This window comes from Cervus elaphus, chromosome 24 (genome assembly GCF_910594005.1).
Source record: "Cervus elaphus chromosome 24, mCerEla1.1, whole genome shotgun sequence".
Taxonomy (NCBI): domain Eukaryota; kingdom Metazoa; phylum Chordata; class Mammalia; order Artiodactyla; family Cervidae; genus Cervus; species Cervus elaphus.
Window position 1 is genome coordinate 67,939,649 of NC_057838.1, and position 572,197 is coordinate 68,511,845.

At 50.0% G+C, this 572,197-nt stretch overlaps 9 protein-coding genes, 2 long non-coding RNA genes and 1 other non-coding gene across 32 annotated transcripts in view; 5 read left to right on the forward strand and 7 right to left on the reverse strand.

Moving 5' to 3' along the window:
* The first annotated feature begins 18,427 nt into the window (after window positions 1–18,427).
* LOC122682918 (phosphatidate cytidylyltransferase, mitochondrial-like) lies at window positions 18,428–35,010 on the forward strand. The gene is made up of 2 exons (XM_043886245.1): window positions 18,428–18,602; window positions 34,701–35,010. The coding sequence occupies exons 1-2, from the start codon at window positions 18,467–18,469 to the stop codon at window positions 34,907–34,909; spliced, it is 345 nt and encodes a 114-aa protein (XP_043742180.1). The 5' UTR covers window positions 18,428–18,466; the 3' UTR covers window positions 34,910–35,010.
* A 15,414-nt stretch (window positions 35,011–50,424) lies between these two features.
* On the forward strand, window positions 50,425–73,103 carry RBSN (rabenosyn, RAB effector). 4 transcript variants are annotated; one of them, XM_043886224.1, is made up of 12 exons: window positions 50,425–50,815; window positions 52,536–52,859; window positions 56,989–57,129; window positions 59,300–59,400; window positions 60,316–60,361; window positions 60,487–60,648; window positions 61,983–62,224; window positions 63,507–63,577; window positions 65,914–66,000; window positions 67,235–67,337; window positions 68,337–68,441; window positions 69,082–73,103. In XM_043886224.1, exons 2-12 carry the CDS (start codon window positions 52,712–52,714, stop codon window positions 70,225–70,227), a joined length of 2,352 nt encoding a protein of 783 aa, XP_043742159.1. In that variant the 5' UTR covers window positions 50,425–50,815; window positions 52,536–52,711; the 3' UTR covers window positions 70,228–73,103. The 4 variants fall into 4 exon arrangements, with proteins under 4 accessions (XP_043742159.1, XP_043742160.1, XP_043742158.1 ...); XM_043886225.1 differs by having other exon boundaries at window positions 50,425–50,795; XM_043886223.1 differs by having other exon boundaries at window positions 50,425–50,730.
* Window positions 73,104–78,185: 5,082 nt separating this feature from the next.
* MRPS25 (mitochondrial ribosomal protein S25) lies at window positions 78,186–124,909 on the forward strand. The gene is made up of 4 exons (XM_043886030.1): window positions 78,186–78,460; window positions 112,071–112,177; window positions 124,216–124,303; window positions 124,651–124,909. The coding sequence occupies exons 1-4, from the start codon at window positions 78,327–78,329 to the stop codon at window positions 124,841–124,843; spliced, it is 522 nt and encodes a 173-aa protein (XP_043741965.1). The 5' UTR covers window positions 78,186–78,326; the 3' UTR covers window positions 124,844–124,909.
* On the reverse strand, window positions 104,966–106,269 carry LOC122682821. Its single transcript, XR_006337530.1, has 2 exons — window positions 106,130–106,269; window positions 104,966–105,216 (listed from the first exon to the last, which is right to left on the reverse strand). It is a non-coding gene; the product is annotated as an uncharacterized LOC122682821 (long non-coding RNA).
* A 1,652-nt stretch (window positions 124,910–126,561) lies between the features above and the next one.
* On the reverse strand, window positions 126,562–235,155 carry NR2C2 (nuclear receptor subfamily 2 group C member 2). Of its 5 annotated transcripts, XR_006337529.1 has the most exons (16): window positions 234,725–234,861; window positions 218,925–219,008; window positions 165,605–165,715; window positions 151,180–151,380; window positions 145,437–145,539; window positions 143,253–143,432; window positions 142,423–142,570; window positions 141,653–141,746; window positions 138,908–139,041; window positions 137,821–137,998; window positions 136,902–137,023; window positions 136,169–136,308; window positions 134,994–135,131; window positions 133,579–133,684; window positions 131,219–132,203; window positions 126,562–127,840 (listed from the first exon to the last, which is right to left on the reverse strand). XR_006337529.1 is itself a non-coding variant. In XM_043886024.1 (15 exons), the coding sequence occupies exons 2-15, from the start codon at window positions 218,982–218,984 to the stop codon at window positions 132,029–132,031; spliced, it is 1,890 nt and encodes a 629-aa protein (XP_043741959.1). In that variant the 5' UTR covers window positions 218,985–219,008; window positions 233,573–233,974; the 3' UTR covers window positions 126,562–132,028. The 5 variants fall into 5 exon arrangements, 4 of the variants coding, with proteins under 4 accessions (XP_043741959.1, XP_043741962.1, XP_043741960.1 ...); XM_043886024.1 differs by lacking the exon at window positions 234,725–234,861 and adding an exon at window positions 233,573–233,974 and having other exon boundaries at window positions 126,562–132,203; XM_043886027.1 differs by lacking the exon at window positions 218,925–219,008 and having other exon boundaries at window positions 126,562–132,203; window positions 234,725–235,155.
* On the reverse strand, window positions 220,490–220,592 carry LOC122683342. Its single transcript, XR_006337694.1, has one exon. It is a non-coding gene; the product is annotated as a U6 spliceosomal RNA (small nuclear RNA).
* Window positions 235,156–235,250: 95 nt separating the features above from the next.
* LOC122682822 lies at window positions 235,251–246,641 on the forward strand. The gene is made up of 2 exons (XR_006337531.1): window positions 235,251–235,589; window positions 246,462–246,641. It is a non-coding gene; the product is annotated as an uncharacterized LOC122682822 (long non-coding RNA).
* FGD5 (FYVE, RhoGEF and PH domain containing 5) lies at window positions 246,501–372,016 on the reverse strand. Of its 5 annotated transcripts, XM_043886021.1 has the most exons (22): window positions 371,833–372,016; window positions 358,817–359,613; window positions 356,997–358,780; window positions 311,413–311,548; window positions 292,944–293,002; window positions 292,800–292,830; window positions 277,878–278,038; window positions 277,462–277,618; window positions 276,785–276,872; window positions 275,077–275,127; window positions 274,446–274,504; window positions 268,485–268,556; window positions 267,472–267,540; window positions 263,148–263,231; window positions 261,595–261,674; window positions 260,247–260,346; window positions 259,802–260,002; window positions 258,077–258,206; window positions 255,729–255,859; window positions 252,903–253,031; window positions 248,563–248,717; window positions 246,501–247,716 (listed from the first exon to the last, which is right to left on the reverse strand). In XM_043886021.1, the coding sequence occupies exons 1-22, from the start codon at window positions 371,843–371,845 to the stop codon at window positions 247,680–247,682; spliced, it is 4,524 nt and encodes a 1,507-aa protein (XP_043741956.1). In that variant the 5' UTR covers window positions 371,846–372,016; the 3' UTR covers window positions 246,501–247,679. The 5 variants fall into 5 exon arrangements, with proteins under 5 accessions (XP_043741956.1, XP_043741955.1, XP_043741953.1 ...); XM_043886020.1 differs by having other exon boundaries at window positions 276,785–276,869; window positions 356,997–359,613; XM_043886018.1 differs by having other exon boundaries at window positions 356,997–359,613.
* Window positions 372,017–406,632: 34,616 nt separating this feature from the next.
* C24H3orf20 (chromosome 24 C3orf20 homolog) lies at window positions 406,633–458,188 on the reverse strand. 5 transcript variants are annotated; one of them, XM_043886698.1, is made up of 17 exons: window positions 457,768–458,185; window positions 457,545–457,601; window positions 456,693–457,343; window positions 455,666–455,806; window positions 451,503–451,622; window positions 441,590–441,734; window positions 440,341–440,625; window positions 434,547–434,699; window positions 433,655–433,775; window positions 429,658–429,789; window positions 424,795–424,918; window positions 423,261–423,513; window positions 418,337–418,640; window positions 416,188–416,295; window positions 415,008–415,150; window positions 408,361–408,495; window positions 406,633–407,741 (listed from the first exon to the last, which is right to left on the reverse strand). In XM_043886698.1, exons 3-17 carry the CDS (start codon window positions 457,162–457,164, stop codon window positions 407,645–407,647), a joined length of 2,733 nt encoding a protein of 910 aa, XP_043742633.1. In that variant the 5' UTR covers window positions 457,165–457,343; window positions 457,545–457,601; window positions 457,768–458,185; the 3' UTR covers window positions 406,633–407,644. The 5 variants fall into 5 exon arrangements, with proteins under 5 accessions (XP_043742633.1, XP_043742634.1, XP_043742632.1 ...); XM_043886699.1 differs by having other exon boundaries at window positions 455,666–455,803; window positions 456,693–457,601; window positions 457,768–458,188; XM_043886697.1 differs by having other exon boundaries at window positions 456,693–457,601.
* A 9,355-nt stretch (window positions 458,189–467,543) lies between these two features.
* On the reverse strand, window positions 467,544–486,673 carry CCDC174 (coiled-coil domain containing 174). Its single transcript, XM_043886282.1, has 11 exons — window positions 486,538–486,673; window positions 483,612–483,716; window positions 482,964–483,064; window positions 478,650–478,708; window positions 476,271–476,448; window positions 473,015–473,110; window positions 472,177–472,319; window positions 471,580–471,674; window positions 470,896–471,028; window positions 469,036–469,188; window positions 467,544–467,853 (listed from the first exon to the last, which is right to left on the reverse strand). Exons 1-11 carry the CDS (start codon window positions 486,577–486,579, stop codon window positions 467,555–467,557), a joined length of 1,404 nt encoding a protein of 467 aa, XP_043742217.1. The 5' UTR covers window positions 486,580–486,673; the 3' UTR covers window positions 467,544–467,554.
* Window positions 486,674–522,609: 35,936 nt separating this feature from the next.
* LOC122682698 (translation initiation factor IF-2-like) lies at window positions 522,610–549,266 on the reverse strand. The gene is made up of 3 exons (XM_043885699.1): window positions 549,076–549,266; window positions 523,628–523,784; window positions 522,610–523,410 (listed from the first exon to the last, which is right to left on the reverse strand). Exons 1-3 carry the CDS (start codon window positions 549,264–549,266, stop codon window positions 522,610–522,612), a joined length of 1,149 nt encoding a protein of 382 aa, XP_043741634.1.
* Window positions 549,267–563,019: 13,753 nt separating this feature from the next.
* The window catches only part of GRIP2 (glutamate receptor interacting protein 2), a 60,158-nt gene continuing 50,980 nt past the window's right edge, over window positions 563,020–572,197 (forward strand). For all 6 annotated transcript variants that reach the window (XM_043886493.1, XM_043886498.1, XM_043886495.1 and 3 more), the window contains exon 1: window positions 563,020–563,146. In XM_043886493.1, the coding sequence (XP_043742428.1) occupies window positions 563,092–563,146 (55 nt within the window). In that variant the 5' untranslated portion in view covers window positions 563,020–563,091. The remainder of the gene's footprint in view (window positions 563,147–572,197) is intronic.

A 572,197-nucleotide genomic window follows, 5' to 3' on the forward strand; every position in this document is an offset into this window, starting at 1 on the left:
TTCCGCCTGCCCTGTCTCCCTGTGTCTCTTCACAGCACCATCTCCTGCCACCACCAAAATCTCCAGGTGGTCAGAGCTGCCCTGCGTGTAGCAGCCAAGTGGAGCGAACGCGTCTCCCCTCCCTTCCTGCCGCCCTCTGTTAGAAATTGTCACAGAGGGTGCTGATCATGCATCAAACATCATAGAATTGTTAGTAAAACAGGTCACTTACAATCCCCTTGTGCAAGGACCTTGAGAGGAGTGTCTGGGGTCCAGCCAGAGTCATGGGGGAACCACCATGCAGGTACATGGCCCCATCTGAAGACAAGAATTTGCTGACCAGCCAAGCTTGTTATTGGAGGAGGAAATGGCGACCCACTCCAGTACTCTTGCCTGGAGAATCCCACGGACAGGGGAGCCTGGGCTACAGTCCATGGGGTCGCAAAGAGTTGGACACGACTGAGCATGCACATGTGCAAGCTTGTTATGCCAGGCACCCTCTCCCCTAAGGATAACTTCTCTCCCAGGAGGCACTGGTATTCCAGTAAGCCAGAATTCTGATCTGAACCCCTACTAAGGATTGAACTAGAACCCAAGCTACTCTCAAAAGTAAGCTAAAAAGTAGGAAACCATTTCAGCCTTAGAGCACTTTTGAACTTGGATGACAAAGCAGTTCTGAGGGGGTTTTTTTGTTTGTTTTTGTTTTAGCAAGCTGGAAAGTCAGGAAATCTGGGTCTGAACCCAGTCCTGGCAAGTTAACCTCAGGCAATTCCATGCCCCTCTCTGTGCCTCAGGGACCCCCTCTGAAAATATAGGAGAGCTGGCGCACACGGCCTCTCACACTCGGCCCCGGCCAGCTCTTCAGACCCCACCCGAGGAGAACGAGCAGGGGCTACAGGCCGGTGAGCCCTCGGTGACTGTCCCTCGGGGTTTGTCAGCTTAGATCCCGAGGACCCTGAGAGGATCCCAATGCCATCCCACGTCAAAGATGCGGAAACTGCGTATCTCGAAGGTGAGGCAACCTGCTCACGATGGCACAGTTAGTAAGCAGTGATTGGGGTTTGAACCCAGGTCTGTCTGATTCCCTCCCAGGCTCTGGACCATGACAACAGGTGGCCTCTACCACTACTGGTCCCCCACCCCCTGAGGATGGAGCCTCTGGGACCAGTGTGCAAAGCCTTGGCTGCAGGAAAGATGCTCTTGCTTCTGGGGGAGTAGAAAGAGCTCCCAGGTGAGGGGCAGGGCCGTCATCTGCCCACTCACCCTTCCCGTGCATCAACTGCCTACACAATCACAATTTTCTGCTAAGCATTTGGCTTTTTTTGCTTTCCCCTCCCATAAGCTTCTTGTTTCATGATTTCCATATAAGTGATTTCCTGGGAATTGTCATTCCCTATAGTGCTCAGCTGCTACACAAATCGGATCGCCCAAATCTACAGTTAGGTTGAACAGAGGAGGTAAACGTACCCTTAGGACTGAGCCAGCTGGCAGCCCTCCGCACGTGCATCATGTCATTTGCTCGGGGCACATCCCTGGGCCAGCCACTCAGGACGCCTGCAAACACCCTCCGCAGAGTCTCTACGGGAACCTGGAGTGTCCTGTCAACCATCCCACCTTGGAAACTTTTTGTGAGAACATATGTCATATCTGTGGAGCTGCCTCGGTTTTCCCAAAAGCAAATCAACCTTTGGGAGAACAAAAGGCAAAAAGAAAAAAAAAAGCAAACAGGAGTATCTGGTTTCTGGACCATTCTCTGAGGCAAAAGGCAGTCAGGACCTCAAACTTCTGAACTCTCCACCACCCCTTACGGCTACAGGTTCCTGAGGGAGAGTTGCAGAAATGTCAGCAGTAACTGATCCTCCTGACTTTGTTGTCTCTGGTTCTAATAAGCTTGCTGGTCAGTTAAGGAGCAGAAATGACGACTCCTTTTGCCTGGAGCTCACAGTAAGTGCTTCTCAAAGTCTCTCTGGTGAAGGACTTCCTTTCTTCCCTCTTCGCATCAATCACGGACTGATAATTTGATAAAATACGATAAAAGTGAATTACTAGAAAAAAAGTAAGAAAAACATGCAAATAAGAGCCTGAATATTTTATTACTAGATTCAGCAAACTCAATAGATTCAATGAGATTCAATAAAGTTACTCTGTTCAGTTACTATAAATTTTTCTTGAACACTTAACTCTCAATTTCAGTTCTTGCCTTGTCAGTACACCGGTTTCAAACAGCCTATAGATCAGCCCTGGTCCAGGAACCCTGGCTGACGAGCACTTGGCAGATACCTGTCCTCAGGTTTCTCGTCCACAGCCAACACTGGTTCTGGAAGGCAATCCCAGACTCCTTCTCAGCACTGCCAGCTACTCCCCACATCAGGCCGGGTGTGCAAAAGGAAAACTATGTGGTCTCCCTGGTTCTCTTTTTCCAGCCCCACACTCTGATCCTGGAACTTCTGACTCTGGGCGGAGCCGCTGTCCTGACTCACCCACTCCGCCCGCTCTTTTCCTGCTCTCTCCTGCATGGACAGGTCTTCCATTCCAAGGGGCCAGAGCCTGCCTGCAGGGGCGGAAGCCGAGCACTGGATTCACTAGAAAGAAGAGAGAAGTGTAATCCTGAAATTTCAAGGAAAGAAAAATCTAAGAGGTTTTCTCCCACAACCAGTTCTTTCAATGATCTCTTTACACCCCGCTGGCAGTATGTACTAATCACATGCTTTGAATCTGGAGACACCATCTGTGGAGCACCTGCGATGCATCAGACCTCATTTTAAGTGGTTATTTTTGCTGTCTCAGTTCAAAACACGCCTATGAAATATCATTATATCCCCATTGTAACAGAGGGCGAAACTCAGAGAGGGAGAGCGACGGCTCCAAGTCACACAGCTGTCAGTGACAGAGCCTGGATACGAAGGAGGTCTGTCACACTCCGAGGACTGGGTTTTGATTCCGTTTACCTTCTCCTCTTCATCCAGACCCGCGTTCGTGTCGGGGGAAGACAAGCTTGCGCTCCCTCTAGAGGTGACACTATGCAATCCTTCCTCTTCTCCAGAAGGTACCGCCGGGCCCGAGAGGCAGCACGTCCGCTCCCTGCCCCTAGGCGGCAGTGGAGAGCAGGCCAAGGCTCAGCCCCAAACCCAGCCCCTTATTTCAAAGACCACATATTAACATACATTAAGGAACTGTCAATACGACGCCCAATTCGCACAGTCCACGGATGATGCTAAGGCAGCTAATTGGACGTTATTCATTTGCTTCTCTGGGTCCTGGAACCTTGACATTTTAAGGTGGGAGGCTACAGAATGTCCACCCCCCCCCCCCAAAAAAAAAAAAACCCTGATGGAATGAGTCAGTATTTTATCAAAAGCATTGGCTGGAGAATTCACCCATCTGGCCTCAGCAATCTGGCCTCCTAGACAACTGCGGAAATAAATAAAGCCAAATAAGAAAATGGGGATAACAACTGCTACTATTTATTGAGCTCCATATGCCAAGCTCCGTGATAAGCATATATATATATATATATATATATATATATATATATTCCAAAATATATATATTCCAAAAGTCTAAACAGCATTCCTTTGCAATTTCTTCAAGAAGGGAACATTTTCATACTTTGGGAGAATGATTTTTTTCACAAGACCCTAAAGTCATTTGATATAGAGGCAGATGAATTAGGTGGGCGGTGAAACTGAATCATGGCTTTTTTTTTATGGATCCAAAATGAAATGATGACTACAGAGTAATATGATCAATTTCCTAGGCGTCTCAGAAATTAGGTCTTAAGATTGCTAGCAAGGGGGTTCCAGCAGATTTTGAGTAGTGGCAGCCTTCCAAAGGAATATTTGTAGTCAAGGTGACTTCTTTTTTACTTTTTCAGAAAAGCAGTGTTTATTTGTTTTCTGAATTGCAAAGGCCATTTATCTTTACTGCAGAAAGTAGAAAATAGAAAAGATTGAAAACAAAAGCACAAATTATTTGTAATCCTGTTATCATTTTGTTGTTCCCAATTTTGTTGCTAATAAAATTATGATGCAATAATATTCTCCTATATATCTATTTTTTGCACATCTCTGATTTTTTCCTTAATACAAATTTTTAAGCATAGAACCTCTGGATCAAAGGGTATGTATATGTTTAAAACTTTCACAATTCATTGCCAAGTTGGTTAGTGAAGATTTTTTTTTTTAGTTATTTTAAGATGAACATTTGAATTATTAATAAGATGGAATTTTTTAATAGGTTTATTGTATTTGTTCTTTTGTGTGTTGCCTATTTATAACTGATTTATGCTGATTTTTATACTGAAATATTTAGCTTTTTCTTTTTTTGTGAGAAAAAAGAAAAAATGTAAGAATGCTTACACAGTAAGGAAGCCAACTCTTTGTATGTCTTGTCATTCTCCCTAATTTGTCACTTTTTTCAATCTTGAATGATTTTAAAAGTCATGTTTTTTACTTTCATTTAGTCAAATGTATAGACCTTTTTCTATGTGTTATCTTTCTTTCTGGTATAGCTTTTTTTTCTTCGTACTTTGGCCATGCCACGCAGTTTACAAGAGCTCAGTTCTTGACCAGGAATTTAACCCTGGCCACATGACAGTACCAGCCCTGAATCCTAACCACTATGCCACCAGGGAACTCCCTTTGTTGGTATAATTTAAAAGCCTTTTCCTCCATGGAGGTAATTATTCATTAAGGAGATTGCAGGGAACAACAGGATTTGGGATGTATTTGTTGTATATAAATATTGGGATATTGCTTTGAAAGTCTTGGTTCTTTATAGTTACACTTCTTATTCATTCAATCTTTTTTTTTTTCAGCTCACATCAGATGAATCCTTCTATTTTCCAGGCTCTGTGCCAGTCCTTGGGTGCAATGATGAATATTTTCAGAGCTCATGGGTCACCCAGCCCCGCTGTAGTGTAGCTAAAGCCGGACTTGGAAGCCCACGAGCCACAGGAAGAAGGAAACAGGGTCGCTGTCCTCAGTCTCCCTCCCTGGATCGCAGAGTGTCCCTTAGATTCAGGGCTTCTTGGGGTTCTAGTCTCACTCTCCTTTTCCTCTCATTCCTCACCAGGTCCTAAATGATCGCCTCCAAGGACTGTGGGGTTTAAGGGTGCCTCCATCACCCTCCCAAGCTTCAGGGAGGATGCTACGTTCATCAACACCCATGGGTCCCCACAGGCACCTCAGACTCAGCTCACCACCTCCCCACACTCCTCACCCCCCCGTTCAGCTCAGTAATGGCCCCACTACCTACTCGAGGACCAAGCCAGCACCCTGGGGTCACACTTCATTCCTCATCTCTCTACCGCTAGCCTCTCTGTTTTCTAACCAATCACCAGATTCTGACAGTGCTACCTCCTGTCTTATTTCATCCCCACTCCCTTCTTCCACGACCTTACCTTGGGCCCTCTCATCTTGGATGATGTCCCAGCCCCCTGCTAAACTCCATGCATCCCGTCTGGTCCCCTTCCAACCCATCTTCCACACGGCAGCCAGAATGATTATTCTAAAGAGCAACTCTGACCATGTCACGCCCCTCCTCCGATTGGTCCTCACTGGGCTCAGGATAAAGTCCATGCATCTTAGCCGGCCCTACAGGAACCCCTGGGATGTGGCCCCTGCCAAGCTCTCTAAACTCATCTTCCATATTCCTTGCCCTCCCCCCGTTCCTCATTCCAACCACATAAACTACTCATAGACCCCTGAACGTATCAAGCTTTTTCTTGCCTCCAGGGCCTTCAAATGCTCTTCCCTCTGCTTGGACCGTTTTCTCCCACATCTTTCCCCAGCTGACTCCCATTTTCCCACAAGACTCAGTTTATTTTTTATTTTTATTTGTTTATTTAGTTGGCTGTGGCCGATCTCAGTTGTGGCAGGTGGGATCTTTAGTTGCAGCCTATGGGATCTAGGGATCCCTGACCAGGGATCAAACCCAGGCCCCCTACACTGGGACCATGCGGCCTCAGCCCCTGGACCACCAGGGAAGTCCCAGGGCTCAGTTTCAACCTCACTCTCTCCAGGAAGCCTTCTGTGAAATCCACCTCCGTGGCCAATGCCTTACAGACCCCTGCTCTCTGCTCCCACAGTCTCCCTCCCTACTTGCCGTAACTATGGCGCCATAATGGCCCGTTTACTTGCTTGCCTTCCTCTCTAGACTGTGGCATAGCTGCCCAGGTTATACACCGCACAACTCACAAGAGACAAGAATTATCACAAGAGTGGCCCCTGAAGTTATGCAGTGCACACCCTACCCAGCTGTGCCTGGAAGCTCCGCCTGAGACCTCCTTGAAGAGGACTCTTTCTGTTCACTCTTCTGTATAACACATGTGCGTGGATGGTAATTGTTGAACTGATGAATGGAGAGATGCACAGTGAATGGGTTGATGGATGGATAGATGGCTACCGATCTTGGTCTCCGTGTCTGCTGGCCAACGAAAGAGTCCTCCATCTTTCATTATCCGTGTCATCTCCCATCTGCTCGGCTCCCCTCTAACCAATTCACTGTCTTACCTAGCTTCCAAGCAAAACCTTATTTGGGGGTTTAGTCCTTCTACTGCTGAAAATCAAGACTCATTGCTCTTTAGTTGCCGCCCCAACTCCTAACAGTCTCCTGAAGGTTTAACCAGGAGTGACTGATGACCTGGGATTATGTGGGGTTTTGTCTTTGACATTATGAAAAGTTAGGCTCTCTGCAGTGCTTCCTAAGGCATAGGAGATTTAAAGAGAAAACAACTCAAATCTTCCTTTCTCCTCCAACTCTTTCCTCATTGTTTAAAGAGAAATTGCCTTTGGAAAATTACTGAGTGTTTTTCTTTTTTCTGCATCCTGTATGTGTGCATAATCACTCTGTCATGTCCAACTCTTTGTGACACCATGGACTGCCAGGCTCTTCTGTCTATGGGATTCCCCAGGCAAGAACACTGGAGTGGGTTACCATTCCCTTCTCCGGGGATGCTTGTGGCTCAGAGATGGAATCCGAGTCTCCTACTTTGCAGGAGAATTTTTTCCTGTCTGAGCCACTAGGGAAGCCCCAGAATTCCTTTACTGAATAGCTAATCGTGTGGCCATATTCTTACGCCAGGGGCTCTACAGGTAAGGAAATAGAGTCCAGTTTATAAATGCAGTTTGTGATATAACATATTTCAAGTTGACACAGGGGGTTAACTCTAGTATTGACACATTTTAAGAAGTCAGAGACCTTGTGTCTTCTTTTAGCTGTTACAGACCCAAGGTCCAGCCAGTACTTGGCGCACACACACCCACACACACACACCCTCATAAAATATGTGTTGAATGAATTCATCACAAGAAACTCATAAAAACATGTCCTTAGTGGCGAGACGGCTGGAAGTTATTTAACCATTGTAAACACAGAAACATTGTATGCTTTAGGTTAAATAAGATACTGTATATCGAATGCCTAGCACAGGATCTGGCATTTATTAAATAAATGAAAACTGCCGTTAAAATTATTGGAGTGGGGTCAGATGCAGGGGTGGGAGGGAAGCTCAAAAGGGAGGGGATGTACGTATGCATATGTGTACGCTTAGTCTTTCAATCCTTGAGGTCACTCCTCACCAGGTTCAGGTCCCTTCGTGGCTACTCACTTTTGTCGTTCAGTCGCTAAGTCATGTCCAACTCTTTCTGACCCCATGAACTGCAGCACCCCGGCTTCCCAGTCCTTCACTAATTCCCTGAGTTTGCTGAAACTCATGTCCACTGAGTCAGTGAGGCCACCCAACCATCTCATCCTCTGTTGTCCCCTTCTCCTCTTGCCCACAATTTTTCCCAGCCTCAGGGTCTTTTCCACTGAGTCAGCTCTTTGCATCAGGTGGCCAAAGTATTGGAGCTCCAGCTTCCGCGTCAGTTCTCATCACCAGTTTCCAAGCTGTTGTTACAAGAAATGTCCACGAGGCAACAGCAGAGCTTCAAGCCCCACTCAGGTTACTCAGTCCCCCAGTCAGAGACCTAAAGAAAGTCGTGCTCCTAGGTTGCTCATTCCAGGGGAACGTGTTAGAAGAAACACTCCAAGGTTTATGTCTCAGAAATTCTCTTCCCTTACCATTCACCCTCAAGACCCATGCCAAGCCCTGGCAGACCGCTCCGTTGAGGACGCTGTGGTTCCCAGGTGGGGCGATGGCTCCATGAGAGGAGGCTGCGGCGGGAAATTCCACCAGCGTGAGAGTTGCACACCAGGTGACTTTTTCAAGCTCTTCCAGCCCAGAGCGTGCCCCGATCTTTGGATGCAGGAGGTTTTATGGAACCTTCAGGAGGGTGCACCTGGATTGGGAGACCCTGGTCCCGTCCGCAGGGGACCAGACACCAGAGTCCACAAGGCTTTTGTAACTCTTTCTGATAGACACATTTGAAATTTAATACCAGGGCTGGAGAGCTACAGGCTTAAAGCCGTAAGAGCAAAGGGTTATATGTGAGCACAGAGGACAGAACAATTACTTCTGATCAGAAGGGGGTGATATTTGAGCCGAAGGCAAAGGAAGAGGAAGACTTCAATGGGAGGATGAATGAGTGAATCCCTTGGGAAAAGAAATGGTTTGTGTTCCTTTTATGGTACAAAAATGAAAAGAATTAGACTTGGCGCTGTGTTCACAGGGATTGGCATTAGTCCTGCAACTTCAAGCAAATCATTTTTCTGCACAGCAGTTTATCCATCTGTAAAATTGGACTAGTAACCACTCATTTCCCAGGATTTGTTTTAAGACTTAAATAAAGCTATGTCTGGAAAAGTTCTTTGCTTGAAATGCTAAGTGCCATAAAGATATTAGGTATAATTATGCTTCTTAATTTCTCTTGTACTTTGTCTCTTAAGAATTCAGTACAATGCAGAACATTACTGAGTGCTTGTTCAGAGGCAGACACCATTCTCTGTACTTCCTGGATACTGTTTCATTGGCCGTCCCAACAATCCTATAAGGTGGGTCGTATCCATATGCCCATTCTCCAGATGAGGAAAAGAAGGCATAGAGAGCTTCAGCTGCCTTGCTCAGGTCACACAGCTCTTAACTACTGGGGCCCCAGATAGTACCTCAGCACCCCTGATCAGAGACTAAAGATGCGTTAAAGATGACGTTAGTCTGGCCCACTTAGGACACATCAGCCAGCTGAGAAGGGATGGATGTGGCAGGGTGACCACCTCTGAAGACACAGTCATCAAGACCCCTCTCCTCCAGTTCCATCAGTAGATCAGCTGAAAGTAGGATTAATTATAAGGATCACAGAATTCGGTTTTTCTTTTCCCAAACATTTTATGTCCTTTACTTAAACACTGATTACAAGAAAAACCAAGGCATAAAAGTTATAGAGATTTCACAGGGCTTTTTAGAAAATGAAATAGGCGAACATCCTCCTGGTGAAACCTAGCCTGACAAGGTCATTGTTAAGGAGTACAAAGCCAACAGCTGGATAAATCAGAATAAACGAGGCCCAACCTTCAGTCAAATCAAGTGGCATTTATCTGTATTTTTAAATGGCTCTCTAACGCTTTTATTTCCTTGGTATAAGAGTTCCAATAGAATCCTAAAGTGATTGTATAGAACACTGGGGCTTTTTAATAGCTTCTAACTTAGCAAGCCATGGTAATTTAAAGAGAAGTGGATGAGCTGCTACGAGGAGGGAGATTTCTGCTGATGAAAACGAAGGTGTTCTGGGCCCACTGCTTCTGCCTCTTTCTGGAGAGAGGCGAAATGCACACAGGAACGTGATGGAAATTTCCAGCTGGTGATTTTGCATTATCAGGAAGGAAAGTGTTTATGAAAATGAAAATTACTGATAATTATGTGTGAAAGCCCGCAAGGGAGAAAAATGCAGAAACATTGCAGAATCTTTATTTATATCCACAGCTGAAGTCTGTTTGGTGGGAGTGTGAATTGGTCCAGTTTTTTGGAGGGTACTTGTTAATGTCCTGACACTTTGACCCGGCAAGGCCCCTCTGAAAATCTACTTTTTAGCAAGACTTAACACATATCCAAGGTCTGTGTACAAGAATGTTCACTGTAGTGTAGTTTGCACGTACAAAAATATAGAAATAATCTATTTCCATCATCATGAATATGTTTAAAAAATGCTGGCATAACCATATTTTAGAAAATTTTGCTAATAAATGGAATGAGATAGATCTAGACATTCTGACATGAAAAGTTGTCACCGATGTTTTAAATGAAAAAAAAAGCAAATTACAAAAAAAAAATATCTATTGCATGCTTTTATTTTGTATGCTTTCATTTTAAAATGAAAGCCCTCACCGTGGGGCTTGGGGAAATTTACTTCTCCTTTCAGATGGTCTGTCTCCTCTTGTCAGCAACGATGGTCTAAGAGAACCTGCCCCAGGGGTCTTTGTAAGGAAGAGAAAATCAGAGAGAGCCTAAGAACAGACCAGAAACGAGGTCACCGATTACTACTGTCCTGTGGGTCCTTCCTTGGTAGAGTCTCCCTCCCGTCGTCTTCAGGATGAACTCCTTCCCATCCTTCTGGACCCGGCTCACCGGCCATCGCCGACGGTCTCCCTGGTCTCTGCGGCGCAGGCAGAACTGATGGGGGCTCCTCTTCCGGTCCTGCGGGGCCCTGGGCACCCAGCCTCGCCCCTGCACGGTCCAGCCTGGGTTTGCTCCTCCGTCTCCGCCATCCCCCCCGCCCCCACCGCCCCGAGTCCCTGCGAGGCCAGCCAGCACATTGCTCTCTCCAACGCTTGGCTGCTTCATCTGCGAAATGAAGGCATCACCTCCTCCCACAAGGCTGTAGAAGGAACGCAATGAAAAATGCATGTGAAACGCATCAACGGCATTTAGCCAAACCCAAATTTAGCTATTACTACTTCTGTTATCCTTGAGAGGCCGGGCTCATCAGGGGAGAAGGGAAGCATAGCTGAAAAGTCCCTGTCCAGGAATACATCCTGAATGGCCTGGTGATGTGGAGCAAGTTTCTGTGTGTGTGTGTGTGTGTGTGTGTGGTTCTGTCACTCTGTTGTGTTCAACTCTTTGAGACCCCACGGACTGTAGCCCGCCAGGCTTCTCTGTCTGTGGAATTTTCTAGGCAAGAATGCTGGAGTGGGCTGCCATTTCCTTCTCCAGGGGATCTTCCTGACCCAGGGTTCAAACCCACATCTCCTGTGTCTCTTGCCTTGGCAGGCAGATTCTTTAACCACTGAACCACCAGGGAAGCCCCACAAGTTTCTTTAATTATTCAAGAAGAGGTGAGCTCTTACCTAGGATCCCATTTCCATCAGAAATTGCATTTCATGTGCCCCTTTGTGAGCCTAATCCTTAAGGCAAAGGGGAAAAGACTCTTCCTCACCCTTAAAATTAAATACAAATATTAGAGAACCTTGGTGTGGGTTTTTTTTGTTTTTTGTTTTTTTGTTTTTACCACTTACGAAGCACTTTCCTACCCATCATAGAATTTGGAGACGATTTTAATGGGAAGAAAGCACAGCCAAATCTTAACAGTCATAGTCTCTGGGTGGTGGGATTTGGGGTGATTTTAACCTTACTTGTGTTTCCCAAAGCTTCAAAAATCTTCTGCAGTTTCAGAGCTGAATAGAAACAATGGTTACATAATATTGTGAATGCAATAAATGCACTAAATTGTAAAGTGTACAATTTTACATTATGTGAATTTCACCTCATCCAAAAGATCTCCTGCAATGCTACACACGTGATTTCACAGTCATTTATGAAAATGAGCTTTGAGGCGAGAACCAGCAAGGACTTTTACGGCTCAAAGGCAGTTCAATCAGCAGTCACACTCCCCCTCCCATGTCCAAGTCTTAATCCCAGGCGGCCAGCCTGCAGCGCGCTCCTCCGACCACCAGGGGGCTCTGCGGAGGCCTGGCGTCCCCACTCGCGGGAGGGCGCCTGCTCGGTTGTGTCCCGGGTACCTCCGGCCTGACCGACTTCATGTCTGACAGACTTCGTGTCTGACTGACCTGCCGCCCCGAGTCCTTGCGGACCCCCCTCTTCTCGCCCCCCAGCCCCAGCCCTCTTCCGTCCGGGCGGGTCCCCGGCTTCCATCTCCCACCCCGAGCGGGTTCCCTGTCCCGCCCGCCGTCCTCCGGGGGGCCCTGGGTGAGCCCCGGCCCCATGGCGCGGCAGGCGTTGCAGAGCTCGGGGGTGGCCTTCCGCAAGATCCTGTCTCACTTCCCCGAGGAGCTGAGCCTGGCTTTTGCCTACGGCTCGGGGGTGTACCGCCAGGCGGGGCCCAGCTCACACCAGAAGGTGAGCCCGGGCCAGCCCCGCGCCGGGAACGTGCTTCCGAGGTCGCTTTGCCCTCGGTCCCTCCCGAGCCCTGCAGCTGCCGGGCCGCTCTGCGCATCCCCGTATCAACTCGCAAAGTCCTGATACAAACCCTGCGAAAGGGCTCTTAGCAGAGCGTCAGCGTGAGCTGCGCTTCGAAGGGAACTTAGGAGTCCGCTTGGGTCTAAGAGCGGGAGATGCAATTATGTGGAGGGAAGAGCTGGTGCCGGGACAAAACGGGAGAAAAAAAAAAATCTTGCCAGGTCCTCGTTCAGTGTTCTCGAGTTTTCTGGAAAACTTAAAAAAAAAAAAATACTGATAATCTGGGTTCCAGTTGCGGAGATTCAGATTTAATTGGTCTGGGATGATCCCGGGCTTTAGGAATTTAAAAAAACTTCCCAGGTGATTCTGTCTCGCAGCCAAGCTGAGAGTTCCGTCTCTGGCAATGGGAGAAAATACAAAGTGATTCCCTGACTTTGGGAAGCTGATGGATGGATGGTAGGGTTTGGGCATTTGCAGTGACTTTAACAAATAGCAAGGGCTTCCCTGGTAGCTCAGCTGGTAAAGAATCTGTCTGCAATGCTGGAGACCCCGGTTTGATTCCTGGGTCGGGCAGATTCCCCTGGAGAAGGGATAGGCTTCCCACTCACGTATTCTTGGGCTTCCCTGGTGGCTCAGACAGTAAAGAAATAGCTTGCAATGCCAGAGGCCTGGGTTCAATCTTTGGGTTGGGATCCCTTGGAGAAGGGAACAGGTACCCACTCCAGTATTCTGGCCTGGAGAGTTCCATGGACAGAGGAGCTGGCCAGGCTACAGTCCATGGCAGGTCACGAAGAGTCTGACACGACTGAGCAACTTTTCACTTGCACTAACTAAATCTGAAACCTGTATGCAAGTCAAGAAGCAACAGTTGGAACTAAACGTGGAGCAATGAACTGATTCAAAATTGGGAAAGGAGTACATCTAGGCTGTATATTGTCACCCTGCTTATGTAACTTATATGCAGAGTACATCATGTGAAATGCCAGGCTGGATGAAGGACAAGCTGGAATCAAGATTGCTGGGAGAAATATCAATTACCTCACATATGCAGATGATGCCACCCTTATGGCAGAAGGCAAAGAGGAACTAAAGAGCCTCTTGATGAAGGTGAAAAGCTGACTTAAAACTCAGCATTCAGAAAAGGAAGATCATGGCATTCAGTCCCATCACTTCCTGGCAAATTGATGGAGAAACAATGAAAAGAGGGACAGGCTTTGTTTTCTTGGGTTCCGAAATCACTGCAGATGATGACTGCAGCCATGAAATTAAAAGACACTTGCTCCTTGAAAGAAAAGCTATGACCAGCCTAGACAGCATATTAAAAAGCAGAGACATTACTTTGCCAACAAAGGTCTGTCTAGTCAAGGCTGTGGTTTCTCCAGGAGTCTATGGATGTAAGAGTTGGACTATAGAGAAAGCTGAGCGCTGAAGAATTGATGCTTTTGAACTGTGGTGTTGGAGAAGATTCTTGAGTCCCTTGGACTGCATGGAGATCAAACCAGTTAATCCTAAAGAAAATCAATCCTGAATATTCATTGGAAGGACTGATGCTGAAGCTGAAGCTCCAATACTTTGACCATCTGATGTGAAGAACTGACTCATTGGAAAAGCCCCTGATGCTGGGAAAGATTGAAGGCGGAAGAAGGAGGGGATGACAGAGAATGAGATGGTTGGATGGCATCACTGACTCAATGGACATGCATGAGTTTGAGCAAACTCCAGGAGTTGGTGATGGACAGGGAAGCCTGGCGTGCTGCAGTCCATGGGGTCACAAAGAGTTGGACATGACTGAGCGACTGAACTGATTGAACTAACAGGGAGAGTTAGTGGGTGAGCGGTATGTTTGCTCTGACCCAGGACATTTACCAAGTCTGTTCTGGGCAAGGCATTGTTATTCTTTAAAGTTGGCTGAGCATAACAGCAGTGAGGGTACAGTTTTCCTTGTGATTGCAGATTTTTTTTTTCCCCTGCAAATGGGGGAAAACAAGTTTGCTTCCAAGATGGAGTCAAAATTTAAGACATCAAAGATGGCAGACAAATATTTTCTGTTTAGTGAGGCTTGTGATTGACTTTGGCAAGGCTTTTGAGCTCTTGCTGAATTAAGGTAAAAGGAGCAGGAGTCTAGATAGAGATGTTTTCTGTATGTGCAGCTCATGTTCTGGACTGGGTTTTTGTTTTTTTTTTTAATAAACAAAGGAAATGGTCACGTGCTGTCTGCACTAGGGCCTCATGGCTTTGGACACCTTGCTGTAATCTTTCAGTTAATCTTTGCCTGTTCACTTCCTGGTGAGGCCATCTATACCATGCCTTGAATTTGCTGTTTACCACCTATACCAGTATTTAAGTAACGTGCTCATTTGTATTTCATCATGCTCAGTTGCTCAATCTTTTCCAGCTCTTTGCAACCCCATGGACTGTAGCCCACCTGGCTCCTCTGTTTATGGAATTCTCCAGGCAAGAATATGGAGTGGGTTGCCATTTCTTCCTCCAGGGGATCTTCTTGACCTAGAGATTGAACCCTCAGTTCCGCGTCTCCTGCATTGGCAGGCGGATTCTTTACCACTGAGCCACCTGGGAAGTCCCCTAATTTAAGTAGTACTTTTCTTTAAATTGACAACATATGGGAAATGATACATTTGGGGCACATAGTAAATTATAGATTATAATAGGTTATTTTTTTCCAACATACGTTAACATGAAAAGTTTTAAAAACATATCCACTCAAATTCTTAACTATCACCACTAGTTTGTAGGGAACTCAGAGCATCCTGATTCTATAGTCACCCCTTCATTTTCCTGTGAAGATTTTCCTTTGAGCAGACCTGGAATTCCCTCCAAGAAAAGGTGTTTCCTTTTCCCTCACCCTCGTTCCCTGCAAGTTCACAAATAGATTCCAGCACCTGAGTCTGTCCCGGATGAGTCCCTGCCTTGGTGCCCTGGTTACTGGCAGGCAGCCTCGTGTGTGGTGGTGCATCCTTTAGCCCGCCCTCCCTTTCTGCTGCAGGAACATTTCTTACCACGGCAGCCAGCGTCTCTCTTTGGTCCCATCTCCCACCACTCTATACCTGCATCCCATCCCAGCCCTACTAACCTAAGCACAGCACCCAGAACTTGCCCAGTCTCCTCAAGAGCATTTTCATCCAACAGGACTCCCCCGATCCACTATCTATCTGAGCGAGGCAGGGATGAGCACTGAGGGTGATGTCTGCATTGCCTTTGGGCCGGGCATTTACTTTTCTGGTTGCCGTCCATCCTGCCTCCTGTCTGTTAGGCGCCTGCAGCAAGAAGGGCTCTGCGCTGTGGTGGCCGGAGTGGGGGGAAGGCGGTCACTCAGCCCAGCCCCGCACATCCGCACTAGTCATGGAGCTCGGAGCTCTGTGCTCTCTCCAGGGTTAATGTTATGCTGAGCCGACCTCTAATTAGTAGTTTCAAACACCATTGCAGGCTCCAGTAACCAAATGTTTGGGCATAATTGTGTGCCAAAGGGACTGTACTTTTTAATTAAAATTCTTTAGCTACTTTTTAGATATTTGCAGTCTGCAAAGGCTGCTTAGATACTGAAGTTCAGTGAAGTGAGTCTGAAGATATCTGTTGAAACAAATGGAATTTTGTAACCTAGAACAACTGCATTCAGGGTTTGTGCAAATTACTACTGAAATGAGCTTGACCAGAATTCCACGTGTTCAGAGCTGATAAAGAGGTTTTATGTTTGCATGTTGCATTGTAGTTACACAAGTCAACCGTGAAAGAGAAATTCACCATGTCAAGGATGTCAGTGAAAACTTTGAGGAAAATTTCTCATTCTCTGCGATGAAACAAACACTGGAAGCCCAGCCTGAAATTCAGGGACCTGGTTTAGCTCTGCTCCTCCGGGCGCCACCTTGGGCATATCGTTTATTCTCTCTGAGCGTCAGGTTTCTATTTCTCACGTGAGGAGAATGAACTGTACCACGGGTCTGTCGGGACCAGTGTTTTTATTGATATTTCCAGTCCATTGAGGACCGAGACCAGACAGCCTATAAGAGCCATTCTGCCTCTGACATCACAAGTGCCAGAGTTAAAACTGTGGTCATTGCACCATAAATACCTTAGACAACAGACAGTCTTGGAAACTAACCCTTTGCAAAAGATTTTGTGGAGATGTGTTTTTACAAGTTAGGCAGTTTTTTGAGTGGCTTTGGAAATCAAGCTTCTGCCCTGGTCAGAAATTTAGTTCTTTATATTTTGCACTTGCACAAGGGTCAGGATGGTATTTTGCTCTTTTTCATGCACATTTCTTTTCTTTTCCAGCTTATCAAATACGGAGTTATTAGCACCAGTGTTTTGATTGAAGATCTTCTCAACTGGAATAACTTATACATTGCTGGTTGACTCCAAAAACCGGTGAGTGAGTGTTCTGTTAGGGATGGTTCTCGTCTCCAGACCATGCTTCTGGAATGCTCCCTGCTTTGAGTTTCTGCAGATGTTTGCGGTAATTCCACACTCAGCCAAGTGCTCCAAGGCTTAATTCAGGGCCATTAAGTCCTTATAATTGTGAGGGAGGAGGCAATATGGAATTAAGTAGCTTACGTACCGTATGAAGCTTTGTATGTTATAAATATTCCATTAAAAAAAATAAGGATAAAAGGTAAAAGGTAGAATTCAGGTTTTTCAGTTCAGTTCAGTTGCTCAGCCGTGTCCAACTCCTTGCGACCCCATGGACTGCAGCACACCAGACTTCCCTGTCTATCACCAACTCTTGGAGCTTGCTCAAACTCATGTCCATCAAGTCGGTAATGCCATCCGACCATCTCATCTTCTGTCTTCCCCTTCTCCTCCTACCTTCAGTCTTTCTTCAATCAGATTCTTAAGCCTGATTTATAAAATAGTTAAGTTTTCTAATATTGTTATTCACAATTAATTAAAAAAAAAACAGAAGAAACTATCCTTTGGGATGTACATCACTCCCGTCTTTCCTTGCTATCTAATACAGTTTTAATTTGGAGTTTCTCATACTATATGTGTCTTTTATGTGTCATCTGAATTTTGCCAGAAATTATCCTTGTTTGATAAATAAAAGGCAGTTTAAACCCTACTTTCTGGAACAGGAGAAGAGTTTGGTTACAGCACTAAGTGGTTTAGAGACAGTGGCTGCGTTTCAGATACATGAGTGTCCTCAGTAGGGAGTTCTAGACTCACCGCTTGTTTAGAAAATCCGTCAGAAGCAGCACGATGGTCCACAGTCGTGTCGGGAGCGCACACTGCCACAGCCGCACAGAGAGCACCTTGGCCGTTCGGGCTCCGAGCGCGCGCCTCAGGGCAGTGGGGCTCCCGCGCGGTCCCTGGAGCGGCGTCAGCGTTACCTGGGAGCCTGGCAGAAATGTACCCAGGCCCGCTGAGCCAGAATCTCTGGGGATGGGCCCGATACTGGGTGTTTTAACAAGCCCGCAGGAGACTCTGATCTCACTGAAGGGAAGAATCCCGGCTCAGAGAAACACGTGCACTGTGCACCAGGAGACACGCGGGGAAGCTGCCTTCAGCTGTGGGTTCGGATGTGGGCTCTCACTTAATCTTCCCAGCAGCCTCAGAAGCCTGGTTCAGTTATTAACCCCGTCACAGAGGTAGTAAGAGACAGAGATGGGACTTGGGCTCATCCTGTTGACTGCAGTGCAGTCTGTACAACCAGCCAAACACACCGGAGCAGTTTGTATCTTGATGGGAGGGGGCGTCAAAGATGGTAGCTCCTACCAGCTAGGTTTCCCTTCTTCTTCCTTAGTCGGGTTCAAAATCAGTTCAAAATGGAGCATGGCCTGCCCAGGTTAGATAAGAACAGAGATGAGTTCTGAATAAAGAAGTAAAATGCCTTTGTCCCCCATAAAATTAAGTGAAGAACAAAGAGATTAAAAAATAAAGTTCTCAATTTCTCAAAGGTCATTTATTCCATTTTGTACTAACTTTCTCAAAATTCATGTGGAGTTTCCTCACTTAAGAAAAATGTTTATTTTGTTTTCTTTCCTATGTCATGAGTTGTCTGGTTTGGGCTTAAAACAGGAGACTCCAGAGTTGCTTATTAGATTAGTAACTATTTCATGTCAGCTGGCCTAATGCTGCAGCATCTTCAGGGCTGAGGGTGCGCGTAGTAACACCCAGGTTGGGCCCTGCTCCACTTCAGGACGTCTTCCCCTGAACGTCCTGCTTTTCCAGGTGAAGATCGTGGCGATGAATGAGGATATGGCTCTGCGCTCAGCCCTGGATCAAAACCTGCAGAGCGCTGTGACCGCGGCTTTCCTCATGCTCCCGGAAAGCTTTTCTGAGGAAGACCTGTTTACAGAGATCGCCGGGCTCTCCTACTCAGGTTAGTGGGCTTCATGCTGCGCTTCCTGCCGGAAGGAGATTCGCTGCTGGGAGACGGAGCAGGCCCGACCCCCGCCCCTCGCTGCGGGGAGACCCGGCAGGCCCGACCCCGCCCCTCGCTGGCAACTGAGGTTCCGGTCCCAGCACCTCTGTCAGGGTCTCTGCAGGAACCCGGCGATCTGCCTCCTTCCCCAGGGTCTCTTCCTTTTCACATCTCTACATAGGGTAACCCCTCTGTTGTTGTTATTGTTCATTTTTATTTTGAAACAGTTTCAGAGTACAGGTAAGTTTCAGTAATCATCCAGGAAGCTACCATATATGCCCTGTCCCCAGAAACATCTCACCACACTTCTTTTATCATTCTGTCTGTATCAGTGATGTTCAGAAGTTGGCAGCAGACCCCCTGGAGAGCCTGTCAGAACAGACAAGACCGCCGATTTGGGAGGTCTGGGGCGGGTCCCCAAAGTCTGTGTTTCTCTCCCGTTCCTGGTGATGCTGATGCTCCTCCAGGGAGCCCACTTTGAGAACCACTGTTCCCTCTCTGCGTGTAAATACACTGTATGATGTATGTTCTTCTGAGCTGTTGGGGAGCAGGGCACACGTGTCACGTCCCGTTTAGGCCCATTGCTTCAGGACGTGTTTCCTGAGAAGAGGGCATCCTCTCACAGAACCACAGTGCAGGCACCAAATAACAGCGATACATCACTTCTATCAAACTGGTGATTTTCATTTCTAATGTTGCCGGTTGTCCCAATAATCTCCTTTCTAATATTTTACCCTCAAGTACATTATCCCGTCAGGGATTACATAATGTATTTAGATGCCATCTCTTTTATCTTTTAATTTGTAACGTTTCCTCAGCCTTTCTTTGTCTCGTACGACACTCACATATTTGCAGTCTGCAGACCAGTGATGTTGGTGCCCTGATAAGCAGTGTTTTCTCCCATCTAAACAAACTAGGGGGGAGACATCTGAATACCAGGCCAGTGTCCTGCTTCTTACCAAACTTTCCCTCCAAGGGTGAGTTTCCACTGGCGATTCTTGCTGGAATAGTCTTTACTGTGATGGGTGCAAAGTGGTGACTTGGCCACTCCACCTTTCCTCGTATTAAGGAAACCTTTCTCCCTCCTCCTCCATTCATCTATTGATTTATCTAAATACTAACTTCCTTTCCCCTTAAGCCAGCTGTGCTCCTCAGAGGTATCGGGGAGGGGGAGGCCGAGAGGGCAGAGCCCGGCCCCTCCCCGTAGCCTCAGCCCAAGAGTCCCCCAGAGATCTGTTTAATGTGTTAAGGATTTATGTATAACTCCATTTTCAGAAAAGTAGTCTGTCTTTTAAACCATAGTTTGAAAATCACTATCTTAAATATCCCTCTTTCCCAGCTTTTAAGTATGAGTCAGAGAACTCTATGCTCAAATGCTGCAGAAGCAGCTGACTCATCCTCTGAATCCCTGCACAGATAAGACTGCATGGAGACGCTGCGCTCACAGAGACACGAAGGATCTCGCTCTTCAGTCTTGTTCCCACAATGTGTGTGCTGTGAGCCCAGCTGCCATGGCAGCATGGGTGAGAAGGCAGGTGAAGTCGCCTCGGTCTTGGTTGCTTCCAGCATCTCACGGCAGCCTCCCTGCCTGTCAGCAAAGGCCAAGGGGCCAGCATGGTGGGGCTGCATCCAGGAGGCGCGTGTGGGGACGGGGCCTCTGTCTGGGTACCTCCCCCACCCCGCTCCCCTGTGAGGAAAGGTGGACCTGAACCTCTGGTTGACTTTGTGGGAGAAGATGCAGAGCGTCCTCTGCTCTGACCGCGGCGTCAGCGTCCGCTTAGTGTCAGGCGGACGCCAGGTTGCTGTTGCTGCTCAGTTGCTCGGTCGTGTCCGACTCTGTGGCCCCAGGGACTGCAGCACGCCAGGCTCCTCTGTCCTTCCCCATCTCCCGGAGCTTGCTCAGACTCATGTCCATTGAGTCGGTGATGCCATCCAACCATCTCATCCTTTGTCGCCCCCTTCTTCTCCTGCCTTCAGTCTTTCCCAGCATCAGGGTCTTTTCCAGTGAGTCAGCTCTTTGCATCAGGTGCTCAAAGTATTGGAGCTTCAGCTTCAGCATCAGTCCTTCCAGTGAATATTCAGGGTTGATTTCCTTTAGAATTGACTGGTTTGATCTCCTTGCAGTCCAAGGGACTCTCAAGAGTCTTCTCCAACACCACAGTTCAAAAGCATCAGTTCTTCGGTGCTCAGCCTTCTTTATGGTCCAACTCTCACATCCATACATGACTACTAGAAAAAACCATAGCTTTGACTAGAGGGACCTTTGCTGGCAAAATGATGTCTCTGCTTTTTAATGTGCTGTCTAGGTTCATCATAGCTTTCGTTCCAAGGAGCAGACTCTCTTAATTTCATGACACTAGGAGTTCTCCGTAAATTCCAAACATTGACTGAAGACATTTACTTACAGACTTTAAGTAAGCATTCAAGCTGCTCTCTATCTTGAGCTGATTTTTGTTCCGCCTCCTGAAAGGACCATGTCACATGCTCCTGGTTTCTCCTGTTGTTCAGTAAACACTTGCTGACTCACAGCAGTATCATCCTCTGTTCCGCTGCTTCTAGAATGTTCATTAGGAGCTGCTGTATAGCGATGCTCAATAGGTCAGTGAGTAGGTAGGTGGGTGGATGCGTGGGTAGGTGGATGGAGCATTACTCCTTTATTCCGTCACAGGATCCTCATAGTGCAGCCCTGTCCGTTCAACAAACGTGTGTGTGTCCTGTGTCTCCCTTGGCCACACACTGCACTAGGCTGGGCGCCTGCTCACAAGCGAGATACAAATGAAACTCCTCGTGGAGGTCATGTTCTTTCAGGGAGAGACAGTGAAGCAGCAGTGGGCGGTTTCAGACAGTGGTGGGTGCCGTGAGGAGAAGAAAATGCTTCAGGTTGAGGGTGGGCTGTTTCTCAGGGGGTGGTTCACGAAGGCCCTCTGAGGCAGGGAACGGTGTCTACAAGCCGGCCTGGGGCTGCTGGGGAAGAAATGACCGACGAGTGGGTTGCTCCCCGGAGCCTGGTCTCACAGCTTGCTGTGTCTGACCCCAGCCCCTCGGCCTCTGGTCACTCCCATACCTCATCTCGCCTCGTCCTGTTTTCTTGCAGTTATATCTGTCATTGCTTAATCAGCCTAGGGTCTGTGACTCTGGCCAAGTAGCCTACATTACTCATTTCAAAGAGGTTGGCTTCTTTTTCCTGCAACACTTAGGACACAGTGCTTTACAAATCCTCCCCAGAGGGGGCTGATTCCCACTCTGTGTGACCCCTATCTTGTGAATAAGACCTTTTCCAAAGTCTTCTGTAAGTCAGTTGTTTAGATTGGGAATATATTTTCCCATTGAAACAGCATAATATATGATGGTTGTTGGTAAGCCAGGACACAGTGTAATTAATGGTTAACTAGCCCGTGATATGATGGAACTAGACTGGGATGGTGCGGATGGGAAGGATCTAGACCCTGCAGGCAGGTGTCTTCTGTAGATGTGAGACTTGCCCCAGGTGATGTGTTGAAACACCAGCTTTTCTACTTGCCTTTCCTGGGCTTCTGAGAACACAGTATACCTGAGTTGATCAGATTCTAATCCCTTCAGGAAACCACCCAAACCTCCTAAGCCCTCAGAATATTCCAGACTTCAACTTACCCACCAATCTCATTTTTATTTACAAACTTGGACATCTACTTTACACCTGTTTTCAGTTGAGATAGTTGATATGTTGTCCCTAACCTGCAAAGTTCCGTTTCTCCCTGGCGGAGTCTGGGGGACGTGGAGAAAACAGTGGTCTCTGTGTCATCGGACAAGTTCTTGCCAGTAATTGCTGGTGGAGGCAGGATCCGTCAGTATTACTAGCAATAATAATAATAATAATCCCTGTATTCTGTGTAGTATTTGAGGATCACTTTAAGTGCCCCAGGGTCAGTATTTATGGCATTATTGTTATAAGTGATGGTGAGAAAGCAGTGGGTGGAAGATGGGAGCCTACAAAACTGGGGAGGAGAAAGCCTCCTAATCCTTCAGTTATTCTTAGAACTCAGCGTTTAAGTAAACAGGAAAGGAAACCGAATGAACTTTAAAGGGCCGCCTTTCACATTCTCGTGAAAGTACAAACTCTAAAATGACTAGTTTTAGGTAATGATCCCTGGTTTAACATTTATCAAGTGAATCACCGTCCCATACCTTATAATGAATTAAGGATGCAATGTCTGCTCTGAGGAGCTTCACATTCACAAACATGCAGTCACAGTGAGTCCGTGGCAGACTTAAGAGCAGCCCGTGTGGAAAAGGCAGGCGTGTGTAAGTGCACGTCCCGTTCGGGGAGGGAGGAGCAGACAGCTGTGATGGAGGTCCATGCTGGTGGCAGGAGAAGGTCGCATTCTTTGTCGTATGTCAGGAATGACTCTCGGGACTTTTGATCCAATAACTCGTTTCATCCTCACACACAGCCCTTTGATAGGGTGCTAAATTATCACACCATTTAACAGATGAGAACACCAAGGCCCAGATCTGTCTCAGGCCAGTTGTCTGGTAGATTAGTAGGTGGTAGAGCTGGAATCTTAGCCCACACTTTTTTTAACTTTTTATCTTGGGTCGGCACACGGCTGATTAACATGTTGCAGTAGTTTCAGGTGCAGAGCAGAGCAACTCAGCCATATGCATGTATCCATCCTCCCCCAGACTCCCCACACATTCAGGCTGTCCCATAACATTGAGCGGAGATCCATGTTAGCCCTCATTCTTAACCACTGAAATTCACTGCCTCTCTGGTGTTTCAGGGAAGAGGTTAGACCTGGATTGGGCAGGGTGTTGAAGACAAAGTGAGCAGATGGGAATTTGACAACCAAGAGCCACAGAAGTTTTCTGGCATTGCAGGTTGGTCCAGGATTTGTGGTTGTGGAAAGATAATTTTGCCAGCAGTGTGCAGGAGGGAGAAAGACTGAGAATGAGAATGTTTTTTCTCTTAGCACACGGTCACGAGGGTTTCCTCTGCTGGACGCCATCTAAGCTCTGGGGATGAGGCGGGCACGGCCGCGGCCCTCGTGGGGCTCTCTCTGCGGTTGGAAAGTCAGCCAGCAGACACGTGGCAGCACAGAACGGGGTGGGGGGCAGGCGTCACTTTAGTGCAGCCAGAGACGGCCTCCCCCGGGGTGGGAGCTGAGCACCAGCGTCTGAGCACCTGTGAAGAGAACCCCGGGAGAGCTGACCAGGCAGAGAGGCCCTGCAGGGAGGACGGTTGGGACCCGGCCTGTGTTGGGTTGCCTCCAGAACCCCCTGTGGCGCGTGGCAGGCCCCTCAGCATGCGTGTGGGTGGATGGACAGAGCGCAGCCAGTCTGGACCATGATGAGGGCTCAAGCAGGGCCTCAGGACCGTGGACAGCCTCACGTGGAAACGGCTGGTTGTTCCGTTTAGTCGCTAAGTCGTGTCCAGCTCTTCTGCGATCCCGTGGACTGTGGCCCACCAGGCTCCTCTGTCCATGGGATTTCCCAGGCAAGAATACTGGAGTGGGTTCCATTTCCTTCTCCAGGAGATCTTCCTGACCCGGGGGTCAAACCCACAACTCCTGCATTGGCAGGTGGATTCTTCACCACTGAGCCACCCAGGAAGCCCATTCTATTTAATACTTTGCTTTTTTTAATCATTATATTACTTCACGGAAGGCAGCATTACTAAAGTGTTTACAAGCTGGGGCTCTGCAGTCAGACTCCTGGGTTCACCTCTTAGCTTTAACCTTAGTTAACTTTCTGTCTTTGGGCAAGTTTCTTATCTCCTTGTGACTCAGTTTCTTTCTCTCGAAAGGAGGTTTTTATACGGATGAAATTAAATCATACATGTAGATTAAATCGTATGTGCCTGGCACATCATAAATGCTCAGTAAATGTTAGCCTGCATTATTCTAGATCCATGTTTGCTTGTATTAACAGAGGACTTCCCTGGTGGCTCAGACGGTAAAGAATCTGCCTGCAATGTGGGAAACCTGGGTTTGATCCTGGGGTCGGGAAGATCCCCTGGAGGAGGAAATGGCAATCTACTCTAGTATTCTTGCCTGGAGAATTCCATGGACAGAGGAGCCTGTCAGGCTACAGTCCTTGGGGTCGCAAAGAGTTGGACATGACTGACTAACACACACACACGCAACACAGCCGCTTGCTGTAGACAGAAAGGCAAGGCTGCAGTCAGACCTGAGTTTGAACACTAGCCTCGTGGAGGAGCCGGAACCTTTCTGAGCCTGTGTTCTCCTTTGTAAAGTGGAAATAACTATTTCCTGAAAAGATTTTCCATGAGATAATATGTATAAAAGCCCCCAGTATCACAGCTCACTGATGGTTGGTGCTCAGAAAATGACTCCTATCATTATTTATCACTGTTACCGTGTATCATTCTGGCTGCAGAGGTTTTCCTCAGGCTGAGACACCCTGATCCGCCCAGTGATTCAGTGATTGGTGGGCGCTCAGGCCGCCATCATCTGCCTTTGTTTTACTAACGACATGACTATGGTTCACTTCCACCAAACCTGTTTGCTAGGGAAGAGGGCAAAGGGGGCACTGGCTTCCTTGGACACGTTCGCCAAACTGGGATTATGTCGTCTGATATACTAACCACTAAACTGGTGCATGTTGACAAATGATGCCTGTCAGAGTTAGCAGAGGACTTAAGTCAGGTAGAGTCACTTGGCCCTTCACAGTCCTTGAGGAACGAAAAACACCTTCAACCGCTGACATGTGCGAGAGAGAGAGTGGGTTTCTTTTTGATGCCAGATTGTCTGATCGCAGGCTCAGCTACTTCTAGGAACAAGACAAACAGTGAGGAAGCGCCAGCTGAGTGATTCTTAGAGAAAAAAATCAGGAGTGAGCGCCAGCCCTCTCCAGCGCGAGTGAACATCCCCATTTCTGGATCCTGGTAAAAGCCAGTAGAGACGTTTCCTCTGGGCTGAGAGCTCCTGCGATTTCTCCCATGACAGTCACACCTCTGTGCCCGCGCCAGCAGTGTCCCTGGGTGACGTGGGTGTTGGCCTTGACTCTCGCAGTCATTTGGAAACAGATTTCCGCAGGCTTGGCCCGCTTGCGCTCTTGCTGAAGCCTCGCTCGGAACGCTGCTTTACTCGGTCACTAGCTGATTTTTGAGCCTGCCGCACTCCTGAGAGGGTTTCAGTCACCAACCATGTCTAACGTCTCCAGGTTACTTACCGTGTGTCTGGGAGTGTTGTAAGTGCTTTACGTGTATTAACTCATTTAATCCTGGGAACTCATGGGCTCGCTGTCCTGCTGCTCCATACTGTAACATGTGTGAAGCTCCCGAAGCCCAGAGCAGGAGGGAGCTCGTCCCTGTGGCTTCTGGTCCGGAGTGCGGATGCACGCGGGCGCTCTGGTCCAGGATGCTCGCTCCTCCCCTCCCTGTCCTGCAGAGCTCACCCGGGGACTAGGGGAGGGACTGTAGGGCCCCGTGGGTCTCCTCCCCATTCCTGGCCATCTTCCTCTGCTTGTGTTTCCTTCTTTGCACTCTCCACCTCTGAGGGACTGTGTATCTGTCGGGTTTCTCATCTCTGGTCTCTGTCCCACCGCTAGGACGTGGAAGGCAGGCGTGTTTTCTTGCTTTGTTCCTTCCTTCAGTGATTACGGTGGTGCCTGACACACACCAGGTGCTCAATAAATACTTAGGGGACGGACGGATGGACGGATGGACGGATGGATGGATGGATGGATGGATGGTGGTGGTGGTATTGGTTCCTTCCTGAATCAGTATCATAAACCTGATGCTTCCTACACCTCTCTATTTTGTGTTCTCTAAAGTGTGCGAGAGAATAATTTATATATGATTCAAATGGATATCACCAGTGCATCAGCTATTTGTTCTTACCTCATTCTCTTCCATGTGTGAGTTAGTGCAGTGATGGTATCGTTTCTGCAGCCACGGAAATATTTTTGAGGATGTATTTTGAATGGTCTGTTAGGCTCCCTCCTAGAAATACTGCCTTAGTCATCTTTGTTGAAATAATAATTATTTTTCCACATGGAAAAGAATGAAGTTGTACCCTTAACACACCCTACACAAAATTAACTCAAAATAGATCATGGATGGGTCTTTCCAGGAGTCACTAGTGGTAAAGAATCCGCCTGCCAGTGCAGGAGATGCAAGAGACACGGGTTCAATCCTGAGTTGGTAAGGTCCCCTGGAGTAGGAAATGGCACCTCACCCCAGCATTCTTGCCTGGAGAATCCCATGGGCAGAGGAGCCTGGCAGGCTACAGTCTGTGGGGCTGCAAAGAGTCAGACACAACTGAGTGACTGAGCACACACAGATCATGGATGTAAGAGCTAAAACTGTAAGACTTTTAGAAGAGTCACTTTGAGTTATGCAGTGTGTTCTTAAATACAAAACAAAAGTACAAGCAACAAAAGAAGAAATAGATAAATGGGACCATATAAAAATTAAACTTCTGTGATGCAAACAAAACTTTCAAGAAAGTGAAAAGGCATCCAAAGAAATGGAAAGAAATACTTGCAAATCATGTATCTGATAAGTAACTAGTATCTGAAATATATAAAGAATTTTTAGAACACTGTAAAAAGACAAATAGCTCAATACAGAAATGGGCAAAGGATTTGCATAGACTTGAAAAAGTGTACAAATAGCAGATAAACACAAGAAATGCTCAGCACTGTTTGCCACTAGATCCCAATTCACTCTCAAAACCTATAATCAACAGCATGTATATTATCTACGGTGAAACAGATCACCAGCCCAGGTGGGATGCATGAGACAAGTGCTCCGGCCTGGTGCACTGGGAAGACCCAGAGGAATCGGGTGGAGAGGGAGTTGGGAGGGGGGATCGGGATGGGGAATACGTGTAAATCTATGGCTGATTCATATCAATGTATGACAAAACCCACTGAAATGTTGTGAAGTAATTAGCCTCCAACTAATAAAAAATAAATAAAGAAGGAAAGAAAGAAACATAAATGTAAAAAAAAAAATAAAAAAAATAAAAATAAAAATAAAAATGTTAAAAAAAAAAACCTATAATCAAAATACAGACGAGAACAGGTGTTGCTGAGGCTGTGGAGAAACTGACCTGCATACGTTGCTGAGGAATGTAAATAATACAGCCACTTTGGAAAAAACATTTTGGCGGTTCCTCAAAATATTAAAGCAACTATGTGACCCAACAATTCTACTCCTAGGTATCTACCCAAGAGAAATGAAAATATATATTCACACAAAAATTCATACACAACTGTTCATAACAGTGTTACTGATAAAAAAAAAATGGCCCCAAAGTAAAAACAACCCAAATGCCTGGTAACTGGGAGATAGATATATAAATGTGGTACATCCATCCAGTGGAATATTACTTAGCCACAAACAGGAATAAGTATTGATAGTTGCTCCAACATGATGAACTCTGAAAACATGCTAATCATAAGAGACCCTGTATTGTGCAGTTCCACTCATACAAACTGTCCAGAACAGGAAAATCTGTAGAGAGAGAAAGTGGGCTGGTCTCTGTGCGGGGCTGAGGGTGGGAGCAGGGAAGGAAGGTGACTGCTGACGGGACAGGGTCCCTTTTAGGGAGGCTGAAATGGCCTAAAGTTAGATGGTTGCATAACCCTGTAAATATCTATAAAAAGCATATGCTTTATATAAGAATTATATGGTATGTGATTTATATCTCAAAAAAAAAAAAAAAACACCCAGTTAAAGATGAGTATTACATTGCACATATCAACTTCCAGTTTGAGCTGCTATTCCTGACCACTTCCACATCAGGAGTCCCGGGCAGTAACCTGCTCTGAAATACCCTGTTTTCATGTCCCTTGCTGCTTGAGGCAGAGTCTGTATCTTTGTATGCCCTGATTCCCACACAGCTCCTGGCACTTAGAAGCCACCCAGGTATTTATTGAACTGAGATGACAGGAGTATGGCAGTTAGTCTAGGAGGGAAAGTTAGCCCGCCAGTGTCATAGAGACCCAGGGCTTCCTGCACCCTCTGCCCTGCCCCTCCCATACACGCATCATGACAGCAGTGATGTCTCCCTCACTGTGGACAGAGGATCCTCTAATACCTTAATCACGGAAGCCTAAAGGCAGTCTTGGGAGGTTAGCGTGACTGTTACAATCATTTTGCAGAGAAGGAAACTGATTGAGAAAGGTTAAGTAACTCACCCCCCAGCCACCCAGGGATATGGTCCAGACCAGAAAGCCAGGGCCTTTCCACTCACACCCCTATGTTCGTAATAACGGCCCTGACCACTGGGGATGTGCTGGAATCATAGAGCAGGCCAGCTCCAAATGGATTACAAGCCTCTGAATTTGTCTTACTTCAGGTCAAGGAGAGATTACCCTTTTGTCTAGCCATTGCATTAGACAGGCTGTTCTCTGGCTTGGGCAGTTAAGAGTTAAACTCCCATAAAATATGAGTCAGCAATCGGATTTTCTCAACCTCTGTGTTTTGTTGCGAGTGTATCTCCAGAGGTAAGAAAAATTGATTCTTAGGGTCAGATGCTGGTTCATGCTGTGTCCATAATTCTATTCACTTTGTTCTGAAGCAGCGGGCGATAAGCCCACTTGCTTGCTGTTCCCCGTGGCTGAGCTGGTTCTGCTGCACAGCAGTTGGAGAAATCCTGTTCGGCAGACATTTATGGATCTGCCTTCATGTGCCAGGCAGCGGGAGAAGAGCCGGGGTCACAGGGACGAACACGCCTTGGTCCCTGTCCCCAGAAATTCCTTAATGTTTCCCAGCTCCTTCCATAGTGGCCGGCAGTTGTTGTTTGGGGAGGGTTTGGATCATTTGCCTTTAAATTTTGGTAAAATATACTCCCTCTCAGAAAGTTACTGTCTAAAATGTAAGAGCTTTTGTTTGTTAAACGGACAGGAGGTGAGGAGGTGGCATAAACATTTAGAACTCCACAGTGGTGCAGACTGATCCTTCAGTTCTGAGCCAGCTGTGTGAGACTCAGAGTTTGATGACAGTTCATCCCTTCAGGGAGAAACAGAAAACATTTATAGGCTCTGAATGAAAGCATGAGGGTATATACACAATTGAAAGTCAACCCAGCTGCCTCTCCATTCACATTTGCTGGGACAGCATGTCTGTGCATCCATGAACTTACTTCAGAACGCTAGAGGTAGTGAGCCAGCGTTACAGAAGTGAGGGAGAGGGGGGAAATTACAGGGGAGAATTGCAGAGTGAAGTGAAGTTAGCACCTGAAATGTCACTGCCCTGATCTGAGAGGTGGCCGGGCCCTGGGCAGGTTGTCACTCCTTGTCCTCGTCCGTGAGACTGAGGATAATCTGCACCTTCCTCGTGAGGCTTGGCAGCCTTAAACGAGACAGCAGATGCGGAGCACATGCCTTTAAAGAGCCCGCAGTAAATGTGTCTCTTATTAGAGCAAACATAGCCATTTAAAAACAGTCTTTTGTCTCATTTTTTTTTATAAAGTTGTTTCCTTCTGGTACTTTTGTGTCCTGGCTTCTCAGCTGCACATTATCCCGTGGTCATTTTCCATCTCGGTATGTGGTTCCTGTAACGCTTAGTGGGTGAGCCCTGATCCATGGTCAGTGTGGGTGTGCCCCCGGTCTGTGGTTGGTGTGGGTGGTCCATGGTCGGTGTGGGTGCTCTGTGGTCCATGGACAGTGTAGGTGGTCTGTGGTTGGTGTGGGTGGTCTGTGGTCCGTGGTTGGTGTGGGTGGTCTGTGGTCCGTAGTCGGTGTGGGTAGTCCGTGGTCCACAGTTGGTGTGGGTGGTCCGTGGTCAGTGTGGGTGATCCGTGGTTGGTGTGGGTACACCCCGGTTCATGGTCGGTGTGAGTGGTCCATGGTCAGTGTGGGCATGCCCTGATCTGCGGTCAGTGTGGGTGCTCCATGGTCCATGGTCAGTGTGGGCATGCCCCGGTTTGTGGTTTGTGTGGGTGGTCCATGGTTGGTGTGGGTGGTCCGTGGTCCGTGGTTGGTGTGGGTGCTCCGTGGTTGGTATGGGTGGTCCGTGGTCGGTGTGGGTGGTCTGTGGTCGGTGTGGGTGGTCCGTGGTCCATGGTTGGTGTGGGTGCTCTGTGGTTGGTATGGGTGGTCCGTGGTCCGTGGTCACTGTGGGTGCTCCGTGGTCGGTGTGGGCACGCTCTGGTTCGTGGTTGGTGTGGGCACGCCCTGGTTCGTGGTTGGTGTAGGTGGTCCATGGTTGGTGTGGGTGGTCTGTGGTCCGTGGTTGGTGTGGGTGCTCCGTGGTCAGTGTGGGTGATCCGTGGTTGGTGTGGGTGCACCCCGGTTCATGGTCGGTGTGAGTGGTCCATGGTCAGTGTGGGCATGCCCTGATCTGCGGTCAGTGTGGGTGCTCCATGGTCCATGGTCAGTGTGGGCATGCCCCGGTTTGTGGTTTGTGTGGGTGGTCCATGGTTGGTGTGGGTGGTCCGTGGTCCGTGGTTGGTGTGGGTGCTCCGTGGTTGGTATGGGTGGTCCGTGGTCGGTGTGGGTGGTCTGTGGTCGGTGTGGGTGGTCCGTGGTCCATGGTTGGTGTGGGTGCTCTGTGGTTGGTATGGGTGGTCCGTGGTCCGTGGTCACTGTGGGTGCTCCGTGGTCGGTGTGGGCACGCTCTGGTTCGTGGTTGGTGTGGGCACGCCCTGGTTCGTGGTTGGTGTAGGTGGTCCATGGTTGGTGTGGGTGGTCTGTGGTCCGTGGTTGGTGTGGGTGCTCCGTGGTCAGTGTGGGCATGCCCTGGTTCGTGGTTGGTGTGGGTGGTCCGTGGTCAGTGTGGGTGATCTGTGGTCGGTGTGGGCATGCCCTTGTTGGTGGTTGGTGTGGGTGGTCCGTGGTTGGTGTGGGTGGTCTGTGGTCAGTGTGGGTTGTCCGTGGTCCGTGGTTGGTGTGGGCATGCCCTGGTTTGTGGTTGGTGTGGGTGGTCTGTGGTTGGTGTGGGTGGTCCGTGGTTGGTGTGGGTGGTCCGTGGTCCGTGGTTGGTGTGGGTGCACTGCTCCCCTGCTGAGGGACATTTGGTTGCTGCCAGGATTTCGGTGTTGTAAATCATGCTTTAGTGAACAGTCGTGTGTGTGTGGAGGGTGTTCACTGGCTTCCTGGGAGACCTCAGGCTGGTTCCATCGTCCCCGTGTCCCTGTCCCCTTCCTGCCACATGGGGAGGGGGCAGTGCCCACCTGAGGGGACGGCTGTGTGGACAGACGAGGTAGGACGATGACCCAGACCCTCAGTGAGCTCACCTCCTGGCCTCGGTTTGGGTTTGGGGCTTGGGGCTCACTCTCCAGAGATGAGGCTTCGTCAGTCACAGCTTCCAGAAGGCCTGCAGCAGTGTACAAAGTCAAGAGCATTACGTGAGAGAACCAGTTTCTCCACCCTCTCACTAGCAGTCATCCTCGTGTGTGATTGTGGAAACAAACAGTGAGAAAACGCTGTCGTCTGTGTTTGAGCAGCTTGTCAGGACAGGACTCACTCGAGCTCGCTGCCCTAACCAGTCCCCACCTCATCTCACAGAGGTCAGGTTCCAGGGGCTGCCTGTGAATCTTTTCCAAAGCTTGTAGTCCCCACACGCTTTCTACTGAATTGCAGTGCGTGTTGGTGCTTTGAAGCTTAAAAATCCAGTGTATTTTATTCCTCACTGAGGTACATACTTACTGTTGGGTATCTTTTAATTTTTCCAAACAAACCCACAGTTTGCTCTAGAAAATTTGCCATGGCAGGTCATAATTTCGATGATTCCCTTTCTGCTCTGCGGAAAAAAATTGGCAAGGGCAACCACATATCCTGGTTTGCCCACTTTTTATTCATCATAATGTGATGACTCACAGTACCCCCTTCACTGTCAAAAGTGACCTCTTTTGGATGATAAATTACATTGTCACCCTCACCCCAGGGCTTCCTCAGCTGCTGAGGTATGTGTCTGTTCTTCCCACCTCACTTCTCCCCTGGACGACTTTCTCTCTGCCCAGCAAGGCCTTTAGCCATGCAGCTTTCTCTAGGCTTCCCCTGGAGGGCCTCACACGTGCCCAGCCTCTTCCATGTATCACCACAGCCGTGTCCTTGGTACTGTTTATTGAGCTTAGTATAACATCCTCTCAGTTCAGTTCAGGCGCTCAGTCATGTCCAACTCTTTGCGACCCCATGGACCATAGCACGCCATGCCTCCCTGTTCATCACCAACTCCCGGAGCTTATTCAAACTCAAGTCTATCAAGTCAGTGATACCATCCAACCATCTCATTCTCTGTCGTCCCCTTCTCTTCACGCCTTTGATCTTTCCCCACATCAGGGTCTTTTCAGATGAGTCAGCTCTTCGCATCAGGTGGCCAAAGTATTGGAGTTTCAGCTTCAGCATCAGTCCTCCCAGTGAATATTCAGGAGTGATTTCCTTTAGGATGGACTGGTTGGATCTCCTTGCTGTCCAAGGGACTCTCAAGAATCTTCTCCAACACCACAGTTCAAAAGCATCAATTCTTTGGTGCTCAGCTTTCTTTATAGTCCAGCTCTCACATCCATATGTGACTACTGGAAAAACCGTAGCTTTGACTAGGCTTTGGTGTAGTCAGTAAAGCAGAAATAGATGTTTTTCTGGAATTCTCTTGCTTTTTCCATGATCCAACTAATGTCAGCAATTTGATCTCTGGTTCCTCTGCCTTTTCTAAATCCAGCTTGAACATCTGGATGTTCACAGTTCACGTACTATTGAAGCCTGACTTGGAGAATTTTGAGCATTACTTTACTAGCGTGTGAGATGAGTGCAATTGTGCGGTAGTTTGAGCATTCTTTGGCATTGCCTTTCTTTGGTATTGGAATGAAAACTGACCTTTCCCAGTCCTGTGGCCACTGCTGAGTTTTCCAAATTTGCCGGCATATTGAGTGTAGCACTTTCACAGCATCACCTTTTAGGATTTGAAATAGCTCAGCTGGAATTCCACCACCTCCACTAGCTTTGTTTGCGGCGATGCTTCCTAAGGCCCACTTGACATTGCACTCCAGTCTGGCTAGATGTCTGGCTTTAGGTGAGTGAGCACACCATCCTCTAGGCCCAGTTATATTGTTGCAAATGGCAAAATTTCATTCTTCTTTTATGGCTGATATTCCTTTCTATATATGTATATATATCCCATCTTTATCCATTCATCTATCAGTGGGCACTTAGCTTGTTTCCTTATCTTGGCAAATGTAAATAATGCTGCAGTGAACATAGGCTCCCGGGTGCCCCCTGGATAGGCCTCACGGGCCCTTCTGTTGGGGCGGGGCTGGCTTCTGGGCATGCGCTTAGGCAGGGCGGTTCCCTGGCCCACGAGTTACCTGTGCGGTGGCTGCTGGCCTCCCGTGGTCGGGGCTTGTCCACGGGTGGACTGACTGCAGGGCCTGCGGCGGTTCCGGACCACTGGATAGCAGGCTGGTGCTGACGGGCTGGACAGACGACGCCAAGAGGCCCTGGCCAGCAGCGGAGTAGTCGTGGGCGGAGTGAGCTCCTCAGGAGGGCGGCCATCAGCGCCTCTGTCCCCAGGAGGAGCCCTTGCTGCCTCTAGCTTTTCTAGATCGGCAGTTCACCACTTGCAACTTTTTAAAGTTATATCAGCTTTACAGTTTATCCTAAATGTAAACTTTGCCTTATCAAGTATAATAAGGTTATTTATATTCACAGAGCACCTCAAAAGCCCTCGTACAAGCACAGCAGGCAGGGCCAAGCTGAGTGAGCAGCACCAAGGACGAGATACACACAACTCCCGTCTCTGATTGGTCACAGGCGGAGTTTTGTTAACAAGATGAAAGTTTATAATAGAGAAGCTTCTGCGTTGGAAAAACAAGTGCATATTAACTCTCAGGGTGACTTCCTTCTGTACTTCAGTATATTTTAACTGGCTGACGGGCTTTGTGATTTGAGAGGCTCTATTTTCCCCCAAGCAAGTGCCTGCATTCCTGGATGCTATGTTCATGTCCTGAAGGTGAAAAAGCCAGTGTTTCCAGTGAGAGATCCTGCCAGGTTAAGCTGGTGCGGTGTCAGCTGGGGGGCTTTGGTTCACAGGTCATTTGGAGGCCTGCAGTCCACAGGGCAGAGTCTGAAGTCGCAGTGCAAAACTGGTTTTGTATTTGTTTTAACCAGGTGACTTTCGGATGGTGGTTGGAGAGGATAAGGCAAAAGTGTTGAATATCGTGAAGCCCAACATGGCCCACTTCCAGGAGCTGTACGGCAGCATTCTGCAGGAGAGCCCCCAGGTGGTGTATAAGGCCCAGCAGGGCAGCCTGGAGGTGAGCGGTCGGAGGGACAGGATGGTCCGTCCTGAGGCAGGAGCCCGTTTAGGGGGAAAGTAGGGTGAGCAGTGTGACCAGTGAAGTGATGTATTCATAGAAAGTGCATTTTGTGTGTAAACATGTTCTCTGTGTATTTGAAATAAGGCTAAAAGGTAACATAAGAAACTGGTGACAGGAGGCTGCCTCTGGAGAAGGGGACTGGGGCTGACATGAGGCCGGGGGTGGGGACCGGCCTTCACCATGTGTGTCTTTTGTGCCATTTGAACTTCTTGCTACGTATATTAATTATTAATCAAACACAAATGAAAGCAAACTCTGAAATTACCTTCTTTTTGCCTCCAAACCCATCTGCCTCCCAGAGTTGTCTTATTAACAGGTTGGTGTATTTGCTTCCAAATCTCATTGCATGCACTTTTGTGTGTATTTGTACATGTATACACATGTTCAGTTCAGTTCACTCAGTCATGTCAGACTCTTTGCGACCCCATGGACTGCAGCACGCCAGGCCTCCCTGTCCATCACCAACTCCCAGAGTCCACCCAAACGCATGTCCATTGAGTCGGTGATGCCATCCAACCATCTCGTCCTCTGTCGTCCCCTTCTCCTCCTGCCCTCAACCTTTCCCAGCATCAGGGTCTTTCAAATGAGTCAGCTCTTAGCCTTAAGTGGCCAAAGTTTTGGAGTTTCAGCTTCAACATCAGTCCTTCCAATGAACACCCAGGACTGATCTCCTTTAGGATGGACTGGTTTGATCTCCTTGCAGTCCAAGGGACTCTCAAGAGTCTTCTCCAACACCACAGTTCAGAAGAATCAATTCATCTGCGCTCAGCTTTCTTTATAATCCAACTCTCACATCCATACATGACTACTGGAAAAACCATAGCCTTGACTAGACGGACCTTTGTTGACAAAGTGATGTCTCTGCTTTTTAATATGCTGTCTGGGTTGGTCATAACTTTTCTTTCAAGGAGTAATCATCTTTTAATTTCATGGCTGTAATCACCATCTGCAGTGATTTTGGAGCCCCAAAAAATAAAGTCAGCCACTGTTTCCCCATCTATTTCCCATGAAGTGATGGGACCAGATGCCATGATCTTAGCTTTCTGAATGTTGAGCTTTAAGGCAACTTTCTCACACTCCTCTTTCACCTTCATCAAGAGGCTCTTTAGTTCTTCTTCATTTTCTGCCATAAGGGTGGTGTCATCTGCATATCTGAGGTTATCGATATTTCTCCCGGCAATCTTGATTCCAGCTTGTGCTTCCTCCAGCCCAGCGTTTCTCATGATGTACTCTGCATAGAAGTTAAATAAGCAGGGTGACAATGTACAGCCTTGACATACTCCTTTTCCTATTTGGAACCAGTCTGTTGTTCCATGTATGAAGCAGTTTGGTCTTTTTCATTTGGTTTTATTTTACATAAGTGTATTCATACACGTTATTCCAAAGCTTGTTTTTCCCCACTTGTTAAACATATTGTGTCTTGGGACTTTTCTTTTGACATAGCAGACAAAACTTTCACGTCACTTTTCAAAAAAATATTCAGTTTTTTGAAAATAAAAGTCAAAAAACCTTTCCTTTGAAAAATGTAATTTGGATATAAGATTGTTTTTAACTATAGGATTCATGTTTTTTTAATCTTTAAGATAAGACTGTTAACTTCTTTGAAGCTCCTTCTCTTCCACATAATGGGGCAATTCATGTCGAATAACAAATTAATGGTATTTCTAGAACTGAAAGGAAACTTTAAAAAACAGGAATTATTTTAAATGTAATATTAGGGAATAACATGAATGCCCAGAATACCCACCACTCAGGTTAACAGATTTTGCCATGTTTGGTTTAGATTGAGATATTTTTAATTTTTACTTTTCTCAAAGTAATGCCTGCACACTTTAAAACCCAGCTGATGCACCAAGGTTTTTACCAAAAAGCAGCGGTCCCCTGCCGCACACTCCTGCTTGTCTGAGCTAATTCCCAGAGCAACTGCCTTCATCTCCTTCACTGATTCTTCTGATGGTTATCTCCATATTTACAAGTAATATCATTTGATTGTTATTTGTTGATTTGTTTTCAATTTTGTACACTTTTTGTCATCCTTTTATGGAAAATGAGAATGTTTTACTCTCATGCACTCCATTCACACACAAACACACACTCTCTTTCTCACACATTCTTTCTTTCCATCTCTCTCTTCCCCACCACCCACTTATGCTCCACATATAGTTATCACATGGGCTTCCCAGATGGTTCAGTGATCCACCCAGATGGTTACGATCTGTCCATTTGCAATGCAGGAGATGTGGGTTCAATCCCTGAAGCAGGAGGATCCCCTGGAGGAGGGCACGATAAGTCACTCCAGTATTCTTGCCTGGAGAATCCCATGAACAGAGGATCCTAACAGGCTACAGTCCATGGGGTCACAAAGAGTCAGGACACAACTGAAGTGACTGAGCATGCATGTATGCATAATTATTACATAATTGTAGGTTAATAGTCAAAATTTACTTTATTAAGGAACTGGCTTTCTGCATTGCTGTGATATACTACTATGAAATTTACTTTCCTGTGCAACTTTGTTTTTCTTGGAGTTAATCAGTCCATTTGTTTAGTTTCTATGTTTGCTTGCTTAGTTTCTATGTTGTGGTTCAGTCACTAAGTCATGTCCAACTCTTTGTGACCCCATGGACTGCAGCGTGCCAGGCTTTCCTGTCCTTCACTGTCTCCCAGAGTTTGCTCAAACTTACATCCATTGAGTCAATGATGCCATCCAACCATCTCTCTTCTGCCGCCTCCTCCTCCTGCCCTCAGTCTTTCCCAGCATCAGGGTATTTTCCAATGAGTCAGCTCTCCACATCACATGGTGAAAGTATTAGAGCTTCAGCTTCAGCATGAGTCCTTTGAATGAATATTCAAGGTTGATTTTCTTTACGATTGACTGGTTTGATCTCTTTGCAGTCCAAGGGACTCTCAAGAGTCTTCTCCAGTTTAAAAACATCAATTTTTCAGTGCTCAGCCTTCTTTATGGTCCAGCTCTCACATCCATACCTGACTACTGGCAAAACCATAGCTTGGACCATACAGACGTTTGTCGGCAAAGTGATGTCTCTGCATTCTAATACACTGTCTAGTTTGGTCATAGCTTTTCTTCCAAGGGGCGTCTTTTAATCTCATGGCTGCAATTGCTGTCTGCAGTGATTTTGGAGCCGAAGAAAGTACAGTTTGTCAGTGTTTCCATTTTTTCCCCCATCTATTTACCATGAAGTGATCACACTGGATGCCATGATCTTAGTGTTTTGAATGTGTAGTTTTAAGCCAGCTTTTTCACTCTCCTCTTTCACCTTCATCAAGAGGCTCTTTAGTTCCTCTTCACTTTCTGCCATTAGGATGGTGTCATCTGCCTATCTGAGGTTGGTGATATTTCTCCCAACAGTCTTGATTCCAGCTTGTCATCCAGCCCAGCGTTTCTAATGATGTATTCTGCATGTAAGTAAAATAAGTAGTGTGACAAAATACAGCCTTAATGTACTCCTATCCCAATTTTGAACCAGCTTATTGTTCCATGTCCAGTTGCTTCTTGATCTGCATACAGGTTTTTCAGAAGGCAGGTAAGGTAGTCTGGTATTCCCATCTCTTTCAAGAATTTTCAACAGTTTGCTGTGATCCACACAGTCAAAGCTGTTACTTAGCGTGGTCAATGAAGCAGAAGTAGATGGTTTTTTTTGGAATTCTCTTGCTTTTTCTGTGACCCAGTGGATGTTGGCAATTTGACCTCTGGTTTCTCTGCCTTTTCTAAGTCCACCTTGTACATCTGAAAGTTCTCAGTACACATACTGTTGAAGCGTAGCTTGAAAGATTTTGAGCATTACCTTGCTAGAATGTGAAAGGAGCGCAATTGTGTGGTGGTTTGCACATTCTTTGGTATTGGAATGAAAATACCTTTTCCAGTCTTGTGGCCACTGCTGAGTTTTCCAAATTTGCCAGCTAATTGAGTACATTCTACCAGCATCACCTTTTAGGATTTGAGATAGCTCAGTTGGAATTTCATCAGTTCTACTACCTTTGTTCACAATAATGCTTCCTAAGGCCCACTTGACTTCATACTCCAGGATGTCTGGCTCTAGGTGAGTGACCATTCCATGGTTGTTATCCAGGTCATTAAGACCTTTTTTGTATAGTTCTTCTGGGTATTCTTGCCACCTCCTCTTAATCTCTTCTGCTTCTTCTAAGTCCTTACCGTTTTTGCCCTTTATCATGCCCATCTTTGCATAAAAGTTTCCCTTGGTATCTAATTTTCTTGAAGAGCTCTCTAGTCTTTCCCTTTCTGTTTTGAAAGAAAATTGTTTTCCTCTATTTCTTTGTGGTGTTCACTTAAGAAGACTTTCATTTGTGTTGTTGCTTTTCTCTGAAACTCTGCATTCAGATGGGTATATCTTTCTCTTTCTCCTTTGCCTTTCACTTCTCTTCTTTTCTCAGCTATTTGTAAGACCTCCTCAGACAATCATTTTGCCTTCTTGCATTTCTTTTTCTTAGGGATGGTTTTGGTCACCACCTCTTACACAGTCTTATGAACCTCCATCAGTAGTTCTTCAGGCAGTCTATCAGATCTAATCCCTTGAATGTATTTGTCATTTCTACTATATAATCATAAGGGATTTGATTTAGGTCATACCTGAATGGCCTGCTTTCTTCAATTTAAGTCTGAATTTTGCAATAAGGAACTAATGATCTGAGCCTTAGTCAGCTCCAGGTCTTGTTTTTGCTGACCATATAGAGCTTTTCCATCTTCTGCTACAAAGAATATAAAGTGAAAAAAAATGAAAGTCACTCAGTTGTGTCCAACTCCTTGCAACCCCATAGACTTCAGGCCAGAATACTGGAGTGGGTAGCCTTTCCCTTCTCCAGAGGATATCCCAACCCAGGGATTGAACCCAGGTCTCCTGCACTGCAGGCGGATTCTTCACTAGCTGAACCACAAGGGAAGCCCAGGAATACTGGAGTGGGAGGCCTATCCCTTCTCCAGCAGATCTTCCCGACCCAGGAATCAAACCAGGGTCTCCTGCATTGCAGGCAGATTCTTAACCAAATGAGCTATTAGGGAAGCCCTGATTCTGTTATTGACCATCTGGTGACGTCCATGTGTAGAGTTGTCTCTTGAGTTGCTGGAAGAGGGTGTTTGCTATGACCAGTGCGTTCTCTTGGCAAAACTCTGTTAGCCTTTGCCCTGCTTCATTTTGTACTCCAAGGCCAAATTTGCCTGTTACTCCAGCTATCTCCTGCCTTCCTACTTTTGCATTCCATTTCCCTATGATGAAAAGGACATCTTCTTTTGGTGTTAGTTTTGGAAGGTCTTGTATACCTGTAAATAATTCACCCTCAAACTCTCTTGCAAATCTGTAAAACATCCTGCTTTGTAGGCAGACACATCAGGTGTTTTCTCTGTTTCTTGCTTTTCGTGGGGACATTCATCCCGGAGTCCTGTGTCCCCCGTTCCTTTCGGGGCTGATTGCTTTCTAGACACGCTGCAGAGATCTTCCCCTGGAGCTTTATTTCACTATCACCTATAGTCTACAGGGTTCTTCCTTGCTGGTTTCATCTTCTCCTTGTCTATCTGAGTGGTATTTTGTTGAGATTTCCATCTGCCTCTCCCTAATGATTGCTTTCCTTGTGCTTAAGCAAAATCGCCACCGCAGCAGCACGTTCTGCCTACTGTTCACCTCTTTAAATTTGCTTCGTGAACGGGGGTTCTTTACTGAACTGTTTCTGATGACCAGCTCTGGACATTTCTGGAGGCAGGGGGTCATTTCCAGGGCTCCAGCCCCTATGAGTATCCGGTGCCCAGAAGCAGTAGTTTTCAAGGTGTTGTTACAGGACGTGTCCACAAGGCGGCAGCACGTTTCCGTTTCCAGGTCTGGTGGGAGAGGAGGGTGGACAGGGCGAGGAGACACAGCCGAGGGCTTGTGCTCCTTGCTGTTTCCCGGGACGTTTCCCACCCCCGACCCACGCCAAGCCCTGGCAGACGGCTCCGCTGAGGACGCTGTGGCTCCTAGGTGGGGCGACGGCTCCGTGCAAGGAGGCTGCAGCCGGGATTCCACCGGCGTGAGAGTTGCACACCAGGTGACTTCCCCAATCTCTTTCAGCCCAGAGTGTGCGCTGGTCTTTGGATGCAGGAGGTTTCATGGAGCTTTCAGGAGGTGCGCCTGGATCAGGAGGTAGTGGTCACGGTCACAGGGGACCAAACACTCCAGGATTCAGAGGGGCTTGTTTGCTGACCCGTCCTCCCCGGCTCTCTCAGCTGGCCCAAAGTCCAGGCTGGGGGGCCCCAGGCTGCTCAGGCCCCAGAGAGGTGACACAAGCCTGCTCAAAGGGGCTTCAGGGAAATCGTGTTCATATTTCTGGTTTTTTTTCCCCCACCCCACTTCTCTCTAGGTTGAAGGGTTATGTTAGGTTAAATAGAGTTTATTTACAAAGTTGTGGGGTTTTTTTTGGGGGGGGGGGGCAGTTTCCAGCCACCTGATTCCGTTATGCTAAACATAAAAGTTTTCTGTGTTGATTTCTTTCTCCTTACAGATTTCTGGAGTGTGTGGAGTAAGCAGCCTGTGCAAATGGGACCTTTTTGATAATTTATCTATATATTAGTGCATATCTATTACTGTTAAACACCTCATATGTGCTTCTCCCTGACCTTTCTGCTTCAATAGCCATCCGTTTGGTTTCTGGTCCCAAAAATTGGTTTTTCTTCCCTAAATGAGTTCATTTGTTTCAGTCTCTGGATTCCATCTCTAAATGACATCAAAAGGTACTTGTGGTTCTATGCCAGTGGCCCTTCACTTAGTGTGATCCACTCCAGGTCCATCCATTTTTCTGTTTTTTCTGTAAAAGGCAGTATTTCAGTCCTTATTTTGGCAGAGTAATATCCCAGTGTATGAATGAGCCAGATCTTCTTGAGGCATCCATCGTTGATGGACATTTTTTTGTTGTTTCCAGGTCTCCGCTTGTGAATGATGCTGCATGCAGGTTGGGTGAGTGTGTCTTTTTGAATGAAGGTTGGTTTTACTTGTTTGTTTTTAATTTTTATTTTTTTCACATAGCACCCAGGAGTGTGATCACAGGCTTAAGTGGTAGGTGTATTTTTATTTTTGAAGGGGCCCTTTCTCCCGTTCTCCATTGTGGCTCTTAGCAATTGACCTTCCCAATAACGGTGAAGGAAGGCTCCCTCTCCTCCGTACCCTCCCTGGAATGTATTCTTTGTCCACCGTGGTTGATCTGCTTTCTGACTGGTGTGAGGTAATACCTGGTTGTGATTTGATTTCCTTCTCATAATAATTGATAAGGGAGAGCCATGGTTTTTATGCAAAAAATGAAAACACACAGTGGGTGTAAAAAATCACCTCTTGACGTTTGCTCTCTGAAAGGTGCTTGTGTTTTGAATTTTTTTAAATTTTTTATTTTTATTTTTAATTTATTTTTTAATTTTTAATTTTTTAAAATTACCTCCCCTGGCATTTTCTGGGTCTCCATTTTCCGTCTCCCAGGCCTCAGGGCTCAAGGCTGGTCAGGTTCCAGGGCTATGACACAAGCCCAGGTCACCGAGGGCTCCTGGAAGAGCCGTGGCATGTGTGTGTGTGTGTGTGTGTGTGCACGCGTGTGTGCGTATGTTCGTATGTGTGTGTGTGTGCGCGCACGTGTGTGTGTGTGCCCTCTTCCTTTAAAGTTTACATATTTTTTTTCAATTGGAATCGAGTTCATTTTCAATGTTGTGCTTCTTTTGGGTGTTAGGTACCCTAACTGCTCTCCATGTATTTCATTTCAGGTTTCTTTTTCCATACAGGTTGTTAGAGAGGGTTGAGCAGAGTCCCTGATGCTGGACAGTTGGTCCTCGTGACTGCTTTCTGTATGCTAGTGGGGATTTGTCAATCCCAGACTCCTAATTCATCCCTAACCACCCCCCACCTTTTTCCACTGGTAACCATCAGTTTTGTGTTTTTTTTCCTGGGTCTGGGCATTGTTTTCTCTTAGGTCAACCGGTCTGTTTCTGTCCGTTTTCCACCTCCTATCTAGGTGACATCACAGGCTATTTGTCATTCTGTGACTGAGGTCCTTCACTAAGTATGATCAGCGCCAGGTTCATCTGTGTGGTTGCAAAAGGCAGTATTTAATTCATTTCTGTTTATGGCTGAGTGAGAGTCCATTGCATCTGGGTGCCACTGACGCATCCATCTGTCCATGGACATTTTTGTTGCCAGCCGGTCTTGGTGACTGCAGATTATTCTGTAGTGAACATTGGTTTTGCTCGTTGTTTTCACCCATTGTTTGGGAATCAGGGTTTTTCTTTGCATATAGTTTCAGGAATGTGATTGCAGGACCCATCGGTAGCGATTGGTCTGTATTTGTCTTTATTTTCTCTGAGGGTGCGACCTTCAAACCTTTGCCATCGTGGTTCCTGCGCTTTTCCCTTCCCCAAACGACCGTTGGATGGGTCCCTTTCCCCCAGGCCCTATTCCGCTTTGCTTCTCTGTTGCATTTTTCCTGATCTCCTCTCTGATGGCTGTGAAGTGGTATCTGGTAGAGATTTCCATCCGCCTCTCCCTAATGCTTGCTTCTCTTGTGCTCTAGCAAAATCACCACCGCAGGAACTCATTCTGCCTACCTACCACTCACCTCTTGAAATTTGCTTCATGAATGGGGTTCTTTTTTGAACTGTTTATGATTACCAACCCTAGGACATTTCTGGAGGTAGGGTGTCATTTCCAGGGCCCCAGCCCTTGTGAGTATCCAGTGCCCAGAAGCAGTGGTTTTCAAGGTGTTGTTACAGGACATGTCCACAAGGAGACAGCACGTTTCCATTTTTGGCCCTGGTTGGGCGGCAAACCATTCATATTACCGTAATCCAAGCCTATGCCCCAGCCAGTAATGCTGAAGAAGCTGAGCGGTTCTATGAAGACCTACAAGACCTTTTAGAACTAACACCCAAAAAAGATGTCCTTTTCATTATAGGGGACTGGAATGCAAAAGTAGTAAGTCAAGAAACACCTGGAGTAACAGGCAAATTTGGCCTTGGAGTACGGAATGAAGCAGGGCAAAGGCTAATAGAGTTTTGCCAAGAGAATGCACTGGTCATAGCAAACACCCTCTTCCAACAACACATGAGAAGACTCTGCACATGGACATCACCAGATGGTCAATACTGAAATCAAATTGATTATATTCTTTGCAGCCAAAGATGGAGAAGCTCTATACAGTCAGCAAAAACAAGACCGGGAGCTGACTGTGGCTCAGATCATGAACTCCTTATTGCCAAATTCAGACTTAAATTGAAGAAAGTAGGGAAAACCACTAGACCATTCAGGTATGACTAAACCAAATCCCTTATGACTATACAGTGGAAGTGAGAAATAGATTTAAGGAACTAGATCTGATAGACAGAGTGCCTGATGAACTATGGACAGAGGTTCATGACATTGTACGGGAGACAGGGATCAAGACCATCCCCATGGAAAAGAAATGCAAAAAGGCAAAATGGTTGTCTGAGGAGGCCTTACAAATAGCTTTGAAAAGGAGAGAAGCGAAAAGTAAAGGAGAAAAGGAAAGATACTCCCATTTGAATGCAGAGTTCCAAAGAATAGCCAGGAGAGATAAGAAAGCCTTCCTCAGGGTTCAATGCAAAGAAGTAGAGGAAAACAACAGAATGGGAAAGACTAGAGATCTCTTCAAGAAAATTAGAGATACCAAGGGAACATTTCATGCAAAGATGGGTTCGATAAAGGACAGAAATGGTATAGACCTAACAGAAGCAGAAGATATTAGGAAGAGGTGGCAAGAATACACAGAAGAACTGTACAAAAAAGATCTTCACGACCCAGATAATCACAATGGTGTGATCGCTCACCTAGAGCCAGACATCCTGGAATGTGAAGTCAGGTGGGTCTTAGAAAGCATCACTATAAACAAAGCTAGTGGAGGTGATGGAATTCCAGTTGAGCTATTTCAAATCCTGAAAGATGATGCCGTGAAAGTGCTGCACTCAGTATGCCAGCAAATTTGGAAAACTCAGCAGTGGCCACAGGACTGGAAAAGGTCAGTTTTCATTGCAATCCCAAAGACAGGCAATGCCAAAGAACGCTCAAACTACCACACAATTACACTCACCTCACACGCTAGTAAAGTAATGCTCAAAATTCTCCAAGCCAGGCTTCAGCAATACGTGAACCATGAACTTCCAGATGTTCAAGCTGGATTTATAAAAGGCAGAAGAACCAGAGATCAAATTGCCAACATCCGCTGGATCATCAAAAAAGCCAGAGAGTTCCAGAAAAACATGTATTTCTGCTTTATTGACTATGTCAAAGCCTTTGACTGTGTGGATCACAATAAACTGTGGAAAATTCTTCAAGAGATGGGAATACCAGACCACCTGACCTGCCTCTTGAGAAACCTGTAAGCAGGTCAGGAAGCAACAGTTAGTACTGGATATGGGGAAAAAAAAAAAAAAGAACTGGACATGGAACAACAGACTGGTTCCAAATAGGAAAAGGAGTACGTCAAGGTTGTATATTGTCACCTTGCTTATTTAACATATATGTAGAGTACATCATGAGAAATGCTGGGCTGGAAGAAGCATGAGCTGGAATCAAGATTGCCGGGAGAAATATCAATAACCTCAGATACACAGATGACACCACCCTTATGGCAGAAAGTGAAGAGGAACTAAAAAGCCTCTTGATGAAAGTGAAAGAGGAGAGTGAAAAAGTTGGCTTAAAGCTCAGCATTCAGAAAACTAAGATCATGGCATCTGGTCCCATCACCTCATGGGAAATAGATGGGGAGACAGTGGAAACAGTGTCAGACTTTATTTTTGGGGCCCCAAAATCACTGCAGATGGTGATTACAGCCATGAAATTAAAAGATGCTTGCTCCTTGGAAGGAAAGTTATGACCAACCTAGATAGCATATTAAAAAGCAGAGACATCACTTTGCCAACAAAGGTCCGTCTAAAAGGCTATGGTTTTTCCAGTGGTCATGTATGGATGTGAGAGTTGGACTGTGAAGAAAGCTGAGAGTCCAGAAATTGACGCTTTTGAACTGTGGTGTTGGAGAAGACTCTTGAGAGTCCCTTGGACTGCAAGGAGATCCAACCAGTCCATCCTAAAGGACATCAGTCCTGAGTGTTCATTGGAAGGACTGATGCTGAAGCTGAAACTCCAGTACTTTGGCCACCCCATGTGAAGAGTTGACTCATTGGAAAAGACCCTGATACTGGGAGGGATTGGGGGCAGGAGGAGAAGGGGACGACAGAGGATGAGGTGGCTGGATAGCATCACCAACTCGATAGACATGAGTTTGAGTAAACTCCAGGAGTTGGTGATGGACAGGGAGGCCTGGCGTGCTGCAGTTCATGGGGTCGCAAAGAGTCGGACACGACTGAGCAACTGAACTGAACTGAACTGGGCGGCAAGCAGAGCCTTAAAAGAAAGTGGCTTTCCTGGGTGGGAGAGGAGGGTGGACGGGGAGAGAAGAAACAGCCGAGGGCTTGTGCTCCTTACTGTTCCCCGGAACGTTTCCCACCCCTGACGGATGCCAAGCCCTGACAGACTGCTCCGCTGGGGATGCTGTGTTTCCTAGGTGGGGTGAGGGCTCCATGCGAGGAAGCTGCAGTGGGGAATTCCACCAGCGTGAGAGTTGCACACCAGGTGACTTTTCAAAGCTCTTCCAGCCCAGAGGGTGCACCTGGATCGTGAGATCATGGTCCCATCCACACTCCAGGTCTCGGGAGAGACACGTCCTCCCCAGCTCTCTCAGCTGGCCCAGAGTCCAGCCTCGGGGGCCCCAGGCTGCTCAGGCTCCGGGGACGTGACACAAGCCCCGGTCACCAAGACTTCAGGTATAGAGCCTTGGCATTATCTTTTTTTTTTCCTTCTTTCAATTTCAGGTGTTTTGTTTGTATTGGAATAAAGTTGATTTCATATGTTGTTTCTTTGAGTGTTTAGCATCCTGTTTCTGTTATACATTTATATAGAAGTAGTCTTTGTTATTTTTTTTAATTTTTGGTTTTTAGATTATTTTGAGTAGTGTTCCCTTGTTGATTAGGTCCTCCTTGATTATTTATATGTATTAGAATTGATATATTACTCCTGTACTCCTAATGTATCTCTCCGCTTAGCTTTTTGCTTCGTTAAGCATCAGTTTATTGTCTGATTCCTGGAATAGATTTCTGCTTTGTAAATGGCTGTGTTTGTATTAATTTGTTGATACCATCTCATGAAATCATAGGCCACTTTTTGTTCTATGCCTGACACCCTTCACCTAGTATGATCAACTCTGGGTCCATCCATGTTGTTGCAAAAGGCAGTTTTTCATTCATTTTTTTTTGTCCGAGTCATTGTTCATTATATATAAGTACCACATATTGACACATCCGTCTCTCTCTGGACATTTCCATTGATTCCACTTCTTGGCTATCATATCATAAATTATGATGCAGTGAACATTGTTTGTATGTTTCCTTTTGAACATCAGGTGTTTATTTGCATGTATGTCCAGGAGTTTAATCACTGGCTCAACTTTTTGTGGTATTTTGTAAAAATACATATTTATTTACTTGTTTGGCTGACCTGGGTCTTAGTTGCAGTACCCAGGATCTTTATTTACCAAATGCAGACTCTTAGTTGCCTAGTTGTGGCATCTATCTCCCTGACCAGGGATCGATGGAACCTGGACCGCCTGCATTGGGAGCATGGAGTCTTAGCTCTGGACTATCGGGAAGTGTCCCTCATTGAAATTTTCTTTTTTTAAAGGAGAACATTCATTCCATTCTAAGTCTTACCCATTCATATTCCCAAAAAGAAGGACAGTTCATTTTTTCCTTGCCCCTCCACGTTTATTGAATGTAACAATTTGATGATGGCCATTGTGACTTCTTGGAGGTTATTTCTTGACATAGTTTGATTTGCCTCTCTCTCGTAATTAGTGATGTTGAGCATCCAGACTTATCCTTTTTTTTTTTTTTTAAACATTGTGAGTAAAATTTACCTCCTTTAATTCGTTTCTTGAAAGCTTTTTTGAATTCTTTTTCAATTACTTTCCCCAGGGCTAATTTTTGTGAACATGTTTCATTAATATCCCTTATGACTTGTTAATATTAACAGCCCCTAAGCACTTGTTGCTTTCCCAGGTTGTTCTGTGGGAAACAATTTGCCTGCCAGTGCTGGAGTCGTGTATTCAATCCCTGGGTCAGGAAGTTACTCTAGGAGGAGATGGCAACCCACTGCAGTATTCTTACTTGGGAAATCCCATGGAAAGAGGAGCCTGGCGGGCTACGGTCTATGGGGTCACAAAGGATTTGGATATAACTTAACAAAAACAAACCACAGGCTTTATATTTTTACTGGAACTAGCCATGAGGTGGCAGCAGTTCTTCTTGTACGACTCTGGTTTGTTCTGTGACCAGAACTTTGATGAATGTCTTTGTCCTGGCTTGTGAATTAGAGTGGAATGTACCAGAGCAAACAGTCAAGGGTTTGTGTCTTATTACTTCTTCCCCCTTAAGCTTCGCCCCTTCCCCCCGACCTAGGGCAAATGTCCACCCTTGCATAAACCTCTATGGTGAGTGTGCTGTGGTTCATCGGTGGTGTGACTATGAGGAAGAAGGCTACCCTCAGTTCAGTTCAGTTGCCAGTCATGTCTGACTCTTCACGACCCCATGGACTGCAGCGCGCCAGGCCTCCCTGTCCGTCACCAACTCCCAGAGTTTACCCAAACCCATGTCCATTGAGTTGATGATTCCATCCAACCATCTCATCCTCTGTCATCCCCTTCTCCTCCTGCCTTCAATCTTTCCCAGCATCAGGGTCTTCTCATATGAGTCAGCTCTTCGCATCAGGTGGCCACAGTACTGGAGTTTCAGCTTCAGCACCAGTCCTTCCAGTGAACACCCAGGACTGATCTCCTTCAAGACGGACTGGCTGGATCTCCTTGCAGTCCAGCCCCTAAGGCTACCCTACCACTAGGATATGTGGAGACCAGTTGACTTTTCGAAGCTCTTGCATCTTTCATGTCCACCGTCATTTGGGTGCAGTAGGTCTGGTTATACTGCTGCAGCGCCTGCCTGGGTCAGGAGAGTAGAGGCCCAAATGGGGCTCATTTGCCAGACTATCCTGTCTTACCCCCGTCACCCCCACTGTAGTACAGCCTTGGGATCCAAGGCTCCTCAGATTTAGGGATGTCAAAGCAGTCAGGGTCACCAAGGCCCACGCTGAATATAATGAGCAACCCCCCCCCCCTTTTTGGGTCCCTTTTTTTTTTTTAAGTCCATTCATCCATCCCTGGATACTCTAGGTCATTTCCATATCTTGCCTCTTGAGAGATGCTGCAATAGCTAAGTGGATGCAGATACCTTTTTCAGTTAGTCTTTTCTTCAGATAAAACCTAGAAGCACAATTAGTGAGCCCTATTGCAGCTCTGTTTTTAATGTTTTGAGGCTCTCCGTACTGCTTTCCACAGTGGCTGCATCATTCCCAGTTCCCATCTTCACCAACACAGAGGTGATGTCTCACCGCCACCTCGTTTTGCATTTGAAGATTCACAGATTTCCCTGACAACACTATATGTGCTTGGGTTGGATCCTCTGTCTTATTTCAAGCTTAAGCTCATGCAGTAATATTCCAGACGGTTCCACATACTGCATGTTTCTCAAATACGCCTTTTCTCTCTAGCTCTCAGGAACTTTATGTACTAGGTATATGTGCTCAGTTGCGTGCGACTCTTTGGGACCCCACTGATTGTAGCCCACCAGGCTCCTCTGTCCGTGGGATTTCCCAGGCAAGCATACTGGAGTGGGTTGCCATTTCCTCCTCCAGGGGATCTTCCCAACCCAGGGATTGAACCCACATCTCCTGCATTGCCTGGAGGATTCTTTACCACTGAATCACCTGGGAAACCCCAGAACTTTTATTGTTTCTAATTAATTTATTAATAGAACTGCAGTTGTTGGTCTGGAGGAGGCATTAAAGACCCCTGGATGCCTCATATACCGCACACCTTGGCGAAGGCCTAAAGGGCTACAAGGTTCAGTTTTCCAATTTGTGCAACGGAGTGGAAAGCAAGGGGTGGGGTTTAACTTCACTTACCCCCCCCCCCCCCACTCCCAGCCCCTGAACTTCCAGTAGTTACGTAAGGATGTGAGAGTTGGTCCGTAAAGAAGGCTGAGTGCCAAACAATTGACGTTTTCCAATTGTGATCGTGGAGGAGAACCTTGAGAATCCCTTGGACTGCAAGGAGATCAAACCAGTCAATCCTAATGGAAATCAACCCTGAATATTCATTGGAAGGACTGATGCTGAAGTTGAACTTTCGGTACCTTGGCCACGTGATGCGAAGAGCTGACTCACTGAAAAGACCCTGATGCTGGGAAAGATTGAAGGTGGGAGGAGAAGGGGATGAGCGGGTTGGATGGCATCACCACTCGATGGACATGAGTTTGAGCAAACTCCGAGAGAGACACCGAGAGAGGATTGGGAAGCCTGGCGTGCTGCAGTCCGTGGGGTCGCAAGGCGTCAGACATTACTTAGCCGTTGAACAACAACCCCAACTTCCGGGGTTGGGAAAAACGTAAAATCAAGGAGCGTCACCCGGCCACTCGTTCCGGCGCCTGCGCAGAGGCCGCCGCTGCGCTGTTCTGGGGAAATTTTTTCCGGCCTCTCGACGACTCGGCGCTCCTAGGTCTTTTCTCCCCCGGTGTTTTGGTTTCGGTGCCGCCGCAGGCGTGCCTGCCGAGCGCCGAGCTGTTGATGGAGATGGCGGCCGCGCCCGTGTGAAGGCTCGCGGAGGCCCAGAGCCCGCCTCTGAGGACTGGACAAGCCTGCGCGCCCGCGGGAGTTCCAAGCCGGGTACAGAGAGGGGCAGGCGAGTCTCCGGGCCGGGGCGCCGTCCCTCTTCGGCAAGCAGACAGGCGGTTGGTGGCCCTGTGTTGTGGTGGGTGTGACTTGCGTGGTGGGCGCCGGGCCTCTCCAGCCGCGCGTCCCGCCCGAGTGTCCGCGGTGCTTTTACTCCGGCCGTGGCTGCGCGGGGGCGCCTTAGCGGACTTGGGTTCTGCGGCGGGGGGCTGCGTGGTCCCAGGGGGCAGAGAGCGGCCGGCGGCTCTCGCGCTGGACGAGGAGATGCAGGAACCGTGGGCCGTATTTGGATTTCGGACAGGATTTCGGGTATGAGGGGCTCGCTTGTGTGTGGACGTGGGGCCCAGCTAGGTGGTCTGTTGTGGGTGTTTGGTTTTGTGATCTTAGAGTTCGTTCATTCATTCATTCCCTCCCGGGGCGTTACTAGGATCGTCGGAGGTTCGTGCCGGGTACTGACCCAGCGGGTGTGGTGGAAGAACGTGGACGTGGCCTCTGCCCTCACACAGCTCACAGGCTGTGGGTTTTAGTCGCTTTGTGTACCTGTGATTACAAATTGAGGTTAGTGCTGTGAAGAGAGGTGCAGGGCTACGGGACAGGAGAACACCGTGAGCAGCGCTTTTCCGAGGACCTGAGGGTGCCTTGAGATTTCGGGAGTGTTTTGGATTTGCGGCTGGTTGGGTGAGTGGGAAGAGAAGAGGCTCACGTGAGCCTCTGGCTAGGAACTGCTTGTTCTTTCAGCGGCTGTCTGGAAAAGGGGCTGAGAAGTGAGTGTGTGTAATCATCGGGCTTTTTCACTGGAGGAAGAAAACAGGAACCTCGTGTTTCATTTGTTTATTTCCTGGGTCACCGACCCGTTTCGCTTTGGTGACTGGGCAGTCCCTCTTCAGTGGCCCTGTAAGCGGGTCCATCCGCAGCTCAAAGCTGAGGTTCATACATCCTCCTCACTCTCCACCCTCGTTTGTGGCCTCAGATTCTTGAGAAATTTCTCTGCTTTGTTGGAATGGTTTTGCCTACGTTTTCCCTATGGCTGGGAGTCTTTCCAAGTTGACATTGAAAGTGACTTTGTCCAGGCTGGATAAAACTGAAAATGTAACTTATTAAACTCTGAATTGTTTAAGCACCAGGTTCTTTTATTTTTGAGGCAGGGAGAACGTTAGGCTTGCTGGTTTATAAAGTCTAGTAAGTTTATTGGAGAACAAGTATTGTACAAACATAAGGCACAAAATATATTTTTCTTCTTTTGATAAGTATTTGTGTTATTTTCAGTTCGAGGCTATCAAAGTAAATTTTTCTTTCTGATCGCTGAAGTTTCTAATGCTGTTCCTTAGACTGAAGTTGGAATTTCTTTTTGGTTTCTAGGATAGATGCTATCCCTTTTACATCAGTGCATTTCTGACACAGATGCAAAAACTCCATATATGTAGTTGAATAAAATGGTCAAGGGAGAGAGAGTAAAGTAAAAACTTGCACTTGTTGAGAACTACTTCAGACATGGTATACACATTATGAAGTTGGAATAAATGTTAGAGAGTTGACACTTTTGATGTTATATTTTTCTTTCTTATCTTCAGGACTCTGTGCTTCCCCCTTTATTGAGTTGCTGTTGTCCAGTGATGGTCTCTTATCTTAGAAAGTTTAGGTTTTCGTCTAAGGATTTGAGAAAGCAGTTTGTATTCTCAGACTTGCACTGGAAAACATTAAGTACCCATCTTGAATTGTGAAAAGAACAAAGAAGGTTCTCAGTTGCTGCTAATTTGCCTGAATTTGTTCCCCCCTCCCTTTCTTTTTTCCTTTCTTAGGACTTCTACTCCAGAGAGGACACCTCATCCAGGACTATGATGCCACTTCCCCATCGTCTGGGTGTTGCTGGATCCCTTGTCTAAGCTAATGCTGCGGGATCCCTTGTCTCTTGTGGAGGAATCCAGCTGACTCCTGGCATGAAGGCCCTGCGTTGTGGGGGTTGAGAGGGACACCCATGGCGTCCCTGGAGGACCCAGGAGAAGTGAGAGAGGGCTTCCTCTGCCCTTTGTGCCTGAAGGACCTGCAGTCTTTACATCAGCTGCGGTCACACTATGAGGAAGAGCACTCCGGGGAAGACCGCGATGTCAGAGGGCAAATTAAAAGTAAGAGGCTAGGATTTCCTGCCTATCCTGTTCTGTCACCGGGAGCTTTAACTTGTGGGATGGTTTTTATCAGCTCCTATGCTTGCCACTGTCAACTAAAAAAAGATGTACAACTTGAGAGTTGTGAGTTAAGTTTTATTTGGGGCAAAATGAGGACTGCAGCCCAGGAGGCAGCATCTCAGACAGCTCTGAGAGACTGTTCCACAGCAGCAGTGGGGAAGGTCAATATATAAGGCTTTGGTGAAGGGGGAATTCAATACCATGAAGTACTCAATTTACAAAAGGTTTTTTGTTAGTTCTGAGGGTCTGATGTCACCATGAAGGGATTTAGAGCTTCTATAGATATGAGGAGATGCAAGGATTGAGATAATAAAATCTGTTCCTAAAAACCTCCAACTATCTAAAGACCTGTCCCACCACATTCCCTGGAGCACAGAGGGCCTCCCTCCACCCTGAAGTCCCTCAGGGGTTGTTGAAGGTCAACAGCTGGAGCAGTGTGGGGTTCAGTCTCCATAGAGGCAGATGGCAAATGCCTTTGTTGTTCAGTTGTTGGCAGTGCTCTTGGTAAGTGCCAGTTTGTAGTTGACACCACCATCACAGGATAAATAATGGTAAATTAATAATAACAATAATAGAGAACATGTTTCTAGTGTTTTCCTTGTAGCAGGCATTATTAAAAACATTCCCCTGCATTAATTTCATTGAATTCTCACCATAACTATGTTGTCAGTGAGCCCCATCTTACTGATGAGAATTCTAGACACACAGAGACAATTTGCCTACACAGTGAGGCTTCACACATAATGTGAAGCCACACAGTGAGGTAGAGCCTGGCTTTGAACCTAGTAAGTGTAATTACTGTTCTCTGCTGTCTTTTCCTAGCCTGTTTGAATTACCTAACTGCCAGTGCCAGAGGGTTTTGGGGTGGAATTCCTTTCCTTTGCCCTGTAAGCGGAGGCACACTGTCCACCGTTTACCTGTCACAGATTCAGGCCTCCCTGCCACCCTTACTTCCTTCACTGTGCCCTGCCCTGTGGAGCGCAGGGAAAGGAAGGTATGGCTGAAATGGGAGGAGGAAACCCCACAAAGGTGAAACTTGGTGTCTTCCAAGTTTCCAAACTTGGTGAGCTTCCAGGGACCCTCACGTCCTAAAGGGTTGCAGAAAGAATTTTTGAAGATAATTTTTGCTGTTCAGAGTATTCGTTTCCTAGACTTCAGACTGTAACCCCTAAGTACGATGCTGGTGCCCTGGAACTCTCTTTCCTAGTGATTCAGTTAACCGCCAGCCACGCTTCTGAAGGCAATGAAATTAAAAAGGTCTGATGGCATATTCACAGCTCTGTGTTGGGTGGGCGAGAAAGGAGTGATCCGTGTGTTCCTAAGTGGACTTTGGCTTCCACACCTGTCAGTCACACGCCCCCGTAATCAAAATAATCTCACTCCACGTCTCACTTTTCAGTTCAGAAAAAAAGGTTGTTGAAATTGAAAGTATTACTATTTATAACCCCTGACAAAAAATATGACAGTTAGACATTTTCAAAATCCTGAAGGCTGCGATGGCCAAGGCAGCTTCTGGCTGCAGAGGCTGGAGCAGAGGCATAACTCTTAGGAGACGAAAAGAAAAAGAGAGAAATGTATGTTCTTTTACATACATTGTCATTTCATCAGCTCTCCCAACAACCCTGCAGGAAGGTGGTTGATCTCATTTTACAGAGGAAAAGCAAGACTCTGAGATGTGCAGCGGCTTCTCCAAGGTCATGTAGGGGTTGACAGAGCTAAGCCTTGACCCTGTGTCTTCCATCACCTCTGAACCTAATGCCTCTCTTTGCCCGTGGCATCACAGCTGAGGTGAGGCCCTGTATTCCCATCACAGCAGACACTGCAGCTGGAAAACCAGCAAACAAATGCACTGCTTGTCTGAGTGGCCTTCGGACAGCTGAGGGGCTCCGTGGTTTTCAGTGAACGCCCAGGCTTAGTGTCGGCGGAACTGGGCCGTGTGCTGGGATTCTGCTAGGACTTTGGTGCCAGTGGCTAGAGAGGTTAGAGAGTGGTGTCCTCACATCGCTGGGACGGCTGCGCTCTTGTTAGGGAAAATGGGTAAGATTATTGATGAAATAACAGATAACAGGACCTTTTGTTTCCGACTGAAAGGAAGTGAGGGTTGATCGTGAATACTGGCTAGAGAGAGACTGGAAGTTACCAGATTTAGTTCTTCTTTTCTGTCTGTCTGTTTCTCTCTGCTTTTCTGTTTCTGCCTCCTTTGAGAGACAGTGAATTTCTTGTTGGCTTTGGCTGCGAAGGGAAGACGGGCAGAATGAATCAGACGCCTAGATTTTAGTCCCCTCTCCTTTCATCTGGCTCATAATCACAAAACATTTGTAAGAAGTCAAGACGTGGGCTTTCTTCTCAACTAATGAAAGGGAGAAACGTGGCACTGAGCTGAAGAAATACTTTGGGCTGATCAGATACTGGAAACCACGTCTCCACATGGAGTTCCTTGCTCCTACCTCCTGCTTCCTTTACTTGACTTGTGGACGCTTGGAAAACCCAGGACTGGAAAGAACTCTCAAAGATGATGCCAGCTAAGGGGCCAGGCTGCGAGCACTAAGGCCTGCTTTTATTCAGAAGGGCGTTTCTCATTTTCCTTTTAGCGTTGGTCACACTGGAAGCCTGCAAGAGGGACCTTCTTTGGTTGGCTCAAGCTTTGGTTCTAACTCCAACATAACCTCTTAAAAGTAGCCTCACCATCCCTTCAAGGGCAGGTTACGGGCTGTTTTCTCTCCTAACTCCCAATATCTGACATCAGAGGAACACTATGTACACAGCCCATGGTCCTCCTGGTGCCTTCACTAAGCTTACTTTATTTATTTTTTAGATTATTTTATTTATTTATTTTTGATCTTTTGGGGACTGTTTTTCCGTCTTGTTTTTAATTTTTATTGCAGTACAGTTGCTTTACAATGTTGTGTTAGTTTCTACCAAACAGCAAAGTGAATCAGCTATACACAGGCATCCCTCCCCCTCTTTTTGAATTTTCTTCCTGTTTAGGTCACCACAAAGCATTGAGTAGAGTTCTCTGTGCTACACAGTGGGTTCTAGGCTTGCTTTGTAGCTGCCTTCTGCCCCAAAGCCATACAAAACCTTTCAGGAAGGAGTCATTGCCTGGTCCATCTTGAATTGAGGACATGTGCCTTGTCTGAAATGCATTTTTTTTTTTTAACAAAGCATTTTCGGGATACAAGGGCTGTCAGTTGAATTTAACTTCCCTGATTCTCTCTGTTCCTCTTAAGATCAGCCTCTTATTTGGGAAACTTGAAATCTGGAAGCCACTCTGGTGTTCATAAAGACTCTGATTCTATTTGTCTTGCTGGAATCTGGGAGGCAAGACCCAAGGCTAGGGAGTGACTTACTGGGGGTAGACGATGCTCTCCATAGTGTCCTTACTCCTGCTGGCTAGCTCTCCCTTTCCATCTTTCGAACTCTTGACTGGGCATTTTTGTCCTCATAGAAGCACATGGTTCCTCGAGTGTCCTTACTTGGCCTCCAACTGTTACCGTCCTTGAAGTTCTTGAATTTTATCTGAAGTCTGTTTTGCAGCCCTAAGATTTTAGACTAGAGTAAATTGTAACAGTACTGCTGAAATCACAATCTGCAGCTTTCTTACGGAACCCGAGACCCAGGAGTTCCTCTCTGTACTACACATCCAGCATGTATAGATCTTTCACAGTACATATCCAGATCTTTGAATCCAAGAGTCTTTACCTCAGAACCAATTTTCTGGTAGGGTTTGCTAATGTTCCTCAGCCTGCCTTTGAGTCGTTGAGTCTCCCCTTAACTTCATAATTGATTTAAATCAATGATTTTTTTAAGCAGCAAGATCCCTATAATGACATGGGCTGGAGGATGGAATTGGAGCAGTAAATGGGATTGGGACACTGGTCCTAGAAGTTTGCCTCCTTTCCTCACTGCTTCTGTCCTGGGGGAATGAAGGAACCCTGATACAGGAGAGTTCACGAAATGCACTGGGACCCTGTTGATAGGTGAAACCTGAGTGCTCTTCCTGTGGCACCTCAACACTCCACTGGGTATTCTTCATGGATTCATATGGCGTCTGTTCCATTTTTTTAAGGTCTTGTCCAGAAGGCTAGGAAAGCAAAGAACAGGCTGTTGAAACGGGAAGGAGATGATCGAGCTGAATCAGGCACCCACGGATATGAGTCTTTCAGCTATGGAGGGGTCGATCCTTACATGTGGGAACCCCAGGAGCTTGGTAAGAAATGCTTTTCATTCATTCATTCATTGTTGAGCATCTGTATGTTTTCAGAGTTTGCTGAAGAGACACCAGTAAACCAGCATGGTCTTAAGCTTCCCATGACCTTTGTGTCCTAGTAGGGGGAGATAACTGACAAGGATGAGCTGGGCATTTGAACACAAAGCATTACGGCATTAGGCACCACATAAATCTTACACATGGACTCTCATTTAATTGTTACCGAACTCCATGGGGACCTGCCCAGGGTCAGACAGCTGGGGCGCTGCAGAACTGGAATAGGAGTCTCTGATTGTCAGTCCGGACATAGTCCATTGTCTCTTTTCATGTAGACATTACCTGCCTACTGAAAAGCACTGAGTCATGCAGCTTAATTTTCTGAAGTGTGTAATTATGGTATCAACTACTTGCTTTCCGAATTATCATCTTTTAAGGGTAATGGAAATAATCTAAAATTTATTTTGATGATGGTTGCACAAGCCTGTCAGTAAACTAAAACCCATTGATTTTGTATGCTTTAAATGGTGAATTGTATGTATTTGAATGATAACTCAGTGAAGCTTTTACCAAAAAGATCATGCCACATGGAGCTGAACTAACTTATCTTCCATGTCCTTTAACTGTTGAACATTAGTGATCATTAATATAATACTGTTCATCCATGTGATGGATAAATAATGATTCTTTTTTTTTTTTGTAGTACTTTGTTATACTTTGTTTGCTTTTTGGCTGAGCCATGTGGCTTGTGGGATCTTAATTTCCCGACTAGGGATCAAAGCCACAAGCCCTGCACTGGATGCGTGGTGTCTTACCCACCAATTGCTAGAGAAGTCACATACTGCTTTATTATACTGTGATACTCATTATCTTGTTCATCTTTCATAAAAGCCATGTGAGGTAGGAAGGATAGTGATGCTCATTCCATTTAAAGTTAAATAAGATTTAAAAGTCAAAGTCAGTTCCATGACCACACACTGGCCAAATTTTAAGAGCTCAGTCTCCATGTGTGGCCAGTGGCTAACATTTTAGAGAGTGGAAATGTTTTTTCATCATGGCAGGAGAAAATAAAAATAAGACTATATGCATATAACTATTTGTTACATGTGAAAGACAATTAAAAACATGAAGGAGACATTTTAAGTGTATGAATTCTTATTAGTTTTTTGATAACATATTTCATGATTGCAAGTGTTAAATTTATCAAGGTGATGTTTCAATTAACTTCCCTGATTTAACAACTGAAGGAAGGCACAAATTGGAAAAGGTCAAGTGAATGGCAAATTTTCAGTTAATGCTTATCGACACTCCTAAAAATTTGAAGCTAAATTTTAATTAGATGTTAAAGTATGGCTAGGATGAAGAGAATAATGGATGGTTAAGAATCTAGTATAAAGATGTAGATACAGTGAAGTACCTACGTGAACAAGCCGTCATTGGGAGGAAGAAATGAATTGAGTGCTGGGAGGGCTAGGGGGCAGGGCCAGCTTGCAGAAGCAGTGTGAGATTGAGCAGGAGCTCTTCAGACGCTCTGAGACAACAGGCTACTCGGTTCCATCTGTGTGAGGATTGTCCTAGGTCTTGGCTGTGGACTGAGGATGCTATCAGTTGAGCTAGCCCCACAAAGGCATCTCTTACCATTTGCATGTTGGGGGCTATTTAGAGAAAGGTTGTGTTCCTCCTGATGAAAAAGCCATATTGTACCAACTTTGAAAAGTATAGGAAAAATAGCCCATAATGTTATTTCCTTTTTGTTTAACAAAAGTTCACATGCCGGGCAGTGTTCTAAGGATTTTATAAATTTAACTTCTTTAATCCGGATAACAGCACTGTGCAGTAGCTACCCATGTTTTCCTCATTTTATAGCTGAGTACTCCAAGTTAAAGAGACGTTAAGGAACTTGTCCAAGGTCACACAGTTTGTGGCAGAATTGAGCACAGGCTGGTTCCAGAGTCCAGGCTCTGTCCTTGAGGCCTTTCTTAACGTACTTTGCGGCCCCAAGGTGACCGTAGTCAACATTTTAGCAAACTTCCTTCCGTTTGCTTTTCTAGTTTTTACATTTTTATTAAGACTCTAAAATCCTAGATTTTTGGCTTGCTTTTGAAATTCAAGGTAGGGAGGCTCCCTCGGAGAAGTGACAAGTCATTTATGTTGCCTCCCCCCTTTCTTCTAGGTGCTATGCGAAGCCACCTTTCTGACTTCAAAAAACACCGAGCTGCCAGAATCGACCACTATGTTGTTGAAGTCAATAAATTAATAATCAGGTTAGAGAAGGTAAATTTTTTTGTTTTAAAACATGTTTTTTTCCTGCAAGTATAAATTCTTTGGAGGGAAAAATTACACTTCTGCAGCACGCATCTTGTCTTAAATCTATTGTGTTTGTCTGGCGCTGGCAGGAAAACACCCTACGTAGAGTGGTGCTGAGGATGTGGAGCCCAGTTCTAGCCTGGGCTGGTTTTACAGAGGGTAGCAGCCTGGGTCGATGACCGACACATACCCAGCTGCCCTCTTCCTTCCTGTGAAGCCCACTTGACTGCCTGGCAGCCTTCTGCCTTCAGATCCTTTACTCGTTTGGGGGTCCCAGGCACCGTCACACGAAGGGGTGGAGTGGGTGATACCGTGTGATGGCAGACAGGCTGGTAGCCAGGAGCGGGAGGAGCACCCACCAGGACCAGCATGTGGGGTGGGAACCTCTTGTCCTGTGGTTGGTTTAGGAGCGAGTCTTCAGCACCATGACCGCTGTCTTTGAAATCAGCCCTGAAAATGCTTGTGTATCAGCTGGGTTGTGAGATAGGCCGACATGGCAGCACCACAGGTTCAGCTCTCTGCCTGCGCTTCGTGGGGCAGGAATATGGTGTCCGCTTTCATTGTCCAGGAGGGCTGTGGAGAATCGGGGGCTCCCCCTCGCCCTCGGTAGCCACCCCACCGTGTCCTTGCCTGCCCCTGGTTATTGCTTCCGTGGGCAGCCAGCAGTCGAGAGACTGGAATGGGTCATGGGAAGGGGAGTGCCTTCCAGATGCAAAGCTAGTCCTCTGTCCCCCGTGAAGTAGTTTTTGTGACATCGTGGGGTTGGAGATGACATAAGACTTGAGTGATGCCTGTGTGCTCATTCCCACTTGATGCTTCCGCCTGTAGACAGTGTATCCACCTCCAGATTCATTCCTTCTGACCCTTTTTTCTCCTTGTCAGCTGACTGCGTTTGACAGAACAAATACCGAGTCTGCGAAGATCCGAGGTAACTAACTCGCGAACTTTGCTCACGTTCCTTCTGTTCTTTATTTTTCATCCTGACCCGATCTCTCTTTTTTTTAAATGGCCTCCCTTCGTGTGTGTTTGGTTTTTGTCTTCTTCTTCCCACAGCAATAGAAAAGTCCGTGGTGCCCTGGGTCAATGACCAGGATGTCCCTTTCTGTCCGGACTGCGGGAATAAGTTCAGCATTCGTAACCGCCGCCACCACTGCCGCCTCTGCGGGTCTATCATGTGCAAGAAGTGCATGGAGCTTATCAGCCTTCCCTTGGCAAGTAGGTGACGTGGAGGCAGCCTGGCCCCGACGACCTGCGGAGACCAGCCCCTGGTGGGAGACTGGGGTCTTTTTGTTTCAATGTATGGCCCATGGGACCTTCATTCATTTACTGTTGATTCCTTGAGGCCCACTACAGCCTTGGCAGTTTGCTAGGGCCCAGTGGAGCAATGGTCTATAATAGAGGTTCGCCAACTTTTCCCATAAAAGACCAGATAGTGAGTATTTTAGGCTTTGTGGCTCACGTCCTGTCTGTGTGACATTTCTTCTTTATTACACAGCCTTTTTGAAGTGTAAAAACCACAGGTAGCTTGAGGGCCATACAAAACCAGGCCGGACTTGGCCTGCCAGTCGTCGTTTGCCCACGTATGGTCTATCAGTATCGTCTATTCCTCCAGGGTAGGAGGAACCCAGTGGCCCAGGACTTTGAATCTCAGCTGGTGAAAAGTTGCTGGAGATGATCTCAAGGCGTTTTGGCTGACTCTGGGATGTGTGGGGTGGTTTTGCAACCCCGCAGAGTTCCGCTGACTCTGCACGTGCTGTTGGCTGCAGGGCGTCTGGGTAACGTGGGACGGGGCAGATGTTTCCTGGGTGGGGGCTCTGACGTCCAGTGGGCACGCGTCACCTTGGTAAGTTCCCTGTCTCCCCGAGACGACTCCCTGTCTCAGCTGAGCCATATTTTGGGGACAGTCTTCACCTTCCTTCTCTTGGGCTGATTAACTGATATTTACTGGGCAACTGCTGTGCGGTAGCCCTGTGGGAAGAAACCCGTAGGGATGCAGCTATGAAAGACAGCTCGTGCCCTCGGCATCGCAACTGCTTGGGCAGCTCTGGGCTGTGCGTAGAGCTGTCATCACACGCAGCAAGTGGGAAGTGCCCCAGGAGGAGCGCCGTGGGGGGAACTGATAGGCGGGCAAATGGTTTTTGCCTCAAGGAATCGGGGAAGGCTTCCTGGAGGATGTGCCATTTGAGCTGAGCTCTGGCAGGGGTAGCAGTTGGGGTTTGGGCATCGGGGAAGGCTGCGGGGGACGGTCCAGGGAGAGCCTGGGTGTGTCTGGGCAGCTGGAGAAGGGGAGCAGGTAAGCTGGAGGTGGTAAGGCCAGATTGGGGTGAGCGTCAGAGCTTCAAGGATAGCCTGTCCTTGGCTCCTGGCTCTCTGCTGGAGGCGCTGGGCATCCAGCCCTCTGCAGAGCCTGAGCCCCGGCAGGCAGAGGTCTGGGTGCCTCTTGCCCAGAGGCAGCATCTGGCCCCCACCTGTGGACTCCACTGCTGTTGTGGGCAGTGGGGTGATCTAAGCTTTGGGGTTCACTGCTGCCTGTCCTGTGTTCTTTACAGACAAGCTCACCAGTGCCAGCAAGGACTCACTGAGCACTCACACCAGCCCCAGCCAGTCACCCAACAGTGTCCACGGCTCCCGCCGGGGCAGCATCAGCAGCGTGAGCAGTGTGAGCTCTGTCCTGGACGAGAAGGACGACGACCGGATCCGCTGCTGCACACACTGCAAGGACACGCTTCTCAAGAGGGAGCAGCAAATCGACGAGAAGGAGCACACGCCCGACATCGTGAAGCTCTACGAGGTGATTCCTGGGCCGGCTGAGTCCGATTTGAGAGGCCGGGCTGATTGTCATATGCACGCCTGCAGATTTTGAAGAATGCTTTGTGAAATCGTTCCTTTCAATCGTTTTTAGTTTCTGCCAGAGGGCACTAGCTAGGGCCCTGAGTGAGTCGCAGAGTCACTGGGTGTGTTGCAACAAACTTGCTACCTTGCCCTCCCTGCCCACTTGAGAGTTGGAGGTTGGCGCTTTCGGTGGCCCGGGGCAAGAGGAGGAAGGCTGGTTTCCATGCAGTGTAGACAGCTTCTGTGGTCAGAGCAGGAGCAGGAGCTGGTGGTGAATGGTGGACCAGAGGGTCCTAGGACACTCACTTGGGAGTTTGAGAAACTTCCCAAAAAAGAAAAAAAAAAAAAGAAACTTCCCAGAAGTGTAGAGCTTCCTCTTTTGAGTCCATAAAATGCCTTAGCTCTGGTTACCACCAGCGGCCCTGCAGGGCCTTCAGTAGCTGCTGCATTACAGGAGCAGAGTGTGGTCAGAGCCTGCGGTTTAGAGTCGGACTGGGCGTGAGCTTGACTGCCTCCTAACCCGGATGAGGCCTGCAGGCTGAGAAGGCTGAGGCAGGAGGGTGTTGGGCAGGGAGGTGATAGGAAACGGGGAGGAGGAAAGCAGCCTGGCAGCGGAAGGAAGCAGCTTGAGCAAAACCGGACAGGGGAGGAGAGAGTTTTTGTCTGGTCATCACTGAGTGGTAACTGTTAGCAGTTCTTCCGGTCCCAGTGGCTGTGTTTCTGGAACCACCATGAAAACAGTCAGACTGCTAGAAGTGGTGTTAATTAAACCTTGCTGCGCTGCAGACATTGCCGTTGTCCACTGTTGTGCGGAGCTCACGATCTGACAGTCTCTGTAAACAGCCGCCGAGCTTGTGGTTTCCTGCTTTTCTGAAGGGAGCCCTGGCCGTGCCTTGTGCGGCGTCCGGCGTCACCTGGCAGATAAAGGCCATAGCAACTGATATCTTCTCGCTACCTTGGTGAACTCACATGACTTGTGTCCTGGAAGGTCTTGCTCCTGTCAAAAACATCTGGTCAAAGTTCACCCTTCTTTCCTTCCTACAAGATTTTCTTGTAGAGTAGGTCTGTAAATCAGGAAATTGATAACAGTGAACAGAACAAAACTAAAAGCCACTCTCTGCTTTTTTTTTTTAATTTAGAAAACTGCACATTTTATATACATCTCCATTGATTCTGCATAACCTTTTTGTTGCATTTTCTGTACCTTGAGACACAACTCACCTCTTCTTTTTTGTTCTTAGAAATTACGGCTTTGCATGGAGAAAGTTGACCAGAAAGCTCCTGAATACATCAAGATGGCAGCATCATTAAAGTAAGCTCTTCCTCTATGTTTTACTGACTCAGTGGTGACTGTTTTCTGTCATTTTAGGTCAGTTCTTTAGTAGCTGAAAGTGTAGGCCCTGCCCCTTTCCCCTCGGTGCTCACAACTAGACGCCACAGCCCCTGGCAGCAGACGGTGGAAGTGCGGGGAGCCCTGTTTCTTGAGCCCTTTCAGCCCCAGTGTCCCTGACTACCCCGTATATTTACGCCCCCTGGGTCCCAGTCCTCTTTGCACCCCTTGCCCGAGACCGCTGGCCCTGAAGGAGAGCAGGGAAGGGCCCCAGTCCCTTCTCCGCCTGCAGTTCACCGAGCAGTCATGTGACTCAGTGGGTCACACTGCCTTCCTGTGAGTTGGTGCGAAGAAGCGTAAACCTCCCCGGGATGGCGGGGAGTCGACTCGGAGCATCTGCCGCCTGCTCCTTTCCTAACGAACTCACTGGACTCAACACGCCCTCCTCCCGCCCCTGCCCGTGGGTTTGAAATTAGAGCAGGCCTGCCTTCTACCTGGACGCCAGCAAGGACAGCTGTGTTCCTGGCATCGTGCTGGCACCTAGCCTCTCCTTAGGACGTTGTCACCCGAGGGCCTCCTCTCCCAGTGTGCTCTTGGCTTTTTTGCTTTGTGCTTTAGACACAATTGTGGATCAGTGGGCTCTCCTCTCGCTAGAGGGGAGCTGCCATCGCTGAGAACGTTTCCAGGTGTCTTAACTCTTCCTCCCAAGACCAGTTCTGAAGGGCTTCGAGTGAGTGCGTTCAGTCTGTCCCTCATTCATTCAGGGGATGTTTATCAAGCACGCGTTGGGTGCCAAGCACTCTTCTGGGTGCTGGGGCTGCAGCAGTGCATAGCCAAGACAGCTTCATTATCACGGGAGCGCAGACCATAACAAGTGGGCAATAACACCCAAGGTAACGAAGCCCGGCCTGATGGGTGCCCCGAGGATAACACGGTGGGTTGATGTGCCTGGGACCAGGGCAGCGATTCCAGATTTAGGCCAGCCCTGTTATCTTCCACATGACTTGGCGATATCGAGACAAAGTCCAAGTCCTCTTAGTTCTGGTCTGATGTTCTTTTTGCAAACTGTGCAGTTAGAGATGATGAAGCAACTTTACTGAATCTGTAGATTACAGAACACGCCAGGATTTTTCCAGCCAGGATTGCCTGATAGAGGGAAAACAGGTAGACCTGGCAGTTCTTTTATTTAACTTTACTTGCTGCTGCCTCAGGAAGGGAGTTTAGTGGCTATAGCTGAGGCTGGATTAATAGCTGGGAGATCATCTGAAATGTTTCTGTTCTCAGTAAACCTTGTTTAGGCTCGTCCCATGTGCTAGTTACTGGGGGTGTAAAAATGAAAAGCCATGGTCACTGCATTTGGCCTTCAGCAGTCTGGTGGGAGTGTGTGTGTGCTCTTGGTTGCTAAGTGATGTCTGACTCTTTTCCACCCCATGGACTGCAGCCCGCCAGCCTCCTCTGTCCATGGGATTTCCCAGGCAAGAATACTGGAGTGGGTTGCCATTTTCTTTTCCAGGGGATCGTCCTGCCCCAGGGATCGAATCCAGGGTCTCCTGCTTGGCAGGCAGAATCTTTACCACTGAGCCCCCAAGGAAGCCGCCTGGTGGGAGTGGCAGACTCGTAAATGAAATCCTAAGACCACATGATAACCGCGTTGTTCCTCTGAGACTGAGGTTAAGCTCCCACTGGCCTTTCCTAACGTCCCCTCCTCTGCTCTCTGGGTAGTCTTTGAGGAAAGAAAAGTGCCTTCTCCTCTGGTATAGTGTAAGCAGCTCATGTATAAACCATTTCATCTCTCTTCCTAGATGCACAGAAGTTGTTCAGAGAAAGTGTTAGTAGGCTGAAGCAGGGTCAGTCCTACTTATTTTGACAGTGAGCTTAGGAGCTGGCCCCATAGGCCTTGGCACTAGTTTTCCCACGGCATTGGCACATTAAAAGCGATTTCTAGTTAATTAACACTCACAATTTGAAAAGGAACGAATATTGCATTATATTAAAGTGACAGTGAAAGTTGCTCAGTCGTGTCTGTTTGTGACCGATGGACTATACTGTCCATGGAATTCTCCAGGCCAGAACACTGGAGGGGGTAGCCTTTCCCGTCTCCAGGGCATCTTCCCAGCCCAGGGATTGAACCCAGGTCTCCCACATTGCAGGCGGATTCTTTACCAGCGGAGCCACCAGGTGGGGGAGTCCAAAATGCCGTTTGAAGAGAATTAACTGTCCCCCTCTCTGTGAGGCCTTAAACTGTAGAGCCTTTTACACCACTGTCTCCGTTCAGTGCAGTGAAACTTAGATCAAACATCTGCCTTATTTCTCCCTAGTGCCGGAGAGACAACCTACAGTCTGGAACACGCCAGTGACCTTCGAGTGGAAGTGCAGAAAGTGTATGAGCTAATAGATGTGTTAAGGTAAGGTCTGTTAGGTGACGTTCGTACCTGTTGCCTTCAGTGGAGGATGTGCTGGGTTTACGGGGTGGTGGGCGACCAGCAGACCTAGCTTACCTGGTCCTGCTGATCGGGGGTGTGTGTGAGGAGGAGGCTGAGGGGGCTGCCAGCTCCGGACCTCAGTGCGTCTCAGTAACTGTTGCCTGAGGATTTTTACTGTTCGTGATTGTTACAGGAACGGGAGCTGATTGGCATCAGCTGTGTGTCGGCTGTTTCCACACAGAGTGGCTCCTGTGTCCTACCACAGTTACCCTGTGACGTAGAGGGTAGCACCCCCATTGCATAGGTGCAGGAATGCCCCACAGCTAGCCAAAGTGCTGGAGCCAGAACGGAAGTCCAGGTTCTTTCTTCAATTTGACCACTGCTTTTTTTTTTTCTTTGGCTGCACTGTGTGGCTTGTGGGATTTTAGTTCCCCAACCAGGGACCAAAACCAGGCTTAGGGCAGTGAAAGTGGCCGAGTCTTTAACCACTGGATCACCAGGGAATTCCCAGCTACTGCTTTTTAACTGTGGGTTGGCTATTGGGGTTAGATCAGCCCTTTGCAGTGTAGGAAGTACTCTGACTCAGAGAACAGAGATACGGAACCCTTGTCCATCTGTACATGAAAGACTAGCTACATAGGTTGCAGGGTTAGATGCAAAATGAAAATGTAGGTCCCCTGATCAAAGTTAAGAATTGTAAGGGACTTCCCTGGTGGTCCAGTGGTTAGGAATCTGCCTTCCGAAATGGGTTCAATCCCTGATCGGGGAACTGAGATTCCACAGACCACAGGGCAGCTAAGCCCGTGTGCTGCAACTACTGAGCCCTCGCCCCACAACTGGAGAGATGTCTGTGTGCCACACCCAAGAGCCTGCAGCAGGAACTAGGGCCTGATGCAGCCAAATACATAAATAAATGTGAAAAAGGAGACTTGTGAGACAGGGAGCAGAATGTTAAACTAAGCACAGGGCTGCTCTGCGGCACCGGTCACGGGCCCGAGGTGGCTGAGTGTTTGTCGTTTGCCCCCGTGCTTGTTTGGGGCCTTGGGTGCAGCCATCGGGTAAGAAATGGGCTTCACCCGCAAGGGCATTTCAGGGGAGCCTTGAGCCCATTTCTCCTCATCGCTTGCCAGCATGCAAGCCTGGCAACTCGGGATTCTCCATCCATGTTTCTGAGGCTGGCCGTGCCTCTTACAGCGACGTGTTTGTTCTCATGCAGTAAGAAGATCTTAACCCTAGACGTGAAGCAGGACCCGCCGCCACATCCGAACGCTCTGCGGCTGCAGAGGATGATCAGATACTCGGCCACACTGTTTGTGCAGGTAAAGCCGCCGCACTTCCACCATCAGAGGGCGGACAGGCCCACGGCTTGCTTGTTTTCTGTTCGTACACTTACTTCTCTTTAGGATTACAAGGGTGTCAGCCACATCTAGAGAAAAATCTGCATGTCAAAGAAAAGTGACACAGACCCTGCTCTGAGTATGCGCCGCCCTTTATGTAGCTGTTCCCCTGTCCCTGCGCATTTGATAGGCTCCCACTTCTCTGCTGTTGTGAGGAGTGCCTGGTGGACCTGCTTGCACAGAGCATTTGCTCCTCTGGATAAGCTCCTGGGGGACTCTTCCTGGGCTATTGGTCTGGAGGATACAGTGATTGTTCAAGGGCCCACTCCACTTGGGAGACTGCATCTGAGTCGTCTCGACCTCAGAAAGCCCTTGTGAGAGTCACAGTCAGTCCCCTGTGGGGCCCTGACGGAGATCTACGTGTCCTGTTGGGTTAGTTATCTGACACCATAATGCAGAGTGAGGCCCTTCCTGCTTTTGATGGAGGACTGTATTCCATGGTCGTTGGTGGGTGCCCGCTGCAGCCCAGGCGGTGTTTTAGGTGCTGGGTGTCCTGATAGACCGTTCCGTTCTCATAAAGCTTGTATTATAGAGGGGATAGATGAGAAAGAACAGAACATATGGCTTACGAGGGTGGAAAGGGCTGCGGAGAACTGAAAGGAGGGCGTGGGGGTGGGGCTCAGATGGCGGCTTACGGGTGTGTTAATAGACAGGGAGGGCAGGAAAAGGCCTCACTGAGACGGCAGGGAACCAAGGTGTCTGGTGCTGATCATCTCCTAATGAAAAGGCTGGCCCTTCCAGAAGGACGCTGGCACGGACCCGATTTCAGGGTTAGGTCCTTCCCTGCTCTGCTCGTTAGGGTGGCTGTCCGAGACCGACGTGACATAGCTTCAGCAGGCTCTCATTAGGGAGCTTCAGATTCTTTTTTTCTTTTTTTTCCCGCGGAAAGGGTTTAAGTGTAAAATTGCTGACTCCCTACAGGAAAAGTTGCTTGGTTTGATGTCACTGCCGACCAAAGAACAGTTTGAGGAACTGAAAAAGAAAAGGAAGCAGGAGATAGAGCGGAAGAGGATCCTGGAGAGGCAGGTGAGTGAAACTCAGGGACGCTGGCATCTGGCTTCTTCCGAGCGGCTGCCATGAGCACAGAGGCCTCCACAGGCTCCCGGGAGGTCCCGTGAGGTTGTCGTTAAGTCAGAAGCTCTTATTCGCTCTGGCTTGTGTTTTCCTTCTGTTCTGGCCTCTCGCATTTTAGAAATCAAATAATTATTTTCCTCCCAAGGCCCTATTTTTCTTTCAGAGGCTCTCCTGATTCTCTCCTGTCTAGAATACCATGGAGACTGGCAGTCCCGCCCCCAGCACAGGCTGAGACGACCCAGACACCAGGGAGTTCTTAGAGTGCTTGGAATATGCAGCAGTAAACAGAATAATACGTGTATTTACGATTGTGTGGGATTCCAGTGTAGATGAGTGGTAATAGACCTCAGAGGTTTAAGATAAGTGCTTAGCCAGTGAATGTGAGATGGAGAGAAGCTTACGCCTGAACTTAATGTTGTTTGTTATTTTAATTTTGAAAAAGCATGGTTTGAGTTTAGCAGCGGGATATTGTAGCCCTGAGGTGGGGAATTGGGGTCTCACTGGAATGGGGATGGTGTGACCGCAGTGGTGGCTGGCAGTGTGGCTGTTGGCCAGGTGACCGTGTTTCTTTTTGGCTTTGGTGTCTTCCCAGGCTGCCCTGGAATCCCAGCGGAGGCTTGAGGAGAGGCGGAGTGACCTGGCATCGCGTGCAACCAACGGGGAGGTGGTGCCCCCTCGGAGGGGTCCCGCCCCGCCGAGAAAGGCCGAGGGCTGGCTCCCGCTGTCGGAAGGCCAGAGGCAGAGCGAGGACCCGGACCCCCTCCTGCAGCAGATCCACAACATCACGTCCTTCATCCGGCAGGCCAGGGCCGCGGGCCGGACGGACGAAGTGCGCACGCTGCAGGAGAACCTGCGCCAGCTGCAGGACGAGTACGAGCAGCAGCAGACGGAGAAGGCCATCGAGCTGTCCCGCAGGCAGGCCGAGGAGGAGGACCTGCAGCGGGCGCAGCTGCAGGCGCTGCGGGCGCGCGAGCGGGCGCGCGAGCGGGGCCAGGCGGCCTCTCTGCACACGCGCACTCGGTCCCTGGACTTCCGCGAAGTCAGGCCTTTTCAGCTGGAGCCGGGCAGGGAGCCGCGCACCCACCTCGCGCACGCTTTGGATCTGGGCTCTTCCCCAGCTCAGAGCGGCACTGCCACCAAGACCTCTCCACCCAGCCTGGCACCCGAGCCCTTCCGAGGGTGGTCTGGGCCCCCAGCTCTGGGCCGGGAGTTCCTGCCCCAGAGCACCCCGTCGCAGCGCAGTGAGGCACCCTCCCTGAATCCCTTCGATGAGGAAGAAGACCTCGCCAGCCCCTCAGCCGAGGGCACGGCTAGCCCTCCTGCTCCGGAGCCTTCCCTTGGCCCGCCAGCCCGCCCGCTCCGAGAGTACAACCCTTTTGAGGAAGAGGAGGAAGAGGAGGCCGTGGCCGGGAATCCCTTCGCTAGGCCAGACAGCCCCGCCCCCAACCCCTTCGACGAGGAAGATGAGCACCCCCCGCGGACACCTGCATCCCCCCCTGTTCCTGGCAACCCCTTTGAGGAGGCCCCCTGCACCAACCCCTTCGAGGAGGACAGTGATGGCGGGCGGGAGGGCGCCGAACCCATCGAGGAGGAGCTGCTGCTCCAGCAGATCGACAACATCAAGGCGTACATATTCGACGCCAAGCAGCGCGGCCGCCTGGACGAGGTGGAGGTGCTGACGGAGAACCTGCGGGAGCTGAGGCGTGCCCTGGCCAAACAGAAGGGGGGCAGCGACTGACCAGGCCGGGCAGGGGCCCACGCAGCAGGCGGGAGGGCTGGGGGGCGTGGAGGAGGAGGGCGGCGTCTAAGGTGCCTGCAGGTTAGCAGGGAGGAATCCGCTGTTTGGTGCTGGGCACTTGGAGCTTTTCCCGTGACAGCTGAATAATAAAATGGGAACGAGAACAGGAAGGATCAGCATGCATTTGCTGTTTTTCCTGAATTTTTCTAATAATTGGGTTTTCCCCGTAGAAGGGACATGGAGCCTTCACTGCCGAGGTGTCACGAGTGCGGTTCTGTTGGGCCCTGGTCGGAAACGGCTCCCGAGTGCAGCTCGTGCCTCCACTCGCTCCTGCCTGGCGTCGGTCCGTTTGCAGCCTTTTATAGGGCCCTTCCTTTAGACAAGACACAGCAGAGAGCCCTTTACATCTGTCTCGGTTCTGGCGGAAGTCCGTCCCATCAGACTGCGTTCCTTTCGCCTGGGACTTCCATTGCCCTCCTGGGCGCGTCCTGTGCGATGGCAGGGGAAGGTCTCACTGTGGAGGCAATAGTTTAGACCCAGGAAAGCCCCTCTTAAGAGGGGTGATGGGGGTGAGGTTTCATCAGGGTCTCTCGCCCTCTTCCTTTCAGTTCTTATTTCTCTCTTTCAGGAAGTTAATCTCCCAGTGCAGGGTTATCACTGTGAGTCTGTTCATGAGCTTTTTAGAGAACAGCAGTTTTTAACTTTTTGGCTGATAGAAGTAGTATACTTTGGGAGCAGAGTCTCTGTCCAGGTGTTGCTCTGTGGAACTGAATGACCGCTGGGACAATTGTCTGTCCCCGGAGAAAGTGTCCTCTAGAGCTTTGGCACAGTTACTCTGATCTGGGCTTTTTCAAAGGTGCCAGGCTATAATTTAGGAGTTGGTGGTCAGGAAGCCCTCGTGGAACCTTGTCAGAAGAGCTGACGTCCCCTGAGTCGGAAGGTCAATGACAGTACCTTCTAAGGCTCGTCGATGAGCCTTTTTGTCTTGTGGGTCATCTTGTGCTGACCGTGGGCGCTGGTGAGATACTCTCTCACCTATGTTTAGTAGTATTAAGAAATTAAATGGGGAATTCCTTGGTGGTCCAGTGGTTAGGACTCCGAGCTTTCATTGCTGAGGGCGTAGGTTTAATCCCTGGTCAGGGAATTAAGATCCTGCAAGGGGTGTGGTGTGGCCAAAAAAAAAAAGTAAAATGTTTGCAGGAGGCACAACCAGTATCATTCTGGTAGAACTGCAGTGCTTGAACTCTTCACCAGTTAAGGGCAAAAAGGGAAATTGTGCATTTTGCTTTGGTGCTTAGGTTTACAGGGACATGACCCTTAACTGACATCTGACATCAGATACCCAAGTGTGCTCAGCTCTGGGTAGAGTTGCTGCAGTTACGCTTGTTAACTAATGAACAATAACTGACCACTAGTCACTTTATACCCATAACTAACTCTGGCTCTTATGGTCACTGGTTACTGGTGTAAGAGCTGAAATTTATTTTGTCTCATTTTGGGAAGACCCCTATTGATCTTGGGAATGTCTGAAAAAACACTGTGGTGTAATAGTAATCTCTGTTTGTGTTGACACTATTCACATTTCTTTAGCCCCTGCTGGCTCTTTGGGCTGAATGAAGAGGTCCTGTACGGGAGCATGGCAGTGGGGAGTGGGTGTGCGGAGCGTCTATGCAGGACCTCTTGAGTTTGGGTCCTATTCACAAAGGAGTGCGAGTGGGTTACTAAGGTCAGCCAGTTACCAGCCTTGCTGATTGTCATGGTTTTGGGAAGCTGGCAGTCAGGCATCTCAAATGCTGCCTGGTACAGATGTCCTTACCCCTCAAGATCAGTGCCCTTCATGCTGTTACTCTCGAGGGACCTAGGGATGACTGCATGCTCCTCGATGATCAGTCTGTCCTTTCTCTCTGACTGAGAAGAAGGAAGCTCTCTGCACCAAAAAGCAGGTAGTTCTCGGAGCCAAGTGCTGCTTGCCCTCATAGTTATTTTTCTAATGAGAATATATCTCTTTTAGTTAGCTGGTGGTTTCAATTAAAACTAGTTTACCAAACATACCCTTTCCCTGAAATCAGCTGCAGGTAGCAATCTGTTAGTAACTTAAGAGCACTGAGAACCAGACCTATAAAAAACATGTTTTTAAATTTAAGTAAGAATCACTGAATATACTAAACCCAAAACAAACTAAAACCCTCTGATGTGATTGAATTCCTCCATAGCTGCATTCTCCTGTACTCACAGACATGACTGGAGTCAGAATTCTCTATCCCTCCATTGTACCATTTCCCGGAATTCGTAGACCCCAAGATGGGCACAGTGTTGGACTTACAGGGATGGGGGAGCATCATGGAAAAGGTGGCCTATGAATTGCAACCACAGCTTCAAGTTTTTCCCTCATGTCAGTGTTTCACCCATCCTACATCCCTTCACCATGGACCGCTCCATCCATCTCATCAGAAAATGAGCAAGTCCTTGATCCGTCGTTGGCAGATGTCCGTAGACACAGGTCATGTGTGGAAGAGACTCTGGGGATTCGGGCATCAAATGAAGCTGACTTTCCCCTTTTATGCCTTGATTGTATTTTCCCTTGTCTAATACACTAAGGACACTTACTCATTATACTCGCTGCTCGATGTGTCTCTTTTGTCCAGATACTAAAACGTACCTGAGTCACCAAGAGCCATGTGGTAGGCTGGACGTTGGCATAGATAGGCGGTGGGACTCAAGGTGAGAGGCTGCTCTCCAGTAGGTCACCGGCTGCAGTAGTAGATTGTGCTGGTCACCTGACAATGACGGTTGGAGGGTCAGTGGTTTGCATGTACTACTCTGGGGCCTTGTATTGGAACCTTTTTAAAAAATAAAATAACAAGATATTCATGGTTGGGGGTGTGTGTGTGTGTTTGTGCACACCAAGAATTACCAGATAACATCTGGTCATTTCCTTAATGACTTCTGAGTACAAGAAAACAGCTCCAGCTCCTGTGTTCCTGTGTGGTTATGGCCTCCAGACAAAACCAGGAGTCTTCCCAGGGGGTAAATACGGGTTCTAGTTCTGCCCTTATGTTCAGTGATTCCTGCAGTGTTGATTAAATGAACTGTCTTACACAGGTGTCGTGCCCAAAGGTGGTAGAAGTGGGCAACGGGAAAAGAGAGGAAGCTGCTATGTGGGTCTTTGATGCTGCCATCACTTGGACCTTTGAGACCTCCCAGGACTAAAGCAGGAGGAGGTGATGTTTAGGAGAGTGTGGGGTGTCCTTTAGGCTGCCACTCCCATGCTAGTCCACACTCAGCCTCCAGCAGTTCATCTGGTGTTCCAGCTCTGGCTCCAGTGGCTTCTGCTGCAGGTAAGCAGATCTTGGCTGTCACTCTGCATTCACCTCTCTAGATTTCTAGGTGGTAGTCGGCCCTGCTGACTCCATTCTCTGGGGTCCGAAGAGTCACTGGCTTTCAGTTTGCCCAGCTTTCTCATGTAAGGACAGGTGTGACAACTACCAAACTCTTCATGTTTCTGAGCTGAAGCTGGAAGTCCTGAAGGCTTTTTGAAAACCATGCTAGGCTACTGAAGAGTTTTAGGCAGAAGAGCTTTTGACCTTAAAGTTCAGAAGAGGTGCTTCCTATGGATGAAATGTCCTCCCTAATGTTAGAAACTTGAGTGTACACGAAGCAGGACAGGGCAGCTTGGGTTTTGGAGTCACGCAGACCTAGGCTGGAATCCAAGGGGTGTAACCCTTAGCGTGCTTAACCTCACCACACACTCTTTGATCTGTAAACTGGAGTTCTTTGGAGGATTAAATGAGGTACCCATACCCAATACTTGACATTCTGTCTGACCTACAGCAAGCACTAAGTATTACCTGTTTGTTTTGTTTTAAAATTTTCTATTTAGCTGTGCTGGGTCTTAGGTGCAGCACTTGGGATCCTTGATCTTCTTTGCAGCATGTCAGATCTTTAGTTGCAGCATGTGGGATCTAGTTCCTGACTGGGAATTGAACCCAGGCCCCCTGCATTGGGAATGTGGGGTCCTAGGCACTGGACCACCAGGAAAGTACCCTACAAGGGTTTTAGGAGCTCTGGCCAGGAGCTGGGAAAAAAGACCAAATATATTTCTTTTTTATCACAGAGGTGGATTAAGAAACACTTTTAAAGGTCACTGCCCAAGGACACTAACCCATTAAAATACTGAGATTTCACCATAAAATTGCAGAATGCTTCCCTTCCCCCACACTTTACACCACACCAACGGAACGCCAGTTTAAGAGCAGTCTAGCTGAATGTGGTGCAAAACGCACACTCCAGGGAAGCCCAGAGTCACAAGAGACAGAAGCTCAGACACTAGAGGAGCTGAAGCCTCTGGGCACCTATAGCTATAGCAGACGTTAAACAGCTCAAGTCCCAACCAGGAGAACATAACCCTTTGTAACAGAGGCTTATTTACCTCAGTTCCTATTACCTAATACAGCCAATAATGTCTGACTTTCAACAAAAAATTTTAAGTGTGCTAAAAAAAGGTAAGGAAAAAAAATCCCACTCTGACAAGTATATATCACAACCAGATTCAGATATTAGACAGATGTTGGAGTTACCAGATAGGAAAGTTAAGTGATTAATATGGTAAACAGTCTAGTGGTAAAAGTAAATAATATGCAAGACGAGATGAGTAATGGAAACAGAGATAAGGAAACTCTAAGAAAAGATTGAAAGGAAATGCTAGAAATAAAAAACACTAACAAAGAATGCTTCTGATGGGCACATCAGTTGATTGGACACAGCCAAGGAAAGAATCAGTGAGTCTGGAGGTTGGTCATAGAGACTTCCTTTGTTGTTGTTCAGTTGCTAAGTCGTGTCTGACTCCGCGACCCCATGGACCGCAGTGTGCCACGCTTCCCTGTCCTTTCCTATCTCCTGGAGCTTGCTCCAACTCATGTCCATTGAGACGGTGATGCCATCCAACTGTCTCATCCTCTGTCGACCCCTTCTCCTGTCCTCAGTCTCTCACAGCATCAGGGTCTTTTCCAGTGAGTCAGCTCTCTGCATCATGTGGCCAAAGTATTGGAGCTTTAGGTTTAGCATCCAGTCCTTCCAATGAATAGTCAGGGTTGATTTCTACTGGAGAAAGGATAGGCTACCCACTCCAGTATTCTTGGGCTTCCCTTGTGGTTCAGCTGGTAAAGAATCCTCCTGCAATGCAGGAGTCCTGGGTTCGATCTCTGGTTGGGAAGATCTCCTGGAGAAGGGAAAGGCTACCCACTCCAGTAATCTGGCCTGGAGAATTCTATGGACTGTGTAGTCCACGGGGTCGCAAAGAGTCAGACACAACTGAGTGGCTTTCTCTTTCACTTCTCCTTTAGGATGGACTGGTTTGATCTCCTTGCAGTCCAAGGGACTCTCAAGAGTCTTCTCCAGCACCACAGTTAAAAAGCATCAATTCTTTGGTGCTCAGCCTTCTTATGGTACAACTCTCACATCCATACATGACGACTGGAAAAACCATAGCTTTGACTATATGGACCTTTGTCAGCAAAGTGATGTCTCTGCTTTTTAAAACACTGTATTAGTTTTTCATAGCTTTTCTTCCAAGGAGCAAGTGTCTTTATATTTCATGACTGCACTCATCATCCTCAGTGATTTTGGAGCCCAGGAAAATAAAATCTGTCACTGTTTCCACTTTTTCCCCATCTATTTACCACAGAATGATGGGACCAGATGCCATGATCTTAGTTTTTGAATGTTGAGTTTTAAGCCAGCTTTTTCACTCTCTTCTTTCATCCTCATCAAGAGGCTTTTCAGTTCCTCTTCACTTTCTACCATTAAAATGGTATCATCTGCATATCTGAGATGGTTGATATTTCTCCTGGCAATCTTGACTTGTGATTCATACTGTGCATATAAGTTAAACAAGCAAGTTGACTGTATATAGCCTTAACATACTTCTTTCCCAGTTTTGAACCAGTCCGTTATTTTTCCATGTCTAGTTCTAACTGCTGTTTTTTATCCTGCATACAGATTTCTCAGGAGACAGGTAAGATGGTCTGGTACTCCCATCTCTTAAGAATTTTCTAAAGTTTGTTATGATCTACACAGTCAAAGGCTTTAGCATAGTCAATGAAGCAGAAGTAGAATTTTTTTGGAATTTCCTTGCTTTTTCTATGATGCAGGGGATGTTGGCAGTTTGATGTCTGGTTCCTTGGCCCTTTCTAAATCTAGCTTGTACATCTGGAACTTCACAGTTCGCATACTATTGAAGTCTAGCTTGAAGGATTTTGAGCATTACCTTGCTAGTATGTGAAATGAGCACACTTGTATGGTAGTTTGAGCATTCTTTGGCATTGCCTTTCTTTGGGATTGAAATGAAAACTGACCTTTTCCAGTCCTGTGTCCACTGCTACGTTTTCCAAATTTACTGGCAGATTTCCCTACTGAACTTCCCTACTGAAATGCAAATGGGAAAAAGGATGGAAAACAACAATAACAAAAAACCCATAGAACATCCAAGAATGATGGGACAATTTCAGAAGAGGTAAAACATACAGAATCAGAATACTAGAAGGAGAAAACAAAATGAGAGAATAAAAATATTTTAAGTAATAATGGCCAAGAATTTTCCAAAATGAATAGCAGTCACCAAACTGCAGGTCCAGGAAAGCTCCAAGAACATCAAGCAGGATAAATACCAAAAATAAACACCTAGGTGTATCTTTTTTTTACCTAGAAATTTTATTCTGGTGCACTTCACTGGATTGACAAGTACCTTAGAGATTTAATTTTGCTAGAAATACATACTGTGTGCAGGTTATATGTATATATGTGTATGTATATACACACATATATACACACACACATGCCATATACCTAAATTTGAATTTTACTTGTGTGGGTGATGACAAAGGTGATGATTGTCACAACCTATACTCCTGCTGCTGCTGCTGCTGCTAAGTCACTTCAGTCGTGTCCGACTCTGTGCGACCCCGTCCCTGGGATTCTCCAGGCAAGAACACTGGAGTGGGTTGCCATTTCCTTCTCCAATGCATAAAAGTGAAAAGGGAAAGTGAAGTCACTCAGTCATGTCTGACTCTTCGCGACCCCATGGACTGCAGCCCACCAGGCTCCTCCGTCCATGGGATTTTCCAGGCAAGAGTACTGGAGTGGGGTGCCATTGCCTTCTCCGAACCTATACTCCTAGGTGTATCTTACTCAAACTCTATAAATGAAAGACATAAAGAAACTCTTGAAAGAAACCAGAAGAAAAAACTCTTAACCTATAGTGGAAGAAAGCTGTCTACTATTCAGAAACCATGCAGGAGAGTGGAGTGAAACATTTAAAGTGTTGAAAGTTGCCTCCCACTCCCAACCTATATTTCTGTATCTGGCAAAACTGTCCTTCAAAAGGAAAGAACAATTGACATATTCGGATCAATAAGAGTACTTCAGAAAGAGTACTTCTAAAAAAAAAAAAAAAAAAGAAAGAGTACTTCTCAGCCACCTTTTGCTTTTAAGAAACAGAGATCCAGAGCTCTCAAGTGATGGAATTAGGAAGGGGATAGATACTCAATTCCTTTTTCCCCCGCTTTTGCAAATCAGTTTTTTTTTTTTTTTTAAAGTCCGTGTTAGACATTGCACAGTTCTAACCCTTCACCGTAAAGCTGGAGAAGTTGAGTGAGGAAAACTGACACGCTTGAGGTTGAACAGAAAGTTATTGGGCGCCTTGGTATTGAAACTCAGCTCTCCCGAATTATTTCCTCCTGTTAAAACATATAAAACATATAAAATGTTTTCCCTTGGCGGAGGGGAGAAGGACCGAGTCACAGAGCATGAAAACCTCAACGTCCCACGAGTTCTAAGGCTGTAGGCAGAGGCGCGGTCTCCCCGCACACGCCGCCGCCACCTGAGGAGAGCTCCGCCAGCCAGGACTGCAAGTCCCAAGCTGCTCCGCGGCGCGCGTGCTGCCCGCCGGGAGCGACCCTCCCTCTCCCGTGAGTCTGCGCGGGAAGTGGAAGCCGGCGCTGAGGCGAGGCTGCCCGCGGGGAGCGGGGGAGCTGTCGGCGGTGCTCGCCTCTCCGCGCTGCTGGACTCGTGGCCGGCTGGCTGGCACCCACTCCGCTGCAGCCATGCCCATGAAGGGCCGCTTCCCGATCCGCCGCACCCTGCAATACCTCAGTCAGGGGGACGTGGTGTTCAAGGACTCGGTGAAGGTTATGACGGTGAACTACAACACGCACGGGGAGCTGGGCGAAGGCGCCAGGTCAGTCCGATCCTCAGGCTCCCGCCAGTCGCCTGCGAGCCCGCTGGAGACCTGGCGCCACTGTCCCCGCCCCACTGCGCGGACGGGCAGCTGCCCCAGGTCCCACAGCAGAAGGAGACCCTGGGCCGGGCTGGGTGAGGGGCTGGGTGAGGGGCTGGGTGAGGGGCGGAGTGGATGGAGCCCAGCCCGGCCGGGCGGCCACCGAGCGGCTGGCGCCCCGGCTCTCCTTGCACTCGCCGGCTCCAGGCGAGCTGCTTTTCCTCAGTGTCCCGACTGAGGGGACACCTGTGCCCCAGGGCTGAGGTGGCGGTGCGCTGGGAGAGGTTACCGCCGCTGGCCTTGGTGGAGCCGGAGCCCTCAGGCGTGCAGCGGGGTGTCTGAATGCTCCGCGTGCTAAGCCCGTTTGCTGTTTACCCCAGTGTTCCTCTCGGCCCGGGGATGAGGGAGCGCGAGACGGTAAGGGACCGGCTCGGCCAGGCACACCCTCCTGAAGGCTGGTGAGGGGCAGCTCTGAAAGGGCTTCGTTCTCCAAGGACTCATCACCGTTTTTTCTTTTTTTAAAAAATAATTTTGGGCTGTGCTGGTCTTCAGTTGCCGCGGGGAGAGGGGGGCGGTGTGTGTGTGGGGGGCGCTTTCTTTTGTTGCCCAAGCAGGAGCTACTCATTGCGCTGGTTGTGGACCATGGGCAGTGGGCGCCCGGGCTTAGATGCTCTGCAGTATGTGGGATCTTAGTTCCCGACCAGGGATGGCCCCTGCGCCCCTTGCTCCACCACTGGACCACCAGGAATGTCCCGACTCATCACCCTTATAAATGAAGGGACTGTCCCATGTCAGCTTTGCAGCCACTCGTTACCCACCTCGCCCCTGCACCCCCAACTCCTTGATGCTCTTTAGGCCGCAGAGTCGGGATTCATTGGAAGGGAAGCTTGCAAATGAAAGGTTTGAACTGGACCTTGAGGCAGCGACAGTGCCCTGGGCTTCTCAGGTGTTAGATATAAATTTACCGAGTGCCTGCTCATGCTGGGCCCTGTGATATGTGCTGGGAATGTAATTCCTGTTTTTCAGAAACTTTGGGCCTGGGTGTGTGGGATGGATCAGTGTGACTGGAGAGCAGCTCCCTGTGGAGGGTGGTCCCCCCCTACCCCCCGCCCCCGCTCTGGGAGGGGTTCTTCAGTGCAGGGCTGTTCAGGAAAGCCAGAAGCTACCCCCAGGTGTGTTTGCTTTCAACAGGTGAACCTAGGAACTTGGACATACTTGTGTGGGGTCAGCTGGGATGAGGGCTTCCTAGAAGACTCAGTCATAGGGCTGAATGGGCTCCAGATCCTTCTTCATAACCGACTTGGAATCCTTCCATCCACACCAGGAGTCCCGGGGCAGAGGCCAGACAGGTACAGCAAAGGAGGGACACAGTGTGGATGGACCTGCAGTAAAGTGAAATCGTGCCCTGTCTCAGGGGCTCATTCACTGCTTGGCCACATGTTAGCTAGGTGGGCTCCATGGAGAATCTCTGACTTGTCAAGAAGCCTGAAATTCAGCTTTTTGTGTAAGTCTCTGATGTTTTAAATGGTCAGCTGGGGACTTCTGGGACTTCCTTAGCAGTCCAGTGGCTAAAACTCAGTACTCCCAATGAAGGGGGCCCAAAGTTCGATCCTTGGTCAGGGAGCTAGATCCCGCTTGCTGCAACTAAGACCCAGGGCAGCCAAATAAATAAATATATGTGTATATATATATATTTTAAATATGTATATTTAAAAAAAAACCAGTCAGAATAGACCTTCGCATACTTGCATGCTCAAATATTTTAATACTCTTTAGGTAAACAGGAGCCAAACAGCCTGTGTTCCTAGTGTTAGAGGCTTGCCTTGTCTCACTGGTGTTGAGATTTTAGCCTGGCAGACTTGCTCTTTGGCCTTTGACCTCAGCGCTTCAGCTGTCCCTTCGTTTCAAGTGCCAGTGGCCGGCACAGCCCCAGGCTAGTGAGTCTCAGGGTGTGCGCTGGGTGTGTGGGGAGCTGCCTTATTCAGTGTCTGAGAGCCTCATCTCTGCCAGGTGTTCTTGCCTTTACGATCCAACAGGAGTAGTAACAGCTGCTGGCATTTATCGGGTTCTGTGTTCAGCCCTGTGCTGCAGGCTCCAGGTGAATTTGATAATGACTGGAGCCCAATGCTCACGGCCCTGAGTCTGTGGCTTTCTGGTCATGTGACCAAGGACATTTTACTTTTTGGACTTTTTTTTTTTTAAACATTTGTTTATTTGGCTGCACTGGGTCTTAGTGGCAGCATGCAGGATCTTCGATCTTTTTTGCGGCATGCGGGATATTTAGTTGGGGCATACGAACTTCCCTGGTGGTCCAGTGGCTAAGACTCGGTGCTCCCAATGCAGGGTTCCTGGGTCCGATCCCTGACATGTTTTCTTTTTTTTTTTTTGACATGTTTTCTTAATGTAAAAACCCTACCCTCTGGGGTTGCTGCCGGTGTTTGAGTATAAGTGCCCAGCAAGGTATCTGGCACAACAGGTGAGCTTTTGTTGTTAACCTTCCCCCCAGGCTCCACCAGGAACCATTACATAGCCCTGTTGAATGTTCCAGTAGTACTAGGTGCGAGAAGCTCCTACACAGGTGTGCCCTGATTTATTTGTAAACAGTTTTGCTACGTGGCAATCCTCTGCTATGGGGTGGGAATTGAGGAGAGGGGTCCTGAATCCGGGAAAGTCCAGTCCTGTGAGCTGTGATGGTCTCCATGGCTTATTATGATAGTTAGTACTCGGCTTCCACTTCTTCCCAGAGGCAACTACTTTTCAACTCTAACCATTTGATTAGCGAAGTGTTTTACCTTCATATGAATACCGTAGTTAGCTCCTCCTTATTTTCTTAGCTTTAGGCTTTATCGATTGACTTGCTGCTTTAGAAGGCAAGGATTTAACTCTCCCAGCAGCACTGCCATTCCCCACCCCAACACATGCATGTCGAGTGTGAGTTGGAAAAGAATTTCTAGACACAGTGTTTCAGAAAGGAGTTTATTAAGAACAAAGAGCAGAGATAAATGAGGGCTGCAGGCACAGAGGACTGACCCCTGACCGGCCAGGGAGAGCCAATGCGGGGCTAGTAGCCGATTGTTATAGACTCAAGACAGAGAATTCCTGCTGGAAGGGTGACATTAGGTGATTGGTTAGGGTGGGTATTTGTACCTAATGTGGGATGAGGGAGCTGGCCGGTTTAGATGGGTTGGGTGCTCATGGCAGTGGTTGCTATGGGCTCAGTCAGTTCTGGAGATGACCAGGGTCGCATCTGTGGCCTTGGTATGGGACTCCACCATGCGTACTGTTGACAGCCTCCACCATCCTCCCAATATAGTCATTTAAGAATTTTGAATAAATCGGTATTCACTGTTAAGTTACTATGACTGTAAACACTATACACAGTTGAGTCAGACAGAGTACGGTGATTATTTTTTATTTTTCTTTTTGCAGTTTTTTGTTTCCCTAGCATTATTAATTGTCATTGCTTTTGTTTTGACGTTGGATTCTGCCCCAGTTTTGGATGTCTGCCTAAAGATGTCAGACAGTCAGGCTCTCTGTTGCTCCTATCCTTTTCTTGAGAATAGACCACAAGCTCCTGTGTGGACTGCTTGTCTTGCCTTGCCACTGTGTTGACATAAACACTGAGGCACAGAGCAGTGACTTGCCCTGGGTCGGACGGCTGGGACGTGGTAAAGCCAGGCGGCACTCTTCTACCAGGTACCACTCACACCGGTGCATGGTCTGCTGTGAGGGCAGGGCTGCAGCAGGAAGCAGAGGGTGCTCTGAAATTCGGGTCATTTGGGGAGCCTTTAATCAAGGGATGATTTGCAAAGGTGTGGCAAGGATGGGGAAAGAAACCACAAGGGAGATACGGACCAGGGTTCTTGGCTTTCCCCAAGCAATAGAAGTTGACTAGAGTCCTGACAAGAGATTTAGGCACGGCTTTACTGGGGCTTTTGTTCCGGCTGCAGGATGGAGCGAAATCAAGTAACAGGTTCCCTTGAGCTGTTTCCTTCTGTGAGGTGACGGTGGTGGTGTGTCCAGGGAGAACTACAACAGTAGCTATTTAGGGACTAGAAAGGGGAAGGAACCAGGTTACCTTTGGCTTAGCCGTTGATGAGAGTAGGGCTCACGTTGCTCCTGCCAAGGAGCTGTTCTGCTCAGATGTGTATTTGTGTCAATCCCAGGGATGAAGTCTCCACCATGTTTTCCTGGGTTTATTTTTACTGTATTTTATTGGAGTATAGTTGCTTCACAGTATGATGATAGTTTCTGCGGTACAGCATCTTGAATCAGTCAGTCGTATATATTCATGTATCCCCTCCCTCTGAAGCCTCCCACCCCACCCCGCATTCCACCCTTCTAGGTCATCCCAGAGCTCAGAGCTGAGCTCCCTGCTAGTCATCTGTTTTACCCACGGTAGTGTATAAATGTCACTGCTAGTCTGTCAGTTTGTCCCCCTTCTCCTTCTCAGCATATGTCCACAAGTCCGTTCTCTACGTCTGAGCCTATATTCCGGACCTGCAGTAGGTTCATCACTACCATTTTTCCAGATTCCAAATATATACATTAATATATGCTATCTCTAACTTCACTCTGTGGAACAGGCTCTGGGTTAAACATTATTTCATCTGACTCAAATTTGTTACTTTTTATGGCTGAGTACTGTTACATTGTATAAATGTACCACTTGTCTTTATCCATTCATCCCTCCATGGACATCCAGGTTGCTTCCATGTCCTAGCTGTTGTAAATAGTGCTGCAACGAACACGGGGGTGCATGTGTCTTTTTAAAAAAATATATTTTATATTTTTGGCCACAATGAGTCTTTTTTGCTGTGCACCGGCTTCATCTATTTGGCAGTGAGTGGGGCTAGTGTTTGTTGCGGTGCATGGACTTGTCATTTCGGTGGCTTCTCCTGTTGTGGAGCAGAGGCTCCGGGCACACAGGTTTCAACAGTTGCGGTGTGTAGCCTCAGCCGCTGTGGCTTACCAGCTCGAGAGCAGGGGCTGAGTAGTCGTGGCTCATGGGCCTCGTTGCTCCAAATCATGTGGACTCGTCCCCAGCCAGGGATCAAACCTGCGTCGCCTGCATTGGCAGGTGGATTCTTATCCCCTGCGCCACCAGAAAAGTCCCACCTGTGTCTTTTTGAATTATGTTTTTGGCAGGGTATGTGCCAAGTAGCGGGATCGCTGAGACATATGGTAGTCTTATTTCTATTGTCTAAGGCATCTCCTTAGACACTGATGAAATCACTGCAGATGGTGACTGCAGCCATGAATTTAAAGGTGCTTGCTCCTTGGAAGAAAAGCTATGACCAACCTAGACAGCATATTAAAAAGCAGAGACATTACTTTGCAGACAAAAGTCCGTCTAGTCAAAGCTATGGTTTTTCCAGTAGTTATAGATGGATGTGAGAGTTGGACTATAAAGAAAGCTGAGCACTGAGGAATTGATGCTTTTGAACTGTGGTGTTGGAGAAGACTCTTGAGAGTCCCTTGGACTGCAAGGAGATCCAACCAGTCAATCCTAAAGGAAATCAGTCCTGATTATTCATTGGAAGGACTGATGCTAAAGCTGAAACTCCAATACTTTGGCCTCCTGATGTGAAGAACTGACTCATTGGAAAAGACCCTGATGCTGGGAAAGAGTGAAGGTGGGAGGGGAAGGGTACGACAGAGGATGAGATGGTTGTATGTCATCACCGACTCAATAGATATGAGTTGGTGATTGACAGGGAAGCCTGGTGTGCTGCAGTCCATGGGGTCGAGAAGAGTTAGATGTGACTGAGCAACTGAACTGGAGGCATCACCATACTCTTCTCCACAGTGGCTGTACCGGTTTATATTCCCACCAACAGTACAAGAGGGTACCCTTTTCTCCACTCTTAGCATTTATTGTTTGTAGATTTTTTTGAAGATGGCTATTCTGACCTGTGTGAGGTGATATACCTCATTATAGTTTTGATTTGTATTTCTCTAATAATGAGTGGTGTTGAGCATCTTTTCATGTGTTTTGATGGTGATCTGTACATCTTCCTTGGAGAGATGTCTACATAAAAGTCTTCCAGCCATTATTTAATTGAATTGTTTTTTTGACATTGTGCTCTGTGAGCTGTTTGTATATTTTGAAAATTAACCTTTGTCAGCTGCTTTGTCTGCAAATATTGTCTCATATTCTTCGGGTTGTCTTTTTGTTTTGTTTGTGGTTTCCTTTGCTTTGCAAAAGCTTTTACATTTAATTAGGTTCCGATTGTTTTTATATTCATTATTTTAGAAGGTGGGTCAAAATTTTTTTATTTCCATTTTTAAAATAATTTTTGTTTGTGTTTCCTTTGCTGAGCAAAAGCTTTTAGGATTAAATATGTCCCAATTGTTTATTTTTAAAATATATTCATTATTTTAGAAGATGGATCAAAAATTGTTATTTTTTTCATAATTTTTTCTCATTTTTTAATTGGGATATAATTGCTGTACATGTTGTGTTGGTTTCTGCCATACAACATGAGTGAGCCCTAAATATACATACATCCCCTCCCATTTAAATCTCCCCATCCCCACCGGTCTAGATCGTGACAGCCCACCAGGCTGAGCCTCCTGGGTTATACAGTAACTTCCCACTACCTCTGCTCTTTAACATGGTAATGTATATGTTTCCTTGCGATTCTTGGTTTTTCCCACCCTGTCCTTGCCCTGATGTGTCCAGAAACCATTCTCTACCTTTGGGTCTGTATTCCTGCCCTGCATATAAGTTCATCAGGGCCATTTTTGTAGATTCCATATATATGCATTAATATATGTTACTTGTTTTTCTGACTTCACTTTGTATAACAGGCTGTAGGTTCACCTACCTCCCTAGAACTGACTCAAGTTGTTCCTTTTTATGACTGAGTAATAGTCCGTGGTGTATATGTAGCACATCTTCTTTATCCATTCATTTGTCCAGAGATAACTAGTTTGCTTCCATGTCCTGGCTATTACAGATAGTGCTGCAGTGAACATTGAGGTACATGTGTCTTTCTGAAAAATGTTTTCTCAATTATATGCTCAGTAGTGGTATTGTAGGGTTAGCAGGTTTCTTGTTTTTCTTTTTCTTATGCATTCTCCATACTGTTCCCCACTGTGACCACATCTTTCCACGTAGTACAAGAGGGTTCCCTTTTCTCCACACCCTCTTCAGCATTTACTGTTTGTAGAATTTTTCTGATGGCCATTCTGACCTGGTGAGGTGATAATGGTACCTCATTGAAGTTTTCATTTGCATTTCTCTAATAATGAGTGATGTTGATCATCTTTTCATGTGTTGGTTGGTCATCTGTATGTCGTCTTTGAAGAGCCGTCCGTTAAATCTTCCCCCAATTTTGATTAGTTTGTCTTTTTTCTTGAAACTGAGCTCCATGAGCTGTTAATATGTTTTGGAGATTATTCCTGTGTCAGTTAGCTTTCAAGTATTGTCTCCCATTCTGAGGGTGGTCTTTTTGTTTTGTTTGTGCTTTCCGTTGCTGTGCAAGAGCTTTTAAGTTTAATTAGATCCCATTTGTTTATTTTTGTTTTAATAGTCATTATTTAGAAGGTGGCTTCACATTTTTTATTCTATTATTATTTTTTTAAATATATTTTGTGGTATTTGAAGTTGATTTTTGATTGGAGTATGATGGCTTTACAGTGTCACAGGGTTTCTTCCATATAACAGCATGAACCAGTCATAAGTATAGATACATCCTTTCCCCCTTGTACCTCTCTCCCTGCCACCTCCCCCAATCCAGTCTCTCTAAGCTATCACACAGCACCAGTCTGAGCTCTCTGTTATACATCATCTTCCTGCTAGTTGTTTTACACCTGCTAATGGATATATTTGTATGCTACTCTTTCAGTAGGTCCCGCCCTTTCCTTCCCCCACTGTGTCCACAAATCCATTCTCTACCTCTGCCTCTGCATTCTATTTTTCTAGACCCCATACATGTGCCTGGATATACAATATTTGTTTTTCTGTTACTGACTTCCTTCACTCTCTATAAAAGTCTCTAGGTTCAGCTGATTCCTTAGAACCAACTAAAATCCATTCCTTTTTATGGCTGAGTAATATTCCATTGGATGTACGTAGCAACTTTATGCATTCATCTGTTGACAGACATCTAGATTGCTTCCATGTCTAGCTTTCGTAAATGGTGCTCCAAACAACAGCGGGCTCATGTGTCACTTTGAATCATGATTTTGTCAGGCTATGTGCCCAGTGGCCTTGCTGGGTCATACGGTATTTTTATCCTCATTTTTTCAAGGGCTCTGCATACTTATCTCCTGAGTGGGTGTATCACTTTACTTTGCCACCAGGAGTGCAGGAGGGTTCCTTTTCCTACACACCCTCTCCAACATTTACTGTTTGTAGAATTTTTGTTGATGGCCATACTGACCTTGTGTGGTAATACCTCACTGAAGTTTTCATTTGCATTTCTCTGATAATGACTGATGTTGAACGACATTTCATGTGTTGGTTGCCCATCTGTATGTCTTTGGAGAGATGTCCATTTAGGTATTCCGCATGTGTTTTGAATGGATTTTTATTGTTTGTTGACACTGAGCTCCAGAAACTGTATATTTTCTAAGGTAATATGATGTCAGTTGCTTCCTTTAAAATATTGTCTCTGATTCTGAGTGTGTTGTCTTTATCGTTTTGTGTGTCGTTTCCTTTGTTGGGCAAAACCTTTTAAGTTTAATTAGGTTCAAATTTTTTATTTTTTGTTTTATTTTCATTATTTTAGAAAATGGGTCAAAAACTGTTATTTTTATTTTTCATAATTATTTCATTCTTTAACTGGAGTATGTTTGCTTTACAATTATGTGTTGATTTTTGCCATACAAGGTGTCAGTCAACCATATATGTGTGTATACCCCTCCATGCTGAACCTCCGTCCCACCAACCCCCACCCGTCTGGGTCGTCACAGTTCACCAGGATAAGCTCCCTGTGTTACACAGTAACTATGCACTCACTATGTATTTTACACATGCTCATGTATGTATTTCCATGCTACTCTCTCAATTTGTTCCACCCAGTCCTTCCTCTGCTGAGTCCACAAGTCCATTCTCTACCTCTGGGTCTGTGTTCCTGCCCTGAAAATAGGTTCATTGATACCATTTTCCTAGATACCATATAGATGCATCAAATACAATATTTGTTTTTCTGACTTCTTCACTCTCTCTAAGAGGCTCTAGGTTCAACCATGTCCCTGGAACTGAAACGAATTTGTTCCTTATGGCTGAGTAATATCCCATGGTGGGCTTCCTTTGTGACTCAGCTGGTGAAGAATCCGCCTGCAGTGTGGGGGACCAAGGTTCGATCCCTGGTTGGGAAGATCCCCTGGAGAAGGGAAAGGCTACCCTTCCAGTATTCTGGCCTGGAGAATTCCATGGATTGTGTAGTCCACGGGGTCACAAAGAGTCGGACATGACTGAGCGACTTTCACTTTCAATATCCCGTGGTATTTCTGTAGCACAACTTCTTTATCTGTTCACGTGTTGACAGACATCTAGGTTGCTTCCATGTCCTGTCTATTGTAAACAGAGCTCCACGGATAATTGGGATACATGTGTCTTTCTCAGTTATTGTTTTCTCAGGGTATATGTCCAGTAGTGGGGTTACTTGGTCATGGTAGTTTTACCCCTACCTGTTTTAAGGAGTGTCCATACCGTTGTTCATGATGGCTGTGTCAGTTTACATTCCCACCCACAGTGCAAGGGTGTTCCTTTTCTCTACACCCTCTCCAGCATTTATTCTTTGTCGAATTTTTGATTGTGGCCTTTCTGACCCTGTGAAGTGATACCTTATTGAGGTTTTCATTTGTATTTCTTTAATAATGAGCAATGTTGATCATATTTTCATGTTGGTTATCTGTATCTCTTCTTTGGAGATGTCCATTTAGTCTCCCCCCATTTTTTGTATTAGATTGTCTTTTATCTTGAGCAGACTGTGGCTCAGATCATGAACTCCTGACTGCAAAATTCAGACTTAAATTGAAGAAACTAGGGAAAACCAATAGGTCATTCACGTATGACCTAAATCAAATCCCTTATGATTATACAGTGGAGGTAACAGATTCAAGGGATTAGATCTGATAAACAGAGTGCCTGAAGGACTATGGGTGGAGGTTCGTAACATTGTACAGGAGGCAGTGATCAAAACCATCCCCAAGAAAAAGAAATGCAAAAAAGCAAAATGTTTGTTTGAGGAGGTCTTACAAATAGCTGAAAATAGAAGAGAAGCAAAAGGCGAAAAAGAAAAGGAAAGATATACCCATTTGAATACAGAGTTCCAAAGAGTAGCAGGGAGAGATAAGAAAGCCTTCTCAGAAGAGTGCAAAGAAATAGAGGAAAACAGTAGAATGGGAAAGACTAGAGATCTCTTCAAGAAAATTAGAGATACCAAGGGGACAAGGGACATTGCAGTCCCTTAGACTACAAGGAGATCCAACCAGTCCATCCTAAAGGAAATCAGTCCTGAATATTCATTGGAAGGACTGATGCTGAAGCTGAAACTCCAGTACTTTGGGCCACCTGATGCAAAGAACTGATTCATTTGAAAAGAATGTGGTGCTGGGAAAGTTTGAAGCCGGAGGAGAAGGGGACAACAGAGGATGAAATGGTTGGATGGCATCACTGACTTGATGGACATGAGTTTGAGTAAACTCCGGGAGTTGGTGATGGACAGGGAGGCCTGGCGTGCTGCGGTCCAAGGAGTTGCAAAGAGTCAGATACGACTGAGCAACTGAACTGAAGGGGACATTTTATGCAGGGATGGGTACAATATCCTAACAGAAGCAGAAGATATTAAGAAGAGGTGGCAAGAATACACAGAAAATGCACAAAAGAACTGTACAAAAAAGGTCTTAATGACCTGGATAACCACAGTGGTGTGATCACTCACCTAGAGCCAGACATCCTGGAGTGTGAAGTCAAATGGGCCTTAGGAAGCATTGCTACAGACAAAGCTAGTGGAGGTGGTGGAATTTCAGCTGAACTATTTCAATTCCTAAAAGATGATGCTGTTAAAGTGCTGCACTCAGTATGACAGTAAATTTGGAAACTCAGCACTGGCCACAGGACTGGAAAAGGTCAGTTTTCATTCCAGTCCCAAAGAAGGGCAGTGCCAAAGAATGTTCAAACTGTTGCACAATTATGCACATTTTATATTCTAGCAAGGCATTGCTCTAAATCCTTCAAGGTAAGCTTCAATAGTACCTGAACCGAGAACTTCCAAATGTATAAGCTGGGTTTGGAAAAGGCAGGGAAACCAAAGATCAAATTTCCAGGATCCACTGGATCATAGAAAAAGCAAGGGAATTCCAGAAAAACACCTACTTCTGTTTCATTGGCTAAAGTCTTTGACTGTGTGGATCACAACAAACTGTGGATAATTCTGAAAAAGATGGGACTACCAGACCACCATCCCTGTCTCCTGAGAAACCTGTATATAGGTCAAGAAGCAACAGAACCTTACATGGAACAAGTGACAAGTTCCAAATTGGGAAAGGAGTATGTCAAGGCTGTATATTGTTACCCTGCTTATTTAACTCATATGCAAAGTACATCATGTGAAATGACAAGCTGTGTAAAGCTTAAGTTGGAATCAAGATTTCTGGAAGAAATATCAGTAACCTCAGATACGCAGATAACACCACCCTAATGGCAGAAAGCAAAGAAAAACTAAAGAGCCTCTTGATGAAGATGAAAAGAAGAGAGTGAAAAAAAAAGCTGGCTAAAAATTCAGCATTCTCAAAACTTAAGATCATTGTATCCAGTCACATCACCTCATGGCAAATAGGGAAAAAAATGGAAACGGTGACAGACTTTATTTTCTTGGGCTCCAGAATCACTGTGAATGGTGACTACAGCCATGAAATTAAAAGACACTCCTTAGAAGAAAAGCTATGACCAACCAAGGCAGCATATTAAAAAGCAGAGACATCACTTTGCTGACCTAGGTCCGTCTTGTCAAAGCTGTGGTTTTTCCAGTAGTCATGTATGGATGTGAAAGTTGGACCATAAAGAAGGCTGAGTGCCAAGTAATTGATGCTTTTGAGCTGTAGTGTTGGAGAAGACTCCTGGGAGTCCCTTGGACTGCAAGAAGATCAAATCAGTCAATCCTAAAGGAAATCAACCCTGAATATGCATTAGAAGGATGAATGCTGAAGCTCCAATACTTTCGCCCCCTGATGTGAAGAGCCAACTCATTGGCAATGACGCTGATGCTGGGAAACATTGAGGGCAGGAGGAGAAGGGGGCAACAGAGGATGAGATGACTGGATGACATCATCAACTCAGTGGACATGAGTTGAGCAAACTCCAGGAGATCATGAAGGACAGGGAAGCCTGACGTACTCCAGTCCCAGGGTTGCAAAGAGTCCTGCATGACTGAGCGTCTGAACAACACAATTTTTCTTGAAACTGAACTCAATGAGCTGTTTATATAATTTGGAAGTTAATCTGGTGTCAATTTCCTTGTTTCAAATATTGTCCTCCATTCTGAATGTTGTCTTTTCATGTTGTCTGTAGTTTCCTTCATTGTGCAGAAGGTTTTAAGAATGTTCCAGTTGTCTGTTTTTGCTTTTATATTCATCATTTTTGAATATGGGTCAAGATTTTTATTTAATTTTTCATAATTTAAAGTTTCTTTCAACTGAAGTAAAATTCCTTTATAATGTTGTGTTAGTTTCATCATACAACAACGGAGTCAGTCATAAATACACGTATATCCCATCCTTCTTGAACTGTATCCACCCTCACCTGTCTAGGTCATCACAGCTCCCCAGGCTGTGTTCTCAGTGTTATACGGCAGCTTCCCATGAAGTATGCATTTTCACATGGTAATGTTTATATTTCAGTGCTCTTCTCTCAATTCATCCCACCTTGTCCTTCCCCGACCTTGACCACGAGTCCATTGTCCCTCTGGGTCTCTATTCCAGCCCTGCAGATGGGTTCATGAATACCATTTGTCTAAATTCCCTATAATGTTATTATATGATATTTGTTTTTCTGAATTCATTCTGTATAAGAGACTCTAGGTTCATCCACCACCCTCAGAACTTACCCAAATTCCTTCCTTTTTGTAGCTGAATAATACTGCACTGCATATATGTAACACAACTTCTTTCTCCATTCACCCGTGGATGGGCATCTATGTTGCTTCCATGTCCTAGCTATCATAAACAGTGCAGCAGTGCGCTTTGGGGTGCATGTCTGGTTTTTAATTATGATATTTTTAGGGTATATGCCCAGTAATGGGATTACCGGCTCATATGGTCATATTTGGCAACCCACTCTGGTGTTCGTGCCTGGAGAACCCCGTGGATGGAGGAGTCAGGCCATCTACAGTCCGTGGGGTCGCAAAGAGTTGGACATGACTGAGCAACTTGTTAGTTGCACAGTATGGTCATGTGATGCCTAGTTTAACAAATCTCCATACTGTTGTCCATAGTTGCTATATCAGTTTACATTCCCAGTAATAGTCCAAGAGGCACGCATTTCCCCACACCTTCTCCAGTATTTATTGATAGAATTTTTGACGATAGCCATTCTGACCCATGTGAGGTAGTACCTCATTGAGTTTCTCATTTGCATTTCTCTCTTAATGAGTGATGTTGATCATATTTTCATATTTTTGCTGGCCAAGAGTACATGTTTTTGGAGAGATGTCTATTTAGGTCTTCCAGGTATTTTTTGATCAGATTGTTTGTTTTTAAAGTTAAGCTCCATGGGCTTTTTGTATAATTTGGAGCTTAATTGTTCATCAGTTGCTGTTTTTGCAGACCTTGCAAACATTGTCTCCCATGCTGTGGACTGTCTTTTCGTTTTGTTTGTGGTTTCTTTGCTGTGCCAAAGCTTTTAAGTTTAAATATGTCCTAATTGTTTATTTTTGTCTTTCTAGTCATTATTTTCAAAGGTGGATCAAGCTATTTTTATTTTTTAAATAATTTTTCTTTGGTTTTTAAAATTAAAATGTTTTTTTCCCTGACAATTTTTGTTAACTGTTCTACAGTGTTGTGTTGGTTTCTGCCATAAAACAGTGAGTCAGACATAATTATACGTACATCCCTTCCCTCTTGAATGTGCCTCCAGCCTGCCCCACCCACCACCGCCCACACCCCATCCCTGCAGGTCGTCAGAGCGCCAGGCTGAGCTCCCTGCTACACAGCACCTTCCCACTGGCTGCCCACCGTACCGCTGGTGATGCATATGTCTCAGGGCTACGCTCTCAGCCCTTCCCGCCCTGTGCGTCCCGCCGTGGGTCTGCAAGTCCATTCTTGACCGCAGGCTCTCAATTCCCACCTGCAGATGGGTTCATCGGTACCACTTGTCTGGATTCCATATATATGCATTAATATACGATACTTGTTTTTCTAACCTACTTTACTCTGTATCAGAGGCTCTAGGTTCATACACCTATCTAGAACTGACTCAAATTTGTTCCTTTTCATGGCTGAATAATATTCCATTCTATATATGTACCACAACTTTTTTATCCATTTATCTGTTGACAGATATCTAGGTTAATTGCATATCCTATCATAAAAAGCAGAGTTGATAGCCAGGATAGTGACTATCCATTGCACTGAAATAGTGCAATGGACCCTGGAGTTTAAGAGTTTCTCAGGTGTGTGCTCAGTGGTGGGACTGATGGGCTATATGGTAGGTTTTTTTCTTGTTTTTTAAGTCTCCATACTGTTCTCTATTGTGGCCATATCAATTTACATTTTTACCACCAGTGCGCGAGGGTCCTCTCTTCTCATCCTCTTCTGAATTTTTTGTTTGTAGATTTTTTTTTTAATGATGGCCTTTCTGACCCGTATGCAATGATTCCTCATTGTTTTCATTTGCATTTCTCTGAAGATGAGCGATATTGAGCATCTTTTATGTGTTTGTTGGCCATCTATGTTCACAAAGGTGGATCCACAATTTTTATTTTATTTTTAACTTTTTAACCAGTATTTACAAATGATTTTTAATTGGAGTATAATTACATTAACATGTTGTGTTGGTGTCTTCCATATAGCAACCTGACTCAGCTGTAAATATACATGTGTCATCTCCCTCTTTTAATCTCTCTCCCCACCCCCTGTCCAATCTGGAATAGCCATCATATGCTTAACTTTGAACTGTTACAGCCAAAAAGGCACGAATTTTACTAAAAGGTTAAAAAAAGGCCTAAAAGGAGAACCACAACTCTAGCTACTAAGGAACCTAGGATGGGGTGGGACCGGTTTTACTGCTGGCCGGACAGCAGGTGATGGGCCCCTCCCGCCTCCCAAGGAGCCATTGTGCTTGGATGTGTATTTTTGTTAATCTCAGGGTTACAGTCTAACGTGTTTTTCTATTTTATTTTTATTGGGATAGAATTGCTACTGAGTTGTTAGTTTCTGCTGTCCAGCATGGTGAATCCTTTGTGTGTTCATATATCCTCTTCCTCTTGAGCCTTCCACCCCCCGAATGTCACCTGTCCAGGTCCTCACGGAACCCTCACCCGTGCTGTGCCGCAGCTTCCCGCTAGCTATCCGTTTTACACGTGGTCAAGTACACGCCAGTGCTCGTCTCATCCATACCCTTCTCTTTCCACGCCTGTGTCCACACGTCCTTTCTGTCTGTGTCTCTATTCATGCCTGCAAGTAGGTGCCCCAGTACCGTTTCTCTAAAGTCTGTATATGTGTGTTGATATATGATACTTGTTTTTCTCTTTCTGACTTACTTCAGTCTGTAAAACAAGCTCTAGTTTCATCCACATCAGTTCAGCTGACTCCAATTCATTTCTCTTTATGGCTGAGTAATATGCCATTGTATATATGTGTCATATCTTCTTTACCCATTCATCTGTCGATAGACATCTAGGTTGCTTCCGTGGCCCAGCTATTATAAACAGTGATGCACTGAACACTGGGGTCCATGTGTCTTCTTTTGTTTTTAGATTTGTTTATTTTCGGCTGTGCCGGGTTTTTGTTGCGGCGCCTGGGCCTCTCACTGCGGTGGCTCTCTTGTGGAGTGCAGGCTCCAGGCGGCGGGCTTCAGTGGTCGAGGCACGCAGGCTGTTACTGCGGCTTGCAGGCTCGGGCTCAGGCTTAGGAGTTGGGGCACCAGGTGTAGTTGCCCTGCAGCATGTGGGATCTTCTCAGACCAGGGGTCAAACCTGTTCCCTTGCATTGGCAGACGGATTCTTATCCACTGTACCATCAGGGAAATCCCTCAATGTGTCTTTCTGAGTTATGGTTTTCCCAGGGTATATATGCTCAGTAGTGGGATTGGTGGGTCATATGGTAGTTCTCTGTTTCGTTTTTTAAAGAACCTCCACACTGTTCTCTGTAGTGGCTGTACCAATTTATGTTTTCACCAGCAGTATTAGAGGGTTCCGTTTTCTCTAAACTCTCTCCAGCATTTATTGTTTGTAGATTTTTTGGTGATGGCTGTTCTGACTGGTGTGACACGATACCTCATCGTCTTCGTTTGCATTTCTCTAATAATGAGCGATGTTGAGCATCTTTTCATGTGTTTGTTGGTCATCTGTGTCTCTTCTTTGAGAGATGTCTATTTAGGTCTCTGCATATTTTTGGATTGGATTGTTTATTTTTTGATGAGCTTCATGCGCTGTTTGTATACTTTGGAAATTAACTTTTTGTCAGTTGCTTCATTTGCAAATATCATCTCTTATTTTGAGGGTTGTCTTTTCTTTTTGTTTGTGGTTGCCTTTGCTGTGCAAAATCTTTTTAAGTAGGTCCCATTTGTTTATTTTTTGTTTTTACATTCATTATTTTAGACAGTATGTCAAAAATTTATGTTTATTTTTTAAGAATTTTTTGGCCTTTTTAAAAGTGTTTTGCATTTTTAAATGTTTACTAATATTTTTATTTGGAGTATAATTGCTTTTCAGTGTTGTATTGTGTTTCTGCTATACAACAGCGTGAATCAGCCATAAGTGTACATATATCGAGCCCTCCTCTTGAGCCTCCATCCCATCCCTCTAGTCTTCACGGAGCACCAGGGTAAGCTCGCTGTGTTACACAGGGCTTTCCCACTAGCTCTTCCTCAGATGGTCACATACATATTTCACTGCTGCTCTCTCAATTCAATTCACCCTCTTCTTTCCCCTGGGTGTCCACGAGTCTGTTTTCTGCGTCTCTATTCCTGCCCTGCAAATAGGTTCATCAGTACCATTTTTCTAGATTCCGTATGTATGCGTTAATATACAATATTTGTTTTTTTCTTTGACTTATTTCACTCCATATAACAGGCTCTAGGTTCATCCACCTCAGCTCAACTGACTCTAATTCATTCATTTTTATGACTTGAGTAATAATCCATTACATATATGTACCACACCTTTTCCCATTCATCTGCTGATGGATATCTAGGTTGCTTCCATGTCTTGGCTATTGTAAATAGTGTTGCAGTGAATATTGAGGTAGATGTGTGTTTTTGAATTATGGTTTTCTCAGCATATATGCCCAGTATATTGCTGGGTCATGTGGTAGTTTTATCTCTAATTTTTTTTAAATGAATCTCTATACTGCTCTCTACAGTAGCTGTATCAGTTTACATTCCCATCAACAGTGTAAGAGGGTTTCTTTTTCTCCACATCCTCTCCAGCATTTATTGTTTGTAGGTTTTTTGTTCTTTTTTTTTTTGGGTGATGGCCATTTGATTATTGCGAGGTGATACTTCATTGAAGTTTTTGTTTGAATTTCCCTAATAGTGAACAGTGTTGAGCATCTTTTCATGTGTTTGTTGGCAGTCTTTATGTCTTCTTTGGAGAAATGTCTGTTTAGGTCTTCTGGGTTTTTTTTTTTGGTGTGTGTCCCTAAATCAATTTAATGTGGTAACAACTCCAAACAAACAACAGATTGGGCCTCTTTAGCAAAACACAATTAAAAAACAAAGATTGCCAGAAATTGTTCACAGTATATTCTTCATCAGATTTCAGAGGAAATTATCTGACAGAATTAAATACAAAGTCAGTTATAAGAAATTTATCCTTTTGGTGGCTAATGTTGAAAATATTACTTACATTAACAGGCAAAATAAGCTGGCAATACACAAGAAATTTTCTAAATTTTATGAATGTGGTTCCGGGTAATGATGCCATATCTCTTATGAAGCTGTATTTTTTTTTATTTTTAACTGGAGGATAATTTCTTTAGAATGTTGTGTTGGTTTCTGCCATACAACAACTTGAATCAGCTATAAATAGGCCCGCTCCCTCTGGAACCTCCCTTTCACCACCCACCTCATCCCACCAGTCTGGGTTTTCGTGGGGCCCTGGGCTGAGCTCCGCGTGTTGCATAGCGACTCCCCACTAGCTGTCTGTCTCCCCCGTGAGTGTGTGTGTGTCAGTGCTGCCCGCAGTCCGTCCCAGCCTCTCCTTCCCCCGCCGCGCCGCCCGTCTGCTAGTCTGCTTCTCTCTCCCTGTCCTGAAAGTGGGCTCGTCAGTACCGTGTTTCTAGAGTCCATGTATATACATCCATATACGATATTTGTTTTTTCTCTTTCTGACTTACTTCACTCTGTATAAGAGCTTCTAGGTTCATCCACCTTAGTTCTTCTGACTGAAATCCACTCCTCTTTATGGCTGAGTAATACTCCATTTTATACATGTACCATAACTTCCTTATTCTGTCGATGGACATCTAGGCATCTTCCACGTCCTGACGATTGTGAACAGTGCTGCAGTGAACATTTGGATATATATGTGTTCTTGAATTGTGGTTTTTCTCAGGGTATGTGCCCAGTAGTGGGTTGCTGGGTTATATGGGAATTTTGCTCCTAGATTTTTAAGAAATCTCTGTACTGTTCTCCCTTGTGGCTGTGTCATTTACCTCCCTACCAGCTGTGCAGGAGGGTTCCCTTTTCTCCAAACCCTCGCCAGCATGTATTGTTTGTAGATTTTTTTGATGGTGGCCACTCTGAATGGTTTGAGGTGATATCTCAATGTGGTTTTGATTTGCATTTCTCTAATAATGAGTGATGTTGAGCTTTTTTTCATGTGCTTGTTGGCCACCTGTATATCTTCTTTGGAGAAACGTCTGTTTAGGTCTTCTGCCCATTTTTTGATTGGGTTATTTGTTTTTCTGATATTGAGCTGCACAAGCTGCTTTTATATTTTGGAGATTAATCATTTGTCAGTTGCTTCACTTGCGATTATATTCTCCCATTCTGAGGGTTGTCTTTTTGTTTTGTTTATGGCTTCTTATGCTGTGCAGAAAGCTTTATGTTTATTTAGGTCCCATTTGTTTATTTGGGTTTTATATTCACTATTTTACAAGTTTGGTCAAAAATTTTTATTTTACTTTAATTTTTTTATTAATATACTCTTTTCTTTTTTTTAAAAAAAATATTAACTGTGCAGTGTCTTACTTGTAGCATATGAGATCTTTAGTTGTGACATTTATAATCTTTTGTAGTTGGAGCATAGAAACCCTTAGTTCCACTGTGTGGGATCCAGCTCCCCGATCAGGGAGTGAACCTGGGCCCCTGGCCTTGGGAGTGTGGAGTCTGAGTCCTGTCCGCTGGACCACCAGAGATGTGCCTGTTTTTCTATTTTTTAGAGTGTGAGGTCTGGCCCTGTTGGTCCCAGGTCTCCTTGGATTGAAGAATCTTAGTTTCAGGTTTACGACAGTAGGGAAGACAACGGGTATCCAAGGAAATAACAGCCTAAATAAGAGTGACTGAAGAGGAGAGAGTTAACAAGAAAATAAAAACCTCCAAAGTTTTTTACACCTTGTGGAATCCAGGAGAACACACTAGTAAACCGTTTTTGGGTGTCCCTGCCCATAAAGAATAGCAAGATTTGGTGGTTAATTGTCTGCTGAGGCCAAGTGGCTTGTCAGCTTTTCTCAGTGCTGGTCTCTCTATCCTTTTGCTTCGTCGTTTGTCTTTGGCTGTGCAGGGCCTTCACTGCTGCGCGGGGCTTTCTCTCCTTGAGGGGGCGGGGCGGCTCTGCGTGGAGGCGCTGCGGCTTCTCTCCTGGCGGCGACCAGGCTCTGGGCGCGAGGGCTCGGTAGTGGGGCTCACGGGCCCGTTTGCTCTGGGGCGTGGGGCAGACCCGCGTCCCCTGCCTTGGCAGAGGGACTCCTCGCCACTGCACCAGCAGGGAAGTTTTCTCAGTGTTGGTTTTTACCTGGTTTGGACATCAGAGCTGCTTTGTTTGCCTCCTGATCGGCCCTGTTGTTCCCTCGGGGTAATTTGAAAAATTTCCTTTTGGTGTCTGTGGCAGTAAATGGCTACCACTAGTTTGGTTTTTGACCTGCTTTTATGAGATATAAGGTCTCAGTCCCATCTTTTACAGGGGAATTTTTTGCATTCAAAAGCCCTGTTTCTTTCTGGAGAGTTGCATGGGCATGTAAAACAAGGTAGGCATATTTTGAGTCTGTATGTGTATGTCTAATTTTTCCTTTTCCCAACGTAAGGCCTTAGTTAGGGCTGTTAGCTCAGCCTTCTGGGCTGAAGTGTTAGGTGGCAAAGGTTTTGCTGCTGCTGCTTAAAAACAAACAAACAAAAAACCCAAGAGCAGTCAGTGAGCCTGAAGAGCATTTGGCATTTCCTCAGAGGATGTCCTCGTCAGCTAGAAACACAGACCAGATTGACTCTTTCAACTCGTCGTTGTCCTGAAACCGTGGCCTCAGCTTCCAAACGCTGTGACCCCAGGTAGGTGCTGCACCAGCCACTTTGCTCTGTGTAGGCTGTCATATTTTAAAGTTTCTAACCCCGTTTTTTATCTCCAAGAATGGGGAAAGTGGAATGTACAGATTAAAGTAGATACAACGTTGGAATAAAGCACTGATTTTTGTTTGTTTTCTTCTAAAGCGGAACACACATTTTTCTACCTTATTTTCTAGTTTTTATTTTATGATAATATTGAAAATTAGAAAGTGTATAAATGTTAAAAACCTCTAATTGCTAAAGATCACTGAGGAAGTGGGAGCACACACTGAGAATAATAAAAACAAAACGATTTTCGTGAAAGCAGATTGGTGATGGAGTGTTTTAAACAAACCAGCATCACTTATAACCTCCAAAAAATGACCCGAGTCAGCTTGTTAATGTAGTAGTTAGTAGGCTCAGTGTTTTAATTCACTGTTTGGAATTCTAGGTCCTTTACTGTGAGAAGTCCACAGAGTTTGCGGTGCACACCGCATGGAGGTGCAGAGCGCGTGGGAACGCAGCCTCACGTGACACGGCGGTGGCACGCGCCTGTCTGGGCACAGGCCGGCGGGGCTTGCATCTGTCCACTCACTCCAGTGTTGCTAGCGAGCATTCGCACTGGCACGTTTTGAGGGTTAGCTGTGAGAAGTCAAGCAGTCAAGCCTGGTCCTTAGCAAGGTGACCCCTGGTTAGTCAGTGGTGAGTGCCTCGTACTTGATGAGGGACCTAGACTTCTGGTGACTGTCCAGAGGTACACTTGTTAGCTTCCTCCACTAAAAAAGCAGCGCCAGGTACCACCCAGAGGCAGCCAGGCCACGAAATCTAGTTTAGGAAAATAGCCTGTAGGCTGAGGAACTTCTAGCTTTTGTACTAGGACCCCTAGAGGTGCCCCCTGCTCTCAGCTACACTGAAGATAAATGTGGTTTTTTTTTTTTTTTTTTCAGTTGGTGAGCCCCGGAGCAGGAGCTCTGGTGAGGGCCTCCGTGGTTTTGTTAAAAGCCCTCTCTTGTTCCCCAATCCAAAGTAATGGCTCTGCATCTGGGCCTTTGGTGGCTTCATATACAGGTCTGGCCATTAGTCCGAATCCTGGAATCCAGATCTGCAAAAATCCTGTCATGCCTAAGAAAGTACAAAGATACTTTTTTTTTTTTTTTTTTGGTCTTTGGGATGCTCAGGCCTCATATAGCTTGTTTTCTGTCTGGAGAGAACTGTCTCCTCCCAGGATTGGTAATATATCCCAGATATTTAACTTGTTGCTTTGAGATTTGTGCTTTTCTTCCCTCCCCCCCTCCCCGCCCCGCCCCGGGGAGATCCTGTAGCCGCGGACCCCAAGGAAATTAAGGACTGAAGTGATATTCTGATCCGAGGCCTCCATGGCAGGACTGTATATTAACACGTCACCTACATACTGTGGAAAGGCCCCTCTTTCTGTCTCTTTGTTGGCTGCGTTGGGTCTCCGCTGCTGGGTGTGGACTCTTCTCTAGTTGCAGTGAGCAGGGGCTACTCTCTAGTTGCATTCCGATGGCTTCTCTAGTTGTGGGCCTTGGGCTTAGTTGCCGCACAGCATGCAGAATCTTTCCAGACCAAGGATGGAACCCATGTCCCCTGCATTGGCAGGTGGGTTCTCAACCACTGGACCACCAAGGAATTCCCACAGGGCTCCATCTTTTAAGTCTATTTCCCCTAGTTCTTTTCCTAGGACCTGGGCGAACAATGTGGGCGATCTTGAAACTCCCGAGGCAGTACTGTCCAGGTGTATTGTTACGTTTGGCCTGACTCGGGCTTAGTCCACTTGAAGGCAGACAGATGAGATGACACAAACGAAGCCATCGCTGAGGTCACGCGCAGTAAACCCCCCGGCATCTCCAGGACTCTGGACCGACATACTGTTACGGATTGGCCACAGGGGATGTGTGGGGACCCCTGCCTCGTTTACTGCCCTAAGGTCTTGAACTGCTCGATAGTCCCCTTTTAGCTTAAAAACTGGCAGAATAGGGGCATTGCATGGAGACCGACAGGCGCTAAGAGGCCATAATTTAAGAATTTCTCTGTGAAGGGCTGCAAACGTTGTTTTGCTTCCAACTTTATAGGGTACACTGTCTTTTGTTAGGATGAGCGACTCTGGCTTAAGGCTTGTTTTTAAAGGTTGGGCATTTGTAGCTCTCCCAGGGATTCCCAGTCCACAGGGTCGCAGAGTTGGACAGGACTGAGCAACTGAACTACAGGGACTCCCTTGTCGCAAACTGCAGGGTCTGCTGTGTGCGGGATGTGGCTGGCAGCCAGCCCTTGTTCTTCCAGCTGATCCGTCGTGAGTCAAGGAGAGGGGCCTCTCAGGGCCTGCTAGCTGTAATAAGACTCCAAGAGAACCCACAAGTGGGGTTTGGGACACTCAGGCACAACTAAAACGGCGTGTGAGGTCAAACGCTGTTCAGATTGACAAGTGAGAGGCCCAGCGAAGACACGAGTGTGAGGCTTTCCCTCGACATCATCACAGCACAGCTTTTGGAGAGAAGAGGCCCAGCCCGAGAAATCAGGACAGAGTGAGTGACTCCCGTATCAGTTAAAAATTGGTTTTCTTACCTGCCATGCCAAGGGCCACCTGAGGCTCCTTGAGGGAGACAGACGTCTTGTTGGAGGGGAGCCACCAGCATCCCGGGGCTCCTCAGTTGTCCAGTGTGGTTGTCTCAGGAGTGGGAGTCCCCCTTCCCTTTGGGACTGGGGACAGTCCCACTTCCAGTGACCTGTTTGTCTGCAGACTGGGCGCGGACCAGGGAGTTCTTCCTGGCACTCTGGAGCCCACTGGCTGGTTGACTTACATTGGAAGCATCCCCCTTGCTGGTTTTACCTCCAGGTGGATGCTTAAACTTCCTTTCCCGCCTTGGGTTGTCCTGAGGTTGCCAGGCGTGGCCCTCAGTTTAGCTTGAGCCCTGGCCTGTTTTCACATCAAGTTCTTCATCCTCAATTTGGTCTGGATTACTGAATACCCCAAGGGCCGCCTCTAGGAGTTGCGGCACTGGGGTCTGTGGGCCGATTTGTAACTTCTGGAGTTTCCGCCTAATGTTAGGGCTGACAGCATGTTCCAGCAAGGTCTGACCGTCAGGGGTGGGTGGATCAATGTCAGTAGATTTTCTAAAAGCCTCCACATGCTGTCCCTGAAAGAAGGCTGGATTTTCTCTTTCTCTCTTTTGGGTCACTTCTTTGACCTTTTCGTAGTTACCTGACTGTGGGTACACTTTCCCGTCCCTCCTAATGCACACGCACCACGCACATCCCGGCTTCTGTTCCCTCCCAGTAACTGACTCCTGCTGGGCTCCTGATTTGGAGCAGCACAAACACGAATTGGCAGGCTGGTCACCGTGACGCTGGATTGCTGCCCAAATTCTCTTTCCTCGCAGGTACAGCAAGTAGAGAAGACTATTTGGGCATCCTTCCAAGTAGAATCAAAGGCCAGTGTTAGGGCCTGAAACCCTTCAACAAACTTACTAGGGTCTTGAGAAAACTGGCTCAGTCTGCCTTGGGCTAACTACATCGATTAAAGAGAAGGGGTCGTGTCCTTTGACTGTCTCCCTGCCATTTGCCACTTCCCTCGGAGGGCACACTTTGTCGGATCTTGGATGATAGGAAGTTCCACTGTGAGTTGCTGGGGTGTGGGATTGGTCAGAGGGATCTGGGGAAGTAGGTGCCTCCGGGGAAGTAGGAGGGTCTAGAGAAGCAGGGGAAGCTTGGTCTCCCCCTGAGAGCTGGTGGATGTTAGGAGATGACCTGAGATGTCAGGGGTGCCTTCAAATGCCCAGAAACCGCCTGGAGTGAGCGGGGTTTTGGTAAAGGACCATGAAGACTTGGACATACAGAACCTCAGTCTGTTTTCCTATCTTGCGACAGTAAAGATTTCCAGTTGCAAGATGATATTATAATTTAGAGACGGATTTTCAGGACATTTTTATCCATCTCCCAACCTCTATAAAAGCCAGGCAGCGTTGTAGTAAAGTACACCCCCCCCCCCCCTTCAGCCCATCTATTTTTAACACTTGTAATTTTTAAGGATACATTCCAGAGGTGTCTCTTCTGGCTTAGAAGAGGATCCTCCCATGTTGAGTCATCTGCAACCAAGAGCACTCCTAGAAATGAAACCCATCTTCCCAGAGACATTTTCCCAGGAGACTTTTGTCAGAGTGGGGTTGGCATGCCCTCCTCACATAATGGGGTTTTGAGCGTCCCCTACTCTGGCCACCTCCATCCCTTGCACCAGGGGTTCCCGATGGGGGACGTTTGAACCAGTGCCAGTGCGTTGCCAGGACTCTCCCTGAGGGGGGCATCTGTTGTCTATGAGCTTGTTGTCCTAGAGCAGTTTTCTCTATGTCGGATTTTGGGGTGTGTTCCTCAAGAGTGGGCATCTATAAATCCCAGGATGTGGGCTGCTTGGACGTGGCCAGCCGAATAGTCTGTAATAAGGTACGGGCTGCCGAAGCCTGGAGGAAAGGGGAGATTAGAGATGGAGAAAGGAACTCCTGGAGGAACCTAACCGGGCACAGTGGAGAACGCCCTAGGGTCAGGAACAGAGCTGGGCACAGTGGAGAATGCCCCGAGGTCAGGAACCGAGCTGGGCACAGTGGGAAAGGCCCTGGGGTTGGGAACTGAGCTGGGCACAGTGGAGAACGCCCCGAGGTCAGGAACCGAGCTGGGCACAGTGGGAAAGGCCCCGGGGTTGGGAACTGAGCTGGGCACAGTGGGGAACGCCCCGGGGTGGGGAAGCGGAGCTGGGCACAGTGGGGAACGCCCCGGGGTCGGGAACCGAGCTGGGCACAGTGGGGAACGCCCCAGGGTCAGGAAGCAGAGCTGGGCACAGTGGGGAATGCCCCGGGGTCGGGAACTGAGGGCTGGAGGTGGGAGTGCTCCCACAGGGGATTTGTTGGACGTAGAATAAGGTGAGAGACTAGACAGCAGAAAAACCTGAAACCCCTTCCCCCATGTGTTTAGTGACTGCGATAAAATTGGAGACAACCTCTATCTGACACAGGCAACAACGGGTTTGGACAGCATCGCTCATGTAATTTAACCTACCAGTTAAATTAGGGTCTGTTTGGGATAATCCAGGGGCCCTTTGAAACACCCCCAAGGTTAGCTGGAGGTCAAGAGAACTTTAATTAGAATCTGATGTTTGGGAAGTCTGTCAAAAATTTCAAAAACCCAGTCAGAATCATCGGTCACTGTGAAGCAATTATTCCTTAAGCTAAGGTGAAAAAAAAGTTTCAAAACCAAGTAAACTAAGTACAGATCACCTAAAGGCACAGAAACTCGGCATCTGTTACCAGAAGCAGCGTTCCCGGAAAACGTCGTTCTCTTACCAAAGGCCAAATCTAGCCCTTCTATAGCCTGTCTTAGTAAAACCCACTTACCTAGTAAGGTTTAATTCCACTGTAGAAAATCCAAACCCCATACAAAATTCTTCTCAATGTTCTACTTCTGCAAACCTGTCCCTTTCTGTAGCAATACTTTGTCCCTTATTCTTCAATTTAGAAATAATCAGCCTTAGGAGAAAAATCACCCTTTTTCCCTTAACAAAGTGTATGTCCGTTCCTCATACCTCCTTTCTCAAAAACATACATCTTACAAACCTTCTCTCACATTGGCATTCTATTCTCAAAGCAGCCCCAAACAAGCATCAGCTTCTCTCTCAAAAGCAGGCAAATTTAGACTTATTTAGCAATTCATATTCCCAACATTTTATCCATCATATTTGAAATGGCCTGGATATTCAGTGAATTCCTATCATTTAACGTAATTTAGTTTTGAGTACCAGGATGTACAGAGACTTTTTTCTGCTTTTAAATATTTATTCATATATTTGGCTGCGGCAGGTTTCACTGGCAGTACGGGGGATCTTCACTGCGTGGTGCGGGATCCCTCGTTGCGGACTCTCTAGTTGGGGTCCTCGGCCTCAGTAGTTGCAGCGCGGGCTCAGTCTTGGCGTGGCGCGTCGAGCCTTACTTCCTTCTCCAGGAGTCGAACTCTGGTCCTGCGGGTTGCAAGATGGTTTCTTAACCCCTGGAGCAGCATGGAGGTCCTGTAAAGAGACTGTTTTAGATGGATGCTTCTAAAACATAGTCATTCCCCTAGAGTTAACCAACAATTGTTCATCCCATTTACTTAAAAATTTAATCATATCAGATTATTACACCTGTTGGCAAATTTCATAACAAAAACACAATGTGTACTTAACTGACCTTCAGTAACCTTAGGTACAGTGAAAGTATTATACTTATCGTTGATGACTCTCAAGACATCTGAATGAGGTAAACCCACAAGCTTAAAGTCAGACTAGCCAGTTTCTATAGGACCAGAGATTTCCTAGTTTTCCGGCTTGAATTTAAAATGGCTTCCTTCCCCTGGGCACCGCCCCCCCCCCTGCCCCCGCCTTCAGTCTGGGGCGCTACAGATGAAGCGGGCTGTTCCTGAGTTCAGGCAAAATAGTTACATTGCAAAAGCAGAGGACAGCTGCAGGCTCCCAGAGCCCAGGCGGAATAGTTACACTGTGAAAGCGGAGGGGGTAAGTGCAAGCCCCTCTGGTCTTTTCGTTCTTAAAGTCTCAGGCAATGTGGGCTGCATTTTTATTTCAAAATTTAAATGCTCCACCCTGCCCACAGTTTGGGCAGAGACTTGCAGGAGCAACCGGACAGACAAAAGTACATAATAGAAAGACCCCAGTGACAAAACCTTAAAGACAGAAGAGGGAACAGGAGCACAGTTATAAGGACTGAAGGGGAGTTACAGGGAGGAGGGACAGAAAAGACTGGAAAAGAGAACAAGACAGCAGGGAAGTGAAGAGAATACTGGGACCATAGAAGTTCCAGCCACTACAATCTCTAACACGCACAAATCTCTCAGAAGGAGAGGACAGAGATTTCAGGAGAGGGAGGAGGGACAGCACTGCCCGAGCCAGGGTCCCGAGGCCCCCAGGGCCAGGAAGGCAGACTCACAGCAGGCGGTGTTGGTGAAGCATGCGGTTCAGGTAGGCGTTGGTCAGCCACGCAGCTTCACTCGGTGGTCTCGGACTTTCCCCGGCCCTCGCCCCGGCAGGGGACTGGCCCAGGTCGGGTGCCATCGCTGGTCGGGTTCCCGGCCTTCCCCAGTCACTAGAAACGGACAGACTGGAGACTCAGACGGCGCTTCGCTGGAGTTCTTGCACGGGCTCAGGGAGGGAGCAGGCCCTGGAGCTGGTTCCTTATATGGGGTGAGGGCAGGGGTGTGTCCGGGGGTCGGGCTGAGGTGGGGCTTAGGTGTTTTGCCCACCTCTTTGTGGTGCTGAGTGCAGTGGGGCATGCGCAGTACCCTGGTTTTGCTCCCGACACCCAGTTTTTGCTCCCGGCTCTTCAGAAGTGGCCGTTGGGATTTGTAAATTTTGTATCTTTTGGTCGAGAACTTGCCCCAACTGCGCATGCACAGGGGGTTATTTTCAGTCCCATATAGTTTCTTTGTATTTTGTAGCTCCCCAAGAGGTACCAGGTGCAGGCTTTGCAGGACTGCAGCAAAGGGCCGCGGGTCTTGGGAAGGGTGCAAGACCCCAGGTCGAGGCTGCAGAAGTGAGGAGGAGAATGGTTGTTGGGCCCTGGGCGTGAAGAGGGCTGCCTGACAGGAGCCTGCGGAGCTGGGACTGAGCCTGGGGTCGAGCCAGACAAAGAACCTCCTTGACTCTCCCTGACTCTTTCTGTTCTGACAATGCTCCCTGTGGGCTGAACCCAACATGAAGCCACTGGGGAAGAAAGCCCACTCCCTAGCGTGTATCTGTCAGCCACTCAGGCTGGAGAGCAGGTAGAGAGGGATCCTGGTGTGCGGTTGTGTCATAATTTATATATCAGCCTGACATTTAAGCTGTTTCTGTCCCTTTGCTGTAAAAAATGATCAGTAAAGTTCACGGGTGTCTTTGCATTCAAGTGTGAAAATACCTAAAGGCAGAGGTGAAATCATTAAGTCAAGATCTTTGCTAGTTCCAAAATGACCCCCAAGGACGTCAAACCAATGAATATACATAAAGAAAGGTTTCCTCACTTCCGTAAGTGTGAAAATGTTAGTTGCTCAGTCATGGCCGACTCTCTGCGACCTCATGGACTGTAGTCCACCAGGCTCCTCTGTTCATGGAATTCTCCAGGCAAGAATACTGGAGTGGGTCGCCATTCCTTTCTTCAAGGGATCTTTCCAACGCAGGAATCAAACCCCGGTCTCTGCATTGCAGGCAGATACTTTACCATCTGAGCCACCAGGGAAGCCCCCTCACTTCTGTAAATTAATTGCTTATAATGAGAAAGGAACGGCTGCCCAAGATTCTGGGCAGTATACTCCAGTGTTCTTGCCTGGAGAATTCCATGGACAGAGGAGCCTGGAGTGCTGTGATCCATGGGGTTGCAAAGAGTCTGACATGACTGAGCGATTAACACTTTCACTTTTTGAGCACTCTAAGAGATGAAAAGGGATGATTTTCATGTATAGTTGTTGGGAAGATGCTGGGGATCCTTCTCTGATAGACCATGTGGGTTTCTGCCTGTTTGTAGCCTTTGCCTGCCCTACTGGATTATGAATCTTGTTAACGGCGTGCAGAATTCTGTGTAAGGGAATTAACCTTTTGTTTTGTGTTTTGTGCTTGGCAGATGTTGATTTTGTTTTTGGCAAGTTTTGCGTTGCGAAGGGCTGTATTTATTTATCTATTTATCTGTGGCCGCCCTGAGTCTTCATTGTGGCACACAGCTCTTCATTGCTGCAAGCCAGCTTCCTCTAGTTGCAGCAAGCAGGGCCTTCTCTCATTACAGAACATGGGCTCTAGAGCATGCAGGCTTCAGTAGTTGCAGCTCCCAGGCTAAATAACTGGGGCACATGGGCTTAAATGCCCCATGGCATGTGGGTTCTTAGTTCCTACCAGGCATTGAACCCGTATCCCCTGCACTGGCAAGTGGACTCTTAACCCCTGCCACCAGTTGTTGTTCAGTTGCTAAGTCGTGTCTGACTCTTTGTGACCCCATGAACTGCAGCACTCCAGACTTCCCTGTCCCCCACTGTTTCCTGGAGTTTGCTCCTATTCGTGTCTGTTGAGTCAGTGGTGCTCTGTAACTGTCTCGCCCTCTGCCCTCCCCTTCTCCTCAGTCCCTCAATCTTTCCAGCATCACGGTCTTTTCCAATGAGTCAGCTCTTTGTATCGGGTGGCCAAAGAATTGGAACTTCAGCATCAGTCTTTCCAGTGAATATTGTGGGTTGATTTCTTTTAGGATTTAGGACTGGTTTGATCTCCTTGCTGTCCGAGGGACTCTCAAGAGTCTCCTCCAGCACCACAATTTGAAAACGTCAATTTATTGGCACTCAGCCTTCTTTATGGTCCAGCTCTTACATTAGTACAGGACTACTGGAAAAACCATCGTTTTGACTATATAAACCTTTGTTAGCAAAGTGATATCTCTGCTTTTCAATACACTGTCTAGGTTTGTCATAGCTTTTCTTCCAAGGAGCAAGTGTCTTTTAATTTCATGGTGGCAGTCACCATCTGCAGTGGTTTTGGAGCCCGAAAGTAAAACCTGTCATTGCTTCCACTTTTTCTCCTTCTATTTGCCATGGAGTGATGTGACCAGATGCCACAATCTTAGTTTTTTGAATGTTGAGTGTTAAGCCAGCTTTTTAGCTCTCTTTCACCCTCATCAAGAGGCTCTTTAATTCTTCTTCCCGGTTGTTGGTGTTTCTCCCCGCAATCTTGATTCCAGCTTGTGCTTCACCCAGCCTGGCGTTTCGCATGATATGCTCTGTGTATAAGTTAAATAAGAGGGTGAGAGCGTACAGCCTAGTCATACTCCTTTCCCAGTTTGAAACCAGTCAGTTGTTCAATATCCAATTCTAACTGTTGCTTCTTGATCCACATACAGGTTTCTCAAGACAGGTAAGGTGGTCCGGTATTCCCATCTCTTTTAAAAGAGTTTCCCACAGTTTGTTGTGATACATGCAGTTAAAGGCTGTAATGTAGTCAGTGAAGTAGAAATAGATGGTTTTCTGAAATTCCCTGCTTTTTCTGTGATCCGATGGATGTTGCCAATTTAATCTTTGGTTCCTCTGCCTTTTTTCAACCCAGCTTATACATCTGAAATTTCTCTGTTCACGTACTGCTGAAGCCTTGCTTGAAGGATTTTGAGCCATTACCTTGCTAGCGTGTGAAATGAGTGTGATTGTATGGTAATTTGAACATTATTTTGCATTGTCCTTCTTTGGGATTGGAATGAAAACTGACCTTTTCCCATCCTGTGGCCACTTCTGAGTTTTCCAAATTTGCTGACATATTGAGTGCAGCACTGGAACAGCGTCATCTTTCAGGATTTGTAATAGCTTAGCTGGCTCCACTAGCTTTGTTTGTGGTGATGCTTCCTAAGGCCCAGTTTACTTCGAATTCCAGGATGTCTGGTTCTAGGTGTGTGATCACACCATAGTGGTTATCTGGGTCATTAAGACTTTTTTTGTGTAGTTCTGTGTAGTTCTTGCCACCTCTTCTTAATCTCTTCTGCCTCTGTTAGGTCTTTACCATTTCTGTCTTCTATTGTGCCCATCCTTGCATGAAGTGTTTCCTTAATATCCCCAGTATTCTTGAACAGATCTCTGGTCTTTCCCATTCTGTTGTTATCTTCTGTTCTTTGAAGGAGGCCTTCTTCTCTCTCCTTGCTATTCTCTGGAACTCTGCACTCAGTTGGGTGTATCTTTCCCTTTCTCCTTTCTTCTCTCCTCATCTCTTTGTAAAGCCTCCTTGACAACCACTTTGCTTTCTTGCATTTCTTTTTCTTTGGGATGGTTTTAGTCACTGCTTCCTGTACAGTGTTACAAACCTCCATCCGTAGTTCCTCAGGCACTCTGTCTACCAGATCTAATTCCTTGAATCTATTCATCACCTTCACCATATAATCATAGGGGATTTGATTTAGGTCATACCTGAGTGGTCTAGTGGTTTCTCCTACTTTCTTCAGTTTAAGCCTGAATTTAGCCATAAGGAGTTCATGATCTTAGCCACAGTCAGCTCCCGGTCTTGTTTTTGCTGACTTTATAGAGCTTCTCCATCTTTGGCTGCAAAGAATATAATCAGTCTGATTTCTGTGACCATTTGGTGAGGTCCATGTGTAGAGTCATCTCTTGTGTTATTGGAAAAGAATGTTTACTATGACCAGTGCGTTCTCTTGACAGAACTTTTAGTCTTTACCCTGCTTCATTCTGTACTCCAAGGCCAAACTTGCCTGTTACTCCAGGTATCTCTTGACTTCCTAGTTCTACATTCCAATCCTCTATGATGAAAAGGGCATCTCTTTTCGGTGTTAGTTCTAGAAGGTCTTGTAGGTCTTTATAGAACAGGTCAACTTTGGCTTCTTTGGCATCAGTGGTTGGGGCATAGACTTAGTTTGCTGTGATGTTGAATGGTTTGTCTTGAAAACAAACTGAGATCATTCTGTCCTTTTTGAGATTGCACCCAAGTACTGCATTTCAGACTCTTGTTGACTGTGAGAGCTACTCTATTTCTTCTAAGGGATCCTTGCCCACAGTAGTAGATATAATGATCATCTGAATTAAATTCACCCATTCCTGTCCATTTTAGTTCACTGATTCCTAAGGTGTTGGTGTTCACTTGTAACACCTCCTGTCTGACCACTTCCGTTTTACCTTAATTCATGGACCTAACAACGTTCCTGGCTCCTATGCAGTATTGTTCTTTACAGCATCAGACTTTACTTTCATCACCAGACAAATCCGCAACTGAGCATCGTTTCCACTTTGGCCCAGAGGCTTCCTTCCTTCTGGAGCTATTAGTAATTGTCCTCTGCTCTTCCCCAGTAGCATAATGGACACCTTCTGATCTGGGGGGCTTATCTTCTGGTGTTACCTTTTTTTGCCTTTTCATACTATTGATAGGCTTCTTGTGACAAGAATACTGGAATGGTTTACCATTCCCTCCTCCAGTGGACCACGTTTTGTCAGAACTCTTCTCTGTGACCCGTCTGTCTTGGGTGGCCCTGAATAGCATAGCTTGAGTTATGCAAGCTCCTTCACCACCACAAGGCTGTGATGGCAGACCACCAGGGAAATCCTGCAAAAGTTTTAATTAATCAAATTGGTCTGTGTTTTAAACCTTCTGAGTTCAGTGATTTATCCACTCCTAGATTGTAAGAGTATTCCCCATGATTGTTCTTATGATTCCTTTTATTTTTAAATATTGGTATAAAAACATAAGGACTTCCCTGATAGCTCAGCTGGTAAAGAATCCATCTGTAGTGCAGGAGACCCTGGTTTGATTCCTGGGTCGGGAAGATCCCCTGGAGAAGGGATAGGCTACCCACTCCAGCATTCTTGGGCTTCCCTTGTGGCTCAGCTGGTAAAGAATCTGCCTGCAACGCGGGAGACCTGGGTTCAATCCCTGGGTTGGGAAGATCCCCTGGAGAAGGGAAAGGCTACCCCCTCCAGTATTCTGGCCTGGTTTGCAAAGAGTCGGACATGACTGACCAACTTTCATGACGACGATAAAAAACATAAAGTGCTCACCTGGAGATATACAGTTTCTCAAATGAGTACACTGTGTAATTGTCACACCAAGCCAGACCAGGGACATTTCATTTTTGTATTTACACTTGTGTATTTACACATTGCTTCAGGTTAATGTGCAGTGTGAGGTAAGGATATAGATTTCTTTTCCTTAAATGACAAATCAGGGGTCCCAACACCTCCATTCAGACAGCATGTTAATGGACTCCTGTGACCTGCTTTTCCTCACTCCACCTTTTTGGGGGGCTGAGTCCTCTCGGAATCTGATGAGAGTTCTGGACTCTTTAGAACTCTTTAGAATTCTCTTTAGAAGAATACACAGGTACCTAAAGTTTTAGGTAAAAACTCTCATGGGTTTAATTTCTTGTGTTGCAGGAAATTCGTGTTTTTCAACGTACCTCAGATCCAGTACAAGAACCCCTGGGTGCAGGTCATGCTGTTTAAGAACATGACACCGACCCCTTTCCTGCGGTTCTATCTGGGTGAGTGTCCCGGCTGTCTGGCGCGGGTTGGAAAAGAATTTCCTGACACAAGCATTTCAGAAGGGAGTGAGTTTATTAAGAACAAAGAGCAGAGATAATGAAGACACTGCAAACACAGCGGGCCAACACCTGCTGACAGACCAGGGAGAGCCCACGCTTTTCGGGGGTCAGTAGCCAGTTTTTATCATCTGAAGAGAAAGTTCCTGCTGGAAGGGTGGCGTTGGGTGATTGGTTAGGGCCCTCGAGGGTGAGCACTGGAGTGGGCATTTTTGCCTAACTTGGGGTCAAGAAGCCTGCTTGGTGCTGACCGGGGGGGCTTTTGGGAACGGTTACAGTGGGGCTCAGTCAGTTCCGGAGGTGACCTTGGTTCTGGGCTCCACTTCTGTGGCCTTGGGTTAGGGCTCCCCAGTGAGCACGGGGCCCTCTGCCGATCCCCCATGTTCCTCCTGTGCGGCCGTCACTGGGGCCTGAGGGGGCGCTGCAAACCTGTTGGTCCCGTGACCTTGGCTTCTGCACCTGCTGCCCAGCGGCCACAAGGTCTCTCCACCCGCCCCCGCCTTAACCCTCCGCCAGACTCACTCCTGTCGCCCCACATCTCCTGCAGGCCTCACATCATACGGGCCAGTCTGCAAATTCCCTTGCTGCACTGTGCTTTGATGCCTTTGCTCATGTCAGGCCCTCTGCTGGAAATCCCCTTGCTACTTTTCTTTGCTAAATTAAAAAGTAAATCCTTTGAGACTCAGCTTGGGCACCAGCTCCCCCGGGAAGCCTTCCCTGCACCTTAGATTGGTCTCCCAGGGTGTGTCCTTCAGCACTGGCCACGTTCTCTTGAACCGTGTGTGTGCGTGTGCGTGTGTGTGCGTGTGCGTGTGTGTGTGCGTGCGTGCGTGTGTGTGTGTGCGTGTGTGTGTGACCTTTCTGGATCATACGTACTTTGGCAATGCTCTCCTGTCCTCTCGAGGAACAAATGTGAAGACTCCATTCAATTGGGCTCAGTCCCTGGAAGTCAGACCCAGTGTTTTAGCCCGGCTCTCTCATCAATCATTCTGATCAAGTATTGTTCCCAGTTCCGTATTTCTAGGGGAAGGCAAAATATCTGCCTTACACAGTTACGAGAATCAAATGAAGTGTAGATTGGGAAATGCATCAGGAAACAAATCGGTGATGTTCTTTCATTCATTCAACAACTATGTATCAGGTTCCTGCTAGGACCCACGGACTCTTCTGAGTGCTCGGGGTGTCAGGGAGCCATAAGGACAAAGACCTCCAGTCGTGTAGAGATGATATTCCAGCAGGAGGAGATAGAATGAACAGGAAACTCAATAGCATGGTTTGTTAGAAGATGGGAAAAAAGAAAAATAGAGCAAGGTGGAACTGAGGAGCATGGTGGTGGTTTGGCAATTCTGTGTTTGTATTTGTGTTGTTGTTTTAAAAAACTAACTTTATTGAGGGATAATTTACCCATAATGCAAGGTCTTTTGTGCACTGAGCGATGAGCTCTGATAGATGTGAAGGACCTGTGTCCCTGTTCCCCGGGGAAGACAGAACAGCCCTCCTACTCCAGGAAGTCCCCCAGGCCTGCTTTCCAGTCAGTTCCCACTCCCAGCAGAGGCAACCGCTACGAGCAGTTCTTCCTTTTTTGTGTGTGTATGTGGCTGAACTGCATGGCCTGTGGGATCTTAGTTCCCCGACCAGGGGTCAAACCCTGGCCCTCAGCAGGGAAAGTGCTGAATCCTAACCACCGGACCACCAGGGAATTCCCACTGTCGGCAGTTCTTTCACCATAGACTGATTATCTGTGTATTTTTGGCTGCACTGAGGCTTCACTGCTTTGCACGGGCTTTCTCGAGTTGAGGTGAGCGGGGGACTTCTCGTCGCAGGGCCCGGGCTCCAGGCATGCGGGCTCAGTAGTTGTGGTACCTGGGGGCTTAGTTGCTCTGAGGAAGGTGTGGGCTCTTCCCAGACCAGGGATTGAACTATGTCCCCGGCACTGGCAGGCGGGTTCGCATCCGCGGGACGTCCGAGACTACCTCGTTTTATTTATTTCAGGACTTAATATATATTTCTCACAGTATATATTCTTTTGTGTCTGGTTTTCACTCATGGTGTTGAGAGTCACCCACGTTGTGTGTATCCGTAGCTCACTCATTTTTACTGCTGAGCAGTGTGATGAACATTTGGGTTTTTGATAGATGCCCAGACAGTTACAGGTGTGAGCCCTATGGAGGGCGGGGTGGCGGGCAGGGAAAGTCTTCAGATGGTAAGGCAGGTCTGCCGTCTCTGGAAGGAGGACTGGACAGGAGTTGCCCCAGATGGAGGTGCAGTGCTGGGAACTAGGGGACTGGCCGGCGGGCAGCTCTGCAGAGGCAGCAGGTCCTGGACCGAGGCCTGGGGGTGCCGGGCTTGGCTCTGCTGCTGGGGCGTGGGGTGTCCTCGCTCGAGGGGGCTGCGAGCGGCCGTCTCTGTGGACCTTGGTGCTCAGTTCCCCTGGGCACGGGCTCGGGCTGGCTTGTCCACAGAGTGGACACACAGCGTCCTTAGAAGCCACCAGGCAGGCCTCCAAGGTGACCCTGCCGCTCAGCCTGCCGTGCACAGGGTGGGGGTCCTGCTGGCCCCCCAGCCTCAGCCCGGCCCTCCGTTACTGCCTGCATTTCCTGTCGCTGCTCTTAACATCACCACGAGCTTGGGGCCTTAAAGCAACAGAGTGCATACCTGAGGGTTTTGTAGGTCTCAATCCAGCAGGGTGTAAACTCAGGCTGTCAGCAGAGCCTCCGCTCCTGGGGGCCCTGGGCTGAAGCACTCCCGGGCCTCGTCCAATTGTCGAGGCCGTGCCGCCCTTGGCTCCGGGCCTCCCTCCATCCTTGGGCGCTGCCTTGGCGGCCGGCTGCCTCCCCGTCCCGTGTGCGTCTGACCACAGCATGGGAAGTTCTCCAGCTTTAAGGACCGTGGAAAATGGAGGCGCCAGGTTGTCTGGGAGACTCTCCCCATTTCTGGGTCCTTGAGTTTAATCGCACCTGCCGAGGCCCCTTGGCCACATCAGCGGTCATACTCACAGGTTCTAGCGGACGAAGAGGGGGTCCATCTACGGGAGCCATCTCTTGTCACTTAAGGGTTTTCAGTGTTAGCCATTCCAGCGGGGGTATGTCTCCTTGGCATCTTGGTTTGCATTACCCTGTGAGTGTCTTTCCATGTGCTTATTGGCCATTCATTTCTTTTCTGAAGGGTGTACTTGGATCTTTTGTCTGTTTAAAAATTTTAAAAGGTGAGGGCTCTTTTCTTGTTGAGTTGCTGGTATATTCTGGATTCAGTCCCTTCGTCAGATAGACGTGTTGTGAATATTTCCTGTCTGTGGTGGGCTTTTCTTAAAGGTATCTTTTGAAGAACAGAAGTTTGCATTTTGATTAATTTCAGCTTCTCAGCTGTTTTCTTTTGTCTAGTATTTTTTTGTGTGCCGGCCAAGAAATCTCTCTTCCCCAAAGGTGCAAAGATTTTTCTCCTGTGTTTCCTTTAAAACTGGGCGAGTCTCTAATTTTATATTCAGGTCTGTGATCTAGTTATTTGTGTGTTAAGTGAGATAAGGATTGAGGTTCAGTTTTGTTTTTTTTAGATTTGGGATATTCAGCTATTGTAGCACCGTTTGTTGAAAGACAGTCACTTCCCTTATGAAATTTCTTTGACGTCTCTGTCAAAAATAAAAATTGACCGTGAATGGATAAACAAAATGCATGTATTCATTCAGTGTGGGATATTATTCAGTCACGAAAAGGACTGAAGTACCGACATATGCTTCAACATGGGTGGACCTTGTAAACAAGCCAGCAGAAAGAAGGCAGATGCAGAAGGCGTGTGTGAGTCCATCTGTATGAGGTGAAGGGAGCAAAGCCGCGGGACAGGAAGTGGTTGTCTGGGACTGGGGCGCTGTGGGGAGGAGGAAGGGACAGCTTCACGGGTACCGGGGTCTGTTTGGGGTCACAGGAAAGTGCTGGAACCTCGGTAGCGGTGATGTTGCACAACATAGTGAGTGTGCTAAAACCCACCATATTTTACACCTTAAGACGGTTAAATGGGGGAGTTCCCTGACTTTCCAGTGGTTAGGACCCGATGCTGTCACAGCCAAAGGCGTGGGTTCAGTCCGCTTGGGGAACTAAGATCTTGAAAGACACAAGGCTAAAACCAGATAAAACTGAAGTACAGTATAGTTGATGTTAGTATAAGTCACAGGTGTACAAAACAGTGAATCACAATTTTAAAGGTTATATGCAATTTATAAAATACTGGCTGTATCCCCCACGCTGTACATCTGTGTAGATGGTTTTCATACATAACACTTTGTACCTCATGTGCCTGCCCCTTACTGTCCCTCTCTCCCTCCCGCTCCCTTCTGGTGACCACTAGTTTGTTCTCTGCATCTGTGAGTCGTCTTTTATGTTATTCTTACTGGTCTGTTGTACTTTTCAGATGCCACAAATAAGCGATAACACACAGTATTTGTCTTTCTCTGTCTGACTTATTTCACTTACATTGTTGTTCATTTGCTAAGTCGTGTCCATTTTTTTGTGACCCCATGAACTGCAGCATGCCAGGCTTCCCTGTCCTTCACTGTCTCCCAGAGTTTGCTGGGAGTTTGCTCCCCCATTTAACTCATGTCTCTTGAGTCAGTGATGCCATCTAACCATCTCATCCTTTGCTACCCTCTTCTCCTCTTGCCCTCTATCTTTCCCAGCATCAGGGTCTTTTCCAGTGAGTCAGTTCTTCACATCAGGTGGCCAAAGCATTGTAACTTCAGCATCAGTCCTTCCAATGAATATTCAGCACTGATCTCCTTCAGGATTGACTGGTTTGATCTCCTTGCAGTCCAAGGGACTCTCGAGAGTCTTCCCCAACACCACAGTTTGAAAGCATCAGTTCTTCGATGCTCAGTCTTCTTTATGGTCCAACTCTCACATCCATACACGACTACTGGAAAAACCATAGCTTTGACTACATGGACCTTTTTTGGCAAAGTAATGTCTCTGCTTTTTAATATGCTATCTAGGTGTGTCATAGCTTTCCTTTCAAGGAACAAGTGTCTTTTAATTTCAGGGCTGCAGTCATCATCCACAGTGATTTTGGAACCCAAGAGAATAAAGTCTGTCACTTTACATTTTTTCTGTATCTATTTGCCATGAAGTGATGAGACCAGATGCCATGATCCTAGTTTTCTGAATGTTGAGTTTTAAGCCAGCTTTTTCACTCTCCTCTTTCATCTTTATCAAGAGGCTCTTTAGTTCCTCTTTGCTTTCTGCCATTGGGGTGGTGTCATCTGCATATCTGACGTTGTTATTTCTCCTGGCTTAACTAATAAATCTTAATTCAGCTTAGTTTATCCAGCTTAGTTTAAATTTTAATTCCACTTACATTATACAGTGGAAATGAGAAATAGATTTAAGGGACTAGATCTGATAGAGTGCCTGATGAACTATGGATGGAGGTTCATGACACTGTATAGGAGACAGGGATCAAGACCATCCCCAAGAAAGAGAAATGCAAAAAAGCAAAATGGCTGTCTGAGGAGCCCTTACAAATAGCTGTGAAAAGAAGAGAAGAGAAAAGCAAAGGAGAAAAGGAAAGATACTCCCATTTGAATGCAGAGTTCCAAAGAATAGCAAGGAGAGATAAGAAAGCCTTCCCCAGTGATCAGTGCAAAGAAATAGAGGAAAACAACAGAATGGGAAAAACTAGAGATCTCTTCAAGAAAATTAGAGATACCAAGGGAACATTGAGCAAAGATGGGCTCAATAAAGGACAGAAATGGTATGAACCTAACAGAAGCAGAAGATATTAGGAAGAGGTGGCAAGAATACACAGAAGAACTGTACAAAAAAGATCTTCACGACCCAGATGAGCACAATGGTGTGATCACTCACCTAGAGCCAGACATCCTGGGATGTGAAGTCAAGTGGCCCTTAGGAAGCATCACTACGAACAAAGCTAGTGGAGGTGATGGAATTCCAGTTGAGCTATTTCAAATCCTGAAAGATGATGCTATGAACGTGCTGTACTCCATATGCCAGCAAATTTGGAAAACTGAGCAGTGGCCACAGGACTGGAAAAGGTCAGTTTTCTTTCCAATCCCTAAGAAAGGCAGTGCCAAAGAATGCTCAAACTACCACACAATTGCACTCACCTCACACGCTAGTAAAGTAATGCTCAAAATTCTCCAAGCCAGGCTTCAGCAATACATGAACCATGAACTTCCAGATGTTCAAGCTGGTTTTAGAAAAGGCAGAGGAACCAGAGATCAAATTGCCAACATCCGCTGGATCATCGAAAAAGCAGGAGAGTTCCAGAAAAACATCTACATCTGCTTTATTGAGTATGCCAAAGCCTTTGACTGTGTGGATCACAATAAACTGTGGAAAATTCTGAAAGAGATGGGAATACCACCTGACCTGCCTCTTGAGAAACCTATATGCAGGTCAGGAAGCAACAGTTAGAACTGGACATGGAACAACAGACTGGTTCCAGATAGGAAAAGGAGTACATCAAGCCTGCTTATTGTCACCCTGCTTATTTAACTTATATGCAGAGCACATCATGAGAAGCGCTGGGCTGGAGGAAGCACAAGCTGGAATCAAGATTGCCGGGAGAAATATCAATAACCTCAGTCAATCAGATGACACCACCCTTATGGCAGAAAGTGAAGAGGAACTAAAGAGCCTCTTGATGAAAGTGAAAGAGGAGAGTGAAAAAGTTGTCTTAAAGCTCAACATTCAGAAAACTAAGATCATGGCATCTGGTCCCATCACTTCATGGCAAATAGATGGGGAAACAGTGGAAACAGTGTCAGACTTTATTTTTTTGGGCTCCAAAATCACTGCAGATGGTGATTACAGCCATGAAATTAAAAGACACTTACTCCTTGGAAGGAAAGTTATGACCAACCCAGACAGCATATTAAAAAGCAGAGACATCACTTTGCCAACAAAGGTCCGTCTAATCAAGGCTATGGTTTTTCCAGTGGTCATGTATGGATGTGAGAGTTGGACTATAAAGAAAGCTGATCGCTGAAGAATTGATGCTTTTGAACTGTGGTGTTGGAGAAGACTCTTGAGAGTCCCTTGGACTGCAAGGAGATCCAACCAGTCCATCCTAAAGGAGATCAGTCCTGGGTGTTCATTTGAAGGACTGATGCTGAAGCTGAAACTCCAATACTTTGGCCACCTCATGCGAAGAGTTGACTCATTGGCAAAGACCCTGATGCTGGGAGGGATTGGGGGCAGGAGGAGAAGGGGATGACAGAGGATGAGATGGCTGGATGGCATCACCAACTCAATGGGCATGAGTTTGGGTAAACTCCAGGAGTTGGTGATGGACAGGGAGGCCTGGCGTGCTGCGATTCATGGGGTCACAAAGAGTCAGACATGACTGAGCGACTGAACGGACTGAATTCCAGCTTGTGATTCATCCAGCCTGTCATTTCGCAGGATATACTCTTCATATAAGTTAAATAAGCAGGGTGACAATATACAGCCTAGAACATACTCCTTTCCCAATTTTGAACTGGTCCATTCCATGTCCAGTTCTAACTGTTGCTTCTTGTCCTGCATACAGGTCTCTCAGGAGGCAGGTAAGGTGGTCTGGTATTCCCATCTCTTGAAGAATTTTCCACAGTTTGTTGTGATCCACACAGTCAAAGGCTTTAGCATAGTCAATGAAGCAGAAGTAGATTTTTTTTTTTTTAATTCTCTTGCTTTCTCTATGATCCAACATATGTTGGCCATTTGGTCTCTGCTTCCTCTTCCTTTTCTAAATCTAGCTTATACATCTTAGTTCACAGCTTGAAGTTCTTGGTTCACAGCTTGAAGTTCTTGGTTCACATATTTGTTGAACTCTAGCTTGAATGATTTTGAGCATTATCTTGCTAGTGTGTGAAATGAGCATGATTGTATAGTAGTTTGAACATTCTTTGGCTTTGTACTTCTCTGGGATTGGAATGAAAACTGATATTTTCCAGTCTTGTGGCCACTGCTGAGTTTCCAAATTTGCTGGCATATTAGATGCAGCACTTTAACAGCATTGTCTTTTTAAATAGCTTAGTTAGAATTCCATTACTTCCACTAGCAAACAAAGATGCTTCCTAAGGCCCACTTGACTTCACAGTCCAGGATGTGTCTGACTCTAGGTGAGTGATCATGCCATCGTGGTTATCAGGGTCATTAAGACCTTTTTTGTACAGTTCTTCTGTGGATTCTTGCCACCTCTTTTTTTTTTTCTTTGCCCCCCACCCCCCGCCACCTCTTCTTAATCTCTTCTGCTTCTGTTAGGTCCTTACCATTCCTGTCCTTTATCATGCCCATCTTTGCATGAAACGTTGCCTTGCCATCTTCAGTTTTCTTGGAGATCTCTAGTCTTTCCCTGTCTATTGTTTTTTGTCTATTTCTTCGCATTTTCACTTAAAAAGGCTTTCTTATTATCTCCTCTTGGTATTCTTTGGAACTCTGCATTCAGTTAGGTATACCTTTACCTTTCTCCTTTGCCTTTTGCTTCTCTTTTCTCAGCTATTTCTAAGGTCTCCTCAGACAGCCACTTTGCCTTCTTGCATTTCTTTCTCTTGGGGATGTGTTTGATCACTACCTCCTTGTACAGTGTTACGAGCCTCCATTCATAGTTCTCCCAGATCTGATCCCTTGAATCTATTCATCACCTCCAGTCTATAATCATAAGGGAAATCATAAGGGCTTAGGTTATACACAAATGGTCTAGTGGCTTTTCCCTACTGTCTTCAATTTAAGTCTGAATTTTGCAATAAGGAGTTCATGATCTGAGCCACAATCAGTGGCTCACATCATTTTCTCACATCCTTGCCAACTCTTGGACATGGGGTCTCTCTGATGATAGCCGCTCTGACAAGAGGAAGGTGATATCTTAATTGTGGTTCTGATTTGCATTTCTCTGGAGATTATCTTAGAATCTTTCTCTGTGCCTGTTGGTCATTTGCATTTCCTTTTGGAAAGATGTCAGTTCTTCTGCCCATTTTTTTACAGCTTTTATTTTTGATACCAAGTTGTGTGAACTGTATATATATGTTGGATGTTAACCCGTTATCATATCATTTGTCATTAGTTTCCCCACGTTATAGCTTGTCTTTTTGTTTTCTGGTTTGCTGGGTCCAAAGCTTTTAAGTTCAACTAGGCCCCATTTGTTGTTCAGTTCAGTTCAGTTGCTCAGGCGTGTCCGAGTCTTTGCGACCCCATGGACTGCTGCACGCCAGGCTTCCCTGTCCATGACCAACTCCTGGAGCCTGCTCAAACTCATGTGTTTTTAGTTTTCAAACAAGTATGTATGTGCTTGGCTACATCGGCTGTCAGCTGCAGCACGCAGGCTCTGCAGTTGCGGTACTCGGGCTTAGTTGTTCCGCAGCACGTGGGAGGGATCTTAGTTCCTCAGCCAGGGATCAAATCCAAGGCCCCTGACTTGCAAGGCAGATTCTTAACCCCTGGACCACCAAAGAGGTTCCCCATTTGTTTACTTTTGCTTTGTTTTAGCAGATCAAAAAAAATGAAAATATTGCTGAGATTTATTTCATATTTATTTTCTTCTAGGAATTTTGTGGTAGCTGGTCTTAGGCCTTTGATGCATATTGAGTTTATCTCTGTAGATGGTGTTAGAAAACGTTCTGACTTCACTCATCACTCTGCAGTGTCTCAGCGCCGCTCACTGCAGGGAGTGTCTCTTCTCCGTTGTGCGCTCTCGCGTCCTCTGTGCGGCTGCGTTTCTGGAGTCCCTTCTGGAGTTTCTGGAGTCCCTTCTGGAGTTTCTGGAGTCCCTTCTGTGCGCCACTCATCTGTGTCTGCTTTCTCCGTCGTGCGCTCTCGCGTCCTCTGTGCGGCTGCGTTTCTGGAGTCCCTTCTGGAGTTTCTGGAGTCCCTTCTGGCGTTTCTGGAGTCCCTTCTGGAGTCCCTTCTGGCGTTTCTGGAGTCCCTTCTGGCGTTTCTGGAGTCCCTTCTGGAGTCCCTTCTGGCGTTTCTGGAGTCCCTTCTGGCGTTTCCGGAGTCCCTTCTGTGCCCCACTCACCTGGGTCTGCCTTTGTGCCAGTGTCTTGCAGTTGGGATGCCGCGGCTTTCTGGTGTAGTCTCAAGTCAGAGAGCATGACTCCTTGAGCTGTTTTTCTTTAAGGTTGTTTTGGCTGTTCGAGTTTCTGACTCTTCATCCTCTTTAACTGATCTGTGTCTGTCCTCACGCTAATAGCACACCGTACTGGTTTTTGTCCGTTTAAAATCTGTGTTAAGAGCAGGTAGTGTACATCCAACTTTGTCCCCCCGCCCTTTCTTTCCCCCCCAAGATTAAAGTTGGCCCTTGTAGGTTCTTTGCATTTCCATATTAACTTTAAAATTTGCTTACCAATTTCTAGGGGAAAAGCTTGCTGGGATTTTGATCAGAATTACATTATAGATCACTGAGGATAATGGACATTTTAATAGTATTGAGTATGTTTTCTGTAAATATTCAGTTCAGTTGCTCAGTTGTGTCCGACTCTGCGACCCCAAGGGCCAGAGCACGCCAGGCCTCCCTGTCCATCACCAACTCCCGGAGTTCACCCAAACTCATGTCCATCGAGTCGGTGATGCCATCCAGCCATCTCATCCTCTGTTGTCCCCTTCTCCTCCTGCCCCCAATCCTTCCCAGCATCAGGGTCTTTTCAAATGAGTCAGCTCTTCCCATCATTTTTTAAAGCTTCATTTTTCTGTTCTTTGGTTAACATCACACAGCCTTATAGAAGTACTGCTGATTATTATACGTGGGTCTTGTGTCTTGTAACCCTGATAATTCACATTTCTAGTAGTTTTTATTTGCTAAATTCCTTAAGATTTTCTACATAAACAATCATTCCTTCTACAAAGAGAGTTTTACTACTTTCCAGTCTTTTTTGTGTGTCCTAATTACCTGTCTGACATGGCTGTAATGTTTTTGCATTTTTACCAGTAACTGAGGAAAGTTTTGAGTGTTACTCTGCATCTTAACACTTGGTATTGTGTTTTAAAACAAAATTAGCCACCTTAATATCTCACTGTGATTTTATTTTGTATTTTTGTAATGACTGATGATATTGAGTGCCTTTTCATGTGCTTATTATCCATTTTTCTTGTTAAATTCAGGCATTTAATTGTTGTTGTTTATTCAGGTATTTAAGCCCATTTTTCCTTTGGATTGTTTGTAAGAGTTCTTTAGTCGGAAAACAGGTCTTTTATCAGATGTTCTTCTTTCTCATGGAGTTGTCTTGCCATCTTTGTTGAAAAGTAGACCTTAAATTTCATGTTTAGTTCTGGACTCAGTTTGGTTCTATAGTCTGTTCTTTCGCTCATACCACACTGACTTGATTATGTAGCCTGTGGGGGTGTGTGTGTGTACACTCAGTCATGTCCGGCTCTTTGGGACCCTAGGGGCTGTGTAGCCCACCCTGCTCCTCTGCCCATGGAATTTTCCAGGCAAGAATACTGGAGCAGGTTGCCATTTCCTATTCAAGGGGATATTCCTGACCTAGGAATCGACCCCCCATCTCTTGTGTCTCCCGCGTTGGCAGAATTCTTTACCACTGCGCCACCTGGCAAGCCCATATTGTAGCCTGCAGTAAAACTGAACCTGGAAAGTGAAATGTTTTCCTGTTTTCGGGTTGGTCAGAGTTGTTTTGGCTATTTTGGGTCCTTAGCCTTAAATTCATGCAAAGTTTTTCAGGGATGGAGTGAATCCATAGACTGACTTGGCTAGGACTGCCATCTTAACAATATGAAATCTTCCTATCCATGAACATGGAGGTTGTTTCCTTTAAAAGAGAATGAACGCTTTTGTACATACCTGAAGTTCATCTGTGTTCACAACTACAGAAAGTTCACAACTACAGAAATGGAAAAGGGCTGCATTGTGGGTTATGTAAACACCTGCTTTATTGCTAGAATTCTCCACTGAACGCACAGCCCCCGTCCAGCACCAGCGGAGACTGAGCGGCGTCCTGCCGCCTTCTTAGCCCTCCCCCCCATTTCCTTCCCCTCCTGCTGCAGATTCCGGGGAGCAAGTGCTGGTGGACGTGGAGACCAAGGGCAACAAGGAGATCATGGAGCACGTCAAGAAGATCCTGGGGAAGAACGAGTGAGTCGCTGGGCTGGACTTAGAGGGGTGCAGGCGACCTGCAGAGGTCCAGTGTTCGGAGGAGACAGGCGGTCGGGAGGGGTGTCGAGGGGGCAGCCGGAGGCCCTTCCTCCTGGGTCCGCAGGGGGCTGAGAAACCTCTGAGACCCCTGCCCTGGTGGCTGTGACCGTGTCCCTCCTGGGGCCTCTCAGGTGGGACCTAGTGGTGAGCGGCCCCAGGCCCCTTTGTCCCGCCCGCCCGCGGCCTTCCTGCGCGCCCTCCTCCGCGGCCTGGGGCGCGGGGCGCAGGGCGGGGCTCACTGCCCGGTCCCGGCTCGGCGCCCACGCCCCCTGCTCTGCTGTCCGCAGGGAGACCCTCCGGAGGGAGCAGCAGGAGCGCGAGCAGCTCTCCCACCCGGCGCACTTCGGACCCCGGAAGTACTGCCTGCGGGAGTGCATCTGCGAGGTGGAGGGCCAGGTGCCCTGCCCGGCCGTGGTGCCGCTGCCCCGGGAGCTGACCGGCAAGTTCCAGGCCGCCCTGAGAGCCGGCGCCCAGGACTGAGGCCCCGAGAGCCCCGGTTCTGTGCCCCGAGACTGACCACCGCTTTGCAATAAAGGGTCCCCTTTACACACGTGTGGGAAGCACTTTGCGCGGGGGCCGGGCTGCAGCCAAGCCGCTCAGTGGACACCCTGCGCCGTCACGGCCGTGAGACCGCGTCACCGAGCAGCGCGGCGGGACCCCGGCCGCTGGGCCTTCGGCGGGGCCGGGGCTTCAGGGCCGGGAGGGGGCCTAGGCCGCAGCCTGGAGACGCGCGTCTGGGCCCGCGGTGGGCAGGGCTGCCAGCGCGCGCGGCCCCTCCAGGCGGGACGGTGGGGCCGCCTCAGACCCCGGGGGCGAGCCCGTTTCACTGACGACCCTGAGCTCCGGGCCGCGGCTGTGGGAGACCCGCAGGCCCCCGCGGAGCAGAGCCTCCTGCGCGGTCGGGCGGGCCCGCTGCGGACGCGCTCGGCGCTCCGCCTGCGCTCTGGTCGTGTTGGTTTCAGGCCTCAGGAGACAGGGCCTGGGCTGACCCCGAGCGCGCCGCGAGATGTTGTGTATAAACGTTGCAAATTTATCTCAGGATAATAGAAGTTTGGCGCTCTTCACGTTTGATGTTTGGGTGATGATTTACTGTGATTTTGTACCAAATCCGCCTTCATGGAGATGGTCTAAATGTGCGGGTCTGAGGAGGAATGGGCAGGTTCCGCAATGGCCACAGGCTTAACTGCTGGGGTGGTTTCACTGGAACCCAACCCCTCGGCGCCCTCCCCCACCGCCGCACCGGAGGGGAAAGCCTGTCCCCGGGGGGCCGGGGTCTCAGTCCCGCCCTGTTTCTGATACCACACCCGCTGAGTGTGGTTCAGGACGAGGCCGGCTGGGCTTGTCAGGGAGTGGGTTCCCTTCCCCTCGGTCTCCAGAGCGCAGTGAGACAGCCTCATGGGAACAGCCTTCCCCTCCATGGGCCACAAGAGCGCCCTAAGAAGGCTGCCAAGTAGGAGGATCACCCGGAACCAAGGCAGGTGCGGACCCCTCTCTAGAGAGAATGATGTCCAGCAGCTCAGGGGAAGGCGCTGCTGTTCTCCGGGGCTGTTTTGTAGGCAGCAGGTAACAGGCTGAATCAGCACTGCTGGGGGGCATTATTCTCTCCTATTTCCTACTTTAACAGGGACAAAAAGATGGGTTTAAAATGTGCAGGAAGCAATGGTAAGAGAAGATTGCTATGAGGATCTTATAATGGATATACTTTAATTTGCATAAGCAGTGTTCACTAGATGGTCTTTGGCCTTGTTCTCCTGAAGGTAACCCGTTTGAGTTCCATTTTGACTTCTACTTGGCAACGCCATTTAAAGCTATCATCCGGCTGCCAGTGGTTTCTGCCATGAGTTTGATTGGACCTCAGCATCCTCACCTGTAAAACGAGCCGTCAGATGACACCACAAGGGCTGGTCTTTTACCCCCTGGACCGCAGACAGCCTTCCAGGAAGCCTGGTTCTGCGCGTCCGTCTGTGCATCCGGCGGCACAGGCTGTGTTCTGCTGCTGAAAGCTGCGTGTGGCTTCTGAAGACGCCGAAGGGAGGGTCTCGCCAACGCCTCCCTTAAAGGTACTTGTGACGCAGCAGACCACAGAACACGGGGGGAGAGAGCTGTACGGCTCTGGCAGCCAGGTGCTCCTGGCCAACGACTGGGGTTCAGGGTTACTGATGTTGTTACCATTATGAGGAGAAATGAAAAGCAGGATATCCGTGCGTTACTAGTTTTTAATTCGCTTTAATAGTATAAACCTCATTTAGGTAGTAGTATTAAGCCACAACAATAATGCCACATTGAAACAGCATTTAATAAAATGCATAAAGCTAATTCATGCACTGCAATACTCTATATACAAACACAACAATGCAAATTCTTCTTCAAGACTGAAGACATTGATTAGATATAAAACTCAGTTTAAAAAGAACATGCTATTTTTTAAATGCCATCACATAAACAAAGCTGATTTTAAGCTACAGCTTTCAACAGATTTTAAACCTGGAATTAAAATGTGATGGCATAAACAATATATTCTATATTGTGAAGGGCAGAGGTTACAGAAACGGTCCCAAGAAAGTAACACCCAAATTTTCCTTTAACATACTTCTTTTAAAAGGGTTGGTAATGCAGGTACATTTTAACAGAGAGCTCTGAACTACAGGTAAAAACTATGGTTTGTACTATGAAAAATGTGCAGCTTTCAGGTATAAAACTAGTTGAACACTGGTTCACAAGATAACTGGGAGGATGGAGAGACTGTAGAAAAATACTCCAGCTCTTGAGTTGTGTGTGGCAGCAGCATTTGAGTCCGTGAGTGCTCTGGTTGTTAAAATAATTGATGACACGCTTTCTAAAGAAAAGCCGTTTTTTATACATTTCCAAATGTTACCCAAGTGCTAAGCTTTATCACAGTCTGTCAATCGATAAATATTGCTGAGCCTTTTTTCCTAGCGTATCTCAGACATTCTTCACCCCTAAAATACTCTTAAAACTGAGAGTTTACTCCTAGACTAGTTAAGGTAAATAGCCCCAAGGAGAACTCCTAAAGATTCACTTAGAGACTGCCAAGCTTCCACTTGTATTTTAACTGGAGAGCCCCCTTCTATAGTGTGATTGTCACAACAGGTAAGGACGTGGGAAAGGTCCGACCACCACTGGGTGAGGCCACTGAAGTAGCAGGAGCGTCGTCACATCAAAGCCACGGGAAGCCGAAGGCCGCACACCCACCGTCTCACAAAAGGCACTGAGGACTGCGGTCTCAATGAGCTGTTTCCAAACATTCCAATAAGCTTAGATTTTTTTTTAAGTAACCTGTGGTGTCTGAGTTTTCGTACTTATCTGGTGATTTCTTTCAGCAGGCCAGCTTTCAACCTTCCCGCCATTCAGGTCTCCTGCTTACAGGTGCGTGGGAAACTATCGCTGGGCCCTGGCTCCCGAGTGCGGTGTCTCGGCTTAAAGCTCGATTAACGGGGAGAATTCATCAGGACAGACCTGAACAGGGGAAATTTGGCATCTGTAGCATTAAGGTATCCAACTGTACTAGAATGCAGTTTTTATCTGAAATTTAAAAGTTTTAGAAACATAATTTATAGAAAGGAATAAGGGCAGTGAATTTTATTCACATGCTACAGTTACAGAAATATCTGTAATTTATATGCCAAAGGAGTTAGCCATCAACATTCATGCTTATTTTTAAAGAATGCTTGTTTTGCAGCTGTGGTAGAGAGATGGTCAGAGGCGGCATACACTGTCCGCTGAGTCCCAGAGCACGCGTGGGCTGTTCCCACCGCACCGGGAGTCAGGGCCCACCACACAGCCTGCTCTCGGTCGTGGGGGAGGCCAACACCACTACCTACCAAGGTCCTCCCGGTTAGGCCATAAATAGATGTATAACAACTAGGTTAAAGGTCCCCACCTCGTTTTGGACATTGGGATAAACTAATGTCTTCCAGCTTCCTGGCCCTGGTGGAGGGCGGGGCCTTTCCCAGCCAGGCTCACCCCAATGAAAATGTCAGCAAATCCATCCTTCTGCTGAGGGACCAAGGAACACCCACGTCAATGACTGTAGCAACTCTATCATAGATTCTCTGTAAAACGTAGGGGAAGGCTGGCTACGTGTCTGTATACATAATATACATCTATGTACACATATGCTATATACACTGTACATACAGAGAAGGTATAAACACATGTACATTCAGTCAGTCATACAAGCCTATAAATCTGTACACGCACAACGTTGCTGAAGGGACCCCAGGGCTGGACACACAGAAGTGCCCGTTAGCAGGAGGCACGGGTGAGGAAGCCCAGGACCCTGTGTACAAAAGACTCAGACCACTCTGTTGTGATGAGAGGCTGACTCTGCAAATCTGCATCAGAGTGAAGACATTTTCTAAGAGTCGCACAACCAGTGGAGAAGGGAAGTGGGACACTGGAGGGCGTGGGTGGCTGCCCAGCCTTGTCGGACCCTCCCGGGTGCGCAGGGCAGCGGCCTCCAAAGTCAAGATGCGCGCATCAGAAGATGCCACCTTCCCTGGACTCAGGAGAGCTGAAATGTCACCTGGAGCCCCACTGCACCCAAGGCCACTTCCCCTGGAAAACGGGCAGGATGCTCCCAGGCTCTCGTCCATCCTCAGGCCCTGGAAGTTGGGTCCTCAGCCAAGGGCTGCCTGGCGGGCAGAGGGCAGGGTGGAAGCAAGAGTGCTCTGCTGGGCGTTCCCCCAGAGGGCCAGGATAAAAGTAGCAGATACCGCGAGAGCCTGGTGAGTATTTGGCTCTGCCACCATGACCCTCGCCAGAGTCCACATTTAATACTGACAGGCTAGAGACCAGTCCCTCTCAAGGGTGATCACAGAACACCTCAGAGTGACTGCACATGAGACCAGATACGAAAACCCGGACCACAAAAGGACCCTGACCACAGCCTCCCGGCAGAGGTTAGAGAATAAATAAGGTAGCCACCCCCCTCGCCAAAAAAAAAAAAACAAAAAACCACACACACCTCTCTCAAAATCAGAAGGGCAGTAACACACTTCCTTAAAAATACTTTCCAGGAATACCTTGGAAAATGCCTGCTTGAGTAATTTGGTCTTTATATCGTCTTGTTATGTAATGAACTTGTAGTGAACTCCACACATTTCAACATGTAACTGTCCCCACCGTCTGAAACGCCCCTGAAGCAGAGCCCGCTTCCTCAGGAAGCATCACCGTGCGTCCATCCTCACCTCCCTCAGGGGCACTCGTCCCCTCTGCTCTGCGGCGGGGCCCCCAGACGGCGGGTGTCAACAGGCCACCAAGAACCCCATCCTGGCTGTTTCACTCAGATGCAGAGGCCGCTCTCCCTTCCCTGAAGCAGTCTCTCAAACCACTCACGGGTGAAGAGCCCTGTGAAAGTTGAGGATAAGTATTTGCTTCCAGTCTCTCTAATTTTTGACTTTGGGCTCCTCTTAGCCACTTTGACAGGAGAGGGATGAGCCTGCTGTCAAAGGTTTGAGATGATTGGGGGAGGTGAGAATTCAGGTAGTGTGGAGCCAATTTTTAAAGAAAAGGCCACTTCAAAGTAAGGCCAAGGCAATCTGGGACACGAAAGAGGAGTGTTCAAAGCCCAGAATGGTCCACTGGAGTCAGCCATCAGCAGCGTTGGGACTCAAGCGCAAGACCCGGTTAAAATCGGCGTTTCTCCCAGGGCGTCCTGCAGGCGCGGGGCACGTGCCTATCCCAGTGTTCACTGTCTCTCCGCCGTCCCACCTTCTACTCCCAGCCTGTCTCAACAGCACCTCAGCCCAGGTCTTGGCTAAGCTGTCCTAATACCTAAGGCCACCTGAATGTAAAGGCCTCACAGACACAGGACGATGCCCCAGAGAGCAGGCCAGTGTTGACCTTCTCACCATCACAGAGCGCTCAGACCCGAAAGATGTGACACAAGACGATGTGTGTTCCCAGGGAGCTGCTAGAGGAGCCTCAGACGTGCTTACATCAAAAATCAGAACAGACAAGTGTGCACCTCACTGTGTAAGACGTACACAAATGCTTCAGAATGCCTCTGCAAAAATGCTTCCCAAGCAGAAATGAAACAGACCCACCTTGGTCATCCTCTTGGCCAGTTTCCTATCTTAATTTTGAAACTTAAGTCACTTTGAAGTTAGAAAACCAAAATTGTAAGCTGCCAATATTAAATCCTTTCCATCATTTTACAATGGGTACTACACTTTCTCTAAGATATGCTTTAAAGCATGAACAGTAAATGATATAATTGATACAAACAAGAGTATCTGTAAGTTGGAGACACTGTTCCCACTTGATTCCCACTAATGACTAAGTGCTCCCGACAGCGACGGTGTGCCGTCTGGTCCTGCCATGGGCCCGTGCGGTGACCCGGCGTCACGCCACCCTGCTGCTCGCCTGCCCTGGGCCTAGGAGGTGCCATCTGATCCAAAGCTTTAGGAGATGCAAACCTGGCCTCGCTGCACTTCCTTAATCTGGGCCACACAGAGGGTGTGGACACCTGATGCTGCTTGCTTACAACCAGGGGGATTTACGAGCACTTTCCTCTAGGTAAACTTCCCAGTAACTGCATTCTGTTTTAATAAAACGACGGTCACTAAGGTGACTTTGGGGTTAAAGATTGTTTTTAAGGAGAAGGCAGCCTGCCTTTGATCCATCATCTCCAGGGGTCATCTGCAGACTCAGCCCCAGGGGACCCCAGTGTGCCGCGCCAGGACCATCGAGAAGCCCACGGCCCGAGGTGGTGCTGGGCCTGGAGACGAAGAGAGCCGTGCCGCGTGGCTCCACCGCGGATGTCACAGCCCTCCCGGCCCTCCCCCGAAGACATGTGGGCGGGAGGCCCCGACAAGGGTTCAGAAGGCCCACCTTGCACTTGCTGGGCAGACCACTCCGTCTGCCGTGAGCGGCAGAGGTGATGCAGCGATGTTTTCGGTTGCCGCAGGAGTTGGTGGTTGAATCCAGTTCTGAGAACCAGTCACGGAGGAGCCCGCGGAGGCCCATCACAGACCAGGGAATGCAGTCAGCATCTGCTCGGGCGAGGAAGCTTCCCGCTCAGCCCAGCACGCGTGTGCCGCCGCACTCCCGGGACCCGGCTCGAGGCCGGCAGCGTGTGCGCACGGTCAGGAATGACGCCTCGCTTCCTTACGCGTGAGTGATTGTCTCCTGTACCCTACTGCGTGTTCACAGAAACCATTAGCATTTCGGCAAAGACAGACACAGTTTCCATCTGCCCTGCACATTGGCAAGGTGTTGCTAACATCATACATCGATAAGTGCTTAGAAAGTGCTAGTATTATTACCCTGGTAATTAGTAGCTATTCCAAGGACATTTTAATATATACACACATACCGTTCTCTTAGGTTCTTTTAGTTTTAATACTAGTCTCTGACATTATAAAACTTTGCTTTTTTTTTGCCCTTTGAGAATTTCTGGATACAAATTGAGATAAAAGATTGTTTCAAAATCTGTTGCTTCATCAAAAGGCATTAAAACATTTCTTATGGCAGGAGAGGATCCTGCTAGTCTTTGAGTGGCTACTGTCTGGGACTAACAGCTAAGGAGAAGCCAGCTGGGGACAGCTAACGTGCTGGAGTACTTGCGCATACCAAACCCCACTACTCCACTGTCTGTCTGAGCGGCCCGGCAGCCGGCGCTCCTCGCAGGCCGGGCCTGCGCTATAGGCTGGCTCCGGTGATCTGGCCGTTATACTCCGCCGTCTCCATCTTGAGGATGTAGGGGATGATGCTGTCTATCGAAACATTACCAATGAGGCCAGTGAAAAACAGCTCTTCCGTTATGCTGGAACTCATCAGCCTGAGTGCCGGCAGGCGGACGAGAATGCGGGCCAACCTGTAAGAGGGGGGTTGTTAGAGGGGGCCGGGCCGCGGCACTTGAGGCTTCCCCCAGACAGGGCCTGTCTGCAGCCCTCGGGACCGAACCCAAAACCCACTGTCCACTCGTTTCAGTAGTTGCTCTTGTAGGGATTTATGATGAGTGCAATGATTACGTACCAATGTGTTCCCTTCGTTGTTTATAACAACTCTTCCCAACCCCACCAAAAAGAAAAACCTGGAAGCTTGTTAATGGAAGGTAGGTTAAACTAACGTGTCAAATCACTACACACATTAAGGAGGAGAATCAAAGTCTGTTCACTGGTAAGAATCCCATGACACACAGCTGAATAAGAACTTAAGAGCAGGATGCGCACCAGCATGAATAACATTTGGGTGTGCGTGTAAATAAAGTACTCGGAAGGACAGTCACAAAAATGCTAACTGTTGACCTCTGGGTATTGGGATTTTAAGTGATTTCATCGAAACTTTTTCTGTGTTGCTCTAATTTCCAGTGTTCACTTAGCATTATAATTAAAAGGAAAGCAGTGAGATGTTTATTCTGAAGGAACCCCAGGAGGGCACAGCACGGCCCTGTCCTGCGGCAACCCGGATGGGCCAGTCCACAGGCAGCGCCCAGAGGGGTGGGCGCCGGGACACTGTACTGCAGGGCACTTTCATCAGGAGGGAAATGATGGGGAAGTTGCGGCATCTCCTCAGCCACGGAAAACGACTCTAAGAATATATACATACTTGCTGAGTATTAAGTGAAAAAGATGCTAGTAGAAAATGGATCTTGCTTTGGCAAAAGCTGTGTCTGGCCATGGCAGCATGCCTAAAGCATGAGCAGGCTCTCTGCCAGCCACGCTGGGCACAGGTCCCTGAGGCCCAAACATGATAAACTTGCCCTTGAATAAAGGAGTTTTTAAAATACCAATTTACGCAGGGAGTGAATTATTTTGTACAACCCAATCGCGCTTTGTAGGGGTCGGATTTAGTTTGTCAATGGACTCTTCTGTCAAGCGCTCTAGCTAGCACTGTCTCCTCAGTAGGTGCAGAGCCAGGGTCAGAGCTGCTGACTCTTCTGGACTCGGGGGCGGTCTCACACACACTGTTAGCCCCAGAGGAGAGGATGACTCCCAACCCCTCGAATTAGAGGGGCAAGCCCAGGTCTTGCCCAGTCACCCAGCAACACGGGGACGGCCTGGGCTTCCTGATTCCTGGGCTTCCCCGGGGCTTCCTGGGCTTCCTCCGCAGTCCACGGTCACCGAGAAAACGCAAGCATTAACATGTGGTCACACAGAGGCTCTACCGGGCTGCCCGAAGCGGAAGGCCAGCGTAGCTGACATCTCAGCGAGGTCCAGCCTCGCCCCCGTCTCGCCTGTGTGCCTCACCGGTAGGTGTCTTCCGAGTAGGTCTTCTGAACGTAGTCCTGCAACTCCATCTGTGCCTTTTCTTGGAATTTTTCAATCTGGCTTGTGCTGGTCAAACCTGGATGATCTGAAGAAGAAAAGTACCCCAAATTGCCCTCTGTATTCGGAAAGCCTTGTGTGTGGACTTCTCAGTACTTATTTTTAATCAGACTTCTGGCAAACTTCTCAAGTGCGACAGACTGCGCTCCGGGGGCTGGTCTTGGTCAGACACTGCTGCTAGAACTCTGGTTTCTCCTCTGCTCTGCCAAGACCTGCAGGTTCCCAGGGGGGCCTGGCCCCGAGCGGGCACACCAGCCTCCGCAACCCCACCAGGGTTGGCTCTAGACCTGTGGCTTTCTACTCTAGGAAACACATACATGCGAAATCAGGAATCACCACCTGCTTTCTAGACACGTCATCACGTAGTGTCTCCCATTCTGTTAGCTATTTTCCTGTTTCTGAGTAGGCGGCTGGGAGGTGTGGGGTGGAGAGGTTAAGCTGGGTCCAACTTAACCCAGCGGCCTCTCAGGAGGCTCAGAGAGGATGGCTGAGGGGCGGCGAGTGAGGCTGGCTGCGGCCAGTCTCTCCCCGCGGTCCCGCCGCCGCCTCTGCTGTGACCACACACGGTCTTTGCTCTGCAGAGACAGTGGGTAAACGTGTGCAGGCTCTGTCTTTACTGGCCTGTGTGCTAACATACCTAAAACTTGGTGGAGAGCAAGACCAGAGCAGAGGGCAGTGGGTGCGGTCTAGCTGGCCCTCGGTAGTTACAGGGGATTGGTTCTGGGACCCCCGCGCACAGCAGATCCGCTGACGTCTTTTATGTTGAACATGCACATAACCTACACATGTCTGTCCGTATACTTTTAAATCCCCTCTGTGCTACTTTCGAACTCCTGGAACATTTTTTTCCTTGGATTTTTTTTTTTTTTTTTGGCCACACAGCATGTGGGAACTTGGTTCCCCAACCGGGGACTGAAGCTGGGCACCTGCGCTGGGAGCTCGGAGTCTCAACCACTGGACGGCCAGGGGAGGCCCTTTCCTTGAGTATTTCTGATTCGCGGTTGGTTGAATCCACCCAAGTGGAACCCGTGGATACAAAAGGCCAAATGTATACTCAATTTTGTAAGCTGTGGTCTCGTTTGGCCCATGAGATACAAATGATCCGTTTGTTAGGGTTCAAATGACATCTACTGAACACATGAAGATACTACAACATTGGGACTACTATATAAACAACTTTAAGAACTGTCCTGCTCACGTTAAGTAAGAGTGGGGACACGCAGCCGCGCGGGCCGGCAGGGCGCTCTGCCTGCTGACGGCCGGGCAACAGGCCCGCGTGCAGGGCCATCGGCAGACCCCGGTGGGGACCCGCCGCCAGTGGCCACCGCATGTCTTACCGGGGCTGAAGAGCACTATGGCCTTGAGGTAGGCGTACTCGTAGCCGTCCACGTCCAGCCTCGCCATGGTGTTACAGAACTCCTGCAGCTTCCAGATGTGCTCCATCACCTGCTTCACCCGGTCTCCAGAAAGTTTATCTAGAAATCAACACACACATCCTCTGAGAAAGGCTAGTAAGAACAGTAAGGGAGCTAGCTTCTTGAAGGGGACAGACTGGAAAAAATGAGAGAATTCACTTTTAAATGAAAACCCAGTTATCTCAAGAGCCCCATTTTGCAGCTGTAGGTGAGGTGGCTCCAGGCACCCAACTCCACTCCGCTGTCACCCCCACCCCTGGGACGGCCGACTCTCCCTGGGCGGCACCTGTGGCCCGCACGCGCCGAGGCCCACACGCCAGACCCTGTCAAGGCAGGCACTGAATAAACGTGCCGACCTGAACACCTCGGCATTTTTTAGTTGCTACAACAGTTTTATCTACTGTCTGATTTAGACTTCATGACAGTATACTGCTGAAGGCAGTGTTATTATGTTCAGTTAGAAAGAAAACTAAAGCTCATTTGTGAACAAATCTAAAACTCAATAAAATGTTACAGGTTACAAAAGTTACCTTTATGTAACTTCCGAAGGAAGTAACTAGAAAAACGAAGGTGTGACTAGGTGACTCACACCCGGTCTCCAACGCCGGGACGGCCAATGGGAAGAGCGGCCGGCTCCAGCGCGGCGACAGGTGTGATGCGCAGGGTCAGCCGAGACCCTGGGCAGCGCGGGCACCTGCCAGTCTTCCGGGCGCCGTGAGCACGCAGGGACCACGGGCTGCCTCCCAGCCCTGACGCCCCGACCTCACAGAGAGCCGTGCGTCCACCCACCCCCTGTGCGAGGGGGCCGTGGACCGGGCCCAGCGCTCCCACTTGCTGCTTCCCCAGGGTAAGGCAGGGACCTCCCTGGGACCTGGTCTCCCACACACCACCCCGAGGAACAGTTTCTAATCCACAGGCTCGTGAGGGTTTGTGAGCTGCACAAAAGGGTAACCTGTCCCTGAAGATGAAGACAGAGGCGGTGACTACTCTGAAAACAGTACTGAATGTCTGCATCAGAACTCAGCACCTTTTCCCTTTCATCTTCACAGGAAAAGCAGCAGGTGGGTAGGAATAGCCTGGGGCGGCACCGGCCCTACCTTCTTGGATGCTATTCTGCAGGTGGTTGACGATAGCGGCCAGGATGGTGGAGAGGCTCATGACCTGGGCGCACTGGGCCAGCCCGAGGGTGAAGAGCTCGTTCCAGCAGGCCCGCACCAGGCTGGTGTTGCAGTCCTGCCTGGGGACACAGAGGCAGGCTGGGCGTGGGGCCGCTGCCCCTGCCCCAAGCCCCGCACACCCCACCGAGTCCCATCGGCGTGCATGTGCCAGAGGCCTCTGGAGGGCTCAGGCCTGCTCTCCACGAACGCCGTGTCCACACGACTGGCCCGCCTGAAGTCCCTCTGAGGACAGCCTACTCTCAGCAGCCCTGGGTGGTTCTGTCCCCAGAGGCCGCAGTGACCAAGGGGAGCCCCCAAGGCTAGAGACATGTCGCTGCCCAGGGAGGGGTGGGGTCTCCACTCAGGACAGCGCGGGTGAGGCCCCCTGAGACCGTCTGTCATCCCAGAGGCCCCCAATGGGGGGCCCCCACCCTGGCCTCAAGACCTCGGAGCATCTGCCTTCCGTCCACTCTGTCCCTGCTCCCGGCACCACGCCTGAGGAGGCACAGTAAAGGCCGGGGAAGTCAGAGCCCTGGCAGCCAAGGTGGTCTCTTGCCACCCGTCTGCTGACTATTTATTCACAGGAGCTCACTGGGGGGCCCTCAGGCCCCCCCAGGCCGTTCCTAGCGCGGGGGAGGTCCTGCCAGGGTCACGAGGGGGAAGAGTCACTCACCCGAGGGCCTGGAAGGCGGGGATGGACCTGGCCCAGTGCATGGAGAGGAAGAGCAGGCGGGAGGCTGACTCGCAGATGTAGTGCACGTTGAGGTACTCGGGCATCGGGCTGGGCATTGTGAGCTGCAGGAGAGGGCACACGGCCCGGGGCCTGTCAGCACCCAGCCCCACGCGGACCCCCCCCACGGGGCGGGCCCGCCCAGTGAGCTAGGGTCTGACAGGCCTGGAGTTGGGGGACGGGGCCAGCTCATCCACAAGGACATGTTTCCCAACGCTGCCTCCCTGCACTGGTACTGGTTCTCAGCATTTCCACTCAGAGCCACGGGTTCAGGTCTAACTCCAGTGGGAGTGAGCCGGCAGGCGGCCTCAGGGAACAGCGAGGGAGAGCAGAGCAGAGCCTGGGGGGCGGGCTGGGACCCAGGACCCCTCTGTCCCGGAAGGGCTCGACTGCCTCTGCAGCTGGAATCCCCCCAGGGACCCTTGCCCTTGGACCCCTGGGCAGCTGTGGGCAGGGACTCACGTGTTCCTAGGTGGCTGACCAGACCATTCTAGTGGAGAACACTGAGGAACTGAAGACTCAGTCTGCAGACCTCGAGACTGGGGCGCTCAGGGAGCCTGGGAGTGAGTGTCCTCAAGAGAGGTGAGGCTCGGGAGGTGAGTGCTGAGGGCAGCCCTGGGGACCTGACCAGCCTCCAGGCGTATCTGAGCGCTACTTTCTGTGGCCCCATTGGGCGGGAGGGCAGAAGGCAGGACAGCCCGCCTCGGCCTGTCTTGGCGGCGACAGGAGACCACGCCGCCCCAGGGTCAGCGGCAGAGCCAGACGGCCAGGTGAGCAAAGACGGGCGAGAAGGCTGCCACCACCTGATGGGCTCACTTCCAGGTCTGGTTTTTAACCACGGCCGGCAGGTGGAAGCCCTCACCTTAAACGTGACGTGAGTGTCTGAGAGGAGGGGGCCCTCGACCTCGATGATGGGCGTGGACTGGTCTCTGCTGATGACGTGGATGCCCCCGCCGCCGCCGCCGTCGATCCCGTCTGCCAGGCTCGGAGGCGAGGCGCTGTCTGCGGTGTTAAGTGCTTTTGCTAAGGTATCGAATGCCCTGCAAGCAGAAAGGGAGCGAGCGTGTGCTGAAAGTCCAGCTTCTAGGAGGAGCGCTCTAGCTGAGACGTCCTTTGGGAAAACAGCACAGCGGGAGAAAGACAGTTAACTCTGCCTGAGAGGAGGAGCAGTGGCCGTCACATGTGTCTCCACACGGTCTCAGACAGGAAGCTAGACGTTATTTGTTCTCACACGTAATTTCTGTTTTACAGAAATACTCTCCAAGGTGGAATTCCCTCCGTCTCAGAGATGTGAGTGCTAACTCTGTCAAAACCACCAGGAGTTAAGTGCTAGAACTGGAATTTGGCCTAACTCACATTCCGCTCCCTTTCCACTGGATCCAGAGTGGCATCTTCTACCAGACCACAAGGGAACCTGAGGACTGCTGCCGCTGAGTGGCCCCCGCCTGGCCGGGCATGACGGGCAGGAGCGGCAGGTCCAACGGAACAGGAGCAAACCCACAGCCCGGCTGCAGGGCGTGTAACCTGGCAAGGGGCACAGGCGTCCAACCAGCCGGCGCCATCTCACCGTCAGTATCCGTCTACCCTGAGGGGTCTATCTCCGCTCTGGACTCACTACTTGAGACAAATAGGCTAACACACAAGCAAGAACGGGACTGCACTGTTGACGTTTAGGTCCCATAACCAGTGACAAGTGTGCTTGGACTTTAAGCTGTCCCTGAATCACTCAGTCTCCTTCATCATCTGGAAGGAAGAGTTTTCACACTGTTTTGTATCCCGTAACGTAAGCAGGTCCACATCCCCACAGTGAAAACGAAGCAGACAGACACGCAGGGGCCTGTGACAATTCTGCAGTCCGTCATCAGACGGGGTGGGCATCAACATGCTGCCAGCCACCCTCGCGCGCAGGGGCTGTGTGTCGGGAGGCGCCTCCGCTCACCGGCTCGTACCGAGTAATCTCACTGGCAGACTGGTCCTCCGGCTGCATTTCTGAGCTGTCACCGTTGTTGAGGGATTCACTGAGGTTTGCGAGGGAAGTGACGACGTTTGCCAGTGTGCCCAGGGCGCCCTGGCTTGTTTCAGCCTGTTACCCGGAAAACAGTGATATTAAAGGGGAACGAACACACACACACACACACACACACGACTCTCAGAGAAATGAAGGGATAACTTTGTTTTGAAAGCAGCTGCTATGGAGGTGTGACTACGATGGGCAGTGAGAGGAATTGGGGGATAAAACAGTTCTGTATCTTGATTGTGATGGTAGTTACACAGACCTACACACGACATAAAACGACAGAACAAAGTGACAGATAAAATGACATCCAGGTAAGCTGGATGTCACCAAAGTTTAAACCTTTGTGTTTCAAAAGATTATCAATAAAGTAAAAAGACAACTTCTCTCCTCCCCCACACAAAAGACAACCCACAAAATGAGAGGAACTTTTTGCAAATTATACATCTGATAATGGTTTAGTAGCCAGAATAGCTATAAGAACTCCTACAGCTCAATAACAGAAAAACAAATAAGCTGGTTAAAAATGCAAATAAAAACTATAACGAGATGTCACATCACGCAGACTAGGATGGTCACAGTCAAAAGACGTAATATCGAGTGCTGGCAAGGGCGTGGAGAAAATGGGGGTCCTCACACACTGCGGTGGGAATACAAAATGGTGCAGCTGCTGTGGAAGACAGTCTGGCAGCTCTTCAAAAATCTAAACGTACAGTTGTTACATGACCACAGAGATTTCATTCCTAGGTACATATGTGAGAGAAGTTAAAATATACGTGCACAAAGAAGCTTGTACACAGTGTTCACAGCAGCATCATTGCTAAGAGGCAAAAAGCAGGAACAACGCAAGTTCATCAGCTGCCGAACGGATAAACCACACAGGACACAGCTGTTTATCGGCACATTACTGGGGAACAAGAAGGAAGGAAGAACTGACAGGCCAGGACGGGGTGCACCTCGAGAACACCCCACTACAGAAAGAGCCGGTCACAGAGGCCAGGTGTCACGCAGCGCCCTCTGTGTGACGGCCCAGTGCTGAGAGAACCCCAGCCAGAGGCACACGAGGGGCTGACGGGCTGGGAGCAGAGAAGGGCAGTGACTGCTTACAGGGCTCAGTCTGCCTCCGGCTGATGGGATGCTCCAGCGTTAGTAGGCACGGCTGTAACAGTTATGGTAATATACTGAAAACCACAGATTATATGCCTAAAGGGTAAATTTTTCAGGTGTGGGAATTAATATCTCAACTTTTTAAAAAAGAAAGCCAAAAAATAGACAAATAAACAAATCAAGGTACATAAACAAAAACGTCCGCTGTGTCTTGATTATAAACGTGAAAGACCAGAATCTGCAGAGAAGATCATCAACAGAGAAGTGGTAAGTCACAAAGCCACCACGTACCAGAATACAGACCTGCTGTCTCCATCGCGTGAGCACAGCACACGACAGACACGCGCGGGGAGACGCCCCGCGCCTGCGCCCGCCCTGCGCCCACACCCGCCCGCGCGCCCTCGGCCCTGAGCTACTGCCCTGCAGGACGGAGCCCTGCGGACGGAGGGCGCGAAGGGAGCGTGGGTCTCGGTGGTGTTTTCCAGATACCATTACTTTTACTCAGAGTAAATGATTCTGAATGTGTAACTATCTCACAGGAAAGAGTTCCGCGATCAGCTCCTGAGAACAGCCGCCTTCAGGGCTCCGTGCGCGCCCCGTCACCCGACAAGCCTCGGGCGGTCCTGTCGCCCCCGTGCGGGAGGAAGGGCGCGGCGCACCGCCTGTGTCCCCAGCACACTTCACCCCGACCGCCCAGCCTGTCTGTGCTCCTTCTCCCCAGCCAACTCCGCGCCGCTAGCAGTGGCAGAGCGGGTGCTGCACGCTTCATGGAGCTGACCTCCTCGAGGTTCCGGCACCCCCGCCTGCTGTGTGCCGGCTCTGGCCCGGCCTCGGGGCAGGCGGCACACGGGGCGGGGGCGCGGCCATCGGGCCTCAGCGGCCCTCAGCCTTCGTTCCCCTCCCCTGGCCCCAGGAGGACACCGCAGGACGCACCGCGTGTGCACGAGCAGACGGGGCCCCGGGGCCCAGCTCCGGCTCTGAGGGGGACAGTGAGGCCAGCCCTGTCGGCTCGGGGCTCCTTCTGGAGCGGCCCCTCGGGCTCACTGCAGCTGCCGGCCCCGTCACCCGGGCTGTGGCAGGGACTGCAGTCAGAGACACTGCGCCCCTTGCCTGGATAAAGCCCTCTCCTCAGCGTCCTCCACAGGAGGCTGCCAGTGTCTCTGTCTGCAAACTGGGCTCCCTGGAGCAGCCTCGCTCTGTCCCTGTCAGAGCCGTCAGGACCCCGGCGGGACTTCTTCCTGCGGTCACCCACTACAGCGGAACCAGGGGCTGCACCAAAGGCCATCCTACGAGAGGCAGCACCTCCTCAGCCTGCCAGCAGCCTGCCCAAGTGCACTACCGGGGGAGAGACCTCAGAAGGAAGGAGAACCACAGAACGTTCACCAAGTCGAACTCTAGCTCCTGACACGCTGTGCCCGCGAGCAGCCCGCCCTGCCGGCTGGCCCGTCACGACACGGCTGTCCCAAGGACACGGAGGTGGGGAGGGCACACCCTCCACCCGCCAGCGGGCGCTGGCGTCAGAGAAGCACGCATGTGGAGACAGAGGGCGGGAAGGGCGCGAGCGCGACGTCACCTTGCAGTCCGTGGCCAGGAGAACCGTTCCGTCCTCACGGATCAGAGGCTGCTGGATGTTCACAAGCATCCCTGGATCAAGAAGACCTGTTTGTCTAGTTAAGACATAAAGAAACCCAGAGTAGCTTCCAGCGTTTAGTGCAGAGTTCACGCGGCACTGACCCTGCGCGTCTGCGGGGCCAGGCAGGAGGATGCGCTCACCTGCTCGGCGCCCAGCGAGCCGCCAGCCCTGCTCTGCAAGGAGACGCGCTCGGAGCCGGGCCTGCCCGAGACAGGACGCAGACGCGCCTCCCCGCCTCTACCAGTGATGCCGCCTGACCGCGGAGCACCAGCAGGGGAGGCCCAGCTCTGGGGCTCGCCACAGCACAAAACAGGGATTCCCGTTTCCCTCTGCTTGTCTACAGTGAGGTTTTAGAGGTCACGTTAAATACAGCAAATAAACTGACCCCACGGCACTGTCCAGACCACACCTGGATCTCAGGCCTTTTATCTCTACTGCCAGAGCTCCGATCCTGACTCATGGAACAACCGTTTTCCTGCGTGGATGATATCTGAACTACAGCACGTCATCCGAGCCCCTGAGACAGGAAGCTCTGACCCCATCCTGACCCCCCTCCTGAGTCCACCCTCTGCGGGCCTGTCCAGGGCTATGACCGCAGCAGCTCCAACAAGGTGGGCTGACACCTGCAGGCGGGCTGTCAGCCCCCACAGGGAGCACCGGCGCCTCCCGTGTCAGCCCCAGGGGCCCCCAGGCTGCTCACGGGCACTGACCTCGCCCCGTCCTTCTCGGCCACGAACGTCGGCGTGGCTATCAGAGGACTCCGCAGGTCCTTCCGGATGTAGATCTTCTCAGTGGACGCAGCACAATTGCTTGGTTTCTCCCGCTGCACGTCAAAGGGTTTCCGTTCACTCTGCACAGCTTAAGTGACAACAGAGACACCCGTGTTGAGAGGAAAGAGCCACACCCATAAAAGCCACGCCCTCTGGGGGGAGGTGGGGTCCCCTCGACCAAGCTGGCCGCTGTGGGGATGATAAGCTCCACGGCAGACATGCCTGGCCCAGCTTCCACTGGGGACTCTGGATGCTCGCAGGATTCTCTCCCGGGGGAGAAAGAGCCCCTCAAGTGGGCCCGACAGAGCTGCCCACGCCGCCCGGGGCGGAGGTCACAGCAGCCGCCTCTCCCTTCGGTGTCCGGTGCGAGTGCACACACGCGTGCCAGAAGCCACCAGACAGACCTCCTCGGGGGAAGAGGGGAGCCAGGCGCGGCAGGACAAGCGCGCCACTTCACAGGCGGGACCGGAGGATCCGAGGCCGCGTGCCGTGCCCAGGCCCCCCAGCGCCCGGGGCAGGGCCGGGGCTGCGTTCTCTCGGCTTCACCCCAGAGCCTGTGTCTGCTCCCCACACACACGCTGGCTCCCGCACGTCGGGACGAGGTTTTCAGTGTGGGAACTGACCCTGCCCAGCGGCGGCGTCACCACACCACCGAGCTGGCCCAGAGGGTGAACCGGAACGAAGCCGGCGGACACGGTCTCCTTGGTATATCTCCGAGACCTCCCGTTCTCCCTCTTGTTAAGCTTGTGGGCGTGAGCCCTGTTACTCACACTCCATCTTCATGCCCATCTCCAAGCACTTCTTCAGCCTGCAAAACTGGCAGCGGTTCCGGTGGTGTTTGTTGATGATGCAGTCTTGGCTGCTCCGGCAGCTGTAGGTCAGGTTTTTCCTCACGCTCCTTTTGAAGAAACCTTTGCAGCCCTCACAGCTGACAGCCCCATAGTGGCGGCCTGAAAGAGGAAGGCACGTCTGTGGGCCTGGTGTGTGGGCTCCCGTGCTGGCAGCCACAGGCCAACCGCAGGCCTGAGCACTACGCGGGCCCCTGGGCCTACACGCTCTCCTCCCACCTTCAGAGGGGCCAGCGAGGCCATGACGCAGGCCGCAAGCCCGGACACGGCACGCGGCGCTGGCAGACGGCGTGGCTGAGCTCGGCACCTGTCAGGGCCCGCGGAGAGGGCTGGGCGGGCGGCCCGGCTGGGAAGCCCTCAGCTGCCCTGTCCCACCGGGAGCCGCGGAGCTGACAGCAGCCCGTGCTTCCTCAGCCCCCGGGTCTCAGCCCACGTTCACTGCCTCTGTGAGTCCCGTCCTTGCTGTAGACGGACCTGGGGGCGGGGGCGTGACCAGAGGACGCAGCGTGGGGGCTGTGACCGCGCGGCCAGGCCCCAGGAAGGCCACCATGCCTGCGGCCCACGGGGGTCCCCAGTCCTCGAGACACACGCCCCGAACACAGCTCTTTATTCTGAGCTTGTTTACTCTGCGGTCTCTGAATTCTGACTCCCTCCCACATGAAAGGGTCCCGTCAGTTTACCTGTCCTCACAGCCCCAGCGGGAACGGACTCCGGCACGCTCCCCTGTAACCCAGGGTCACGACTACACTGCAGGGTCAGCGTTCACACGGTCACTGGGGACAGCAGCTGCAGAGCAACCCACCGCCCTCAGCTCTGACGTATGAGGCCCTTCTCCAGCCATGCAGCTGGGGGCCCCAACTGTGGGCCTCTAACAACAGTGGTGCTGAACTGACTCTGCACACATCATTTTCTCTTCCCTGCAGTGGATTTCCTTGGGCTCTCGAGGCCGTAGAGTGACCTCTCACATCTGGAGACAAAGGCACTGCAAGCCTGTGGTGAGCTTTAAGCCCAGAAGGGGGAAGCTGAGCAGATTCTGTGGCCTCTGGCATGCTGAAGCTTCATTCATTTGCTCAAATCTTTCCAGTGTCTCTCCTTGTTGAGCAAGAAGATGGGGATACAGAGATGCAGGGGTCAGACAGGCCTGTCAGGAAGTGACTAGAAAAGAGCACATCCAGTGCCCAGAGGTCTGAACACAAGGGCAAGAGGACAAAGGCTGCGCGGGAGGCTCAGAGAAGGGAGCGCGCTGCGGCAGGAGCGGGCAAGGCTGGAGCGGACCTTCCTGGCCGGGGCTTGTCTTCCTCTTCAGAGGCTTGGCTCACCTGGCTTTTGCAAACCAGGGCCACCAAGTACCCAAAGCTGCTAAGGATGCAGAGCACGGTCAGTGTCCCCGGCATCAGTACCCTCGACGGCCCCCGCCGGGGCCAGGCCTCTTCTCAAGTCCCCTCGTCCCCTCCCGACCACGGAGGCCCAGGAGTGTGTCCCCAGAGACACGGGGGCCGTGCGCGTTATGCTCCCCGGGCTGGGCCGCCAGCTGGACCCCCCTTTTCTTTATCCGACAGCACATGCTCAACCACCGAGGTCACGAATGTGACTCCAAGCCTTTCCTGACCTGGGACTCCAGCCGTAGGGCATGTTCCCTCCTGTTTATCACCTGGGTGACAGTGAGGGCATGAGACGGAGCTGCCGTGAGGACCAGGGAGGACGGACAGCAGGCACATCCTGTGAAACTGCGAAGCACTGGACAGATGGTAACTACGCTCATGACTGGTTACTTTTTTTTTTTGGGCCATAAGGTATGTGGGATCTTAGTTCCCTAACCAGAAATCAAACCCAGTGGAGGCATGGTTTTAATCACTGGACCATGAGGGAAGTCTTGATTACCTTCTTACTAGTACAAAGATAATCAACATTGAACCATGATTTACAAATCACAGACTCAGTTTCTTGACTTTTTCTTTTGATTCCTATAATCTGACAACCTGATCTGCTTATGGACATCATCATTCCAATAAAGAAAAGTACAGTCACATTTTGACCCCCCCGCACCCGGATCTGGTCGTGATGTTGGCCCCCGAGGTGCACCCAGCTTGACCACCGCTTACTTACCTGAGGCTTTGTCGCCGCACACCACACAGTACTCTACCACCTGGGGCCTCTGGACGTCGGTCTTCCCCAGCAAACGCTCCACAGAAGCAGAGTCCGTGACGATCTAAGAATAAACAGGAAATAACATGATGAATACACAGAAGAACAGTACAAAAAAGATCTTCATGACCTAGATAACCATGATGGTGTGATCACTCACCTAGAGCCAGACATCTGGAATGCAAAGTCAAGTGGGCCTTAGGAAGGATCACTATGAACAAAGCTATTGGAGGTGATGGAATTCCAGTTGAGCTATTTCAAATCCTGAGAGATGATGCTGTCAAAGTGCTGTACTCAATATGCCAGCAAATTTGGAAAACTGAGCAGTGGCCACGGGACTGGAAAAGGTCAGTTTTCATTCCAATCCCAAAGAAAGGCAATGCCAAAGAACGCTCAAACTACCACACAATTACACTCACCTCACACGCTAGTAAAGTAATGCTCAAAATTCTCCAAGCCAGGCTTCAGCAATACATGAACCATGAACTTCCAGATGTTCAAGCTGGATTTATAAAAGGCAGAAGAACCAGAGATCAAATTGCCAACATCCGCTGGATCATTGAAAAAGCCAGAGAGTTCCAGAAAAACATGTATTTCTGCTTTATTGACTATGTCAAAGCCTTTGACTGTGTGGATCACAATAAACTGTGGAAAATTCTTAAAGAGATGCGAATACCAGACCATCAGACCTGCCTCCTGAGAAATCTGTATGCAGGTCAAGAAGCAAGAATTTAAACTGGACATGTAATAACAGACCGGTTCAAACTTGGGAAAGGAGTTATGTCAAGGTTGTATATTGTCACCCTGCTTATTTAACTTACATGCAGTGTACATCATGTGAAATGCTGGGCTGGGTGAAGCACAGCTGGAATCAAGACTTCTGGGAGAAATCTCAATAACCTCAAATACGCAGATGACACCAACCTTGTGGCAGAAAGCGAAGAAGAACTAAAGAGCCTCTTGAAGGTGAAAGAGGAGTGAAAAAGTTGGTTTAAACCTCAACATTCAGAAAACATTCATGAAAGATCATGGCATCTGGTCCCATCACTTCATGGCAAATAGATGGGAAAACAGTGGAAACAGTTGATAGACTTTATTTTCTTGGGCTCCAAAATCACTGCTGATGGCTGACAGCAGCCATGAAATTAAAAGACACTTGCTCCTTGGAAGAAAAGTTATGACCAACCTAGACAGCATATTAAAAAGCAGAGACATTACTCTGCTGACAAAGGTCCATCTAGTCAAAGCTATGGTTTTTCCAGTGGTCATGTATGGATGTGAGAATTGGACTATAAAGAAAGTTGAGCGCTGAAGAATAGAGACACTTTTGAACTGTGGTGTTGGAGAAGACTCTTGAGAGTCCCTCGGACTACAAGGAGATCCAACCAGTCCATCCTAAAGGAAATCAGTCCTGAATATTCATTGGAAGGACTGATGCTGAAGCTGAAACTCCAATACTTTGACCACCTGATGTGAAGAACTGACTCACTGGAAAAGACCCTGATGCTGGGAAATATTGAAGGCAGAGGAGAAGGGGATGACAGAGGATGAGATGGTTAGATAGCATCACTGACTTGATGGACATGAGTTTGAGCAAGCTCTGGGAGTTGGTGATGGACAGGGAGGCCTGGGATGCTGCAGTCCATGGGGTCGCAGACTCGGACACGACTGAGCGACTGAACTGAACTGAAGATGATGAAAAACCAGAGCAAGAAGCCAAGTCAGGCTCAACTGTGAATTCCTAATCTCTGTTCTAAGAACAACTCTGGGCAGAACTGGGAAAATCCCACTTGACAACCTCACCTGCCAGCAGGAATGGAAGGCTGTGCCTCTGGCCCATGCCCTTCAGCTGTGGCTGGGGTGGGTGTGGGGCTGCCCAGGGTCAGATGCTGCTTCTCAATGACCCACCCTCCAACCTGCTACCACCACCAAGACCTGGGGCTGTGGAGGAGTCCCATGCAGCTGCTCCAACCGTGAGGACAAAGGAGGTCTCTCTGGCTGCTTCTCTACTTTCATCAAACAGCTTGGAATTCAGACTAGTACATTTAGCAGAAAAATAATTAAGCCTTACTGATTAAACAACTAGCTCTCTCGTGAGGCTCTGGAAGTGGAGGGACTAGGCAGGGAACCTCTGAAACCTATTTCTCCTTCCTTTGTAGGTGACTTTCTACATGACCCACAGTGGTCTCCATCTGAAAGAGTAATGTGACTGAAATGAAAAAGGCACATGGAAGAAGTGAACAGAAGCTGCTGTGAAATGATGTGGGTCACAGCCTAGTCGAGGCCAAGGGGCTTGTGTAACTCAATGAAGCTACGAGCCGTGCCACGCAGGTTCACCCAAGACAGACGGGTCAGAGTGGAGACAAAGCGTGGTCCACTGGAGGAGGGAATGGCAAACCACTCCAGTATTTTTGCCGCGCGAGCTCCCCAAACACGAACAGTATGGAAAGGTAGAAAGGTATGACGCTGGAAGATTAGCCACCCAGGTCACAAAGTGTCCAATATGCTACTGGGGTAAGAGCGGAGGGCAATTACTGATAGCTCCAGAAGGAATGAAGTGGCTGGGCCAAAGTGGAAATGACGCTCAGTTGTGGATGTGTCTGGTGGTAAAAGTCAAGTCTGATGCTATAAAAGAACAATATGGCACAGGAACCTGGAATGTTAGGTCTATGAATCAAGGTAAGTTGGATGTGGCCAAGCAGGAGATGGCAAGAGTAAGCATCAACATCTTAGGAATTAATGAACTAAAATGGGCGGGAATGGGAGAATTTAATTCAGATGACCATTGTATCTACTGCTGTGGGCAAGAATCTGTTAGAAGATATGGGAGCAGCCATCATAGTCAACAAGAGTCTGAAATGCAGTACTTGGATGCAATCTCAAAATTAGCAGAAAATCTCAGTTCATTTCCAAGGCAAACCATTCAACGTCACAGCAATCTAAGTCTATGCCCCAACCACTGATGCCGAAGCTGAAGTTGACCTGTTCCATAAAGACCTTCTAGAACAAACACCAAAGAGATGTGCTTTTCATCACAGGGGACTGGAACACAAAAGTAGGAAGTCAAGAGATACCTGGAGTAACAGCAAGTTTGGCCTTGGAGTACAGAATGAAGCAGGGCAAAGGCTCACAGGTTTTTCCAAGAGAACGCACTGGTCAGAGCAAACACCCTCTTTGAAAAGCACATAAACCTCACCAAGTGGTCAGCACCAAAATTAGACTGAAATTCTTTGCAGCCAAAGATGGAGAAACTCTAAGCAGTTAGCAAAAACAAGACCTGGAGCTGACTGTTGCTCAGATCATGAACTCCTTATTGCAAAATTCAGGTTTTAATTGAAAGTAGGGGAAACCACTGGGCCATTCAGATATGACTTAAATCAAATCCCTTATGATTATAAAGTAGAAGTAATGACTGACTGGTTCAAAATTGGGAAAGAAGTACAACAAGGCTGTATATTAACACCCTGCTTATTTAACTTACATGCAGAGTACATCATGTGAAAGGCCGGGTTGAATAAATCAAAGCTGGAATCAAGATTGCTGGGAGAAATATCAACAACCTCAGATACGCAGATGACACCACTCTAATGGCAGAGAGTAAAGAGGACCCAAAGAGCCTCTTGATGAAGGTGAAAGAACAAGAGTGAAAAGCTGGCTTAAAACTCAACATTCAAAAAACTAATATGACAACATTAGGTCCCATCATTTCATGGCAAATAAGGGGAAAAGTGGAAACAGTGATAGATTTTATTTTCTTGGGCTACAAAAACCGCTGCAGACAGTACTGCAACCATTAAATTAAAGGGTGCTCTCTCCTTGGAAGGAAAGGTATGATCAAGGTATTAAAATGCACAGACATCACTTTGCCAACAAAGGTCTGCAGAGTCAAAGCCACAGTTTCTCCAGTGGTAACTACAGATACCAGAGCTGGACCATAAAGAAGGCCGAGCGCCAGAGAATCATGCTTCCCAACTGTGGTGTTGGAGAAGACTCTTGAGTCCCTTTGACCGTAAGGAGATCAAACTAGTCAATCCTAAAGGAAATCAGTCAACTCTGAATATTCACTGGAAGGACTGCTGCTGAAGGTCCGATACTTAGGCCACCTGATGTGAAGAGCTGACTCACCGGAAAAGACCCTGATGCTGGAAGTGACTAAAGGCAAAAGCAGCAGCAGGCAGCAGACAATGAGATGGCTGCATGGCATCTCTGACTCAACGGACACGAATTTAAGCAAATTTCAGGAGACAGTGAAGCGCAGGGAAGCCTGGCCTGCTGCAGTCCACGGGGTGGCAAAGAGTTGGACACGACTGAGTGACTGAAGAACCAGCACCATCAGTAAGCCTTAAAGTGGTCTAAGCAGTGAAACACACAGGAATCATCATGCGGGATGACATCTTTTAAGAGAAGCAAGAATCACAGCCATCCTCTCACCAGCGAGGAGTCTAAGCAAGCGGGGAGGAATTCAGATTTCAGGTGATGACAATGGAAGCTGGGAAGGGAAGGATGAGGAGACACTCACTGAGGCCATCAGGCAGTGTCTGCTCTGAAAGCTATGCACACTGGTGTTCTGAACACAGCGTGAGCAGAAGGAAACAAACCCTCTCCTCCTGGATTTTCTCTACAGCAGAAAGCCCCCTTCAAAGCACATGGATTCTCAGCAGCACTGTTCACAGTAGTCTAAAGGTCGAGGCAACCCCAGTATCCATCAACAGATGAATGGATAACCCATGCGTGGTCCATCCACAGAGTGGAATATCATTCAACTTTAGAAGGAAAGAATCCTGATACATGTGACCACACAGATGAACCGTGAGGATATTGGGCTCAGTGGAATTAGCTAGTCACAGAAGGACAAATATTACAGGAGTCTACTTATGTGAGGTCCCTAGAGTCGTCAGACCCACAGAAAGCAGAGGAGTGGCAGCCAGGGGCTGGGGAAGGGTGGGAACAGGAGGTGTTTAGTGGCTACAGAGCTTCGGTTGGGGAGGATGGAGCGTTCTGTGGATGGACCAGGGCGGGGGCACATTGCAAAACAATTGTCAATACACTTAATGCCGATGTCAATACACTAAACTGGACACTTAAAACTGATTAAGGCAGTGAAGTTCACGTTACCACAATTTTTTTTTTTTTAATTAGAAAGCAGAACCAAACGAGACTGTGGACTGCAGGCGCCCTGTGCCTGGCCAACGCGGGACCCTGGCCTCAAGCGCCTGCTCCCCCAGGGGCTGGGCCTGGACACTTGGCGCTTCCCAGTAAGCCTGCTCTTCTGCCAGCTTGTGCACCTGCCCTTCCTGCACCGCCCAGACCCCACCTTGTCCTCAGAGGGCGGAGCAGGGCAGGGACAGAGACCAGAGGCAGCCCATAGGAGCAAGGACAGACAGGGGGCTGGCCAGGCCGAGGAGGGTCAGAACCAGCTGGCCCTCGCCGGACGCGGTCAGCCTTGCAGAGACAGTCCTCCGGGGGCCACGCTGACCTCTCAGTCGGTCTCCGTCTCTGCCCTCCCCGGGCACTGCAGCAGCTGCCTTCTGGGCCTTGCCCCTCACCTGCTGGTTTTCACTTGGTTGAGCCAAGGCAGCAACCCGCCACAGCTGCAAGCCCCGAAGGACCTCCAGAGATGGAGCTGGCCTCCAGAATAGAGGGGAGAGTCCAGAACAGCGTGGGAGCAGAAATGCTGAGATAAATGCCTGTCAACGGGTCTTACTTGGATCCTGCCGGGGACGAGGTTGTCCGAGGTAGTGAATATGAGCTGCTTGGCACTGGAGGTCTCCGGGGAAGCCAGGATCACCTTCCCAGTTCCAGCTCCATCGGGGCTGGTCAGGATGAACTGCTGCTTGGGGGATCCGGAGGCGTCCACCGCGGTGACGATCTGGATCTTCTGTCCCGTCTGCTGGTCGGTCACGATCTACAAGACATAACACGGAGGGGGCTCTCACGGGGCACGGGCAGCGGCTGCCAGCGCCAGCCTGGAGTCGGCTAGTCCAGGACGGGCTCACCAGTGCCGGAGACAGAGCAGACAACAGGGAGCTTTCCAGAGTCCACTTTTCACAAAACCGTGTCATTCCGAGTGTTATCATCCCCACTGCTTTTACAATCACAATGCTCTTCAGAATGAGGGAAAGGGAAATCGCATGAAGGCGCTCCAGAGGCACAGACGTCAGTGACGAGGTCAGTCCTGGGGGCGTGACACACGGCCTGTGCAGCACGGCCTGTGACTGCGGTCAGCTCTGCTGTACCGTGCGCATGAGAGCGGCTCGGGGACTAGGTCCCCGGTTCTCATCACGAGGAAAGCAAACATTGTTTTCATCTCTTCTCTGCATCTGTATGAGATGGTGCATGTTAACTAAACGTTCTGTGGCCATCACTTTACAATCTATCCAAGTTACCATGTTCTACACTCAGAACAGTGCTGCGTATCAATTACGTTTCAGTAACACTGGACCAAGAAAGGCCCCTTGTGTTACAAATGAAATGGAGACAATAATAAAGAGAGATGGTAGCTTAACTTACACATATACATACATACACATACATACATATAGAGAGAATTAAGGAGGCACACATGTCCACGCGTTATGGACCCTGTATGTATGGATGTGCGCATCTCCTTGCTCCAGGCAGACGGAGGAATGGCAGCAGCCCCAGCTTTTGTTTGCTGGCCGTGCTGCCTGGTACGTGGGGTCTTAGTTCCCCGACCAGGGATGGAACCCAGGCACCCCGCACTGGAAGCGTGGTGCCCAAACCACTGGGTGAGCAGGGAATGCCCTCACCTGAGTTTCTGAACCCCAAGCTGACAAAGGCTGCTTTAAAGAAGGGCGGCCTCTGAGGGGCAGGCCCTGTAAATGCCCGCCTTGGACTCCTTGCTGACACCCCAGCTCCCCCACATCCTGACTCAGAGGTCCTCAAGCACAGACATGACACCTGACAGGGGGCTCACCCCCAAGGGCGGCACCGCAGAGAGGCCGTGAAGGAGGCCGCGGCAGGCCTGGGGCAGTGAGCGCCAACTCCTGAGCCTGGCTCTCCAGGGACGCCCACTGCTTAGGAGCCCCCGCCAGAGGGGGCCTCTTCCCTGCGTCCCTGCCCCAGTGCACCAGCCATGACTAATCAGCTGCTGAGGGAAGAGCAACTTCTCTTCCTCCTGCTCTGATGTTCTCGGAAGCTGTTCAGCCCCTTCCTGACTCTTCTAGGCCAGGCGCCTAGCCTGGAGCACTGCCTGCTCTCTCCCTGAGGACCCCAACAGGCCTTCCCGGCAGACAGGACTCCTGGGGCGCTTGCGCTGGGCCCTGGGCCGGGCAGATGTGTGGTGTCTCTGGGGGACCCCAGTGCCCTGGAGCGCATCCACAGACGGGTCTGTGCCAGCCCCTGGCAGAACTGCTTCGGGACCTGGCATCCCCAGGTTCTGACAGCAAACGCACAGAGTCCTGCAGAACAGTTCTGCCAACGCCCAGTACAGAAAACGAGACAACGCTGGCAGGCGCCGAAGAAAATGACACAGGCAAGGACCGTCAGTCGCTTAACGCGTGTTTACTGGGCAGCTGCTCGCTGACTGCTCCCGGTCCAGCTGCCTCACATTCAGTCGCCACGCAGGAGACCAAACGGCAGGGGAATGAGCAGAACACGCCACGGGGAAGGAGGAGTGGACCGGAGCCCAGCACACGTCACTCCCGCCGAGGGGCCAAGGCCCTCGGCGCCTGAAGCCGCGCGCTCACCGTTACCACCCGCGGCGTGCCGGGCCCCGGAGCAGGCCCACAGGAGACAGAGAGCTGGACTGGGTGAGACAGCACGTCCCGGCGGCCCAGGGAGGCCGCCTGCCTCCTTCGTGAGGAGGGAAGCTGCACGGCCTTCGAAAGGCCCTCCCCTCGCCTGGAGATCTGGGACTCAGAGGTCTGACCTCCTCCTCACGCCTGTCAGCTCTCACTTTCTTCCTGAGGTGTTCTGGGACCTCACAGTGACCATGAGGCTGAGAGGCCTCGCTAGCACACACGGGCAGGCAGACTCCGTAATGAGACTGAGACATCAAACTGAGAGGACGTAGCCAAAGATTAGGTCTCCTGTGGAGGAGAGAGGTGTGGCGGGGAGAATCACGTCCCCTCAGAAAGACGTCTCAGCCCTGCCCCCAGGACTCACACGGGTGACCTAAGGGAACAGCCTCTGCGAACGCCGTCGGCTTCAGGTGACAGCACACCGCGCTGCCCTTCCCAGGCGGCACGTGCCGACAGGGCGGCTGCGGCAGCGACCGGGCTGCAGGCAGGGACGCGCCCCTGAACCGTAAGGCAGCGCCCGGCCCGGCCGACACCGGGACTCCAGGCTTCTGGCCCCCAGAACTGTGAGAGGAACACACTTCTGTTGTTTTAAGCAACTCAGTTTGTGGGCATCTGTTGCAGCAGCCCCAGGAAACAAAGATAAGAGGCAAACTTTAATTTCTTTACTTGGAACAAATATTCAGACTCCCAACCTGCCAACTCGGTAACAGGCTGCGGACGGGGCAGGGAGGGGCTGGGGGAGTACTGGAACAAGGGGCGCTGTTCTGACTCTTAAGGGTAAGGCCTTCCACAGCCTGGTGACTATCAGTGCTGCTTCAATGCTGGTTTTGAAAACTGCTTTTGTTCCAACGCGACGGATACACTGCTTCCCTGCTGGCTCAGCCGGTAAAGAATAGCCTGCAATGTGGGCGACCTGGGTTCTACCCCTGGGTTGGGAAGATCCCCTGGAGAAGGGAAAGGCTACCCACTCCAGTGTTCTGGCCTGGAGAATTCCAAGGACTGTACAGTCCATGGACTGGTACATTAGAGAACAATTTGGGTCTAATGTGAATCGTGAGCTTGTTTACTACGCTCTGTTCAGTGAGAAACACCAGGTAAACACAAAATGCCTCCCGCTGAAGCGAGTGGCGTGGGAGAAGCCAGCGCCAGGCCCAGGAACCCCGGGACGTGGTCCCCGCACCCTCCACAAGCAAGCTCCAGGTCTCCTCCACGGAGAAACGCCCCATGTACTGGAGTCAGCATGTATCCCTAACTGCTGACACATGTACGTGGCAGTTTACATTCAGTCCACGCCTGTTTTTAGTGTCCGCAACAGCGCCTGCGTGTCGTGCCCCTCGCGCCATCTCGTCCCGTTAGCCCTGTGTGGTTCTCGCCACTCACTCTGCACAAGGCGCACTGCTGGGGATGTGCAGCCCCGTCAGAGCAGGGCCGACTGCACTCTACCAGCCCAGGGCCCCCCGTCCTAAGCCAAAAGGCCCTCAGCGACGCCCTGCCACGCTGCCGTTTCCATCTGTTCACCCTCTCTGTCTCAGCCAGGCGGGGCCCATTGCTTCCACCGGAAAGAAGAGCTTGAAGGCAGAAAGCTAGTCGTGAGGTGACACGTTTCATTTCTCCAAACTTTACAGTAAAAAACCAAAACCCGATGGACGACATTTAAAACTGGGGTATTTCCCATAAAAGTCCTGTTCACTGCTCTTCTGGCTTTCCTGGTGGCTTAGGGGTAAAGAATCCACCTGCAATGCAGGAGATGTGGGCTCAATCCCTGGATTGGGAAGACCCCCTGGAGGAGGGCATGGCAACCCACTCCAGTAGTCTTGCCTGGAGAATCCCATAGACAGAGAAGCCTGGTGGCCTATCCATCCATGGAGTCACAAAGAGTCGGACACAAATGACCACCCATGTGCGCGCACATACACACACACACGCACAGAGCTCTTTTTAACAAACCAGCAGCTCTGGCTGTCCTGGGCCCATGTTCCGCTGGTACCAGCTGGGTGGGCGCGGCTGCGCCTTTAGCTGGCTTCCCCGACCCCTGCCTCACCCTCCTCCTCCACCGCATGGTCCTGTGAACACCTGAGCCCGTGAGTCCGAGACGGCACTTGGAGCTGCAGCCACGCCTGGAACGCCTGCCCACTGCCTCCCAGCCGCGTCAGCGTGGAGCAGCCCTTGAGCTTCCCGAGCCTGCTTACATCTCTAAAAAAGGGATCACTAGGGAAGTGAAACAACATGTGTGAAAGTGCTTAGCACAAGGCCCAGAACATAACAGGACCTAGATAAAAGTATTTCCCTGTTCTGAGCTCTCACACACTTCTCTCCCTCACTTGGGAAGTCTTGTCTCAGCCATTTCATCTCATCAGTTCTCCCCACTGAGTAAATCAGAACTTTCTTCTGCAGCTCACCCACGCATGTCAGGCACTAGGCTCAGTTCAGTCGCTCAGTCATGTCTGACTCTTTGCGACCCCATGGACTGCAGCACGCCAGGCCTCCCTGTCCATCACCATCTCCCAGAGCTTGCTCAAACTCACATCCATCAAGTCGGTGATGCCATCCACCTATCTCATCCTCTGTCGTCCCCTTCTCCTCCTGCCCTCAATCTTTCCCAGCATCAGGGTCTTTTCCAATGAGTCAGCTCTTCACCTCAGGTGGCCAAAGTATTGGAGTTTCAGCTTCAGCATCAGTCCTTCCAATGAACACCCAGGACTGATCGCCTTTAGGATGGACTGGTTGGATCTCCTTTCAGTCCAAGGGACTCTCAAGAGTCTTCTTCAACACCACAGCTCAAAAGCATCAATTCTTCGGCACTCAGCTCTCTTTATGGTCCAACTCTCACATCCGTACATGACTACTGGAAAAATCATAGCCTTGACTAGACAGACCTTTGTTGCCACTAGGCTAGAAGACAGGCATTACGGAGATGGTGCCTGCTTTCACCAAGCTTTTAGTTTAATGAGAAAGACTGGCAAAAAAAACAAGTAAACAGACCAACCAGGAAATAATTTAAGTGTATGATACATGCTTTTGAGGGGAAAGATCAGGCTGGGGTAAAAGAAAAATATAGGCACTTTAGAAAGAGAGATGAGGGAAGGCCTCTGTGATGAGGTGACATTTCAAAGAAGATTCAAAGCCAAGAAGGGTGCCAGGTACAGGTTTAGGGGAAAGTGTGTTCTAAGCAACAGGAGATGTTCTGGCATGTGGGAAGTCCTGAGAGCAAGGCACTCTGGGAACTGATGTCAGGCCCGGGGATCTAGAGGGGAGGGGGCTGGCCCTGTGGGGAGAGTGGGCTTCTAAGCACAGTGACAGCCACTCAGGGGCTGCTTCCCCCGAACCAGGTCTTCTGGTTCCTTGTCCTACTGGACACCTATCCTATACTATATTATACGCACATACATCCACACATGCATGCCAGACAGACACATAGACCTTTATATAATACACACAAAATCTGCCATCATTACAGGTCAGCACATGTTACAGTGTACAACAAAGAACAGCGGCAAAGATGACTAAACTTAAAATGAAAAAGGTAAAAAATGTTAAAATTTTGTTTGGAGTACACAAAAAGGTGAATGAATTTTTAACTTAAATAAATAACTCAGGAATAATCAGCGTTGCTCACAGGCAACAATGATAAAAACAAGTATCTTCTCCATTCGGCCCCACCAATGCCTCAACCCCTGCAAGTTCAGGTGGGTAAAACGTCTGACAAAGTTTTCTTTCTTACATAAAAGGTGAAACGTGTTTTTCAAAGTGTTAAGTGAGGGAATGATGGGAAACAAAGACCTTCTTAGATGTTGGCTGGAGAAAAGGCAAACAGGACACCGGATGCTGGGGGACAGTGAGGGTGCCCCGGGGCGGCCCGGTTGAGAGCGGGCAAGGAGGACGGGGTGCAGGCGGAGGAGGAGTGCGGAGGACGGGGTGCAGGCAGGGAAGAGCGCGGAGGACGGGGTGCAGGCGGAGGACGGCGTGAGGCGGGGAGGAGCGCGGAGGACGGGGTGCAGGCAGGGCGGAGCGCGGAGGGCAGGGTGCGGGGCCGGGTGTGCTCACGGAGGCGGTGGCTAGAAGCGACTCTCTGGTCTCCAGTCAGAGCAGGCGGGTGGATGGGTGAGAGGCGGCAGGGACTGAGAGTCTGCTTCTGGCTTCCCAAGTGTGAGATGCCCAGGTGAGGATGTCCAACAAACTACCGGACAGATGGGTCAAGCTCAGAGTAAGAAAAACTAAACAAACTGAAAACCAAGGACTTTCCTTGAGGGCTCATCACAGAGCTGACCTTCGTGAGGCAAACTCAGGTCTGGAGAGAAGTCAAGTCATCAAGTCTGAGGTCTGCTTACCTGGCTCAGAAGTCAAGCGGGCAGGACACATAAGTGGTAATCACAGTGAGGCTGGGGACCTCATATATACTAGCATGGGAGCGAGAAACTCCTGGGGCTGGGGCGGGTGGGCGCGCTCACAGTCACAGAGGGTCCCACGCTTTCATGAGTTTCAGCTCCAGGAACCCTGCTTGGTTCTCCTGGTAAAGAAATGGGAACGATTCTCTGGTGACTCTGGCAGGGGAAGGGAAGAGTATTCTTGGTAACAACAAAACAAAAAACTCTATGTAACAAAGGTCTATTCCCTAGGAGAAAAGACTTTACCAGAGACTTGTCTTACCCACTGGGGAAAGGGCATTTCTTCAACTCCAGGTCCCTCTACCCTGCCCTTCTCAGATATCTAAGTGGGGGCAGGGGAAAGAAATAAATACTTGTGAAGGTCATAGCCTAAGGACAAAGGACCACTAGACCTAGACAGTGTATTAAAAAGCAGAGACACCACTTTGCCGACAAAGGTCCGTCTGGTCAAATCTATGGTTTTCCAGTGGCCGAGCATGGATGTGAGAGCTGGCCCATAAGGAAGGCTGCTGGTAGTGCTGGCTCAGTTGCTAAGTCGTGTCCGACTCTTGTGACCCCCTGGCCTGCAGCCTGCCCAGTGTCTCTGTCCACAGGATTCTCCAGGGAAGAATACTGGAGTGGGCTGCCATTTCCTTCTCCAGGGGATCTTCTCAACCCAGGAATAGAAACCAAGACTCCTGCCTTGCAGGCAGGTTCTTTACTGACGAAGCTAAATTGATGCTTTTGAACTATGGTGTTGGAGAAGACTCTTTAGAGTCCCTTGACTGCAAGAAGATCAAACCAGTCCATCCTAAAGGAAATCAACTATGAATAATTCATTGGAAGGACTGATGCTGAAGCTGAAGCTCCGATACTTTGGCCACCAGATTCGAAGGGCCAACTCATCAGAAAAGACCCTGATGCTGGGAAAGATTGAAGGCAGGAGGAGAAGGGGACGACAGAGGATGAGATGGCTGGATGGCATGACTGAATTGACAGACATGAGTTTGAGCAAGCTCCGGGAGTTGGTGATGGACAGGGAAGCCTGGTGTGCTGCAGATCCATGGAGTCGCAGAGTTGGACATGACTGAACAACAACCATCCTCCCCTTACACCTTACCAACTGGGCTACAAAATGCTAACAGTGGATTACGCCTGAGCATCAAGACACAAACTCTCTGAGGAGGAATATCTAGGGAAGCTCAAAGTCAAGAGGATGACAAAGACACTAGAGGAAACTGAAGTCTCAGCCAGTTACAGCTACAGCAAACATTAAACACAGCTCAACTCCCAGCCAGAATAACATAGCCCCTCATTGTAGAGGCTGACTTACTTCAGTTCCTGTTATCTAACACAGCCAATATCATCTGACGTTTAGCAAAAAAAAAAAAAAATTGCACAGAATTTCAAAAGATAAGAAAAATACAATCTGGAAAGACAAAACAAGCATCAGACCCAGACGTGACACAAATGTTAGAATTACCAGAAAAGGAATTTAAAATAACCCATGATTAGTATCTAAGGATCTCTGAAGGGGGAAAAAAAAAAAAAGACAACGTGCAAGAACAAATGAGAAATCTACAGAGAGATGAAAATTCTCAGAAAACATAAAATGCTAGAAATCAAAAATACTGTAGCAGAAATGAAGTATGCCTTGACAGACTCACTGGACACAACCAAGGGAACAACTGGTGAGCTTGAAGACAGGCCCACAGGGACTCTCCTAACTGAAATGTGGAGGGGAAAAGCATGGGAAAAAACAAATACAGGATACAAATGCAACACACAAAACCCAAGACACAAGAACTATGGGACAGCTGCAGGAGACAACAGAGACGTAGAATACCAGAAGGAGAAAGAAGATGAAATATTTAAGGTGATAATAGGTGAGAACTTTCCATAATTAATGACAAAATATCAAACCACAGATCCATGAAGCTCAGAAAGCATCAAGTGCAGTAAGCACTCAAAACCCACATTTCAGTAAATCCTGTTCATAAGACCAAAAAAGATAAGGAGTTTAACTCTCCCTGTCACAAACACAGGAAAAGATTTCTCTCCCACTGTCCCTTTGGGAGAAAAGCCCACCTCACCTATAAAGAAAAAAAAAATTTAGAGCAGATTTGTCTTTAGAAACCATGCAAGACAGAAGATGGTAGAGCAAAATATTTCAAATGCTGTTGAAATAAACCACCCAACTAAAATTCTATATTTGACAAACATATCATTCAAAAGTGAAGGAGGCTCCATCAATAAATGGATAAATCAATTATGGCACACACACACAGTGGAGTACTATGCAGCCCTGAAAAAGAATAACATACATGCCATAAATGTGGGTAAACATTATGTCAGACACAAAACAAGCCAGACTCAAAAAAGGTCACATACCGTGTGACTCCATTTATATAAACTATCCAGAATTGATAAATCCATAGAGATAGAATTCAGATAACCACTAGGGACCAGGCAGGAGGAGGAACAGGGAAAACTGCACAGTGGGTGAAGGAGAGTGAACCAGTGAAAGAAATGTTTCGGAACTTGTCAGAAGAGGTGGCTGCATCATATTATGAATATGTTAAATGCCACTGAACTCTTTACTTTAAAATGCTTAATTTTATGTCATGTATTTCACAGAAAATCATTTAAAAAAACAAACAAAAAAAACCAATAAGGAAAAATTCAAAGTGAAATAAAGACTTTCTCAGACAAAAACTTAACAAATTCATCACTGGCAGATACACCTTGTAAAAAATGTCCCAAGGTTTTCTTCAGGCAGAAGGTAAATGGAACAGATCAGGAACCTGCATTTACATAAAGAATGGAAGAACACCAAAGGAGGAATCAATGAAGGTAAAACTAAACCTTGTTTTTCTTATTCTTAATTAATCTTAAAAAAAAAAAAACAACAACTGTAAAATTAAGTAACATGTACTGGGTGACATGTTACCCAGTGGGTAACATGGGAGGCAGGGGCTTGGAACACTGTGAGAAGCTTCCCATTACACGCGAAACAGAAGACTGTCAGTTGAAAATAAACTGAGATTAGTTTAAAATGTACATTGTAAACTTTAGGGCAACAACTAAAAACACTTGTAAAGAAGTACATGTGATACACTAAGAAAAGAGATAAAAGTGGGATCAGATAAGTTGTTCAATCAAAACTAGGGAGAAAAAGAAGCCTGGCATCATACCAGGAACAGTTACATACACGGTAATATTAATTCAAATATATTCACAATCCACTTTAAATGTGGATATTCTATATACACCATCCAAAAGAGATTGTCATCTGGATTAAAAAAGGAGACTCGACTATACACTGTCTACAGAAAACCCTAAAGCCAGACAGGTGAAAAGTAAAAAGTCAAAAGACAGCTGGAATAACTACTTTAATGTAAAGACAAAGCAGACTTCAGAACAAGGAAAATTTCAGGCATAAAGAGGGGCTTCGTATGATAAAATGGCTCAATTCCCAGCAAAGACATAACCACCCTCTAAGTGTGCATGAACCCAGTAACAGGGCAACAAAATACATGCGGCAAAAGAGGATAGAACTGCCAAAAAGAAACAAAGTAATCAACCATTACATCTGGACTTATCACTTCTCTGTCAGGTTATGCAGGCAGAAGATCAATAAGGGTACAGTTGACCTGAGCAGCACTGTCAATCACCCTGATATAACTGACATTTGTAAGATACTCCAGCTAGCAACAGCAGAACATACATTCTTCTGAAGCCTGCATGGAATATTCACTAAGGCGGACCACATTCTGGGCCATAAAACACACACACACACACACACACACACACACACACACACCCCTCAAAATATCTCACTGAGTGTGTAAGGGAATAGGCACTCTCATACCAGGCTGGCAGGAGCATAAACTGGCAGAGCCTCTTTGGAAGGCAGCCTGGCAACTACTGTCAAAATTACATGACACACTCTTACTACCAGCAACCCTGTTTTGAATAATTGATCCCACAGAAATACTCTCAGGTGAAAGGTTATTGATCGCAGCATTCATAAAATGAAATCTCAAAACCCTACTTAATAAAAAGAGGCGGCTCTATCTGTACCACTTTACTTAAGAGTAAAGCGCAGAGCAGTGCAGGCAGAAGGGGGACAGGCATGTGAACCAAGCTGTCTGCTGACGTGCATGCCCACAGGTGCAGGGGCAGAGCCCACCTCTGAAACAATGAATAAGCAATATGGCAGCCGTGGCTGTTCCTGGGGGAGCTGTGGAGAGGGAGACCCGTCTTTTACTGTGTCTGGTGGGACTCACTCACGGCGTGCACCCATTACCCACTGAACACATACCAACAGCTCTGTGAGAACCTGAGAGGAGCCCCCAGCGGTCTCAGAGGCAGAGACGAGGCACCCGGCGGCTGCGGATGGAGGAAGGACAGAGCACAGGAATAGAGAGCTGATGGGAGAGAGACCCAGGGAAGGAGGCTGCAGGAGCCCGAGGCGCACTCCCCTGGGGAAGGGAATGAGGATTCCAAACTTCTACACAGCGAACAGCAGAAGTCTTTTCTAGCAAGTAGCAGGTGAAACATCCAAAAAAAAAAAAAAGATAAAAAAGCACCATATCATATAAATGTATTTCATAAGCTTAAATTAAAAAATTTCCTTCAAACAATATGTACAATTATGCTGTATTGAAAACATAAATATGAAATGGAAAGTGTGGAGGAATAGCTCAGGGACACCTTAAAATCTACCGGGGGAAAAGAAGCTTCAAGCTAAGACCTGCCCTGAAGAGAATGAGGGTGGCGTCCAAGTGAGCACAGTGACCTCCAGCACATCAGATTCGGTACGTAATGTGTGCAGGTGTTTCTATGTGTGCAGGTGTTTCTCTTTTAACCTACAGCCTCACTGCCTCAACGCACATGGAACTGAGCCATCTCCAGAAGACAGTGAGGGACAGGGGAGCCTGGTGCGCGGCAGTCCCCGGTGTCGCAGAGTCAGACGTGACTGAACAACAACAAATCACTTTGAAAGCTGAATTAAAAAATGACATTTGAACTTAATATTTGCATAATCTTGGAAGTAACAAAGAACAGAGCTTGAAAACCACTGGCCTAGAAAGATTGCATGTGATGAAAACTCATGAAATTTCCTGAGAAGCTAGGTTTTGTGACTGGACTGCTCCAATGAGGCCTCCCTCTCAGACAAGCTGGCGTTTCCTTCTTATGTCCATCTTCTTCCTCCCACAGTTTCTGCACTAGACTTCTGCATCCCCAAACACCACAGCCCTCCACCCCAGTCACAAGGGTACCTCTCCGCACCGGGAGCGTCACTCGTCCCCACTTGGTCCCAAAGCCCTTTTACAGCCAGTGGGATGACATGCGGCAGTGACGCAAACCCATCATCAGGGCACCCCTCTGCTGGTCTGCACGACTAGATGTGGTGTTGGCACCTTAATCTTTGCTGTCATTATTAAAAACAGTAAAAAGAAATCCTACGATGGGGGAAAAAACAAGTATAGAGGATTTGGTTGAGAAAACTGATGAAATTTTAGAATCTGGACTATGGATTAGACAATGGCTTGCTTCAATATTACATTTCCTGGTTTTGATCACTGTAGTGTAATTATGTAGGAGAATGTCATTCTCCACAAAAAATACAACTGAAGTATCCAGGGCAAAGAAGCGGGATGTCTCTATTTTTATTCTCAAATGATTCAGAAAAAAATGCATTATACATACATTCAGAATGTTACAGCAAAAACTGGTGAATCTGTATAAAGGGAATACAAGATTCCTATGCATTATCTTCCTTATGTCTGAACTTGTATGAAAATAAAACATTAAAAAATCGTAACACAGATGCTAATGTCTATTGATGTCTACTTCCTATAGGTTTATAGGCATTATCTCTTAATCTTTTTACAGTGCCATAAAATAGGTATTATTACTATTGTCATTTAACAGTTACAGATGTTATACAAACTTTCCCCAGGGTCACACAACTGAGTAGAAACAAGATTTAATCCTAAAGTCTGTTCCATTCAGAGCCAGAAGTTCCTAAATGTTGCAGAGCTTGCCGTCCTTATTGAATAATCTTTCCCTCACAAACTCATCACAGAGCTACTATCTAGGTCAGAGCACTGATTACTCATTAAAACATCAGGAAATGAATTCTTTTCCCACAATGGGTTGGAGATCCAACACTGAAGTTAGGGCTAGAAAGGAAAACTTCATGGAAGACATCAGCACCAACATCAAGAACTAGAAACCAACTTAAGTTGGTTATGACCATAACTCTTCTTTAAAATACCAAACCTTCAAACACACTTCAATTGAAGCAAAGTATATTCAATTTTATTAACAGTTCTCAATGAAATGATTTTCAGCTATACTTACTATACATAAAACTCATGCTAAGGGTTTATTTTCCCTAGAGAAACTGAAAGCACACCCCCACAGATCCATTCTACAAGACTTCTGGCTCAAGAATCTAACCGCATTCTAGCCAGGACAGTGGTGGAACCATGGGCCAAGCACCAGGGCATGGGAATACCCCACTGGATGAATTGGGATGCCCAAACAGCTCTTAAGAAAATAAGGATTCTTCTTACATCAATACAGGGGGCTGTATACTCTCTCTTGAAATATACGCTGGCTCCAGGACTAGCTGGAGTCTTCTGTGGGAGTGTTCCATGTTCTCACCTGCCCTTGGATGGTTGTGAAACCACAATGTAACAGGCACGGTTAAATACACATAGTTAGTCCCTTTTCCAGACCTGGGAGAGTTACGTAGGCAGGATCCTAATACCTACTATCTTAAACTATAAAGGACTCATTTTCAAGTCACAATCAGCAAATAAAAACAAAGTGAAAGAAAAAATAACTTAGCTACATAAAGTTTCTAATTCTGAAAAATAGTAAAACCTCATTAATGTTGGACCAATTACTTCTGAATTTTCAAACACTCAAGATATGTGTGTCCTACTTGGTGTGAAGTGAAAAAAATGACAAGTATATGAACTTCTGTATTTACGATTAACAATTATGTAAAATAGGCATGATGGAAATATAATTTTTAACAACTCATTTCACTTTAACACAATTCTTTTATGCTTAGGTTTTAACAATCCATAAAATCACTTTTAAGAATGGGGAAACACTATAGAAACCATCTTGTTATTACAGCATACTGCTCACTTTTACTTAGCTTAAAGTAAACAAACTGAAAATGAAAGCAAACCTTAACTAATTCACTCGAATACCTGTCTGCCTAGTATTTTCTCAGACTTCTATTACACAATTAGTGCTTTTTCTGCCATTTATTTCTGTTCATGTGCTTTGGTTTGGTCTTCTGATTCAGCCTTCTGAGGTAACTATGAATCTAATTTGTGTCATCAGTACTTTCCCCTTCTTCCTGCTTGTTGGGTCATGATTTCAATACACAAAGGTTCTCTTTGTTTAATGAGCCGGAGGCAGGCTCAGAGCCCTGGGGAAGAGTAACCTTCCCGTAAGTGAATATGAAACAGTTAACAAGAACGATATAGATAACGAGTACACACCCAACACTATCATGTGCCAAGCACCGTTTTAAGCATCTTACAAGCAATATCCAGATTCTTCCTAATAACCTTATGAGGTAAACACCACTGTTACGCACATTTTCTAAATGAAAAACTGAGACACTGGAAAAGCTATGAAGTGGAGCACTGGGGTCTGACCTCACGTGGGGTCCACACGCAACTAGTATCCCAGGACATGCTGCCTCTCAATTCTGAAGTACGAAAGTTATAAAACGGTACTTCTTTCCAATAGTTCGAAGTGACACTTTATAGACTTTTAGATTAAAAGTAAGTTAGCTTAGTAAATGTAAACTCTTTCTTCTTTTACATTTAAAAAAATAAATGAGACTGCACTACGCTGGATGCCTAAGAGGCACAGCTCCTTACTGAGACCCTTAGGCAGCTTTGTTTTTGCAACAGATTCAGGGAGGGCAGGTGGCTGGACCCCAGGGGGGCTGGTGCGGTACCTGAATGCGCTGAGGTGAGGCTACCGCAGAATCAGTGGAGATTATCTGGATGCGCGGGGAGGGGCTGGTCATCCCTGGAGATTCCGGCCGAGAAGTCTGTGTGCGTGGTACCTGTGGGCGAGAAGCGGGCTGGATCACAAGGGGACTCACAGAGATGCCCAGGGGTCTGAGGACCATGCCTCCTGGTTTCACTGTGGCCTTGAGTGACAAAATGTGTACTTTAGGATGACAAAGGAATCAGTGAAACATTTCTACAGAATGATCCTGAAAAACAGCTAAAATAGCTATTTCTAATGTTGAAAATGCAAGAAAAAATGAAAGGAATTTTCAGGTCTACTCTGTACACCAGCAATAAAATATAAAGCTACCAAAATAACTTCTTAGAAATCATCTTTGAACTCCCCCCCCCGCCCCCCCCGCCCCACTGTCTCCAAAGCCAGCTATAATGCACTCCTGTGAGATGACAGTTTTCAGAAGAAAGGATCTCACAACACCGCTGAGGGTGGCAAACAGAACCAGAATTACACTGTAAACTACCAGGATTATTGGTACTTGTGAAAGAGTCTGGCAACCTCCCACCCTCACTGGGGTGAAACTTGAAAAAGTTCATCAATAACACAAGGTCAATACCCATCAAAGTAAAGGTTCAAGGTTTCGAACGGTCACTTTGACACCTCAAGTGATTAGGTATTATTTTTCTTTGAATAAAAGTATATTATGAACTGATATTTTTCAAACTTAAAGAAGAAGAATAGGAGGAGGAGGAGGAGGAAGAAAATACTTCTTGACTCATTCTATGAGGCCAATACTACACCTAATATCAAAACCAGACAGATGATCACAAGAGAACTACAGACCCAGACCAATATTCCTTATGAATAAAGATGCAATAATCTGCAACAAAATCCAAACAAAATGAATCCAGAAGCATATAAAGAACCAAACACTATGACTAAGTGGGATTTATCCCAGGAATACAAAGTTGCTTCAACATATGGATCAAACAATATAATATACCTTAGAAGGGGACAAAAGTCAAATGATCATCTCAATGGACAGAAAAAGCATATGACAAAATTCAATACTCTTTCATGATTACAAAAAAAAAAAAAAAATCCCACTCAGCAAACTAAGAAGTACTGATATGTCAACGTGTTAACAGGTATTTATAAGACACAGCTAACATAATACTTAATAAGACTGAAACCCTTCTCCCATCGACCAGGAACAAGACAAAGAAGTCCACTTTCACCATCTCCACATGACATTATACTGCAACTTCTAGACAAGTCAATTAGAAAAGAAAAAGATATAAAAGCAGCAAGATCTGGAAAGAAGGAAGACTATCTCCATTAGCAGATAATATGATCCTTTATATAGAAAATCCAGAAGACTCCACAGAAAAACTACTAGGTCTCATAAATGAGTTTCAAGGTTGCAGAATACAAAATCAATATATGAAAATCAGTTATTTTTCTATACGTTAGCAAAGAGCACTCAAACAATCCCACTAACTATAACATCAAACACAGGAAAACACTTAGGAATAAGTTTAACAAACAAAATATAGCATTTATATACTGAAAACTACAAAACATTGTTGAAAGAAATTAAGATGTAAATAAACATAAAGACATCTGTGTTCATGGATCAGAAGACTTAATACTGTTAAAGTGTCAATACTACCCAAATTGATCAACAGATTCAATATAGCTGCTATTCAAATTCTAGCTGCCTATATTGCATAAATTGATAAATTCATCCTAAAATTCATGAAAATGCAAGGGAACCAGAATAGCCAAAACAATCTTGAAAAACAACAAAGTTGGAGGACTCAACTTCCTGGTTTCAAAACTTATGTGTCTCTCGTGTCTCCTGCATTGGCAGGCCGCTTCTCTGCCACCTGGGAAGCCCCTATAGAAAGCAAGGGTAATCAGAACAGCGTGGCAATGGCACAAAAACAGACTACAGACAACAAAACAGAACAAGGAGCACAGGAACCAACCTATCCATCAGCGGTCGGATGGTTTTTGATGAAAGTGCCATGATAACTCAATGGGGAAAGAAGAGCACTTTCAACAAATGGTGATGGAAAAATCGGACACAACATAGAAGAATGAAATTGGATACCTCACTCCTATTATATAAGAAACAATTAATTCAAGAGAGAGAACTCTGGGAAAATGGTGGAGTAGGAAGCACCAGGAATCTGTCTCTCTACCTAGATCACAGACAGACATCAGAAACTGTCTGATGGGACTATTGTGGAACTCCAGAGTCCAGTGGAGACTTGCAATTTCCAGGGGAAGCCTTGGACGATACAGTGCAGTTAGTTTTGGTCAACTTCAGCTCCTAGCACAGCAGTAGCAGCTACCCTGCCCCTGCTAGAGTAGGCAAGTGTCCACACGTTCCAGGAGCAGCCCGCACACAGCTCGTGGGAGCCAGAGCGGCAGACAGGGTCCTTGTCCTCAAATACTGGGGCCTGTGCTCCAGTCGCTGACTGCTTCTGACCCAGAGGTGCAGACAAGGAGGTGGCATCCATGGTCTGTGTACCCCCTTCTACTGCTGCAAATGACCATCTCCGGCTACAGTGATTTCCAGGGGACTTAAAAGACTGGTTTGTTCTCTCACCACCTACTTTTCTCTTTTCTCCTCTTTTGGGAATTAGACATTAAAGACAAAGACTTTCAAACTAACTACATACACAGGAAAAATTAGAAAGTAACTACACATGCTTAGGGAAAGACAGGTTTAGAAAAGACCTTAAATTTACATGTCAGGATGTTGCTCACAGAAAGTGCTTACAATAAAAACAAATTAACAAAAACCAGCAAATACCTGCCAAGAGAGAGAATCTGATTTCTAGAGTTACCACATTATTAGATTCAAATGTCCAGTTTTCAACAACAAAATCACAAGGCATACAAAGAAATAAAAGTATGGCCCAGTCAAGGGAAAAAAAAATTACATCTGAAAAAGATCTCACGTCAAATGTACTAGATAAGAACTGAACTAAAGGAAGATGTGGAGAAGTCAGAGAATGATATATGAACAAAATAAAAATACCAATAAGAGAGAGAAAACCTAGAAAGCAAAAAAATTTTGGAGCTAAAAAGTTCTGAAATTGAAATGAAAAATTCACTAAATGGATTCAAAGGAAGATTCAAATAAGCAGAAGAATCAGTTACCTTGATGGAATTTAGTGAGTCTGAGGAGCAGAAAGAAAAAAGACTGGAGAGAAGTGACCAGTGCCAAAGAGGCCTGCAGGATACCAAGAGTGAGACCAACAGCTCTGTGGGAGTCTGAGAGAGAGGGGGGTGTGCGCAGAGACTAGCTGAAGAAACAATGGCTGAAAAACTTCCCAAATTTGATCAAAGACATGAACATAAACATCCAAGCTCACCATATGAGGAACTCACAGAGACCCAAATCAAGATACATTATAATCAAAGTTTCAAAAGACAAGAAGAGAAAATCTTGAAAGCATTTAAAAGAGAAGCAAATTGTCACATACAAAAAACCCACAATTAAGTTATTTGCCAACTTCTCTTTAGAAACTTTGGAGGCCAGAAGATCGTTGGCCAATACAGTCAAAGTGCTCAAATAAAAGAAATATGTCAATCTAAAATCCTATACCCAGCAAAACAGTCCTTCAAAGGTGAGGGAGATTATAATTAAAATGGCTAAAGTTAAAGAGGATTCTCAAGGCAGCAAAAAAAAGAAAAAAAAAAAAGAGTTTAAAAGGGAACTCCCATAAGGCTAACCTCTGATTTCTCTACAGAAATACTGCAGGCTAGAAGGAAGTGGCAAAGATAAATTCAAAGTCCTGAAAGGGAAAAACCTGCAACCTAGGACATTCTACCCAGCAAGATTATCATTAGAAGAGAAGAAGAGAGAAAGAATTGCTCAGACAAGCAAAAACTAAAATACAGGAAGACTAAACTTTTACTGTTAAAAAAATACCCAAAGGTCTTCTCTAAATAGGAAAGAAGGGGCCATCCCTGGTGGTACAGTAGGTAAGAATCTGCCTGTCAAAGGAGGAACACAGGTTCAATCCCCAGTCTGGAAAGACTCCACATGCCACAAAGCAACTAAGCCCGTGAGCCTCAACTACTGAGCTGGCACTCTGGAGCCTGCGAGCCACAACTGCTGTGTGTGTGCTGTGACTACTGAAGTCTGCAGCCTGAGAGCCTGTCTCCACACGGAGAGAAGCCCCCACAATGGGAAGCCCGCACATTATATATAGTGCAGAGTAGCCCCAGTTCACCATGAGTAGAGAAAGCCTGGGCATGAAAATGAAGATCCAAGGCAGCTAAAATAAATTATTTAAAGAATGTTAAAATAAATAAATTGTAAAGAAGGAAGAACCTATAGGAAAGAGAAAAAGACAACTAGAAAGTAGATCACTTAAATAAACCAGTACACCGCCTAAAATTTTTAAAACAATTGTGTGAGTGATAATAGCTGCAACAAACAAGAAAAGGACAAACATGAAGATATAAAAGACATCAAAACCATAAAATGTGCGGGAGGTAAGAAAGTAGGTTTTGTTTGTTTGCTTTTTAGAGTGTGTTTGGAATATGTATGAATACCAGTCTAAGGTAAATGGGGGCCTCCCTGGTGGCTCAGGTGGTAAAGAATCTGCCTTCAATTCAGGAGACCCGGGATCGATCCCTGGGTTGGAAGATCCCCTGCAGGAGGAAATGGCAATCCACTCCAGCACTCTTGCCTGGAAAATCCCATGCATAGAGGAGCCAGGTGGGCTACAGTCCACGGGGTCACAAAGAGTCGGACACGACTGAGTGACTAACACACACACACACACAAATCAAAAACATACAACATATTCACAGACACCAAAAAGAAGAAAACACAAGCACAATATAACAGAAAACCATCAGACCACAAAGGAAAAGAAAAGAAGTGTAACATCAACTGGAAAACAAGCTTTACAATGGCAATAAGTACATATCTATCAATAATTACATGTCAATGGACTGAATGTTCCAATCAAAAGACATAAAGTGGCAGATTAGATAGTAAAACAAGAGGCTACAATATACTGCCTACAAATGATCCACTTTAAAGCAAAGAACACATACAGGTTGAAAGTAAGGGGACGGAAAATGTAATTTCATGCAAACAGAAATAAGAAGAAAGCAAGGGTAATAATACTCATATCAGACAAAACAGATTTTAAAACAAAAGCCAAAAACAAAGATAAAGGAAACTGCATAACGATAAAAAAAAAAAAAAAGGATCAATACAAGAAGGGAGCGTTACACTCATTAACGTATGCACCCAACATGCCCGCACACGAGCTCAGTCACGTCAGCCGTGCCCAGCTCTTTGCGATCCTGTGGACTGGCCCACCAGGCTCCTCCGTTCATGGAACTCTCCAAGCAAGAACACTGCAGTGGGTTTCCATGCCCTCCTCTAGGCTATCTTCCCCACCCAGGGATGAAACCTGAGTCTCTATGTCTCCTGCACTGGCAGGCGGGTTCTTTACCACTAGCGCCACCTGGGAAGCCCTACGTCACCTGGGCTAGAATTCGGGCTTCAATATTCCCATAAAGGGACGTGACAGTGTACCCAGCCTTGCGTTTTCCTTCTGTAATGTAACTGCTTCCACCAGGAAATCAGATTTAATCAGCATTGGCTAAGAGTTGGTCTGAGAGGTCTGGGTGGACACTGGGAGAAACTATCCGGATCTCGGAGCAAGTTTGAGAAGGGTCCTCTTTTCCTGGTATGGGCAGTAAAGTTGCTGGGGTTAGAGTCTTGCAAATACTCAAACGTATCTGTGGGCTTTCAAACAAAAGAACTTGCTATCTGAGAATTCTTTATCATTTAGTAGGTCTGGTACCTAGTGAGCAATCGAACCTGAATGGGGCTCCCAGAGTAAATTTCCATGCTCCCTCAGCTAGGAGGGACAGTGCTCCTAGCACCCTAAGACAGGGAGACCAGACTTCAGCAAGTGGACTCCAGCTGTTTGCAGAGATAGGCTTTGGCTGTGTGGTTTCTCCCAATCTTTGGGTTAGGATTCCCAAGGCCACACTCCCTGCTTTCTGGGTGCAGAGTCAGAACAGTTTAGGAAGGGTTAGGCAGACCCAAAGTGGGAGCGCTGTGGAGGAGGCTCCTTAAGTGTCCACGGCTCCTGTTGGACTGGTCCCCATTTGAGGGGTACCTGATCTTCCTTACCTTTTAATGCTTGATATAAGGGGCTGTGCAACGAGACCAGAGTTAGGTATCCAGACTGCAATACCCAGTTAGGCCCAGAAATGCTTGTAGTTGTTTATGGGTAGTGGAAATCTGTACATGCAGTATTGCCTGTGTATAATCTGCCAGAAGGCTGCACCTACCAGGGGTAAAAATAATCCCAAAATAGGACACTTGTTATACCAACTGGGCCTTAGATTTGGACACTTTGTAACCCCAGTAAGCCAGGAAATTAAAGGCCTGAGTGATGTATATAATGGTGTGGGACTGAGTCGGGGAGCAGGTCAAGAGATCATCAATATAGTGAATAAACGTTCCCCCCTCAAGAGTTAGGTCTTTTAGATCCTGGGCTAGAGCCTGCTCCAAAAGATGGGGGCTATCTCTAAAGCCTTGGGGTAGGTCAACTACTGAGGGGGTAGTGATGAGGATTTCTACTTCAATGCAACAAGTACTGTGATTCTGGTGCCAATGGGATGAAAGAGAAAGCATCTTTTAAATGAGAGTGAGAACCCGCTGCTGTCCGGGGGTCTTTTTTCCAGAAGTATATAAGGATTAGGGACTACTGGGTATAAAGGTATCATGGCTTTTTTAATGAACCGTGAGTCTTAGACTAGGTGCCATCTAATCTGATACTAGATATAAAAATCTGATATTAGGTATAAAGACTCCACATAAAAACTACCAGAAGTGATAAATGAATTCAGCAAAGTAGCAGGATACAAGATTAACACACATAAATCAGTTGCATTTCTTTACACTAATAATGAAATAGTAGGGAGGGAAAAAATCTTGTTAAAGATTCCTTTAAAAATCACATTAAAAAATAAAATGAATAGGAATAAACTCAATCAAGGAGGTGAAAGACTTATATGCTGACAACTTTAAAACACTGATAAAGAAATATGAATACAAAAAAATGGAAAGACACCATATTCTTGAATTAGAAGAATATTGCTAAAATGGCCATACTACCCAAAGCAATCTCCAGATTTAATGTGATTCCCCATTTAATTACCCACGACATTTTTCATGTAATTAGAATAATTCCAAAATTTTTATGGAATCATAGCAGACCCAGAATTGCTGAAGCAATCCTGAGAAAAAAAGAACAAAGCTGGAAGCATAGCCCTCCCAGACGTCAGACAATACCACAAAGCTACAGCAGTCAAGATCAGGTAGCACTGGCACACAGTCAGAGAACCCCCAAGTAATCCCACCCATCTATGGTCGGTTAATCTCAGACAAATGAGTCAAGAGTACACAATGAAGACAAGCCAGTCTCTTCAGCAAGTGGCTGGACAGCCACGTATAAATCAAGGAGTTGGAACACTCCCTCATACTCTACACAAGAATAAACTCAAAATGGCTGAGACATATATAAGACATGACACCAGAAAACTCTCAGAAGAGAACATAGGCAAAACATTCTCTGACATAAATCAGAGCATAGTTTTCTTAGGTCCGTCTCCCAAGACAACAGAAATAAAAATAAAACTTACAAGCTTTTGCACAGCAAAGTATACCATAAACAAAATGAGAAGACAACCTGTGGACTGGGAGGAAATACCTGCAAATAATGTAACCGGCAAGGGCTTAATTTCCAAAATATACAAACAGCTCATGCAACTCAGTAACAAAAAAGGCAAACAACCCAATTAAAAAATAAGACCTAGGTATTTCTCCAAAGACGACACACAAGTTGGCAAATAAGACACATGAAAAGGTGCTCAACATCACTAATTATGAGAAATGCAAATCAAAACAACAATGAGATATTACCTCATACCAGTCAGAATGGCCATAGTCAGAAAGTCTACCAATAAGAAATGCTGGAGAGGATTTGGAGAAAAGGAAACCCTCCTACACTGCTGGTGGGAATGTAAATGGTACAGCCACCGTGGAGAACAGTATGTGTGTGTGTGCTAAGTCGCTTCAGTCGTGTCTGACTCTGTGTGACCCCATGGACTGTAGCCAGCCAGGCTCCTCTGTCCATGGGATTCTCCAGGCAAGAATACTGGAGTGGATTGCCACGCCCTCCTCCAGGGGATCTTCCCAGGGATCGAACCTACATCTGTTACATCTCTTGCACTGGCAGGCGGGTTCTTTACCACCAGCACCACCTGGGAAGCCTGGAGAACAGTATGGGGGGTTCCTTAAAAAAAAAACAAGAACAGAGCTGCCATATGATCTCGCAGTTCCACTCCTGGGCATAAATCTGGTGAAAAGTCTAACTGGAAAAGATAACACACACCCTAACGTTCATGGCAGCACTACTTACAATAGCCAAGACATGGCAACAACCTAAATGTCCATCGACAGATGAATGGTTAAAGATGTGGTGTGTATATATATATATTGAATAGAATTCAGCCATAAAAAATGGGGGAAAAAAGAATGAAATAATGCCGTCTGCAGCAACATGGACAGACCCAGAGGTTATCATATTAAGTGAAGTGAGAAAGAGAAAGACAGATAGCACATGGAATCACTTATATGTTTGAGTCTTTTAAAAACTATACAAATGGACTTGTTTACAAAACAGAAACAAAATCAGAGACACAGAAAACAGACTACAGTTACCAAAGGGGAAGGGCGTAAGTTAGGACTCTGGGATTAGCAAATACAAATGTCAGTAAAAATAATCAATAAACGTTCTATAATAAGAAAAGTTTTATGTGAGCCAAACTGAAGACTAGCCCAGAGGCCAGCTTCCCAGATTACTCTGACAAGTTCCTCTGGAGAAGCATGGTTTTGCATCTTGTCAAAACAAAGAACATTATATTTCTTCAAGGTTTAAAAACAAAAACAAACAAAACCCCACATGGATCAGAGATCAGCAAGTCAGCATGGCCTTGGCACCTTGGAAGAGAGTCTTATCATCAAAGAAGGACTAGCAATGGCAATCCAAGAAGACAGGAATTTAATCTTTATTTTTAACATGGACATTCTTCTGGTCAATGTGCCCTTTTCTTTTTAGTAATTAAAGCAGATATACAATGCATGTTTGATAGGCCACAAACAGGCTATTCTAATGAGCATAAAATTCAAGTTAACTCATGCATAAAACAGGATGACTTCCCTGTATCTAATATGTAAAAATTTCTTTTATTATACACACACACACACACACACACACACACACAATACACACAAAAAAAGTCCTACTGTATAGCACAGGGAACTATATTCAATATCTTCTAATAAACCATAATGGAAAAGAATATGAAAAAGACTATATATACTCGTAACTGGTTCACGTTGCTGTAACATCGTAGATCCACCAGGTGGCCCCAGTGGTGAAGGCCCCACCTGCCAACGCAGGAGCCACAAGAGGCCGGTTCATCACTGGGTCTGGAGGCTCTAGAGAAGGAAATGGCAACCCACTCCAGTATTCCCACCTGGAAAATTCCATGGGCAGAGAAGCCTGGTGGGCTACAGTTCAAGGGGTCACAAAGAGTCAGACACGACTGAGTGAGCATTCACACACACACGTATTTCAATTGAAATAAACAGGTATATAAATATTTTTAAAAGTGAGAGAGAAACCAAGACATTCCCAGATAAACAAAAGCTAAGGGAATTTGTGATCACTAGCCTTGCCCTGCAAGAAATGTTCTAGAGAGTCATGCAAGGAGAAAGGAAAAGACACTAGGACATTGGAGAAACAAAAATGTCAATAAATGTAAATACATGGGCAACTATAAAAAGCTGGTATTATTGTAGCAATGGTTTACAACTGTACTTTGTTTTCTACAAATACACTTAAAAACCTCCAATTATTATTGTAAATACTACTGCTGTATCTTTGGTATGAAACTCAGAATGTATTTACAAGAATTATTAGCTTATGTTTGCAGGCATCAAAATGTAATCAGTGACATCAACTACTGAAGAGGCAGGGACAGAGCTGTAAACGAAAAATGTTTGCTAGTGAATGGAATTAAGTTGGTGTGAGTTCATACTCGTGTGAATTTGTAACTTTAGGATGTTATCTGTAATCTTCATGGTAACCATAAAGAAAACAGCTATGGAATAGGGCGGCGGTGGCGGCGGCAAAAAAGAAAAAAAAAAAAAAGAAAATAGCTATGGAATAGATACAGAAGAAGATGAGAAGTGGTTTAAACATTTCACTACCAAACAATCAACTAAATACAAAAGAAGACAGGAACGTAGGAGTGAAGGATGGAAAAGCTGTAAGGCATATATACAATAAAGAGCAAAATGACAGAAGCTCCTCGTGTAAATATTTTAAAGCAAATCAATTAAATTCTCTAATCCAAAGAGATAATGGCAGAACACCATAGAGACACTCTGCTTCATGCATGCTGCCTAGGAGACTCACTAGAGAACCCAAGACACAAACAGACTGAAAAGGAAAGGAAGGAAAAAAGATAATTTATGCAAACAAACCCAGAAGAGAGCAGAGGCAGGCGCACTAAAATCAAACAAAGCAGACTTTCGAGTTTAAAGGGTTTGAGAGATAAAGAGAGAAGAAAGCGAAGTCGCTCAGTCGTGTCCGACTTTGTGACCCCATGGACTGCAGCCCGCCAGGCTCCTTCAACCATGGGATTCTCCAGGCCAGAATACTGGAGTGGGTGGCCATTTCCTTCTCCAGGGGATCTTCCCAACCCAGGGATCGAACCCAGGTCTCCCGCACTGCAGACAGACTCTTTTATCCTCTGAGCCACCAGGGGAGCCAAAGAAGGATACTAATAAGGGATTCAACACAGCAAGAAGATATAATAATCACAAAGTTACACACTTAATAACCAGAAAAGTACATGAAGCCCAAACTGATAGAACTTAGGGAAGAAACAGACAGTTCTGCAATAATAATTGGAGACTTCAATATCGCAACCTCAAGAAGGAAAGAACCATCGGACAGAAGATGTATGAGCAAAGAGAAGACTGAACACGAGAGAAACTAACGAGACTGGACACGCTGTGACAGGACACTCTACCAAGAAAAACAAATACATGTTCTCCTCGAGCACACAAGGGACACAAATGCAGCCAGAACTCAAATCTCAGCAAGCTTTAAAAGACAGGGATCGGACAAAGTGTTCTCTGAGCATAAGAGAATGAAGTTAGAAGTCGCCAATAAAAGAAAACTGGAAAAAATCACAAATTTGTGGAAATTAAACAACACATTCTTCAATGACCAATGAATCAAAAAGAAAATCATGAGGGTAATTTAAACTTATGAGCTATAAATGATTAAAAAAAAAAAAAAGGAAGAAAGATCTCAAACGAATAACCTAACTTTTACAAATACAGTAAAAAAAAAAAGAACTGTATTCAAAGTTAGCAAGAGAAAGGATATAATAAAGATTATTATTTATAATAAAAAAACTATATTAAAAAAGTCAACAAATCTGAAAGTTGATTCTTTGAAAAGATCAACAAAATTGACAAAACTGAAGAAGAATGTTCAAACTACTGCACAACTGCACTCACCTCACATGTTAGCAAAGTAATGCTCAATATTCTAGAGGCCAGGCTTCAACAGTACATAACTGTGAGCTTCCAGATGTTCAAGCTGGATTTAGAAAAGGCAGAGAAACCAGAGATCAAATCGCCAACAACCAATGGATCATCGAAAAACCAAGAGAGTTCCAGTAAAACATCTACTAGCTTTACTGACTATGCCAAAGCCTTTGACTGTGTGAATCACAACAAACTGTGGAAAATTCTTCAAGAGGTGGGAACACCAAACCATCTTACCTGCCTCCTGAGAAATCTGTATGCAGGTCAAGAAGCAACAGTTGACATGGAACAACAGAATGGTTCCAACTCGGAAAAGGAGTACGTTAAGGCTGTATGTTGTCACCTGCTTATTTAATTTACATGCAGAGTACACCATGCGAAATGCAGGGTTGGATGAAGCATAAGCTGGAATCAAGACTGCCAGGAGAAATATCAATAACCTCAGATACACAGATGACAGACACCACCCTTATGGCAGACAGTGAAGAACTAAAGAGCCTCTTGATGAAAGCGAAAGAGGAGAGTGAAAAAGCCAGCTTAAAACTCAGCATTCAAAAAACGAAGATCATGGCATCTGGTCCCATCACTTCATGGCAATAGATGGGGAAACAATGTAAAGAGTGACAGACTTTATTTTCTTGGGCTCCAAAATCACTGCAGATGGTGACTGCAGTCATGAAATTAAAAGACGTTTGCTCCTTGGAAGAAAAGGTACGACCAACCTACACAGCATATTAAAAAGTAGAGACATTACTTTGCTGACAAAGGTCTATCTAGTCAAAGCTATGGTTTTTCCAGTAGTCATGTATGAATGCGAGAGCTGGACCGTAAAGAAAGCTGAGCCCTGAAGAACCGATACTTTTGAACCGTGGTGTTGTTGAAGAGTCCCTTGGACTGCAATACTCTGGCCACCTGATGCAAAGAACTGACTCATTGGAAAAGACCCTGATGTTGGGCAAGGTTGAAGGCAGGAGAAGGGGACGACAGAAATGAGATGGTTGGATGGCATCACCGACTCGACAGACACGAGTTTGAGCAAGCTCCGGGAGTTGGTGAGGACAGGGAAGCCTGGAGTGCTTCAGTCCATGGGGTTGCAAAGAGTCAGACATGACTGAATTGAACTGAACCGAACCTAGCTAGATGGACTAAGGTGAAAGAAAGAGAAGACTCAAATTACTGAAATCAGAAAGAAAAGTGAGATTATTATAAATTCTATAGAAATAAAAAAGCTTATAAAAGAATACTATGATGAGTTGTATGGCAACAAATTGGATAACCTAGATGAAATTAACAAACCTGCCATGACTAAAGCATGAAGACATAGAAAACATGAATAGACCGTTACTACTAAGGAGAATGAATCAATTAAAAAATCTTCTCATAAAGAAAACCCTGGACCCAACAGCTTCACTGGTCATTTCTACCAAATACTGAAAGCAGAACTCTCAGACTCATCCACAAGACTGAGGAGTAAGGAACACTCCCTAACGCGTCCTGCTGAGGCCGGCAAGGCCCTGATACAAGCCAGGCAAATACACTGGGTCAACACATAAAACTCTATCATCGTAACACATGGCATTAACACAATGAAGGAAAAATCCCACAATATCATCTCAATAGAAGGAGTAAAAGCATTTGACAAAATTTATCATCCTTTTATGACAAAAACACTCAATGAACTAGGAATAGAAAGAAATTATCTAAACATAATAAAAGCCATATATGAAAAACCCACAGTCAACATCACACTCAATGGTCAAAGACTGAAAACTTTTCCTCGATAATAAGGAACAAAGCAAGGATGCCTGCTTTCACCTTCTCTACTCAACACTGTACTGGAAGTTCCAGCCAGAGCAATGACGCAAGCGAAAGAAAGAAAAAGCATCCAAGTTATAAAAGAAGAAGTAAAAGGTAAGTGTGTGCTTAGTCGCTCAGTTGTGTCCGACTCTTGCAACCCCTGCCAGGCTCCTCTGTCTATGGGATTCTCCAGGCAAGAATACTGGAGTGGGTTGCCATTTCCTTCTCCAAGGGATCTTCCCCACCCAGGAATTGAACCTGGGTCTCTTGCATTGTAGGCAGACTCTTTACTGACTGAGCTATGAGGGAAGCCCCTAAAAGGTAAGACATTGGTACATTAAAAACTGCAAAACATTGCTGAGAGGAATAAATGGAAACATTTTCCATGTTCATGGGTTGAAAGACTTAACATTGGTAGTATGTCAATATTTCCCAAAGTGATTTACAGATTCAATACAATTCCTATCAAAGTTCAATGATTTTTTTTTTTTTTTGCAGAAACAGAAAAACCCATCCTGAACTGCATATGGAATTCCAAGGGACCCCAAACAGCCAAAACCACCTTGATAGAGAACAAAGCTGGGGACTTGTGCTTCACGATTTCAAAGCCTGCTACAAAGCTTTAGTCACAAAACTGTGGTATCAGCATAAAGACAAACATATAGACCAAAGGAAAAGACATTCCAGAAGTAAATTGTTGCATATATGGTTAAACAATTTTTTGACAAGGGAGCTAAGACCATTCAATGGGGGGGGGGGGGGGGAAGCATTCTTTTCAACAAAAGTGCTAGAAAAACAATATCCATATACAAAAGAATGAAGCTGGGCTCTTATCTCATACCATACACAGGAATTAATTCAATCAAAGACCTAAATGTCAGACCTGAAACTATAAAACTCTCAGAAGAAAACCTAGGAGAAAAGTTATCACACCACTGGATTTGGCAACGATTTCACGAAATGATACAAAAGGCACAGGCAACTAAAGGGAAAAAAAAAAAATCACAGAAAGTAAGAGTGGTGATTTCTGGGCTTTCCCTGGTGGTGCTAGTGGTAACCCACCGGCCAGTGTGGGAGACGGAAGAGACATGGGTTCTATCCCTGGGTCGGGAAGATCCCCTGGAGAAGAATATGGCAACTACTCCAGTGTTCTTGCCTGGAGAACCCCATGGTCAGAGCAGCCTGGTGGGCTACAGTCCACAGGACCACAGAGCTGGACACGACTGAAGTGAGTAAGCACACACACCTAGGTGAGTCACTGAGAGTGGTCAGACTCTTAGAGGCGAGAGGGTAGAGCGGAGGTTCCTGGGTACAAGGAGGAGGTGGCAGCGGGCATTAGTGTTTAAGGGGTAAAACGTCTGTTTTATAAGATGAAGAGAAGTTATGGAGATGGATGGTGGTGGACGCTGCACAACGTTATGAGTGTATTTAACACTACTGACCTATATATGTAAAGTAGTCCATTTTATATATTTCATAATTTAAAAATAGGAAAAACTAACTCACAACGGATCTAAGTATTAAATGTAAGAGCTAACACTATAAATTCTTAGAAGAAAATATAGGTGTAACTCTTTGTGAATTTGGATTAGGTGATGGTTTCCTCGATATAACACCAAAGCATAATCAACAACAACAACAAAAGATGAAGTGGCCACCATCAAAATGAAAAAGTTTTGTGCTTCAAGGGACATGATTTAGAAAGTGCAAGGACAGCCTATAAAATAGGAGAAAAATTTTGCAGATCATGTACCTAATACATGGACAACTAATACAACTTAAAACTTTTTTTAAAAAGAGGCAAAGGAGATGAATGGAAATGTCTCCTAAGAAGATATACAAATGACCAGTAGCATATGAAAGGCTCAACATCACTAGTTACTAAGGAAATTAAATTTAAACCCACAACAAGATATCACTTCACATCCATCTGGATGGCTATAATCCAAAAGATGGACAATGACAAGTGCTGACAAGGATGCAGAAAAACTGGAACTCTACAACACTGCTAGAGGGAATATAGAGTGGTACAGCTACTTTGGAAACAGCCTGGCCAATTCTCAAAGGCTGCCATGTGAACCAACAATTGCACTCCTAGGTATATACTCCAGAGAAAGGCAAACACATGTCTACAACTATCCATATGTTCACATTAGCATCATTCATAATAGCTCAGAAGTAAAAACGATTGAGTACCTGCTAACGATGAATAAAGAAAACACAGTATGTGCACACAATCGAGTGTTACTTGGCAAAATAAAAAAGACTGAAGAGTGGCACCTGCTACACCACAGGGGACCACGCGCAGCGCGTCACAGACGACCACTCCTTGTGTAAGTTCACTTACGTAACAGTGCGGAGTAGGCAACCCGCAGGCACAGAAGGGCCGTCAGTGGTTGTCAGGCACTGAAAGGGTGGGGAAGGGGAGACAGCGTCTAATGGACAGGGGGTTTCTTTTTTTTTTTTTTTTTGGCTGAGCCCAGCAGCTTGGTGCATCTTAGTTCCCCAATAAGGGACTGAACCAAGCCCTTGGCAGCGAAAGCACGGAGACCTAACCACAGGACAGCCAGGGAATTCAGTGGAATTTCTTTCTTAAATGATGAAAATGTTTTGGAATTAAGATAGTGGTCATGGCTGTACAACTTTGTGAAACTAGTAAACTGTACACTTTAAAGTGGTGACATTTACGGAAAGTGAACTGTATATAAAGCATAGCATGAAGAATTATTAGGGTAGTTAGGAAAAGTTTTCTTTCATAAGCATTAATTTTACCAACAAAAAATTCACCGTAGAAAGACAACAGAATGGACTTCCCTGGTGGTGCAGTGGATAGGACTCCGCCTGCCATTGCAAGGCACACAGGCTCAATCCCTGCCCCGGGAAGGCTCCACATGCTGTGGAGAAACTAGGCCTGTGCATCACACCTACTGAGCCCCTACTCTGGAACCTGGGAGCCACAAGAACCGAGCCCACGCGCGGCGACTCCTGAGGCCCGCGTGCTCTGGGCTCCGGAGCTGCTCGCCGGGCCTGTGCGCCCCCAGCCCGTGCCTAGCAACGGGAGACGCCACGAGAAGCCCGTGCGCAGCTACCAAGAGCAGCCCCTGCTTGCTGCAACTGGAGAAAGCTTGCCTTCAGCAACCAAGACCAGCACAGCCAAAAATAAATTATTTTAAAAAGAAAAAAAATTAAAAAAACAGAATGCAATATCCTCATGGTGATTTTTAGTTTACAAAATGCTTTGTATCAATTAGCTTTTTCTTGGTTAAGACAGGCAGAATAGGCAGAAACTATTTTAGAGGGGGTGGACGAGGCTTAAACCTTACAGAATGCACCTCCCAGCATCCACCTACACCATCTGTTAGCTCTGTTTATTTCTGATTAAGAAAAGCCTGGCCAGTCACTTTGTCAGTGCACAGGAATTAAATCCTTCTTTAATAATGAACATTTAGAATTCTGGCTGAGTCTATTACTACTCTGTAAGTTAATTCTACCCATTTCAGATACTTTGAATTCTTAACCGATAGAACAATATGCTGCCTTTCTGACTCACTTTACTCCTGAGAAGTTTTAAAGCAATCGGCACCACTTGAGTACCCACACGCGAGGAATTAGATAGACCTAGGCTCTGAAGTAGGTTCTGTCACCCTGACAGAAGTCCCTTAACCCTCTAAGCTTCAGTTTCCTCAAATTCAACACGGTCATGTTGTTACTACTTTATGGGATTGATGAGAGGGTTAATAAGTAATATTTGAAGTATTAATGCTATTTATTTAGTACATAGTTGCTACTAATAATATCACAAACTTCCTGAAAATGTTTTTCTAAAGCCTGAGTTATAAACAGTGTATAAATATCTTTGTTACACATGATTAATTGTACTATTGAGACATCCCTTGAACAGAAATATCTTTTCTTTTTATAAAAATATATTAAACTCTACCTCACATTATACACACAGATTAGAAAACAAAGGTGCAGATCTTCATGACCTTGATTAGGCAATGATTTCTTAGTTATTATACTTAAAGCAAAAGAGACAAAGATAAAACGAACTGTCAAAATGTAAACCTTCTGCGCTTCAAAGGACACTATAAAGTAAAAAGTAGTCCACAGAATGAGAGAGAATATTTGTAAATCATATCTGATAAGTAACTTGTATTCAGAATACACTGTTAACCCTTCTAATTAGATATCAAAAAAACAATTTAAAAATGGGCACAGGAACAGCAAAGGAAACTACCAACAAGGTGAAAATCAACCCTCAGAATGGGAGAAAATAATAGCAAAATGAAACAACTGACAAAGGATTATTTTCCAAAATACACAAGCAGCTCATACAACTCAATATCAGAAAAACAAACAACCCAATCAAAAAGTGGGAAAAAGACCTAAACAGACATTTCTCCAAAGAAGACATACAGATGGCTAACACATATGAAAAGATGTTCAACATCACTCATTAATATTAGAGAAAGGCAAATCAAAACTACAATGAGGTATCACCTCACACTGGTCAGAGTGGTCATCATCAAAAAGTCTACAAACAGTAAATGCTGGAGACGATGTGGAGAAAAGGGAACCCTCTTGCACTGTTGGTGGGACTGTAAATTGATACAGCCACTATGAAAGACGGTATAGATATTCCTTAAAAAACTAGGAGTAAAACCACCAGATGACCCAGCAATCCCACTCCTAGGCATACACCCTGAGGAAACCAAAATTGAAAAAGACACATGTATCCCATTGTTCACTGCAGCACTATTTACAACAGATAAAACAGGGAAGTAACCTAGATATCCATCGACAGATGAATGGATAAAGAAGTTGTGGTACATATACACAAGAGAATATTACTCGGCCATAAAAAGGAACACATTTGAGTCAGTTCTAATGAGGTGGAGGAAAGTAGAGCCTATTATACAGAGTGAAGTAAAACAGAAAGATAAATATTGTATACTAATGTATACATATGGAATCTAGAAAGATGGTACCAATAAATTTATCTGCAAGGCAGCAATGGAGAAACAGACATAGAGAACAGACCTATGGACACGGGAAGAGGGGAAGAGAGGGTGAGATGTATGGAGAGAGAAACATGGAAACTTGCATCACCATAGGTAAAACAGAGAGCCAATGGGAATCTGCTGTATGGCTCAGAAACTCAGACAGGGGCTCTGTGTCAACCTAGAGGGGTGGGGTGGGGAGGGAGATTTAAAAGGGAGGGGATATATGTATACCTACGGCTGATTCATGTTGAGGTTTGACAGAAAACAGCATTCTGTAAAGCAATTATCCTTCAATTAAAACATAAATACATTTTAAAAAAAAGAAAAGAAAAAATGGGCAAAGGAGCTGAACAGACATTTCTCCAAAGATACACAGATGGCCAACAAACCCATAAAAATTGTTCAATATCATCAGTCATTAGGGAAATGCAAATCAAAAGCACATTAAAATATCATTTCATAGCCATCAGGAGGGTTATAATGAGAAAGAAGGTAAGTGCTGGTAAGGACATGGAGGAACTGGAACTCTCATATACTGCTGGTCGGAATATAAAATGGTACACTTTGGGAAACTGTCAGTTCTTCAAATGGTTCAACACAGAGCTGCCGTATGATTCAGGAATTCCATTTCCAGATATGTACACCAGAGCTAGGAAAACATATGCCCATGTGAAAATCTCTACATGAATATTCACAGCAGCACTGTGTTACACATTTATGAACTGTGAACGCAGGTATGTTATACTACAAGACTTTATTTAAAAGAATAACAGTATTCAAAAAGTATTTCACAGGGACTCAGGGAAGCATTCTAACTCAGTTAGCCAGAGTGACCCTTGTGCAAGCTCCACCGAAGCCTGCTAAGCACCGACCTTGCCCCCCTGCGGCTGTGCGCTGGGCATGCATGGCCACCAGAAAGGGCCTTGCCTCTCCTGCATTCGGGGGGTGCGGGTGGATGGCTACAGGGGGGGAAGTGTGGGCTGGGCACCTGGACGATTTGCAGCTTTCTGACCCTGCCTGAGCTATAGTATAAACTCTCTGGATTCTAGTTCCTTCACATTAAGGGATATGCTTATAAATTTTCTAATTCCTTTTACATGAGAAGCGCAAAGACCTCCACAAGTTTGCTGATGGGGGCAAGCATCATGTTGGTGATGGGCTCCCTGTAGCTCAGTAATAAAGTAAGATTGGGTGAACAGTCTTAAATATCCCTGGGATTCAGAGAAGGATGCCTAACTTCAGAACTGACAGGTGAAAGGGAAAAATACTTCAGATCCCTTACCCCTAAGACCTTTAGAGAGAAGGTGTGTTCCAGAGGTACCAGGGGCAGTTTTTAGATACGATTCAGCTTGAAGGCAAAGTGATGTCATGATGGGATTCCTCAGAAATTCTTGCAGCTGTGTGAATTTAAAAGCCTAATACTATGAACAGACATCAAAGCAGGCCATCTACTTTTTTCCCTTAAGCATTCTGTTGAAAATCATTTCGCACAATGATAAGAAGTGCATTTAGGGACTCTCCTGGTGGGACAGTAGTTGAAAATCCACCCGCCAATCCAGGGGCCACGGCTGGGGTCCCTAATCGAGGAAGATCCCCCGTGCCGCAGAGCAACTAAGCCCGTGTGCACAACTCCTGAGCCCACGAGCCGCGACCGCGGAGCCTGCACGCCGCAACTCCTGAGGCCCAGGCTCCACGACAAGCCAGCAAAACGAGCAGCACCGCAACTGGAGACTAGCCCCCACTCGCCCCGGGAGAGCACTTGTGCACAGCCACAAAGACCCAGCGTAGGCAAAAGTAAATAAATAATAATTAAAAAAACCCAACAGTCAATTTGGTAACAGGCCACAAAAGCATGAGATACATTTCTGACCAGTGGAAGCATCTCCTTTCCAGCCTCCCGTTTTAGTGCTGAAGTACGTCGTGGCCCACCCCCTTAGCCTACTTTCCCCCTCTTGAATCTGCTCCAGCCCATGTAGTTCACAGTGACGTGTAAACGCCTGGCAACACCCAGGTGTGTTATAGCTGGCCAGAGTGCTTCCCCTTGCCAGAAAACTGCCAGTCCAAAGGACTCAACTAAACCATGAGCAAGGAGGGTGTGAAAGCATTCGGACACAGTTCTTCCAGAGCACGGTCTCTGACTGGCGCTGACAGAGTAAGTCACTGGTTCCGTTCCACACTCTTTCTAAAGTGAACCATGCTCACCAACACACGAATGCTTGTTTCCTGTCTAAAGAGTTCACGAAAGCCTCGCTCCTCTGCACGGCTCCCTCCCTGGCCCCGGGGCTAGTGCCCAAGGCCAGCTCGGGGCTCCCAGAGAGCCTGCATCCAAGCCCTCGGCCCAGGGCCTGCCCAGCACCCGCTCACGTCTGCTGCAGAGGCCGGGAAGGGACGGCTCCTTTGACTCCTCAGGCCAGGCACACACTGGGCCCACAATGACTGGTTAGAGAGGAACAGTTTTTAAATTCAGGAATAAATAACAAGTCATTTTTACAATCCTTGATCCTGGGATTCTGCCCAGGCTTTTTCTGGTTTCTCTCCACTCTTGTACCTGTCTGCTAACTAAACACTCTGCAGGCACCCCACAGCGTCCGCCCCGGCAGTTTCTTATATAAATAAGCCAAAGCATGCTGGTTCCACCGACACACGTGAATACATGAGGCTGACGGGAAAGTACATGCATTTTTGCCCTCGAGTGAAAACCATCTCTTTTTACCATAACATGACATTGCCTTGGGAGCATTTTTTGGGCTGGGGGGAGAATAATTCTTAGGAAAAATTTCTGTATTAGTCATTTGCTATGAATATCTAGGTTGAAGAGAATGCCCACAGCAGTCAGCTAATTAAGAAAAAACTAAATTTCTAAATCTACAATGTATCCTGATTTCAATTTTTGGCTGCAACATTCCCATGGGTTATTAATAGGGCAACAAAGTTCACACCTTGTGTGTGGGGTAAACAACAGATCATGCAGACCCAACATGTAGCCAATCTCAATCAGGGACTTCCAACTTCTCCTTAACATTCCTAGAGAAATAATGAACAACGTAAACAAGTGCCCAAGTGGGTAAAGGGTTTCAGGCAGGAGACACCTCCAGCCCGAACTGAAATGTACCACATCCTGCTTTTATTTTCATTTCAAAGGACCATGAAATAAGTATGATGAAGGGTCAATGGGCAAAGGGTTAACCTCTTTGTGTGGCAGCTTACACCAGAGGGAAGAAGCCAGAGGAGCCTGCTGGTCTTCAAAGTGCTCGCCATCACCTCCTACAAAGGACTAGAATCTCAGGCTTCCAGTGTCCATGTTTCTAAAGAACGAAATCTCCTGAGGAGTGGCAAAGCCAGCTCTTCTTTATACTAAAGCCTCTCAGTATTATAAATCAGCCTCATTTACGTCAGAACTGATCAACCATTTTAAAATTTTCAAGTTGACAGTATGTTTAAAAAGCCTATAGCCCTAAATTTAGCACAAAAACAAAGATCCAAAATCAATGAGGATTCCCCCCATCATATAAAACAAGGAGGTGTGTAAGAGCAGTGGGGTTCACTCTCTGCTCAGAACCAGATTAACCTGCTGAAAACAAGAAACAAACAGCTCCTGCCCCACTTGAATCTACCCAGCACGTTCTTATACAAGTTCCCACGAAGAAAAACTTGCTAGGTGCTAAGCACAGAAACAGACACTAAATCAGCTCCCTTCAAACACACAGCAGGCATCTAAGTCCACTGCTATTTTACCAACTACTCGAAGAACAAGTGCCTATGAAATATGCTGCATCACAGGAAGACTCCCTCCAGAAACAGACAAAAAGAAAAGGCTGGAAAACGAATCTTGTTTTTCTGCAGGACACCGCACTTACCATGCCAATGGCTCTCTGCAGCTTTATTTACATTTTTTTCTCAGCAACTTCCCCGGCCAGACAGTCCAACCAAAAGAGCCAGGGGTTGATGGGGGAGCTCATGGGCATGTACTTCAAACTGCCAGTGCAGATTCCATTCGCCAAAACCAGACAGAGCTGTTTAAAGATGCCCTCTCTATGACCCTGCTCTGCTGAAGGTCAAGTGCACTATCACTCCCGGTAACTAAGGAAGCAAAATTGACATGTTCCTGCTGTTTCACCAGCTGCTGAAGCAGTTTGTCTAATAATATGATTAATTGTTTCTAGGGAAGATGTATTTTGCTTTTCAAAGTTCTCCCTTGACCTAGATTGCTGCCTTTGCTACATGCCACGCCTCCCATCCACACCCTAGACCACCTTTCCTGAACAGGGGGCTGAGGAGAATGTTACCATGGGGTGCAACCAACTCAAAACAGTTTTAAAACTATAAGGGGTAAACGGAATACTTGAAGAACTCAGAAATACCAAGGTCTGCACACAGCATTTTCAACATCGCAGTGGATTAAGTTACTATTTGTAAAGATACAGGGTCTTTGCAAGTTCCTCCTTCCCTGAAAGCAAAGGCAGCAACCTAACTGTCTGCATTACACATGAAAACACCCACAGGAATAACAAGCAGTGGGCTCGGCTAACAAACATTTCCCTACATCCACCCAACACGCGACAGGCACATGAAGAGCCTCCGATTCTGGTGAGAAAGAAGGTGTAGTCGGAGCAGGTGAGTGACTGTGGAACGGCTCCGAATCTAAGCCTCCTGCTCTCCCCAAGGCCACAGACGGAAGGGAGCTCCGGGGGTGGAGCTAAGAGCACCTGCCTCCCGCTTTAAGCCGAGTGAATGCTGGCCCACCACCAAAATCAGACCAAACACAAGGAAGCCTAGGGGAAGGGCAGGAAGAAACATATGGATGTTTACTTTTATGTAGGATGGGAGCACGGGATTGAAAGAAGGAACTTTTGAAAAACTAAGTTCACATTGCCATGAATAATAAATTTCCACACCCTAAGTTTGTATGTGTACTAACTTGAAACAATCTAATTTGAAAGAATATGCCATCCATTTTTCAGATTCTAGTACAATCTAGGCACCCCAACCCAAAAGGGAAAAAATAATCAAGAGGAAAAGATGATTCTCTTTTAAAGGAGAGATTAAATTAAAAGTCCTTCCATATCAAGAACTAAAGTTCTAAAAAACTCAGTTCACTAAGTATAGCCAATAAACGACACATTCAAGGAAAGATTAATCCAAGGAAGCAAAAAGCTACAAGGCCCAACTGTTGAGGTCAACAGGTCTGATCTTCTCATCAAAAATTTTGTTCATGCCCTGTGGACTGGTAATTCTACTTCCAGGAATCCACCCTACACAAACCACCCTAAATACAGAAGTAACACTGACAGTGTGTACTCCTGTATTATCTTCCTAGGGAATATAGGAATTTCCTCTCCTCTGGGGTTCAGGTAAGGCAGACCCTGCAGGTCTGGGTTCCCGTGGAGGCGGGCAAGGGGTCATCAGGCTTGGACAACACTGCAGCAGCAGGCGCCCCGAGCCTGGCCGCGGCGCTGTGGCGTGCGGTCACAGCTTCAGACCGACTCTTCTGCGGGGTCTGTGCGCCGTGCCTAGCGGCAGAGCTACTTCTCCAGCTCTCCTGGTAACTCTGTCAAATACGTTATCCATCCATCCTCACATATATTTTAACTCAATGCTTTCTGAGAATCTCACTTCTGTTTAAATTAAAAATAAACCTAACATATGACTCAGCAACTCTACTCCTGCCCGTGTATCTGCAGAAAACTATGGTTCGAAAGGATACACGCGCCCCAATGCTCACTGCAGTGCTGTTTACCACAGCCGAGACATGGAACCCACCTAAATGTCCATCGACAGAGGAATGGATAAAGAAGGTGTGGTACGTATACACAACGGGACATGAGTCAACCATGAAAAAGAATGAAATAAGGCCATCTGCAGCAAAATAGAAATGGGTGGACCTAGAGTGTCACACTGACTGAAATCAGTCTGACAGAGAAGGGGAAATATCACATGACATTCCTTACATGTGACACCTAAAAAGAAATCATACAAAGGAACTTACTTACAATCAGAAAGAGACACACAGACTTAGAAAACGAACTCATGGTTGCCGGAGGGAAGGGATAGTTAAGGACTCTGGGAAGGTCATGTACACACTGCTATATTTAAAATGAACAAACCAAAAAAAACCATATTGTATAGCACATGGAGCTCTGCTCAATGCCATGTGACAGCCTGGATGGGAGGGGGGTTTGGGGAAGATGAATACATGCACATGCATGGCTGCGTCCCTTCACTGTCCACCTGAAACCATCACAACATTGGTAATCAGCTATACCCCAATACAAAATGTTTTGGTGTTTAAAAAGTTACAAATAAAAATGTCCAGAAAATAAATGAATACATAAATCACCAACAGCTGGTTTCTGGTCTTATTTGCTATTAGATTCCTTGACTGTGTGTACTGTGACTGTGCCCCATGGACTGCAGCACACCAGGCCTCCCCATCTGTCACCAACTCCTGGAGCCTGCTCAAACTCATGTCCATTCAGTGAGTGATGCCATCCAACCATCTCATCCTCTGCTGTCCCCTTCTCCTCCCACCTTCAATCTTTCCCAGCATCAGGGTCTTTTCCAAGGAGTCAGTTCTCTGCATCAGGTGGCCAAAGTATTGGAAATTTCAGGTTCAGCATCAGTCCTTCCAATGAATATTCACAACTGATCTCCTTTAGGATGGACTGGTTGGATCTCCTTGCAGTCCAAGGGACTCTCAAGAGTCTTCTCCAACACCACAGCTCAAAAGCATCAATTCTTCAGCACTCAGCTTTCTTTATGGTCCAACTCTCACATCCATACACGACTACTGGAAAAACCATAGCTTTTACTAGATGGACCTTTGTCAGCAAAGTAATGTCTCTGCTTTTTAATATGCTGTTGAGGTTTGTCATAGCTTTTCTCCCAAGGAGCAAGCATCTTTTAATTTCACGGCTGTAGTCACTGACTAATGTAGCATGGATACATATTTTTTTTATGAGTGTTAATTTATATTACAGAAAGGTCAGAAATGAATGTCCCAAACTAGGAGATGGGTTAGAGTGAATTATGCTATGCTCCCTTTTTACAGAATTATGTAGCTATGAAAAATGATGGCCATGCAGGCCATGTAGCAATCTGCAAAAAGAATGATGACATTTAGTCCGTGAAATTAACATGAAAGTGACCAAAGATACAAAGTTGTATGCACAGGATGATTACAACTGGATGACAAGCACCCGAAAAAGATAAAAAACTACATGTTTATTCATTTAAAAAAGAAATCTTAACACTGAGTGCTTACTGTGTTCCAGTTTTAGACAGGCGGGGGGGAGCACAACAGCAAATGAGACAAAGTTCCTGCCTTTTTCTGGCATTTACAATTCATGTGACAGGCAAATAAGTATATGTTTGTTAGATGGTGTTAAGCATTATGGAGGAAAATAAGATTAAGGAGGATAAAGAATGACAGAGATAGAAGCAGAAGTGGTCATTCTATTTTTTATAGGGAGGTAATTGATAAAGTAATAAAAAGTTAGTCACGTTCCTTTATGGTCCAACTCTCACATCCATACACGACTACTGGAAAAACCATAGCTTTGACTAGACGGACGTTTGTCAGCAAAGTAATGTGTCAAAATGAAGGAAATATGGTTTTCTTCTTTTTCAAAATTTCCAGAATGTTGTATTACTTTTACAGTTAAAAAAAAAAAAGGGGGAAAGAAAAGAAAAAGAAAAACCGAATGAACTGTTTCCAGGGATTCCCACTGCCGGCAGTCCAGGTTCAAGCCCTGCCTGGGGAACCAAAATCCCACAAGGCAAGCAGCGTGGCCAAAAAGCCCAGAGCAACAACAAAAAAGTGTTTCCAAAACAAAGTTACCTTCTACAACCAACAAATATTGCTAGAATTTAGTACAATGAATCTTATTTTCCATCCAAACTCTGAAATAATCATGTTCTTCTTTTCTTCATTTTTAAAAGAAAAACTTCTACCCATTCAAGAAAGAACAAGGAAAGCTTTTCTTTCTTTTTTGCTAAGATGAGATATAAAAACATACTGTACTATAAGATAACTGATGAAAGAAATCAAAGATGACACAAACATGGAGAGACAGACCATGTTCTTGGATTGGAAGCAATCAATATTGTCAAAATGACTATACTACCCAAAATAATCTACAGATTCAATGCAATCCCTACCAATAGCATTTTTCACAGAACTAGAACAAAGATTTTTACAATTTGTTATTAAACACAAAAGACTCCAGGTTGCTAAAGCAATCTTGAGAAAGAAAAACAGAGATGGAGGAATCAAGCTTCCTGACTTCAGACTATACTACAAAGCTACAGTAATCAAGTACAGTATGGTACTGGCACAAAAGCAGAAATACAGATCAATGGTGCAGGAAACAAAGTTCAGAGATAAACCCACTCTCTGGCATCCATGGTCGCTAAATCTACGACAGAGGAGGCAAAAATAAACAATGGAGAAAAGACAGTATCTTATCAATAAGTGATGCTGAGAAAACTGCTCAGCTACATATAGAAGATGAAATTAGAACATTCTCTAACACCTTACCAAAAAATAAACTCAAAATGGATTAAAGACCTAAATGTAAGACTAGATACTGTAAAACTCTCAGAGGAAAACATAGGTAGAAAACTCTCGCATGAATCACAGCAGCACCTTTTTGGATGCACCTCCTAGAGAAATGAAAATAAAAACAAAATGGGACCTAATTAAACTTAAAAGTTACTGCACAGCAAAGGAAACCACAAACAAAAAGAAAAGACAACCCACAGAATGGGAGAAAATACTTGGCAACAAAGTGACCAACAAAGGATTATTCTCCAACATACAAAAACAACTCAAGCAGCTCAACATCAAAAACAACTCCATCAAAGAGATGGACAGAGGAGAGCACGTTTCCTCAAAGACGACACACAGATGGCCGAAAAGATGTTTAACATCACTAATTATTAAAGAAATGTGTATCAAAACTACAATGAGGTATCACCTGACCCCAGTCAGAATAGCCACCATCAAAAAAATCTACAAAGAATAAATGCTGGAGAGGATGTGGAGAAAAGGGAACCCTCCTACACTGTTGGCAAGAAGGCAGATTTGTGCGACCACGATGGAGAACAATATGGAGGTTCCTTAGAAACCTAAAAATAGATACCATATGATTCAACAATCCCACCCCTAAGTATACATCCAGAATAAAACAAAATTTCAAAAGATACACACACCTCAATGTTCATTGCAGCACTATTTACAACAGACAGGACATGGAAGCAACAGGAATGTCCACCGACAGAAGAACGGATGAAGACGATGTGGGACATATATAAAATGGACCATTTGCTGGTGCTGTCTAGTCACTAAGTCTTGCCCAACTCCTTTGCAACCCCATGGATTGCAGACCACCAGGTTCCTCGTTCATGGGATTTCCCAGGCAAGAATACTGGAGTGGGTTGCCATTTCTTACTCCAAGGAATATTCCTGACCCAGGGATCAAACCTGCATCTCCTGCACTGGCAGTCAGATTCTCTACCACTGAGCCAACACGGAAGCCCACAATGAACTGGACTGAAGTGAAGTCAGTCAAATGTACCACTCGTAAGTAGAACCTAATTTTTTTTTAATGATACAAATGAACTTACCTACAAAACAAACAGACTCACAGTTATTGAAAACAAACTTATGGTTATGAAGGGGGAAAGTGGAGGGAGGGATAAACCCGGAGACGGAGACACATAAAATAGACACAAAACAGGTCACAGTAAGGGGCGGCTGTATAGTCCTACCCAATACTCTGTAATGACCAATACGGGAAAAAACCTAAAGAGTGGCTCTATGTGTATATACAGCTGATCCACTTTGCTGGGAAGCAGGAACTAACACAACATTGTACATCAACTATACTCCAATACAAAGTTTTAAAAATTGCTGTAAAAAAATACTCCTCAATCTCCTTACCTATTAAAGAACTGCTACTGAAGTTATTTTTAAATTAGGCTCTGTGTTTCTGTAACTATGATCTAAATGGAATCATCTCAGTGGGCAGCCAGCACCCTGGAAACATCTCCCTCTGCCAGCTCCTGTTCGGATACCTTTGGATAAGTCCTGTAATTGTTCTAAGACTCTGTCTACTCATTTCAGGTAATACCACTTTCCTCACAGATATTTGGGAGGATTAAATGAGGCAATAAACATAAATGCTATGTAGTATATAAAACAAAAAGCATTTCTATTACAAGTTTCCTGAGGAAATCAAGTGCACTGTTAAAACTACAATCCTCAGTAAAATGCTCTTTTTCCCCATGTAAGATGTTAACGATTTTCTGTTTTTTATGTTTTGGTAGACAAAAAGGTTTCTAACCCCCAGTCCTGCGACCAATGAACAAATATGGTCTCCAAAGTCTTTTTAAAGTTTCAGATACTAAAGGTATACACCTCAAATGCAGTGAGGTTTTAAGAAAGGAGACATTTTCTGGTAGAGATCATCACCGTTTTCTTCTGAGACAGCGGAGGAAATTATTTTGACAAGACACTTCTCCATAAGGTACAGCTCTTCTACAATGACAACACACATTGTCTGATCACCTCTTTATCTCTCGCACCACTTATTCCAACAGTGATCTTCTTCCAAATCCCAAAACGCTTCATCTTCTTACTACTCTTAAGTCACAGGTTATTTAAGTACGTACAACCATCTGAATTCTCCACTGTATCTTCTGTGACAGCTGCACCTAAGCATTTACATGAAATACTGCCTTCATGATAAACTGCCTTCCTTTTATTTCTGTTGAATATAGTTACTGTACTATATTAATTTTTTCAAGTTATTTGTATATGAATTGTTGTATTTCCTCTGAACATCATTCTGGTGTAATAAAAGGTTCATTTAAAAATACTGCAATAAACAGGGGGGGCTGAGTTGGAAAGAAATGAAAACCCCAAGAAAGAGTCCCACAGTATGTCCTCAATGAATGCTTGCTGAATTAACAACTGAGCTGATCAATGACCCAGCTACTTTTTGCATATAAGAATGCATGACTGATTTAAGAAAAAAAAAAAAAATTTAAGAAGGAAAAGAAACAACTTGGAAGATAAAATTCCAACCAGATAGCTTTTTAAAAAACTCTGCTAAAGCACAGGTGATTTACAATGTGTTCACCTCTGCCACACAGCAGCGACTCAGCTAAGCAGATGTTCCTTCTCACACCCTTCCCCACGACGACCTCCCACAGGATGCCGGTGTATCCCCCTGTGCGATCCCACAGACCCACGTCAGGCGTCCATCCGACGTGTAACAGCTTCCATCCGCTGCCCCCACACTCCTCACCCGTCCCTCCTACCCCTCCCCACCGGGCAACCGCAGGTCTGTTCTCTGTGTCTGGGAGTCTGTTCCTGTTTTGTAGGTAAGCTCGCGTGTGCCATATTTTAGATCTCACATCTAAGTAAAGCCACATGGTGTTTGTCTTTCTGACTTACTTCACTTACTATGGTAATCTGTAGGTCCATCCATCTTGCTACAAATGGTATATTTCATTCTATTTTATGGCTCATATTCCACAGTATATATGTACCACATCTTCTTTATCCATTCATCTTCAGTGGGCACTGAGCTTATTTCCATGTCTTGGCTATTGTAAACAGTACTACTATGAACACTGAGGCGCATGTATCTTTCCAAATTAAAGTTCTGTCTGCCACCTAGATAGCTTTCAATTCAGCAATTCTACTTCCAGCCTACAGAAATATACCCACAAGGGAGTCCAGAAGGCATCAAATACAAAGATGTCTGCTACAGCACTATTTGTGTTTGAGAAACTGTAGAAGCAACTTAAATGTGCTTCTAAGAGGAGGGGCTAAAAAATATAGCTGTAACCTATGTAATACAATGTGATAGTGAAAGAATTATGCATATCATTGTGACAGTTAAAAAAGCAATCTATAGAACAGTATATCTATCTAGTGTGACTCCATTTACATTAAATTTAAAAAATCTATATATTTCTAGTTACATATACGTGAACATAAATACTCAGGGAAACGTCTGAAGTACCACACCAAACTGAAAATAAACAAAGTTCAAAAAACTGGGGCTTGGGGTTCAAGACGGCAGAGTAGAAGGCTGAGTGCTCACCTCCTGCGAGCGCAGTGCAGTCGCAGCTAGCTGCTGACCCACCACTGACGGAGGACACTGGGACCCCAAAAGATACCCCACAGCCAAAGGCAGAGAAGCAGCGGCAGCAAGGACGGAAGGGGGGGCACGGCCACGTTACAAGTCAAACCCCACAGCCGCCGGGGGGCCAACCAGAGACTGGAGAGCGACAATACCAAGGAAGTCCTCCCACTGCTGTAGAGGTTCTGAGCCCACGTCAGGCTTCCCAGCCTGGGGCTCCAAAAAAGGGACTGGGAATCTCCAGGGAATCTGACTTTGAAGGCCAGAGGGATTTGCTTACAGGACTTACACAGGACTGGGGGAAACAGGACCCAGGGGAAAGGAGCAGTGACTCCACAGGAGACTGAACCAGACCTACCTGCTAGTGTTGGAGGGTCTCCTGTGGAGGCGCGGGTCAGCAGGGGCTCGCCATGGCGAGGGGCCCTGGCAGCAGCAGTCCTGGAAGGGCCCCTGGTGTGAGGTCCTCTTGGAGGTCGCCACTAACCGTACAATGGAGCCCACAGACCTCAGGGCTGGCTACTTCAGGCTACACAACTACCACCACACTTATGGCAGAAAGCGAAGAAGAACTAAAAAGCCTCTTAATGAAAGGGAAAGAGGAGAGCTGGAAATGGCTGGCTTAAAACTCAACATTCAGAAAACGAAGATCATGGCATCCGGTCCCATCACTTCATGGCAAGTAGATGGGGAAACAATAGAAACAGTGACAGACTTTATTTTTTGGGCTCCAAAATCACTGTAAATGGTGACTGCAGCCATGAAATTAAGATGCTTACTCCTTGGAAGAAAAGCTCTGACCAACCTAGGCAGCACAGTAAAAAGCAGAGACATTACTTTGCCAACAAAGGTCCGTCTGGTCAAGGCTATGGTTTTTCCAGCAGTCATAGATGGATGTGATAGTTGGGACTACAAAGAAAGCTGAGCGCTGAAGAATTGATGCTTTTGAACTGTGGTATGGTCTCTTGAGACACCCTTGGGCTACAAGGAGATCCAACCAGTCCATCCTAAAGGAAATCAGTCCTGAATATTCATTGGAAGGACTGACGCTGAAGCTGCAACTCCAAAACTTTGGCTACCTGACGCAAAGAACTGACTCATTGGAAAAGACCCTGATGCTGGAAAAGATTGAGGGCAGGAGGAGAAGGGGACGACAGAGGATGAGATGGTTGGATGGCATCACCAACTGAATGGATATGAGTTTGAACAAGCTCCGGGAGCTGGTGATGGATAGGGAGGCCTGGTGTGCTGCAGTGCGTGGGGTCACAGAGTCGATGTGACTGAACTGAGCTGAAACTACTAACAGGGAGGGAGAACAAGTCCAAAATCAGCTGATACTAGGATTAAAGCTTTACTGAGCACAGTCCTGCCCATCAGAGCAAGACACAGTTTTTCCCAGTCCCTCCCATCTGGAACTTTACACTAACCCCTTAGGCTCCTCCATCAGAGGGCAGACAGAAGAAGCAAGAAGAACCGCAATCCTACAATGGCTAGAAAGAAAATCACATTATAGAAAGTTAATCAGGATAAAAAAGCAAAAAGTTATGTCCCTGATGAAGGGACAACATAAAACCCCAGAAAAACAACTAAATGAATTGGATAGACAGGCAACCTTCCAGAAAAAGAATTCAGAATAATGGTGAAGATGATCCAGGATCTCAGGAAAGCAATGAAGAAGATGCAAGAAAAGTTTACAAAAGACCTACAAGAACTAACGAACAAACAAACAGATGAATAAAACACTAGAAGGAAATCGACAGCAAGATAACTGAGGCAGAAGAATGGATAAATGGTCCGGAGGACAGAGCGGTCGAGATCACTGCAGCAGAACACAATGCAGAAGAAAGAATGAAAGGAGGGAAAAAAAGACAGCTGAAAAGACCTCTGGGACAACATTAAAGGCACCAACATTCGCATTACAGGGACCCCAGGAGGAAGAGAGAGAAAGGACCCGAGAAAATATCTGAAGAGATTACAGATGAAAACTTCCCTAACATGGGAAAAGCAACAGTCAGCCAAGTCTGGCAAGGAGAGAGTCCCAAGGAAGAACACACTGTGACACACAGGAGTCAAACCGACAAAAATGAAAGACGAAGACAAAACACTAAAAGCAGCAAAGGGAGAAACAACAGAAGACGCACAAGGGGACTCGCGTACTGTTATCAGCTGGTTTCTCAACAGACACTCTGCAAGCCCGAAGGGAAAGGCAAGACATACCAAACATATCTATATATAAAGTGATGACAGAGAAGAACCTACAACTAAGAATACTCTATCCAGCAAGATCCTCCTTCAGATTTGATGGAGAAATCAAAAGCTTTCCAGAGAAGCAAAAGTTAAAAGAATTCAGCATCACCAAACCAGCTTTACGACAAATACTTCTCTAAGCAGGAAACGCAAGGGAAAGACCTACACAAAATAAACCCAAAACTATTAAGAAAATGGTAAAAGGGTCATACATATCACTAATTACCTTAAACATAACTGGAGTAAATGCGTGAACCAACAAAGAGTGGCTGGGTAGATGAAAAACATGTGCATGTCTGCACTTTCCCTTATCACACCACTCTACTTAACACCCCAAATTCTATGTGTTTATTTTGTTAGGTTAATCATGGCTTGCAATTGTAGTGGTCTTTTATTTTTTCGTTTGGCTACTGACTGTGAAAACTGATAAACATCTTCCACTATTGTGATTTTTGCTTAATACAATAATTGTATCATGACTGGTCAACAGAAAATAACAGAATTCTTTATCACTACAACTGTCATTTAATAGAAAACCTGTAATCACTTTTAAAAATCCATATGCATATCAGAATTATCTTGGAATTTTTTGAAAAAATACAAATGGTCAGGTATTGCTTTTGTTTTCACCAAAGCTCAGAAAACAAAAACATAATTGGTTATCATACAGACCAGATTTTATTATATTGTGATTAAGTTAAAATAACAACAACAAAAAAAATCATAAATGTAAAGCCAGCAGCTATAAAATTTCTGGAGAAAATCTTTGTGACCATGGGTTAGGTAAAGATTTTTAGATACGACATCAAAAGCCTGACTTTATAATATTATGAAGAGATAAATTAGACTTTATCAAATTAAAAAAAAATGATTCTGCTCTTCAAAAGACACTGCTAAAAGAATGAAAAGCCACAGATTGGGAGAAAATATTTGGAAACCACTTATCTAATAGAAGACATGTATCTAGAATACATAAAGAACTGTCAAAACTCAAGAGTAAGAAAGAGAACAACTCAACAGCAGCAAAGCAAAGCGTCTAAAGATTTGAACGGGTACTTTATCAAAGATGGAATATGAAGGACAAATAAGCACATGTAAAGTTGTAAAAACAACTCTCTGGTAAAATCAATCAAGAAAAAAGGGGAGATGACACAAATAATATAACCTTAGGAATGAAAACAAGCTATAACTAGAGATGCTTCAAACATTAAAAATATAAAACACAGTTATTCTGAGTAGCTATATGCCAAAAAATGTGAAAACTTGAAGTCAAATTCTTAGAAAGACGTAACTTACTAAAACTCAATTACAAATAAAAAAAATCTGAATAGCCTTTTAACCATTAAAGAAATTAAATCAGTAGCTTAAAACCTTTCTAAGCCCTGGCAGTTTTACTGATGAGTTCTATAAGCACTGATGTAAAATAATTTAAATTTTACATCAATTATTACAGAAAGTAGAAATGGAGGGGCTCTCCTTCCAACTCATTTAATGAAGCTAGCATAACCCTGATTACAAAACTTAAGAAAATTTAAAGTCAGTCTTCTCATAAACACAGATGGAAAATTCCTAAACAAAACATTAGCAAACTGAATTTAAAATGTATGTGCGAATCATGATTAGATTGGGATTAACCCCAGAATCTGCAGCACGTAGTATGGAGTGCTATAGGCCACAGAGTCTCAAAGAACTGGACACGACTTTGCGACTGAACAACAAAAACCCCGGAATCAAGATGAGTTTAAAATAAATCTAATTCACCACAAGTTGATTAAAAGAGAGATACCACATTTTAGTATATTTTTTTAAAAGTGATTAAAAACCCAACATCTGCTGAGTATGTCTTTTTCTAACTAGCAACAGAAGAGAATGCCTTATTGAAAGCATTCCTGTAAGATGCGGAACAAGACAACACTGCCTGCTCCCACCACTTCTGTTACACTCTGTACTGGAGATTCTAGCCAGGACAGAAAGGCAAGACAAAAACATAAGGACTGGAAAAAAAAAATTAAAATGAATACATAGGGAAACTTTAGAATTAATACAGACAGAATTCTCCCAGAGTTATGGAAATAAAAACAAAAAATTTTAAAATGAGACTTTATTAAACCTAAAAGCTTTTGCATAGCAAAAGAAACCATAAACTAAACAAAAACAAACCACAGAACAGGAAAAAACATCTGCAAACCATGTGACCCGTAAGAGATTAATCTCCAAAATTTACTAACAGCTTATGAGGCTCAATATTAAAAAACAAAAAAACACTCAATGAAAAAACTGCCAGAAGACCTAAACAGACATTTCTCCAAAGACATACCAGTGGCTAAGACGCATATGAAAAGATGTTCAATACCTTAACTATTAGAGAAATGGAAATCAAAACTGTAATGAGGTGTCACTTCGCACAGGTCAGAGTGGAGAGGGTGTGGAGAGAAGGGAACCCTCTTGCACGGCTGGTAGGACTGTAAACAGACGTGGCCACTGTGGAGAACAGTATGGAGGCTGCTTACAAACTGGGAATATAACCAGCATGGCCCCACAACCCCACTACTGGGCACGCGTCGTGGTAAAACCCTAACTGAGAAAGACACACGTACCCTGTGTTCACAGCAGCACTCTTTACTGTAGCTAGGACACGGAAGCAACCTAGGTGTCCATCGACAGGTGAACACAGAAAGGACACATGCTACACAGAGAGGATGGAGTAATACCAGGCCATAAAAAGGCGTGTGAGTCAGTTCTAGGGAGCTGGGTGAAACTAGAGCCTGTTTGTACAGAGTGAAGCGAGTCAGAATGAGAAAACCAAGTATCGTATATTAATGCATATATAGGAATCTGGCAAGATGGTACTGATACACAGAAGTGTGGACGTGTGGGGGGCGGCACGGGGAAGGAGAGGGTGGGACAAGGGGAGAGTAGCATGGAAACATATACACTACCGCGTGTAACACAGACAGCCAGTGGGAATTTGTTCTATGACTCAGGGAACTCAAATTGGTGCTCTGTGACAACCTAGAGGGGTAGGATGGGGTCGGGGGTGGGAGGTGGGAGCAAGGTCCAAGAGGGTGGGGACACATGGATACCGATGACTGAGTCATGTTGATATATGGCAGAAGCCAACATAATATTGTAAAGCAATTATCCTTCAATTAAAAATAAATATTTTTAATTAAAAAAATTTCAAAAAGAACTACAATGAGGTATAACCTCACACCAGTCAGAATGGCCATGATTAAAAGTCTACAAACAGTAAATGTTGGAGCTATGGTGGAGAAAAGGGAACCCTCCTACACTGTTGGTGGGAATGTAAATTGACACAACCACTGTGAAGAACTGTATGGAAGTTCCTTAAAAAACTAAAATAGAGCTAACGTATAATTCAGCAACTCCACTTCTGCACATTTATCTGGAGGAAACCATGGTTTGAAAGGATAAATGCACCCCAACGCTCACTGCAGTGCTGCTTACAATAGCCAAGACATGGAAACCACCTAAATGTCCATCAATAGATGAACAGATAAAGAAGGCACATATATCCAACGGAACATTACTCAGCCATTAAATAGAATGAAACAATGCCATTTGGAAGAAAAGCTATGACCAACCTAGACAGCATAGTAAAAAGCAGAGACAATACTTCGCCAACAAAGGTCTGTCTAGTCAAAGCTATGGTTTTTCCAGTAGTCATGTATGGATGTGAGAGTTGGACTATAAGGAAAGCTGAGTGTCAAAGAACTGATGCTTTTGAACTGTGGTGTTGGAGAAGACTCTTGAGAGTCCCTTGGACTGCAAGGAGATCCAACCAGTCCATCCTAAAGGAAATCAGTCCTGAATATTCATTGGAAGGACTGATGCTGAAGCTGAAACTTCAATACTCTGGCTATCTGATGTAAAGAACTGACTCCATGGAAAAGACCCCGATTCTGGGAAAGATTGAGCCCAGGAGGAGGAGACGACAGAGGCTGAGATGGCTGGACTGGCATCACCAACTCGATGGACACAATTTTGAGCTCTGGAAATTGGTGATGGACAGGGAAGCCTGGCATGCTGCAGTCCATGGGGTCGCAAAGAGTCAGACACAACTGAGCGACTGAACTGACTTGAGTGCCATCTGTAGCACCATCGATGGACCTAGAGATTATCATGCTAACTGAAGTCAAACAGAGAGAGACACAGAAAATACAATGGCCATAGTTTAAGAAAAAAGGATACAAATGAGCTAATTACAGAACAGAAACAGACTCATGGATTTAGAAAGCAAACTTATGGTTACCCAAGGGAAAAGGTGGGAGGGGGAATAAATTGGGAGCCTGGGATTGACAAGTACATACCACTGTATTTAAAATAGATAGACCGTCAACAAGTATCTACTATATCTACTATATAGGACAGGGAACTTGGCTCAATATTTTGTAATAACCTAAATGGGAGAAGAATTTGAAAAAGAAGAGATACATATGTAGGCATAACTGAATCACTCTGTTGTACATCTGAAACTAACACATTATTAACTACACTCCAATATAAGATAAATTTTAAAAAATGCAATCCCTATAAAAAATAAGAGATTGCTGGATTTAAACCATATCTATAGACAAGATCACTTGCATTTCTATATACCAGCAGAGTTGGAAAATAAAACTTTAGTATGGTATTTTCAAATAGCGTCAAAGAACGTAAAGTATTGGGAAACAAATCAAATGAAAATTATGCTGCATTTCAGCAGAAAAAAGTAAACACCTAAATAAACGGGAAAATTTGCTATGTTTATGGGTTATAAAACTCCGTGCCATCAAGATATAATTTTTGAGACTTCCCTGGTGGCTCATAAAGAACTCACCTGCCCATGCAAAAGACGTGGGTTCAATCCCTCGTCCAAGAAAACCCCACGTGCCACAGAGCAGCGAAGCCCAAGCGCCACGACTGCTGAGCCTCTGCTTCAGAGCCAGGAGCTGCAGCTACTGAGGCCCAGGCTTCGCAACAAGAGCAGCCCCGACTTGCTACAACTGGAGAAAAAGCCTGCACGGCAACAAAGATCTTGCACAGCCAAAAATAAAGAAAATCATTTTTTTTTAAAGCTATAATTGTATTCATTCATGAAGCAAATGCAATGCCAATTTTAAACAGCCAATAGGCTTTTTGTTTCTTTTATGTATAACCGAACAAATTAACTTTAAAATATATGTTGAAGGTCAAAAGGACCACAGGTATTCACAACAATCTGAAAGGCAAAGAACAAAGTGAAGGAAACTTGATCCTTATTATAAAACTTCATATGACACTTAAATGTCAATTCCAGGAGTCCCGAAGGCCTAAACTCTAAAAGGCAAAACTAAATCTTCAGTAGACAATTTAACCACTGAACTGTGGGGTAGGGATGAATTTCATAAACAAGATACAAAGAGTGCAAACTACAAAAGAAAAGACTGATGAATATACAATATCATGAAGAGAATAAAAAGGTAAGCCATAAACTGAGAGTATGCTCACAAAACATAAGAAAAAAAGACTAACATCATGAATCTATAAAGAACTCCTACTAATGAGAAAAGACAAGTGAAAACACAAATACATTTAAGAACACAATTTCAAAAAATGATGCCCCCATAAAAATATAAAATCATGTTCAATGTCATTAATAAATGCGGAAACATAAAGCCATATTGGGCAACAATTTCATACCTACCTGACTGGTGAGATCCTACCACATAGTAGCAAGAATGTGGAGCGTCAGTTATTCTCATCCAACCAACGCTGACGGGGCTGGACCGTGTGGTATTACCTCCTGGAGCTGACTAGGTGCCTCCGCACGACCAAGCAAGCCCAGAGTATCAGCCGTGAACCTAAAGCAGCTCTTGCACACGTGCACTAGAGACACACGCGTCACCAATGTCACCCCCATCTTGTCACTCCCAGAAGGGGAGGGATAAACAATCCCTGCTGGCTCAGACAGTAAAGTGTCTGCCTACAATGCAGCAGACCCAGGTTTGATCCCCGGGTCGGGAAGAGCCCCTGGAGAAGGAAATGGCACCCCACTCCAGTATTCCTGCCTGGAGAATCCCACGGACAGAGCAGCGTGGTAGGCTACAGTCCATGGTGTCACAAAGAGTCGGACACGACTGAGCGACTTCACTTTTCGCTTTAAACAATCCAAATGTCTACCAGCAGCAGAAAAAACACATGATGTGATAGTTATACAACGGAACACGATAGCTGTACCGAGAGAAAATGAAGGAACTGGAGCCCTCTCCCTCCATTCCTGACGTTCCCCCGCCTCTCCACAGTACCTTCCCCACCCAAAACCAACCCACGTGTGTATCTGAGAGCCATGCGCTTGAATCCCAACAGGTAACTTATTCAATTTCATGGGGAAAATGAGTCAAATTAATCTACTTAGAGAAAACTGCAGTGTATACCTATGAAATGTGACATGTCAAACACATGTCAAGTAGTACTGGGAGGTTCTGGGTGCTCCCACCTGTGAGAGGTTACAAATGACACTCTAACCTGCTCGGGCAAATACTTGCTGGAAGGCCGCTCACAGAGCCCAGTCTCTCAGGATGCGAGACTGCGCTATTTGCAAAGTGGAGGGCTGTGAGGCAGCTTCTCTCTCCCTCTTTCTCAGGCTACCTGCCCACTTTCCTCGGCATTTTTCTGAGAGTCTGATCACTCTCCAGCTTCTCCTGGAGGACTAGCTTTCTCTGCTTCTATGTTCCCAACCACCTGGGCTAAATGTCGCATCAACTCAAGACCTGATGCTGTATAATCTTCTAACTCCAGAGTCTAATGTAACCCTTTACTGCCCAGGTGTCAGTAAACATGTATTTAACTCTCTACTGGGTCTTAACTTATTTAACTATGAAGAGTGAGAGCACCATTTCACAGACATTAAGATTAAGCAAAACGACAACACATACAGAGTTTAACAATACCTGGTTCACAGTAAGGATTCAACAGGTATCACTGTTAGCAAAGCATGTTCACTTGCAAGGTTATTTCCGCCACGTGATTTTGATTCTACAAAGCTGTGAACAGAGAAATGGTGCGGATACAAGAGCTGAAATCACAGTGACTCACAGTGACTGCCTGCAATTCCTTAACACGTTCTATTCCACAGCACAGTGTGAACACCACAGAGTGCAAAGCACCCTGGCATCGAGACGAACAGAAACCCAGCCTCGTGCGCGAGGCCTGTTCACACCAAGTTCTTCCCTAGTTTCATTCTGGCCATGTGCTCTGTGCCTTGGAAAAGCTCATCGCACGGTTCTCCTTAATCTTTATGCATTCGTGCAATAATTCACCATCTCTAACCCTCCCTTGAATCCTCTACTATAAAGCTACTTTGACCTTGTTTTTAAGACAAAATCCTATGCTTACTCCAATGTTTGATTATTAGGAATTTAATGTCTTCTTAATTATATTAGCACTTTTACTAGGATTATTATTTTTGTTAATGCTCTGGGCCATTGTGAATGCTTTTTTCCTGTAAGTTCTGTTACTTTTAGTGCGGAGAACACAAAGTTTGTCAGAAACGCATATTTCACGTAAAAACAAAAATGCTCACTTTCCAGTTCTTAAGAGTAGGAATCTTACCAGCTCAATCAGTCCACCAGGGATACAGGCTGGCTGAATCAGGACCAGGGCAATGTGTTATGGACGTGGTCACACAGGCTCATCCACAGCAGGGACTACGGACAGCATCGGTCTCAAAGCGGGAAGCACTTCAAAGCGCCCACCCTCAAGGGAGGGAGTGGCCTGGCGGGTCAGGGTCTGGGTGCCGGCCTGCGTGGCCAGCGCGGCCCTGCTACAACCTTCAAAGACAAGCCAACCTCCTGCTCAGACGCTCCAGCGGCTCCCCAACACACAGAGAAGAAAATACAAATTCTCCACCACAGCCAGCGTAACTCGTCTCATCTCCCACCACTTCTGTCCTCCCCCCACGCCCTCCTGCCGCACGGGCTCCCCACGCTCCGCCACTGTGCCAAGCTCCCTCTCCCGTACCTGGACCGTGACCCGGTGCCACGCCCCGGTACTCACAAATGAATCCCTCTCACGACACTCAGGTCTCCATTTAAAACGTCACCTTCTAAGAGAAGGCTTCCCTCAATGTGCTTAGACAGTACTACTGTTTTATCATTTCCTGTCTCTTCACTTCTCTTTAGAGCACTTATTGCTCTCTTGACAATTTTTTGTTTGTTTAGATGTTGGTTATTTCCCAACAGAATAGAGGTTTCATTAGAGAAGAAAATCTTAAAAACCAGAATGAGGCCTAGCACACAGTTGGCACTCATTAAATACTTGTATGGATGGATGGATATTTATGAAGTCTATCAGTGAACAACTGTAATTTGATTTACTAGTAATACTTTACCTGACTTCTAGTTACATATAGCAAATACAGGCATTTATTATCTCTATTTCTTCAACAAATCCCATTTAAGTATGAGTAAAGGATTAAAAAAAAAAGTACAAATCCACAAGGGCAAAAATAGTAGTCAAGGAGATGACAGCGGATCACAAATACTAACAAACTCTAGGAAGAGGGAAAGCAGATGGTGGAGAGGAAACTGACTCAGCATAAAGAACAAAGCCGAACTCCAAATGACTGTGGAGGGGAATACTAATGAGAAATAAGCTAACTGCCTCCCCGGAACCCTGGAAGGGCTCAGGACTCGACCTCGCAGTCCCACAGAAGGCTGGGCTGAGCAACACGCTGAAAACCAGGGCTGGCTGAGCACGCGTCATGCAGCCACGTGACTCACCCATGCCCACCTCCCTCCTCATGTCCCTGCGGGGAAAGCGGAGCCACCAGGCCCCAGACCAGACAGAAACATCTCCACAGTGAGGAGGGAGCGCCCACTCTTCAGACTGCAAACCTCAAACCCTCACCTTGTACCACAGCTTTGAAAATACTGCAGACAAGGCATGAAGTGCCCCGACCACCACCCAACCGAAGAATTCTTGCTTAGAAAATCTGAACGGATCCAGAAAAGAAACCTATGGGTAGTGACATCTGGGGCACTCTCCAAACAAAGCGTGTGGTGCCATCTAATCACCCAGAAGTCAAGTCAGACTGAGAGCTGATGAGGCGCACTCCTGTACAAAACATGTCTGTTTTTGCTTCCGGTTTTAAGAGCTTCATTTTAAAAATGTGAGCCAACAGTAAGGACCATTAGCCACTTGAGAAAAATATTCCTTATAGAATAAAGGAACTAAAAGAGACAGAAAGGAATTTGGATAAAACATCATCTATGGAAGCAGCGAAGGAAAACTAAAGAGAGCAAGAAACTGGAATCATCACCCTCCCTGAAAAAGGACAAACTGCCGCGTCCATGAGACAAGGAAAATCTGCCATGGAGTTCCATCCTGCTCAGCCAAACCTGCTCCTGCAAGAGTGGAAACAAAGACAAAACGGGAAAGGATAGCTCTTCAGACAAAACACACAAAAGGATTGGGGAGCAAAGGAAAACAGGCCACAGTGGCTCACCAAAAGCCAGAAACTAGAGGTTCATCTGCAGAAAACGGAGAACTGAGAGAAGAGAGCCCAGTCGCTCGTGAAGTGGGAGAGAGAGGCCCACCCTGAGGGGCGTTACACACAAGTCTTAGACGGCCCTGTCTACTTAGTGAGACATGCGGAGGAACAGTTACCAGCTATTTTGTAAACACAGGGTTTTTAAAAAAAAAAAAGATCTAGAAACATTTTTAAGAAGGAGGGAACCCCACCATATACAATCTGTCAAGGGTAAATGCTTCTTTTTTTTTGACTGGTGAATCATCTGCTGTTGCTTATTTTTCAATACAACCTGAAAATAGCGGAATATTGAGTGCAGGACGCTTTGACTGTCTTGAGTGTAGGACGCTTTGACTGTCTTGAGTGTCGGCTCAACGTGCCACGGATGGTGGTACTTTTCATTTCCTATTATGTAAAGCATACTAAATGACAACTTGGGAGCCCCAGTTGTGCACTTAATATGCCTTTAATATTTAAAATTATTTCTGTTCTCATCTTATTTTCAGTAAAATTGTTTCCTCAAGAAGACAACTCCTTGATCTTGGCTCTGCCTGGCAGAACTGCCTGCTCTCTGTAATGCCTTTGGTCATGGTAGTCCATTTTCCTAGTAACTGTTAATATGCTGTGAAAGACTGAAAATCTGAATATGTATGATACTAAACTGTGAATCAGTAGGACTTACAGTGTAACCGTTTATCAACATTTGAAGATACTGGCATTTCATATCCTCTTAATGTAACTCCCAACTATGAGGTTTTTCAGATGCTTGGTAAATACATTACAAATTGTGTACAAACTGAAATATTTGTGTACTGATCCTCAAAAACAACCAATAAAACTTCAATCAAGAAAGGAAAATTAAAAAAAAAAAAGGAAAATAAAAGAAAAAAAGTTGCTATGAAAGAAAACCAGGAAAAAAAAATCCTAAAATGAAAAATAAGACAGCAAAGAAGAAAACAAAATTGCAGCAGCAATAGGAGCTGGGCGCTGCCTGCCGCAATGTATTATTACTATATGTCATGCTCTAGACACACTAACTCGGAACGATAACCCTCCACAGTAAGTGCCATCATTAACCCCATTTGATAGTTGGAACAGCAAGGTTAAACAGTATGTTCAAGCAACTGGTAAGAGCTGAAGACAGATCTAAGTCAGGAAATCTCTCCAAAGTAAAAGCAGTAGGAAGCTGGAAATAGGAGATAAAAGATGAGGAAATGAGAGGATTAGTTGGAGAGCTCCAGTATCCACTTAATGAGGAGTTCTGGAAAGAGACTGGAAAAGTACTGAGGAAAGAAATGATCAGAGAACTAGTGTCAAACAATTTCAAAAGGAGGTCACGAGTTTCTAGATCGAGAGGACCCTCTGAGCGCCCAGTACAGTGTATGAAAAAATAACTACACTAAGAGACATTACTGTGAAATTTCAGAACAACAGGGATGAAGAAAGGATCTTAACAATGGAGGTAGGGGACAGAAAAGGCAAGAAAGAATGGGGGAGAGAGACTTGTACAGAGATCAAGAATGTAAATGGATTCTCAAAGCTGGAAGACAATAAAATGATGCTTCAAAATTCTGAAGTAAACTATTTTCAACTTAGATTTCTATCTCCATCAAACTATCACTCAAGCATGTGGGTGTAAATAAAGACATATCTAGATATCTAAGATCTAAAAACAATTCACTTCTGATGCACTCGTTCTTAGGAAGTTATTGGAGCATGTTATTTTATTTTTTTAAAAAGAAAAAAAACATGAACTCAAGGAAAGCATCCCAAACAAAAGAGAAATAAAGGATGACAGCTGTGCAGCTGGCTTAAAAAGCAATCAGTAAGGACTGGAGCAGGAGGTCACAGGACTTCAGGAGGAATGTTTTCACAGGAAAACAAAGGAAACCGAAAATTCCTCTGAGGTACTTGTATGAAAAATAGTATTCAGAGAGTTCTACAACTCTATTGGAGATACTAGGCAGTATCTGTGATAATGTCATAATTCCTAGTATCTCCAATATGGTAGAGAAGTTGTAGAAAACTTATTACTGATTTTGCAGAAATAAAGAGGATTATAAGCAAATACTTTGGCCACCTCATTCGAAGAGTTGACTCACTGGAAAAGACTCTGATGCTGGGAGGGATTGGGGGCAGGAGGAGAAGGGGATGACAGAGGATAAGATGGCTGGATGGCATCACCGACTCGATGGACATGAGTTTGGGTGAACTCCGGGAGTTGGTGATGGACAGGGAGGCCTGGCGTGCTGCGATTCATGGGGTGGCAAAGAGTCAGGCACGACTGAGCAACTGAACTGAACTGTGCACAACTGTATACCAACACACTGGATAACCTAGATGAAACGGACAAATCCCTAGAAACATGTAACATACCAAGACTGAATCATGAAGAAACAGAAAATCTGTGTAGACCTATAACTAGTAAGATTGAATCAGTAATCAAGCCTCCCCACTCCTCAAAAATCCCTGGCCCTGTCCTACTGAATTTTACTGAACATCCGAGGGAGAATTAACACCATTCCTCTCAAACTCTTACAAAAAACTGAAGAGGAGGGAACACTCCCAAACTCATTCTATGAAGCCAACACTGCCCTGACACCAGTTAGGCAAAGACTGAAGAAAAGAATACTACAGATCAAGATCCCTTATGAATACCACTGTAAAATGCCTCAACAAACTCCCAGCAGCACGTTAAGAAGGTCATACACCATGGCTGAACGGGGTTTGTGTGCTCCGTCACTGCCAGCTCTCTGCAGCCCCATGGGCGGTAGCTGCCAGGTCCACTGCCCATGGAATTTTCCAGGCAAGAATACTGGAGAGGAGTGCAACTTCTTCCTCCAGGGGATCTTCCCAACCCCAGGACTGAACCCTCACCTCCAACGCGTCTCCTGCAACGGCAGGCAGATTCTTTACCACTAGCACCGTCTGGGAAGCCCAAGGGGGTTTGAGAGGGTAACAGGCAGGAAGGCCAGGGGTCTCCAAACGGAGGAAAGAGGCTGCAAGTGCCAGACATTTTTATCTCTCTTAAGCGGCAGGAGGAAACAAACCAGCAATATTTTTTCTTCTCTATACAAATTTAAAAGGAGGTTTCTCTTAAAATGCTGTGTTGCCATGACACCTGGTTTCACCTGAAGCTAACTACTCTCAAACCTTGAGTTAACCAATACATTTCTTTTTCTTATGGAAATGTTGTCTTAAGCTATGACTCTATCTTCAAGTTGGTTCTGCCAAATGGCCCAACCTACTTACTCAGATTGTGAATGACTATATAACAATAATGTATCCTGCCTGAGGACAGTCTTTGGATTAAACCCTCTGGCTAATTCTGTTATTTTAAAACATAAATTATGGGAGTAGGTCTGGTCTTTACAAGGATGTATCCTGCCTGAGGACAATCTTTGGATTAAATCTTCTGGCCAACTCTGTTATCTTAAAATGTAAATTATGGGAGTAGGTCTGGTGAGGTCTTTACAACCTCCAGACATTCTTTGGATTGATTGGAGAGTATATAACTCCATTGCTAACACTAGCAAAGGGGTACGCTTTTGCCCCCTTCTGATGCCTATGTCAGAAGCTTTCTCTATCTCCTTTATACCTTAATAAAACTTTATTACACAAAAGCTCTGAGCAAAAAAAAAAAAAAGCTCTGAGCAATCCAGCCTCGTCTCTGGCCCCGGATTGAATTCGTCTCCTCCGTAGGCCAAGAATCCCGCGTCTTACCGTTCAGCAACAACCTTTCAGGTTCATTCCTGACAGAACTCAACACGTATTTTTAACAAAAACATCCAACAAACTAGTAATAGCAGGAAACTATCTCAACATAATAAATGTCATATAACAGCTAACATCACATTCTGTGACGAAAAAACGAAAAATCTTTCTCTAAGGCCAGGAAGTCAAGGACGATTGCTTTCACCTCTTCTAGTCAATGTGCTGGAAGTTCCAGCGGAATGATTAGGCAAGAAAAATAAACACAAGGCATCCAAACTGAAAAGAAGAAGTAAAATTTTCTCAATTCACAGATGACAAGGGGCTTCCCTGGTAGCTCAGCTAGTAAAGAATCTGCCTGCAATGCAGGAGACTTGGGCTGGGAAGACCCCCTGGAGGAAGGCATGGCAGCCCACTCCAGTACTCTTGCCTGGAGAATCCCCATGGACAGTGGAGCCTCGCAGGCTACAGTCCCTGAGGTCGCAGAGAGTTGGACATGACTGAGGGAGCAAGTACATAGATGACGTGATCTTCCACACAAAAAACCCTCGGTCTCTCCCTCTCACATACACACACATCTGGTAAAATAAACAAATTCAGCTAAGTTGCAGGATATAGAATCAACACATAAGAATCAGCTGCACTTCTACACAATTAACAATGATGCTCAAAAAAAAAAAAAATTAAGTATATAATTCCATTTACAACAGCATCAAAAAGAATAAAATACTGCCAGGGTAGAAGGAAGGAGAGAATAGTCATTAAGCGTTTAAAGGGTACAGAGTTTAAAAAAGGGTGGGGGGTAGAGAGTTTCAGTTTGGACAGGTGAAAAGTTCTGAAGATAGGTAGTGGTAATGGTTATATAATAATGTAATCAATGTCACAGAGCAGTATACTTAAAATGGTTATAATTTTAAATTTTACCACAATTTAAAAAAATACCTTTCTCCCAAAAAAGGGCAGTCTAACACTGATTTAAAAATTAAAAAAAAAAAAAAAAAAAGGCAAGGTAAAGATACTTTTAGAATAAGGAGTCAAATACCAGAAGAAATCAAATTTAGAGACTTGAGGTTAAGGAAAGGGTGGGGGTGGCTCAGAAGCTTCCTGTTCTGTTTCAAGCCAAACAAAAAAATTGGCCAACATTTAAATCAACATATACATACTACAAGAAAATGGATGTATACATACTACAAGAAAATGAAAACTTAAATGCTAGTGTGTATGTGGGCAGAATAATAAAGTGTAACACGTCGTGTCTTTTCAGGAATGAGTTTGCTTTCTCCCACTTCAGGATGCAGTCTTGCCAATGATGAGTTTTTCCAAGCACAGGCAGTGCCCTAGGTTTTAAACACTCCCTTAGGTGTGACGCTTTCGGCAACAGTGATGCAAATCCTGACGATCAAAGGAGGAACAGGGTCATAAGAATTTGGCTACTTTCTCAGTGGTGACAGGGTCTTCCATTTCAAAGATATGAAAAGTAAAACGAATGCTACTGTTACATATGATTCAGCCTCCCACTGTTTCAGCTACAAACTCTCAACTGCCAACTATCCCCTTTAAAAAAATTAACCCATGTTCTTTATCAAATGTCATAGTCAATTCTATAGCACACACATTTAGAAGAAGCCTGGATCTAGCCATGGCTCTGACACTCTGTGACCACGAAAGAATAGCTTTAATTCCTTTAAGTAAGAGTTACTGACTTTACAAAGCGTTACAATTAAAATTTGGAAAATGAAGGTATAAAGAAAATTGCCCATATTCAAGAAAACTAAAAATGCTTTTAGCATTTAGGGTATTTTAAAAATGAAGTCACTGTGGGGATCACTTTGTAATGTACATATAGAAATACTGAATCACGACGTTGTGCACTAGGAACATGGTGCTGTGGGTCATCTACAGCTCAAAACACACACACGCACACAGAGATCAGATCTGTGGGTATCAGAGGTGGAGGGAAGGGGAGCTGGAGCAAGGTGGTCAGAAGGGACAAACTTCCGGCTCTAAGGTAAATGCACGCTGGGAATGTAACTCAGAACATGACTAACATAGGTAACACTGCTGAATGTTACATATGGTAGTTGTTAACAAGACTAAATAAAACCTAAGAGTTCTCATCATGGGGAAAAAATACTTATTTTCTTTTTCTTTTAGTTTGTATCTATATAAGATGATGGATGATCACTAACCTTACTGTGCTAATCATTTCAGGATGTGTATGCGTCAAATCATTATGCTGCACACCTCACAGCTTCAGGTCAGTTCAGTTGCTCAGTCGTGTCCAACTCCCTACGACCCCATGGACTGCAGCACACCAGGCCTCCCTGTCCATCACTGACTACCAGAACTTGCTCAAACTCATGTCCATTCAGTCAGTGATGCCATCCAATCATCTCATCCTCTGTCACCCACTTCTCCTCCCGCCTTCAATCTTTCCCAGCAAGGTCTTCTCTAGTGAGTCAGCTTTTCACATCAGGTGGCCAAAGCACTGGAGTTTCAGCTTCAGCATCAGTCCTTCCAATGAATATTCAGAACTGATTTCCTTTAGGATTGACTGGTTGGAGTCTCCAAGGGACTCTCAAGAGTCTTCTCCAACACCGCAGTTCAAAAGCATCAATTCTTCTGCACTCAGCTTTCTTTACAGTTCAGCTCTCACATCCATACATGACTACTGGAAAAACCATAGCTTTGACTAGACGGACTTTGTTGGCAAAGTAATGTCTCTGCTTTTTAATGTACAGCTGTATGTAACAGTACTGTATGTAAACTGTATCTCAATAAAACTGAGAAAAAAATGTTTTTCATAGAATAAAATATGAACCTACTGTGCCATACATATAAAAGTCAGCTCTGAAGTTACTCACATATGGCAAAGCAATCTCTCTACCTCTTAGTTTCCTCTTATTTAAAAAGTGGGGAAAGTAATGTTTCCCTTATAGTATTAACCAAAGTATTAAATGAGGTGATGAACTGAAGCATAATACCAAGCACACTATATTATATAGTGACAGATACATGTTAACTATAAATACCTTACAAAACTGGAATCAAACTGTATACACTATTGCTTTTAATTCATATGTCATCAAGTTTTACTGTTTTGGAAAGTATATAATTCTAATTAGAAAGCAGAAGTCACAAATCCTTTTAGTTTCTAGGTTTTTTTCTTTTCGTTTATTTTGGAAAATACCCCCTAACTTCAGTAGTAGCATCTGGTTATTGTTATGGGTTATTTTTTTAAAAAGTTTTTATTAAGATATAATTCACCTACCATACACTCTACCCATTTGAAGAGTACAAGTCAAAGGTTTTTAGTATATACACAGATATGTGCAACCTTTCACCACAGTAAATTTCAGAAAAATCTCAACACCTCAAAAAGGAATCATCAGTTCCAATATCCAGACCGAGGCAACCACTATAATCTACTTTCTATCTCTACAGAGTTCCCTGTTTTGGACATTTCATATGAATGGAATAATATGCTGTCTTTTGTGACTAGGTTCTTTCACTTAGTATAATGTCAAGGTTCATCAATGCTATGGCATGTATCAGTAATTCATTCCTTTTTATAGTTCAATAATATTCTATGGTCCAGATATACCACATTTTGTTATTTATCAGCTGTTGAACATTTAACTACTTCCACCTTTTGCCTATTTTGAATACTACTACTATAAATACTGGTGAACAAGTTTTTATGTTTTCATTTCTTCTGGGTATACAGCTTGGAATGGAATTGCTGGGTCATATGGTAACTTCATGTTTAACTTTTTGAAGGACTGCCAAGTTGTTTTCCAAAGTGGCTGAACTATTTTATATTATGACCAATAACAGGTTTCCAATCTCTCCACATCCTCTCCAATACGTATTAACCAACCTTTTTTTCCCCTCAAAAAGACACAAACTCCTAAAACTGACTCAAGAGAAAAAGACAATATGAATAGACCTGTAACTAGTGACAAGACTAAATGAGGAACTAAAAAACTACCTGCAAAAAAACCCCCAAGCCCACATGGTTTCAATGCTGAATTCTACCAGACCTTTAAAGAAGAATCAGCAATTCTTCATAAACAATTTCAAAAAAACAGGTCACACAGTATGCAAGCAGCAGGGCCAGGATTTAAACCAGGCAATCGTTCCAGAGTCTCTACTCCTGACCACTGTATTAAACTCTCTGAATAACTGAAAAAACCTGAATACATTATAGTACACCAAAGTTGTTATTCTGTATGATCCATCTTTCCTAGTTTATTTTGGTAATGTGATTTCTCTGGTCTATAGCAAAAAAAGATTGTTCTGAGGACTTGGGGAAAAAATCATTTACACAAGTGACTATGTTGCTGTATCTCATTCATATGGCAACAGCAAGAAAAGAAAGAAGAAACTGTTAGTTGCTCAGTTGTGTCCAATTCTTTGGGATCCCACAGACTGGAGCCCACCGGGTTCTTTTGTCCATGAAATCGAAATTCTCCAGGCAAGAATACTGGAGTGGGTTGCCATTCCCTTCTCCAGGAAATCTTTTCAACAAAGGGATCGAACCTGGGTCTCCCACATTTTAGGCTGCTTCTTTACCATCTGAGCCCCTAGGGAGGGACCTGCTAAAGCTGCCTACACGTTTTTATTTCAGTGACTTCTCACAACAATCCCACCAAATAATAGGCGCTACTCCTCCTCCCATCTCCTGGATGAGGGAACTGAGGCACACGGCAGTCACAGCCGGCAAGTGGTAGGGCCTGGACTTAAACCCGCATCTTCCTGATCCCTGGAGAGCCTACCCTCTAGGGCAGCCTGTCTCATGCCTCATCCCTACAACAGAGCTCTGGGGAGCAGATCCCCAGGCCTGTTACTCCCCGGCGTGGGCTTCTGGCAAACAGCCAGGGAAGGGGTCCCTTCATCGTCTGCTCAATGAATAAACAACTATCCCACACTGACTGCTATTAACCCCAAACTAAAGAAATTTATTCCCACCCAGGTACCGTTTAGCAACAAAATGATGACCTGCAGCTTCTCTTACACATGTGGCTGACCTAATGTTATACAGTTACCGTGTGTTAATAGTTTAAGTCATTAAGCTTAAAATTTCAAAATCATCATGGAAATATAGGGAATATTTTAAATAGGAAGACTGCTTTTGTTCTTCAAATTAATTATGCCTCCTATTATTGTGGAAGTCTCCACAAAATGTACTGTTTTCCATGGGTATCAATAGTTGCACTAAATTAATACATGAAATTCCATTTCCTCATGGAAATAAGGCGCCTGACAGAAAATTTCAGAATACATACACAAAACTTATACTACCCTATAAGTTACTATAGGTGAGTACTATAGGTAACTAACCTCTTCCCATCTTAAGGCAGTGATCCATATACTAGTCTCCAAGTCTGTGTCAGCTGGAAACTGTATTAAATGCAAAATAACCCTAAATATGTGAAAAGTCAACAATGATTTTCAAAATAACTTCCTATCACAAACTAATGCAACAAATAAACACAAGCATTTTAACCCTGATATTTTCACAGCTCTGTAGCTCTTTAAAAAATATAATATTAAAAATCTGTGAAATTTATATGCTTTCATCTTCAGTTAACACTAACCATGATTTGTTGATGGTTAAAGGACATGATTTAATCATGATTTGCTGAAGCTCCAATACTTTGGCCACCTGACGTAAAAGCCAACTCATTAGAAAAGACCCTGATGCTGGGAAAGACTGAAGGCAGGAGGAGAAGGGGGTGACAGAGGATGAGATGGTTGGATGGCATCACTGACTCGATGGACATGAGTCTGAGCAAGTTCCGAGAGTGGGTGATGGACAGGGAAGCCTGGTGTGCTGCAGTCCATGGGGTTACAAAGAGTCGGACACGACTGAGCGACTGAACTGACCTGATGATTTGCTGGGTGAAAGGGATGATTATACTGTTGCCTTAAAATTAATGGTTTATCGAAAATCTGAAAAATCTGCTCACCATTTTTACTGATTTAAGCTGGCATGTATGTGTGTACTTAATTTTTATTTTAAAAAATCCTTCCTTTATAAATGTCCATTCTTCGGCAAACCTGCTGCTTCACTCTAGGAATATGATTAGTGGCTCAAATACAACTCTGAATCCTTCCAATGACTCCTATTTGCAGCACGAAGCATGGTTTACACGAGGAGCTTTGGAAGAAGTGAAACGCAACAGGGTCAGTGTGCCCATGCCGGTTACTTCTCTGAGCCTTGCTTTCCTCACCTTCACTTTCAGAGATCGTATCGACCTCAGAAGGGTGCTGAGGACTGAAGCCCTTGTGCAGGGATGGTCCAGAGTGAGACAGTCTGGCCCTACCACTTCCCTCCTGGACACCTCGAGCTGCGTGCCCAGAGCAAGGGACTTCAGGTCTCCGCCCTGTCTTTGCACGGGTTTCTGACTTAAGAAGCACCGCTCAGCACCTGTCAGGTTCCAGCCCTGCCTCTTCTTGCAGTGCAAGAGGACCTCCAGGAGTACCCTCCACACGTGGAGTTCTATGTCTCACCGTTTTATAATTACTCCTTAACGAGACCCCAAGAACACTAAAGGTAAGACTAATGGCTTATTCACCTCCACATTTCTTGTTGTTTAGTTGCTAAGTCGTCTCCGACTCTTTGCGACCCCATGGCCTGTAGCTCACCATGCTCCTCTGTCCATGCCATTTCCCAGGCAAGAATACTGGAGTGGGTTGTCCTTTCCTTCCTCAGGGATCTTCCCGACCCAGGGATGAAACCCGAGTCTCCTGCACTGGCAGGCGGATTCATTACCACTGAGCCACTTAGCAAAACACCGAGGACAGGGAAGAAGGTCAACAATGACTGTGGACTGCACAGAATCCACTCCCTGCCACACACGGTATTAAGAGTATCAAATGTGCAAGAAACTAAGAGCCTGGGACTTGAAACTATACTTTCACAAGCCTGACAAGCACCAAACTCTGAGTTTTTGTTCAAGGTAAAATCTTTAAAGTCACCTTATCATATGCAGCTAGGCCACCCTATTCATGCAAAGGAAGCTGAGGAGTCGATGTTCCTGTGGTTTTAACCCGGCTCCAGGGGCAGCATCCTGCTCTGGACTGGAGGGCATGCTGACCCCACCGGCAGCGTGTTACAGGGCGGCGCGCACTGACGCACTTCTGCTCTAAGGGCAAGCGTGCCGGCTGGTGAGCCAGCCGCCGTCACTCACCTCAGCCACCTGCCGGGTCCCCACTCTGTGCTGCACCAGCCCCTCCGCATTTGTAGCCATGGTGAAGCAAGACCATTAGAGAACCTGTTTGGAAAGATGCAGCGACTTCCATCAGGTGGGCAGAAACCAGCCTCCTTGAAAAACATCAGTAATCAAAATCCTCCTTTGGTACTGTCTGGCGCAGATTTTGTCCTCAGACCACAGGGACCAACACTAACTAGCAGAAACGCTTCAGTTTGGGGACAAGACTCCCCCTGGTAAACACAAAGATGAATCTGGAACCTTACCAGGTCTCTTGGGTTGTAGCAGCCTGGTTCACCTCCCAGGCAGGTGGGAACCACCATCTTTCTGGATGGCCCCATGTCACAGTGTGCTAAATGCAAAGGTGGCTCTCTGAGAAAGCTGTTAAGGTTGACTTCCAGACAGAGCACTAGACTGCTGTCAGCAACTATGCTTCCATTACCAGTGACCAAGCAAGGAGCAAAGCCCTGCCAGGTGCTAACACACCTCACTCATGAGTTAAAAAGCAAACATTAACAAAAGAAGTAAGGAGACATTACTAAAGCTGGCTAAGAACCTGGTACCCCCAAATTTATCAATTTATATTTTTAAGTCCTCATTAAATTAGAAACACAAATAATTCATCTTTATGTTACTAGAAAAATTATGCCATCATTTGCCTCAAAATTGAGGGAGATCATCTAAAGGCCCAACGCAGTGCTAGTCTCCTGGGTCAGGAGCACTTGAGCGCAGGCGCCTGATGAAACTGAGCCCTGGTCTCTGCAGGTCACATGACGACGCTCCCCTGAGGGGTCTCTAAGTGTCGGTCACTCAGTCCTCTCCGACTCTGCGACTCGCGGACTGTAGCCCGCCAGGCTCCTCTGTCCGTGGGATTCTCCAGGCCAGAATGCTGCAGTGAGCAGCCATCCCCTTCTCCAGGGGACCTCCTGCCCTGCAGGTGGATTCTTTGCCTTCTAGGCCATCAAGGAAACCCTGAGTGGTCCCTAGACCCTTTCCAGTAACTCTGCCACAGTGAACCCAGGAGAAGGGGACTCCACTTTCTGGACAAGGCAGACTTCATTAGTGACTGCACAGATCCATGGTTAATAGGAATTTAAAGCTCTTGTGTGACTTATTCTCAGCATTCACACATAAAACCTATATGGTCCCATCAAGTGTGCAGTAGACCAAATGCACATACAGTCCACATGCCTGGCCACTCCTCAGTCACTGAATATTCTGCAATGCAACTTTACAGAACACCTTCCTATAGTTCTCACCTAAAGTGTCATTTTTTTTGAGACTTTTTAAAAATAGTTTTTATTTATTTTTCATTTATTTTTATTAGTTGGAGGCTAATTACTTTACAATATTGTAGTGGTTTTTGCCATACATTGACATGAATCAGCCATGGATTTACATGTGTTCCCCACCCTGATCCCCCCTCCCTCCCCATCCGATCCCTCTGGGTCTTCCCAGTGCACCAGCCCTGAGCACTTGTCTCATGCATCCAACCTGGGCTGGTGATCTGCTTCACCCTTGATAGTATACTTGTTTCAATGCTAAAAAATATGGAACGCTTCACGAATTTGCGTGTCATCCTTGCGCAGGGGCCATGCTAATCCTGTGTCGTTCCAATTTTAGTATATGTGCTGCCGAAGCGAGCACCTAAAGTGTCATTTTAAGCACTGCTGTCTGTAGAACTTTTTTACTCTGGTAACCTTCTATATTCTATCCACTGTTAGACAGTCGCCACTTCTATTATCACTAATTCCCCTTCAGATTATTTTATTACCAAAATGGGAGAGAGATGGAAGAATGAAACCATGACAGACAAATAAGAGAAGAATGGCCCGAGACTTCAAGGATCACTTGTCCTGTAAGAGCAGGCATTACACCGACCTTGACAATGACCCCAGGTCACCAGTGTCAGTGGATGATCTTCATAGAACAAGATCAGGTCCAAGACAAGGGAGGAAGTGTTTCCGATCATTTATTCTTTTAATAAGTAGCCAAGACTTTTAACATTTGTTTACTCCTCTTTGTTTTACAAGAAAAAGCTTTGAGAAACACTCTTGTCTCTTCCCCTACTTAGTCTGGTTCCAACTAATAAGAGACAGAGGAAAAAAGAATGACTTCCTCCGTACCAGAAATCAACTTGATAAGAACATAACTGCTGCATGTGAAAAGTCTAGACCTCTAATCTTTTTTCCTTAAAACCATAAGCACTCTAAGGAATCAAATGGATAAAGATAGCAAACAGATACACTACATTAAGAAATAAAATCAAAATAGATACACTACATCAAGAAATAAATCCAGATATGCAGCTCTGACTGTAACACAGTTACTAGCTGTGTTACTAGCTAGTGTTACTAGCATTTCTGCTGCTGTCAACTGCATTTTGATGCAAGAAATACATGAACTTGAGTATTAAAAAAATAGTATTAGGGCAATATCATTGAGTATTAGAGTAGAGAAATAACAAAGTATTAGAAAGGCATATCTTTCTACCAGGTTTCCCTAAAAGAGGTGCTTGAACCTCTAGGATATGAGGTGAAAAGGATTTTATAGGTGAATGTCTGATAGACAGTAACTCAGAAACCTTTCTGTAGTGACTCACTTGAACACTAAATTTGCAGGACTAATCAACCTCAGATACGGCTCGGGGGTCCCAAGATACTGCTAATGACTGGTGATTACAGACATTAGGTCTCAGGGAAGTAGCAGTTAGCTGTTAAGTTTAGAAAAGCTAAACATTCTGCATATTAATCCTTTGTTGATTATATAAATGTTAAATATCTTCTACTCTGCAGTTCATCTGCTTACTTTCTTTATGGTGTCTTTCAATGAACGGAAGTTCTTAAGTTTCACAAGGCTGAATTTTTTTCTTTACAGTTAGTACTTATGAAAATTCTGTCATACCCCAAAGTCACAAGCCTAATTTTAAAATGTTTAAGTCTCTCACATTTAAGTCCTCAATCCATCTGCAAAGTAACTCTTGAGTCAGAGGTAGACGAAGGGCCCAGTGCATTTCCCTCAAATACGGATAATCAATTTCCAACCCCATTTATGGAACAATCTAAGCTTTCCCCATTAGTCTGCACTGACACTTGGGCCACATCTCGAGCTTCCCTGTGAGGATGTGATTCTAGGTTCTCTGTTCTATGGCACTGCTGCCCTACCTTCCTCTGTCTACTCCTCATCTGATACTACCCCTTCACAGTTCAGGCTAGCTCTCTGTTGGGGCAAGTGCCCCCCTCCCCGCCACCCCCCCCCCCCCCCCGCCACCTTGCTCTCCCTTCCACACCAACCTCTTGGTCTATAGCAAACACTTAATACCCAGAACAACCACCTTTCTTTATATATGGGATTGACCAAAAAGTTCATTCGAGTTTTTCCCATAAGGCGCTGTGGGAAAACCGGAATAAAGTTTTTGGCCACCCCAATACTCGATGTCTTATAATTCTTGATCTGTCAGTTTTCTGCCATCAAAGGTGCCATAGGCATCACCAACAGCAGCTTAGGAAGTGCTTACAAATGAACCAGGAGGAATGTGCACCTCTGGAAAAGCAAGCAGATACAAAGAGAATACCAGAGACTGAAACTATGAAAAGTGCTCTCAACACTGGTTTAAATCCAGTGAGACCAGGTAGGAGAGAGAGAAATTTTTAAAAATATATTCCATTTCATCATGTTTGAAAAAACATGTTACGCTGCACACCATGTGTTATCCTCAGGTATAAACCAAAGCAGACGGAGGCCGCCTCCTGCGGGCCTCACAGTGCAGCAGCAAAGAGGCCAAACAGCGTCCTCTAGTGACGTCAGCGAGTGAGGGGGACCTTTAACTCACACGCCCCAGGAAAAAGATAACGTCAGCGGGCCAGGCACATCTCAGAGCTTGCTTTACTGGCTACCCCAGCCACAGGCGGCCCCTGGGACACAGGGGAGGGCGAAGCCTTGGAAAGGGTATTGGGAGATGGTTATCAACTAGGGGGTGTCTTTCAAGAAACAGCAGCTCTGGGGAACAGTGGGTTATGTCCACATGTAGTTTGAAAAGCCATATTCACTAGTACAACATAATTCTGCACTTGAAATCTGAAAAACAAAACAGAAAAACCCTACTGTTTAGACACTACAAACTAGACAGAGCCCTTGGAAACAAGCTTGCTGGCAGAGCAAAGCAGCGTCATGCAGAAGTAACTGCCGCTTGCTGCGTGCTCAGGGCGCCCCGGCCCTGCAGGCGCCAGCACCGTGGGCAGGACGCTACCGCAGCCCTGGTTCAGAAGCGCGAGGCTTCACAGGCTGGCGCTCAGCCACTCGGCTTCTAACCCTGAGCACCGCACCCCCCTTTCCTAATTAATCAGAGAGCATAAAACCACGTACCCTAAGTCAAACAACAACAAAACCAACCTACTACAGAATACTTTCCTATGGTGGTTTTAAACTAAACAAGTTCAACTATCATCCATCCTTTTAAAATAACTAGGCAACAAGCTGCCTGCTGAGCATGAGTAACAAGAAGAGGAGGAAAGGAGAACGCCCTTGTCCTTGAAGAACTTCTGAAGGGAACCAGGAAGAGCTGAGCAGGGTCAGCGCTAGTCTGAAGGCAGAAGCAACGACAGTGTGGCAGGAGAGAGAAGGCAAGACGACTGGTCCTGAAGGGAAGCGGGACCGAGCAGACGCACTGAGGGCGGTGGGAGAGTTCTAAGCAGAGCCCAAAGGACCGCAGGCCGCAGGGGAACCGCGCAGTGAGGACCAGCAGCGGCCTGGGGAGACTGCTGAGCGGCCCAGGAAAGAGGGAGGCGGACGCCGAGGACGAGAACCACCAGAGTGCGGCAGGGAGATGCAGTGGCTCTTCAAAACGAATCCTTCCGGGGACAGTGAGGAGGTGACAGAGAAGGACGGTCTGCGCAAGGCCAGTTAGCAAGTGGTGGCAACAAAGACGAGGGATACAGAGCCTGAACCGGAACGAGCGAGGCCTTCCTGTACCGCACACGGGGACCGCAGGGCACAGCATAGGAACACCACCACACAGACCGCTGGACGGCAGAAGGAAAACACTACTGCTTGGCCGTACGTGGCAGGAGGTCTTAGAACATAAACTCCTTCAAATACAAGATCAGTATCACTCTTAGCAACAAAGAGGACACAATGGTGACTTTAATCAACTCCCCCAGATTTACAAAAAGCCTCCAGCTGACCAAACTTTGCAACCAGCGTGTCTTTGGTTTCAGCAGGGGGCTACAGACCCCACTGCAGTGAAAGCGGGGCTCAGCCTGGGGACACCTGAATCCCAGGGAGCTGGAGAAGAGCCCGGCCGTGCTCTCCACAGGGGCAGCTGAGAGGCCAAGGTCTCAAATGACAATAAACAAGTCGTGGGACAAGGAAACTCTGTCTTCGCTGGTAGGAATGGGTGAGCCTGCCTTCCCCTTCACAAAGACCTGATTCACATCATCCTTGTTTATATATTATGTGGCCCCAAATTACATAACATTTAAAGATCTACTGCCTTGATATTTCCTCATCTAAACAAATATACTGGGTTCAGAGGCCCTGGCAGGCTTCTAAGCTGATCTCTCTGATGCCGGACTGCATGAGATTATCAGGAAGAAGAGCCCTTGATACACATACAAAGGGCCTCACACTGTGCCGGGCACACAGCGGGCACGCACTGCATGGGCGCTACTGCTAGCACAAATTTCAAAGTCATGTGAAAGCAACAACAAACGGTATAATACATATGATAATCAGAATCAGGTCCCTCATTTTGACATAAGAGCCACATGAAATTTAACTACATACGTATTATATACTCATACAGTATTTATAATTCACTCTATTAAACTGCACAACTGAGAAATCAAAGGGCTGAATTAGGATAAATCTCACAAATATTTAAAAATAAACAAACACCAACAACTGTTTGTAAAATACTACTGCGTATAGAATTTCTTGCCTCGGAAATCTCAGGGGCAGAGGAGCCTGATGGGCTACAGTCCCTGGGGTCGCAAGAGTCGGACACAACTTAGTGAGTAAACGACAAGAGAACTTCTTGACAGGGAACAAGGTATTCAGTGTAAGTTTTACTATGCTACGACTGTCAGAAGTCTCTCTGTGCTCATGAGAAAATAAAAACAGAAACATAAATATAAAAAACCTGAGAACTTAAAAAATGAGAAATACACAGCTCAAGACTTGAAATCATAGATCAAGACGTGAAATCACAGATTTCTGAAAGCAGGAAACAGAAATCCGGTGGCAGATGTAGTGAGCGCCCACCAACACGAAAGATGCTCACGAGGACACCAGCAGGGCAGGCTGCGGTGCACACCCTGTCGTCAGGAGGAGACTCAGAGATGACTTGGCTCTGGGGTCAGGTGAGCTCCTGTGCCCACAGGAAACTTGCTTCTCCCTGTTACAGGGCTGGGCTCCAGGAAAGGGCAGTGGCGGTGCGTGGGGCCGGGCAGGCGGCTGAGCAGGGACTGTGGGGAAGAGGAGCAGGTCTCAGCTCTGTGCAGTCCCCGAGACCAGAGCAGTGCTCCAGGTCACCGTGTGGAGACCTGTCCTGAGACTCCACTGCACATTGCCCACCCCACGGGGGCTCTCAGTTTACCAAGGGCCCAAGTGCATGGACTAAATGCACACTCCTTGTTTCCATTAGTGTCACCCAGTGAGAGCTGGAAGGAAAGCAGGACAGCTTTGTGGAGCACCTACAATGTGCCTGACATCACTGCTGCTGCTGCTAAGTCGCTTCAGTCGTGTCCAACTCTGCGCGACCCCATAGACGGCAGCCCACCAGGCTCCGCTGTCCCTGGGATTCTCCAGGCAAGAACACTGGAGTGGGTTGCCATTGCTTTCTCTAATGCATGAAAGTGAAGTCACAGTAGGCAGCTTTCAATCCTTAAATCCATACCTTCTGAGTAGGTGCAACATTATTAGCTCCACCAATGCACACAGGGGGGAAAAAAAGGAGACTCAGAAGTTTAATCCACTTGTCCTAAGCCACCCAGTTGGAAAAAGTGTACCTGGGGTTCTAACTCAGGATTCTCTGACTCTAAAACCGCAACCTTCCCTCTGCACCAGACTGCCCTTCAAAATGGTTTCCTGAAAAACGAAGTCAACAGAAGAGAATTATCAAGAGTGACAGGAGACCAGCTAATCATCCAAAGGAACAAACGGTTTACATCAATATGCTAGATCTTTAGTAACTTATTTACACAACCACTAATTCCTAAACATGTGACTGATGTTTCAGTGTTACTCACAGAAATTCTGACCTAGCTCCACCCAGACAGCAACAGGCCAGTTCCTTTGGAACCTGAACACATTTCCCCTTATAAATTTTACCGACATAATAATCATACTGATTAAAATAGTGAGGGTAATTTTACAGTCTTTAAAGTAAAAATTTTTCTACTGAGGCATAACATGCAGATACAAAAGTGCACACAAATCATAATGGAACAGCTCCGCACATCTTCACTCAGTGAACACACACACCCCGCACTCCCCTCGGAAAACAGCACTGCGGGCACCTCCAAGGCCCCTCCCTCACAGCCCTCAGGGCCACTCACTTCCCTGCGGTCCCGACCTCCGCTCTCAGGATTCCGCTCGTTTCTGAGCTGTGTGCTAGTGTAGGTCTCCTGTGTCTGGCTTCTGCTGCTCACTGCTGTGATGGCCATGCGCACCTTCAGGCATGTGCAGTATCCCAGCTCACGCCTGTGGCGCCATTCACCTACCCACTCTACAGCTGAGGAGCACTGAGATCGTTTCTAGTTTGGAGCTCTAATGACTGGCGTTCCTCTGAGCACTCCTGCACGGAACGTCCCCAGCTGAAGGCGGTATAACTTATGATTTTCCAACTTTACCATGGTGTGAAAGGGATATGCATTCAGTAGAAACTGCACTTCAATTTTTGAATTTTGAACTGATTTTTGAATTTTGAAGTCTTCTCAGGCTAGCAGTATACAGTCATGATCCTCTCATGATGCCAGGCAGTGGCTACCTCCCAGTCAGTCACATGATCTACTGTTACAATTATTACTGTTACAGTTAAACAATTAAACTGTTACAATTATTCTGTTTCTTACTTTCAATATAGTAGTCAATAAATTACTGAAGATATTCAGTAATCATAAAATAGACTTACATCACATGATTTTGCCCAACTGCAGGCTAATGTCGGTGTTCTGAGCATATTTAAGGTAAACAAGGCTAAGGTTCGATCTCTGGCAGGTTAGGTGTATCAAGCACATTTTTATGTTTACTTTCAACTTATGAATTACCCCATCATAAATCAAGGAAGATCCATATGTACCTTTTGATGCAATGCTATCTTCTCTTCACTTGAAAATTTTCCTACTTTAAAAAACTATCTTTTATCTCTCCCGAAAAGAGACACATTATAAATTCAGGACTTCCCTGACAGCCAATGTTGAGAATCTGCCTGCTGGTGCAGCGGACATGGGTTCGATCCCGAGCATGGGAAGATCCCACATGCTGCGCGGCAACTAAGCCAAGTGCCCCAACTACTGAGCCAGCACTCTAGTGCCTGGTAGCTGCAACTACTGAAGCCTGTGCGCCTACAGCCCGCGCTCCCCAGCAAGAGAAGCTGCTGCAAGGAGAAGGCCACACACCCCAGAGAGTAGCTCCCACCTTGCTGCCATTAGAGGAAGCCCACGCACAGTAACAAAGACTCAGTGCAGCCAAAAATAACAAATTCTTAAAAAGTTTTTTAAGTTTTAAAAAATCTGTATTGTAAAAATAAATAAATAAATAAAATTAAATAAATAAATAAATAAATCTGTGCTGTAAAAGCCTTTGACTGTGTGGATCACAACAAACTGTGGAAAATTAAAGAGATGGGAATACCAGACCACCTGATCTGCTTCCTGAGAAATCTGTACGCAGGTCAGGAAGCAACTGTTAGAAGTGGACATGGAACAACAGACTGGTTCCAAATAGGGAAAGGGGTACGTCAAGGCTGTATATTATACAGAGTACATCATGGGAAACGCTAGGCGGGATAAAGCACAAGCTGGAACCAAGATTGCCGGGAGAAATATCAATAACCTCAGATATGCAGGTACCACCACCCTTACGGCAGAAAGCAAAGAGGAACTAAAGAGCCTCTTGATGAAAGTCAAAGAGGAGAGTGAAAAAGTTGGCTTAAAGCTCAACATTCAGAAAACTAATAAGATCATGGCAACTGGGCCGATCACTTCATGGCATAGATAGATGCGGAAACAATGGAAACAGTGAAAGACTGTTTGGCGGGGGGGGGCTCCAAAATCACTGCAGATGGTGACTGCAGCCATGAAATTAAGAGACGCTTACTCCTTGGAAGAAAAGTTATGACCAGCCTAGACAGCATATTAAAAAGCAGAGACATTACTTTGCTAACAAAGGTCCATCTAGTCAAAGCTAAGGTTTTTCCTGTAGTCGTGTATGGATATGAGAGTTGGACCATAAAGAAAGCTGAGCACCGAAAATTGATGATTTTGAACTGTGGTGTTGGAGAAGACTCTTGACGAGTCCCTTGGACTGCAAGGAGATCCAACCAGTCCATCCTAAAGGACATCAGTCCTGAGTATTCACTGGAAGGACTGATGTTGAAACTGAAACTCCAATATTTCGGCCACCTGATGTGAAGAGCTGACTCATTGGAAAAGACCCTGAAGCTGGGAAAAATGGAGGGCGGGAGGAGAAGGGGACGAGATGATTGGATGGCATCACTGACTCAATGGACACGAGTTTAAGTAAACTCTGGGAGCTGGTGATGGACAGGGAGGCCTGGCGTGCTGCAGTCCATGAGGTCGCAAAGAGTCAGACGTGACTGAGTGACTAAACTGATAAACATATTCCAATCAGCAATCTTTTCAGCAAAAGACTGACATGCACTTTGAGACACCTGCTTTTAACCTTGGTAAAAGGTGATTTTTCAGTAATTCTAAGCTTATTCACCTAATCAATCTAATAAAAGGATGCATTATTTCAGAAGCAATGGAGCAGGGGATGAGAGAGGCAATGAGGGCGCTACAAACGACATTTCTAAAATGTTCAGCAAACACTACACAGTCAGATGCACCATATAATAAACACCACCAGTGGAAACGCATCCTGAAGCCCGATGGCATTAACTTCCCGAGAGCCGTCCAATCTCAGCCGGCTATCTTTCTCAGTGGAGACCTACCGGCCACACAGAGGTAGGTAGTTATTGAAGAACATGAAAAAAAAAACGTCAGGGGCCCAGGAAAACCATGCAGCCTCAGATCTGCTCTCTGGCCCACCAGCTTCTCACTTCTCTCTCTGCTCTTTGGATACCACTCACCCCGTTTTCCAAGCCTCAACACCTTCTCTCACATGTTCCGCTAATCCAAGCAGGAGAGAATGATAGCCTCTTCCATAGTTGGCATGAAATTCCTCCCTACTGACTCATTAACAGTTCAAAGAATCTTCAGCATTACTTGTCCATAATATTAGAATAAAAGGTTTCACCTCCTTTTACGGACTTTGTTGTTGTTTAGTCACTCAGTCACATTCAACTCCTTTGCAACCCCATGGACTATAGTCTGCCAGGGTTCTCTGCTCATGGGATTTCCCAGGCAAGAATAAATCTAGTGGATTGCCAATTCCTCCTTCAGGGACTGAACCCACATTGCCTGCCCTGGCAGACGAGTTCTTTACCACTGACAGCCACCAGCGAAGCCCTCCCATTATGGACTTCAAGGCCTCTTATTACAGTGAAGCAGGTAATTTTTATTGTCCCTAAAAATCGCACCTTGCCTCAGGCTGACTGTCATGATTACAGGCTCCTTGGAGCCTGTGGGTAATCAGAAAGATACCTGAGTATCTGAGCCAGTCTCTTCCTTTCCCATCCTAATCCCCTCCCACCCCTCTGCTCCCAGACCCCAGATGCTGGGGTAGAAAGCTGCTCTTTCTGTCCCCTAAGCGTGTCCTATGCCCATGCCCTAATCTGGGCTTTCAAGTCCCCTATCCACTCTCCCATCATCACTGTGGCTATACTAGCTGAGTGTTCCCAGGAGACTTGCCTTTGAGTACAGAGTCCCTGCTGCTTAAACTCAAGCACTCAGGACACCTGAAGAAAGGATGGAAAGCAGGAAGCAGCTGTCCCTCACAAGGGCTATGGGGGGAGAATGGCAGGGTGGGACAGTCACAAAGAGAACCTCAGCCCCCAGGCAGAGTAGGCTGAGGCAAAAGAAACTGCAGCAACAGATAAGGAAGAGCCTATTAAAGATGATAATCATACCTGGAGGAAAAAAGTCTATATTAAGTTCCCCATAACTAGCAACAAAGTGAGAAGAGGAAACTAACCTCTGACAGAGGACTTCTGCAGCAGGTGTGAGGCTAGCCCTGATGAGCCTTAACATGGATCCTTCCCAGGTTTCTCCCATGCAGTACTGATTAACGGGGACTAGCATCTGCTCCACGGATGCTTTGGGACTAAAGGAGCACGTGGCTCAAAAGAAAGAGGACTCAAGGATAAAAATACCCAAGTGAGAGTCCCCAAAATGTGGAGACATTCAGGGAGCGAGACGCACGGGCCAGTGCTCAGGGCCCAGGCTGAAGGGGGGCCGGGTGACAGGCGCGCCTGCCTTGCCCTCTGTGCCACCTGGGAACAAGAGGCCCCTGTTTCTGACCCCGGTCTCAGTGCTGGCTCCCCCGCCTCCCCATCTTACAAGCATGGAATCTCCCCACTTGAAGTTCCAGAGACAGGAGTCACTTGACCCCTTGGAGACAATCGCTAGAACTTCCCAGAAGCCCTCATTAACTGCGGTTATCACAAAGCTTTTCCTCTTTCTGAAAAGCATGTTTATGACAACAAAACTTAAAGGTCACAATAAATGCAACTGCTAAAAGCAATAAATGATATAATACATATATATATATAAAAAGATATAGATATATTTAGCTTTTCCTCTAAACTATCAGTTCTTTAGCTACCCTAAGGAGTTCAAGGAATCAAAAGTGCTGGATTGAAAAATAATACCAAAAAGTTCGTAAACAGGACAGAAAAGAAACATCCAAAAATAAGTGATTAAATAAAAGGGTGACTCTTTAAAAAACTTTGTAATATTTGCAAAATCTGTATTATATTAAATAAGTCAACAGAAATGTTCCATTTACCAGACTCTTAAGCAGAAGTTTGATATATATCTGACAAATCCGCTTGTAACGTTGGTAAAGCAATTACAAGGTGATTTTCAGTGACTCTATTGCATGATTCATCTTTGAAAAGATAAGTGTTTTAAATTAATGTCTACAGAGACTGAATTCCCAACTCTCTGCAAGCTCACGAAGTCTTCTCCGTCCTCTGATCCTCTGTGATACAGTAAGACCAGCATTTTCTCTTTCAAGAAAATCACACTGGTGCCTTAACCCCCTAGTTAAAGTAAATGGCATGAATATATATGCTGTTTATTAAAGAGTTCCGTTCTCACTAACTTTCATATAGTTTACCTTATGACACAATTATCTATTTCTTGTCTCAAAAAAATAAAAAACCATAAATCAACACATTAGGTGAGTAGAAAAGGATTCCTCTCTGGTTTCCCTCGTGTATTGTGGACTTTCCACGTGGCACAGGGGTGAAGAATCTGTCTGCCAATTCAGGAGACAAGAGATGTGGGTTCAATCCCTGGATAGATAGGGAAGACCCCCTGGAACAGAAAACCACAACCCACCCCAGTATTCCTGCCTGGAAAATCCCACGGACAGAGGAGCCTGGTGGGCTACAGTCCACGGACAGAGGAGCCTGGTGGGCTACAGTCCACGGGGCTGCAAAAAGTTGGACACAACTGACGTATGCACACTGTGTCTGTAGGCAATGCTACACTGAGAAACCACTTCCTAACTCACCAAATACTGTAACAGATATTTATTTTATTGCTGACACTGCTTCTTAACCGCTAAACAAGCCCACATAAAAAGACACCAGTAATGAGCAGCAGCTTAGTTATCAGAGATATCAAAAGTATCAACAATTCAATCACTCAACAAGTAGTCACCAAGCCACTATGCTAAGTGCTGGAAATACAATGATGTGCAAAATTATTCCTGCTCTCATGAGGTAACAGGAAGAGGTATCCATCAAACGATCACATTACAGAGTGTAATTATGCAGTGAGAGAAATGTTATAAAGAAAAAGAACACAGTGTAAAGAAAAAGAAATTGATCTAGACTGGTATGGGGGATCAGAGAGGGACTCCCTAAGAAAGTGAGGCTTATGCTGACATCTGCAGGGCTTTGCTGGGCGTGGGGGGGGTGGGACAGCAAATGAGAATTTTAAGGAAAAGGGAACAGCATCTGAAAGAGCCTGGGGAAAGGTGAGCCACACCTTCAAGGAAGTTGAAAGCAGAAGGGTGTGTTTCATGCACAAGGAGCTTGGAATACAGGGATAAGAAAATGATGAAAAGTCTTAGAAACGTTTGAAAATAGGGAGGAAAAGGACCTCTAGCATTATGTTCTGGTAGGGCTTGAGCACTATAATGCCTGTAAGAGAATTTTATGAATTGTAAAGCACTGCACAATTTTGTCAATTGTATTAGTCCCACTACTTCTCTTTCTAAATTCACTTTTGGCCTGGACACCAGGTGACCAGCTGAAAGCATAAGAGCCAAAATTAGTTCCCCAGAGTTCTAATCCAGAGTTCTGCCCTATAGCACATTGTCTAAAAATTTCACTGTTTGCCTCACTTAACCAGTCCAATGTCTTTTCCAGACAGCGAGTTCATGACAATGATAACTCCAATTGTGAGCATTTTTACCACCCTTTTCTAAGCTCCTTATTTACATTTAACTCATTTAATCCTGAATTCTAGAAGGAAAGTTCTATTCACTGTCCAAATGAAGACACTGAGGCTCAAAAAAGTTAAATAACTTTTATCCAAAGTCACAGGACTAGTAAATACTGGCACTGTTAACCACAACACTAGCTTCTGCCTACAACATCTGTCTGTAGGTGTGTATGTATACAGATATATTGAGGGAAGAGGGACAGAACAGAACGCAGGTGTTTGGAATTACATTCACATACTTGACACCCACTAATGTCTAAATCATCCAGCACCTGGGTAATAGTGGGGCTCAGCAAGTATCTGAGGAATTGAAGGGATGATATAGGATTTTAATGTGGAAGTAAAGTGATTTTCTGATGCTTACCCACCAAGTCATGTATTCAACAACTATGCATTTCATGGCTTTATTTTCCTTGAGTCTCGTTGATTATTCTTCTCCGTTACCTTTATCATATTTCACAGACTTTAGCTCGGAGGTGGAGGGGGGGAACGGATGGAGCAATGAACTAACTGGCCAGCCTCACTGCACACCAAACGCCCTTCCCTCCCGGGGCTCTGCACTGGCCCTTTTCTCTCTCCCATGCTATTCCTCCCTTGGTTTCTTCTATTCAATCACCTTCTCACAGAGGGCCTCCCTGACCACTCAATGACAGTTTTCTCAGGCCTGCAACACACCACCCCCCACCCCCAATTCTAGGAAAGCAGGGGCCTGGTCTACCTGGTTCTCTGAATGTATCCCAGTACCCTGGGCTGAGCGAATACATATTTAACCAACTAATGAAAAGACAATACTCCGGATTCCCCTCTGTTCTCTGAAGCCCTCCATACCCGTAAGCTTTCCACTCCAGGTGGCTCCACACTCCATTTTCAAAAATAACAACACTTCTGCAGGACTCGAGGTTTGCAAAGTAGCCCGGGCTCCATTTTCTGAGTTGAGCACCTCACACGAGCTGACAAGGGAGGTCCGGCCTGGTAAGAACGCCCATCCTCCCATTTTAGGGTCGATGAAATTGAGCCTCAGGAAGGGGATTCGCCCGCAGCCGCGCCGACAACACGGGCAGGAGCCCTAAGAGGTGTCGATTCCACAAAGCCCTATCCCACGAGCCGACGGCCCTGGGTTCAGGATGCTTCATCACCTTTATGACTATTGTTCAGCAGCACTCATTCCAGACGCACTCCAGGCGGAGGACGCGCCCCGGCCTTCGCCGCGTCCTCGCGCGTCCCTCGCGCCCCCGGCCGCGCCCCGCCCCCAGGCCCCATGCCCCGCCCCCAGGCCCCCACGCCGCGCCCGGGTCTCCGCTCCCGCCCCGCCAAGGGCTCCCGCGCAGCGAGGGACCACCCCTGCCAGCAGAGCCCAATCAGCAGAGGCTCAGGGGGCGGGGCCGCGAGTCCCCGGCCCTCCAATCTGGGCGCCAATTGACCCCCTCAGCTGTCACTCAGAAGGTCGCACCCGCACACCCGCCTTCCTCCCTTTCCTCCAACCCTCCCCTTCGGGTGGGGGGAAAAAAAACAGAAACGGCGGTTGGGCCGCGGCGGTCGCCAACGGCGGGCGGGAAGCGGAGGGGAGAGGAGCCAGGGAGCGAGGGAAGGAGGGCTCTGGGGAGGAGCAGGCGATGAAGGAGGAGGAGGGGAGCCCGGCCCAGCCGGAGCCGTCGCCGCCGAGGACAAAATGGCGGCGCTGGCGGAGGGCCAACTGTGAGGCGGGGCCGCCGTGTCCCCCCTCCGCCCCCACCCTCGCGCCGGCCGGGCCGGTCAGGGGGAGCCCGCTCGCCTCGCCGGCCGCGGGCGGGGAGGGGAGGGGAGCGGCCCGGCCCACTATGCAAAGCGGCCGGCGCCACCGCCCCGTGGCAAAGGTAAAAGGGTCGGGTTCAGCCGCCGCCGCCGCCGCGGCGCCTCCATGTCCGCGCGCCAGGCCCGCCCCCTCCGCCGCCGGCCCGAGCCCGCCCCGGCCCTTTTTTTTTTTTCCCCTTCAATTTTTACCTCAGGATTTGGCGCCAAAGCGGCCTCGAAGCAGGTCCCGTGTCTGCGGCGGGTCGGCCCCCGGCGCGGAGGGCAGGACGCGGGGAGGAGGCCGGCTTCCCGGCGTCGGCGTTTGGCGGGAGCCCCCGGGCCGCTTAGGCTCGCGGGGCAGCTGGCGAGAGACGGGACGCCGAGGTGGGAGCTGGACGGCGGGGGCGGGCCCGGAGGCGCCGCCGGGGTCGCGGGGAAGGAGGGGTTTGTTATTGTTTTTGTCAGTGAAAGGTCAGAGTTCGTGACCCCGGTGCCGCCGCCGCCGCCGCCGCCCGCGCGCTGGGAGGAGGAGGGCGAATGTTCTTCTTCCTCTTCCCAGCGCCAGCCTCGCCGCGGTCGCGGGGGGCGGGCGAGCACGCGATTGGCTGAGGCGCGCGCGCGCGCCGGAACGCGCCGGCCGCGCTGCTCCGGCCGGCCCCTCCGCGGCCGCGGCCCGGGCGGCGACTCCGGTGTCCGCTGGGGTCTCCGCCCGGGTTCAGTCGCGCCGCCATACGGCCACCACGGAGGTTAAACGCCGGGGTCATCAGGGCGAGGGGTTGGCTGGTCGTTGTCAGAAACCGGGAACGCCGGCCTCCCGTTATTCGGGGTGGCCCGCCCGCCCCTCCCGGGGGGCCCGCGAGCTCCTCGAGGCCGGGCGGGGGCCGTGTTCTCGCCGTAACGTTCCCCACCCCGGCCTCCGCCGAGCCCAGCCGAAGCCTCTGTACTTGTGGACTGAAGAAGTGATGGCGGCGGAGAGCCCGGAGGGCGGAAGTGGTTGGTTTGTTGGGTGGGCGTTGACCTGTTCGTGCCCTCGGTGCGGATGATCCGAGGATGCACCAGCTTCTGGGAGTATCAGGTAACGTGTTGAAGCCCTGCCAAACCTGTCACTGTCTTTTCTGGAATATATGCCCCAAGTCTTAACGTCCAGAGTCTCCTCGCGGTTTGAAACTGAACAACAGTGCTTCCGTTCAGTTCAGTCGCTCAGTCGTGTCCGACTCTTTGCGACCCTATGGACTGCAGCACGCCAGGCCTCCCTGTCCATCACTAACTCCCGGAGCTTGCTCAAACTCATGTCCATCCAGTCGGTGATGCCATCCAACCTTCTCATCCTCTGCCGTCCGCTTCCCCTGCCTTCAGGCTTTCCAGCATCAGGGTCTTTTCCAATGAGTCAGTTCTTCCCATCAGGTGGCCAAAAGATTGGCGCTTCAGCTTCAGAATCAGTCCTACCAATGAAGTGTAACAATGCTTAAGTGTATATAAACAAACTCCTTGTAGAGTTGCTTACGTATATAAATACAGTTGCTTCTCTTGATCCTATGAATCTTGGGTTGTAGGTATTCACTAGATATTTCTCTCAGTGATGGTTTGACTTGCTTTGCATGGTCGGACTGCCGTTTTATTTGGGACGCCCTCAACTGCATAGGCCAGGCTGCTTGATCACCATGCTTTGTAGGCATAAGATCCGCTGGTTGATTTTTTTCCCTGAACTTTTCTTGTTTATTATGAATAAATTCTGACTCCAAGATGGATGATTTAACCGTGTTTTTTTTTTCCAACCAGTAGCCATTTAGCTTTTATCAGTGTGACCTCAACTTTTGAGTATTTTGTCCATAATCTTGTAATGTTTTTATTTGCTAGGAAATGCTTTTACACACCCATTTTCCTTGTTTTCACCTCTCAAGGAAGAGGAAGATGAGAACCAGAAAGGTCAAATGATATGCCTAAGGGAACACAGTATTTTGGTGATAAATCCCTGTAAACATGTACTGCTTTGTAATTGTGTACTTTCCTCCCCCAAATTAGGTTTTCAGTGTTGAATACCGCTTCTGGCTATAGCTTTAAAATACACACATTGAGGTTCTTTGTGTTTTTTGGGGGGGGAGAAGGGGCAAACAAATTACAATTGTACTAGATTTTGAAATGAATACTAAACAATAATTAATGTTTCTGTGATGGCTTATGATTTTCTCCATTTAATACTCACAGTTCTGTGAACAAGGCACTGTTATTTCATTTTACTGAGGTGAAGGAACTGATGACCAGATAAGTGACCTTTCTGGTGCTACAGGTGCAGAAAATGAAGCCAAAGCTCTGATCTAGTCCTTTTGAACTTTTATGTTGTAAGCCATGCCATATCAGTTTGCTCTGTTTGTAGTAGTAGTCAGTAAATTGCCAGTTAAAACCTTGGTTAATGTTGATATTAAAAGTAATAGCAGGACCTTCCTGGAGGTCCAATGATTAAGCCTTGGCTTTCCAATGCAAGGAAGAGGAGGCCTGGTCCTGGAGCTGAGATCCCACATGCCTTGTGGGCAAAAAAACAGAAGCAATATTGTAACAAATTCAATAAAGACTTAAAAAAACTTTTTTAATAACAAGGCTTCATAATCTTGAGCACTTTTCTGCCTCAGGAAACAGAAGCACATGGACATGCACACGCAGACTGCTGTACAGTATCAGCAGGTAACAGGCCTCTGCAAACAGGTAGGCCCTGCCAGAGTGCCGTTTCTTTTGCTCCACTGTGTGTTGGACAGAAGTTTTTAGTGGTAACTCTTAAGCGACTTTGTACCACTTGATGGATTTTATAACAAAAATACACACATTGTCTTACACTAGGTATACTTTTCTTTATTTGACTATTAATACAAAATATCCACATTTGCATTCACAGTGCTTTGAAAGTTGTTTTATCAGCCTTTAAACTATTCCTGATTGGGGAGTGCACTTCAGAACTGCCAGGCGCAGGCTGGGTCTGAAAACTCTGGGTGGGGCCTGGCAACAGCATGTCTACTGGGCACCCCATATCATTCTGATGCATGCCACAGGCTCAAATCACTGATCGAATTCCAAAAACATGTGGCAAAAAGAAAACTTTTTGTTCAAGAATTTTTTTTAACTTCTTGACTATGCCTGAAGACTACTCATTCACAGAACCATTGGGAATGATCTATCTGGTAGTACCCAGCACTTCTATGTTCATTTCCTCAGCATCTACCCACACTGAGCCTGTACTGAAATGTGCCTTGTACTTATCTCAGCCCTTAACACAGTACCTAGAACAGAGTGGGTATGAAGTGGGTACCCACTTCATAGTGAATGCTTTTCCCAGCAGCAGTGTATGATGAATAGTGTTGGTATTATCTTGTTTTTACGGATGAACTCAGTGAAAACATGGTTTAGTTAGACTTCCTGGAGCTGGCCTGTGAGCCTGAGGCTTCTAGCTCCCTACACAGAGCCTGTGAATGAGATCGAGGTATTCACTCTCCTTGGCCTCTGTGGTCCTCTGGACAGGTCTTTTTTCCCACAACACCCAACACTTAAAAACAGGTCTGTTCTGCAATCATTAACTGAGAGCAGGAAGTAGATAATGCAGTTTTCACTTTATACCTGAGTAGATGTTTTTTGCCATCCAAGCTTATCTGTGTTTAAATGACAAATGTTAACGAAAATCAAGTTTTAAACAATAGTTGTAGATGTGCTAAATTTTTCAAATTACTGTTATCAAGTTTTTTACCTAAAAGGTGTGGCTTTTGTGATAGCGTAAATAATGGTTTTTCCTTTTTATTTTCATAGACTAGGAAGACTTAATAATTACCTTCATAAGTACTTATGTACATCTTTGTATCATTTTTCTGTAATAGCTTATTATTAGTATTTGTGACACTTCTGTCATTTATATAATGATGACACATTTATAAAATAAACTTTTAAACCTAATATAATTGTTACTAGCCTTTTTTTAAAAAAATAACTTGGAATCTGAATAGATGTAATCACTGAATACCAGATTGCACATTCCTTATACTTACACATTATCCTGTTTAATCTTTATAATAACCCCGTGAAGTAGATGGTATTATCTTTTTTTTTTTTTTTTTTTTTAAACAACTGAAGAGGCAGAAAACCTTTTAACAGAGGGAGAATAACATCTGCAAAGTCACCTGGCTGGCATGTGCTGGGACATTTATCGTAGTGATTTCTGCTAAGTTTTATATGTGTGTGTGTGTGTATACACACATGTTTTTTTTTTTTGTTTTGTTTTTGCTCATGCTGCCCAGCTTGAGGGATCTTAGTTTCCAAACCAGGATTGAGCCCATGCGCTGGGCAGTGAAAGCCTAACCACTGGGAATGGTAGGACCGCTAGGGAATTCCTTCTGCTTAATCTCTTCTCTCCTTGAGGACTTAGAAAAGGAAAAAACCTTTCTCTTCTACCCACCTGTGTAATTTTGTCACAGTCAAGCTCTGTCATGGTAGAAGGTTACTTGGGGAAGTCTCAGCTTCTGTATCAGTGACCCTTGTTCTTCCCAGGTAGAGAAAGCCCAGTGCTGCGGTGGATGGATGGTTCTGGAACACAGGAACACTGCAAGAGTGGGTCCCAGACCCCTCCGGAATGGCTTTTACTGAGTCATGACTAAGGGGTTTTGTTGTTTCTGTTTGGGTTTTGGCCATGCTGAGCAGCATGCAGGATATTAAATCCCTGGTCAGGGAAGTGCCAACTCTGGTTTCTGCCCCCCAGCTCCCATGCCTTAATAAGTTTTACTTGGTTCACATTATCTTGAAAACAAGGGAAAATCAGATTATCTTCTCAGAATAGGGCACCTGCTGGGATTTCCCTGGTGGTCCAGTGATTAAGACTCCATGCTTCATTATCAGAGGGCACAGGTTCAATCCCTGGACGGGGAACTAAGATCCTGCATCCCACAAGGCATGGCAAATAAAGTGAAGTGAGTGAAGTCGCTCAGTCGTGTCCAACTCTTTGCAACCCCATGGACTGTAGCCTACCAGGCTCCTCTGTCCAAGGAATTTTCCAGGCAAGAATACTGGAGTGGGTTGCCATTTCCTTCTCCAGGTGATCTTCCCAACCCAGGGATTGAACCCAGGTCTCCTGCATTGTAGGAAGGCGCTTTTACCATCTGAGCCACCATCCACCTGCCCTTGGTCCCCTGTTTTCAGAATATGCTTGGGAGCATGTTGTGTTTTTAAATGTCATCTAATTGGGCCTCTTTGAGTCGTGAGGCCTGGAGTTCTTTACTAATCCAGCACCACCTCAAGAGCTAAGCCACTTGGGGCTGCCAGCTGTCTAAAATAGCATTCCTTGAGTTTCCTAAGAGATGAGTTCCACCCCAAAATCTGTTCACTATAGCCCAGGAAATGCACCTCAAAGCAGATTCCTTGGAAAAGCCTCTCCCTTAAGTGCTTTGCTTTGGACCCCGCCCTCAGCCTTGGGGAGAGAGGGGGATGCTGCTAGAGGCCTCCGGCTTCCAGGGAGCTTTGGGTGTGTGGTCAAGACTGAGGGTCTAAACAACACAAATCCCCTTGGTTTTACCCTCACACTTGGCCCCTCCTCCTCTGGTCCCAAGTTTAGGTCTCATCTCTGTCTTAACTGCTGTGGTCTCCTAGCCTTCCTAACTAGTCCAAGTAGCTTCCCTCCATATCCATTCATTCATCCACCCTTCCTTGCTCCGATTGTGCTGCTGCTGAAACAGCCACTCCTAGCCCTCTTCTGTTTAAGAAGTTCTCTTAATGGTTCTGCATTGCTTAGGGCTGAAGGGAAAACTCAGATGCCTAAGGTGAGGACCTTGAGTTGGGGTAGGAGTCTAGCAGGCAGTCTAAGGGAGGTTCAGAAACACACAAACACCATTCGCATGTTAAATGGTGTTAGTGACCCCTGGCGAGCTCACCACCCACTTAAAGGGTAGAGCCCCTCATCAGTACCTGGAATGCGGCCCAGAGACACCGCATCTCAGATTTCTCAAGAGAAGCCAGGAATCCAGACGTGTAAATGTGAAATTTCTTACCTTTAACATACTGCAGTTTGCAACTGGTTTCTAAACTCTGCAGGCCAAGCAAGCAGCATCTCTTAAGCATGGTTCTGGGCCTCAGAACTAGTTTGGGACCTTTGAGTAAACAGATAAAATCCAAACTCCTGAGCCAGGGCGATTGAAAGTCCTTCCCGGGGTCCTTTCTGCCACCTTCTGATGGCAGTGGTGGTCTTCCGACAAAAACACTGTGGAACTCAGAATTGTGATTCTATTGAGCATAGTTTGCATGTCAAGGAAAGGAACTTGGCAGGCAGAAAAAGAGCCCCTCGTTTAGAAGTTGAACCCAAAGTGTGTGTGTGTGTGTGTGTGTGTGTGTGTGATGCAGATGGGATGCTGTTCCTCTTCTAGTTCTTATATTTTGAATAAACTTCCTGTCTCCTGCCAGGGCAGGAGGAGAGCAGTCACTTGTCTGTACAGCGTGGGGTCAGGGGATGAGGGTCTCAGGGTTCCTCATAGACACTCAATTGGCGCTCCTGTCTTTACTCCCTTCGTGGCCTTCCCAGACCCTGTGCCTCTGGCTTCCGAGCCTGTTCCAGAAGCAGAGGCTGATATGTCTGGCTGGCATCTCTCCCTGGGGGTACCTTTAGTGTTCGAATTCTGTGCCAAGGTAGCCGTCACTGTCCCCACATGTTGTATCTTCCAAAAATGAGTTTCCACACCCTGTGCCTCCTGGATTTTCTCTGTCCTTCAGGTTATATCTTTTTATTCGTTTACAGTCCTTTCAGTAGGTTTTGGGAGGGAGCCAAGAAATGCATGTTTCCTGGTTATCTAGCTTCTTCTTGAGGCTCCAGGTTTCAACATGAAATTTGATTTGTTCAAAGACATTTCAGAAATGACAGGTAAATCAGCATTTCTTTGTGCTAGGAAAGTCAATATTTAAGAGTGGATCAGAGTTTCAATCGGCAAAGTCAGTTTCAAAAAAAACAAAGAATTTTTGTAGATTTGCCATGAATTTCATACATTTTCCTCTTTGCAGTATTTTGAAGCGTTCAGAAAAAACCAAGTGTCACTACTTTTGAATATGTGATTTTAATTCTTCTGTTTTGGTTTAATTTGCCTAATTTGTCTAATTGCAACTTTGTGCTCTTTATTTTTCCCCCCTTACCTGATACTCTTAAGCCAGTGGTTCAGAATTTTTTTTGACCATGATCTATTAAGTATAAATATAGTTTACATCAACAAGCAGCACATCATATATAGTATGTGTGCGTGTGTGCTTAGTCGCTTCAGTCATGTCTGACTCTCTGCAACCCTGTAGAACGTGAACCCGCCAGGCTCCTCTGTCCGTAGGATTCTCCAGCCAAGACTACTGTAGCGGGCTGCTGTGCCCTCCTCCAGGGGATCTTCCCAACTCAAGGACTGAACCCTGTCTCTTACATCTTTTGTATTGGCAGGTGGGTTCTTTACCACTAGCAGCACCTGAGAAGCCAGATATGTACATAGTATATATGTACATATATATGTATGTACATATACATATAGTACATGTACATGCATATACTATATACATATAGTACATAATCATATATACATATGATTAAAACAAAAATGTCATGAATCTGGTCCCTGGTGATGATGGACTATCCTGCTGCCTTCTACTTTGCTCTCGGTTGTGTGAGGCAGGGTGGGGTCCTGGTTGTGATCCATGACACTGATTTGTAATTCACTCTCAGAGTTTGAAAAACAAGGAAAAAGAAACTTCATTTATGGTGCTTTTTCCCCCCTTTCTTTTTTGCTTTGCGCTTTCTGGATACAGATTTTCTCTTGCCCAAGCTTCTCTTTCGCTCCCCACACTGTTACAACATCACCCTCGAAAGGTGATCAGCACAGAGAAGAGACCTGTCACTCTGCTCTGCCAACACAGAACGCCCTTTCCTGTAAGTCATCATCAATCACCTGTCCACAGGAGAGACCCCGGCCACATAGACAGCGTGTCTGCAAAATCGCTCCATGACCACCAGGAGGCTGTGAGGGTGGGCACAGGGCCTTAAGCTTCTCCTGAGAGTTCTGTGGGAGGGGATGTTAACGTGCCAGGCACTGGCTCCACAGTCCCGGGTCTGAGCTGGCTTCCCCTCCGATGTCCACCGCCTCAGCTGTGTATTCCTCCTGAGATCGTCTAGCACACTGTCGCATCCTGAAAGGTGCCGTGAGGTCCCGTCATGGTACCAGTGACAGCCGTCATTGCTAACACGTCATTCCAGATGCCCTTGGGTCTCCTCTTTGTCTCAGAATCTGACTATCCACTGCCAATTCCAAGTTTGGCCACAACCTGGGGTCACTGCCCACAGACCAAGCTTTGACTCTGAACACCTTCGCAGACCCTCCCAAGCCCAGATCGCCAGCCTGCACATCCACAGTGTCCCGAGGGCACTTGCAGACCTAGAGAAGGGAACCCCAGAGGAGAGGGGTGAGCCACGGGAGGAGCCCAAGGCCACACAGACAAGGCGGGGATGAACTCCACTTCACGCTGGCCGTCTCAGGCCACAGAACCCACACAGCTGTCCCCCGGGCTGGCCCCGCCTCCAGTGTTACCCGCCGCGCCCCAAGGGGGGCAGCCTTGGTAAGGGGGCCCAGGCTCTGTTGGCAGCATGTTGTACACAGTGGTCACCCCGACAGCACTGCTGTGGCTTCACACGACTGACTGACCGGCCCCCGGCTGTGCCCCGCTTGGTTTCGTTTCTGGAAATAACCCTGTCCCTTGGGGACATGGCCCCCCAGGACACAGAGGTGTTCTCTCTCCCTAGGAACTGGAGTGGCAAGGGTGTGATGGCTTCCACCCCAAAATAAGACCTGTCCATTCTTACAGGACATGTGTTAACTGCAACCTTCGGGCATGACTTCACCAGAGGATAGAAATTCACAAAGGGTTCAAGAATAGCAAGTAACTGATCGATTTTTAGCTTACTATTATTTATAAATATATCTTAGAAATTCTAATCTATTCCATTATGTGAGAAACATGTGGTGAATCCCCAGGATCACTTGCCTTAAAAATCCTTCATATGTGAGTGTTCCCCCTAACATGTCAACTGAATCACACTAGAAGCATGAAATGTTAAAACTTTTTAAAGCGTGTGTACTTTGGATTTAAAATATTAAGTTGGATTTTAAATACCCCAGCTTAAGTTGAAGCAAACCTTGTGCATGATAGCAGAAAAACAGAACTGTATTCATCGTTGCAGTTAGAATACTGAAATAACACTGGGTTACGTACATGGTTGGATAAAGAAATGCACCTTGTGTGTGTTATGACTTTGGGGAAAAGGTCCTACTGACTGGCCCACAGCAGTCAGAGTTTTCTTTTGATTTTAGGAGGGACTTCACATTGCAAGTCTGAGAAAATATTAATAACTCAGAGTATCAGCTCACACACGTTGAACAGAGACACTATAGGGGAGCAGTATAGGGTTCCCGATCTCGAGTGTGTGACTCTGGGCTAGTGACACAAGGTTTCTATTCCCAGTTTCCTCATCTGCAGAATGGAGATAATAAGAAGAACTCATCTCAACACATCCTTGGGACAAATAAATGGAGGAGCGGGGTTAAGGTGCTTAGAGTCCTTCATGCTGAGATGCTTGCTATTTATTATTTGTTGTTAATAATCACACAAAGGTCTCCTAGGAGCTTGTGAGAGGTCAGTGCTGTTGGCTGCTGATTTAGTAATTGATTAGGGGCTTAAAATACCAGTAACATCAAACCAGCCTCCCCAAAGTCACTTAAAGTAATATATTCAGCAATATATGTAACAGATGCCCCAATAACACTTACGTAAGTTAGTCTCCCACAAAACATACCCCAAATTCACAGCCTCTTGGGAACCAGCGTTGGAATCAAGCTGACAACGGACGGTAGGTCAGAGAAACCCGAAGAATCTGGAGCTTGGGAGACACTGTCCAGCCCTGAACCCACCCTTTTTTCCCACCTCCTCTCATTGAGCGGATCTCCTAGGTGTCTAATGCAGCATGAAGCTGGTTTCCTTTTCCTTGCTGTTGAAAAACAGACATCTTAGTGTGGGCACAGTTGTCCCCTCAACTGACAGTTAACACGTGGAAGCAAGGAAGCCTCCTTGCTCACAGAGGCCGCATACCCCAGGCTGAAGCCATGAATGGAAGAATCTTCCAGAATGTTGTTGACTTTGTCCCAAGGCAGAGAGAAAGCTGGGCTCCATCTGCTCCCACCACTCCCAGCCCAGGTGGCCTCGTCCTCATTTACGGCCTCAGTGTTCAGCGATGCCATTCCCACTATCAATCAAATGAGAGGCTGGACTAGACGGAGAAAGCACTCTGACCCGCACACCTCAGCCCCAGCGCATGGTGCACACCCCGACACCCCCTGGGCGTCACCCCCACACCTCCCCAGCCCGGGCTGTGTCCAGGGGAGTCTGTCAGCCTGAGCAGAACAACTCAGAGCGGATTCCTGACACCCAGAAACTTCATCATGGGGGCCCAGGACCTCAATCACCATCCTGGACGCTCCCGTGTGCGCCGCTTCAGTGATGACAATCACACTTCTTCCTGCTGACGAGGTCCCGTCCAGGCTGGAGAGACACACCCAGTCTCAGGAAAGCTGTGAAACCACCGCAGTTAAAGGGAGTGCTACCTGCTCTCCAGGGCCGGGGCCTGCAGTCCGCTTTGACAAACAGCCGGTGTGCGCTGAGCGCTCTGGGGGGCCGGGAGGGTCTCCGGGTGACAGGTGGAGGCCCCGGGACTCCGGGCCGCTGGTTTCTGGGTCACGGCACTGCCTCCTCCCTAGAAACGCACTCTGCTGGGGACATGCAGGAGGGGCTGCCCGCGCCCCCGGAGGGCAGGCGGAGAAGCAGTAAATTGTGGGGCCGTGGGCGGCTGCTCCTGCAACCTCCGGGCCCAGGAGAAAAAGTGCCGTCAGCCAGGGGGGCGGCTTCCTCTGAGCTACTCCGGGCTCACCCAGTGGGCAGACAGTGACACAAACATGTGAGGCAAGTCGGACAGAGAGGGTGGCGGGTGAGGGACAACGAGCAAAGTGGGCCAGAAGAGATCGGATGAAATGAGTCTTCCGAGAACCAGGGGGCGCACAGGTGAAAACAAGGCCCAGGGAACCAGGCAGGTCGTGGCCCCCCCACGCAGGAACTGTGGAAGACCTCTGCGGCTCCCTCCTCTTACGAGACCCATCTGATGTGTTCTATCTACAACCCGGGTTGCCATCAGGGGCAACGATTCACCGAGAAGAAAAAGCCCCGTCACAGCTCCTTTACAGAGTACCAGAAATAGGATGTTACTCGGGGAAAGAAACCTTCACGGGACTTCCGGACACACAATTCTACCTGGAGCTCAGAAACTGACAACGGGGCCACAGCACAGGCAGGCTGGGGAATGCCCGCTTCCTCTTGCTGAAGTCTTGCTGCACTTAAAAAATATATATATATTAATTAAATTAAATATAAATTAAATTAAAAATTAATTAAAATTTTAAAAATGCTTTATTTGGCTGCACTAGGCCTTAGCTGTACAGGCAGGACCTTAGAGCTTTGTTGCAGCCTGCAGGTGTGGCATTCAAACCCTTAGCTGCAACATATGGGATCTGGTTCCCTGACCTGGGATTGAACCCAGGCCCCTGGATTGAAAGCGTGGAGCCTTAGCCACTGGACCACCAAGGAAGTCCCTTGCTGTGCTTTTTAAAGGCTCAGAGTCTAGAAGGCCCATCTCAATAGGTCTGATGATGAAAATGATTCCAGGGAGTTAAGTCCTCAAAAATTAACAAGAAGACCTCTCTTATCACTTAGTCTGGGTCCTCAAAATGTTTAACCAAACATTTTTTAAAGAAGAACTGCAAACTAGAAAAAAACAAAATTCCCCTGAAAATATTTAATGTAAGTTAATTCCTAGAGATGGTGCTTTTTATAAAATGTTCAGCAACTGCCTTTTTTTTTTTAGGGAACAGGGCAACAGGAAGGTGGGGACAAGACATCAAAAAACGATAGGATTGCTTTTTATTTCGATGACAGTAACAAGGAGGCCCCCCGCCACTCTGCTTTATGTAAAAACACGTCCAGCATCGTGAGCAGTCATCAGCGGGAAGGGACCAAGCCCCAGGCGCCCACAGGGCATCTCAAGCCACAATTCTAGGCCTCCCTCAACTGTGTCCAGAGCCACTGGCCAACACCACGAATTCACCTTCCCATCGCATCTTGTCTTCTCTCCTTCCCTCTCTTTCAAGGCTTCAGGAATACAGCAGAAGGATCACAATGTCGAAAACAAGGACAGTTCTCACAAGCATATTGCTGTCGGCCTGTGCGGGGTAAACTCAGGAAGGCACGCAATAAATTAAAGCAGACCCCATCTCTCGGGAGGGTCTGTGGTGACCTCCAGGGTGGGGGCCGGGTCTGCCAGCAGCCAAGTTTCCAGCACTGGTGAGGTGTCAGGACCGCTATAGGGAGGAGGCAGTTTCCTCCTTTAGGAAGCTGCGGTGGTCTGCAGGGTGAATGGTCGCTTGGAGGAGACAGCCCTCCGCTTCTGCTCCCAGGGTTTCCTGGCCCTGAGCCCTCCGAGGCCAGGGGGACCCTCCTGGCGTTACCTTTTGGTCCACCACAGCCAGTGCTGGTGGCAAATTAGTCCACAGGACTCCATCTACCACTGACTTACGGAAGTCCCTTGGGGGAAAAAAAAAATCAAACCGGAGGTTGCTGCTCAGGAAAACAATAAAGTGCTTTTTGATGACAGTAGCTGTTATCTACTGGTTGTTTTTCATTTCACCTGAGGCACCGACATCAACGACATGAAAGGCGATCATGTTTACCAGGAGTGAAAAAAAAAACTGTAAAAGCTTGTTTCCACTAAGAAGCCTGCAGTTCTACAACGTACTTCTCTACTGGTTTCCACGTCCTCATGGTACTAAATTTTAACGCACTACTGGAAAGGGAAACAGTTTACGCTGGAGTGGGGAGGGTGGACAACACGAAGACAGAAAAGGTCCATAAATATCCCTTAAGGGGTCCACTTGTGAAGGTGTGAAAGAGGGGGTGACAGCCAAAAAGGCCAGGCCCCGTGCTGAACCCAGATGTGTGTCTGGACGGGTGGAGACACGGATTGGCTTCTGGAAGGGTCCACATATCAACCTAAGAGTGTCCTCTGAGTCCACATGCTAGGTAACTGCTATAACACACTTGCGTCTTCCATGGCCTCGATCCACCTGCAACACACAAGAGGGGAGACACTCGGAGTGGAGGTTCTGCCTGGAACTCTGGTCATGGAACCCAAGAGTGATGAGACAATACTATCATTAATCCAAGGTGAGCGACCAGGTCCTATTCTGCTTGTTTCCCTCGCATTTAGCAAAAGGCCCGGAGTGCGGTGCACAGCTGCTGAATCAGTGCACCCCTGTATGGATGAGTCATAATACAGGCAGCCCCCGCTTTCTCATGCTTTGCTTTCCTGTGCTCAGAGACACTGCCTTTTCTCTAAATTGGAAGGTTTGTGCAAACCCTGTGTCCAGCAAGTCTAGCAAGCAGCACCCTTTCCCAACAGTATTTGCTCACTTTGTGTGTCTGCGTCACATTTTGGCAGTTCTCACCGTATTTCAGACTTCTCCATCGTTAGTCGATTTGTTGTGGTGATCTGTGACCAGTGGTCTTTGTTGTTACTACCCCAAAAAGATTATGACTTCTGAAGAGGCTCAGATGATGGTTAGTACTTTTAGCAATAAAGTATTTTCCAGTTAAGGAACACACACTTCTGTAGACATAACGCGACTGCACAGTTAATAGACTACAGGATAAATGTAACTTATGTATGCATTGGGAAACCCAAAAGCTTGGGAGTCCCTCGACTGCCGCATGCGCTTCATCGTGTGGTCCGGAACCCCACCCACAGTCTGTCTGAGGTCTGCCTGGGAATTTCAATCCGCTCTTCTGCTGTGGCCCAAGGGAACCTGACAGGACAGGAGAGCCAGAGAAGAACAGAAGCCAAAGCCCAGGGTGACAGCTGGTTCCTTTCTGAGAGAGGGGACGGGGAAATGCAGGACTAGTTATTTTGGTACCTCTGAGCCGAATTACTATCCTCGGCTTTGAAGCTATAAAATAGGGTTTTCTTATGGTAAAGATGAAAAGTAGGTCCGGCTTCACTGCTGCCTTCCTCCTTGCCTGGTGCAATGGTGAAGCCAAGCAGGGGCATACTCTCCAAGGCCACTGTGTCCTGCAGAGAGGCAGAGGGGAAAGGGACGTTAAACACACCAAGAGCTGAGCATCCACGCTCTTCACCCTTACTTCCTGCCAGCACCAGTCACGAGGAAAAGAGATTTAACATTCTGCGACCACATTTACAGAGTCCTGGGACTTCCACATTATCCTGCTTAGTCTTCATGACGGTCATGAAAGGCGTCAGCCCCAAGCTAAGAAGAAACTGAGGCTCAGGGAAGGTAAATAACGCCCTAAGGTCACACATCGTGGAAGGGACAGGGCCAGCGCTGGAACTCATGAACACCTGAAACTCCGCATTCCTTCCACTGACTTGGTGTGGAAGTGACTCAGATTTTCCACTGTCATTACCCCCGTTAATGTATTCAGTGCTCAGCCCCCCACGGTCTCTTTCACAGTGCTTCAATATGGAGCACCCAGGCTGTTCGTGCTACAAAGTTGGTAACAATTTGGTGAGATGCACCCACAGAATGCACACAGGTCTTAAAATCACGGAGATCGGTGGAAAAAGAAAGAGCTTTATATATGTAAAGAACTTTTTATAATAAACACACCCATATTTATGTACAGATACACGTCCATAAAGAATACAACTTAATAAGATCATACATGAAGAGAGATAAATGGTTAAGCACATTAGAATGACTGTTGGGAAAGAAGGGGGAGTTAAATTTGTGTATAAAAGGCAATCAATTTTCTAAGGCTGCTAGACCAGAAAAAAACATCTGACAAAATTCAACATCCACTCATGATAAAAACTCTTAGCAAACTAGGAAATAGAAGGAAACTTCCTGGGTCTTCCCAGTGGTACAGTGGACAAGAATCCACCCGCCAGTGCAGGGGACATGGCTTTGATGCCTGCTCCAGGAAGATTTCACATGCCCGTGTGCTACAACTACTGAGCCCGCATGCCCAGAGGCTGGGCTCTGCAACACGAGAAGCCACGGAATCCAGCTCACTGCAAAGAACAGCAGCCCCCGCTCACGGCAAATAGAGAAAGCCCTCATGCACCAACAAAGACGCAGCGCAGTCAATAAATAAACAGAAGGGAACTTCCTTAATCTGACAAATGGTATCTATACAATATCCACCAATACCATCATACCCAATAGTGAACTACTTAATGCTTTTCCCCTAAGACTGAGACAAAGCAAGAGGGCACTGCCCGTTACCAATGAAATTCAACACTGCCCTGGAGGCCCTAGCCATTTCGCTAAGACAAGAAGAAGAAACAGAAGACAGCAAGATCAGAAAAGAAGCAAAACTACCTGTGCATAAAAAGGACATGTCTGATCACAAAACAACTACTAGAACTAATAATCAATCTAGTGATGTCACAGGACAATTAATTATTTTTTAAAAATATTTTTGTACCATCAGTGAACAACTAGAAAATAAACTCCATTCAAAACTGCCTCCAAAAATAAAAGTTAGGAATAAAGGTAACAGAAATGAGAGAAGTATAAGAACCTCTATACTAAAAAGTACAAAACATTAAACACAGAATTTAAAGAACTAAATAAATGGATTATTCATGGGTTGGAAGATTCAACATGGCTATGGTGTCAATTCTCCCCAGACTGATATATAGATTCAATAATCCCTGTCATAATCTTAACAGACATTTTTATAGAAATTGACACATTTATATGGAAACACAAAAGACCCAAAACAACCTTTAAAAAGAACAAAGCTGGAGGACTTACACAAGGCTTACTATAAAGAATTAAAACCACATTAAGATACTACTACCCTTTCACCAGAATGGCTAAAATTAAAGACTGGCAATACCAAGTGCTCACAAACGTGGAGCAAACAGAACTCCCGAATTTACCTACATTGTTGTAGAGACTATAAAACGCCACACCATTTTGGAAAACTACCCGTTAAATTCTTAAAGACCATGTGTATATTGTGTGATTCAGAAATTCCATTCCTAGGTATTCACCCAAGGTAAAATAAAAACCTATTTTCACACAAAAACCTGTATGCAAAAGTTTAAACTGGCTTTATTCATAATCACCTCAAATTGGAAACAACTCAAATGTCCTTCAACTGGTGAATGGATAAACAAAGAGGTATATTCACCAAATGGAATACTACTCAGCCATAAAAGGGCATGACCAACTGGCATGCAACAATATGGATGACTCTTAAAAACATTGTGTTGAGTGGAAGAAATCATCCATGATTCCATTTATCTGAAGATCTAAAAGATATAACTAATATAATGGTAGGAAAAGATAAAACACAGTGTGTTGCCTCTGGGGATGGGGGTGAGGTGAGGATTTACAGGGGTATGCATTAGTCAAAACTTAACAAATAGTATCAAGATTGGTGTACTTTATCATATGTAAGTTGTACTTCAAAATAAAAAAAAAGAAACACAAATATTGAACTCTTAGGGAGAATTAGCTCAGTTAGTAAAGAATCCACCTGCAATGCAGGAGACCTCGGTTTGATTCCTGGGTTGGGAAGATCCCCTGGAGAAGGGATAGGCTACCCACTCCAGTATTCTGGCCTGGGTTGTGAACAGTCAGACAGAACTGAGTGACTTTCACTTTCACTGAGCGACTTTCACTTTTCAGGGGGAATTATACTTAAAAAGCATCAAAAAGCAAGATGGATGAGAGACTAATAGATACTTGATTAAGTACAATAATATGTTAACTGTAAAATCAAAATTCCTTCAATGTTTATGTTTGAAATTTTTTGTAATAATAATAAATATATTAACTACATAATAAAATACTGGGAAAAAAATGTAAAAGATTCCTATATATTTCTGACAGGCACTCTCTCCCAGGGCTGATACTGAGTAGCAAGTTACCTCAGGGTACATGATGGGGGTGCATGGCAGTAGAAATCTGCCCATTCACTTTATCAAATCTCCTTCTTCTGATGGAATTTGAAAGCTTGGCCCTGTCACTGGTTTAGGCTTACTGAGCCACTGTACAAGTTCCTCTCTCTGAAGAAGTGGCTTTGGAAGCATCCTGAAATCCATCTTTGAAAACCAACCCACGCTGTCACTTCCATGACAACCGTCGCTCAGGACATAGAGGCTCGGGCTTTTCCGCTCTCAGACAGGATGCACACTCTGACGGTTGGTTAACTGTCAATAGCTTTTGTTCCCCAAGTGTGTGTTCCATGAGATGCTCTGTGGAGGAAGGGCCTGCTCTCAGGACAGCTGGGCACTCTCCACACCTCGGGGACCCACAACACACCCTTGTGCACCCCCTCAAAAGGACTGCTGTGAGGAAGTCTCACAAACTGTCCGCTCAGTTCTCTCAGAACCCACGTCTCAGAGGGTCCCCCCGCCGCTGTGGGTGTCCTGTGGAACGTCCACTTGGGGGGGGGCGGTCCCCTCTACGCGTCTGGGATCCTCGACGACGGGGCTGACTGAGCTGCAGGTCCCTTGTGAGGGAGCTTTATGCGCCCAAGGGGACATGCCTTCTGCCGGGTCAGGGGAGAAGGGCCCGCCCTGAGGTGAGGTGCTCATCCTCGTGGGTGAAGCACCCACCCTCTGGAGGTGTGGAGAATGCATTTAAGTCCCTTTTTCCACAGCGGATTTCGCCTGCGGAAACCATCAGAAGATGGGGGTCTTTCACCTTATCTCAGAGGCTGAGCCCGAGCCGGGACCAGAGCGCCCCCTGCCGCGCAGCCCCGCTCACACCTCTCCCCTGCAGAAGCAGGGGGACAAGGCCTCTCCCCGCTGTTTCCGCAGGTGAAAGTCTAAGATGGGATACACGTGAACGTCGGGCTTCTTTAGTAGAAGAAATGCCATGCACGAGGCAATACAGTTCCCTGACGGATGCACGGACACAGAGACGGTAGCTTCACCAGGCTCTTGCCTTCCGTCCCGAACGACGGAAGCGGAGGGCAGAGAGGAAGGAGCTCTCTTTCAGGCAGCGCCCCGGGGACGTGCCAAGGCCTCGCGGCACTGGCCCTGCCCGCGGAGCCGCCTGGGCCCACAAGGCAACGGCCGGTTCCTCGGAGCTGAGACAGACGCGTGGCGGTGCATCCGCACGGCGGCCCTCAGAGAAGACCTGACCGGCGCCGCACCTGAGGCGGGAACCAGACGCAGGCCCCGCGGCGCCCTCGGGCCCACACGGCCGGTGTGAGGCGAGGCTTCCCCCCTCCCCGGCCCCCCAGAGGACAGGAGAGAAGGCGGGGACCACGCTACCTCACGGGCCGCGTAGGTGTAGAGCACTTTGCCTTTGATGACGAACCAGAGCTTCTTCCAGTGCCTCTTGCCCTTCTTACACCGGCTGAGGTAGCCGCTGATGGCGGAGCCCTCTCCCGAGGCGGCCACCTGGCGGAGGGAAGGAAGCGGGGCGGTCAAGGCTCCCGGGGCGGATGCACACGGTTCCGACGGAGCCAAAACGACACTGCCAGGCGGCCGGCGGGGCGTCCGTGCCGCTCCGGAGTCGGGGCGCTTGGGTGGTCTCGGGGCGCATCCGGCCCCCCAAAGGCCGCACGACAGGAACGCGTTTGAGAGAGAGGATTGCCTGAAGGGACCCGAGACGCGGGTACAGCTGCCTGCAGGACTGCTGCCCTCTGGCGGTGAGTCAGATGCCTGGTTCTCGCCTCAAGACCCCAAATCACAAAACCGCAGGTATCTACCTGGGTGAAAGTTTCTTCCTCATTAACCTGATTCTTAGGCTCTTCAGCTTACCTTTTTCCTACATTTTAAGAGGGGGTCCTTTCTTTTTTTAACTGTTTCCCTAAAAGGTTGTATGGTCGGCCTAGTGAGTTTGTTAACTCCTGTTAGTAGTATCAGGGCGTCCCTGGCGGCTTAGAGGGTAAAGCCTCTGCCCGCAGTGTGAGAGACCCGGGTTTGACCCTTGGGTTGGGAAGATCCCCTGGAGAAGGAAATGGCCACCCACTCCAGTACTCTTGTCTGGAGAATCCCTCGGATGGAGGAGCCTGGCAGGCTACAGTTCATGGGGTCACAAAGTGTCAGACACGACTGAGCGACTTTGCTTTCTTTTAGTAGTATCAATGCTGTGGTCTTTTGACCACACCACAGGGGCTCAGATCACAGACCTGGAGTAAGACCCATCTCGGGTTCCAACGCAGACTCTAGCGGCCACTAGAGGGGTGATGTGACACCACTGACTTCCTGTAGGTCTCCGTCCTGACTAGTTAAAAGTGGAATCAAATGACGTCAGACAGGTACCTGTCGCGTGCAGTGCCTGACCCGCAGTTAAGGGCTCCATAAACATTCACCTTAATACAACAGCAAGAAGGCCGGGTTATGCAATAATTTCATCTGACTTTCTCAGTTCACAGGTGGGGAAACTGAGGCCCAGAGGAACTGGGGGCGGGGCGGGGTATCTACCAAAGGTGAAATCCCGACTTAGTTGAAGAGAGGGTGAGAACTCAAGAGCTCTCAGCAAATGTTCTCGAGGTCTGGCAACTCCAGTGTAAGGAGAGGAAGCTACAACCAGCCAGGTGTTTTGAAAAGTACCGGAAAAGGAACCTGCCCCTCGGGTCCCCAGGACCCCCCTAACTCAGACACGCCTCCTCTCCCCACACGTGACCTGCCGGAGCAGCTCCCAGAGTCTGCGATCTGCCCCCCATCAGATGCTCCCGGAGCAGCACTTCAGCAGACCTTCCCCTGGGAAGCAGGTCTCAATGCCTGGGTGGGGCTCCTGGGGGCGAGGGAGAGGGCGGCAGGAGATGGGGGCACATTTCTCCCGGGGCTGCTGCGGAGCCTATGGTGTAGTCCTTGTTGAGTAATAGAAAGGTTGTCACTTTGGGCAAAACCTGCCAACATGGCTTGGGGCAGGTCCACACGGCACCTGGATCACGGTGGCCTGATGTCTGAAAGGTGAGAACAGTGGTTCTCAAACTCTGTACCCACGGCAGACTCAGGTTCCGTGAGTTCAGCTCATGTCGACCAGACTGTGGGAGTGACAGGGTGGTCTTTACTCAGTTTGTGCGAGGGGACTAGTTAAATGACGAGACAGCCATACAGTGTAAGAAGTGTGAGGTTTATGTGGACAAACTAATGTGAAATAATAATATCAAAGATAAATGAAAGAAACGTATAGAAGATTCAGAGTATCATCTTTTGAGTTAAAAAAAGGATCTATGATCGTCTGTCTTTATTATGTATATGCATAAATATTTTTGGAAGGATCCACAAGAAATCTGATGGCAGTTAGCTTTAAGGGGTGGGACTGAAGGAGTCTGGGGAGGGAGGGAGAGAAACTCCATTCTCATCACATATTCTTCTGTGTTTTTGAAAAAAAATTTGTTAAGTGTTACTTCCAAGATTTTTAAGATGCAAAAGGAATTAAGTTAATGGATAGAACCATACTCACTTAAAATTTTCATCCCTAACACTTTTTGAACCCTTGCCACCTGCTATTCAATAATGAATATTTCAAAATACTTGGTAACAGCTGCTCACGCTTCTTTTGACAGGTTGTATATTCACGGGCACACACTTGTTTGTGGCTATGATTAGAATACAGTCAATAAAAAAAAAAAAAGAATACAGTCAATAATCTGGTTTTGTCTGCAGGAAGGAATTGAGTTGGGCTAATTCTGAGGTTTCCTGCAAAGAGTCCTACGGCTTTGAGGAGGCTCACCGCCTGAGCCTGTATGGGATCCCCAGGATGAGACAAGGATGCAGCTTGAGGGGCCAGACTCGGGAGGGCTGAGCCAGGCCGAGCGGCTTTAGACCCAAGTGCTGCAGCGCTGTGTGCACCTGGAGATGGGTCTACGCTGGGGCGGGGGGTGGGGGCGACGTGTCTCCCTGCACCTCCGACAGCTACTCAGGCTCCTGTTCTCTGCCACCGACGGGGGTCTTCATGGCCACGCCTGGGAGACAGCCTGTGCTTCAGGGCGGCCTTTGTGAGCACGAGCCAGAACGCCCCCCGTGAGGGATGCTCTCAAATGTGTCCGCAAGAGCCTGGTCTGGCTGGGGCGGGGGGTCTGAGGACCCAGAACCTTCTAAATCCCCCTGGCCCCCAGGCAGGCAGCCCTATACCCGCCTCACCTCGGTCAGGGCCGATGGGACTTTCCTCTGCTTCCTGAAGGCCGAGGGGTTGATGCTGTGGAAGACGGACGAGAAGGCGCTGCTCGAGAAGCGGGCGGAGGAGAGGGGGAAGCTCATGCTCAGGGGCCGCTCTGCAGCGAGACAAGCCGCGGGGAGGGAGGTGAGCGTCTGCGCCCACAGCGGAGGACACAGGCGCCTCCAAGACCTGAGCTCCCGGCCCTCCCGAGACGGCACCTGGCCATGAGGGGTAGGGTGGGGTGGGGTGGGGGTTCCGTGTGACCCGAGAGAAGGGGCGGCGCCCCCTGCTAACACAGAGCTGGAGTGGGGCGGGCTCTCCCGCTGCTGGCTATGCCCTCTTCCCCGTGTCTGCTGAGGCCGGGTGGTCCTCTCCACGCCCCGGGCAGCCCTGGGGTGGGGGTGACCGAGGGGAGTCTCTGGTTTCAGGCCCAAGATCCAACCTGCTCCCCCTCGAGCCGACCCTGAGCACGGGCGCTCACAGGCCCTCTCAGCCGCCTCGAGCTCTGCTATCCAGGACCCTCAGCCCCTTCCCCGACCACAATGCCTCTGGTCTCCATCTCGCCATCCTCATTCCAAGAGGGCCCCAGGGGACCCAGGCCTGAAAATAAGGCCGCTGTGCAGAGCAACATGAGTGCCTGCCTACTGGCCTCGTCATGGAGATGCATGGACCCAGCGTGCTGTGTTCCAGACACGTGTCCCAGACACATGTCCCAGATGACCCAGACACGTGTCCCAGACACATGGACCCAGACGCATGTCCCAGATGACCCAGACACATGTCCCAGATGACCCAGACACATGTCCCAGACACATGACCCAGATGCATGTCCCAGACAGGTGTCCCAGACATATGAACCCAGACAGACACATGACTCAGACACATGTCCCAGACACGTGACCCAGACACATGGACCCAGACACGTGACTGACACATGTCCCAGATACATGTCCCTGACATATGAACCCAGATAGACACATGACCCAGACACATGGACCCAGACACATGTCCCAGACACATGTCCCACATGACCCAGACACATGTCCCAGACACATGACCCAGACACACGGACCCAGATATGTGACCCAGACACACGGACCCAGACACGTAACCCAGACATGTGTCCCAGACACATGAACTTAGACATATGTCCCAGACATATGACCCAGACACATGTCCCAGACATATGACCCAGACACATGACCCAGACACGTGACCCAGACACATGGACCCAGACACATGACCCAGACATGTAACCCAGACACATGTCCCAGACACATGGACCTAGACATATGTCCCAGACATATGAACCCAGACAGACACATGACCCAGACACGTGATCCAGACACATGAACCCAGACACATGACTGACACATGTCCCAGATATATGTCCCTGACATATGAACCCAGACACATGACCCAGACATGTGTCCCAGACATATGAACCCAGACAGACACATGACCCAGACACATGGACCCAGGCACATGTCCCAGATGCATGTCCCAGACACATGACCCAGACACGTGTCCCTGACACATGTCCCACATGACCCAGACACACGTCCCAGACACATGTCCCAGACACATGGACCCAGACACATGACCCAGACACACGGACCCAGATATGTGACCCAGACACGTGTCCCAGACACATGGACTTAGACACATGTCCCAGACACATGTCCCAGACACATGGATCCAGACACATGACCCAGACACATGGACCCACATGTCCCAGACATATGAACCCAGACACATGACCCAGACATGTGTCCCAGACATATGAACCCAGACAACATGACCCAGACACATGACCCAGACACGTGTCCCAGACACATGTTCCAGACACATGGACCTAGACACATGTCCCAGACATATGAACCCAGACAGACACATGTCCCAGACACATGGACCCACACACATGACCCAGACATGTGTCCCACATGACCCAGACACATGTCTCAGACACGTCCCAGACATATGAACCCAGACACATGACCCAGACACATAACCCAGACACATGTCCCAGACACATGTCCCAGGCATATGAACTCAGACAGACACATGACCCAGACACATGTCCCAGACACACAACCCAGACACGTGTCCCAGACACATGACCCAGACACATGTCCCAGACTCAGCTGCTCTGGAACCCTTCCTCTGGGGACACCTCTGGATTTTCTACAGAACCAAAGGTGGGGGAGAAGGTGCCCCAGAAGGGGGTTTAAACCCTGTCTCCTCCTGGAGGGCAGCATTTTGTCCGCAGCCCCCCGGGGAAAGTGGCTGGGAGAAGCCATGTGGGGAAGAAGGGGACGGTGGTCTGCGGTACCTCTCATCAGGCCTGGGGCATCCCCGCCCCTCTTCTTCAGCTCCCCGTAGCAGCCGTCACACACCTTGGCCATGCGGTCCTTGAGGTACTTCAGAGGGTACTTGTTCCGAGAGCAGTTCCGGCAGACGATCTGGGGGGGGACAGGGGGCCCGCGGGTCACAGGGTCTCACCCCCCCGGCCAAAGCAGAGGACCATGTCTGACCCCTCCGACCCGCCCCCACCTCCTTGAGGGGCCCGTGCTCCGAGCAGTTATTATGCTTCTCTGCAGGTGCTTCTGTTTTTCTTTTTAAAAAATTATAGAAAATTATAAAATAGTATACAAAAAATTATAGAAGTGATTTCTTGTCTTATGCTTGTGCCCAGTCATGTCCAACTCTTTGCAACCCCATGGACTGCAGCCCACCAGGCTCCTCTGTCCATGGGATTTTTCAGGCAAGAATACTGGAGTGGGTTGCCACTTCCTCCTCCAGGGTATCCTCCTGACCCAGGGATTAAACCCGCGTCTCCTGTGTCTCTTGCATGCAGGCGGATTCTTTATCCACTGAGCCATCCAGGAAGCCCAACAGAAGTGATATATAACATTACATTATTAATAGTTTCAGATATACAATGCAGTGATTCAATATATGTAATACAGTTGGCTCTCCATGTCTGCGGGTTCCACTTCCACAGATTCAACCCGTGGTGGATCGAAAAGATTTTTAAAAATTCCACAAAGTTTCAAAAGCAAAAGGTGAATTTGTCATGTGCTGCCAACTATTTGCATGGAATTTTCACTGTATTTATAACTGTTTACACAGCACTGGTAGCTCAGCTGGAAAAGAATCCGCCTGCAATGCGGGAGACCTGGGTTCTATACCTGGATTGGGAAGATCCCCTGGAGAAGGGAACGCCTACCCACTCCAGTATTCCTTGCCTGGAGAATTCCATGGACAGAGGAACCTGGCGGGCTACAGTCCAGGGGGTCACAAAAGAGTCAGACATGACTGAGTGACTCTCACTTTTCACACAGCACTTCCATTTTATTAGGTATTATAAGCGATCTAGAGATGATCTGAAGTATGCTAGAGGATGTGTGTAGGTCAGGTGCAAATGTTACACTGTTTTATTAAAGGATGTGAGCATCCTTGGATTTTGGTATCCACGGGGACCCTAGGATCCTAGAATCAGTCTCCCATGGATATCGAGGGATATCCTAGACACCACAATGTCTAGTTAGCATCCATCACCACACATAGTTTACAAGTTTTTTTTCCTGCAATAAGAACTTTAAAGATCTACTCTCTTGGCAGCTTTCACATATACAATACAGTTTTTAAAATTAATTAGTTTTTATTTAGCTGCACCGGGTCTTAGTTGTGGGATCTAGTTCCCTGACCAGAGATTGAATCCTGTCCCCTGCATGGGAGCATAGACTCTTAGCAAGAGGACCACCAGGGGTGTCTCTACGATACAGTTTTGCTGACCATTATTACCAAGCCGTAAGCTTTCTGTTTTCTGATGAGCCTGCGCCCTTAACCAAGACCGGCTGCTCTTCCTCCCGGGACAACAATCCAATCCGCTACCATTTCCTTCGGGGAGCGAGGCGGTGGAGTGGAAGGGGTCTGGGGTTTGGAGCCCTGGTGGGAGGGCACGCCCCAGCCTGGGCCCGACCAGCAGCAGCTGCTGGACACCCCCTCCCCCGCCCCGGGTCCCCAGCCCCGCGCACACGTGTCCGTGACTCACCTTGCCGCAGGCGTGGCAGTGGTGGCGCCTCAGGGTGAGGGAGAAATCGCAGCCGCAGTTCATGCACATCATGACGTGCGTGACGGGCACGAGGGTTGGGGGCCTCTCCCCCAGGCTGACCCCCAGCCTCTCCCGCATCTGGAGCAACGGAGTCAGGCAGGCAGCGGGGTCAGGAGACCAGCTGGGCCGGAGCCCCCCGTCCTGTGGGGGGGTGGTGTGTGTGTGTACGGGAGGGGCGGGCTGGACTCCACTCTACAGCGCCCACCCCGCCCCCGCCCCGCAGCCTCCAGGGCGCCGACCTCGGTTAGAAACGGGGCCGTAGGTGCCAGGCTCTGGGCGGCACCGGGACCGCCCTGAGCCGGGCGCGGGGAGGACGCGGTGGTGCCCTGGTGGGAGGAGATGCCCGTCCTCGCGGGCGCGCGGGGGCGCAGGGAGGCCCGCTCACCTCCACGCTGTGCTGGAAGGCGGCCAGCGCCTGGGCCTTGTAGTCCTCGGGCAGGGCCCGGCTCACGCAGCTGTGCCACTCATCCCTCTCTGCGCAGGAGCTGCGGGCACAAGCCGGACTGAGCGAGGGTGCGCCCTCTCGGGGTGGGCCACGTCCCCGCGGCCCCCGCCGCGCCCCCACCCCCAAGGCCTGAAACCCCGGCCCGGCCACCCGCCAGACTTGCACGGCGGCACGTCCGCTTCCAGGCGGGCGGCCTCGATTGTCAGGTGTCTCTGGGCCCGGCCTGTAAATGTGGGGACATCAAACACTCCTCCTCTGACTCCCAGGGCGGCCGCGGGGACCGGCTGACACGTGGCGGGTGGAGGACTCTGCCGATGGCACAGCCCTGCGCAGAAGCAAGGGTCCCACACTCCCGGAGGGGTGAGCTGACGGTGGGCAGAGCCAGGTACCACTGGGGGGGGGGGGGGGCAGTGCACAGGTGCTGGCCACGGTCACGATCTCGTTCTCCCCGCCTTCCTCCTCAGTTTCCCACACGCCCTCCCAGTCATTCACTCATTCGGAGCGCAGACATCCCACCTTCCCCTCCGGGCCTGGCAGGGTCTCCTGAGAGGTGATGACCCCCAGCAGCCGCCAGGTGGAAATTCTCACGGAGACCACTAGGTGTCGCTCTGACCCCACCGCCGTCCCTAGAGCAGCTCCTGGCAGGAGCCCCCTTTCTGGTTTCTGAGCCCCCCGCACCCCCTGAGCCCCTATCCCAGCTCCAGCTGGTCTTGTCCTGGAACAGGGTGGGGGGACTCTTTCTTTGCCAGAAACCAACAAAACCGGGACCCTGGGGCAGAGCCTGAGGGCCTGGGAAAAAATAGCCATCTCTGATAGAAAGGCCTCACCCCCGCAAAAGTAAAAGGGAAAATAAATTGATGAATGCTCACCCCTGATGTTTCTCTCATTCTCCAGACCTGGCAGCCTAAACACAGACTATTTTATGAGCTAAGGTGCGCCATGCACTTTTCACTGGCTTTAACCTTTCTTACTGCTGCAAAGAACCAATGATTCGTAGGGTTTTACACCGAGGAGATACTGTTATATTTAAGCAATGGGCTCTGGAAACCCCTGAGATTCCATGTAAAATTTTATGTGTATGCTCATGTTTTCTGGGGAGAGAAGCCATGGTTTTATCAGATTTGTCACATGACTGTCCAAAAACGGACAAAAAATAATGGAACAAAAGTCATTTACCCAAAAGAACACCAAAATAAAAATGACAACATATTCAGCGTCTGCGATTCCAAACTTTCCCACCTGCAAAATCCTGCCCCCCCCAACCCCCCTGTCCTTCCTCTCCTCGTACCTGGCAGATAAGGTCAGGCAGGACTCGGGAGTCTCGATCTTCAGGGCATAGGGCACTTTCTCCATCACAGGGCGGCTGACCTGGAAAGCAGGAGCGGCCCCTCAGGATGGGCACGGGAGGGGTCCTGCCACCGCCCAACTCTGAGCCTGAGCTGCCTCACTGCGAAGGGCAAACCTTTCTCACCTGGAAGATGGGGTGTGTGTGTCTGTGTATGTGCACATGTGTTTGTGTGTCTGTGTGCATGTGTGCACAGCGGGAGCCCCGCTGCTGACTCTGACTCTGGGGCCACCCACTGAACCCCAGGAAGGCATCCTTCTCGGAGCCCACTGTGCTGGACAAGCACCTGCCCAGCGGGCACCCTCCCACATGGCCTCTGTCGGACTCCTGAGCGGACGGACGATTTGGTCCAAAAAAGGAAGACACCTCCCAGGTTAGCGAGGTTGCCCTTCTCCAGGTTGGGAACCTTAGGAGGGAGACAGCCCCCTGCAGGCCCCCTTCAGCTCTTCCTCCCTCCCAGCCCTCCGCCCTCCCAAGTGACAGTCCGCACGTACCCCATTCCCCACTTCAGTGCTCCCCTCTCTGACCCCGTCCCCATGATGGGCGGGAATTACCTTCCTAAAACTCCCTGCTCATCGAAAATCCCCATGAGCCCCAACCAGCCCCATATCTGGGACCCTGGTCACACTGAGTGAGGTGACAGCTGACCCGGTCACCGTCCTGTCTCTCCAAGCTCACCCATGAGACTGTCCAGCTGAGCCGGCCTCTCTTAAGAAACAGCTGCCGCTTGAACAGGCATTTGCACGCTCGCGTGCGTTACTCACAGCAGCCAAAAGCTGGAGGCCACTCTAGTGTCCACGGATGGACGATGGGTACACAACGTGTGGTCTAGCCTACACCCACGATGGAGCACTGTTCAGCCTTAAAAAGGAAGGAGATTCTGACACTTGCTACCGCATGGGTGAACCCTGAGGCTGTTATGCTAAGGGAAGTAAGCCAGTCACAGAAGGACAAGCATCGCCCAGGAGTCCACTTATGCGAGGTCCCTAGGGGTGCTGAGTTCATAGGGACAAAGAGTAGAATGGTAGTTGCCAACGCCTGGGGGAGGAGAGAGGGAGAATGAAAGCGTTTAAGGGCACAGAGCTCCAGACTGGAAAGATGAACAGAGTGCTGGGGATGGCCTGTGCAACGGTAGTGTAACAACATGAACGCACTCGATGCCGTCCAGTTGTACGCTTTAAACATGGTTCCAACAGTAAATGTACGTGTATTTCACCACGATTGACAAACGCCTGCTTGCTTCCTCTCTCTGCATTCTCCTCCCCCCAGGACCCCTTTCCTTGTCCCCCTTCTGCATCGATCCAAACATTATCCACTCCGGGCAGCCCTCCCTCACCCCCACTCTCCCTGAGCTCCCGACAACAGAATCCTGGGGCAACTCACAAGCCGGGGGGTCCTCCTCGTCCACGGGCTGTGAGTTCCACAGGGGGGCTGTGTCTCCTCGTCCCCAGGGCCCCCGCCGTTGCCCCCCCAGGGCCCCCGCCCCGGGGTCTTACCTTCATGCTGGCCACCGCCAACGCGCTCTTCAGCCGGTACTTCCCGTCCTTCTGGGGGTACGTGTAAAGCAGCACATCGCTCATCTGGGGAGAGGGGACCCCGTCAGACGTCTCTTGGGCCCAGAAAGCCCGTGCTGGGCGTGTCTGGGCGCATCACCGAGCACAAGCATCTCGCATCCCCAGGGACCAGGGGAGCAAGGGCACTCTGGGCTGAAACAGAGAGCCCTCCTCCACAATTTCACACAGACATGGAAGAGCAAATGCACATATGCCCACAGCAAGTCCGGCACGGGGTGTCGGTACGAGGCTTATCCAACACTGCCCCAAACGGAGACAACCCAAACATCTATCAGCGGCTGTCAGGACACGGCAACGGCAGTACATTCACAGCTCGCAGCCACACGGCAACCAGCGGGCAGATGGACACGTGCCTGATGATAGGGCTCAACCTCCAACACACGCCAGCGAGAAGAAACCGGCCTGCGGGGTCCACGCTGCTTCACAACATGGATATGAAGCTCCAGAACAGCTAACCTGCACTGGTGGCAATAAGGGCAGTGGGTGCCTGGGGGACAGTGAGGGGAGGTGCCCCGGGGAACTTCCGGGGGGCTTGATATGCTCTGTATCTTGACCCAAGTGGTGGTCACATGATGATATGAGCTGTTGACAGACCCCGACATGTACACTCAAAACTGATACATTGAACCCTCTATCAAGTCAGCCCCTAACAAGCAGAGTTAAGGAAGGGAGGGAGGGAAGGGCAAGATTTTTGGGGACAGGGAGCCGGTGGGTCCTGTTCACTGCAAGTTAGACAGTCAGCGTCAGTCACGGCCGACTCTCTGTGACTCCATGAACTAGAGCCTGCCAGGCTCCTCTGTCCATGGGATTCTCCAGGCAAGAATACTGGAGTGGGTTGTCATTTCCTCCTCCAGGGGATCTTCCCCACCCAGGGATGGAACCCGGGTCTCTTGCATTGCAGGAAGATGTCTAGAGCCTTTACTGTCTACAGCCTCCAGGGAAGTCCGTTCACTTCTGCACCTCCAGCAACAGAGCTGATGCTCAATTAAGGTTTGTTGAACGAACAACTGAAGCTTGCCGCCCCGATGCAGGGCAGACATGCAGAAACTTAAGCCACTCTGCTTTCAGAGAGGGTTTCTAAGTGCACAGCGTGAAGAGCCGATGGCGTCCTCCAGGTGGTGCTGTGGGCCGTCCGTCCCTACCTTGCTCTGCAGGAGCTGAGTGGCTCCAGACAAGCTGTCTCGCTCCCTGGGGCCTCAGCCGCCCCACCTGCCAAGTGGGGGACACCCCACCTCCACTTCACTACAAGCATAGAGGGAGAGTGGCCTCCGGGGAGGCCCTATGCGTGGGAGCCAAAGGGGATCAGGAAGATGGGGTCTGAAGGGGGAGAGAGAACTCAGGGTCCGCGCTCCTCTCCCCGCAGACGGCGTCTGCAGAGGGGGCGGGATGGGCAAGTTTTCCTGCCACCGGCTCTCCTGGCGCTTCTGGGACTGGCCTGGGCACTGAGCCGCGGTGAGGCCTCAGGCAAGCCCTCCCTCTCTCTGGGCCTCACTGTCTGAACAGAGTTGGAACAGACCAGGGTTGGCAAACTGTTTCGTAAAGGGCCAGATAGTCATGTACAGATGGGAGAGTTGGACCGTAAAGAAGGCTGAACACTGAAGAGTTGATGCTTTCAAACTGTCTTGAGAGTCCCTTGGACTGCCAGGAGATCAAACCAGTCCATCCTAAAGGAAACGAACACTGAATATTCATTGGAGGGACTGATGCTGAAGCTGAAGCTCCAATACTTTGGCCACCTGATGTGAAGAAATGACTCATCGGAAAAGACCCTGATGCTGGGAAAGATTGAAGGCAGGAGGAGAAGGGGGTGACAGAGGATGAGATGGTTGGACGGCATCATCGACTCAAAGGACATGAGTTTGTGCAAATTCTGGGAGATAGTGAAAGACAGGGAAGCCTGGCATGCTGCAGTCCATGGGGTCGCAAAGAGTCAGACCCAGCTGAGCAACTGAACAACAAAGAGAGTAAATATTTCAGTCTTTGTAGGCCAGATGGTCTCTGCTTCAACTGCCTGACTCAGCCGTTGTGTCCCAAAAGCAGGCACCAGTGACACTCAAGAAAGAACGCCTGAGACTGCACTCCCAGAGACCTCTCTGAACAAAACAGGCAGCCAGCCGACCACCGGGCCAGAGGAAGCCTCCAAGCCCTGTCCGGCTCTGTTCTTCTAACACTGACGAGAACCACTGGCCAGGCCAGGCGCTGGGCTGAGCCCCTGGCAGAAATGATCTCAATTCGGCCCCCACCGTCCCCTCAGGCAGGCGCAGAGGGGGAACCGAGCCACAGACGGGCTAGACCCCCCTCCCAGGTCTACAGAGCTCATCTGTGGAGGGGTCGGGATCAGGAATGAGTGAAGGTGCCTCCAGGGTGGTGTGCTTGGGGGTGGCCACACCCCGCCCACCCCCGGGGAACCCGCCCGTGTCAGCATGGTTACCCTGCCTTTCTGCGGCTGCCCCTGGGGCCACTGCTGCCATGGCAACGCCATCAGCACCCAGGGCTCTGTGAGTGGTCCAGGACCACACGGCCTCCCTGCACGGCAGCGCCAGCCTGCCAGAGGGAGGGCTTCTCAGGGGAGGTGACAGGCGGTGGGGAGGACGAAGCAGAGGGAGAAGAGCCTCTGGACTCGGCTCCTCTGGTCTCTATATGGAGCCGAGTGACTGCCGAGGCCGGGCCAAGGCCCCGGGGTACAGGCCACAGAGGCTCAGCAAACCCTGGTGGCTGCCCGCGGACAAGATGCTTCCAGCCAGGCTCGCGATTCCCCTGCTCAGGCCCGTGACGCCAATCTGGAATTCAGACCCCTCCAGCTGGCAGGGTCTATCCGAGGTCCGCTGGAGACCACCCCACCTGCCGCCAGCCCTAAGAGCAAAAGCGCCCATCTGCACCCGTGACTCCGCCAGGCCAACAGAGGTGTTCCAGACACAGCGTGCTCCTCACACCTCCATCCTTTGCTTCTGCTGTTCCTACTCCTGAAATGCCCTTCCTTCACCTGCCGGACAAAACTCCAATCCTTCCTTCTGAACTTAACGCAGGTACAGTTTTCCCCAGGAAAAAAAAACACACAAAACACTCAACATAGGGCAGAGCACCCAGTGAACACTCAACAAATGCCAGCCGCCACGGTGTCGTCCACCTTTCTATCCCCTGACTCTCCTGGATCCTCCTCTTTCCTTCCAGACTCCCCCCTGCCCTCGAGATTTTGCCCGAACTACTCTCATAACTCAATCTTTACCCCAGACACTGGAGGTTGAGGGCAGAGAAGGGACTCTTAGGTATTGGGTTCCAGCACTCAGCAGACAGGAGGTGCTTCAACAGAGAGAACTCCTACCCACTGACTCACAGCCTCTCCACTTTTACTTTGCACACAATTCTGACAAAGTGTAAGGAGGCTGTAACGGCAGGCTCAACTGATAGAACAAAAGCTGACAGTGAACGGTGAAGAAGCAGAGGGAAAAATTACTTCTGCAGAGAGAAGAACCTAACAGGCAAACCCCCTTGGCGGCCTCAGGACTGGGGCCAAGAGCTGCCTACAGCTCGGCATCCACTGCCGTTGTTCAGTCGCTCAGCTGTGTCTGACTCTGCGACCCCACGGACCGCAGCACACTGGGCCTCCCTGTCCATCACCACCTCCCAGAGCCTGCTCAAACTCGTGTCCATCGAGCTGGTGATGCCATCCAACCGTCTCATCCTCTGCCGTCCCCTTCTCCTCCTGCCCTCAGTCTTTCCCAGCATCAGGGTCTTCTCCAGTGAGTTGGTACTCCCCCCACCCCCCAGGCCTGGACGTGCCCCGGTGGTCCAGACTGGGCCGGGAAACCATCCCGGACGTCCCTCTGGCCCGTCCTGCGCAGAATGCAGACAGGGCCGGGCTCAGGTCAGAGCCCTGGCTTCCTTCGGGCCTCCGCCCCCGACCTGCTGGGAGGGCCGGCCAGGTCAACTCTTATTTCTGGGTCTCTGGTGGCTCACATGTCAGATAAGGCAGCTGAACAGTAACTCCCAGTTTAAGACCCTCCTGGTTTTAGGATGGGCACATGAATAATGACATTACATGTCGCAACATTCCCCTGAAATCAAGTAATCCACGAGGGAGAGGCTAGAAAGCCCTAGGCTTTCGGGGACGCCTGTCTCCTCTGGACAATCCTCGCCCTAAGGGCTCAGCTCTGGTCTCCACGGCCTTCCTGCCGTCCTCGGGTAATGGCCCCCAAACGCTTCACAGAACCCGCAGTCCGGGCTTAACTAGGGGCTGGGTACTTACCAGAAACAGGTGCCGCGGGCGTCTGTTCTTCCCTGTGACTTTCATCAGCGTCCCTTCCTTCAGAAACTCCTGTGAGCAGAGCAGCAGACCCCGGTGGTCAGGCTGACACCCCCCGCTCTGCCCTGGAGAAGGCTGGGCGGAGGCCCTTCAGCGGGAAACCAATTGCGGTGCCTCCCGGAGCTCGGGACAGTGGCTCATGGCAGACGCCCCTGCGCAGGAGCCGTGCTCCACGCTTGGTGGGGCAGCCCGGGAGACAGGCGTCTGGCCTTTCGGGAGCACCCTCTTTGAACCACACCAACCCAGACAGCATGCCAGCCACAGAGTGGTCCCAACAATGACTCGGTCCCTAGTTTGCCGGGCAAACGGATGCCCACGGGCATCCGAGGAGAACAGAGCCCCTGAGACACCAGTTTGCTAAAGCGGCTGAAGATCTGTGAACAGTTGCTACAGACCCCTCAATTCTGGAGGCTACAAACCGATGTCTAATACGTAGTCACTAAACAGGACTCCTGCCAAAACACTAGGTGAGATTTTATACCTAAGTACCACCTCTCACTCCTTTGTTTCTTGTCCTTCATGGACCGGAATAGGTCATGAACACATTTTTTTTACTGCTCTTGAGCTGAGTTTTGTGTTTTCCATTTGGAAGCTTTAAAGTGGGTAAATCTGTCTTTTAAAAAATGTTGGGGTTCCTGAGAGATGGTTTCCCAGATTTCCCAGCAACTGGACTAAACTGAGGATGCCGGTGTCTCTTCTTCTGAGAGGCACATGGAACCCCAATGGCACTGCTTTTTAAAGGCCCCTGAGAGCAGAAAGCCCTAGGGGAGACAGCCAGGGGCCTGGGGAGCCCAGCAGAGCCCTTGCCCTCCCGCCCTGCCCTCCCCCTGCCCCCCTCCCTGCCTGCCTACGGGCACCTGCAGCCAGGCCTGTCTGGGGCCAGCCCGGCTGAACAATGGGGCTTATCAGGGCCTCGCCCACCTGCTGCCGGCACCCTCCTCGGTGGAGGCACTCACCCTTCCTGGCTGGAGGAGATCCCCTTGGCCCCGAACACTGTGCTCGATGTGGACCAGCTTCTGAAGGTTTTCCTGCGGGCGGGAGCAGGGCGAGGGGGAGATGGTCAGGGCCCCTCATCCCCTCTTTAAGGAGCGGCCCTGCTTCCACTGCGGAGGAGGAAACACAGTCCTGGAGGGACCTGCTCCCAGTCCGACTTCCTGTCGCTGGTGGGACCGGGAGCAGAGCCTGGGTCCGCGGGATGCCACCTGTGTGGACTCCCGGCAATCTGCCTAGTCCCTGTGGGCCTGGGGTGTGACCCGCCCTCTGTCTGCACGCCGTGGAGGTGGTCACTTGGCCTCAGTGTGCTGTCCGATATCCTTTTATCTGGGGCCACTGCTCCTACTCTAGCCTGTGTCCCCCGTAACACCTGGAGCATCCAGATCGCAATAACCCAGAAGGGACAGAAGCCTCAGGCCAGACTGGCTCTGTGGGCTTAAAGCCTTTGGTGGAGAGCTGGGTTACTGAGACAGAGTGACCAAGAAAACGCAGCGCCTGCGGAAGAAATGCTCTGGGCTCCCTGAAGAAACACGTGTGCCCAGGAGCTCACTGGGAATTCACAACATGTACTGGGTACTGGGCCCCTCCCCTGTCCCAGTGGCTGGGAGTACTGGAAGGGCAGATGACCCTGAACCTCGCGCAGGGTTGGGTTTAAAGTCAACGGAACACGGTGAAAACTGTGCAGACAAAATGCTTTGAAAAGGCCTCGACACTGTCCCCAGTTCAGTTCAGTCACTCAGTCGTGTCCGACTCTTTGCGGCCCCACAGACTGCAGCACGCCAGGCTTCCCTGTCCTTCACCATCTCCCAGAGTTTGCACAAATTCATGTCCCTTGAGTCGATGTTACCACCCAACCATCTCATGCTCTGTCACCCCCTTCTCCTCCTGCCTTCCATCTTTCCCAACATCAGGCTCAGTTTAGGGCACAAAATCCTACCCATCAGAAAACGTGTACAAGTTATTCTACCTCTGGTTATGACTTAGGAGCTGCAAGGAAACAATGCCCCCACCCTAACAGGGAGAAAAAAAGAATCACATCATCTACAAAAGCAGAGCTCTGCTTATGTTTATTGGAGAGCTGGGGCCCCCAGGACCCCACTGAGGACTCGAGATGAATGAGTTATCGCGCCTCTGGCAACACACAGGGAGGAGGTGGTCGGCACAAAGAAGGTTGAGAAGAAAGCAGATAAAATGTTAATGGCTTCTTAAAGGTCAGGTGTGGGCCGCTGGGACGGTTTTAGAATACGGGGAGCCCCAGACCCACGGGGCACATGGAACCCCTTGCAAGCTCTTTCCAGGAATTTCTGCCCGGTGCTTACAAGGAGGAGTGGGAGCAGAGAGAATCCCCTCTTGGTGCTGGAGGGGGTGTAGGCTGCCAACTGTGGGGCTGGCACGAAACCCAGCCCACTTCCCCAGGGCCCTCTCTGCTATGAAAGCCTCCACCACTGCGGGAGGCGGGGCAACCCTCCCACTCCCAGGCCCTGGAGCAAAGAGCCCACGGCTTCCGAGGCAAGGGCAGAAGCAGCAAGAGGTACCGGTTCCAAGAAGAGGTGGGTGACCTCTCAGGTGCAGGATCACGCGCCAACACAAAGCAGAAACCTGCCCAAGACCCGCCACTGACACACAGCAGAGGCCGGCTGCCCGTGAAGGAGGGGCAGGAACGCCGAGAGAGAGCTGGGCTCGCAGGCCCTCCTTAAGACCGAGGCTTGTCCTCGGGAGCCGTGACCCACGAGCCCTGTGTACCAGGACGCAGTGGTCTAGCCCCGAGGAGGTGAAGGACGCAGAGGTCCCTTCTGTGGTGCAGAGACTGCAAAAAGCTGAAGACGCAGCAGGAAAAGTCCCTGGCCCCTCGGGTCCCACACAGAGCAGCAGGTGACAGCAGCCACCTCCTGGGGGAGCGTGAAGTCTGCGGGGGTCTGAAGGTGACTGACGACAAAACCTAAACCCAGCTCAACTACTGACTGCACTGATTCAGGTCCCACCCTTGATGTGAATGGCATGAGTAGAAAAAGAAACATGTCCACTTTTAAAGGTAGATACTATTTCCCTCAGAGTCTACAGATCTGCATATAACGCTGTTCAATCAGATACGGGAAACACACGAAGCAAGGAAGTACCCTAACCCACTGTCAAGACATAAAGTGTTCCAGAAAACCAGAACGTGAGGTGACACAGACGCTGGAGCCATCAGACAAGGACATCACAATAACGATGATTAATTATGTTAAAGGAGCCACTGGAAAAGACAGACAGCATGCAAGAACAGAGGGAGTTTCAGGAGAGACGGAAACAAACAAGAGATGGAAACGTGAATAAGGAGAAATGTGTTATCAGAAATGAAGAATTCCTATGACAAGCTTGGCAACAAATCGAACACAGCTCAGGAAAGAATGAATGAACTTGGGGAGGGCTTCCCTTGTGGCTCAGCTGGTAAAGAATCTGCCTGCCATGTGGGAGACCTGGGTTTGATCCCTGGGTTGGGACGATCCCCTGGAGGAGGGCATGGCTACCCACTCCAGTATTCTGGCCTAGAGAATTCAATGGACTGTATTGTCCATGGGGTGGCAAAGAGTCGGACAAGATTGAGCAACGTTCACTTTCACTTTCTTTTCAAACTGAGATTCACCACACTGAAACAAAAAGAGAAAAGAAGAGTGCAGCGTGGGGGGGGCAGAGGAAAGAACAGAGCACCCAAGAAAAATTTTCAACATTAATGGACAAAAAGCACAACCAGGAAGCTTGAGAATCGTAACAGGATAAATGCCACAACTTCTCCAAAACACACATATTTAGACATCATAGTCAAACTTCTTAAAGTCAAGGGTAAAGAGAAGATCTTGAAGGCAGCCAGTAAGAACAGGACCCATCACACAAAGAGGGTAAATATAAACACTGCAGCAGATTTCTTCTCTGAAACTAGGCAGGACATAAGACAGTGGAGTGGCATCTGTAGAGTACTGAAAGAAAGTTCTGGTCAACCCAGATTTCTATACCCAGGAAGAACATTTTTCAAAAAGGAAGATAAATTGGTCAATTAAAGAAATGGATGTTGGATGCTAGGAGCCAGGTTTCTACTCTATCACTCCTCTTGGAGAGGAAACTTACAGAGAAGCCAGGGGAGGAGGCTGGAATGAGCCACTTCATAACAAGTGGAGTTGAAGACTCAGTAAGAACTCATATTTAGCTTAATACAGGTGGCTATGTATAGAAACAGCTATTCATATGAGTATATACACATGTCTGTCTTTGCTCTGTAGCCGACAGAATCGGAAGAAATGATACCCCAGTAGCAGTGAACAAACCGTGCCCACATCCTGGTTTCTAATATCATTATCCAATTAAACAAACCAAGGCTCTCGGGAGAAATAGCTGATTCTAGGACTGGGGCAGGAAACATTCAATGTGAAGCATCTGGAGCATCTCGTAGTGCCAGGAAGTAAGGAAGTGCTCAAAAAACAAGCAAAATAAAAATCCCCACCCAAACCCACATTGATGGGGGCATGTGAAAGGGACACGGGAACCAGCTGGCCAGCTCCTAACGGCCAAAGCTGCGACAATGCGAGAAATAAAATCAAGTGCTTGGGATTAGAAGTCAAACATAAACATGGACCCGTGAGTTCTTACTGATGTAAATAATTTAGATATAAATTAATTTAGAACTAGTGAACACATTAATAAACAAGGGAGAAGAGGCCAATCTCCCGTGCAGAAGATTTCCAAGTGATTTAGGTAGACACTCTTTCCTCAAGGGGAGGGAGCTTAATTCCCCCTTCCTTACGTGTGGGCTGTGCACAGAGACTCCTCCAACCAGTGTGGACCGGCAGGGGAGGGTGGAGCTTTACATGCGGAAATCCGACCAGCACAACCTTGACCAGGTAATCACGGTTCACATCAACATTCATACGTCATGTTGCCAGTGTGTGACCTTCATTTGATATTAAGAAAGGAGTGTTTTCTGTGATCTTTCCCCCCTAAACTATAAACTATGCATGCGTGCGTGCATAGTCGCTTCAGTTGTGTCCGCCTCTTTGCGACCCCATGGACTGTGGCCTGCTAGGTTCCTGTCCATGGGATTCTCCAGGCAAGAATACTGAAGCGGGCTGCCATTCCCTTCTCCAGGGGATCTTCCTGACCCAGGGATCGAGCCTGCGTCTCTTATGTCTCCTGCACTGGCAGACGGGTTCCTTACCACTAGTGCCACCTGGGAAGCCCAAACTATAAACTTAGTCTAATCATGACAGCTCAGCGTGGGAGGGAAGACGTGGCCCTTCCTGACCTGGTTTTTCTCTTTGGAAGCAGAGACATCCCCCCAACAGGATGTGTGGAGCCCCCCAGTCCATCTGCTGCTATATCTGCTGCACGTCCTCCAAAGCGCCTCTGTATTTTGGCTGCTGCTGCTAAGTCACGTCTGTCGTGTCCGACTCTGTGCGACCCCATAGACGGCAGCCCACCAGGCTCCGCCATCCTTGGGATTCTCCAGGCAAGAACACTGGAGTGGGTTGCCATTTCCTTCTCCAGTATTTTGGCCACATGGAGGGAAATCTCACTGTCCACACAAAATGCCAAAGAGCAGGGAGCCCCCAGACGTCAGGGAGAACTGGGGGGAGGGCCCGATGACCCACCAGATTTCCCACCCCGCTGGCTTCAACCTCCAGGCTTGCAGACTCCTCCATCAGCCACCCTGACCTCTCCCCCCAAACTCTTTTTCAACTGCGCCTACAGTGGTCCCATCCTCCAGCCTCGCTGGGTGACCCAGTGCTCTGACACACCAACACTTCCCGTCTTCACACCTGTATCCAGGCACTCCTCCGGGGTCACCTTGGCCCCCTCTGCCTTCATGGCATGCGTACAGTCCTCCCTGCAGGGGCACCTCCTGTATCATCACGTCTCAGCATCCCCAGGGGAGAGATGAAACCTTTCTCTGAAACTTCTCTCATGATGTTTATCATGATGCTTCGTGTCCATGTCTAGAACGCTCTGCTAAGCAGTGATTTCCTCAAGGGCCAGGACTCATGGTTTTATCTTTGTATCTCCAGATCCCAACCCAAGAACTGACATCCAGCAGGGGTCTAAGAGACGTCACTTCCCTTCCCCCTTTTCTACCTGTGAATGACTCGCTGTAAGGATGCTCTGTGCATCTGTCACAGCAAAGCCGAGCAACAGCTTGGCACACATACCACCATCACTCCCACCTCTGCCTGTGTCAGACATCACTAATCGATCACCGAACTTTCCCCACCGAGCCAGGACTCAGCTTCAGAATCATTCCCAGCACACAGCTCTAGCTTATTTACAGCGTAAAGGAGCAGAAAAAAGTACAGACACCACTAACCATGGAAACCACGGGAACAGAGTTGGGAGGTGGGATAAAGCTGACCATCCCAGACAGACACCCAGTAAACATCTGATCAGTGTCTCCCGAATGAAGTTACACACCGTCAGAATCAGGCGTGTGCCCAGAGCTCACTTGGTTCCGTGCATGAGCAGGTCTCAAACTTTCGTGGGCCAGACATTTAGCTGGGGTGCTTGTTAAAACTGCCTGTCTCTGAACCCTACCCCAGAAGTTCCAGCTGGCAAGATCGGAAGGCATGCCCAGGAACCTGCAGTTTACAGAGCACTCCAGGTGCTGCTGTAGATGCTCTCAGACCAGGGTCTGGATGCTACCTATCCGGTCTGTGCAAGCCTGCAGCCCTCCTCACTGTTCAAATAAATGGAGAACTGGAGACTCAGAGAGGGACGCACAGGACCTGAAGTCACAAAGCAAGTGTCAGGGCCAGAAACCACGGCTCTTTGCAGGATCCCGTGAGACACACGATGGCCTGCGTCCCCCCACCAAGAAGTGGGGGTATTACAAGGCAGACCTGGGCAGGGTGGAGGGGCCCCTGGCGCCTGCACCCACAGAAGGTGCCCAGGGCCAGACTTACGCCTTGCTCCATGCTGTCGTTGGCCCGATCTGTGACCTTGGAGATGAGGGTCAGCGCACCTGTGGAGAGAAGCAGAGAGCACTGGACCTTCTGGGCAGGGCCAGGCTAGCCGCCACCTGCTCACCTCCTGCCCCCAAGGTCCCCCTGCAGGGCCGTGCAAGGGGGTAGCACCAATCCTTCCCACGGCTGGGTGAGGGCACTGGCCCAACCCCAGCTTGGCCGCTACTGCCTAAGTGCCCTTGAGAGCAGTGTGACCCCTCCATGCCTCAGTTTCCCTGGCTGCACATGGAGCATGTCAACATAGAGACTGCCCTGGCAACTCGTATGCAGTGACGGCCACACAGAACGGGGAGGGAATCAGGAGTCTAGGGAGTTTTTTAGAGCCGGCGCCCCCTCCTATCACCAAACTCTGGTCACCGCCTCTGATTGGATGTTAGCCTGCCCCCTGGGGAGTCCCCACGGTTGAGGCAAAGGGGGTGTCACTCAACAGGCCCGGAGGCCTCCTGGCCCCTGCATGCCCAGCCAGCAGGGAGGGGGCCGGGCTGTGCGCCTGGGAACTGGGGTGGAGTCCAGAGCCGGGGGATGGGGGGGCCCGAAGCTCCGCTTCCTCCGGGTTCACATGCAGACTTACCCTGCGTGTCATCGTACTCCGCTGAGTCCGGGCAAAGGTTATTTAAATAGTCTGCGGACAGAACAAGAGCTGGGAGTCAGTTCGCCCTGGTGAGGCCTGCCCTCGGGGTCCACAACAGGAGACCCTCCATCTCCAGGGATGGAGGAAGACTTCCAGAAGGATGAGGGGAACCGCCTCTCTCCGGCCAACCCGACTATAAGAACACACCGGCACCGGCATGAAGCCGGGCCCTCAGCATTACCACCAGTAAGGCGCCCGCCACTGCTGGTTGTTCATTCATTCATCCACAGACGCTGACTGAGCGCCTGCCGTGTGCCTGTTGCCGTGTGAGGCCGGAAGAGTCACACAGTCTGCTGAGGGGGACACAGATGTGACCCCCACCCGGCAGAGTGTGACGTGCGAGACCCCTGAACACATTCACACCCACAACTGCTCAACATAAGCTGGTCTCACTCGAGCGACCTCTCCACGCCACTCGCTCACTCGGTCAGGGTTGGCATTCTTGCCACTTATTAAAGGTGCCACGTTTGCTCAGACCCCAGGACCTTTGCACTCACAGTTTCTTCCACTCGGTACGCTCTCCTTTTGGATGGCTCGTGTCCTCACTTCACTGAGATCGCTGTTCAACGTTACCTCCTCGGACAAATCTTATCTGAGGCCTGGATCTTACACAGCAGCCTGTTCCCCTGAGTGTCCTTAATCTGCCTTCATTTTCCTCAGAGCTCTTATCACGGACATAATATATATTCTTAATTCCTTACTTGCTTGTTTGAGTATAAGCTCATAGCGTCACAGACTCTGGCTGTTTAATTCACTTCTACCTCCTCAGTTTCTAGCACCGAGTCCAATACACAGTAGGTGCTGAATAAATCCTGGTTGAATTAGATGAACAAACCCTCCATCTCCTGGCCTGAATGTCTTTTCTTACAGCTTGATCGCTTTCTGGAGTTACACGCATATCTCTACGGGTGCAGTTCCATTTCTCGCAAACAGAGCATCAGCTCCTGGGCCAGGGGCTCTCTGTCCACTTGGGGGGCAGTTGCTCAGGACAGAGATCAGGGTGTTTCTGGCCGGCAGAGGTCGGGGAGGGGATGACATTCCCAGGGGACAGCTGGTAGAGAAGGAGGACCTGGGGCTGAGACCCAAGAAACACTGACATTCCTGGAGCCACGAGGAGGAGAGTGAGAAGAGTCAGAGAGGTCAGAAGGAGGCGGGGAGAGTGTGTATCACAGAAGCCCAGGAGGAAAGGGCTTTGAGAAGCAGGAAGTGGTCAGTGACAAAGCCACAGAGAGGGCCAGCAGGTCCGAGGGGAAAACATCCGCTGACTCAGGAGGGCTCTGGTGATAAGAACAGATTTAGGGAAACGAGACCCACAGAAGCCAGGGAGGAAATGCAGATCAGGGGAAGATGTGAGTTGCTGTGTGTTTGGCTGGGAGAGGCTGCAGCGAGACGCAGCTGCCGGGCACTCAAGCAAGTTTCCACGTGCCGCGGGGGTCCGGAGCTCAGCGGGAGGAAGGGGGTGGGCTGGGTGCCTGGCACCTTCACAGGGGCAGGGGCAGGACTGAGCGACCCTCCCCACCCCTTCCGGCCACAGTGGGAGGCGAGGTCGCCGTCGTGCACACCTGGCCGGGTCTCCCCCGCGGCTCCGAAGGTGCCTCCCCTCCCCCCTCCCCACCGGGCCCCTGCACCTGCCCTCCCGAGGGCCCACCTGTGAGGAGCACTTGATACTGGAACAGGCGCCTCACCACCCGCAGCAGCCGGTGCTTCACGTTCTGGCCGCCTCCCTGCTGACTCTGCTGCTCCCAAGAGACCAGAACAACAAAACTCCATCAGGGACCCCTGCCCCCGGCTCCGGGCTCACGGCATCCCACGTGAGCCCAGCCACACATGTCCCAGCCGGGCCTGCTCCTGGCCGGGCCGAGCCATCTCCCAAACCAGGGTCCCCTCCTCCAGGAAGTCCTCTCAGATTAGCTCTGCCCCACTCTGACAGCTCATTCCTTCAGGCTCACACACTGCTACACTCAGCAATACATCTCTCCCAGCCCCTGCGAGCTGTAGAGAAAAGTCCATGAAGCCAGCAGGTTACTGGATCCTCAGCTGGTGGCCATTTGTTGCTCACTCCAAAGGCTTTAGGGCCCCGACTTGCTCTGTGTTCCTCTCCCAGGACAGAACAGCTGCTAAAACCCTCCCCGTGGCTGGTGCTCACGGAGTTGTCAGTGGTGGCCCAAGGCGGGATGTTCTGGCTTTTCTCTTCTGCTGGGTCACCCTCTCTTCCCCACCCATCCAAGTCTGACCTTCCCCTGACTGATTGGCATGAAGCCGTTCCATGCCCGCCTCCACCCCTACATTCTGAGAGCGGGTTCCTGGGAGGACCAAGGGACCCACCTCAAATTCTCGGACGGCCGCTGCCAGCCGCGGGGCGTGGAGGCAGTTCTCACCGAGCAGACTCAGGTACCTGTCGAACTGCAGGATGTGAGCGGCGTGGTGCTCAAACTCCTGCTCCCGGGCCAGGAAGACGTCAGCCACCTTCTGGTGGCCTTCCCTGCAGTCAAGGAGAGGGGAACGGGACCCCCAAGAACTCAGCCTTGTGGCCCCCATGACAGTGAGGACCTGCACTGCATCCCAGGTGGTGGACCCTGGGGGGACCCTCCCGCGGCAGGCAAGGGACCAGACACCCCTGTGTCTCTGCTCTCCCGCCCGTCAGATGGAGACACCGCTTTACGTGTGTGTGTGTGGGTTGCCCGCCTCCTCCAGCATTCCCCTTGGCAACGGGGTGGGGGTGGGGGCGCGGGGCGGCTCACCATTGTGCCAGCCTCTCCTCCAGCTCCTCCAGGATCCCCTGGTGAAGGTCGCGGATGGCCGGGAGCTCACTCAGGCCACGTCGCAGCTCCTCCCGGGCCACTGGGTCCTTGCCCTCGTAGTCCGTCTCATCCAAGGCCCTCACGACCGCTTCGTGGAAATCCTGAAACCCGGAGAGGCCTGTTACTAACGCGCACGCCCACAGGGCTGATTGAACCCAGGCCCCCTGGCAACCGCCTCACGGCTCTGGAGTCCTGATTCCGTGCTGACTCCAGGGACCTCCTGCCACCGTCTCAGACCCTGTGGACCAGGGGTGACAGCATACTCCTGGTGATCACAGCTCACAGCTGCCCAAGGAGCCCCCACAAGCTCCTGGCATGGAGCAGGTCTAAAGCTTGTTCATTCCTCCCCTTCCTTCTGGGAACTTGGGTGTACCCTGTTCTTTTACGAGACGGGTAAGAAGTGGGGTAATTCCTCCTCTGAAGAAATATTATGCAGCTCTTGCTTTACAATTATGCATCTTTAAAGACGTTCATGGGCTGCTCTTTCACAACAAAATCTAAAGAAACCACAGGCATCCGCTCCCGGGTGTAAAAACAGTGAAGACGGTGACTATGTAGAAACCTCCACACGTGGGACTAAGAAATCAAGAAAAAGCTGCCTTCTCACCACAACACAGCTGTGTGAAAGATGAACAAAGGAAAAGCTGAAAGGAAATGGGATGAAATGTCAACAGAGATAGTGTCGGGGCTATGGAATTAGGAATCGATTATTTTCCCTCTTCTCGTCTCTGTTTTCTAAAATGCCTGTGAAACGATTAGGTTCTTTAAAAATTAAATTTAATAAACACTAACATTATAAAGAATCTAAGACTTCTTTCTCACAACAAAAATATCTGACCTTCAAATACACACGTCCTTACACGAGGCTCAGCACTGCAGAGTTATAAATACACGGAATATCCTGAAGCCACCTTGAATCACGAAGCAACGAACATCAGGTGAACCTCAGCATCAAAAGTCATGGTCCGGCCATGCAGTTTTTGTTCAGTCGCTAAGCCACGTCTGACTCTTTGCAACCCTATGGACCGTAGCCCAGGAATCCTCTGTCCATGGGATTCTCCAGGCAAGAATACTGGAGTGGGTTGCCGTGCCATCCTCCGGGGGATCTTCCCGACCCAAGGATCAAACCCACATCTCCCACATCTACCTGCATCGGCAGGCGGATTCTTTACCACTAGCACCATCCCAGAGTTCGCTCATATTCATGCCCATTGAGTCAGTGATGCTATCTAGTCGTCTCATCTTCTGTCACCCCCCTTCTCCTCCTGTCCTCAATCGTTCCCAGCACTGGGGTCTTTCCCGATGAGTCAGCCCTTCGCATCAGGTGGCCAAAGTACTGGTTCAGCCCAAATCCAGAAGGTCAGGCCGCCTTGTCTGCCTTCAGGAAGGACAACCACCCTGCCTTTTTCAACTGCCTCCCTGACGGGGAACTCATCAGTGGGCAAGACGGTTAATCCCATCGCTGAACAGTTGTCCCTGTTAGGGAAGTTTTTCATAGATATCTGAAAAGGGTTAGTGCCCAAGAGGCAGGGAGGTGGGATGGGGCTGAGAGAGGGAGTGGAGGAGAGGGGAAGAAAGGGAGAAGAGAAGGCAGAGGAAGGGGCAAGGATGGACTGAGTGAGACAGATCACGGGAGCGGGCGGGAGCGGGGCGGAGACCCAGGGAGACTCTCTGGCCGCCCCAGAACATCGGCAAGGAGGCCACTGTGCTCCAGGCGGGACGGCAGGTACGAGGCTGCAGAGGTCTCCACTTGCTCAACACCCCACCCTGTCCCGAGTTGACCTCCTCACACCACCGGCAAGGGGGCCACCAGGAGGGCGGTCACCCTGGCCTGCAGTGCCAAGGAGCTCACCTCCCCATCACTCAGGTCAGAAACTCGGAGTCCTCTGGGTAGAGAGCATGTGTGTCCTTAAGCGGAGGCCACATGCTCGAGCCATAATTAGAAACCGAATTCCATTGTACCTGAGCAGCCAGAGCCTTTCCTGAAAGCCAGTCCCGGGGGTGGAGGAAGTATGAGTGACAGGGAGAGGCCAGCTGGGTGGGGTCGGCAGGCAGAGGGCGGTGGTTCTGAATTCTCAGTTCCGCCCAGAGCCGGCTCTGGGACCCCGGGGTCGTTCTGAACCTGGAGGGGAGGTCTCTCTGCTGACCTGGTGTGGGAGGACCCACCCACCCCTTCCTTCCGGGTCTCTGTGTATTTCAGGAGCCAGCCTCCAGCCCCACAGGGACTTCAGAGCCCTGCTCAGTAGCTCAGTCGTGTCCCTCTGTGACCCCATGGACCGCAGCACGCCAGGCTTCCCTGTCCTTCACCATCCCCCAGAGTTTGCTCAAACTCATGTCCACTGAGTCAGTGATGCCGTCCAACCATCTCACCCTCTGTTGCCCCCTTCTCCTCCTGCCCTGAGTCTTTCCCAGCATCAATGTCTTTTCCAGTGAGTCAGCTCTTCGCATCAGGGGGCCAAAGGATTGGAGCTTCAGCATCAGTCCTTCCAGTGAGCATTCAGGGCTGATTTCCTTTAGGACTGACTGGTTTGATGTCCCTGCTGTCCAAGGGACATCTCAGCCCTGGCATCCCAGAGAAAGAGGGAAAACATGCCGACACAGCTGATCGCCCCTCCTGCCTGGCAGCTGGTTGACAGCGGACTTTAAACACACTCCCTCATCGGCTCTGGGCAGGTTCCAGCTCAGCTACCCCAGAAGTGATCACAGGCAAACTGCCAAGCTATCTGAGCCTCAGTTTCCTCACCTGTAAAATGGGGATGACAGTCCACCAAGTATACACAGCGTGAGGCTCCTGAGAGGCTCATCCTCATGTTTAAAACTGCTTTGTAAACTGTAAAGCACTATTCCCACAGCAGCAATGCTTCTGTTTTATTTTATTTTTAAAAATACTTTATTTTTGGCCGCACTGGGTCTCCGTGGCTGCTTGACGGCTTTCTCTAGTTGTGGGGAGTGGGGGCTACTCTCTAGATGTGGTGCTCTGGCTTCTCCCTGCGGTGGCTTCTCTTGTTGCAGAGCATGTGCTCAGGCCCACAAGCTGTTACTCTGCAGCATCTGGGATCCTCCCGGGCCAGTGATCGAACCTATGTCCCCATGCACTTGATTCTCATCCACTGCGCCACCAGGGAAGCCCTGGTTCTGTTTGAGATAAGACATCTTCAGAACAGGGCCCTCCCATCTCCTGAAGTCCAGCAGAGCGTGATTTATCAACAAAGGAGTTTTATAACGCCTGCAGATGGATGGATGGCAGGGTCCTCATTTAACAGAAAAGCAGAGTGAGTCACGGGGGAGCCAAGACCTGAATTGGGTCACCCTGACATGCAGACCAAGAACACCGAAGCGGGGAGAGGGAGTGGGAAGGACAAGCAAAGACAAGGCTGCGTTTGCATCACACTCCAGGGAGCTGAAATATTAATGGCTTTGCAAGCTGGCTTCTCATCTGTAATTAATTCTCACTCAATTGGCTCAGTCCCAACAGGCAGGACGGCCACCATCAACATGAGTCATTCCATAAACTGGTGCACAATGGGAATTGTTCAGACATCGGTTCTGCAAACTCACTGGAAGTGCGGAGAACCCACCACCCCATCCAGGGAGCGATCGACAGTTTCTGCTGTCACTGCACCTGGGGGCCCAGCAACCACCACAGACAGAGGAAAGGCAGAGTGGATCCATGGTCCTCATCTCTTTATCACTCAACAAGTATCCTGAGCACCTGCTCTGCTCCGAGCCGTCAGGGAAGAAGGGTGGGAGCAGGAGAGACGCTGTCCTGCCCTCAAAGAGCCTGCAGTCTCGGGGAAAGGCAGAGAGCAACGTGATGACGTCAACACAGGGTGTAAGTGTCACGCTGGAAAAGCACCGGGCCGTGCAGACCCCGGGAAGGAGACCGGGCTTAGCTCCAGGGAGGCCACGCCCTGGAGACAAGAGGGGGAGTGGTGCCCACTTGGGGACAGCAGGTGCAAAGGCCCTGAGGTGGGGGAGGAGCTGAGCAGGGTGTGGTTTGAGTGCTGTGGGTGTGGCTAAGTGAGTGCATGTGTGTGTGCACTCAGGATTGGAAGATAAGGATGCTGAGGGGTCAGACGGGACCCATCTCACAGGCGCCCTGCAGGCTTCTTAAGGGACTTGGGTTTCATCCTGGGGTGATGGGGAATCCTGAAGGGTGCTAAATAGGGGAGTAAAATGACCAGATATCTCTCTTTAAAAGTTCACTTTGTTGGGAGAACAAACTGGAGGCAGTCAGTCTGTTGTTTCGTGTTTGGTTCTAACTGTTGCCTCCTGACCTGCATACTGGTTTCTCAGGAGGCAGGTAAGGTCCGGTATTCCCTCTGTTTAAGAGTTTTTCACAGTTTGTTGTGATCCACAAAGTCAAAGGCTTTGATGTAGTCAATGAAGCAGAAGTAGATATTTTTCTGGTATTCCCTTGTTTTCTCCATAATCCAATGAATGCTGACGATTTGATCTCTGGTTCCTCTGCCTTTTCTAAATCCAGCCTGTACATCTGAAAGTTCTCGGTTCATATGCTGCTGAAGGCTAGTTTGAAGGATTTTGAGCATAATCTTACTAGCACGTGAAATGAGCACAATTGCACAAGAGTTTGAACATTCTTTGGCATGGCCCTTCTTTGGGATCGGAATGAAAACTGACCTTTTCCAGTCCTCTGGCCACTGTTGAGTTTTCCAAATTTGGTGACATATTGAGTGCAGCACTTTAACGGCATCATCTTTTAGGATTTGAAATAGCTCAGCTGGAATTCCACCACTTCCACTAGCATTGTTCGTAGTGATGCTTCCTAAGGCCCACTTGACTTCGCATTCCAGGATGTCTGGCTCTAGGTGAGTGATCACACCATCGTGGTTATCTGGGTCATTAAGACCTTTTGCACAGTTCTGTATATTCTTGCCACCTCTTCTTAATCTCTTCTGCTTCTGTTAGGTCCTTACTGCTTCTATCCTTTATCGTGCCCATCTTTACATGAAATGTTCCCTTGATCTCCAATTTGCTTGAAGAGCTCTCTAGTTCCATTATATATTACAACTATCTTTTAAAGTAGATAAATTCATATTTTTAGTTGGAGTTTTAATATCAAGCTCTCAAAAATTAACATAATGAGCAGACAGAAAAGTACACCACTTAATACTGTTAACAGATCAGCACACTCAACAGATTCACATCAACCCCTATCGAGATCCCAGCTGCCTTTCTTTTTTAACAGAAATTGACAAGCTGATCCTAAAGTTCATATGAAGATGTAACGGATCCACAATAGCCCAAACAATCTTAAAAAGGAACAAAGCTGGAGGAATCACGCTTCCTGACTTCAAAACTTACTATGAGGCTACAAGAACTGAGACTGTGGTAATGACACAAGGATATTCAGGTTAATGGAGTGGAACTGAGAATCCAGAAATAAATCCTCACACATTTATAGTCAATTGATTTTTGACAAGGGTGCCAAGAAAATTCAGTGGGAAAATAATCTTTTCTACAAATGGTGCTGAGATATGCAAAAGAATGCAAAAGAATGAATGCGGACTCCGTCTTTAGCTCATACACAAAAATTAACTCAAAGTGAAAGACTAAAAGAAAGAGCTAATACTATAAAACTCTTAAAAAATGAGAGTAAAAAAAAAAAAAAAAAAAAAAAAAAAAAAAAAAAAATGAGAGTAAATCTTTGTGATTTGGGGTTAGGCAATACTTTCTTTGCAGAAGACCTGGGTTCAATCCCTGAGTTGGGAAGATCCCCTGGAGAAGGGAAAGGCTACCCACTCCAGTATTCTGGCCTGGAGAATTCCATGGACTATACAGTCAGATTATACAGCTGGCAAAGAGTTGGACACAACTGAGCGACTTTCACTTTCACTTTCAAAGCTTTCTTAGATACAACACCAGAAGCACAGCGATGAAAGAAAAAATAAATTAGAGTTTATCAAAATTTAAAACTTCTGTGCTTCAAAGAATACTATCAAGGATACAGAATGGGAAGATACATTTGCAAATCATGTATCTGATTAGGGGCTGTATACAGAATTATAGTAAAAAGACAACCCATTAAAAAAATAGGCAAAGGATTCGAAAAGACATCTCTCCAAAAAATATATACAAATGGCCAAGAAACATGTGGAAGGATGCCTAACATCATTAGTCATCAGGGAAATGCAAAATCAAAGCCACAACTGATACCGCTTCACACCTACCAGGATGGTTATAATTAAAAAGACATAACAACAAGCAGTGCAAGGAACTGGATAAACTGGAACGGTCATACTATACCAGTGGGAAGGTGCTAATGGTAAAGAATCCGCCCGCCAATGCAGGAGATGCAAGAGATGTGAGTTCGATCCCATATCTGAAAATGGACTTGTGTCCAGAATATTTAAATAACTCCCACAAATCATTAAGAAAAGGACAGACAACCCAATGAAAGAATAGGTCAAGGACATTTTTCACAAGAGGATTTCCAAATGGCTAGTAAACAGAGGAAAGATACTCAATGTCATTAATCATCAGGGAAATGCAGGTTGAAACAACATGAGAAACCGCTATGGACTGGCACAGCGGCCGTGAGTAAAAGCACCGACGGCAGGTATGCTGGCCAGCGTGCGTGGGAAGTGCTAGACCCACACGCTGGGAGTCGGGGTGCGTGTCGCTTCAGCCCGTTATAAATCTACTTGGCAGCTTCCAAAGAAGCTAAATCTACGCTCACCCTACGACCCGACAATTCCACTGGCCTCCCAGGTGGCACAGTGGTAAAGAATCCACTTGCTAAAAGGGGACGCAAGACACCTGGGTTCAACCCGTGGGTTGGGAAGATCCCCTGGAGGAGGGCATGGCAACCCACTCCGGTGTTCTTCCTTGGAGAATCCCATGGACAGAGGAGCCTGGTGGGCTACAGTCCATGGGGTCGCAGAGAGTGGGACACGACTGAGGACTAGCCCCTGGGTCTTAGTTGCAGCATGTGCGATCTTCATTGCGAGGTGCGGGTTCTCTCGTTGTGGAGGATGGGCTCCAGAGATCTGGGGTCATGGCCTGAAGAGAGCCACTCTGATCTCAGAATGTCTCTGAAGTCTCTTATTTCAGCTTAAAAATGAATGCATATTTTACATTGTTCTCCCAAATACGCTATGCTTAGTCGCTCAGTCGCGTCCGGCTCTTTGTGACCTCATGGACTGTAGCCCACCAGGCTCCCCTGTCCATGGGATCCTCCAGGCAAGAATACTGGAGTGGGTTGCCATTCCCTTCTCCAGGGAATCTTCCTGACCCAGGGATAGAACCCAGGACTCCCAAATTGCAGGTAGATTCTTTACCTAATCTGAGCCACCAGGGAAGCACCCAAATATATCCATGTCCAATTTATTTAAAATTACGTTATCTAGAGCAAAGCAGAGGCTCTTAATAAATGTGTCATGTTTCTCTGGGGACTTCACTTACTCGGCAGGCCACCTACTGTCTACCTGCAGCAGACTCACGTGTGTCCCAGCCTGGAAGGTAATGACTATACAGAATTTTGCACTGTCAGGCTACCCACCCTTGTCTGCATGTTTCTATTATCGTCCCTCCAGTCAAGCAGGGAGCAGACTGTCTCACCCATTTTTCTTTCACTCTCGCATTGACCTGGCTTTGCTCACAACCGTGCTGAATGGATGTTTGCTACTTTCCCACTAGGTTCTCAGTTTCAGGGGCAGCCTTGCAACTCCCAATGATCAGGCTGCACTCCGGACCAAAGAATCACAAATCTCTGAGGGTGGGACCTGAGCATCTGTGTTTTTTAAAGCTCCTGGGTACCCAGGCACGGGCAGTCTGCGCTCAGGGAACTTACAAGATCACCCATCTGTGGGTCTCAAATGTCAGTGTCAACACAGGTATTGCCTGCAGGTTCCTGAGGACACAGATGTCCAGGCCCCACCGCCAAGTCTCTGACCTAGGAGATCTGGGGTGGGATCTAAGGATACTCCTCTCCCTCAAGCTCCCGGGAGGTGCTAACGCTGCTGGTTCAGGGACCGCACCTTGGGACCTGCTGATGGAGACATCTTTCTCACACTGTCCTCCGCGGAGACCCAGGGGGAAGGGAGGCAGAGGCGACTGTGGCCTCCCCCTGCCTCTGAACAAAAGTGTCTCTGCTTCACCCACTCTTCGTCTTGGCGTCCTGAGTGGCATTCCCTTTGAGAACAAGCTTCTGTGGCTAAAGACATCTGAGTCCCACCAGCCGTCTCAGGTGCGGCACCAAGATGGAAGAGACTTTCCAAGGTCACACGGCAATTTTTTCCCGTGTCACATGAAAATATAAAAAGAGGAGCCAACGCCTAGAATGGGAACCTCCTCTCCTAAGATGCCCCAAACAGCTACTGCCCTCACACCTCCCAGCACGCGGAGCCCGTCACCCGCTCACCCCATCAGGTCAGTGGGAAAGAAAGCACGTCTTCTCACACGACTAAAATCTGCTTCTCTCTGCTTCTCCCAAAGATCGATGCGCTCTCTGCCTTGGAAGAGCCCAGCAAAGACTCAGAAACCTAACCTCCATCCTACTCCTCCAAGCTGATTAAAAACTATTTCTGAATGGGCAGGGGTTGCAAAGATAAGTCAGAGACAGTTACTCTCCCTGTCCCTGAGAAACACAGAATTTTCTTGGTTCTGCACCCACTTTCCCAGGAGGAAGCCGTTTGGGGACTTAGTCTGGGTTATACTTGGGGTCCCCCAGTGCCACTCCCCACCACCAAATCCACCAGACCAACCTCCGATACAACTCCTTCCCTGCACCTGCCTTGCTCGAGTCCTGAGGGCTTGGAGATTCCTATGCTTCCCTTTCAAAACACAAAGCATCGTGGCATTCAGGCTCTGCCTGAAGACCAGGCCTCCAGACACTTCCTGTTCTGCCCACACTCCCAAGCCCTCCCCTCTGTGAACTTGTTTCTGCTGCTTCTACCTGCTGAAAAGCCTGTTTCTACCTCCTATCCATCCACGTCCATCTCAACATCTCCTCTTCCAGGAAGCTTTCCTTGACTTCATTCCTCCTGCTCACATGAATTCCTCCCTCCTCAGGCTCCTTGCCACCTCACTGGAATGTCCCACATCTATCTGTGTATGGATGTGGGAGCTGGGGACTTCCCAGGTGGTGCTAGTGGTAAAGAACCCTCCTGCCAATGCAGGAGACGAAAGAGATGAGGGTTCGATTCCTAGGTTGAGAAGATCCCCTACTGTATTCTTGCCTAGAGAATCCCATGGACAGAGGAGCCTGGTGGGCTACAGTCCACAGGGTTGCAAAGAGTCGGACACGAAGTGACTCAGTGAGCACACACATCAGAGTTGGACCATAAGGAAAGTTGAGCGCTGAAGAATTGATGCTTTTGAACTATGGTGTTTAAGAAGGCTCTGGAGAGTCCCTTGGACTGCAAGGAGATCCAGCTAGTCCATCCTAAAGGAGATCAACCCTTAATACTCATTGGAAGGACTGATGCTGAAGCTGAAGCTCCAATACTTTGCCCACCTGATGCAAAGAGCTGCCTCACTGGAAAAGACCTTGATGCTGGGAAAGATTGGGGGCAGCAGAAGAAGGGGACGACAGGGATGAGATGGTTGGATGGCATCACCGATGTGATGGCCATGAGTCTGAGCAAACTCCGCGACACAGTGACGGACAGGGAAGCCTGGGGTGTTGCAGTCCATGGGGTCGCAAAGAGTTGGATGTGACTGAGCGACTGAACACCAACCAGTTTCTCAGGGCTCTGGAGTCAAACAGGCCTGGCTCTGCTGCCCACTGGCTGTGTGACTGGGTAAGTCACCTTCTCTGGGACTCAGTTTGGGACCCACCCAACCACCTGAGAAATAGTTGCTGAGCACAAACCGTGTGTGACTGAGTGAGCTAACGTAAGTAAACTGCCAAGCGCATGCCGGAGGCGCTCCGCCAGTGCCCCACGGCTGGGTGGGGAAAGGGGGGCTAGCGGGCTCAAACTGACAGCTCACCAGTTTAGGTAAATAAAGTCTTAAACTCGCCGATAAGTCCTTTAGACCCTGCGTTTGGCCCAGTCATTCATGTCAGCACCGAGGCCGCCGCCAAATGAACCTCCTACGTGCTGGTAAGACAGAGGGCTGAGTGACTCCCCGCTTTCTCTGGGCAGTGTGGGGAGTCGGGCTGGGTGCATGGTGCTCCTGATGCCCCCAACACCCTTCCCCGCGGTCACCGCCACCGAGAAGGGTTGGGGGAGGTCGCTGTCAGAGGGAGGGCTCAGGGCGGACCCGTGAGCCTCTCCTTGCCCTTCTGCACTGTGTCTGCCTAATCCCCCTCCCCAAGTCCTTTCGCTCCTTCCTAAGAGCCTGCCAGTCCTCAGGGCCCCCGCCCCAGGCTGAGAGCCCTCTCCTGGAGCGTCAGCTAACCGCTCTCCAATTAACACTTCCCGTGCACATCCTTCCCCAAGCCCCCACCCTCCGCCCCCGCGACTTAACCCACCATCTGTCCCCAGGCTTAGCCTGACCCCCTCCAGTGCTTGCTGCCTTAAGGAGCCAACAGGTCAGCCCGCCCTCCCCTTCCCGCAATCAACAGCCCACGGTCACCGGGCTCACGGTCCTCAGCGCTGCAGGCCACCAGCACTCTTGCGGGGGTCACCCAACAGCCTCCCACACACCTTCAGCAGATCGAACCCACACCCGCAGCCTGCCTTGCAGGACTCCCCCAGAACCACAGGGGCAAAACGCACAGACGTGACTGTCTACAGTGTCTGAAGGACAGCAGGGAGGATGCGGTCGGAGGAGACGGTGCAGACACGGGTAAGGATCGGGTCAAGGAGGGCCTCCCCGGGGAGGGGCCTCTCCTGGGGTCTCAGACGGTGACAGCTTCCAGTCGCCTCTCCCAGTCGGCACGCTGGCTTCTGCACAGGCCTACAGCGTCTGAGCCCAAAGGGGAGACCGAGGGTGGGAATGCTCTGTGTCTGCCAGGAGAGGGATGTTTTGCAGATGAGAAAACCGAGACCTGAAGGTGTCTGGGACCACATCACTTCAAAATCGCCAGTGACTCACTCCACGTGACGAAAAGCAGAAGCCACCGAGCCTGGCATTTTTAGGAACATCTCAGTCCGGTTCTAACCTTGGCTCTGGACCAGCCACTTGACCCCTCATTCCACCTCCAGCCCGCCTCTCCAAACGCACCCATGCATTGACAGTGCCCGTTCTTCACACGTTACATGTACCTTCAGGCCCGGGAGTGCTCCTGGGTTGACCACCTGTCCTCCTCCACCACCTGGGCCTGGGGACTTCCTCAAACTCCGTGTCCGTGGCAGCTCTTCCGCCTACCTTCCGGGATACACCCAAGGGGAATCAGCCTGTCCATCCCCCACGCTCCTGAGGACATCCGCACAAGTCACACTCCCCACAGAGCAGCACCGTGGCTCACGCGCAGTTCTCCTCCCTACTTCCACCCTCCCCTCAACAGAGAAAGAGACGCCTGCTCAAGGGAAGGTTCTGGGCCTTTTCCATCTTGCGGACCCAAGGCCTATCCCAGTGCCTATGGTGTTGGAAACATCCTGTCATGTTCTGTCCAGAAGGAATGGGTGAGTCAGATGGGTAGATAGTGGGTGGGCGGATGAATGGATGGATGGATGGATGGATGGATGGATGGATGGGGAGTTTGATGAATGACTGAATGGATGGATGGGTGTGTGGATGGCTGGCTGCCTGGCTGGATGAATGGATGGATGGACGGACAGATGGATGGATGGGTAGCTGGATGGGGAATTTGATGAATGACAGGATACCTGGGTGGATGGCTGAATGGATGGATGGATGCATAGATGGAGAGTTTGATGAATGACTAGATGGATAGATGGGTGGGTGGATAGATGGATGGATGGATGGATGGATGGATGGATGGATGGATGGATGGATGGATGGATGGGGAGTTTGATGAATGACTGAATGGATGGATGGGTGGATGGATGGGGAGTTTGATGAATGACTGGATGGATGGATAGGTGTATGGATGGATGGATGGATGGATGAATGGATGGATGGATGGATGGATGGGTGGATGGGGAGTCTGATGAATGACTGGATGGATGGATGGGTGTATGGATGGCTGGCTGGCTGGATGAATGGATGGATGGATGGATGGATGGATGGGTAGGTGGATGGGGAATTTGATGAATGATGGGATACATGGGTGGATGGCTGAATGGATGGATGGATGCATAGATGGAGAGTTTGATGAAGGACTAGATGGACAGATGGGTGGGTGGACAACTGAATGGATGGATGGATGGATGGATGAATGGATGGATGGATGGGTGGTTGGATGGGGAGTTTGATGAATGACTGGGTGGATAGATGGGTGGGTGGATTGCTGAATGGATGGCTGGCTGGCTGGCTGGCTGGATAGATGGGTGGATGGGTGGACGGGGAGTGTGATGAATGATTGGGTGGATGAATACATCATTAGCTGCATGCACAGATGAAAGGAAAAATGAGTGGATGAAATCCTGGCTAGATGAGTGGATGAGAAATTGAAAATACAGACAGGTGGATGGGTGGATGAATATATTTAGGACTTGGTTCATGGAAGGACAGAACAAGTTTTTAAACCAGAAATCAACAAAATTTCCTGTAAAGGCCAGATGATAAATATTTCAGACTTTGTGAGCCACATATGGTCTCAGTCACGTAATTCTTTCTTTGCCTTTTTTCCCCGCAAGTGTTTAAAATATGTGAAATCCATTTTTAGTTCATAGGCTATACGAAAACAAGATCCTGACCATCAGAATTCAATTCCAGATGACCAGAAATTTTACTAATCCCAGAGACAGCTCCATCAACAACATGAGAAACACGAAGTTGAATCCGAAACACAGAAGGTCAGAGGCCATCCCCATCTGCCTCTCATCAAGAGCACAGTGGAATTGAGGAGTGTTCTGGAATGAATGGGCCATTGGTCCCTCTCCACGATGGGGCAGCCTTGGGATTTCAACAGCAGTGGATCTCCATGGAGAAATTCTTAAGAGTACCCACCAACCTCAGCAATCAGGCAAAGCCCCTGGGGGAGGGCAGTGGTGGAGAACATCCCAGAGTCTGTGGTCTCCTTTGGACCAGTGTCCCTGACTAGGACTCTAGAGTCTCACTGGGGTGTTTCTGCCACGTCTCTCCCCATAAACACTGATGTCACAGTGCAAATCCAAACCACAATTTCCCACACTAGCTTGTGAACTGTGATTTTTTTTTTATGGGCTCTTTTTTTCCCTCCTCAGGATATTGTCATGGATTACCAGCGGTTTCAGCATCTTTCCAACTGGCAGGAAGCAGTGCAAGCCCAGATGGAAGCTTCCCAGTTAGTACCCTCTTAACGAAGTCATAAAACAGAAAGGCCCAGCCCCTCGGATACACGGCCAGCTCAGAAGCAAGCGAGAGAACATCAGCCGCAGGAGAGTCGTGCTTCCCGTAGCCATTGCTAAATGCATCTTTGAGGTTCATCCCTGGGGCTGGTTTGCTTCACGCCCAAGGGCATGGGGGTTTAACCTTGCACAACAAGTCCTGAGCCAGAAGGGTGAAAACCAGGCGCTGGGAGCACAGATCAGCAGTGCTCTGTCCCCCTCCTGGGGACCCTGGTGGCAGCAACAGGACACCAGGGTGATGTCACCGACAGGGACCTCAGTGGGATTCAACCGGACACCTGGCTGGGCGCTGGTGCCTGCTGCCTCCAGGGAGGCCCCCGCGCCGAGGAGCTCCCGACACGCGACGGGAGCACACCAGGAATCAGGAGACCTGGGGCTTCATCGCGGCCCGGTCACCGCGTGACCCTGGCCGAGTCACCCTCTCTGGGCCTCCATGTCACCACCCAAGCAACGTTCAGGACGGACGCTCCCAGCTCTGATGCTCTTGGAAAGACGGAAGGGATCATACGAAGCAGAGGACCAGAAGGCGACCTCCGAGGAGCCCGCAGAGGGTGAGAGCTCGGCCGAGCCGGGAGCTGCCACCAGAGCCTTTATGTGACGCGTGTCCTCACGGCTCTGCTGTGCCCCTCCCCTGCCCCTCCTATGACGCAGTCCCAACGCCAGCTCCTCCAGGAAGCCTGCCGAGACTCCCTGAGGTTGTCAGTTACTCCCCTGTGCTCTGGATAACTACCCGTCTCACTCATCTGTCTCCTTCACTGGCCAGACTGCCCTTGGGGAAGGGCCCTGTCTGATTCCACTTTCCACCCCCAGCTCCCGTCACACAGCGTGTGTCCAAAAAGCGTTCACTGAACGGAAGGGAATGGATGGCTCAGGGGGACTGCAGGCAGTGTGGCGGGCTGTGGAGGGTGGTCGAGCCGCAAATCCAGGCAGTCCCCAGTCTGGCCTCCTTTCCTCTGAAAGTCCAGAGGACTGCCCCCGCCCCTCCCACGGGCTCAGGCGCTGCTGGCCCAATGCCAGGGTGACTGAGACAACCTCTCACTACCCCAGCCGCTTGGGTCATTGTGCAAACACATCACCCCCTTCCCAGAGGCCTAAACACATAGTGCATGCACATACATGTACATGTACATGCACATGCGTGCCCCACCCCACACATCTGACCTCAACACACACAGCTACAACCCAGAACGACACCTGTCTTCCTTCTGTCTTCCTCAATCTGAGGGTCAAGGAGACTGCAAACACCCTTCCGGAAACCTTAGCACATTCCCCATACACCCCCCACCCCCTACCCAGGCAGAGTGCAGCTCCATGGGAAGCCCATGCCATCTGCCCCCCGAAGCACAGGAATCAGGGGACCGGCTTCCCCGAGAAGCCCCGGGGAACGGGGTCTCTGCAAGTGGAAGGCACCTCTGTCTCCTCTATTGCTTTTCTGCCCCTTATATCATAGCCGTGTCAGAGGGCAATTCGCTCTGGACAATTGAAATGACTAACTCACCAGATACAAGTGCTGGAGCATCTCCACGTATCTGCAGGGGGAGAGAGGGTGGAGTGGGCATTAATTCTCGTTCTGCACAAGCCGGGCAGGGGCTGACACTCTGTTATCAAGCTCAAGGCCACGGGCCGCGGCTCAGGGACTCACGCTTTCTCTGAAGACAGCAGCTCCTGCGCGATGACGTGGGCTCTGGACTGTCCCTCCACCTGCGGGAGGAAAACAGAGTCATCAGAAGGGACCGTACCCACAGGGGCGGCAGGACAGGAAGCCCAGCTCCACAGGCGCCAGTCAGGCTAACAGAAGGACTGTCATGCTGTTGGAGGAGGACTCCACACGCTTCTCAGCCATCCTACCCCCCAGGACTCACTACCAGGGCGGTGTTCAGCCTCACCGCACCTTGGCTGCCCCACCTGTAATGGGGACGGGACGTCAGCAGCATCTAATGCCCAGCCCGGTGCCTGCTGCCCCTGCGGGCTTAGTAAGCCGCCCAAGGGGACTCTGCCCACAGCCGGGCAGGTTCTGAACAACCTGTGGTCCTCCGTGCTGAGCGAGCCCTCTCTTCCTGATTCTGTACTTTCTGTCCCCAGGGGCCTCTCCCTCTCTGCCTGCCCACCTCCCAGTTATCCTTGGAGACTTAGCCATGGTGTCTACTGCCTCCTCCAAGAAGCCCTCTGGATTCCCCTCCCCAACTGGTTGGATTAGGTGTCCTTTCTGGGCAGCATCTCTCAGGACACCGATTGCCTCTCCCCGGAGGCAGGGCCTGGGAGGTGCGTCTCTGCAGCCGGTGCCCGGCACGGGGCTGCCCTCCTCCGTTACCAAAACAAAGAATGACTGTTTACGCCACTTGGGAAGCACTGACTCTCCTGGCTGACCGCGAAGGAGAGCCATTTAACCCGTCTGAACCACAGCCTCCGCATCTCTGAGACAGGAGAATAACTGAGATTCTGGCTACAAACGGGAAGGATAGGCAAGGGCAGGGGCGGAGGCAGAGGCCCCGGCCTTCTGCCATGGGCACCCCCTGCGGCCCCAGACTTGCCAGTATCAGACACTGTGGAGGATCCGGACCAGCAGAGATCCTGCGGGACAGTGACAGGGGACGGACACGGCGCCTGTGCGGGTGAGGCTGGGAGGCTGAGTCGTGGTGGAGCAGAGGGCGCCGGGGGCCCTACGTCTCCTGGCCTCTCATCCCCTCCCCGTGTGGCCCCGCAAAGTCACTTTCTCAGGTCAGACCTCAGCTTCCCGTGTGTGTGAGCAGAGTGACCTCTGAAGGCCCTTCTCTGATCAACCTCTGAGCTATTACACTTGAGAAGTGACGATCTACTCCCACGACCAGAAAACGCACCGCCTGTCAAGGGAGCAGCTGCTCGGACGCCAGAACCAGGCAGTCTGGGCTCAGACCCCGCTTCTGCCTCGTACTTGTTAAACAAGTCATTTTACCTTGCTGTACCTCGACTTTCCTATCTGTAAAATGGGCACAGTCCTATAATGGCATCTCACACACATGCATATTGCGAAGTTTAAACAAGTGTGTCTGTACATATATATATACACACACACATGGAGCTTCCCTGCTGGCTCAGAGAGTAAAGAATCTGCCGGCAATGCAGGAGACCTGAGTTCGATCTCTGGGTTGGGAGGATCCCGTGGAGGAGGAAATGGCAACCCGCTCCAGTATTCTTGCCTAGGAAATCCCCATGGACACAGGAGCCTGGCGGGGTGCAGTCCACGGAGTGGTGAAGAATTGGACACCACTGAGAGACTAACACACACAAACGTGCACAGAGGAAGCGCTCTCTTCGTGGCTGTGTCCGCATCTGCATCGCACACCCGGAACGGGCTGGCACACGGAAAACGCTACAGAGTATCAGCTGTCCCTGTGCTTGTGGTTTCTGTGCCCGGAGGCGGTACCAGGAACGGAACCCAGCACCCAGGGATGGAGCCGGAGCAAATCGTCTTCAGGGCCAAGCAGGGAACGGCCCCCACCGCGGGGTCAAGGCCGAGCCCCTCCTCCGACAGCAGCAGAGGCAGAGACAGAGGAACGCACACGGACCCTGGAACTGAGCGCACCCAGGTTCCAACCCCGGCCCCGGCATCATGTACTTGTGAGACGGCTGGCGCACCGCGACCTTGGAGCCTCCGTTTCTTCACCTGAAACACACGGAGAGTGACCAGCCAATTTCACATGCTGGCTCTGGGACGACACCCTCCTAAATCAGGGCCTTCGCGTTTGCTGTTCCCTCTGCCTGCGACACTCTTCCCCAGGTCTTCTCTTTTTCTTAATTAAAAAAAATTTATTCTTATTTACTTGGCTGCACTGGGTCTTAGTTGCGACACGTGGAATCTTTGATCTTCACTGTGGGATATGGTGTTTTAGTTGTGCTATGTGAATCTGCCTGCCAATGCAGGAGATGCAAAAGACGCAGGTTCGATCCTTGGGTAGGGAAGATGCCCTGGAGAAGGGAATGGCACCCCAACGCAGTATTCGTGCCTGGGAAATCTCATGGACAGAGGAGCCTGGCAGGCTACACTCCACGGAGACGCAGAGTCAGACAAACTGAGCGAATGAGCTCCGCACGTGTGAACTCTCTGCTGCGGCATGTGGGATCCAGTTTCCTGACCGGGGACGGCACCTGGGCTCCCTGCATCGGGAGCGTGGAGCCTCAGCCACTGGACCACCAAGCAATTCCTGAATCTTCTCATTCTCACTCTCGGACTCCTTCGGGTCTCTGCTCAAAAGCCACACACACCCTCAGCGTGGCCATCCGCGACCAGTCTCAGCCCGGGTTCTCACTTTGGGTCTCTCTTTGGTTCTCACTCAAGGTTCTCAGAGGCCTTGACCCCGCTGACACTCTGGGCCCCACGGTTCTTGCTGCCCGTCAACAGTGTCCCCGGCCTCTGCCTGCCGGATGACAGCCGCAGCCCTGCTCCGAGCTGTGACAACCGGATGTGCCTCCGGACACTGCCGAATGGCTCCTGGGGCACGAGCTTGCCCCCGGCGGGCACCTCCGCTCTAACCTGCTTCTTGCATCCTTTTCTTTACGGCAGTCACACTATCTAACGCTGCCCCGGCACACAGGAGAAGTTCAAGACATGTTTGAATGAACGAATGGAACTGAGATACATAGTATGTGCTCAATAAATGAGCTTGCTTCCCTGACTGGTCTGTCACTAACTGCTTCCTGAGTAAGAGTGCAGGTTTTGGAGATTCCGGTCTCTCCAAGGCCACCCAGATTCAGCAGAACGTGGGCCCGTGGTCAGTCCCTCCTCTGGCCTCTCACTGCCCCCTCTGCTGCAGAGCAGGGGGAATCCTGTGAGGCCTCACCCGGCCTCCTGCCCCCAACAGGCACCACGTCGAAGTCGGTCTTCTGCATCCGCAGGGCTGGCGTGGGCTCTATGGCCGCCGAGGGCAGCCCGCCTCCCAAGCAGGGGTCCTGCAGACTCCCGCACGCGAAAAGGCTTTGGAAACAAAACTCTCACGCTGGAAATGTATCCTGCCAAGACGGGTCTGGACGGTTAAGGAAACCTTGTGGTCAAGCTTCTGAAACGAGACTCACTTTGTAGAGGATGGACAGGGGTCAGGAGACGCGTTCTATGAGACGAGGATGAGAGTCAAGACGACCACCGATCTTCCAGGGGCCTGTGTGTCCATTCTCACTTGTGTCCAGGTTGATGCTGAGACCTGTGCTCTGGGGTGGGAAGGCTTGGGTTCAAGTCCTGGGCTCCTCCCCTTCCTACACTTACACCCTTGGACAAGTTATTCCTCTTCTCCCAGCTCCATCTGGAAAACACGGCTGATAATAATACCTACTAATGATCTGACTCTGCAACCCCATGGACTGTAGCCCACCAGGCTCCTCTGTCCATGCGATTCTCCAGGCAAGAATCCTGGAGTGGGTCGCCATTCCCTTCTCCAGGGGATCTTCGCAACCCAGGGATCGAACCCGGGTCTCCTGCATTGCAGGGAGGTTTTTTTTTTTTTTTTAACCATCTGAGCCACCAGGAAAGAATAACAGTAACATACCAGCCAGCATTTACTGAACACTTAAGTTTAGCTCTGGATTTTCACGTATATTATCTCACCGAACCTTCCCAACAACCTAGGAGGTAATTGCTGTTATGAACCATTTTACAGATGAGGAAACTGAGGCACAGCTAAGTCCTACCCTTTGCCCAGAGTCACAGCTTGTCAGGGGCAGACGCTGGACTCAGCCACAGGGAGTCAGCTCCAACCCCAACGCACTTCGCGGAGTGCCTGGCCCTCGGCAAGTGCTCAGTAAGTGGGGTTTCGGTTCACTGAAGGAGGCGGAGCCTTCCAATCGGGAAACACCCGTCCTGGACCTGCTCTGTGAGGGTGGCGGCAGGCGTCCAGCACTGCAGGGGCCCCCGGGGTTGGTGCCCACCCCCCCGCCTCAGAGCAGCACCCACGCTGGCACCCAGCAAGGAGAACAGGGCTGGAAGTCGGGACGCTTCCCGACCCACCGCCCGGCAGGACCGAGCGCAAGCCCCGCTCAGACGCCTGCTTTCTTGTCGGGAGAAAGGACGGGTCAGCGTCCTCCCACTGCACGGCCCGGATGAGGAGGTGATGGACGGAGGGGTCACGTCCCGCCCAAGCTTCTGGAGCTGTCGCCACCATCACAGGCTGGAGGCTGTCAGGAGGCGCTTCTGGGCCCGGGCCACTCCGCACGTCCCTCCCCAGCCCTCCCGCCGGACGGGCCGACTCCGGGTGGGACGCGGGGGGCCGTCCTGCTTTCTAATTGTACCCATGATGGATGCGTCTTCACCAGCCGGACAAGAAGGGGGCCTGGCAAAGCCATGTGCCCGGGACTCTCCTCCGAAGCTGCTCCTGGGCGTGGCCCCACTGGGCCCGTTTCATACAGATGTTTGTTTAACCAGGAAATGAACTCCGAGGCTGACGGCAGTGTCCAGGGACAGACTTCTGGGAACAGGGCTCCTCCCAGGAGCGTGGGGGCCGGGGCCTGCGCTATCGCACTTCTCAGGCTGGTGCTGTGGGTGTTACGCCAGGCGGCCACCCCTCTGCCCCGGGAGCTCCAAGCCGCTTATCTCCGCCGCTCCCCCGGGCCGCCCAGCCGTGCTTCCGCCCCAGGCCCCAGCAGACCTGCCGGCCCAGTGCTGGCTGTCCTGGGACCAGGGCAGGGCCGGAGGGAGGGGAAGAGGCCTCCCTCAGGGACCCTCCTGGCTAAACAGACGCAGGAAGAGTTGGCAGTCCCGGTCCTCTGCCCGTGGCTCAGCTGTCTCCAGCTTGAGGATAGTAGTTCTCTGTCTCCTTCTAGAAAAGCGGTCCCCTAAGTCTGGTCTGAGAAACTGTGGGGTTCCACCTCCCTTTTCCAACTACGTATCTGCGTGAGCCTGGATTTGCACTGAAGCTGAACAAAACAATACATTCAACAGACGGAATTCTCAACAGAGGAGAATCCAGGTGTCTCCTACGAAGCCAGACATGAACAACATGTTTGCAAAAATGTAAAACCTAGGGACTTCCCTGGTGGTCCAGTGGTTAAGAATCCAGCTGCCAGTGCTGGGGACGAGGGTGCTAGCCTTGGTTGGGGAACTAGGATCTCACAAGCCACGGGGCCACCACAATGAAGGACCAGCACAGCCGAAAATTAAAAAAAAAAAAAAATTAAAACCTGGTTACTCTTCTCACTGGTGGCTCAGACAGTAAAGCGTCTGCCTGTAATATGGGAGACCTGAGTTCCATTCCTGGGTCGGGAAGATCCCCTGGAGAAGGAAATGCCAATCCACTCCAGTACTCTTGCCTGGAAAATTCCATGGATGGAGGAGCCTGGTGGGCTACAGTCCGCGGGGTCGCAGAGTCGGGGACGACTGAGCGACTTCACTACTACTCTTCTCACTAAACATTTTGGAAAATAACTGTTTTTCATAATAAGTGCTATTTATGTTAACATAAAATGGTCTGTGCGTGCTAAGTCGCTTCAGTCAAGTCTGACTCTCTGCGTGGACTGTAGCCCACCAGGCCCCTCTGTCCATGGGATTCTCCAGGCAAGAATACTGCAGTGGGTTGCCATTCCCTTCTCCAGGGGATCTTCCCGACCCAGGGATCGAATCTGTGTCTCTTGCATTGGCAGGTGGGTTCTTTTACCATGAGCGCCACCGGGGAAGCCGTAAAACGGTCTATGGTTGCTCTCTTAGAATGAGTGGCAAGTTACATGTTTTAAGTTTTTCTCAGTGTTACCTTCTCACGTGGTAACCATGGATAGATACAACTTACAGAAACGAAACCTCTTAGGGGCCTCAAATCATTTTTAAGAGGACATATATGGGTCTGAGACTGAAAGATTTTAAGAAGCACTGTTTTAGAAGCTGTCACACTGATCACAGAGGATTGTGGGCGGAAATGCTCTGCATCCTCAGTGAAGAGCTAAGTCGCAGAGAGGCCTCGCGGCCCCTGCAATATAATAGCGATCATTGTCATCATTGCTGTGGGAAGCAGGGTAATGAGCCCCAGGCTGCATGGCCTGGCCCTCAGCACGGCCCCGCGTATGCCGGGGACCACCGATCTCTCCCCAGCGTCCTGTCCTGCGCAGACGGAGAAGCCACTCCCAAACTCCTGTTCTGTCCTGTTTGCAGGCCTACTGGGTTGAGACCTGCTTGGCCTTTAAGCAGCTGCCTCTTTCCTTCACCCTGGTCTCGGCCGGCTCCCGGCAGAGCCCCGCGTCCTGACGTCCGGGGCCTGGCTCAGTGCCCCCTCCCCCGTGCACACCTGCCCCCTGCCTGCAGTCACCTGGGCACGCCAGCCCCCACGCCGTAACCCTCAGTCTCTTGCCTCCTGGAGACACCTTTCCTTCTCAGATGACTGTCACCACCCGGGCCTCGTCCCCGCTCAGAACTGCCCTGCTCTAAGTGGGTGAGCTGTCTCTGGTCACCATCGCAGACCTGAGCTCCCGAGCGTCCCGCGGCTTCAGCCGATCTGCCCTCTTAGCTCATGAGAGCTACAGCCAGGGGCCTACTCCCGTCCACCCAAGGTTGGGGGGCTGCCGCTCTCTGTCACCTGCAGCCCCGAGCAGCCCACAGCCCCCGAGAGAACCTGCCCTCCCACCTGACGCTGACGCCTGTGCTCTGGGGTCAGGAGACCTGGTTTGAGGCGTGAGCTGCACCCCTTCCTTCACCTACACACCTGGACAAGTTCCTTTTCTTCTCTGAGCCCCATCGTTAAAACAGGGAGAACAACACCCACTGAGTAACACAACAGCTGGTGCTTCTCGGACAGTATGACAGCTACTCTAGTCTCTCAGTCGTTCAGTCTCTTTGCGACCCCATGGACTGCTTTCCCTGTCCATCACCATCTCCCAGAGTTTGCTCAAACTCATGCCCATCGAGTCAGTGATGCTGCCCAACCGTCTCATCCTCTGTCGTCCCCTTCTCCCGCCTTCAATCTTTCCCAGCACCAGGGTCTTTTCACATGAGTCAGTTCTTTCCATCAGGTGGCCAAAGTACTGGAGTTTCAACTTCAGCATCAGTCCTTCCAATGAACATTCAGGACTCATTTCCTTTAGGATGTACTGATGGGTCTCCTTGCAGTCCAAGGGACTCTCAAGAGTCTTCTCCTGGACCACAGCTCAAAAGCATCAATTCTTCGGCACTCAGCCTTCTTCACTGTCCAACTCTCACATCCGTCATGACTACTGGAAAAACCATTGTTTCAGTTCAGTTCAGTTCAGTTGCTCAGTCGTGTCCGACTCTTTGTGACCCCATGGACTGCAGCACGCCAGGCCTCCCTGTCCATCACCAACTCCCGGAGTTTACTCAAACTAATGCCCATCGAGTCAGTGATGCCATCCAGCCATCTCATTCTCTGTCGTCCCCTTCTCCTCCTGTCCTCAATCCCTCCCAGCATCAGGGTCTTTTCCAATGAGTCAACTCTTTGCTGAGGTGGCCAAAGTATTGGAGTTTCAGCTTCAGCATCAGTCCTTCCAATGAATACCCAGGACTGAGCTTCTTTTGGATGGACTGGTTGGATCTCCTTGCAGTCCAAGGGACTCTCAAGAGTCTTCTCTAACACCAGTTCAAAAGCATCAATTCTTCAGCGCTCAGCTTTCCTCACAGTCCAACTCTCACATCCATACATGACCACTGGAAAAACCATAGCCTTGACTAGACGGACCTTTGTTGGCAAAGTAATGGCTCTGCTTTTTAATATGCTATCTAGTTTGGTCATAACTTTCCTTCCAAGGAATAAGCGTCTTTTAATTTCATGGCTGCAATCACCATCTGCAGTGATTTTGGAGCCCCAAAAAAAATAAGTCTGATACTGTTTCCACTGTATCCCCATCTATTTCCCATGAAGTGATGGGACCGGATGCCATGATCTTAGTTTTCTGAATGTTGAGCTTTAAGCCAACTTTTTCACTCTCCGCTTTCCCTTTCATCAAGAGGCTTTTTAGTTCCTCTTCACTTTCTGATATAAGGGTGGTGTCATCTGCATATCTGAGGTTATTGATGTTTCTCCTGGCAATCTTGATTCCAGCTTGTGCTTCTTCCAACCCAGTGTTTCTCATGATGTACTCTGCATATAAGTTAAATAAGCAGGGTGACAATACACAGCTTTGACGTACTCCTTTTCCTATTTGGAACCAGTCTGTTGTTCCATGTCCAGTTCTAACTGTTGCTTCCTGACCTGAATACAGGTTTCTCAAGAGGCAGGTCAGGTAGTCTGGTATTCCCATCTCCTTCAGAATTTTCCACAGGAAAAACCATAGCTCTGACTATATACGGACCTTTGTTGGCAAAGTGATGTTTTTGCTTGAAGACTTACTGTGTGCTAAGTATGGGTCTGAGCTTTCCAGAAGGATTATCTCATTAAATTCTCCCAACAACATATGAGGTAGGCACTATTATTCTTACCTCCATTTCACAGATGGAGAAACTGAGGCACAGGGAAGTCCTATCCCTCTCCCGTTCCATTCCTCCATTCCTCACCGTCCCAAGGAACTCAGATTTTTTCCGTAAGCTCACCTAGCCTTTCTGTACCTCAGGGCTTTCCGGCTCATTCAGGTTCCTGTGTCCAGAACTTCCCTGTGATCTATGAAGTGTCTCTAAGTCACCGGTTAAACCTTAGCTGGGCAGAGCGCCAGGGTGGGCCCCCGACGCTCCATGCCCGCCAGCCTCCTCCACCGCATATCCTGTGGGTGGTGGGTGGGGGGACCACATCCGGACAGAGAGAAGGGGCTGCTGACCAGGGCAGTTTCAAACCCTGGGAAATATTCCTAATGAGCCATAGCCGTTTTGAGGGTTCCAGCGAGGGGCCTTGCTGGAGTGCCCTGAGGTCACGTCTGGAGCGCAGGGAGCTAGACTCACGGGGTGGCAGGGACCCCACGAGAATGTTGTCTCCGAGGCCCCCCGGGGTGCTGCCGGAACGGACAGCATCTTCCCCGCGGGAACGCACCGGGGTTTCCGGCACGGACTTCGGCGGCTGTTGGGAGGTTCAGACAGGTGCTTGGGGAGAGGAAGGTTGCTTTTATCTCAGCTGTCACCTGTGTTTGCACGGGTGGCAGAGAAGGGATGAGGCGGGCCAAGCAGAGGCCACACCTGCAGGTCAAGGAGGGAAGTAGGTGGGACCAACGGAGCCTCTCCCCCGTCTCCCCCTCCCCCAGGAACCAGCAGTCAGCTTCTGCTCCGGGGACACCCAGCCCTACTCAAGCTCTTGCGCACAGGCTGGAGTGAGTCTGGGTTCGGCCCAGATTCTTCAGAAAACTTCCAGCATCGCAGAGTCTCTGGTCCTGGATGCGACTTGTGATGCTGACGGTGTGTTATCTCGGAGCACCCCACGAGGCTTCAGGAGACCTGACTTGTGACTCCATCTCCAATCTGCCGGACAGCCTCGAGGGAGCGGCGGCCTCTCCCAGAGCTGCGGTCTCCTCCCTGGGAGACAAAGGGCTCTGGCGTATCACAGCCCCCACACCTGTCCCCTCCCCATCCCTGGCATCCACCATTCCTTTCTCTGCGTCTGTGGCTCTGACGGGCTCAGTCTCCTCCTGCACGTGGTGTTTGTCCTGCTCTGACTCCCTGACTTCGCGGAGTATCGTGCCCTCGGGGTTGGGCCACGTTGTACCACGTGACAGGACTGCCTTCCTTTTAAAGGCTGAGGAGTATCCCACTGTGTGTGAAGACCACGCTGTTTATGAACCCATCCTTCGATGGACACTGAGAAGGTAGATTTCATGTTAAGTGCTCGTAATAAAGTAAAGAAACACAGCGGTCCCGTCTGTAGCATCTCACTGCAGTTTGAGAAAGGACCACCCAAAGGTCAGGAAGCCAGTCAACGACGGCTCCCCGCCTTCATGCTGCGTGCTCTACCTCCTACGTATCTCTCTCCTTTCTATGTAGCCACGTCCTACATTCCTTCATAGAGCGCACTACGCCTCACCTCCTCCTGGAAGCCTCCCTGGTTGTCCTGACTCTGGAGACTGGGGACACTCACACGGCTCAGGCACAGTTACACAACTGAGACCCCGTAATTGTTCCAGCTCCCTTGCAGCCTTTGTTCTGTAAGTAACTGTGATGGGTAACCTTCATGAAAGTACATAAAATGTAGCGCCAACAGACTATCACACGAGTAGCCTTCTCATTCTCCACCCTGACCCTAAGTCCCCACGGTCGGGCACCCCACTGGCTTCTTTTCCTGCACCTCGGGGAGCAGAGGGCACTGCGGATGCTCCACACAGACTGGACGGCTGACACACAGCTCAGAGATCAAACTTGAGAGCGCATATGAGCCGCCAGGGGGCTCTTGTTAACATGCAGATACTGGACAGATCTAGGGCCTTGGGGTGCTGGGGGTCCGCGGGTCAGATTCTTGAGCAGCCGGGCTGTGGGCCAGGCACAAAGCGTGACGGTCACTAAGTCAGGAAGGAGAACGGGAGGGCAAAGGTGACCTTGTGGCCCCAGCTCTGAACTGGTCAAAGGGGTCTGAGCCTTGGCAGAGAGGAAAACCAAGCACAGAGGAAGCGCTCCGAGGACCGGGGCGTCCCAATGCCGCCGTCCCCAGTCTGGGGGCTCCTGACAGCCCACAAGCCCTCCAGGGCCCTGAACAAGGATGTGTGGGACAGGCGGGCACCCAGGACACCCCCCAGGACCTCTGCGCCTCCGTTCTCTCCCTTCCGCTTTAGGTTCTGAGAGTCTGCGTCTTCATCCTCCTCCACTCAACTGTCTGAAAATCAATTCTCTGTGTTAACTTGGCCGAACCGCCATGCTCTATAAATTGTTCATGACTGAAGGGGTGTTTTGTTCATTAAACTGTCCTTCATGTGCGATCGTTTTCCTTGCCTAAATGCAGGACCTGGGTCTAATGCATTCATTTATGTATCAGTTTCTTTGAGGATATTTACCGAATGCTACTTTACGTGCCAAGCAGCAGCGACATAACTGCGAATAGGATAATCACGGTCCCTGCCTTCCTGGAGCTATTCTGAGAGGGAAAGGTAAACAGTATGCAACTAAGCAGAAGAAATAACACAGAACACAATCACAGCCTGAGATAAGGAAGAGGAAGGGAAGGACAGGAGTGAGTGAGCCGGGAGAGGCCTCTCGGAGGAGCTGGCGTCTCCTCGGAGCCCTGCAGACCGTGGTGCCAAGGGCAGGAAGGGCGTCTTGCGTGGAAATAAGCGCAAGTGCAAAGGCCCTGGGGTGCGGGTAAGGAACAGACCACCTTGTTCTGCAGCCTTTGTGGCTGAATTCCATTCCATCCGTGATTAACACATGACAACAGGAGATGAAATGCCAAGGACTTGAAAGTCTTTCCAATCTGGTGCCAATCACCAGAACAGCAAACTCAAGAGGACAGGGAAGGACTTGGGGGGTGGGGGGTAGGATGCGCGGAAAAGTGGCGAGTTCTGCTGGGGATGTGCCGAGTCTGAGGAAGCTGCAGGGCTTCCGAGAAGGGCCCCCTAAAGCAGGTGGCAGCTGGAAAGTGGGGCTAAAGGGAGGGGTGGGGCGGAACGTCAGCTTCGGGGACACACCTGAGAAGGGCTGGCCACTGGCCCACAAGCAGCTGCCGCTGCCGGAGCAGAGGACAGGGAGGAGAGTGGGGCTGGAGGAGCCCAGGCCCCGGAAATCAACACCTCCATGGAGCGGATGGTCGGGGAAGTGGGGAGAGAGCGAGAAGAAGACAGAGCCTGAGACGCAGAGGCTGCTCCTGGGGCGGGGAGACCACCAGAGCAGAGGCTCGGTGTCCGAGGTGGACAGTGTGCAGAGTGCGGGACCACAGCGAGGGGGCGGGGAGCTGGGAGGAGCCTGCTTGTAGGCGGAGCAAAGGCCTGCAGAACCTGTCCAGCCCGCCCCCCCGCCCTGGGCTGACCTCCTGGGCTCACTCCCGCCTCTGCCCTGGGGCTCCCTGCCCACAGGGTGGTCCCCAGACCTTCCCACTTTCGTCTTCCTTCCCAACAGCCAGCTCCCAGCTCAAAGCTTTCTTCCTCTTCATCACAAAGGCTTCCCAGGAAACTGGAACCTTCTTGTATCTCTGGAGGGAACCTCAAATGGGCCAGCTTGTAAAAGAGTATGGCAGGTCCTCAAAAAATTTCTTGAGCTCCAAAATCACTGTGGATGGTGACTGGCAGCCATGATATTAAAAGACACTTGCTCCTTGGAAGAAAAGCTATGACCAACCCAGACAGCATACTAAAAAGCAGAGACATCACTTTGCTGAAAAAGGTCCATATAGTCAAAGCTGTGATTCTTCCAGTAGTCATGTACTGGATGTGAGGGGTGGACCATAAAGAAGGTTGTGTGCCAAATAATTGATGCTTTTGAACTGCTGTGTTGGAGAAGACTCTTGAAAGTCCCTTGGACAGCAAGGAGATCAAACCAGTCCGTCCTATAGGAAACTAGTCCTGAATATTCATTGGAAGGATGGACGCTGAAGCTCCAATACTTTGGCCACCTGATGCAAAGAGCAGACTCATTAGAAAAGACCCTGATGTTGGGAAAGATTGAAGGCGGGAGGAGAAGGGGACGACAGAGGATGAGATGGTTGGATGGCATCACTGACTCAACAGACATGAATTTGAGCAAACTTCGGGAGATACTGAAGGACAGGGAAGCCTGGCGTGCTGCAGTCCATGGGGTCACAGAGCCAGATACGAGGGAGCCACAGAACAACAACAAAGAATGACTATGTGATCCAGCAATTCTACTTCTGGGTACACATACAAAAGAACTGAAATCGATATCTTAAAGAGAGATTTGCACACCCAAGTTCACAGCAACGTGATTCACAGTCGTGGGAAAGTGGAGGCAACCCGAGCATCCATGGATGGATGAACTGACAAAATGTGCTATGAACACATCATGGAATATCATCCAGCCTTCCAAGGAAGGAAATCCTGACACATGTGACAACATGGATGTACCTTGAGGACGTTCTGCCAAGTGAACTAAACCAGACACACAAAAATAGATACCCTGTGAGTCCGCACAGTGGAGGTATCTAGAGTAATCACCATCATAGAAGCAGAGAGCGGAATGGTGCGTGCCAGAGGCTGTGGTGTGGTGGGGCGTTGCCCTCTAAGATGTACTGAGTCTCAATTTGGGAAGATGAAACAGTTCTGGAGATGGACAGTAGGGATGGTTGCCCAACAATGTGAATGTTCTTGGCGTGACTGAACCTTAGACTTAAAAATGGTCAAGGTGGAAGACTGTATGCTATGTGCATTTTAAAAACCTTTTTTATTTTTTTGCTGTGCCAGGTCTTAGCGGCGGCACACGGGGTCTTCTATCTTCAATGCAGCACGTGGGATCTTTAGCTGCAGCATGTGAGATCTAGTTCCCTGACCGGGGACTGAACCCAGGCCCCCTGCACTGGAAGCGTGGAGTCTTAGCCACCGGACTGCCAGGAAGTCCTTCAACAAAACTCTTAGAAACGGAAAAAAAAAAAAAAGCCTTCTTCAGCCTCCCGAAGTTTCCCCTCTCTCTCCTCACCCCGGTGCTCGGCCCCCACCTCTGTGGTTTGCGTGGTTTGTAGCACGTTCGCCACCAAGACCCATCTGAGGGGGTTTTCTGGACGACTGCTCATCACCTAGAGGGTACACTCCAGCAGAGCCAGGAGACGCCTGGTCTGACCTGTGGCTGCTGTTTCTTCAGCCCTTAGGGGGGTGCCTGGCACACAGCAGGTGATCAGTAAATAACTGACAAAGAAACACCACTCTGCTGAAGAAGAGGAGGGCCGGGTGGAACTGGGTGAGGTCACAGAGAGAAGAGGTGCAGACGGGAGGGAGCCCACTTCCGACAGGAGGCGGTTTTCTGGGAAGGCGGGCTGGCTGCAGGGGAGGAAGCTGCGGCAGGTGTGGCCTGGCCTCCTGGACCCAGAGGAGCGCGTCTGCAGTGGACCCAACGCGCGCCGGAACACGGGGTTCAGGGTCTGCGGCGTGGAGAAGGTGCAGGGTGACATTTAACACAGGTTGGGGGCTGGCCCCGTGGAGATGACCAGGGTTCAAGCAGATCCTTTAACCCCGACAGACGGTCAGGGCGAGGTCGCAGGTGCAAAGCTGACGGCAGGAGGCCAGCAAGGGGGCCGCCCCCGGGACCCTGGGTGCAGCCGGGAGGGGGCGTCCTGCCTGGGCCGGGACCAGAGAGGGTGGGCAGGCAGGACGGGTCTGCTCCGGAGGACAGGGCTGGGCTCAGGGGTGGACCCGTCCAAGAAAACAACATCCTTGGTGACAACGGGACTCCGGCCAGGGAGGAAGTAACCCAAGGGGCCGCCAACTCCGGGGCTGATCTCGGGGGAGCTGGCACGTCGCCTGAAAACTCCCCGTTAGCTTGAAAACCGGGCGCACTGTCGGGAGGAGAACCGGCCAGCAGCTTGTGAATGTCTCCTTTCATTGCTAGATCTATTTTTAGGTCCGTCTCAATTCCCTTTCTTTGCCCCCTCTTTCCTTCAACCCACACCCTTTGTCTGTCCGCGAGTGGGAGCGAGAGAGGTCAGACAGGTGGGTGGACCAGCTGGGCTCAGCTTCCTGTCCTGCTGCAAAAATCTCTCCCCTCCCGCCTGGGTCATCCCAAAACATCTGGGAAGGGTGGGTGGGGCTCAGCACTTTTTATTTATTGTTACGTAAACCGTATCACCCTGGAGGAAGGGTGGGGCTCACCACCATATCCCCACACACACCCAAGGTCCAGGGGAGGCCATCCCAGTCCAGGGCTGCCCCTTTGAGACGGCTGGGGTGAAAATATGGGTCCCCTTGCCCCCAGGACACAACAAAGGCACTGAGAGGTGAGGTCTGCTTTTTGGAGAAGCAGAATTTTCAGCGAGGATGGGAGATGGAAGAATAAGAAGTGAACGTTCTACCTCCCAACCCCAGGAAAGACGGCTCCATCTGGAAACTTCCCAGTGGCCGAGCGGCCCTCACCCCCCAGGACTGCCAGGGGGCACCCTGCAACAGCCTGTGGTGGGGGCTTGATCAGGAGGTACAGACACCAGTTGAAACCCTCTCCCGGGATCCACCCGCAGGAAAATGTGTGCGTGAGGAAGGGTACGAACAGGTGCCCTGCAGGGCTGTCCTCAGAGCAGAGGCGGCTAAGACTCCGAGCTCCCAACGCAGGGAGCCTGGGGGTTCGATCCCCAAATGGGGAACACGCTCCCATGTGCTGCAACTAAGAGTTTGCCCTCCTCAACTAAAAGACCCTGCATGCTGCAATGAAGGCCAGGAATCCTGTGTGCAGACCAATAAATAAGTTATTTCCCAAACATCAGAGACACTTTAAGTGCCCCTCAGCGAGGGGAGGGCAGAAAAATGACAGCACATCCAGACACTGGAAGAGTCGGGCACGAAAAAAATGAAGGGAGAGCTCCCTGCACCGACGTGGGACAACATCTAAGACACTAGTGAATGAACCCCACCAAGCGATTGCCTCTGTTTCTCAGAGCTTGGTACGGTTTATGGGGAAAAAAAAACACAGCTCCACAAATAATGCCATCCATTTCGTCCATTTCCAACACTTAATAAATGATGGATGTCAGTGGAATGCAGGGGAGAAGGTGTGGAAGGACACACAGCCGACCGCGTACCAGGTACCCCAGTGAGGGCCCCGGGGCAGGGAAGGAGCGCCCCAGGGCACAGAGCCCTCGCCTGCGGGGATCTCAGACGTGACGAGGACCCCCCAGCGGAGCACGCCTCGGGTAACGGAGACCTGATGTCCACAAGGGGCCTGCACTGCTGCAGCATCACAAAGGCCTCACAGGGAGGACGGGGCGGGGCGGCTAGAGGGGGGCGTGCAGTCTGTTTGGCAGGTGAGGAGGCTGGGTTCCCGAGAGTGGACCGACCAGCCTGGGGGCTCTGGCCTGCCCCGTCTCCCTCTGGGAGCTCAGAGACGACGGGACGGTCCTTCTCATGGTGGCAAGTGGCCGGCAACACAGCGGGACGGGGGAGACGCAGGCGGTCCCAAGGGAAGGTGGGGAACCATCACGGGGTACACGGAGCTGCACGTGGGGGGCCCCACCACTGTCTCAGCCCCTTGGCTCTGCAGGGACCCAGACCCAGCCCCAGCGTCAGAGTGAGGACCAACCGACCCCCGAGGACAGCGGGGGCGCTCTGCTCCCAGGTTCCACGACCCCAGAGATGCCCAGAAGAGCCAGAGTCAGAGCTCACCTCCCTTCCCCACAAGTCCACCCCTCGCCGAGCCAAGAGCTCCTGCCGGAGGGAGGGGAGGAAGCAGAGAGGCAAGAGAAGGCCACCAGGATCGCAGCAGAGAAACAGACAGACAAGAGCGGGTTTGGAGTCAGCCCCGTTCCACCCCTTCAATCACGTGCAGTGTGGCCTTGGGCAAGCGACTTAACCTTTCTGAGCCTCTACGCCCTCGAGTGCAGAACAGGGGAAATGCCCCCGACTTCAGTGCAGTTGTAAGGAATGAAAGAGAGAGCGGACTTGGGAGCACTGAGTGCCCGGCACACAAGCTCGCTGCCCAGAGAGTGAGGAGCAGGGAGAGGAGGGAAGGGGAAGGGACCACGGCCGCTGGTGGGAAAGCCCCCCGAGCCTAACCCTGACCTAACCTAACACTAACCTAACCCTAACCCTAACCTAACACTAACCCAACCCAACCCTAACCCTTGAACATCCTCACAGCACCGGGCAGATGACGTGAAAAGCCCTGTGCAGACAGGTGAGTGAACTTTTAAAAGAAACCAAATGCACACGCCAAAATGAAACTCGTGCCCATTTGTCAACTGCTTGGTAAGCGCCAGGCACCTGGGCCGGTGCTCCCAGAGGAAGAGCCTGTGGTCAGAGTGGACCACCTCACCTGGGCTGGGAAGGGAGGACCCCTGCCCACAGTGGGGGACAGAGAGGAACAGATGCTCCTCTGCGTTCAGGCTCCTTCTCCCCAGCAGACGGTAGGGGGCCCAGGAGATGAGGGGAGAACCCCAGGCTGGTCTCGGGCGGCCCGGTGGTGGGTGCTACCCTGGTCTAAACTCCTGGGCCCCAGCGCCTCGTGATGTCACCTGGGGGACACCAGTTAACAGCGGCACGGCCACGGGCAGGTTCTTCGGCTCTGATAGTTTCTGCAAACATGAATATGGGAAAACAGCCCGTGTGTCCGGGAAGTGCGTGAATGGACTGAGCTTGGGTCGGGAATGGCGAGAGGGGCGGGCTCACGCCAGCACTGGATGGCGAGCAGATGTAAGCACCACCACGAACAGGCCTGATGCCTGATAACAAGGTCCCGGCCTCAACTGTGACCTGGGCCTCGCCTCACCACCCACCTCCAGGGCTTCCATGGTGGCTCAGATGCTAAAGAATCTGCCTGCAATGTAGGACACCCAGGTTCGATCCCTGGGTTGGGAAGATCCCCTGGAGGAGGGCATGGCAACCCACTCCAGTATTCTTGCCTGGAGAATCCCATGGACAGAGGAGCCTGGCGGGCTACAGTCCGTGGGGTCGCAGAGAGTCGGACACGACTGAGTGATTAGCACTTTGGGGTTCACTTTCTCACAGCCCGGCCCACCTCCCCAGCCCTCACTCCAACATCACTGCAGTGAGTAAGGACATCTTCATGAAACTCACACACACGCCTAACTCATGGCACCCTCACAATTCCCACTTCACAGATGAGGGAACTGAGGCCCAGGACCCCGAGGTCATCGGAATCTAGCCCTTTGTGCTCACTCAGTCACGTCTGACTCTTCGTGACTCCGTGGACAGTAGCCCGCCAGGCTCCTCTGTCCATGGGGATTCTCCAGGCAAGAATACTGGAGTGGGTTGCCATGCCCTCCTCCAGGGGATCTTCCCGACCCAGGGACTGGACCCCGGTCTCCTGCATGGTAGGCAGGTTCTTCACCATCGGAGCCTTGATGGTGGAGACTTGATTCAAGTCAGGCAGCTCTATCCCACGTCCCCCCCGCCCCCACCGAGGCTCTGGAAGACCCAGGCTCCAGGGACCCAGGCGGGCGCGAGCAGTCAGCCCCGCAGCATCCCATGGCCCCCGTCTGCCGTGTGTCTTCAGGCAGCAGCCCCGAACAAGACTTGGCCTCTGCGTCCAGCCAGGGCCTAGCTGTCTGCAAAGAGCTCCCTCCGCCCGGAGACGGAAGGGAGTGGACGTCCCCTCCACGTTCACATCTCTGACCCCCACAGCCCACCGGCCCCCCGCCTACCTTGTGGGTGAGGCTGGGGTCTCTTGCAGCGCTGTCCTCCTCCTCCTCTGAGCTTCCGTGCTCTTCATCCGACGTGAGGTCCTCCTTGGGGGCCACTGTCGAGATGGGACAGACCTTGTAGGGCTCGGTGTAGGCGCTGGGGACACAGAGGAGAGAGAGAGGGTCAGAGCTGCCAGTCCGGCCAAGGGACAGCGAACCAGCCGGGGCCCTGCTAATATCACGAGCTTTTAGCGAGTGCTCCGTGCCTCCACGGGGACCCAGAGACGGGTAAGACCAGGCAGGACCTCCTTCCTGCCCCAGCCCCGCCAGCCTGTCCTGGTTCACAGGACGTTCCAAGCTCTTCGCTGCCTCAGGGTCTTTACACATGCTATTCAAGACAGACCTGTCTTCCCATTAGCTGCAAGGAGACCCAGGTTTGATCCCTGGGTCAGGAAGATCCCCTGGAGAAGGGAACGGCAACGCACTCCAGTATTCTCGCCTGGAGAATGCCATGGATGGAGGAGCCTGGAGGGCTGGCCCCATCACAGCAGCCTCCTTGCTCCCAGCCCCCCTCTCTACACAGCAGAGTGACTGTCTTACAAGACAAACTGGCCACAACCCACTCTCTCTTGCTCAAGAACCTTCAATGGCTCCTCCTGCCTTTGGCAACATGGTCCCAGATGACTTCTCATAAAATCTCTCTTCATACTAAAAATTCAAGCATCTTGCCTTATTAAATTTTTATCGATACTGATTCCTGCCCTCTGGGAATGATGGATGGATGGATGGATGGATGGATGGATGGAGAAGCAGCCATGAGGAAGAAGTCTCCACTCTCTGGAGTGGCAGTGCCAACTCTATTCCAGGTCGTCAATGGGCAGGCTCAGGACCCCTGCCTCAGGCCTGGTCCACGCGGGGGAAGCATGGCCTGGAGGGTCCATCAGGAGAGGACATGAGTGTTAGGCTGCGGTGCAAGGAGAGGCTATTCCTGGCACCAGAAAGACCACGGAACCTCTCTCCAGGTCTGCCCAGAGAAGGACCGGAGTCCTCTGGCCCACACGGTGGCCAAGAGCCAGAGAGATCAGGGAACACGGCCTATTCCTGCCTGGACTCCTGCGGTCGTGCGTGTGTGTACAGTGTGGGCTTACGGTCACGCAGCTGAGTGTACAGAGACACAGCCCTGACCCAGGCTGGAGCCGTGTGTGTGTGTGGGGTGTGTGGGTGTGGGTGTGTGTAGTGTGGGCTTGCAGTCATGGTGTGTGTGTGTGTGTGTGTGTAGTGTGGGCTTGCAGCCGTGCCCCTGTGTGTGGACGCACAGCCCTGACCCAGGCTGGAGCCGTGTGTGTGTGTGTGTGTGTGTGTGTGTGTGTGTGTAGTCGGGCCTGCAGTCATGGTGGGTGGGTGTGAGAATGTGTGTGTGTGTGTGTGTGTGTGTGTGTGCGTGTGTGTGTGTAGTGTGGGCTTGCAGCCGTGCACCTGTGTGTGGACGCACAGCCCTGACCCAGGCTGGAGCCAGGACCCGCTCAGCTATCCAACTGCCCCCACCCTTCTGGCCCACAGCTCTGAGTTCTTTTTCAAAATTATGGGATGGCCCGAAAGTTCGTTTGGGCTTTTCTGTAACATACATGGAATCTCATTAAGATCATTAGAAGATTTCTCATCAGAATTTGGAAGATACAAGGTAGAGGGCCAATATATTCAAAATGCTTAAAAGAAAAAAACCTGTCAGCTAAGAATCCATCCTGAATTCCATACAACGGTCCTTCAGAACTGTGCTGGACGTTAAGACATTCCTAAATAAACCTGTGGCAGCTTGTGACAACAAAATCTGCGCTGCAGGAAGTGTGCGAGGGAGTCCTGCAAAGTGAAACAAGGGGACACGAGGCAGAACCACAAACTCACAGGGAGAAATAAAGGCAACACCTGGGAAATGACAAAATTTCAGTGATGAATTCTACCAAACTTTCAAGGAAGAACGAATGCCAATCATTCTAAAATTTCCCCCTCAAAGTTGAAGAGCAAACACTTCCCAACTCGTTCCACGAGGCCACTATTGCCTCCATCCTCCTGGGCAGCGAGTCGGAAACCTGAACATCTCAGGCCCGAATATTAAACGTCTCCCAAGTTCACCCTCACACCCTCCCCAGCGCCAACGGCCCCTCTGTCACAGCCTCGGAGCCCAGGCCATCACCTGCCTGCAGGTCTGTAACACTCGCCTCCAGCTGGTGCCCCTTCCCTGGGGCTGCCCTCTCATCTCTTCACCCGGCGGCCAGAGGGACCGTCTCAGAGCCCGCCTGATCCTGTCACCCTCCTGCTGAAACTGTCCGGGGAGATGTCCAGGGAACTGTCCAGGGCTGCTGGCATTTGCTCCCAGCAGCTGTCTGCTGGGCGGAGCTCAACTACCCGGGGGCGTGGAAAGCCGGGCATCCTTGCGCCCGATGCTGCCGTGAAGTCTGCCCAGCATCGGACACTGCCAGGTACCCGGGAACTTGGGGGGCAAGGGCTGGACTCCTTGCAGCAGACACTGGGGAGAGAGCTCACAGACGCCCCAAACTCCACAGATGGGGAGGGGCTGGCTCAAGGTCACCTGGCAAATGGGGGCCAAAACACAGGGCCTCTGCCTACACTTAATCCCATTTAACAGACATGAAAAGAGAGGCCCAGCTGGGTTCCCTCAATGCACCACTGCGTGCAGCTGACTCTCAGGCTGCAAGGGCAAAGGCGCTTTGCTTTTGTTCTCTGTGCTCACTTTATTTCCTTTTGGAGCAGCAGCAGGAGAATCCCCACGGACAGAGGAGCCTGGCGGGCTGCAGTCCATGGGGTCGCAAAGAGTCGGACACGACTGAGCGACTTAGCATAGCACAGAGCGCAGCGACTCGCGTTCACACTCCCAGGCGGGGCTGTCTGGGTTCACATCCTGGCCAGGTATTATATCACCTTCCCAAGCCTCAGCAGTGCCCAACTCATGGAGCTGCTGGCAGAGGTCAACGAATTATACTGCACGACCCTCACAACAGCGCCTGACACATAATAACTCAATAAAGGAGAGCCAAGGCTCTCCTCCTCACCAGCTGGGCATAGCTGAGCACGGCTGCCCCAGTTTGGACCGAACGCCGGCTCAAGTCAGCTCGTCTTTACCATCTGCCTCCACTCTGACCTCATCCTGATAACACCCATGAAGTCGCAGTACGCATTCTCTAACACTTTAAAATAAACCACACGATTATTCATCTACGACGTGTCTGACGACAATGACCTTGCCCTCCCCCGAAGGTGCACAGACCTTCAGAGACAAACCCAGTGAGCACAGACCCGCCACCTGTCCTCAATCCAACCTCAGCTTCTGGCTAGAAACATGTCCTAGGCTCTCTAATCTACTTCTTCTCACTTTTGTTTTCTAGAAAGAGCTAAAAGGGGAGTCAGGAGACAAGGGTTGGGGTGCTCTCATGATATTCTGGCTCATTAATTTCACTGTCCTACTGAGGGGCTGTGAGCACAACAGATGGAGGCAAAATGCCATTAAAAATACGCTTTCACAACATGAAAAAGCAACTGCAACCCCAAGCCTTGACAGACTCAATGGAAGCCTTAGTGACAGACCTTATCTTAGACTGGAGTCATTAGTTAAATAAGCAAATCAAAATAGTCTAGGACCACTAATGTCAATAGAAACTGCGTCTACACACTTGATATTTGCTACCAGACTGATCTTCAAATCCAGGAGAAGAAAAACACCTCCAAGACATGCTTTCTTAATAACTTCTGCCCAAATGCTCCAACAGGCCCTGGAGAGCTCATGTCCTTGGTGAGTAACCACTTCCTCCCCTGGGGACAGACTGGGAACCCTCACAGAGGGTTCATCCATTTCCCCATTTCAGTTCAGTTCAGTCACTCAGTCATGTCTGACTCTTTGCAACCCTATGAACCGCAGCACACCAGGCCTCCCTGTCCATCACCAACTCTCAGAGTTCACCCAAACTCATGTCCATTGAGTCGGTGATGCCATCCAGCCATCTCATCCTCCGTTGACCCCTTCTCCTCCTGCCCTCAATCTTTCCCAGCATCAGGGTCTTTTCCAATGAGTCAGCTCTTCGCATCAGGTGGCCAAAGTATTGGAGTTTCAGCTAGAGCATCAGTCCTTCCAATGAACACCCAGGACTGATCTCCTTTAGGATGGACTGGTTGGATCTCCTTGCTGTCCAAGGGACTCTCAGGAGTCTTCTCCAACACCACAGTTCAAAAGCATCAGTTCTCCAGTGCTCAGCTTTCTTTATAGCCCAACTCTCACATCCATACATGACTACTGGAGAATCCATTTCCCCAGTCCATCAATATAAACCTGTGAGACAGGTCTTTTGCACAGTATGCCCTAAGGACGGCTGCAAGGTCTGTCTTTTTAGCTATCTGGTTCCCATGTGTTTGGTTTTTGAGCATTCAGACTCTACTGTAGGTACTGTTAACACAGTGGTAAACAAACACACACTGTCTGTTCCATGGCCTCTCCCGTCAAAATGCCCATTATAATCATAAAGGGGGGACTTCCCTGACAGCCCAGTGGCTAAGATTCCACGCTCCTAACACAAGGCACGCAGGTTTGATCCCTGGTCAGGGAGCTAGATCCCACATGCTGTAACTAAAGATCCCGAGTGCTGCAATTAAGACCCGGTGCAGTCAAACAAATAAACATCAAATAATAAAATAAAATTTCTGTTTAAAAAATCGTAACTAGGGAGGCGTTGTCTCCAGACACCTTCTTTGGATGCACCAATACATTACATATGAGAAAGCCCTCTGACCCAAACACCTGCCGTCTACTCACTCACCCACCTACACACTTTTCACCCAGTTGCCCACACAGCCACTCACCCCTCCCTCCCTCCTTCTCTCCATCAGTCCCCACATCCTTCCATCCACCCACTGGCCTACCCATTCATCTGTCCAACTACCCATCTGCTTAGCCATCCCGCCATCCACCCACCCACCTGGCGCTCCTTCTATCCATCCAACCCCACCATCCATCCTTCCATTCCCTCACTCACTCACTCACCAAAGGCAAAGCAACACCTACTTCAAAGAGCAAGCCCGTGAAGGAATCAAGGATGACTACAGTACAGTGCGAAGTGCTGGCTGAGAGGACGGGTCCAAAACTCAGACTGCCTGGTTTGAATCCCAGCTCTACCACTTCAAGCAAATTACTGCAACTTTCCATGCCTGCTTTTTTTTTTTTTTAATCTGCAAATCAAGGGTAATGACACATGTTGGGAAAACAGACAAAAATGCCACGTGGTCAGCACTGTTGGTTTCGAGACCAAATGGCCTAGAACTTCGGCATCAGATCAAGGAGAGGCACTGTGTGACCTCAGGCAAGGCACCCAACCTCTCTGGTTCTAATCCATAAAGTGGGATTGTAATCCTTAAAGGGGATGACTATCTAGGTTCACTGTGGGCTTCAATGAGAACATGATGGTAAAAGTGGCCATCTCCTAGACTGTAGTATGTCCCTTTTGGCCAGCCTGCAGAGGGGCCAAGTTTTAAATCCCCCAGACTAGTCTCCACAGGGCTGTGTCCTCCCCCTGGGCTGACTTGTGCTTTAAAGGGAACATAAATTAAAGCTGCTCAGAGCTCGTTACCCTAAACGACCCTCCAAATGAGCACAGTCCTTTCCAGCAGCCTGGAGTCGTAAAAGGACATCGGCACCCACGTGGGGGGGAAGAGCGCTTTGCAAGCTGGCCCAGGGCAGTCCAGATCTGCCCGTTAAATCCCACCCGGTATGACGCTCACTGGGAGCCGTAACCCTGAGCGCAGCCAAAGGAGCTTCGTAACTCATAAAGCGGGGAGGCTGTCCCCTGTGGGGGCCTCTCGTGGGCACCTCGGGCCCTCGCTCCGCCCCCGCTGGTGCAGTGACACGTGGGAGGCGGCCAGATGGCAGATGTCACGGCCCCTGGCTCCTCTGAGATAGGCTGGAACCTCCCTGGAGCTTGCCGGCTTGGCGGGGGGGTGCAGGGACTTCGCCACTGCGATCTCTGGGAGCTGGAAAGTCTGAGATGGAGGAGACAGGATGACGGACTCGGCGAATATGACTATCCTCATTAGCCGGGCGGCTGGAAGAGCTTAGAAGGGGACGGAGGGAGGGCTGCGTGCAAAATCAGGGATTTCCAAATCCTCAGACACGAGTCTAACTCCCTGATCTCAGCACCTTCAGAGTTCACTCAAAAGTCCCTCCAGACCTTCTCCAAGACACATCTTCTGCCCTGATATTTCCTGGTCACTCAAACCTGACCCCTCACCGGTCCCCCTTCTTCAAAGGCTCAGAAAGTTTTCCTGGATACACACATCACCTGCACTGGGGGTTTTGAATCTCAGGCAGTGGAAACCGCCCAGGAAGATGGGGCTCAGAGACCCGAGAGCCCTGCCTTCACTGCTAACCTGCTGCACGGTCATGCTGGTGGGCCTCAGTCTGTGCATCTGTAAAATGGAGAAGCAGACACCCACAGCTGTGAAAACGGGTGTTGAGACTGGACTGTGTGCATCCGATGGCCTGGTTGGGGGCCGGGGGCGGGGGGCGGGTAGGCTCTGAGAGCAGCTGCCGCCTGCAGTCTTCTGGCGTAAGCCTCTGCTTCGCTCCCTCTGGAGGGAGCGCGTCCCACACCCGGGGTCAGCCAAGGGAGAGTGCTCGTAATGCTTCCCAGAAACATGACTGAAGGAGAGGCTTTTCTAAAAGTTCAATTTCCATCTTGCACTAAGTAGAAACAGAAGTGCGTCCGTGCCCTCCGTCCCCCGATAGCCACACCCCTCTTCCTCAAGCACACACGCCTGGGGGTTTTATAGGGATTTGTTTTCTTGTTGTAGCAGCTTTATTGACATGTAATTCACATACCAGAAGGTTTACCCTTTTAAAGGGAACAATCCAGCGCTTTTTAGTATCGGCACAGAGCAGTGCAGCCATCACCACTGTCTAATTTAGAAACTTTTCATCAACCCAAAACGAAACGAAGTACCATTTAGCCATCAGCCACATCCCCCTCCCGCCCCAACCTCTGGCGACCACTAACTCGCCTTCTGTCTCCAGCAGTAGTAGCCGTGTTCGCCGCTCAGTCGTGTCCGACTCTCTGCAGCCCCCTGGACTGTAGCCCGCCAGGCTCCTCTGTCCATGGGATTCTCCAGGCAAGAGTGCTGGAGTGGAGTCCCTTCTTGAGGGACTCTTCCTGACCCAGGGATGGAACCCGTGTCTCCCGCACTGCAGGCAGATTCTTTACCAACGGAGCTACCAGGGAAGCCCATGGCTCTGCCCAGTCTAAACGTCTCATACCAATGGAATCACACAGTCAAGTCATCATTCGTCCTTTTGTGTCTGGCTTCTATATTACTACAAGGTTCACTTATCAGTGCTGCACTCTGTTCAATGGCCACTAACACTCCACGGCATGGTCCTGCCACATTCTGCTTGTCCATCCATTCCTCGAGAGACACTTGGGCTGTTTCCACGTCTCAGCCAGCCTGAAGAGTGCTCCTAGGAGCATTCACGTAAGAGTTTTTGGGGGAGGTATGGTTTCATTTCTCTTGGCACACCCAGGTGTGGAATGGCTGGGTCATACGGTAACTCTACGTTTCACATTTTGAAGAACTGCCGGACTATTTTTAGCATAACATTTTGCACTCCACTGGCAGCGCTGAGGGTTCTGATTTCTGCACATCCTCATCCCTACTTGCTACTGTCTGCCTTTGTTATTTTAGCCTTCCTAGTGGCTTTGAAGCGGTTTACGGGGACTGTCAAGGAATTCTGTTCTCCTTGATCACAGCTCAGCCTCTTCCTGACCCAAACAAACACTACAGTAATTCCTATTCAAAGAGAAATATAAGTATGATTCCCAAGGCTTCCTTTACAGAAAATCAAATGAGGTTCAGAGGTGCAGGGCGAACACGTGACTACCTCTGGAGGCTCTGCAGAGGCCTCGTAACATGACAGACTGATATCAAGAGGCAGCGACAGAGGAAAACCGTAGGCCAGAGCCCCAGTCTCGCCAGCGTGACGTTCTCTCTGGTTCTGGCTTCAGGTAACAGTCTTTGCCTCCTGCAACGTGGCGAGCCAGGGAGGGCAGTGGGTGAAGAGTCCTGCGTGTCTGGCCCTCAGCAACAGCCACACTGTTGGCCGGTGGCCCTTCTTGGACCACTGACCCCAGACCCCATCTCTGGGGCCACGGGAGAGGATAACCTTAAAGGTCACAAGGGTTAGGATTCCACCTCCCGAGGTCAGGCCCCAGCTCTGCCACTTGTCAGCCCAACGCCCAGAGCTCAGCTGCTTACCCTGCCTCAGTTTCCTCACCTGTAAAACGGAGATGCTGACAGCACTTCCCCCGCCAGGGTTTACGAGACGACGTCTATGCGTGAGGCGGGTGGACCGCTCAGCACAGTGCCCGGCAGGTGGATTCACTACAGCCAGTCTGAGCTAGAGGCCAGAGCGTCTCGACCCCTTACAGGCCTGGGTGGTAACCCCACCTCTGTCACCAGCTTGCTGGGCGGACCCTCTCCTCTCTCTGAGCCTCAGTTTCCTTATCTGCGACACGAGGGAGTCAGAGGTCTTCTGTAGGCCCCACCACCACGACATTCTGTGAGTTTGCGTCCAAAGGGGTCCCCGGGGAAGCTGAGGGGATCTGTCCCAGTGATTCCTGCTCATCTCTGCTGTTCTGAGCCGTTGCGTGCAGCCAGACCACCACTGCCCTGCCCCCTGCACGCCCCGGTCCCTCCCCATCTCCACGCCGCTTTCGAGGCTGTTCCAGAATTCCTGCCTGCCTGCCTCCTGCTCCCCTGGCCCCTCACGGTCCAGCCACACACCACCTCTTCCGGGAAGCCTTCTCCGCCTCTCCAGCGGGATGGGGCTCTCGTCCACAGTTACACGTGGCTGCGGAAATCTGCACCCCTGAGCCAGCTCCCCTACCAGCCCTCTCTGAGGCAGGAGTCAGGGGCTCCCCGTGCGCTTTGGTGTCTTCCGTGAAAGGCACATAGTAGGGGCACGGCAAGCGCATGTCGAATGACTGGCTACGGAGCTTGGTGACAGCTCAGAGTTTTACTTGCAAACAAAGGACAGCGTACCCTTGGGCAGGCAGGCCGACCCCAAAGGAGAGGCGGCCAGACGAGTCTTAATGCACAGATGAGCTATTCTGCTAATTAGACTATTCTTAAAAAAAATTTTTTTTAAATATTTATTTTTGTTCACTTATTTGGCTGTGCCCAGTCTTAGCTGTACATGTGGGATCCAGTTCCCTGACCAGGGATCGAACCCAGGCCCCCTGCACTGGGAGCGTGGAGTCTTAGCCACTGGTTCACCAGGGAAGTCCCGGCCGTACTTCGATACTGCTTTGAGTATGGCTGAAGGTGGGGGTTGGGAGAGCACCCCCCACCCCACCATGTGCGTGTTCGCTCAGTTGTGTCCGACTCTTTGCGACCCCCGTGGACTGCAGCCTGCCAGGCACCCTTGTCCATGGAATTTTCCAGGCGAGTATACCGGAGTGGGTTGCCATTTCCTCCTCCAGGGGGTCTTCCCAGCCCAGAGATGGAACCCGCATCTCCTGTACTGCAGGCGGACTCCTTCCACGGAGCCGCCTGGGAAGCCCCACGTGGACACAGTCGGACAATAATAACGGCAGCAGCAACAGGAGGAGAGGCCGAGCCCAGGGATCCTTCCTTCTCCAGCACCGTGTCCTGGAGGTGCTAAGGCGCCCATTTCACAGATGAAGAGCTAAGCAGCGACGGGGGACGTGCAGAGCTGGGGTCTGACCTGAATGCAGGGACCCCAGCTTCAGAGCCCGTCCCTGTAACCGCCCCCCTACACTGCGTCCACCAGCAGAAGCAGCCCAGGGGGGTCGGGCCGGGGCGGGGCTCATCCCCGGCGGCCCTCTGAGGCACGCGGCGGGACGAGCCCCGCCACCACCCGCCTCCTGCAGCCTCTGCAGGGCTACGTGATTCCCCCAGGTCTGCTTTCCCCTCCCCCAGCCTCTCCCACCCGGAAGCACACTCAGGTGTTCCGCACCTGGGCCCACTGCCCTCTGTGCTGGTGAGACAGACGTGCAAATGGGCAAGAGGTGCCTGGACACACCGGGGTCCGCAGGGCAGCCGGCGCAGGGCGGGCAGGAGGTGGGGCCGCCCCGACACGTGTGAACACGCGGGTCAAGTGTGGTTGGAGCCGGACGCCTGGATGGGGGACACGGGGCCCAGACAGAGAGCATCGCCCAAAGGTTGAGACCCGGAAGGGAGGTGACACAGCTAAGGGCCACAGGCCTGGACCTGACACCCGACACGCACACACGCTCCTGTCACGTGACTCACCTGTGGCCGAGCCCAGCAACACCAGCCTCCTCTGCCCCCGGGGGGAAGGAGGACTTCCAGAGAAATGCCAGGCTCTGCCAAAGGCCTGTGAATGCCCCTTGCTTCTCGAGGGCAGAGCTACTGGCTGAGGACAGATGCCTGGGAAATGCCGAGTCTCCGGGCAGATGAACTCTCCTCTCCAGGCCCACCTCTGACCTCACCCCCTCTTCCAGGAAGCCTTCCCAGCTGCGACCTCACCTCCTCCTCCAGGAAGCCTTCCCAGCTGCAACCTCACCTCCTCCTCCAGGAAGCCTTCCTTGACCACTGAGCAGGTCTACCATGAACCTAATGAGACTTCGGCTTCAGGCCCCACACCTGCATGAGTCCCTCTCACGGCTTTGTAGATTATTTTCTATCTTCTGTTGTACATTCTTCATCTTAAAGAGACTCCCCAAATTACGTACGCTTCAGAATCTGCCCTGCCCGGCCCTGCCTGCCTGCCAAGGCCCTGCTCCCCCTACGTGCAGTGAGCTCCCCTCACTGCTTGTGGCCTTAGCCCTGCACAGGTTTCCCCTCCCTCGCCAGCCCCCAGCGCTGAACTCTGCACACAGCAGCTGCTCCACCCACCTGCTGGTTTCAGCGGGCTCCTGGGGGAAGCGGCTCCAGCCGGAGTGTGCATCTGTGAGCAGACACGGATCTGGGGGCGTCCCCAGTCACAGCTGCCCCCCAGCACGGACAGTGAAATTCCCCACAGGCAGAGCGCCTGCTGCCTGCCCCGTCTCACCTGACACACATCGCGTGTGCTGACCGGCTACGCCACCCCCGGTGCAGGGGACACAGAGCAGGGAGGAAATGCCCTTTTCTTTGCCCTGAGGCGCCCACAGCCCAGCGGGAACACAGACAGACACGCAGGAGAGGTATGCGGAGGTCTGTGACCACGGCAGTTCAGTTCAGTTCAGTCGCTCAGTCGTGTCCGACTCTTTGCGACCCCATGAACCGGGCTTCCCTGTCTATCACCAACTCCCGGAGTTTACGCAAACTCATGTCCATCGAGTCAGTGATGCTATCCAGCCATCTCATTCTCTGTCATCCCCTTCTCCTCCTGCCCCCAACCCCTCCCAGCATCAGGGTCTTTTCCAATGAGTCAACTCTTCACATTAGGTGGCCAAAGTATTGGAGTTTCAGCTTCAACATCAGTCCTTCCGATGAATATTCAGGGTTGATCTCCTTTAGGATGGACTAGTTGGATCTCCTTGCAGTCCAAGGGACTCTCAAGAGTCTGCTCCAACATCAGGCTGCCCACTCCAGTATTCTGGCCTGGAGGAGTCCATGGGGTCATAAAGAGTCGGACACGACTGAGTGTACACAGCCAAGGGGCCCTAAGCTGTGGGGGTGGGCGTGGGGGTGAGTGGGGCTGGGTCGCAGGAGGACTCCAGGCCAGGGGAGATCCCAGCCAGTCTCGAGGTTGAACAGGAGACAGAGAGGAAAACAAAAGTTCGGGAGAGCTCCCAGGAATGCCTGCAGAAGGCACGGGAGGAGAGGTGGTGGGACCTGCGTGCGCGGGTGGGGAGGGCCGGGAGGAGGGGCTGGTGGGGCAGCGGGCTCACAAACGCCCCTGGAGTCGGCCTCCCAGGAGGGATGGGGGCCAGCCAAGGTTCTAGCCGGGGGAAGGACCCAGGCAGCTGGGAGAGTTCACCCCGGCCACGTGGGAAGACCAGCAGGAGGAGACGGCCTGCGTGGGGACCAGCGAGGCGGGGGCTCAGGCAAGTCCGTGGGACGGAAAGGGGTGAAACAATCCAACTATTATTACCCTTGTTTCACAGATGGGAAGACTGAGGCTCCGAGATGCCGGGGGATTTGCTCAGGGTGACGCGGTGAGCAAAGGGGGGTCCCAAGACTCAGATTCAGGTCTTCCTGCCCCAAATAGAACTCCTGTCTCTCGAAGGGTGAAATCAGGGACGTAAAAACCATTAAGACCGTACCTGACACCTGGCATGGACTCAGAGGATGCTAGTCCCCTTTCCAATTCCTACTCAGGCTTTGAAAAATAACTCGTGCTCCCTGGGTGCATTTGACAGGACTCCACACGCACAGACTTCTCGGGCCGTCGCTGTAGTATAAGCGAGGCCAGTCTGCGCTCCCTGGGTCACAGGGCTGGCCGGCCTGTCCGCCCTCCATCTCACAGCTGGGCTGCACCAGGGCCGTGAGCACTGCTGTGGGTTTGCTGGGGCTGCAGCAAGCCGCCCATTTAACAGGTGGGGAAACTGAGGCCCAGAGCAGAAGGACCAGTGGCAGACGCTGCTGTCGCCCAGCTCAGGGCTCTTTTTTCCCTCGCCCTCAGAAGCCTCCCTGGGGAGGAGGGGTGGGCTGGCGGGGGGTTTGGGAGGCCGGCAGGGTGTGGCGTCCTGGAGGAAAGAGGCGAGGGAGGGGCAGGGCTGCCCGGGAAGTGGGACCTTTCCCTTCAGCAACAACAAAAAGCCTCGTCCTTGGGGTGGGGAGTGGGGCCCCCGCCCTCAGCCCCACCAGCCGGGCCAAGACACATCTTCCAGGCCCCCTCCACCCACCTCCCAGCCTTGTCCTGCATTTCCTGTAAACACCAGCACTTCCTCTGGGGGGAGGGCCTGGCGGTGTTGGGGGGTGGGGGGGCCACACCCGGCGGCCAGCAAGCCCAACACACAATGGCTGGCCCGGGGCTCCGGCTGGCCCCTCCAACAGCCCGGGCCTTCCCTGTGACCCAGAGAAATGCCACCCTGGGCGAGAGCTGGACGGTGGGACACTCCCCTGGCGCAGGAGGGGCACGGCAAGTCTGCAGGGCCACGCAGGGCCCCCCCCGGCACCAGCCCCTTCCACCCTGATGGCCGCGTGTTCAGTCCTGGAGGTGAAGGCGCTGGGCAGGGGCACACACTCTGAAGCCAGCCTGCCCGGGGTTTCCAAACACCTGGTTCTCCGCTGCTTACCATCCAGGCAACCACCTCCACCTCAGTCTTCTCATCTGTGAAATGGGGGGAATAATAGTGCCGATCTCATCATCGAGTGATGGTGAGGATTCAGTGAGCTGACCAGGGAAGGTGGCTCAAGTGGCAACGAACCGGCCTGCCAGCAGTGGAGACACAGACATAGTGAACAGACTTATGGACAAGTGCGTGGGAGAGGAAGCAGAGGGCGAGATGAACGCAGAGAGTGGCGTGGAAGCTTATACGCTACCACATGCAAAACAGATCGTCAGTGCGAATCTGCCGTGTGACTCGGGGAACTCAAACCGGGGCCCTGTAACAACGCAGAGGGGTGGGAGAGGGAGGGAGGTGGGGGGGAGGTTCGAGAGGGCGGGGCGTACGTGCACCTGTGGCTAATTCATGCTGATGTGTGACTGAAACCTATATTGTAAAGCAATCGTCCATCAATTAAAGATAAGTAAGTATAATTAATAAAAAAGAATCTGCTTGCCAATGCAGGAGAGCCAGGTTCGATCTCTGGGTCGGGAAGATCCCCTGGAGGAGGAAATGGCAACCCACTCCAGTACTCTTGCTTAGAGAATCCCATGGACAGAGGGGCATGGCGGGCTACAGTCCACAGGCTACAGTCCATGGCAGTCTACGTGTCCACAAAGACTTGGACACGACTGAGCAGCTAACACAGTTTTTAGTGAGTTGCATATACAATATACATTATATACAGCACCCAGGACAGTACCTGGGGTGTAGTGGCTATGTGACTATTGCTGTTTTAAAGTGTTTCCTGAACGCTCCATCCAGGACAGACCCACGTCTTCAGGTGACGGCCCCCCAGAGGCAAGGCCACTCCCCTCCCCTGTGCTTTAGTCTCCTCATCTCCAAAGTGAAAGTGTCAGTTGCTCAGTCGTGTCTGACTCTTTGCAACCCCAGGGTACTGTGGCCCGCCAGGCTCCTCTGTCCATGGGATTCTCCAGGCAGCAATACTGGAGTGGGCTGCCATGCCCTCCTCCAGAGGATCTTTCTGACCCAGGGATGGAACCCAGATCTTCTCCATCGCAGGCAGATTCTTGACCGTCTGAGCCACAAACAGCTCTATATCTCTGAAAAGGGCAATTAAAACCCCTGTTCTGCCCATCTCCTGAGTTGTCGGGAGATCTAATGAGACAGGAAAGCACATCAACGTGTTAGGTGTTTCAGGCAGAAGCTGGCATTGCCAAGCAGATCATCCCCAAATTTCACCTTTGATGATAAACTCTGAAAATTCTTTCTAGGCACAGCTAATGTTACAGCTACACGGAGCGCTTCCTGCACACCAGGCCTCAGCCAAGTCCGTAACCGTGTGACCTCCCAGGGACGTCGGAGACAGGCCCACGAGAGGCTGTTAACATCCCACGTCACGGACGATAAAACTGAGACTTCAACCTAAGGTGTGTGTGAGTTGCTCAGTCGCTCAGTCCTGTCTGACTCTTGGCGACCCCACTGACCACAGCCCACCAGGCTCCCGGGCCCACGGGATTTCCCAGGCAAGAACACTGGAGCGGGTTGCCATTTCCCCCTGCAGGGGAGCTTCCCGACCCAGGGACAGAACCTGGGTCTCCTGTCTCCTGCACTGGCAGGCGGGTTCTTCACAGAGCCACCTGGGTCGCCCTTCACACTCATACACCATATGCCTAAAAACAGGCCGCACAGGATTTCCTCACCGCCCAGCTACGGTCTCCTCAGCACTTCACAGTCCGCAGACACCTCAGGGGACCCTCCCCATGAACCTGCGAGGTGGGCATCATCCCCTCCAGGTAGGAGAGGAGAGCCCCAGCGACCTGCCCCGGGGGCCCCACAGCAGAGAGTGGAAACGGAGACTGGGATGCGTGCCCGGCCCGGGCTGAGCGCTCGCCCCTTCGCTCGACAACGCCTGCTGCCCGGACGGACGCCAGTGGTGGGTCCCGGCCCAGGATCAGCCCCAGCAATCCCAGGTGCCACGTGAGAAGTTCTAGGGGCCAGTGGCCCGGTATCTGGAAGTACTGATGAACCACGCAGCTAAGCCCACTGTGTGTGTGTGTGTGTGTGTGTGTGTGTGTGTGTGTGCGACTGCTTTGAAGTGCAGGTTCTGGGCTGCAGTGCCAGCAGGCACCGCCCACCCCCCACATGCCCAGGACAGAGACTATGGGAGAGGAAGGCTGGGGAGACCACCGTCCCACAGGCCACTCTGGCCCAGGATGAAAGAAAGCTCTGGGAAAGACGCAACGAGCTGGAAAACAGAGCCCTCGGGGATGGCGTGGTGCGGCTGGCTCCTCCCTCACCCCACCCTCACCCTCACGAACCCGTCTTTCAGGTCCCCCTGGCGGTGGGGGTCCGGGCGTGGTCTGCCCCCAGGCCAGCCGAAACATACTCTTTCATGTGAAGGTCAAACCACACACCTCGGTTCAGTGATGAGTCTGTCCCCAGTGAGTGATTCAGGTGAGAAGTCTTCTGTGAAATGAGCTGGAAGCACCAGGCAACCTCTGAAGCGTTTTTCTAAGAGTCGCCTTTACGGAAAGACTCTGTGGGCTTCCCCGGTGGCTCAGACGGTAAAGAATCTGCCTCCACTGCAAGAGACCCAGGTTCGATCCCTGGGTCAGGAAGATCCCCTGGAGGAGGCCATGGCAACCCACTCCAGTATTCTTGCCTGGAGAATCCCATGGACAGAGGAGCCTGGCGGGCTACAGGCTATGGGGTGGCAGAGAGTCGGGCACGACTGAACGACTCACACTTTCACATTCTTTCCCTTTACTGACAGAAACCACAGGCTCTTTTCCAGCCCCCAAGCCAGCCTCATCCCAGCTCCTCACCCCTCATCCTTCCCCTCTCCCTGCCGGACCACCCTACCCCCAGCTTCAGTCTCAGCCCCTCTCCAGACTCTGAATTCATCCCGCCCCTGGTCAGGGAGGAGCTTAGGGGACTCTATTCAGCTCCATGGGATCTGAACACGAAGCCCATCAAGGCAGCGTTCCGACTGCAGAGACTGTAAGACAGGAGGCTGACCGCTGTGCCCGGGCCCGCCGTGACCATGCTGATTTGGGGAAGTCCACCTTGTAACCAGTCCACCCTAAAGGATCCAACCAGTCCATCCTAAGGGAAGTCAGTCCTGAGTGTTCACTGGAAGGACTGATGCTGAAGCTGAAACTCCAATACTTTGGCCACCTGATGGGAAGAACTGACTCACTGGAAAAGACCCTGATGCTGGGAAAGATTGAGGGCAGGAGGAGAAGGGGACGACAGAGGATGAGATGGTTGGATGGCATCACTGACTCGATGGACATGAGTTTGAGTAAACTCCGGGAGTTGACGATGGACAGGGAGGCCTGGCGTGCTGCAGTCCATGGGGTCGCAAAGAGTCGGACGTGACTGAGCGACTGAACTGACCTTGTAACCCCACTCCAGGTTCTGGGAACCCGTCATGCTAAACCCTCTCACCTCCTCGGCTCAGGAGTCCCGCTACCTTCATCCCAGCTGCACCACCTGTTCCCAGACTCCCGGGGCCGGAGAAACTTCCTGAACCTCTGCAAGCACAACGAGGAACTAACAGATAAACGTGCAATGATGCCACGGCCTTGGGTGGGAGACGAGAACCCTGTCCCTGGTGGTACCCAAACACCGCCTGGCTGAGGACGAAGCGCCCAGTGAGCGGCAGGGCGTCCCTATCTCGGAAGTCCCTTCCAGCCCCTAAGTGACTGACTTCAGTAGTTTTCAACCCACACTTCCCAGAGTGAAATAAGTTAGGAGCTGATGGGGCCGGCACATTGAGGACGACTTCAGAACGCAGCTGGATGGCACCTTTTCTGTGGACAGGGGACTCACTGTCTGCCTTCAGAACATTCAGCGTGGAGAGGGTCTGGGGTGGGGTGAGGGGCATCACGAGGGCCTGTGGACAAGTGACAGAAAAGGAAAACAAAACCAACGTCCCCCTCCAAAAAAAAAAAAAAGCTCTAGGTCTGAGTGAGCTAAGGAAGGATTTCTTTGGAACCTGGGCTGAGGTTGACACCTGCCTTTCCCCAGCTACTCCAAACCCAGATGTAGGGACGTCCCTACACACCTTAGAAGGTAATGAGGCTCCAGTCCTGGGTTACCGCAAATGACCAGACCAACAGCAGCCAGGGAAGAGCAGGGGAGAGGGAAAGACTTTCCAGAAAGAAAAAAAAAAAAAGCCAGCACAAAGGCAGGGAGACGGGAGTGTGGCCTGTTTAGGAGACTGTGCATTCAAGCACAGCGCTGCACCAGCCCTTCAGAGACGCTGTCTTTTAGTCTCCCCAGCAAGCCGAAGCGGCAGGGCTATCGGCTCTGAGGGGCAGAGACGGGGGGCCAGGAACCTCAGACCACACGGCTGCAAAAGGGTAGCCTGAGTTTTACTCCAAGTCTCTCCAAGACAACAGCAAGATGCTCAGGCAGTGTGACCTGCATCTCCCGGTCCAGGCTGGCCTTCCCCAAAGGGACCATTCTCCTGACCCTCCCTTTATGTAAACACCAGGCAAAAAGACTGCCTGCCCTCGGGAGGGACGGGACCAAGGGGAGGCGACTTCCTCCCGCCCCTAGTTAAGGAGAAGTCAGATACTTAGAGGAGCGTTCCTAAGGTGCCCTGGGGGTTACCTGATCTGTTATAAATGCAGATTCCTGGGGCCACATCCCACGGCCTGTGGGTCAGAATCTCTGGGTACAGGTCCTAGAAAACTGCATCTTTGATAGTTTGTTTTTTTCCCAAAGGCATAGAAGACTTGAGAACTGCTACAGCTAAGAGAGTCAGGAGACTCTGGTTCAAAGCCCAGCTCCCCTAGCCATGCAACCCTAGGCAAGCCACTTCCGCTTCCCGAGCCTCAGTTTCTCCATCTGCCCGGTGGGAGTCCCTTCGCTCCAACTCATGTGGTTGCTGTGGGCATGGAAGGAAGTCAGGGAAGCTCGCTGGGTGTGCCCAGGTGTGGACCCTGAGAGACCCGGGTGCCTTCCAGCCACCAGACTGGCACTCTGTCCTGAGGGCAAGGGGCGGTCGAGGGTGGCAGGGTGGACCCCACACCCTCCCCGAGTCAGGGCAGGTGGGCCGCCTGGCATCCAGATGGTACTCCGCATGCAGTGTCTGGGCAGAGCCCTGGGGCACGGGGCTGTCTGCAGCCAGGCCTGACTCAGCCCCCAGGAGAGCGCCTACAGAGGGAAGGGGGAGAGGGGTGCCCCCCATTTCAAGGCCAAGAGCAAAGGGTCACAGCAGGGAATTCTGGCTCCGCACACCAGCCTAGCTCTCCTCCCAGCTAAAAGCTCCCTGTTAGTAGTACACGCGGGGGACAGTCTCCCAGCGGCAGAGACCCCAAGGGCTCCTTGGCTGTTGAGCACAGGATGGCTCAGTTCATCTCGTGCGGTTCACATTTACGGAGGCCCTGCTGGGTGCCAGGGGGCTGTGCTAAGTTCTGGAGGGGCACCCTCCCTTTCATGGAGAGCCAGAGTCCAAAACGGAAACACATAAATCAAGCAAAACGTCAAACATGAAAAACAGGCAGCTTGATTTAGATTCTTGTTTTCTTGAAGAAACATCAAGGAGTCAATTCTCAGGATTTTTACAAACAAGAATAAGAAACGTAAGACTTCATTTGATACACATAACTCACTCTAAAATACAGAACTAAAAAAAAAAGTTAATAGTGGGGAGGAAGCACAGTTCAGAGGTTTAAGGGGCCAAGCCGCCTTGGACAAGGGGACACCATGGACAGTGGGACCAGGATCTGACAGCCAGCCTCCTGTCAACCACCTGCCCGTCTGTCCACCCAGTCAGCACCCACGCTTCTCACACCCGCACACAGTACTGCACCCGCAAGACCCCTGTGAACACGTGGCCGAGGAGAAGGGCCTGCTCGCTGGGTGTGCGGTGGAAGGGACCAACAGTCAGGAACAGGCACACAGCTCCAACACGGGAAGGCAGCAGAAAGATCTCGGGGCCGGAAGAGAAGGAGGGAGAACCCACCCGGAAAATTCAGATGATGTGAGAAACACCACTAACAGCCAAAAAAAGATACAATGAAGCCTTCAAGGAGAAGGCGGCCCTGGACACAGGCTGAACCGTGCCCCCGGGAAGGAGAACTTGCAGGAGGGTAGGCGGAGCGGCCGGGACGAAGCGACCACGTGGGCCGGGGCTCAGAAGTCCGATGCGCAGGAGGAGTGAGGGGAGGAGGCTGAACACCGGCTGAGGGATGGGGCAGAGCTGTCGGGAGGAGAGGGTCCTGATGGGTGTGCCGGGCCTTGAGCGGGCTCCGGGGCCGAGCTTCAGGCCTGGCCTCTGTGATGGCCATCCCCACACCCCGGTAGTGAAGAGAAGGCCTCTCTGAGAAGCGCCTGGCCCCCCAGAGAAGCCCTTCCCAGCCCCAGGGAGCAGCGGGTCTCTGGGTGCCCGTGATGCTGAGGCTGGACCAGGAGGGGAGACGCTCCCTCAGCCCCTCGTGGCACAGGGCAGAGGGGCTGCTGCGACCGCCGCTCCAGCGTCCTGAGGACACCTTGGGTTTTCAACACGGAGATGTTTCCCTGGATCCCGGAAAGCTGCAGCAGCTCAAGCCAATGCCCATCCAGGAAAACCCCCCCCGCCCCCACCCGCACCCCACAACTTAGGGGTCAGGCTGGGCTGCAGAGATGCAAGCCCAGTGCCCGGATGTTAGCAACTGCCTGAGTCCTTTTTGGGGAAAAAGGACTGTGGACAGCCAGGGCCTGGGACCCCAACACAGCTGGGGGTGGGGGTCTGGAACCCTAACACACTTGGAGGTCGGGGTCTGGGACCCTGGCACACTTTGGGGTGGGGGTCTGGGACCCTAACACACTTGGGGGTGGGGGTCTGGGACCCTGGCACAGTTGGGGGTGGGGGTCTGGGACCCTGGCACACTTTGGGGTGGGGGGCCTGGACCCTAACACATTTCAGGGTGGGGGCTCTGGGACCCCTAACACACTTGGCGGTGAGGGGTCTGGGGCCCCAGCACACTGCAGGGATAGGTTGAAGGCGGTTCTAAAGCCCCTGGCAAAGCACACTCAGGTGACTGTGGGAGGCAGGCTGGAGAGAGCTGTTTGGGGGGCAGGGACCCCTTAATCTTATCCATGAGGTCACCATTGCCTGGTCCCTGGCAATCAGCTTCCTCTCACACCCGGATCGGAGGGTGATGCCCCAGGGACCCCACCCCCACCCCGTGTCCTCTCTGGATAAGGGGGAAAGGACAGCGGTAGGCGATAACCATGTCCTTCGATGTCTGATTCCCCCCCATCTTTTCTGAAATCTTATCCTAAAGACACACGTCTTCTCCTTAACCAAGCCTGTTCATCTCCTTCCCTGCCTGCTCCAGCAGCCCCTTCCGTGTCTCAGAATTCTGAATTATTCACGCCGACAATAATCTGATACCAGCCAGGGCAGAGCGGCGTTGAACCCGGGCCGCTGGGAGCTCAGCATCAGAGGCCGCCGGGCACCTCCCACCGGCTCCCCCTGTCGCGCTTTTGTTAACAATCCTCACGAGCGCTCCTCTTAGACGGGCCCGACGGGGCAGGCAGGCCCTCTGGGCAGCACCCCGGTCTCCGGCCACCTCTCCTATGGAAATAACCCATGAAACACCGAAAAAGCCTTCACTATAAATACGTTCACCTGAGCACGCTTTCTGACGCAGCAAGTGATTCCCGAGGCCCTGTATCCATGGTGAAAGGGAATGAGCAGGTTAGCTGGGGGCACAACCACCCTCAAAGGGAATATGTCTGCAGTCGCCTGGTACTGCTGCATTCCCAGAATCCACCAGACGCTCTCCTCGCCACTTTCATTAATCAAGCAAATCATTTAATACAATATGCACTTAATAAAATAAAGTGAAAGTGTTAGCTGCTCAGTCGTGTCCAACTCTATGCAATTCCATGGACGGTAGCCCGCCAGGCTCCTCTGTCCATGGGATTCTCCAGGCAAGAATACAGGACTGGGTTGCCATCTCCTCCTCCAGGGCATGTTTCTGACCCAGGGATGAAACTCAGATCTCTTGCACCGCAGGCAGATTATTTTCTGTCTGAGACACCCGGAAAGCTAAGCAAGGTAACAGAGTTTATGCACAATGGTAAGTACATCCTTTTTAAAGCCTAGATACAGTCATATAAGGACCAGATACAACCCAATGCTAGGACTGATTATGTCAGCATTGATTAGGTCAGTCAGGACTGTTTTGTTTTTTTTTAAACCTTCATATAGCATTCGTGTAAATGTGCACATGTGCACACAAAGTTATTAACTGCAGAATTTTCAGAAGAGTGTAAGACTGTAAACAACCTAGATGTCCATCAATAATGAAAGTGAAAGTCGCTCAGCCGTGTCTGACTCTTTGAGACCCCATGGACAATACAGTCCATGGAATTCTCCAGGCCAGAATCAACAGGGGACTAGACATTGGAGCTCCTTGCGGTCATTAGAAAGAACGGGGGCAGGACTCCCCTCGTGGCGCAGTGGATAAGAACCTGCCTGCCCACCAGGGGATACAGGTTTGAATCCCACATGCCTCGGAGTGACTAAGCCCCTGAGCCACAACTCCTGAAGCCCCCGCGCTCTAGGGGCTGTGAGCCACAACGACGGAAGCCTGAGCGCTTAGACGCCGTGCTCCACAGCCAGAGAAGAGTGCTCCACAGCAAGAGAGGCTGCCCCGGCGAGCAGCCTGCGAACCCCAACCCAGAGAAGCCCCTACTGGCCACTGCTGGAGAAAGCCCGCACACAGCGGTGACGACCCAGTGCAAGCAAAAATTATGCATAAATAAATACCTTTTTTTCAAATGAAGAAGTGGGGGGCAGATCTATGTGCCCTGAGTGGGAACAATGTCTGTCAATGTCAACAAAGTAACCAAAGCAGGGTCAGGAAGAATGTATTCAACATGCTTCCATTTATGTTCAGAAGCAGTCAAGGATGGGCGTGTGTGTGTGCGTGTGTGTGTGTGTTCAGAAGCAGTCAAGGATGGGCGTGTGTGTGTGCGTGTGTGTGTCTGTTCAGAAGCGGTCAAGGATGGGCGTGTGTGTGTGTGCGTGTGTTCAGAAGCAGTCAAGGATGGGCGTGTGTGTGTATGTTCAGAAGCAGTCAAGGATGGGCGTGTGTGTGTGTGTGTTCAGAAGCAGTCAAGGATGGGCGTGTGTGTGTGCGTGTGTGTGTGTGTTCAGAAGCAGTCAGGATGGGCGTGTGTGTGTGTGTGTGTGTGTTCAGCAGCAGTGAAGGATGGGCGTGTGTGTGTGCGTGTGTGTGTGTGTTCAGAAGCAGTCAGGATGGGCGTGTGTGTGTGTGTGTGTGTGTGTTCAGAAGCAGTCAAGGGTGTGTGTGTGTGTGTTCAGAAGCAGTCAAGGGTGTGTGTGTGTGTGTGTTCAGAAGCAGTCAAGGATGGGTGTGTCTGTGTGTGCGTGCATGTGTGAGTGTGTGTTCAGAAGCAGTCAGGATGGGCGTGTCTGTGTGTGTGTGTGTATGTGTGTGTTCAGAAGCAGTCAAGGATGGGCGTGTCTGTGTGTGCGTGCATGTGTGTGTGTGTGTTCAGAAGCAGTCAAGGATGGGCGTGTGTGTGTGTGTGTGTGTGTGTTCAGAAGCAGTCAAGGATGAGCATGTGTGTGCGTGCCTGCGTGTGTGTGTATGTGTTCAGAAGCAGTCAAGGATGGGCGTGTGTGTGTGTGTTCAGAAGCAGTCAAGGATGGGCGTGTGTGTGTGTGTGTGTGTGTGTGTTCAGAAGCAGTCAAGGATGGGCGCGTGTGTGTGTGTGTGTGTGTGTGTGTGTGTGTGTGTGTGTTCAGAAGCAGTCAAGGATGGGCGTGTGTGTGTGTCCATGTGTGCGTGTGTGCATCCCTGCGTGTCTGCACAGCCTAAAACATCCTGGGAGGAACTGGAGAACAGAAGCTCAGTGGTGTGACATTTCATTTTCTGCCACAGATCTGAATTTCTGAAGTGCACTTTACCTTCTACAAAACACGTTAAAAATGATTTTTTGAACCAAAATGAACGGGTCAAATTTCTCTTCCCAAAGAAAGATGACCCCCACAGCAGGTTTCCTCCTTGTGACCAGAATTCTGGCCTTTGTACTGACCCTGTGACCCTCCGTTGGGCCACCCACGGTGGGATGCTCACCTCTCGCCCTCTGAACACTGGTCAGTTAATCAGATTAGCGTGGGGTGGGGATCGGGTGTTCCAAATGAAAAGGACGCAGTCCGGGCCGTCAAACCTCCCTGGGTCAGGGGCGGAGGGCACAGGGGTCTTGGGGACTCAAACCGCAAGTCCATCTACTATCTGCAAACAGTTCCAAGTTTACAAAACGCGTTTCACATACTATTCCCACTGCAGCTTCAGAACAAGTCTACAGAGAGGACATGGAGGTGAAAGAAATTCCTGAATTCTACTCGGCTAGAAGTGGGCACATCTAACCTGAGAATCTGCACATTTCCCACTGCCTCGTGATGGTGGAGCAAGAGGAGATGCCGCAAACACATGTGAACAAACCCTTCTCACATCAAACATCACCAAGTCCTACTGACATAAGTCCTTTTCGCTCCATTTCAACTAAATTCCCTATTGCTTCTAATCCATGGACACAAAGCTGCTCAAATGTATTCTCCCAAAGCCCAGAACACAGTCGGCCACTGCAGAGGGGTTCTGTTGTGTAGTTTGGGGGAGGGGATGAAGCTCCCTGGGATGTCAGAGGATTCTCCTTTCCACTTTCTCCCTGTTTGAGCAGGAATGTGTGTAACTGGTATCTTGGGAGCAGATAAATGGTTTCTCTGGTTTCTCAGACTCACAGCTGCCGAGGAATTAAGCCAGAGGACGCAGGACACACACAGCCTTGTGTTGTTGCCGTTCAGTCGCTCAGTCGTGTCCGACTCTTCGTGACCCCCGGGCCACGCCAGGCTCCTCCGTCTTCCACTACCTCCCGGAGTTTGCTCAAACTCATGTCCATTGAGTCGGTGATACCATCTGACCATCTCATCCTCTGTCGCCCCCTTCTCCTCCTGTCCACAATCTTTCCCAGCAACAGGGTCTTTTTCCAACGAGTCTGCTCTTCACATCAGGTGGCCAAAGTACCGGAGTTTCAGCTTCAGCATCAGTCCTGAATATTCATTGGAAGGATTTTTAGGATGGACTGGTTGGATCTCCTTGCAGTCCAAGGGACTCTCAAGAGTCTCCTCCAGCACCACAGTTCAAAAGCATCGATTCTTCAGTGCTCAGCCGCCTCTGGAGCCCGAGAAAACAGCCTGTCACTGTCACTGGATGGCGTCACCGACTCAGTGGACGTGAGTTTGAGCAAACTTGGGGAGACGGTGAAGGACAGCGAAGCCTGGCGTGCTGCAGTGCGTGGGGTCGCAGAGTCGGACTCGAGTGAGCAAGTGAACAACAGCCTCCTTTATGGTCCAACTCTCACTTCTGTAGGTGACACTAGAAAACCATAGGTTTGACTATACGCGTCTTTGTTGGCAAAGGAATGTCTCTGCTTTTTGCTACACTGTCTAGGCTTGTCATAGCTTTCCTTCCAAGGGGCAAGCATCTTTTCATTTCACCATCCGCAATGATTTTGGAGCCCGAGAACCTGTCACTGCCAGAGAGAAAAACCCACACTCACTGAGAGGGTTTAGATGATGAGATCTGGGACCTCTGAGCTGATGAGATTCCGAGGAGGTCTGCTGAGCTGTCATGGGATGAGATCTCTGGGGGCCGTGGGACGGAGCGAACTCTGCATTTGGGATGAACACGAGTCTCTGGGCGTCAGAGGGTGAACTGTCTTGGTTGACACCTTGGTTTTGGCCTTGTGAGACTCTAAGAGCAGTACCCAGCCTAGCCTATTGGATTTCTGACCTACAGAACAGAGAGATGTTAAAAAGTGGACTCTGGGTGGGAGGTGGGAAAGAGGTTCAAGAGGAAGGGGACATATACATCTATGGCTGATTCATGTTGACGTATGGCAGAAACCAACACAATGGGCCGGTGCACTGGGATGACCCAGAGGGATGCGATGGGGAGGGTTGTGGGAGGGGGGTTCAGGATGGGGAACACATGTAAATCCATGGCTGATTCATGTTGATGTATGGCAGAAACCAACACAATAGTGTAAAACTACCATCCTCCAATTAAAAATAAATAAACTGAAAGAAAAAGTAGACACTGTCTGAAACCAAGAAATGTGTGATAAACTGTGATGACAGTAATAGAAAACTAATATGTCATCTCAGAAGTCACTGCCCTGAATCCTTCATTTTGGCAAATGGGGAAACTGAGGTCCAGGGAGTGGAATGCAGGTTCCAGAGCAAGAGGCAGAGAGAGGGAGCGAGCCAAAGGGCCCAGGGGCTCTGGGCTGGCTCCGAGAGGGAGGCAGGGCTGTGCCCCAAACCACACTGAGGAGCGAGTGAGCACCTCTGTGAATGGCCATCACCAGCCTCTTCCAACATGGTGATTCCCAGAGAACCTGCGAGGGGTCCCAGCCGGCCTCCATCTCCATGAGAGGAAAGTCCACCTGGGCTGGACTCAGTCCAAAGAGAAAGGGACGGGGTAGGGGCAGGATTAGGGCAGAGACCGACTCAGAGGCCAGGATGCTAGTCCCCCGGCCAAAACCACCTAAATAACAGTGCCACCACCCCTACCCCCTGCCATCAATTAGCTCCAACTGGCCTATTCAAAGGGCACACGTTCTTGCCTGCCACCCGGGCAGCATGGATTAGAAGCACCTCGAGGCTGGAGCCCCGTGAGCTGAGCAGTGGCCCCTCCAGAGACAACTGGGAGGCAGGTCAGACCCCAACCTGCAAACACACTGTTACATCCACCCTTCCCCGGCCCCACTGGGGGGACGAGAGTCTCACGCGATCCCAGGTCAGGTCGATGGAGGCTGGAGAGGGCAGGGACGGGCTGATGAAGGTGGTCACGGCCGGGAGATCCCAGGCTGGGGTCCCACCCAGCGCCCACCTCGCTCAGCCTCTGCATCGACCTGCTGCCCTGCGGAACCTCAACCTCTCGGTCACTCCCTGTCGCAGACGATCTGGCCACCGTGCCGGGTCTTGTCTCTGGACACCCCGGGCCCTTTCTGACTCTGTGCCTTCCTTGGAACGCTCTTACCACGATTCCTCACCGTGCAAACACTTACACTTACAAGCCCAGCTACAAGGTCCGATTTGCATCCTGCAGACTCCTCAGGGAAGCCCATCTTCGACGTACTTGGTGGCTCCTTCTGGGGTGCCAGAATATCGCTCATTTTCCGACCGCACCTATAATTGTGGCCAGTCAGCTGTTCACGGATCTGTCTCCCACCCCCAGCGGGGCCACAGTCGGAGGTGCACCCGTGACCCATAGCTCCCAGTCCTGCAGGGGGCTGGCACCCCGAAGATGCCCACTGGGTGTTCCTTAAGTTGATCTGAGTATTTCTCTCTAGAGGTGAGACTCACGAATGCGTCTCAAGGTCAGAATTCTACGCAGTAAGATCCCAGAGGCAGGAGCCGGAGAGAGTGGGCTACACGCTCCTCTCATTGCACAGCAGGGAACAGAGACCCGGGTCACCCAGGGGCGCCGGGACAGATGAGGCGCAGGGCCAACAAGAATGGGAAGGAGCAGGGGGCGCAGGAGCCCCCAGGTGCGGGAAGGAAGGGCCTTGACCCGGCACACGTGACGCCACCACGGCCAGCCTGGGCGTCCTCATCCGGGGCAGAGGCAAGCAGGAGAAGGGGAACGGGCTCTGGAGTTACACGGACCTGCGTGCAAACCCCATCTTCTCCTCTGGATAATAACGTGGCTTTAGGCAAGTAATGTCCCTGCTCTGAGCCTCAGTTTCTTCATCTGTATAATGGGAAAGATGACTGTTCATCCCTCTCAGAGTCCTCCCCGAGTCTCATCCTCCATCACGCTCATTCCTCATGACAGTTCAGGACTCAGCCCCAATCTCACTTTCTCAGAGCTCTTTTCCAGCCAGAAACAGGCCAGGGCCCCCGTGAGAAGCTCTCAGGACAGCCTGCACTTCTCTGGAGCACTCAGCATAGACGAATTTAAGCAATTCGCTGCCCAGTCAGGCGTCTCCTGTCTGAGTCCCCAGGCTGACTGTCACCCTGCCCTGCATCTCCTCACTGTCCCAGCACCCCGGGCGCTGACGGGGATCGGGAGGAATCCGTGGGAAGTCCTAGCTGGTGGGGCGTTGGTCGGGGACCACAGTGCCCTTCAGTCTCCGGAAGACATCCCTTTATGGAACAACTTACCGAGCATCACTTCTGCTTTATTGACTATGCCAAAGCCTTTGACTGTGTGGATCACAATAAACTGTGGAAAACTCTTAAAGAGATGGGAATATCTGACCTGCCTCTTGAGAAATCTGTAAGCAGGTCAGGAAGCAACATTAGAACTGGATATGGAACAACAGACTGGCTCCAAATAGGAAAAGGAGTACGTCAAGGCTGTATATTGTCACCCTGCTTATTTAACTTCTATGCAGAGCACATCATGAGAAACGTTGGGCTGGAGGAAGCACAGGCTGGAATCAAGATTGCCAGGAGAAATATCAATAACCTCAGATACGCAGATGACACCACTCTTATGGCACAAAGTGAAGAGGAACTAAAAAGCCTCTTGATGGAAGTGAAGGAGGAGAGTGAAAAAGTTGGCTTAAAGCTCAACGTTCAGAAAACTAAGATCATGGCATCTGGTCCCATCACTTCATGGGAAATAGATGGGGAGACAGTGGAAACAGTGTCAGACTTTATTTTTTGGGGCTCCAAAATCGCTGCAGATGGTGATTGCAACCATGAAATTAAAAGACGCTTACTCCTTAGAAGGAAGGTTATGATCAATCTAGATAGCATATTTAAAAGCAGAAACATTACTTTGCCAACAAAGGTCCGTCTAGTCAAGGCTATGGTTTTTCCGGTGGTCATGTAGGGATGTGAGAGTTGAACTGTGAAGAAAGCTGAGTGCAGAAGAATTGATGCTTTTGAACTGTGGTGTTAGAGAAGACTCTGGAGAGTCCCTTGGACTGCAAGGAGATCCAACCAGTCCATCCTAAAAGAGATCAGTCCTGGGTGTTCTTTGGAAGGACTGATGTTGAAGCTGAAACTCCAATACTTTGGCCACCTCATGCGAAGAACTGACTCATTGGAAAAGTCCCTGATGCTGGGAGAGATTGGGGGCAGGAGGAGAAGGGGACGAGATAGGATGAGATGGCTGGATGGCATCACTGACTCGATGGACATGGGTTTGGGTAAACTCTGGAAGTTGGTGATGGACAGGGAGGCCTGGCGTGCTGCGGTTCATGGGGTCGCAAAGAGTCGGACACGACTGAGCGACTGAACTGAACTGAACTGGGTACCAAGTTCTATGCCAAGGGCCAGGGATACAGGGATGAGCTGCGGTGGTGACGCCAGGGAGGGGCCTGCAGTGCAGCACAGGAGACCATTTCCTAGTTGACACGGGCAGGCAGACGCTGTACAGAGGCACATCGGAGAAGGCGACCCGCCCTGGGGAGGGATGGCGGGAGGGCAGGGCTGACCTGCTGGCGTCTGGGGGACACCGCAGGAGGCTTTCCATTCTGGAAGCCTGCTCCGAGAATGCCATCTGGGGTCTGAACACCCCCAGCAGAGCGGCACGCCCCTCCTCTGGGCCCCCACCGTCCCTCTCTCCGTCATCAACTCACACGTTTATGAGGGTGGCAGCTTATCCAGGGGAGGAGGGATGGAAGGACCAAGCCCCCTCTCTGGGCCTCAACTTGCCCCTTCTGTAAAGCGAGGGGGTTCAGAGAGGCTCAGTGGTATCCTGGACCTCCCTCCCCAATGCTGAGAACAGGGGAGGGTCAAAGAAAGACTGGAAGTTGGGGCAAACCCAGCAACACACAAACATCTCTTCACCCTGGTGTTGCTTCTCTGCCCTGGATGAAACCCTGGGGCCTCCTGGGGTCCGAGACTGGGTTTGGAGAGGGAGTGGGGGGCTCCTTATCCCCCAGGCGAGCAGCTGCCTCCGCTCTGGTCTTTGCTAAGCCACTGACTCACCCCCACGGCTCTAAACCCAGCCTTGACCTCTGGCCTCGGGCCGGCAAGGAAACTTGGGTTTGCACCAGGGACCTCCCTGGAAACCAGATGCAGCATCTGCGAGGGACTCTCCGGGAGGGGAGTGCGGGGCGAGCACAACCCCCAGCCCAGGACACCACCTCCTTTCCCCTATCATCACCAGAGCAGCTCCAGGGGCGCCCAGGACCTACCGCAGCCTGTCCGGGGTCAGTCCCAGCTGGGACCAGCCTTGTTCAGCTCAACACTCAGCACAGAACACGTGGCTGGCAGCTTTGCAGCAGGCACCCGAGCCCTATCTGCCGGCTGCGGGACCTCGGACAACACTCTCCCAGCCCCCAGCTCCTTCTCTGCTCTTCCCTGGCATATTCCAAACCCCCAGTCTTACGGGGACCTTCTCCTCCTGCCCTTCCGTGTTCCGGCACAATCAGAACCACAGTCATAATGACATTCAGGGCTTGCCCGACAGCTCAGAGGGTAAAGAATCTGCATGCAATGCAGGAGACACAAGAGATGAGGGTTTGGTCCCTGGGTCGGGAAGATCCCCTGGAGTAGGAAATGGCCACCCATTCCCGTATTCTTGCCTGGAGAATCCCCATGGACAGAGGGGTCTGGTGGGCTAAGCAGCCCATGGGGTTGTAAAGAGTCGGACACAACTGAGCGATTCAGCACGACCACCACCCAGCTTCCACAACAAACGAGGACCTGCTTCATGCCAGGCCCTGCACCAAGCCCTTGGCGTGGGTTACTCTTAACCATCGGCTATCTGTCACTCTCCTGCCCCCATTTTTCAGTCCGGGAGATGGGGAAAGGTTCCAGGAAAATGGCTAACTGCAGGCCCCACCTAGACCTGACCACTTGCCTGACCATTTCCTGCCCTCCTTCAGGTCTTTGCTTAAACACTGCTTTTGATTTAATCAGAGTCTCGCCTACTTCAAACAGAGGTTGTCGGGAGAAGCACTGGAGCCAGCAGACATCCAAAAGCTTTGCAAACGGTCAAGTGCAGTTCTGAACATGTATGTAGCTGCCACATCGAGGTTTCACGGCATTCTGAACTTCCTGGGTTTTCAAGTCCAGCTTTTCTGGCCCACAGAAGGAATCCCCAGGATGGCCCTCCCATCAGGGGCTCACCCAGCCCCTCTGCACACACCCACAGTGAGGGTGAAACTGTCTCCTAAGGGGCAGGGGCAACTCATACCAGGAGCAAGGACCACTCAGTGGAGCTGGGACCCACTCGTGTGTCCTCAGACCCTATTTGCCTTCTCTGTCACATGACATCTGGGCGCCTCCATTTTCCCATCTGTAAAATGGGGCTGATAATCAATGAGATAATGTGTATAAAGCAGTGGGGTTAATATCGCTAATTTGATTTCTATTATTGTAAACTAGATGGTGAGGGGGTTATTATAATCCAGGAGTTTGTGATACAACAGTTATTTATCCTCAGTTGCTTCTCCAACTGCCACACCTTGTTCCCTTCAACAAAACTAACAGCCTGTTTTTGAAACTTGGGCAGAAATCACCAGTTCTCCACCTCCCCCGCACAGAGGTCTACAAACCACGGATTAAATTACACATGAATAAGAAGACTCTTGAGAGTTCCTTGAACAGCAAAGAGATCCAACCAGTCCATTCTAAAGGATATCAATCCTGAATACTCATTGGAAGGACTGATGCTGAAGCTGAAGCTCCAATTCTTTGGCCACCTGATGTGAAGAGCTGACTCACTGGAAAAGATGCTGATGCTGGGAAAGATTGAGGGCAGGAGGAGAAGGGGATGACTAAGGATGTGATGGTTGGATGGCATCACCGACTCAATGGACATGAGTTTGAGCAAGCTCCGGGAGACAGTGAAGGACAGAGGAGCCTGGGGTGCTGCATCCATGGGATCGCAAAGAGCTGGACACAACTCAGTGACTGAACACCACCATGAAATGGTAAAATTTGTGAACTTATGAAGGAGAATGATAATAACAAAGCTTTGCCTTCTATGCTGGGGTTCTGAGTTAAGGTTTCATGTCGCAGTTAAGCTTTCATGTAAAAAAGAATCCTGCTGTAATAGAAAGTTTGAAAACCGCTGAGCTGAAGCGTGTGAGGGAGCTCCCCAAAGAGCAAATAACCAAGCTTCCCGTCTGCTTCGGCGCTGCTGGGGCCTCAACTCCAGGAGGGGGCCTCCTGTTCCCCTCCGCCCCAGGGCAGCAGCCCCCACAGACTGCCTTTTCAGCGCTTCGGAGGCTTCTGATGCAGCAGGCTGGGGGCAGAAAAACCGTGTTCCATTGCAACAGGAGGAGCCTTCTGGACCCCAGCTTAGAGCTGCTGCCGAGTTCTCCTGTAGTCTCCTGGGGCCTCTCCACACTGGGGGCAGGGCACCGTCAGAAACTACTTCCTTGGGACTCGACCTGCCCAGCCAAAAATGAGCCCAAGAGTTCAGACTTCCTGGCCCGTGTGTTAAGTCATGATCCCTCCCACTGGTGTTTAATCACTGCCCGTGATGGAGGCTCACGACCCCCCAGGACAGCCCTGCCTGACCCCCCTCGAAGCGTAAGAGACCTTCACGCTGCCAGCAGAGCAGAACTTCAGGTCTCTGAGCAGATTCTGGTTTTGTCTGGTTGGGTTCCCCCCACCCCCACATATAATGTGTGTGTCTTATTTTCTTAATTAAAATGATGCAAGCACCCTGAAATTTCAAGTTCTTGGATCGTACCCTGACCTGGAGAAACTTCTCTTGGGCCCCATTCAGGGCTCCAGACCAACCCCACGCACGTAGAGAACGGGCCTGTTTACATAGAGACCAGCCACATCATTCCCCCAACAATCTCAACCCTGAGACGTTCGTTTTGCAGGAAAACGGCCAAAGACGGAGGCCTCTCCAAGACACAGAAATGCTGCAACTGTCAGCTGCAAGCTCAGAAGTCCCCAAGCCGAGCGGCTGCCTTCATCTCCGGGAGGCTGGGCAGTCTTGGGACATTCTCAAGGAGCCTGATGAAACACATCAATTCATCACTCAGAAATTATTACGAGGTTTTTGTCCTGTTGACCTGGAGTATCGTGAGCACGGATGATAAATCCCCCAAGGGCCCGTCCCGAGGCCGGCCCGGCAATCTAAAGAAGCGCTAACCTTCACAACATCATCCCTCTGACGGGGACTGCAACAGGGCACGCTGAGCTCTCTATAAATAGTTTTTACATCATCCCCCAGACATGTGGATCTGAGTAAGGGGACCGTCATTACAAGCTGTCCCTTCCGAATGCCTGTACTAAGGACATTTCCGTTCTACAGATTCATTCAAAGGTGTGTGTCCCCACCTTTGACATCTGCAGGGTCGATTCCATTTGGGAAGTTCTCAAAGGGGGTGAATCAGAGAAAGGGAAGAATTTACCCCTAAAGATACCTTCCTTCCTGTTCCAGCCCCATCACTGACTGGCTTGCCAGTCATGTTACCACTCCAAACCTCAGTTTCCTCTTCGAGTGAGGTTTTAGAGCCACTTCCAAAGGGACAGTCGACAAATTAAAGGCAGCGATGCCCACGGAGTGGGAGGCAACCTCCCGGCACGTCTGAGAGCACCACAGGTGCTGGAAACGGCCCGGGTTAAAGTCCTGGCTCGGCTGCCGAGCAGCTGTGTGACCTTCAGCCCTTCACTTAACTTCTTTGTAGCCTGGTTTCCTCATCTGCCGGGTGCAGATTTTAAAAAAGAAAGTATCTGTGTGGCAGGGTGGTTGTTTTTATTTCTCCCCCAGATGAACTGAGTTAACACACGTTCAAGGGTCTGAGACAGCACCTGGCATCTCGTGAACACGCAGCAAAGCCTCGTGAGCCCCGAAGCACACGGCTCCCAGCAGCAAAGGCCGAGACTGACGGGGTTATGCGTGGATTCTCTCTGACTCCCCAGGACCGCTCTGTGAGAAGGGACCAACCGCACCACTGGAACCAGTGAGAAAACTGCGGCTCAGATCAGACGAAGGGCAGAGCTGGACTCCAACTCACTCTCTTCCGGCCGTGCGCCTGCCTCTCTGGTCTGGTCAGCCGCGCTGCCTTCCACCATCAGGCCCCCCGAGACCCCCACGGGGCAGTAGCCAGAGCTCTGGGTCACTCTGCTCTGAGTGATCCTGCAGTCGCTGAGGCTGGGGGGCCATCGCACCACGGAGGCTGCGGAGCGAGTCCTGTCAGCATGCCTTGATCCCTCGATGTTTAGAAACCTCGCTGGGAGGAGGGAGACTTCTTCCTCACTACACTCCTGGGCTTAGAGCACTAGCTGAGCGTGACACTCCCTTGCTCTGAAACCCTCAGTAGCTCCCCACGGCGCACAGATCGAATCAGCTCACACAGGGAGCACGGGTCCAAAGGTGGCACATTTCTTTTCGGGGATTCTCCCGGCCTCCCGCTGCTGGACTCACGTCCTCTCAGCTCCCGGGACCCTCTTCCGCGGAGCACTCAGACAGGGACTCAGAACCGCGGGCTCCAAGCCCGTCCACAGCAACGGCAGGTGGGAAAGAGACCCGAGCCTCCAATGCTCAAAAATCATACAGCCAGGGGCAGAGCTGGGACCCAAATTCAAAGCTCTGAATACCTCCAGGACCACTCTGAATAGCAAATATTCTTTGCTGCATTTTCAAATTATTTGCCGATAACCATAAACATCTGTGTACGTGTGCTCAGGCGCGTCCAACTCTTTGCAACCCCACGGACTGTAGTCCACCAGGATCCTCTGTCTATGGGATGTCCCCAGGCAAGAATGCTGGAAGGGGTTGCCATTTCCTTCTCCAGGAGGTCTTTCCGACTCAGGGATCAAACCTGTGTCCCCAGCAGTGGCAGGCAGATTCTCTACTGCTGAGCCACCTGGGAAGTCCAAACATAGAAGTAAACGTACAAATCTGAAAGAGTTCAGATAACTGAAACAATTCTGGATCCTAACACTTCTTTCCAATGCTGTCTCATTAAAGCAAAATCCAAATCTTTTACAAAGGCCCCTGCCCACCCGCACCCGGTCACTCTCCTCACTGCATTCTCTTCTCCAGGCCTTTCCACAAACCCCCCAAGGGCCTCCAGTCTCAGAACCTTTGTCCCTGCTGTTCCCTCTGCCTTGAATGCCCTTCCTCTTGATGATGTCTCATCACCATTCAGATCTCACACAGTGTCACCTCCTCCCAGAAGTCCTCCCTGACTACCCTGTCTAAACCACCCCTTCCAGCGGTCACTTTCTATCACACCTTTCTCTTTCCTTCTTTTTCACAAAAGAATAACCTCATCACAGAAGAAAGATCTTGTTATCTATGATTCTCCTGTTGACTTTTCAGCTTGTCTTACATTCTGCCTCTCCCCAGCAGAATACCAGCTCTCCGCCAAGGGACACAGCTGACCCGACCGCTCTCTGCCACCACTGCGGCAGCCAGAGCCGCGCCAGGCATGGAGGCGGCACTTGATACAAGCTCAGTGAGGAAACGCGCGCACGACAGAGATAAGCTTTGGTCTCTGGCTGTACCCTCTCTGCACGATACGCTCGTCCCCAGTCCACGGGCGGGAACACTGAGGCCCCCTCCCGCCCCCGCCCAGACTTCGGCACCATCCACGCCCAGGCTAGAACAAAGCGTCCGCCGGGGCTCAGCTGGTCAAGGACACCAGCCGCTGACATCTCCCCGAAGAATCCGTGCACTGAGGCTGCCTGCTATTAGTGAGAATTGTTCTCACGCCTCCCACAGAGGGAGACCCTGACTTTATGAAGCAAAAACCGCATAGTGATTAACACTTAATCAGGACGTTGTCTGTATTATAGCTCTGTGAGGGGAAAAACAAAAAAAAGATGGGGCTTTCATCCCACGCTAGTAAATGTTACAATCGGTGTGTTCCTGACGCGATTTTCTTATTAGGGTCCTTCCTTGTGAATTTTATTGCATTTAATTAAAAATTATTGCTAAAAGAAACAGCTGCAGATGGTCTTATTTTAAGTCAGAAAATTAAAAACTGAATATTCTCATCAGTCAATTTCAACAAGAAGCACAGCCGCACGCATTAGGAATGTGATGGTTTTGAGATTACGGTAATTTTTATGGCATTTCCAGGTCCTTTCGATGAAACTTAATGAAAGCTCTGCATGAGTTCATTTGTCAAAAACATAATAATAATAGGAAGGCTCCCAGCTTGCAGGCAGGCAGAGAGATACCAATGAATACCACCGCTGGGATGTGCCAAAAACCTGGCCAGCCGACTCTCGACACCAACGGAATTGGTCGGCAGGAGGCTTGGTTGCAACCCTGCTGTCTACCCACTCAAGGATGTACAGCTGAGGCCGTAAATCACCTTTATTTTCACAATGATGTGTATTTTTGTTGCCGCAGCACTGTCTGTAAAAAAAAAAGTCAGGTTTTCACTCTCAGGGAACCACTTCACCGAAACACCTACTGCATTCTAAAGATGCTGGAAGGGGCCCTCCATGCTAGAGTCTGTGCTCATTTCAGAGTTATAAACGCAGCCTCTGCCCTCTGTCTGGACAGTCCATACTGTGACCCGCGACTTCCCCCCCCAACTTTGTTACTTGACTTGTATCCTTTAGCTTTTATTTTCGGGACTAAATTCTGATTACTTCTCGTACGTCTTTTGTTGGAAACCAACTCAAAACCTTTTGTTTCGGACCAGACAGACTGTAAAAGATGAAGGCAAGATCGAGTGGAGAGGTTTTCCCGGATGGTCCAGTAGTTAAGACGCCACCTTCCAAGGATGGTGGGGGGGGTGGGCGGGGGTTCGATCCCTGGTTGGGGAATTAAGATCCCACTGGTCACGCGGTGCGGCCAAGAAAATAAAGAAGGAGAAAGCTTTAAAAAAAAAAAGACTGAGAAGAGAAAAGCAAAGGCAGACACAGCTGGGGCCCTCGGGGGGAACCAAGGCTGGAGGACAGGGCGTCTGTGCCCAGTGTGGAGGTTGAACCCGATGCAGCCCCACCGGGTCTTCATTTTCTCCAGGGGCGCCCCTGGCTCACCTCCCTGCTTCCCGTGTCTTCATCCCCTCCGCTCTGCATCCTGCCTGGAAGGCCAATGAGGAACAGCCCCACCACAGCCCTGCCCGGCTGAAAACCCGCTGGGGGCTCCCCGCTGCCCTGGGGTGTCGAGCCGAAACACGGGGTGCTTCTCGGCTGGGCCCCAGGCAGCCTTCCCGCGTCCGGCTCGCCGGTGTGGATGCCGGGCTCCGAGGTCTGAACACATAAAGGTCTTTCCTCACCCCAGCCGCCCGCCCGGCCTGCTGCTCCCCGCTGGACGGTGTGTCTCCATCGTGAGCCCCTCACTGTCCCCCTGAGGCCCCCCGGACGGCAAAGGCTCCTTGCCGCCCCCTCCTCAGAACCGCCTGGATGGACCTCGCACACGGCTTTTATCACACTAGGCTCTAAGGACCTCTATCAGCCTTTCCCCCCAGCCAGCCGGGAACACCCCGAGGGCAGCAAACATCACCCCGACACAGGCCAGTACTTAGAAGAGCAGCCGATGTTGAGTGGTTGGCGGTGACGGAATCAGTGAGCTGCTGGAACGCTCCACCACGAGACTGGAAATCCGGGAAAGATGGTGCGGGTTTAGTCCTTACGCCTTTCCACCCAGGCTCCTCCACATGGTCTCCGGGTCTGCAGACGATGGGAATGGCTTTCCCGAAAAAAAGATATCAAGGGAATATTTCGATGATATCTTGATAAACACAGTTAGGTCACTTTGACTGCGGTTTAACCTGTTAAAAACCACACGTGTCCTCCTGGGCTCACACCTTCCTCTACCTCCGTACGGGGAAATCCTGTTGTTGCTCAGTCACCAAGTCCATCCGATTCTCGTCCACCCCGTGGACTGCAGCACGCCAGGCCTCACCATCCCTCACCGTCTCTCAGAGTTGGCCCTTTCATGTCCGTTGAAATCAGTGATGCCATCCAACCATCTCATCCTCTGTCATCCCCTTCTCCTTCCACCTTCAATCTTTCCCAGCATCAGGGTCTTTTCCAGTTGAGTCAGCTCTTCGCATCAGGTGGCCAAAGTATGGGAGCTTCAGCATCTGTCCTTCCAATGAGTATTCAGGGTTGATTTCCTTTAAGATGGACTGGTTGGATCTCCTTGCAGTCCAAGGGACTCTCAAGAGTCTCCTCCAGCAGGACAGTTAGAACTTTTCTTCAAGTGCCTGTTCAGACGCCCCCTTGTCCACGCCGCCAGCCCACCATCCTCTGGACGCCTACTCTTTGGGTCCGGAACGTTTCCAATCTTGCATTCCAGGGACTTGAGACTAGGTCCTCTTCCAACTCCCTCGACCACACCCCCGCTGAGGTCGGTGAGGATGGGGTGGTTCACCTCTCCCCCTCCTTCCACACAGTACTCACTTCTCAAGTGGCCGTCATCAGTAAGCCAAGAGATTCAGGCACCTGGATGCCCCCAGTCCTGGTCCTCACAAACTCCTGGACACGTAATCCGAGCCTCATTCAGACCGTGGACAGCTCTGGAGGAGCCGGAAATGCTGGGCTCTCTTTCTCTGGAAGCCAGTGCTTCTCGGGGCCGAGTCCTCTGAGCGGTACAGACGGCTGCTCCAACCCAGAGCTTCCAGTCACTCATCCCACGCCAAGGGCCGCAGGAGGGAAAGGGTCTCCCCATCCCGGTGCCCGGTGGGAGGGAACGGCACCTGAGCACCTCATCAGCAAGTCCCAGGAGAGGCTGTCCGCCTTCTCGATAAGCTGCCGAAACGGCAGCAAACCCACCGGCAGGCAGAAACCAAAGGAGGCTGTCCCTCCGCTTTCCCTCGCGTTCCCGCCTCTGGACCTCCGAGCAAAGCCAGCACGTGGGTGGTGGCCGTGCCGGCCTGACTCCCGCGAGTGAGCCACTTCAGAGCTCTCAGGCGGAGGGCACCAGTGAACGTGGCATTTTTCAACCACAGAGGACAGGACGTCGAAAGAGCACTGGGTCGAGAGTCAGAAAGACTTGGGTGTGAGTCTTGGTCTGGCGACTTACTGCCTGTGTGACTGAGGATGGCTGGAATCTCTTTCTTGGACCTCAGCTTTCTCATCTGGAAAATGGGAACTGGAAAGCCCTGAGGTGCCTCACTGATCATGAGCTACAAGTGAAATAACAGCCACAGACAGAGGCACAGATGGTGAGATTTCAGAATCAGAACACCCTGGTCCTGGGGTGCCCAGGCTGGTGCGGGCAGCCCCGACCCCATTCCCCGCGGAAGGCAGGGGCAACGTCGACGCCACACCCCACAGCTCACAACCTCACACCCGCTCCTGGTTTATGCATGTGAGGTCCTTAACGCTGGGTCTGACCCACGCACAGCAAGTTGTAAGAGAGACACAGACACCCTCTCAGTGAAAGACCCTGTTCTGCTCCCGCATGCACGGCTGTGGAACCTTGATCGCGTCACTCCATAACGGCTGGTGCTCGCTGGCCTCCTCAGTCCGTGCTGCATTAACTCATTCCGTCCTAATGACACGAGCAGGCCCGGGACTCCTAGCGTCACCTTTTACAGCTAAGGAAACCGAGATACATGGGACTTCCCTGGCAGTGCAGTGGTTAAGAATCGCGCTTCCGCTGCAGGGGGCATGGTGGGTTCAATCCCTGGTCTGGGAACTAAAATCCTGCATGCCATGCAATGCAACCAGAAAGAAAAAGACACTGAAGCAGAGAGAGCAGAGAGAGGTAAGTCACAGTGAGAGGCAGAGCTCGGACCGAAAGCCAGGCAGAGAAAGCAATGAGAAAAGCCAGCGCAGCAATATGTTAATGTCAGATCTAAGAAGCGGGCCCACCGACATTCACTGGAAAACTCTTTCTGCTCTTCCCTAAGTCTGAATGTTTTCATAATGAAATGGGGAAAGGGCTCCTTGCAACTCCATAGTCCCACCAGGCCGCCTCTGTCCATGGGATTTTACAGACTAGAATACGGGAGTGGGTTACAATCATTCCCTTCTCCAGGGGATCTTCCCGACCCAGGGATTGAACCCGCAGCTCCGGCATTGCAGGCAGATTGTTTCCCACCGCATCACCCTAGAGACTTTTTTTCACCATGATTTTAATAAACTAGCTACTGTCTAAGGGTCTACCTTCCATGCTGGGGGTAGTGGGTCTGCTGCAGCAGGCATGGCCTGAGAGACCCCAGCCCTAAGCTGGGCCCCGCTGCTGCTTTCAAGCACAGAACACCCTTGGGACCTTGGCTCCCAGATGCTATGGGCCAGGCCCAGGGCTCTGGTGTCTATGTGGGTTGAGTACAAGTGTGACCACACCTCGTGACCCCCACCCCCACCCCTCCAGGCTGCCTTTCTGCGGGAGCCACCAGGGCATGACTTAAATAGCTTTATTTCTTCATTTACAAGAGGAATATATTTGGCTTCTCTCTTAAGACTCTGAGATTCACAATCAGCAGCTCTAAAAAATAAAGAAGCAGTTTGGCTTCCGGAAGGAAGAGGAAGCAAAAAAAAAAAAAAAAGAAATGGGGAAAGGGGGTCTTGGGGATCTGTGTGGAGGGATAATACTGAGTGATTAAAGTAGACACTTCGTCATGCAAAAAGCGAAGTTACAATTATGGGGATTTAAACGAGACACTTAGGACAGACCAGTGTGTGTGGTGTTTTGCATCCAATGGCTATTTAATAAGCTTATACAAAGCACCTCAAACTGTGTCTCAGAAGATACTTAATAAACGACAGTCCTTTCCCCTCGTGAAGCTCAAAATCACCAACTGATCAACATGCATTTATTAAGCTCCTAGTGCATAACCAACATACCAAGGTCTTGGCGGATATTCAGAAGTAAGGACTAGGTTCCCCCAACCAAGCGTCCTGACGGAGGACACAAAGCGTTCTACTGGAAAAGGATGAGTGTTGGACTAGATGGCTGTTGAGAACACTTTTTCTGTGTTCAGTTCAGTTAGTTCAGTCGTTCAGTTGTATCTGACTCTTTGCGACCCCATGGACTGCAGCACGCCAGGCTTCCCTGTTCGTCACCAACTCCCAGAGCTTGCTCAGACTCATGTCCATTGAGTTGGTGATGCCATCCAACCATCTCATCCTCTGTCGTCCCAGTCCCCTCCCACCTTCAATCTTTCCCCAAATCAGGGTCTTTTCCAATGAGTCAGTTCTTCACATCAGGTGGTCAAAGTATTGGAACTTCAGCTTCAGCATCAGTCCTTCCAATGAATATTCAGGACTGATTTCCTTTAGGATTGACTGGTTGGATCTCCTTGCAGTCCAAGGGACTCTCAAGAGTCTTCTCCAACACCACAGTTCAAAAGCATCAATTCTTCGGGGCTCAGCTTTCTTTATAGTCCAACTCTCACATCCATACATGACTACTGGAAAAACCACAGTTTTGATTAGATGGACCTTTGTTGGCAAAGTAATGTCTCTGCTTTTCAATATGGTATCTAAGTTGGTCAGTTTTTCTTCCAAGGAGTAAGCGTCTTTTAATTTCATGGCTGCAGTCATCATCTGCAGTGATTCTGGAGCCCCAAAAAATAAAGTCTGTAACTGTTTCCAATGTTTCCCCATCTATTTCCCATGAGGTGATGGGACCAGATGTCATGATCTTAGTTTTCTGAATGTTGAGCTTTAAGCCACCTTTTCACTCTCCTCTTTCACCTTAATCAAGAGGCTTTTTAGTTCCTCTTCACTCTCTGCCATAAGGGTGGTGTCATCTGCGTATCTGAGGTTATTGATATTTCTCATGGCAATCTTGATTCCAGCTTGTGCTTCATCCTGCCCAGCGTTTCTCATGATGTACTCTGCATAGAAGTTAAATAAGCAGGGTGACAATATACAGCCTTGATGTACTCCTTTCCCAGTTTGGAACCAGTCCGTTGTTCCATGTTCAGTTCTAACTGTTCCTTCTTGACCTGCATACAGATTTCTCAGGAGGCAGGTCAGGTGGTCTGGTATTCCCATCTCTTGAAGAATTTTCCAGTTTGTTGTGATCCACACAGTCAAAGGCTTTGGCGTAGTCAATAAAGCAGAAGTAGATGTTTTCCTGGAACTCTCTTGCTTTTTCAATAATCCAACGGATGTTGACAATTTGATCTCTGGTTCCTCTGCCTTTTCTAAATCCAGCTTGAACATCTGGAAGTTCACGGTTCACATACTGTGTATGAGAGTCAATTCAGGAAAAAAGAATCCTTTGAGGATACTCTTTAAATCAAAGTTGTGTATGCGTGCGGATGCCAAGTCTCTCAGTCGTGTCCAACTCTTAGCTACCCTGTAGACTGTAGCCTGCCAGGCCCCTCTGTCCATGGGATTCTCCAGGCAAGAATACTGGAGTGGGTTGCCATGCCCTCCTCCAGGGGATCTTCCCAACCCAGGGATTGAGCCCGTGGCTCTCACATCTCCCACATTGGCAGGTGGGTTCTTTCCCACTACTGCCATCTGAGAAGCCCAGAGTTGTGTATACCAGGGGAAAATGTACACAGGCAACAATGTGTATACTCCTATTTCATAAGACAGAAGACAGCTACAGAGAATGTTTTAACTGGGAAAATGCTATTATCTGTGTGGACAAACCTGGAAGGAAGTAACTGCATAGAAGAAACTTTATGATCATCCATCAAACCCTGAGCTGCTGCTCTGATTGAGAGAACTCTGAATTCTATTACACACTCCACACAGTTCTCGAAGGGAGGCACTTTCGTTAGGAAAAGGACTTGGGTTTAAATAACACTGAATCGCACCACGAGAGAGTTGTTCCCTTTTCACCCTTCCTGGATCCTTCTGATCACGCCAAGGAGACTGTCTCCGTGTTGGCCCCAGGACACCTCTCACACCTCTCGCTGCTCAACAAGGGGACGGAACCTCCGTTTCACGGCCTTGGCAAGGCTCGAGGCCCATGCGGACTTCACCCGCCCGGGCTTAGTTCTTTGTCCTGTATCTTATTTTCACAACTGCCTTCTACTTAAGACAACTAATATTGCTTCTCCATTTGCCGGCAGTGACACAGAATTTCCTTTCGAAATATCTTATAAGTAAAAAAGATGGACTGATTTAAAAGACAAGCAGTGAGCCATAGTGTGGGTGGCTGAGAAATAACAGATCTGCTCCAATCAGACCATGGGACAGAGGCGCAAACGGGGGGTCCACAGGGAGGCAGGGTCGGGTGGGCTCTGAACTCCCCCTCCTGGGGCTCACTGTCCGCCCCTCTTTCAGGAGCGTCGATATTTATTTTGGCCTCAGCCTCTGATCCTCACTGCAGCGAGGTCTGGGGAGACACAAGCGGCGGAAGGAGGAAGGGAACGGTCTCCCATCCTCTCATCGGGTCCCGGCCAACCCCAGCACCCCTGAGCACGTGTCCCAGGTCAGCAGCATCCCCCTGCCCTTGGTTCTCAAAGCCCCTATTCAGGCGAAGAAGCCGGGGCCCCCGCACCTCGTGGCAGCCCCCGCCGCCTCTCGACGCCATGTGTCCGGCGCTGCCCTTGCCCAGACGTGTTCCAGCCCAGAGCAGGGATTTCTCTGGCCCTCTGCTTCCCTGTTTCATGCAGGAAAACGGAAGCAAGCTCTGCTTACTGACTGATGTCCAAGAGGATGTGGTTCCCGCACGGGAGATACATCCCAGCCAGTCTGGCCTGCAGGGAAATCCATTCCGCAACAGAGTCTGAGGGTTCAAGACACTTAGCCAAGGCTCCAGGCTGGAGCCTCAAATGTGAGACCCTACGGGGCGAGCACCCAGCACGGTGGCTGGAACACAGCAAGCAGGCGGGACACGGAAAGAATCAGCATCTTCTGCGGTATTTTATTCTGGTTTGGATGAAGGCAGCTTTTTTTTTTTTTTTGGACTAAGCAAAGATCAAGGCAGGCTTTCCAAGGGGCTCAGTGGTAAAGAATTCCCCTGCCAATGCAGGTGACGTGGGTTTGATCCCTGGTCTGTGAAGATCCCCTGGCGAAGGAAATGGAAACCCACTCCAGTCTTGCCTGGAAAATCCCATGGACTGAGGAGCCTGGCAGGCTACAGTCCATGGGGTCACAAAAGAGTCAGACATGACTGAGCAACTAAATAGCAACAGATCAAGGCCACAGGCCCTCTGCATATGGCCAAGTAGCCTGCACACTGCACAATCCCACGGACACTATATATAGACTAAAAGGTGAGTGTGAGCCTGGGGTGGGGCAGTGTGCGACCTGCACAACTAGACCTGGCATCCCTTAGCATCCTTCACAAAAACCCCTGAACCAGGAGTCAGGGAGTCGGGGTCCTGACACTGATTTCTCCACCAAGAGAGATTGGAGGCAAGTCTCTTTCCCTCTTCATGCCTCAGTTTCCTCCTCTGTAACAGGACCAAATGTTGTCAGAAGTTCCCTTCCAGCTCTACAATTCTGTGATTCAACAGAAGCAGATTTCCATTTCCAAAGGACAGTCGTACAAAAGAGGAAATGAACTCAGATGCCTGGCTGTTGGGGGAAGAGTCAGCAGGAGGGGGCAGGGATAGTGGAGGGGTTGGCTTTCACCTCGGTGGGGTGGGGACATGATGGGAGGCCAGCTTTTGGCTCAGACAGAAAGAAAAAATAGAAGGACCGAGCAACAGATGAGGCAGCTCCGGGAGGTGGAGAGTTCCCTGGGGACTGAAGAATTCAACTACAGACCAGGGTAGGAGAGAGACCTATTAGACCCGGGAAGTTAGACCACATGCCCTTTGAGGTCCATCCCAATACGGAGATCTTGTTTCAAACCTTGGCTCTATTTCCCAGTGCTGGAGGGACACCACCAGGGGCGTGTGCACACGCGCTAAGTCACTTCAGTCGTGTCTGACTCTCTGCGACCCCGCGGACTGCAGCCCTCCAGGCTCCTCCGTCCATGGGATTCTCCAGGCGAGACTACTGGAGTGGGTTCCCAGGCCCTTCTCCAGGGGATCTTCCCCACCCAGGGATCAAACCCGAATCTCTTACATCTCCTGCATCGGCAGGGGGGCTCTTTACCACCTGGGAAGCTTCCCCCACACCCACCGGGGTTGGGTCTTATCAAACCCCACTGGAAACTACTAATGCAGTGACCTTGTCTGCTTTTCTGCTCCCACCCTCTTTAAAGTGCGCACATGCCCCCATTATCCAAATTAAACTGGATCCCTCTAGCGGCACTGATGCCCACCTCTGCTCCAAACCAGTTCACAGAAAGAACCAATTCATAGGCTTACCCAGACTTGGGGCAGGGAGAGAGGGAGACAGGGTGGGGAACCGTATGAAAAATTCAGGAGAAAAGTCACACAAACACTCCTAGTGTCTACACTCCACAGAGAGCTAATGCGGATCGCAAATCATTATCTATTCATTACTGCAGGTCCCCTGGGAGTTCGGAGCAGCGACAGACAGCCGTGTGGGACTAGACTGAGGTACTGGACATTCGGGGAAAGAACCAGGCTTTCCTTGAAGATTACCACCATTCTGACTTTTCATTAATTCAGATCAGGTGCCCCCAAGTGTGTAAGTGGTGGAGATTGAATTGCAGTGCCTTTAAGGTGCATCCGCGGTGCATAAAAAACAGCAAGACTTGGCAATTATCCCCCTGGGATGATCAATAAGGCCATTCAGTCAGTCTCGGGAAGGTGAGGTCAGAAAACCCCCACTGTTGTCAATAATTGCAGTGTTTCACTCTCACTCCCAAGGTGACCGAGTCCAAAAACAAAAAAAAAAAAATCAGCTTGGACGTACCTCTTAAAGACCTCTATTGAGAAATTTAGCTTAGGGCGCCCTTAGCTCTTCAAACAATTTAAATAAATTGTCTTTTCTAGTTCCCTTGAATAGAGTGTATACTGACACAATAAAAAGGGATCAATCTCAATTTAGGGTATTTTCCTGATGGTGAAAGATATTTAGTTTGGCAAGATTCCAGGCCCTTCTCTTTTGGTGACTTTCCCGGAGGGGAGTAGTAAAACCATCTGCCTAGAAGATGAGAAATGTACCCCAAATAATAGCAAAACACATTCACTATATTTGGCATCTGAGACATTTTCAAATAGACTAGGTACTCCGATCTTTCCAAACACTCTGCCTAGAGGTAGCAGGGATTCATTTCACAGGTGAAGTAACCAGGACTTGGAGAGGTAGAGCCACTCAGCCCAAGTCACAAAGCTAGAGAGAGACAGAGCCAGAGGAGAAAAAGCCAGTCCGTTCTGACCACTATGCCTATCCCCAGCCTCCGGGACCTAACATCTGATGATCTGAGGCGCTGATGTAATAAGAACAGAAATAAAGTGCAAAATGAAAGTCATGTGCTAGATTCATCCCCAAACCATCCTTGCCCGAGTCCGTGGAAAAACCGTCTTCCACCAAACTGGCCCCAGGCACCAAAAAGCTTGGGGATCGCCACCCTCGCCTAAGCCTGCCTCTCGGATGGTTACCGCCGCCAGCCGGCGAAAGGCAGGCGACGGTCACGGTACCTTTCCGCCTCCGGGTCGGCGCTCTGCGGCTTGCTCTCGAAGGCGTTGAAGCTGCTCATGTCCACGTAGCCGTCGTTCTCGTTGGCCGTGGACAGGGCCCGGCTCTGGTCTTCAAACAGCTTGGTAAACGTCCCGGCCCGCGCAGGCCTCCGGGGCGGGATCTGGATGTTCTCGTAGTCCGAGTTCATGGCCGGGATGTTCTCGTAGTCCGAGGTGTCGGCGTTGGGGAACGAGATGGAGCGCGGCTTGGTGAGGGGCAGCGGCAGGAAGGGGGGGCGCGAGCGGTCCTCAAAGGACTCCACCCGGGACACCGTCCTGCTGAAGGGGACCCCCTTCCTCTTGCCCTCCCGGCAGAAGATGAGCGACGAGGGCGAGTCGCAAGCCCGGAGCTTGCCCGTCCGCACCCGGAGCTGCGGCGAGTTGCTGAGGCTCCTGCGGTCCATCTCCAGGAGCCGGGCTGGCCCGTGGTAGCTGGACTCCGAGGACGACCTGGACGAGGACACGTGGACGTCCACGTGCACCTTGCTCTCCGTCCTCTTCTTGAAAGTCAGCGCCAGGAACCGCTTGAAGGATGACTTCTTTTTCTTCTGCTTGTCCGGGAGCTCGCTCTCCACCAGGAGCGAGGGGGAGCTCTTGGTGATGGGCTTCTTGGTGATGCAGGCCAGGTCGAACGGGGGTGGGATGTCTACCATGGACGACGGGGTGGAGGTGCCGCTGGACGGCAGGTGGCTCCTCTGGGAGAAGCTGCCGGAGGAGCCGATGACGCAGGGCAGGGACAAGTTGTCTTCCTTCCTCTTGATGCCGTGGCCGTCGAGGCCGCACGCCTCGGGCTCCCGATACAGGGACGCAGGGATCTCCCGGCCCTCCACGGAGAACGATCGCGGATACAGCGTGAAGGCTCTGGGCTTTGCCGGCAGGGCCCTGCCGACATCCAACGGCTTCCCCTCCAGCGACAGAACTGTCTTCCTCGCCTCCGCGGCCGCCGCTGAGCCAGCTTCCGGCCCCATTTCTTCCGGGACTGTTTCTGGGACGTAGCCAGCCACCTTCCCGGAGTGGGGCCTGGCCCTCGCCATGACGTTCTTCCTGTCGATGGGGACCAGGCCGCCCTCCGCATCGGGACTCGGCTCCTCCGAGGCGGCCTGCGCTCCGGGTGTCTCCACCTCCCCAGGGTCCACCCCGCAGGGCGGGCCGACTCCCATCTCGTAGGGGTTGGCATCCTCGTCCTCGGGCAGGACCAGCACGTCGGGCACAGGGGGGCCCTCCTCCCCGGCGCCACCCTGCGCGGAGCCCCGCCGCTCACGCCCCGGCCCGGCCTCGGGGTCCCGCTCTGCGCGTTCTCCCGGCCCCGGCTCCTGTGCAGACTCGGAATAAGGAGGGTAGCTCTCGCTACAGAAGGAGGTGCTCTCGGTGGGGAAGAGCTCGTAGGGACGGGCAGAGAGAGGAGGCACGAGGTCATCCACGCTGTCGCTCTCAAACGGGATGATGTGGCAGCTGTCCTCGGCCGCTTCATCCTGCACCGGATCCTCGCCCTCCAGGGGGTCCTCTCCCACCTCCGCTTCTGCCGGGTCAGCGTTCTCATTCGGGCCAACCGACTCATCCTGGCCGCCGTGCTGGCCGCCAGCACCCACGGCATCTTCACACACCTCCCGGGAGACGTCAGGGTCGTCTATGGCCACCTCGGCCTCGGGGACACCCGTAGCCGACCCCTCGTCCTCTGGGGGCTCCTCGCCAGCATTGTTCCCCTCGTCCTCTGGGGGCTCCTCGCCGGCATTGTCCCCCTCGTCCTCTGGGGGCTCCTCGCCGGCATTGTCCCCCTCGTCCACACCGCGGTCCGGTTCTGCATCAGCCTCCTCGGGGGTCCCAGGGGCCCCGGACTCCTCCTCGCCGTCGGCCGCGGCATCGTCCACGACCTCGAGGTGGGCTGGGATGCTCTCGCTCGGAGACTCCGCCCCTCCGTCTCCAGGCCCCCCGTCCTCCAGGCTGCATGCGCTGTGTTCTTCCGCCAGCTTCTCTTCCTCCTCCTCCTCCTCCTCACTCGTGAACGTCTGGCCCTCGGTCCCCGCGGCCCCGGCACAGTCTGCCCCCTCCGCATCCTTGGGGGCGGGGGCGACGTCTCGGTCAGCCTGTCCACTCAGCACCGCCCAGGCCTCTGCAGCCGTGGGCCCCGCCGGCCCGCACCCCTCGCCCCGCTCCTGGCCCTCCTCCTCCTCGCCGGCCTCCGGAGGCCCCGTGACTGTGTTCTCCACGCAGCCCGCATCCTTGGCTCCGTCCTCTCCCGGCGGAGCCCTGGGGGCCACGATGTAATCCTCGTCGGCCTCGGACTCGGAGCATTCCGGGGTGGACCGGCGCTCTTCGTAGAGGCCCCTGTCTACGCAGGGCAGCTTCCCGTTGCTGCATTTGTTTAAGCTGTTGATCACGTAGACGCTGGCCCTCCACTCGCTGGGGGTGGCCAGCCGGGGCTTGGGGGCGATGGGGGGTTTTGGCCCCCTGGACATGGAGGAGTTGGGGCTGTGAAGGCTTTCAGGCCGGAGTGACGAGGAGCAGAATTTTGGTGGTGTCTGTGGCGTGAGGGAACTGGCAGCCTTCGGCTTGGGGGCAACTGGTGGTTTGGGTGAATCTAAAGGATGAAAACACAGACAAGAAGGGGAGAGAAAGTACAGTTACCTTTACTTCCACTCAAGAGTCTCCTACCTACCGTTTTCAAGAGAACACTGGAGCTGGCTTCCCAGCCCACGTGAACCCAACCTATCACCACCATCTTTAAAATCCCCTGTGTGCTCACACCCTAGGTCAAGTCCGACTCTTACAGGACCCCACGGGACCGTAGCCTGCCGGGCTCCTCTCTCCTTGGGGTTTCCCAGGCAAGAACACTGGAGTGGGTTGCCATTTCCTTTCCCACTCAAGATTCATTCTGTAAACAAGGGGAAGAGATCTTTCTTCTAAACAGGATCCGGCTAGCGGAACCCAAATGAATGATAGCCTGTGCTCCTCAGATAAAAGTGTCCACATCTCTACACTCATTTGCTCAACAAGTACGTAGTACATGCACATGTCCAGGAGCCAATGAAGATCTTAACAGTCAGCATCCAGGCTGCCCTCAAGGAGCCCACAGTCTTTCTCCCATTAGTACAATCTACTGTCTCCACACACCGCACCGTAGACGGCAGAGTCTTCCAGGGCCAAGAAGAGAAGAACACCTCTGCTGAATACTCACAAATCGAATTAGGGAGACAAGCCTGACACACAGGGACTTCTCTGCTGGTCCAGTGGTTAAGAATCCACCTTTTAAAGCAGGGGACTCAGGTTCCAGTCCCTGGTCAGGCAACTAAGATCCCACAGGCCTTGGGGCAACTAAACCCAGATGTCACAACTACCACGCCTGTCTGTGCATGCTCGAGTCTGTACTCCGCAGCAAGAGAAACCCGTGGGCTGCAGCTAGAAAAGGTCTGCGTGCTGCAATGAAGACCCAGGGCAGCCAAAAAAAAGGAGGCTAAGAGAACAAGCAGAGCAGCTTCAGACTCCTGCAATATAATGACTGAGTACCGCCTTCCCTCAAGAACGACACACCACCAGGCTTGGGGTGGTGACACCATTCTTCTGAGGGTCACCCCGAACTCTACATGCCTCGAGGCTTGTGTCCAGCCAACTGCCCTGCGTCCAAACCTCACAGGGGAAATCACATGGTATTTTCCAACACGGGTCTCATCCCCTGTGGATGCTGAGGCTCTATCGGTCACGACAAAATGGAAGATGGACAACACACACGTGTCACGGGGGTTAGGGAAGCAAGGGTGCCGCGGCTGGGAAAGACGGCTCAGCGGGGGCGACACTGCAGCTCACTTTGGCAGGGTGGGAGGGGCCCAGACAAGCGGGAGGGTCAAGGGTGGTGGAATCGCCCACTTCCACGTTCAGCATCTCTCCTGCCACAGCCAGCCCAGGCCTTCACACCTGCGGCTGGGCTTCTGAGCCCCTGTCCACGCTGCAGACAGGTGAGGAACGGGGATCCCCAGGAATGCAACTCCGTCCTGCCATCTTCACTTCAGCACTGCCTGGCTGTCCACTGCCCAGGTTTAGGACGTGCACGCCCCTGCTGCAGTCCAGTCTCAACTCCCAGTTCCATCCCCACTAAGCCTTGGGCGTGAAACTCTGATACAGAGCCGGCTCGGCGTGTCAGTTCAGCCTGGGACAGAGGGAAGACGGAGCGGCTGGCCTGGAGGGCTGCCAGCAAACACCACCCCCTCTCATGGCATTCAACTCCCAGCTCCATCTCTGACCTCAGTCATTTCTAATCCAGGGCAGACTGACAAATATAATGTGAGCCCCATTTATCATTACACACATAATTATTAATTTTTCTCATAGCCATACTAAAGAGTAAAAGAAGAGAGAGGTGACACCCATTTTAACAATACATTTTTCAACTCAATACATCCCAGATATCACTTTGGACATTATCACATAATCAAGGAATCATGTCTGGATCAACATGTAATTGATACACAAAGCTCATTCGGAAGATATCCGACATTCTTTACGATGCTAAGTCCTCGAAATTTAAGGTATATTTCACACTTGCAGCGCGTAATGACTCAGACCAGCCCCGCCGCAGGTGCTCAGGAGCGCACAGGGGTGGCGGCCAGCACAGCTCCGGCTGACTTCAGCCCACCTCCACGGGGACTGTCCCGCTGGCCCCTCCATGCCAGTGTGTGTGTGTGCGTGCATGTGTGCGCGCATGTGTGTGCACGCGTCTGTGCGCGCGCGCGTGCACATGTGTGTGCGTGTGAGTTCGTGCATGCGTGTGTGTCTGCGCGTGTGTGTGCATGCGTGTGTCTGTGTGTGTGCGTGTGTGGGCATGTGTGTGTGTGTGCGCACGCATGCTAAGTTGATTCCATTGTGTCCAACTCTTTGTGACCCCATGGACTGTAGCCCACCAGGGTCCTCTGTCCAGGGGATTCTCCAGCCAAGAATACTAGAGTGGGAAGCCATTCCCTTCTCCAGGGGATCTTCCCGATTCAGGGATCGAACCTGGGTCTCCTGCACTGCAGATTCTTGACCCTCTGAGCCACCAGGGAAGCCTCCGTTTCAGTATATCTGAGGCCAAAGTCAGTGTCGTCTCCCCCAGCTGGCACAACTATGAAAAATTCAGCTGAGGGGCCCCAAAGGAAATAAAAAAAGGCCCTGGATACCAATAATACAGGATTATAAAGCCCACGCACTCTGTTCCTGGAAGGGCCTGACTCCAAAGCCTTTACTTGTGTGCGGCACATAAATCTAGTGAACTTACTGGCGTGGTTTCCCAGGGCACAGCTAACTGGGAGGGGGCAGTGAGACAGGGACACTGTCAGTTTTAAGATGTGGCAGCTGACAGCAAGAAAGGGAGGGAAGAGGCCAAGCGGTCAAGACTTTAAAGGCTTGGGACTTCTCTGGTGGTCCAGCGGCTAAGACTCCACGCTCCCAACGCAGGGGGGCCGGGGTTCCAGCCCTCCTCGGGGAACCAGACCCCACATGCCCTAAGTAAGACCTGGCGCAGCTAAAGAAATAACCATTTTTTAAAAGGTTTTAAAGAGAAAGCATTTACTTCCTCAATGCCCTAACCCACATCTACATTCACATCTACATGCACCAACAACCCAGTAAAGCCGCAGGCATCCAGATAAACATTTCTTCAAGATGAAAGAAGTGACTTTCCAACTCCTTGTTTCTATACACAATCAAATACATCCTAATTTAGAAAAATTTCTGTTCAATTTAGTTTTTTTTTTCAAGCCCGAAATACTTGGAGCTTAAACAGCTAAGCTTCAGCTCTCTGTCAATGTGGCATAACGGTAACAATAATAAGCCTTTGGAGCCTGGTGATCTGGGTTCAAACCCTACCTTTGCCACTTATAAGCTATGAAGCTGAGTCTCAGATTCCTCATCTGTAAAACGGGTACAAGAGGCTGTTATAAAGATCCAAAGATATACGTTAGCAGGACTTTGCTTAGTAGTTCTCCATAACCTGGTGGCTCAGACAGGAAAGGATCTGACTGCAATGCAGGAGATGTGGGTTTGATCCCTGGGTCGGAAAGATCCCCTGAAGAAGGAAATAGCAACGCACTGCAGTACTGTGCCTGGAAAATTCCATGGACAGAGGAGCCTGGCGGGCTACAGTCCGTGAGGTCGCAAAGAGTCAGACATGACCGAGCAACCCTTTTTCACACTATCATTGTTCTAATAAAGTCAGGCTTCCCCTCCTTGCCGCCTTCTCCTGTTGTTAAGTCTGGATCTACACTGACACATGATGTGATAGGGGCTTCACGGTCTCAACATCAGGCGTCAGACACTGGCGTGAAATTATTCTCCGGGGGGTGGGGACTCTCATTTCTCATCTTTAACAGGTGGCATTTCACACAGGCATTACCAGGCCTGCGAGAGGGACAGATTGGCCATGAAAAATGCATCGCTCCCACCCCGCCCCATCCTTCCTACAATCAAGCTATTGATCTGTGGGCACCATCTCCTCGGAAAAAGGTTACAGTGGGCGTCCGAGGCGTGATCCAGCAAGAAAATGCTTTCCCCACGGGAGCCCCGAGGAGTGACAAGTACCCAGCATCCACGTCCTGCTCCCCGCTCTGGAGTTCAGGGCGTTTCACCCCCTTCTCCTCTGAAGTCCAAGGATGGCAGAGTCAGAAGGGCCCCGCCCGACCCCTCATTGAGAGGAGACCGAGGCGCAGGCAGGGCGGGGGACCGGCGGGGGACTCAGCGAGTCCAGAGCAGGGCCTCTGCAGAACGGAGTCTCTTGCTTCCTGGTCCAGCCCCTTGAACCCCTGCTTTCACCCTTTTGCCATCAAGCATTTCTTCGATGGGATCCCCGGTGGCTCAGCGGTAAAGAATCCGCCTGCCAATGCAGGAGACGCGGGTTCAATTCCCGGGTCTGGAAGATCCCCTGGAGGAGATGACAACTCACTCCAGTGTTCTTTGGCTGGAAAATTCCATGAACAGAGGAGCCTGCGTGGCCTTCACGAGTCCACGGGGTCGTGAAGAGTCAGACGCAACTGAGCATCTCTTCCACAGAGCAGACCAGGGCTCCCGGCTTCGAGTGAAGCAGAGAAAGGCAAAACGCAGGGAGACTGAGGCCAGAGAGACCCGGGACAGCGAACCAAGTGAGAAATTCCCATAAGGCTGAGTCAGAAGGACGGCGTGACCACAGAGTGAATGACTGGCTTTCCTTCGCTCCCATCCAGCTCTCTTTAATCCAGGTCCACTACATCAGTATTGATGAAGCATCTAATATTTTCCAGGCCCTCGTCCAGACTCTCCGCATACATCAATAAACATAACAAAGAGCACATTCCTCCTGGCCCTTACGTTCTAGCGGTGGGAGAAGAGCGATAAAAAGCCTAAGTTTGTGATCCATCATATGTTAGATGATCATGAAGTTCACAGGAAAAGATCAGGAGTTAGGAGTTTGGAGGAAAGATGAGAAGTTTGCAACTTCAAACAGACAGACCAGGACGGGTTTCAATGAGAGGATGTCAGAAAAAGGAGAGGGGAGTCAGGACTCACCCAGCGTGTCCAAGGACGTCTGAGCGGTGGGAAGGGAGTGAGGCCGCGAAGGAGGGACAGGAGGTGAGGGCAGAGGGGTCCTGGGGAGAGTGCAGATGACAACCTGGTCCTGAGCAGAAGGCCAAGCCCACTCCAGCTAGTGTGCTGAAAGCGGCAGCCGTGCTGAGCATGAAATCAGGGAGGCCAGGGAGGGGGCACCTGCGATAATGATGCAGGCCAGAGAGGATGGCGGCTTGGGCCAGGCTGCAGCGGAGGAAGTGATCAAAAAAAGAAAAAGAAAAGGATCAGATTCTGAATTTGAAGGTAGAGCTGGTGGGATTTACAGACGGTTCGGATGTGGGGTGTGAGAGAAAGAATAATCACGGGCAACGCGAAGGCTTTGAGTCAGAGCAACCGGCAGGGTGAGGTTGCCAGCAGCTGAACCCGGGAAGGCAGCCGGTGTCGCGGGAGGAAGCCAGAGCTTCAACGTGTGCCTGTTGCGTCCGAGTTCCCCATCACAGCCCTGGAAGGAGCTGTCGGCGGGCTCTTGGATGGACCAGCCTGGATTCCTGGGAGCGGATGGCTGGAGGCAGCCATCACAGAGATGGGATTAGGGCGCAAGCCGGGTAAAATCACCAAGTGACCGCGTAGGGGGGGCAGAGAAGAGAGCAGAGCCTGGGATGGAGCCCCACTGGCCCCAAGGACGCGAGAAGGAGCCGGCGAAGGAGACAGGACGCGGGAGGTGAGAAGAGGAAGGAGGCGGCTCCCAGCTCTCCTCCCTCCCAAGGAGGAACCACACAGGGCCCCTGCGTGCAGGGCCGGGTGACCTGGGTCTCAGACCAGCGCTGCCTAGAGAAGGCCCAGGGGACAGATACACCAGGGTGCATGCTGAGGGACGGGGACAACTTTCATAATAAAAAAAATGAAGTTGGATATGATCCAGCAATCCTACGCCCGCGCATCCATCTGGAGAAAACCTAATTCTAAAGATACGTGCACCAGAATGTTCACTGCAGCACTAGCTACAACCGCTAAGACGTGGAAGTGACCTAACAGGGGTGGATACAGAAGCTGTGGTGCGTATATACAATGGAATATTACTCGGCCGAGAAAAGGAATGAAATCATGCCATCCGCAGCAACACGGATGGGCCTAGAGACCAGCACACCGCGTGAAGTACGTGGGACAGGAAGAGGCAAACACTGTATGACATCCAGATCTAAGCTTCCCTTGGGGCTCGCCTGGGAGGGAATCCACCTGCAATGCGGGACACCTGGATTCGATGGAGAAGGGAGAGGCTACCCACTCCAGTATTCGGGCCTGGAGAATTCCAAGGATGGTTGGGTCCATGGGGTCGCAGAGGCAGACACAACTGAGCAACTTTCACTTTCACACTTTCCTCTAAATCTAAAAAAAAATTATACAAATGAACTTATTTACAAAACAGAAACAGATTCACAGATTTAGGAAAGACATTTATGATTATGGTGGGGGGGGGAGGTGGGGGAGGAATAAATTAAGAATTTGGAATTAAGAGAGACACTGGGCTGGAAGAAGCACAAGCTGGAATCAAGATTGCCATGAGAAATATCAATAACCTCAGATATGCAGATGACACCACCCTTATGTCAGAAAGTGAAGAAGAACTAAAGAGCCTCTTGATGAAAGTACAAGAGGAGAGTGAAAAAGCTGGCTTAAAACTTAACATTTAAAAACCGGAGATCATGGCATCTGGTCCCATCACCTCATGGGAAATAGATGGGGAAACTGGAAACAATGGCGACTTTACTTTTCTGGGCTCCAAAATCACTGCAGATGGTGACTGCAGCCATGAAATTAAAAGACGCTTACTCCTTGGAAGGAAAGTTATGAACAACCTAGAAGCATACTAAAAAGCAGAGACATTACTTTGCCAACAAAGGTCCGTCTAGTCAAGGCTGTGGTTTTTCCAATGGTCATGTATGGACGTGAGAGTTGGACTATAAAGAAAGCTGAGCTCTGAAGAATTGATGCTTTTGAACTGTGGTGTTGGAGAAGACTCTGGAGAGTCCCTTGGACTGCAAGGAGTTCCAACCAGTCCATCCTGAAGGAGATCAGTCCAGGGTGTTCATTGGAATGACTGAGGTTGAAGCTGAAGTTCCAATACTCTGGCCACCTGATGTGAAGAGCTGACTCATTGGAAAAGACCCTGATGCTGGGAAAGATTGAGGGCAGGAGGAGAAGGGGACACCAGGGGATTAGATAGTTGTATGGCATCACCGACTCGATGGACACGGGTTTGGGTGGACTCCGGGAGTTGGTGATGGACAGGGAGGCCTGGCGTGCTGCGGTTCATGGGGTCGCAAAGAGTCAGAAACGACTGAGCGACTGAACTGAACGACTATGTATAAGAAAGATAATCAACATTAAAAAAAGAAGAAAAAAAAAAAGAAAGATAATCAACAAGGACCTGCTGTACAGCATAGGGAACTCTACTCAAGATTCTGTAATAACCTATATGGGAAGGGAGTCTGAAAAGAATATACACACACACATATGCATATAAATACTCAAACGTGCGCAGTCACTTCAATCACATCTGATTCTTTGCGACCCATGAAGCCTGCCAGGCTCCCCTGTACACGGGCTTTTCCAGGCAAGAATAGTGGATCGGGTTGCCATGCCCGCCTCCATGGGATTTACCCAACTCAGGGATCAAACCACGTCTCCTATGTCTCAGGCAGATTCTTTACCCGCTGAGCCACTGGGGAAGCCCCTATATATATTCCATATATATATATATACACACATATGTATAAATATGGTTGGTCAAAGATGTTATGAAAAAACATGAACGAATTTTTTTGCCAACCCAATATATATATATAACAGAATCATTTTGCTGTACACAAAACACAAAACTGTAAATCAACTCTGCTCCAATATAAAATAAAAATTAAAAAAAAAAAAAAAAAGAAACCAGGTTAGGTGTTCCAGGCAGAAGGCACAGAAAGTGCAAAGGCCCAGAGGCAGTGAGATGCAAGGCCTTTGGAAGCATGACCAACAGTCCAGTTTGGCTGAGCTTTAGAATATGGCGGGGATGGATTAATAACAGGATAAATCAGAGCAGGGGCTTCCTCCTCTGGGTTCAGTGTAACTTTCTGACTCTCTAGAACCCAGCAGTATGTATGGATGTGAGAGGTGGACCATATACAAAGCTGAGTGCCAAAGAATGGATACTTTGGAACTGTGGTGTTGGAGAAGACTCTGGAGAGTCCTGTGGGCTGCAAGGAGACCCACCCAGTCTATCCTAAAGGAGATCAGCCCTGAATATTCACTGGAAGGACAGATGCCGAAGCTGAAGCTCCAACACTTGGGCCATCCGATGTGACAAGCCGACTCATCGGAAAAGACACTGAAGCTGGCAAAGACTGAGGGCAGGAGGATAAGGGGGTGACAGAGTATAACATGGTTGGACGTTATCACTGACTCAGTGGACGTGAGTCGGAGCAAATTTCAGGAGATGGTGAAGGACAGGGAAGCCTGGTGTGCTGCAGTCCATGGGGTTGCAGAGTCGGACACGACTGAGCAAGTGAACAACCACAGCAAGAACTGAGCGTGGATGGACCTTCTCTCTCCCCGAAACACACAGCCTGGGGGGCACACCCTCACCACCCTGAGGTACCAATGCCCAAGACCTCCTGGCAATGCGCTACCCCTGAGGATGACCTGAATGCAGAATACCCGTGAGTCAAGATGCCAAGAGTTAACTGAGGGTGGGGGTGGGGAGCCACAGTGACAGGAGGAAGAGATTTTTCACAGCCTCTGGAGATAGAAATCATCCACAGCCAGCCAGCCCCCTGGTACCAGCTTGTATTTTCTCTCTCTATTTTAATTAAATATCTGCCACTCACACATTCATGCTGCTGGTAGCCATTCCCTTCTCCAGGGGATCTTCCCAACCCAAGGATCGAACCCAGATCTCCCACATTGCCGGCAGATTCTTTACCAGCTGAGCCACAAGGGAAGCCCAAGAATACTGGAGAGGGTAGCCTATCCCTTCTCCAGGGGATCTTCCCGACCCAGGAATAGAACCGGGGTCTCCTGCATTGCAGGCGGATTCTTTACCAGCTGAGCTATCAGGGAAGCCCCCCTTGTCAGCTATGCAGAGGTTAAATGAGAAGAGGTACTTGGAGGAGCACTGGACTGGAGCTCTGATCTCCATGGCTGCCTCTGCCGTGAGTTGAAGGGACACCTTGGGCAAGGCCCCTCCTTTCCCTGAGCCTCAGTTTCCACATCTGCAGCGTGAGGGGACTGCACCGAACAGTCAGTAAGTGCCTTCTCCTCTGGCCGGCGACAGTCTTTTAAACTTGTGGCTTTTCTGATGACGTTCCCTGACATCCCCAACTTGGGCCCCTGCGTCTGTTGCAACTGCAGTTCACTGTTCTCCCCCTGGAACTCTCATAACCATATGTTCCAAGAGTAATTATCTTCCAATTTCACCTTCCAATTGCATCTGAATTTACATTTCATTCCTGGATGCCTGCTGGAATGTCCAAGTCAAGCCTGATGATTTCTAATGAGGCTGCGGTTAGGTGAGTCCAGCGACCCGTGACGGGTGTGGGACCCACGACCCACGTGGGAAAGGCCTGGCTGGGACAGACCTGACTCCAACCTCAGCTCCGCACACGTCAGCTGTGTGATCTCAGGCACATCACTGTGCCTCTCTGAGCCTCAGTTTCTTTCTAGATAAAATGGAAGAAATACTCTGCTTTTTTCATAATGCTGTTCATTGTTGTTCAAGGCAAAAATGTTTGTTCAAGGCAAAAAAACCCACATAAGGTACCTAACAAAGTCAACTGGCAGACATTTCCTGACCACCTACTATGTGTTATGCACCGGATAAATAAAGCAGGCTCTCAAGCTGGACAGTCTGTTTCACCCCTGTCTCAGCTCCTTATTAGGTCAGCAACCACAAAATCCCTGCAGCTCAATTTTCCCATCGATAAAATGAGGATGGCAACAGTACTCAGGATGAAGTTACTGTGAAAACTGATACAAGTATAAAAGACTAAAGAGCAGCATCTGCTTCAATATTAACTAGTAATCTGTTAGTTACGTATAATGTGATGGGGGCTTCTCAGATGGCCCAGTGGTAAAGAATCTGTCTGCAATGCAGGACAGTTGGGTTCGATCGCTGGGTCAGGAAGATCCCTGGAGGAGGAAATGGCAACCCACCTGGGTATTCTTGCCTGGGAAATGCCATGGACAGAGTAACCTGGCAGGCTACAGTCCATGGGGTCACAAAGAGTCGGTCGGATACGACCTGGGAACTAAATAACAACAACATACGGTGACAGACACCGTGCTAGGCCGCGGACAAGCTCTGTTTAATTATGAGAACTTAACAACAAAGATCTCATTATCCCCATTTTCAAGATGAAGAAATAGACATTGAGAGGTTAACCAACCTGCTCAAGGTCAAATAACTAGGCATACGGTGGTTATGGGGTTCAGTCCCATGGAGTATGAACCACTCGGCTGCATAATCAAGACATTCAGAGCCAAGCACATACATATCATTACGTGAGATCTATGACTGCCATCACACAGAAAAAGTAACCAGATTTACGCTAGACACAAATTAAAGGATGCTGGAACCCAAGAGTGGTAAGTGCTGAGATTTCCTGGGACCAAACCTGCCGCTCGCTAAGCGTTTTCTGGCTCACTCCAAACCCTGGAGTCTCCGAGAATAGAGGGCTTGCCCAAGTCTCGTGCAGGGAAACGTGGGAAAACCGCACGGGGCTCTCACCATTGTTTTCCAGCGAGTTTTATTAGGCTGTAGGAAAGACTTAGCCTGGCTCTGTCTGCGCTAGATCTAGCAGCAGGCCACCTCCTTCCTAGAAGGATGGGGCTGGCTGGGCACTGGGACCCTGCCCCGGTCTTCTCTCCACTCCACCAAGGTGGCACCCCGCCCCCACCCCCAGCCCCTACCCCGCGACCAACACTCACGGAGGGTCCAGCTGTGTGCTGGCCACAGCCGGGCCTGGACACAGGGAGGCGGCCACTGCCTTCCTAAGCCCCCAAGTGTCTCCTTTGTCAGATCAATGAGCCAAACGTCTCCCACCCGCACCTCACTCCTCAGACAAAGATTTTATTCATTAAAAACACTTGAGAAAGGAAAAGCCCACAACGCACAGACGCACACACACACACACTTTTTTACACCCACCCAGGGCAGCAGGATATGGTTCTAAGACAGCCAAAATGGTGGCTTCCTGTTTCTTTAGGGATGTGTGTTTTGGAGTTCGGATTCGGACAAGGGTGTTGGCCGGGGAGGGAGCTGCCTTCTGCTAAATTCTATGAGAAAAAAAAAAAATATGAAAAGAGCGATAATCGCTCCTTGGCAGGCAAGTGAAGTTAGCTGGGACGGCTGCCTCCTCGTAAACTCGCCTCTTGGAGGCAACTTTCTGCCCTCCCCGCGGAGGAGTCAGGACACCGAAGAACTGGGGTCCAGGCACCGCCCATCTCTGGGTCTCAGTCAGTAAGTCTGTTAAACGGCACTCCTCGGAGGGGATCGCTCTGTACCGTCGAACGCATTCGGGATTTCACGGACGCCCCGGGCGGGCAGAGGCAGATTCTCAGGGCAGTGACGCGAGGGCTGGGAGGGAACGCCGTCCCCTGGGCGTTCGGTCCCGCCGGCGAGGCACAAAGCGGGGCCCCGGGCCAGGGCCCCGCAGGGGATGGGGGCGCGCCGCTGCGGGGGGCGGGGGCGGGGTGTGATCATTTAGGGCTTTTTAATTCCAAAGGAGAGCGAGCGCCAAGTCTGGGGGGGGGGGTGTCCAGGAGAGGCGCGAGAGGCCGCCAAGGGCGCGCCGCGCAGAGTGAAGGACCAGGCATAGACCCGGCGTGGGGAAAAGCGCAGACGGATCCGGGGGGCCAAGAGGGCCTCTGGGGGGCCAGCGAGAGCCTGAAGGGGACCCCAAGGAGCAGGAGGGAGGATTCAGGGGCGCTACCAAGTCGCTTTTGCGAAGGGAGCGTCTTTCCCCGTCGCGAGGGGACCCCCAAGCCGCGGGCCGCGGTGGGAGCCGGAGGCGGCCTATCGGGGGTGGGGTGCGGCCTCGCCGACACCGAGGAGGCATCCCCGAGGTGGGGCGTCCCGGACGGGACTGAGAGCCCCCGACGCTCTCAGCCTCCTCAGGACCCGCCCGTCCCTCAGCCCAGGCGGAAGGTCGGGGGGTTTCTGGGCAGCTCGCTCCGGAGAGCCTCGCGGGCTCCAACTTGGAGCGCCGGACGGGGCCCCTTGGCGCGCGCGCCCCGCGGAGCCTCCTACCTGCTCTGTTCATCTTCCAGCGCGCGGAGCCCGGGGCCGCCCGTCGGTGCCTCCGTCCGTCCGAGCGCGAGTCCGCGCGCCGCCTCACTCCATGGCCGCCCCGCGGGGCCCGCACCCCCCGCCCCGGCGCCTGCCCCGCCCCCGGCGCGCGCCGGACTCCGCGCGGCGCGCAGGGCCAGTGGGGGCGCGGGGCGCCGGCCTCCGGGGCTGGGCGGGGCCGGGGAGCGGAGCGGGTGCGCGGTCGGGGCGCGGGGGGCGGCGGCGCGCTCACTCAGGCCGCGGCGCGGCGCGCGGGGCCGGGGGGGGCGCGAGCCTCGGGGGGCGGGGCCGGGGTCGCGGGCGCGCGGGCGGGGGGCGGTGGCCGGGCCGGCGCGCGGCGTCGTGTCCGCTCCGGGCGCCCGGCTCCGCGCGCGCTGCGCTCTGGCCGCCGGGCTTCTGCCGGTGCCGCCGCTGCGGCCGCTGCGCCTCCGCCCACTCCGAGACGTTTCCTCCCGCTCTCCGAGAGGAAGGCTTTTAAAATTTCTCCTTTCTGCTCCGTCAGGGATCGAGGGAGCCGAGGGGCGAGGCGTCCCCGCGCACATTTAAAGGGGCCGTGGCGTGGGGCCTCGGGGAGCTGCGCGAGGTTCCAGGGAGTAGGACGGGGGGCGTGGTGAAGCGGCGAGTTGGGCTTCTAGGGGGTCCCTTCGCCCAGCGGACCGTCTGTCACTTGATTTTCAACCTCAGGCATTCATTCATTCAGTCCCGGGCCCAGCCCTGGGCCGTGCTGGGCGCAGAACAAGACAACCCAAAATTCTTGCCCCTCGTGGAGCTTAGATGGGAGGTCTGTGGCAACACAAGACAAATAAGCAAAAAACATTTCAGAGAGTTACGAGTGCCTTGAGGGAGATAAACCAGGGACGTGGGGGCAGAACAGGAGCGCGCGAAGTGAGCCGATCAGCGCTGTAATTTTTAAAGTGCGAATTCTTAGGGCCCTCCCCAGACTTACTGACTCAGAAATCCCCTGGTAAGAAATCCTTCTGATGCCAGCTAGCTTGACAACCTCTGGAGGACAGAACAGGTGATCAAGGAAGGCCTCCCCGAGGCAGTGACATGGAAAAGGAGACCCTGTAAGCAGGACCTTTGTCTGCTCGGCGCAAACCGGTCAGCACCTCGCTGGGACCCGGGCCTGGCGCTGGCAGACGTGGATGACGCAAGCCTTTACCCTTGAGCCCCTGTCGGATTGGCCACGCAAACATAGGCATTTTTGTTTCCCTGGACGAGCACTGGTATGAGGACAGGTGTGCGCAGGAACTTGGGGGAACTTAGAGGTGACCCCTGAATGAAGTGGGTACCAGCAAAAAAAAAAAAACACAAAACCTTTCAGATGGAGGGAGTAGCTTGGGCACAGACTTAGAGGTGTGAGAAGGTACCACCTGATGGAAGAGCCAGGAGGGGTTCAGCGAGGCAGGGTGAAGGGGAGGCAGCATCTGTTAAGAGGCACAGACAGTGGGGTGTTTTGAATGTCATACCAAGGCTTCCTTCTATCAGCTGTTGAAAGCTGTCTTGTATATAACTGGCAGTCAACCCTTCCGGAGCACCTACTGTGTGCCCGGCAAAGTGTTAAGGTCTGTATCTGCACGCTGACCCATTTAAGTCTCCCCACAGCCTTACGAAGCTGGTAGCAAAACTATTCCCATGTTACATTTGAGGAACACGAGTGAGCTAAGAGTTAAAATGAGCTTGTCTGGCGGTTCTTGCCCTGGTTGCTCCATGTCTGCATCTCCGGGGCCCAGCTCAAGCTGCGGCTTGGTCATGGAGTAGTTTGGTTGTGAGCCTTCCGTGTGCCAGAGTGCAGGCCAGCGGCAACCCCGGCGCTCTGTGGAAGGAACTTGGGCGTGGGGCAGCTTGGCAATTTAGCCGGCTTTCCTGGTGGCTCAGAAGGTAAAGAATCCACCTGCAATGCAGGAGACCTGAGTTCAATCCCTGGGTGGGGAAGATCCCCTGGAGAAGGGAACAGCTACCCACTCCAGTATTCTGTCCTGGAGAATCCCATGGGAGAGGAGCCTGGCGGGCTACAGTCCATAAGGTCACAGGAGTTGGACACAACTTAGCAACTAAACCACCAACCACCAGGCAATTTAGCCAGTGTATCCACTATGTCCCTTCCTGTCCCTCATGTGGGGAGTAAAGGCCCAGAAATGACCCCTTGCCAGGGTGATGGCTCCAGAGCACGGCCTATGTCTGCTCTGCTGACCCCTGCAGCCCTGGCGTCTAGTATAGAACCCAGCACTTAGTAGGTCTTCACAAGATATGTGTTGTCCACAAAAATAAAGGCCTGGGACAGAGCTTCAGACAGTTGTTTGGGATTTTCTGGGACTGAAAATGGCAGAGGCTAGAATTTTTGTGACTTTGACCAGCTGTGCTGGGAGCTTGCTTGTGAGGAGGCAGAATTCCAAATGGACATGAAGCTTTTTGCAGCCGTGGCTGTCCTCCCTGAACCAAGATGCCTGTGGCCCAGCCTGTGGTCCAGGTGGTCCCCAGAGAACCAGATACTTAGGTTTCATAGATGAAACACCTCACTGCTCTGAAGGACGTCCATGGAGCCCCGCGGCAGCATTCAGGTGCTTCTTAACAATGCAGATTTCAGACCCCAGCCCAGCCCCACTGAACCACAGCCTGCATTTTAACAAGCTCTCCAGAGCATCTGTTCATCCCTCTGGAGAAACCCTGCCCTGGAAAACTCAATCCATTACCTTTTGACCAGATGTGCTGCCAAAGTCCAGAGAAGTAGAGAAGACTTCCCCAGGTTCTCATCGCAGGGACAACTTAATTCTCTGACCTCTGTCTCCTTATTAATACATTATCAGAAGGTGGGCAGGTTCGTAGAAATCTGGGGGCCAGCACCCAGCAGAACCCCAGGTGCGTATTGTTGCATAGTCGCTCGGTCGTGTCTGGCTCTTTGCGACCCCGTGGATTGTAGCTCGCCAGGCTCCCCTGCCCATGGGATGCTCCAGGCAGGAATACCGGAGCTGTATACTAACAATGGGTGGCCATTTCCTCCTCCAGGGGACCTTCCTGACCCAGGGATCAAACCCCTACTGCTGAGCCACCAGGGAAGACCCCTGGTGCCTATTAGGTGCTCACTCAAATATACACAACCTGTATGAAGGTGTGATTTGAATTGTTTCATGAGCCAGTTGATGCCTAACACACAGAAGGTGTTCAGTGCACACATAGTGAAGACAGGAATCAATACATGTTTCTCTCAATCACGATAAAAAAAAATCTTATATAGTGTTTTCACACTCACCAAGCACGTTCATACACCTAGCCAGGTCTGTAGGGTTTGTTTTTTCCATCTTTTAACCCCACAGTACAGAATCAGATGATGCACACTTTCAGGCAAGGGTTCCAGGGTGTACCTCCCTGTTTCTCCAGATTCAGAAATGAATTTGACCCTTTCAAAGGATGTATTCGCCTCTGAACTGCCACAGAGTCCTTAAGCCTCTGGCCTTTTGTGGGGAAATTCTTTTGCCTCTGAAATGGGAAAGTGATGGCAGTCTTTGTGTTACTTAAGACAGGCTGTTCGTAAACTTTATGGATCCCTGTGTGGAAGCGGTGGAGGTGATGGAGGTGGTGAGGTGTGATGGAGGTGAAGGAGGTGGGGTGAGGGGAGGTCGTGAGGGGCTGGGAGTAGCTGTGAAAGTCATAGCGAGGGTGGAAGGCGTGATGTCGTGGTGTTTCAGGAGGAGATGATGGACGTGGTGGTCCGGAGGGAGGGAGGTGTCCACTTGAATATGGGTGCAGAGGAGGGAGTGGACCAATCACTGCGATATTTGATGCAAGAGGAAAATACGTTTTAAAAGCTGAGATCGTCTCTGAGAACTAGCAGTAAAACCCAAAGGACCAAGGACCCCCCAGGCAGGAGCAGAAGGCTCAGCTGACTCAGTCAACGGCCCCCTTACCCTTCGCTCTAGGGCCTGCGGAAGGGAGAAGGGAGGGCAGGAAGAGACCTTGGTGCTTGGCTAAGACCTTGTCACGACTGTTGAATTTGGGATTTGAGACTAAGCAAAGTCTACTTTAAAAAGATCATAGCACCACAGGCAGTTGGGGGAAAAAAAACCCAACAACCCAGGTCTGAACTTGTTTAGCTGAAACCGCACGGTGGTGAGGAGTGATGGGCTGTGAAGTTGAAATGCTTAGTGCTTTGTTTGCTTTTCCTAATACGAGAAAATGGATGGGAGAGACCAGAGGGCTCTACAAACATCCGGAGCTAATACTGGTGGTTGGACTTGCTTAGTCCGCGTGGAACCGAGCCATAACCGCTCTCAGAGCTCAGGAATGGGGGTGAATGTTGTGTGGCGGTGATGACCACCCTCGCTCTGGTTTTGAGCCTTTCACGCACATATTCTTCCCAGGAACCCTGTAAAGGGTTTATTATCTGTCCATTTCACGCATGGGAAAACCAAGGCCCAGGCTGGCGAACTGACCGGCCCTTCCGGTCCAGCCAGAACTCCCACCGGCTTCACCCTGAGAAATTGTTCTTATCAGGCTGTACTGCTTTCTCTGTGACGGGCACAAAGGCTGCCTAGACTTCACGTTTTGGGAACCGTTCACCATTTTACTTCCTCCTCTCAGCAGACATGAGCCACTCACGGTAGGTGTTATGCCCGCTTGACAGGTTGGGAAACTGAGGCCCAGCGGGAAAAATATGGTGAGTCAGGGGATTCCAAGGCTGGGAGCCACACCCCCTGACCTCCAAGGCCCACGTCGGAACACGGTGGTGCCCTGCACACGACTTAGGTGGCCGTAGATCGAGACCGCTGAAATCCAGCTCCTCGCTCCCGCCTGCCTGCAGCCTCGGCCAAGGGCAGAGCCAGCACCGAAGCTGGGTGTGCAGAAACAGGGAGCACCCAGGCGGTGAGATCTCCAGGTCAAGCGTCCTGGACCGGCGGTAGGGCACGGTGGTCGGGAGCCACGCCGGAGTGACCTGGTGGGGAGGGCAGGTCCCAGCCTCAGCGTCCCCTCTGATATCTGAGGGGTATTTGCTGAGCGCTTAGCTGGTGCACGCAGTAAGTGGCACTAGTGGTAAGGAAGCTGCCTGCCACTGCAGGAGACACAGGAGATGCGGGTTCGACTCCTGGGTGCGGAAGATCCCTTGGAGGAGGGAATGGCAACCATTCCAGGATTCTGGCCTGGAGAATCCCGTGGACAGAGGAGCCTGGGGGCTACAGTCCATGCGGTCGCACAAACTCAGACACGACTGAAGTGACTTTGCACGCACACACCTGAGTCTCTTTACTTATTTGGTGTCTCAGTAGCTCATTTACTTTTCTCAACAAGCCTATGAAGCAGTCAATGTTATGACCCCCGGGTTACGCAGGAGGCCCCCAAGGCCCAGAGAGGCTGAGGCGTTCGCCCGAGGAGGCGCAGCTAGTGAGTCGTGGGGATTGCGCCCTGGCGCAGGGGCCGGCTTTCTTACCCACTTCTGACGCCCTGTCAAGGACATGATGATGGTGTCTGGTCGTAAAAGGAGATAAATTATCTAAAGCATTCAGGAGCGGGGAAGGGGAGACGGGAGGTGCTCCAGAAATGATCATTAATCATTTAGAACGCGTACGACAGAGTTGGTGTCCAAATACTTCCAAACAAAGTACTTGGGGAACGGGGGGCAGGCACGCCCCACAATCAGCGCCAAAGAGGGATGGGAGAGAGCGTTTATTGAGCAGCCTCTGTATACCAGGACGGGTGAGAGGGAGCAACGCGGGGGCCCCCCAGGAGCATGGGGGGTGGGGGGCCGGGGCCCTGCTTCCTGCTCCAGCCCAGGGTTTTGTTTCTGGCCGAGATGGGAAGTCTGGCATAAAGCTGGGGCGTGGGCCAGCCACCTTCACAGCCTTCTCTATAGCAGACACCCCTGGTTTCCCGGGTTCCACGTGGGCAGGCACGCCTTGTGCATGGTATTCAAAAGGAAGTGACGCCGGGCCCTGCCGCCTTTTCGGCCTCTTGGGCTGCCCACCCCATAACCCGGCGGCCTCGACAGTAACTGAGTTGCCTTCTTGGCTCCAGGGGTGGCCAGGTCTGAGCCAGACACCTGCCGGGGGGGACTCGGCTTGGCAAGGCCACCCCTCCCTTCCTGTGCCCCAGAGATCAGCCCGCAACCCCACCCCACTACACCCACCAGGGCTAGGTGTGAACCAGGGAGGAGGGGGCATCCTGAAGGCCCCTAGTTTCACCAGTCACTGACCCTGTGGCCTTGGGGTGGGGGGGACACCTGGACTCCGTACACCTCAATTTTGTCCTCTGTAAAATGGGAACAGTGAGACCTTTCTCTCGGGTCGTGGTGAGGGCTGAAGGATGTGAGTTCCTCTCTCTCTTCCCTTTCCTGTCCTTGAAGAGCTCGCGGTTTGCTCCGAGAAAAGGGCTTGGGTCAGCTCACCGTGACACGGTAGAGCTGGGGGTGAAGGCAGAGGAGTGAGTTGGGCCATGGGGCTAGGGAAGGGCTGGTGACAAGGGGCTGGGCTTTTAAGGTCAAGTGGCATTTATGGCGGAGGGGTAAGTTTGCCATTCCAGGTGGGGATACAGCCTGTGGGGATGCAAGAGGGAGGGCCTGGGGCAAGATCTCCAGTGGCCGGCCAGAGAGTCTGAACTGTACCCTGCAGGTGATGGGAAGCCTTAGAGTATTTACAGGGGAGGGAGGGGGTGACAGGGCCAGACCTGTGTGGTAGCCGGAGTGGGAGAGGAGCCAGAGGGACAAGCGTGGAGGCAGGATGACCCACGGAGGCTGGGAGCAGGGCCCCCAAGAGAGATCAGGCCTAAGTTCATGCATGCCCCTGATTCAAGTTGCAGAGTTCAAATGCATGCAAGGAAGGCTTCCAGGAGGAGGCAGACTTTGCTCTGCACCCTGAAAAAAAAAAAATCACACAAGCAGACAGGAGCAGGAGAGAGCGGCCGCGCGGGGTGGGAGTTGGGACTGGGGGCTCCCGGGAGCCCAGTGGGGCTGATGCGTCCGGGAGGCACGTAGCTGAGGGGGACAGGCAGGGGCCTCGAAGGCCTTTGTCCAGTGGGCCTCTGACGCTCTGAGGACGGGCTGAGCGTGGGGGGGAGCAGAGTCCGGGGCCGGGCAGGGCCACTCAGAGTTTTTATCACCACTGGGTGGGATCCAAGGTCTGTGGAGGAAGTGACCGCCCTCTTCCGGCCAGCCATTTTTTTTTTTTTTTTCCTTTCTGCTGCCCCGTTGGCTTTCTCCGGAGGCCGCATTTCCACAACGCCCCTCCTGGCCGGCCGGGTGTGGGCATGGCTCCACCACACACCCAGCGGCCGGGGTGGCCCGGCCCTAGGCTTCCTGCCCCTCTCTGGGCAGGCTGATTGGAGGAAAACAGCCCTCGAGCCTTCTTCAAAACAGGAAACTGCTCTCCCTGCTTCCTGAAGGACAGGAACTGTCCCCATGGCAACCGTGGGACAAAGAGGCCAGGTTAACCCTTCTGAGGTCCGGCCTGACGGGGGCCCCTTCTTCCCAGCCCCTTGTGGGGGTGGCGCTGCGCAGGTCACACCCTCCAAGTCTCACCACCACTCTGGGGCGGGGGTGGGGGGGCAGGGCCCGGACTTCATACCCATTGGATGGATGGCAACGTGGAGGTTATTAACTCCGAGGGCGAGTCAAGTGCAGCGGGGCACAGGGAGGAGTCAGAGGTTGGCCGGCTCCGCTGAAGCCTGGCTCTGGGCCGGCTGGGTTCCTGGGGGTGCGGGGCGGGGGCTGGTGGCTGAGCCTTCGGGCCTCGGTTTCTCTACCCGTGAAACAGGCGACAGCACCCCTGGCGCCCACGCGCTCGGGCCCTTCCAGGCCTCGGGTGTGGCTGCGACAGCACTAACCTCCTGCCTCGCAGGCTGAGTGTGTAGAGGGGGGTGGGGGCGGTCAAGGCCCACACATCCACGCAGACCTGAGACTCACGGGGAGTGACCGGTGCTGTGGGGGCAGCGGGGTGGCGGCTGTGCCGTCTGGGGACACTGAGGCCCAGGGGAGGGCGAGGGGGCAGCCGGGAGCCAGGTCTGTCCTCAGAGCTGGGCAGTGAGGCAGGCGGGGCACGTCCGCGTGTTTGAAGGTCTGCCTCTGGCTGGAGGGGCCACCCCGAGTAACAGCATTTCCTGGGTGTCCTTGCCCTGGGACCCCAGAGAGCCCTGAGTCTTGGGGAGAGGCCGTCTGCACTGGCGCTGGGGGCAGCCTTCTCCTCGTGGCCCGCCAGGACACACCCGCCCTCCCCGCCTCGCATGCCCGAGGCCTGCTTCGAGGAGGACGCGGTGTGGCATTCGCTGTGACCCCCGGCCCCCGGGCCCCTCCCCACCCCGGCCCCCAGCCCTCACTCCGGCCGCACTGGCCACATGGCCTTCCTCTGCCTCCCAGACCCTGCCTGGCCCCCTCCGGCCCCTGGGACTTCTCCTGCTCTCGAAAGTGCCTCCCCAGGAGGAGGGCACGGCAACCTGCTCCATTATCCATGCCTGGAGAACCCCATGGACAGAGGAGCCCGGTGGGCTGCAGTCCCTGGGGTCGCAAAGAGTCGGACACGACTGAGCGACTCACACGACCACCACCACCACCAACGCGCCTTCCCACATGAAGTGTGTCTCCGTGCTCCTCTCCCCGCGGACCCCTCCCTGTCCTCCCCGCGGGGTCCACACTCTGTTCTGGGGAATGTGCTGCGGGACACAGGGAGCTCGACCCCCGTGACAGCCTCGAGGGGCGGGCTGGGGGCGGGTGGGAGAGGGGCTCAAGACGGCGGGCGCACATGTGCGCCTGTGGCTGACCCACGCTGACCACGGCGGAGACCCAGACGACACTGGAAAGCAGTCGTCCTCCAGTTACAGATAAATAAATGTATACATATATATATGTATAGATATATATTTTTAAAGAAATGTGAACGATTTCAGAGTAAGTTAGGATCGGTCCAAGAAAGAATGGCTAGGCTAACAGTAAAAAGAAAATAAAATGCCTTCCTATATCCTCAGCACGGGGCTGGGAGGACCCCCACCCCACCCCCCGCCACCTGTCAGCTCTCCCGTGTCCCCTCTTCACAGGCGCATCCCTCGCTGACCCCGCACCAGGGTCCCGTCTCCGCCCGCACTCACCACGCCTGAGACGGTCTCAGGACCTCGCCTGTCTCCCTACGTGGCGTCCACCTGCCCACCGGGAGCGTCCTGGGACGTCCCCCCGGGAGGACAGGGCGCCTGGGGCGGAGCCTGGCAGGGCCCACGGCGTGCCGCTCCCAAGGGACGACAGCGACAGAGGCCCGCCTTCCCGGGCCCGCTCACCGCCACAGGCTGAAGACGCGTCTCTCACCCGGAAGGCAGCTCTTGGGCAGAGCCGGACCCCTCGGAGGCGAGGGGACCTGGGGTTAAACGTCAGCCCTGTAAAGAAGCTGACTTGGTTCAGCAACTGAGTCACCAGGAACAGTATGGGGGCAACCCTGCTGGCTCAGACGGTCAAGAATCCACCCCCAACGCAGGAGACCTGGGTTTGATCCCCGAGTCAGGAAGATCCCCCGGAGAAGGGCACGGCAGCTCACTCCAGTCTTCTCGCCTGGAGAATCCCACGGACGGAGGAGCCTGGCAGGCTACAGTCCACAGGGTCACAGAGAGTCGGACACGACTGAGTGACTAGCGCTTTCATTTTCGCAAGAACTGTGTCGGGGGCTAGTGCACTGGGAGGGAGCTAGCAGTCTCTCCGCTTTTCAGGTGAGGAAACCGAGGCTCAGAGAAGCAAAGTCTTGAGCCTGAGACCACACAGCTGGGAGGCGTGGAGTTGAGGGAAACCCGGTGGGCCTCTGCCGTTCCCCTTTCCCCTCCGCACGCTGAAAGGGAAGGTGACTGACTTTCTGAAAAGCCTCCGAGGGTTGGTGCAGGCCACCGCTATCGGCCACGTCACTGGGTTAACACAGGGAGACACAAACCTCCTGGTCTGAAGTGGTTCTGGGCTGTTCAAGGATGACTTCCAAAACCCCATTCCAGGCCCGGTGAGCTAAGGGTCCCGGGGGTTGAGGCGGAGGGACTTCCTTTTGGGAAACACGGGGCTGTGGCTGTGGAGGCCCCACTGTGAGTTGGAGACCAGGCTGGGAGGAGCACAGGGACCCTTTCCAGACGCAGAGCCTGAGGTTCCAACTGGGTCATCAGACGAGAGCCGGTCCATTAATAACCCAGCAGTGTGCAGGAACGTCAGAGGGGGCAGGGGTGTGTCCAAACCCCGCCCCGGCGCGCTGGGCAAGCCCCCAGGAAGGCCTGCCAAGTGGCCGAGTCCGACCTCCAACCCCCGACGGTCGCCTGCTCCTGACTTGCCCCCTGCGACGGGGAGCTCACATCCTCACAGGGCCGTCGTCCCCTCGCGGGACATCGCTGCAGGACTGAGGTGGAGGTGTCACCTTCCCTGACGGACCAGCGAGGCTGGTGATTGTAAAAGAGGCATTCTGATGAGCTGCAGGGCCTGACTTGGGGTTTATTTTTCCCCGTGGAGCTCCGCAATGGAGCTGCCGAGTCTCTCTGCTGGCCAGTGGCAGAGGCCGGGGGAGACAGCGGCTCTGGAAAGGCCATATGAATTAGCTTAATGAGCACGTGTGCACCTGTGCGGAGGGACCCGGAGGCAATGTGACCCCCTGCCGCTGACATCATCAATTTCTGGGGGGTGAGCCTCTCCTACCAGAAATCCAGACACAGAGAAACAAAGCAGGTTCAGTCTGGGAACACTGCCTCCGGTGTTCAGTCTGTCCCGGCGCTGGGGTCTCCATCCTTCCAGCAGGGGCTGCGGTCAACACACAGGGCGCCCTGCAGGAGATGCCTCCTAGCTGCCCTCCAGCAGGGGGGCTGCCAGCTGGAGCCTGGCCCCCTCCAGTTGAGGGGAGCCCCTTGGCAGGCGGGGGGGACAGCATATGAGGGAGGGGACCTTCCGCACGTGGTCTGGTGGATTCCCGTGATCTCGCCGTGTGAGCCGGGGACAGAGCTCAGACTTTGGAATGTGGGTATGGACCACGCTCTGGGGTCTGAGCCCCAAGGCCCAGCCCACCTCCCAGCTCTGGGCCCCCAGCAAGTCCTTGTCCCACTGGGTGTTCCTCCTCATTTATAAGAGGGGGCACTTCTAGCACCTACCCCACATGCCCACTAGGAGAGGTGAAGCAAGACAATGACCCTGCAGCGCTTAGCCTGGTGCCTGTTAATACATAATAAGTGTATGTTAGATACTGTCCAGGCCAGCAAGGAGAGCCAAGCTGTCCATCCTACAGGAAATCAACCCTGAATATTCGTTGGAAGGACTGATGCTGAAGCTCCAATACATTGGCCACCTGATGCAAAGCACTGACTCACTGGAAAAGACCCTGATGCTGAGAAAGATTGAAGGCAGGAGGAGAAGGGGGCGACAGAGGATGAGATGGTTGGATGGCATCGTCGACTCAAAGGACATGAGTCTGAGCAAAGTCCAGGAGATGGTAACAGAGATGGTGAAGGAACAGGGAAGCCTGGCGTGCTGGAGTCCATGTGGTTGCAGAGTCAGACACGACTAAGCGACTGAACAACGACGACGTTAGATATCATTACTAAGTATTATTAGTGAAGAAGTAGCTGGTGTGGAACAGGCCATCAGTTACGACTTGAGGTCTTTTAGCAGGCAGACACGTGCTTGTGTTTGTGAAGGTCTAATCCATATGCCACTCCTCTCTGACTTAAGAGTTTGACTAATTTTTAGCTATTCATAAACACACTGTGTTCACATTTCACTGGTGAACAGGCAGCAGCATCCAGACCTTGCTCCAGGGTCTGGTCAAACTTACTTTTAAAGGCCGAGGAGGATTTGTCTCTCTCGGGTGCAGACCCCCCCTCCACCTGCAGAGACTCAGTCCCTCCTCAAACTGGTGGAGCTGTGGTGCTTCACACGTTACGTTTAATCATCACAGGCACTGTGTGTGACAGGTATGTACCCATTTGACAGATGAGGAAACTGAGGCCCGGGGAGTTGCTCAGGAATACAGAAGAGCAGCAGAAGGCTGTGACCCCAGCTGATGCTTTTCCCACGGTCCTATCTCAGGACCTTCCCAAACAAGAGGGAGATAATTTCCCCCTGAACAGTGGCAGGGATGTGGGTTGGAGGGATCCCTTGTGACCAGGGCACACACCTGGGGCAGCGGCGGAGCAGTATTTGTAACCGCAGCCTCTCTTCTGACATTCATTTCAACCCTGTGTATCAACACCCTGTCTGTGCCAAGCAGTGGAGGGGACCCTGGGGTCAGACACACTCAGAGCACAAGCAAAAAGCCAGGCCCGGCCATGCAGCTGTGGGGCCCAGAGCAAAACGAGACTGCAGTGCCTCCCGTCCAAACCTCAAGAACTTCACTCGGTGACAGTAGAACATGGGGGTTTAAACCAAGCACGGGCCCTCCTGACCCTGGGTCCCTGCACGCCTGCGAAGGCCACGCACCCGTGAAGCTGGCCCTGTGCACGCCAGAGCTTCTGGGGCAGCGTCTCCGAGTGCCCGGCCCCCGGCCTGGCAGGGAACGGGAGCCAAGGACACATGGACTGGGCAGGAAGCTCCCGCAGCCTGGTGACGTGGGTGCAGGATCGTGAGCTTGCAGCGGGTGAACCGAGGCTGGGGAAGGCGTCCAGCCCCGCCGGGTCTCACCAGAGCCCGGATCTCGGCCTCCTGCCTGGACTGCTGGCCCACTGTTCCAGGCTGACCCCAATCCTGACCTTTGTTTTCCTGATCCCAGAAAGAAGGGGTAGTGTTTACCATTCGCTGAAGTCTGTTTTATTTTTGTGTTTCCCAATAATTGATTCCAACAGTTCCTACAGACGTCCTGCCGAAGGAAAACATGTTTTGCTCAGGCAACCTTCGACTTCCTCGCGGCGCCTCGGTGGTGGGGGCCCACGGCCACAAGGAAAGCGTGGGGTGACTTTTCCCTTGGTTTTTTTTTTTCCATCTCACTGTCGGGGGACAACAAAACATGTTTTCCTTTTTCTCCAAAGGAAATTGGAACTTTCTTATTGACTATTTGTTGCCCAAAATTCATCTTCCCATTCTTGTAATTATCTTGGACTGGGGGGAGTTACATGAGCAAACTTCAAAATAAAGGACTATCATTTTACTGAAAAGACAACCATTACAGCCGCAATTTTCGTTCACATGAAGCCATCGACGCCTCTGAAATTTGCCTTGGCTTCTTCATCAGAGTCTGTGCACGCTCTTGAAGTGACTTTATTATTCCAAGTTCTCACATTCTCTCATAAGGTTACGTTCTTCAAAGTGCAAGACTGGGGAAATGTTGTCCAATCGCTAAGTCCGGTCCGACTCTGCAAAACCATGGACTGCAGCATGCCAGGCTTTCCAGTCCTTCGCTGTCTCCTGGAGTTTGCTCATATTCATGTCCATTGAGTCAGTGAAACCATCCAACCATCTCATCCTCTGTTGTCCCCTTCTCCTTCTGCCCTCAATCTTTCCCAGCATCAGGGTCTTTTCCAAAGAGTCAGCTCATCACATCAGATGGCCAAAGTTCTAGAGCTCCAGCATCAGGTTGATTTCCTTCAAAATTGACTGTTTGATCTCTTTGCAGTCCAAAGGAGTCTCAAGAGTCTTCTCCAGTGCCCCAGTTCAAAAGCATCAATTCTTTGGCACTCAGCCATCTTTATAGTACAACTCTCACATCCATACACAACTACTGGAAAAACCATAGCTCTGATTAGACCATTGTCAGCAAAGTGATTCACTACTTTTTAACATGCTGTCTAGGTTTGTCATAGCTTTCCTTCCAAGGAGCAAGCATCTTTTAATTTCATGGCTGCAGTCAACTGTCCCCAGTGCCTTTGGAGCCCAAGAAAATAAAATCTGCCATTGTTTCCACTTCTTCCCCATCTCTTTGCCATGAAGTGATGGGACCGGATGCCATGATCTTAGCTTTTTGAATGTTGAGTTTTAAGCCAGCTTTTTCACTCTCCTCTTTCACTGTCATCAAGAGGCTCTTCAGTTCCTCTTCATTTTCTGCCATTAGAGTGGTATCATCTGCATATCTGCGATTGTTGATATTTCTCCCAGCAAACTTGGTTCCAGCTTGTGATTCATCCAGCCCGGCATTTCATATACAGAGAGCCAGTGTTCTGGTCAGGACGGTAGGTGCTCGGAGTTCACTGGCGCAGATTTGCGCGTGTGGTCTGAGGCAGAGGTCAAGGGTCTTTTTTCCTCTATGTGCATGTCCAGCCAATCCAGCAGCATTTATTTAAAATTCCTCATCACATTCCACTCCACGGCAGGGTCTGTGTGGTTATCAATCTGGCGATTGCAGCGGTGCTAGTCTAGTTCTGCGCTCGCTATTCTTTTCTCTCAGTCCAGCTGTTTGCATTTGTGCCAAGACCCCCTGTCCTAGTCACTACCGTGTCCGCCGAAACTGATAAATCACGGTTGGCTTAATAACTCCTGTACTGCTGAGCACTGGGGTTGTTTCCAATGTTTTATTTTTATGACTTGCTTGTTCTAAGTCATGGTCATAAAGAAAGCAATAATAGCTGAGACCATGTGCCAGACTCTGCTGCAAGTGCTTTCCATATATTAACGCGTTTAATCTCTACAGCTAGCCTTGGAGGGAGGTGCTCTTGTGACCCCCTCTTTGAGAGACGAGGCCCTCGGGGCACAGAGAGGGAAGGCGGGTCTGTGGTCTGGACCCAGGCAGGTAGGCTCTGGGACCTGCACTTTCATCCACTTCCCTCTAGAATCAGAGAGTGGAGGAGAGGGGAGGTGCAGACAGGGAGGAATCAAATGCAGGCTGGAATGCCTTCCTTGGCCAGAGAATTAACGGGGCAGCCCGGTGGCTGTTGAGCCTGAGAGTCCTGGGACACGCCCCCCACAAGGCTGCACCACTCACAGGCTGGGTGACTTGGGGCAAGTGACAATTCCTCTTTAAGCCTCAGTTTTCCTATCTGTAAAATGGAGATACTAGGCCTATTTATCTGGGCTATTGTGGGGCTCACGGGAGTTTCCCTGTCCTGTCTTAACCATCTTAACTGGTGACCCAGGGCCCTCAGTGGCCCCAGAGGGCTCTCCCCAAAGAGGTTTTTGCTTTGCAGGCATCCTGGATTTCCTGTTACCTGGAGCAGCTGAGGGCATGGCCAGTGGCACCCCAGAACCTGCTTCTTGCTGCCTCTCTCTGCATCCGGAGATCTGAAGCTCGGGGTTTTCCTAAGCATCAGCTCCCCAGGGTGGGTGCTATCCTGAGACCGCCCCCCCATTCACTGGGTGGCAACTCCTCCCCCTTCAAGGACGGCTCTCCTGACCTGCAGGCCCTGCAGGCCCGAGTGAGATCTGAGGACACTGCCGGCCTCCCGGAGCTGGGAGGAGCTCTGTGAGGCGGAAGCTGACCGTGACTCCACTCAAAGAGCGGGGCACAGGCTCCCGCCAGGTGGAATTTGCGGGATGGATGAATGATCGCATCAAGCAGTCACCAGCGACCAACCACCCTGGCTTGCCTAGGACCGAGGGGGCTTCCTGGGTGGCAGGGTTTCTGGTACGAGAAACACGGATGCCGTGGTGAAACCAGACAAGTTGCTCGCCCTGAGTGACCGCTGAGCGGCAGGCCTCGGGTTCAGCCGTTACCGTCACTGTTGGACCTAATCCTCGTGTCTTAGGTCGGGTCCCCTAGAAGCGAGAGCCCCACGCAGGGATCCACGTGAATTATTGAAGAAGCGCTCTCGGCAGGAGCGAGGGAGGCCGGGGCAAGATGCCAAGCAAGGCTGTGGTCCCCGCTGGAGACTGGCCTCTGCCCGGCCCCTCCCCCTCCCCCCACGCCACCCCCATCCCAGCTCTGGAGCGCCGAGAGCACCGCAGAGGTGGCCCCACCTTGAGGGAAAGGGTCCTGGAAGGGTGGCACCGAGGGCAATGCTCGGGAGAGGGGCAGCTGTCGGCCGTTAGCGGCCAGCATCACTGCGGCTGGGAGAGGACTGGGGCTTCCTCCTGCAACAGGGCTCAGACCGCGGCCCCCCGTGCCCGCTGCACTTCATCACAACCGTGGAGAGAGGCGAAGGATGGGAACATCCCTGACAACGCTTTTAGCCCCAAACCACTCTGTGCAATGCCATCTGCGGTCCCCCAGCGGCTGCGGGCCCGTCTCTCTCCGCCCTCGTCTCAGGGAACGCCCAGGCCCCCACCCCGTCTCCCGTCCCCGCGCTCCGCTGCGTGTCCTCCCGGTCTGCTCCCTCTGCCCGGCCTCCCCTTGGCCGGCTGCCTCCCGCCCGTCATTCGGGTCTCAGCTCAAGTGCCACCTCCTTGGTGTCCCCCCGACGCCGCTAGTCACTCTCCCCGGTGCAAGTCAGGCTCTTCTCCTCCTGGCACTCACTGCTATCTGAAATGACTCTCTTCCATTTGTGTTCCTCAGCTGCTTCCTATCTGTCTCCATCTCCAAATACAAATTCCCTGAGGGCAGCGACCCTTTCTGTCCATAGGGACTCAATAAATTATCCGTCCAGTGAACGAGCGTGTCCCCACTTTATAGATGACAGATGGCAGCGTCTGAAAAGTCACAGGACTTAAACGAAAGGTCACCTGCTGCTGAGCGGCAGAGCTGGACATTAAAGCGGGCAGACCACAAGGCTGAGCTACCCACCACCAGGCTGTCCCACCTCGCCCACCGAGTGGCCAGTCTGTGACGGTGGAGACGGGTCACACTGTGCAGGCCTGGCCCAGAACACAGCCCGGGAGATGTGTGGGGAGCAGACGAGTGACAGGTCAGTGATGAGAAGCCCTTCCTGCCTCTTGCAAGGGGCAGCGGAGGCTGCCTGCGCTCTGCTTGCCTTTCCTGGGGACTCGGGACTCCCTTCAGCCATACCACCATCCTGCCATCAGAATGCACGGCCGGCTCCGGGCTGGGGTGGCAGCTGCTGTCTGCCGGGTGATCAATGTGAATAATAAACGTTTAGAGTTAATAAGCTCGAGTTAACTTCTCTCGCTTCGGTGACTAATGGGCTTCCCGGAGCCCATAACTCACGCTGTCCACAGGCCTCCCTTCCCTCCGTGGCTGCCCAGCCCCGGCCTGCTGTGAAATGTTGCTGAGGGAGGAGGAGGGACGTGGCTAGGCTGCGGCCTTATTTATGGCTGGGACAGAGGGTTTTCGGGGAGCAGCAGGGTCTTTCTGGCTGGTTTCTGGCTCCAGGAAGATGGTTGGGAGTGGGGGAGGTGGGCAATCAATCTGCCACTAGCGACTGGGGGTCGTGGGTGACGTCTTTCCCCGCCCCGACCTCCTGCTTCTCGTCTGTCAAGGGAGATGGTAATAACCTGGGATGTTCCAAGGATCAGAGATGTGATGGATATAAAAAGTGCTGGACAGTGGGGAGGGCTTGGTCAGTTCTGTTCGCAAATGTGTGAAAAAACCTGAGGGAGAAGAGAAGGCAGTCATGAATAGAGAGTGCAAAGATCTAAAGAGTGGGTCAGACCCACAGTCCCAGATCTCCCGGGGGCTTGCTAGAAATGCAGACTCTTGGGCCCTGCTCCAGACCTGTCAGACCCGAATCTACGCGTTAAGGTCCCCTGTGAATTCTGTTTCCCAAGTTTCAGGTTGGGAATTGCGGGCCTAGACCAGGCATGGTGCCTCAGTATCTGTGGCATCCGTCCACCAGTCCCCTGACAAGAGCAGACATTGCTAATCAATCACAGCGCTCTGGCCAGTGGAGCCTGGAAATGGCCTCAGAATCCCTTTCTCCTCAGCAGCCTCTGCCACTGCTCAGAGCTGGCATGCCAGGGGGGAACCTGAGTACTGTCTTGGTCCCCCAAACGTTTCACTCAGGTTAGGTGAGGCGTGGACACCAGATTACTCCTCGGAGGGTCTGCGGTGAGCCTGGCTCCCAGCTGGGCGGACAGAGGACGACCTCCTGGCCTATTGTCCTTTGTTCATTATGATGAGGTGGTAAGAACCACTCAAAATGGCTTTTTTTTTTAAGAAAAAGCGTTGATATTTACTGCTTTAACAATTGGAGCTATAAAAACTTACTGGGAAAGTCAAAACAATACAGAAGTGACATAAAAATACAGTAATCTTGCTCCTAGCAATCCTCTTGCCCTGGGCGGGGGTAAACAATGTTAGCCGTTTGGTGACGAGTTCTTTCCATTTTACTCTTTGCTCTTTCAAAACATGTTTACAAAAATAAGATCACGCCATGTACCTGACTTTGCAACTTGTTTTTTTTGTCCAGTAATATAAACAAGCAGGGTTCCAGGTCCGTACATACGGCTGCCAAATATTTTATAGAATGAATGTCCCAGGATTCATTTAAGCAGTGCCCGTAGATCAACACGTAGTACACCCCCCTTTTTTGAAACAAATATTCTTGAACATAGCACCTTATGTGTCTGTATGGTTTTGCAGGATAAATTCTCCGAAGTGGAATTGCTGGATCAAAGGGCGCACACATTTTAAACTTTAATAGAAACTGCAGATTATTGTCCCAAAAGATTGTGGCAACTCACGTCCCACTGGCGGTGTCAAAACTGTCTGACTGCCCCCCACCTTGCTGGCGCTGGAGGTCATCAATATTTAATATTGTTTTCCGATCTGATGGGAGAGAAATGGCTTCTCACTGTTCTTTTTGTTTGCATCTCTACCATTGCCTGAGGAGCGGCTGTGCATTTATTTATTGGCTATTTGCATTTCTGTAGTAAATGGCCTGATCAGAGTCTTTGCCTGTTTCTCTTCCTTGATTTTTGTTCTGTGTTTTCAGGCACTCTTTGTATGTTACTATTAACTCTTTTTTTCTCATACGTGACCCACCTCTGTGCCAAAAAAAGAATTCCGAAAGAGGAAGCAAGAGGAATAAATGCAAATTCTTACTCTTGGGTCTGCAAACCCCCATGCACCTTGGACATAGGAGGTGGGGCTTCTTGGCTGCTCAATGCCAGCAAGGAGGTGGGCAGTCAGTCTTGACACTGCTGCTGGGAGCGTGATTGGCCACAGCTCAAGAGGAGGTGACAGGGGGATACAGCTTCTAAAACAGCTAAATGGGGACCGAGGTGCACCCAGGGAGAGAGGGGGGGTTTTAAAACACTGTGCCCGCTTTCGGGGAAGGCACTCAGCTCGGAGCTGCTGGAGGGGGGCGAAGAGGGGGCCAGAGCCCCCATCGCAAGAGGAGCTGACCCTGCGCAGCTGGGAACCGAGCAGGGCTGTCTCAGGATGGAAGGAGCAGACCGGCTTATAGGCCCACCGGCAGAGTGAGGCTGCTCCCCGCTGAGAGGAAGGAGGAATTTTCTCTTTAACTTTCTTTTTCAAACTGTATCTCAAGCACCTCTTGCTTCTTTCCCTGATTTACCTTCTTATGAAAGTGAAAAGGGAAAGCATTCCTCGCTCAGCTGTGTCCGACTCTTTGCCACCCCATGGACTGCAGCCCGCCAGGCTCCTCTGTCCATGGAATCCCCCACATAAGAATTCTAGAGTGGGTAGCTGTTTCCTTCTCCAGGGATCTTCCTGTCCCAAAGATCGAAATTGGGTCTCCTGCATTACAGGCAGCTTCTTTCCCATCTGAGCCACCAGGGAAGCCCCTTCTCATGGTGCTTATGATTTCTACCAGGTTTCCCAGGGGGCGCTAGCGGGAAAGGATCCCCCTGCCAATGTGGGTTGATCCCTGGGTAACATGTCTAGTCAAGGCTATGGTTTTCCCAGTAGTCATGTATGGATGTGAGAGTTGGACTATAAAGAAAGCTGAGCGCAGAAGATTTGATGCTTTTGAACTGTGGTGTTGGAGAAGACTCTTGAGAGTCCCTTGGACTGCAAGGAGATCCACCCAGTCCATCCTAAAGGAGATCAGTCCTGGGTGTTCATTGGAAGGACTGATGCTGAAGCTGAAACTCCAATACTTTGGCTACCTGATGCAAAGAACCGACTCATTGGAAAAGACCCTGATGCTGGGAAAGATTGAGGGCAGGAGGAGAAGGGGACGACAGAGGATGAGATGGCTGGATGGCATCACTGACTCAATGGACATGAGTTTGGGTAAACTCCAGGAGTTGGTGATGGACAGGGAGGCCTGGCGTGCTGCAGTCCATGGGGTCACAAAGAGTCAGACACGACTGAGCGACTGAACTGAACTGAACTGAACATGCTATAAACATATTCATTTTGTGTATTGTCTGTGTCTCCTCTGTGTCTATTGTCTCCTAGAATGTCAGCTCTCTGAGCACAGACATTTATGTCTATTTTGTTCACCACTGTGTCCCCTCCAGAAGTATTTTTTATTGTTTCTCCAAGCCTGAGTTGTGCAGAAATAGGTTAGTATGACCATAGGTAGTGAGCTCCCCATCAGAAGAGGTGAGCAAGCAGAATCTGCCTGGCCACCTAGCAAGCTTTCTGTGCAGGCGACCCCAGCATTCATGTGTGGTCCTCTCATTAAGGTGAGATCCGAAAGGCCTCTGGATCAACGGGAGGCCTCCTGGGCCTCCCAGGGCCGAGAGGGGCCTGCACCTCAGCCAGCTGGGACAACAGAGCGCTCCAACTGGGTCAGCTTCTGTTTATGTCCTCGTCCTGGCCCATCCTGAGCCTGGCCCCACCCCCGGTCAACCCCAGTCCAACCTCAACTCTACCCCCAGCGTGAGGTCCTCATGTTTTGGAAAATCCACGGGCATCACACCAGACTGAAAATATCTCAGAATATCGCTTTCGACTTCCTCCCGCCCCCGAGGCCCCCGGCCTGGGCGGGCAGCAAGCTTTCCCCCGCTGTTGATTTTCAAGAAAGGCTCTTCCATAGCTGCAACACAGGGAATTTCCAGTATTTTTCTTCCTCTGCTCTATTTTTTTTCCCCCTTGGCCTTCAGACGCTTACATTGTGTTGTCCTGACGCAGCTCAGGCAGTGTTTGGCCCCAGAGGCCTGGGCTGGGTCAGCGAGGCTGGACTAGCAGCCCCGGCTCCTTGGGCGCAGGAACAATGCCTCCATAATTCACTGAAAACTCCCCTCGGATGACTTTTTCCTGTTGCTGATTGTCTCCGCGGTCCAGGCCCGCACAAACTGCTTTTTCCTGCAGCTAAATTTAAAAGAGCCGGACCCTGGAAACAGTGCAACCAGGCTGGCCTCGCCGTGGGGGCAAAGTCGGGGGGAGGCTGGGTGGAAGCGGAGCCTACCACCTGGAACGTACACATGACAGGTGGCCACAGCTCATGATAATTCCTTCCTTGGAGCCTCTCAGGCTAGAGTCACAGACCTTGGGGTTCAGAGGAGACTCTTGGTTCCGCAGCAGTCAGAGAGGCCCCCACGCGCTGTCCCAGAGCAGGGCAGTGGGCAGGGCTGGGGTCCACGGGGCAGTGCTAGACCCCGGCAGGCCCTGGATTCACAGGTCTCAGGCGGAGTGGAGCACGGGGGCCCGGGCGGCCAGGAGGGGTGAGCCCTCTCCACTGGGGGTGTGCATAAAAAGGGGGCAAGGCACCTACCAGGGAGGCTGCCAAGGGGTGACGGGCCAGGTGGGAGGCAGGGAGCCCAGGGCCCTTCCGGCCTCTGGAGCTCTGGCCTTGACCCTTCTGCACCAGCAGCCTCGGAAGTTCAAGCGGGAGTGGAGACCACAGCGTGGCTTGTGACTTTTTTTTAACATTTATTTATTTGGCTGCGTTGGGTCTTGGTTGCAGCACTGGGGACCCTTCGTTGAGGCGTGCAGGCTCAGAAGTAGGGGTGCACAGGCTGTCGCCTTGCAGCATGTAGGGTCTCAGTTCTCCGATCAGGGATCGATTCTATGGCCCCTGAGTTGCAAGGCGGATTCCTCACCTCTAGGAAAGCCCCAGGCCTGTGACTTTTGACAAGAGGGGAAGCCAAAGTCTCTGGCTTTGATTTCCAGCTCTGCCGTGGACCTGCTGTGTGACCTCAGGCGAGGTTTTCTGCCTCACGGAGCCTCAGTGTCCCTATCATCAAAAGGGGAATCATGGAAGCACCTGCATCATAGGGTTATCAGGAGAAGCAAGCACAAAGTCGTTCAGAATCGTGCCTGACACAGAGTAAATGTGAAAAAAACATGACGACTATCAAGGGATTTCGAGCGGAGCCCTCACCTTTCAGAGGTCAGAAACGCAGCCCTGCGTCCCAAGCGCCGCCCTCTCTGCGACTCACAATAAGTCCCCCACGCCTGGGGACCTGGTTTTGTCCTAAACAGGCTAGATGTGTGGTGGGGCAGCCGCGGGGCTGGCAAGAGGCCCCGCCCCAGCCCCCCGCCTGTTAAGCCCCCTTCCTCCCGCCCCCTTTCCCACGGGGCCCGTCCGTGGGGCCTGGGAGCCCAGCCTGGCACTGGCTCACTCTGCCACCCTGGCTCGCCCGCCCGGCCACCGCGCAGCCCCATCACCTCTCAGGGTTGGGCCCTGTGTCCCGGGGCTGCTGAGGGGCAGAGGGCCACAGACGGCGCCGTGACGCAGCAAGCTCTGGCTCCCCAGCCCTGACGAAGGATCCGGGTGGCCGGCGTGAGGTCAGTGCGAGCGTGGGCAGGTCGGGCCTCGTGGAGACGCCCCCCAGTGGACTGGGGACCACAGGACACCGACCCGAGGTTCTCAGACAGAGAAGAGCCCGCCGAGATCAGAGGGCAGGGAGAAAAGGCAGGATCCCACCGGCTCCCACTTCCTAGAGGAAATGGCCAGGGAATGAGAAACAGGAGGGAACAAATATCACAGACAGAGGCAGACTCAGCGAGTGCCCCAGACAAAATGACAAACCTCTCAGCCACCCTACACACATGCCGATTAAGGGACCTTCCCCAATCGCTGGATATTGATGCATCACCGCCAAGATGTTCGCCACATTTATTTATCAAATCTCTATTTAGTAGACCCATTCACATTTTCAAATCAGTTGGAATGAAGAGAAACTTCGATCACTGTTTGATTTGCCATTCATACGAGGTCACCGCAGACTGCGGAGACGGAACATAGAGTGACCCTGTTAAATTCTAGCCAAACACTGTTGCTTGCAAAGACCTTGAGCTTCAGGCCAAAGTCCCTTGGTTAAGAAGGGAGAAGCAAGTGTGAGAGAGGTGTTAAAGATGGGGTCACCCACTGGACACTGGCCTTGTTGTAATGGGAGGGCGGGAAGGGGAAGGAAGGAGTTGCTTTCTCGCTCTGCGCTCTGCCTGCTTTCACCCAAAATAAACCGCTTATAGCTGGTGACACAGCTGAGAAGCGTCCTTGAAAGCACTAGCGAGGTGAGGGCTCCAGTCATCCTCAGGGGGTCCCCTCCTGAACTCCCACCCCACGTGACCAGCAGGCCAGCTGGGGGGAGGGTCCCGGGCCTCAGGCTGGGAGAGCCCGGGATCTGAGCACGCCCCAGCTCTGCTTACCTCCTTCACAGCCTGCAGCTCCAGCGCCGTGCAGGCCTCCCGAAAGCTCCTCCTGAGCAGACAGGTCCCCGCGCTCCCTCCTCACCTGCGGAGCTGACGCCCGCCCCTGGACCTGGGAGAGGTGGTGTCAGCCCATTCCCCCAGGCGGCTCCAGGGCACGCTTCCTCACCCTCGCCCCCAGGCAGCCTCTCCTCGGAACGGCACCTCCATCCTTCCAGAACACTGGAGTCACACCTAATCCCCCTCTCCTCTCTGCAGCCCAAACCCAGCCTGTTAGGAAATCCTGTTGGCTTCATCTTCAAAACACATCCATGCTCTCCCAGCCTCCTCCTCGCCCCCAGACTGTTCATCCCAGCACTGGAGGAGGAGGGACTCACGTTAGTATTTCTGGGGGAAATTGTTGCTATTTATTCTTCTGACACTCTCCTCTCCTTCCCTGTTTTATTTTTTTCCTCTTTCCCCTCTGAGTCTCTTTCCCCATTTCCAGCATTTTAATCTCTGTCCTAAGCACAAACTTTGTATTCAAAAGGCTTGAGTTCAGATCCTGGCTCTGCCATTTACTGTGTGACTTTGGGCAAGTTATTTAGCCTTTCGGTGTTTCAATTTCCACTTCTAAAAAACACAGAGACTAGAAAAGTAAAGTCAGAGATACTACCTGAGGTCAATACTTACTTGCTCTAAAGCTACTGAGATCGAGACAAGATGGGACTGGCAAAAGAACAGACAGATTGGTGCAACAGAGAGGAGAGCCCGGAACAGACCCACAAAGTATAATCAACTCATCTTCGACGAAAGAGCCAAGGCAACACAGTGGGGGAAAGACAGCCTCTCCAAGAAACAGTGCTGGGACAACTGCACATCTACACACACAGAAAAAAAACTAGACCCAGACCTCACATCCTTCACGAGAATTAACTCAAAATGGGGATGTCCCTGATGGCCCAGTGACTGAGACTTGAGCTGTCAATGCAGGGATCTGGGTACGATCCCTGGTCACGGGACTAGATTTCACACGCCGCAACTAAAGATACCGCTTGCCACAAGTAAGACCCAGTGCAGCCAAATAAATAAATACACAACAATAAACATTAGAAAAAGGAAGTAACTCACAATGGGTGACTGACCTGCATATAAACTGCCAACTATAAAACTCCTAGAAGGTAACAGAGCGGAAAATCGGGAAGACCTTGGGTGTGGTGAGATCTTTCTAGACACAACAGGAAAGGCAATATTCATGAAAGAAATAACTGATAGGCTAGGTTTCACTCAAATTAAAAACTTCTGCTCTGCAAAAGACAGCGTCAAGACAATGAAAAGGGACATTGGGAGAAAAATATTTGCAAAAGACACCTAGAAAAGAGTTATTCAGAACACGCAAACAACTCTTAAAATGTAACAACACATCAACAACCTGATTGAGTAACAGGCAAAGGGGGCTTTCCTGGTGGTCCAGTGGTTAAAAGTCCGTCTTGCCATGTAGGATACATGGGTTTGATCCCTGGTCCGGAAAGATCCCACCGGCCGCAGAGCAGCTAAGTCCGTGCGGCACATCTAGTGAGCCCACACTCCAGAGCCTGCGAGCCACAAGCGCGGAGCCCTTCGCTGCAACGACTGAAGCCCGAGGTTAGAGTGTGTGCTCCGCATGAGAAGTCAGCGCCTCGGGAAGCCCCCGCCCCACAACCAGAGAAAACCGGGCACAGCAAGAGACATCCAGCACAGTCCAAAGCAGATAAAACAACGAAAGCAGGGGGAAATAGGCAAAACATCTACAGCGACACCTCACCAAAGAAGATGTGCAGAGGGCAAGTAAGCACATGAAGAGATGCCCAAGATCATACGCCATGATGAAAGTGTACGTTAAAACGACGACGAGATGATACTACACCCCGAGAATGGCCCAGGTCGGGGCGCGGACACCACCCAACGTGGAGCTACAGGAGCGACCAGCCCATTGCTGGTGGGAACGCAAAACGCCACAGCCCCTTTGCAAGACAGTCGGAGGTTTCCCACAAAACTAAACATACTTTTATCATATGACTGAGCAACCACATTCCTTGGTGTTTACGCAAATGAGTTGAAAAATTGTTTTCGAAACATAAATGAAAACCCGCACGTGGATATTTACAGCAGCTTTACTACTCATAACTGCCAAAAACTTGGAAGCAACTAAGACGTCCTTCAGTGGGTGAATGAATAAACTGTGGCCCATCCAAACAATGAAATATTATTCAGTGCTAAAATGAAGTGAAGCGCTGAAGAATTGATGCCTTTAAACTGTGGTGTTGGAGAAGACTCTTGAGAGTCCCTTGGACTGCAAGGAGATCAAACCAGCCCATCCTGAAGGAGATCAGTCCTGAATATTCATTGGAAGGACTGGTGCTGAAGTTGAAGCTCCAATATTTTGGCCACCTGATAGGAAGAGCTGACTCACTGGAAAAGACCCTGATGCTGGGAAAGACTGAAGGCAGGAGGAGAAGGGGACAACAGAGAATGAGATGGTTGGGTGGCATCACCATCCAATGAGTTTGAGTCAACTCCAGGAGAAGGTGATGGACAGGGAGGCCTGGCGTGCTGCAGTCCACGGGGTCGCAAAGAGTCAGACAGGATTTAGGGACAACAGCAAAAAGAAATGAGCTATCAAGCTATGAAAAGATGGGGAGAAACCTTAAATGCATATAATTAAGTGAAAGCAGCCAATCTGAGAATGTTACAAACTGTATGAGTCCAACTACATGACATTCTGGAAAAGAAAAAACCCCGGCTGTGAGGATGGAGGGGAGAGAGGGAGGAACAGAAGGAGCACAGAGGGTTTTCAGGGCAATGAAACTACTCCGTGATGCTATAATGGTGGATTTGGCATCATCACATCTTCGTCCAAACCCACAGGATGTACATCACTGAGAGTGAACCCCAATGTACACTACTGGCCTGTGTGATACAGGCGTGTCAGCGTAGGCTCACCAGTTGTTAACAGATACACCACTCTGGGGGGTGGGGGTCGTGGGGTTGGGGTGTGGGATGTTAATGGGGAGCAAGGCTGGGCCTGTGTGTGTGGTGGGGACTGGGAGGGGGTCGGGAGTAAATGGGAACTGTCTGTACTTTCTGCTCAGTTTTGCTATGAACCTAAAACTGCTCTACAAAATAAAGCTTATCTTTAAAAAAAAAAAAGATTAGAGAGTCCCTTCCTTCTGGGTCTAATGTCACGCCTGAACGGGGGCACATGAGGACAGCTCCTAGTGCAGAGTCTGAAAGAAGCATTTATTAATTTGAAGGCCAAAGGAAATTATTTGAAGACCATTAATTTGAAGACCAAATGGTGGGGGCTTCTGATCGGGCTGTGGAGGGCTGTGCACACACGGACAGGCCTGCCTCTGGGAACTCTGGTTTTTCTTTTTCCCCCAAGAAACCCTCTCTTCTCTTTTGCTACGAGCAGACCCCCTTGCTCAAGCCTGTACCCCAAATCCTCACTGTAGACAGGTCCTGTCCCCAGTCCTCAAATCCAGTGGCTTTCTACTTTCTGTGACTCATCTCCCAGGGAAGAATGCTTTTACACCGTGAGGACAAAGAGCCCACAGCCATGTGGCTGCTCGGCTCCCAATCGCGCCAGAGCTCCTGCTGTGATCTCATGACCACGGAGGCGTGGGAGCGGCTCTTCTCCACGGACAGACAGGGAGACCGAGGCGGAAGGCGGCACGATGCGTTTGCAGTGACAGGCCTGGGCCAGTGGGCTCCGGGTCTGCGTTTCTGACCACTACACGCGAGGTGACCGAAATAAAGCTTGAGGCCTCGCTAGCCACCACGCACCCTGTGTCCTATCCCAGCTCTCTGTTTAAAAATGCGGATCACAGCCCCGTAATGGGCTTCACAGCTCACTAGTGGGCGCGGGTCGTCACCTGCGGTCCCCGGAAGGACGTGCTGCTCTCTGAGACTCCGAGCGCCCACGCCCACTGGGTCCTCCCCCACCCACCAGCACCCCCTCCCCGCTCCCCCTGCCCCATTTCACTTTCCTCCAGCCCCACAGGGCCAGGAACGGAAAGACCCCATTTCTCTCCTGCATGTGAGCTGACAGCTCTGGGGCAGCTCCCCGTCCCGAAGCCCCGGAACTGCGGAAACAGCGGAGGGTCCACCCCCGTCTCCCCGGTGGGGAAAGTCATTGTGATGCAGCCCGCGGAGGAGCCTCGTCTAGAGGGGCTTTCATTTCCGCAGACTGAGCTGGGGGCGGGAGGAGATGGCTCACAGATAGGGAGCAATGCTGGGCTGGAGCTTTAGTCCCGCTTCCAGCAGCCAGCCAAGCTGATTAACTCTTGATGGAGCTGGAGGCTGGGAGGCAGCCGGCAGGCGGGCCCTGGGGTGGGGGTGGGGGGCTCTTCAATTACTTATTAATAAATATTCTCGGCCACGTGCACTGAGCACGAGCTGAGCCTTTCCTCCGCATTATCACATGGAATCCACCCACAGGCCTGGAAGGCTGTAACTGGGATCGTCCCCACTTTACAGAGGGGAAAGTGAAGGCCCAGAGACAAAGTCACCTGCCCACAGTCGGAAGGCTTGGATGGGAGGAGCGCAGGGTTTTGTTTTCTGGAGGGGGAGACACCTTCAGGCTCCCAGGGAGGGATGTCAGGGACCTCAGAGGACTCCCCCCACTCAACCACAACCTCTCTCTCCCGGCTCTGTCTCCCGCCTCTCGGAACACCTGGCATTAATGCTGCTGTCCCGTGCATCTCAAGCTGGTTCTCATCCACTCCGGCTGCATTTTATGACCCCTGCATTGCTGCGCGGGCAGCCTGGCCCACTGCTTCTCACTGAGAGACGGCTGACTTCACGTATTGTTCTTGTGTCCGGCACCTCGGTGAAGCCATACTAGGTCTGTTATTTGTCTATCGATTCTCGGTTGGCTGTTCTATGCAGATGAGCGAATCACCTGCAAACAGTGATCACTTCATGATTTCCTTTCACATCCTTGTAACTCTTTGCTATGTACATTTGTGCTTCTCCTCAAAGTTTATATGATGGAGCCCTAACCTACAATGTGGTGGTGTTTGCAGGTGGGCCTTTTAGAGGTAACCGGGTTTACATGGGGCTTCCTAGGTGGCCCGAATGGAAAAGAACCGCCTGCCAATGCAGGAGACCCAAGCGATGTGGGTTCGATCCCAGGGGTGGGATGATCCCCTGGAGCAGGGAATGGCAGCCCACTCCAGTGTGCTTGCCTGGAGAATCCCATGGACAGAGGAGCCTGGCGGGCTGCAGTCTGTGGGGTCACAGAGTCGGACACGACTGACTGACTGAGCACAGCACATACCACAGGCTTAGACGGGGTCATGGGGTGGAGCCCCACCAGGAGACTGGGGCCCCTAAAAGCGGAGGAGACCAGCGGTGTCTCTCTGCATGCACCCACCAAGGAAAGCCAGGCCCAGGAAGAGGAGCCTCACAAGAACCCGACGAGCACGCTAGCACCCTGACCTTGGACTTGCAGGCCCCAGACGGTGAGAAGTGTGTGTCTGTGGTTTAAGCCGCACACCCCGCGGTGTTCTGTGAGGGCAGCCTGAACTGACTAGGGCGCTCCTGTTTCTACTTCTCTCCACAGAGTGTTGACAGGGGCTCCGCTGGTGTCTCGGGGGTAAAGGATCCACCCGCCGGTGCAGGGGACTCGAGTCCCATCCCTGGCTCAGGAGGATCCCCTGGAGGAGGAAACGGCACCCACTCCAGTACGCTTGCCCGAGAAACCCCAGGGACAGAGGAGCCTGGCGGGCTGCAGTCCGTGGGGTCACAAAGGGCCGGACACGGCTGAGCTTTGGACAGCAGTTTACTCATCTTGCTCCTAGCTTTGCAGAGCAGCAGTTAAAACCGGACGTGGAACAAAGGACCGATTCAAAATAGGGAAAGGCGTACATCAAGGCAATATACTGTCACCTAGCTTATTTAACTTATATGCAGAGTGCACCATGCAAAATGCTGGGTCGGATGACTCACAGGCTGGAATCAAGATTGCTGGGAGAAACACCAACCGCTTCAGATACGCAGATGACACACACCACCCTTATGGCAGAAAGTGAAGAGGAACTAAAGAGCCTCTTGACGGGGAAAGAGGAGAGTGAAAAAGCTGGCTTAAAACTCAACATTCAAAAAATTAAGATCATGACATCCAGTCCCATCACCTCATGACAAATAGATGGGGAAAAATTAGAAGCAGTGACAGATTTTACTTTCCTGGGCTCCAAAATCACTGCAGACGCTGACTACAGACATGAAATTAAAAGATGCTTGCTCCTTGGAAGAAAAGCTATGACAGACCTAGACAGCATATTAAAAAGCAGAGATATCACTTTGCCAACAAAGGTCCATCTAGTCAAAGCTGTGGTTTTTTCCAGTGGTCAGGTACGGATGTGAGAGTTGGACCATAACAAGCCTGAGCACCGAAGAATTGACGCTTTTGAGCTGTGGTGCTGGAGAAGGCTCTTGAGAGTCCCTTGGACTGCAAGGAGATCCAACCAGCCAATCCTCAAGGAGATCAACCCTGGAAGTTCATTGGAAGGACTGATGCTGAAGCTGAAGCTCCAATACTTTGGCCGCCTGATGCAAAGAGCCAAGTCACTGGAAAAGACCCTGGTGCTGGGAAAGACTGAGGGCGGGAGGAGGAGTGGGCAGCAAAGGTTGAGACGGCATCATCAACTGAATGGACATGAGTTTGAACAAACTCTGGGAGACAGTGACGGACAGGGAAGCCTGGAGTGCTGCAGTCCGTGGGGTCACAAAGATAAACTGAATGGACATGAGTTTGAACAAACTCTGGGAGACAGTGACGGACAGGGAAGCCTGGAGTGCTGCAGTCCGTGGGGTCACAGAGAATCAGAACAACTGAATGACTGAACAACAGCAGCAACATGCTAACGTCATACTCAGTGGCAAAAAGCTGACAGCCTCGCCGTAAATTCAGGAAAAAGACAAGGATGCCCACTCTCACCACTTCTATTTAACACAGCACTGGAAGTCCTAGCCACAGCAACCTGACAAGTGAATTCAGTGAAGCTGTGGGATACAAGATTAACATACATTAGCAGAAAAAGATCCCTTTTCTTTTTTTTTTCAGAATGAGAAAGTTAAAAAAGCAAGTTCATTTAAAATCACATGAAAAAAAATAAAATACCTAGGAATAAACTTAAACAAGGAGGTGAAAGATCTATACTCTGAAAGCTATAAAAAACTGAAGATGATACAAAGAAATGAAAAGATATCCTGTGCTCCTGGACTGGAAGAATTAATATTAAAATGCACACACCACCCAAAGCAATCTACAGATTTAGTGAAATCCCATTAGAACACTCATGACATTTCTCACAGAACTAGAACAAATAGTCCTAAAATTCATATGGAACCACAAAAGACCCTGAATTGCCAAAGCAATCTTGATGAAAAAGAACAAAGCTGGAGGTATCCGCTCCCAGACTACAAAGCTACAGTAATCAAAACAGCATGGCACTGGCACAAAAACAGACAGAGAGATCAGTGATACAGAATAGATAGCCTAGAAATATATCAACGCACCTGCGGTCAATTCCTTTACAACAAAGGAGGCAAGAATATACAATGGGGAAAAGACAATCTCTTAAAAAAGTGGTGCTGGGCAGCTCCATGTAAAATAATAAGATGAGAACATTTTCTCAAACAATATACAAAAATAAATTCAAAATGTATTAAAGTCCTAAATGGAAGACTGAAACCATAAAACTCCTAGAAGAGAACATAAGCAAAATACTCTGACATAAATTACAGCAATATTTTTGGGGTCCATTTCCTACGGTGAAAGAAATAAGAACAAATATAATAATGGACCTAACTAAACTTAAAAGCTTTTGCACAGCAAAGGGAACCATTGACAAAACAAAAGACAACCTATGGAATGGGAGAAGTTATGTGACCAACAAGGAGTAAATATCCAAAATACACAAACAGCTCTTACAACTCAATGCAAAATAAAATAAAATAATTTTTTAAATGGGCAGAAGATTTGAATGGACCTTTTCCCAAAGAATATAGATACTAAGCACATAAAAAGATTCTCAATATTGCTAATAGAGACATGCAAGTCAAAGCCACAATGGGATGTCACCTCACACCTGTCAGAACAGCTAGCACCAAAAAGTCGACAAGTAACAAACGCTGGAGAGGATGTGGAGAAAGGGAACCTCAGCACACTGTTGGGGGGGCTGGAAATTTGGGCAGTCACTGTGTGAAACAGCATGGAGGTTCCTTAAAACACTAAAAATAGGAACACCATATGATTCAGCAATTCCACTTCTGGGTATGTATCTGGAAAAAATGAAAACACTGATCTGAAAAGATACACGCACCCCAGTGTTCACAGCAGCTCTATTTACAACAGTCAAGATACGGAAGCAAAACCCAAGGGCTCAAGAATGGATGAAGGTGTGATATACACACAGACGCACACACACACAGGAGTATTACTCGGCCGTAAAAAAGAACAGAATTCTGCCATTTGCAACAATGCAGATGGACCTGGAGGACATTATGCTTAGTGAAATAAGTCAGAGAATGACAAGTGCTGTGTATTGTTTATATGTGAAATCTAGAAAACACAAATGAATGCATATGCAGGGGAGGAAAAGACTCACACGGGAAACAAGCCGGCAGTTTACCAAAGGGGAGCGGGAAAGGGGAGGGGCACACGAGAGGTAGGAGAGGAGGAGATACAAACTACCACGTGTAAACTAGGTAAGAAATAAGGGCATACTGTACAGCACGGGGAATTATAGGCATTATCTTTTAATAAATTTTAATGGAGTATAATCTGTAAAAATACTGAATCACTGTACCGTACACTGGAAATTAATATTATAAATCAACTATACTTCAATAAAATTAAATTTAAAAAACAATACTGAGTCTTCTAATACACAAATTATGTATTTCTATTTATTTGTCTTTAATTTTTCCTGTTTTTTAAAGAATTAAAGTAAAATTCACAATTTTTACCACTTTAAAGTGTACGGTCCAGTGGCTTTCAGTATATTCAGTGTTACACACATACACTACTAACTCCAGAACATGTCCATCACCCCCATAAAGAAGCCCATACTTTATAAGTAATCAGTCTTCACGCTAAATCCCCCAGTCCCTGGCAACCACTCATCTGCTTTCTGTCTCCAGCGATTTGTCTACTGCGTATATTTAGTGTATGTGGATCCATACAATATGTGGCTTTTTGGGTTTGACATAATTATTTTGAGGTTCATCCACGTGAACCTTGATCCTTTCAAGGCTTGTTTTCTTATAATTCTAAAATTAAGGTGCAATTTATATATAGCAAAAAAAAAAATCACTGTTTGCGGTATACACTTGCATGAGTTCTGACAAATGCATACAGTCAGGGAACCTCTGCCATCATCAAGATATAAAGTAATTCCATCACTGCCCCCTTCCGAAATACCCTCATGTCCTTTGTTGTCATCCCCTTCCCCCTCCCCCCAGACAACCACTTACCTATTTTTTCTGTCCCTATAGTTTCGACATGGGTTGTTTCTAAGACTAGTTTATTCCCATTCCGACGGCCTGGCTTTTCTGGGGTCTCCAGGTCTTCTGATTGAGAATCTCCCACTCCTCGGTTCACAGCGCCCTGGAGTTCTTCTTCTTTTTTTTTTAAATTAATTTGCTTATTTTAATTGGAGGCTAATTATGTTACAGTATGGTAGTGTTTTTTGCCATACATTGACATGAATCAGCCACGGGTGTACATGTGTTCCCCATCCTGGAGTTCTTTATCTGGCTTCATGAAGCCACGCCCTCAGCGTGTGCAGTTTAGCATTCTGTAGCGATTCAAGGAAACCTCTGTGCAGACTTCTAGAGCCCTCTCTGCATGGCTAGCTCCCTTTGATAAGTCTGCACCCAAATTTCAGTCCCCGCTGTCTGCCCAAACTCTCATCTCTCTCCTCAGTTCGGCAATACTGGCGCACTGTGCCTGAATTCTCCTTCCCTGGACCATGATCCAGAAGGCATCTTTGGCAGAGAGCTGGGGTTGGGGGGGCGCCGTGTCTGGAGGCAAAAATCAGTCCATCTCTCTCTTTTTTTTTTACTTTTTAAGAAAAGACTTATCTATTTTTATCTTTTGGCTGTGGTGGGTCTTTGCCACTGCACACGGGCTCTCTTTAGCCGTGGCGAGCAGGGGCTATTCTTTGCTGCAGTGCGCAGGCTTCTCACTGCGGGGGCCTCTCTCGAGGAGATCGGGCTCTGCAGGTCTGGCACAGCAGCTGTGCACGGGCCGGGCTGCTCCGAGCCACGTGGGATCTTCCCAGAGCAGGGATCCAACCGGTACCCCTAGCACTGCAAGGCGGGTTCTTAACCATGGGACCACCGGTGCTGGAAGCCCCCGTCTCTTTCTGTTTCATAATATCTTGGTCCTTGCATACATTTTCAGATCCTTCTGTTTATTTAAACGTTGACATGTATTCACTTTACATTGCCCGGCACTTCCAGTATCCAAAGTCACCACTGGACCACCGGTGCTGGAAGCCCCCATCTCTTTCTGTTTCATAATATCTTGGTCCTTGCATACATTTTCAGATCCTTCTGTTTATTTAAACATTGACATGTATTCACTTTATATTGCCCGACACTTCCAGTATCCAGAGTCTTGGCTGTTTCGGTGTTCAGTATATGTCGTCACTCACTTTGGCTGGCATTTTTAGAGTTTAGATCAGCAGCTCACATTCAGCTGGACTCTCTGAGGAAGCCTGAAGAAAATACCTTCTATTCTAGTCACACGAGAGCTACGACTTCCTCAGAGAGTCTCACACCTTCCCACCACACCTGGTTTGTGGACGGCACTGCTGTGGGCATGACGCCGTAGCCCCCTCTCCTGGTGTTTCCACGGAGAAAGGGGGCTTCCCCTTTCCTGGCTCCTCCCAGGAGACGGCTGGATTGGGTAGCACTGGACATTCTTTGAATGTCTGGACAATCCCCTTATTAACAGGTTAAATTCAAAAAAGGTTCTAACTTTCTGTATTCAATTCCTGTCTCCACACCTCTTCCTAGTTGAGTTACCAGAGGCAAGTTACCCATTCCACCAGCGGAAGGCACGCCTGCTCACGCCAGCTCACTTTTGGCCCCATTTTGGCATGGCCAGCACCCCGCGTGGGGTCCAGGGCCACCCTTTACAGACAGGTGTGTGTCTCCTGGGCACGCAGCCCTGAAGCGCACAGCTGAGCACGCAGGCCCCGCAGGCAGATCTGCGGTGGAGGTTACGTGGTGAGCCGACGTCTCCATTACACCTTCACCAGAGTTCCGCCTGGGAGGCAGGAGGGTGCCTCTGTGCCAGGACAGGGGTTGACGGTGCTTCCCCGTGCCTTCCGGTCCTCCTGTGTCCTTGTGCTCAGGAGGGGGGGATGGGGGAGCGGTGAGATGCCCGGGACCCCTGACAACTATCAGGCCCTTAAGGTCAGAGGATGCAGGCTTAAGAACACAGAAAATCATTTCAAATCCATTTTTAGCAGAACAAATGTATAATTCAAAAAAAGCCTTTGAATGATACAAAGGATAAAAATTAAACGTCAAAGAATTGAACATAAACAGCATCTATTCACAGAGGGAGCATGAGGAGTTACATGTAGAGCTCATCACGGGCCAGGGCCTGAGGTCTCTTCTGGGCTTGCAGAACAAGGCAGAGCCTCGGGGGTCCTCGCCCTGCTGGGGAGTGGCTCTCGAGAGCCTGTGACAAGTGGACCCACAGCTGATGTGCCGTTGGCCCCACTCGGGGACCACCGGGAAGGAATCGGAACCGCAGAGGGCACTGCCATCTCTGAGCTCAGGGGAGGGGCATCCAATCCATCAAAGGGCACGGGGCTGGGCTCACGGGACGCCCGCACGTGGAGGCCACGGGGCTCTGGCTGTCCCAGGGCCGCCAGAGGCCCCAGGGTACGCCCGTCACTGCCCTGCCACCTCCCCCCAGGCCCCTCCCCTGCCCCCGCCCCTCAGCCTGCCTCATGCCTCGTTTCTCTCCTCCCCCCACCCACGCTGCCTTCTTGGGTGCTCCCGTCCGGTCTCTTCTCCCACCCGCCTGGCTTTCTCTCTCTCTCTCTGCTCCCTCTTCTTCCTCTCACCCTGTTTTCCACCTGGGCCAGAACCTGGGCCCTTCCCCACCCAGCAAAGGCCACTTGGCCCCACACTAAGCAAAGCTTAGTCCCACCCGAGACCTCCCTGGGATTCACGTGTCATCGGTTCGGCCCCTTGGAGACCTTCGTTTCCCTGGGAGGCCACTGGGCTGATTGCACTGGCCACAGAGGAAGCTCTGGGTGGGAGGCACTGTATCTCTAAGGCCTTGGCCTGGAAAGGGCTGTCAGGGCCTCCAGCTTCGTAGGAGCCAGTGCGTCCCACGGCCGCACCCGGATGCTGGCAGCATGCTCGTTTATTAGGCTGAGTTCAGAGAAGGGGTGGGAGGCTGGAGAGGCAGGGCGGGGGTCCGGGAGGGGCGTGGGAGGGGCTGCGTCCAGGCCACGCTCTAGGTGGCTGAGGGGGTGGCATCACTTCTTGGAGGCCTGCTTCTTCCAGGTGGCTGTCTTCTTATTGCTCTTCCAGGCTTTGTTGAGAGCACGCAGATCCAAATCAGGCTGGATCATTCTAGAAACCAAAGCAGAGAGAAGCAGGCGCTGGGAGACGGGTGGAGTGGGCTGGTCTGCCGGCATCCAGACCTCCCTGGCCTGAGCCGGGGAGGGCGGGCCCCGCCGCCTCGCAGCTGAGGCCCCTGGGTGTTGCTCCGATCGGGGGTCCTGATGACACCTGTGACCTTCCTGCATGCTCAGTTTGGCTTTTCTGTCTTCATGAGAAATAAGCGGTTTTCATGCAGAACATGACTTGCTTCACCGTTACCACGGCCAGCGCACTGGGTCTTGAAGGCCTAGGATGTTTCTTGCCAGGAGGCAGCAGGCAGTCTCAGAGCAATGGGCCTGGGCCGTGGGGCTTCGCCGAGAAGTCTACCAAAGGCCTCCATCTCCACCACCCAGACCACTGCCGGCAGCGCCAAGGAGCCGCCTCAGGGCCAGCTGGACGTCGTGCTGATAAAAAGGGCCAGTCGGGATTCCTGGAGGACCCACGCCCGGGGGGCAGTGACCTGCCCGAGGCCACTTGGCCCCACGTGGCCCCTGCGGCCTGCGGTGGAGCCGGGAGCCCTTTCGCAAGCCACACCCATTCTGCCAACCACAGGGGGGTCCCTGAGCCCCAGTCCGGGGTGGCCACCTACTTCCTCTCGGCTTCGGTGGAGGGCTCCTCCAATTTGTCCCCCAAGGCCAACGAGGAGAGGCTTCCTTGGACGTCCCCCGAGACCGCTTTCTTGGCTGAGGTGGGGTCTTCCAGGCCCTGGACGGAGGCTAAAACGCTGCAGGGGAGGCAGGGAGGGGAGGGAGCGCTCAGTGGAGGCACAGCGCGGGGAGAGGGGGCCTGGGCCAGCCGCCCTGGCTCGGCGCCAACCCGTCAAGGTTCCGGTTCCGAGAAAAATGGGCGCTGGAGCTTCTCCTCCCGAGGTGGATGGAGGGAGGACCCCCTGGGACCCGAGACTCCCTGGAGCTCAGCTGCCCTGGCTTCTCTTTACAGCTGGACCTGCCCTTAGCCCTGTGTCCACCACATCGGTCGGCCCAGTGCTGACCACTGGAAAAGTCGGCCGAGGGGGCTCCGCAGGGCAAGCAGAGGACAGAGGCACGGAGGCCCAGCAAGTTGGACCCGTGCACCGGGTTAAGGGTTGACTGCGTCCCCCTGATCCTCAGGTTGGAGTCCCAACTGCTGGGACCCCCAGAACGTGACTTCATTTGGAAATGAGTGGAGACGGACTCACACCAGAGCAGTGTGACCTCTCGTCTACCTGGGGTCCTCACCAAGGGGGGAGTGTGGACGCAGACACGCCCGGGGGACGCCTCGTGAGGACAGCCATGCTGCCCGGCCCGGGAGCCCCCAGGAGTGGGAGGGGGGCATGAACAGACCCGTCCCTGGCGCCCGCGGAGAGAGTGCGGTGGCCGCACCTCTGTCTGGACTCCGGCCCCGAGACACGCTCGGCACCTGGTCAGGGCTCACCCCTCAGCGCACCTCGAGGCTCTGCAGCCATCACGGACGACGAGCACTCTCCTTGGGGAGCCCGGCCTGCAGAGGCGGCTTCCTGGTGGGCTCCCCGGGGCCGAGGGCAGATGGCAGCGTGAACGGAGGGGGCCCTCCCTCCTGACAGCATCAGCGGAGGGCCTGGCGGGGGCGGGCTTCTCCCCGGCACTGGGCCGGCCCTTCACGGCGCCCTCCTTGGATGGAGCCTGGGGGCACAGCTGAGAGGGAGAGGCTCCTGACACTGGGCCCTGCCCGCTGCCAGCTGCCCCTCCGTCCACCACTGGGGCCCCTCCACCTCTTCCGACGTAGGCACGCTGTCAAGCGGCAAGCCGGGAAGCGCTTCCCCTCATGGACAGTGGCACTTCAGAGTTTACAAAGCCTCTGCTTCAGTCTACACGGAACACTACAGTTTACAGAGCCTGGCGAGGAGTCCCTGGGCGCTCACTGCACTGTGCTCCCTGTCTGAAACGCACTCTTCACAGAGAGCTGGTCAGCTGAGAAGCGGTGCTGGCATTTGCGAGTGTCTTGTGGTTGACAGAGAGCTTCACAGGGTGCCGGGCGCCTTACAGTTTGTGGAGCACTGTCCCAGCTCCCAGCCCAAGGCCGTCTTGGTGTCCGGGCAGAGGGCACGCGGGGTTACAGGGCGCTCTGGAGTCCACGGGGCACATCAGCGTGCACGGCCCCCGTGGCTGGTGGGGCAGGCAACGCCTGGGAAAGGCCTTGGCCTCTTAGATCTCACCTCACTGTGCACAGCGCTCCCGGGCTGACCGGGCCCACGACAGCTTAGGTGGGCTCGGCAGTTCTACTGGGCAGACGCAGTTTACCAAGCACGATGCCATCGCAGAGCACATCCCCTCCCAGAGCTTCTCGTTTTCTCGCCTCCCTGCTCCGAGACGGTCCTGGGAGCGCGGGCTCTCCTCCCTGCCGGCAGCGGGCAGGTGGCTGCCTGATGCCATGTGTGGGGCGCTGCCCGGCCCCGCCTCTCCCGGCACTTGCCTGCCTCCCCTATGCCAATGGAGCGGCTGTGGGAGGGGCTCCTCGCCAGTCAGGCCTCTGTAGGGGGCTCACCTCCCGGACACGTCGCCCAGCGGCTGGGCCGGAGCCGCAGCTTCACTGGCCTCTCCCCGCCGCCCCGCCAGGGCCTGCGGGCAGGCCCAGGTGGCAGCAGCCACGACAGCGGCGAGTGGATCTGGGTCTGTGGGCCGGGCTGCCTCCCTGGCCCCACGCCCTCTGAATCCAGGTGGCAGCAGGGCTTCCCCGGTGGCTCAGGCAGTAAAGAATCTGCCTGCGATGCAAGAGACCTGGGTTCGATCCCTGGGTCAGGAAGACTCCCTGGAGAAGTAAATGGCAACCCACTCCAGTATTCTTATCTGGAGAATCCCATGGATAGAGGAGCCTGGCGGGCTACAGTCCATGGAGTTGCAGAGTCAGACAAGTTTAGCAACTAAACCACCACAGACAGAGGTGGCAGGAAAGCAGACCCCAGTGGGCGCATCTCCTGAGACTTCCTGCACTGGACACATGGCGGGGTCCCCTCGCCATCCAACCTGGCCCTGTGCCCGGGAGGGGCCGTGGCTTATCATGTCTGAGGAACTCAAAGCGGGACCAAGTGGAGAGGCGGAGTCAGGCAGAGCAGGAAGGACCCTGGGTGAGGGGTGACCAGGGGAGGATTCACGACAAGAGTGGGGTGACCCTGACAGGGAGGCGCCCCCCCCCCCCGAGCCCTCCACTGCCCCCAGCCACGGACCCCACCTTGAGGAGACCTTAGCGCCTGGGGCCCATCAAGGGCTCCACCTGCTGCGGCCTTGCCCTCAAAGCTGCCTGGGCTACCCTCCTGCTCAGACCACTGCCGCCCCTGGCTGCCAGCGGCACCCGCGGTCTGGGAATCTGGTGGCCCTGCCTCCTTCACTCCCTACCGCCACTCCAGGGCGGGGGTGAGCACCCGGCACCCGGAGCCTCTAGGTGTTTCCAGGAGGACCTCACTGCTCTCTCCTGGGGGAGGGGGTCCTTCCTGCCCCGGGCTGTGGCACCGCCCGGCCCGGGCCGCCTCTGCAGCCCAGCGCGCCTCTGCTCACGGGCACCCATCGCAGGGCCTGCCAGAGGCGCAGCCTGCTGTGGCCACAAGGAGGCCTCCCCGAGCCCCGTGAGGGCGGCAGGAAGAGCAGCTGCCAAACACCCAGAGGGCAGCAGCTCAGACTCACGAGGCGCCACCTCCCCAGGACGCCACCCTGCGTCCTTCCAGCTGTCCTCTGACCCAGATGCTGTCCCCCGGCGCTGAGCCCTCCCGCGGTGGGGGCCCCTCGCTCGCCAAGCCCTCTGTGCCACTGCCTGAGCCCCACCCCAGAGCCGCAGCGTGCCAGAGCTGCGGGGGTGAGGAGCGGGCTGGGCCGGCGCGGACGCGTGCTGAGCGCAAGGCTGCCGGGGATGGAGGCTCACTCTCGGCCGCGTGTCTCTGGTCTCCAGGCTGGCCCTGGCTCCCAGCTGGGGCTCTGTGTGCTGGGCCAGGAGCCTTCACCGGGCCGTGCGTAGGTGGCCCTGTCCGGGGGGTCAGAGACGACAGCTGGGGCCATGCCCGCAGCGTGCCTCTCCTTCTCTGCCTCCACTCAGCCTGGCTGGCTGCGCAGAGGGGTTCGGGGGGGCTCCCTCCTGGGGGGCCTGTATGGGAGGAAGGAGCCGCGGCACGGAGCACCCAGGAGACCTGAGGGAAGGCAGGCTCACCCTGTGAGTGCGGGCTGCGGGACTGATGTGGACCGGTCGGTGGGGCAGGGAGGGGACGATCCTGTGGCCGGAGGGAGAACGGGGCCTGGTACTACTGGAGTGGAAAGGGGGGGCTTTGAGACCAAACCAGCCCTCGCCCCCAGGAGCCCACGAGCCGAGGAAAACACGCCCTTTCTTCCCCACTGCGGCAAGCACCCACTGAGCATCTCCATTCCCCTCTTTTAAAACTGGTAAAAAGTGTGTAACGTAAAATTTATCACCTTGACAGTTCAGTGTACAGTTCAATAGTGTGATGTGCAGCAGGACGTACGTTCACATTGCTGGGCAATAGATCTCTTGAACATTTTCATCCTGCAAAGGTGAACCTGTCCCCGTTAAACAAACCTCCCTGTCCCCCAGCCCCTGGCAGTCACCGCTCTACCCTCTGCCTCTATGGACCTGACCGCTGTAGGGGCCTCACGAAAGTGCAGTCGTAGAGGATTTGCCGTGTGTCTGGCTCACTTCACAAAGAAATAAGCCGCCCAGTTCATCCATGTTGCAGCAGGTGTCAGAATTTCCTTCCTTTTTAAGGCTGAATATACTCCACTGTGCAGACAGACCACGCTTTCTTCATCCACTCATTCATCGATGGGCCTTGGGATGCTTCCATTTCTTGGATACTGGGAACAGTGAGCTACAAACAGGGTGTGCAAATCTCTCTTTGAGACACCTCCAGCTGTTTTAGTTGCATACCCAGAAGTAGACCTGCTGGGTTGTACGGTGATTCTATGTCTGTTTTAAGCACCTCCAGACTGGTTTCCACACGGCTGCACCCTGCACCAGGGCTCCAACGTCTCTCCATCCTCACCGACACTTGCTGTTTCCTGCTTGTTTGTTGTTTACCGGTGGGCGTCCCGAAGGGAATCGGGTGCTTTCTCCAATGCTCAGTGCTCTTCACTCCCTCTCACGGCAGTTTCCAGCCCTGCAGAGCAGCGACGGTAGTGTAGACCAGGTCTTGTCCACCTCCAAATCCCCAGGGCCAAGCGCAAGGCTGGGCAAGCAGCCGCTGATTAGAAACTGACCGAGTGGCCTGACTTTCAGGCTGCAAAGGGGGTGGCCTCTGGAGAGAGGGCTCTCCCACCACTGCAGGCGTGCAGAGGTGGCCGGTGATCAGCAGACACCCTGCGTGCCAGCCTCTTCTTGCTCTGACCCAGCCTCTGACGCCCTGGGACAAAATCAGCCCTCGGTCTTCATGCAACAGACACTTCCCAAGTGCTGGCCCTGAGCAGAGGATGTGAAGACAAGAAAGCAGGGGTCCAGGGCTTGTGCGGCAGGGCTCGCAGCCCTCCGATGGCCTCACACACACCAAGACCTGCAGCCACTTCCCACCCACTGCCTGGGCCTCCGGCCCCAGGCGGCCCTGCCCCCCAGGGCTGTAGGAGTCTGGGGCCTTCCCGGGAGCCCTGCAGCACCCCCTCACTGACCATGCCCTGGGCACCCCAGTCTTAGACTCTGTCACAGTCAGCCTCTGAGAGGACCCCAGCCCCAGTCAAGGTCTGACTGCAAGACACGAGAGACCCCAGGCAAGAACCACCGGGTTGAGCCCAGTCAGAGACAATAACAAATGATTCTCTGGCTTCACACAACTAAGCTGGGGTGATTTGTTTCGCAGATACAGACAGTAGGAACTGTTGTTATGGCAACATCTTCTGGTAGAGATTACATTCCCTTTTTCCCCTGAGTGCTTTAAAGCTGTCAATGTTAATAGGCCTTTCGAGAATTAGGAGGCGTCCTACTGGTTTACAATATTTTCAGGGATCTGCCCCATTCCAATTTCAAGAACCTGGACTGTGTGCGTGTGTGTGGGGGGGTGTCGGGTGGGAGTGGGGGTGTGTGTGAGAACACACACATGAGCACACACGTGTGTGATTCTTCTTTTCCCATCATTTCTCAAAAAATGTTGTAAACACAGCATTGATGCCCTTCAGAGCCCTTGAACATAACAAAGCAGGAACCTTGAACTCATTTTAGTAATAACAAGAGCACTGAGAACTGTCGCTTGCAGCCTCTCAGGAAATGCTGGTGAGCATCTGACTCCCACCGTCCAGGTCGGTGAGCAGTGTGCTCCCTCTCACCTTCGGACTTTACAGACACATAAGCAGAGGCCGAGAGAGCCTAAGCGCTTGGCCCAGATCACACATAGAGGTGGTCTTTCTCCTGCCTCCCCCGCCCCTTTCTATCTCAGGCAGATGCTGCATTTTCCCTTCGTAGCTCATCCTTTTGAGGATGGCTACACCTTGTTTAACGGTCTTTGGCAGCTCGAACACCCCTCAGTGGAGGGCCAGCCTTCTTCTGAATGTTTCTGAAAGTGCCTCCGCCTGTGACCTTGGCTCATCTTCCGTTTGGCCCCTCCGGCCATGTCTCCCCTCCTCCTTCTGTCTCAGTGTATTTCTTACTTAGACCTCGCTGCCCCACTGCCTCCATCTTCCCTTCTCCCCAGATTGCTGATGAGCTGGTCTCCAAGGACCTCCAAGCCCCCTGCTTTGAGTTTCAGCCACGACTTTCCTCTCCACACCGTCAGCGTCTGCCCTTCCACAGGCTCCTCCAGTTCCTGACTTCCCCACTAAGCATTCCAGGATTCTGGGGTCACGGCCTGACCTCCACGTCCCTCCAGGAGTGAATTTCTCCCCAGACCTCTTTAGGGTCAGGCAGACATTCTGACAAAGCCCAAACTCAGCGCCCTGGGGTGACACTGGCGTCAGGACTCCTAGGAAACTGAGGGCCTGGTGGGAGGAGCGGGCTGCTGGACTCAGCGCAGTGGGGCGCAATCACAGGCAGGCCCGTGACGGCGGGCAGGCAATGCTTCTCAGGCAGGTGCTGCCCAAGCACTCTAGAATCCGTGCAGGCTCCCAGTACCGTCGTCAGCAGCGTCATAAACCCCAGGCTCCATCCCTGGACCAGGCGCGTGCCTTTGCCACCGACAGACCTAGCTTTGTTTGCCCCTCCCGCGCCAGGCGGGGCCCAGGCGCCTCCCACAGCGCCAGCCCCTCCTTCCAGCCGCCCTGCCCTGTGCCCAGCCCTCACCCCACACGCTTCACGTGTTACCTGAATTTGTAGTTCTCAGGCAGGAAGTAGCCCATCTTGCAGTTCTGTCGAGCCTGGAAGATCTGTTTTAGCAGATTCTGCCTGCTGAAGCCATAGCCGTTCAAAACACAGCCCCCAAAAAGTAGCTTTCCCCCAGCGAACATCTGTTGACACGAGAAGGAAACAGTGCGAGCTGCCCTCAGCACTAAATCTCAGGACGGGCTGCTGGCTCTCAGAGCCTCTTCCCGGATCCGAGCCTCCCTTTGGTGGCTCCAGGGAAGGGCGTGCTCTCGCCCAAGTACCCCAGTGAGTGTGGCCGAGCCTGTCCCCTAGCCAGACTTCTGGGTCAGAGGGCGGCCTCAGCGTCCCAGCCTTTGCTCCCTGCAGCCCTGACCGGCTGAAATGCCCCTTCCCAGAGCCCTGGGGCAGGAAAGTGTCTTTCTTCTCAGAGGTCACTGACCGGCTCGGACGGGGGCCCCGCGGGCAGAAAGCGTAGTTCCTCCTACTGCTCTCTGAACCCCTACCCTGTGTGTGTCAGTCTCAACCTGAGAGGCCTGTCTGAGGTTTCTGTGCAAGGATGCCTGTTTGTTACGGCCCAAGCCAACAAGGAAATACAGAAACATTCAACCGAAGGAACACGAGTAGAGAAATAGAGAGATTCTTATGCTGCAGATAAAAACCATAATTAAAAAGCAGGATCTCAAAGTCAGAACATTCTTGGACAGGCCAGATACCAAAATGTGAGCAGGGTGTGCCCCAGGGCTTCCCAAAGCATTGGTGCCTCCAGGCGCCCAGTGGGAACAATGAGGCCACCTGGGGGAGATGATACAGTGATTCTTTTTCTAAACGGCATTTTCCAAAATCTCTACAACAAATATACATGCTTACACGATATCCTGTATTTAGATAAACAGTACTTAAAAGTAAACAGGTGAAGAGGATTTGTTTCTCCCGGTGAAGCATCCCCTGCCCCTTCAGCCTCCTGGGATGGGGGACACGTGGGGTCAGCCTGGGGTGGAAGGCCGGGCTCGGGGGACGAGGGTCCCGGCTGCAGCCCCAGCTCATGTGCTGGGGGCCCCTCGGTCTGTGCTCCTCTCTGGGCCTCGGCCTGGCCCCTACGCCTGCGATTCTGCGAGGGCAGCGGCTGCAGAGGCCAGGGTGGCGGGCAGCGGGCGGCGGGGGCCCCTGGGCCCTGGCTCACCAGAATCATGCCCTGCATCACAGCGTACTTCTTCACCAGCAGAGGCGGGTCCCTCTGCAGCGGCCCGTCCAGGTCATAGCGCAGCAGGCGGTAGGGGTCATGCTGGCACTGCCGAGAGAGAAAGGAGTGCCTGTCGCCCCCACGCCAAGGAGACGCACTGAGATTCCCATGTTCTCAGCCAGGTCGGGCTCCCCTGAGCCCCGAGCCCCGCACCACAGCCCCCCCAACTCCTGCCCAAGGCCCCTTCAGCCCCTGCTGTGCAACCGTCCCTTGACCCCTCCCTTGACCATCCCCAGAGGATGTCTTCGGTCCATTCAGGGCCCTCTACTGGTGAAGGTTATCGCAAAGATGACTGTTTACACCACGTGACATCCATGAGCCAGCCTCCTGGGGTCTGCAGGATTTGTTTCTCCCCTTTATGGGAGAAGCCCTGCAGAGATCTGCAGGTGAGTCCTATTCCCAGGGGTCCCCCTTTCCAGGACTCCTCCCTGCTCTATCCAAACTGGCTGGCTGTCCCTCTGAACACCCCCAGTCACCTAATCCAGCCAGAACCTGAACTGGACATATACTTCTGGGTACAGCCTGGTCAGTCCAGAGTAAAGCTGGTCTCTCTCCTCTCCTCCTTGATGCTACAGATCCAGTGATATGACTACTGTGTGATGTGACATCTTCTGATTTTATCTGTCTTTTGCTCCAGGTGCCCCTAGCTGTCCTGTCTGCCCTTTCAGTTTAAAATGTGAAACTCTGCACCCAGGGTTCCAGTTATCAGAGCAGGAGAACATCAGGGAACATTTCTGCCTTAACTGAAGACCCCAGAACGGTGGAACCAGAGTCACCGTGAGACCCAACGCCACTCCCAGGCCCGTCCTCTGCCCTCAGACCCCGCCGCTCGCCCCTGCACTGCTTCAGTCACCTCAGGCCAGACCTGTGCCATTCACACTGCCCATGCTGGGCCGCCGCGCCTTCCTGTTCCTCCAGACAATTATTCGTGAGCAGCAAATGGCCCTGAGATAAACTAAAGTCAACGCTAATCTCCCACATGGCCAGGGATGACATCCATACACGGGCAGATGCAGTAATAATGCTGCATCTAATGAATCTAATGAAACTGGAACTGGCTCCAGAAAACACACATGGCTTTGATGTATGAGCCCCATAGGAAGTCTTCTGGCACCCGATCAGAAAGGTTCCATTGCCAAGCCCTGGGCCCTGGCTGGCATGCAGACCCGAGGGGGGACACTCAGGGGTCAGGGAGGTGGCACCCTGGGGAAGAGGGCTGGAGGGGGCATGCCCAGGGCACACGTGGAAATTCAGCACTCAGGGTTGCAGCTGGAAGACAGGGCCACGCAACGGGTCTGAGAGGCCACAGGGCACCGAGGCTCTGCAGGCAGTCAGCAGGAGGACACGGAGCTCTCGTGCCCACACGTGCCCACACCTGGGCCCTCCGCTCCTCATGGTCTGAGGACGGGGCCACACCGTGGAGTGTGCCAACCCTGCCGGGAACGGCTAAGGCTTGGGAACAACTCTGCAGCAAGGGGACCGGGTGGATTCCACGCACCCCGGACTGACTGACCCCTCGGACTTCAAGCACAGTGAGCTGGAATCTGGAGCAGCCACTCCCCACCCACCTTCGCACAGGCCGCTGCCTCTGCTGGGAACACCCACCCACCAGCAAGAGCCTCTCTTCCTGGGAGACGTGGGCTGACCCTGAGGCAGGCGGCCCTGTTCTGGGATCCTACAGGCCCTGTCCTCTCACGGCCCTCGCTGGGGCCGCCATGAGTGCCCCCCTGGGCACAGGACCCACACTAGGGTGCTCGGCCACGAATAGGCCAGAGCCCTGAGGGCCTCATGGCGAGCGCAGCTCCTCTCAATACTCAGTCTAGTGCGTGACCACCATGTGCAGCTTGTGGTCTGGGAGAAAACGGCAGCACCCTGATGGGTCTCAAGGTCAGAACAGGCCCCCACCTCGAGTGGCGACATTCCTCGGGGACAGGAGGATGAGTGGGAGAGAGTAGGAAGAGTGTCTGCGAAGGCCCAGGAGAAAGGCGATGGAACAGGGCCCCCGGGCGCTCAGTCAGAGGCCCAGCCCGTCCCAGCCCCAGGCGGGGGTCTCCCCTCCACCCGCCTCCTGGGCCGGCCCGGGACTCACCTGGATGCAGGGAGAGGCGCGGCCCTGCTGCCGGTGGCTGTAGAGCGTGTCCAGCAGCCACTGGAGCTGCCCCGACTTGGTGGGGTTCCGGCCTGACACGATCCCGAACACCAGCACCTGGCTGGGGTCTCGGGGCGCGGACAGGAAGCGCTCCAGCTCCACGTCGGACACCAGGGGCACCTTCACCATACACTTGCAGCCGGCCTGGATGTCCTCTTTGCTAATGAGCTTCCGCAGCACCAGGGGGCAGTCGGAGAGTGAGGCCGCCCACCTGGTGGGGCTGCGAACCTCTCTGGCCTTCCCTCTGCCAGGAAGAACAAACAGTGGCACTCAGCGGGCGGGGCGCAGGTTCCAGCAGCCCAATCCCAGATCCAGGTGGACAAAGGCCACGTGACCACAGAGCTGGAGTCGAGATCCAGGCACTTCTAGCCTGGCCTCCGCCACCAATGTGCAACTGTGCCTTCAAGGGGCCCCCAAACCTCTCTGTGCCTCAGTTTCCTCTGGTGCAAGGCAGTATTCACAAGGGAATTCATTCATCCAACAGACTCTGGAATCGTCCTGAACGCCTTTCTTTCTCACACATCTCATGTCCCATCCAGTCTATCAGCAAGCCTGTCCACTCTACCTTCAAAACAAATCGAGGATCCGATCACTTTCCCGCCTGCACTTCTAGTAACACATCTAAACCTTCAACTGCTCTTGCCTGGCTGTTCAATTATCCTGTTATAACCAGGTGGCTCAGCTGGTAAAGAATCCACCTGCAACGGGTGGGAGCCTGTTCGATCCCTGGGTTGGGAAGATCCCCTGGAGAAGGGAAAGGCCACCCACTCCAGTACTCTGGCCTGGAGAATTCCAAGGACTGTGTTACAGTCCATGGGGTCGCAAAGAGTTGGACACGAACTGAGTGAATTTCACTTCACTTCCTAACCAAGTCACACCCAAACATAGACAACTTATGATTACCAAAGGGGAAAAGAGTGTTGAGGGATAAATTAGGAGCTTGGGATGAACGTATACACACTACTGTACATAAAATGGGGTTTCCCAGGTGGCCCAGTGGTAAAGAATCTGCCTGTCAATGCAGATTCATGGGTTCGATCCCTGGGCTGGGAAGATTCCCTGGAGGAGGAAATGGCAACCTACTCCAGTATTCTTGCCTGGAAAATTCCATGCACAGAGGCGCCCGGTGGGTTAGAGTTCATGGGGTTACAAAGAGCAACTGCACATGCACGTATATACAAAAGGTCCATAAAAAGATAAACAACAAGGACCTATTCTATAGCACAGGGAACTCTACTCAATATTTGGTAATAACCTGTAATTCTGTAATATCATTTCAGGAAAATAACCTGAAAAGGTGTGTGTGTACTTTGTTGTATGCCTGAAATGTTATTAATCAACTAGGTTGTTGTTGTATTTAGTCACCAGGTTGTATCCGCCTCTTTGTGACTGCATGGACTATAGCCCGCCAGACTCCTCGGACCATGGGATTTCCCAGGCAAGAATACTGGAGTGGGTTACATTTCCTCCTCCAGGGGATCTTCCTGACCCAGAGATTGAATCCTTGTCTCCTCCACTGGCAGGTGGATTCTTCACCACTGAGCCACCAGGGAAGCCCATTAATCTATTACACTGTAATTAAAAAAAATTTTTAACAACCAAGTCACACCATGTCACTTCTCTCTTCGAAACCCTTCAGTGGCTTCCCATCTTCACAGGATAAAAGCCAAAGTCCCCGCAACGCCCTCCAAGCCTGTGCTTGATCCGGCTCCTTTCTCAGCCCCGTATTCTCCTCCGGTAGTCTCTGCTTTGCTCGCTGCACCAGCCGCGCTGGTCTTTTCTCACCCTCCAACCTCAGGGCCTTTGCGCCTGCTGTTCCTTCTGCCTGCCTGGCTTTCCCCCCAGACACCCATTTTCTCACCTTCTTCGTGTCTTTATGCAAATGTCACCTTCTCAATGACACCTTCTCTGACCATCCTGTTAGGAACTGCATCCTTCCACCACCAACACATGCCCCCCGTCCTTGCCTATTTTCCTGAGCATTGCTCACAGTCCAAAACGATATACATTTTGCCTATTTATTTTGGTTATTTTATTTCTCCATCCCAACAGAACAAAAATTACATGAATCCATGAGTTTGGAGAGTTCTACTCAGCAGGATAATAGCAAAGATTCAACTGTTGCTGTTCAGTGGCTAAGCTGTGTCCGACTCTCTGTGACCCCATGGACTGCAGCACACCAGGCTCCCAAGTCCTTCACTGTCTCCCAGAGTTTGCTCACATTCATGTCCCTTGAGTCGGTGATGCCATCCAACCATCTCATCCTCTGTCACCCCCTTCGCCTTTGGCCTTCAATCTTTCCCAGCATCAGGGTCTTTTCCAATGACTTGGCCTTTTGCATCAGGTGGCCAAAGTATTGAAGCTTCCGCTTCAATATCAGTCCTGCCAATGAATATTCTGGGTTGATTTCCCTTAGGATTGATTAGTTTGATCTCGTGGCAATCCAAGAGACTCTCAAAAGTCTTCTCCAGCACCATAATTCAAAAAAATCAGTTCTTTGGCACTCAGTCTTCTTTATGGCTTAACACTCACATCTGTACATGACTACTGGAAAAACCATAGCTTTGACTAGATGGACCTTTGTTGGCAAAGTATTATGTCTCTGATTTCTAATATGCTGTCTAGGTTGGTCATAGCTTTTCTTCCAAGGAGCAAGTGTCCTTTAATTTCATGGCTGCCATCACCATCCACATGATTTTGGAGCCCAAGAAAATGAAATCTCTCATGTTTCCATTGTTTCCCCATCTATCTGCCATGAAGTGATGGGATCGGATGCCATGATCTTAGTTTTTTGAATGTCGAGTTTTAAGCCAACTTTTTCACTCTCCTCTTTCACCCTCATTAGGAGGCTCTGTAGTTTCTCTCTGTTTTCTGCCATTAGAGTGGTATCAGCTACATAACTGAGGCTGTTGATATTTTTTTCCAGCAATCTCAATTCAAGCTTGTGATTTATCCAGCATAGCATTTCACACAACGTTGTACTGTGCATAGAAGCTACATAAGCAAGGTGACAATACACAGCTTGTTGCACTCCTTTCCCAATTTGGAACCACTCAGTTGTTCCATGCCTGTTTCTAACTGCTGCTTCTTGACCCACACAGAGGTTTCTCAGGAGACAGGTAAGGTGGTCTGGTATTCCCAACTCTTAAAGAATTTTCTGCAGTTTCCAGTGATCCACACAATCAAAGGCTTTAGCAGTAGTCAGTGAAGCAGAAGTAGATGTTGTTCTGGAATTCTCTTGCTTTCTTTATGATTCAATGAATGTTGGTAATTTGATCTCTGGTTCCTCTGCCTTTTCTAAACCCAGCTTGTACATCTGGAATTTCTCAGTTCACGTACTGCTGAAGCCTAGCTTGAAGGATTTTGAGCATAATCTTGTTAGTGTGTGAAATGGGAGCAACTGTATGATAGTTTGAACATTCTTTGGCATTGCACCTCTTTGGGGTTGGAATGAAAACAGATCCTCATAAAATAAAATGGACAGTCTCTGTGGACCTACAGGATCTCACAGACATACACACACTCTATGACAGCAATTTCACATCCTGGAATATTCCAACTAGAGAGAAGGACATATGCAAGCACCAGCATGGTTTGTCATCACCCAAACGGAAACGGTAACCAACCTAAACACTTGGCAACATTAGGATGTGCAAAATTTTTAGTGTAATCCTACAATAGATTATTACATAGCAATGAAGAGAGGCAGTGATTCTGCCACACACAACAACATGGATAAATCTCACAGTATAACATTGAGCAAAAGAGGCCGGACACCAAAGGATACATACTGAATGGTTCTATTGAAATAGTTAAAAAATAAACACTAAGCTACGATGGGAGATCTCTTCCTGTTGGGGAGGAAGGTGGGATTATTGATTGGGAGGGGAAAAAAGGGAAATTCTATTTCTTGGGGCCGATGGGGTATGCTCACTTTGGGATACACACTGAGCTATACACTTAGGATTTTTTTAATTTTTCTGTATTTTATAAAAAATTTTAAAGCATAAAAGAGATACCTTGATCCTAAGTTTTCTTAAAACCTCATGAATCAGATGGTGTCACTTCCTGCCTTACAGTTACGGAACGGCTTCCTCTAAGACTCGGAGATCTACCTGGTCCAGCTCCTGCCTGTCTTTCTGTGCTCCCTTTGCATCCCTCTCCCATCTTCCTCACGATGCTCCACCCTGGTCTTCTCACTTTCCCTCATACACACCAAATGTGTTCTTGACTCAAGGTCCTTGTTTCGTCCTCTGCCTCATGTTCCTTCTCCATCCTTTGTTTCCAATCCCTCAGGCCTCCGCTAACGTATCTCTTCAGAACTGCTTCCCCGACTGTCTCCCTAGGGGAACACATCCCACCCCGCTTCCCAGTCACTCCCCATGCTCGGGGCTGGCTGGCCCTTGACCGGATGATAAAAAGCCTAGACTTTGCAGGGCCAGCGGTCTCGGTCACAGTGATGCACCATTTTTGTCCTCAAAGGAAAGCTGCTACAGACCACAGATGAATGAGTGGGCGTGGGCGTGTCCCAATAAAACCTTACTCATGGGTCCTGACATTGGAATTTCCTATCATTTCACATGTCACAAAAAACTCTCTTAATTTTTTTCCTCCCAAGCATTTAAAAACATAAAAATGACTCTTAGCTAGCTCATAAACAAAGCAGGCAGTGAGGGGGCCAGATGTCAGCCCTGGCCGTAGTTTGCCAGCCTCTGCTCTAACCCATTTCTACTTTCTTCCCAGGCTTTCTCCCCATCTGAAGTGTTTCAGCTGTTCCCATGTTTCTCTTCTATCTGTTCTCCCTCGGTTTTGCCCAGCGTTGTGAGCCTCCTGCCCGTCTCAGCATCTGACACAGGAAGCCCACCTGCGTGGGGCCGTGGCCTTGGTGCGGGACTTGCCCGGCTTCTTCCGCGTGGGGCTCACAGGAGCCGACTCAGGCTCCTCCTTTGGGGCCCCTTCAATCAGGGACTCGGCCCGGGCTGACTGCGACCGCAGTAGGAGCGCATCTCCCGAGTACAGGCTCAGCTTGGTGCTGCGCTCCGGGAAGAGCCCAGACCTCCGCCTGGCCCGGCTGACGTCTGCCTCTTCCTTCACTGGGTACTTGATGGTGAACAGGCCTGTGGACAGAAGACGCTGGGGTCACTCCCCTGGCCACCGCGCCTCCTTGGAGGCTGCCGGGCTGCCTCTCCTCTCCAGCCTGCACTCCCTAGGGTCTGATGCAGGACTGCCCCCACCACTGTTGTCTGGCCCAGCGCGGGCGGTGGTCGGCCAGAGCTGGCGGAATGGAAGAACAGATCAGTCTCCATCCTGGCCCTCTGTCAAGAGCCCAGCTCAGATCCCTCTTGCCCCAGGAGCATGGGTTTCGTTCAGCTTTGTCCTCCTACAGTCTCTGTGGAGGCTGGGTGCCCGACGCGTCCCCGCTGTTCCCAGGGCCTCCCTCTCTGTTACCGGCTGTACTTGTTGTCTTTTTCTTTTGCTTTCTCTGCTAGACTGGCCAGAGACCTCTCATTTGTTCACTCACTTACCAAATGTTTCCTCAGTGTTGGGCACTGGGCAGAATGATGACCCTGCGCAGGTTCCCTGCCTCTAGGGATTCCAAGCAGGGGTTGGGGACAGATGGGAAAACAAAGAAATACACATAATGCTCGGTGGGAAGGCTTATAATTACAGCATGGACGAGTGCTGTGGGGGCCCAGAGGGGTGTGAGACGCTCTGCTAGAAGGTATGGGAGGGCTCTCCAGAGGCAGGCGTAGCTGAGCCGAGGATCTGGGGACGAGGAGCAACTCCCCAGGGAGGCCGTGGGGGGCACTGCAGCCCCTGTGTGCCCAGCCAGGGGGTGGCGTGGGGTGGGAGAACCAATGTTTCTTCGTACCCAGGCCCACGAGCAGTGAGAAGGGGAGCCCAGACGTGGGAGGGGTCTCGAGGCCACCCACGCCAGCCCTGGGGGACTCTGTGGGCCTGACAGGGACAGCCTGGTGACTTGGCTGCTTTTCTCTCTTCTACCAAGACCTTCAGCAATGAGAGGAACAGGGGGTGCAAGTGGATGATGGACGATATGGGAGAGGGAGCCAAAAAGTGAACCCTGTGTGGGTGGGGGTGAGGACAGAGAGAGCAACAGAAAGACCAAGAGAGACCCAGGAAAAAAGCAATCACGTGGAGACATAAAGACACACAGAGAGCTCTCAGAAGCTGAGGTTGGCAAAGGCCGCCACCATCAGCTGAGCAGCCCTGAGGAAGCTCCCTCCCCACTCTGAGCCTGGTCATCCCATCACCAATGGGGAATCCTGCTGCGCCATCTCCCTGGGGTGCTGAAGAGCTGTCCTTGGAGGTGACCTCAAGGTGGCCCAGGATCTGGGAAGCCCTGGGACAGGACTGCACCCCTGTTTCTGCCTCCCTACCTGCCGCCAGCAGGATGGAGTTCATGAACTGGGACACTGTCTTCTGAAACCTCCTCTTGATCTCTGCCAGGGCCCGGCTCATCTTAGATATCTTTTCGTCCATGCCGCTCATTCTGCGGGTTATCTAGGGAGAGGCCAAGGGAAGGGTATCGTCAGCAGCCCCGCCAGAAGCCGTCTGCCCAGCCCAGTGACCACAGGGGTGGCCTTGGCACAGAGGATGTGCTGTCCCTGCAGGGGACCCACCTTGTCCCCTCGGCCAAGTGAATTCCTGCACGCTGACTTAACCCGCCTCAAGTGTCCCCCACCCCCAGGGGCGCCGGTTGGTCCGGGCAGAACTGTTCCTCGCCTTGGACCCCCACTGTGCTCTCCATGCAGTCTGAAGACAGAGGTCAGGTAGCCCTTTGTGATCAGCTGCGTGGAAGACTGCCTCCCCAAAAAGACTCCAACCTCCTGGAGGACAAGCATCAGCTCTCGGTCTTCTCTGTATCTGGGAGCCAATCACACAGAAGGCGCTCAGTTTATGTCTGTTGTATTATGAATATCTGGATGGACAAATGTTCTCGGGAGCCTCTGCTGCCTGCATGACCCTCAGAACCCTTTTCACCCTGCTGGCAGCTCTCAGCTGAGAGACTGTCGTGTACCAGGGTTCCATAGACTGACTGGTACCCATGGGCACCAGGCCAGGTCTCTAGCTCAGTGTGGGATTACTGCGAAGGGCCACTTTGGCTCCGAGGCTCCTATGAGGCAGTTGAGGCCACCCTGCAGGTCAACCTCTGCGGGCAAGGCTTCCGTAAATAATGCCCTGATTAACAGCAAAGCCTCAACCATCCTTCTGATGGTTGGTCCCAACCTCTGTCTCTGGGCTAATTTTATTTATTTTTAATTTATACCCACTCTTGCTTCCAAAAAGGATTTGAGGCAGTACTGGGTGAATAAAGCAGTTAAAATGAGGCATTTCCTTGCTTCCAAAGTGCTGCCTTGATAGAAATATTTAGTGAGGAGTCTGACTGCAGGGCCATAAAATCTGGGACTGCCACTCTGCCTGTCACTCTGATGGGTAGTTCCATCCAGGGTAATGTGTGTCTGGGGAACCATTTAACAAGTTTTCCAGTGACAGGGACTGTGAGGGAAGAGGCCACCTTACCCGCATCCCTAAGCTTCCCCGGATGGCCACAGGTTTGCTGATGGGTGACAGGTAGCCCCAAACACACACACACACACACACACACACACACACACACACATGATGGAACTGAACGGAATTTTAAAATCCCAGTAAAGAAGTGTGGGAAAGCTGGGTGGGCCTTTACACATCACTAAACAAATGGGGAATCTGAGACCCAGGAAGGGACGGTAGATGGGATGGCCCGAGGCCCCCTCCTAAACATGGTGCTCTCTCTCTCAAGATTTCACATAAAAATATTCTGAGATGCTTAACCTGCAAGCTAGGGTTGACATTTGAAAATCCTGTTACCCACAATAAGCCTGATATTTCTTCATTTGTTGTTTTTCCTGGTCAGAAGGCTGTAAAATCCAGTACACCACCCTGCATTCTCAAAGAGAAGGGGTTATGACGAGGACGCTTTGGGGCAAGTCAGTTTCCTCTGTCAACATCAACATCTAGACTATCACCTAGAATGCAGCAGTTTTCAGAAGCTGTTTTAATGTATCTATCCCTACACTAAATGTACCCAAGACAGCTATGCGTTTAGAGTTATAACATTTGTATATGATTTCAGTACCTTTAGACCATGAAATCTTTGCATCTTGTTTTATGTTGCTGGATATGTTCCAGTGTTTCCTACTTTACAGTCTATGAGAACTTAAATAGAATTTATATCCTGCTGTTGTGTGAAAATTGTATATCTAAATCTTAAGTATGTTGAATTGGTTCACAGTGCTCTTCATGTCTACTCTATCCTTCTACTTTTTCCAGTCTATTCATTCTATTAATTTTTGAGAGTTTCATGTTGAAACTCCAACTAAAATCTTAATTTCTCTACTTAGAAAATAACTATAACATCTAGTAGAACTGTATGTAAGTTTGTTCTGTATTTTTCAAATCTCCTGTAAATGTGTTCTCATACTTTTATAATTTAAAAAAATAAAAAAGAAAGAGTTACACTGTTCTTGTTAATAAACAACTTTCAGCTTCCTTCTGCACCATCAGCCTCTGTAAGCTTCCTGTAGTGGGAATTCCACCTTTAGATTCCCGCTGTAGATCTGCTAGAAATATAAAGTGAGCTGCACATGTGGTTTTAAATGTTCCTGAAACCACATTAAAAAGTTCTCAGAAGATGAAATCAATTCTAATAACATATTTATCTAACACAGTACGTCAAAAATATGATGACTGCAACATGTAATCAAAATAAACGATCAATAAGAACTGTGACATTCTCTTTCATACTGAGTCTTTGAAACGCGGCGTGTGCTTTCACTTCCAGCCCATCTCAGCCTCGAGTTGTCACACTTCAAGTGCTCAATAGGCATTTGTGACTCACAGCTACCGAGCTGGAACACAAGGCTCTGGACCTCTGATTCTAGCTCACGAAGGCTGCATTCAGTGAAGGAAACATAAGATGTGAACGACTGTGGGGCTTCCCGAGGCCCAGGGGGCATGTTTGGCATGTGGACTGAGAGTGACTCTCTCGGCTGTTTGACGAGGGTCTTCAGCTGCTCACGTGCTGGTTCTCAGCCCTGCTCCAAACGTGAGAGATGATCAGACAGGAGGGTGCCAGGACAAAGACGCATTACTGCAACTTTACGGGAACAAGCTTTTTCTATTACCTACTGCCTTGATAAGTCAATGCACATTTTAAAAATACAGTATAAAAAGGTTTTCAAGAAATATAGGCGTGGGACTGCATACATTCTGTGTACTTAGTCACCCAACAGTGACATTTAGAGTAAGAGCAGGGGACCAAATTGGCAGAATGGACTCAGTGCTCAGCACAGTCATTTGTCTCAGCCCACAGGGACTCAAAACCCTGGGGCTGCTTTGGTCTTTGGTGTGGGGAGTGTAGGCTGAAGTCACAGGCATCTGAGATTCCTGGCTGCTTGATGAGACCCTTGAATGAACCCAGCACCCCCTCAGCTCCCCTCTCTCCCCGACCCCAAGCCAGCGAAGCTACATCACAACCACAGTGATGCTTTTGCCCCTTTCGTTAGACTGAACATATTTCATAGACGAGAAGGAGTGAGGCTTCTTAAATATCCCTGGTGGCCAATCTAGCACATGGCAGGTGCCAATTTATGTTTATTGAATTAACTAATCAATTAAAAAAGTTGAAACGCTACTGAAATATAAGAAAAAACAGTGCAGCGCTTCCCTCCAGGAGAAACACAGGTGTCCTCTGTATCTTGTTCAGATAACACTGGTCTCCAATAATTGTCTGCCTCTCCTGTGCCCACAGAAAGGGAACCTGGGACACTTCTGAGAGTGAAAGTGAAGTGAGAGTCGCTCAGTCGTGTCTGATTCTTGCCACTATGTCCGATTCTACATAGTCCATGGAATTCTCCAGGCCAGGACACTGGAGTGGGTAGCCGTTCCCTTCTCCAGGGGATCTTCCCAACCCGGGGATCAAACCCAGATTTCCCACATTGTAGGCAGATTCTTTACCAGCTGGGCCACAGGGGAAGCCTGAGAGTGAAAGGGATGCTACTAATAATTTCTGGGCTGACAGGTGTAAACTGGGACTGGGCCGGGGAAGCCTGGGAGGTGTGGTCCCCCTGCTTCCACTCCAAGCAAGCCAATCCCTTGTGTGTAATGCCAGTGGCTGGTGCCACAAGGAGTCCTTGGCTACCCCAGTGTCTCACAGTGAATGTCAACTGTTCTCCTCTAGACTTTAAACTCCTGGGGGATCAGGGACTTTATCCCCTTCATCCTATCCATCTCTCTGCAATACTACGGACCAGGCACACAGGAGGTTCCATGAAGACCCAGTGAATGAAGAACTGGGTTTCTAGACTCTGCCACTGTCTCACCTGCCCCCTCAGCGAGTACTTCATCTAAAGCAGTCCTCATACTGAGTCCAGGGGCAACAGACACAGGCAGGAATCCCCAGTTCAGTAGAGAAGGCTGGCTTATAAATAAAGCAGTGTTGGAATGAGGTGAGTCACGGCTGGAGGGCTGAGTAAGGGGCCAGGACTCTACCTGGGATGGGCAAGGAGGTGGTGGAGAGGATCAACACATGGGCAGTGATTCTATCCAGCACCATTTCTCCCTCTTCCGGCAACAGCACCAGAATCTCCCTTCAGGAACACACTCCTGCCTAGTCCTTTGCCCAAGTGGTATACCAGGGACTGATCACACCCCTCGGCTCCTGGGCTGGACATGACACTCAAGCCTGGCCAGTGACAGCATCACACACTTCTGGCCACAGAGAACATTCCAGGCATGGGCACCAGATGGGGCTAATGATGTTGCTGTTGGCACCTCTGCTAGAACACATAGCAAAGAGAGGTTCTTTTTCTCTTGGGAAAACCAAAGCTGGAAGAACAATGAGCCCGGAGAGGCTCAGGACCATCTGGTCACCATAAGGTGAGAAAAACTCCTTGAGGACGAAGCCAACAGAGGGCAGAGCGAGGGGATGGGAAGACCTTATGGATCTCTGCGGGCGGATGCAGTGGTGTCTGGTGCCGCCTAGCTAGACTGACTTCGGTTTGCTCAGCCAGTGCTGCCTCCCGTGCTTAAGGTGCCTACGCTGGACTCTGAGGCGCCTGACAGACAGGCGGCACAGGTCTCACAGAGGAGGCAGCGCCGAGGTCTGACACCCGACGGTGAGCAGGGGAAGAGGTCAGGCCTGCCACGGGGTGAGGTGCTCTGGGCTCAGGCCCGGGTGACTGGTCTATGAGCCTTACCCGCTTATCGTGCGATATCCCGTGGGGACAGTTGCTGGCCGATATGGGGAGCGTTACTGTCTCGTTCATGGAGGTGAAGGTGACCGTCATAGAGTCCTGCCCGAGCACCGTCAGCTTCATTTGATCATTCACCTGCGGATGAAGGAACCAGGACTCGGTGGGTCCCTGCTTCCCCTGTCCCGCCTACTGCTTCTGACACACCGCAAAACACAAAACCCCTCTTGGCCTGGGGCTGAGGGAGCCGCGAGATCTCTCTGGTTATGACGTTAGAATCTTGCTTTTGTGGAGAAGACAGAAGAATCCCCATTTCTCTTTGAGGGATTAGTAGAAAAAGTAAGGATGTTTCTTTACCACTTCCCCTTCCCTTTCCAACACAAACCTGTAAGCAGCTGTGAAGGAGATGGAGGGATCCAATAGCCGAGTCAGCTCTTACCAGGTTGATTTCCCCCACAGAAATGGGAAAAAATACAACAAAACAACTATCCAAAGGATCATAAGAGTGAGCAAAAGCAGGCAGATTTCTGAGTCAAAACTTAAAAGGACCAACATGGGATGAGTTCTTTCTGGCCCAAAGACCCAAAGGACAAAACCTGGAGCAAATGACAGTCTCAGAAAAGTAAGGAGAGATTTACACAAGGGATAGAGAAATAGAGTCCCAGATGCTTTAATAATCAGTCCACAGCTCTAGCTGATCCCTGGACCATGTGTGAACAGTGCAGACTCAAGGCAGCTTACTTCCAGGGAAACAGAAAACTGAACTGAGATTTGAGCTGCTGCCCACTACTGGTGAGACAAAGTTTGCACTGTAACTCTAAGTCCACTGCCTATTAAAACAAAAACAATCAACACATCAGAACTCAGAGACTCCAAAACATAACATCCACAATGTCAGCAATCCAAAACGACTCAACGTGTGAAGAACCAGTGAAGTGTGAGCCATTCTCAAGGCAACAAATAACCAATCCTTTCTGATATGTCCCAGATGTTGAAATTAGCAGACAAAGCTTTATAGCAACTAATTTAACTATGTTTGATAAAGCAAAGAAAGATATACTTACAATGAAAAAATTAGGAAATCTCAGCAGAGAAACAGAAAATATAAAAAACAGCTAAATGGAAATTACAGAGTTGAAAATAAATACCTGGAATTTCTAACTTTCACAGGATTAGCACAACAGCAGAATGGAAATGACAGAATAAAGTCAGTGAACTTGGAGATATGTCCATGTAAATTATGTAATCTGAAAAATAAACAGAAAAATATGGAACAACAACAAAAATAGAGCTTCAAGGGCCTTCAGGACAATCTTAAAAGGTCTAAAATACATGTAATTGGAGTCTCAGAAGAGATGGAAAGAGATTGGAGCACTCCTGCCCCCCCAAAGTAGGGAGAGAAGACTTCCCAAATTTGATGAAAGATGTGAATTTACAGATTAAAGAAGCTCAGTAAATCCCACACAGAATTTATATGAAGATAACCACATGCAGACATAGCATAGTCAAACTTATAAAACAAAAACAGAAAATCTTGAAAGCAGCTAGAGAAAATGAACAATGATTTAAATAACCACAGATTTCTCATCAGAAACTATGGAGGACAGACACAATGGAACATCTTTAAAATGCTAATTTTTTAAGAAGTCAAACAGAATTCCATACCCAGCAAAAATGTTTTTTCATAAAAACATTTTCCACATGAAAAACAACAGAATTTGTTGCCAGAAGATATTCATTTCAAGAAATGCTAAAGGAAGTTCTTCAGGCTGAAGAGAAATGATACCAGGAGGAAAATGGATTTTCAGGGAGGAATGAAAATGCTGGGAATGGTAAACATCTGGGCAGAAACAAACTGGCCACTGCAGCCTTCAAGACAGCAAGCAAACTCCTCAGCCTCACATCCAGCGCCTCTTGCCCCCACCCCATGACACACACAGCTCCTGGCTTCTTTTCTTGCACGAAAAGCACCCATGAACTTTTAACAATGCCATACTGATGCCTAGCTCTGGAGAAGCTGTTCCTCTACCCAGAGTTCTTCCCCTCCTTCATATCTGTATCTCTGAAAACAGTATGCACACTCGTGTTACCCCTCAAGGCCACCTTGTCCTCCAGGCCACTCCTGACTGCACCAGACTCTGCTGTGCATCTCTGCATGCAGCTCTAGGGCCTAGAAGAATGAACTGAAACACACTGCTGAAACGCGTCAGTGATGTTGAAGCACCCTCCCCACCATTGTTTCATTTAGTTCTCACAAAAGCAGTGTGAGGCAAGGACGGAGGCTCTGGTGACCCACCTTGTACTGATGAGACACCAAGACTCAGAAAAGCTGAGTGGTTTTTAGAAAGCCGCACAGCCAGGGTTCGGCAAGACATTAGCACTTGGCTCCTCAGATCCTCATCCCAGTTCTCTGTCTACTTGGCCACACTGACATATAACATATGGTGCCTGCTTGCGAGCAACTTACAATCTTTTTGAATTGTAAACTTTTCACACAACTACAAAATGTTAAATATTAAGGCAATAACAATACACCTCTGGACTGGGGAGCTGGGACCTGGTCAAGCAATAGAAAGACTTGTGAAAACTACAAAATCCAGAACCTGTGGAAGACTAACTGACTCCGGATCTCTCTGGAGCTGTGTCTGGGGTCTGTATTTCTGCTAAAAGTGCCATGGGTATTCAGCCACAACTTAGAACCTCTTCACTGCATAACTAATTGTCCAATGACTGAAATTCCTCATTTCAGTGTGGACTATCTTTTAATCCAGACAGTGGGCCCTAGAAGAAGAGAGAAATGGGTGTGAACTGGAGAGCCACAAAGATAGGAAGTCTGAGTAGGGCTTTGAAGGAAGAATGATTTGGATTGGCAGAGAGAGAAGACATACTTCAGGCCAATGGGGTGGGAAAGATGAGTCATGTTCAAAGACTTGAATGTTTCTAAACAGAGGTATGGACTACAGGAATTGACTTATAAGAATGAGAATCCAGTGGCCAATGTAGAGGATGAACAGGAAGGGCATGAGATAGGTTGCGTGAGCCCCACCATAAACTCCAAGAGTGACTCTGTCTGTAACTCTTACCTTGGGTGGATTCTATGTTCTATGATCTTTCTCTGAATCCCAACCCACAAGCTAATCCCTGCCTCACAGTGCTTAGCGTCCTCTACCACATATTATTCCCCTAGGCTTCTAAGTTCCTTGAGGGGTATAATCTATCTTTCTATCCCCAAGGTTGGTGATTTTACACAATGGGTGATTTTCGTCCCTCAGAGAACCTCTGGCACTGTCTGGAGATATTTTTGGTTGTCATAACTAGGAGAGTGGGTATCACTGGCATCTGGGGTGATACTGATAAATATCCTACAATGCACAGTTATCACAAAGAATTACCCATCTCAAAATGTCAGTGGTTCCAGGGATGAGAAACTCTGCCATAGGTAAAGTGATAAGCACACCTAATTTGCTTTATTAGTAAATTAATGTAATCAGTTATTATTTAGTATTAGTAATTCAACATTAACTTATTACCCAGTAAATCTTTGAAAAATAGCTTAACAACCAAAAGAATGAAAAAAGGATTTTTGTCTATCAGCTACCTTTAATGCTCAGGTTTCTTTATTTCACAGATAGTAAATTACAAAAACAAACACTGACAAGGACCAACATAATATTAACTTTTCTTACTGCCACATTAGACATTAAAAATAAAACTACATTTAAAATAAAACTATCAACTACTGTAACAGTTAATTCCTAAAATAAAGGACATTTTTAACTATAAAACATAATATTGTTAATAATAAAAATACAATAGGAAGAATATTACTAAGAAAGGTCAGTACAACAGTTTCTGCAGGCAACTGAAACTTTCACTTCAGCCAATCGTGGGCCCATCAACGTGGGAACCTCTGGATGAGATTACAAGCTCCTAGAGGCCAGGGCTCCCGTCACACAGGCAGCCTCCTGGCTCTTAATGTCCTACCTCTGCTGCCCACCCCTACCTTGTATTCCAGAGAGAGTAAAGTCTCCGTCTTGGAAGTCCAGCTCCACTTGTGGACTACGTAGCCCTTGTGGTCGTTGGTGATCCCACCTTCCTCGTCCAAGACCAAGACGTATGGGCAGCTAGGAGAGATACATAAATGAGGAGCTGCCTCCATGCCCTTGAAGGAAGCCCTCATCACTACAGGCTATCAGCAGGCAGGACGCTGAGACTCTGCCCTAGATGGAGGAACTGTGGACTCTTGCAAGTAGCCCCACTTCCCCTGCCTAACATGGTCTGAGGTCCCTTCACATCTGTTGATGCTACTTGGGGGAGTCTGCTAGGAAGCGCAGGTCTGAGGGAGACGGTGGAGACTCAGGCTAAACCCAAGGGAGACAGAAATGGAATGTGTGCCTGCAGCCCAGGAGCTTGAGCATGTTAAGAAAGATCTCAGGCACTAAAATGGGAAATGGAACATATGTCTCATGAAAGTTAAGTCATTCCTTCCAACACAGCTCCTTAAGAGTATCAAACAAAATGCATATTTGGCTGCCAAGAATATGTGCTACCCATGGCCTCTCCTTCACTGTTTCCTAGTATAAAACACTTCTCTTCCCTAAAGAATTCTTCCATGAACCTAGCTGCCAGTCAAGATCTCAGTGTTCTGGGGGAACAAGTGGAGTAGGACTTGGGGAGTTTCTCTTCTCGTTGGCTGTGACATGGATCCAGCAGGGAAGGGCCTCAGGGCATCCGTGTCCTTGAGGCCCCACTTGGGCCCTGCCACGCTGCCTTCCTAGACTTCTGGATGTGGCCTGGCCCCTCCTTTTACCAGGAGCTCCTACTTTCTACCTCACTGCCCCACTTCATTACCCTGAGATTCTTCCATGGGGCCAAGATTCCTCCCACCTACTCACCGGGCCTTTAAGTTGTAGTGAACACAGCCCTGGCCTTCAGCATTGAACAGGGCCAGGAAGGAGAAGCTGGGTGTGTCATTAAAGAGGCAGGTGATGGCTCTCCCTCTGCAGCATGTGGGGATCTGACACACGGCGATGTTTCCAGAGGGATAGCTGGCAGAAATGGTTAAGCAGAAATAACAGAAACTCTCCAGGTTCTGCTCTCAGGTGCCTTACGGAAAGCACAACATTGTAAAGCAACTTTCCTCCAATTAAAATACAAATTAAAAAAAAATCCCAATGTATGCATCACAGGAGTCCCGAAGATCAAGTAGGGGGACAGAAAGAATGTTTGAAGATATAACAGTTAAAAACTTTTCCGGGAAGATATGACTGTATGTGTTCAAGAAACTCAACAAACTCCAAGTACAATAAATTCAAACAGAGCTACACTGAGACACATTATTATCAAATGGCATAAAGACAAAGACTCTTGAAAGCAGCAAAAGAAGAGACCTGTCATGTACAAAGAATCCTTAATATGATTGGCCAATTTCTCATCAGAAGACAAGGAGGCCAGAGGTACTGGGATGTAATATTTAAAGAGCTGAAAGAAAAAAAGCTATCAACCAAGACTTCTATATTGAGTAAAACTATTCTTCAAAATGAAGAAGAAATTAAAAGTTTCCAGATAAACTAAAGCTGAGGGAGTTAACCACTAATACACCTGCCCAACAAAAAATGCTAAAAGTTCTTAAGGCTGAAATGAAAAAACCATTTATTGTTGTTTTTCAGTCACTAAGTCATGACTGACTTTTTGCGACTCCATGGACTGCAACACACCAGGCTCCTCTGTCCTCCACTGTCTCCCAGAGTTTGCTCAAATTCATGTCCATTAAGTCAGTGATGCCATCTAACCATCTCATCTTCTGCCTCATCCTTCTCCTTTTGCCTTCAATCTTTGCCAGCATCAAGATTTTTTTCCAGTGAATCGGCTCTTTGCATTAGGTGGCCAAAGTATTGGAGCTTCAGCATCAGTCCTTCCAATGCATATTCAGGACTGATGTCCTTTAGGGTTGACTGGTTTGATCTCCTGGCAGTACAAGGGACTGTCAAGAGTCTTCTCCAGCACCACAATTTGAAAGCATCGGTTCTTCAGCAATCAGCCTTCTTTTATGGTCCAGCTCTCATATTTATACATGACTACTGGAAAAACCACAGCTTTGACTATATGGAACTTTGCTGGCCAAGAGATGTCTCTGCTCTTTAATATGCTATCTAGGTTGGTCATAGCTTTCCTTCCAAGGAGTGTTTTTTAATTTCATGGCTACATTCATTGTCTGCAGTGATTCTGGAGCCCAGGAAAATAAAATCTGCCACTGCTTCCACTTTTTCCTCTTCTGTTTGCCATGAAGTGATGGGACCGGATGCCATGATCTTAGTTTTCTGAATGTTGAGTGGTAAGCCAGCTTTTTCACTCTCCTCTTTCACCCTCATCAAGAGGCTCTTTACTTCCTCTTCACTTTCTGCCATTAGAGTGGTATCATTTGCATATCTGAGGTTACTGATATTTCTCCTGATAATCTTGATTCCAGCTTGTGATTCATCCAGACTGGCATTTTCCATGGTGAACTCTACATATAAGTTAAATAGGCAGGGTGACAATTTACAGCTTTGTCATACCCCTTTCCCTATTTGGAACCAGTCCATTGTTCCATGTCCAGTTCTAACTGTTGCTTCTTGACCCACACACAGGTTTCTCAGAAGAGAGTTAAGGTGGTCTGGTACTCCTATCTTTTCAAGAATTTTCCACAGTTTGCATGATCTGCACAGTCAAGGCTTTAGTGTAGCCAGTGAAGAGATGTAGATGATTTTCTGGAATTCCCTTGCTTTCTCCATGATCCAATGAATGTTGGCAATTTGATCTCTGGTTCCTCTGCCTCTTCGAAATTCAGCTTGTACATCTGGAAGTTCTCAGTTCAGGTACTGTTGAAGCTGAGTTTGAATGATTTGGGACATAATACTGCCAGGATGTGAAAACACACTTGACAATAACTCAAAGACATACAAAGGAACAGAGAGCTCTAGCAAAGGTAACTACATAAGTAAATACATTATTCAGCTTTATATTATCTATGGTTTATAATTATTCTTTCCCATATGATTTGAAAGAACAATTACATAAAATAATAATTGCAAATCTATGTTAACAGTACACAATGTATATATAAAGAGTTATTTTCTGTTAATAATAAAACAAAGGAGGAGGAATGGAGCTGTATAGGAGCAGAGTCTTATATGCTATCAAGGTTATGTTGGTATTTACTCAAACTAATTTGTTGTCAATTGTAATTAATTTCTTGCGGCTATTGTAACTAAGTACCACAAATTGGATGACTTAAACAGCAGAAGTTTATTCTCTCATGGTCTGGAGTCTAGAAATTGAAATCGAGGCGCTGACAGGGCCATGTTCTCAGAGGCTCTGGGGAAAAACACTTCCTTGCCTCTTCCTATTTTTCTGGTGGTTACCAAGAATCTTCAGGATTCCTTTGTTTACAGATGCATCATTCTAACCTTTATCTCAATCATCACATGATCTTTTTCTCTGTGTGTTTGTTTTCTCTTCTTATGGGGACACCAGTAGATGAGGGCTCACTCTAATCCAAAATGACTGCATCTTAATAATTATATCCCATTATACCAGGGAACCACTAAGAAAATAACTAGAAAATACGGAGAAAGATAAATCAGAGCGCTATGATATAATTCAGCAATTCCACTCTTGGGTATATATCCGGAGAAAAACATGGTCCGAATGAGCACCCCAGTCTTCACTGCAGCATTGAGTACAATAGCCAAGACATGGAAGCAACCTAAATGTCCACTGACAGATGAATGGATAAAGAAAGATGTGGTACATATATACAATGGAATATTACTCAGCTGTTAAAAAGAACGAAATAATGCCATTTGCAGCAACATAGATGGACCTGGAGATTATCATACTAAGTGAAATAAGTCAGAGAAAAACAAATATCATATGATACTGCTTATATGCAGAATAAAAAAAAAAACAGTACAAATGAACTTATTTACAAAACAGAAATATAGCCACAGATGCAGAAAACAAGCTTGTGGTTACCAGGAGGGAAAGTGTGTGTGGGGAGATAAACTGGGAGACTGGGGTTGACATATACACATCACTAGATAAAAAGTAGAAAACTAAGGACCTACTGGGTGGCACAGAGAATTGTTCTCAATACTCTGCCATGACTAATACGGGGAAAGAATCTTAAAAAGAGTGGATATAGTAAATCAACTATATATCAACTTTTAAAAAGATGAAAAAAATTGAAAAGAGTGGAGATTCACCTCACTGTACAGCAGAAACTACTAACATTGTAAATCAATTATGTTCCAATAAATTTTTAAAAAATATTTAAAGGAGAATGATGTCAATTCAACAACTGAACCTTCCACTGTAATGAACTATTAAAAGAAGAGCAAAGTAAAACTGAAGCTAGCAGAAGAAGGAAATAATATAAGAAGAGAAAACAAAGAACAGAAAAAGACAATAGAGAGAACCAACAAAACCCCAAACTGTTTCTCTGAAAAGACCTGTGACATTAACAAAACTCTAGCTAGACTGGGGCGGTAGCGGGCGGGAGGAAGACTCAATCCAACAGCCGCACTTGTGTTTTGGCCATTTGGTCACAGTGACACAGATGCTGTCCTTCAGGATCACTGGGTCCCACTTCGTCATTTTATAATGGAGAGGAGTAAGGCCCAGAGGGATGCAGTGGCTTGGGCAGGGTCACCAAGAACTGGGCCTAGAATCCAGGCCTCCTGGGACTCCCACAGTGGAACTACATTAATGGCCAGGATGTGATGATCATGGGGATTAGGTCAGGCACACCGGCGCCGATGGCTCAGGTCTCCAGCAGGAGACCTTCAGGATTCTGCAGCAGGGGAGTGAGTATGGATCCCAGCAGGTTGACCTGCGGTCCCCCAAACCCCTGATCTGTACTAGTTCACCCCCTCTGATGGCAGCTTAACTCACAGATACAGGCTTCATGAGCTCTGGGGAACGCTCCCATTCCATGCAGTGTGGCGTCAGAGAGGGGAGCAGCAGCTGCCTAAGAAGGAGTGTGCTGGGTCAACATACAGGGTGCCCTGGAAGCGGGGCTGAGCAGAGGGTGATGAATGCTCTCATTTATGGCCAGAGAAACAATAGGACTCCTGTGACAGGCACTGTAGTTCTGGATGCCCAGTTCAGTGGAGAGGAAGTCAAAGAAAATGAGGGGGCCATGGCCGGCAGACCTGCTGAGCCGCCTGTTGAGACAGCTCAGAGAGCCACCCCCTCTGCCAAAAGTGGTGGACCCTGTATGCTTAGTGGTTTTATTAGTAAAATGAGCTTTCCCTCTGGCTTCCAGAACCCCTGTCCTGCTCTCTGTGGGAGGGAATATCCTGAAAGGCATAAAAATGGTGCAAGGAAGAGGGCCCTCAATAGAGGTCAGGAGACCCTGGACCCAGGCCTGGCTCTGCCACCAATTTCCCCTGTGGCATTGGGTGAGTCACCCCTCTGGGTCTTGATTTCCCTGTTGCTGCAACGAAGGGACAAGAATGAAGAGATTGGTATCTCTCTGCATCTCGTCCAACTGAGGCTGCAGAGTCTGGAGTAAACACTCTGCCCTCTCTGGCCTCGGAGCCTTGCTGACAAACAGGCTGTACATCTGAGTCCAGTCCAGCTCTAGAGCATGTTGGGGAGAGGGCGACAGGGCCCCCGTAAGGAGCATAGGGTCCAAGGTGCCTTCCTGATACACTGTTTCTCCCCCGGATTGTTCTCCAAAGGGAGCCCTCTCTTACCATCCACACCCAAATTCAAACTCCCTTCCCTCATTTCAGAAGAAAGCAATATTCAAGTTGCTCCCTCTAAGGTAAAGTGGCACCTTCATCCTATTCATCATCACATATGATACTCGATAAGCATTTGTGAAAGAAAAAAGCAATCTGACTCCATTCACTCTAAAATATGCATAACCCTCAGTATTTACCCGCCAAAAAGGATTTGCATATTAGACTCTCAGTTTTCCTCAACCTAGCGTTCGAAAATCCAGGTATACAGACAGATTGTGGAGGTCTGCAGACCCCCTGCAATCACAGCGATGTTTTTCATGCATGTCTCAGTGCATGTTTCTAGGAGAGGGTCTACACCTTTCACCAAATTCTCGAAGAGACAGTGTCCCCCTGTGCCACTCCCACACCCCTAGGCTGGGACCCAGCTGCCCATGTGCCCATGAACGTAGACAGGCTTCTGCTGCAGAGCAACCTGGGCAGGCACATGCCAGGTGGGGTTCTGGGGTGCGGGTTAGACTCCACAAATACATGGATCTTGTGGGCAAAGTATTCAAGAACCACAGGGCTCACCCAATGAGCCTGGAACAGAAAGACGAAGACTCTCCCACCTGGACTGAGGGGCTCCCTATCACCTTGTCTCAGCTAGAGATGCTCTGTGTCTCTAACCTCTTCTTCCTGGGGGAGCCTCGAAGGCAGAGACCACTGCTACACCCCCAGCCCAGACTGACACGCCATCACACACAGCTGGCTTTGATGCAACCTGCTTGACAGGACCTGAACTGGAGGCTTGACTCTCAGGACTTCTTCCTCTGACCTGGGCAAATTCTTAACGCCCTGGAGCACCAGTCACCAGGCTTCTCTGATCAGCTGAAAAGCCAAAGGAAACACCCCGGCTTTGTCAAACCCTGGAGTTCTCTGGGCTGAGCTGCTGGGGAGAAAGTACCGAACAAAAGGATACTAAACGAAGGAGGACCCGTCGTAGAAGGAGTAGTGCAACTTGATGAACTTCCTGGGTCCCTTCCACTCCAGAGAATGCCGGCCGAAGTGGAGGTGGTGGGCGGAAGGCTGGTGAGGGATGGGCGCAGAAGTCTGAGCACCTGGAGGGTGAGGGTGGTGGGAGCTGTGGGTCTGAGCATCGCCTTTGGGGGTCGACATTAGATGCGGGGGCATCTTTGCCCTGTAGTTGCGTATGACGATGGGGTAGAAGATATTCCTCCCTTTCCATGAGACCCTTTCGGCTTCTCTGCAGGGAAGGAGATCAACATGTCTTCTAGCCACTTGGCTCTCACTCACCCTGGAGCCCCTCCCCAGCTCCTGAGACTCCCATCCCATCTCTCTGTCCCCGGAGGACCTTTTCCCACCCCAACACCTCATCCTCACAGGTAATGCTTTTAGGAAGAACTGGGAAGGACTGTACCCCTGTCAGACTAGTCCTGGCCTCATTTCCACCTTTTGCACAGTGGTGGAGACCCATGGGGTGGGCCTGTGTGCAGAATGGGGTGGGAAGCTGGAGGCTTTGATCCCCTCCCAATCCTGAGGTTACAAATGAAGACAGCTTCCTTCTGAAATGTCACAGTCACGAGCAAACTGGGTGGCTGCCCTCTACCCAAGCTCTACAGCTGCAGAGACAGTCGCCTGGAAGCTCCAGGACACATATATGCTTAGATGTGACTACATTTGAAGTCCTTCATGGGCCTTGTTCCAGGGAACAAGGGAAATGCAGGCTCACTTGCTAGGACTCGTGACCCACAAACTCATAAATATCATTAATCACCCATGTAGATATGTTTTGAGAGGTGTTTCTTTTTTTTCCAAAGAGAACATCTAACAAATTATGTTAAGAAATAAACATGCTTAACTATAAGAGTGTGTAAATTATAAGAAGCCATGCAAAGGGGTCTCACTGGTGAGGAGGCAAAAAGCATTGCCCTGGGTCAGGCTCACTGAGTGGGAGGACCTCAGACAAAGCTTTACTACCATGCACTTGGGGTAGTACCTCAGTTTCCTCATCTGCAGAACGAGCATAAACCTACCTCTCCATAAGGTTATAGCAGGACGGCAAAGGACTAGGGATGTGCGTGTGAGGGATGACAATCACCCCTCCACTGGCTCTGGGGGCACTGGGTGGCCAACTTGCCCAGGACCCCCTTCCGCACACACAGGCCATGCCCTCCTTTCCCACCTGCCCCAACCACTAAGGCACTCACATAATGCGACACATCTCCTGCAGCTTCTCCCGGGCTTCAGGGCAAGGGTCGCTCAACTCGGTAACCTCAGAGCTAGAGGTTCCCACTCCTGCTCCTCGCTGCGGGGATGCCAAAGCATCGTCCGTAGTTTTGGGTTTGCCTGTAGCTGGAGACGAAGAGGTTAAGGACAGTTTGAGACAATGGTTTCTCAAGATGTCTGGGGACAGCAGGAGAGCTGCATCCTTTGAGAGTCAAAATAACTGGGAATCATTTATGCTTCCAGAGATAGGAACTCCCAGCAGGTCTTATGAAACAGGCGTCACTCCGTGAGTCAACCAACTGTGTGTCAGGAACATTCATGCAGGGTGGTGAATCCAGCGATGTTTCCCCAAGGGCGGCCTGGTTCTGGATAGGGAGAGGACACCCATGGCTGCCGTGGATACAGAAGGGATTCCTTGTGATACTTCAGACTTAAGGCAAAAAGCCTCAATTCCAGTTCAAGGAACAAGCTTCAACACTTCTGTGATGCTGGCTTATCTCAGCCTTCAGCAGAGGGCAGAGTGTATCGACTGAGACTTGGAATGTGATGTTTTGGAGTTTTCTGCTTGTGTTTCTGGTAAAATACATGTAACAAAAACTTGCCAACTTCATTTTTAAGAGGCCAGTTCAGAGATATCAAATACATTCAAGGTGTTGTGCAACTGTTATCATCATCCATTCCCACAACTCTTTACATTTTGTAAAATTTAAACTGTAGCAATAACTCCCCATTCTCCCCTCCCCTCAGCCCCTGGCAACTGCCAGTCTAACTTTGTATCTTTGTGATTTTGACTACTCTAAGGACCTTGTACAAGTGGAGTCATACAGTATTTGTCTTTTTTGTGACTGGAATATTTCATGTGGTATAATGTCCTCAAGGTTCACTGATGTTGTAACAATATTGCTTCCCTTGTAGCTCAGTTGGTGAAGAATCTGCCTGCAGAGCAGGAGACCCGGGTTCGATCCCTGGGTTGGGAAGATCCCCTGGAGAAGGAAATGGCAACCCACTCCAGTATCCTTACCTGGAAAATCTCATGGACAGAGGAGCCTGATGGGCTGCAGTCCATGGGGTCACAAAGAGTCGGGCACAACTGAGCGACTAACACTTAATTAGTCGTTCAATAAATACTAAACTAAACAATACTGCAGGATTCCCTTCCTTTTTAAGGCTGAACAATATTCCATAGGTACAGACAAAATTTTATTTTTTGACCGCACCATGTGGCATGTGGATCTTAGTTCCCCAACCAGGGATCAAACTCAAGCCCCCTGCCCTGGAGGCATGGCATCTCGACCACTGGATCTCCAGGGATGACCCATGACCAACTATTCTTTATCCATCATTTACTGATGGACAGTTGAGTTCCACCCATGTTTTAGCTACTGTGGATAAAGCTGCTATGAACACTTGCACAAACATCTCTTTGAGACCCTGCTTCTAATTCTTTTGGGTATATGCTGACAATTGAAATCACTGGATTATATGGTAATTCCATGTTTAATTTTTGAGGAACTGCCATACTGTTTTCCACAGTAAACCTGGCTGTGCCATTTTACATTCCTACCAACAGTGTACAAGGGTTCCAGTATCTCTACATTTTCACCAGCACTTGTTTTCTGGTTTTTGACAGTAATCATCCTACTGGGGGTGAGGTAGTATCTCACTGTAGTTTTGATATCCATTCTCCCAATAGTTAGTGATGTTGAGCATCTTTTAATGTGTCTATGGGCCACCTATATCTTCTTTGGAGAAATGTCTATTCAAGTCTTTTGCCCATTTTTGAATCAGGTCGTTTTTTCGTTCTTGAGTTTGAGAAGCTCTCTATATATTCTGGATATTACTCCCTCATCAGACATGATTTGCAATTATTTTCTGCCATTCTGTGGACTCTCTTTTTTACTTTGTCAATAGTGTCTTCTGATGCACAAAATTTTAAAAATCCATGAAATGCTATGTGTCTATGTTTCCCTTTCTTGGCCAATGCCTCTGGTGACATACCCACAGGAATGAGTCACTGGATCAGGGATTAGATCACGGATTCACTGAGCCATGAATCATTGTGAAACCCAATGTCATCATGTTTTTGTCTCATTTTCTTCTAAGCGTTTTATTGTTTTAGGTCTTACATTTAAGTCCTTGATCCATTTTGAGTTAACTTTTATATATGGTGTTAGGTAAGGGTCCACCCTCATTCTCTTGCATGTGGATATCCAGTTTTCCCATCACCATTTGTTGAAAAGCCTATCTTTTCCCCATTGAATGGTCTTGGAACCCTGTCAAAAATCATTTGCTCATATATGTAAAAATTTATTTCTGGGTTTTCTACTCCATTTCATTGGTTAATATGTCTGTCATGGTGACAATATTGCACTATTTTGATGAGTTCAGCTTTGCAGTAAGTTTTGAAATTGTGTGAGTCCTCCAATTTTACTGTTCTTTTTAAAAATATTTATTTGCTTTTACTTATCTATGTGGCTGTGCTGGGTCTTAGCTGTGGCCTGCAGGATCTTTGGTCTTTGTTGCAGCATGCACGATCTTCCAGTTGCAACATGTGGGATCCACTTCCCTGGCGAGGGACTGAACTCAGGTCCCTGCATTAGGAGCACAGAGTCTTGGCCAATGGACCACTAGGGAAGTCCCCTGTCGCTCTTTTCAAGATTTTTTCTGACTACCCAGTGGTCTCTTGAGATTTCTTATAACTTTTAGGACGAGTTTTTCTATTTCTTCAAAAAAACATCTTTAGGGGACATCCTTAGTGGTACAGTGGTTAAGAATCTGCGTGCCAATGCAGGGAACATGGGTTCCATCCCTGGTCAAGGAAGATTACATGTGCCATGCAGCGACTGAGCCCATGTGTCACCACCACTGAGCGTGCATTCTGAAGCCCGTAAGCTGAAACTACTGAGCCCGCATGCCGTCACTACCAGAGCCTGCATGCCCTAGAGCCGGTGGCACCAAGAGAAGTCACTGCAGCGAGAAGTCAACGCACTACAACGAGGAGCCTCCACGTGCTACAACCAGAGAAAGTCTAAAAAGCCATGAAGAACCAGCGCAGCCTAAATAAACAAATAAATTAATTAAAAAAAAAATCTTTGGCATTTTGATAGTGATTATATCGAGCCTTAGATTACTTGGGGAAGTACTGACATTTTAACAATGTCATATCTTCCAATTCATGAACATGGAATGAATGTGTTTCCATTTATGTCTTCTTTAATTTCTTTAACCTATGTTTTATAGTTTTCATTGCACAAGTTTTTCACCTCTTCTGTTAATTCCTAAGTGTCTGACTCTTCTTGTTACTATTGTAAATGGGACTGTTTTCATAATTTCCTTTTCAATTGTTTACTGTTCGTGTATAGAAATAAAGCCAACTTTTGTGTTGACTTTGTAGCCTGCTACTTTGCTAAATTCATTTATTAGTTCTAATAGCTTCTTTTGTGTAGAATATTTAGGGTTTTCTCCATATAAGAAAAGCTATGACAAACCTAGACAGCGTATTTTTAAAAAGATATTACTTTTCTGACAAAGGTCCATCTAGTCAAAGCTATGGTTTTTCCAGGCGTCATGTACAGATGTGAGAGTTGGACCATAAAGAAGGCTGAGCACAGAAGAATTGATGCTTCTGAACTGTGGTGTTGGAGAAGACTCTTGAGATCCCCTTGGACTGCAAGAAGATCAAACCAGTCAATCCTAAAGGAAATCAATCCTGAATATTCATTGGAAGGACTGATACTGATGCTGAAATTCCAATACTTTGGCCACCTGATGTGACGAGCTGACTCATTGGAAAAGAACCTGATGCTGGGAAAGATAGAAAGCAGGAGGATAAGAGGATTACAGAGGGTGAGATGGTTGGATGGCATCATGGACTCAATGGAGATGAGTTTGAGTAAGCTCTGGGAGTTGGTGAAGGACAGGGAAACATGGTGTGCTGCAGTCCGTGGGGTTGCAAAGAGCCAGAGACAACTGAGTGACTGAACAACAACCATATAAGATCATATCATCTGCAAACAGGTAATTTTAACCCTTTCTTTTCAGTTTGAATGCCTTTTATTTATTTTTCTTGTAATAAGTTGAACAGAGGTGAAAGCAGACATCCTTGCTTCATTTCTGAGCACAGTGGAAAAGCTTTCATCTTTTGCCACTGAATACGATGTTCACGGTGCAGGTTTCACATACGACTTGTATTAAGTGGAAGTAGTTTCCTGCTATTCCTAGTTTGTTGAGTGCTTTTTTTTTTTTTTATCATAAGAGGAAGTTAAGTTTTGTCAAATGCTTCTTCTGCATCAATTGAGAAGATCATGTGGATTTTTTTCCCTTCATCCTGTTAATGTGATATATTACAATGATTGAGTTTTATCTGTTAAATCATGCTTGCCTTCCAGGAATAAATCCTGCTTGGTGTCTTGTTATATAATCCTTTTAATACGCTGCCAAATTCTGTTTGCTAATACTGTGCTAAGGATTTTGACATCAATGTTCATCAGGTATACTGGTTTCTTGTAGTTTTCTTACAGTGTCTTTGGCTCTGATATCAGGGCAATACTGGCCTCATGGAATGAGTTGGGAAGCATTCCCTCTTCAATTTGGGGGAAAAATTTTAGAAGGATTGGCATTAGTTCTTCCTTTAATGTTTGGTAGAATTCATCATTGAAATGTTATAATTTTCCATGTGTTACCTTTATGGAGACCTTTATTCTCCCTGTGAGTTTGTGGTTCTGTCTACTGTCCTTTCATTTTATTTTGCAGGACTCCCTTCAACGCTCTGTTCATTTTTCTTCAATCTTTTTCTTTTTGTTCTTCAAACTCAGTAATTTCCATTGTCCTGTCTTTGAGTTCATGGATTTTCTTCTGTCTGCTGAAATCTGTAGTGGAAATATTTTATGCTTATTTCATTTAAGTGTTAGGTGGCATGAAGATATGACGATGTGAAACTGTGGAGGTGATCATCCGTGGCTGAATTTCCAGAAACACCTATTCAGATCCTACATGCTTCTGAGCCTCTGCTGCCCACTCAGCTGGAACCATATGTTCTCCTTTGATAAATGCAGGCTCATTTTCACCTTGGTCTCAATAACAAAATGAGACTTCAGGCAAGGGGCGCTGCTTAGGCTCCACCTGAGCCATGAAAGCTTCAGAATGGAGTCTTCCTCACTGCTAGCCAAGATTTGAGGTTTCTGGTTGGTGCCTGGGTACCATCTCTGGTACTGCTACCTTCAGTGGTTCGTAGCCCCTTCCCTGACTCCTCCAGCCACCAGACCAGAGGCCCAGCTGCCAGCTGCTAGCCTCCTAGAACACCTGCTGGCCTGTGCACTCATTTCTGGCTTGCCCCTGCTTGGTTATGATCCCAAAGTATGACAACCAGGAACAACTGTTGACAGACTTCTCTGAGTCCTCTGCCTGAAAAGCTGGGCTATGCTCCAGAAATAGCTGTTGTCCACTCAGAGAGTAGGTGCAACTCCCTTTCATGTCTGTGTGACCCTAGAATGTCAAAGAGGGCCAGCTGGGAAGGTGTGACAGCATGAGTATGTGGAACAGGTAGCAGAGGTCCCAAACCCAAAGTGACTTAAAACCACAATCACTCTACAATATGTTCTTTAAAAAAAATTTTTTTTTTAATTTGGCTGTGGGATCTTTTCAGTTAGTTCAGTTCAGTCGCTCAGTTGTGTCCGACTCTTTGTGACCCCATGGACTGCAGCATGCCAGGCTTCCCTGTCCATCACCAACTCCTGAAGCCTGCTAAAACTCATGTTCACTGAGTCAGTCATGTCATCCAACTATCTTATCCTCTGTCGTTCCCTTCTCCTCCTGCCTTCAATCTTTCCCAGCATCAGTATTTTTTTTCATTGAGTCAGTTCTTCACATCAGGTAGCTCAAGAATTGGAGCTTCAGCATCAGTCCTTCCAATGAATATTCAGCACTGATTTCCTTCAGGATTGACTGGTTGGATCTCCTTGCAGTCCAAGGGACTCAAGAGTCTTCTCCAACACTGCAGTTCAAAAGCATCAATTCTTCACGCTCAGCTTTCTTTATGGTTCAACTCTCACATCCATACAGGATGACTGGAAAAACCATAATTTGACTAGATGGATCTTTGTCGGCAAAGTAATGTCTCTGCTTTTTAATATGCTATCTAGATTGGTCATAGCTTTTCTTCCAAGGAGCAAGGTTCTTTTAATTTCATGGCTGCAGTCACCATCTGCAGTGACTCTGGAGTCCAAGAAAATAAAGTCTCCCATTGTTTCCATTGTTTCCCCATCTATTAGCCATGAAGTGATGTGACTAGATGCCATGATCTTGGTTTTCTGAATGTTGACTTTAAAGCCAGCTTGTTCACTCTCCTCTTTGACCTTTATCAAGAGGCTCCTCAGTTCCTCTTCACTTTCTGCCATAAGGGTGGTGTCCCCTGTGTATGAGGTCATTGATATTTATCCTGGTAATCTTGACTCCAGCTTGTGCTTCATCCAGCCCATCATTTCCCATGACGTACTCTACATACAGAAGGAAATGGCAACCCACTCCAGTACTCTTGCCTGGAAAATTCCACGGACTTAGGAGCCTGGTAGGCTATAGTCCATGGGGTCGCAAAGAGTTGGACATGACTGAGAACTTTACTTTACTCTACATACAAGATAAACGAGCAAGGTGACAATATACAACCTTGACATACTCCTTTCCCAAATTGGAACCAGTCCATTGTTCCATGTCCAGTTCTAACTGTTGCTTCTTGACCTGCATAGAGATTTCTCAGGAGGCAGGGAAGGTGGTCTGGTATCCCCATCCCTTTAAGTTAAATTTTCCACAGTTTGTTGTGATCTACACAGTCAAAGGCGTAGTCAATGAAGAAGTAGGTGTTTTTTCTGGAACTCTCTTGCTTTTTTATGATCCAACGGATGTTGGCAATATGACCTCTGGTTCTTCTCCCTTTTCTAAATCCAATTTGAACATCTGGAAGTTCTTCGTTCACATACTATTGAAGCCTCGCTTGGAGGATTTTGGGCATTACTTTGCTAGCGTGTGAGATGAGTGCAATTACGCAGCAGTCTGAACATTCTTTGGCATTACCCTTCTTTGGGATTGGAATGAAAATTGACCTTTTCCAGTCCTGTGGCCACTGCTGAATTTTCCAAATTTGCTGGCATATTGAGTGCAGCACTTTCACAGCATCATCTTTTAGGAACTGAAATAGCTCATCTGGAATTCCATCACCTCCACTAGCTTTGTTCATAGTGATGCTTCCTAAGGGACACTTGACTTTGCATTCCAGGATGTCTGGCTCTAGGTGAGTGATCACACCATCATAGTTATCTAGGTCATGAAGATCTTTCTTGTAGAGTTTTTCCGTGCATTCTTGCCACCTTTTCTTAATTATCTTCTGCTTCTGTTAGGTCCATACCATTTCTGTCCTTTATTGTGCCCTTCTTTGCATGAAATATTCCCTTGGTACCTCTAATTTTCTTGAAGAGATCTCGAGTCTTTCCCATTCTATTGTTTTCCTCTATTTCTTTTCATGGATCACTGAGGAAGGCTTTCTTATCTCTCCTTGCTATTCTTTGGAACTCTGTGTTCAGACAGGTATAGCTTTCCTTTTCTCTTTTGCCTTTTACTTCTCTTCTTTTCTCAGCTATTTGTAAGTCCTCCTCAGACAACCATTTTGCCTTTTTGCATTTATTTTTCTTGGGGACGGTCTTGATCACTGCCTCTTGTACTATGTCATGAACCTCTGTTCATAATTCTTCAGGCATTCTATCAGATCTAATCTCTTGAATCTATTTGTCACTTCCACTGTATAATCGTAAGGGATTTAATTTAGGTCATATCTAATGGCCTAGTGGTTTCCCCTACTTTCTTCAATATAAGTCTGAATTTTCCAATAAGGAGTTCATGATCTGAGCCATAGTCAGCTCCTGGTCTTGTTTTTGCTGACTGTATGGAGCTTCTCCATCTTTGGCTGCAAAGAACATAATCAGTCTGATTTTGGTATTGACCATCTGGTGACGTCCATGTGTAGAGTCGTCTCTTGTGTTGTTGGAAGAGGGTGTTTGCTATGACCAGTGCATTCTCTCAGCAAAACACTGTTAGCCTTTGCCCTGCTTCATTTGGTACTCCAAGGCCAAACTTGCCTGTTACTCCAGGTATCTCTTGACTTCCTACTTTTGCATTACAGTCCCCTATGATGAAAACGACATCTTTTTTTAGTGTTAGTTCTAGAAGGTCTTATAGGTCTTCATAGAACTGTTCAACTTCAGCTTCTTCAGCATTAGTAGGATCTTTTCCTTGCACCATATGAACTCTTATTTGCGGAGTGTGGGATCTAGTTCCCTGATTAGGGATTGAACCCAGGCCTCCTGCACTGGGAGCATGGAGTCTTAGCTACTGGACCACCAGCTATATGTTCCTTAAGACAGAGCACTTTAGAGTGAACATGGGTATAATTAATAGTTACGTCAGGACAACAACATAAACTGGGACTTCAGTGGATAAACTAGGACACGTGGTTACTTATAAACTATTAGGGAAGGTTAACCACCCATCCTAGCACTCACGTGTGAGAATAATTTCTGAACAACGTCAGGAACCTATAAGAAAGGCAGCATTGTTGAACATACATCCTAGTGAGAGTGATGCAATGTCATAGGGTGATCACATCCTCAGGTGGCAGAGGAAAACAGCCACGTCGACAAAGAGATCAACAGACATATGGAACTTTTGTTTTGGAACAACCTTACTCAAGGCATCACCCTTGAACTGAAGTCATTAGGGAGAAAAATCATGAATTCAGTAAGTGTCCTGAGGAGACTTTGTTTCCCCTCAAAGTAACTGCACTGATGGAGGGCCAGCTCGGGAGGAGATACGATAAACCAGGGGAATAAGTGGGATGCTGGAAGTGATGCTCAGAGGGGAAGAAAACGCATCAACAGGGGGAACAAGAAGCCGAGGATGTCAGCTCCAGCAGGGAAGTGTTCGTCTTAGAATCCACACGTGCAGCCCTGGCATTCAGAAGAGTGACTGACAACTAGCGATTGTTCAAAAAACATCTGTTCACTGACGGAAAAGTGAGAGGATTGGCTTGATATGAAGAGTGAGGCCTGGAGGAAGGCAAAACTCGTGTCCATCCGAGGTAGGCTCAGGAAAAAAACCCAAGCTTCTCAACTTCCAGCCTGACCTCCAGGGTCCGTGGGAATCACTAGACAGTCTTTGAGCTTCCCAACCTTCCATGCGTTCCTCCCCTACCCCACCACTCTGCCATCACAGCCTGGGGGCCCTGGGAGATCCAAAGGGAGCAAAGTTCCTTCCCCGCCCTCTCCAGCCCCAGTTTACTCCTCCTCTAAGCTCTGGTTGCGTGGTCAGTGAGACACGCTATAGTCTCACCTGCCACCAGTTCTTTCCTTCAAGCTTTTCCTTCTCCTCTGTCTTCTTCAATAGAATAGCAGCAGCCTCCATGTCTGTTTTCTGCCCACATAAACTGGCCCAGCTAGGGACACATGCTAAGGTCTGGTATCCAAACACCTCTGTTCAGGCACTGGTTCCCCTACCTTCTGGGTGAGTACACAGGTAAGTCTCCGGGCAGAGGTGTGAGTGTGGGGTAGCGCAGTAGGTGGAAGATGTGGGTTTGGTGGGGTGCTGCCCCAGGTAACAGGAAGCACATTAACAGAAGTGGAGGGCTTGTAAATGTCCAACAATGAGACTGCAGGGTGGAGGGGCTGGGTTGAGATATGTCACCTGGTGTGGCACACAATCTGTTAACAGCCGCTGGGTCTCCAGCCAGGGCAGCTACCTATCCTTCCTATCAGAAAACCGAACCATCTCATCAGCCCCACAGGAAATCTTCTATCCGCCTCCCCACCCCACCCCCACCACCAAAGATATGGGGGTGGGGATCACCGTTACCTGTTTTCTTCTTGAATTCCCTTCCGGTTGAGAGGGAAAAGCTCAGACAGCCAGAAGAGGCATCATAGACAAGCTGGTAAGGCGAGTTCACACCCATGGCTGGGATACTCGTAAAGGAATCTGGAGTGGGACAGACAGGGATGTTGCTTTCAGTTTTTAATTTTAATTTTTTAACCAAGAGCACAATAATGAGCTTTCTGTCCTAGTCATATGGTAGGCCAATATTCTAAAGTGCCCTCTTGTTACAAAACCACCTAATTCTGGAAGAAAAAGATTTTTACTGCTGGAGAAGGCTCAGAGTGATTAAGAGAAATCTTTCAAAGTATCCTCTACAGTGTCCCCCCTGCCTGGCCCCCAGTATCTCTCAAGAATGAAATGGTATCAGAGCAGGGAAGAGAAGGCAGGCACAAAAGGTGATGTTACTCTAAGGATAAATGCAGATATAGCTGCTATACTAGGTCAAGAGACTAAACATGGGACTAGCTAGAAGAAAATTTAGAGTTCTCTCTTCCCCTTCTCCAAGTCACAGAAATCAGATGTTTCTACAACAACAGATCAGTCTCTTGCAGAATCACACTGTCATGTACAAAATCACTTGATAGCAGACCACTTAAGAATTAAACTTTAGCACCCCTTTACTTGTGGAAAATCTTGGTCATTCTTTCACAAACTTCATCAAATCATTTGCTTATTCTTCCCCCAAGTACAGTCATTTCACATGTTGGGCATGAAACTGTCAGGAAATGTCAAGCAATTCATCACAGCTCATTCAAATTCATAAAGAAAATGGCAAACACGACCTTCTAAATAGACAAAACCTGTACCCAGAGACTGCACATTGAATGATACTAACCAAAGACAATCACCTTCACTGGTAACCCAAAGCCGGAAATTAGGACCACATGAAAAGAACTAATAATAGCCAATGCTGAGAAAGATGGAATAAAACCAGTCAGTCCAAGAAAAAAAAACAAAACAAAACCAGTCAGTCCTACTGGTGCAGAGAAAATTCATCAAGAAAGCAATATTTAACAACAACTATATACATCCTGAGACCTTCTGCCCAGTAATCCTCTCTCCTGGGAGAGTAATCTTAATAACCAACACAACAGTGATAAGAACCAATATGCATGAAGTTGCGTATCACAATGCATATTATACTAACAGCAAGAAACCTGGAAGCCTGCGCCTTCTGTTAATTATGGAGCATGAACGTCAGAAGAACTCTACACTCACTCAGAGTGACCACTGTAAAGGCACAGTCATGTTGGACTACACTGTGTCTGTTAAGGAAAGGAAACTAAAAACAGAAAAACTATAGTATTCTTAGGAAAATATATATACATACACAAAGACACACACAGAGAGAAGAACCACAAAGGTAACTGCAAAAGTAAAAAAATAGCTATTGTATAAAAGTGGCAAGACTATCTGTTTTCTTTTTGCTGTTTTATTTCATAACATGGCCATCAACTAAAAATCAAGGAGCAGTCCAGTTTTCTTTCCTGATATGTCAGGACTAGACAGGAGAAGAGACAGGAAGTAATTTCATTACTAAGGAAATGCTGCCTTAGCAGTGGGTATACTCTAGTTACAGCACTCAAGGAATACCACTCCAGACTCAGTCACAACTTGGGTCTACCTCAGCCATTAGACGGCCCAGAAAAGCAAAATTCACACAAAACAAATCAATAGGCATTTGAATCTTCTTTTTAAAGCACTCCTAGGATGAATGCTTTCCCAAAAGAAACAGACTGCTCCCTCATTTATATTTTGTCACTCAGCGTTTCTTTTCAAACTCTAGGTTTATTTGAAGGAGCATCAGGAATAGAGGTGCCAACAAGTGAGAGGGATTTCCTGGGGGAGCGTGATGCAGGGGAGGCTTGCTCAGCGCTCCTCGGATGCAGACAGACAAGCATCACCAACTGGCTCTCTGCAAAGTCTCCTCCAGCAGGTTCACCACAAGCCGGGAGGGAAGCCACTGCATCACCGGTGAAAGCCTGTGACCCTGAGAGGTGCTTAAACACCCTGGGAGGTGGAGCGCTAAAGGGATGACTGCTTCACTTTCAGGGTCGGGGAACACAACGTTCAGGCAGGAGAGCCCAGCTCGCAGGCTTGAGGGTGGGTGGCTGGGCCAGGCTAACTGTTCCCTCCCAAGGACTCGCCTACCCGCGTGACAGACCATCAGGCAGCTGTCTCCCGAATGAAGCGGAGTTGCAATGGAGTGGGGCGCCAAGCCCCATGTGGAGTGCAGCGTGCAGAACTCCACGTCTGCTGGCAACCTTCTGCATAAACAGGGCATAATCAGAGGGCCTGTGTCATCAGAGCAGAGCTGACCCTGAACACAACGGGCAGAGTGCATTCTCTTAAAACAGAAAGAAACCCATGTGTGTGCACACTCAGTTGTGTCTGACCCTTTGTGGCCCCATGAACTGTAGCCCGCCAGGCTTCTCTGTCCATGGAATTTCCCAGGCAAGAACACTGGAGTGGCTTTTCATTTCCTCCTCCAGGGAATCTTTCCCACCCAGGGATCAAACCCACATCTCTTGTGTCTCTTGCAGTGGCAGGTGGATTCTTTACCACTGTGCCCCCTGGGAAGCTACTTCATGGTAAACAGTTGGGGTATGCTTGATCGGGACTTTACCTTAGGAAAGGAAACCAAAGTTTATCAAAATAACCTTCTCTAGCTCATATTTACCATAAGTCCACTGATATTGTAAGCACATGCCTAATTCTTATAAGAAATAAAAACAACTGTCGGTTTTTTCAGATGGTGTGATTTTTTTTTTTTAAATGGTTATATGACAGCAATAAAACATGAGTCCCTTCACATCTGCCTTTTGCGAAAAGGTCCAAATTTGTTTGTATTGTCAACCCTTTGATATCCAAGTCATCCTTTCTCCATGGAGCGGTCGCCCAGGTCAACTCTCCTGCCCTTGGCAGTAACTAATTTTGCCTCTCTGCATCACTCACGGGTGGCTTCACGTGGACAACCAGCAGCTCTCTAACATCATTCTCACTGAGTTCATGAAATCCCACATTTCCCCCCAAGCCTTGCAATTTTACTGTGTAATTTATTTGCCCTGTGTGTTCATGTATTATCATCAGATGTTTAGCCGCTGACCATCAAGGGAAGCCTGACAGTCAGTCAGAGGACAGGGAGAAATGCTAAAAAGGGGATGGATTTTATAGGTTAGGGCAAATGGTTATGGGTTATAAATCTATTATGCTTCCCCATCAAGGTTCCTAACAGCGACAACTTTCAGGCATTTGAAATGAATACCTCTATATCCACCAAGCTTAAGAGACACAACAGTACAGATGTGACTAAACTGCTGTCTCTTAAATCATAGCTGTTCCCCTTCCTGCTAGCAGAGACCATGTCCTCTAGCTCTGTGTCTCTTATTTCAGGCCCTCTGATTATTCCCACTCAGCTTTGGTCCTTATACTTTGTATAATGTGCTCAAGAGCAGTATGCTATAATTTTCTTATTTTACACTTTATTTAAATGGCATTATACCAAACGTATCCTTTTATAACTTTTTTTTTTTTTGCTTAGCACCATTTTTTGTTCATCTGTATTGATATGTGTCCTTCAGTGCTTGATTCATTTTCACTTCTCATCCATTTTTTTTTCCCATCCCAAACAATTCTGCAATAAACATCCTGATATGACTTCTTATAACATGTATGTGAGTTTCTCTAGGGCAGTGCAATTCTCAAGTGTGGCCTGGTGAATACACCATGACCAGGTGAATACAGTAAATGAGAATAAACATTTAGAAGTCTATGTACCAATCTGATGTTCCTGTGACAATATCATGTTTGGAAATGGGGTGCTCCACAAGGGACTGCAAATTTTACAAAGTGGTCCTTCACCGCAGAGAGTTTAAGAAGTACAGCTCTAGGGAATGACTCAGCAGAGAAACTGCTGGGCGGTAAGATGTTTCAGCACTCCCCCCTCGCAGACACCACCACCCTGTTCTCCACGGGAACTGCACCAACATGCACACTCACCTGCAGCATGTGAGAATCCCCGCTGCTTCGCATCCACCTCAACTCTTGGAAACGTCAAACGTTTAGGCTGGGGACTTGACCTTTCCACTGCACTCTTGTTGGTATTGTCTGACCTTTCACCTAAGAGCTGAGACTCAGGTACCCACCTTTCCCCATCTGGCCGGCACTGCCACAGTTTCTCCCGATGGTGCCAAGCAGGAAGTCAAAAGCCATCTCTTTGGCATTGAGGTGCAGGAGCTGGCTGGCCTCCACGAAGCGCTTTGTAATGTCCAGGGGGTTGGCACCTACTAAGAAAGTCATCAAAGGCAACTACTCACTTTTCTCCAGCATGGGGAAAGTGCTTCTAGAAAAGGACTTCCCTAAGTGGCCCTGGAAGTAAGAGGGGGTGAAGATCTATTCCCAGGGTGAGGAGGCGTGAGGGCGCTCCTAGCGAGAGGCCTTGAGCTCTGACGATCTCTAGGTGGCCCCTAGCTCTCTGCCCCCCTCCCCTCTCTCTCCCCACCCACAGGCTGGGGACTGATGCTTTTGTTGCTGTTGTTCAGTTGCTCAGTTGTGTCTGACTCTTTGCCGCCCCGTGGACTGCAGCACGTCAGGCTTCCCTGTCCTTCACTGTCTCCCAGAGTTTGCTCAAACTCATGTCCATTGAGTTGGTGATGCTATCTAAGCTGATGCTACTGGTATTTAAAATAACAGCACCCAGAAGGTTTCACCAGTGATGAGTCCCAGGTCCCCGATAGTGGGATGAGAGACCCTTATCGTGGACAGACCCCGGTTCTCACGACTCTCCTGGTTCTGGCTACCAACCAACCCTCCCAATTCGCCCCCTCCTCCTGGGTGCTGCCTCTGTCTACCACTGCATCATTTTCACAAACTGGGCCCTTCAATACCTCGGACCTCACGCTGTGTTCACTGTCAACCTCTCAACCTGGGCTTGGCAAAGCTGGAGGGATGGGAGGACAAAGTGGGGAACAGAGGGGGAGGGAGATGGATGATTCCTGGGGGTGGTCTCAGGAAGGAGTTGAGTTGCAAAGCAGACCCTCGGCTGCCACCTCTCCATGGCACGTCCTTGTAGACCTGTCTGGGGAGAGTATGGTGGACACACACACCCAGGCCAGACCCTCCGGGCCCAGAAAAACGAGCCACGCTTCACAGAGCCAGCCTTGACCAACTTACCAGACACAGACTCCAGCATGGCCCTCATCTTCAGGCTGAGGAGCTCGGTCAGCAGGTGGATGGACTGCCGCTGGAACCTGTGCAGGGTCTCCTGGTTGGACTGCTTGCGGTGGCCGTGAGTGGGAGAGTGCGTGAATCTGGCCGGCCCGCCGGAAGCGGGCAGCATCGGCAGCGGGAGCGCTGGTGGGGGCAGCTTCTTCTGGATGGGGGCCTGCACAGGAGCTGATTCCATAAGCACCACGGGCGGGGCGCCAATGCTGATTTCCAGGCCCAAGATGTCGGAGGGGGTAGGGACCATGGGGTCGGTGATCAGCTCCTCCCAGGTGAACTCAAAGATGTTTCTGATGCCCTTGGGTACGGAAATGCCTGCGTTCCGGCAGCCAACGAGCAGCCTGGAGACGTGGGCCAGCAGCTTGGGGGCCGTGGCGGTGTACTGCAGGTACAGTTCTCGGTTACTCTTGAGGTCGTTCATGGTACTAGAGCACGCATACTGCTAGGTGATGCTGTCCATTCTAGACAAGAGGGACCTTCAGCTGTAAGCAGCCAGACAGCCTGAGGGCTGAATGGGAGCCTATGTTCTCACCTAAGGTCAGGTCTCGGGAGAGATGGACGTGCTGAAACGGCCCTTACAGGTCATTGAGCCGGTGCATCCTATGTGGGAGGGTAGATGTATCACTGGTCACTCTCCCTGGCAAAGGGATGCCACCCGCACCCTGCTTCCCTTCCCGGGGACATGTCAGAGACCAACTTAGTGAGTCACAAGGGGAGGAGCCTGGGGATAAGCAAATTCCCCACATGGCCCCTGGGCTGCAGGAAGGGAAAGGAAGGGGAAGAGAAAAGGTTCCATGGCACCTCTAGGAGTCAGAGATCTGAGGATGGAAGTTCTTCTTCTGGTCTCTCAATAAAAACCTGCAAAAATAAAAAAGATGTTTCATTGGTCCCTGCTGAGGGAAAGTGATGTGGAAACTTCCAGCTGCAAGGCAAGGATGGACCTGGATTCAACCTATATCTCCAAGGGCAGAGGGGAGAGAGCAAGGAGGATGAGTTTTTTAATCCAATAACCAGTATCACTTACCACATCTCATCAAATCTAGAATTTCAGGCAACTCCCACTACTGAGCCTTCTCATCATCAGTTCTACAACCGGGCACCCTGACAAGCGCTCCCCACGTCCACGCCCTCGTCTCCTGCCAGACAAATGTCACCCTTTCACTCCTCACTCTGTATCCTCGGGAGCCAGCCTGTTTGCCATTCCAGAACCGCGCCCCTGGTGCAAACCCTGTGTTTACAGTACGCTGCCCTGGTGTGATAAGGCTATTATCACTCCGGTTTCACCAATGGAGGAATTGGAGGCTTATGGAGACGGAGCTCTCGGTCGGGAGTTGTCTGTCTGCAGACTCTTGGCAGGGAGACCTTTCCAAACATGACTCCCCCACAGCCTTCCAGCTGCCTGCCCATCCGTCAGCAAGAAAATCTCCAAAGAACAAGGGTGCCATAGAGCAAACCCTTCTGACATTCTGCTGGTCTGCAGATAAAGTGGCTTTCTACATCTATTTGCTGACCCTCTGGCAGCTCCATTCCTCAGCTTTGGAGACTCAGAAAAATAGGTTCGTTTTTGAACTGATAAGTCTATAGAACAAAGAGACCACTCAGAATCGTGGTCATCTGGGCAACCAGCCAGAGGGATCTGACCCTAGCAGGCAGGGCAGATCTGTTTTAAAGCCAAGACTCAAATGAAGAGAAGACGAATACAATCCGTGAAATGTTCACTGGTTTGAGGAACCCCATCCTACCCCCTACCAGTTCCTTTCTTGTGACATTAATTTGGAAGACATGCCTTACAAACAGATAAACTCTGGCTTTTAAAAGTTTTATTGAGATACAATTCACATACCATACATTTCACTCTTTTCATAGTGTACAATGGTTTTTAGTATAGGCGCAGTTGTGCAACAATCACCACTAATTTTAGAACGTTTTCATCACCCCCAAAAGAAACCCATTAGCACTCACTCCATTCCTCCTCCCCCCAGGCAACCACCAATCTGCTGTCTGTGTCTACATATCTGCCTGTTCCGGACATTTCACACGGATGGAATCACATACTCTGCGGCCTTTTGTTAACTTGCTCCTTTCATTTACAGTCACGTTTCTGAGGTTCGTCCATGTTATGGAAGTGTCAGTCCTTCACTCATATATCTCATTATATGGAGAGGCCACAATTTGTTGATTCATTCAGCTTGACGACACTTTGGTTGTTCCCACTTCTGGCTGTGACGAACAGTGCTCCTGTGAACATTCACAGGACTTGAACATCCACACAAGTTGTTGTGCGGATGGAGGCTTTCACTCTCTTGGGTTGGGAGCCAGGAATGGAACTGCTGGGTCATACGGTAACTCAACGTTTAACATTTTCAGGAACTATCAGGCTGCTTTCCAAAGTGGCTGCACCATTCTACAGTTCTTTTTGCAAAACCAGTAATGTATGAGGGTTTCAATTTCTCCATGTCCTTGTCAACGCTTGTCACCATATTGTTTTGATTCCACTGACATCCTAGAGGGTATAAAGTGCTATCTTATTGTCGTTTTCATTTGTACTTCCCTAGTGACTAAGGATGCTGAGCATCTTTTTGTGAGTTTATCGGCTACTTTTGTATCTTCTTTGGGGAAAAGCCTTTTCAGATTAAAATTTTTTTTTTTTAAAGAAATGTCATTTTAAATTAAACGCACAAATAACTTCCATTTGTTACCATATATTTTTTCTCTCTTCAGAATTCAGCTGGAGGGGACCACGTGACTCCGTTCTGGCCTGTGAAAGGCACGTGGAGCTGCTGGGTAGGGCTCCTGCTGACATCATGGCGCCCCCACACCAACGCTTACCCTCCTGCCTCCAAACGTGTGTCACGTGAGGGAATGAACCCCTGATCTCTTTAAGCCCCTTTACTCGGATCTCTATTCCTGCAGCCAAATGTGATTCCTGCCAGCCAGCCAGTTGCGCGGGGACAGCATCACTCCCTCCTGCCCACATATCTTATTTTCACTGTCACTTGTTCATCTTTCCATCACTGAGACATGGGCCTTGCCCTCAACATTCATCAGGCAGAACAGACTTGCAAAATCTGTATCATAAGGGTCACGCCGCCAGAAAAAAAAAAAGACAAAGGCCATGAAAACCCAAAGACAAAAGCCTAAAGGAAGCCACACTGAAGGCTGTCATAGAAAACAGTAAGAAGCCACCAGGCAGGTAGGGAGGAGAAGGCATTCTTGGTAAAGAAGAGGATGTAGAAAGGAACAGAGACATTTAAAGCATGGCGGGTTCAGGGAACCACAGAACACCTCAGGATGCTTGGGGCTTGGGGCTCTAGGGGGCTGCAGCAGACAAAGCTGAAAAAGCGTCTAGAATCAGATCCTGAAGGCCTTATATGCCATACCAAAGAATTTGCGTGTTATGTAGTTATCCTCAGTACAATACTCAAATGTATTGTCTCTGATTGCCAGCTGCCTCCCATGTGGCCTCTGCAAACCATGGCAGGCTCCATGGCTTCTTCCCCTTTCACAGTCTCCATGACTCTCAGTAAGACACCAACTAAGCTGCCACACGGCAGAAAGTGAAAAATATTTATAGCATCAAAGTCCAACAGATAGCCTAAGAGACCCAGAGAGACAGCTATACACAAAGCTGCAATGAACGATTCCCACAAAGAAGTGAAAAGAGCATGGAAGTTCATAACGGATATGAAAAATGACCATCTTCACTCCAGCATCTTCAAAGTTTTGCTGCCCATCTCCTCTGTCCCAGGCCAGGGGAAGGACAGAGATGAGGGGCACACACATTGCAAATCAGAGTGCTTTTTGCCAGGGAGAAGGAAAATCCAGAAAAGGCAGTGTCACTGGGTAGCTAACAGCTCAGTCCCCATGACCTCAAGCCTGGAACCTGTGGATTCTAGACCCTGCTTCCCAGGACTATGAGGATTAAATGAGGTCACGTGTTAAGGGCTGGTACAATGTCTGGCAAAGTGCTCAGTGAATGTTAAGTAGAAAAAGATGATTATTTGAAGCAGTTGAAGAAGGCTGTATGACGGAAATGACAGAAACTGGTCCACAAGTTGAAGCTGACTAGTGAGCAAGGACAGGAAGAGCACTCCAATGATGGGAACAGCCCTGGTTCAGGCTGGAGGCTCTAAATAGCCTGGCAAATTTGGGGAACTGCATGTAACTCAAGGATGCCACAGATTATTGGCAGGGTTGGGGGTGGGCAGCAGCCTGCTGAGAGGAGTTGGTATAAACCACTGAACGTGCACTTCATTTCACATGTGATGGGAAACCACGGAAGGACTGCAAGCAGAAGTGGCATCTGTACAGAGGGCGCTCCTCCCGGGGGGCCGGCAGTGTGGTGGGGCGGAGTGAGACATACAACTGCAGTGGGATTGGCCGAGGAGAGCTGTGCCCACAGCACCCCGACAGCTGCGTACAGTGAAAAGGCAACTCCCAGCCCCTGCACCTCAAAGAGTACCTCAGAAGGCACAGACCCAGTAACCTCCCAGGGGTATACCATGGAGCGCAGCAGAACAAGGATGAAAAGTGGGAAAGTCCTGAACAGGCTCTGGGAAAACCAAGGGCACCTGACCAAGAAGGACGCCGAGGAGGAAGTTCAGGCGTGGATATGAAAAAAGAGAAAAGGGCATATTTCCCTCTTGTTAGTGGCACTGACTCAAGAATACGTTTTGGGGTAGAAGTTGTATCCAGCTGTATATTTAAAAACAAAACTAAACTCAGCCCCCTCAGGTGACCTGGTCCTGGCTTTCTTTGCCCTTTTCTCTAGTTTCTGCCTCTCTTTAGTTTTAACCAGAATGCTTTTGGTAAGGATGGTGAGCAGTCCAGATGTAACCGTGTGACCACCACCTGTGAGTAAATGCAGCTTCAGGCTGGGACAGGCAAGAGGAAAGAGGCGGAAGTGGAAACAGGAACATTAACAGATGCTGTCCTCTCCATTCAATACATAAAGAACATTCTGGTCAGATCTATGAACTCTCCAGCAGAAGAGAGGAAGAGGGGCTGAGCTATGGAAAGAAGTGGATGTGAGAGGAAGCAGAGTGGGGCCACATGCACACGCTCAAGCTTAACCGCCTGCTGCCGGCAAGGCTTACTTGCGAGACGAGAACCTTGCACTCACCACTTGTCGAGTGGAGCTCACTTGAAAACCACCTCCATCCCCCACCAGCGGTATCTACTGGGGCACCAAAGGGCCCATGAAGATGAGTCTCCAAGAAAGACTCATCCAGAGACATGAAAATGATCAACCCTTTGACCCAGTGATTTCAGTTGTGAAATGCCCAAGGCAACAGTTTTAAAAGGAGGGACGGCAGCTGTATACTTGTAGTTAAGCCAAACAAAAAGATGCTTATAGTCACTTCATTCCCAACAGTGAAATACTGCAGAGAGCCAACAACTGAGGAAGTGCTTAATGACAACGCAGATTCACTTGAACCATCAGCCAGCGAAAAAATAACTGAGTTCGGTTTTGAGAAATGTTAAAAACACAATGTGGATGGCAGGCCTACGTGATGACACGTCCCATAGACGTATGCTGATCGTAACGGGAAGCAGAGACACAAAGTCTTCCTGTTTGAAGGTAAGGATGACACCTCAGGAGAGAAAACAGTAAACACGGGTCCCTGCAAAGATGGCAGCATGTTCTCAGACAGGCTTGTGACCTAGGAGACTTGGGGGGGTGGGGGGGGGGGGCAGAGGCAGGGCCCACTTGTGTGTTTCCTGGTTTCCGCATCAACTCCGAACAACTGGGACTGTCTGTGCAGAGAAGAACGGTGTGGGGAGTGAGGGGGTCAGGAGCTACACCCATGATCAAGCTCAAGGAATACGACCGGATAGAAACAGAACACGTCGTACCCCAGGAAGAGAGCGACCATCAGGCAAACCCAGGAAGAGAGCGACCATCAGGCAAACCCAGGAAGAGAGCGACCATCAGGCAAACCCAGGAAGAGAGCGACCATCAGGCAAACCCAGGAAGAGAGCGACCATCAGGCAAACCCAGGAAGAGAGCGACCATCAGGCAAACCCAGGAAGAGAGCGACCATCAGGCAAACCCAGGAAGAGAGCGACCATCAGGCAAACCCAGGAAGAGAGCGACCATCAGGCAAACCCAGGAAGAGAGCGACCATCAGGCAAACCCAGGAAGAGAGCGACCATCAGGCAAACCCAGGAAGAGAGCGACCATCAGGCAAACCCAGGAAGAGAGCGACCATCAGGCAAACCCAGGAAGAGAGCGACCATCAGGCAAACCCAGGAAGAGAGCGACCATCAGGCAAACCCAGGAAGAGAGCGACCATCAGGCAAACCCAGGAAGAGAGCGACCATCAGGCAAACCCAGGAAGAGCGCGACCATCAGGCAAACCCAGGAAGAGCGCGACCATCAGGCAAACCCAGGAAGAGAGTGACCATCAGGCAAACCCAGGAAGAGAGTGACCATCAGGCAAACCCACCACTGGGTAGGTGAGCTTAGGACTGGAGAGAACGTGGCAGTTAGAAATGCAGTGGGGAAGATGCTGCTTAAATGGACGGTAGAAAAAAATATTTGTGGACACTCCTGTCCCTGGAGAGATGTACACTCATCGGGCAGTTACACAAACACCTGCGATTTACTGAGAAACAGTAACAAAAGAGCAACACTAGGTCTGGGTGACAGCTTTCCACTAAGCGCCCTGCTTCGCCCGACTCTCCTGGCTTCCCAGTCCTCTGAGACAAGAAGCTCCACCACCCCAGCGTTCTCCCCATGCCCCTCACACTTGCTCTATGTGTGTTAGGCTAACGTCCGGACCCACACCAGCAAACACCTCACCACCAACCAGCCGGCAGGGCAGGTGCCGGGATCAGGGCAGTGCCATCTTCTCTCAAGATTTTCAGCAGGTTAACCGATTCAGCTATCACCACTTACCTTAGCCATATAGTTTCTTACAGGAACTGCTTGACATCTAACTGACTTAGTTCATTTTACTGGCTGAAAAGAAATTACACACATATGGCGTGGCTGCTCTGTGTTGTATTAACTGTAAAGACCAGTACCCTCATCCATTCCAGATTCTAAATTCTACTGCCTCATCTGTATGTCACAACAAGGTCAGCTGGGAGCCATCTCCCAGGCTGCACCAAGGCTTCAAGAGGAAATAAATTATACTGCAAGTCTTTGGCAAATGTACAGCTAAACATAGCAGGAATCTCATGTATATGGATTTAAAGTTTCTCCTTTGGGACTTTTGCAAGCAAACAAAATGATTTATTTAGCCAATTCAAACGAACTGTATTAAAACACACAAAGGCCTGGAGAAAACATTACAATGAAAACAAATAATTCAAAGCAATTTCTAATCCAAGACATTTTGCTTTGCTCCACAACGCCATGAACAAGGTGTGGTCAGGCTTTCCGACCGGAGATATCAGCATTGGTGGCTCCCAAGTCAAACACAGCCAAAAGGGTAGCGTGAGTGCTTAATGTATGGCTGGAAGAGATTTGTTTGCCGATCACTTAGTTACTAACAGGAGAATTATATATAGTTAAACCACAAAACGTGTAAAAGCAGATCGTTCAGAGCTGCGCTGTGCATTCACTAGCACCAGGTGTGTGTCTTCTGAGCATCTGAAGTGTGGTACTGTATGACAAGGAACTACATTTTAAGTTTATGGAATTTAAAGCTTGATACTTTTATTACTGGCCAACTCTTAAATTTTTTCAAGTGTGTTTGGATCAACTTAGGTATGTGAATCTACTTTTCTCAAATGTATATTTTGTGAAATCCAAATAGAGATCAAGTATTCCTGATGAAAATTGAGCATCTGAATCAAGATGTGCTATAAGTGGACACAGAATGGGTTCTGAAGACTTGGTGTGAAAAGAAATGCAAAACGCCCCATTAAACTTTCTGTACACTGCTGGAATACTGAACTATTTTGGACATTCTGGGTTAAGTGGAGTTGACTCTGAACAGTCTGGGTTTGAACTGGGAGGGTCTACACGTGCGTGGACTGTTCACTAACACTACAGCACCACACGCTCCACAGCCGGCTCAGTGTGCGGATAGGAACTGTGCGTGCAGAGGGCCGACTGGGGAACTCAAGCATCTACAGACTCTGCTCCCCACAGCAGGTCCTGGAACTGATCCCCCCGCACACAGAGGGATGGCATTATACCCAGGAAGAATTCGCTTTTTAAATGTGGCTCCTAGAAAACAAACTGACACACACAGCTTACACCTCACTTCTACCGGGCACTGCCGTTTCAGAGCACGGGTCTGCCGTCTAAGAACGCCAGTGCCATCTGCTGGACACACTCCCACGTAACAGGCCCAAGAGAAACGGCAAGACTGAACTGTGTTAATGCTGAAGGACCCTGGGTCTGAAATGGAAGAGGACGTAACAACTAGGCACAAGACACTCAACTAATTTGTATGCTGTGAAAGGGGAATTCGAACGACGCTTATAGGCTTTTAAATCCTAGAGAAAATCCAACTTACAGTTATTAGCTGACAGTGACCATGAGCCAATGTGCACAGACTGGTCTGCTTTCCACCGAGGGTGCCCTGGGTAAGGACAAGAGGTTATTTGGGTGTCCTTCCCATGACCACTGCCTCCCATAAAAGTGAAAGTGTTAGCTGCTCAGTCATGTCTGACGCTTTGTGACCCCATGGACTGCAGGCCACCAGGCTCCTCTGTCCATGGAACTCTCCAGGCAAGGGTGCTGGAGTGGGTTGCCATGCCCTGCTCCAGGGGATCTTCCTGACCCAGGGAGCAAGCCCAGGTCCCCTGCAGTGCAGGCAGACTCTTTACTGTCAGAGCCACCAGGGAAGCCCCCCGCCTCCCGTACTCGTGGGCTGACTGCTGCCGACCCGTCTCCCCGCCCGCCCCCGACGGCTGCCCCCGAGTCCCTCTGCGCACCACCTTCTGCACCCCCCTCTGCCTTACACACTTTTCCCATCCCCCTCATCTAGCATTTGCCTTCTTCTCTTTTCTATTTTCCCTTATGACCCTAGGATATCTAACAATTCTGTTTTTCCTCTTAGTACTCCAATTTCTTTCTGTCTCCTCTCCATTTGTCCTACAAGCTGTTTCAGCTGGTCTTACAGCTTTATGTCGAAGTCTTTGGTCCACTTTGAGGTGGTTTTATACATGGCATGAGTTAAGTGTCCAAGGCCATTCTCTTGGAGGTAGAGAGTCGACTGTCTCAGAATCATGTTGAGACCAATTCTTTCCCTACTGGATGGTCTTGGCACCACTGTCAAAAATCAAGTTACCACAGATGTATGGGTTTATTTCTGGACTCTCAAAATTGTTTCATTGTTTATTAATACGTCAGAACTACACTGTTCAATCCGGTAGCTTTGTAGTAAGTCTTAAAATAAAGAAGTATGTCCCCCAACTCTGTCCTTTTTTCTTTTTTGAAATTGTTTTGGATATTCTGGGTTTCTTATAATTCCATACAAATTTTAGGATGAGTCTAACAATTTCCGCAAAAAAGGAAGCTTGGTTTTCATGAATTATTTTTGCTAGGAGATGTATTTGCCTGATCAGGCTGACAAAATGACCTTTCATAGGTCTTGCAACTCTGCCCTTGATCTGGACTTCTGAGGTTAAGTATGTAAGAATTTGGGATTTTTGTCTAATACTGCTCAATACTGGGATTAAACGCAGAGAGTAGAGGGTGCTGGGGAAAGCATGAGTCTGGAACACGCACTTAAACCACCTGCCACTTGGACACCATGTGACGAGTTGCCGACCCTGTGCTACAGCTTGCCATCTGTAGTAAGAACGGGTCCTCGCACCAACACCGCTGTGCTGTGGAGCGGAGACCACAGGCTCCTGCCGGCCCTTGGAGGATCCGCTCCAGAAGCTTCTTACAGGACTCACTGGCAAGGGAGGAAGCTATAACAGCCAGGCAGGCCAGCTGTGAAGAGGACATTGGGAGAGGACACAGATGGTACCCAGGCACAGGAGGTCCTTCTGGAGCACTGCTAACCCACCTGTTGTCAGCAAAAAGGATCTAGCAGCCCCTTACTCTAGCCCAAGTCCATCCCACTCAGGCTGGGATGAGTCGGCTCCCGAGTGAGATGAGGGCCTAGATACGCAGCAGCAGGAGGGCGGGCAGAGCTGAAGAACTGACTGATGGCTAAGAAGCATCTCTCGCACTGACCAGGCCCAGCAGCCTCCACGTGTGCCCGTCACCTAATATACTCTTACTGAACGCCTACTCTGCAAGTGATGTCAACATCTGCTTTTCTGTACTACGAAGTCCTCCCTGGTCTTCCTGATCATTTCAAATGATACCCTAAATTCTCCACCAGTGTCAGGGTCCTCCTGGAGACCAGATCACTTAGTCCCCCAATGTCCCCTTCTGTGCTACCATTTGGCAGGCTGAAATTCTTCCTAACAGATGCTCCATCAACTGACTTGGAAGCTGAATGCTTGGAACAAAGACATCAGCCAGCCAGCACTGGCAAAAGGAAAGAAACACAGCCTTTAAATCTGAGTAAGTCATCGGAGTGGGCATGAGAGACAGGATTACAGACTCCCTAGTATCAAATATTACAGAATATGTCTACTCTATCTCAGCTCACGTGTAAATCCAGATGAACTGGTGTCTCCATACCCATCAGAATGAAATCAACAGCTAAGTGGCCAGAGTTCCCACAGTACCATTCACTTTCTTCCCAGCTGACAAATCCAGCCTGAAGTCTGGGTCTTCAGGGAAAGGACAGGAAGAGAAAGTTACAATTCAGTCCCTAAAGTTATTTTCTCCACTGTGGGAGAGGAAGGCACCATTAACAGTACAGACCCAAGTTATAATGTTTTTAAGTTCATGTTACTTGTTTATAATATGATATCATATCATCCAGAGTTTCAAAAGTGACCGTCGGGGCTTGTGGCGGGCTGCTGGGGGCAGGAGCAGATGATGTCTGTGACACGCAGGGGTCATGGCTCTGGCCAGGGTGCTGCCCCGGGTCCCTCTGTGCAGGGGCAGGTCGGCTCCACGCCTGGCTGCTCAGACACTCAGTTCTCTTTTGGTCCGCAAAGTAATACGATGGTGGCGCAAACTCAGGGTCTCTCTCAGCCCGGAGATCTGACTGCCTCTTCGACCAGTACCCAAAGGAAAAGTCTAGTAAAAATAAAGTGTTATTAGAACTGATTATTGAAGCATTTGAATGTTTTTACTTTTTAATTATCATATGTATTTCTTAAAAGCCACCTTAAATCCTCTGGAGAACTAGACTACAAGGTACATGCAATGCCTACGGAAGTACATGGAAGGAACCAGGCTAAGAAAAAAAAGAGTGAAAAGTTCCACACAGAGAGCTCAAGGAAGGTTCTGTGGAGACAGAAAGTTGGCAGGTTCTGGAGACAATGCCAAAAAAGCACTAAAACAGAAATAACTAAGTGTTTAAATGATTTGCTTGACATGTTATAGGTACTTCATAGCAAAACACAAGTTTTGTTGTTTACTGAGTGTTGGAAGACACCAAAGGCACCGCTCAGAGCTGTCTGCCTCCAACAGCGGCACCAGCCAAAGCCATGTGCCACCTGCATCTTTTACTTGAGTCGTGGATCTCACAGGCGTCAACAATTTCAGCTAATGTACCACTGAAATGATTGTTTTCAAAACGGCATAAACCAGAGTCTATTCCTAAAGAGAGGCTGCTGCAGGTACCACGGTGTATTTGCAGGAAAAAACGTAAAATTTCGCATAACCCAGTGGAACCATATGTGAATCCAAGTTATGACACCTGGACGCAGACTGTTTTTAAGCGAGCATAAAAGAGACTGTTAAAAACACAGAATACATTAAAGTACCAAACTTTCCTAAGACTTTAAAAAAGCAGTTCTGGACAAATAGTATCCCGAAGCTGTAAAACCACAAGGGGGCAGCAGGAATTACCGAAACCTCCCTCAAGTGCATCTTTAAAATACCTCATCCTTTAGGCATGATGCCTTGCAGACCCTGGTCTTTTATATCACACTTTCCAGTGCTCCTGGTTATTGAGAAGAAGCAAGCTCAAGGACCTAGAGATTCCTTTAAGCTTCCCAGGACCACTAAAACTCACCAGAATCACAGTCTGCTCAGGACAACTGACCCCTCACCTTTTCCTCTGTCCCACTCGCGGACGTGTGGCACCCCAGCCCTGATGTCTTTCCCCTCCTGAACCAGAGTCACAGTCTGCTCTGGAGAACTGACCCCTCACCTTTTCCTCTGTCCCACTCACGGACGTGTGGCACCCCAGCCCTGATGTCTTTCCCCTCCTGAACCAGAGTCACAGTCTGCTCTGGAGAACTGACCCCTCACCTTTTCCTCTGTCCCACTCACGGACGTGTGGCACCCCGGGTCTGGTATCTTTCCTCTCCTGAACGATGACTTCCACTTTGCTACTCTGGGCGGCTGTACGAGGAGCTGGCATGACCTCTGGTTCTGGGGGCAAAGGGCCAATAACATCTCCACCTATTTTTGTAAAGGAAATAAAGATTTCATCACAATAAAGCTTACGACTACTTTAGAAAGTTAAATAGACATATTTATCCTGAGAGTACAAGCAATAACTGGTGTTCACTGAGCACCTACTATATTCCAGGTTGTGGGCTAAGTACTTTGTACACTGTAGTTCACTTAGCTCTGTAACAACCCAAACAAAGTCAGAATTGGTGCTCCATTTTATCTCCATTTTACAGATAAGGAAAATTAACATCAGAAATGCTACAGAGGTAAATAGTGAAGAGCCAGGATTCAAACCCAGATTGAATGGATTTCAAAGTCTCTGTTTGCCACTATGCCACCCTACCTCCCCTGATCAACAATCGAAGGACCAGAAACCCTTCAATTACTCAAAGAAAGAGTCTCAGGCAAAGCAAGGGTGATGAGAGAGCTGGAGCCTGGTGACAGTCTGCAGGCTATTCAATTCTGGCCATATTTTAAAAGAAAACGGTATTTTTTAAAAAAACACTGGAGGCACTTCACATCTTGTGGAAATGATATGTTCAGGAGCAGAGCAAAAGCAGAAACAGCACACAGAGTTCAGCATGTCACGGGAGACAGTGTTTATACGAAGCGAACTGGGCCATCTTCCAGTTTTTAAGTGTCCCAATCTCTTTCAAAGCTAAACTGAAGTGAGTCCAGAATTTAAAAATGGCATGGGCTTACATTAGAGCTGGAGAAGCTTCTATCTGCCCCTAGCTTCAGCTGGATGTGTGACGCCTCAACAATGAGGCCATTCCCCAGCCTCCCCCACCCCTCTAGCTGGGGGTGGTCTGTGGACTCTGGCCCTTGGGATGTAAGTGAGAAGGTTGTGTGTGAATCCCAACGCACATTCCTAGAAAGGTAGCTGGTGCCCGCCCCTTCTTCCCCAGGGCTGAATCATGAGCAGGTCCTGGGGAGATAGTGACCATGCAGGTGACAGCAACCCTCTAGGGAACGGCAGAAGCAGCAAGACAGGAGGAAGCGGGAGAACAGGTGACCATCGGGGCAGAGCTGCTAGCTGCCCTGGACACCCCCCACTGCTGCAGTGCTAAACTAGAGAAGCAGATGTCCCCCTGGTTTGAGCCAGTCTATGCAGTCTGTTGGGGCAGTTCAGCCCAGATGAGCGGTAACTCACACCGTGAGCATGTCTGACCACAGTACTGAACAGTGCTCCCAAGCAATTTAATAGTCTCTTGGTAAACTGTCTCTACCCACATCTCTACCTTAGTAAGCTGTCTCTACCCACATTTGTAAATTATTTACTACCTTTCTGTATGCATTAAACACACAGAAACACAGTTTTAAAACACAGTTATAATAACCAACAAAAACTGCTGCCACAGCCAAAGAAAATAAAGCCTAAAATAGGTACATGCACAACTTAATTTTATCCTAAAATACTTTTTAAGCATTTTACCTCTAAGTCTCACTTACTGAACTGTGCTATTATATGAAGCAACAAAATGTACTGCTAACATCCTTGTCTACAACCTGATATTTTCTTGGGAGTGTAATTCCACACCACTTTGGTATAAAAAGCTGTTCCTGTTCGCGGATGTACCTCTGAGGTGCGCTCAGAGGTACTCAGAAAATAAAACTAGATGGCTGATTTCTACACAGTCATTCCTACTACTGAGATGTCAACGGAACTAAAATATTTCCTTTTCAGATTCAGAAACACAAGCCATGATGTACCTCTGTTTTCTTCCTCTGCTCCATCTTCTTTTGATTTTTTCATCTTTTTCTGTCGGAGTTTGGCAAGTCTTGCTTCTAATATGGCTTTTCTCTTTTCCTTTATGTTTTCTCGTTTTGTTCTCTGATCTGTTGTCTGAACAGGACAAAAAATTAGAAAACGATTAGTCCCATTCACAATATTTCTGTTGAAAAGGATGAAATAATTTTATTCTAAAAATAAACTGACTTTTCTGCCACCTCTTAGAAGCCATCCGTTGAAATGTTCAAAATGAATATCCTTGTATATACAAGGGCTCTTATACAAGCCCTCTGATGTTTTCTGAAGTTCAGTTCATAGAACATCCCAGAAGCATTAACATTTTAGGAAACCAACCAATTCTGCCAATTCCTTAATCCCCCTCTAATAACTTTCCATTTTCTTACCCAGGCTGCTTCAAAAGTGCCATACTGGAAACTAAACTTAAAAAATTAAAGTCACACAGGTTACTTTTGAACGACTATAATCTTAAAGTCTGAAACACCAAAATAATATGGCAATTATCTTTATGAAACCTGTAACTGAATTCTGAATAGCTATATACATTTCTAATTAATTTTACTAGGTTTTTTTTTTTTTTTAACAATATGATTCAATGAGAAACCCAACTGTTCAAATCCTTCAAGTCAACTGAGTTTAATCTGTACCTGTTCACGCAGCATTTCTAAGGTTTTCATCTGCTTGTTTCTCAACTCTTTATCTCGGGCAAAAGCAAAGTATCCAACACCAAGTTGCCGGGCCTCTGAAATAGGTAGAAATTACCCCAAACCCAAAGATTAGATTTCCCTTCTCAGTGAATTAGATTTAGGCCAAATTTCTAGCCGGGCCTCTGAAATAAGTAAAAATTACCCCAAAGATTAGATTTCCCTGCGCAGTGAATTAGATTCAGGACAAATTTCTACCAAAGCAGAGAGGAACACAGGGATGTCTTCCACACTTTTTTTTTTTTAAGAAGCAGGTAAAAAACGTTAGAAGTTTCTTCCACTCTGTTTGCCAAGTGATAAACGCAACAAGTATTCATTAATTTTTTAGTCACAAGCTGTCTCCACTATTCTTGGGGCACACACTTGGATTAACAGACCCTTTGTTAGGCTAAAAAGTGAACAAACAGTTATTTTCAGTTCCAAAAGTAAAATTATTTATTTATACAGAAGAGCTGCTGCTTTGTGAATACTTCCTTTCCCACCTGCTATTTAAATGTTCGAGATAAAAAAATGACTTAAAAAGCTGCCAGATGACGGTACCATTTTCACGGATGTCTTCATAATGTACGGGCCCCATTGGCCTTCTCATGGCCTCCCTCTCTTCTTCCTCCCACTGCTGGCGCTGGAGTTCTTTTCTCATATCTTCAGACAGTAAGGTTTTCTCATTTGCAGGACTAACGAAACTAGGAGAATAGAGCAAAAATCATCTTAGGTAAGAGCTGTAGCATAGCAAAGCTTCGGTTCAGACATTTGGGGTCATGATGAGTAACTCTAGTTGTGAAGAGGACAGTTCCTTACAGAGGTTTCTGACTCATAATACCACTGGGAAACTGCAAAAAAAATATTTCCACCTTTCTTTAATCCAAAGAGGCAGCTTGTTTCATCAGCGTAATAGAATCTTGCCTCAGCACTCAGACACATCACTTTCCTTCCCAGCCTGGTCTTTGGCTGAATGGAAGGGGCAGGCCAGGCAAGGAGAGGAACTATGGGCCTTCGGTGGGGGGCCTCCCGTGCAGGGCCTGGTGTGACAAAACCAAATCTATATTCTTAAACACTTTCTATGCAGTGGTTTGTTCATTTACTCTGGGCTCATTCTCTGTTACTCTGTAGACAGACATCCTCCCAAGTAAACAGACAGGCTCTAACTCATTCCTTTTAGCATGGATGATCAATCATTCAGGTTGTTCTCTGAATGCGGACTACGTGTGTACGTGCACGTTAACCACAAAAAAGTGCTTCTGCAAACATTCTTACACATTAAAAAAGTATTCTTACAACAGAGCCCGAAAGATAATTAACTAAAAACACCCTCGCTCACAAAACAATCCCTGCGTCTGCATGTCAGACCTGGGCAAAGCATTGTGTGTCACACACTTACAGCCTCCCCTGAAGATTTTTATCCATTTCCAGCAGATCTGGCAAATCCTTTCTCATACAGCGCCGGGATCGCCCTAAAGAATCCACATAATCCACCCTGAAATAAAAGTGAAAAGACATGAAAAACTGTACATAACATGCAGTTCCCTAAGATAAGGAGTTGTCCACAATGAAAAGTTAACATAGGCTCCATCACAAACCCATCACCAAGGGCTTTCTGGGTAACTCAAACTGTAAATAATCCGCCTGCAATGCGGGAGACCCATGTTCGATCCATAGGTTGGGAAGATCCCCTGGAGAAGGGCGCGGCAACCCACTCCAGTATTCTTGCCTGGAGAATCCCACGGACAGAGGAGCCTGGCAGCTACAGTCCATGGGCTCACAAAGAGTCAGACATGACTGAGCGACTAACACACATCACCAAGAAAAACCTTCAACCTGAGAGACCACCACCATTAGTACAAACATGCTCTTCAAACTTAAAAGTTGACACACAATCGTTTCATTGCACCCTTGATTAAATCTTAATTTTAGAAACTGTAGAAAATGATTGACCATGTGTATCTCTGATCTCAAAGATAAAAACTCCACACAGACCCCTGCTGCACTATCTCAGAAATTACTTTTATCTGGTTTACACATTTGCAAGGAGATCCAACCAGTCCATCCTAAAGGAAATCAGTCCTGGGTATTCACTGGAAGGTGAATTCACTGTGACATCCATGAGGTCACAAAGGGTGGGACACGACTGAACTGAACCGAATAGAAGTTTTCTGAGAGACTCTTTTTAACTAGGAGGAAGCCAAGGCTACACACATTTTGTACTACAAAAGCGCCTCAACAGTGGGCCAGTCTGTTATTTTTCACTCTTGTTCTTCTTTCCTCATCTTGGCCCAAAGTAAGTACCTTGTTTCATGTACCAGGCAGGGAAACCAGGCAGCCAGCAAGGCCAGTAAAGTACTCTGACGCCCACAACAGGAAATAAGGGCAGGTTTTCATGGATAACATTTCATTTGCATTATGATGCAAAATATTTTTAATGTTTTAAATTACAGGCAGGGACTCCCCCAGATCCTTTGGCAGGAGGCTGAAAGCACAGAAGGGCCAGCACCACTGCTGGACCAACCCAAGGTCAGATTCCCACGCATGTGGCTTGTGGTTTTGTGAGTCTTTTCTTTCCTGTCACACATGCCAAGTCCAAATGTCAGCTTATGATTTAAAAGGTGAATGCTTGGGAATCCACCACTAGTCCTAAAGCTGGTGACCACAGAAATAAAACCTCCAATAGCAAAAAGCAGTTTCTCCCTTTTCTTCTTTTCCTTCAATGAATGGAGAACCAAAACCACCTAACCAGATGGTCTGAGTAATTATTTACAGTATTTTTGTGGAAAGATTTCCCACCACCTGGAACTTAACTGCAAAAGGATTTTACAAGCAGTTACAATTCTGGAACCTAACTTAGAAACAAAGAAAGTGTCAGAACTGCTTGCAGTGCATCTTCCTTCACCCTATGGGGCATGTGACACCTTCAACTGCCCTTCAAGCTCTTCAAATCGGTAACAAATTGGTTGTAATCATACAGGCATTAATAAGGGGGGTGGGGAGACATTAAACCTTTCAAAGGAGATGAGATTTCTGCTATGAAAAGCAATCATAAGCTATTCTGTCTCTGGTGAAGGCCTCTAAAACATGAAGATCTCGTTGAAACAGAAGTGGCAGGACAGCAGCCAGCAACAAAAACCAGTGCGCAAGCTCTCAGGGAAACCATCACCTGAGGCAGAAGGGGACACAGGAGGGCTCGGTCACGCCCTCTACACAGGACGCTGGGGAAGTCAGGGCACAGACCCTTGAAACGCTCTTAACAAGAGCCGGCAGGATATAAAACAGCCCGAAAGTGTGTTTCAATCCTTTTCTGGTAAGGAAGCCAGTTATGTGTCAACATGGGCTTTCCAGGTGGCTCAGCAGTAAAGAATCCAGCTGCCAGTGCAGGAGATGCGGGTTCAGTTCCTGGGCTGGGAAGATCCCTGGAGGAGGAAATGACAACCCACTCCAGTATTCTTGCCCGGAAAATTCCATGGATAGAGGAGTCTGGCGGGCTCATGGGGTTGCAAAGAGTCAGACACAACTTAGCGACTAAACAACAAGACCCAAAGGAGCAGGAAGTATGTTTAATATCAGAGTTCAGATGAAAGAGAGACCGTTTAGACTAGAAATGCTGAAGAAAAGTATGAGGAAAGGGATGGCATCATACCCGCTCCTCTGTGACTGCCCACCTCAGATGTAAGTGTTCTAGAAGGCTGGTAAGAAGACCCTTCTGCAGCATGAAGATCCAAGTTCTCTACGTTCCCGAGCAGTGGGGACCGCTCTCTTCGCTCATAAAAGACTCCTTCCCATGGGGGGAATGGCTGACAAAATATCAACAGGTCCTGCTGACAACCCTAAGCAGTTCCTAACAAATACTCCCATGATGTAGACATCTGAGCCTTGGGTGGGGAGCGGTGGGCTCCACACCGGCAGGAAGCGTCAGGCAGCGTTACTCCCAGGAACACAGCATCAGTGCACCTCATGCAATCACAAGCCTTTCTGAACACGTTTCTAAATAGTATCTTAGGTACAGAAAAATCACCATGCCGTTTCCTCTGCGGTTTCCTTGTAAAGGAAAGGTTAGTTTGGTTTCCCCATCATTCACCTATCAGGCATCACCATTCCTGTTCTACAGACGGGGAAACTGAAGCCAAGAGAGGGTAGGAACATGATCACAACCGTACCACCAGTGAAAGCAGAGCCCGTGCTGTCCAGACGCAGGTCCATGATACCTCAGCCATACTGGCAGAAAATGCCACAGCCAGAGTAAGGCTCACCGGATCAGTCCTGCCAGCCCGTTTTCACCGGAAACAAGAGCTCACACTATCTACATGACGATGCACCTGGGTAAGGCGGCAGGATGGGTAGAAAGGAACATTCTTCTGCCTAAACAACCCTCTTCTGCCTAAACAACCCTTTCACATCAATGAAAAGGGAAACAATGCCTCCACCCCTGGCACAGTGCCTGGGACATGGCAGGAACACAGTCTATTTGTAATTATATCAAGTAGCAGCTACTACTTCTACATCTATAAATGCAATCCTACTTAGAGTACAGTCTCTAAAGAAAGACTAGTGAGAAAAGGCTTGATAACAGCAAAATAAATGGCTCTCAAAAAGTAAACCCAAGTCTGACAACATTAACATAACCACATGGCATAATTATCACCAACCACTCTTCACTGGGATCCTGGGGAGGAGGAATATCTTTTTCAGAAAGAGCTGCTTCATCATCGTCTCTTTCTTCGGTCTTTCTGTAATCTCTATTGGCACCACCAGCTTCCATTTCTTTGTGTCTGTCGATCATCTTCTGTGTGAAATCCACAAGGTACATGTCCTCCACCTCTTCATCTAGGACACAAACATCAACGTTCAGATGCACGGAGCTGCCATGAAGCAGTCACAGTCACCACTGGGCGCCACACCACCCGACAGCTCACTAGTTTCCACCCGCCCCTGATGCTCCAAAGACACAGAGCCGCCTGCGGCCTGACAGAGACGCTGCAGAGGCCGCGGGACTCACCTCTAAAAGCCCGGAGTAAAAAAAACAAACAAATAAATAAAAGCCCGGAGTTTCCTGCTGCCTCATCAATAACAAGACGAGAAGATAACAGTGTCTGACTTCAAGAGACTCATCTAGCCAATCAGACAACACAGAGGCAGAACGGCATTGCCCAGTAAGCCTTTGTGACTCAGTGACACCCATCTCTAACCACGTGGGTCATATCCCATAGCCCTGGGTATACTGCTGTGGAATGCCACGTGTTCAAAGGGTCCTAACACAGGTAAAAGAAGTCATCTGAATTCTTTTCAATCCATGAACACCACCTTCAGGTAAGGCATAGTACCAGGATCTGCAGGGCATACAGAGATGTCTAATGTGCCATCTACTTGCAGGCCTTATCTACTTAAGCTGAAACCTACGCTGAAAGTTAAATAGTAATCCATCATTCTAATTTAACACAGGATAGCGGATGCATTCACAAACAACGTATGCATCAAGTTTCACTCTGCTGGATTTAAGCTCTAAGGAACAGATGGTAGGTTCCCTACCACCAGGAGTTGATGTTACCCTCACTGTACAGTGGAAAATAACTGAGGCTCCAAAACTTGCCCAAACATGCAGGTCCAATAAGCCCATCAGGAGGTGGGTCTGCCGGTATGGACAAAACCAAATCTCCATATCCACACACTCCTTTGACTTGATTCTATATTAACAATATAAGTAAAGTTTGAATTAAATGAAAAAAGACTGTATTTTTAGCCACAAAAATACGTAATTCAATTGGGAAAGAAATACATTTTCCAAAAAAAAAAAAAAAGGAAATACATTTTCCCAGAGCTGAGTTAAATAAGACCACAAAACAGTGAGACCTCCTGGCTGGCTGACACCTGCTGCTTCTTCAGGGGGAAGGCAGGGCCTCCCCCAGGGCCCTCAGCCTTGTGAGCACCCAGCCTGCCCCTGCTGGGCTCCCAGCACACAGGAACGTGTTCCTGCTGTCTGGGCAGCCATGATCAGGGTCCCGCCGCCTCCTCTCCTGCTGCGCCCCACCCCCTGCCTGGCCCTCAGCACTAGCCCCGCAAATCAGCCCGGCCAGCTCTGGTCCTCTCCTCCCTCTGCTCGTCCCACTTCCCCCTGCAGAAGCCCTTCTGCAGTTCTCCAAAACCTTTAAGACTCCCATCAGAGCCACCTTCTCCCTAAAGACTTCCACATATGCTTTTTAAAGGCAGTAAGAGATGCACTGCCTTGTAAAATCTCTTTTATTGTTGTTGAACTCTAGGTTGGGTTTCCTTTTTGTGGAGCAGGTATAAGGAGGGAGGATCTTTTAAATATTATCTTAGAAGCAACTATACTGGCTTCCTGGGCAGCAGAGTGGTTAAGGCTCTGAGCTTCCACTTTCCTGGTCAGGGAACTAAGATCCTGTATGCTGCGCAGCACGGCAAAAAAACTTTTACTTTTTAAAAAATAAATTACAAAAGCAACTATAAGCACTTCAAAGACTAAAATTAAACACAGAGGAAAAAAACAGGGGAAAGGAATGATAACTCCAGTACTCTGATATAACTGTAATTCCTCTCAGGTTGTTTTTTCTTAAACACAGCCGTAACTGTTTGTAACAATGGCCTATTTAGACCTTTATTCCTAAATTTGTTTTCTTCTGTGCCATTTTCCTCCACTGATGATACCCCCATTGAGGACAGAGGCAGAGAATCTGGCTAATACTGACTGGCTTGTCCCTCTATAGCACCTAACAGGCCCAGCCCCCACGGGGCAAATAAAAAACTATTGCTGATTTTTTTATCTCTGTGCTGACACGCAGGCCTTCCCTGGGAACTCAGCTGGTAAAAGAATCCGCCTGCAATGCAGGAGACCCCAGTTTGATTCCTGGGTTAGGAAGATGCTGACACAGAAAGTCAAATCTATTTAAGTTTCTCCCTATTCTCATAATTATTTTAACAAATAAGAAAATACACCCTCCCCCCCAAAAAAGAAAATACCCCAGAGTTGTATGAATTACAGAAAATAAAGATGCATAAATAATTATATTTACCTATAAAGTCTCCTTTAGTCATTTTCTCATACAATTTGGCTTTTTCTTCCAATTTCTCCCTAGGAGGAAAAAAAAAAAGACAAGTATAAAAATGGTCTTATCACTGCCACTCCCGGTAAAACTGCCCCCCACCCCCACCCCCAGCCTTACTGCTGCAACCTGCCCACGGGGCCCAGTCTGATGACTAGAGCTGAGTCCCCACCCTGAGGGGACCCTCAGACACAGCCAGGTCTGCTCTGCCAACTAAACATAAAGCCTGGCCCATGTTTCTTTCATTCACGACTGTACCAAAGGGCCAAAAACAATGCCTGATGCATAGCAGATGTTCAGTCAGTATTTGAGGAATGAATACATGAATGAATGAAGATTCCAATTTAATTTAAATGCCAAATGCAACAAATTAAATACCAAAAAAACAGAGGTATCTAAACAAAAACATTTTCTGTTACGGATCACCAAATTCCACAGTAACTCTGTATCACTGGTTTTACACAAGGGTCCCTGGTCTCCCCTTAGCTAATCAGGTCTAAGAGCGGCAGAGACCAACCTCCTAGAAATCTGTTAAAAATATGATAATGTCTGTTTTATACAGAACATAGATAAATTATTCATGACAGATAGCTAATTAAAAACAAACATCAACCCTGGCATTTCAATTCAGCAGCCTCTGCTCATGTTAATTCTAGTGACATTTACTCTTTGGTGGCTAAGACCTGATGATTCTTTTATTCTAGAAATATTTATGATGATAAAGAGCACCAAAGAAGTCATATGAGCATTTGCTTGTGAAGGATCGTACTTTATGACAGTGGAAAATTTCATTTCTAGTGGTGAGTATGATGTTAGCTAATAGGGCATTAAGATGTTATGCAGAAACTCGAATGAACATTTCAGTCAATCCAATACAAAGCCATAGTGATCGAAACAGTATGGGACTGGCATAAAAACAGACACACAGATCAACGGGATGGAAAGAGAGCCCAGAGATAAACCCACACACACATGGTCAATTAATTTACAACAGAAGAGCCAAGAATATGCAATGGCAAAAGAGCTGTCTCGTGAATAAATGGTGTTGGGAAAACTGGACAGCCACATGCAAAATGATGAACCTAAAAAACTGTACTACACATCTGAATTAAAAATTCACAATGGAACCATAAAACTCCTAGAAGAAAACACAGGCAACACGTTCCTAACATCAGTGTGGCAATGATTTTTTAGGATTTGACAACAAAAAAAAAGGCAAGAAAAGCAAAAATAAACAAGAGGGACTATATCAAACTAAAAAGCTTCTGCAGAGCAAAGGAAACCATCACCAAAATGAAAAGGCAACCTATCACTGAATGGGAGAAAATATCTGCAAATCATATGTCTGCCATAGACTTAATATCCAAAATAAAGAACTTACAACTCAACAGCAAGAAAACCAAACAGTGCAACTTTAAAAAAGGATCCGAATAAACATCCTGTCAGACATACAGATGGGCAACAGGTACATGAAAAGGTGCTCAGCATCACTACTCATGAGGGGAATGGAGACCAAAATCACAGTGAGATGTCACCTCACATGTGACGGAACAACTGCTACAAAAAGCTAAGAAATAACAAGGGTCAGTTGGTGAGGATGTGGAGAAAAGGAAATCTTCATGCTGTGTAGGGGGGAATGTAAACTGGGGCAGCCGCTAAGGAAAAAGAGGATGAGATTGCTCACAAAATAAACAGAACTACCATATGGGAACTTCCCTGGTGATCCAGAGGTTAAGACTCTGAGTGTCCACTGCAGGGGCATGGGTTCACTCTCGTTTAAGTGGCTGTCCAGAGAACTAAGATCCTGCATGTCACACAGTATGGCCAAAAAAAAAGTAAATAAGTTCGTAGATACGGTAAACAGAATGGCAGTTGCCAGAGGCAGCAGGAGGATGGGAAGGAAATGGATGAAATGAGTCAAAATGTACAAACTTCCAGTTATAAAATATGTTAGCAATGAGGATCCAATGTCCAGCATAACTACAGTTAATACTGCATTGCATACATGAAGTCTGTTAAAAGAGTAGATCTCAAATGTGCCTAGTAAAGTAAGTGTTAGTCGTTCAGTCGTGTCCGACTCTTTGCAATCCCATGGACTGGAGCCCACCAGGCTGCTCGGTCCATGGGATTCTCCAGGCAGGAATATTGGAGTGGGTTGCCATTCCCTTCTCCAGGGGATCTTCCTGGCACAGGGATCGAGCTGTGTGGTGAAGATGTTAGTTAATTATTAGATCTATTGTGGTGAGCACTTCACAATACATACAAATACTAAGTAACTCTGCTGTACATCTGAAACTAATACAATGTTATGTTTCAATTACACCTTAATAAAACACATATATAAAGCATAAAAAAGTTACAGTATCTTTCAACAAAATTAAAATTCTAAGCATAATGTCCAATAGTGAGAAAAATGTCTCAGCAGTGAACATGTCTTTAAGTAAAAGTCTCCAGCCTGTTGGGGATAGGTCAAACGCTAAGAAAATAATCCCTAAATGGGCTAATACTCTGCCCTTTACTCTCAGACCCAGAAGAGCCAAGCAGTCTGAGCAACCACTATTTTCAACTGCCAACTTTTTATTATGCAATGGATCTAAACACACACATGGTAGTCACGCCAGAGATTAAAACTTGGGATTCTGAATCCAGGGTGATAGTGCAAACAAGGGAAGAGCTCTTCTTTACAGAAGGCCAGCTAGTAAACAGAATGAAAAAATAATACACATGGAATGACAGATTTAGAAAAATTCTAATTTTGAAATCATCAGTGTAAAAACTGACTCAGCGATGACTTAATCATCACATGAAAACACACTGGTGAACAGAATATTCACACAGCGTCAGTTTCCCTCCTTAGATTATTATTAATTTCAAATGAGGAAGAGCATCTTATTGGTGGAAAACTACAGCAGATCTACCTTAACTGAGTGATCAAACTTACCTTCACCAATAATGACTTAAGCTGACATCACGAACCTCCTGATGTAACTCAACAGGACGACAAATCATCACCTAGATAGTGTTAACAACCGTTGGTAATTAGTCTGACTTTAATCAGACTGTGGGACACCGCGGAAACAATTGGCCTGGACTTTTCAAACGATGTCAGTGGTGTAACAGACAACAAAAATCAAGGGAGGGATTTCCCTGGTGGCCCAGTGGTTGAGAATCCGCCTGCCAATGTAGGGAGCACAGGTTCTTCCCTGACCTGTGAACTAGGATCCCACATGCCACAGGGCAGTTAAGCCCGTGTGCCACAATTACTGAGTCCGCGTGTAACTGCTGAAGCTTCCTGTGCCCTAGAGCCTGTGCTCCGCAACAAGAGAAGTCACCACAATGAGAATCCCTCACGCCACAACTAGAGAGTGGCCCCTGCTCGCCACAGAGAAAGCCTGCATGCTGCAACGAAGACTCAGGGCAGCCATAATTAAATAAAACTGTAAACATTTTTTTAAACAGGCAAAGGAACTGTTTTCTATTAAAAGAGACTAAAGAGATATGACAACTACATGCAATGCGTACTCTTTAATTAAACGTTTTAAAAAACAATAAAGGACATATCTGCACTAGGATAACTGGTGAAATATGAATATGGACCATATGACACCACTTTAAGAGTGGCAAATTTCTTGGATATGACAGCAGTATTGTGGTTACACAGGGAAACGTCCTTATTCCTGCATAACCACAGTACTGCTGTCATATCCCAGAAATATGCCACTGATGAAACAGTATCATATAGAAGATATATGCTGAAACATTTAGAGGTAAAGTACAGTGATGTTTAACAAAGTTTCTCTACACACACACACACACACACACACACACACGAGAGAGGGAGGGGGAGAAAGAAAGCAAATTTTAAAAGATGTTAAGTGGTGAATTTAGGTGAGAAGTATTAGAATGTTCACTGTAGTCTTATTTCAAATATTCTGCTGGTTTAAAGCTTTTCATATTAAAAAGTTGGGAGGAAAATTCAATTTCTAATTACTAACAGCACACCACCTAGTAGCCCTGAACCACACCACATGGACACTTCTTAAACACTTGGGGATAATCTCAGTGCCTAACAGGGGCTCACAGGGGCATTGTTTCATCTTTTAAACTGAGGCTATGTCTTATCTTCTTATAAGATTATAAATATGCTTGCGAATCATATTATTTTCAGGTAAGAGTATCTGGTTAGAAGGATGACAAAAATTAACATTGTAAATGAAATCAAGGTGACCTTCCCCGTCTTTACTCAGGGAGCCCCAGAGACAGCCTCACTTAGAGTGACATTACCTCGCTTTATCCAGAGTCTTCTGTTCTGCAATCTGCTCTTCAGCATCCTTTTCAGCTCGGTTAGAGACTCCTGCATTCTGTTTGCTCCAGATGCTTGGTTTCTGGAGAATAATTTAAAAAACACAGAATCACCAACTGACTGCAAAAAATCTCTACTTGTACCTCAGAAGGGGGAAAAAAGATAATTAGATCTTGTGAATCAATGGAAATAACTGGACCTCTGACAGCCAACTTATGTCCTGCAAATAAACTATACATAGGGAAGCTGAAGCTGGAAAAAAAAAAAAAAAGACCCTAAATTACATTTAAAAATTTCTTTATACAATTGCAGTTACTTTTTTAAATCTCCTGAATGATTACAACCTAATTCAAGACGTTAATGAAAAATATATAACAGATTTAGTAATACAAATAATAGATACCATTACTTATAAAATTAGAAAAACATTCACATACTGAAGAATTAGAGCATTTTAATGTGCTTTTGAATCTTACTAATTTCTATGTCAATATTTGAAATAGTTTATGCAGATGTTCAAATACAAGGATTTATAGGTAGCAGATACCTTGGACACTTTCAAAAAACTTAATTATGGTTTAATTCCCTTATGTTTGGGGTCAATGGAGATAATTAGATTTTATTTTTACCTTGTTAGTTGGTTTTGGTTTTCCCAAAACTCCAGCATCTTTTAGAAGTTTTTCTTGTTTGAATTCTTCTTGTTTTCGGAAGAGTTCAGCCTTAAGGTCTACCAACTAGAATAAAGCCAAAAAGCCAAAAAAAACACAAAAAAAACCACCAATTAACTCTAATGAGTGATTGGATTTCTAAGTTTTTATAATTCTGAAAACAAGATCACAAGCTCTTATAAATGGACAAAAGTGGATATAAAATTAAATGTTTAAATGTAGAGTCTAGCACAAAATAAATCCAAGTCATATTTCATTCCAGCTCTGTGGTAAACATATTTAATTTTCAACACTTCAAGGCTTTCCTCTGGGCAAAGAGAGAATGATAGGCAAATAAATGAAATCTGCATCTTCTAGATTCAGATTCAACTAACATCATTAACCACTTTCTCTCTGACTGTCATTGTACTTGGCTTTTTCATGTAGTACAAGTAAAAAAAAAATTTATAATTTCACTTAAACATCACAAACATTTCTTATTTCTACAGGAAAACATCTTTGATCAGCAACAATCTGAGCCCCATTATGTGCCTGGCACTTAACACCGAAGAGCAGAATACAAATGTGAATTAGAGATACTCTTCTGCCTCAAAGAACCTACAATCTAGTAAGAAATGTAACTTACAACATTAGTCAGATGTAATACGTGACTTTAAGAGGGAAATTAAGTGGCATAAAAATTCAGATAAAGGAGTATTTCCTTTTGTCCAGAGTGATCAGAGATGGCTTTGAAATGAGCCTTAAAGGATAGGCAAGATTTCAACTAGAAATAAAATAGACTGAGTGAATTTTATTTCAGCATGTTTTGGAAACCACAAATTTAGCTTAACAACAGAGTCCAAGAACAAGAAAAGTCAGAGCAAAAGGAACAGGGGACTTGGATCTATCATCACTATCTACTCTGCACAAAAGGGTAAAATGGCAGTTTCCTTTTTAAGGATCGAAGTACAGCTGCTTATATACACAGACATTTGTAAACTGAATACTTAAAAAACCCAGCATTACAGACTGACTTTTAAGGGAAATCAAAATGACTGCATTCAGTGATTTCTATTTTGGAAGAAAGTATTTAAAAATAGGTTTGGTACAGATTTTAATAACGTCAAGGGCTGGTTTATCCCAGAACCTAATACTCTAAATTTTAAAAAACAAATTTAAAACTTAAGCCTTTTCTTCTAAGCCTTCTTAACCACATCAATTTTCTAGTCGCACATTTTCCTACTATACTTCTGAATTTTAAAAGGAAGATGCTCAGAGAAGTGTCAGTTCCCAGATGGCATTCACATTACTATCACTAATTTTAACCCATTAGGAAAAAATAATTAACTTTATAGTTTTTTGGTACCTAATCCTCAAACATTATGTGTGTGCGCTAAGTCACTTCAGTCATGTGAAACCCTTTGCAATCCATGGACTGTAGCCCTCCAGGGTCCTCTGTCCATGGGATTCTCCAGGCAAGAATACTGGAGTGGGTTCCCATGCCCTCCTCCAGGGGATCTTCCCAATCCAGGGGTCGAACCCCCCATCTCTTACGTCTCCTGCATTGGCAGGCAGGTTCCTTACCACTAGCGTCACCCGGGAAGCCCTCAAACATTATTAACTAGTACCGACTTTCAGTATGAGACGGGGGCAAGGGGCTCAAATATTGGGATATTTCCTTCATATCCCTCGCACCCAACATTCTGCAGTAAATCCAAGATTAGCCCAAAGGTTGGGCAATTTGCTCTGATATACTGGAAAAGACAACTGCCATGGAGTCAACCAGACCACATGAGCCCAATTCTACCACTAAGAACTCTGTGAGCTGAAGAAAGCCACTTCATTTTCTGAGCCTCAGTGGCATTATCCATAAAGTGGGGATATTACTAGCACCTGCCTCCTAATGCAGTCAGTAGAACTCAGGGACACTGTGCATATAAAGTGCTGGCACAAACAAGTACTGAGAACTGGTTTTCTTCCTCAGTTCAGTTGCGTCCCACTCTTTGCAACCCCATGGACTGCGGTACGCCAGACCTCCCTGTCCATCACCAACTCCCCAAGCTTGCTCAAACTCATGTCCTTTGAGACAGTGATGCCGTACAACCATCTCATCCTCTGTCGTCCCCTTTTCCTCCTGCCTTTAGTCTTTCCCATCATCAGGGTCTTTTCCAATGAGTCGGTTCTTCGCATCAGGTGGCCAAAGGATTGGAGTTTCAGTTTCAGCATCAGTCCTTCCAATGGATATTCAGGACTGATTTATTTTAGGATGGACTGGTTGGATCTCCTTGCAGTCCAAGGGACTCTCAAGAAGTAACTAAATTAACAAAGGTGCTTACATCCTGTTAGACCTTACAGCTCCCAGGCAGCGCATCCTATGGGTGTATTAACAACTGTTCAGCCGTCCTCCTGCCGGGGGACGCTAGGCCTCTCGGACCCCGGGGTACGAGTCACACTAATGTTTGGGGGGTGGGGGGGGGGGCATGCTGGTCCCTGAGCTCAAGGGGAACGTGTCTGCACAGCTCGCAGAGGCCGGGGTCCCCTACCGACAGTCACGGAGACAAGGCTGCCAAGGAGGCCTGGCCTGTCGTCGCGGAGGGGAGGCAGGGCCAGTCCTAACCCGGAAAAGACACCAGGCTCAGGACGGCGTCTGAGGGGAGAGCCTGGGCCCGCCGCCCCGGCAGAGGGGAGACGCCAAATTCAGGGTTCTATTAGCGAGAAAGTGGGCCCGCTCCCCGTAAGGAAGAAAGCACGCTCCGCTTTTTTTCCCAGAGAAAAGCCAGGTCCGGCGTCCTCTCTGAGGAGAGGCCAAGTCTGGGACCCCGAGTGAAGAAACAAGCTAGGTCGAGATTCTTATCCTGCGGAGGAGGGGAGACGCGGAGCCCGAAGCATCACCTATCCCCGTACTCACCGAGGACGCCGTGACGTCCAAGGGCTTCTTTCTCCTGTCCATATTCGCCCCGGAGTGTCCTTAGGTGTACGTCTCAAGGCACTAGCCCTGCCTTTTATACCGCCTTCCGCTGGAACCGGAAGTCACTTCAGCAGAGCGACGGTATTTATAGCTCTGGCGCCATCTTGAGAAGGTCAGAGTGTAGCGAGTAATCCGTCCTTCACCATTTTGAGACTGTCAGAGGGTGCTCAGAAGTGAAGCTAATTGCTAAGGCCATCTTGAAAAAGGCAGAAGGTAATAGGGCTGGTGTTTGGTGCCATCTTGAGAAGGTCTCCTTACGCCTGGCAGGGCAATGCACGCCATCTTGAGTGGGGCGGATTGGGTGTGGCGAAGGCGCCATCTTGGGAAGGGCGGAGTGAACTGACATGATTATCTTCCTAGCGAAAAGAAAGAAATGTTAGTAGGACTGGAAAGATCTAAATACCCTTGAACGCCTGACGTTCACCAGGCACTGCTGGTGCGTCTCACAGGTTAATTTATATAAATTCTTACAAGAGTCATATGAGCTAAAGATTAGCATATTAATTCTGGTAGAAATAACAACAATAATAATAGCTAATGTTGATACAGTGCTTACCCTGTGTTAGTTTACATATTTCAGCTGGTAAGAACATGAACTCCAGAAGTCAACTTCCTCAATTTATATCACTCCATTACCACTTAGCTGTGTGACCTTAAGAAAGTTTCTTCCTTTCTCTGTGCTTCAGTTTCCAAATGGGAATAAAATAGTACTACATGGGGCTCAGTGAAAATTAGATGAAGTAAATGAGCTAGTCGATAAAAATATTAATGATTGCGCTATTCAGACTAATGACACCCCGCCATGTCCATCTTCTAATCCCCAGAACCTGTAAAATTATGTTACCTTATTTGGCAAAAGGGGATTTGCACGTGTGATTAAATTAAAGATTTTGAGATGAGATTATCTAAGTAAAGTCCAACGTAATACAGGAGATCAAATCAGTTAATCCTGAAGGAAATCAACCCTGAATATTCATTGGAAGGACTGATGCTGAGGTTGAAGTCCTTTGGTCCGGTACTTTGGCCACCTGATGCAAAGAGCTGATTCATTGGAAAAGACCCTGATGCTGGACAAGATTGAAGGCATGAGGAGAAGGAGTGACAGGGGACAAGATGGTTGGGTGGCATCACTGACTCAATGGACATGAGTTTGAGCAAACTTGGAAGAAGATGAAGGACAGGGCAGCCTGGCATGCTGCAGTCCATGGAGTCACAAAGAGCCGGACACGACTGAGCGACTGAACAACTACACCAATCTCAAGAGTGTTTTATGTAAGAGGGAGGCAGAAAAGTCAGAATCAGTGAGAGAGGTCTGAAGTCACTACACTGTGGGCTTTGAAGAGGGAAGCTAGAAGAGACTAGGAACTGAGTGCGTCTCTAGAGTCTCCAGTGCATCACTGTTGATGCCTAGATTTCAGCCGTGTAAGGCTCATTTCAGACTTCCCACCTCCAGAACTTTAAGAGAATAAATTTACGTTGTTCAGTAAACAACGAATGATACGAACGATAACAACTGCAGCAATAGCATGCGTGTACCTCTTCGTGGATTATCTCGTTTAGTACTTGCAAGGATCCCAGAGGTGGGAGCTATTTATCCCATGTTATTGAGGAGAAAAATGAGGCCCAAGAGGTTAAATGACATGCCAAAGGGCATTTGCCAACTAGTAAGTAATGGACCAGTGTTCTTCCTGGAGAATCTGAAGGACAGAGGAGCCTGGAGGGCCACAGTCCATGGGTTCACAAAGAATCAGACACAACTGACCGACTAAGCATGTATGCATGCACAAGTGATGGACCCCAGTGTCAAAAAATCACTCAAAGACAGTGAGTTATTTATTTGCATTCGATTTACTTGTAAAGAGAAGAACCTTTAGTTTCCTTGCCAGCCAGCCACTGGTAGTGAGGCTAGTCAGCGTTCTGATCTGCTGCTGCCAAAAAGAAAGAACATTTAGTCGTTTATGGATACCCCAGAAGACCTGGAGAGTTTAGCTTTCTCTGTGTGAGGCCTGTCAGCGTCCTTGCCAGCATCTCTATGTTCGATCCATAAGCTGAGTCTGACTCTTTCTGACCCCATGAACTGCAGCACACCAGGACAGCACTTCCCCGTCCTTCACCATCTCCCAGAGCTTGCTCAAACTCATGACCATTGAGTTGGTGAAGCCATCCAATCATCTCATCCTCTGTCGCCCCCTTCTCCTGCCTTCAATCTTTCCCAGCATCAGGGTCTTTTCTAATGAGTCAGCTCCTTGCTTATTCATTAGGCAGATTTGTACCATCACCCTCATCTGAAGTCCTCACTACTGTGGCATCCAGCCTGATTTCAGTTGACTTCCAAGGCATTTCAGTGACCAGGAGCAAACCAATGAGTCTCCCCCATCCCCCCGGCCCCTGCACACATCCACGTCTAGAGAAGCACAGAAAACTTAATCTGGATTGACCAGAATGCCCTCCTGGCACTCCAGCCATTTTTCACATACTCCGTTCCTCAAATTCTCCTCTTCCTTTTATGCTTTCCAAATGTCTACGTCTGTCTGGAATTGCCTTCCTCTAAGGGGCTTCCCTGGTGGCTCAGAAGGTAAAGAATCTGCCTGCAGTGCAGGAGACCCGGCTTTGATCCCTGGGTCGGGAAGATCCCCTGGAGAAGGGAATGGCAACCCACTCCAGTATTCTTGCCTGGGGAATTCCCAAGGACAGAGGAGCCCGGCAGGCTACAGTCCGTGGGGTTGAAAAGAGTCGGACACGACTGAGCAGGTAACACTTTCACTTTCACCAGGTACAAAAACTGAGGCCACAGCCCTCTGTTCGTCACCACACTATGCTGTCTTCCTGGGGTATCATGTTCTAAACCGGATGTCAGGCCACTGTCTCTCGAACATGGACCTGGGTTTGTTCTGGAAGAGAGGGGAGGGCAGGCCCCTGGTCTGGTCAGAAGCACAGACGATTTCCTCCAGGCCCCCGCTCAGCCGAACAGCACCCCTCTGGATACCTTGAGAACCTCACGTCACCCCTCTGAGCCTCACTTCTGGCACCCCGCTGCGTGCACGGATGTTTGAGGTACAGAGGGGTGTGGAAATGGTGTGCAAGCCGATAAGTGCTGTGCACGCATCTCTCTCGGGACACAGACGTTCATTCAGCGCCAGTCTTCTCACCGCAAGACTTGTGCCTGGGGACAGGCTGTGTTATGACGCTGCATATTTTGCAGTGCTTTGAACTCCAGCTTGAGCCCCAACTGCTGTTGGATCCCTGGGGGTGAGGCTGGGTGGGAGAGCAATTATCTTCTTCCTTTTCCCCTCCTATGGACTTTAATGATCTGTCAGATCTCCTAGTGACTGTAAACAAAGGGGGAAGAGAGGTGGCTTTTGGAAACACGGCAATGATTTTCCCCCGCGAGCATGGCCACCCAGGCAGGCTCTTATTTTTAAAGTGGGGCCCCGCAGTCACTTTCTGGCATGAACTTTCATAACGACGGGGTTGCAAGCTGTCGCCTGTGTTGCCATGGTTAATATTTTAATGGGTAATTAAGTCAAGAGGTCTAATTCAGCCCAGGCTCCTTTTGGCACATGAGTGGCCTCTCTCCACACAGTCTCCTGTTTCCTCAAACGGAAAGTGTGTCTCTCCCAGCTGCGTTCCACCTGCAGGGTCTTAACCTTTGTCCCATCTCCCACACACTGTCTCTGATCCCGAGTTACTCAGCAGTGTGGCTGGATCAGCCAAGTCCAGTGTGTGAAAAAAAGATTAGGTCAGATCTAAGGAAAATTAGGTTCTAAATATGAGCAGAGCATGCGGTATAAAGATACCCAGACTCATGCCCTGGATGATGAAGACGCTCACCTTTATTAGCATCAGGCACAGAATCAGCTGTTGGCATTACCTCATGGACTCCTCACAACAGCCTTGATGGTGGGTGCTGTTATTATTTTATTCAGCATGAGGCAACTGAGGCGCAGAGAAGTTGAGTGACTAGTCCATGGTCACGCAGCTAGTCTTGGCCCCAGGATTTGATCTCAGGAAGCCTTGTTCCAGGACCTCACACTGTCCTCCTCCTGTGGGTCTGAGACTATATTCACCATGTTCATTCATTCATTCATGTAATCGTTAATCCATTCAGCTTTACTGGAGAAGGGAGACGTTTTTGGAGGAGCTGGCCCCAGAATATTTCTGCAGTTAGGCACTGTCATTAGATCACTGAAGACAGAAGGGACCCACCAGGTAAATGCCAGGAGGTCTGATGGGGCAAGCTGGGACTGGACAAGGATCCTTTGGTGCCCTGAAAAGCCCAGCTGAGCTTGCAAATCTGGGATAACTGGATAATTAGTGGGGCTTTTCCAACAGCTTGAGAAATCGGTGCTTGAGGCCATCAGTGAAAACAAGAGGTGCTAAGAACTCTACAACCTTGAGAAAACGGCCAAAAACAGGGCCCAAGTGCTGCCTCCCAGCTTCAATCCAACAGCTTCTTATGAGCAGGAGAAGATGCTCTACTACCTCTTGCCTCTGGTCCTCACCCTTCACACATCCGGAGGTGGATATGATCCAGGTTCCTTTGCGGCCCCAAGTCTGATCTGAGGATGTACTTGGAAGGAAAAGGCCCGGAACCACATTCCTTCCTGCAGATACTCTTGGGTCCCTGAGCTATTTATTGTGGACGCCCTGCTGCCCACTTTCATTTCCTGCATGGTCTAGATGGACGCAGATAGAGACAGGGCGGGAGAGGTGCCCATGGCGGGTGGACCACGACTCTCACAAGAGAGACGCTAACAATGGCTACGTGCCTCCTGGTTCCCGCAAGGGAGGGGCACGCTGCGGAGAAGCTGCCGCCAGCCAGCCAGCCAGTCAGCCGGGACCATGATTTTGGCGGAAGGGAGCTAGGATCCTGGTCTTGGAAGGTGGGGAAGGCCTAGGATCATTAAGAGAGGGAGACGCAGAGGTTGCCTGGGTGACCAGGGCTGTTTTCATGAGCACACATCCTCTGTCCCTTCATTCCAGAGCCTCCCTCCGCACCCGAAATCCCTCTTCTTCCCTCCCCCAGAGTTCACCCTCAGAACAACACATACAGGGACTTCCCTGGTGGTCCAGTGGTTAAGAACCCGCCTTGGAAAGCAGGGGACACCAGTTCGATCCCGGGTCTGGGAAGATCCTATACGCCTTGGGGTAACCAAGCCCGTGTGTCACAACTACTGAAGCCTGAGCACCCTGGAGCCTGGGCTGAGCAAAAAGAGAAGCAGCTATGGTGAGAAGTGCTCACACCACAGGAGAGAGTAGCCCCCACTCGCCGCAGTTAGAGAAAGACCACACAGCAGCGAAGACCCAGCACAGCCAAAAATAAATTAGTATTTATTTTTTTGAAAGAGAGGCAAAGGCTGCCTGGGTGATCAGGGCTCTGTTCATGAAAGCACCTTTCCATTCCTTCATTCCAGAGAGCCTCCCCCTGCACCCCGACTCCATCTTCTTCCTCCCCGAATTCAGCCTCCACACGACACAGGCAGGGAGTTTAGTGTTCTGCTTTTATCCGAGCATTCTACACCTAACACTCGGCTAACAAGGGCCTGCTCCGTGTTGGGACTCATGCCAGGGGCTCTGCACACGCTCTCCCCATTTACCTGCACAGCAGCCCCTGGGCCTGGGGGGAGGACTTTTTACACCCATTTCACAGATGAGAAGAGAGCGACGGTGACTCACAGCTGAACCAGAATTCCATCCAGGGGTGTTGATTGCAAAGACTCTGCTCTTGCAACTCATAACCATCTACTCATTCATTCCAAAAAGAGTTATTTTCGACACGTGCCAGCCGTTGTGCAAGGCGCTGGAGGTATAGAAATAAACGAGACGGACATGGTGCTTGTCCCCGTGTCCTCACATTCCAGGGGGAGACAGAGCCCTCCGTCACAAGGTAACCAGCACGCCGGCTCACTGTAAGTCACAGCCGTTGGAAGGATGACAGATACATGCTGTGAGGACAGAGAAACGTGAGGTGGTGGGAGCGACCTAATACAGGCTGCGGCCAGGGAAGCTGTCTCTGGGCAGGGGACATTTCAGCTGTACCTGTGGGACTTCCCTGGTGGTGCGGTGGATAAGAATCCGCCTGCCAATGCAGGGGCCATGGGTTCCATCCCTGGCCCAGGAAGGTTGCACATGCACCACAAGTGTTGAGCCTGCAAGCCTAGAGCCTGTGCTCCACAACAGGAGAAGCCGCTGCAGTGAGAAGCCCACACACCGCAATGAAGGGGAGCCCCTGCGCACTCCAACAGTGAAGGCCCAGCCCCGCCAAAGATAAATGCAATAAACTGTACCTGAATAGCCGGAAGAGCAAGAGGAAAGGTATTTAAAACTGCTGTGTGGGTCGCTTAGTCGTGTCCAACTCTTTGAGACCCCGTGGACTGTGGCCACCAGGCTCCTCTATCCATGGGATTCTCCAGGCAAGAATACTGCAGTGGGGTGCCCTTCCCTTCTCCAGGGGATCTTCCTGACCCAAGGATCGAACCCACGTCTCCTGCACTGCAGGAAGATTCTTTACCATCTGAGCCACCAAGGAAGTCAGGCTGTGCAGTGACTATGCTTTTATCTTTTGTAGGGCGGCTTCCCTGGTGGTTTACTCACTGCCATCACAGCAAGGAAGGGGCTGGATCTGCAGGAGAGATGGCCTGTAGACCCAATTCTGGAATGCTTGGGAATGCCAAAGTTGGAAGCTGAATTCCAGGGCAGGTGGAAATTGTAATTTCTCTCATATCAGGACAAAGTTGCCTGACACGCCGCCTTGACTTAGAAGTCCAAATAAAGAAAATGATATCCAACACTGCTCTGGTTTATGCATCACTCACCTAACCTGGCCATAACCCTCAGAAGCAATTACCTCTGAGATCTCCATTTTACAGGTGAGGAGGCTCAGAGAGGTTAAGCGACTAACCCAAGGTCACCCAGCTAGAGAGGAGAGGATTGAGACCCCAAATCAGACTTCTCTGACTCCACAACCCATGTGTTGCTGTGTGCATGCATGTGTGTTAACACACACATAATAAATTCTAACATCTTTCCCAAGCTTGTTTTAAAAAGTAAAGCCAAGACAATGCTTTACTTTCATCCAAGGCTAGGATTTATCAGGCTGTCCATTCAGGTCACCCAGAGAAGGCTTGGGGAAACCAGCTCACCCCTCCCTGCTCCTCCCTCCCAGAGTCCTGTGTTTGGGTACCAACGCCTTCCACAGACAGTACATATTTAAGCATCTCCAGGGCCCAGAACATCTGCAGCTCGGATGCTCGCGACTCCTCCTGCAGGTGCGTGGTTCTGCGTGGGCGAGAAGACGCGCTATAAATGTCAGCACGATACTCACACCCGACTGTCTAAGAATTGCCATGTCTTTGCAGAAGGGCTTGTGTCGGCAGCCGCAGGCGTGGGAGACACACCCCCTCCAGGGATCCTGCGTCTGCGGTTGGTGGTCTTGGCATCGTGACTGCGTGGGGCTGTGTTTTGGAGCGGTGGGAGTGCACACAGCCCGGCCAGAACAGAACCAGCCTGCGGAACGCAGGCGGGGAATCCGCCCGCTGCCGCCCAGGGCAGCAGGGTGACGATGTTTTCCGACGGAGCGGGTGTCCGCTTTTTGGGCTGCTGCCCAAAGCGGGGGAAAAATGTCTTCTCAGTAATTTAGAGGGAACAAAGAACCAAATCAACCGACTCTTACCAGCCCTAGGGCGACTCATCAGTGTGAGAAGCAGTTTATCATAAAGGAATTGGGCTTCTCTTCACAGAAGTAATCAACGTGGAAGGGTGTCCAAGTCTCACAACCAGTTCTAAAAACAAGCCAGAGTGAGTTTTAGGAAGGCTTCTGTTTATTCCTCTCCTGGACCATCAGGGAGACAGCTCTTCACGCTCCCTGTCCTCACCGGGGCTGTGTTCCCAGCCTTTGGTCTATCACATTGTCCTGGGATGAGACTGGACACGTGGGTGACTTGCTGGGCCATTTAAGAATAGGGACAGGCCCCTGGTAGCCAGCTCTAGGAGTCCACTGGACACCTGAGGTCTCTCTCGGTCCTGTGTCCAGTCCCCCTTCTGGTGAGAGGACCCCAGTTTATGGGGGCACCACTATTGCCTCAGGTCTACTTGGTTTGGGAGGAGCTGACCCCCATCTAGTTCTGGAGATGGAGGTGTGACCCAGGCCCAGCCAGCGGGCAGATTCCATTGCCATGGTCTCAGTCACTGGTCTGAGGGTGGGCACGTGACCCAGATCAGTCCAGTGAGAGGCAACTCTGGGACTGTCGCTGGAGCTACTGGTGAAAGAGAAGTTCTGTTTTCACAAGTGTTGCTAACAGCCAAGAGTTGAGGCTGGGGCTGCCCAAAGTCATCTTGCCACTAAGAGGAGGAGGGCCTGTCACAGAATAAAGCTGACCTAGAGGAAAAGAGATCACTTAGATGATATCTGTAGAGCACCTGGATCCAGCCATGCCTGAAGCTGTCATGGCCCTGGAAAGTGCAACATAAGTGAAGTCATATATCCCTCTGTGATCAAGTCGGTGTAAAGTGGGTTTCTAACACTTTCCACCAGGAGAATCTTAACACACGCCAGGCATTTACTTAACCAAAGGATCTGATGCTCCCAAGAAATCAGGGCAGGGCTCAGTTCAAGGGCAGACTGAGGGTGCCTGCTGATAGGCATGAGGCTTGAGCCTGGTGGATGCTAAAGGCCCAAGCCCAAGGCTAGGAATTTTTCTGCATGTTGTGTGGTAATCAAAAGCAACGCTCTGTGTAAAGATGCCCAGCATCATGAGTCATCAGGGAAGCCTAAATCAAACCCACAATGAGATATCACTTCTCACCCCCTAGAATGGCTAGAACTGTTTTTTTAATGGAAAAAAACCACATTGGCAAGATGTAGAGCCCTCATACGATGCTGGAAGGAAGGTAAAACGGGGCAGCTACTTTGGAAAGCGGTCTGGCAGTTCCCCAAACAGTTAAATACAGTTATCGTATGACTAGGAATTCCCCTCCTAGGTCTGTACTCTAGAAAACTGGAAACGTGTTCATACAAAAACTTGTACACAAATTATTCACAGCAGCACTGTTCACAAGAGTCGAAAGGTGGAGGCGACCCAAATGCCCATCAACAGATGACGAATAAACGAAAGACGGGTAAACAAAATCTGGTCTATCCATGCAATGCAATATTATTCATCCATAAAAGGATAGTGTGTTGGTACGGCTACAACGCGGGTGAGTGAGCCCTGAAACACTGCACCAAGAGAAAGCAGACAGACGCTAAGCCAGACAAATATGAGTCCATTTATAGTTAATGTCACGGACAGAGGAGCCCGGCGGGCTACAGTCCATAGGGTTGCAAGAGCCAGACACGACCTAGCGACTCAACCACCACCACCATAGTTAATGTCCAGAACAGAAAAATCAACACAGATGGAAAGTAGATTAACAATTGCTGTGGAGTGGGGAGGTTCCCTGGTAGCTCAGATGGTAAAGAATCTGCCTGCAATGTGAGAGACCTGGGTTCGATCCCTGGGTCGGGAAGTTGCCCTGGAGAGGGACATGGCACCCCACTCCAGTATTCTTGTCTAGAAAATCCCATGGACAGAGGAGACTGGCAGGCTATAGTCCATGGGGTCCCAAAGAATTGGACATGAATGAGCCACTTTCACTTGTGGAATGGGGAAGGGAAGAATTTAGACTAGTGGTTAGGAGATGTGTTATTTCTTCTGTGGGATATGGAAATATTCTGGAATTAGATAGGTGCACAATATAGTGAATATACTAAAAAAAAAACCACTGAAATGTATACTTTAAAATGGTGAATTTTACATTATGTGAAGTGTTATCTTGACAAGTGCTATATAAGAGAGAAAGAGAAAAACCTGCCGTGCTGGGAGGAGCTGAAAGAATGGGCAGGACCTCGTTCATGTGAAGGAAGTTGGTGAGGGGGAATGGCTCAGGGATGGACACCTAGGTGAGAGTATAAGGAATTTTCAGTTCAGTTGCTCAGTCGTGTCCAACTCTTTGAGACCCCATGGACTGCAGCACGCCAGGCTTCCCTGTCCATTACCAACTCCCGGAGCTTGCTCAGACTCATGACCATTGAGTCAGTGATGCCATCCAACCATCTCATCCTCTGTCTTCTCCTTCTCCTCCTGCCTTCAATCTTTCCCAGCATCAGGGTCTTTTCCAATGAGTTAGTTCTTCATATCAGGTGGCCAAAGTACTGGAGTTTCAGCTTTAGCATCAGTCCTTCCAATGAATGTTCAGGACTCATTTCCTTTAGGATGGACTGGTTGGATCTCCTTGCTGTCCAAGGGACTCTCAAGAGTCTTCTCCAACACGACAGTTCACAAGCATCAATTCTTTGGCACTCAACCTTCTTTATGGTCCAACTCTCACATCCCTACATGACTACTGGAAAAACAATAGCTTTGACTAGATGGACCTTTTTCGGCAAAGTAATGTCTCTGCTTTTTAATAAGCTGTCTAGGTTGGTCATAACTTTCCTTCCAAGGAGCAAGCATCTTTTAATTTCATGGCTGCAGTAGCCATCTGTAGTGATTTTGGAGGCCAAAGAAATAAAGTCTCTCACTGCTTACACTGTTTCCCCATCTATTTGCCACAGAGTGATGGGACCAGATGCCGTGATCATAGTTTTCTGAATGTTGAGCTTTAAGCCAACTTTTTCACTCTCCTCTTTCACTTTCATCAAGAGGCTTTTTAGTTCCTCTTCACTTTCTGTCATAAGGGTGCTGTCATCTGCATGTCTGAGGTTATTGATATTTCTCCCGGCAATCTTGATTCTCACTTGTGCTTCCTCCAACCCAGCATTTCTCATGATGTACTCTGCATATAAGTTAAATAAGCAAGGTGACAATATACAGCCTTGACGTACTCCTTTTCCTATTTGGAACCAGTCTGTTGTTCCATGTCCAGTTCTAACTGTTGCTTCCTGACCTGCATATAGGTTTCTCAAGAGGCAGGTCAGTTGGTCTGGTATTCCCATCTCTTTCAGAATTTTCCACAGTTTATTGTGATCCACACAGTCAAAGGCTTTGGTATAGTCAATAAAGCAGATGTAGATAAGGAATTTTAGGCTGATTTTATTTTCTGTACAAATGCCCCACATATGCAGGGGTTGAATGTCCAGCACTTAGCCACCAAGAATCCAGCAGCGGATGTTCCAGGCAGTCCATCTGCCCTTGGGTTTGCCTCAGTGGCGGGAAGCCGGCTGGCCCCAGCCTGCCCACAGATGTCAGTTCCCCACGGAGCTGGAGAATTGCCCAGATCAAAGATGAGTAATGGCATACTCGGGTCCCACGGGAAAGGTGAAAGGTGAGGTGCAGAAACAGGGGTAACAAGTGTCAGGGTTTGTGGACTGAAGAAGATGGGGACCATTCCATGTGATTCCAGCTCCTCTAGAAAAGACAATGTCTTAAAACCATCTGGCTGCAATGTGGGAGACACGGGTTCGATCCCAGGGTCAGGAAGGTCCCCTGGAGAAGGGAAGGGCAACCCGCTCCAGTATTCTTGCCTGGAGAATTCCATGGACAGAGGAGCCTGGCAGGCTACAGTCCATGGGGTCGAAAAGAGTCGGACACGACTGAGCGACTAACACTTTCACTTTTCATCCCTTGGGGGACCTCTGTGGTGCTCCAGTGGATAAGACTCCGAGCTGCCAGCGCAGAGTTCTCGGGTTCCATTCCTGGTCAGGGAACTAAGATCCCGAATGCCGTATGGTGTGGCCAAAGGTTTTTTTTTTTAATCCCTTATGAGTACACAGGGCTCTGTAGTGTACAGATACTAATGGTAACATTTGCAGCCCACACTGTCCCTGCCCCCCTGCCTGTGGCTGCAAACACCTGTGACTTCGCCAGCAAGTGCTTCTCTGGGCGCAGGAGCAAACTCGGCCCAGGCACGAGGCAGTCTGTAAACACCTGGGAGTTAATCCCCAGAAGCGCCCCTCAAGCAACCATCAGTGGCAGCTGCTGCATCAATACCCCAGCCCCGCCGGCGACGGGCACAACTCTGGGGGGGATCCGCAGCCAGCTCTTGGAGTTCTCCTGCAGCATCGGGTCCCACTGCCCACAGCCCGCTCGCTACTGCCCCCTTCTTCCCTGTTCTACTCCCCCTTTCCTTCATCCTTACAGCCTGGAATACCTCCCGGGTAAACTACTCGGGTGGACATCTTAAGTCACAGAGTCTGCTTTGGGGGAACCCAGACTCAGCTAAGAGCTAACATTTATTTGCACGTTTACTCTCTGTTAGGGATAATGCTAAACTTTACACGGATTGTCTCACCTGCCCTCACAGTACCCCTGAGGTCAGCGCTGTTAAACTCATTTGTCATTTAGTCTCTAAGTCGTGTCTGACTCTTTGCGACCCCATGGACAATAGCCCTTCAGGCTCCTTTGGCCATGGGATATTTCCCAGGAGGGGGTTGCCATTCCCTTCTCCAGGGGATCTTCCTGACTCAGGGATCGAGCCCAGGTCTCCTGCTCTGGCAGGCAAATTCTTTACCACTGAGCCAACCCAGGGGAGCCCAATACTCATTTACCCAAGTGAGGAAACGGGCTCACAAAGGCGTAGCAACTTGTTGCTGGCTGACAACTCAGATTCAAACCTAGGCTGAGCAGTTTCTAATAAAATCATCTCTTTACTGCACCAGGAACCTCCCTATGGCCTGGATATAAACATGCAGTCGATTTTGCCTTGAGTGCTAACTCCAGTCACTGCGCTGAGAAGGATGCTGAGGCTTCATTCCTGCTCTGTGTGGAGGAGTTGGACTTTATCCAAATAAAGTTGGACTTTATCACTGATGTCTGCCCAGCTTCGCGTTCTGTTTCCTTCAGGACAATGGCTCCAAAAAAAAAAAAAAAGAATGGCTCTTTCTGACCCCTTGTGATTCCGGAATGGCTCCCAGTCCGGGGGACCAACACCCACTCCCACCGCTAAGCACATGGCCCCTGCTGGTCAATCTGAGACCTTTCCTGAAATGTTCAAATTGGAGGGAGAGGGGCATGCTCTCAACTTTTCCCCCAGGTTCATAGCAGAAAGGAGGTAACCTCAGAGTTGCCAGCTTCCAGTCACCAAAAGCCTAAGAGCCTTGCCTGAGACAATAATGCTAGCAAACATTCGAACACCAAGAGGAGAAATGAAGAGGTGAGACAGGGACCTGATGGGGTCATCAGGAGAGCCCAGAGCTTCCCTGCTGCCTGCAGCTCCTTCTCTGGCTTTCTGAGCTACTCCAATATCTGTACAATAAATCACCTTTTCCTTAAGCTGATCTCTTTCAGCCAGAAGAATCCTGACTAATGGAGTATCATGATTGATTAGTAACGTCTGCCTTGGGCACGTGAGTAGGGAGCAAAGGTTCGCATGGCAGATATTTCCCATTCCTGGCTCAGGGTTTGTTTGAGACAGTGAGCATGAACCATGCTTATTATTGCTAAAGCAGTAAGAATATCACTCGTGCATGCTAAGCCACTTCAGTTGTGTCTGACTCTGTGACACCCATGGCCTGTAGCCCGCCAGACTCCTCTGTTCGTGAGATTCTCCAGGCAAGAATACTGAAGTGGGTTGCCGTAACTTCCTCCAGGGGATCTTCCCAACCCAGGGATCAAACCCGCGTCTCTCTTTTTTTTTTTTTTTAGAAAACCCGCGTCTCTTAAATCTCCTGCATTGGCAGGCAGGTTTTTTTTTTTTTACCACCAGCGCCACCTGGGAAGCCCATTACTCAAGGAACCATTAATAAATACTTACTGAGGCCATGTGCACACCTAGTCTGATGCTAAGCACCCAGGGAACAGAAAATGAGGAGGGTAAACAGAATCAGCGTTGAACATCTACAATGTGCTGGATGCTTCATATGTGTGTCCTCTAATTTTATTTCACCATCGTAACACCTAGTCCCCAAAGATTTTATTATCCCCATTTTATAGACAGTGAACTTAGGATCAGAGCTAGTCAAGGGCAAACCCTTGATTCAAATCCAGGCCATCGGTCTCTGGTCTGAAGTCTTTCCACCGGGCCACTTGCTTATTCACTCATTCATTTACATGGTACATTATTCCATACACAGTAATTTGGCTAAAACCACAACAGCATGATGATGCTATCACAGTAGCTACACTTGGCAGTCAGGAGTGGTTCAGAGCACTTAGTACACTGCACTCACTTGCCGGTTTCTCTAACTAGAAGGGCAGGAAAATAGGTGAATGAGGTGTTCTCTGACCTCAAGGAGCTCGCGGTCCAGTCAGTAAAATAAACACATAGGTGGTAATTAATAATTTCATGTTCATGTCCACACTCTTAACCTAACGATGCCAAGACTCAGCTTAGGCATCACCTCCTCTGGGAGGCGCCCCCCCCCCGGATGTTCCCAGCCTCTAGGTGCCGGGGAGCCCTGGCTGGTCCATCTCTGATGTCCAGTTGCCAGCACCAGGCCTTTTCCAGAGTGGGTGCTTCAGAGTATTTGCTTCATGAATATATACATGGAAGTCTCTGGGGATGCATGGATGGATGAGGGAAGGGGAGACTAAGGGTATCTCTCCAGGGTCAACAGGAAAGCAAATCTTTGGTAAAGAATCCGCCTGCAATGCAGGAAACCCCCGGTTCGATTCCCGAGTCAGGAAGATCCCCTGGAGAAGGGAAAGACTGCCCACTCCAGTATTCTGGCCTGGAGAATTCCATGGACTGTATAGTCCATGGGGTCGCAAAGAGTCGGACACGACTGAGCGACTTTCATTTCCCTTCACTTTCATTAGAGATGAAGACACTAAGCCAGTCTGATAGAATAAACAGTGAAGAAACGGTGACACAAAGGAATATATTTTACATGATTCAAATGAAAGAATGAACATTTTAAACAACACAAAACCAAAAAAAAAAAAAAAAAACCACAACGAGGAATGTGTTCCCAAAGACCATGCATAATTAAAAACTCTCATAGTTCAAGACCCCCAAGGACCGAACTGAGGCAACTTGTTTACGGTCTGAGCGGCGCCACCGTGTGGCAGAAGGGCAATATGACAGAATTGTCGAGGCCTGCCTGCTTTGAAAATGGTTGACACCTGAATTTCCTTCTTCTCACTGGTGCCTGTGTGTGTGTGTGTGTGCATGTACACGTGCAAAGGCGGTGATATTTATATTCCTTTCCATTTTGCATTTAAAATAGGACTTTGTTAATGTTTTACAAAGCACTGCCTCAACTTCACACAGAATGTGCCCCCCCCATCCGAATGTCACAGTCTGAAGGTGTGAGGCCCCAGTTTGCTGCTCCCTGTCTGTGATGGGTCCCACAAGCCACCATGCTCACTTGACCACCCCTTCTCTCTTGGGTCCAAAACCCAGGACTTGGAGGCACGAAGCCAGGGAAGGCGTACCACCTCATGGGGCGCCATCAACACAGTAACAATGCCCTTCCCCTCAGAGGCAAGCCCCTTGCTCTCAGTTCTGGGGTGACCCCACCTTAGTCTCGAGGTTGGGATCCAAGACAGACTATCCAATCATTTGTCCAATAAATCAAAGCTATGGACTTTTTCAGCAGTCATGCACAGAGGTGAGAGTTGGACCATAAAGAAGGTTGAGTGCCAAAGAATTGATGCTTTTTTTTGTTTGTTTGTTTGTTTGTTTTTGAATTGATGCTTTTGAACTGTGGTGCTGGAGAAGACTCTTGAGAGTCCCTTGGACTGCAAGGAGGTCCAACCAGACCAGTCAATCCTAAAGGAAATCAGTCTTGAGTATTCATCAGAAGGACTGATGCTGAAGCTGAAACGCCAATACTTTGGCCACCTGATGCGAAGAGCCAATTCACTGGAAAAGACCCTGATGCTGGGAAAGACTGGGGGCAGGAGGAGAAGGAACAACAGAGGATGAGATGGCTGGATATCATCACTGACTCAACGGACATGAGTTTGAGCAAACTCTGGGAGGTGGCGAAGGACGGGGAGGCCTGGCGTGTTGCGGCCCATGGGGTCAAAGAGTTGGACACGACTGAGCGACTGAACAACTCACTGAACACTTGCTGTGTGCTGCTGGTGCAGAGAGGGTCCCTGTTCTCGTGGAGCTCCGTCCAGAAGTTTGCATTCCCACCAGATCCTGCTCCTGACAAGCTCCGCCTCACATCGGCTACATGGTATTCAGGCAATTTCAGCCCTGTACTTTCTTGGGGGCAAAGGGAAATCAATCAATGTCAATCATGTTGCTGAAGCATCTGCTGTGTTCTGATCGCCCACCCCTTGGACCTCTCGGGTTCTGGGAATGAAGAGGCACATGAACTGCCCCACCAGGAAGGGTCTGGGATGGCCCCAATTGCAGATATTTTGGTCTGTGATTCTACAGAGTGGTTCCCAGCTTGGGAGGACAAGGGTCCCAGCAGCCTCTGTCAGTGTCCTGCGAGGGGCCCTGGCCGTCCATCTGGTGGTGCCCGAGGCCTCTTTCTGGCTGCTGGACACGCTGGCAATGCGCCGTCCCCTGGGATCAGCCCCAACCAATGGCTGCAGAGAGTCGGGGTGTAAGTGTGCCAGCCCCCTCGCCCTTCAGGTAGGACAACTCTGAGCTACTCCCTCCCTGGCCCTCAGCTAAGTCTCCATGGCTTTCCGCTCCAATTGCCCTCAGCGGTGTCCACATCTGAGCACTCTTCGCTGGCTGCCTCCCCTGTCTCACCCGGGCTTTTTCAGCCATGCACTCTGGATCGCTTCCCAAGGAAAATGCACGCACTTGAATTCTCCACTCAGGGTCTGCCTCTGAGGGAACCCAAACTGAGACAGAGGAATATTTTTTAAAAGCCCCAAAGGCGATCCCAAGATCCTTCCCTCTGTCCTGCTGAATTAAGAACCCCTCCAGCACACCATCAGGAAGTCAGCTTGCCCGGGATTAACTCCCAGCAATGCCACTAGTCAGCTGTGTTGCCTTGATAAGCTACTTAAGGCATCTGAGCCGCAATTTTCCTACCTGTCAAGGAGAGTGTCTCCTTTCCCAAGCACTGTGAAGATTCCATGAGAGATACATCGACTCACTCACCTTGAATGGACGTGGACACTGAGAAAACCGTCTATGATCTTTTAAATGTCAGGAAGCATTACCTTAATATACATGTCACAAAAATCCTTGTCAGATTGCTCTGATTTACTTGCTATGTAGGTCACATAGCAAGGAAAAGCCTGAAAAGTACAATTTAATGGCCACTTATTAAGCTCTTCTTCCCTTGGGCTGGAATGATGCTCTGGAATTATAAATGAGAAGGACCCTTGTTCCCTACCAGCTGGAGGAGACACAAATAAACAAATAATTGTATGGTGTGAAAGGGCTCTAAGAGGCATCTATAGTAGGCACTTGTGGGTTTTGGCTGCTGGGTCCTCTCTTGGCCTGGGGGGCACCCTGAACTTTCCCTCCAGAAGTTGCCCCTCCGGACTCTAGTTCTGGGACTTCAGGGAGTGTCATGTGACTCCAGCTAGGCCAATCAGAGCTGTCGATCCCCTGGTCCCAGGGATTGGTCCAAGGACCAGCACGTGACCCAGGACTGACCAATGAGACTCAGTCCTGGGACTTTTACAAGGTTGCTGGGAGAGGCGGCCTTGGACTGAACTTCTGGGAGATGAACACTGAACTTGGAGGGGTTTCTGGGGGCTGCCTGAGGTAGAAGCCCACACAGAGGAAGGCCGAGCCAGTGCATGCTGGAAGCAGAGTCTGGGTGGCTCAGTTTAACCCTTTGTCCCAGCAGTGTTCACAAAGCAGTTCTCCCACATGGGTGTTTCCCCTAAATAAACCAATGGTCTCAAAGGAAAAAAACAAACCAACCCTGTTTTCCTTAAGCCATCTGCTACCAAGAATCATGCAAAGGAGTGTGTAAGACACAAAGGAGGCATAGTTGAGCAAGAGATCAGCCACTGAATAAAGGGTTTGGAAAGCTTCTGAAGAAAGAGACCTCTGATCTGGGTTTTGAGGGATAAATAGAAGTCTGTTCTTTGGTGATTAAGGCAGGGAAGGGCATTTGAGGCAGAAGAAGTAACATAAAGGAGTGGAGGCAGGACCTGGGAGTCCTTCAATATGCCTGGAATATGGGACATAAGAAGATAAGGCAGGGATGCTAGAAGGGGCCAGATCACAGTCAAATGTCGGGCTGCCAGGGTCATCTTTTCTCCTGTGGGGGGCTGGGGGAGCAGGGAGTAGATGCTTATATGTGGGAAGCAGAAGGGAAGGTGGATCAGGCCTCACAGAACTGTAGAGACTTTATGAATGTCTCTCACAGAAAGTGTCCTCCTCACAGGCAGATATCTAAGGGCTTCATATGCTGAGATGTCAGCTGAGGTCACACTCAGTGAACACAGGTCAAGGCTGAGGTCTGGGGGACCCTGGACAAGCTAACAGCCTCCCGCCTCTGTGGCCAAGCTTAATGATACAGGTGCTCAGCTTTCACGTGGCAGAGGGGCAGGTGCTGCATGCGAAGGGGAGAGGAAGATGTGGGTGGCAGCTTCAACCTCTGCTCCCTACCCTGAGCAATTCCACTCTGGCCCCAAACTTGCCTCCCGCTGCCTCAGGAAGACAGAGCCCTGCAGTTATGGGACCGCCCTTCTCAGAAGGCACCAGGGCCCACCCTCCTTGGAGCCTCCCACTGGAGCAGCCTCCTCAAGACTCTCACCCCCACCTCGGAGGCTTGGCAAACCCACAGTCTTCCCAGCGACTTTCAGCAGCACTCACATGTTGATGCCTTTGGCGTTTGCTGTCGTGTGGCTCTTTAATCCAGTCTAGGGGTCAACAGAACTCATGGACTGGGGCACAGATGTTGAGTGCATTGCCTGAGGCCGCAGAGCCTGCAGTTGACCCCACTCCGCATGACTCTGTGTGGTCTGGGACAGCAGTGGCATCACCCACAAGCTTATTAGTAAAACAGAATCCAAGCCCCACTCCCCCCACCAGAACTTCTTAAGTCAAAATCTGCATTTTAACAAGTCCCTGGGTGAAAAGTGTTGGGCTCTGAGCTACATGTAACTAACCAAACAAAGAGACAGAAGAAAGGACTTCCTGGGTGGTTCAGTGGCTAAGAATCCACCTGCCAAGGCAGGAATCACAGGTTCGATCCCTGGTCCAGGAAGATCCCACATGGTCCGGGCGACTAAGCCCATGCACTGCAACTAGAGTGTAGCCCCACTCACTGTAACTGGAGAAAGCCTGTGTATAGCCACAAAGACCCAGAGCAGCCAATTAAAAAAAAAAAAAAAAGCAGAAAAATACCCCAAATTAACTTTGGTTGGGTTGAAATGAGGGAATTATAAAGGGTCATTTTTTTCCTCTTCTGTATATTCCAGAATATTGTTATATTACTTTCATAATGAAAAAAAGAACATTCAAAATTAAAGAAAATCTAAAACACAAAATTACACAATGTTATAAAACTTAAGAAACGGTTATTTGCATTTAAAAATAAGCCTCATTTTCAGTCTGTTTTTATTTTTTTGTTTAAATTGTGACTTCCCTTGAAAAAAAATTTTTTTTTCTGCCTCCAAACCCAGAAGTAGAAATGCCTTTGAAGGCTCAGGCCTTGTCCTGTGAGAATGGCCGTGTCGGGTTGGGCATCTTTCCGTCTGCAAGGGGAACTCATTGTAATATGTATGCTAGTCACTCAGTCATGTCCAACTCTCTGCCATCCCGTGGACTGCAGCCCGCCAAGCCCCTCTGTCCATGGGGATTCTCCAGGCAAGAGTACTGGAGTGGGTTACCATGCCCTCTCCAGGGGATCTTCCCAACCCAGGGATCGAGCCCAGGTCTCCTGCACTGCAGGCAGATTCCTTACCATCTGAGCCACCGGGGAAGCCTAGGTCTTAGCAAAATCCATTTCTGTGCTCACTGAAATGAACAGCAAGGAATGATTTAAGTACACATGTGATCTGAGACTTGCCGCTTCCCCATGATTGTCTTCCCTTATTTGTCCTTTTTCTGCCTACACAGAGTGAAGGCCCCTCTTCTTTCCTGAATCCTCAGGTTTGCAAGCCAAAGCTGCTGACTTCAGGTGTGGTCTCTGCGTACTTCACTCTTACCCATCCTTCAGCACTCAGCATGTCACTCTTCAGGGACTAACTCCTGTAAGACCTGTTAGTACTGTATTAGGCACACTCTCAATGGCAAGTGGTGGAGAAACACACTTAAACTGACTTAAGTCCAAAACAGTGACAATCAGTTCAGATGACAGAAAAGCCTGGGGGTAATGGTTTCAGGTACAGTTGGATCTAGGGTCTCAAACGACACCACCAGGAAGCTACTTGAAAAAATCTCTCAGGGACTTCCTTGGTGGTCCAATGGTGAAGAATCCACCTGCCAATGCAGGGGACACAGGTTGGATTCCTGATCCAGCAAGATCCCACATGCCGAAGGGCAGCTGTGAGTGAGTGATTGAAGAAACTCAGTCGTGTCTGACTCTTTGCGACCCCATGGACTGTAGCCCACCAGCTCCTGCATCCATGGAATTTTCCAGGCAAGAATACTGGAGTGGGTTGCCATTTCCTTCTCCAGGGGATCTTCCTGACCCGGAAGGGCAGCTGCGAAGCACCACAACTACTGAAGCCCTCGGGCCCTAGAGCCCACGCTCTTCAGCAAGAGAAGCCTCCGCAGTGAGAAGCCTGCACACCGCAACTAGAGAGTGGTCCCCACTCCCCACACCTAGAGAAAGCCCCATGAAGACCCAGCACAGCCAAAAATAAAATAAATAGATTAAAAAAAAAAGAAGAAGAAGAAAAAAACTCTCTACCTTCCTCTAGAGGATTCCAGATTTAGGCAGGTTCTCCCCTTGGGTGCTCATGAAAAACCCAAATTTTTGATCCTCCAACCTAGAAACACCCAGCAGCAAGAGAATTGTCTTTTCCCACTCATCCCCACAAAAGTTCCAGCACTGAATCTCATTGGCCAGATTTAGGTCACACATATATCTTTGACCAATCACTGGAGTGGTCAGGGAATGGAATGCTCTGATTAGCCAGGGTCCTGTGCCTACCTTAAGCTCATCATCATCACCTGAATCTTAGGGCCTGGTGGAAGGTAAAAGTGGGTCCCCAAAGGAAAATTGAGAAAATGAAGGCATGAGGCTGGGTGGGCATTAACTCCAGTAGTTTACAACAGACCACTTGTTACAAGTTTTCATGGCATCCTGCAATTTTGCCTTGGTAACGTTTGCTGGCTTTTAAAAACTATATATAAGTTTGAGCAGTTAATTGATTCATGTCTGTCTCCCTAACTCTAAGGGCAAGGATTACATGTACTCACAGATAACGGTATTCACAATGCCCTACACATAGTAGAAGTGAAGTGAAGTGAAGTGAAAGTTGCTCAGTCGTGTCTGGAGACTGAATACTGGAGTGGGTAGCCTTTCCCTTCTCCAGGGGATCTTCCCAACCCAGGAATAGAAGCCAGATCTCCCGCATTGCAGGCGGATTCTTTACCAGCTGAGCCAGAAGAGTGTACTCACAGACAACGGTATTCACAATGCCCCACACATAGTAGGAGTTCATCAAATATTTATCGAATGGATGGACTCTTTCCAGCTGACTTAACAACAGCTATCTTTACTCACATTTGCCAGAGGCGGTTCTGGAATGCCAGCGACCAGGCTCTTCATTTTGAATGAGATCTGGCTATCGTCACAGCCAGAACCACTGTTCCAGCTGGGCCCTGGGACAGCCGGTGCCACGGAAACGCTGCCCTGCAGAACTGGGGACATCTGCCACGTGGCCAGTGGCAGCTAGAGACTGTTGTCCAATAGTACAGCCCCTGGGTGGGTTGGCAGTAGACAGAGTCGGGAGATTGGGGAATATCTGGAATTCTATTGTACTGTACATGTGAAAGTGGACTACTTCAAGCCATGTGGGCTTCCTGTGTGGTAATATGATTATATCCATTTATTTTGAGCAAGTGACTGAGGTTCAGAGTAGCCCACAAGGTCTGCTGGCTCATACCCAGCAGAGCCTGCACTTGAACCAGCCCTTGTCAGTACATGACAGTCTCCTGACATCAGCTCTGCCATCAGCTTTCCACGTCACCTTCAGCAAGTCTCTTTACCTCCGAGGCCTCAGTCTTCTCATCTGTAAAACGGGCATGGTTATCCTCACCTGAAGCGGGTGTTGTGAGATGAGATGAACTCTTGTACAGTATGCAGAAGTCCTAGGCAGGTAGTGGCCACGGCCCTCCCCTCCCTTTAGACATTTCTCCAGTGAAGGGGTATATGCCAAGTGCCTCCCTGGCTGGAACTGAAACAGAGATGTGAGCTAATGGGGGAGGCCACCAGGACAGGTCTTCTCTGGGTTCAACTAGACAATGAAATCCATCCCTGATTGTCAGACACACTTGTCACTCTGGACACCGTCCAAGAAATAGCCTGCTTAGGGGCAGCACCAGGCCTCTCCCACCCCTGGGACTTCCCACAGCAGCTCAGGAGTCGGTCCTCAGGTGACATCTTAGGTCCAGGAGCCGAAATCTGCACTGGATTTTTGGGCAAGAAGTGTGGACCTCAAAGACTCATGCCTTAGGAATCAATGTCTCTGGTAACAACAGCTCCATGTGTGAGGCGAACGTGATAACCACTACACTACGGAAACACAATTAACAGCTACACGTGAAAAGTTTCTTGGGAGCCTGCAAGGGACACACCCAGCAAAAGACTCTGTACGTGGGGAAGTTCAATGTTTTGATGTCCCCATTGAGCATTTAGAACTCATTCGTGGTCATTCTAGTCCAGAGGCAATTTACCAATCAAGAGTCATTTTTAACATAAGCAATGTTGCCTGGCAACACAGCCAATGTGCCACTTTTCTCCAGTTTCTGGGGTTAACACAGATAGTAAGTTAATCCAAGGTCAAATGTGTTTTTGAGAGAAGGAGAGGGGGTTTGTTTAACTCTTCATCCACAGGTATTTCCTCCCCACACATATGAACACATACACACAAATACACACACACACACACACCCATAGCTGCCTTATCCCCAGTCCTTCACTCTCTCCCATCTTACACTGATTCAGAAAAAGAATGATAAAACAGAAACACAGGGTGGCCTGGGGAGCTGACTTTTAAAAGTCTAGACTTCTTGGAGTCAAATGCCAAGAATTTCAAAAGCAAAGCCTTTCTCGTTCGAAAGTTAAGACTTCCGAGTTTCAAATGCTGGAAACCTTGAATTCCAAGGCCAAGACTGATAAGTTTCAAATGCCATTTTGATTTTCCCGAGTTTGACCTTTGGGGTTTCAGAAAGCGAAGCCCTGAGTCAATGCACAGATCTGGTGTGCTAACCAACAGATTTGGGGAGAAGAGACAGAGAGCTGGGTGACCCGGGCCTCCGAACTTTGGATGGTTTTCTAGACTGAGAAAGCAGGGAGGAGATGAGTATGAGGGAGTCCAGATGAGGGCTACAGAGATCTGGCTGTCCTCGTGGGCGCCCAGGGAGGACCGCTGCTCAGAGGGTTAGCAGGAAGGGCCCGTCTGTGCCCTGAGGGGCCTCTGTTTCTATCTGACATGCCCTGTGTACACAGCCCCGGCTCATCACCCTGTCGGAGGTGGGACGGGTGCCTGCAGCCTGGCAAGGGGCTGGTGGCCCGGAGGGAATCTTGTGACCGGGCACCAGGATGGTTCTGAGCAGAGCCCACCTGTGGTCTCCCCGCCAGGTGAAGCAGCGGGCAAAACCCAGCCCCACCCTTCCAGAAATCCACACCCCACGAAGAGGAGAGTGACGAGGCCCCCTGCTGCTGTGTGCGTGAGGGAGGGCACGGGACTCTTGACGCCAGTTCACCAGCGTGACCTTGGGGGCAAGGTCATTGATTTATTCGACAAGCTGTTCTTCCCCTCTGAGCAAGGTTCTGGGGCCAGACCGCCCGGGACCCCCCAGCTCTGCTGCTTCCTCGATCAAGTTCTTTCATCTCTTTGTGCCTCAGTTTCTTCACCTGTAAAATGGAGAGGAAAATGCTTCCCCAAATTTTGAAGTCTAAAAGGACTAGTACACCCTTGCGGAATCTAAAAAGAAATGATACAAATGAGCTTACAAAAAAGAAAGAGACTCACCCACTTAGAGAACAAACAAGATTGCAGGGCAGGGCGGGGTAGGAGAGGAGAAGGATCAAGGAAGGGATCGTCAGGGAGTTTGGGATGGACACGGACACACTGCTATATTTAAAACGGATAACCAACAAAGACTGCAGAGCACATGGAACTCTGCTCAATATTAAGAGGGGGATTTGGGAGAGATTGGATAAGTGTATACGTATGGCTGAGTCCCTTTGCTCTTCACCTAAAACTATCACAACATTGTTAATCGGCTATACCCCAATATAAAATAAATTTAAAAAAAGATTAGTATGTCTAAAGAAATCAGAAAAATTCCATGCAGCTAGCAAACCCTCCATGAATGTTTAGAACCATTATTTCTACGTGTCGGACATTCCTCTACGCACCACGGGTACAGTGGTGACCAACCAAAGCATCGGCCTCATGGAGCTTCCATTAGGGAGCCAGGTAATAACAGACACAAAACTAGTATCTATCTTTGGAAGAAAGATAACGCAGGGAACACTAAGGCGGTCCCTTCACTCTGAGCGCCGGCCCCTTGGGGGAGGGGAGCAGCACCCACGGCCCCCCTGGGCTCACTGGCTTCCAGGCAGGTCCCTGAAAGGGCCCTGCCCCCTCGCTGCTCCCCGGGTGACCAGCCTAAGCTGCCAGCCCCTCGCTGGAGGGCCCTGGCCCTCAGGAGCACCAGGAAAGTCTATAGAATCACGGATACAAAGGATATTCCCGGAAGCGCTGTTCCCACCAACCAGATGTTCCCACGCCTTTCTCCAACAGATTAGTGTCCTAGCAACTGGAAAAGGGGGAAACGGTCTGTTTCTCTCTGGGAACAGAAGGGACAAAAGACAGTTAAGTTCCGCCTCTGGGAAAGCCCCACGGGCGCTTGGTTCAGGACACCTCCTTCCTCGTGGTCCCAGGTCACCGTGGGGCTCTGCAGCCCTGGGTGACTTCCTGCGGTCCTTCAGAGAATGGGGCTGCTGCTCCTCGCAACAGACCTACTTCCTGGCTAGTCTCCGAACCCCCTCTTCCTCGTCCTTATTTAGGGCTCCCATCACCTGGAAAACTAGGGTCCTCCAGACTCCCCTCCCCCACCCCCTCATTCTCAGCAAACGATGGTACAGTGATCTGGTTCTGTCCCCTCCTGCACCTGCCACTGAGTAAGAAAACCTAGTCACCCCTCCCACCCCATCCACAGTTTCAATTTCTGGGGTTTCAGTTACCTAGGGTGAGCTGTGGTCTGAAATTTTAAGTGGAAGATTCCAGAAATAATCAATCCATGAGTTTCAAATCGCTTGCTGCGCTGAGTCGTGTGCTGAAATCTCTCTCCCGCCTGGGATGTGAATCACCCTTTTGTCCAACACGTCCATGCTGGATACGCTCCCCTTCCTCACGTCAGTCACTTAGCAGCCGTCTCGGGTATCAGATGGGCTGTCCTGGCATCGCGGTGTCTGTGTTCAAGTTGCCTTTCTTTGACTTAACAGTGGTCCCAGAGCGCAAGAGTACCGATGCCAGCATCTCAGATATTCTCTGACTGTGCCTTATCTCTACGTTACACTTTATTGTAAGAAAAGCAAGCTCTGAGGGTTTCCCTGGTGAATCTGCCTGCCAATGCTTGAGACACAAGTTTGATCCCCCGTCTGGGAAGATCCAACATGCTGCGGGATTTTTCCCAGGCAAGCCACTAAGGCCATGCACCACAACTCCTGAAGCCGGAGTGCCCTAGGGCCTGCGCTTCTTTCAAGAGAAGCCGCTGCAGCGAGAAGCCTGCGCACTGCAACTGATGAGCAACCCCTGCTCATTGCAACTAGAGAAAAGCCCACACAGCAACAAGACCTAGCACAACCAAGAATAAATAAGCAAAATCATATTTTTTAAGTTAATTGAAAAAGAAAAAAGCACAGTCTGTGTAGGCTTTGGTACTACTCTTGCTGTTAGGCATCTCTGCAGGTCATGGATTTTATTCCCCGAGGATCAGAGCGGGGGCAAATACTGCTGCGTAAGAAACACTTCCAGATCTCAGAGCATCCAATGGTAGCATCTGTTCACGGGTCCAGGATCAGCCGGGGGTGGGCTGGGCCGTTCTCTAGCCTTGGATGGGCTCTCAAGTGCCTGGGGGTTGCTGGCTGGCCACAGATCTAGGCTGGTCTTGACCTGGAGCAAGTCTACATGTCTCTGTCCTCCGCCAGGCCAGCCTGGCGCATGGTGATGGCAGAGGCTCAGGGTGAGCAATGCCCAAGTGCACGGGCCCCATTTCAGCCTCTGCTGGGGTCAGTTCAGTTCAGTTCAGTTGCTCAGTTGTGTCTGACTCTTTGCAACCCCATGAATCGCAGCACGCCAGGTCTCCCTGTCCATCACCAACTCCCGGAGATTATGCAGACTCATGTCCATCGAGTCAGTGATGCCATCCAGCCATCTCATCCTCTGTCTTCTCCTTCTCCTCCTGCCCCCAATCCCTCCCAGCAGCAGGGTCGTTTTCCAATGAGTCAACTCTTCACATGAGGTGGCCAAAGTATTGGAATTTCAGCTTCAGCATCAGTCCTTCCAAAGAACACCCAGGACTGATCTCCTTTAGGATGGACTGGTTGGATCTCCTTGCAGTCCAAGGGACTCTCAAGAGTCTTCTCCAACACCACAGTTCACAAGCATCAATTCTTCCGTGCTCAGCTTTCTTCACAGTCCAACTCTCACATCCAAACATGACCACTGGGAAAACCATAGCCTTGACCAGACAGACCTTTGTTGGCAAAGTAATGTCTCTGCTTTTTAATATGCTATCTATGTTGGTCATAACTTTCCTTCCAAGGAGTAAGCGTCTTCCAATTTCATGGCTGCAATCGCCATCTGCAGTGATTTTAGAGCCCAAAAAAATAAAGTCTGACACTGTTTCCACTGTTTCCGCATCTATTTCCCATGAAGTGATGGGACCAGATGCCATGATCTTAGTTTTCTGAATGTTAAGCTTTAAGTCAACTTTTTCACTCTCCTCTTTCACTTTCATCAAGAGGCTTTTTAGTTCCTCTTCACTTTCTGCCATAAAGGTGGTGTCATCTGCATATCTGAGGTTATTGATATTTCTCCTGGCAATCTTGATTCCAGCTTGTGCTTCCTCCAGCCCAGCTTTTCTCATGATGTACTCTGCATAGAAGTTAAATAAGCAAGGTGACAATATACAGCCTTGACGTACTCCTTTTCCTATCTGGAACCAGTCTGTTGTTCCATGTCCAGTTCTAACTGTTGCTTCCTGACCTGCATACAGGTTTCTCAAGAGGCAGGTCAGGTGGTCTGGTATGCCCATCTCTTTCAGAATTTTCCACAGTTTATTGTGATCTACATAGTCAAAGGCTTTGGCATAGTCAATAAAGCAGAAGTAGATGTTTTTCTGGAACTCTCTTGCTTTCTCGATGATCCAGTGGATGTTGGCAATTTGATCTCTGGTTCCTCTGCCTTTTCTAAAACCAGTTTGAACATCTGGAAGTTTACGGTTCACGTATTGCTGAAGCCCGGCTTGGAGAATTTTGAGCATTACTTTACTAGTGTGTGAGATGAGTGCAATTGTGTGGTAGTTTAAGCATTCTTTGGCATTGCCTTTCTTTGGGATTGGAATGAAAACTGACCTTTTCCAGTCTTGTGGCCGCTGCTGAGTTTTCCAAATTTGCTGGCATATTGGGGTCACATCTGCTGGGGTCACATCTACTGAAATCCCATTGGTTGTAGCACCTCACGTGGCCAAGTCCAGCATCAAGGAACAGGCACTGCAAAGTTCAATGGCAAAGCGTGAAGCTCCGGGAGGTAAAGCGTTAAGACCAAGTGGTATAACCTCCCCCCTTCATCTGTTCTGCACCCCCCTGCTTTGCCAGACCACCGCTAGCTCAACTGTAGACCCTTCCCCAGCTTCTCATGACCACCCCCTCTTTCATCCACCCTTGACATCCGTTCCCTCAAAGAATGGACTCTTGCAGGCCACCCCACCCAGAGGGACTTCTAGCAACGTGAATCTGACCATGTCTCTACCCTGCCCCAAACCCCACATGACTTAGAGTGAAATCCCAACTCCTTACAGGGAGCTTCCTGGTGGTCCAGTGGCTAAGAATCCGCCTTCCATCAAGGGGACAGGGAAGGGTTCTACCCCTGATCCGGTTTCCATGTGCCGCGGAGCAATTAAGCCCGTGTGAGCCACACCTGGAGAAGTTCACGCGCTGCAAGTAGAGAGGCCTGGGTGCGGTAACCCAGAGCCCACACATCGCAGTGAAGACCCATTTCAGCCCAAACAAGGAAACAAGTAGACGGATGAAGAGACTCCTTAAGGGACTACAGAGCCCATGGGATAAGGCGTCGCCATTTTTCTCAACCTCACTTCTGACCACAGCCTTCTTTCCTCTGAGTCTTTCAGCAGCTGGGGTCCTCACTCAGCCCCTCCAACTGGCTCGGCCTGCTTCTCTCTTCTGGGCCCAGAACGTGCCCAGGGTCGCCCACTCCACACATTCCTGCCGAGCACCTCACTCTGTGTCGGGGACGCAGCGAGGCCTTGGGGACGTGGCAGGACTGGGAAGGACCTTCTTCTCTCGTTCAGCAAACACGTGGCCCCTCTCTGAACGAGCGCGGGGCCAGGTGCTGGGACTGCTCCTGGGCCATGTCCTGGCCACCCTTGTCTGGTGCTGACACATTTACCTATCTGTCTGTGTCACCTTGGGGTCCCCCAGCTCCTCGGGGACTCCGGCACCTGTGGATCTGGTACATAGCATGGAGCTGGAGAAAGGGGCCCTGGGTGAAAGTGAACAGACCCAGAACTTGTCCCCAGAAGGCCACACACCGTCCCGGCAGGACACTCATATCCAGTGTATCAAGCCTGCAGACCTGGGGCAAGGCAAGCTCAGATGCGGGGGAGAGTATTTGGTTCACTCCTGTTGTTATTAAATTGCTAAATCGTGGCCAACTCTTTGCCACGCCATGGACTGCAGCCCGCCAGGCTCCTCTGTCCATGCGATTCTCCAGGCAAGAATACTGGAGTGGGTTGCCGTTGCCTTCTCCCAGGGCATCTTCCTGACCCAGGGATCGAACCCACGTCTCCTGCACTGGTAGGCGGGTCCTTTTCCACTGAACTACCACCGGTAAAGCTCCCTGCACTACACATTTGGTTCACAGTAGGTGCCAAATCGATACTATTTAAAAAAAATTTTTTTTTTGATGTGGATCATTTTTCCTTGAAAGTCTTTTATCGAATTTGTTACAACATTGTTTCTGTTTTATGGCTTTTGGTTTTGGGGCCATGAGGAATGTGGGATCTTGGCTCCTGGACCAGGGATCAAACCTCCACCCCCTGCATTGGAAGGTCAAGTCTTAACCACTGGGCCGTCAGGGAAGTCCCCAAATCAGTATCTTCATTTCCCCACTCTTGGAAAACTCCAATTGATGATTCAAGACCCTGATCAAAAGCCTTCTCCTGCAGGAAATCTTCTCTCTCTCTCTCTGTCTCTCTCTCTCTCTCTCCTGTCGTAGGAGATGCTGAGTGCACTCCACCCAGATTCCCGTCATCAAAACAGAGCACCCACCTCCCAGCTGCTGTGCGTGCTGACTGCTAAGAGCTCTGGCTGCACCTGCCCCCGAGAATGGCTTTCAGCCAGCAGGAGCCTCCCTGGGGGCCACGTCTGGGATGCTACACTCTTCCCGTGGGAAGGGGGCAAGCACTGTTCCCTCAAGTATTGTTCCTGCTCCAGAGCCACCCGTGGGGTCAGGCTGAGGCCAGACTTCTCCTGAAAGCAATCCCTGCTTGCTTGGTTTCTTCCCTGCCTCATGTGGCTTCTCTCTCCCCCCTACCAGGTACTCCCGAGCTCGCCTTACATAAATGCGTGCACAAGAGTGCCTGTCTAAGGCTTGGCGCACTCAAAGACAGTGTGTGTGTGTGTGTGTGTGTATCCTCCTCCTATTCAGTCGCTAAGTCGTGTTAGGACCTTTGTGACTCCATGGACTGTAGCCTGGCAGTCCGTGGGATTCTCCAGGCAAGAATACCGGGGTGGGTTGCCATTCCCTTCTCCAGGGACTCTTCCCAACCCAGGGATTGAATCTGGGTCTCCTGCACTGGCAGGCGGATTCTTCACCACTGAGCCACCAGGGAAACCCTGTGTATATCTGTGTGCGTGTGTGTGTGTTAGTTGCTCAGTTGGGTCCTACTCTTTGCAGCTCCATGGAGTGTAGCCCGCCAGGCTCCTCTGTCTGTGGAATTTCCAGGCAAGAATACTGGAGTGGGTTTGCCATGCCCTCCTCCAGGGGATCTTCCTGACCCAGGGATCGAACCCGAGTCTCCTGCACTGCAGGCAGATTCTTTACCTTCGGGGCCACCAGGGGAGTCCTGTATGTATATGTCTATATCCACATATCTTGTGTGATGTAAGCCTCTTCCAGGCCTGGACCCTAGAGCCCCCTCAAACATCCCTGTGTCCTGTTCCCTTTGCACCAGCTCAGCGTGTATAAATCACGTGGCGATGGGGTCACAACACAGAAGAAACTCGATCTCTGAATGACCACATGGAGAAGCTGATTTGGAACTTCCCACGAGTGAGAAAGAAGCTTTCTCGAATTTGCGCCACTAAGGATTTGGCGGTCTGTTGGGTCCTGCAGGTAACGTTCCTGGAACGAATTCATCTGGGTCGGGTCATTTGTCAGCCTGGCTGATGCTGTGGCCCAGCGTCAGCCTTGGCGTGAACAGGGTGGGGCTCCAGCTCAGACACATGTGGCCTCCCTGGGACTCAGTTCCCTCAGCTGCAAAGGACAAGGCACAAACCCCCCTTTGATCAGAAGCATTAAATGAGATCGGTTAATTTCATGTGTCAGCTTGACTGCCCTTAAGGCGCCCAGGTATTTAGTCAAGTGTTATCCTGTGTGTGTCTGTGTGGACGTCCCTGGATGAGATTAACATTTCAATCAGTTGACTGAGTAAAGCAGCTTGCCCTCCCCATAGTGGGTGGGCCTCGTCCAATCCATTGAAAGCCTGAATAGAATAAAAGGCTAAGAAAGAAGCCTTTCTCTACTCCAGTCTTGGAGGTGGGACGTTGGTCTTCTCCTGCCTTAGGACTCAGACCGGAACTTTCATCATTAGCTTTCCCAGGTCTAGACTTCTCCGTCTCCATAAACACGTGTGTTAGTCAACTGCTCAGTCATGTCTGACTCCATGACCCCATAGACTGTAGCCCACCAAGCTCCTCCGTCCATAGGATTCTCCAGGCAAGGATACTGGAGTGGGTTGCCATTTCCTTCTCCAGGGGATCTTCCCAAAGCAGGGATCGAACCCAGGTCTCCTGCATTGCCGGCAGATTCTTTACCATCTGAACCACCAGGGTATGCTCTTTCCTAAAAATAAATCTATCTATACCTATTTATGTCTAAATATCTATATATCGATATGTCAATAACTATATGTATGTACACACACACACACACACACACACACACATCCTACTGGCTCAGTAGAGATTTCAGACTCATTCATGTGGGGTATTCAGCCAGCCTTCATTGTTGGAGCACAGCCACAACACACAACGTCACCATATGTGCCTCCTCCCCTTCAGTCATCTCTAGGATCCCTGCCCCTGGGCACGGCCCCTCACCCTCACCTGGACCATCACACACCCCTCATCAGCCTCCCTGCCTCTGATCTTGCCTCTCCAATCCATCTTCCCTGAGGGCCACAAGAACGACATCTCAAAAACCCACATCAGTCTGAGTTATACATGCAGTAAGAAAGCTTACTAACTAAACTTAGAAGCCTCAGTTCCCTCATCTGTAAGATGGGACGGTGGACTAGATGAACTTGATGGCTCCTTCTAGCCGTTTACTTCTTTGGTTTGGAAACGTGGTCCTTACTCCCTGTTTCTGGAGTCTTCTGGGTCCTGAATCTCTCTGCCACACCCCCTCTTGTTTCTGCTGCTTCCACCCTCATCAAGAACTCATTTCTCCCACACTTTTGGCTCCTCTTCCCATTTCTATTTCTCTGCTTACAACATTCCATTCCTACTATTTTCTCCCCTGGTCCTATCACATTGCAAGCTTACTCACTTGCTGCCAATCTTGTTACTATTTCCCTGGCATTACTCTGCACATATTGCCTCAGAGTTTGCACACTTCCCTTTCTCTTCTCCCTCCCATAGAATAGCCTCTCCTATTTTAACCCTCCTATTCCTACTGCCCACACAGGTCCATCTAGTCAAAGCCATGGTTTTTCCGGTGGCCATGTATGGATGTGAGAGTCGGACCATAAAGAAAGCTGAGCACCAAAGAATTGATGCTTTTGAACTGTGGTGTTGGAGAAGACTCTTGAGAGTCCCTTGGACTGCAAGGAGGTCCAACCAGCGCATCCTAAAGGAGATCAGTCCTGGGTGTTCATTGGAAGGACTGATGCTGAAGCTGAAACTCCAGTACTTTGGACACCTGATGCGAAGAGCTGACTCACTAGAAAAGGCCCTGATGCTGGGAAAGATTGAGAGCAGGAGGAGAAGGAGAAGACAGGGGATGAGATGGCTGGATGGCATCGCCGACTCAATGGACATGGGTTTGAACAAACTCAGGGAGATAGTGGAGGACGGGGAAGTTTGGCGTGCTGCAGTTCATGGGGTCAGACACAACTCAGGGACTGAAAAACAACCAATTCTTACTACAGTTCCTCCTAGTCGGGCTGCTACTGTTTTTCTTGTTCCTATCCTTACTGTTACCTGTCCAAGCGTCACTCTTCTCATTACGGCTACTTCTCTGATCACTCCTCCTGGCAAATCATTTCTTCTCTGACTCGTCATCATCTCTGTACCTTTTTCTCTTTCTTCTCCTTCAGTGAATAGGATTTCTTCTGTTATTCTTCCTCCTCTTCTTTCCTCTGACATTTTTTCCCTTCTGTGGGATTCAAAATACGTGCAAATCCTTCGACACCCCTCCCATAAGAAGGGGAGTCTGTGCCTGGAATTTGGGGGGCCGGTGGCTGCTTTAAGGATATGTCTATATTATTTGAGTTTATTTTATTCACAGCAATATGTATTACATTTATAACATTTTAAAATAAAGAGATGCTTTAAAACTAAAAAAAATAATAAACAGGAAGTGAGGCTCGTGCCTTCTGATGCAGGGTCGTGAAAGTGGAGCGGGCCCCACCTGTGCTGTTTGAAACGCTCGCACTGGGAGCTCTGAGCCCAATGCGAGCAGTTCAGCTGCCCTGAGGCCGCCATCCAGCTCAGGAACCAGCGAGGCAAGAGGCCTCCGGATGGTGCCAGCCTCCAGCCTTCCCTGCTGAGCGCCCAGATATCACGGAACTGAGACATGCCCTCTGCCCTGTCCAGATTCCCGACCCTACAACTCACAGCCATAATAACTTGGCTGTAACTTTTTCTCTTTACACCACTTGAGTTTAGAGTGGCATCCTCTGCAGCAGCAGGAGCCGAAAGGCTCTCCCCTTGCGCACACGGCCCATCCTGGAGAGTCCCGGGACTCTGCCCTGACATGCCAACTGCATGGCACTCCTGACCTTGGCACTGGCACCTCTGCCTGTCCCATCAGCGAGCCCAGCCCCGTCATCCTCTGGGCCGTGGGCATCTTGGCCGTGAGGCCATCCGTCTGGGTACAGACAGCAATGATTCACAGTTCTGCCGCCGGGGGAGACTTACTTCCTTGTCAAAAGCTCTCGGCCAACACGACAAGTTGTGGAGTCAGCATTCTGCGGGCTCGGGCCTGCGTACTGATCTGCCCCGGCCTCATCCCAACCCCCTGGGCCTGTGCCCCACGCACTAAAGTGATTAATGATTCACGATCAATATGGGGCTGGGGAGTGACCCATCTGTGGGTCTTAGGAGCACAAATAGGTGATATGTGGACCAGATAGACTGTGTGTGTAGCACTGTCTGGGGGTGCTTGGAGCTGGGCAGATCTGGATTTGATGGCCAGTTCTGCCCACTTATGGCTGTGTGACCTTGAGAAAGACACTCAACGTCTCTGGGCCACACTGCCCTCCTTTGCAACATGGGTTAATTATACCAACCTTGCAGAAGTATTGGGGATCTAAGATCCCATAAAAGCCCATGCTCACCTTACAAAAGGGGTACTTCTGAACGCCAAAGGTTAGGTTGGCTTCACTGATAGGATCACTGATAGCACACCCGGGCTTCCACCACGGGATTCCCTTTTGGAATACAAGCACCCGGCTCCAGCTTTCCTGGATTCTGGGAGGACACTTAGGACGGCTCCTCGTTTGCAGGTGGGGGATCTGAGGCTCAAAGAGATAAGGTCATTTGCCCAAGGACACCTGGCTAAACACAGACTAACCCAAGATGCAAGCAGAGGCCAGCTGTCCCCCCCAGCACTCGTGGAGGATGGCGCTCTCTGCTGGGCCCAGCGTTAGCACGTCACTCTGCTGCGGACTAGCAAGACCCCCTCCCTCTCAGAGCAGGAGGGGGAGGGAGGCAGCCAGGCACACAGGGTGACTTGACTGGGCAGGGGGGAGGCAGCCTTTATTGAGGTACAAACACTTTCTCATGCTGTCATAAAACTTTATTCATTTAAGAACCTGAATTAATTTTTTTAGATGAGTAATCCACATTGGTAAAGAAGTCGTCTGCCAAGGCAGGAGATGCAGGTTCGATCCCTGGGGAGGGATGATCCCCTGGGGGAGGAAATGGCAACCCACTCCAGTATTCTTGCCTGAAGAATTCCACGGACAGAGGAGCCTGGTGGGCTACAGCCCATGGGGGTTGAAAAAGAGTCAGACATGACTGAGCATGAACTCCTTAATGCATTTCCAGGGTTCAATATTTCAAGGGCTTCCCTGGTGGCTCAGTGGTAAAGAATCTGCCGGCCAAGGCTGGAGATATGGGTTCGATCCCTAGTCCAGGAAGATCCCACATGTGGCGGAGCAACCGAGCCCACGAGCCTCTGAGCATGACCGGGCCTGTACTCTAAAGCCTGGGAGCCGCAACTACTGCAGCCAGTGCCCCTGGAGCCTGTGATCTGCAACAAGAGGAGCCACGGCAACTGGAGAAAAGCCCCTGCAGCAAAGAACACCCAGCACAACCGAAAATAACTACAATTATTTAAAATAATTTTATATAAAAAATAAAATCACTTTAAAAATTTTCAAGAAGCACAAACGAGGATGCAATGAGAATCGAGTCTCTCGCACCTGCCCCTAGCCACTTTGTCAAGGGGATCTGTGCGTCCACAAGAGAGAATTTTCCACATGCTTGAGCAAACATGAAGGCAGAGTCTTCGCTTTTTTCCCCTGCACATTTTATAAACAGGTACTCCACTTTGCCTTCTTCCAAAGAGACCTTTCCTCCTTTTTTTAATGGCTGTGTGGTATGCCTTTGGATTGCTCACACACCTCCCTCCCTCCGTTTTAAGGGAAGAAGCGAGTCTGATTTCCAAGGCTAGGACGCCCAGTGCCCTTCCCCGGCTGTTCTTCCTCAGAAACTCTGCGCCCTGGGGAGCTTAGTGGCTGCTGGGCTGATGGAAGCGAGCTCTGGTGGGCTTCAGTGGACAAAGCCTGCAGACAGACAGGTCTTCTGACCACTGGCCTCCAGCCTTTGCTGGGTCCACGGGCAGGGCCCGCCCTCTCTGAGCCTCCTTTACCCCAAGATACAACTCGAAGACCCCACGCCCAGGGCAGAGGTGAGGGCTGCTGTAGAAAGTCGTTTGCCTTTTACAAGCCTGAAGCCGGGGGACACCCGCTGATTCATTGATTCACTCGTGCTTTCCTTTATTCAGCCACTTACTGATGTATTCCTCCCCACCCCCCATTTATTCACTCGCTAATTTACATAAATCATACACCCATTCACTAATTCATTCATTCATTCTGTCACCGTTTTCTCACTCATCCATACACCCATGTATTCACTCACTGATTCCCTCCCTTATTCACCCATTTATTCAGGCATTCATTGTTTTCACTCATTCATTCACGGTCTGATTCGCGGTGATGAGCGTTCCTGGGACGTGCTAAGTGCGGATTCGCCGGAGGCTGGCTCGGCGAGCGAGCTCAGGCCGCTGCGGGGGCCCCTCCGGCCGCGCTCCGCGCCGCCCCCGCCGGCCCCGGCCGCCGCGCCCCCGCGCCCGGGAAAGCGCGCGCTCTCGGGGCGCCTCTGCTCAGCGGCTGGCTCCGGAGCCGAGCCGAGCGCTTGGCGGCCGCCCGGGCCCCTCGACCCTCGGCGGCCGCCCATGCCCGCCGCGCCCTGGGCGCACGGCCCTCCCCAGCGCTGCGCTGCGCCGCCGGGCCCGGCGGGGGCGGGGCCGGGCTGGAGAGGCCGGGCCGGGCCGCAGGGCGGCCGCCGGGATGCGGGGCTGGCGGAGGAACCTCGCGTTCTGCCTGCAGCGGCTGCCGGACGAAGGTAGGACGCGGCCGCCGCCCAGGCCGGTGAGCACCGGCGCGGCGCGGGGCTAGGAGGGCGGGCCCAGCGCGGGGCTGGTCGGGGGGCGCCCGCTGGGGGTCCCCGCGGGAGGCGAGGGGCGGACGGCCGTTTGCTTCCGAGGCACGGGAGGGGAGCGCGTGAAGCGCCGAGCCCGAAGGGTCATCGCAGGACATGCGGTTTGGAGCGCAGCCGGGCCGGGGGGACACGGTGGGCGGCTGCACGGGACGCGCGGAGGTGGGACCAGGGCCCAGGCGACCGCTTGGGGCTGGGGGTGGGGAGCGAAGGGCTCTGGACGCCCCAGGGCGCAGCCCGCGACCGGCGCGCGAGTCCGGTCCTTGGAGCGGCCGTGGCCGGCGCGGCGACCACGTGCGTCCCCGCGAGTTGCGGGGTGGGGGGGGGTCCGGTGTGCGCGCGCTCACCGCGGCTGGGGCCTGGGGATCCCGAGGCTGCCGTCACTGGGACCCAACTTTCCTCCGCGCGCCCGGCAGCCGCCCCGCGACGACCCCAGAGTCTGCAGTTTCTCAAAGTTGCAGAGAGGCCGGAGGCGGGAAGGGGTGCGCGGCGGGCGGGGAGCCGGCCGGGCCCTGCCGCAGCGCGGCGGCGCAGCCGTCTCTGCCCGGCCGCCCCCCGGGCTGCCCCGCTGCTTACCTGTGGTCGGAGCCGCTGGCCGCGCGCGCTGGAGGTTAAGAAGAACACGCGCGCCCGGGTCCGGCCACCGCCGAGGGTAGTTTGGCTTCGGTGAATTGCCAGAACGGTGTCGAGGGGGCAGAGCCAGGCGGGGATGGCAGTGCCCACCCTCTGCTCACTTCGGGGGGCACGAAGTCGGGCTTAGAGGTAGCGGGCACTGTGCGTCCGGGCCCACACTTCCGCCTCTGCCTTTCACCTTCGCGGCCACCCCTGGGGAGGGCGCTGTTCTTTCCTCCTGGCCAGGGAGGGCACTGGGCTCTGGGGAGGAAGCCTCTCGCCCAAGGTCACGACACCACTAGGTGGAAAAGCTGGAGGTGAACGAACCCAGGTCTGCGTTACTGGCAAGATTTCGGTCGTGCCAGCCCCCTGCCCCGACTCCTTCCCGTTTCTGCCCGCCCCGAGTCGGACCAGGCTCAGTTCCTGGGAAAGGATCCGTGCCCAGTCCAGGCCAGGATGCTCTTGTTTGGGGCGCGAGGGAAGCGGGGAGGCGGAACAGCTGAGAGCAGGTCCCTGCCACTCCTGTCCTGTCCCCAACGCTAGGTCAGTTCTGGAACCCGTGCAAAGGTGGGGGCGGGGCAGGTGCCCAGGCTTCCTTCCTTTCGGTGGAGGGAGGGGGCAGCAGGGTAGAGCAGGCACCACGGAGCTGCCCCCAAGGAGAGGAGTAAATTAAGAAGGGCATCTTCAGAGGCAGGGGCCCAGCACCAGCCTTCAGAAAACAGCGCAGCTCAGCCACAGGCGTGCTCCGTAGTCTTGGACCCGTCCTTCCGGCTCTGGGAGGCTCTTTCTGTGTCCCTAAGGGGAGGGCCTGCCTAGGGAGGAAGATGTGGGATCTTGGCCCCTGGGCACAGCGCGCGGCCCAGGGCAGACTGGCAAGTGGGAGGCTGTGATGTCCTGGGATGGAGGGTGTTGCTGCCTTGCTCCTGGATTCCCACTCGCCATGGGTGAGGCCCGTGGGTGGTGTGTGTGTGTGTGAGGTGTGCATGCCGGCACGTGGGTGGCGTGTTTGAGATGCGCGTGGGTGTGCCCAAGGCTCACAGGTGACCCGTACCAGGCGAGGGGGTCTTGTGACGCCTGCAGACCTTTTGCCTGCCGCTGGCCACCATCTTGAAGAGGAGCCCCCTGCCCCCTCCCACAGTGCCATGAGATACCCAGCATCTGAGTTTTCCTTGGGAAATCTTACCTGACATTAATCTCTGAGCTTGGCACTGAATCGGAGGGTGACTGGTGCCTCCACCCTCGCCCAGCAGGAAATTGCTATTTTAAAAAGACAAAAATCCCCAGCTGACTCTGGGCCATGGGAAAATGGTTTCCTGTGGGCCAGGTCTCTGATGAGAAACTCTGCGATGTGGGTCCAGTTGGACGGGAGACCTGTGGGAGAGAGAGGGCTGCAGAGATGGGGCCACAGGCCTGGCATCCTCAGAGAAGAGCTTCAGTCAGCAGGAGGGACATTCTGAACGAGACCAGCTTGTCCGCTTGTTGGGTGGGGTAAGTTAAGGCCCCAGGGAAAGGCGAGTGGGCTTGGAGACCAGATTCAGGGCCCCAGCTTAGCGTCTCTGCTGGCCAGCTGTGTGACCTTGGGCATACTACTTAATTCTTCTGAGCTTCTGGTTTTCCATCCGGGAAGTGGGTAGGGTTCCCTTGCAGGTGGTCTTGGAGAGTCAGTGGCTTAGCAAGTGGTCGATGCTCAAGAAATAGTAATTCCCATCTTCCTTTCTGGATCTTTACACCCACTTCAGGTTTGGTGGGGTGAGGGTGAGGCTTCCCAGATGGCTCGGGAGGTAAATAATCCACCTGCAATGTAGGAGACACAGGAGACGCTGGTTCGATCCCTGGGTCAGGAAGATCCCCTGGAGGAGGAAATGGCCACCCACTCCAGTATGCTTGCCTGGGAAATCCCATGGACAGTGAAGCCTGGCGGGCTGCGGTCCATGGGATTGCAAAGCGTCGGACACGGCTGGGTGACTGAGCACGCCCGCACGCTTAGATTTGGGGAGGTGATCTAGGGTACTGGTCAGTGGAGCACTCAAGACTCAGGGTGGGTTTCTGGATCATGAGCGGTCATCTGGAGGCTCCCCACTCCTAGGGTTTGGGGGAACCCAGTCTGGGTTGTGTCTGCCGTGTGGCCACTTGGATCCATCGGCCAGCCTTGCCCAGTGAGGTTGGCCAAAAGTGTGGTTGGGCTCAGCACACACTTACACAGTGTGTGTGTCTGGATCACACGCAGCCACAGGAATTGGCGAACTCTGTGACTCTAGCTTTGTGATGCTTCTGAAGTGTGTCTGTGTGTGGTGTGGGGGAGACGGAGAGAGAGAAAGGTGTGCTAATGAACCATCACCTTGAGGTTTGTGGCCCCACAGACAGCAACAGATTCCTTTCTGTTCGCCGCAGTAAACCCTTCTAGGGGACCCTCGCCTCCCTCCTCCAGGCTCCTGCTGATCTCTGCGTGGGATCAGAAAAATAAAAGCCGGTCCTCAGCCTCAGGTTGCCCCCCGGTCCCTCAGATGACAAAAGTTCAAGATGTAAGTGCCTGGGGAACGTGGAGTTGAAAGCAGCAGCCAATTCCTGGTCAGAGAGGCTGCTCAGAGGAGGAGAGAACGGTGACCCAGCGGAGACAGTCGGATCTCCACCGGCAAGTTCTTCCCGTGGTGTGGCCTGATTAATTTTCCTCCTTATGCCAGTCCTTTCTGCTCTCTAATGGACTTTTGGAATGTTAGCCAGGAGGGTTAATAGAACTCATCACGCCCAGCTCTCTTAGTAGAGAGAGGGCAAAATACAGAAGCAGTCAGGAGGAAATGACTTTTTAGTCACTTACCAGATATTTCCTGGGCCCTGTTCTGGGGGCGGGGGATACCGCCATGAACCAAACAGAGACCCCGCTGTAAGGGACTTTACCTTCTGGGGAGAGACTGCTGCTGCTGCTGCTAAGTCACTTCAGTCGTGTCCGACTCTGTGCGACCCCGTCCCTGGGATTCTCCAGGCAAGAACACTGGAGTGGGTTGCCATTTCCTTCTCCAATGCACAAAAGTGAAAAGTGAAAGTGAAGTCGCTCAGCCATGTCCGAGTCTTCGTGACCCCATAGACTGCAGCCTACCAGGCTCCTCCGTCCATGGGATTTTCCAGGCAAGAGTACTGGAGTGGGGTGCCATTGCCTTCTCCGTCTGGGGAGAGACAGAGGACAAGTAAGCAAGTAAGTAAGAATGGGATCGTTTCAGCGTCAGCAGTGAAGACAACACAGGAACATGGAGTGATGTAGTGGAGAGTCCCAGAGGAGGGAACTTCTTTAGAGAGGGTGGCCAAAGAGAGTTCAGGGAGGGCCTCTCTGAGAAGGTGACTTTTGAGCCAAGACTAAAGAACAAGAAAGCTCAGCCATGCCAAGAGCAGAAGGAAGAGCTGTGTAGGTAGGGTGCTTGGTGGTTTAGTCGCTCAGTCGTGTCCGACTCTTGCAACCCCATCGACTGTTGCCTGCCAGGTTCCTCTGCCCAGGGGATTCTCCAGGCAAGAGGAGTGGGTTGCCGTTTCCTTCTCCTGTGTAGGCAGAGGGAACAGCAAGTGTCAAAAGCCCTGGCTTCCAAGGGGTAGTGTGGGGAGGACGGGTTTGACCTATTGGAGGAAGAGAAAGAGTCGAGGGAGGAGGGTGATGAGTGAAGAGGCTGGAGGAGCCAGGTCACGGAAGGCCAGATTACCATCGGAGAGGAGGGTGGATTTTATTCTGCGATGGGAGGTATTGGAAGTCTTGACCAAGGACTTAGGTTGGCTCTGAAGATGAGCAAGGTTTTGAGTGATGGAGATGGTGGTGGGAGAGGCGTGCCAGGCAGAAGGATGGCATGGGTATAGGGGTGGAGGCGGGAAAGCTATGGGAGCCGAGACTGCGGGATGGGCAGCAACCAAAGGCACTGAAAGCATGTTGGGGGAACTGTCCAGGGTTCTCAGAGGCTCACCCAGTGGCTCTGCAATTACGGACTTTCAGGGGATCGTGTGTGTGTGTCCGTCCCCGTGGTACCCAGCTAGCTGATGTGTCCCTTTGCTGGTTACCTAGGAGACAGCGGGAAGACGGTGGGGTGGGATCTGATTGGCTGCTTACTCCCGCTGCTCATCTTTCTGTCAGACTTGCAGGCAGAGGTTACAAATGGTCCATGTGGGCTTGCCAGGTGCTGGAAGGGGAGCTGCCCCAAGTCCTGTGTGTGTGTGTGTGCATGTGTGTGCGTGTGTGCGTGTGTCTGTCAGTGCGTCTGTGTGCACGTCTTGAACAAAGCGGCGGCATCTGGAGCTAATGTGCTTCCTGCTGTGAAACATCTGCTCGTTGCCTTAAATCAGGTAGTGGGGGCTCAGAGAAATTTAAGAAGAGCCAGCCAGACTTGAGAAAGGATCTTTTGTTTGGTTTTAATAACTGCGGTGTCGACGCTGAAGCCGACTTGAAACCTCTCCCTGTATCTCCAGAAATGCACATCACCCTTTGAGTGGCGGAAGTTATGTCCCGTGATGCAGACTGTGATGTCACTGTGCAGAATCGCCTGCTTCCCCCCGCCCAGCCAAGAAGGATGGTATAAGATTGTAGATCTGGTGTTTCTCTCCACTCCCTTTTTTTTTTTAAATAGCATGTCTTTTTCTTTCACTTTGTGGGCAAAAGGACAAGAGGTCTGCACTTTAATTTCACTTGTAAAGGGAGTGGGGAAGCAGACGAACAAAACCCTCATCCAAGTGTTTCCTTTGCTGTGACTTTCTTTTTCCTTTTTTTTTAAACTTTTTATTTTGTACTGGAGTATAGTTGACTAACAGTGTAGTCGTAGTAACAGGTAGTAACTAGTAACAACTAGTAACAGGTAGTAACAGTAACAGGTGGAGAGCGAAGGGACTCAGCCATTCCTACACAGGTATCCATTCTTCCCCAAACCCCCCTCCCATCCAGGCTGTCACATAGCTTCGAGCAGAGTCCCATTGTGACACAGTAGGTCCTCGCTGATTGTCCGTTTTAAATACAGCAGTGTGTACGTGTCCATCCCAAACTGCCTAATTCTCCCTCCCCTCTATCCATCCCCTTTGGTAACCATGATCGTTCTCTAAGTCTGAATCTGTCTCTGTTTTTTAAATAAGTTCATTTGCATAGTTTCTCTTTAGATTGAGGTTGACTTTCTACAGCAGAAGCTGAGGAAGGCTTGGGGGGAGAAACACAACAGCAAACAAACATAGTACTTGCTCAATAAATATTTGAAGGGAGCAAAATGAGCCTGGAGGACGGAGTTGAAACAGAGAGTTAGACTTTATAGGAGCCCTGGCTCAGCCCACCAGGTATTCTGATCTTTTTTGTTGTTGCTGTTTTCTTTTTTCCTAGAGAAGCTAAAAATCCAGTTTTAAGTGCTACCTGCCAACTTTAAAATGCTGAGCATCAATTTAAACGAACTCTGAGGGGTCAGATGATGCTGCCTTTGAAACTGGAGGCCTCTGATATTCCAAGCCCTTTGGGATCTGGCTGCAGTAACCTCTCTTTGCTCCGGAATCGTGCATAGACCTTGTTCTGCCCCACCTCTGAGCCTTTGCTCAGGCTGCCGCCTCTTCCTGGAGTGCCTCTTCTCCCACCCTCTTCTCACCCAGCAAATTAGTGTATCCTTGCGTTCCTAGCTTAGACCAGGGCAGGGTGCAGCTTCCTGTTGTCCCCTTCCCCAAAATGGCAGAATTGGTCTCTCCCACCACACTTGAATTCCAGCTCCTCTCCTGCTGGAGCGTAGCTATGTGTCTGCCCATCTCTCTTGTCCGCTGGATTCGGGCTCCATAGGGCAGGAACCCTGTCCCATCCTTCTTCGCAGTGTCCCGCCCTGGGGCCCCAGCTTGGGAGCCGGCCAGGACAGATCTGAGTGTGGATAGGGCAGCAAATCCCTGCCTGGGGAGCTGCATTTGTATGGCAGTTAATGCTTTGCAAAACGTCCCCCCCTCTTTTTTTAATACTCTATTGGTTCTAGGAGTGTAGCATAATGTTTGTGTTTTGCCGGTGCTAGGTCTTCATTGCTGCACACAGGCTTGCGGTGAGCGGGGGCTCCTCTCATGTTAGGGTGCGGGCTTCTCTTTGCAGTTCTGTTGTTGGGGATCGCAGGCTCTAGGGCGCTCGGGCTTCAGGAGTTCTGACTCACGGGATCAGTTGCCTCAAGGCATGTGGAATCTTAGTTCCCCAACCAGGGATTGAACCCATGTTGGCAGGCAGATTCTTAACCACTGGACCACCAGGGAAGTCCCTGCAAAACATCCTTATTGGTATTATTTAATGAGCAGTCCACTCAATTGGCAGATGTTTTTCTGAGCTCCTGTTGTGTGCCAGACGTGGGCACACAGTCCTGAAGATCGAGGAGGCTTAGGTCTCGCAGAGCGTGCACGTATGCGGCTAAGCCCTGAGCGTGCACGTGTGTGGCTGAGCCCTGAGCGTGCACGTGTGCGGCTGAGCCCTGGGGCTGCCGCCTCTGGCTGTGCTTCCCAAACACCAGGGGCTTGGATCTGCCCTCTCTTCTTCCTTTGGCTGGTCTGCCTCAGTTTACCCTCCAGGGACTCACTCCTCCGCGGTCCTCAGCCTTGAATGTCTCCTCAGAGTGCATGCCATGGATGGGCAGGTAGTCCGTAGCCGTCTTTGAAATCAGGAGATGGCAGTAAAGGACAGGTTCCACAGGAGTGTAGGGAACCCCCGGGCTCCCCTCCAGAAAATTAGCTAACTTTTCCATGTGGGGCATTCAGAGCATTCTGAGAAAATATTTGTTTGTTTTTAAAGTTTGCCCTTTCATCCTGCAAACTCTTACCAAGCCCCTACCAAGTGCCAGGCCCTTATCTTATTTGTTGTTCAGTCGCTCGCTAAGTCACGTCTGACTCTTTGTGACCCCATGGACTGCATGCAGCGCACCAGGCCTCCCTGTCCTTCACCATCTCCCGGAGCGTGCCCAAACTCATGTCCATCGAGTCAGTGATGCCATCCAACTGTCTCATCCTCTGTCCCCCTCTTTTCCTCCTGCCTTCAATCTTTCCCAGCATCAGGGTCTTTTGCAGTGAGTCTGCTCTTGGCATCAGGTGGCCAAAGTATCGGAGCTTCAGCATCAGTCCTTCCAGTGAATGTTCATGGTTGATTTCCTTTAGGATTGACTGGTTTGATCTCCTTGAGGTCCAAGGGACTCTCAAGAGTCTCCTCGAACACCACACATCGAAAGCATCAATGCTTCGGCTTATGCCATTTCAGAAACCCCGCCTGAGTTCAGAGCTCATCATCTCCGTCTCACACTTGGGAACCTGAGGCCCAGGGAGGTTAAGTCACTTGCCTGAGAACGCACTGCTGGGTTGCAGCATAGCAGGAATGTCGTCCCAGGGGCGTCTTTTTCCAAGCCAAGGCTCATTCTGTGAGCCCAGGCTGCTTCCCTTGGAATTCCAGTCCCAAGAGTCAGGAGTGATGGGGCGCTCAGGGAAGGAGCATGGAACTCTGTCTGGGTTGGGGAACTGGTGTTGACATCTGGCTTGAGTGGGCTTCCCTTGTGGCTCAGCTGGTAGAGAATCTGCCTGCAGTGCAGGAGACCTGGGTTCGACCCCTGGGTTGGGAAGATCCCCTGGAGAAGGGAAAGGCTACCCACTCCAGTCTTCTGGCCTGGAGAACTCTTCCATGGACTGTACAGCCCACGGGGTCACAAAGAGTCCGACACGACTTTCACTTTCTGACTGAGGTTTCAAAGAGCAGTAGTGAGTTGGCCAGGAATGGAAGGAGCAGAGAAAGCCACTTTAGACCAAAAGATCAGCGGGTGAAAAAAGCAGAGTTCAGAAAAACGTGTCGTGTCTACAGCTGTGTGGTGTGGGCTTGCATGAAGTGGCTGGGGGTGGGGGAGTGGGGCTCCGTTCTGGAAAGGTGGGTCTGGCCAGATTGTCAGGGCAGAGACTGTCGTACCCAGCCCGTAAACACACCTTGCTTGGCACTGACAGCAGCTTGAAAAAAATTAGTTGCTGTTGAATTTCAAGGGTAGGTGGGAGGAGGCGGGGAGCTTTCACACGGGAAAAACATACGTGCAGCTCTCTTCAGAGCACCTGGCGACCCTGGGCGCGCCCTGCCGCTGCGCCTGTGGAGTGTGGTCACCAGCCCCACCGCCCCCGTCCAGCCAATGACGCATTCACGCACTTGCCCGGTGCGGGAGACCTTGAACTCACCCACTGAAGCAGTTTATGCGTCATTTCTTGAGGCAGCTGAAAGGTTTTCAGGCAGGAGAGTGATTATCTTCGGAAAGCTCCTGCTGGCTGCCAGGGGGCTGGGAGGCAGGGTGAGGCAGGAAGACCTACCCCCTCACCAGCGACTGTCCTTGTCATATTTGCTCAGCCCTGTGAGATGCCTCGTATTCATTCCTCGTTTTAACCCTGCAAGGCCAGGTTATCAGATGAGGAAATAGAAACTCCAAAAGCAGATGCCATGAAAGAAAGAATGGAGAGATTGGACCACCAAAAAATGTAGACATTTTGTATGACCAAGGAGACCATTCGCGAGGTTCAAAGACAAGCCACAGGCTGGGAGGAAAAGTCTTTAAAACATACCTAATCCAGGGACTTCCCTGGTGGTGCAGTGGTTAAGAATCCGCTTCCAATGCAGGGGACATGGGTTTGCTCCCTGGTCGGGTAACTAGGATCCCACGTGTCACAGGGCAACTGAGCCAGTGAGCTGCAAGTACTGAGGCCGTCTGCTCCGGAGCACGTGTGCAACAGCGAGGGAGCAGTCTGCACACGGCAGCCGAAGATCCCAGGAGCCGCAGCAAAGCCCTGAGACAGCCAGAAACAGATCAATGTTAACCAAAGAATCCAACCAGTCCATCCGAAAGGAGGTCAGTCCAGAATGTTCACTGGGAAGACTGATGATGAAGCTTCAGCTTCAGCTTCAATCTTTTGGCCACCTGAGGCAAAGAACTGACTCATTGGAAGAGACCCTGATGCTGGTCAAGATTGAAGGCAGGAGGAGAAGGGGACGACAGAGGATGAGATGGCTGGATGGCATCACTGACTTGATGGACATGAGTTTGAGCAAGCTCTGGGAGTTGGTGATGGATGGGGAAGCCTGGCGTGCTGCAGTCCATGGGGTCGCAAAGGGTCAGACATGACTGAACGACTGAACTGAACAAAAGAATAACATCTAGAGTGCAAGGAAGTTTGCAAATCAATAAGAAAAGAAAGCCATTTAGGAGGAGCATAATGGCTTTGAGCAGGAAGTGACTAGAAGACGCACAAATGACCAGACAGTGAATGAGAAGATGGTCAGCCTCACCGTCTCGGGGGACTGTTCTGTGGGCGTTAGGAAGAATGCGCATAGAAACAGTAGCACACTGTCAGTTTTGAGGGGAAATGAAAAAATTAGTAGCGTCTACTGCCGGTGAGACCGTGAGTGAGCAGATTGATGTACGCAGCAAGCGGGTAGGACCGTTTTGGGGGGACAGTTTGACAGTTATGGAAAGTGCTCACATCCTTTGACTCAGCCATCCATTTTCTTTTTAAAACCTTTTTGTTTTGGCTGCGATAGGTCTTCATTGCTACGCACAGGCTTTCTCTAGTTGCGGGGAGCGAGGGCGGTTCTCCAGCGGCCGTGTTCGGGCTTCTCATTGCGATGGCTTCTGTCACTCCAGAGCACGGGCCCTATACAAGGGCCCACGACATGTGGGATCTTCCCCCAACAGGGATCGAATTTGTGTTCCTTGCGTTGGAGGGGGATTCTTAATCGCCGGACCACCAGGGAAGTCCCATCCATCCCTTTTCTAAGTATCTATGCTCAGGAAAAAATCTAACATAAATGCATAAGGCAACATGGATAAGGACATTCATTGCAGTGTTAGTGAAAAAAAAAAACTAAAGAGCATAAAGCAGCTGTCCACTGGTAGGCGGCTGGCCTGAGAACTCGAGGGTCACATGGTTCAGATGGAAAACCTCGAAACACTTCCCTGAAGAGTCTCTCCCCAGGGTCGGTCTTCTGTTTGTCAAATCCCCGCCTGTCCCACAGTAGGTAAAACCGTCATCTGTTTCTAGTGCACGCCTCTAGAAATTTCTCCTGTGCGTAATAAACAACTCTGCACTCCTGTTCTTTCCCCTCACTTTATGCAAGGGGTGGCCTGCTACGCTGCGTTTCTGCGATTTGCGCTTTCATTAAGAGATATACTGGACACGAAGAAGAGCGATTCAGACATGGGTACTTTGGAAAGATCAACATACAGCAATCACCAATGTATCTGACCTGGGGTGAGAAATAGATCATGCCCTGGCCCAAGGCCACACGACTCTCCAGAATTGCTGTTCTGACATATACTCCCTTTGGGGATTTGTGTAATTTTATGCAAAAAAAGATAAAGCAGTGGTTTTACTTGTTCAGGGTCCCCAAGCTAGACAGGTAGTGACTTTGGTTGGGCTTCAGGTCTGTCTGCCCAGCAGGGTGGAAGCTGAATCCCAGAGCCTCCGGAGGGAGGCAGGCAGTGGGCCATGCGGGGGACCCAGCTGACCTCTTGACGCACAGTTTCCTGACCGGGAATCCTCAGGGCCTGGGGAGTTACACTGGTATCTTTTGCTGGGGGATGTGCAGGAGTGGGTTTTGGGGGCTGAATGGGAGGGGCCTGCCAAGAGACCCCTGCCTAGAGGCACCTGGCTGGCTGTATAGCTCTGGGAGCTGGCAGCCCAGCTGGGGAACCCCAAGGAAGGGGGAATGTCCTTCAAACAATCGTTTTTCAACTGGATGAACAAATTCTTCCCCTCTCCCGGCCAGCAAGGGTGATTCATCCTAGGGTGAAAAATGAATTCTCCCAGGAGGTGCTGCTGCCCGAGACCCCGGAGCCATGAATTTACTGCCTGCCTTCTGTCCTGATGGAACTGGGTCTCGAGATTTACGTCTGGGGGTTTACGGGCAGCTGGCTCTGGGTTGGCAGGAGTCCTGGAGGGCTGGCAGGATGGGGGCGGCTGTATTTTACAGTGAGGCTGGGCCCCAGGAGGGTGTAAATCACGGACCTCCCTGCCTCTCGAGAGAGGCCGCCTCCCTCAAGTGGGTGGGAAGGGACTGGGGGGCGGTGATGCCCAGGGGCAGCAGGAAGGACCCTCCCTCAGAGATCACTTGGTCTAGCTCTCTCGACTTCTTTGTGGGGAGACTGCCCAGGGAGAGGGAGAGTGTGGCCCAGTGCCTCTGCGGACGCCAGAGTTCCTTCAGATTCGAGGAGTCAGACTCGGGTTTGCGCGGTTGACCTTTCACAGCTTTTTTGTTTCTTTCAAATGTAAACCAGCCTGGACCACAGACATCCCTCCACACTGCTCTGTTCAGTCGCTCAGCGGTGTCAGACTCTTTGCGACCCCGTGGACTGCAGCACACACGGCTTCCCTGTCCTTTACCGTCTCCTGACTCATGTCCGTTGAGTCAATGATGCCCTCCAACCTCTGTCGCCCCCTTGAACCTCAGCAGTTTGCTGGGACAGTTGGCTCTTCGAGCCCTCTGGAGACCTCTGCCCTCGAGAAGCTTGCAGGCTCAGCTAGTGGTTCCCCACAGCGGGGTGCAGCTGCCACACCCAGGACGTCTCTTGAAGAAGAAGACGGGAAAAAATATTGAGTTTCAGTTTATGGTAGCGTTTTCTTGCAATTTAACTATTTCTGTTTTTGCATGTGTTGTATGCCATGATACACAGATACAGTGAAGCATGGATAGTCCATAAATGATATGCATATGTTGCTGCAAGGGAGCGTGCAGACATTTTTCTGTAGATGGGAGTATGAGATCCAAAGTGTTTGGGGACCACTCCCTGCCTCCCTGATAGGAGGGTAGCAGTAGGGAGGACCCTACTGGGATGTCCCTTGCTTGGAGAGCAGAGGGCACCAGAATTTACTGAGATTCCACTAAGTGTTGGGCATGGGAACACCCCTTCTCTAGAGGCCTGGATTCTGCAGCAACACTGGGAAGCAAATGATTCATCCCATTCTACAGGCTAGGAGACTGAGGCCCAGAGGGGAGAAGGCCTCACCTGGTCCCTGAGCTGAAACTGGTCCTCTGACCCTCCTGTTGACCAGTTTCCTGGTTCTTCCTTTGTCTGTTTTGTCTGTTCCTTTGTTCCTTTGTCTGTTTGCCATAAAGAAATCTTATAAAATGTTTGTTGGGCATTTAAACTATTTAAAATAATTAAGCACAGCAATATCAACTTTTAAAAAGGCATTGCAATGCCCCCTCCTTCTCTGTGTAGCACTGATGTGTGCTCATTCCTCTGGCTTTTTGCCATCATTAAAAATTAACACAGGTATCCTTTTAAATTAAGTTACTTTCTGTGACCCCCCTGGTGATCCAGTGGTTAATACTCCATCCTTCCAATGCAGGGGGTACCTGTTTGATCCTTGGTTGGGGAATTAAGATCCCGCGTGCTGCACAGAGCAGCCAAAAAGAAAAAGAAAAAAATTAAGTTTCTACCTGGTTAAGCATGCATTTGTTGTTAAAAGCAGACCATTTTGGAAAGAAAGATAAAGAGCAAAAACAAAGCTAAAATCATTCTCTGTCAACTCACCATCCAGGGACTCTTTGATGTGTTCCCTCTGAATCTTTTTTCCACTGTCTATTTTTGCTGGTATCATGTGACATTTTACGTTTTGCTTTTGTTTTTTTCTTCACTCAGCCTCCCTGGGTCAGCCTCTCCCTGGGTTATTCTGGCTGCGGAGTGTCCTGTTGAGTGTCTGTGTGGGGGACAGTTTGTTTACCAGCTCGCCTCCCCCGCGCTGGATCACAGGTTTGTTTGCAGCATTTTGCTGTTGCAAGTAAGGCTGCAGCTGACTTGTGGCTGTCATCAGCCTGTAAGGCAGTTCTGCTTGGGCTTTTCCCTTGCAGATGTTATTTCTCACACTTGTCATTTTTAATGGCTACATAATCTCCCAGAGTGTTGCTATTCCTCATGTTCTAAACCGTTTCTCCCTCTCTGTATCCCGTAGTAGTAGTAGGTTAGTCGCTCAGTCATGTCTGATTCTTTGCAGACCCCACAGAGTATAGCCCGCCAGGCTCCTCTGTCCACGGGATTGTCCAGGCAAGAACACTGCAGTGGGCAGCCATTCCCTTCTCCAGGGGGTCTTCCCCACCCAGGAATCAAACCCAGGTCTCCTGTATTGCAGGCAGAGTTTTTACCCTACGAGGGAAGCCCGCTGTATCCCATGAGGTCTCCCTACTCCCTCCGGGAAGCCTCCCCGTCCCCCTAGCACCTTTGCTTCAGGGAACTGACCTTGGGTGGTCGGGGGAGGGGGGAGCCCAGGAGGGGACTGTCATCATATGTGGGACCCCAGGCATTTGCTGCCTCCCTCCTGCCTGTGTCCTGGCCCCAAGTGGACCGATTCCTTCCTTCCTGACTTTCATCCATTCTACAGTCGTTAACCACAAGCTGCCAGGCGCTAGTCACTGCCTTAAGTACTGGGGCTGCAGCAGCCAATGAGACAGTCTTTGTGCTTATGGAGCAGGGGAGTTGGGCCATAGACAGGCGAACAAATAAATAAGACTTCACAGAGACAAAGGAAGACAAGGAAATGGGATGAGGGGCTTCCCAGGTGGTCTGGTGGCTAAGACTTCGAGGGGGGCCAGGTTCGAACCCTGGTCAGGGAATAGATCCCACATGCCACGACTCAGAATTCACATGCCGAAGCTGAAAAAGATCCTGCATGCCACAACTTAAAAAAAAAAAAAATCCTACATGCCTCAACAAAGATCACAGAATCTGTGCATCACAACTAAGACCCAGCACAGCCAAATAAATATATATATTTTTAAATGGGGACCTTCCCTGGTGGCTCAGCAGTGAAGAATACGCCTGCCCGTTCGATCCCTGATCTGGGAACATCCCACAGGCCACCGAGCAACTAAGCCCGTGTGTCACAGCTATTGAGCCTGTGCTCCAGAGCCCCGGAGCTGCCACTACTGAAGCCCACGCGCCCCAGAGCCTGTGCTCCAAAACACGAGAGTAGCCCTGACTCCCTGCAACTAGAGTAAAGCCCCCCCAGCAACAAAGACCGAGAACAGCCAAGAGCAGATAAATGAATAAAACTATTTAAATAAAGACAGGGGCTGAGATGATAAAAAGTGACAAGGTGGTCAGGGAAGGCCTCCTGGAGGAGGGGACGCTTGTGCATGGACCAGCGGAGGGAAGACCCGAGAGAGAAGCTCTGCAGGCGGAGGCAAGGGCAGGGGCAGAGGTCCTGGGGCAGGGGTGCCCTGGTGTGTTGTGGGGTGAGGCGGAGAGCTCAACCAGGCCCGTAGGCTGAGCGGAGGAGTCTGAATTTCTTCTGAGCGTCCTGGGAAACCACTGCAGGGCCTGGCCCACGGTAGATGCCGGGTTGAACCCTGGTCGTGTGGGAGACGGAGGGCTGAGACTCTCGATGCTGAGCGCACCGGGCTTGCACGGTCTGGTCTCCTTCGAGTCTGACCTGTCCCGTTCCTGCTGCAGCTCACCCCTGTCCCCTCTCTGGCCCAAGGACAAGCTGGCTTTAGCATCGGCAGCTCCTCTCCCCCCAGCTCCCCCGGCCCAGGAATTAGGGGACCCGGTGGGCCTGTGTTTGCTCTGAACTGTCCTCTGTGTGAATTGGGCCAATTCTACCTCCTAGGGCTTTCAGGGGGCTGTGTTGGCACGTAGTGGGGGCTCACCAACCTCGGCTCTGAAGATGTTAAACCAAACATCTTAAACAATAACGCTCTATCTAGAAATCTCCGCACTGTTTGAGTGTCAGCGCCCCGCGGGCACCCTGGAGGGAGGTGGCAGGTGGCCCCTCTGGGAAAATCAAAAGCAATTGCATTGGATTCTGCACTTCATTTAATGAGAAAAGCCTGCAGGGAGGCAGAGGCAGGGAGGCAGGGCTTGCAGGCTGTGGGCAGGAGTGATTCTGGGGAGATTTATGGCGCTTCATGAAAGATTCAGATCCAGGCTGAGCTTGGACGGTGCTGGGCTCGGCGCCCTGGGAGGCAGATGGTGTGAGACTCTGGGTGGCTGTGATTGCTGTGTGGCTCTAGGCAAGTCACCGCCCTTCTCTGGGCTCTGGAGCACCACCAGGTGTTCTGGGCTCCCTCCCGCTCCCCTGTCCTCGGCCCCACCTGCCGCCTGCCTCCATCAGACCTAACAGGCTTCCCACGCCCATGAGATCCTCTTCCCCATGGCCCATGCCCTCCCCGAATCAGCTGTTTTCCCCTTTTACCGAGGAGAACACTGATGTGCCCAGAATTAAACAGCAGGTCTGGGACAGGTGTCGGGGAGCTGTTGGGCCCCTTTACCAGGGGGGAGTCAGGAGCCTCTGGGATGTGCTTGAAGGCCACTCAGCTTTTGGACGGGTAGTGATTTGCTTTCCCACCGTATGAAGTCTGTCCTGTTGTGTTTTATTTTCCCATTCAACATTCAAGGGCCAGGAGAGTTACGGGACCAGCCTGGACCTCACAGCAACTAGCACCAGAATGGGAATATAACTGCCTCCTGGGCCAACCTTCCTCCCCAGCACATCGCAGGAGTCTTTCAGCCTCCCCTGACTTGAGCTCCGCTCCTCCACTCTTTTGCTCTGTGTCCCTGAGCAAGTGACCTGACCTCTCTGAGCCTCCAGGTCTTCATCTTTAAAATGAGGATGGCAATATGCCTACCTCCCAGGCTTGATGAGAGGAGCAGCTATCGGCAAATGGCCTAGAATAGTACCTGATATCGATTTCTTTCAGGAAAATGGTAATCCTAGCATGGCTCAAACCCTGGAGAAAAATTCTTCTAGAAAGGAACCCCTTCTTTACCGGATCTGAGCTTCGCTGGTATGGCCCCAGCCGAGGCATATGAGGACGGAGGGAACTTCGTGTGGGCTGGTGGTTGCAGATGGCAGGCAGCTAATTTATTTACTTCTTCCTAATAAATATGCACGACGCATAAATAAAATATCTCACTTGTACCGCTCTCCTCGGATCCAGGCAGACAGCAGCAGTAGGCAGCGTCACTCTGAGACAGGCTGGGTACGTGTGGAGTCTAGCGAGGGGGCTAATGAGCTGATTATTCCTGCTTTAACCTAATTCCTAGCAAGATATCCAGCAGCGCTCGAAATTCCCAGTTCCGGAGGTGCTGGGCATCCCCTGCAGGCCTCCCAGCCAAGCTCAGGTTGAGGACAACTCCCACAGCTCTTGCTTCCCTGGGAACTGGGCCAGACTGAACCGGACTGCCCGGGGAGGGGTGGAGCGCCCCATTCAGGCTGCTGCAGGAAGGGCCTCTGTCCTGGGTGGGGTTTGGGCTGGGGGATGCTCAGGGCGTCTCTGGAGATGGGGATGGAGATGGGCATGCTGGTGGGCCCAGCTTTTGCAAACTTGACCTGCTTCTGTTCATGCGCTGGCCTCTTGGCGGGGGCCCAGCCTCGCATTCTCCCCAGTCCCCATTCAGTTCTTCCGTCCCCCTCGCTCAGCTCATCTGGAGCCACGGAATCCAGTTTTAAGACAGGATTAAGGGTTCACGGGATCTGCCGCCCTCCAGGGCTGAAAGAAACCTGGAGACAGGCAAGGGGCGGGGGCAGCCTGCAGACTCGGAAGGACTGGGATTCCCCTCACTCTCTCTGAGACCTTCGGCACCTTACCCAACTCCTCGGAGTCTCAGTGTCTGCATCTGTGAAATGGGCACACCGTTGGTATTTGCCCGACAGGGTTGTCGTGAGACTTGTTCATTTGTTTGACAGCTGTTGGCTGAGCAGCCGTTCTGTGAAGACACTGCCTTGGGCCCTGGGGGTGGAGTGTGAAGGAGACAGACGGGACGTGCCTGACGGATCTCACATGCCAGTGTGTTCCAGCCGAGCGCCTTGCCGACTGATGCGTGACAGTGAGAGTGAATGTAACCCAGGCGGGGCAGACGGGGGTGCAGACTCCCCTCACCTGTGGTCCTCAGGAAGCTGTCTCCGAGATGGGGATGGTCAAGCACACACTTGGGCGGTGAGAAGAAGCCCGATCTGCAGGGAACTGCAAGGGCAGAGGGAACAGCCCATGCGGAGGCCCCGAGGTGCAGTCAGGTCTGCACGTTCTGGGAAGGCTGGGGCCGCACAAGCACTTGAGATGAAGCAGGTGGCACTCTGGCACAGAGCCTGGCCCAGGGCACATCCTCACTGGACTTCTTCCTCATTCCCCTGCCCTCCTGCTTTTTAGCCTGTGCTTGAGTCTTCATCTCTTAAGGGGTAATGGTCAGAGATTTCTAAAATATCTAAGCTTCACAACTTGACTTTTTTAGACCCATCCTGTGTATGACCCAGACAGCATATTAAAAAGCAGAGATATCACTTTGCCAACAAAGATCCATAGAGTTAAAGCTATGGTTTTTCCTGTAGTCATGTACGGATGTGAGAGTTGGACCATAAAGAAGGCTGAGCACCGAAGAATTGATACTTTTGAACTGTGGTGTTGGAGAAGACTGTTGAGAGTCTCTTGGACTGCAAGGAGATCAAACCAGTCCATCCTAAAGGAGATCAGTCCTGAATATTCATTGGAGGGACTGATACTGAGGCTGAAGCTCCAATACTTTGACCACCTGATCCGAAGAGCTGACTCATTGGAAAAACCCTGATGCTGGGAATGATTGAAGGCAGGAGGAGAAGGGGACGGCAGAGGATGAGGTGGTTGGATGGCATCATGGACTCAATGGACATGAGTTTGAGCAAGCTCCGGGAGTTGGTGATGGACAGGGAGGCCTGGCGTGCTGCAGTCCATGGGGTCGCAAAGAGTTGGACACGACTGAGCGACTGAACAACAAAGACCCATCCTGAATAAGCGTGAGCCCCACGAGTGGCCTGTGGCTTCTCTCTGGGCCCGCCTTGCAGTCCTATGTAGCCTATATTGTCGACAGACAGGGGGCTCATCCAGAATACATACAGATCAACAGGAAAAGGACAGGCAAGCCAAAAGCAAACTGATCAAGATACCCAAGCAGGCAGTTCACAAAGGGGATCCCAACGGCCAATAAAATGTGTGTGGAAGTGCTTGGCAGCATCTCATAGAGGGACATGGAAAGTAAGCCACAGAGAGGGACTTCCCTGGTGGTCCAGTGGTCGAGGATCTACTTTCCAAGGCAGGGACCACAGGTTCTATCCCTGGTTGAGGAACTAAGATCCCACATGCCATGGGGCAGGTAAGCCCGCATGCAAAAAAGAAGATCCGTCATGCCGCAACTAAGACCTGATGCAGCCAGATATAAATAAGTAATTTTTTTTGTTTGTTTGAACAAAGCACAGATAGATCCCCAGCAGAGGGCCCACGTTGAAAAGGCTGAAACTGCTGAGTGTTTGTGTGGAGGTGGCGCAGCGGGACATCACGCGCTGAGGGTGGGAGCGGAGACTTCGCTTTCCGGCAGGGTCCCTGGAGAGACGAGGAGCAGGTGTATGCCACCCGCGGCAGCGCGGGGTGAGTTCACCTGACCCGCCGCTCCCTGCTGTCCCCCAGCCTGTCCCCCCGGCAGCCCCGTCCTGGGTGCCTCCTCCCACTCCTTCTCCCTCCTCAGCCTTCCCTCCGCCGCTCTGCTCATCAGCTCTGCGTCCGGCTCGCACACACCAGGATACAGAACACACCGGGCCCTTTCCCTGAGCCGTGGCCACCTGCTCACTCTCAGGACTGCAGAGGAGGCGGTGTGGGGCAGGAAGCTGTGGGTTAGAAACGACAGAACCCCAACCCCAAGTGGCACGGGCAAGGGAGGGACCTGACATGCTCCTAACAGCTTCAGGAAGGGCTGAATCCAGGGGCTCAAAGGATGATCTCAGAGCTCCGTCCTTCCGTTCCTTGTCTTTCTTCCTCTGTGCTGCTGGCTTTATTGCAGACTCGTACCTTCCTACAGTCTGGTGGGGCAAGAATGCACAGTTGGGTCCCGCTGGCTGGGAGAGTGAGCTGCTCTGATTGGCCGTGCCCACCTTGGAAGCAAGGTCAGCCCCATGAATCACATGGACAGCGGATGGGGGTGAGGGCCTCCCTGGAGCAAAATCGGAGTGTTGTTACCAGAAGACCGGAGTCTGGATGATGGATGGGACACACAACTGTCCGTGGTGGGGGCCTTAGTTCACTTAAGTGAGAAGCGTGGGCTCAGAGTGTATCAGTCAGGGTTCTCTGGAGAAACAGAAGGGATAAGAGATCTATCTATCTGTATAGCTATCAAAAAAGAAGAGATTCATTTTAAAGAATTGGCGGACGTGATGCTGGGGCTGGCATACAGAAATCCATAGGGCAGCTCAGGCAGGCTGGAGCCCCAGGCAGGGTTTCTGTGCTGCAGCCTTGAGACAGATTTCTAATGGGGGGAAGCTCGGTCTTTGATCTTAAGACATTTAGTTGACAGCATGAGGCCCACCCACGTGATGGAGGGTCATCAGCTTCACTAAACAACTGATCATAAATGTTGATCACGTCTAGAAAATATCTTCACAGCAGCATCTAGACTGGGGTTTGACCAAACCTCCAAGCTGACACATAAAGGGAACTGTCTCAGAGCAACCATGGTGCTTACTGAGATAAGCCCCACTTGGCAACGTCAAGGTGTATTTGCCCCCTTCTCACCTAAGGCTGGGAGAAACCCCTCAGGGAGGGGCAGGAGAGGCCTATGGCCTCAGCAGAGAGAAGAGGAGAACCCTCTGGGGCCAGAGAGGCAGCTGGGTGCGGATTTCATCCCGAGCTCATTGACGAGTGTTGGTTCTCATCTGCTCTGGGTTCTGGTCTGCGGGGTCTTCCCAGGCAGCCTGGTGGTCAGGGAAGGGGTAGTTTACCCTCTGAGGCCTCCCAGGCTGTCGGGGCAGCTGGGGAGACCTCCTGTGTCCATCATGCAGTCCCATGGTGCGGTCAGCAGCTGTCTGAGCACCCTGATGTGAGGTCGTTTCACCATCAGCCCCTGTGCTGGAGGAAGGGAGATGCTGTGAGGCTGATGGGAGAATCACAGTGATTAGCGGCAGATAGACCATCACGCAGGAGATGGACAGGCCCGCCTCACTGCCCAGAGGAGCAGCGTGCAAGAGCTCCTGGCCGCCTCTGTGGAGCTGGGAGCCCTGGAGAGGTGCTTCGTGTCTGTACTGGTCTCCCAGTTTTGATGAGGGTTGATGGCATGGCCTGGTGTCCAGTCCGGAGCTAGGAGCTCAGCTCACCTTGACAAAGAGGAATGTTCCAGCAACTGAGACTCAGGCAGGGAAACTGCTTTGCCCCAAGTGTCACAGCGAGTTGGTGAAGGTGAGAGGCAGGATTCCCACCCGGGTCAGCCTGACCCCGGAGCTGGGTCACCCTCACAGGGGAATCTCAACACAGCTAGTGCTGTGGGCTCCTTTTTCTGCTACCACCCGAAGAAACACCCCCAACCCCTCCTGCTTGTAGAGTTTGTTCCAGGGTGACAAGGTCTGACCTGTCCATCGGTATAGACCATCTGATCATAGACCGACCCAAGAAACTTAGCAAGAAGGTTGTCTCAGGAACCATTTAAAAATGAACCGTATTGAAGTATAACTTACACACAATAAAATGCACACATCTTCAGTGAACAGTTTGAAAGTTTGACAAATGTATAGACTTGTGTAACCACTGCCCCAATCCATGCGTAATTAGAGACTTCCCATCACCCAAGAAAGCTTTCTTGTGCCCCTCCCAAATAGTTCCTGCCAGACCCAGGCAAGTACCCATCTGCTTTTCATCAATATAAATTGATTTGTGTTTCTCAGAGTTTCATAGAAATGGGATCATACATGTATAGTTTTGCACATTCATCATGACTTGAGATTCCCCCAGCGCTGCTGTGTGACGGAATCTCTTTCTTTTTCTTGCCAAGTGTAAGAAAAAAGGGTGTCTTTACTCCGTCTTTTGTTCCTGGGCATTGGAGTAGTTTCTAGTTTGGGATTACTGTGACTTAAGCTGCCAGGAGCCCTTCTAGACCAGGGTTTGTGTAAACACACGTTTCTGTCTTTCTTGGCTAAATGCCCAGGAGTGGGACTATGGGGTTACATGCCAAGTGTATGTTCAGCTGCTTATAAGAAGCAGACCCATCTTATGGATGAGTAACCTGAGGGTCGGAGAGAGAAAGCAGCTGATCTGGCACACCCAGTGTGAGACAGTCCAGCCCGGGGCTTCTTACCTCATCATGCACTCACCCAGTAAATAAGAAAAAAGTCCTTTCATTCGTAATATTTATCGGCACCTGTGTAATACACCATTTGGGCTTCCCAAATGGCTCAGCGGTAAAGAATCTGCCTGTTGGTGCAGGAGACACAGGAGACTCGGGTTCAGTCCGTGTGTCAGGAAGATCCCCTGGAGGAGGAAATGGCAACCCACCTCTGTTCTTGTCTGGGAAATCCCGTGGACAGAGGAGCCTGGCCGGCTACAGTCTGTGGGGTTGCAAAGAGTTGGACAAGACTTAGTGCCTGAGCACGCACACACATATACATGCACCTCATTTATTTCTCTTAATCCTCCCAACAATTCCTGAGACCAAATCATAGAAATATTCTCATTTCCCAGATGGACGGAGGCCCAGAGAGGTGGTGGCTAAGACTCAAACTCAGATCTCCGGGCCCTCACTTTTCACTGCCCCAACTGGAGACGCAGGGGACGCAAGAACCACCCCTTGGCCCACTGCCAGATGACTGCCGCGCTCCTTCCTGTTGGCTTAACCTCGGAGGCTTTCTAAACCCATCTCCACGCAGCCACTCCTGATGGATCGGGGATGGCCGGCGAGAGGAGAGCTACCAAATCCAGCCCTGGCCCTGGCCCGTGTCGGAGTCCAGGTCCGCCTGGCGGAAGGCCCTCCCATGGCGCGAATGCAAGGCAGAGCCAGGAAGGACTCCGAGAACCTCTTCACCTTCCAGGCAGGACCACGGCCTGCAGGTGGGGCTGTCCCTTAGGGGCTGGAGAGGAAGCAGGGCAGGGTGGCCCGCTCGCTCGAACGCCGCCTGTGACTCTGTGGAGCCGCCAGGAGCTACACTGTCATTTCGCGGGTCTCCCTGTCCCTGTGTATCTCCCTCTCTCCGTGTCTTTCTGTCTCCCTGTGAGCCTCTATCTGCAGTCTCTGTCTGGGTCTGGATCTCTCTCCCCGTCTTCAGAGCCCTGTTCTTTTTCTGGTTTGCAAGCATGTTTCCATTTGTCACAGATTCCCTGAGAAAAAATCAGGGACCATTTGTCTCCAGTCCAATCTGTCATGAACATCGCTGGTAGAAATAACCCACACAAAATAAAACTGACATTGGCTAAAACTGTGCACGGTTAAAAAAAAAAAAACAGCAGTTATTGATCTAAAAATTGACAGAAGAATCAAATCTCCATGCCACCATTAAGATCTGCAAGATTCTGACCCGATAGAGTTGAAATTGACAGAGATCATAGCCGGAACAGGGAATCCGAGGCGGCAGAAGATGCCGTGATCAGTGGTGTGTGCTGTGGGCAAAGGAACTGATTGATGAGTCAAATCTTCATTACAGGTTTTAATTAAGAAAGACTTTGTCTTGATGAAATCGACCTCAGTAAAGCAAAAACGGCAACAGAAACCGTGGAAGTGGCTTAACTGCGCTTTGTAGAGGATTAATAAAGGTTTAAGTGGGGTCTTGGAGGCTCGGGCCGGGAAGCGCGTCCTTGTGTTCGTCCTTGTGTTCGTCACATCGTAACATTTGTGCATTTGTGCCCAAGATGGCCTTGTCAGGAGTCAGTATGGACCGTGCTGTCTGCAGGAAAGACCACTGAGGTGCTCAGTCAATGCCCAACAACAGGGGAGGTGTCTGTCCACCGTCCACTGTTGCTCGACTTTGGCCGTACCCTGGCCATTCGACACCTCTGAAACATGTGTCCGATGCCCTAACTTCCTCCTTCCTCCAGTGGCTCCTGGCCGCTGCAGGATCCAGGTCAGCGTCCTCTTGTGTGGCCCGGCACTTCCGCCCCCTCCATTCTCCCATCCCCGCTTCCCTCTGCCCTCTCTGGGCTCCAGCCACGCAGGCCTCCTGTGTGACCTTGTGCGGGCTACCTAACCTCGCTGTGGCCCAGTCTTTTCATCTGTAAAATGGGAATAGCCGCACCTGCATGAAAGCGTCATCACGCCATAATCCACGTGGTTGCGTAAAGCCCCAGAGCCAAGCCTGGGGAGCACCCAGGCGTGTTCATCCTTACTCCCACCCCAGACGCTTGCCCATGCAGTTCTCTCTGCCTCTGGGGCATAGGGGGCTTCCCTGGGGAACCCGCACTAATCCTGTGGACTTGACCCAGCATCCTCTCCAGGAAAGCCTCCCTTGGCCCCCTCTCATGCCCTGAGTCACGGCAGAAGGCTGGGACTGCCCTCTTTCTCTCCCCAGCATTGCCCCGGGGCCTGGCACTTAGCGGGTGATCTGCAATTCAGGAGCTACTGTGGGGGTAGCCCACTCCCTCCCGCGGTGACGGGGTAGCAACTGACGCAGATTGGCGGCATCCACACGGCTCTGTCTTCAATGGCCTCGTGCCGAGGGTGGGCCTGAAGCTTTCCCGCTCCCATCTCCCCCACCCCGACCTGGACTCTGGGGAGACCAAACGCGCCTTGGCAGAAGCCCAAGCAGACGCCTGCCTGATGGCAGCCTCTTAACTGCTTCCTCCCCGTCCTTTCTGTTTTCCTTAAAGGGCAGTCACCGAGCCTGGCCTCCAGAGTGGGCACACTGGGCCGCCAGCCCCTCTGTGCTGGGATTTCAGCGACTCACCAACTCTGTGTCACCCTCCCCTCCAGTATCACCCACATCCAGAGTGGCACCCGCCGGCAGGAATTCCTTCCTTAAACCCCCCAAGGTCAGCCTTTAGTGCACCGACATGGACCGGACTTGCTGTGGGCCGGCCACAGTGCTGGGGGTCCCCTGGGCACTTCTAACCAGCGACGGCCCTGCTTGCCAACTGGGGGCTGGCTTTCTGGGCTCCTCCTCCCAAGACGTGGGTGTTTTAGAGGTTGGTGTGGCCTCAGGACCTTGGGAATCAGAATCTTCAGGGCACAGGGGTGGTGGGGCATGTTTAAAATGCTCATCCCCGGGCCCCAACCCAAGCCTGAGGAATCAGCATTCTTGGAACTGGAAGGGAGACTTAACATTGTAGAGGCTTCCCTGGTGGTCCAGAGGCTAAGACTCCACACTTCCAATGCAAGGAGCCCAGGTTCAATCCCCAGTCAGGGAACTAGATCCCACCTGCTGCAACTAAGACCCAGCGCAGCCAATAAATACATGTGTGTGCCAAGTCGCTTCAGTTGTATCCGGCTGTTTGAGACCCTATAGACTCTAGCTCGCCAGGCTCCTCTGTCCATGGGATTCTCCAGGCAAGAATACTGGAGTGCGTTGCTGTGCTTTCCTCCAGGGCATCTTCCCCACCCAGGGATCAAACCCACATCTCTTGTGTCTCCTGCATTGGCAGGCGGGTTCTTTACCTCTAGCGCCACCTGGGAATAAATAAATAAAAACAAATATTAAAATAAAGAAAATCATAAAATATGCATGTGACTGTAACACAGAGGAGGAGGAAAAGATAATGAAAAGTGAACACCCTTGTAACTACCCTGGTTAAGAAATATTTCTTTCTCTGTGGGTTCATCTCAAGCTGCATCTCCCTCACTCCACCCAGAGATATCCACAGTCCTGACTTTCTGGATGGTCATTCTGTTTGTTTTCTTTGCGGCATTACCCCCTTGTATGTATCATTCCATGATAAAGTTTGTCATTGTCTGTTCTTGAACGTCACATAAACGGAGTGTGTGTTCTGTCCAGCTCTTCTCCCTCACGACCATGTTTTGAGCTCCATCCATTGTGTCAGGGGTAGCAACAGTGTGTTCTTGTTCATGGCTGTGTAGTATTCCTTTGCTTGACTGCTAGACTCTTTCCAGTTTTTGACTTTTATGAGAAACTTCTGCTCTGCATAGCCTTGACCCTGCCTCCTGGTAGCCAGGTGCACACGTTTCTGTTGGTTTCACACTTTCAAGTGCAGGTGTCAGCCCACAGGGTAAGCGTATTCTTAACAGTTTTATCGAGGTATGTTTTAGGATATGCATATTTAGAGAGATACGGCCAAACTCCTTCCCAAAGTTGTACTGCTCTACATCGCCACAAGCCATGTGTGAGTTCCAGTGCTTCCACATCCTCACCAACACTTGTTGTCGTCAGACTTCCTTCCTTCCTTCCTCCCTTCCATCTGTTCCTCCCTCCCTCCCTCTTTTCCTTCCTTCCTGCCTGAACCTTTATTTTTTATCAGCCTTCCCATGAGATTCTGAGGCCCTCGGAGGGAGGTCTTAACTTTTGCTGTGCATCAAAATCACCTGATGAGCTTTGAAAAGGCAGACCCTGAGACCCCTGCCGGGTCACAGTGAATCAGAGCCCCCCAGGTTAGAGCACAGACATCCAGGGCCCTCTGGATCTGAGCAGCCCCCCACCCCCAGCCCCCTGCTGGAGCACAGACACGGGCGGTTTGAAAACTGAGCTTCCCGAGGTGTCTTTAGGAGCGTCCACTCCACCAGCTCCCCCTCTTCAGGCCGTCGTCCAGCTTCTTGTTGACCAGCCGTTCAGGAAGACCCCTTCTCTTGGCCTCAACCTCTGGCTGAAGGCCGTGGCTTCTGTCCAGCTGCGGGTCTACTGCCCCTGGGCTCTGGGAGCCCAGGTGGTGTGGGAGGCGTTGACAGAAGCTTTCCCGCTGTGTGGACGGCATCTCTGAGGCTCTTCTGGTTCCCACGGTGACCTTAATAGACCGGTCCTCAGTGGTTGCTGTGCCTCTTCCATGGGCCAACTTTTGGGAGCCTGTGGTGTCCCCCTTCGGGGACACCAGGGTTTGCAAACTCATATGCCTACAGGTTTCCTTCCAGTCCCAAAGAAAGGCAATGCCAAGGAATGTTCAAACTACTGCACAATTACACTCACCTCACACGCTAGCAAAATAAAGCTCAAAATTCTCCTAGTGAGGCTTCAACAGTACGTGAACCAAGAACTTCCAGATGTTCAAGCTGCATTTAGAAAAGGCAGCGGAACCAGAGATCAAATTGTCAGCATCTGCTGGATCATAGAAAAAGCAAAGGAATTCCAGAAAAACTTCTGCTTCATGGACAACGCTAAAAGCCTTTGACTGTGTGGATCACAGCAAACTGTGGAAAATTCTTCAAGAGATGGGAATACCAGACCACCTTACCTGCCTCCTGAGAAACCTGTATGCAGGTCAAGAAGCAACAATTAGAACCAAACATGGAACAACGGACTGGTTCCGGATTGGGAAAGGAATATGTCAAGGCTGCTAAACATCCCAGGATGCATAAGACAGCCTGCATCATAAATAATTATCCTGTCCAAAATGTCAGTCGTGCCAGGGGTTGAGAAACCCCGATCTGACAAAGCTATTTCTGTTTCAGCATACATACAAATTTTGTGTCATTTCAAAAGCTAAACATTTATTTTGCAGCATGACTTTATGTTGAATTACACCTCAGGCTGGGTGCTAGCTTTTTGTCATTGGTTGGTTCCTCCAAAGCGGTGTTTCTCCAATTGTCTGGTGAAGGGCCAGCATTTTCTTCTTCTTCTTTTTTTCAATCTATGGGATACTGATACATTTAAAAAGTACCTGCGTGTGTGTGTGCTAAGTTGCTTCAGTTGTGTCCGACTCTGTGCGACCCTCTGGACTGTAGCCCCCCAGCCTCCTCCGTCCGTGGAATTCTCCAGGCAAGAATACTAGAGTGGGTAGGCTTGCCCTCCTCCAGAGGATCTTCCCAACTCAGGGATCGAACCCAGGTCTCCTGCACTGCAGGCAGATTCTTTACCGTCTGAGCCACTAGGGAAGCCCTTTAAAAAGTACGCTAGCAATGAATTCTTGAAAAGTGAAATAAAACAACACATGGAAAAGACAGGCCCTGATCAGGCGCTTTGGCTGTTGTAGCAGTGTCGAACTGCTAGCCATTTATTGCTTCTGAACTTTTCTGTTGTTGTCCAGTGAGAATTAATTCAAGGGTAGGCCTGGGTCCACAGGCTGCACTTTACATAGCTTCACTCTCAGTCCAGCTGAGGCTGCAGTTGCCACAACACCTCCATTCCTGACCCCGGGTGGTCTAAATCCCCTCCGAAATTTCCGTACACCCAGGCGGCCACCCCGACCCCCCGGGTCCTGGCTCTGACCTTCGGCTACTGCAGCTTCATTGTAGGGATCATATCCCTGCCCACAGGGGTGGTCTCTGCCCCCATGAGGCCCGTCTGAGTTCAGGCTGGGCAACAGTAAGCCCTGGAGACTGATGTCGGGAGGCAGGCTTGACTATGATGCTGGCCGGAAGAGGCAATGGAGGGGGTTTCATTGCACAAACGCACACATCTCCCAGTCGAACATCAGACACCTGTGTCCTTAAAGCCTTCTCCCCGCCTTCACCCCATTGCCACAGTCCCTGTTCCCATGGCCCCTACTTCCCTCCCCATAGACCCAGCCTTCTGTGGTCCGCCCTGTGACCTCTGACATCCTGAGACATCCACTTCCTCGCCCACTCAGCTTCCAACCACACTGGCTCCTTCCTGGTCCTCAGACACGCCAGGTGCCGCCCTGCCTCAGGGCCTTTGCACTGACGGCCGTCTCTGCCTCACTCAGCGATCGGCCCGGCTGGGTCCCCTGCTTCCTTCCCGTGTGTGAAGACTTGCTCAGAGAGGCCACCTCCCCCACACAATCCTCTCACCCAACTGTTATTTTTCTTCGATGTGCTTCTTTCCACCTACGTTAGATTGCATCTCTGTCCCCCTTCTTGTATGTGTCTCCTAGAGCGTACAAGTTTTATTCATTGCCGAAGCATGAGAGCTGCTCAGCATGTGTTTAGCAAGGGAGTGAATGACTGCTGGGGACACGTGAAGTCTGGGCGTAAATGCCACTGGGTTATCATTGCTGTCGTCCTCCTTATTTTTCCTCTCGTTGACTCTGCTGCCTGAGCCTCAGGCAGAGAAGAGGCCCCGGCAGCTCCAGGAGCGAGGTGCCCTCACTCCTAACCTCTTGCTCTCTGCCCAGGTTCCCAGGACACCATGTGATCTGCAGCCCCGAGGCTGGCATGTCCCCAGGGAGGGGCCTGGCACTTAATGTCCTCACGGCGGCTGGCTGCCTCCCTCAGATGGAACCCACACGGAGGCAGGGGGCTCTGAATCACTTGCCACCAGGATTCCTCTCGGGGGGCCGCCTTCTTCCTCCTTGCAGACAGTTTTTCAGTGCCCAGGAACAGATCGAAAGAGTACTTGGAACTGGGGGTCCTGGGTTCGAATCCCAGCTCCTCCTCCTGGCTCGGTGACCTTGCGCAAATATCCTCGCCAACCTGAGAGAGGATGTGTCGCTTCCCATCCGGTCCTTGGGAGCCCAGGGGGCCTCGGGTCAGCAAAGGGCAGGAAACGCCTCCGGGCTGGGCGTGCCTCGAGTCCCTCACTGAACAAGTATCACTGAGCGCCTACTGTGTGCTGGGACACGCACCCTGCCCGAGTGGAGCTGCCGTTCGTGTGGGAGACAGACAATAAATAAGAAATGCAAGTGCAGAGTGGCTTGTCAGATGATAAATGCTGAGGGAAAAAAATAAAGAAGGGAGGAGGGGTGCTGGGGGGTGGGGTCTGCACCTTTCAGTAGATGAAAGTGAACGGGTGAGTTGCTCGGTCATGTCCGACTCTCTGTGACCCCGTGGACTGCAGCCCGCCAGGCTCCTCTGTCCGTGGGATTCTCCAGGCAAGAATACTGGACTGGGTTGCCATGCCCTGCTCCAGGGCATCTTCCTGACCCAAGGATGGAACTGGGGTCTCCCTCATTGCAGGCAGATTCTTTACCGTCTGAGCCACCCAGGAAGCCCCTTCAGGAGATGGGGAGGTGATTTTTGAATGAGGACCTAAAGCGGAGAAGGAGGGAAGGAGCTGTGCAGACAGCAGGAGTGGAGGTGGGGGTGGGGGATATTCCGGCAGAGGGCACAGCGGGTGCAAAGGCCCTGTGGTTGAGGACCCGGGTGGGCACTAGAGTCAGTGTGAAGAGAGTGGAAGATGAGGCCGGGGGTCACAGGGGCCCTTTTGGCCTTTGGAAGAATTTGGGTTTCATCTAGCATCCTGGGAGTCATGGGAAGATATAAACAGGGGAAAGCTGAGATCTGATTTCTGACTGCCTCAAGGTGGGCAGGTAGAAGGTGGGTTAGGTAGGGTAGGGAAGGGGAGGCAGGGAGGCCAGTGAGGAGGCTGCCCCTGCTGTCTGAGGAAGAGGAGGGAGGGAGTAATGGGGTACCGAGGACTGGCCGGTTGGTCCAGCAGTGTGAAGAGAGACGTTATCCTGGGCTGGAGGAGTCAGGGAGGGCTTCCTGGGGGAGGTGATCCGTGAATAGGGGACGTCGGGAGGTGGAGGGGAGGCCGTCCAAAGAGGTGGCTGTGCAGTTAACGAAGGACAAAAGCAGGAGGACAGAGAGCAGAGGCCAGAACCCAGGAGGGACACAGGAGGGGAGCCCAGAGAAGTGGGACGGTCAGACTTCAGGACGGTGCCTTGTCCACTCATTCAAGTGAGGTCCTTTGGGAACCACGGAAGCTTCTCAGGAAGGAGAGACGAGCGATGATCATTTCATCGATTATCGGTGGTGAACGGACCCTCAGAGAGGGCCATCCCCCTAACTTTACCGAGGGGAAACAGGCCCAGGGCAGACAGGAACTTGTCCCAGGTCACACGGTAGCCGTGGGACTGCCTTGGGAAGAGGCGTTTGGTGGGCCTGAGGGTGAGGGTGGGGGACTCAGGGCTATGGACCGGAACTTCTGGGAGACACGGCCTGCTTGGAAAGAAACCAGTAACTCATCTGTGGCTTTGGACCTGGCCCGGGGTCCCCTGACGCCCCCCTCTGCCTTGTCCTTGCCCTAAATCTGATGGCTTGTGGCTTGGGATTCCCCCACTGCCGTGGCTTCTGTGTCTGTAACTCGGACGCTGTCCCCTGCTGTCTGGTGGCCTGTGGTCAGGCCCTAGCGAGGTGTGGTCCACGGTGAGTGGTTTGTGGCCCTGGACCCAGCTCGCTGCAGCTCCAGGGTTCCAATCTTGTGTGCCCTTGCGGCTGATTTCCCCGTCCCCCGTGTTGTGTGGCTCCGTGTCCCCATCCTGGGGGGAGCTCTGTGCCCCCGTGGGCCATCACCCAGCTTCCTACCGGCCTGGGCCCTGTTTCCCACGTGGTGGTGGCTTGTTCGAGTAGCCAGAGCCCCAAGACTTTGCTCAGATTACTCACACCGCTGCCCTGAGGACAAGCGGGCAGAGAGTGGTCACCCTGGCCAGGCCAGACTCTCTGCGGACAGCCCAGAGGGCTCCCTTGGGACACACTCGCCCTTTCTTTATCTGGGACCACCCCCCCCACCCCCACCCCACCAGGGCCATCCCTGGGTGTCACTGGACTGTGTGGTTACTGCCTGCATGGGGCGGGGGTAATAAGTCGGTGTTTCTGGCCCCACTGTCTTAGTCCATTCCGGCTGCTGTAACACAATACGCTGCCTGGGTAGCTTATGAACAACAGAAATGTATTTCTCACGGTTCTAGAGGCCGGAAGTCCAAGATCAAGGCACACGGTGGTCAGGCTCCGGGGAGGGCCCGCTTCCATAGGTGGGGCCTTCTTGCCATGTCCTCATGTCGGGGGAGGAACAAGGGACTCTCTGGGATCTCTTTTATTTATTTCTTTAAAAATTTTATATATTTATTGGCCGCACTGCACGACATGTGGGATCTTAGTTCCCTGACCTGGGATCAAACCTGCGCCCCCTGCATTGGAAGCCCAGACTCTTAGCCACTGGACCACCAGGCAAGTCCCTGGGGTCTCTTTATAAGAGCACTGATCCCATTGACCATGATCACCTCCTGAAGGCCCCACTTCCTAATACCATCACCTTGGGTGTTAGGTGTTTAACATAAGAATTTGGGGGAGATACAAGCATTCAGTCTTCCCAGGAGGCTCAGTGGTAAAGAATCCGCCTGCCAATGCAGGAGACGCAGGAGATGTGGGTTTGGATCTCTGGATCAGGAAGATCCCCTGGAGAAGGGAATGGCAACCCACTCCAGTATCCTTGCCTGGAGAATTCCAGGGACAGAGGAGCCCGGCGGGCTGCAGTCCGTGGGGGTCACAGAGAGTCAGACACGACCGAGAGACGGAGTCTGAAGCTGCCACTAATGAGCCATGTGACCTCCAGCCCCACCTTTCTATGTGCTTGAGGTCGGGGGTTTGGGACGGAGTGCACAGACCATGCCAGGGACGGGTGGGTGGGTACAAGCCCCTGAACCCCTCCGTGGCGCCTCCTGGTCTTCTGTGTGGTGGGCTGGGGGAAATGGACCTGCAGGCCACCCCAGGAAGGGTGATGCTTGGATGTGGCTGCCTCCGGGGCCTCCCACCAGCTCCCCCAGGCCGTGATGGCATCCACCTGCAGCGTCAGGTCCACTTAAAGCAGACACACAGACCCGATGAACCTCCCCACCCTCCCGAAACGCCAGGTGATGCCCCCGCGGTGGCCGAGGGGAGCCGGGGCTCCGGGAACCCCGGAGGGCCCCGCCCTGGGCTGCCTGCCCGTGGTCACAGGGAAGGGCACGGAGCCTGGGCGCTCGCCCAGACCCCGGTGTGCGCTGCACCCCTGGCCCCCATTTTGCCACATTTGCTGTCTTTAATCACACCCGCCCACACGCTCCCGCAGGGACCGTGACAGAGGCGTCTGTGTTTGGAAGGAACAGAGGGGTGGGTGTGAGGGTTGGCTCGGAGCCTGCTTGTGGGGTTCAGGCTCAGAGCCACACCCCCCCAGCCCTTCGCCTAGCTCTCCACCGGCTACCTGGGACTAATCTCAGCCACACATCATGGGCTCAGGGGGAGGGTTGCCGTGTGCAAAGGCTGGGGAGGTCTCTGCTGCTGTTTAGTCGCTCAGTCATGTCCGACTCTTTGCCTCCCCATGGACTGCAGCACGCCAGGCTGCCCTGTCCTTCACTATCTCCCGGAGTCCAACCAAGTTTATGTCCATTGAATCAGTGATGCCATCCAACCATCTCATCCTCTGCCGCCTTCTTCTCCTCCTGCCCTCCATCTTTCCAGCATCAGGGTCTTTTCCAGTGAGTCAGCTCTTCACATCAGGTGGCCAAAGGGTTGGAGCTTCAGCTTCATCATCAGTCCATCCAGTGAGTATTCAGGGTTGATTTCTCTCAGGATTGACTGGTTTGATCTCCTTGCCGTTCAAGGGGAGTGTCTTATGCAAAGTAAAATTAAAACTTCAGTTTCATTCAAATTTTTCAGACAAGGAAACTGTAGTCTGAGAGCAAATACCTGGCAGGTAATAAATAAGGGCTGTCCCTTCCCCAGAGCTCTGACCAGCTGCAGGCTAAGTTGCTTAAGTCTTGTCTGACCCTTTTCAACCCTACGGACTATAGATCGAGAGGCTTCTCCGCAATGGGATTCTCCATGGACAGAGAAGAATACTGGAGTGGGTAGCTATTGCCTGCTCCAGGGGGTCTTCCCGATTCAGGGATTGAACCCTGAACTCCTGCATTGCAGGCAGATTCTTTACCTTCTGAGCCACCAGGGAAGCCCTGACTGGCCCCAGACCTGTTATTTCCTGAGGCTGTCACACCCACGTGGTGCCTGGATGATGGGATTCCCACTACACGATGAGGGGAGGGCGGGATTTGAACCCAGTGCCAAAGCTGCCCCCAGGCTGTCCCCTCCCAGTGGACAAGCCTGGGGAGGGGCCCTGGAGGTCAGGGTGGGGAAGGCATGGGTGCTGGTGGGGGAGGAGCCCTGAGGGACCGACCAGCAATGCAGCATCTCCATCACCTCTGCCCAAGCACCCCACAGCTTAATCTGCATCCTCGTTAATGCCCTGCCCAGGTGTCTGCTCCTAATCATTGTGCTGTGAGGGCAGTGCCAGGACGGTTAACAGGAATGCCACCTGTTTCCTGGCAGGTGGCCCTGTTGGCACACCTGTCGGACGGCCGCCCTGGCCCACTTGGAAAATGCTTGATGGCACTCTCTTCCTTGACTCAGGAGCCCTCAGACGGATAAGCTGCTCGCCCGGCGGGCTTGGGGCTGCTGCTGGCTCAGAGTGGGTCTGATGAGGGTGGACGGCAGAGGGTAGGGGGAGAAGGTCGTCGGCTGGGTTGTGTTGGACCCTCTCCCCTGCCACGTGGAAGCTGTGTGATGCTGGGACAGTCACTTTCCCTCTCTGAAAATCCGTGCCCTGACTTTGTTTGTCATTATTGTTTACTCACTGTGTCTAACTCTTTGTGACCCGCCAGGCTCCTCTGTCCGTGGGATTCTCCAGGCAAGAATACTGGAGTGAGGGTTGCCACGCCCTTCTCCAGAGGATCGTCCCGACCCAGTGATGGAATCTGGGTCTCCCGCTTTGCAGGAGGATTCTTTAACATCTGAGCCCTGGTGAACCCCCCTACTTCTTATTTTATATTTCAGGGTTTCATTTACTTCTGAATGGCACAGATAGCACAGGAATAGCCCCGAGGCATTTTAGGGGCAGATCTTGAGGTTTTTTTGTTTGTCTCATCTCAGGAGTCTTCTCCAGCACCATAATTCAAAAGCATCAGTTCTTTGGCACTCAGCCTTTCGGTCCAGCTCTCACATCTGTACATGACTGCTTGGAAAAACCACAGTGACTATATGGACCTTTGTCAGCAAAGTGGTGTCTTTGCTTTTTAATACGCTGTCTAGGTTTGCCATAGCTTTCCTTCCAGGGAGCAAGTGTCTTTTACTTTCATTTCTGCAGTCACCATCCGCAGTGATTTTGGAGCTCAAGAAAATAAAATCTGTCACTGTTTCCACTTTTACTCCTTCTATTTGTCGTGAAGAGATGGGACCAGATGCCATGATCTTCGCTTTTTTGAATGTGGAGTTTTAAGCCAGCTTTTTCACTCTCCTCGTTCAGGTCTGATTTTGCAGGCAAAACAGGTGGTGCTATGGGCTTCCTTCCACATCCTCTCAGGAGGCCCACGTGCCAGAATGTTCCACTTTTGGGGACGCTAAGATCATTTCAGGGGTTCAAGTGGTGTCTGCCTGGTCCTGCTATCACCCAGTTCTGTTCAGCGCTCCCTTGATGTCCAGTGCTGGATCCCTGATTGCATTAGGACTGCAAAAAGGCGGCTTTCCACTTCTGTATCTCTTCTGTACCTATTTGCGGTAGTTCTTCTGTAAAGAATGACGTTCCTTTATTTGGTTCCTCTCGAGTACCGTTCATACAGGAAGACGGGATAAATGCTTCATCCTTTACCTGCATCTTCTGTTCATAGGATAATCAGTTGGTGCCTCGAGTCCCTCCAAAGGAACTGAGGGGGTTTTTCTTTCTTTTGAGAAGCGTGAACACATGGATTTTTGCAGTTTTGCAGTCACTGTTCTTTCTGATGCTCAGCTTGGCCCACATGTGGCTGGTGGGAGCCCTTCAAACTGGCTCCTGTGTCCTTTCAGCCCTCCCTATTAGCCTTCAAGCATGTCCGTGTGTGTGTGTGTGTGTGTGTGTGCACGCGCGCGTAAGTCGCTTCAGTTGTGTCCAACTGTTTGTGAACCTATGACGGTAGCCTGGCGGGTTCCCCTGTCCATGGGATTATCCAGGCAAGAATACTGGAGTGGGTTGCCATGCCCTCCTCCAGGGGATCTTCCCTGACCCAGGGATCGAACCTGCATCTCTTATGTCTCCTCCATTGGCAGGCGGGTTCTTTACCACTAGCGCTGCCACAAGCATGTCCTTACTTTATAGCAACACGGGATATGCCGGGCTCGTCTTGCACCGGTCCTGGAATCAGCCTCCTCTCTGAGGAGCTCTGGGGTATTTAGAGACTACAGTCTGGGTTCTGAGGAGACCACTCCCTTTAGAGTTGGCAATGTCTCCCTCTGTGCTCACATACCCCTCACTCTGTTCCATTCATTTCTAGCAGTTTTCACCTTCTATTCTAACATCCTGGGACGTTCACTTGATTCTTATGTTGGTCATCTCCTCTGTCTTCCCGCTAGAGTGTTAGCATGGTGTAGAGTGGTTCTGATGGTGGCTGAATCTCCTGGCTTGGCATACAGAAGGTGCTTAATAGAACACTGGTTGAAAGAGTGAATGGATGGGCGGATGGATAGCCATCGTCCTCTCCCTCTGCCCTGGTGGCTCAGATGGTAAAGAATCTGCCTGCAGTGTGGGAGGCCTGGGTTCGATCCCTGGGTCGGGAAGATCCCCTGGAGGAGGGAATGGCAACCTGCTTCAGTATTCTTGCCTGGAGAATTCCCATGCACAGAGGAGCCTGGTGGGTTATACTCCATGGGATCTCAAAAAGTCAGACACAACTGAACAACCAACAGCTTCACTTTTCACTTCACTTCCTCCCTCCACCAGCCTGGAGAAGCAGTTAAGAGGGTTCTGGCTTCGCCCCCTCCCGCCCGCCCCCCCCCCCCGCCCCCCTTTGCCTGCAGAGCCTGGGGGCCTCTGTCTTATTTAGATCAGCAGAGCTGGGCGGTGGAAATGTCACACCACTTGGCCCAGGGGAAGAAAGGGCCGGGCTGAGAAGATTAAAGGCACATCTGATGAGATGTTAATTTGCTCCGGGAAGCAGGTGGGGGTGATGGCAACCCAGGCCCCTGGGGCTTTGTGAGGCTGAGGCAGGAATGAAAAAGCAGAATCCAGGGGGAGCCCAGCCTGGGTCCTTCTGGGCTTGGTTTCCTTCTCTGAGCCCATCTCTTGGGCTCTGTTAGCCCATTTTTAAGGGAAGTCGGGTGGCCCTGTGTTCGAATCCTGGCCTGACTGCCTCAGTGGCTGTGTGACCTTAGGTGATGGGAGGAACGTCTCTGGGCCTTGGGGGAGAAGAAGTGGGACTCTCAGGGAGGGTGAGCCCAGGGAGGACCGTGGACTCGAGCCCAAGAGGCCCGAGAACCGCAGGGCCTTGCTTGGGGCCACCCTGTAGCCCGAGATGGCTAGAACCTGGACTCAGGTTCCCTGGCTCCCCACCTGGGCTGATCTAACGTTTTTAATGAAATTTATTTAGTTAGTTATTTTCGGCTGGGCAAGGTCTTCGTGGCTGTGCAGGCTCTTCTCTAGCTGGGGTGTGTGGGCTTCTCTTTGCAGTGGCTTCTCTTGTTGCAGAGCATGGGCTGTAAGCTTCAGTATCTGAGGCACACAGGCTCAGTAGTGTAGCTTCTGGGCTCTAGAGCACAAGCCCAGTCGTTGTGGCGTGTGGGCTTACTTGCTCCGAGGCACGTGGGATCTTCCTGGACCAGGAATCGAACCCATGTCCCTTGCATTGGCAGGCAGATTCTTTACCACTGAGCCACCAGGGAAGCCCCCTGATCTGCCCTTTCACCCTTGGTCTCATCTCCTTTAGGGGGTCCTGCGCTCTCCCACACTCTCCCTCAAGCTACCGTTTCTGCAGAAGGAGCCCTGTGAAAATCTGGGGAAGGGGGCATCTGACAGGAGCCGCTCAGATAACAGACAAGTTCTCGACGGCCAGAAACCAGAACGCCCCAGTGTCCCTTTTTCACTCCTGCCAGTCGGGGGACTCCTGAGCCAGCAAGGAACCCATCATCCAGTTTCCATCTCCTTCAACTCAAGTCCAGGTTTCAGGGCGACCACTGAAGGCAGAGTTTGGGGAGTATATCAATCTGTGTTCTGTGTACTTGTTCATTCATTCATTCAGCATTTGCCGAGTCCCTGTTCTGCCCTGGAAGCTGACTGAGGAAGGCACTGGGTTCATCAGGATTCTTTGGAGTCCCAGTCACCAAAGATTCAACCCAAACTCGCTTAAGCCAGGAAGGGAATATATTGGCTAAAGTAACAGAAAAGGGATATTGCTGACGTCAGGCACGTCATCGTCAGGGTGGGACCAGTTTCACGGCCCCCGCTTCCTGTTTTGGTGTCACGTGGCCACCAGCGACTCCAGCGTGATGCCACTCCCCCTCACACCCTGCAATGGACAGAATTCCCCTTCCCAGGAGTTTGATCAGGCCCCAGGACTTGGGTCGTGTGCTCGTCTCTGAGCCCGTCACTGTGGCCAGGCTGGGAGACTGCTGGTTAGCGGGCTCTGGGTCAAGGGCCCTCCAGGAGCTTGCAGGGGGGTAGGGGGGCAATCTCCACCCAGCCTGAGTGCAGGGGAGGAGCAGCCCCCCCCAGAAAAGTGGGGTGACGCTGCTGGAAGAAGAAGGAGCAGGAGGCAGAAAGAGCAGGCGTCCACGCCGACACCAGCTCTCCGAGAGCTTGTGGTCTGGAGGAGAAGCTGGACTGTGCGTGGTGAGAGGAGGGGCTGAGCATCTGAGTGATGCTCCAGCTTGTGGGATCGCCGCACAGTACAGAGTCCTGTCCCCAGGGTTCCGATGGGCAGACTCGGGCGAAGAGCGTCTTTCTGGGCTGGACGCTCTCAGAGGGCAGGGACCACGCGCTCCTTGCTCTGCTCCTGGGGTGACGCCTGACACGGGGCCAGGACCTGGCCCTCTGGCACCAGGGAGCCGCCTCCCCAGTCGGCTGCGAGTGGCTGGGCCCGAGTGACTTCTGAGTGCAGTCCGTGCCCCTCTCGATGGGGGCAACCCCATGGTACTTTGAGCTTGGGACGAGTTGGGAGGTAAGCCCACTGAGGCTCTCGGTAGGGGGCACCCTGAGTCAGGATTCCAGCCCGGGCCTGCCCATCCTCGAAGGCTGGAGTTCTCTTTTCTCACCTGACTCTGCACAGCTCTGCCAGAGACTTGCTGTTTGGCTGGAGGCTGGGCCTCCCTGCTTGTGGGCAGCCTTGCAGTGGAGTGGGTCGATCTGAGATGGGGCGCCCTACGGCCTGCCCTGTGTCTCAGGAAGCAGCTGTGCGATCCCCTCACATGCTTGCTTCCACCTTCCTGGGTTGCCCTGAGCGGCCCCTGCCACCCTTGCCTTCAGGATAAAGGGATGGAGACCCCACGGATGCAGTAGAAAGGCACCCTGGCCTCGCTGAGTTGCCCCTACAGGGCTTCCCGGAGCCCACCAACAGGAGCCTCCTGGTGCATTGGGCTGGAATCCACCCTGGGGCAGAGGAGGGGGCACGCTCTGAGTCTGGGGCCTGCTCTCAGTCAAAACTGGCTGATCTCTAAGCTTCAGGGAGGCATTAAGGAGTGACAGAACCAAGTGGAGACTCCTGGGTGGAATCTGAAGGACTGGGGGATCACTGAGGAGGGTATTAGTGTCTCACTGGGTGAGTCACCTCGTTAGCTGCAGGGTCTGTTGACTCAGAATAATTGCCCTGCACTCCATCCATGGTGAGGGCTTCCCAGGAGGCGCTAGTGGTTAAAAATCCGCCTGCCAGTGCAGTGCAGGAGACCCGAGAGAAGTGGGCTTGATTCTTGGGTCGGGAAGAGCCCCTGGAGAAGGGAATGGCAACCCCCCACCCCTGCCCAGTGTTCTTGCCTGGACAATCCCGTGGCCAGAGGAGCCTGGCGGGCTACAGTCCATGGGGTCACAAAGAGTCGGACATGCCTGAAGCAACTTAGCTCGTGATTCCCGAGAGGGCGTCTGGCCCTCTCCGTGGAGGTGTTCTGTGGCCTGATTCTTCGTGGCGGCCTCAGTAGTTTGCAGAAAGGCTGGAGGGAGCAGGCGCCGCCCTTATGGGGCGGACCCCACCTGGGGTCCGTCCCATCTCTGCCACGCATCTGTTCTGTGGCCCTGAGCCCCCTGCGCCCCGCTGCCTGGCTCTGAGTGTAGGGCTGGGGTGGTTAGCGAGGAGGATAGCTGCGTGTGAGACAGGAGGGGACCCCAGATGCATTTGTTGAGCTCTTGCTGGATGCCTGGAGCTCTCACAGGTCTCCACTGGCCCCATGACAACCCCTCCGCCCCCCCACCCCCACCCCCACCCCAGCCAGTTCGGTGGGGATTGCTCTTATTGCCCAGTGTTACAAACCGGGCTAAGCGTAGCAGCTGGGAGTGAGGCGGTGGGGCCTCGGACTCGGCGTTCGACACCGATGGCCGTGAGATGCCTGTGCTGACTTCAGGGGACACAGGATGAGAGGACTCTGTCCTTGTCTTGCAGAGGCTCCCAGGCTTGGAGGGGGTAGACAATCTCAACCTAGTATGCAAAGCATTACTGGGACCCAGCGGGCGGGCGGGGATCTCTGAGCAAACCTCCCTGGGCAGAGACATCTAGGAGTGGAGGCACATTCCAAGGGGTGCAAAGGTCTGGGTGCATCAAACAACCCCTCCACCCGGGGAAAGAGGGAGGGGGATTGGTGGATTTGGGCAAAAGATGGGGTGAGCAGGCAAGGTGAGCGCTTTTTTGGAGGAAGAGGACCCGGTGGGGCGGTGGAGGTTTGCTCCAGTGTTGGGGGGGGGGTCCCTGCCACGCCGGCCCCCTGGGAACCGCACTCCCCAGGCCCGGCTGCGGGGGAGGAGGGACCTCACTGATGGCATCGCTGCTGGCTCCGGGGAGGATTATCTATTTTAGCAACCGGGGAGGGCGGAGCAGGGAGCGCCCAGCCTGTGCTAGAAGCGCAAACAAGCAGCGCGGAGGAGCGCGGAGGAGCGCTGAGCGGCGCCGGGCGCTCGGGCATTGGGTCCCCCGGCCTAGGGCAGGCGGCGCGATGCTGGCTGTGTCGTTCAAGTGGCGGCTGGGCGTGGTGAGGCAAAGGCCCAAAGGTACGGGCCCCCGGGGGCTAGGGGTGGCCCTGGGTCCAGCTGGAGGGCGGCGGCCGCGGGGCCCCCTCCCCGCCCCGTCCCCCCGGGCTCCGCCTTCCTCTCGGTTCTGGGGTCTCCGTCCGGGAGTCCGTGCTCTGCCCTGGCCGGCTCCCCGAGTCTCCACCTCTCCATGTCTTTGTCTGAGTCTCCAACTCCAGCTCTTCGGCGTTCTCTCCGCCTCCGTCTCTTTCGGGGTCTCTCGCTGTCGCTCTTGGTCTGGTTCTGCCTCCTCTCTGCGTCTCTCTGACCCCCCTCGGGTCTCCCTGCGCTGTCTCCTGCTCTGTTCCGGCGTCGCTGGGTTCTCTCCTGGTCTCCCTGTGACCGTCCGCCTCGCTTGACTTTTCTTTGCCTTCATGGCCCATGTCCTTAATGACTTTTCCTTTTCTCCTGATTCGGGGCATGGGGCTGCGGGTGGAGGTGGACCAGCAGAGAGAGGAGTGTGTGTGTGTGTGTGTGTGTGTGTGTGTGTGTGTGTGTGTGTTTGTAGGGTGAGCGGCTGTGTGTGGGGAGTTGGCGCTGGGGGGCTGTGGGCAAATTCAGGACTGGGGCCCGAACGAGGCTGAGCTGCAGAAGTGACTCTGGCAGGGCGGGTGGGGAGGAGCGTCTGGAGCGGGGAGCCCAGCCCTCCAGGCCCTGTGACCCCAGGCCTCTTCGTGTGCACGTGGGATGGGGCGGAGGTCACGGATTCGCAGCCTCTGTGCTGCCTGGCCTCAGAACTCAGGATAATGGTACTTTTCAGAAGGATAAGAGTAGCTGACTGTGCCAGACATCGCGCTAACCCTTTAATTCCTCACTGTGGCCCTATCCTCACCCTGAAGGTTCACGGGGGAAACTGAGGCCCAGAGAGGTTAAGTCACTTGCCCGTGGCCACACAGCTGACATCCGGAGGGTTTCTCAAGCCAGCTCTGGAAACTGTCGGCAGCATCTTTCTCCAGACTCTAAGGGGCCTCCATGGGCGGAGCGGCTGCCTCAGGAGTGGCCAATAGATGGCAGGGCCCGTGGGTTGGCAGAGTGGGGCCTGCACTGGCCCATGGGCCACTTGCTGGCAGTCTGACATCCCAGAGGCCACTGGAAGCCCCTTCTGTGGGGACAGAGTAGCCTGGATAGGGACAGGATCTCCCCTGGGGCTTCCCAGACGCCCCTGTGCTGGGACCACCCCCAGGGGAGAAGCCCTTCCCCCATCAAGGCTCTTGTCATCTGGTTTGGGAGCACAGCGCCCCCACCCCGAGAACCCAGGGCGGTCCACCCAGGCTGGAGGGATGGACAGACCCAACCTGACCTGCTTCTGATCTGAGTGTCCCCAGATTTGGAGAACAGCCAGCTTCATGCTGCGGATCAGGTTCTGGGTCTTGGAGGTGCAGAAAGTGCTTGAATTGTCCCCGACAGACCCAGTTCTCACTTCCTGTGTGGCTAGCTCAAAAGCTCAGTTTCCTTGTCGATAAAAGGCACCCTAGGAAAGCCCACCCTTCCGAGACTGCAGTGATGATGTGAAAAGATTGGGGCGGGGCCCGGCACCCAGGAGACCCCCTGGGAATCTTGAATTTCATCTTGCCGTCTGCAGCCCAACTTCCTCCTCCCCCCCTCCCTTGCCCCCACCCCACAAACACAGGGACCCCAGGGTGGTTGTGTCTGGGACCAGCAAGCCCTTAGCGGGAAAGAAGCGAAGAAGGCAGAGGGCAGCACGGCCTGATTGCCGGAGGACACACTGCGCTGACCGGGGCCGGGCTCCGTGGCCCCTTGCGAGTCCTTTGGGGGCTCGAAGGAGGCGCAGGGACCTTGCTCACCTGTGTTGTGAGCCGGCACACCCATCTGAAATGGGAATTCTCGGGAGAGACAGATTCAAGAGGTTGTGGGGGGAGGGGAGGCGTTTCTTCTTCTTTTCCAAAACATTTTTTTAAATGTGTGAGGACACGTCTCTCCACTTCCAGCCCATATATTTTTTAAAATAGCAAACCTAAAAAAAAAAAAAAAATAGCAAGCCTATTTCCCATCTCTCCTGGATAAGACCCCCAAGTTCCTCACCTTGTGATTGCTTAAGGGGGGTGGTCCCTGGGCCTCATCCCATCTGCAACCTCTCCTGTGTCCACCAGACTGGGATTTGAGGCTTGGCTTAGACTGAGGAGCTGTGCTTCCTCCCCGGGGCTGGGACTGGGGAAAGCTGGGGTTCAGACACAGCTGACACCGCATTTCTGCCACAGCCTGAGAGGCCAGGGGAGCCCCTGCTTGTGCGCGCCCGGCGTTGGGAACGTCTCCAGGATGCTGGATACTTAGTGTCCCCCCACCCCGCCCCCCTCCCACCTCAGTCCTGACAGTGGCCTTGGTTTGTGCATCTGGGCAGTGGGGGGCGGGGGCAGAGGCTTGGGGAGGCGGTGTGGGGGGGCGCCCGCAGAGGTGCACTCTGACCTGAGTGCTGGACCCTGAGCTGAGCTGGAGCCTCTAGAGGCATAAAACGGTTACTTTCAAGTCAAAGAGTGAGAAAGGTAATTTGATGTCTGCTGATGTGAGGGAGGCATGATGTGCAAGTCTTGGCGCCACGGGCCGGGTTTACGTCTCAGGTGTGCCACCAGGGCAAGTGCCTTCACCTCCCTGGGCCCCCGTTTTCTCATCTGTGAAATGGGATTAACATTGGACCCTTCCCCTCTGAGTGGCTGCGAGGACCACTGAGGTCATACGTTCAAAGTGCTGGGTGTCACTTGCAGTTCCAGACTCAGCGGGCTCAGACCCAGGGAGAGACGACGTGCAGATGATGTCAGGGCGTGGCGGGGGTGGGGGGTGGGTTGGTGGGGGGATGGACAGGGTCCTGTTCGTGCCTGCAGAAGGAAGCAATGATTTTCTTGTGAGAGGAGAGGAAGCTCCCAGAGTGGGGTTTTTAAGGATGAGTAGTTTTCTAGACAGCTATGGGAGAAAGAGAGGATTTGAGCAAAGGGAACAGTTTGCACAAAGACCTGCCTCAGAGGAGCGGTCAGCCGACTTTGGTCAGCACGAAGGGTCTGGGACGGAAGGGAGCCGGGGCGGAGCAGGTGGGAGACCGTGGAGCTTGGACTCTCTCCTGGGTGCGGGGGACGCCTTGGAGGGTCCATGAGCAGCAAGGAATAGAGGTCAGCTGTGAATGTTAGGACGGGCTCTGGCTTCTGAGCAAACCACAGGCAGGGATGTGGGGAGAGAGCTATGGCTGCAGCGGGGTGGAGGGGGAGTTGATGGCTGTCGAGGCAGGAGAATACCCTGAGACATCCACTAATTCACGGGATACCTGCTGAGCCCCAGTACGTGCCACATACTATTCTAGGCTCTGGGGGTACAATAGAGAGGAAGACGGACAAAAATCCCTGCTCTCGTGGAGCTGACGTTTCTAGGAGGAGCGGAAGGGGCGTGAGGGTGAGTGGCTAGTGGGGTGCACTTTCACAAAGGGTGTGGGGGGAAGGCCACACTGAGATGGTGACCCTGGGACAAAGCCCTGACGCAGGGGAGGGAGGGAGCCAGGGGACTGTCCAGGGGAAGAGTGTGGCCGGCAGAGGCCGCAGCTAGTGCAAAGGGCCTGGGGTGCGGACGGGTTGCGTGTCCCCAGGCCGGCGAGGCTGGAGCAGGGGCGCTCAGGGCGGGTGGTGAGGAGGACCCTCTGCTGAGGCCCCTGCGGTGCTGGGGAAGCCAGGGGCAGCTCAGGGATGACGAGGTTATCAAAGATAGCGGTCCCCCCGCCGGCTGAGCGGGGCCTCTCCTGCGCGCGTGCCCTCCCGAGCTCCGTCCGCCCGCGCCCCCCTCCTGGCGCACATCTGTGATGAATTATTCACTCCTTCCTCTCCCTCCATAATGAGTCTCTCCTCTGTCTGCCTCTCGCCTCCACATCCGGCTCCTGGTGCTTCTCACACTGCAGCAGCTGTGCTGGGGGTCTCGGATCTGACTGTCAGTGTGGAAACAAGCCTTCGGCCTCCAGCACCCAGACAGCAGCCCACACCCCCGCACCCCTGCCCCGCCCCACCCGGCCAAGTTCAGATCAGCAAGGGTGTCCAGAGTCCCCGGGGATTTCTCCCTTCCCGGGGCGGGTCGGGGGGAGAGGGCCAAGGATCAACTCTCAGCCCTGGAATAATTCCTGGAACCCCCGCAGCCAGGAGTGAACCTCTCTGGACCTGTTCTTTGTTCCCCAAGCCTTTACTGAGCACTTGATGTTTGCCAGGTACCTGTGTACTTTCTCACCCTGGCGACAATCCTGTGAGCTGTGAGCTAAATTGCCCCATTTTACAGGTGAGGAAACTGAGGCTCAGGGAGGCTGTGACTTGCCAACTTTCCAAGGTCACACAGCCAGGAAGGAAAATGTGGTATCTGTGTAACCCCCTGCCCCCCTCACCCCCCGCCCCCCCCTCCCCCACCCCCAGGCAGTCTGACTTCCAAGCCCAAACATCTCACCATGGGCGTTTTCCTCAGTGGTCAGTTATCTGGCCTCCCAGCCAGGATCAGGGGACCCCTCAGCGTGCAGCTACTAGCCTGTCTTCCTCAGGCTCTCCCCAGGTTGTCCCCCCTTCCTCTGCTCCCCCCGCCCCAGGACGGCCCTGCAGAGACAGTGACGGGTTCCCCCAAGGGTCCCCCTCCAGGCTGAGCAGTGGCGTCACCCACCAACACCAGTGCTGATCGGGTCAGCCCGTGAACCAGTGTTGTCTGTTTGTCGGCTTGGACGTTCAGTCCAGGAGGACCATCTGCCTGTCCTAATCGCCCCGATGATTGTGAAGGCTGCTGGCCCCTGTCTCCTCCCTGGGGAGACAGCCTGATGGAGCAGAAAGAACCGCCATCGGACAGGAGACCCCACTGCCTGTGGTCTTGGAGCGCTTCCCTGTTCCTCCTAGCCTCAGTTTCCCTCTGTGCCCGCATGCTGCTCCCCCGGGGCTGGAAGTCTCATCACCCCACTTCCCATATCCGCCGATTGCTCTCCTTGGGCTGACCTTGTCCCTCCAGCCCCCGCGTTTCACTGACTCGGCCGAGGTGACGGTGACTCATAAGTGCATGTGTGGGAAGGGGGGCGGGCACCCACCCAGCAGCCTCTTAGAGCCACACAACTGGGGCTGCTGGGGTCCCTGCAGGTGACCTTGGGGACAGTCCTTGCTCATCACCGAGGCTCGGTCCCCCGGTTGCAAACCAGTCCGTCGAGGAACGCTTGTTTGAGGTTTGGAAATGGCCAACATGGCTCAGTGGTAAAGAATCTGCCTGCCAATCTAGGAGATGCAGGAGATGCAGGTTCGTTCCCTGGGTTCAGAAGCTTCCCTACTGGAGAATAAAATGGCAACCCACTCCGGTATTCTTGCCTGGACAGAGAGAGGAGCCTGGCGGGCCACAGTCCCTGGGATCCCAAAGAGTTGGACACGATTCAGCGTCTGAGCACACAGGGTCCTTTGGAGCCCAAGCTGGGGACCGAGGTGAAGGGGTCCCAGGCTGGCGAGGTAGGAGCTGGGACAGCCCCCAGAGGCCACAGGTCTGGCTCTTGCCCCAGCCCACACATGTACCCCCATTTTACACCTGAAAGGTTGAGGACAGTTTTGCTCACAGTCACCCAGCCAAGTCAGGGGTGGAGATAGGACCTGAACCCAGAGTCCCCTCACAGGCCCCCACGCTGCTGCTGCTGGAGGAGGGGGTGCTGGCAGGAGTGGAACGTTTGGCATCCCTTAGCCGTCAGGCTTGTCCGGAGCAGATGGGTGAGGAAGAGGGGGGCATCCGGTGAGTTGACAGTGGGACTGAGGGATGCCCCATTGGAGACCCAGATGGGACACAAACCAGCTGGAACGGCCCCCAAGAAGTGACCGCAGGGCAACCTTGGAGAGCTTGCAGGATTTTGCCAGGCAGAGGAGGCATTAGGGCCAGCTCATTCCTGGGGGACAGATAGCGTGAGGGCTTGGAGGTGGGAATGGAGGGAGGCCAGGTTCCTGATACCACTTGTCAACCTCCCAAGGATTCTTCCTAAACAGCACTGAGGGAGCCGGGGAACATGGGGAGCCTCAACTGGCCGGGAGCAGGCACTGACCCAGAAATCTCAGAGTCAAGCCTTGTCCTGAAATAAGTGGCCTGTGCTAGGGGCCACCCCTGCCCCACACCTCCTCCAGGGAGTCCTGCTGCCTGGGTCTCACTGGCGTATTCTCAGCTGGCTGTGAGACCTCCTTGGTGGTGGTGGTGTTCAGTCACTCAGCCACGTCTGACTCTTTGTGACCCCACGGACTGCAGCACACCAGGCCTCCCTGTCCTTTACTATCTCCCAGAGCTTGCTCAAACTCATGTCCATTGAGTTGGTGATGCCATCCAACCATCTCATCCTCTGTCGTCCCCTTCTCCTCCTGCCCTCAATCTTTCCCAGCATCAGGGTCTTTTCCAATGAGTCGACTCTTCGAATCAAGTGGCCAAAGTACTGGAGTTTCAGCTTCAGCGTCAGTCCTTCCAATAAGTATTCAGGGTTGACTTCGTTTAGGATTGACTGGTTTGATCTCCATGCTGTTCAAGGGACTCGCAAGAGTCTTCCCTAGCACCACCTTTCAAGCATATTGGAATCCTACCGACCTGGGGGCTTATCTTCCAGTTTCACATCTTTTTGCCTTTCCATACTGCTCATGGGGTTTTGAAGGCAAGAATAGTGAAGTGGTTTGCCATTCCCTTCTCCAAAATTTGCCTTCCCAAAGTCTCTCCCTGCATGAGCTTGTACCACTAATGAGTCCACAACAGCAGGATTCTCTTTCAACTAGTCCACCAGGAGGACACAAACTAAGATAAGACTATCGCACAAAGCCCTTTTGAGAATGTGATGGGCTGAGATTGAGGCTTTGAAGTCAGACACCTGCCCCTGTCTCCTGCCCCTCTGGACTCCAGTTTTCTCATCTGTAAAAAGAGGTGGTCGTGCCAGCCTCGTGGGCCCGAAGCAAATGCCACTGGACGTTAAAGGCACACTGACTCCCAGAGGGGATTGAGGAGCCTGGCCCCAGACTTCGTGGTGGTGTGGGGTGTCGATGGCCTCCCGCTCCTTCCAGGCACACACCCAGGAGAGACCCTCAGGGTGGGAGGGGAGCTGGTGGGTCCCCACTGGGACCACATCCAGACTCTGAGCTGTGGCTTCTCCGGCCAGGGCTCTGAGGGCGTGACCTGGGTCCAGGCCCGACCCTGAGTCTCTGCAGGCTGGTCCGGGGCAGGGCCCAGAGGAGCCATAGGGAAACAGGCTCCAGCTCAGGATAACAGAATGACTCCCTTCCTGACAGTCATTCAGGAATAGGGCAGGCTGCTTGTGAGGTGGTGAGCTCCCACTTGTGGAGGTATGCAAGCTCTACCAGACAGCAGAAGGGCTTCCCGCATGAGACTGAAGAGGGATGAATGATGGGTTTCTTTCCAATACAGCAATCCAGGGGTTATTTATTTCTCAATTATTCATTCAGCAAACACTTACTTAGCTTTTACTTTGTATGAGGCCCAGCCCTGAGCATGGGGTCAGAATCAATGAGCAAGACAGTCCAGGGTCCCCTCTTTAGTAGAAAAAAACATGTGAGCAAATGCATTGAAGGAGAGGCTGGGAGAGGGTAAAGAGGACCCACCTGGTGTGGTCAGGGTGGGCTTCTTGGTGGAGGTGGCATTTAGGTTGGGCTCTAGGGATGCAGGGGGAAGGGAGTTCCAGGCAGAAGGAGGAGCCCATGTAAAGGACCCCAGGCGGAAGCACCTGATTCGGATGATCTGACCCTCGGCCCGTCCTGGCAGGGGGCCCTGGCCAAGTCCCTTCCCCTCTCTGAACCTCAGTTTCCTCTTTGTAAGAGCGGAGCGGGAGTGCCCACGTCAAAGGGCTCTTGAAGGGTTCCACGAGACACTGCACTCAAAATGGCAAAGCCGTGTGTAGATGCCCTTTCTCTGGGGCATTTACAGGACACAGAGGGTACCGCTTGATCCAGAGGTGGGACGGTGGGAGTCCAGTGTTAGCCACAGGCTGAACCCACCTGCCTCTCCTCTTGGTGGCTGAGGGCACAGGAGGAGAGCTGCGCCTGCCCCTCCAAAGCCTCGTGGGTCGCCAGTCCCAAGGGGACGTCGTGGTCCTCTGGGTCCAGTTCTCTCCACGCCCGCTCTGCTCCCAACAGCTCGGTCATGTGGGAGGGCCCTCCGCGTGTCCTCCTGCCAGCATCTCGTGGAGGGGGCTGAGGAGAGCCCCCCTTCCTTAAGTGTTATCGACAAGGTGCCAGGATGCCCCAGTCAATTCATTCTCCCCCTAAAGGAGGTTTCTGGCTGTTAGGACTCACCCCCTTGCCTGTCCAGCCCACCTGCTCCTTGGGGGACCTCTGACCTCAGCCACACAGGCTGGTGCCTCTCCCTGTGATACTGCGCGCCTTCCCCCTCCCGCCCTTTGCCCAGGCTGTCCCTCTGCCTGGAATGCCCTTCCTGCAGCATCTCGGAGGGTTTGGTTCCTGCGTCCCTCAAGGCTTAGCCCAGACACCGCCTCCACCAGGCAGCCTTCCCTGATGCCTCCCCGAGCGGCCTGACTCTTTGGCCCCCTTTTGTTATATTTCGGCTCCTGGTTGGTCCTCGTTGAGTGTGGTCCCTTCCACAAGAGACCCCGATGTTCTGCATTACCTGCGATGTTCTCGGCACAGAGTGGGTCCTGTGTGGGCGGCAGCTGGGCCTCGGACCTGCATCTCTTGACTCCCAGCCCAGGGTTCTCTGCAAGGCTGGACAGCATGGCGGTTGGGGAGGGCACTGCCGTGGTGTCCTTGGCACCCTGAGATGAGGATGCATGACGGGGGTGAGCCCTGACCGCCTACCCATTTATTTGCTGGTTTTGTTCAGGCAGCAAGTGGGCAGGTACGCAGTCTGAGTGGTCCTTGTGGGGAGGGTGACTGAGGGTGACTGAGGTCAGCCAAGGCTCCACCCCCACCCAGGGCTCTCTCAGCTCCCAGTTCCGTTACTTTTCTAAGGAACTAGGCTGACCTCATCCCTCCCTCCCTCTAAAACCTTCCATGGCTCCCCAGTATCCTCAGGAGAGAACTCCAGCTTCTTAACAAGCCTTTCAAGGCA

Bases quoted from the DNA above. Each gene is read 5' to 3' on its own strand.
- LOC122682918 (XM_043886245.1), top strand. From the start codon at position 18,467: ATGAATGAGGATATGGCTCTGCGCTCAGCCCTGGATCAAAACCTGCAG. The intron at 18,603-34,700 runs GTTAGTGGGCTT...TGTTTTAACCAG, and splicing joins CGCCGGGCTCTCCTACTCAG to GTGACTTTCGGATGGTGGTT.
- RBSN (XM_043886224.1), top strand. From the start codon at position 52,712: ATGGCGTCCCTGGAGGACCCAGGAGAAGTGAGAGAGGGCTTCCTCTGC. The intron at 60,362-60,486 runs GTAACTAACTCG...TTCTTCCCACAG, and splicing joins CGAGTCTGCGAAGATCCGAG to CAATAGAAAAGTCCGTGGTG. The intron at 67,338-68,336 runs GTAAAGCCGCCG...GACTCCCTACAG, and splicing joins CGGCCACACTGTTTGTGCAG to GAAAAGTTGCTTGGTTTGAT.
- MRPS25 (XM_043886030.1), top strand. From the start codon at position 78,327: ATGCCCATGAAGGGCCGCTTCCCGATCCGCCGCACCCTGCAATACCTC. The intron at 112,178-124,215 runs GTGAGTGTCCCG...CTCCTGCTGCAG, and splicing joins TTTCCTGCGGTTCTATCTGG to ATTCCGGGGAGCAAGTGCTG. The intron at 124,304-124,650 runs GTGAGTCGCTGG...TGCTGTCCGCAG, and splicing joins AAGATCCTGGGGAAGAACGA to GGAGACCCTCCGGAGGGAGC.
- NR2C2 (XM_043886024.1), bottom strand. From the start codon at position 218,984: ATGGCTACAAATGCGGAGGGGCTGGTGCAGCACAGAGTGGGGACCCGG. The intron at 165,716-218,924 runs GTGAGTGACGGC...TCTCGCCCACAG, and splicing joins GGACCCGGCAGGTGGCTGAG to GTACCACGCACACAGACTTC. The intron at 142,571-143,252 runs GTGAGTAACAGG...TTGTCACTTAAG, and splicing joins GATGGGCATGAAGATGGAGT to CTGTGCAGAGTGAACGGAAA.
- FGD5 (XM_043886018.1), bottom strand. The intron at 258,207-259,801 runs GTGAGTCACGGA...GTCCCCCCCCAG, and splicing joins ACTGCCACGCCTGCGGCAAG to ATCGTCTGCCGGAACTGCTC. The intron at 255,860-258,076 runs GTACCGCAGACC...GTCTCGCTGCAG, and splicing joins TGCCCCAGGCCTGATGAGAG to AGCGGCCCCTGAGCATGAGC.
- C24H3orf20 (XM_043886698.1), bottom strand. From the start codon at position 457,164: ATGAACGACCTCAAGAGTAACCGAGAACTGTACCTGCAGTACACCGCC. The intron at 429,790-433,654 runs GTAGGGGTGGGC...CTTCATCCGCAG, and splicing joins TACTCTCTCTGGAATACAAG to GTGAATGATCAAATGAAGCT. The intron at 416,296-418,336 runs GTGAGTCCCGGG...CTCTCTCGGCAG, and splicing joins GCGCCTCTCCCTGCATCCAG to TGCCAGCATGACCCCTACCG.
- CCDC174 (XM_043886282.1), bottom strand. From the start codon at position 486,579: ATGGACAGGAGAAAGAAGCCCTTGGACGTCACGGCGTCCTCG. The intron at 473,111-476,270 runs GTTGGTGATAAT...CTTTTATTTCAG, and splicing joins CAGGATCCCAGTGAAGAGTG to GGTGGATTATGTGGATTCTT. The intron at 472,320-473,014 runs GTAAGTGTGTGA...CTATTCTCCTAG, and splicing joins AAAAATCTTCAGGGGAGGCT to TTTCGTTAGTCCTGCAAATG.
- LOC122682698 (XM_043885699.1), bottom strand. From the start codon at position 549,266: ATGCCGTCCACACAGCGGGAAAGCTTCTGTCAACGCCTCCCACACCAC. The intron at 523,785-549,075 runs GTGGAGTGGACG...TGCCCCCCGAAG, and splicing joins GGCCTGAAGAGGGGGAGCTG to TGAGCAGAGGGTGGGCACTG. The intron at 523,411-523,627 runs GTAAGCAGCGGG...CGGGATCCCCAG, and splicing joins GCCAGCGGCTCCGACCACAG to GCCCCAGCCGCGGTGAGCGC.